The sequence below is a fragment of the Furipterus horrens genome, unplaced genomic scaffold (genome assembly GCF_987537825.1).
Source record: "Furipterus horrens unplaced genomic scaffold, mFurHor1.1.pri manual_scaffold_9, whole genome shotgun sequence".
NCBI lineage: Eukaryota > Metazoa > Chordata > Mammalia > Chiroptera > Furipteridae > Furipterus > Furipterus horrens.
Window position 1 is genome coordinate 42,279,687 of NW_028327179.1, and position 422,336 is coordinate 42,702,022.

Consider the following 422,336-nt stretch of genomic DNA (forward strand, 5'->3'; position numbering starts at 1 on the left):
AAAATGCTTCTTAAGCTCTCCTCATTTTTCTATTTGCTGCTCTCTCTGTTTTTCTACTTTGTCTTCCAAACATTGATATGATCTTCTTCATTAATCTTCTGTTCATTCCTTCCAGTGTATTATTTATTTTAGATATTGCATTCTTTATTTCTGACTGGTCCTTTTTAATGATTTATATGTCTTTTTTCACCTGTTGAATATCCTTATAATCATTACTCTAAACTGTCTACCTGATAAATCATTTGCCTCCATTTCATCTAGTTCTTCTGGAGAATTCTCTTGTTCTTTTATTTGGGGTCTATTTCTTTGTCTTCCCATTTTGGCTGCTTGTTTGTGTTTGTTTCTATGTATCAGATAGATCTGCAAAGACTCTGGTGTATGCATTTGTCAGACACTGCTTGTGACTGGCCCTGGTCAACCTATTTGGAGCTATCAGAGATCCACATTGTGTGGCTTCCTCTGCTGTGCCTGTTTGTTTGCAGAAATAAGCAGGCTCTGCACCAAGGCCAGCTTTTATTAACACCATGCCCAGGAAGAGGTCAGCTGACATCTCAGCTCCACCTTAGTTGTTAAACTAATCAGTGATATTCTCATGCTGTACTAAACAGCCCAGTTTATGCTCCACAGAGTAGGGCAGAGTAATTCATGTGGGTGGGACTATTGCTTTCCCTCCAGCTGATGCCACTTGGAAGGGAGTGCTCTGCCTGAGAAAGATGGCTTCTGCAATATGGGAGGTGACTCAGCAGTGGAATCCTTGATGCCACTTCCTCAGCCTTCTCCCCAGGGCCACCAACCCCAGACACTCTCCAAGCATCTGTAGTCCACTCCACTTTCCCTCTGTGGTTGCAAATGAAATTTTGTGCCTTGGTCCTTTAAGAGGTTCTCTGCATCTCTAGCCATTTCTCCCAGCCACATTGTGGTGAGATGTTTTCTTCTGTGTGTCCCTGTTTATAATGTTCCTGTCTAGCTGGCGTTCAGTTTGTTATTCAGAATAATTTCTCTACAATTTAGTTGTAATTCCAGAGTTGTGCTAGGAGAAGATTAGCGTAGTTTCCATTTACTCCTCTGCCATCTTTAATAATCTCCATTTCCAGAGACTGTAATTTTACATAGTAAGGTGTCTTTCAGCCAAGATGTCTAATATGCATTACTAATATAATCACAAAAAACAGTGAAGTGTAAAAATTGAATAAATATTTTATATATATATATTTGGATTAGCTTTTAGGCAGGTTTTTAAAGCTTCCCAATATAAAATAGTGTAAAGATAGTCCAAAAGACTAGATTAAAATTTCAATTCTTACACTTACTAGATGTGTGTTCTTAACACATTTTCCTTCACATACTCATCTGGAAATGGCAGTACCTACTGGATTTGTTAAATCTATTTTTTTATTTTGAAATAATTTTAGACTTATAGATAAGTCACAAAGTTAATAGAGTTATTGTATGCTTTTCATTCACCCTCTTCTAATGTTTACATCTCATATAGCCACTGTGTTTATCAAAAGTAAGAAATTAACATTGGTGCTCAGGCAGGGTAGTAAGAACCCACGTGCTGCAGGTGGACCTGTTCCTGGCCGGTGCCTGTCTGGAAACAGTGCAATGCAATTAACTAAACTACATATTTTATACAGATTTCACCAGTTTACCACCCAGTATTGTACATTTTCTGACCCAACATTCATCTAGGATCCCAGACTGTACTTAGTTTTCATATTTCTTTAATTTCCTCCAGTTTGTAATGATTCTCAAGTATTTCTTTTTATTTTTTGACCATGATATTTTTAAGAACATTGGCTGGATGTTTTGCAAAATATCAGTCAGTTTGAATATGCTTTATATTTTCTCATAGTTAGATTGAGGCTATTCTTTTTGGATAGAATGCCATTAATATTTGCTCTTTTTACTGCATATATTAGGCTGTACATGATGTTGATATGTTATTTAGTTTCAGTGGGTTTCTCAATTCTAAAGTTACTGTTTTTTCCTTTTTTAATTAATAAATATCTTGGGAGAGGTACATTGAGACTATGTAAATATCCAATTTCTTCTCAAACTTTCACCCACTAATTTTAGCATCCATAGATCTTACCTGCATCAGTACTTTAGTAGTCTAGTGGTGAATTTCTATTTGATGGAGTTGTCCAGTGGTTTAAACAAGTTAAATAATGAAAGCGAGAAAATGCATAATACATATTAACTATATGTGTTTTATTAATGAATATTAATAATGGCTACTACTTGTTTAGAACTTACTATGTGCTACATACTATCCTACATAGTTTATAAATACAACCTTGTTTAATAAACACAATAGCTGTATGTGGAAGACACAATTGGTATCCAGACTTTACAAAGGAATAAACTAGCTGCATAGACTAGTTAAACAACAAAACCAGAGAAAGTCTTTTAACCAGTAAAATGAGAGAACATTTACTGGGAATATTTTATGCGTTCTGGATCTTGGAACAGAAGGACATTGAGAAAAATCACATCATTTCTATTGCATTTTTCTATCTTATTCTTGCCAAAAATGTATAGCCCAAATATAATCATGAGAAAATGTCAAACTAAAATTGAGGGTAGTCTGAAAAAAAAAAAAAAAAACACTATCAGCACTCTTCAAAAGATACAAATAATTCTTTTTTACAACCCTTCCTGTAATCCAGGGTCCTATATTTGTTCCTAATCATGCAAAGTCAACATAGTCATGAAGGCAAAAAGAAAAAAAAAAGGGGAGATATGTCTCCCGTTAAAGCTTCAAATAAAACACCTAAATAAGATTACTAAGCATGCAACTCTGTTTATAAGCTGGAATTAGTAAAATGATTTAATTTTGAGAAAGAAGTTAGAGACTTTAAAAGGTGGATTATTTAATGTAAAAAGGGCTTCTCAGACAAACATTCTTTGCTTAGAATGACTTATGGAACTTTAGAGATAAATGAGTATGGTAACCATAGGAATCCTAGTTAAAGATAGTTTGTGTAGCTATTAGTACCTAACATCCTGTCTGTTTTCCACAATCAATATCTTCCTTCCACTTTATACACAGGGGTGGGAGGCAGTGAGGGATAAGCGTAGAGGACACCTGTCTCTCATAATTCTGGGCAATAGGAGCAGTTACAATTTTCTGATTTAGGCTGCATTAAAAATGCCCTTTAGTCAAAATGGCTGCATTAAGATGCTAAAGGCAAGACTCATTTGCTCAAGTTCATCCTTTCCTCCCCTTATCAATCACCTTTGCAATGCTGCCAGCTCCTGCTCTTTGTACTTTATTGCTCTTCTAAGATTTTAGGTTTTGTGGAAGATTGTGGCCCCAAATTAATTGGTGCTGTTTTTTTGCAGAACTCTCTTTTGTGTCAGTGGATAACTCTGCATATTGAATGTTATTTGATAAAGTAGAAAAGAAAGACTGTATTCTTGCATGGAGTCTTAATTGGGGAGGGGGAGAGAAGGAGAGAAACGGTTGATTAAATGATATAAATCTCAGTCTCCAAATACTGAAATACCATAACTATTTATTTTCTTTATATAAATTTAAAGTTGATAGGGCCTAAGTCTGCAGACTGGTGGGACATTCGATCTCAATTTTTGGGATTCAGGACTCCATGTGTTTGCTGACATTCAAGATCTTCATGATCTTCTGCAGAAACAAGGGAGGTCACTGGTCAATGGTCCTCTTGGTTTCATTAAGAGTGTCATTGTTCTAGTCTTCATGCAGTTTTCTTTTCAGTCCAGAGACTTTCTAGCTCCCAGGTTTTAATTAAAAAGTGGCTCTTTGGAAGGTCTGAATGCCACTATGACTATGACAGAGCCTCGTTGGAAGCACCATGTACTCAGTATAACTATCTCTTCTAATGTCTTGGTTTGTGTTCATTCTCTACCCCCCACCCCCATACTCACTCACTTTTTCTGGCCCTGGCAAGTATTCAGCTTCTACTTTGAATGCCCCTCCCCCATTCCTTTCTCAAAAATTATCTTTCCCTGGCTGGGTAGCTCAGTTTGTTGGAGCATCCTCTTGTATACCAAAAGATTGTGGGTTCTATCCCCAATCCAGGTGCATATGGGAGGCAACTGATCGGTGTTTCTCACTTATCGATCTCCCTCTCTCTCTCTTTCTCTCTCTCTCTCTCTTTCTCTCTCTCACTCTTTTTCTCTCTCTCACTCTTTTTCTCTCTCTCACTCTTTTTCTCTCTTTGTCTTTTTCTCTCCCTTTTGCTTTCTCTAAAATCAATAAACACACCCTCAGATGAAAATTAAAAAATTATCTTGCCATAGTTTCTTGAAAAAATAAGAAAAAGTTGGGAATATTCCTGAAATTTTTATCATTGGGGAACTGAGATATGCTTATAGCAGATGAAGGATTCTGGGAAAACTGCCACATATCTGGCTTGGGCAAGAACTGTTGCTATTTATTGAGGTAATTAGTATAACACAACAGGTAAAGTCTGAGGGAATATGATGAGGTTTGGGGCAGAGGTGGAGATCAGTATTGATTTTGGACAAGGTAAGTTTAATATAAGTATTACATATATTTAGGCTGGACATTTATTTAAGTCCTTGAATATTGGGTGAAATCATCAGCTATAAAGGGGAGAATAGAAGTGGGCTATAGCTAGAGGGAGAAGTGAAGTCAGCAGGGGATTTAAAAAATACTTGGAATAGAAGTATGTTTGTCTTCTGCTAGGAAAGATTATCTATGGAGAGAAAATTTGATGGTTCATTAGATCTGTTAGATCTCAGAACTAGGCTGTTGATGGGTATTTATAGTCTCTCTTGTAAAAAGCAATTCTGTGCATAAAAACATGAGATACAGTTCACTTCTTTTGTAAACAAATTACTAAAAAGGATTAAAACATATTTACTTAATAAGAGAAATGATATTTCAATCTGGTGCATGATTGATTCAGATAGTAATAGAGTAAGCAACACCAGTTTCAGGGAAGACATGCATTTACAGAGGTCCATGAATCTTGGGTAAGATTTGGATAGACTGGGATGGGGATGAGAACACAGACTTGGGGATATATGATTACCAGCAAAGGAGAATGGTAGTGATATTATTACTGGGAGAGACATGAGTCATGGCCTCCCCACCCCGAAGCTTGTTCCTCTGTTCTTGTCTCACTTGCAAGAGATGAATTCAAGTGAGAGACAACCACGTATAGTGGAGGTGAGATAGCAGGTTTATTCATGGAACACACATGAGCACAAAGCTGCAAGCAGGCACCAGCTAGTCAGAGTGCCCCACATATAGAGTAAATAAAGTCGTTAGTAAGTTCGTTATTAAGTTTGTTCTATACACTTGAGCCGAGGCTATAAGTGGGCACTCAGCTAATCTGAGTGTGCTGTTTGGGTTCAGGGGTTATATACTTTAGTTAGCTCCTAGGTTCCCCCTCTTTCTCCCTGTTCCAAACCTTGGGAATAATGTACAGTCAGTCACAAAGGCTTTCTTTCTCAGCTAGTAAAGGCTCTTTGTCTTAGTGAAATTACTACAGAGGCTCCCTTTCCCAGCACAGAGTCTCAAGAACTGCCCTCCTCCTGAACTATCCCTGCTTGTGATGTTCGGAAGCCCTGTAATCTTATCTGACCAGGCTTAGGACTGCTGAGTTAACCGGTGAGACACGTCTCCTTCCTCCTCCCTGCCTTAGTTTACTAATTATCTTACCTAACAATATGAGACACATATTGAAAGGGAAAATAGTTCACATAAGTGGCAAGGGGAAAATAAGCTGGGAAAGGCATATTTCTGCTAGAGATTATGAAACATATAACTTAACAACCTTCAGGAAATGAAGGTAAACTGATATTTCTGGCTTGGTACAGATCTTTTCTGAAACAAGTTAAAAATGCATTCTGGGTCTTAAAATTAAATAGAATTTTATTTTAATATCGAATTTAAATACATATAACATGTTAATCTTTCAAACTGTCTATAAGGGATATTAAAATATTTCTAATGTCTTCCAAAGTTAGTAAGTCCTGGAGAATTTATGAATACCAGAGACAGGATTCATAAAAGAAAAGAAGCCAATGTTAATTCTTGACCTCAAACAGATTTTTAGAAATAAGAACAGTTACATGGAAAGTGAACTTATGTGTGACATTTATTAAAAATTATTTTGGAAGAGAAATGTGTACCCAGCTAAAGGAAGAGATTCATAACAGAAAACCTCCAGATACTAAATTAGAAAGATGTTTTTTCTTTTATATTGATATCACTATTATTTTACCTGGGTGATTGTTAATTGCAACTCTGACACATTCAAGTGTAGAGAAAGTTCAACCTATAACTACTTATAATTCAGGTACACAAACCAATGTGCTCAAAGGAACATGAATAGTAGAAAATACTGGAGAGGCAAAGAAGAAAATGTGGCTGAAGTCTGCAAGATACTGAACATCTTGTCTTTCATCTTTTCAAAATGCAGTTCAGTTGACAGGTCTGAAATAAATTATGAATTTCATGAGCCCTAACTAGTCATTTGAAAGTGGTAGAGAGATTGTGTCCTCTCTAGGTGAGAAGTGGAGACTGTAGATAGGTCAAATACCAAATGTTTACAGGTGGCATGCAGGAAAAATACACTGAGAAGCCAGGTGGGAGCGTTACCGGGGGACCTGAGTGAGGGGGCTTTCTTCCCTCCTTGATTCTTGCCTTGCCTGCAAGAGAAGGATTCAGGTGAAAGACAAACAGGTATAGTGGAAATAAGATAGCAAGTTTATTTATGAAATAGACTTGAGCACGAAACTAAGGAAGGCACCCAGCTAGTCTGAATGCCCCTATATAGAGGCAATAAATTTGTTAATAAGTTTGTTCTATACACTTGAGCCCAAAGCTGCAAGTGGGTACCCAGGTAATCTGAGTGCACGAACTATTGGGACTCCAGGAGTTATATACTTTAGCCAGCTTCTAGGTGCTCCCTCCTCTTCACATCTCTGGACCTTGGACTTTCTTTCCCAGCTAGAGAAATTGTTACAAAGGCTTTTTTTTCCCATGAAAGCTTTGCACACAGAATCTCAAGGGCTCCCCTCCTCCTGTGCTATATCAGTTGTGCTCTTGATGTTTGAACACCTCACAGTCTTCTTGGACCAGGCTCAGGACAGATGAGTTAGTGGGTGAGACATGTCTTCCTCCTCCTCCCTGCCTTTGTTTATTATCTATCTTACCTAACATGAGCAGGTCTAAAGATGCTACCACACTATGGTTGATTGTTTCCAGGAAGGAATGGGCTCAGCATGGTCAGTTTCATTTTTCCAATAAAGCAAGAAATCTAAATAATTAAATGGGAAAGCCCTCAATTCAAAAAAAGCATGTAAAAAATTTACATAAAGGGGGGGGACCAAGATGGCCGCGGAGTAGGAACAGTGTTTTCAGCTCGCTCCTGTTAAGGAGACAATCCAGGAGGAACAAACTCGGGGAGGAATGACTGAGTGAGTGGGAATATCTGATAACGTGAACGGGGAGGAGATCGTGGGAGCAGCGTGGAGGGGGGTGGAGGGGTTTATCACAAACTGCAGGCTGAGTCATTCTGAGACTCCGTGCGTTTGCAGTATCAAGCCGGAGAGCTCACTAGCCGGGAGTGAATTCTTGTAGGGAGTTAGGGAGAGGATTTGGCCGAAAAAGCCAGAGGAGGGAGAGAACAGTGAACAACCAGGACTGGGAGAAATTGTGTGACCTGAGTCTAGAGAGAAACATCCTCAGCTGCAACCTCCGATGGAAAGCTCGGCATCCCGGGCGCGCCCAGCACTTGCGCTAGGGCCCTACAGAACAAAGGAGCAGTTTTGGGGCTAGGAGACGGGCTGCACAGAAAAGCTGTTTCGGAACTCCGGACCGGGGGAGAACTGTGGTCTTGAAATCAGTGTTTGCTCTTTAGTCGCGCTAGAATCCCACAGAACAAAGGGCAGGTTTGGGGCTAAGAGAGAGGTGGGACGCGCAGGGTGTGTAAGTAGGGAAGAGAGCAGAGGCAGAGGTTCTGGAGGGGAGACGGTTTTAGGGCAAGGAGAAGGGCCCGCAGGGAAGGGCTGCTGCGGAGCTCCAGACCGGCAGAGAGCTCCGGGGAAGGAGAGTGCTGCGCTGACCGCCCACACTAGAGTCCCACAGAACAAAGGGACGGTGCTGTGGCGGGAAGAAAGATAGAGCGCGCAGGCCGATAGACAGGGAAGCCAGCGGAAGCGGTAGCTCGGAATAGAGAAAGTTTTGCGGCAAGGAGAAGAGCACACACAGGAAAGCCACTGCAGAGCTCCAGACTAGGGGAGAGGCCCTGGGCAGGAAAGGGCCACTGGGCCCGGCACTTTGACCGACTGTGCCAGAGTCCGGCAGAACAAAAGGACGATCTTGAGACAGGGAGAGAGGTAGGGTGCGCAGGCATATAGACAGGGAAGAGAGCAGAAGCTGTAGCCTGGGAATAGAGACAGGACTGGAGGCAGGGCGGGGATTGCTGGCAGGCACAGGCTGGACCAACAGAGGGAAGGAGTAGCTGGACAAGCCTGAGGAGGGCTGAGGCTGCCTCAGGAGGGGACAACTAAAGGCAGCTCACAGCAGAGCGGCGGTAGGCCCACGAAAAAAAGACTAGCAACCCCAGAATCAAGCAGAACCCTCCCACAGCCAGCCAACCAACCAGAAAAGACTTGAAACTCATGGAATTTTGAATAGGAGCAGACTCAGGAAGGAAGCAAGGAAAAACCAAAAAACAAACCAAAAATACCCAGAGACTGTGCATAAAAGTTGAATTGAGTTAAAATTCTCATTCTTTTATCTCTCACTCTCTCTCTAACTACCCCTACCGTCAGTCCCTTCTTATTCTCGCTCCTTTTCTCCCCTCCCCTTCCCTCCCTTCTCTCCCCTTAGCATTCTCCCCTGCATCCTATTCTCAGTTAATTTTATAATTTTAAGTTCTCTCCCTTTCTCACCCTCTCCTTTCTCTGCGCTACGCACCTTCAACTTTATTAAATTTCTTTCTTTATTTTGTCCCCCTTCAGTCTACATTCATTTTTCTTTCATCTCTTGTCCTTATTTTCCTTCTCTCCCTATACATAATCTCTCTCTCTCCCTATTACACTTTATATTCTAATCTCTTAATATTCAAATTATAATTCTAATCTATCCCCCTCTCCCTTTACTCTCCCATTCTTACTCCTTCTCTTTTTCTACCCCACCCCCCCACTTCTTTCCCTACCTCTTGTATTTCTCTCCTTCATCCTATCTTTTGCCAACTCTTCAATTTCAATCCTCCCCTCCCTAATATCTCCTCTTCCTCCTGATTTCCTTCCCTCCTCTGAGCTCTTTTCCTCCCAAATCCTCTTGCTTTCCTATCTCCTATTCCTCTCTCTCTATATTCACCTTTTCTCTCTATCTTGCAACTTTATATCATGTTTTAATCTCCTAATCTTTTTTATAACATATAATTTAAAAAAGAATTTTAATCCAGTCCCCTCTCTTCTACCTCCCCTTCTTCTTTTGTTCTCTCTCCTACCCTTCTCTTCTCTACTTTCTCTCTCTCTTTCCTCTCTCCCTTCCTGTCTTGCTATTTTCTACTCTGTATTTTTATCCTTAAAAAATTCTCTCTCAATCTATTTCCTACCTTCTAACCTCCCCAGCCCTCTCTTTCAATTTCTGGCTGTCTGTCTACCTGGATGTCTGTTGTGTCTACCCTACCTCCCACGCTAATCATATAGTATATACCGATTATATAATCCTAATACTATACACTTCCACTTTCTCTCTCCACACTGTAACCCTCCCCTCCTTTTCAAACAGACAGTGCAAGTGTTAATTGCTCTCTTACATAACCTTGATCCCAATTGCTAACATTAATACTCTATCAACTTCCAGCTCAAAAATTACCCTTCCTTCATTTAAAACAACTCCTTTCTGTTTCTCCTACGAAATAAGAGTCCCAGTATCTCCACAAGTATATTAACACGGGCTCATTTGCAGCCTATAGTGGGATTGTATTTGGGGGAGACATTGGAGGGTGTGGGTTTCTTGCCTGGGTTGTGTAATTATGTTTTAGCAGCACCTTCACAAAAGATCTCAAGACAAGGTGGGCAGAGTGACTCTCAATCAACTAACCAGAGAAAAAGATCCACCAAAAAGTAGCTGAAATACAACCAGACAGATTAAAGAAATATCATCAAGGACAACACAGACGGAGATCCAGGAGGGCGGAGGAGTAAGTGGAAGCTACACTAACCCCCTCCCAGGACCAGCCAGTGCTGACTCAGCCCCAGTACAGCAGACAGACCATCCCCCTCCAAGTGGTGTCATACTAAGGGGAAATAAAAGCCCTGCCTACAGGAATTAAGTTGCCACACCCACGGTCCTTAAGCCTGACGGCTGATCACAGATTGAGTATAGTAACAACTAAAGAAGAGAGACAAAGGCAGTAGATCCCTGGAAGTCTCCAACAGGCTGCCTAGGGCCAGTCTGGTACATGATCTGACGCTACCAGAGGCAGATCCAGGAAGAACTGATCATTCTAAGAAGCACCAACAAACAAAAGGAATCACAAAAATGGGGAGACAGAGAAACAACCCCCCATCAAAAGGAAAGGTAGAATCCCCAGAAAGAGTGCTAAATGAAATAGAGGGGAGCAAAATATCAGATACAGAATTTAAAACATGGATTATGGAGAAGCTAAATGAGCTCAGCGGAAACTACAAAGAACTCCAGAAAAACTACAGTGAACTCCAGAAGAACTATAAGGAACTTACTGAGAATTATACCAGCATCAAAAAGGACATGGAAACTATCAATAAGAGCCAGAAGGAAATGAAGAATACAATCTCTGAATTGAAGAACACAGTAGAAGGAATTAAAAGCAGGCTAGAGGAAGCAGAAGATCGGATCAGCGAGCTGGAGGACAACGTACACAAAAACTCCCAGACAATGCAACAAAATGAAAAAAGACTGAACAAGACTGAAGAGGTTCTAAGACAGCTGCAAGACAACATGAAACGTAACAATATCCGTATCATTGGAATTCCAAAAGGAGAAGAAGAAGAGCAAGGGATAGAAAACCTCTTTGAAAAACTAATGACAGAAAACTTCCCTCACATGAGGAGAGAAAGAGTCACGCAAATCCAGAAGGCACAGAGGGTCCCAATGAAGATGAACCCCAACAGGCCCACCTCAAGACACATCATAATTAAAATTGAAACATCCAAAGACAAAGAGAGAATCCTAAAAGCAGCAAGAGGGAAACAACTAATAACATACAAGGGAGCTCCAATAAGGCTATCCTCAGATTTCTCAGCAGAAACACTACAAGCCAGAAGGGAATGGCAAAAAATATTCCAAGGAATGAAAAACAAAGGCCTACAACCAAGAATACTCTACCCAGCAAGGCTCTCATTCAAAATGGAAGGCGAAATAAGGAGTTTCTCAGACAAAGGAAGACTAAAAGAATACATCTCCACCAAACCAGCAATGCAAGAGATGCTAAAGGGTCTGCTCTAAGAAGATAAAGAAACAGAAAGAAACAGAGAAGAACACGAGTACAAAGGGGGAAAATGACAATGAATAAGTACTTATCAGTAATAACCTTAAACGTAAATGGATTAAACGCTCCAATTAAAAGACATAGGGTAGCTGAATGGATTAGAAAGAATGACCCACATATATGCTGTCTACAAGAGACCCACCTTAGAACAAAAGATCTACACAGACTGAAAGTAAAGGGATGGAAAAATGTATTCCAAGCAAATGGACATGAAAAAAAAGCCGGGGTAGCAATACTTATATCAGACAAAACAGATTTCACAGCAAAGTCCATAAAAAGAGACAAAGAAGGGCATTTCATAATACTTAAGGGAAAAATCCATCAAGAAGATATAACCCTTATAAATATATATGCACCCAACTTAGGAGCACCCAAATATGTAAGGAAAATTTTGAAAGACTCCAAGAAAGATATAGGCAGCAACACACTCATTGTAGGGGACTTTAACACCCCATTGTCAACAATGGACAGATCTTCAAAGCAAAGAAACACCAAAGATATTGAGGCACTGAACAACACTTTAGATCAAATGGACTTAGTCGATATATATAGAAGTTTACACCCCAAAGAAGCAAAATATACATATTTCTCAAGTGCACATGGAACATTTTCAAAGATAGACCACATGGTAGGACACAAAACAAGCCTCAATAAATTCAAGAAAATTGAAATTATATCAAGCATCTTCTCAGATCACAATGCCTTAAAATTGGAAATCAACCTCAAGGAAAAAACTCAAAAACATTCAAACTCATGGAGAATGAATAACATGCTATTAAATAATGAATGGGTTAACAATGACATCAAGGAAGAAATCAAAAAGTTCCTGGAAACCAATGATAATGAACACACAACAACCCAAAACCTATGGGATACAGCGAAAGCAGTCTTAAGAGGAAAGTTCATAGCAATACAAGCCTACCTAAAAAAGCTAGAAGAATCTCTAATAAAAAATTTAACCCTACAGCTACAAGAACTAGAGGAAGAACAACAAGCAAAACCCAGATCAAGTAGAAGGAAGGAAATCATCAAGATCAGAGCAGAATTAAATGACATAGAGTCTAAAGTAACAATTCAAAAGATCAACAAGAGTAGGAGCTGGTTCTTTGAAAAGATAAACAAAATTGACAAGCCTTTAGCCAGGCTCATCAAGAAAAAAAGAGAGAGGACCCAAATAAATAAAATCAGAAATGAAAGAGGAGAAATCACAACTGATACCACAGAAATACAAAGAATTATAAGAAATTATTACGAACAACTGTACGGCAAGAAATTTGACAACCTAGAGGAAATGGACAGATTCCTGGAAAACTATAGTCTGCCCAAATTGAATCAAGAAGAAGCAGAAAGTCTGAATAGACCAATAACAGCTAGCGAAATTGAAGCAGTAATCAAAAAACTCCCAGCACACAAAAGCCCAGGACCAGATGGCTTCACAAGTGAATTCTACAAAACATTTAGGAAAGAACTAACTCCTATCCTCCTCAGACTATTCCAAAAGATACAAGAAGAGGGAAGACTCCCAAACTCGTTCTATGAAGCCAGTATAACCCTAATTCCAAAACCAGGTCAAGACACAACAAAGAAAGAAAACTACAGACCAATATCGCTGATGAACATAGATGCTAAAATCCTCAACAAAATATTGGCAAACCGGATCCAGCAACACATTAGAAAGATCATACACCACGATCAAGTAGGATTCATCCCAGGGATGCAAGGATGGTTTAATATTCGCAAATCAATAAACGTAATACACCACATAAACAAAATGAAAGACAAAAACCACATGATCATATCAATAGATGCGGGAAAAGCATTTGATAAAGTACAACACCCAATTATGATAAAAACTCTCAGCAAAATGGGAATAGAGGGAGCATACCTCAACATAATAAAGGCCATATATGAGAAACCTGAAGCCAACATCATACTCAATGGGCAAAAACTGAGAGCATTCCCCCTGAGATCAGGAACAAGACAAGGATGTCCGCTCTCTCCACTCCTATTCAACATAGTCTTGGAAGTTCTAGCCACAGCAATCAGACAAGAAAGAGAAATAAAAGGCATCCAAATTGGAAAAGAGGAAGTAAAACTGTCATTATTTGCAGATGACATGATAGTGTACATAGAAAATCCTTTAGACTCCACAAAAAAACTACTCAATCTAATAAGTGAATTCGGCAAAATAGCAGGATACAAAGTCAATATTAAGAAATCGAAGGCATTTTTATACACCAACAATAAAAACTCAGAGATAGAAACTGAAAGAAAAATCCCATTTACCATAGCAACAAGAAAAATAAAATACCTAGGAATAAACTTAACCAAAGAGGTAAAAGACCTGTACACAGAAAACTACATAACACTGAAGAAAGAAATTAAAGAAGATACAAATAAATGGAAGCGTATACCATGCTCATGGATGGGAAGAATCAACATCATTAAAATGTCCATACTACCCAAAGCAATTTATAGATTCAATGCAATCCCTATTAAAATACCAGCAACATATTTCACAGACCTAGAACAAATACTTCAAAAATTTATATGGAACCAAAAAAGAGCCCGAATAGCCACAGCAATTTTGAGGCAGAACACAGTAGGAGGAATCACAATACCCGATATCAAACTATACTACAAGGCCACGGTAATCAAAACAGTCTGGTACTGGCATAAAAACAGACATATAGATCAATGGAACAGAATAGAGAGCCCAGAAATAAGCCCAGGTTCATATGGTCAACTAATATTTGACAAAGGGGGAAAGAACATCAAATGGAGTGAAAAGAGCCTCTTCAACAAATGGTGTTGGGAGAACTGGACAGGGACATGCAAAAAAATGAAACTAGACCACCAGCTCACACCATACACCAGAATAAACTCAAAATGGATCAAAGACTTAAATGTAAGCCGTGACACCATAAAAGTCCTACAGGAAAAAATAGGCAGGAAAATTTCAGATATCCCACGTAGCAACATTTTCACTGATATATCTCCTAAGGCAAGGGAAATAAAGGAAAGAATAAACAAATGGGACTACATCAAACTAAAAAGTTTCTGCTCAGCTAAAGAAAACATCAGCAAGATGCAAAGGAAACCAACCATATGGGAAAATATATTTGCCAATGACATCTCAGACAAGGGATTGATCTCCAAAATATATAAAGAACTCATACGACTCAACACCAAGAAGACAGACAACCCAATTAAAAAATGGGCAAAGGACCTGAACAAACACTTCTCCAAAGAAGACATACAGAGGGCCCATAGACATATGAAAGTATGCTCAACATCACTAGCCATCAGAGAGATGCAAATTAAAACCACAATGAGATACCACCTCACACCAGTCAAAATGGCAATCATCAACAAATCAACAAACAACTTGTGCTGGAGAGGATGCGGAGAAACGGGAACCCTGGTGCATTGCTGGTGGGAATGCAGATTGGTGCAGCCACTGTGGAAAACAGTTTGGAATTTCCTTAAAAAACTAAAAATGGAACTGCCTTTTGAACCAGCAATTCCATTGCTAGGATTATATCCAAAAAATCCCGAAACACCAATTCAAAAGAACCTATGCACTCCAATGTTCATAGCAGCACTATTTACAATAGCCAAGTGCTGGAAACAACCTAAATGCCCATCTGTAAATGAGTGGATCAAAAAACTGTGGTACATATACACAATGGAATTCTATGTAGCAGAAAGAAAGAAGGAACTTCTACCATTTGCAACAACATGAATGGAACTAGAGAAAATTATGCTTAGTGAAATAAGCCAGGCAACAAAAGAAAAATACCTTATGCTGTCACCTATTACAGGAAACTAATGAACAACACAAACAAATGAGCAAAATTGAACCAGAGGTATGTAAACAAGAAGTAGACTAACAGTAACAAGGGGGGGCGGGAGGGAGGAAAAGAAAGGTGTAAGGGGAGGGGTCAAGTTAAAAATATATATATATATATGAATGACCCACAGACAGGTGCAACTGAGTGGGGACTAAATGTGGGGGAGGGGAGGGACAGGGTGCAGGGAAACAAGAGGGCTAAAAAAGTGAGACAACTGTAATGGAAAAACAAACAAAAATTTTTTAGTGGGGGAAAAATGAAAATATGAAGAATGGAAATGCCAGTTCAGTGAATATTAGGACAAAGATTTTCCTTCACGTTGTATATTTTTCTCCCTATTTGATCCCTCCAGAGTTTGGCATTCTAAACAAGTAAGTAATGACATAAGTTCCTTTGCATAGAACTAATAAGACCAGTTGTCAACAGAGGTTCTTTTTTTTTTTTTTTTTTTTCCTGACCAAGTCTTTGACTGGAATGTCAAGCCTAAAGGAAACATACTTGGGCTCAGATTGTTACCAGAAAGCCCTGAGGAACTGGGAATGACTTTCAAAGGTAATAAAAGTCCGTGAGATAAAAGGCCTGGTACCATGGTTGGTTGTGCGGTCCACAGCAATCTTTCCAGGGAAGGAACGAAGGTTGTTTTCCTGAAAGATAGCTAGAAGGGACCTTAAGGCACAAGGAAAGACCAGAAAGACTTGGAAAAAACAGGTGTGTACAGGCAAGGATGAATGCCAAATATGTGGCACAGCTTCTGTGCCCTGAAGAACAGACTGAAGGTCACCCCAAATATTCCTTGGGTAAGTTCCAGCAAAGCAGAACTAAAGATCATAAGTGATCATTTGCTGCTCTTGTTATGTTTATGCAAACGAACAGGATAAATTAAAAATGGACTTAATGTAGTCCCTTTAAAGACAAGGAGGGTAACCTTAGGGAGAAAAATTATTATTCAAGGAAAATCACAATGATCAGTAGTAGAGTATAAAACAGGGCAACTAACCGTCTTAAAAGTTTCTTCTCCAGATTTAGAGACTTGTTTGCGGGTTATGTTACATAAATTAACACGTGTTTTTTGTTTTCAAAGGACATAAGCCTATGATCGCATTACCTGAGTGATTATCTGTACACATAAGCCTCACTTAATCCTCTCTGCAGCGCTGCCTCCTGAGACTCAACGGTTTGGCTGAACTAAATGGCTGGGTTGGGGAAGAATGGGGTGGTCTGTGGGCTTCACTTTAAAACGGGTTTCTCTTTTCTATCCTAATGGCTTGGACAGAAAAGGCCCAGAGGTCTGAGAGGGGGAAAAACCTGAACTATTTACCTCAGCCCAAACTAAGTATAATGGGCAAAAGGGTTTTGGACAGGCGAGATGTGCCTAGCACACCTTCTTACAAAGAAGCCTTTTTTTTTTTCCCTAATATGGAACATTGAAAAATTAATCCCTGCCTTTTGTCATCTAGTAGTTATGGATTGAATGATGTCTTTTAACCCTTTTCGCCAAATCTGTTGCCCCTAGAACACAACAAGGACACTAGCCTGTTAAACCAAGCACGCCGTTGACCGGAGACAGCCAACTGACCTGGAGTCTGCACGATCCTTCCCCATGTGGGAAGGCCACCCTCCCCTCCACACCCCCACTATTATTAGGGATTTCTGGACCCAAGGGTAGGTAGGACGACGACCATGTCCAGCTTGAAGCAGCTAGAGGAGCTTGAGACCTTCGCCCATTGTCCTTTACAAGATTACAAAGGGTCCTAATATTTGAGAGGAGGGGGATAGTTAATTTTTACGAACCAGGGGTATGGACTTGGGGGGGATTGCTGGGGGAGGGGGGTGCTGGGTGGAGGGGAACAAGGGGGAGAAAATTGGAACTGTTGTAACAATATAATCAATAAAAAACATTAAAAAAAATAAAAATAAAAATAAAATTAATCTTAAAAAAAAATTTACATAAAAAGGACAAACCATCTGTGGGCCACATTCATTCCTCTAGTTACTTGACTTGTCACTGTAGTCACTACCGGAAGAGAAAACGGAAGTGTGATCACCATTTTACCCTGGCCAATACCTAGATAAGGATTTGTAAAGCTTCCCAAAGATTCAGTCCAATTCTCAAGATGTTTAACTCAAGAAATTGTTCACTACTAGTTTTTCATTTAATTTTTTAATATTGGTTCTCTAAATGATGTTTTATGAACAAATTATAGTACAGTATTGTCAAAGAAATAATGGTAAAAAAAGTCAAATATTTAATAGCACATTTTCATGCTTAAAGTAACATGTATCAGGGTAGTACAAACATTTCTAATTTTTAAAACATAGTTAAATTAATTTTTGTCTTTTTGTTTGTTTGGGTTTTTGTTTGATTTTCTTTTTTATAACCACAACAAAATAGTACAAAGAATGCCCTGTATAAGACAACATAATAAATGTCCAAAGGTCAAGATGTTCCCTTAGCAAAGCTGGAAATTCCAGTCTCTGGTATTTACAATGTAGGCTACTGTTGTTGTTTTTTGATGGATCACTGTGTGCATGGCACAGTTCATGATGTTAGTCAGATTTGAACTTGGCTCAGGTAGAAAGAGATAATGTGGCTGGCTGTATGTATCACAAAATACCCAAGTTCCTCTTCACAATGCAGTGCTCGAAGGGGTTGGATGTCTTTCTTACCATACTCCTTATCCATATGCTATAGCTCTTCAGTGCCCAAGTAGTGTATTTCACCAAGTCCTGTTGCATCTCCTCTGTCCTGTCCACATTTTTGATCACTGCCTTTTGATCTCACATCATTACCTTAGAGCAGCAAATTTCAGCCTGTGTGCCACAAAAAGTTTTAAAACATGCAACACCTGACTATTGAGTCAGGGATACTGAGATCTTTTCCTTTATATTATCAAAGTAAAAAATAACAATAGTCCCTGTCTTGCATGTCAGTGGATTGAGTGCTGAACTGTGAACCAAAAGGGTCACTGGTTCGATTCCCAGTCAGGGCATATGCCTGGGTTGCAGGCCAGGTCCCCAGTTTGGGGTGTGCAAGAGGCAACCACACATTGATGTTTCTCTCCCTCACTTCCTCCCTCGCTTTCCCTCTCTCTAAAAATAAATAAATAAAATCTTAAAAAAAAAAGACAACAGCCATCTCGTGTGAATGAATCAAAATTACATCTATTTTTTGTCAGATCAGCAAAAAATATATTTGTTGGTGTGCTGCAGAGTTTTTAGTAATTAGTTTATGTATGCCATGAGATGAAAAGGTTGAAAATCGCCGTTCTAGTCATCTTGTAGGTTTCATTATTAAACGTATCCTGAGGAAAGGTGAACCATTGGCACCAGAAGCAAGGTCATACCTTGCAGCTCACCAGTTTGCTTTAGATGCCCATCTTAGAGTCATCTCTCTCACCTGCCTGCTTGCCAGCCTTCGCAGCTATAGATGATCTCCTGGCTTTGCTCTGTAGAGTAGGCTTCCTTCATTCAGCAACCATTGTGAGCACCTACTATGTGATGATGCTAGAAATATAGTGGCATACAAAGGAGACCCAGTTTCTGTTCTTAAAGAATGTGTAGTGTAGTGGGGTTGACTTTTTTTTTTAAGTAATTACAGATTTCATATTTTCAGAAATGGCAAGCTAGCTTATTTGGGTAAGTCCTTTCTTGTTGAAAAAACTGACTTGAGAAAAATACATTTAAAAGAATATTAAGGTGCATCAGAGAGCCGACAATACAGTGAAGTACTAGCAGGCCCAAGCTGAAGGGAAATGGAACCCGCAGGCTGCTTTTGTGCTGAGAGCATTTGCTGATTCAGAAAATGTTTAACTCTCCTTTGAACAACCTTGTTGAGTAATGAGGCCGAAAATAAAAGCCCAGTCTGCAAATGGTGAAGGGTCTGACGAGATGCTCCCAGGAATGAGCTGAAACACCAGAGGGCTACAGGGCAAGGGTAAACTGAAAGAGCGTAACTTTGTTCTTTAAATTGCCTTAAGTTTTGCAGGAAAAATTGTCTCAAACTTTGTTTCCAGTATTAAAGTGGCTCATTTTGTATCTCTAGATAAAAGGTAAAACCAAATGAAAGCTTTATCTGGAGAGAGGGACTTTCACACTAGATCTCTGTTGTAGGGCAGCTGGTAAATTGTAGCTCAAGATTGAAATGGCTCATGAGAAGAATGAGAGAAGAAAGTAGAGAATGAAATTAAAAAACAAAACAAAACAAAACAACACTGAGGAGCCCAACTGATCCTTGAGCCAAAAATTGTAGCAACTGTTTGAGGTCTTTTTGGCAAAGCATGGTTCTTCACCTTCCACGTAAGTACTGTATAAAGAGCTTGTGGAAAAGCAGACTCTCCAGCCTGACTCCAGAACGTGCATTTAAACAAAATTGTTAGATAGGACGAAAGTCTAAAGGCCTGGGCTGTTTTCACTGAACGTCGTTCTTGCTAAATGTTAAATTTTAGCACAGTAACTACTATTTGCTGATGCACTTGTAAACAGGATGAGCTTGACAGGAACTCAACCAGATAAATGTAGTTAACTACAAAGAGGAAATCAACAGGTCATTGAACACATAGTATATATAAGTAATGGTTAAGCCTCCCCTTGGGGAGACAGATCTTTACATATGAACCCCCTGTCTCCTTTACTTGTTGCAATTAAATAAAACTACCTTCTGCCAATCCTGTCTTGTTTTTGAATAGAACAACACGCCAAGCATCTTGGTCTTGAATAGGGCACCCCAAGTGGTGAACCCCTTGAGTTTGGTAACAAAATCCCCAGGTGATTTGTATGCTCCTTGAAGTGTGAAATAATGAATGATAATGAAGACTAAACAGAATCAGTGAAAGTGGGAAGAGAGAAGGAGTACTGGAAAAGTTCTGATTTTAGAGGCCATGGATTACTAGGCTGTGATTTTTAACTTAAGCACAAAGAAAAATGGCATTTCAACATGCTTTCAAATCCTATGGCACACACAAAGCCAATCAGGCTTTTTATTTTATTTACACTTTTTTAAAAATTTTGTTTTTATTAGTTTTTATTCTTTTATTTATTCCTTTTTTTTTATCCTTTTCTATTTTCCTTATCTCTTTCATTTTTTTCTCCACTTGATGCTTTAGCTTAGAGAATGTGGGTATTTAAACAGAGCATCGATTGGATTATAGTGGAGATGTACCTTGAGTCCAGAAGCAGCAATCACTCTGCTGAGCATAATATCGGAGTCTTTTTCAGGTGTAGTGACTAATGCTATAAATGAAAAATAACTCATTGCCCCAGGATACTGGTAGTAGGCCAGTTCATGCTGTAAGGTAGCACTTGCAACCTTTTTCATCTCATGGCACACATATACTAATTACTAAAATTCTGCGGCATGTGGCACACTAACAAACATATTTTTTTGCCAACCTGACAAAACAAAATTAGGAAAAGAGGGACCAGTGCCTTTGACTTAGTCAAGTATTGCACGTTTTAAAAATTCTTGTGGCACACCAATTGAAAATTGCTGGACTAGAAAGAAACTCTGTACATTGTTTTCTTCACAAGGAGCCTTTCCTTGTGGGGAATCTAAGAGCTTCTATTTGAATCTTTTACTATCTATGGTTAAAAATAGCTTCCATTTCCTGCCAAGAATGGCAAAGAAATCAATAAAAGATTATGATTATCTATCTTGGAATGCCACTTATTAGATGGATATAAATACTTTGTTTTCTTTGAATAGCTCAGATTTTGAAAACGTGATTGGTATGTCTTTGGTTTTATGAGATGGATGATGAGAATCAAATGTGTGAAAAGTTAAACTTCTCTAGTGTCAAGTGTAAGACACAAGAGTTATGCTGGAGATTGGCTCATTAATTCATTTTGTTTTTGAAAGAGAGAGAGAGCGGGAGAGAAACTTCGATTTGTTGCTCCACTTATTTATGCATTTATTGGTTGTTCCTTGTATGTGCCCTGACTGGGGATCAAACCGCAACCCTGGCAAATTGAGGTGATGCTCTAACCAGCTGAACTACCCTGCCAGGGCTTGTTAATTCACTTTGGCAGTTTATTCACTTGTAATCAGACCTGTGATGATTATTGCAGTATTGTACGGCCCTAAGTTTTCAAAAGTTTGAGATCCCTGCAGTGAAGGCCATTAAAAAACATGAAGTAGTATTATATAGGCAGGTTATGGGCCATCTGCCAAGAGCAGACACTGATCTTTTTATACGAGTATTAAGTCAAATGAAGGAAGACACGGAAAGCTTCAGGCAGAATTATATAAAATCTTTTCCATTTTCCACTTACTCAGCAATAATTAACCTGGCAAATCTAGAGCTTGGTTGGAATAAAATTAAACATTCTCTAAAAGACTCGTGAAATGGTAAACAATAAAATTATCACCCTATGATTTGAGGTAAAGACATCTAGCCCTAAATGCAAATAAAAAATGATAAATTGATAATGATAATTTAAGTTAAATTAGACTATAAAATCAGAATAATAAAAATAATTTGATTACATTTTCCAGTATTCTTATTTTCTTCTTTGGATACATGGAATATTTCTTAGATAATTATAGTACTAAATGCCACTTTCTAATTGTAATTAACTTTTTGGCCAGTTTGTTAAAGAAAGTATATACACTTCTGCTATACTTTATTATCAAATTTCTGCAAGTGGTCAAATACATATCACACAAAAAGCCTATGCACTCTTTAGTAGAAACTATCTTTTGTTAATAGAAATTGGTAGTGTTTTACTTTGGGGATAAAGTAGTAGGTATAAGATTCAGACTGAGCTAAGTTTGAATTCTTTTTTGTTATTTACTGGTTAAGTGATCTTAAGAAATTTAAATAGCCTTCTTGAATCTCTATTTTTCATTTATAAAATCGACAAAATAGTAGTTAGATGACAAAACTGTCAGGAGGATTAACTGAGATAAAAATAGGCAAAATATGTAAGAGTGCCTTGGTAGTATATTAAATATAATATTTTCAGGTTAAAATTCTGTCATTATAGAAGGATATTCCTTAATCTCAATAAAGCATTCCCTATTCCCCCTTATAGGTGTTCTGTACAAAATAACCTAATGTATTTTTTGCATTATTCACATTTTTCATCTGAAGACTTCTCACCAATGCATTTAATGTCTGTTGATTTGAGCATTCACTATGTGAAGTAGATACTGATGGGACTGTGAGAGAAATAAAAATATTATTTCATCATTCTCATAATTCAGTCCTAAAACACTTACCAAATAAAGCAAGACCATATGTAAATAAATGTCAAATGAATAAGATTCCCAAATACTAGCTGAGAACAATATGACTTTGGAATAGAAAAAAAGACCTTTTTATGGTAAAGAGACCTTGAGCTTGGCCTTGAGAAATGAATGGATGGATAAAGGCAAAGGGACAATCTTTCCAGATTAAGGAAAAACAAACTAGAAAAGAGGTGAGCTTGGCATTTTGGAGATCAATGAGGGACTCAGATTTGCCTTTCATGCTCTTTCTAAAGAAAAGTACGACCAGGATCATTGGTGTGGAATGGATAAAAAAAGGGTTGTGTTCTATAATGGTAGTTTCAAATTATTTTTATTATTCTTGTACAGAAATACCTCTTACTATCTTGTTTTAGTAAGATAATACTGACTGCTTTAACAAAAAGATTTAAAAAATATATACTATAGCTCAAACACAGTAGATATTTTCTCCCTCTTTTACAAGTGTCCATGGAAGGTGGTCTTATATGGGGAAGGCAGAATTAAACACTTGTTCATCCAGAAAACCTGTCCAATGGTTCTGCCATTAGAGGTCCATGCAACCTCTGAGGTATGCCTGTCTGCATCCCTGTCAGCCACGGAGGTGTACACACCAAAATTCCACTGGACTAGGCCTGGAAACAACACATTTTCATCAGGTGGAGCTGGATCACCAGGCTAGACCTAACTGCAAGAGAAGTTGGCAACTGTGGTCAAGTTATGATACTTGCCCAATAGGGGAGAAAACTGATGCTGGTGAAGAGTTAGCATCTTTCATCCCAATACAGGATGTAAACAAATCTATAAATGTACTATATCCTGTTATTTTTTTCTTTAAGCATGTCTTTTCCATGTATGCAAAAAGCCTCTTAGATTTAGTTTACTAAATTTGGATGAATACTTTAAATTCATACATTTCAGTAAAAGGGTCTAATCTTTCTAGATTTCCTTCTTCAGTCTTCTAAAGAGAAGTGATTGACATATCTTCTTTGATTTGCCGTGCCTTTCTAGCTCTATTACACATTTTGCGAAATGCTGTGACCAGAATTTGTATACCATATTCCTACTGCAGAATACTACCATTCTGAACAAATTAAATCTGTACTTTTTACTTTCTCCTCAAAAATAATTGCTGATGGTGGCAACAATGTTGTTGACGCCTTTGGCTCCAGCTGCAAAGAAAAGTCTACACTGATCCCCAAGTGCCTTTTTCTTGTCTTCACTCTTGTATTTCTGACATTAAAATCCACTAACCTTTCAAAGCAGTAATTCTCAACCCACACTGTATGATACAGTCATCTAAGGATCTTTAAAAAATACAAATGCCACCCCCTTCCCTCAGGATTCTTATTCAGTTTGTCTGAGATGAGGCATAGCTATTGATCTTTTTCAAAAGATCTTTAGGTAATTGTAATATCCTCTCAGAGTTTTAAACCATTGTTGTATGAGTGATTTGTAATTTTTTCTTATTGTACTTTACATATGTCTATTGAAGTTTATGTATTCTTTTCCTTCATGCAGACAGAAAAGATCAAATCTTTCCAAAGATTTCTCTCAATAGTTTGGAATTAGCACATGAAAAAATTGTAGGGCTCTCTGAAAACCATAATGAACCTTGCACTTTAGCACATATGATAATAACGACTGAAACACAGAAATCAAATACTCTTTGTCCCCCAGCTTCTGTATATGAACATGGTATCTACTTTGCCTGCATTTTTAATGTAGACCAACTTGGATATAAGGCTCTGCATCTCTTTCTGTGCCACCCCCACCCCTTTCCTCTCTCAAAGAATCCATGTAGAAATGCCTTAGCAACGTGGACTTTCCTGGAATTTGCCCGAGACAAAGCTGGGCTTTGCATTCCACCGTCCAGGAAGCCTCATTGACTTGTCAGTCCTGTCAAGTTCCCAAGGCCACATCACCACTAGGGGTAGCAGTGAAGACATTTCCATTTTTCCTTTCTACCAAGTAAGTGGCACAAGATAGCCTTCATTCTTTATACTTTTCTCTTCCAATCTGTGATACTCAACTAATTCAAATGCTTTTTTATTCTGCAGAGCAATTCAGGTAAGTCCTAGCTTCTCTTTTAAAAATGTCTGAATTCCTATTGTGAACCCTGAGAAAGAAGTCACCTACTAAGAAGGTCGCCTGGTGGCTGACTGGGCTCAAATTTTTCCCAGCAGCCCTTTCTACACAGGGATCTCTCATGCAAACTGCATTTCAGGGAGAAGCCTACACTAAACTGCCTGCCTGCATTGTTTCTGCCCTCTGAGCCAGCCCTTATAAGGAAGTTCCTGGAATCCTCTTTCAATCAATAGGACTGAAGCTTTCCCCATCCAGTTGGAGCTGCACAGCTATGACCAATCAGAGCAGTTCCATTCTGACCAATCGGAACAATGCCTTTGGACCAATCAAACTGTGATGACTTGGAGTCCTTATTTGCATGAAGATGGCCCAATTAGGGACCAGGGAAGAGGACTTCTGTCCATATAAGCTAGCTTTCCTCTGGCTCTGGGTGGACATTTTCCCTTTCCACTAAAGACTGAAGACTGCATGTTCCTGGCTGAGCTGAAACACTGAAGATGTCTCACTGGAACAGAGCAAAGCAGACCAGTGCAGGCCCGAGAAAACTGGCACACAGCAGAGCAGATCAAAAGTAGAGTGGAGCAGACCAGCAAAGCACAAAGCAGACTGGTATGGAACAGAGTAAGCAGAGCAGGCCAGTGAGGAGCACAGCTGTCTAGCCAGAGAAGTGCCTGGCTTCAGGTCTGCCGGCTCCAGGTCTGCCTCACAGCTATGCAGTTTCATAGCCATGCTGTATCACAATTGAGATGTTTTGCAATGAATAAAGTTTGCTTCTTCACTGCACCCCAAATTGAGGATTCCTGGTGTAGAATTGGTGCCAACAACCATCAATTGACATAATCCATCACCGGGCTGGATAAAATTGAGTATCTTCTAGTTGATCCTGACTCCTTTAGAAGTTAATGTGAATATTAACAGGTTTCCCTGGTTACACAGTATATAAGTTACTATTATGTAATATATGACATATGTGTCACATTAAATTTATAAGAATCCCCCAATATTTTCAACCTCATCCCAAGTGTTTCACACAGAGATCTCTAAATCTGTATTCTAGCCACCATTTCTTATCATTAATATATAGTTGGTATATAACATATTAATTTCAGGTGTACAAATAGTAATTTGACATTAATATATCTTACAATGTGCTCACCACACTAAGTTTAGTAACCATCTGTCACTGTGCAAAGTTATCACACTATTATTGACTATATTTCCTTCAAATTTTTACCTATCAGTCCATCCCACTCCCCTCTGGCAATAATCAGATTTTTCTTATTTTTATGAGTTTGTTTTTGTTTGTTCATTTGTTTGTTTTGTTTTTTTTAAATCCACATGTAAGTGAAATCATGTGGTATTTGTCTTTCTCTGTGTGACTTATTTAGCATAATACCTACCCTCTAGGACTACCCATGTTGTCACAAATGGCAGAATTTTTTTTATTGAGTAATATTCCATTTTGTATATATACACTACATCTTCTTTATCCACTCATTTATTGATGGGCACCTAGGTGGCTTCCATAGCTTGGCTACTGTAAATAATGCTGCAGTAAACATGGGGATGCAGGCATCTTTTCAAATTAGTGTTTTCATTTTCGTTAAATACCCAGAGGTGAAATTGCTGGGTTGTATGGTAGATCTATTTTTAGTTTTTTGAGGAATCTCAGTACTGTTTTCCATAGTTTTAGACACCATTTCGAGGAGGGCCTTAAAAGTGTCACCCTCCTTCCTCAGCAGTTTCTCCAATAAATACATTGGTCTTCTTCAGAATAATTCGCATGAATAAGTTTTCCATCATTTTAGATATATTTTTTATTTGGATAGTGTTACATGACTCAAAAATCATCTTCTCATATATTTTCTTGTTTGAATCTTTCATGAAACAAGCATGTAAGTATTCACTATAACTGGGCTCTTCCTAATTTATCATTGAGAAGAATGTTTTTTGGAAATTGTGAACAAATAACTCAAGTCCAACTGGACAGTAAGTGGGAAAATAGTCACTGGATGTAAAAGAATGAAAAAGGAATTTTGAAAGATTATGCATAATCACAATGTGTAAAAACTGTAATTTTGAAACCCCTCATACTTAGTGACCTAAAATAATCTTATAATAACTATTATTATTCTCTCTAATGATTCTTTTGGGTATATTGGTCAGTTCTGCTGACTTCATCTGGTTCACTAATGTAACTGTAGCCAGTAGGTACCTCCACTAAGGCAGGTTGTTCTATGGGGACTCATTTAGGCTTCAGCTGAGATGGCTGGAAGCTGGGGCAGCTGGTCTTCTATCCTCATAGAGTCCCACCTCCTGTGTGAACAGGAACATCTTCAAATAAATAAGAGGGCCAGATTGGAAAGCTAGCCTGGGAAGTTATGTGCCACCACATTCTTTTGGAAAAATAAGTTCGGGGTTCAGTTCCAGTCAACGGGTGAGGAAGCAAATCCTACCTCTTGATGGGAAATGTGGCAGTCCCATCTAGAGGGTAGTGGTCAGGCAGACCTGATTCACTGAGGATGAGTATTATAAGCATCTACCACAGTTGAGATAATGTTTCCTAGTTTACAAGTGCATTCACATTTTTTCCTTATTTAATTATCACAAGAACCCTGAGAGGTAGTACATTATTTTCCTCATTTTTAGAGTTGAGGAATCTCAAGTTCTGAAAAGTCAATGACATACACAAATTGGTCTAAGATGGCAGAGCTAGCATTTAAAGTCAAATAGTGTCAATCAAAAATCACGACTAAGATGTGCACACATACAGTATTCCCATTTTCCAAAGATTAGGTTCCTAATTCTAAAGATTACATATAAAATGCTTAAATAATGTTGAACCATCTAAGTTATAGCCTTAATATTTATTCATAATTTTAAAAGTACAAAGTAATATTGTAAGGTGACATAGAAACTAATTTTATTATTAATATTTTATACAACCCCAGTCTATAGGAATGTATTTTAAATATTATACAAGAGACTTTCTCTTTTATTTTAAATTACAGACTTATTTTGGACTAAATATAAAGGGAAAGAAACTCCCTGATATTCCAGATGTCAGAGTTCAAAAAAAAAAAATTATCAGAGTTTTCTCTAAAGCACTTATGATTTTTCCCTCAAAATTGAGAGGGCAGTTTATAATCAACGGTAATCTCACTTGAATTTCCTTCACTCTAGCTGCAAATCTCATTTTAAAACAGAGCTAACAAAAATGGCTCAGGATAGCAATTGAGAAGCACCTCAGCCATGACAAAAATGACGTACCTTAACCTCCAGCAGGTTTTTGCTCCACTAAATTAACACAATCCTCTTTTACCCTCTATCAGAGAAGAAACATTAAAGAAGATATAAGTCTATATAAAATTTTTCATATTGTATGTAGTTACACAAACATAAAGATATACATCCACACATATACTAAAATACATGGACTTTGAAATCTAAAAAATCATTATGGAGTCATGTTTAATTGTTAACTCTCGCATTTGGATTCGTTCTAATTTACTAAAATAGAAATTACCTGGGAAACTGAGGCAAGAATGATACAATAGGAAAAGATCTGATTTTTTGGAATTGAGAAGTCATTTTAGGAAACAAGATGGTATATAACAGTGGAGGTTTTCAGAAATTGATTCCTTTCATGACCCACTTAACAGCTTGTTAAATTAAATCTAAATTTAAATAAATAATCATTAGAGTGACAATATGACAGAGAATGATAAATCTATTGATTTCAGTACCATTAATTTTCAGAATGAAACAAATTATGATATTTTTTATGGGCAAACCAGGAGGAAATTGATAAAGTAATTTACAGCATTTAAGGCCTCATTCTTGTACACTTAGATTTCTGAGAAGCCACACAAAAGGGATGCATTGTTTCTCTTTAGATCAGAAACACCTCCCAAGCACAAGAAACCTTAAGCCCAAATGGAGGATTAAAAACATGTTATTCAAAACTCACAGTTATAAAGATCCTAAAGGCAAAAATCATTTAAAAAAATCAACAACCAAAATGTTACCCAAATGTCAGCATCATATCATTTGTTTCCACAGTTTATTTGCTATTCTCACCATATATCCCAATTTCCCTTTTTTTGATGATGTTTGCTCCTAGGAGAGAGGAGGGTAGGAGAAGGTGAATGCACATTTTACACAATGGGCTATAATATTCCCATCTTACAAATGATTACTTTTTGTTTAGCCTAGGAACATTACTTTGCATGTTGATTATCATTTCTTAGTTCTTATTCCTTCACAGGCTCCTTTTCATCTGCAGTGGAAGAGAATATAGAGCTAACAATATATTTTCTTATTTAATAATTCCGACACGAGTTTGAAGGCATATTTCTCTTACCATCTTTAAGATTGTGGTTTGTGGGTGTGCATACATCAAACATATTTTATTCTCACAAACCTTGAGCATATTAAGAGAAAACAGCTAGCATATGAGTCTTATCCTTATTCACCTTCATCTAGAGTGTTACTGATTCACAGGACAGCCTGGGCATGGAGCAGTTAACTTGTTTTGTTAGAGAAGGCATGGTGATTCAGGATTGTGTGCCAGATGATCTTCCTTTTTGAAGCAAACATTTCATGGTCATAATGGACTTGCCATTAGAATGTCAGGTTGCCTCAGCTTAATTTGTTTGTATGAAGAGCACTCTCTTTAGTTTTGACTTTGGAAGGCACATCTTGGTTATCTATGAAAGAGTCAAAGTTTATGTAAAGTTTTTGTAGGAACTGAACCAGTAACTATACTGTCTGATGATGAGCTATAGCCACGTAGTCACACACTGTTATGACTGTGCCACTTTTTAGTTCTGATGTGAGTGAAATGCACAATGTCAGATCATTATGATTATTGCAAAACCTTGGAAACTTATTATGTGAGCAACCTCCTCATTTGTGTTTAATGTATTTATTCATTTCCAGGTATTAGCTTTTTATTTTCTTGGGCCTCAAAAATCAGGATCTTAAGTCTATTGTTGGCAAGTAGCAAAATTGGAGCTGCAGGTAGCAAAATTGGGGCTGCAGATCCAGTGCTGAACTAAATCATTCCCTTCTAAAAAATGTAGTTGCAAGATAAGATAAGAGGGTGTGTGTTGGGGTTGGGTGAGGAGTGGGTCCAAAAGAGTGATTAATATATCTGTGCCAGCTGTGTGACTCTATACAAATTAATTGATCTTTGGGGTTCTTCTGTCCACATTTTTACAAAAAAATTTATTTAAGTCATGTTTTCAAAATTTCATGCTATAACACTTTAATATTTTACAATCTATCTTACTACAGTAGCCTATACACAATTTCCCATAATCCTTTACTTCTATGTATATAAGGTTTTAAAATAATTGTTCCGGTAAAGATCTAAATGAAAGGGGCCAGTTGTAGCTCCTTTGGGAAATCTGTCCCAAAAATATCAAGATATCAGGTTTTTCCTGTTCATCTCCACTTACCTGAACCGATTCCTAGTATTTCTTAAAACACTCAAAAAAAAAAAAAAAAGAAGTAAAAAAGGAAAAGAAAAAGAAAGAGAATTTCAGAATTAAAAAACAAACAAACCATTTATGTCTAAAGTAGGTAGAATGTAATCAGGGGTCATGAAAAAAAAAAGTTTAAACTACAAATCCCATGAATCAAAGCTGGAAACAGGTACATCCTCATCAGTCTCCTCGCGCCCTTCTTGAATGTAGTTCGCCAAAAGTCAGTTTGAGGCACTCTGCAACATGCCTGAGAGAAACCACAGCTGTTTCACCCAAATTTTTAATCTGTGCTCACGCTGGGCTCCTTTAAATCGGTGCTCGGAGTGAGGAAGGATGCTGAACGACGCAGACGGGATAGGCGTGGGCACGGACATCGCCTGTTCCGAGGCGGGCATGCGCACTGCGAGGAGGCGGGGCGCGGTGGGAGGGGCGGACGGCGGGCGGCTGGCACTGCTCAGATCTGCTTCTCCCCGGCTCGGGGCGCTGAGGCGGCGGCCAGGAGTTGTCTTCTGCAAAGGTTGCCTGGCGTTGTCCAACATGGAGGAAGCACCGGCCGAGGGCGTCACCTGCGAGCGGGACTAATCCCCGCCTGTCGTTCCGGGCAGCGACGTCCGGCCCCGCCAGGGACTCCGCTGCCTGCACGCCCCGCGGCGGACCCCGGCTTCTTGACCGGGACGTGGCGCAAGGAGGAAGCTCCGCGGCCCCGAGTCTCCCTGAGCCATGGGCAATGAGGCGAGCTTGGAAGGGGAAGGGCTTCCCGAAGGGCTGGCGGCAGCAGCCGCGGCGGCCGCCGGAGGAGGGGCTGGCGGGGCGGGGAGCCCCTTGCACACCGTGATTCCGGCCGGCATGGAGGCAGATCTGAGCCAGCTGAGCGAAGAGGAGAGGAGACAGATCGCCGCTGTCATGTCAAGGGCGCAGGGTCTGCCCAAGGGAAGCGTTCCGGTGGCCGCTGCGGAGCCGCCTTCCTTGCACAGGCACGCACCGCATGATGCTTATGTTCGGGCATATATGTACAGCTTCTCTTGCACATAGGTGCCGGCACGGCAGTACATATATGTCGTCCCCGTTCGTTTTATTCTCCCTAATGGGGTTACGATAGAGAAATCATAAGCCTTCTTTCCGATGGTCAGAATAAAAACGATGCATTGTAGAGTTGCTGGTGGGATAGTCAAGGGTTGCATTCTTGGAACTGTGATTTTAGGTTGTAATTTTTGGCCTTTTGGAACCTTTTCCCTCTAGGATGGCGTGAAGAGACGCCCTCCGGTGTTTCACTAATCTGAAAGTCTTCCATTAATACAAAACAGACGTGTTGGGAATTGGATAGATAAGGGTGTTTACCTGTCTCTGTTTAAACCTCCTCAGTCATTTTGAGGTCTTTTTCCTCTGTAAATGATGTCTAAATGTTTCTGTAACAATACCATTAATTCCTCTGGAGGTGATTTGCCCTTCCTTCCCATCCTACCCCCAGAGGAGACTGGGGCGATTTAGGTAGAAGGTATAAAATGAATACGTCTTTTATTTTCAGTGTGGGGCCCTAAAATATGTTGTGGCATTAAACAGATGGTTTGGTCACAGCAAGGCAGGTGCTGTATATGTATTTCTGAATTAGCATATGCTATTTTTTTATGCCACTTCTCTTTTACATATGAAAGCCATACAGTTTATGGAAGAGCATGTGAATTTGTGTTATATTAAAATTAGTTTCCAGTACATACTTTTACAGACAAATAAATGACAACTTGTACAGGCAATTAAGAGCTAGTCTGTAACAACATATTCATTTCCTTCTCTAGTTCTCCATTTTCCTTCATCCTAATAAATTAGTTGTTTTCTAATTAGAGAACTAAGAGGGTATAATCATTGTGCCTTCTCTGCCTTTATTATTGTAAACAAACTCTATAACTTTTCACCCTCCCATAGAGAATAGTTCTCTGTCCGTGGTCCTGAAACTTACTGCGTAACGATAACTGAAGGGAAACATACAATTTTGATTGGAGGTACTGAAAATATGAAAGATTTGGGTATATAGGTGTATACTCTTATACTATACTTTATAAAGTAAAATATTTTAACTTAGGAACTATCACATAAGCATATGCATACGATTGTGTTTATAATATTAAGTTTATATTAATATAGGAGAGATGTAAAATATTCTATAGATACATATAATGTTTTATGACAATATTTTTCTCATAAAACCATAAATGTCTAAAATATATCAGGTGAAATGAAACCACCACTGCTAGTTAAGCTAGCTCCTTATAGTGGATATGTTTTTCTGTGTTTTTAAACTAGTAACATGGGCTATTTCTTTGGCAAAAAGTCTTTCTCATCCATTATCTTAAGCACAGCTTATGATATGTATTATTTTTCTCTGCTGATGAAAATTTGACTTGGAAAGTGTTCTGAATGTTTGTATACTAGATTTTCATAAGATAATAACGAGGCACAACACTTCTATTAACCTTTTAGAAATGTATGTCTGTTCTGTAGTTTTTCCTAAGTGCCACAAGCAACAGGTTTAGCATGCTGGTTACATATTCCAACAAGAGTGTGAGCTTTGATTTCTAAATTCCTAACTTTTCTTCTTTCAGAGGGTGTCTAAAAATATTATTTCAGCCTCTGAAATGCTGATATTTTATGCAGTATTTGTATCAGATAGTATATTTTTAAAGCTCTCAATTGATAATTTAATGGTAGAATTCTCATTAATAGGTAATCTGTGGCCTGTTATTGGTGAAAGCTCCATCTAAATACATAAACAATATGTTTCTAATTTTTACAAACTGCTTATGTTTTACTGAACGATTTCTAATAATATATGAGAACATAACTTTTGGAAAGTTACTATCCCCATAGGCAATAACCAAAGAAACACTTGGTTTTTCATTTAAATATTTAGAAACATTAATTTTAAGTATATATGAGTAAGTATATCCAAATTATTTGAAGTTTTGAGAGATTAAGTGCTGTGAATTAGACATGCTGAAGTTTGATTAAAAATTTTTTTTTTTCCTTTTTAAGAAATGTTGTGAACCCAGGGACCTAGTTTCTTATTCTATTACTTTTAACTGACTCATGGTAGATTATAAATAGTTCTCAGTCATCTGTGCCTCAGTTTCCTTGCCTCTAAATAAGGAAAGCGATACTTGTCTTAGCTGTCTTGTAAAGTCATTATGAAAATCAATTAAAAATTGAGAGGAATGTTTTAGTTTGTTTGAATTTTAATATGAAGAAACCCTATAAATAAAGTAGTAATATTAATATCAGCAGTGAATGGCACCAGCAATGATGGCTATAGATAAGTTGTATGTTGAATTATTCATTGTTATGAGTTAATTTGATCTAACTATATATTTTACTTAAGGGAAAGTCAGTGCACTGTGGTGGAAATCCACCCCCCTTTCACCCTCAAGAACCAGGACACTATATATCTGTGACTAATTTTATAGCTTTGGATTAATCTCTTAGCCTCTTTAAGCTCTAGTATCAACTACAGTATAAAAATGAATTCCTGTAGTTGCTTATATTCCTAATGTAAAATTTTATGTGACTCAGCACTGTCAAGTTAAGTGTCATTGCCTATTGTGTTACATTTAACAAAATTTTAATATTCCAACTGGTTACATTCTATACTTGAATACATGTTTACTTCATTTGTAGCTGAACCACTTTTTTTCTACTAAGCTGTGAAAGAAAAATTCTAATCTGGGGATGACAATAGAAAAGCAGTGATGTTGTATAAAGTATAGGTAGTTACAAGCTATAAGTTACAAATGAAATGCTCCTGAATCTTTGATTCATTATAGACAAAGGGTAATGCAATTTTATTACTCCTTCTACTCATTCTTTTTACAGCTACAGGTATGTCATGTGAAAAGGCCTTTACTAAAAAGCACTTCTAGTAAGTTTTTAAAATTTATTGATTTTAGAGAGAGATAGGAAGGAAGAGAGAGAGGAAAGATCCTTATTGTTGCATTTATTGGTTGATTCTTGTATGTGCCCTGACAGGAGATGGTACCTGCAACCTTGGCGTATTGAAATGACACTAACAAGCTAAGCTATCCGGCCAAGGCTTAAAAAAATCACTAATGATTAGTAGAATATCTTAGAAGAATTCTGACTTACTCAATTATTTTCCTTAGAATTCCTTTGGGTCTCTCCTACTGGTTAGACACTTCCACAACTGATTTTCTTCCCAGAACAGCAGGCCAAATCCAGGATCTAAAATGAATATGGAATGTTTCCATTTATATCTCAGAAGGCCTGTATAAGAATTTGAAGTGGAGAGAATTCAAGAAACGTTAATCTATAATGATACAAAACCTGCCATGTTCATTCATTCATTTACTCACTGTTATTCATCAATCATTAATGCTCAGCCACTAGTTACCAGGGTTGGTTCTAGAGCACTGGTTCTCAACCTTCCTAATGCCACAACCCTTTAATACAGTTCTTCATGTTGTGGTGACCCCCAACCATAAAATTATTTTCGTTGCTACTTCATAACTGTAATTTTGCTACTGTTATGAATCGTAATGTAAATACCTGATATGCAGGATGTATTTTCATTGTTACAAATTGAACATAATTAAAGCATAGTGATTAATGACAAAAATAATATGTAATTATATATGTGTTTTTCCAATGGTCTTAAGGGGACCCCTGTAAAAGGGTCATTCAACCCCCAAAGGGGTTGCGACCCACAGGTTGAGAACCGCTGTTCTAGAGGCAAGGATGAGTGAAACACATTCTTCAGGAGTTCATAGTCAAGTAAACAAGACACATATCACATTTTAGCCATTTTTCTTTTTAACAGAACAACTGTTATACCAAACAAAAATTTACCAAAAAACCACAATTTGCTAAGACATCTTTATATTTTTGTTTGGTATTAAGCCTACATCTTCTCTTAATTTTCTACTTCTCACTCTGAGATCTCCATATTTTATGTTTATTTACATAATTTTAGCAACTAAGATTTAAATTGTAGGGCAGTCTTTATAGAGGTATTTCTCACAGGGGGACTCTATAATACAGTACATCATATTTGTAGAAAGTGCATGCAATTATAATTTCTGATACAAGCTGCTAGCTTTAAATATTATTTTTTATTGTTATAAATACTTGGTATTCATGAAGTTTATTTTTTATTTGTTCAGTACGTATATTGGATTAAGTAAAATATCACAAAACAGTGAGTAAGTATAATAGTATTTTTAATAGAGGACAGTTTAGTTAAATTAAGAATAGATTGTTTTGGTACTTTGCTTAAATATTGATTTCAAGGGTTCTGTACAAGGGGGCTGATTCAATAAATTGTCTAAATAATTACTCATAGGATAGTCTCTTCTATAACAGAGTCCCTGAATATCTGCTCTTCAAGGATTGGTCTGTTTTATTAATTGAATTCATAACATTGCAAGAAAAATGTAAAGATCTAAACAGTGGAACTTTTTGGAAATCTATTACAGGTTTACAGTGGCTTTTCTGCCTTCATATGGAAGAGAACAAATAGGGAGGCCTATAAAAAAACATTCAAAATTATTGTCCCTAAATGGAAATATGTTGCAGAGCATTTTAAAAGCATATTAGAACTCTTGGAATTAATATGGAGATTAATTTTAGTTTCTTGTTAAAGTAAAGGTTTCAGAGACATGGTACTATCTTAAGTTTTGTAACTTTTTTTCTCGAGGAAAGCATTAGAACTAAGAATTTTATTTATTCTTCTTTTAGAAAATCACTTTCTGTACCCATTGCCATTTATAGATTATTTTATTTCTGACCCTTTGCTAATTAGAAGTAATACATCTGTGTTTCTTTCTATTATGCTTTACATTACTAACTAACAAGTGATCTGAAATTTAAAATTAGCCTGTCCATGAGCCGGTAAATTTTGATGAAACAAATTAAAAACCTGTAGAACTTTTATTGTGATCACCTCATATTTGAAGTGCTACTGAGTCACTGTTTTTTTCTTTTTTTTCTTTAAATTAAAAAGAAGTAAATCTTTTTCAAAATGAAAAAGGTACATATATCAAACAAAATACTTATAATTTCATTTTTTCTGTAGTTCTAATGTAGCATGTTATTAGTTTCAAATTTATCAGTAAAGAATGGCTTATTTTGAAAATTAATGTGCTTGATTTTTGGCTAAAAGTATGAGAAACAACTATTTTAGTTCTTTAAAATAGTCATTTAAATTTGATCTTGTTAGCAAAACTGTTAACATTATTTATTTATTTGAGAGAGAGAGAAAGAGGAACAAGAAGAGAGCAAAGAGATTTGTTGTTTTACTTATTTATGCATTCATTGGTTGCTTCCTGTATGTGCTCTGAACGGAGATTGAACCCGCAACCTTGACATTTTGGGCAGATGCTCTAACCAACTGAGCACCTGGCCAGGGCAACTGGTTACATTTTAAACACAATGTCAATAATATTACTAATAATCTAAGAATAGCAATAGTAAATGTAGAAAATTTTAAGGAAGATGGTCATTATGTATTTTCTTCATCTAAGGAAAGGAATAATGCATTTCAAAGTGGGGTGGTAGCTAGCTTGTTGCTGTTTGCACAGCAGGCTATATCTCAGGATGCTTTATGCATCTTTTGTAACTCTGCAAGGAGATTTTAGAATTAGCTATTAGAAAAATACAGTTAAATGAGATAGCATTCTTCCACAAGAAAGATAGAAATGTTTCCCAAAAATTGCTAATTAAGTAGGAGTTCTCATTCTATAAAGTTAATATTTGATGGATATTTCCTTTTTGTACAGAATAAGTAGATCAACTTTCTCAGAATCTTTGTTAAGTGTAATCGTCTTTACTAGAAATACCCCTGATGTCACCTGCTTTATGTAACTAATTAAATTGTAATTATCAAGTAAAAACAAAAACAACAAAAAATAGTTGCAGTGAACTCCCACATTTTAAAATGAATATTTTTACTCCTTAGTGCTGCTAGTATTGGGGAGACTAACATTCTTTGACCATAACTTTTAATGAAAAAGGATACACCTTGTGAACATGAATATACTGGACTATAGCATTGCATTGATTTATTGAGTTAATATGTTTAATTAGTTTTTAAGTATGGCCAGATTCAATTAAGTGTAAATGTACATTAATTTTATTATGAATACTTTCCAACTAGCTTTCTTATTTTTTCATTACTTCTAGTACGTATTGTTTTTTTCTCCCTATTATTTGCATTCTTGTTGAAAATCTTTACTCTGGGCCTATAAAGAAAATAATAAAAGCATTAAAAGTTTTATGATCCCTTATAAGATGCTACAAAAATAGATTTTAATTATATTTATACATTTATATTTATGAGGATTTAAGAAAGTTATAACTTTTATACTACTTTTAGTTGTGATAAATTTCAGTGTTTTCACATATTTTTGTTTCACTCTTCTAGGAAACAAGAGTTGGATAATAGTCACCCTCCAAAGCCACCGGGAAAACCGCCGGACCCTGGGCGTCCGGCTCAGCCTGGTCTCAGTAAAAGTAGAACTACAGACACTTTAAGGTCAGAGCAGAAATTGCCTGGAAGGAGTCCTTCCACTATTAGTTTGAAAGAATCAAAGTCTAGAACTGATTTTAAGGAAGAGCACAAGTCTAGTATGATGCCTGGTTTCCTCTCAGAGGTTAACCCTCTAAGTGCTGTCTCCTCTGTTGTAAATAAATTCAGTCCTTTTGATTTGATATCAGACTCTGATGCATCCCAGGAAGAAACCGCCAAGAAACAAAATATAGCTCAGAAGGAACAAGGAAAACCTGAAGGAATCACGAAGCCTCCATCACAACAGTCACCCAAGTCAGTTCCTAAGCAGCAAGGACCTATAGGTGCCCCACCTCAGCAGAATGGCTCTCCCAAATCAGTATCTTCTCAACAAGCAGAAAAAATGAAATCACAACCTCCAGGGACTGGAAAGCCAATTCAGGGGCTTACCCAGGCTCCTCAGACAGACCAGACAAAATTGCCACTTCAAAGAGATGCAACTAGGCCTCAGACTAAACAGGCAGATACAGTGAAAGGAGGATCAGTCAAACCAATACTGCAAAGCCCATCCAAAGCACCGACTCAGCAAGCAAGTCCTGGAAAACCTCCAGCCCAGCAGCCTGGACCTGAAAAACTTTCCACACCACAGCCTGGATCTGCAAAACCCGCAGCTCAGCAAGCAGGGCCAGCGAAGGCCCTAACTCAACAGCCTGGGACAGCGAAGCCTTCAGCTCAGCAGCTGACAGGAAAACCCCCAGCCCATCTCCCAGGGGCCGCAAAGCCAGCAGCTCAGCAGCCTGGGCCAAAACCTTCAGCTCAGCCTCCAGGACCAGCAAAGCCCCCAGCACAGCATGTGGGGACACCAAAGTCTTTGGCTCAGCCACCTGGGCCTGCAAAGACTCCAGCCCAGCAGTCTGGGCCAGGAAAGACTCCTGCTCAACAGCCTGGCCCAGCAAAGCCCCCACCTCAACTGCCTGGCCCAGCAAAGGCCCCACCACAACAGCCTGGCCCAGCAAAGCCTCCACCTCAACTGCCTGGCCCAGCAAAGGCCCCACCACAACAGCCTGGCCCAGCAAAGCCTCCACCTCAACAGCCTGGCCCAGCAAAGCCCCCACCTCAACAGCCTGGCCCAGCAAAGGCCCCACCGCAACAGCCTGGCCCAGCAAAGCTCCCATCGCAACAGCCTGGCCCAGCAAAGCCCTCAGCTCAGCAATCTACAGAACCAGTAAGCCAGATAGGACCCGGGAAACCTCAGACGCCTACTTCTTCAGCTGAAGCTCAGATTCCGGTGCAAGGTCCCCCTAAAACCATCTGTCCTCTTTGCAATACCACTGAGTTGCTGTTGCACGTTCCTGAAAAGGCTAATTTTAACACATGCACTGGATGTAAAACCACTGTGTGTAGTCTGTGTGGTTTTAATCCCAATCCTCATATAACAGAGGTGAGTGTATTTATTTGCTGTGTCCATGCTCTTAAACTGTATTACCATCTTCCACAAAAAGTGCTTCATTCGTTGCTAATATTATGGGATGATATTGTTTTTCTCTGGTTCTTTCTTTCCCATCTTCTTTTGTCCTCTTTTTCTTTTCTGCCAATTGTAAGTTAGAATTAAAAACAATATTTAATAATAAGCCTAAAACATTGCCACAATTCCTGATAAATTTGGTATATAAAGAAAATACAAATTTATTGAAAGATGCTGAGCCTTTACTCATTGCACTCTGTAAGTGCCACGTTATTTACTTGTTTACTATACAGTGATATTTAATTTTAAATTCATGTTCTTTCCTATCAAAATTTGGTACTCTTAACTGGGATCATATTTGTGCTTGGAAAAACACATTGTTTCCAAATTCTGAATATAATTTTAATATTCAGTTCAATACACTTTTCCAAACCACACATCCCTTTTCCTTGACAGTGATTTTGTTATCCCCTAAGAAGGCATGCTTTCTTCATTAGTTGAGAGTCATTAATAACAGCATAAATCAATTCAGAAAATGAAGAAGTCATTAGAGAAGAAGGTTCAACATTGATGGGTGTCTTCTTAGAAGGACTACTATTTGATCTCCCAAGACTTGGGGAAGGCTTTCTGACATACCAAATTATAAAGGGGATGGTAGTGCCACAAATGAATTCAAGGTTGTTTATTGGTGAGGTAGGAACGAAAAGAAGCAAATAGCAGAAAAACTCAGGAATTCTCTGCAGTTAAGAAGTAATAGAGTGAATATAATAACAAATGAAATGAGAATATAGAAGCTTAGCATCAAAAAGATTATATTTTTAAAAGAAATCTGATAGCCCCCCACCCAATGAGAAGGCACAGAAACCATTAAGTCTGTCTAGAGGACAGCTATTGGTGGGCTCTGTGTGCATTACACCTGGAACTGCCTGGTGGGGAGATGAAGGGGGGGAATGACAGCAGGCAATGAAGGATTGGTTATGCGATTTAAACATCTGTGAGAGAGGAGACTCATGCACCCTTGTTATAAAGGAAATTTATGTTATGATAATAACAAGAATGAGGACTATTGGTAGCTATTATGTTAGTATGGATACTTGTGGTGATGAAAGATGAAAATGACGTGCTTTTAAAATGTGTCAACCGCATGTTATTTATAAAGTATCTTATGCTTTTAACCAAATGTCATATTGAGTACTTTAACTTTTTAATAAATCACTTTTTAATTATAAAGTTGTAGTTAATAAGAACATGCTGCTTTCTAGTTATGGAGGAAATCAGATTTAAGTAGTTTGTTTATGTATTTGTATTTTTTTAAATGTTGGAAAAGTATGTTTCTGCCCATAACATGCTATCTTGATAGGAATGTCCAGTAATAATGACTACAGACAGTAGAATATCACTTTGTAAAATTGTTTTTATGGCAATTTATATGGCAGAAACATGCAGTTGCACAGTGAAGCCACATAAAGAGCGGGACAAAAGTAGGTTTACAGTTGTGAACATGTGAAACAGAGTTCATTTTTATGTTGTTATTTATTATTTGTTGTATTATTTTTCATATAAACAACTGTAACCTACTTTTGCCCTACCCCGCGTATTATTTGAGTACATACCATATGGAAGACATTTTACTACATGTCTTGTGGGATATAAAAATAACTAAAACATAATGCTGATCTTAACATGATCAAAATGTACTAGGTTAGATAATACATGCACCAGGAAATATACTGTGTGGTCAAATGATAATGACTGTGAGACATATGAACAAATATTGTGGACTTAAGAGTAGGAGGTGTTATTTCCAGTGGATGAGATTAAGAAAAGCTTCATAGAAAAATTGGATGAGCTAGGTATATAAGACTGTATTCTGGTTCAACAGAAATAGGATTCTATTTCAACAGGAAAGGCTGTAATGATTTGGTCCAAGACCTAGAGCCAGACTATTGCAGGGAGTATTTATGGAATCAGGGATAAATCTAGGGTGACTGAAGTTGTGGCAGAGAAGGAATAGGCAATGAGATTGGAGAGAAGTCAAAGTCAGATTTTGGCATTCTACATTTAGCAGGTAGTGATGAACATTCTTCTTTATGAAACTTACCCTGACTGATGTAGTCATCCTCTCAATCCTTCATTCATTTTAGAAATTTGTATAAAGTATCTAGTTGTGAGGCACAAATGAGTGCTATGACAAAATCACTTATTCATTAGTTATAGTCTTTCTTCAGCCAGGAAATAGGGGAAATAAAAGTTGTATATAAGAAAGAAAAACTGTATATCCATCTGTGTGTGTTTATGTAGAGTAACTTTATACAAAGGGCTTTATAGTTCACATAGTTCTTTCCTACTTGTTTTATCAAAATTGTATTTCCAAATAATTCTAAGGGCATATATTCTGTTTCCTCGAATGCGCAAACTGCTGTTCAGGTGATTACTGTGGTTAGTTTACTTTTAAGGTCATATTGATAATAAATAGCCAAGCAGATACCAAACCAAATCTGCTGATTCCAAATCCATTTAGTCATGGTAAGAAGAGAAAGTGCTATGAGGTCAAAGAAGGAAACTGTCACTATCAGCAGGGGAGTATCATGGCCATCTTCATGAGAACAGAAATATTTAAGCTGGGATTGTGAAGAATAATATGAAATTGGACACATGTGAAAAGAGTTGGGAATGTGGGGACAGGTAGAGGGCCTCACTTGCAATAAAGGAAACATCCCCATTAATGACGAGATGAACTTGGGCAAGTCATTTACACTTTCTGTGACAACGACATCATTTGAAAAGTAAATAGCATGTTCTCTGCTAGACACATTGGGTTGTTAGGAAGATTAACTGACTGTATGAGGACGTGTTTTTTAAGTATATAAAGTGTTTTTGAAGTTATAATGCAACATGGATATTCTATTTTAAACAGATTTGACTTTCCAAGTTTATTCTCAATTTGTTTTTTCCATAGATACAGTATCATAAATTGTCGGATTCTGAGGTTGCAGTCAAAAGCCATTCGATCTATAGTGTTATTAGTATCATTTGATTTTAATTTTCATTCTTTTCCCCATAAGGAAAAATGCTATTCAAGTTCTAATTCTGAACTCCGGGAGTGCATCTTTCCTAATCCTGTTCAACAAATGGCCAGCTAGTTCCTCAAACATCTGAATTATTAGGAGGTCAGAGTCAGGAAGTCTGAGTTCTGGATAGAGCCCGATATCTTCTGTTTTAAGAGATAAGATAGAGGAAATTTTGAGAAAGATCTCCACTTTTAAACTGTTACATGTTTCATGAGAAAGTTAACTTCTTTGCATCTTCCAAAGAGGACTGTATATTGGATTGTACGGAAATATTCAGATTGAGTGAACAGTTTTTCCATGCATGACAGGGGAAGAAGCTGAATCTTTTTTAGCACTTAAATTTATATGAATTTATTATTTTCAGGTTGGTATTTATATGCAGTAATGCTATATTGTTATTTTTGGAGACTTTGAGTAAAACAAAATACTGGTTGCTCGAAGAGACTAGGGGGATTTCCCTTATATACATTTTTTTGTTACTAATACATCAGAGTTGTGACTATACTTGCTAATGAACATCCTGGCTCTTAAATGACTCCAGGTTTGGAAAGGAAGGACTGGAAAGCTACCAACACTCAGGTAAGAGCTTTAGGGAAGGAGACTTTTACTTCCTTAACTAAAGTTGTCACTTCTCCCTGTCCCTTGCATCACACACACACACTAAAGTTGTCACTTTTCCCTGTCCCTTACGCCACACAGACAGACACACACACACACACAACACACACGCACACACACGAGGAACATGGTGTTTTAATTAACTCTCCTTTATGGTAGCTGTCAGGATGTGTGCTTTTCCAAATAGACCTTAGGAATCCACTGATTGCAAGCCTAGACTTTTGATGCCAAGAGGAGTTTATAGCTTTATCTCTTCTTGCCAGTCCCCTAATGGAATAAATTTCAACAATACAGGCTTGTTCTTTGGTCTTACTTTCTGACACAGAAAAAAATATTTGCTTTCTAATTAGTAACAAAAACATTTGTTGTTTTTCTTATTGGGGATTTATTTATCACTTTTGATGTGTAGCCTGGGACACAGTAGATTTAGGAACACATTTAAAGATTTTCCCCTAATGTCTGATAACTCTCCTGGCTCCTAAGAAGATTTCTAATATATAAAATGACTTGTCACTTTTCAGAATGTTTATAATGAACAAAATGTTAGTGATTAAAGTGTTTTGTGTCATATTATTTTTTATTATTATGGTCCATATGTTAATAAGCCTTTCAGCTGAATCCAGATATTTTATTTAACAAAAACTTGACAATATTTTAACAGCTTAAAAACTCAAAAAAACAAATGTACCCAGAGTTACATATAAACTCTCCATTTATTAAAAAAACCAAACCAAACCAAAAATGACTGAAATTCTTTAGGTCTGTCAAATGATTTAACTTGCTATGTCTTAGGTGGATAGGCCTGCTGCTTCTTCCATTTCAAGTAAGAGAAACTGGTGAGGGAATGGCAGAAATCTGTTAAGAACACCTGGTAAGAAAAGACTAGAGCCATGTGAAGTGTCCAGAAGCTGGAACCTGTAGAGAAAGAAAGCCAGTGAGACATTTCTGATGGTATCGTAACTTAAAAGATTTTTAGAAAAGTGGATAGCCTCTTTTTAGTTGTTTGCTATTTTAGCACAAAGGTCTTCTGTCTCCCCAAATTCTAAGCAAAAACCGAAACACAGTTCCTCTTTAAGAAAAAAGGAGGACTGAGCACACATATATTCATCTCTTCTTTCTATAGGTCCCACTTTTTAAAAGATTGGAAGTATGGTTTTTCCAGAAAATGGGAATGGCCACCAATGGCATAAGCTGGCAGGTTAAAGAATTCCTAGAAGATAGAATGAAAATGGTGACAAAGAGAGAGAACGCGCCAAGGAAACCACTGTACAGGGGGCTTCCCAAGGAAGAGCTCAGTGAAGCTCTAAGCTTGGCATCAACACACAGAAAGCAGTAGTGGGTTGTGGGTAGTGATCAAATAGTTAAAGAACTACAGAAGGAAAAATGCATGACAACTGGGCTCTTTCCTAATCTCCAATGGGAAGATGGGGTAGGGCGAGGCCTTATTTTTTTTCCCTGAGGCTAAAACCATAGAATTCTCCAAATGAAGGGATGAGCTGCATGAGGAAGGACACTCAAAAGAAGGTCAGAAGAAGTAACACTTTTCTCCTAAAACACAGTGATACAAAGGAAAAAACCAACAAAGGAGACACTACTCAACCTTGAGTCAAATGCAGTAAATCTGCTGGCATCTTAGTAAAACTATCCTTAGTTGGACCCTGACTCTCTATCACTCTGTATCCTCTCACTCAAAGGAAAGGACTAATGGGAAAGCAGACTGTCCACAAATACAGAAAAACCTTTGTTGATTACCTTTACTAAATGATGGAAACATTGATTAATTGAATGGTTTGAAGATACTAACTTAACATTTTAACAATAATAATACATCAAGGACAGAGGTGAACTAGTGAAGAATGAAACAAAAGAAAAAACACCTGACCTCACAGAAAAGAATTCATTTAGAAAACATAAAGAACTTAAAAATATTCCTATTATTCCTGAGAAATATTTAAGAGGTAGTTATTATCAATAAATACCAGGTTTAGATTTCAATGGGCTGATTGAAGGTGGGCTCAGTGGATGCTCTGTAAAAGAATGACCCAGAATTTTCCCAGATAATACAGCCAGAAGACAATAAGAAATTATTCAACTGCTTAATAAGCACCTGCTATGTTTCAGGCACTGTTCTAGACTCTGGGGATAGAGCAGGGAACTAAATATTACAGATTAAAAAATCTTCCCACATGGAACTTGTATTTTAGTAAGAGTGACAAACACAAAAAACATACAGTGTAACAGATGGTAATAAGTGTTATGGAGAAAACTGAGTTATGAGAAGGTTACGGCGTAGATCAAGGGCAGGATAGGATGGGGTATTGGGGTTCCCTCCCTCCCATTGGTGAATTAAAGTCTGGGAGTTGAGGGATGAATTGGAAATCTGGAATTTTTAGTGGTGACTAAAGGTCTGTATAATCCTAACTAAAGCTGAGGATTTGAGGGGGTGGGGTTGTTAGTGTAATAAAGTGTAGGAATGTACCTAGGAATGTATAGAATCCAGAGATTCCCCTCTTCCTTCCTTCCTTCCTTCCATTATATTATGTATTGGTTTGGAAGTACAGCTTAATGGTTAGACAATAAATATTTCATATAGTGTTCTCTTTGATGTTTCCAGCACTATAGCTGGCACCACAAAGTTTTCACCATATTATTGACTATATTTCTTGTGCTTTACTTACTTCCCTGTTACTCCTTCCTTACTGTTGTGGAGGCTGAGGATGGGATTTATCCTCAGTATTGGGAGCTGTGCCCATGGACATGTAGACATTCTTCGAGGTTGTTATCTATAACTGGGGCTCCCTTAGTACTCTGGAAGTTATGAGGCTCAGAGACATATTAAAAATCATGGAGATTACATCTAAAGCTCTAATAGGAGTTCTGGAATCAAGTAGGGAGGCAGGCTCTAGAACACTTTCCTGAGCTAAGGAAAGATTTAAGTATTCAGATTGTACAGCCCCATCAGTGGCCAGGAAATATTGGTAAAATGACTGATAAAGATATCCAGATGAAATATAAATTCTGCCTCTAGGCAAGATATTAAGAGAGGGTATGAGGGTAGTTTAAGAATTTTTCATCCGTGAAAGAATGCCTAACAGTCATCGCCTTCTTCCTTCCTTCCTTCCATCTATCTGTTATCTAAAATATCTATCTCTACATACATGTATACATGTATAAATGTGTGTGCATAGGTTGTGTGTATATATCTCACAATCACTTTAGGAGTTCCTCTAATTAAAAAAAAAAATAGGATGGAGTATCTGATTGTACCTCAGAAATGAAGACAACTAGAAGGACATTAAATCAGTGTTTTTCAAAATGTGATTGCGTAACAGTGGTGAACTATGAGATATTAGATGGTACACAAACCAAACTCAAAAAACTATGCATTATTTTATTGTGTATTAAAATATATAATACAGTAAGTCCTTATTTAACACCATTAATAGGTTCTTGGAACTGTGGTGAAATGATGTATAATGAAACCAGTTATACCATAAACTAATTCCTTTTTTGCCAAAATTATAACAAAAAAATATGTTGAATGAAACAACCATTTTCGAGGGCCTACTGTACATCAAATATGATTTCTTGGATAGTGTTTAAGACAGTCCTAAAATAGGTGATAATGTAAGGTTGTCTGTTGAAAGGGTGTAGCTTTTATAGTAAGGTGAAAATACATAATATTTTAAATTTGATTCACATCTTGTTATTTGATGTTATAATGGCAATGACAAAAACAAACAAACAAACAAAAACCAAACAAACCCCAAAACTCCTCAAAGCAACAGTTAACAGTGATTGATTCTGGAGAGTAAGGCTTGGTGGTAGAAGAGGCTTTTATTTTTAATGTCATAACTTTTGTACTATTTTTTATTTTATAAATTTGTATTCAAATTAACATTTTAAAAAATTCTCATTTATCAAATGATTGATTAAACAATTATATAGTGTGAAGGGATGGATACAAGATTTAGATTATTTGTTTTTATATCTTCAGCCTTGGCATTCTATTGATACTTGATGAAATGTCAAGAAATTTCGGTTCTAAATAACAGTGATGAGCTGAAATGCCATATGCCTGTGATGAGAGTTTGGTCAATTCTTAAAACATGTTTTGCTTTCCACAGCCCAGTGTACTTTAACTATCACCATTTTTATATGAATCCAATAAAGAGAAAGTCCCTTAATTCTAAACTTAAGGTATTTAGAAGATAAAAGGTACTGGTTTTTTTTTTTTTTGATAGTTTCTGATAACCCATATGTTATTATAGTATTTAAAAGAATAATACCCTGACTATAACAAAATTAGTTTATCTTCACTTAAAATAGTTTTGATAATGAATTTAAAGGACAAGAAATGCTTGATTAATCTTTTAAAAATTAGTTTTACTTAAATATGTTTATAAGAATCATATTTCTTTAGCTCTCATTTCTGATGAGGTCCAATTTGCATTAAATCCTCATGACTTGGATGTTCCCTATATAAAATGATTATATACTCCTCATGCTTTACTTGTAAGTATAATCATTAGAACCAAAGCCTTTTTTTCACTCTCAGCTTTTAACTAACTAGATGTTTCAGGTGAATTTCTGCATATTCAGCTTTTATATCTGTTAAGTCTATTATTACATATTATTGCAACTCGCATGATGAACAGTTGTTTAGTATAGCTTAAAGAACAGACCTTCTGCTGTAAATGCAGGTACCCACACTTAACAAAATCAGTAATAGATCAGTAAACTTAATACAGTGGTGGGTTAACTTTCTTATTGTTTACATCCCTTGAGAAAACACACATATCTAACATTCTCCCCTATTCCATATCTTAATTGGCTTAGATAAAAATTGGCCCATACTTAGAAAAATTTCAAACATATTACATTAAAGAAATGCCTTTATCACATGCATCAAAGATCTGGATTGTAGTCCTAGCTCTGTTGCTCATACATGTACACTCCTGCTTGTATTTCTACTGTTAACAAACTCCAAAGGTTCACTGGTTTGGGGTGTGGTGTTCTGTTAACGAGATGTGCTTATCACAAGGTAATTTTATTTATTTGCAACCAGTAAAGGAGATGGGATTTACTACATCCAAAGCTCTGCCTCCTCCAAGGGAGGCTTAGCATTGTTTATATTTACTATTTGGTTAGTTACATGTCAATCTTTTTTTTTGAATTGGCTCACTTATCAGGTCGGGTTCCCTTTAAGCTTATCCTGTTTACAGTTGCATCTGAAAAATACAGTGCTTCATTTTAACATTAAGCAAGAATAGCGTTTAGTATTAGTAACAACTGCCCAGACCTTGCCAGACGTTGAGACCCTTGTCCTATGTAACACTATGAATTTACTTAAAAGTAGTTCTAGGGACCCGTGATAAGGAAGCAACAACTTCATTGCAATGTTTGTCACCTTTTTCTTACTTCAGTAAGAAAGGAGATAGGTCTTTAGTCACAGGAAGAAGAGATTTTGAGCACTATTCATTTCAGACTGCACAAGAGGCACTTTGTATGCATTTTGTTATTTGCTGCCTTTTAAATGATGTGGTATCCACATTTTAAAGATAAGTAAAGAGACTATAAAATCAGAATTCGTACCTGAAAGCATTTGATATCTGCAGTGTTTCTTTATAAATTAATCATCAGAGGCCCTTTGGAAAGTGGAAAAAATATGGAGTTTTATACTTGGACAATGTGGATATGAACCCCAGCTCAGCCACTTACTTATTTGTGATTGGATCAGGTCACTTTTTTCCTGAGTTTTTAATATCCTTATTTATGATACGAGAATTTTCATAAAGGAAAAATCGCATTTGGCGGTATAAGCAGAAGTGCTTTAAATTGAAACTAATAAATATCTTTTATTATTATTAATCTTTGTAAAAATTCTAATAAGCAAGTAGGGATAGTATTGCCATCATTGTTGCCTGCTTTTATAGATGAAAAAACTGAAGAAGAATTTAATTGATTTGCAATGGATCCCTTTCAAGAAACTAGAGCTGCTGACCCAAATTTTAGCATTTTTAAAATATGAGGCCATATTATCTTTAAATAGATAGAAATGTATAACCTACATTTCTAGGTTATAGAAACTGTGTGTGTTTGCGTAAGTGTGTAAATTTTACATATTTTTAAAGTTAAAAGGAAGTCAACCCTCTTGGCAGGAATTATTTTTGGAATTAAGTGTAAAAATAATCAAAGTCCAAGAACCTGATTTTATACCTTACTATTTGCTCTTATTCAAACCAGAGTTTTATATTGCTCTGTTAAGAAAGCTGTGTGCTTCTACACTGAGCCAGCTACTCCGTTAGATTTTGAAAAAAAACAGATGACAACGTTGATAACTGACTGCTCACTGTCAAGAGTAACACTCAATGTCTAGAAGGAGAGTCAATAATTTAGCAAATGAAGTGTAGATCATTGTGTTTTTTAACTGTACCAAGGAAGGATTAAAGATGTGATAAGAAAGAAATGTTACTAAAAAATGTAGATAGGATCTCTGAAAAAAAAAAAAGTGAAGCTTATTAAATATAATTTTAAAAGTCAGACTTCCCTTAAATATATTCTTGAAAATGTACATACATACAACTATATAAAATATGAATAAACTATGAATTAGAAGGGGCTTCTAGTCACAGAAAGTTAAAAGAGACAAATCTCTTATGACACTTTGTCTTTTTACACAAGCTTTAATATTCTTTTAATATTTCATATTTTTTCAAAAGTATTTCTTTTCTTTCCAAGTCAACATGCAAGTAATTGTCCTAATTCCAGTGAGCATCTAATTTAATGAGATATGTAGCTTTCAGCATAATTAATGAGTTCACATAGTTTATAAGACCTTTAATTGTTTTCACTAATGTAAATTATTTTTTCATTTTTAAATGAAATACTAGTACAGTTCAATGAGCTATTCAAATAATTGCACAAACACTGCCTAATTAGATATATTGTATCACAGGCTACAAAATGTATGTGTTAATCTAATTGAGGTATAAAAGTTTGAATTTCCCAGATGAGGAGCTGTTCAGAAGTGTTAATGTATAATATATGTAAGTTTAGTTTACTGATTTGGGATCTTCCTCTCTTTTGAGGAATGGGGGATCTTCCTCTATGTAACTGTAATAGAGTATGAATATGTTTTGTTTGTGTGCTGTAATTATTTTATAAATTGCTTTGGTGAAAGTATTGATCTTCTTGTTTTAGACTGCCCTGACGAACATATTAAAATATGTTTTTATCATTTGATCCTACATTGTAAGGATTTACAAATGTTATTGCTAGCATTTGGTGAATATTAATATGCTGTGTGAAGGAAAAAGGGCCCATTTAGTTTACGTTTCACAAGGTTTTGTTAATGGTTGCTGAATTATGCAGCAGAAATTGTAATCCACAGTTTCAGAGAGAGAATATCCATGACTTCTGGATGGACCGTTTTTAATAAAATTGTTTCACCAAATTGTTGGGCATGTTATACAGTTCTGAGAAATGCTAGTGTCTAGCTTTTAACCAAAATACATTGTGCATTAATATGCGCAGCTAAAGATGTCACCTGCAGTGAGCCATCTGCAGCCAAATTGCTGTTAGTGGAGGAGGTCATGTGGTTTAGGCAGTCCATGAATAACAGAAAGCGTAATCTGTTATCAGACTTTAGCGTGGTTTCCTCTGTGTGATATTATATATTACATGATTATCTAATACATACGATATGATTATATTTCCTATGTCATTCAAGATAATATACTATAATATAAATGATACATTCAATAAATATTTGGATATAATTTGATGAGGAATAGAAAAAAAGTTTAGAATAACTTATCATTAAATAATATATAAAATTTTCTTGGTATCCAGTACAGGGATAAGAGTAATCATGAGAAGTGGTCACTGCTTTTAAGAGTCTATATGAGGAGAGGAAATAATTGGAAAAAAAAAAGTGAACTACTGAGCCTAAATGTTGTGGTTCAAACTATTGTTTTAATAGTTGAGAAGGGGCAAACCTTAATTGATGATGGACTAGTAAGTGATAAAGGAGGAAATTCAGTGTGGACCATAAAGGATAGGTAGCACTTAGATATATGGGAGAGTACAAATTGGACTGTGAATCATAACTCATAAAAGAGAATGAGATGTGGTGATTGCTGGGAGGAGGGAGTAGAAGGGGACTAAGTTGTAATGGAAAAAAAATACAGTAAAGATAAAATTTTTAAAAAAAGAATGAGAGTACTACTTTAATGGAGTAAATGGTACATTTAGATGTCATGGTTTGCAGAGAAGTTTAATTGTGTTGCATCAAGAAGAAGGAACCCAACAGCTTTTATTGTAAAGGACAAGATGAAAGCATGATTGAAGGAAAGTGATTCAGTGGCTAATGTGAATGGTATGAACACCAGCAAATAAAAATTCCATGTGGTTATTGTTTTGATAGTCCATTAGTCCAAGTACTATGCTATGTTGTTAAGCAGAGATTTCATTATAAATTTTATATAAATTTTGTGTTTAAAATTTCCATTTTGGAGCATATCGAAGGATGGATATTAGTCATTAAGCCTGCTGGACACTTTCTTTTTTTTGAGAGGCTTCCATTATGTTTTGAAGCTAAGTAGGTTGATAGTCCTGAGCAAGAGTATGCTTTAATTCTGAAACCCCAACATTTGCTGATTCACCTCATTGCTTAGATATATTGACTTAACTATCTTGAATGATTATGAAGGCACTCTTAAAACATCAGAATATAACTTTTTAGTAATCAATAGTTTCGATATTTTTTGAAAGTGGCATCATTTATTAAAATTCTATATGTGTAATTCAGGTAAACTTTCAAGTGGTACCTCTTGAAACACCTAAATAAGCTATTTCTGATTATTCAGCAAAGACCTTAGCCAAGAGAATTGCATTACTATATTTTACCTTTCTGATACATAACAAAAGGGAACCAAGGGGATTGGTTAAACAGATGTGTTATAGTAATTATATGCAAGTCTATATTAGAATACAGAGACCTCAGAATTAGCTGAAATCCTGGCTGACCACTCTCTTAACCCCATTTTTGTAGCATGCTAAGTCAGAAGATTGAATGAATAACCTTATGCCATTGTTTTGTTCCTTTCCATAGGGCTAATTGAATTAGAATAGTTCACTAAACAATTGTGTCTCCAGACCTTGAATTCTGTAAGTAAGGTGGCGAAAGCAAAAGGTGACTATTTTTACTTATTATATAACACCTAAAATTTAGTAGTAGTGGAGGCATATTTACCTAATACAGTTAGAATTTTTCACTTGAACACTGGTATATTGAAGGTAAGAGTTCTTCCAGAACACATTGAAACAGTTGTAGGCTTCCCTGGTGGTGTTTCTCCCATCATGTCTGAAAAGGGATGTGTATGATTAGAGTGCAATATAGTTAGGTCTAATTAGAGTCTTTGTCAGGGAGTGGGTACTACTTAATGACAGGTGACCTGGGAGATTGTTCATAAAATATGGATGGAAGACTCTTTGAATCTGTGGCATGGGGAAGAAATGATAAGGACTAAAATCTTCTAAGATCCTCATTCATGGCATCAGAGGAAGAAGACCCAATCATGCAGAACTAGGGGAACCAATTGTATTATAGACCTGGGTACCAGATGGATTTGGCAGCAAGTATGTAAGGCAATGATGGTAGTAAATTCAGCTTCATCTCTGCTCACAGTTTGAGATGAACATTTACTTTTGGAACAGAAACAAGGCAGTGATTTTCTCCATGCAGGGAAAATCTGTATGGTTTTCAGGTGTGGAATTCAGGGGGCACTTTCAGTTTGAACCAAAATGAGGACTGTGGGTAGAGGTGTAGACTGAGGTTCTAGGAGAATGACATGTAACCAGAAAATGAAGGCAGAGCCTGTCGTTCAGGGTGGGTAAGCAATGAGGATTAGCAGAGTAAACACAAAAATACTGTAGCTTGAAGAGCACAAACATTTTCAACTTATTTACTTCATTCAAACCAGCTCAAAAAATATTTGTGAACATTTGTTTCAAGGGTCAGTAAGGGCATGGTGAAGAAGAAAAAGACCACTATCAGGAAGTCTGTACCATTTGTTGCTTACAGTATTTTGGGGGATAGAGATCTGGAAATAGAATTCAATAAGTGCTTGTATAAGAGCCCTAACAAAATTGTGTGTGTGTCTGTGTGTGTGTCTGTAATTTCTTGCTAAAAATTAACTTTATTTCACTTCACAGTTATTGGAGAAGTATTGAGATGTGAGGGCAAGTAGTTAAAGATAACGCCTTCTGTGGCTGTTTGTTTGAAAGTTCATATTAGGTGGAAGTATAAACTATTTGAGAAATGACCAGGACCAAATGAGGGACAGTGGCTTTGGAAATGTGAAAGAATGAATGGGAAATTACCTTTCACAAGCAGTGAAGACACACGAGTCATAACTGAGAATGCAGTAACAATATGACAGACAGTCTAACTCAGATGACTGAGAGGGCAGAGGTGCTGTTACCATTTGGTATGCTCCCTAAGTGCATTGCAAGAAGTAGAAGGGGGTTCATGTTACTTCGAGGGCTGGTTGTGGCCGTTCTTTTTCACTTTCTCAATGCGTAGGGAGTTTTTTTGCTTTTGTTTTGTTTTTCTGGTTTAATCAGGAAATTTGAAAGTTCCCCTGTTTTCAGTACTAGATTGTTAAATGCGGAGATAAAAATCATTTCTATATTCAACAGATTAGGACAGCAGAATTAAATTAAAAGGAGGAGGTTCTTTCTAAAAAAAAAAAAAAAATCCTAAGAGGGTAAAAAGCTTTTCATATTGTGATAACTGTAGACAATGATTGTAAGCTGCATTTTAGCAGTGAGGAGGGACGTTGAGGGATCCTATGTCTTTTATGTATGTTTTTCAAAATAAAGAAAATGTGGTCATTAAAAGACAAAATGACACAGTGGAGTCTGTGGGGGAAAAAAAAAAGGTGTATTAAGAGAAAAGCAGAATTCTGCCCCTATGAAGAGGCAACCAGTTGTGATCTCCCCTCTCTTTTCCTAATTCCCTTTTCTGCTTATGGAGACATAGTCATATACATCTATACAAGGAAACATTGATTTTGTAATACAGACAGTAAAGCATGTGTTTCCCAGTGTTGATGTAAAGCATACATTAGATACGCCATGGTAGTGTTCTAATTTTTTAGTGGGCCCAAGAGGGAGTGAAAGCCTGCTGGCTAGCTACTCATGAAGCCCCAACATTCACATTGCAAAGAGACTTAAAATTTTATTGCTAAAACCAAATGCATCCAAAGAGATCTTTTTGTTGAGGAGCGGAAGGGGGGTGGAAAGGAAAGAAGGAATCATGACAATATCATCATCAGATGCTATGTATTTATAATAACCTTGAAATTATACTATGCATTACCTTGTTTCTTCTCTGACTCTTCCTAATGTAGTCTCCATGAGGACAGAAATTTTTCTCTTTTATTTGGTGATAGTAGAAGTTGCTCGATAAATATTTGAATAAAGAAATGAATAGATTTTCATCTCTTTTGGCTATGACACTTGCCAAAAAGAGTAAGTGATTTAGCTACAATGAAAGTCATTGACCCTAGTAGTTTGTAACTTAAAGTGGTTAATATGGGTACTGATCTCATAATATTTTATAGGAAACATATCAGTGATCGAGTATAGGTAAAGAATTATCCTTTTAATTATATTTTCTTCTATTTTCTTGTCTGGCTGTGTGATTATGAGGTGATGTATCGTTGAAAGCTGTGAAAGAAAGCAGCTGAGAAAAATAAATAATAGAGCAGTACAACTGATGCTGACAGTAGGGGAGATGGGAAATGGTTGAGTGCGTAGATGCATAATTATGGAGGAATTTCCTTCCATCAAGGAGATAAAGTGGAGTGACTTACATTCTAGCTCACTTTAGTCACGGTACTTGCATAAGTAACAATTGCTTGATTATGCTTTGGAATTCAAATTTTTATATGTATATATGAAGTTATTTATTTATGCTAATTTAAGGGGATGCCATTATTTTTTCTTTCTTTATTTTTTAACAGAGGTTGGTCTTTATTTGACCCAGCATGGTTACCATTTTTTGTTTTTCACACACTTGATTATGTCTTCTTAGAGGGGGGAGTAATGCTCTGCTAATTTAAGAAATTAGCAATATGTTAGTAATTTGACAAGCCTACTGTGGGTTGTATAACGAAAAACTGTTATGAGCCATCAATAGAGAAAGTATGTAACATAACTGATTTATGGAATCTAATATGTTATACTTCATGTTTTTTTGTGACACATGGCGTTCTGTTTCTTGGAGTGATCACATTTTGAGTAAATCAAGGGCAAAGAATAACAAAATTAATTTAGAAGAAAAATACAACTCTTGATTTCTTTTTTCTTTTTCTTTTTCTTAAAATATAGAGTGGTTAGTTCTCTGAGGTTCATTAATTATATTTTAATTAATTATCACTTGAATAAAATTTAATTTTAGTAATTTGATCTATATTTTATATTTTTCATGAGAAGCATAGTTTCAGATGGTACCAGGCATTTTGAAAATGTTTTACATTATTTTTATCTCAGTGACCATTTTAAAATTTTATTTCTAGGTAAAAGAGTGGCTCTGTTTAAACTGTCAGATGCAAAGAGCTCTAGGAGGTGATCTAGCTCCAATTCCACCATCACCCCAGCCCAAACCGAAGACAGCCCCAGTTACTCCTGCATCGGTGGTGAGCAAACCATCCCCACAGTCACAGCAGATTTCTCCAAAGAAGGATGCTGCACCAAAACAGGATATCTCAAAGGCACCTGAGTCTAAAAAGCCCCCACCACTAGTGAAACAACCAACCCTTCATGGTTCTCCCCTGGCCCCAGCCAAGCAGCCTCCTATGGCAGAGTCCTCATCCAAGCCAGCCCCTCCCAAAGAGCCTTCTGTCCCGTCTGAGCAGGCCAAGGTCCCCATGGCTGATGAGAAACCAAAGCAGCCCAAGACGGCAAAGTCAGCCACAGACATTGTGTCTTCTTCGTCAACAACAACAGGACCTGATGTTATTCCAAGCTCCCAAGTACAGTCACAGGATCAAGAGAAAACAACTCCTCCTCTAAAAACAGACTCTGCCAAATCTTCACAGAGTTTTCCAGCAATAGGAGAAAAAGTCACCCCCTTCGATTCTAAAGTCATACCTCGACCTGCATCAGATTCGAAAATTATTTCACATCCTGGGCCTAGTCTGGAGAGCAAAGGTCAAAAACAAGTTGATCCAGTTCAAAAGAAGGAAGAACCCAAGAAAGCACAAACCAAAATCAATCCTAAACCAGATGCCAAGCCATCGCCAAAAGGATCACCGACACCTCCGGGCCCTCGACCTACCACTGGACAAACTGTCCCCCCATCTCAACAGCTACCAAAGCCTCAGGAGCAGACAAGACGTTTTAGCCTGAGTCTGGGAAGTATTACTGATGCTTCTAAGTCACAGCCCACCACTCCTCAAGAAACTGTGACTGGGAAACTCTTTGGGTTTGGAGCATCAATCTTCAGCCAGGCATCAAATCTCATCTCCACAGCAGGCCAGCCAGGATCTCATTCTCAGAGTGGGCCAGGGGGTCCAGCAAAACCAGTCCAGTCCCCCTCACAGCCACCACCTTCCCAGGGGCCACCCAAATCTGCCAGTCAGCTACCACCAGCACCTGCGAAGGTTGTACCTGTAAAAAAGGAAACAAAAGCTCCTGTAGCTGAAAAACTAGAGCCCAAAGCTGAACAAGTTCCAGCAGCAAAAAGAATAGAAACAGAAAAGAAGCCTCTGCCTGTTAAGGATAGCAAGCCTTCAGCAGCTGAGCCTCAAAAGGCTGCCCTGCCCCCCAAACTGGAGAAAGCCCCCAAACCAGAATCAGCCTGTCCTCTCTGCAAAACTGAACTCAACATAGGTTCTAAGGATCCACCTAACTTCAACACTTGCACTGAATGCAAGAATCAAGTGTGTAATCTCTGTGGATTTAACCCGACACCACACTTAACTGAGGTAAGCAATATTTATATTTACATGTGGATGTGAGTTTATTGTGTTTATTATCAAATATTTTGTTAGCCAAATTTCTGAGCAGAAAATATATTTCTAGTAAAGAAAATGAATCAATATTAATATCTTAGAAGACGTTTCAATTACTTTTTACAGGTTTACTTATTACAAGTTCATATAATTTATACTGTTCTGGGTTAATGTACCAGAAGTAAGAAGATGAAATAAGCTGACCACTTAAAATAACAATTATCCCAATTCTTTATGAGTGAACTACCTATAGCTTTGGAGGACTATCTGGTTTTCACTTATACATATCAAATAAGAGAAGTAATTTACTATTTCCAATCTTTCTAATCCTTTCAGTTTCTTTAATACATAAAAAAAAAAAGTTTGGTTGATTGCAGATCTATAAAAAATATATCAGATCATGAGATCTGTTCTTTTACAAAAATTGTTCAGAACTTTGTGAAAGGAGTAATGTCTACTAGAAAATTTCAGTTCCAATATATTATGTCTAGACTTTTTATAGTTTTGTTTGAGCTGTTTTCTGGCATAAATAGAGTACTTTATTAAGAACTGTTGTAAGGATAAAAAGGTACGGATTTAGCTGACTAATGTCAAGGAACTTTTTCTTTTCAAATGGAACAAGAATACTTGTTCCACAAAGTAAATGACCAAAAGTAGATAGCAACTCTCTCTCTACCTAATATAGTTATAAAAGAATAAATCTACGAGCCTCAGTACGTACTGTAATGTGTTAGAGCTATTATAATTTTGGATCTTGGGAGACTGATGGGGTTAAATGATAGCTGCTGTCTTAGATAAGTAACAACAATGTTTTAAACATTTTGGGGTTAAATTTTAAGTAATTTTTCATTGTTTTAATACAAATCAAAAATACTTAAGTATTATTTTATTTAATTCTGCTTGACTTTGTAATCCATTGGAATGAAAAATTGAACTGATTTTTAGCAACTGTACAAATAGAGGTTCTTGCTATCATTTTCAAGTTATTTTTTAAGAACAAACCATATGATACTTTTACTAAACATACTAAGTTGCAAAAAAAAAATAAAGATACTAAGTTGCTTTGATATTATTAGCACCATATCAAAATATTGTCTGTACAGACTTAACCAGGTTTTTATTCTCTTTAACTGTGATGAATAATGTTAACTAAGATTCATTTTAAAAGTAGCTAAAATTTGGTTTCTTTCATTATGTTATTAGTGGTAACAACTAATTATTACTTACAGTAATATTTTTAGAAGACTTGCTTTTGGTTGTGTATTCATGAAGACGGAAATTTGGTTTTCCCAGTAAGCAGCTTCTTGAATAATGTTGTTTCATTCAACATCCTTTTGTTATAATGTTGATGAGAGAGAAAAATAATTGACCCTTGGCCAGAGCCACTGTCTGGTGTGGAGTTTGTACATTCTCCTCACGTCTGCTGGGGTTTTCTCTGGAGTCTTCAGTTTCTTCCCAGAGCCCAAAGATGTGCACGTTAGGACAGCTGGTGTGTCGACATTGTCTCAGTGTGAGGGAGTGTGACTGTGTGTAAGTGTGCCCTGGATGGAAGAGTGTCCTGTCCTGAGTGGGTCCCACCTTGCCTTCTGAGCTGGGGTGGGCTCCAGTCACCTACAACCCCAAACTGAATAAGGTCGTTGGAAAATCATGGTCTTATTTTTATTAATCTTTCTCAAATGTATGTATTACTCATATTTATTTCAGTGCTTAATGTTAGAAGTGTTTTGGGTCTTTATTTAGAAGTTTGGTGATGCTTTTGTGACCAGAAATATAATGTAGGAACGTAACTCATGTTTATCAATTTACCTAGGGTAAAATTAATTTTGTTATATGTTATTTGCTTAAAGTTGCAGTTTCTAAGAATGTAGAAACATTGTTCAGCGAGGACTTACTGTATAACTGGATTAATTTAATAGATTTAAAAATTGTACCATTTAATGAGTAGCCATATGGTATCAACAGCATGCAGTTCATTTAAATAGTTATAAAACAAATACACCACTAAAAACAAAACAATAATGTCTGTGTTTAAAGTGTATTTTGGGTACATTAAAAAATGTCAAATTTGCAGAGGGATAACTATAACATATATGTGTGTGTGTGCGTATATGTTTATATGTTTACATCTGGACCAATTTTGTCAGTGTTTGGAGATATGAAATGAGAGCGCTGAATAGAGAGACAATAGACCTTTCACAAAAATAATTGATTTTTTTTTGTGTGTGTTGACCAATTATATTTTACAGGTGGTAATTTAGAAAGGAGATTTCTTGACTAAAGCAGAGAATTATCTAGGGTATGTATGGGATTTTAATGGTTTGACAATATAAATGGTTTCAAGTTTTTAAATGATTCAGGCGAAGTCGTCGGCAGCCGTCCGTCTCGAGAGACGATGGTGTAGCTTCTTAAGAGTCTATCTGCACGGCCGAGAATGGCTGTGCAGTCCGACTCGGGAGTGACACGGTATCTGTCTCCTCCCGTGTTGAATCGACATCTTGCGATGACGCTGGAGTGTCCTCTCCAGTGAAGCTGAAGCTACAGAGCCTGGGCAGGGTGATATGGAGGGTCTGCTGTTGCCCATGCAGCAGACCCCCCCTCTCTTCTCAGCTGAAGGGTCCAAGGGAAAGACGGAGTCAATACAGCTTGGCTTCAGGTGCGCCGCAGGAGTTGCCGGTGTTGACTACAACGTCAAACCGCCTTAGGGACTCCGGCTCCGGATTTTCTGTCGGGGTTTACTCCCTTAGCCTTTCCCCTGAAGAGGTATGCCACAAGGCAGCGGAGGTTTTTTGGAGTCAGAGTTTTCTACACTTCTAAATATGATCAGTGAAATTTAGATGATCTGTCATTATTCAGATTTTTTTGCTGTGTGGTAATTTCTTTGAATTTGGAAGATCGTGTTTCAGAGGAGAAAAAATTTTGATGGAACAAAAGCTGTGAATTGGTGTTCCCGGCTCAATTTGACTATGCAAATCTGCAAGAAGTTTTCAGTTAGAATAAGGCCTTAATGCCCTCTGGTCTCTAGCTAAAGTTCATTGGCTGACAGGCTGTCAATGGAGTGAGTGAATAAAGTTAAGTTAATCCATGTTCAAATAGTTTTTTATTATTATTACCTAAATGACTTTGGAGGACTGGATAAAATGGTTAGTTGAAGAAAAGGTACATTCTGTTGGCTCATGTGTGTGTGCATACATATACATATGTATCCAGGAAATTGTAAGTGTGATATATAGGCTTAACTTGCGGTGCTGTTCCAGTATTCATACTACTAATCTTTATTTTGAGTGATTAGGAAAGCATATACCCTCCTTGATCTTCGTTTTGTTTTTATGGTATCATTCTGTGTGGAACCCAACATTTTCTGCTGGGCTGGCAACTGTACTTTCATTGTAGTTTCAGAAAACATTCTAATTTCAGATTTTATGCCTGCAATATAAAGATATTGCTATTCCTTAAGAAAGGATTAAACTATTTCCATTTATTTTTCTAATAAAACACATGTAACTACTATAAGCCTCTGCTCCTACCACGCTCATCATTGGGAGGCATGATTTCTTTTTCTGTTGGTGCCTGCCGCTCTGCCCTCCACTGTTGCTGTTCTGTTTCTCCAGTGGCCTGAAGAACCAGTTCTAGTGTGTCATGGGTTAGGGAGCTATCCACTCGTTAATCAAACACACCTGTCTCTGGGGTTGTTTCCTGTGTTTCACAGTCAGCCTCCCCCATGCCACCTGTGGAGTGCCAAGGCTGCCTGCAGAGCCCTGCGGTGTAGCTGGGCTGCAGCCCAAGCCTCATGGTTTAACAATTTGTTGTCCAGTTTGTATAAATGATATTATAATTCATTAACCTCTGCTAGCAAGGAACAATTGTTTTAGGCTTTAATTTTTGCCAACTCAAGGGATATCTCATCTTGGAAGGAGTTTTAAAAGCACCTATATAAGGCTTTCTGAAAAAGCTAGTGTATAGAATTTGGAAGCGTGCTAACTAAGAAAAACAGCCTAAATTGGGGACCAATTTACCTAGTGAATTTTAATCATTCTGGTTCAGTTCAGTTGCAAAAAGGAATCCAAGTACTCATAGTGGGTATTTATTTTATTGAGTGTACTACCTTCTTTAAGAGTAACTTTTTACTACAAAAATAAGACTTAAATTATGTTTCCTCAGGTTTCAGGAAGTCCTAGAATCATACTATTGCTTCTTTAGTAAGATAATTAGGCATGGCCTAAATAATCAGCATATATTTGTCACTTTGCTTCTACTAAAATTTGTCACTAAGCACCAAATGGGTCTTTTGAACCAATTAAGAAACACTGGAGAGTAACCATCCCTTCAGGTAGGGAAGCTTCCGCAGTCTGTCACAATATTCAGGAAGGCCTAGTGGGGACCCTCTGCATTTCTTAGCTTGGCAAACACATAATACCCCCCCCTTTTTTTAAAGATTATTATTTAAGACTTTGAAATCATACATGTTACTAAAAAGTGATCAAAATTAATACAGAGAATTATACTAATTAGTTTCAGAAGAGTTGCATATGATGGAGATCTACCCTTTGAGTAAAAATTTCTCTCATATATGGCAAAAGTGACACTTGACACTTTTTGACCAACATAAAAAAGTTAGTAGATTGTCTGCAGAAACTAATTTTTTAGTTATTATTTTTTAGGAGAAATTTGATGTTACATTTCTATTAAGTGAAATTTAGTTGAAAAATGCAAATGTGGATTTAAGAGAGAAATATTTTTTAAACAAATTTAATCAGAAAAGTAATTTCTTCATTAGTTTTTAAAATGCATTTTACATAGTTAATATTCTACTCTATATGATAGTCCTGTATCCCAATATTAACATATGATTATACATCATTTTCCCATGTGATTAAATGATTCTTAAATATTATATAAAATGACTAAGTATACTCAATATTATGGATGTGTATGCTTTTTTAATACACATTGTCCACATATTAAGGGTTTAGGTCATTTTCATTTTAAATAACATGAACATTTTCGGATATAGCTGTATTTTTAAGTGCTTCGTAAGGAAAGCTTTTCAGTAGTAAGATTACTAAATTAAGGGATAAGGACCCTGAAGTATCAACTTCTCTCTGGAGATCTGATAGCAGTTACTAGCATACGTGGTTGCTTTCATACTGTAGCCTCTCCAAACTTGAATAATATAATTTAAAATGGTATTTGTTAGTTTGGAACTCTAAAAATGCTATAGTATTGTTCCTTTGATATGTATTCCTTTGATTACCAGAAATTTTATGTAGTTACAAAATGTAAACAGATAATTTTATTTATAATCCAAATAAAATATTTGTAGACATTGTGGGATAAGGTAAACTGATATAAATAATGTTGCGATTTAAAAAAAATTTTATTGGTGCTAGTATTTGACTAAGCTTATGTGTAAAGTATTGTACCACACATTTTACTCACAACAACCTACAGGGTAGGTTTTGCTGCTATTTTAGGATCAGGAGAATGATTACAGAGAGGTGCAGCTGTCAAGCCATAGACATGATTCAAGGAACCGGGTAAAATTGCTACTCATTCTGTGCTTTCCTACCTATAAGTTGTGTCAGTTGGTAATTAGTAGGGCTTTAATAAAATTAAATTTCATAATATGTGCATAGAAATCAGCATCATTCCACTAGTTTTTTTCCAGTTAAGTCAACTGATTGGTCAGCATTTATAGGTGAAAGCGTATGGCTGAATGATGAAATGATGTCCCTGCCTTCTTTTATTAAAAATCTATTTGAGAGAGCGAGAGAGAGTTAGAGAGAGAGAGAGGAGGAGAGAAGAGAGAGAGAGAGAGAGAGAGATCTGTTATTCATGCTTTCATTGGTTGCTTCTTGTATGAGCCCTGACCTACATACTGGGATGATGCTCTAGCCAACTGAGCTGCCAGGCCACAGCAGTTCCAGCCTTCTTATATAATGAATGTGAGGGCATAAAATATACTTGCTACAGCTGCAAGAAGTACTATTTTATTCCTGCCAATGCATACAAAAACTTTATTCCTTGAAAATGATGAACATCAGAGTGTTCCATTGGTGTTAGTGGTAGTTGTTAATCTTTCCTTCTACCAACATTTTTGTATAGCCTCCTTTCTTACATCTCAGGGGTGGAATTGCTGAACAGTTATGTATATTTTAAATTGGTTCTCCACAGCAGTTGTATTTATTTATATTCTGACCAAGTTTGCATGCATGCTATTGTTTCTTTAGAGATGCATTGTCTGATAAGATAGCCACTGGACAAATGTGGCTAATGAGTACTGTGGCTAGTTCAAATTAAGAGTACTTTAAGTGCAAAAAACACATTGGATTTCAAAGTTTTATATGCAAAAGTGTAAAATATCTCAATAATTTTATGTTGATTACCTTTGTATAAGGCTTCTCTCCCTTAGATTTTGCCATTGCTACTGCCTTTTTATCATGTAACTTTACATTTGCATATGCATGCACTATGGTTTACTGCTGTGTAGGACATAATTCTTTCTATACAAGAAAAACATGACTATATTTGTTGCATTCTGATGATGTCTTGCAGAGCTCTGTTTCTCATGTTATGCAAGATAGCTGGATCTTTTTTCACATTCTACTAATCAGACAGGTGTTAAGGCTCTCATCTCAAGAGAGTGCTGATGTTTGCTTGGCCTGAGGTGCAATATTCTCATGTCCTGCTAATCATCAGTAAGAAATGTGTATATTCTTTATTAGCATCAGGATATCCTCTCTTCACTACTGACCCCTCTGGTTCGAAATGTTTTCTCTTTTAGTTTTTTTTTTCTCTTTTAGTTCTTTTCAGAACTCTTGGGTCTTTCTATAGTCTCCCTATGGCCTTGGGTGAAAAATCATCAGTTTTAAAGTCAGTTGCTAGCAGAAGACTCAGCAATACAGAATTTTAGAACTTGAATATATTATCTGGACCACTGTTTTCTCTCTTTTCTTGATGGCCATTCATTTTACTTCTAAAACTCTATTTTAATAATTTGAATTATAAAAGTAGTATTCTTTATAACAATCCATAGAGTACTAAAGTTTCTGAAGAGAAATGAGTAGCTTTCTCTTCCCTTGTGCTTCATGTTAATGATTTGGCATCTATTCTGACATGTCTATTTTTCTTGTTTTTGCTTTCGGTTTTTTATAATTGTTATACAAACAGTAAAATGTAGAAGAATTTGAAATAAAAAAAAGGTTTATGTGATAGTTATGTTTTTTAAAGTAATGTATTATGAAATGAGCATGTGATCTAACTATACATATATATTTTTGGTTGTTGATGCCTTTATTTTTAAAAGCTTTTAAAATTTATTACTGATTTTAGAGAGAGAGAGAGGGAGAAAGAGAAACATCAATATGTTGTTCCACTTATTTATGCACTCATTGGTTGCTTCCAGTATGTGCCCCACTGGAGATTGAACCTACAACCTTATCAGGTCGACACTCTAACCAACTGAGCTACCTAGCCAGGGTGTTGATGCCTTTATTGATACTTAGAGATCAAGATAGAATTAAAATGGGAAGATAAAAAAAATTAGTCTTGTTATGGCTTCTTCTTTATATACTTAGTAATAGGAATGTTGTTCAGCTAGTCTTCAGATGGTTCTCCAGGTTGATTGTTCTGTAACTTAGTTGTAATTTTGATGTGGTCATAGGAGGCGGGGAGCAATGCATTTACGTACTCTCCCATCATAACCAGAAGTCTACAAATTTTTATTGACTTCCTTTTTTTCCCAAGACTTTATACATTGGACATTCTTTCAAGTGAACACTCTTTGACTTACCTCATTTTATCTTTGAGTAAATATCTGTGCAGTATCTGAAATAACTATATAGGATGAATTCATTCATTCTACAAAGATTTTGTGAGTATACAATATGCCAGGCATGGATTTTGTGAGTTCATTGTATGTCAGATGCCTGGCACTCACGGAATTGTGTTCTAGTGAGGTAAAGGAATAATTTCTCAAAAAAATAATACATGTATAAATAAAATTTTATATAACAAGTTAATAAGTGCTGTGGACAAAAGAAAAAAAAGAGCAGAGTAAAAAAGCTTTGCATTATGGGAGATGGGCAAGTTGGCCTTTTAGTATAGGACTTTATTTAACCAAGTGTATAAATTTATTTCACCACGTAATCTTTTTCTTTACTTGGCAGAACTAGTATTCTAGAAGACACATGTTACTCAAGAAGTTGTATTTTAAATGTTAAAAACATTTAAATTAATACCTGCATCTTTTATTCCTAGAATTTTTAATTTGCCTCCAGAGTCATAAATTACAAGGTCTAAGAAATTTTTTTTGTTAAAATATACCATATACAGTTCATATTCAAGATGCCCTGTATTGGAATCATCATTTTTCCCCATGTTCCCTTTTATGTGTTTTCTGTCATACTGAAAAGTATCACAGATCCTGAGAACCATCTGGACTTCTCTTTCTCTTTCACCTGCCAGAAGCAATGCCTTTAATTATGATCAATTCTACCTGCTAACAACATCTCTGCTCTCTTACCTCCTTATCTTCGCTATGACAGCTTTGTACCAGTCCTTATTTGTCATTCTGTCACTGCTGAAAGCTTACTCTTATGTTACCATCTATGATTTCAACTTTGTAAAATGGGGTGACTGCACTAATGATCCCTGAGCTCTCTTCCAATGTTAATCTCTGTAGTTCTAAAGTCTACACCTCCAATTAGCTTGAATTTGTGGATTTTGGAGGTTAAAATAGTCTTTTAGGCTCTTGAGAATAACCTCAAATATACATACAGATAGGGGTGGTAGGTATTCACTGGTTAAATCTCATTCTTTATAAAAATGTGAAGTAAGCCTTCCTAGGAGCACACATACTATTTATTTTAATACAATGGCTCTCAGATTTTATTGTTCATAAAGATCTCAGGGTGAGATTGTGGAAATGCAGTCTTCTTGTTTATCACCTTCTGTAGCATCCCTTATAATCCTTTCTTCTGTTGAACTATATTTAATGCCATGAGCAAAGTAGATACTGTCAATCCTCCCTACCTTTGCAATTGCCCCAACATCCTTTACTTCTTTACATATTTCTCTTCTATCCATTCTTTGAGATTCATCATTTCTCTTTGAACCCCTACTTTATGTTTTATGTACCAGTCAGCCCTTTCATGTAGTTCTGCAATTGTCTGTTTGTGTAACCTAGCCAGAATGTGACCCCCGGAGCACATGGTAGGTAGTTTACATGTTTGTGTAGTGGAGGAAAACAGAATTTAGTGAAATTGCATGTAGAATGAAATACATGCTCTATGTTAGTAGCATTGTAATTGTATTTAGAAATAGTTTGAAACTTATTGACTGCAAGGATTTTTAAAGTCCTAAAAAGTTTTACATACTAATAGGTACCTTACTGCATATGTTCTTAAAGTATGGATTTTCTTAAAATGAATATACTTTGGAAAACCTTAGAAAATTGTTAAGAAGTGATTACCAGTGAGAATATGTTGACATGAGACATTCTCACTGAAACTTTATGGATAAATGGTTTAATTCATGTCAGTTGTGGTTTGGGATTTATTTATTTTTCCTGACATTTAAATAGGTTATTCACATATTTGTATTTCAAAAAAATTGAATTAAATAAAGGTTTTATATCATTATGACTTTTGCTAAATGAAGCTCAGTAGCTAGAATTATTATAATGATTTATCCCAGTACTTTAAAAACAAGCATATATTTTCTAATTAGAACACTGTCACCCTCATGGATATTGTAAATATATGTTTTTGACAGAATGTTACTTAAATGACACAAAAATAAACAATCATATCATTTGTAGTTTTAAAAATGTTATTTTCTCTATTTTAAAAATATTATGTAACATTTGAAGGAAACCAAAATACAGAGTCCCATTTAAAACTGACATTACTCTGACTTGAAGTGGCAGTGAAACTGGTATATTGCTGTGTAACATGTTGCCACACACTTAGCAGCTTAAAACAACACACATTTATTACCTTACGGTTGTATAGCTCAGAAGTCTGGTATGGTATAACTGGTTTCTCAGATCACAATCTTAATAAGACTGAAATCAAGATATGTTTGGATCTGTGTTCATATCTGGGAGCTCTGCTGAAGAATCTGCTTCCAAGTTTATTCAGGTTGTTGGCAGAATTCAGTTCTTTGTCTTTATAGGACTGAGGTCTCAGGTTCCTTGTTAGCCAGGGGCCATTGTTGGTTCTTGAAGGCTGCTGGCAATCCTCTCTGAGTGGTTTCCCCATCCTTAAAGCTGGTAACAAAAGAATTTCCCTAACATGGAATCCATCTCACACTTTAAGTCTCTGACTTAAGAGGGATCCAGGATATTTCAAAGACTCAGTTGATTGGATTGAGCTTGACTGGATAGTATTGCTTTTGATTTAATTTAAAAGTCAACCGATTAGTAACTTAATCATGGAGAGATATCCCATGGTATTTACAATTTTTGCCCCACACCGAAGGGAGGAAATTAAAAATAAGATGTGTATACAAGAAAAATAAATCTGGGGGTTAAGTATAGATCTTAGAATTCTCCTACCACAGCAACAAGTTATTGAATGTATTAAAATAAAAACATTTTGTAAAAGATGGCACATTTGTTTAATTGATTTTTGTCACAGGGCTTGTGCACATAGTGTTCACAGGCACTTCCTTGACACATGGATGTAAAACAGAATTAATTTATCTGAAATCCCAGGCAAGAAGAAGAGTTAAAGCAGTACCATAAGAGGTCTATGTGGTGTCATCGCTCCTTGAAGACTTCCCACATAAAAATAATAATGCATTGTTTATTTTATTTGGGATAGTAATGAAAGGTCTTTATGAATCTACAGTTAAATGCTTGACTTTATTTTTTTAATGTTATCATTAATTTATTTAATGGACTAGATTATATAAGAAATTAAAGTGTAGGATTTCCTCTCGAGGAGGATATAGACTGGACAGGGCTTATCAATGGAGTGGGTATCTGGGAGTGGTTTTCATTTTGAGAGATTGGGGCAGTGATTGTGAAATTAAGTAAAAGTGAAGTTCAATTATTGGAATTTTGCTATTAAGAGGGAAGTTAAATTACTCAATTCTAGATCTCGGGAGATATATCAAGAACAGCCATCTTGTTTTGGATGTCATCAGAATAGAAAAAACAGAATGTAAAAATCATGAATTTACATGTCAGTGTTGAAGTAAAGAACATAGAGGCCTGAGAGCTAGGAAAGGCCAAACTTTGTGGGGGAGAAGGAAGGAGGCAAAACAGCATATTGAGTGATTAGAGAAAAATAAAACTAATACAGCAAATTTTGAAAAGGTAAGGGAGGGAGATTTTTAAGGAAAAAAATGATTAAGTGCTAAAATATGGTAATAAAATTGATCTCCTAATAGCTATATTATAAATTGTTATAAATCTGAAAAAATAAAAGGCATATTCAGAGTCCAGGAGCATTTATATTCTTGGAACTGGTTGATATTCCTGAGAGTTTTACCAGACAAATGATTTAACAGAAGGAAGGTCCTCTGCTTTTAGCACCCCTTTCTTTAGTAGTAAAAACAGATAGAAAAAGAAAAACAATAAAGATCTATATTTCCAGCAATAGATATGGTTACACAAAGCAAACATGGCACATTGTAATTTATATACTCTAGTACTTATTAAGTACCTGTTTGGGTGCCAGATTCTAAGCACCAAATATACAAAACCACATGAGTATGCATTGTTGTTGTTCTTAAATTCTACATAGGGAGATACTGAGCACAGAGAAATGACTAAATTCCCACTGTAGTATGAGTTGCAGAATAGGAAATTTAACCCAGCCTGGCTCCAAATTTAGTACAGTGATCCCTCACTTATTGCAGGTATTACCTTCTAGATGCCCCCGCAATAGGCAAAAATCCACAAAGTAGGAACCTTACATTTATTTTAATATTTATATATATTTTAAGGCTTTATAAACCCTTCCCACACACTTAAAAACCGTTCCCGGTCCTTTATTAACCTTTCCCACTTCCTTATTAACCTTTTCCACACTTTTATAAACACTACTTATGTTCTTAAAATGTATTCTACACTCTTAAACCTATGTAACTTTAACAACATACATATACAGTACCGCAAAATCCCACGACATAGTGAAAAATCCGTGATAAATAATTAAATATATTTTAAAAACTCCCACGATACAGTGAGGCCATGATAAGTGAACCACGATATAGAGAGGGACTACTGTAATCTTAATCTATATGCATGATTGACTTTTAAAGTTTAATGGAATGTAATATTAATTAAAATGTGTTTTTTGCTATTATTGTAAGTACTGGGAAGACCATTCTCAGATGAAAATAGATGGATTAGGATGATAGATTTATATTCATTTTTTTCTTTAATCTTTTAAAATTATATGGCAATGAGAGGCTGTCTATAGCTCATACTGTGGAATCATTTGCTAGAATGTGAACAGTATAATGTTAACATTGGAGAAGTAGCATATGTGTAGGTGGCAAAAGCATCATTGAAATAACAGTCTTTGGAGCTGATACATTTTACCTATTGTGAAGCCAGGGAGCTGGAAAGACGAACTGCATTAACATCAATGCCACAGAAGATAGAGTGGAAAAGGGGATGTAAGTCAGGTTTAAAGCTTTAGGGAGTTGCAGGTCTATGAAAATGGGATTTGTACATTGGCAAGAACACTAAACAACAGAGATTAAAAAAAAAAAAGAGGGTTTGTTAGGGGGTGAACAGTGGTTGAGAAATAGCAAGGAGAGCAAGAAATGTGCTGCTCCCCTTACTATCACACTCCCATGTGCACATTTTTGGAGATCAGTCTAAGAAAAAAAGCATAATTAAAGAAAATCTGGTAGTTAAGAACAGAGGGGAAAGCTGTAGAATTATAAAAGGATTTGCTTGCAACACATTGAAAGTCTAATAGCATTGTAAGCACTTGTTTAGTTGATGTGGTGATCTTCACAGTTAAGGTCTGGGTGTAGATGTGAATATGTGAATTTGGTACTTAGATCTCTGATTATTATTTATAGATACAATAAGGTGAGGAGGCTGAAAGCAAGGGAGCAGAGGCAGGGAACAGGTCCAGAGAGTACAAACTTTAAAAGCAATGTTAGCTATATTAGAGCCATTTCAAGTAGCCATACACACATTTCTAGGTCCAGAATGATTTGCAGGCGTAATCCTGATTTAGATAAAAATTAATGAAGGAGGTTGATTAATACAGTGGTGATGTATATTGATTAATCACCCCCTAAAAATTGGGACGGAAAATATTTTTTATAATAGAAACAATATAGCTCATGAAAAATACTGAGCATTCATTCCTTTCTGTCTTTAATGATTAAGAACTGAGGATGGAGTTCATTCTTAGAATTATGTAGTTGTATTAAGAACTCATAAAATATTTTACTTTTTAAAGATAAATTTGGAGTATAAATTACATTTAATTTTTCACACATTTACAGTGGGAAATTGAACTTTTAAAAATGTAGTTTCAGGTTAAACTTTTCGTAAGAAGCTATTTCAGTTTCCCTGATAAATGTCTTAATTATTATAGATAGACTGACAGGTATAAATATAAATACAGTGGTACCTTGGTACTCATTGTTAATTTGTTCCAGAGCTTGTGATAAATGCCAGAACCAGCTCGCACTAGGAAGCAATGAGTGATGAAGCATTTTCTCTCCTGGGGCGGTGTTGTGACTCATAAAGTTCTACCAAGTGCAACAAGCCCCGAGCAAAGGATGAGTGCTGAAACACTTTTTCTTGTCAAAATGTGATGAGTACCAGGTTTGACCAGTTCTGAAGCCAATGACTGTAGTCAGGTAACTACATCCATAGGTAGACAGATGCTATATGTTAGGATAATAGTTCTAATATGTGTTTTGAAAAATGACCCCCAAAATACAGACTTGGATCTAATATACAAATCAGAGCAAAGGAAAGAAAATCCATCACTTTCTTAACTAATCATCATTTTTGCCGCTTCCTTTCTGAATTCAGTGACTTTTTAAACATTTTTTTTTTACTATCACTGACATCTCTACACACATACATGCACACAAAAACTATTTATTTGACTTTATATAATTTATGTTACCTTATGTATGATGGTTCATCTATGGCTATAATTGTTGCCAAAGAATATCTTAAAACAATTATAATTTGAAACTTTATACATAATGTATCTGTAATATATTTAATATATATTATTTATGGATAGTTTTGCTTATTAATGAGTTAAAATTTATCTAAAAGTATCTTTATGATGAATTCAACTGGCTATATCTCTGTACTTAAAAACTCTAAATGTCAGCTCAAAGGTAATTTAAAGGTGATGGGGTTGACTTTAATACTTTTGTAATGATTAATGTATAATTTAAGTCATCTAAATCTCAGCCTAAAGCCTAAGTAAAGCAAACATTTTTGTGGTTTATTTTTGTTATTATTTGACAAATGACGGAAGTGTAGACTTGGGTGAAATGGATTTCCGTTGGTCTTAATTGAATATTAAATTTTGTTTTTCACAACACTAACTCAGGCAGGTGCTAAATCGAATTCATCCAGGCATGACAGTGTGACGTGCAAGTGCTGATGTCCAGATGTATTCTCTTCCTTTTACATTTGCCAGTGACAGGATAAATCTAGGTACACAGGTGCCGGCTGATGATAATACAGCTTCTTTAGTATAGTTCTGGGGAACATTTACTTGCAATTAATAGGTAGTAAATTTGTTTCTTTTTAATATTGCTTGTACCATTCCTTTAGAGAAAGTGGGATGGCTCTTGGTAAGAAATACACTTGTTTTAGTGTTACAAAATGTATATATGATCATATAATAGGTTATGGAGTTTTTTAAAAGAGGAAAGTACTTCCAAAGGCAACAAAGGCTAAGAATATGACCCATAAAATAATCTTTGATAACTCTTTGGTGTAGTTATTGGCTAACATAACTATAGTAGTTGATATTCACCCAGCGTGGCATCTAAATCCTAAAAGGAAAAATGTGGAATACTGATTTAGATAAAAAAGAAATAAAATTATTCTACAATTAATATTAGATGTTCTTTCTTCAATTGGTTGTGTACAGAATTCCACAGTGAGGCAGGATATGGCTACACAGAGATACGAGGATGAGCAGAAAGAAAAAAAAAAGATCACAGGACAAAGATGAAGGGAGCTTAAATCAATGTATATATATTGACTACTCCTTTTCTTCTTTTAAAATTCAGTGAGTTTGTATTTGATTCATGTCTTCAAATATTTAGCTATATTTACTAGCTTATTGTATAGTGCTTCAGGTATGAAAGTGGCTGGTAAAAATCCTTGGGCTAAGAAAATTTTTAAGTGATTATAGAAAGTTGGGTGGAAATGATCAGTCACACTGTTGATATGCACATATGTTTGATATGTTAGATCATCTTGGCTAAACTAAGTTAAATATTCTTTTTTATAGCAGATAATTATCAAGATTTATAAATATGATTAATGATAAAACTTCCAGTAAAAAGCTGTTTATTCCTTTCTCATACTTGTTTTCATGAATGTATCTAGGGATTTGTGTATGTTAATTGAAACATGCTTCTAGAAATGTGGACCTAGTCAAAATTGTTCGTCTATTAAAATTGAGTAACCATGAGAACTAAAACACGCCTATATTTTCCTTTTCTACTTGGATATTTTATTGTTTTATATACAATTCAATTAAAATTTTAAAAGCTTTGGCAAATTTTAGAAAAAAGGAATGATATAGCATCTGTTCTCACGAAACACGTAACCCCATAAAATAGGAAAACCTACAAAAATGGCTAATAAAAGTTAGAAAGCAGTAGTGACTATATTTAAAGTCCAAAAATATGTGGTCATGAAAATATAGGGGAATGACGGGCTTGATGAGCAAATTAAAGTGTTCTCTTTGCTAAAGTGGAATTTGACTTGCCTATATAGGTGGGCAGGGGCTTTTGTGATGGAAATTTGCTGTGTTGTTTTGTTTTTCCGCAATCTGAGCATCATTCTAGTTTATGATAAGTTTCATATGGTAATTTTGGTGGGAGACACAACACTACCTCATACTACAGACGGGGAAAGGCAGATACACCCCCCCACTCCCACCCCCTGCCTCCACCACTGCATGCAAGCTAAGGTTGGTCTAAAGGGACCTTCTCAAGGGACTTGGCACCTTAAATGCTAAGATGTGGCAGTGTAGAATTTACATTTGCCCTTGGTGTTGGAGGTCAGCCCCTGCTGTGAGCACGGCTGTGGTGGCAACAATGCTAATGTAGCATTCCTACCTGGAGCTTCTGATCTTGATCTTGACTCTGATTTCTAATTTCCTGTCTCCTTGTTTCCTCTTTGTTTTCAGACTGTTTCTGCAATTTTTTTTTTTTTTTTTGCTGATTTTGAGAACTATATCACATCCCACCATACATTCCTCTTTTTTTCTGCCTTTTTATCAGAATTAGGTATTGTTACTTGTCAGCAAAGACCATACTAATTCAGCTTTAAAAATTGAATATACAGGCAAGGGTATTTCTTGATTTCTAAGGAACAAGTTCAGCAAAGACAAAGAAACAAATACTGTATGTGTGGCTTTGTCAAACCAGAGAGGAGGGAAGATGGCAGGAAATTATGAGTCCAAAACAGAGCGTTATATACTTTCTGGGTTTATGACACCTTTCATTGTCATTAATTTTTTTCACAGTAACCTTAGGCAAAACAAAGTATCTAACAGTGGATTTTTTTAAAGGAAATTAGGTCCAAAAATATAATGGTAGCAGTTTGTGTGATGTATGATGCATGTAACTGATCTTTTGATTTCAAATAGTTTTAGATCATAAGTTACTTAAACATAAAGACTTTAGTATCGTTCTCATACCATGGAACGTATATACTGGCTACTCAATATATGTTTCTTAATTTAAACTTCTATTTGTATTGGAACTTTGTAGATAAATGTCATTTTACACTGGTAATATTGCTGCTACAGTAGGAGTGATTAGGAACTGCTACTAAAGATCTTGAATTCTGTTTCTTGATTCAGTTGCTCATTCTTTATTTATTTAACTGACAGATATTTATTTAGTACCTCTCAAAATTTTTCATATTATTGAGACGTTTGAGTGCCAAGAGTTAGAAGCCTTTATCCAGGTCTGTGTTTTGACCTATGTAGTTAGTTGTATCACTTCTTTTCTGGATATTAAATTAAAAGAAAGCAGAGTGTAGTAAAATATTAAGGTGATAATCTAGAAATTACAAAAATTATACTGTTATATTATAAACTTTAGACTCTCCAATTCTGAATTTGGAAAAAATGTAGATGCATTTTTCAGGTAATTAAAACCAACTTTTTTTCATTGCTTATGAAAATAATAATTTTGAGAGTTAGGTAGCTTCTGTAGTTAGGTGACAGTTTTTCAACCAATGTGTGATTTTATTAGCAGTGTTATGACTATAATTGAAAGCCGTATTAGGTAAAATTTTAGATGAAGTTTGTGTGGTTTTTATATCTTAGTGAAGAATCTGATTCATAGAATTATATGCAAGAAAACAAAGTAAAATGAAATATCCATGTATATTATTAAAATTGATGAAATAATTTATTTTACTATTCCTCCTAAAGAAGATATTTTCCCTTAACACACAGTAAGGTATAAGACCAAATAAGTCTTTTGAATTTACTTGTGTGACTAAATGTACACACACATTCCTAGGACATGTATACAAATATTATCTATTAATAATTTTTATTGTTTTATGTTTTTCTTTTATCTTCTTAAAACTCATAGTACCTTAAGGTATTTCCAGATAGTAAATTGAAACAAAACAGTGTTCTTTCTCAAGTTTCCTATATTATTACTATGTTTCCTTAGAATTTGTGTTTGTGTAAAGAAATGGCTTTGAAGTCACGAGGCTCTAAATGTGCCACTTAATAAAGTAAATAATTTTTAACTTTAAAAAATAATCTTTTCCAAAGGGCACAATTTTTTAGATGAGTCTCTGTCATCCATCAATTCTTAATTTAAGCACATTGATATACCTGAATTCATAATTCCATTTTTATTAGATATAAGCAAATATCCTTATTTGGAGAATATGAGATTTTTCTTTGGGAAGACCAGTGAAGCATTAACTTAATATGATGCAACTGTTTTGTGACTTCATAATAAGTAATGATGGTGAGGAAGGAGTCCTTGCATTTGATGTTGCTTGATTTAGACTTTCTTGACTTTTATATGATAGCATAATTAATACTATTTTGAAATTCCAGTCACCATTTTTTCTATGACAGTTTGATAAGCAGAAAAGAACATTGAAATGAAGTATTTATTGTGTTGGCAGAGTTGCCATTAGTTAAGATTTTAATTTTCTTTTCTAAGTAAATTTTCCTTTTCTAAGTTAAATACAAATATATTAAGACAGTTGTCATACTCATAATTGCATGTCTCATAAATACTGGAAAATATAATGATTTGTGCGTAAATAGCTTTTTTTTTCCCTTAAAAATAAGGATGGCTACAAGAGGAGGGAGTAAATAGATGATCTCTGAAGGTTTTTCTGGTCAGAATTTTTTATTACGCTCCTTTTATTCTGGGCACTGTTTTAAGCACATTGTCTACTCACTAAACTATTACTAGTTCTATAATTCTTAAGAAAAAAATAGTAACAACAGGAGTAAATTACAAATGTTTTTTAGTAGAAGTTCCCACAATACGGGGATTTGTAATTAATTGTGAAGTAAGTTAAAAATATGAGTTTCAAATATAATCAGACTACATTTGTTGGGCCCTCATGATATACCAGATGTTGTATTGGGTTCTGACTCTCCCTTAGTGAGTATTCCAGTTCCAGTGTATGGGCAAGAGAGGAATATCAGTAAATGAAAGAGTACTACTAAAACAGTACAACAGTGTGGTTCCCTGAAGGCCTCTTTGAAGCTGGATTGTTTTAGCTGAGACTAATAAAGAGAGAAGTAGTTGGCTTACAGGGCATGAAGGGCAATTCAGGCAGAAGGAATGGCGTATGTAAAGGCTCTGAGTTGTCAATAACGCCCAATTCTGATGTTAAGTAGAGAGAGCTAGAAACCAGTGTCATGAGATGACAATCTCCAGATAATAGAAGACTAATATTTCTAACTAACTTGTAAACAAGAAACTTAGTGCAGATTGATGTTTCCCCAAGACTTACCTCCTTATTTTAATGGGCATGTTTTCTGTTAAATTTGTTTTGTGAGTAAAACTAGAGATTAACTATTTTTAAGCAGCAGAAATTGAACTCAATTTGCTCCCTATCATTTCTAGTGAGGAAAGGATTCTCTCTCCCTTTCCTATTTGTGGCAGTTACTTAATGCTTTATTTCACCACAAATAGTTTCTGGGATGAACATGAAAGCATGAATGTGAATATCATTTGTGGCATATGTCCAGGTGGAAATACATTGAGAATGTATTTTTGTGGGCACGATTGTGATTCTCAAAACTTTTATATTTTGGGCTCCTCAGACATCTCAGTACAATTCAGGTACTCCTTCACATTGCTGTTGCTTGCTTATGCTAATTATAATCTTTAAAACTGATTATTAAAAAAAGACATTTTAAAGTTGGGTATTATTTCAAGTATGAAAAGCAGAACATAATGAACACCCCATCCAATCTTGTCTGGTCTTAGTATGCATCCTTATTTGCTTTAGAACATTATCATTATGCGTCCAGGCCAAACATACTATGTATTCTTTGATTCCATTATCTTCCCCCACTTCTCAGAAAAAAAAACTGCCATCTTAAATTTGATATTTTTCATGCTAAACAAGGTTTTTTATTATACATATGTATTCATAAACTATAAAATATTATTTTAAACTTTAATCCATGAAAATACATATACCTCTAGTTCATTCATTTTAACTGTTGTATAGATAGGCTAGCCTATTGTATAAATCTTTTATGAGTGTACCATGTAATTTATACATTCTATTGGTGATGAACATTTAGTTGGGTTCCAAGTCTAATTTACCCTTAACTTCTGTCTTTGTCCTTTGGTATATTTTCCTTTTGCTTCATTTTTTCCTCTACCCCAAATTTTAATGTCTCTCTGTCTTTTTTTTTTTTTTTACAGCCTCCCATATTAATGTCTCTTTTATGAAGAAGGTATTTTTTTATGATGATAACCTAACTTTACTTATATGACAAATATAAGTAACTTTTAAATTTCATTTTAATTCATTAGTGTAATATTAGTAAAATAGATTGGAAAATATTACAGTTGGTTGATTTTCTCAAAATCAATAATTACTCTTTAATAATGGTAAAAAAAATAGCCAAATGTTTATAAGTTTAGAAAGATCCTGTTCGTGTGTGTTTCTTAGGTTATCCAATCAATATTTCTAGTTATTACTTTTAAGAATTTCAATATAATAAAGGTTTCAGATTCTTTGGAAAGGTTGATTTTAATAGACATAGTCAACTTGTGAATGACATGTGCTTAAATAAGAAAACAAAACATGCCTTTTAAGCATACAAATAAATAAATTTCTAAGGTTTGTTGAAATAATAGATCTTATCTTTTCATTTTTGATAAACACCACACTCATCACTTAGATGGATTATAGAAGGTGCTATACAATGCACAATCAGAAGTAAATTATTATGCATTCTCCATGATTAGAAAAATCATAATGAACTATGTTGGTTGAATTGACATGATACATAACAGTTTTTCAACTCTAACGTTTCCCTTAAGTTCTTGAAATACCAAATACATTCCTTTGAGTTATTTCAGGTCTACTTATTTACTTGATTAAAATCACATTGTTCTTTTGGCTCTGAGTCACAAAAAGAAGTAGTGATATTATCTTCTCAGAAATAAAGTTTGGGTTTATTTGAATTTAAGCTTTTATTAGTGAAGCACTTAGATTTCTACTAAGAAGTATAGACTTCATGATAGTTCTGGAGAGGATAATCCCAAAATAAATTAAGAATTTTTTGGAGTGTGGGGTAGAAATGTCACACGATTGTCAAAGTTAACTTTAGAAGATTTATTCTTAGAAGCAACATATTTCAGCCATTGCTGCATTGAAATGTCACAGTTTCTTGTGCCAAAAGTAAAACACATACCATTCAAATTATCCTTTACTTCTGCATACATTAGGTAACTAACGTCTATTAACAGTGTGCCAATTTGTAGGTTTTTTTCTGTTAATAATTATGTTTTCAATTTAAAATTATATTTGTATACAAATATACTCTTTCTGCCTGTTTCAGAGACTTCAAATGAAAGTTAAGTAAGGTATTTATTTAACGTTATGTAACATTCATGAACAATTTTATCATTTTATGTGGATTACGTAACAACAATAAAATTTCTTAATGAGGAGAATAACCATCAAGTAAATAAACCATTAAGTTGAGGAAGCATTTGTCAATGGATGTAATTTTTTCTATACCAAAACTGTTAAACCAGAGAGAGGTGAAAAATAAGAATTTTTAAAAAATCAATGAAAGTAAAAGTAATATTTTAGCTAGAGATAAAAAATTTTTGATTTTATAAGCAACAACTCTATATAGTTTTAAATAAGAAATTCATTCAACACCTATTGACTGTGTGCTGACTTTATGACAATTACTTTAGGAGGCAGAATTTAAATTATCATTATGCTATAAGATAAGTATTTCCATTTCAGTTCTACAATTGAATAGCTGAATGTTAGAGGTTTTAATTAACTTCTTGATATCACAAAGTGGCAGAGGAAGAATTCAAACTCAGGTCTTTCCAATTCCAAAGTTTCTATTTTTATTTCTCTAACCTATTTCTCTATTTGTGTATGTGTGTGTATGTTGGGGGTATGAGTTTGGGGAAAATGATATAAAAGATAGGAAACTGACCATTTGAATAAAATGTAGCATTTGATTCTCAGCCACATTGCTCATGTAATTTGCATTGAGTGGGTGGGTGGATGGGATTTGGAATATTAATACATTTTTGTAGAAAAACGTGCTATTTTTGTAATCAAGAAAGATTCCACTTGCTGCTTTTATGAATTCATCTTTTTTTAGCTTCCATATATAATTACCACATTTTACTCCTTAAATATACACAATTTTATTTGTTAACTACACCTCAGTAAAGCTAGAAAAATAAGTATTAATAAAAAAAGATTAGTAAAGAATCCTATATATTAACACTACAACTCAAAACCTGTTGTTTGCTTTTTTTCTTTATTGTTTCTTTACCCAGTTATTTTTTCCTTTCATAATTCTTGTTTGGAGCTTTCTCATCTCCCACCTAGTTTCTTGTACACTGCCCTTCAGTATTTTATTTGCTTGGGATGCCTCTACTAGTCCTCCTACCCTTGCCTCATCATGGTGCCATTAGAACAAAGCATTGCCAGTACATGTCCTTTGTCTACAGAGGAGATTTAAAATATCTTGTCCTGGTGTTTTAAATCTATTAAATTTGTATTTAACTTATTACCTGCTTGGCATTTTTGTAAGCTATTCAGTGTAACAAATTTACCACCTCAGTCTTCCAGATGTACTTCATTGACCTTCAAATATGTCTTGTGCTGTCTTACTGCAAGGCCTTTGCTTTTATTGCTCTTGATATCATAAACTCCTCCTCTCCTATCCAAATTCTATTTATCCTTCAGGACCCAATTTGCATTCCTCTTTTGTAGAATGATTGCTGACTACTGCAGCCCATCATTGTCTTATCTTATGTTGGTCTCCTATAATCCTTGTCACCCAAGAGGCATGTTAAAACATCAAGTCAACAACAAAGGAAGATCACATATTTACTGGATATATGCTAAGGCACCCAAGGGGAACAACTGTTTAGGATTTTTACTGATATGACTAGCGTTATTTTAAGTCATTTATTTTCTTTAGTTCTGCCATCCAAAATTCTAATATTCAAAGGTATTCCATAGATACATAAGATTTAAGATTCATTGTTATGACATACAGCTGTCAATTTAGCTAGACTGTAAACTGTAAAGGCAAAAATTTTTCTTTTTCTTGGTGTCCAGCATAAGGCCTTGTGTATAGCAGATGCTTAATTAATTTATATTTTAGTTACTTGATTATTGACAACACACACTCATATATATAGGTGCATGTGGTGCATCTGAAAGAAGAGGGTACTGTCTATACTCACTATATAACGTTTACAAAAAGGGTGGTATTTCTCCCCCAAATTAGAAATCAATTTGTAAATAAATTATTTTCTGGGATGGATATTAATGATCATTATTCTGATTACCTTAATTGTTGGATTAGTAAACAACAGAAGCTTTGCTCCTCTTAAGTGTTCCAGGTAACACAAATTAGAATATTTTTGGTATCTATATGAGGTATACCGAGAAGCACTTTTCTTACCCAAAAAACCTGAGCTGTCTGAATTGTATTATAGAAATATTCTCATTCATTTCTTTATTAACAGTGTGGAAATATGAGGTAATTTAAAGTTCTTTTTAATACTTTATTTTTTTCATCTTTTGATTTTATCAGAAAATTGTGTTAATGCAAGTGTCATTTATTATAAACATTGAGATTGGGAGAAAATATATTTATAATGTAACAGAACCCCTGGGCTGCTCCGATTTGAAACAGAACCTACAGGCTGTTTAGTTAGGGGCCCGATTGCCCACTGCCAGAATTATAACTCTCAATACCAGAGTTTAGTGAAAAGAAAAAGAATTGTTTATTTAATAGTTATATAGATTTAGATTATTTGCGGATTTCTGCCGTTAAGTCTTCTGTTCTTTAAAACACCCACAAACACATAGTTCTGCCTCCCCCTACCAAACCAGGCTAGTTTTAGAAAAGTTAGAGATACCATTTACCTACTTCCTAGACACAGTTCAGCTTTACCAGTAACTGCCAATTATTCAATTCTGATTGGGGAGGCCTTTTTGTGTTGTGGTGCCTGCCAGCTTTCAATCCAAAACTACGTGGATTCTCAGCCTCCTTGTAAACTGCCTTCTCAAAGCAACATGGTGTTTCCCTCTCAAAACAGCATGGAGAACCTTCTCAAACCGCATGGAGAACTCAGCTTTTTTAATCCACATGGAGAACCTAGCTTCTCCAAACCGCATGGAGAGAGCCCCCTTCACCAAGCTGCATGGAGAAGGCCCCGCTAAAATGTCTGCCGCTTATTTTTAAATCCCTGACTGCGTCCTGTGATGCAGTGGGCATGGTACCCAGTTCTGACCATTCACAGAGCCTCACGCAGGCTCTGTGTGCTTTTTCCATACCATCCCACGGTCCAAGACCCCTCCCATCTTCTTGGTGCCTTGGAAGCATCAAAGCCATTTGTGTAACAAAGACACCAGCCACCAGCCACAGGCATGTGAAGGCATCCTGAAAGCTGCTTCCTTTTCCCATCCCCCAGCCTGCAGGCTCTGGGGACCCCCGGACACCCCCGTTCTGTAACAGTAAAGCACTGGATAGTGAGAAACTTGGAAATAATATTTATTTGTTAAACAAAGAAGTCTTTTTGGAAATCAACTTTTTGGGCTGGTCACAGGCCAAGTGGCAAAATAGATAAATTGTATGTTTGATGCTATCCTGTCACCGTTTTTTCTGGGCTTCTCCTTGTCCTCATTCTCAGACTTTTTCCCCAATTCACGTGAGTCTTGGGCTTTCAAGTGGTTGCCAACTCTCTGCCATGTATGAATTGGGGATAATGGCTTAAGATGTTTTACCTTTCAGTGGGTTCTATTTTAATAGAGAATCTCCCAAGATTGAAAGGCTCTCAGGACTGTAATGGCAGATACTGAAGAGGATGTTCAGGAGGCCCCTGTAGTGACTCACAAACCATGTTATATGGGCAGCTGCCGATTATGGGACATCCTAAGTTATTCCTGACTAAAAGTTTTCCACATATTGCATCAGAGCTTTCTAAGTTGAAAAAATTTTAAATATATGCAGTGCCTTTTCTCTCCTTTCCAAATGTATGTTCAATAGTCATTAAATTCAGTTGGGAAATAAGGCATATTTTTAATAAGTGTGAGATAGGAGAAATTTGGAATTGACATGTACATTGTTTCGTGTTACTTATCTTCAAGTTATAACTCCGGAGTGATTTTTGGTTATGGCATGTAGTAACTTCCATCAATAAGTACATTTTTTGAAGTTTTCTTCACTGAACTAAAGGCATTTTTTAAAAAATATGACACATGATTAAAACCTGCATGGTAAAATATTTATAAGGGCTTGGTAATACATTGAATGGCATTACTTCTTACATTATTGAAATTCATTTTTTTCTTTCAAGCTCTGACCTTTGTAAAATGCAAAATCAATTGAATATCTGTTACAATCAAATCCAAATGTGCAAGATCTATATCAGTAAGAGGGGGAAAATGAAGAAAGGAAAATTTGGAGCAATTCCTTCCCAAGACTGTTTAGCAAAAGTACAAAATTGGCAGCTGATTAGAGCTTTAGCTCCAGCAATCACTTCAGCCCTTACTTGTCAGGTTGCACCATTCTTACTCAGTAAATCTCAAAATCCAGAGTTATATTCCTCCTAAGCCCTCATAGAAGCGGCAAAGTACTAGAGGAAAAAAAATCTATGTTCTTCAACTGGCAAAGAGAATATTATTCTATTTTTCATAGCTGTTTTTGTCTCATTATTTTTTTGACATACTTTGAAATTAGTATTGTTTTCTATTCTAATATTCAATTGACATGTTATTTTCTAGCTTTCAGACATGAATTGACATTAAAGAGATGCACATTTTTTTAGTCCTTTATTCCACAAATCATTATTTAGCAATGAGGACCACACACACACACACACACACACACACACACACACACACACACACACACACTTGAACTCTTCAGAGAATCAAGGTGGTATATCTTTTTAAAAAATTATCTATTTTCTAGGAAACTAAAAAAATGGGTTGTTTGATTAGCATACTTTATTATTTATAAAACATTATTTAGGCAAGGGATTTACATTATAAACAGATTGTTTCTCTAACTGGTACAAAAAAAGTACTTGGTACATATGTGTATTCCTCAGAGACTAGAATCTAACTTTCAGTGACTCCACTAATACTCCTGTTGAGAGAAGGGTGACAATAATAGGATGATATAATATTTTGCATTTAGCATAGGGTTAAGACAACTATGTTTATTTGGAAAAAATGAAATATCACTGAAAATACAACTAAATGTTTTAGTTCCAAGTTTATCAGAAATTATATTAATTTAAAAAATAGCTTATGGAATATTTTTGTCTTAAAAATGAGAATAGTAGTCAAGTTGTATGTTTTCTTGGTTCCTCTGGAAACTCCTGTCTTCCTTTCGTATGCATTACAGGGCTTTATGTATTACTGAATTAAAAGATTTTAGATATGGAAAAGGATGTTAATGAAAATTTAATTTCATTAATATTTAATATTTAGAAAGCTGAGACTCACAGAGTTGAGCTTATTTATTTATTTATTTATTTAAAATTCTTCCCAGAGGATATTCTCATTGATTTTAGAGAGAGAGGAGGGGGGAAGAAGAGAGACAGACAGACAGACATATATACACATTACTGTGAGAGAGAAACATTGTGTGGGGATTGAACCCACAACCTGGTATGTGCCCTGGTGGGTGGTGGAACCTGAAACCTATTGTTGTGTGGGCTGACACACCAGCCAACTGAGGTACCTGGCCAGAGCGAGACTCACAGAATTTTAATGTCATGCTCATTGCATATAGATTATTTAGAACTGATTTGAAACTGGTGATATTGTCTGTGAATGCAGAATGTTTATTGTTGGTAGAATTTTTTTTCTTTTATTTTATTAAATCATGCTGGTAGCTTCCTAATTGATTATTTGAGGAAAATAAAATATTTATTTATTTATTTATTCTGAGGGACAAACAAATGTCACTTTTCATTGATGTTTTTGCTTCTTGGATTTCTAACTGTATGTATTTTGAAATATGTCTTCAGCAAATATCAACTAATCACATTATTTTATACAGATAATATCAATGACGTTTTCATAAAAATTAAAATTGCTTCTTACATTCTATGTTAATTTTGGAAAGCTGGTCATAAATATTACATGAACACAAACTCCTGGATATTAATGAACTGAAAGAATTATTGACTTTAGAGTAAAGTGCCTTTACTTTATAGTCTTGACAAACATAGGGTAGGTTATTCAGAAACTTAAGGAGGCTGAGGGACATGCCAGGTAGATGACTGACCTGATTGGTACCGTGGCACACCAGGTTTTGCCTCAGTGACTGTTGGTCATTAGTACTGAGGCTGCCTCTTCTACTTTTTCTGCTTGCCCCTCCACGTGGTGATGGCACTTGAGTTTTGTGGTGGACCGTATCAACTTCTTTCAATTAAGTGGATAGCTATATTCAATATTGAGTAGAGAGTTTGACAAATGCTGGGAACTGTCGTTAGTAAAGACTTTATAGCAGAAAAATGAGTGGGAAGCACACCTCCAATAGTGTGTGGTTTGAAGCCTGAGCCAAGGGAGCATTTCTGGAGAGATGAGAGCTGAAATGGGCTTAGTGAGTTAATAGGTAAGTCTCCCAAAAGAAGGGAGAGATCATCATTTCACTCCGGTGGAAAAAAAAATACAAAGATGTAGAGGCGTGAGAGAACACAATATGTTATATAGTATGAAAGTATTTTAGGAAGACTGAAAAAGGGTCATAGAGTGGAGGGAGATAAAGCTGGTGAGATAGAAAACGTCATCTCACTATGGCAGAGCTGAATTCAGATGGTTCAGAAGGCTCGGCACTTACAAATTCTCCATCCTCAGTATGGAATCCAAAATAAAAATGACACTAGTCTTTATATAAGTTGTAGAACTTACCTTGTATACTGAAATGAGGCTAGTTTCTCTCCAAATTTTGGTTGTATAATTTTAGACAAATTACTCATAGCTGAACTTGACTCCCACACATGCTTGGTCTACTAGTATTGTAATACAATTCTATTGAAAAGGCTTATAATACAGACTTTGGATTTTATCCTGAATAAATGGAGTGATATTGTAGGATTTTTTACTAGGGGTTTTTATGATCAGTTTGGATTTTTCAAAAGATTATCTTGTCAACAATGTGGAGAATAGCCAAGAGGAGACTGAGATACGGTAGGGAGAGACCTTCTGAGGGAGGTGACGCACTTTCTCTGTAGCAATGGCATCTCCACTCAGGCAGTGTTATTGGTGATGAAAATGAGAAAAAGGACTTGAGAGGTACTTGTGAGGCAGGAACTACAGAACTATGAACCAATGAAAGCTGAGGGTAAGAGGTGCGCTATATTCAATGTGAGAAAAGTGATGACTCAGTGAGGGGCAAAGTGCTTGTGAGATGTATTGGTGGAATTAACCCAGCAGCACTTGAATATAGATACTTGTGATGACATAGGTCTGGAAACACCTAGAATTGAAACAATAGAGTGGGTAAGGTATGGGGATAAAAAGGAAGATGATCATTTTTCTCAGCTTTTTGGGGTGACTTAAGGGACCTTAAAAGGAACTTCTTGGAGCAATTTGTTTTCTTTCTCTGCATGTCCTGTCCCTGGGCTCCAGGTGAACACAGTCCTTTTCCTGTCACTGAAAGACAGTTCCGTGTTCTGTATTTTTAAGATCTGTAATTCACAAAAATGTACATTGAGCAGAGATCCTCTTCATTGTTCCCACCTCTTCTTCCAGCCTTCCTCTTTCCCCTTAACTGCTCTGACTTCTGTTACCTACACAGAAGAGGCGTTCGTGTTAACCCTGTCCTACTCCTCCTTACAACTTGTTCTCAGGAAGAATTTTGAAAATTATATTCACCCTATTATTATTATTACAAATGGCTGATGAAACTTAAATTAGCTGCTTCTAAACAGCTTTTTTTAAAAGAAGAAATTTGTATCAAAGAAATAGATCATTAATGGTGGAATTTTACAAACTTGATTCATTTGCTGGAAATATTTTTGAGGGGGTAGGGTCATTGCTAGTACTGTCTGAAAACACGACATAGAACTGAACTCTGCCTTCTCTGCATGTACACTTAAAGCACATACTTTTTCTTTTTACCATTTTTAAAATCTGTTCACTAATAGGAAACAGATGGGATAATTTCCCATCTGCTTAAAATGGTGGGATCCAGCCGTTACAATGGTGATTATAATTTGTCTATGGAAATATGGAATATTGCCCTGTCAACTTGGGAATAATCAATGAACATACAGAACTAGATTTTAACAAAGAGCTAGGGAAAACAGATAGCCCAGATTAATTTTGTATATACTATGCGATATAAGAAACCTCATAATATATATTTTTGCTCAGTGTAAAAAGAAACCTTCAGAAACAAAAATGGTTGCACATCCAATGTAATTAACATTTTTGTTGAATTGCTTACTTTTTGTACATATGGGTTAGTGAAATTGAGATCATATTAGATTTTCTATATTGCTTTTAAAACATGCCTATTTCTCAATAAACATGTTACTTTAAACTTTTTTTTATCATTGACCACGTTAATCACCTGAGATTTATTTGTATATAGGGTACAAAATGAAGCTCTACAATGACTTTTTTTTTCAAATAGGATTGTATAAGTGTTTTTCCTTAAGTAACAATTTTCTTCCCCACTGATTTGTGAAAATTTCTTATCAAACATAAAATGCATCAAACTTTTTGACATTGTTTCTAGATGGTCTGTTTTGTCCTTTGGGTGAGTCTATTTTATTAGATCATTCAAATTATACAGGGAAATAGATTTTTTTAATTAACCTTTATGATTGACAATTTTGAGTTTATATTAATGTGTTTTGAGGAAAAATTAAGCATTGCCTTATTCATTAAATACAAAATAATTAAGCCCTCTCTTAATTATATACATATACACATATGTTCATATATATGTGTGTGTGTGTGTATAATATAAATATTAGACTAAGTGCTGAGCATACTGAGACACAGCCTATCCACTAATAAAACATGTGAGTAAACACAGACTTGAGAGTTTATTTGCAAGTGTAAGGCCTTGAGTTTCTAGTTACGTATTTATTTTCAACCAAATGACTTTTAGAAAAATTTAAAAAATTGGAAATTGAGGAGAAATGCTGAAAAACAGTGTTTTTTCCTTCTTCTTCCTCAATGGTTCTATCAGACTTATTTTTGCCCCCTGAATAGCAGGAAGGGAAGATGAGAGCTGATTATTCATCACCACTCCTATTTTTATTTCAGTTGACCCAATTTAGAAATAAGAAGAAAAATAATTTCTGGATATTTATGTTGGCCATTCTGCAGTTTTAATGTTGGTTTTAAGTTAGTGCTTCCTAAGTAGTTAACAATTTTGATGAATATATTGCTTTAGCTTTTGTTAGAATTATGTTATTACATCGAAATACAGAAATCATTTTTATTGTATCCCTTAATTTTAATGGCATCCACAAATACATTAGCAATACTATTGCTTCATTAGCAATAGTATAACAACTGGTAATTTAAAATAATGATATGTGGCATGTTATTTATATTTGTACATTAATTTTGCCTCTGCTATTTGGCTTAGATTTAGAGAATTCTGATGAGAAACATTCAATAACTTACTTTTTTCTAAACATCATCTTTGTATAGTTTTAACAATATTCAATGGTTTTAAGGTAGCTTTATTAATAAGCTTTTATGTTTTAATTTGCGTGTATTAATTTATAAATGCCAAGTCCCACTAAATAGGTTTGTATTAACAAATTTTTTAAAAATAATACTGCTGTGAACATAGGTGTGCATAGATTCTTTTGAATTGGTGTTTCAGGATTCTTTTTTGTTTTTTAATTGTTTTCCTATTATAGTTGTTCCCCATTTTACTCCATTGCCCCCCCACCCCCATCCTGCCCACCCCTTCTCCCACAGTTAATCTCCACCCTGTTGTTCATGTCCATGGGTCATTTATACATGTTCTTTGACTAGACCCTTTCCCTTCTTACTCCTCTTCTCTCCCTTCCTCCTCCCCCCTGGTTACTGTTAGTCTACTCCTTGTTTACATGCCTCTGGTTCAGTTTTGCTTGTTTATTTGTGTTGTTCATTAGTTTCCTGTATTAGGTGATATCATATGGTATTTGTCTTTCGTTGCTTGGTTTATTTTGCTAAGTATAATTCTCTAGTTCCATCCATGTTGTCGCAAATGGCAGGAGTTCCCTCTTTCTCTCTGCTGCATAGTATTCCATTGTGTAAATGTACCACAGTTTTTTGATCCACTCATCTGCAGATGGACACTTAGGCTGTTTCCAGCACTTAGCTATTGTAAATAGTGCTGCTATGAACATAGGGGTGCATAGATTCTTTTGAATTGGGGTTTCAGGATTCCTTCCTTGGGTATAATCCTAGCAATGGAATTACTGGATCAAAAGGCAGTTCCATTTTTAATTTTTTGAGGAAATTCCATACTGTTTTCTATAGTGGCTGCACCAGTCTTCATTCTCACCAACAGTGCACTAGGGTTCCTTTTTTTCCACTGTATTAACAATTAATGCTAGCAACATAGGGAGTATCATTTTACTCATGGTAATTTGGCCAGGTAGGGTGATTTTGCACAAACTGCAGGAAAAATTCTACTTTCATATATCATAAAATAATATTCTCCTTTTTTGTGTGTACATCTTCACAATTTCTGTTAAAAAATAGGGTAGTCAAGGTTGATACATGCTGTTTTGGGAATAAATAAGAATTGGCTCAGAGCTACCAACGTATAATTCTATTTGAAAATAACTTTTTGAAAGTAAGGCTTGAGTGCTTTTTGTATCTAGCAAATCTCTTGGCTAAATGTCATCATTTTTATGTTTTAATAATGTATGTTTGCTGATTACAGAAAAATAATGGTAGGTTCAATTTGCACTTATCTGGTTATATTTGAGAAATTAAAGATTTATTTCTCTAAATAGCCATTTTTAGGAGGAATGTGAGAAACTCAAGAGCTCAGAAGGCAGGGCATAGCTTTTTCCTGTACTCTGAGTTCTGGAAATGGCTCAGGTATAAAATGAAATCGCCGATCTTGACCTCTGACTGCCTTTTCTGGCCTGCCCTCCTTTTCCATTAGTTGAGATACTTTGGATCTCTCCCATTAAGTCTTCTAAGCTCCTGTATTTTTTTGGACTTACCTGTTCTACGTAGAACATTTCCCCTTGATGATTCTCAGGAGTTTCTGTTATCTCCCTCAATAAATCTTTGCAGATGTTTATTTAGTTGACTTCATATGAAAAGCAGTAATCCATTTGTGGGACAGATTAATCCAGGTATAATTAGATTCTATGTGAACTGTAATCTCAAGTCAGACACAGCAGGAAGAACTTATGGTAATAATGAATAACTCTTTTTCATCTGATTGAAATTTTATCTAGACCGGGTTATCTTTATTGCTAAAAGAATGCATGTACTTCTCAAGCATTATCTGTAGTTAGAGCTACCAATTATTTTTCACTTTTAAAACTCTACATGAAGTCTGACACAAGCTGGTTTCAGCCTCCACACTTTATTTTTTGATGATGAAACCACTTAAAAAGCCCAATAATGATAACAATAGCTGGGAGTCAGGGATAAGTCCAGGGAAAGAGGTGGTGATTCAAAGAGAAAGACTTAAGGAGCACTCATGAATTTATGCTGGCTTTTTAAAATTTAATCCTGTTATTATCGACTGAGATCTAGCCTTTCCCCCTCTTCCACTAACCTCTTTCAGTCATACAAACTGGACAAAAATATAATAGAGTAGCAGAGCCCAGGAGAAGTGGAAACAATTATTAGAAGAGCAGATCTCTTTAATGTAAGTGTAAATAACACTTCATTGTTATACTCTATATACTAGACTTTATGAAATGGCCTCCTATATGCAGAACATAATAACACTGTAGTCTAAAAGAAGAATATGAGACATTATTAAAACCCTTAGCATTTTGGCACACATACATATGTACATATATCAGTACACTTTTAATTTTGAAATTATACTTTTATTTATTTTTATTTTTTATTTTTAATTAATTATTTGTTTGTTTATTTTCTTTTATTTTATTAGAGAGAGAGGAAAGGAGAGAGGGAGAGAAACATCAATGTGTGGTTGCCTCTCACTTGCACCCTCAAATGGGGACCTGACGTGTAACCTAGTCATGTGCCCTGACTGGGAATCAAACCAGCAACACTTGGCTCGCAGGCCGACGCTCAATCCACTGAGCCACAGCAGCCAGGGCTGAAATTATACTTTTAAATTGTTTAAGCAGGATACCATGTTCTAAATATAGAAGTTGAGCACAAAAATATCTTGACAGTAACCATGTTAAACTTATACTGTTAACTATTCCACATGTATACCTTATTATATCTACAGCAACCCCAGATTTGACATCTGATTGTTAGATAGCTCTTTAACCATAAGGATTTCACATGTTCTGTGGACAATTATCATTCATTGAAGAACAGAGAATTAGAAATTTTACAGTGTTTTGTTTTTTATATATTATTGTTTGTTTTTACTTTGTTTCTGGCCAGAGGAACATATCATTGAATACGAATGGGGTTTTTTTGGAGATAATATTATTATTTTTTAAAATTATAAAACTTATTGACGTGCCATTAGTTAATAAAATTATATAGGCTTCAAGTATGCATTTCTGTGACACATCATCTGCATATTGCATTGTGCCCATGATCCAAAGTCAAATCATTTTATGTCACACCATGCACTCTGCCTCCCCTCCCCTCCCCTCTATTGCCCTTTTCTTCTGGTAACTACCATACTGTTGTCTGTTTCTGTGAGTTGTTTGTTTGCCTTGTCTGTTGATTTGTTGCTTTCAGTTTTAATCCCATATATGAGTAAAATCATATGGTTCTTGGTTTTTTCTGTCTGATGTTTCGCTTAGAATATTCTCAAGATCCATCCATGTTGGTGCAAATGGCAGTATTTCATCTTTCCTTATGGCTGAGTTGTATCCCAATATATATACACACCACATCTTCTTTATCCAGTCACATCTATCCAGAGACATTCAGTGTTTCCATCTGTGGGTCACCGTGCATACTACTGCAATGAACATAGGGGTGAAAACCTTCAGAATACTCTTTACATGAAGATTTTAAGACGTGAATTTCTCAACCTTTTGTAGGTTTCCTTGGATAAATCAGTTGTATAGCAGGGATAAAATATGAGAATATAATGATCTGTAGATTTCAGTATGAACTTATGTAAGAGACTTATGAAAATTTTTAGTTTTATGAAAGCCTGAGAAATTAAAAGTGGTTTGAGGAGGCACACTGAGGTAATGCAGAGGCATTAAAGACCAAACATAAATAGACATCAGTGTTTACTTCAGAGCATATAAGCATATTAATGTCCATGGAAAAATTATGCTTGTGATACTTTGAAAATTATCTGAAAGTGATAAAAAATATTGCATTAAAAATTTTTAACCTTCTTTTCTTATACACATATGTTGTCTCTTATTGTTAACTCTAATTTCCCCGTAAACCATAAAAAACATCAAAGAAGATTCTTTGGACTTACCATATGGTTACTTAGAGGACATAAATTAAATTAAGCTTTCTTGTGTTAACATTTATAATTATTAAAAACTTTCTAATTATTTCCACTCAAAAGTTTATACACCACATGAATAATTTCCCAATACTCTCTTTTGATATGCTGGATTTAACTTGGCATTATAGAGAGAATATCATGGTGGCTTACTGTTTTTATGTCCAGGATTTTAAAATGCATTATAATTATCCAATGATTACTTCCCAGTGTTATACTACTTGAATCCTATCAACCCTTAATATCCTTTAATTTACTTTTGACAAAAAACAACATTTATCATATTTTATAATTCATGAAGTTTTTGTTATTTTTTGCAATCATTTTATATTTTAAAATGTGTAGGATATACTTTAGAGCTTAGTCTTCTTTGGGTGGAAAGTCTAAAACAAAAGTCCAGTTCAACTAGGTGGGACATTTGAGAATTGAATCAAGGCACTCAGAAATGAACCAACTGCATTATAGCTTGATTGGCTCCTATCCCAAATCTATTTGGTTATTAGCTGACACAGGACAAAAAGTTTGACCATTAAAAAATAAAATACTCTGGCATTTTTATTCCATAAAAGCACTTGAAGCTACTTAGTACTTACATCTGGTGATGTATTTCAATTTTTCTATGTCTCTTTGAAATATGTTTAGTTTTAATGGAAAAATGAATGCTTTATTAGTTTTTAAAATGTTTTTCAAGGAAATATATTTTGTTAAATATGTATGATTTTAGTAAGGGTCTTTAATGGGGTCAGAAAACCAACTTGGTGATAATAAGATCAATAAACTGTTTCAGATGCAGTCTATTCAACTGTTTATTGCATTGATTTTATCTTTCCACTTAGGGAGCACTTAGATTTTTGTCTTTTATTTATTTCAGATAATTTTCTGTGATTTAACACCTGTAAAGTAATTTGCTAAATATTTGGTTATAATTAAGGCTATAAAACATGAAAGAATTATTCTTTCATTAGTGGTACATGTCCCCGATCTTTTGCTTTTTAATATACAAATGGGAAATGCCAAATTGTGAAGAAATGTGTGTTTCAGACAGTTTCTGGGTCAATCAAGAACATCCTCTTTCCCCAAATAGAATTTTTTTTTGCTTGGTTTTGAAGCGTCATTTTTTGACAGTTCATCTGATTTTCCCAATTGGTCTATACCATTAAGCACTTAAATAAATAGAACTTGATAAACCATTGCTTCATCAAGTTTCCCCTATGAAAAAGGCTCTTTTAGAAGATTTTAATTGCTGCTGTGGCACAGATTAGTGGAGCCTGTGTTGTGTTCTTTGGCCCTCATTCTAGGTCTTGGAGATGTCAATTTATCTTATCTGGGCATACTTACACTTACGTGTAATTGGGCCCTATTCTTAGAAAATTTCTATCAAAGGTAACTTCATTTCATTAATGTTTAATAGTAGTTCATCTGATAGGTATCTAATTACTTCTTGGGTAACAAATTTTTTCCACATATTATTCTGGGATATACTAAATTTTGCATACATAGTTTTATCTATCAAGTACTGTAAGAATGTTGACAACTCTAGGTGTTCAGATATATATTCTCTCTGAATGACCTCTAAAATAAAAAGTAATGAATATATTGTATCTATTAGGTGGTAGAATATTACAAGGGTATAAGAGGAATGTTATTTTAATAATGAATTATTTTGAAATTCCGTATGATATTTTTTTTGGCATTGATAAAGTGGTAACCTAGACATATTCAAGGAACACAGGTCATATTCAGTATTGTAATGTGTTTAATTTGTATTTAATAATATGCTGAGTTAACTTTCTACATCTAATAACACCAAAATGGTATTGAAATTAAATAGTAGAAAGTTTAGAAACAAATATCTAAATGTTTTTTTTAATTACTCAGTTTTTTTTATCTGTCACCTTCATGTATTGTTTGATTGTATGATTATATTATTGATACTAAATATTTTTGGGATCATAATTTACTTAAAAATAAAACTCAGTTTTGGATTGCAGCCTTACACTATCACAGCATTTGTATTTGCATTTCACTATTACTGTGCCATTCTTGGGTATTTGAGAATTAATATTATAAATTGTTACAGCAAAGTAACAAGATAAATACAGGGTAGCTACTTTGTTTGCATTAAAATGTTCTGTTTGGTGATTGGGAAAAAAAAACTAAATACAAGGTGTAAAGTTTATTTCTCCTCCAGTGCAGGATTTTGTTTTGTTTATATTGTGATTTATTTTTTTTACATTTCTATCCTCCTTACAAGGCGGTAATTTATTTAAAGAAAAAAATAGTAATCTCTATTTCCCTAGCCTCTAGCACAGTATCTCGCACAATGAAATATTTTCAGTAAATTTTAATTGAAATGAGCCATGACTAACAAGGTGGGAAAATATTTGTTTCATGCCACTTTATAATGAATCTTAGTTTAACTTAATTTCAGTACCAGAGTATTTTTTGTCAGTGTATGGGATATTAAGAAGTTTGGGCTAATTGACATCATTTTCCATTGTAAATATTGTTCCACTTGCCATGGGGCTCAGAGGTGAAAATAACATTATCCCTTCAATTAAGTGATATTTCCAATCTATCACTGGCTGATGGGGACACTGTACCAGAGAAACTAAATTGGAACCTTACAGTTGTCAGTTGAGTTGCAATAAAAATCAGAAATAGTATGGTGAAATGGAAATGGAAAGGTAATTGACTACAGAGAGACAGAGATGAAAAATTCAAATGAATTTTGCAACTGATTTTGATGTTGAAGCTACAGAGAAGGGAAGACTCAAGAATTATGGATAATTATAGATTTCCAGATCTGAGTAATAGAGAATTTCAGTGTGCTTGTCAGGGCACACAGGGAATGGCTGTGTAGTAGAGCTTTTTCATTAGTTTAAATAAATTTGAATTTGAGGCAACTGCAAGTGGGAGGATATACATAAAGAGAGAAATGCCAAAAATTTTTCAACTCAGGAGATGTGTGAGATCTGAGTATCAGATTTGAGAGTTATAAAATGTCATAACTGAACAAGAACTGGCACAAAACTTAAATTTATAGCTGAAAAAAGTGAGTACCAGAAGAATGAAATAATATAGCCAAGGTCCCAGAGATATGGCAAAGTGAAAATTAGAATCTTCATCTCTTCTCAATTCATTTTTTTCTAGTTTCTTACATGTAATTAAAGATATAGAAAAAATATATAATTTTTTCGGTGAAGAATGCAGTAAAAGAAGAGGCCAGAGAGACAATTTATTCGCCAAAGAGAGAAAAAGAACACTGAATATGTTGAATAATATTATTCTGAAAATCAAGAGAGAAGAGATATTTTCATTTTCTTTTTAGGCTCTAGCTGTTTTATGAAGTCTTTATTTTAAGTAGTGAAGTTATTAATGTGAAATATGTATTCTTCATAAAGGAAGTATTCCCATAATTGAAATTTTTTCTTCCTTTTTTTTTTTTTTTAAACTAAGACTTTTAGAACCCATAACAACAAAATCATTACAACAAAACCTTTATTTAGGCGGGTCACCCCCAATGCCCTCAGCTCGGTGGAAACTCACTGTCCAGCAATGGCCTCAGGATCATAGATGAGAGACATTAAGTAAGCCAAACACTGTATTTTGTCTGGGAGGAGGGAAGGTGGCTGATCTCTCTAAGGGAGAAAAGAACTGATCAAGCCTTCCAAGCTTCTTTTATTGAGGAGGGTATCCGGGGGATACAGAGTCAGGATACACAAATCATCAATCAGTTTCAAATGCTTGAATTACTGTTAACAGTCACTGGTTACTAATATCGATGTAAGGAACACAGAGAGCATTCTGGGTCACAGTCCACTAGGCATCCTGGCACTATATGGACATCAAGTGAATTCACCTTCTGGGTACTTGATTTTACACTGGGTCTGTAGCTAACTCAAGAGCAAGCTTCAAAGCAGAATATTCATTCTTTAAATCCAATTCCCACGCGGACCACTGAATGGGCTTTCAGGTCATGTCCGTCTTGAGGCTTCCCAGTCTTCTGGTCAAAACTTAAAGGCCTCCCTGGGGGGCCTCGCTTGCGGCCTGGCTACAATTCCCGAAACCACGCAGGGCGGTCCCCAACACTTTATAATATAATATTGTAATGATTAGGGGGCCATGAAAAATTGTTAATTTTTTTGAGAAAACATTTCCTTAACTCTCATTAAGCTGTTATTTTAATCAGCAAAAATTTACAAAATTAAACTTAAAGAATTTGAATAAAATAATCCATTTGAATCTAAGTGGATTATTCTTTATATAAAACATATGTAATATTTAATAGCTTTCCTCTCACATTCCAGGCAGTTCTTAAGCAACCATTGGTAGAATCATATTGTAAATCCAGGTATATGTAATTTTGTGAATATCCTTATGAAGTATTTACTTGCTCTTCTTCAAATAACATGATCAAATAAAGATCATTATAACCCTCATGTATTTCTTTGGAAGTTAATGTAATTGGAGAGAAAGTATAGTTCTCACTTTTTGTTATTTCTCATACTCATAATGGAAAGCTTCTTTTCAATAATAGTAGAGAGATTACTGATACGTTAGTTAGTGGCAAACACTTCATTATTATCCAATTAGGAAGCTCTGTTGTCCCATATATCTCTCTGAAAAGAGAAGAACAGAGGGAATGAGAGAAGGAAAAATAAGTCGAGACTAAAATAATGATTCATGACTTGGAAGTGTGGTATTATTGTTTTATTACTAGAGGAATGATACACTTAGAGACATTTGACAAATCTTTTCCTGAAGCTTATGTATATATTTAGGTGCAATGAATACATATTTTTTAACATGCAAAAGATCTCTAGATTTAACTACCATTATATGGAAAATAATAATACGGGATGCAGAAGATGTAACTATTACTATATTTTAGAAATATTTTAAAGTGGCTTGTTTTATTTAAAATTAAAACATAGGTCTTAACAATAGTAATGTTTGTCTTTGTCCATTTGAATAATCCATGAGCTGAGTAGAATGATGACATATTAGCAGAATTTATTGGAGAAGCTGGAGTTGAGTAAAGTCATAGGGGTCAGAAAGCTGGTATTCCATATGAAATGTCTTGAGTCTAGGACAACTCTTGAATACAAAATTTTCTGGTCTGAAATATCACCATTTCCTTGGCTCAGCTTCTGTTGTCACTCTTTAGGGTATATATGTTACCTATTTATGCATAATTAATTATCATAAAATTTATACCTTAGAACAGCAAGCATTTATTATTTCACATAGTTTCTGAGGATCAAGAATTCAGGAACTAGGTAGTTCTTGCTCAGGATCTCTCATGAGGAGCACTGAAGCTGTTGGCCTTGCCTGTATTCTTTGGAAATTAACTGAGGCTGAAAGCTCCATTTCCAGGCTCACTGTGATACTGCTAACAAGAAACTTCAGTTCCTCAATGTGTGGAATCCTCCATAGGGTGGCTCCTGATATAGCTTTGCTCAAAGTGACTGATCATAGAGTGACAGAAGGAGCACCCAAGTTGAAAGCCATACTGTTTTGATAACCTAAGCTTAGAAGTAACTTCCTATCACTTCTGCTGTATCCTGTTCTTAGAAGTGAATCACACTAAATCCAATCCACATTCTAATGGATGGGAATAAATCTTTACCTCTTAATGGGAGGAATATCAATGAACTGGTGAGCATATCTTTAAAGCCACCACAGGGCTTGAGAGCGTATTTATTTTTCTATCCTCTCTCCTGAGGTATATTTTCACTTTTATGGTCATTTTGTGTCCTCAAGTCTATTTTATATATATATATATTCTTTTTTTTTTTGAGAATTTTCAAGATATATGGTGAAGAGCTCAGGATTCAAAGAATAGTAATAGTGATGATAATGATCATGTATATTTATATATTCAGGTATTCATTAAAAGCTTTCTTTGTCACAGTTATTGAACTAGGCACTTTACATATATTATCTTAATTTATAGAATATTCCTACAAAATATATAGCGGTATTCCTGTTTTTTTTTTATTTATTTTTTTTTATTTTGGTTTTTCAATTACAGTTGTCCCCTTTTCCCCTAATTTCTCTCCCCCACCCAACCCACCCCCTCTCCCGCAATCATATCCCTCCCCGTTGTCCATGTCCATGAGTCTTTCATACAGGCTCTTTAATTAAACCCTTCCCTTACTTATCCCCCTTCTCTCCCTCTCCCCTCCCCCCTATTGACTGCTATTCTGCTCTTCGTTCTATTTAGTTCCTTTGTTTGTGTTGTTCTTTAGTTTCCTGTATTAGGTGATATCATATGGTATTTTTCTTTCTTTGCCTGGCTTATTTCACTAAGCATAATTCTCTCTAGTTCCATCCATGTTGTTGCAAATGGCAGGAGTTCCTTCTTTCTTTCTGCTACATAGTATTCCATTGTGTAAATGTACCACAGTTTTTTGATCCACTCACCTACAGATGGGCACTTAGGTTGTTTCCAGCACTTAGCTATTGTAAACAGTGCTGCAATGAACATAGGGGTGCATAAGTTCTTTTGAATTGGTGTTTCAAGATTCTTCGGGTATAATCCTAGTAGTGGAGTCGCTGGTTCAAAAGGCAGTTCCATTTTTAATCTTTTGAGGTAATTCCATACTGTTCTCCATAGTGGCTGCACCAGTCTGCATTCCCACCAACAGTGCAGTAGGGTTCCCGTTTCTCCACATCCTCGCCAGCACTTGTTGCTTGTTGATTTGTTGATGATGGCCATTCTGACTGGTGTAAAATGGTATCTCATTGTGGTTTTTATTTGCATCTCCCTGATGGCTAATGATGTTGAGCATTTTTTCATGTGTCTATGGACCTTCTGTATGTCCTCTTCGGAGAAGTGTTTGTTCAGGTCCCTTGCCCATTTTTTAATTGGGTTGTTTGTTTTCTTGATGTTGAGTCGTATCAGCTCTTTATATATTTTGGAAGTCAGTCCCCTGTCTGTGATGTCATTGGCAAATATGTTTTCCCATATGGTTGGTTTCCTTTTCATCTTGCTGATGTTTTCTTTTGCTGAGCAGAAACTCTTCAGTTTGATGTAATCCCATTTATTTATTTTTTCCTTTATTTCTCTTGCTTTAGGAGATGTATCCGTGAAGAGATTGTTACGTGAGATATCTGATATTTTCTTGCCTATGTTTTCCTCTAGGACTTTTATGGTGTCACGGCTTACATTTAAGTCTTTGATCCATCTTGAGTTTATTCTTGTGTGTGGTGTAAGTTGGTGGTCTAGTTTCATTTTTTTGCAGGTCCCTATCCAGTTCTCCCAGCACCATTTGTTAAAGAGGCTCTTCTCACTCCATTTTATGTTCCTTCCTCCTTTATCAAAGATTAGTTGACCATAGAGGTCTGGGTTTATTTCTGGACTCTCTATTCTGTTCCACTGATCTATATGTCTGTTCTTATGCCAGTACCATACTGTTTTGATCACAGTGGCTTTGTAGTATTGTTTGATATCTGGTGTTGTGATTCCTCCTGCTGTGTTCTTCTGTCTCAAGATTGCTTTTGCTATTCGGGGTCTTTTTTGGTTCCATATGAATTTATGGAGTATTTGTTCTAGGTCTGTGAAATATGTCATTGGTATTTTAATAGGGATTGCACTGAATCTGTAAATTGCTTTGGGTAGTATGGCCATTTTGATGATGTTGATTCTTCCCATCCAAGAACATGGTATTTGCTTCCATTTATTTGTTTCTTCCTTAATTTCTTTCTTCAATGTTATGTAATTTTCAGAGTACAGGTCTTTTATCTCTTCGGTTAAGTTTACTCCTAGGTACTTTATTTTTCTTGTTGCTATAGTAAATGGTATTTTCTTTTTTGTCTCTGTCTCTGCTCTTTTATTGTTGGTGTACAGAAATGCCTTAGATTTCTGTATATTTATTTTGTACCCTGCGATTTTGCCAAATTCACTTATTATATCGAGTAGTCTTTTAGTGGAGTTTATAGGATTTTCTAGGTATACTATCATGTCATCTGCATATAATGAAAGTTTTACTTCCTCTTTCCCAATTTGGATGCCTTTTATTTCTTTTTCTTGTCTGATTGCTGTGGCTAGGACTTCCAACACTATGTTGAAAAGGAGTGGAGAGAGTGGACAACCTTGTCTAGTTCCTGAGTTCAGGGGGAATGCTTTCAGTTTTTGTCCATTGAGTATGATATTGGCCTCAGGCTTCTCATATATAGCCTTAATTATGTTAAGATATGCTCCCTTTATTCCCATTTTGTTGAGTGTTTTCATCATAAATGGGTGTTGTACTTTATCAGATGCTTTTTCTGCATCTATTGATACGATCATGTGATTTTTGTCTTTCATTCTGTTTAGGTGATGTATTATATTTATTGATTTGTGGATATTAAACCATCCTTGCATCCCTGGAATGAAGCCCACTTGATCATGATGTATGATCTTTTTGATGTATTGCTGGATCCTGTTTGCCAATATTTTATTGAGGATTTTAGTATCGATGTTCATCAGTGATATTGGCCTGTAGTTTTCTTTCTTTGTTGTGTCTTGACCTGGTTTGGGGATTAGGATAATACTGGCTTCATAGAAAGAGTTTGGGATTTTCCCCTCTTCTTGGATTTTTGGGACAGTTTGAGGAGGATAGGAGTTAGTTCTTCCCTGAATGTTTTGTAGAATTCGCCTGTGAAGCCATCCGGTCCAGGGCTTTTGTGTGCTGGGAGATTTTGGATTACTGTTTCAATTTCCTTTTTTGTTATTGGTTTGTTGAGACTTTCCACTTCTTCTTGATTCAGTTTTGAAAGGTTGTATGTTTCTAGAAATTTGTCCATTTGTTCTAGATTGTCAAATTTCTTGTCATACAGTTGTCTGAAGCAATTTCTAACTATCATTTGTATTTCTGAGGTATCAGTCATGATTTCTCCTCTTTCATTTCTGATTTTGTTTATTTGTGTCTTCTCTCTTTTTTTCTTGATTAGACTGTCTAGAGGCTTGTCGATTTTGTTGATTTTTTCGAAGAACCAGCTTCTAGTTTTGTTGATCTTTTGGATTGTTTGTTTAGTCTCTATGTCATTTAGTTCTGCTCTGATCTTGATGATTTCATTCCTTCTTCTTGCCCTAGGCTTTGTTTGTTGTTGTTGTTCTAGTTCTTGTAGCATTGTGGTTAGGTTTTTTATTTGAGATTCTTCTAGCCTTTTCAGATATGCCTGTATTGCTATAAACTTCCCTCTCAGTACTGCTTTTGCTGTGTCCCACAGGTTTTGGGTTGTTGTGTGCTCATTATCATTAGTTTCTAGAAATTTCTTGATTTCTTCTTTGATGTCATTGTTAACCCATTCATTATTTAATAGCATGTTATTCAATCTCCATGAGTTTGGGTGTCTTTGATTTTTTTCTCTGAGGTTGATTTCTAGTTTCAAGGCATTGTGATCTGAAAAGATGCTTGATATGATTTCAATTTTCTTGAATTTGTTGAGGCTTGTTTTGTGACCTATCATGTGGTCTATCTTTGAAAATGTCCCATGTGCACTTGAAAAGAATGTATATTTTGCTTCTTTGGGGTGAAAAGTTCTATATATATCAGTTAGATCCATGTGGTTTAGTGTGTTGTTCAATGCCTGTATATCCTTGGTGTTTCTTTGCTTTGATGATCTGTCTATTGTTGATAATGGAGTGTTGAAGTCCCCTACTATGAGTGTGTTGTTGTTGATATCCTTTTTGTGGTCTTCTAGTATTTGCTTTATGTATTTGGGTGCTCCTATGTTGGGTGCATATATGTTTATCAAAGTCATATCTTCTTGATGGATTGTTCCTTTAAGTATTATGAAATGTCCTTCTTTGTCTCTTTTTATTGTCCTTGCTTTGAAATCCATTTTGTCTGATATGAGAACTGCTACCCCGGCTTTTTTTTCCGGTTCGTTTGCTTGGAATATTTTTTTATATCCCTTTACTTTCAGTCTGTGTAAATCTTTTGTTTTCAGGTGTGTTTCTTGTAGACAGAAAATATGTGGGTCCTGTTTTCTTATCCATTCTGTTACCCTATGTCTTTTAATTGGAGCATTTAATCCATCTACATTTAAGGTTATTATTGACGTGTATTTATTCATTTCCTTTTGTACCTCTGTTCCTCTCCTCTCTTGTTTTTTTCTTCTTTTTTCTTAGAACACTGGTATTCCTGTTTTAGTTAAAGTTTATCTAAAGTTGAATAATTTATAGGTGACAGTTTTAGAATCCAAACTCATGCTGAATAAAAATATATATATCTGTGTAGGTAAATATACATATATACATTCGTTTTAAAAATGTAAAGTTTCTAATACATTTTAAGCATGTAATTCTTAAAAAAACATGTTTTATTAAAGAAACGGTGCTTTTCTCCACCTACCCTTTAACTGATCCAACTGTGATAGCTTTGATGTACTGAAGATTCTCATTAATATTTTTCTTTTTTGGTAACTTCTTATCTGTAACTCTTGGATGTCAAGCATTTTCTTTCATCTGAAAGGGCCTAGTTTTAGGAAGAAATTCTTACTTTGGATGAGTTTGTATAGTCTGGAAAGGTGACTGAAATTCAGTTTTAATCTAAAAGTTTGTACTTGTACAGGGTAGGGCAAAAATAGGTTTGTAGTTGTGAGTATGCAGAACACAGAGTTTATTCTTGTATTTTCATTAATCATTGTATTATTTTCCATGTAAACAACTGTACACCTACTTTTGCCCGACCATGTATATTATTTGACATTGTTAAGAGAAAAGTTCTTAATTTTTATTTAAACCTCTCTTAAAATATTATCTCCATATATTACCTGTTTTAAAAAACGTAACTAAAGGTAAACAAAAAGTAATTATATTAAAACATAGATGGAAACTTCTCCTTGATTTCAGATATGCATACAAAGTATGTAAGGTGTATCTTAGAAGGGTTTCTTAGAAGTCTTGCATATTAGTTTCTTTGACATTTCTTTGCACAGGAGACATTTATGTATATATCTGTAATTTAAATGTGGTAGACCAACTTCCTACCAAATCGGCTCAGAGCAGAAGGGAAGGTACAAAGATGGTGCATCTTACTTAGAAAAGCAAACATGACAAAACAAAACGTGTCAATAAGGAAAGGTACAGACGTTGAATACCAACACAAAGCAAGTGGGTGGCTGAACAGAGTGGTGCTGTGGGAGTCAGGCCACTCGCCAGTTTTTGGCTGGTGGAGTGAGGCCCCAGCAAGGGGGGTGTTCACTCTGGCTTCTGCTAGAGGAATCAATGATACACACCCTCTTGCTGCTCCACTTTTTCTCTTTATTTCAATAACCAGCTCGAAGATGCAGCTATAGACAGACAAGAGGAAAAAATAATTTTTTTAAAGTAATCTTGCTGAGAAGGAAAATAAAAACCCTGATTTAAAATTTATTTTGAGGTGTATCTCAAACAACCAACTCAATGGATGGATATAAATGGATAAATATAAATGAGTAAATTAAGAGTGGGAAGCCACAAGGAGGAAGCACAGGCTAGCCCTTTTCCCATGTAATCTCATAAGTCCTAGAGCAGCTTATTGAAGTGCGTGTTAGCATTGTGATTTTACAGATTAGAAAATGGATTACAGAATACTCATGAATCTTATATATGAAGAGCAGTGATCTAACCCAAATGTTATATCCTAAGGTCCAGATTATTTCCATTTCCCTTCTGCCTCAACAAATGTTCCTCAGAGCTAAGTTTAGTGAGGCATCTTGACAGAACACATGTTGTATAACTGACAATGTAATGAAGTACATTTGGTTATTTATCAATCATAATTCAAGATCAACATGTTCAACAGATATTTTTGCTCATATAAATCTACTAGAAATCTAACATTTAAAGGTACAGATGTTCATTTGCTAAAAAAGAAAAATATCAAAATTATCCTACATTTAACTATTGGGGGTTCCACTGATGGGATTATACCTGAAGAATCCTGAACCACCAATTCAAAAGAACCTATGCACCCCTATGTTCATAGCAGCACTATTTACAATAGCCACTTGCTGGAAACAGCCTAAGTGCCCGTCTGTGGATGAGTGGATCAAAAAACTGTGGTACATTTACACAGTAGAGTACTATGTAGCAGAAAGAAAGAAGGAACTCCTTCCTTTTGCGACAACATGAATGGAGCTGGGGAGTATTATGCTTAGTGAAATAAGCCAGTTGGCGAAAGACAAATACCATATGATTATCACCTAATACAGGAACCTAATGAACAAAACAACAAACGAGTAAAATAGAACCAGAGGCGTAGAAACTAGGAACAGACTGACAGTGATCAGAGGAGATGGGGTAGAGGGGAAAGGGGGGAAAGCAGAGGAAGGGTCTAGTCAAGGAACTAGTATAAATGCCATATGGACATGGACGACAGGGTGGGGATTGCCTGGGAGAAGGGGGAGGTGAGCACGGCAGGGGAAAGCAATGGGGGAAAAAATGGGACAACTGTAATAGAACAATAATTTAGAAAATCAAAAATAAATAAATGAATAAATAAAATAGGCTTACCAAAAAGAAAAGCCTATTGGGGAAATAAAAAAGAAATTAAAATGGGATGTGGAATTACAGATGGACAAAATTTGTTGTATCTTTGGTCCTGAGTCTTCTTCAACTCATATTTTAGACATGTGTGCTTCAGTACATGTACATATGTGTGTGTATGGTTTTTTCATTGAGTAAGTATTTCAAGTTCTGTTATAGTGTTGGAGAAATGAAATGACACAGTGAGGGCTAGAATGTAATACAATCAGTATAATAAATACAGAAATCAGTATGAATGGAACAAATCAGACTAGTTTTAGCAAGGTTTGTCTAGTGACTCTTAAAGGGTTTTAGAAGTTTTTCAAATTTATTCTTTGATCAATAGAGCTAGAAATCATTGGGTTATCAACAACTTTTCATAGAAGGGGAGCTGCAAGAACTAGGACACTGTATTTATTCATGAGAATGTAAACTCATGAAGGTGCCAGAGATCTTCAGAAGAAAATATAAGTGCTAAAACAACATTTTCTCAATTAGTTCTGTCCCAGAAACATGAGTACAAGAGGCAGGATACATTTAAGGAAATAGAATCTTCCATTATAGTTCACTGAAGATATGATGGAAAAACAGCTACACGAAGATATTAAACTCATCCCTTTCACCATTGTTATAACTGATCTAAATTGTTTTCAACAAAATTCAAATGTAATTACTGATGTTCTGATTTTCATATATTTGTTCATTTCTCTGGGACACAGGAAAGACAAATAAAAGCTAGCATACTTCTATTTTTCTTTCTGTTGTATAATAAAAATAATCACAGTTCTTTAGTTTTGGTTAAATTTACCTCAGTCTCTTCATTTTATCTTCATATAGTATACTTTGTATATTATACTTTATACTATATTTTAATAATAAAATTTGCTTGAAAATAAAATATTTCATGGGACAAAGGAGAGGTTTAGTTTTCTTTTTAGAACATTCAACATACAGTTTAAAGTCTGGGGAATAGTCCCCATTTTTACTTATTTTTAGCTGCATTAAAAAATATGGTCTCTTGATAACTTTCAAACCAAATGGGAATAAACTTTTTCAGTAACAAAAGAGTTTAGTTCTTTTGAGTGAAACAATTAAAAAAACTCCACAAGATTGTGTGTTTAATTTTCTAATGTGTATTTAATTTTCTAATGATACTGGCATTTCAATGAAAGTTTTTATTCAGTTAATTATTTAGAGAAAGAGTCACAGGTATAGCAGAAGGATAACTAGGTCGGCAGCCGTCCGTCTCGAGAGACGATGGTGTAGCTTCTTAAGAGTCTATCTGCACCGCCGAGAATGGCTGTGCAGTCCTACTCGGGAGTGACACGGTATCTGTCTCCTCCCGTGTTGAATCGACATCTTGCGATGACGCTGGAATGTCCTCTCCAGTGAAGCTGAAGCTACAGAGCCTGGGCAGGGTGACATGGAGGGTCTGCTGTTGCCCATGCAGCAGACCCCCCCTCTCTTCGCAGCTGAAGGGTCCAAGGGAAAGACGGAGTCAATACAGCTTGGCTTCAGGTGCGCCGCAGGAGTTGCCGGTGTTGACTACAACGTCAAACCGCCTTAGGGACTCCGGCTCCGGATTTTCTGTCGGGGTTTACTCCCTTAGCCTTTCCCCTGAAGAGGTATGCCGCAAGGCAGCGGAGGTTTTTTGGAATCAGAGTTTTCCTTCTCTGATGTGCCCTGACTGGAAGATCGAACCAGCGACACTTAGCTCGCAGGCCGACGCTCAATCCACTGAGCCAAACCAGCCAGGGCAGAAGGATAACTACAGAAAGAGAATTATGTAGAAAACAATTTATGTGAAATGAGCAGAAAAATAAAAAAGAGAGTAAATAGTGAGATGACTGTGACCATAAGAAGCCTTTTCTGCAAGAAAGGGAAAAGCAGTCAGTAAATTTTCAAGCTCTTGGTGAAATGTCAGCCTCAGGAAATTGGAAGACCAAATGGTTCATAATGGGCTCAAGATGCTTAGTTTCCACTTAGTTTCTGTCTTGAAGTAAGCATTGGTAAAGAAGATAAGACCCAGGTAATTTATGCAAAATTATTCCTGTGAAGGAAATAAAATGTCTTGAGATGCTGGAAAAGGCAAGGCAATCATATTCTGTATTGTTGAAAGAATTGATTCCCACCTTTTGAAGTTTCTTGTACACTCCTAGGGGAAAAAATGACTTAAAATTTTTTAACCTAAAAATAAAATTCCAAATGAGAGGCAACAAGCATTTATTTGAGTTAAAGAAAAGAATTACATTTGGGGGCATAGCTTTGGGCAGAAACCTAAATTATGGGGTGAGAAAGAAAATTTTTTCTTTTTTTTAATGAGAAAGGAAGGGAAATAATTTCATGAGTGGAAGAAAGGAATTTTTGTTGGTGCTAACAAACTGGGTTACTCTTTAGATTCACATGGCTGGTCACTAATTATAAAGAATGTCCATAATCATTAGTACTTGTGGTCATGTCTGTTTTCCTGAGTCTTTACAACCAGTTGTTTGTAAGACAGTGTTGGTTTGGCCCAGTCCAAGGCATAAAATGTTCAAGGCAGTTCCTCTGGAATGGCTGCTCTAGCTCTATTTTAACATGGCTTCAATTTACAATGGAAGGACTATCTAGAATTAATAGTTTGTATTGTTTTCCATTCTTTCAACATCTCTGAGGGAGCATGAATGTCCATGGCATCAAAGGAAAGACAAATTAACTTATGTTTTTTTTTTTTTAATTGCACCCAAAAATGTTTATTGAGTTTCTGTGACCTCAGAGGCTCTCTCTTCTTTTCGGGACACATTAATTGGAAGTTTGCCTCCATTTTCTTTTTATTTTGTCCCTGTTCTGTGGAATCATGGCAGATTTATCACTATAAAGCAGAATTCTGATCAGTGAACAATGACAAGGTTTCCTTTGGTGAATATCTATGATTTTCCAGGCCTGATACTAGGGGTTTTACAAACACTGTATATTTTTAAATTATAACAGCTACTCAGTGTGGCAAGGTGCTGTGTTTATTATGAGTTGGTGTTCAAAATCATGTCGCATTTCAACGAGAATCCAAAATCCATAGCCTGCCATTCAGGATGCTCCCTGCTCTGCTTTATCTTTTGTTTTATTAATTTCTAGTATTTCACTTTCTGTTTAATATTTTTTCAAGCTAGTCTATTTACTCCTCCTAAAGTATAACACCTGTGCTTCTCTACTTTTATTATTATTTTTTTTGCAGTTTCCATGATATGATATATTATCACCCAAAATATAATTTTAAAAAGACTTACCTGAGTCTTTCCTGTGGTACATGCCAGTATCTTTTTTGCCGTGGTGATTGTGTTTGTAAATATATAACAAATTACATGTATTGATCTTATAATTCGACAAAAAATTGTTTCACAGCAAGGAAGACCTTTCCAGTAGCATATATACCCATCTCTATAAACCTAACCCTTCTCGTTTTAGGAGCTTGCCCATAGAAATTCCTTAATATGTTTGTATTGAATGAGGGCCTGCTATCTGCAAAGCACTTTCTTTCTTTCTTTCTTTTTTTTTTTTTTTTAATATTATGAGAGCTGTGAATTACTTTATTTTATTTATCTGTTTTTAGAGAGAGGGGAAAGGAGAAAGAGAGGGAGAGATGTGTGATTGCCTCTCACACGCCCCCTACTGGGGACCTGGCGTGCAACCCCGTCACGTGCCCTGACTGGGAATTGAACCAGCGACACTTGGTTTGCAGACCCATGCTCAATCCACTGAGCCACAGCAGCCAGGGATGCAAAGCACTTTCTTAATGTAAGGTGGTAGTACCGTATATGCTGTGAAGGCAAAAGAGAGTATAAAGACAAGTATATTGCCTTAACAAAGCAAATGTCACACAGTGCAGTCAAATAAGTCAAATATCATCAGTATAAAAAGGTATTTTATAAGTGCACAAGTGTGATTGAGGTTCAAGAAATTTAAAGGAGGGGGATGCCACAATAACCAGGGTGGTCAGACAGGACTTCATGGAAAAGGCAGAACCTGAGATCAGCTTCGAAGATAAGTCACATTTGAGTAGATGGGTAAAGAAGGTGTCCCAGATGATGGAAAAGTGCAATGATGAGAGTGATCCAGTTAGCTTCAGGGATTAAGAAAAGCAGATCTGAATTCTAGATTGAAACATTCAGACTGAATTTCATGGGCATTGGTGCAGGTTGTTAATTTATGTGGGAAGACAAGGCAGTCAGTAGCAGTTAAGAAGTAGCTTTGGGGTCAGATACCTGGCTTTCCTTTAGGAAACGTCCTTGGTACTTGTTTTATTAATTTTCTTCTTCTGAAAAATTGAGATAATAAATTCAACTTGGTTATTGCAAGATTTAAATTATAAAATGCATATGAAGTAACTAAAAGAGACTCTGTCCAATGGCACTCAAATACAACATGCAGAAAACATTAGCTTCTATTAGGAATTTGATAATACTAATCTAGCAGTTGTGTATATGTGAACATTGGGAATGTAGGCCAATTTTAAGCAGAAAATATAATTCAGGGTTAGAAAATTAATGCTTCATATAAGATTGTGGTACATGATTCTTTCTTTACAAGAGCGCCGGGAGAAAGTTCAGGAACTAGTATGGTGGGCATTAAAATAAATCTTATGAACAGGATTAGTTATGGTGAATAAGAGTAATGTGAGGTTTCAAAGAAAATATGAAATTTTGAGTTTGAGGGACAAAGTATGATAGTAGAACAGGATGAAACAGAAGTGGAGTTGAATTTAAAAGTTGATTTCAAGTGTTGTGTTACTGAACCTGAAGTATGCCTCACACCTAGGAGTCACTCAGTGAAAATCTGCCTTTGATGAGCAGGACTAGTGCGGTCTCTCATTTTTCACCAGGAAGTGGTGAGGCTATTTTTGCTTTTATTTAAATAATCACTTTACTTATACTCAGATATTTTTATATGCAACCTAGAGATCATATCATGAAAGAAAATGAAGGAAATGTAAATTCTGATTTTTTTCACTCAACCCAGAATATTTGTTCAGTTGCAAATGACTGTTCTCTGTCTCTTTAATATAGGATTTAGATATAACTTGCCTTTTATGTAGAGACATTGACTGCTATATTTTACAATATTTTTATTTTACCCATGACATAGCATATTGGTGAAGGCAAATATTACTTATTAGTAGTAGCATTAATTCTCCATAATTGTATAGTTTCCACAACTCTATGAGAACTTTGGAATTAGGTCCGATGGCAGATACAATTCTTTGTATTTTATAAGAGTTGTATTCATATACTCTTCCTAGAGGGCCTGTCATGAACATGAAACCAAATTTGTATTTGACATATCCAAAGACATACTTCTTAAAGCCCGGGGCACAATCCTTTGCGAACTATAAACCTATGCCTATTGGCTTTTAGTCACCAAGTGTCATATAAATTCTGATAATCTGGGTAAGGTAATGGAAAAGTTCCCTGTTTTCTGTTCACTGTCAAATTAAAAATGCCAAAATATTTAAAATAAATGACCTTGCTTTCAGAATAACCTCATGTTCTCAGGAGTAGGATTGGATTAAGTCATTTTGTATGTTTCCAAAGTACCCTACGAGCCAGAGTCAGCCCAAATGATCAGAAAATGAATCCTGAGTTGACTTAGGGTTATTTTTAGCTTTAAAGCTAATGGTTTATGACTTTGCCTAGCTGATGGGGCAAGTAGAATATACAATTCACAGCTTCACTGCAAAGGCTGAACAGGTTTTATATTCAGTGAGCAAATACATTTACCCGTCCTAGAAAAGGACCTGAGAGTTGCATGTGTAGTTAGCACATGCAGTTTGAATACGAATACACCTGTGGAGAATTTTGAGATGGTCTGTAATATTCCTGCCTCCTGGTGCACATGCCTTGTGTAGTCCTTTCCCCTTCAAGTGCAAGCTTGACTTGAGAATACGATTGTAATTACTCCATTATATTATGCTATATGACAAAAGATATTTTGTAGATGTAACAATTTCCTTAATCAGTTGACTTTGAGTTAATAAAAATGGAGATTATCCTGACCTAATAAGATAAATGTTTAAAAAAGCAAGAAACAGAATCAGATATTTACAAATTGGCCTTCAAAAAAAGGACAACTCCCATGTTTTGGAGAGGGCCAAATGGCAGGTAATGACTGAAGACTACTAGTAGCTGAGTTACCTCAGTTCTGTAACTACAAGGAACTGAATTCTGCCAAAACCTGAATGAGCTTGGAAGAGGACCCCAAGCTCCAAGTGAGCATGCAGCCCAGCTAACACTGTGATTTCCAACATGCGAAGACTGAGCAGAGAACCCAGTTATGTCACTCCTGGACTTCTGACCTCCCAGAACTGTGAGGTGATAATCTGCATTGTTTTAAGCCACTACATTTCTGGTAATTTTCATACACCAATAGAAACTAACATGCTACCCACATATCTATTTTCATTTTACCCAGTTCATATGGGGGCAGAAAAAAAACTTTTGGAAAATAAATAAAAACTTTCCGAAGTTGAATATTAGACATATTCTGGTATATCTAATAAACTGCTGGCAATTTGTGGTTGACAGCACTAACAGAAAACAAGTTATCAGGATGTGTTGCCCATAAGAAAGAAAAAAAAAATCTGTCAATGGTATCATCCTTGTGGAATTTGACTCAGCAAAGATGACTAGAATCTGTCCAGACCAGTCAGTACCCACCCTCCTGAGTGACTTATGTACCAAGGAGAAACAGTTTCCTGAGTAAAATTGGAAGAATCGTGATTCTTTGTGTCTTGCTGCAAAGATGCGCTCTAAGAGTGTTGTACTTAGAGGACTGGGTGAGTTCTGATAAGAGAAACTGCTGAGGTGGAGGGTCGAGGATCGAGTGGTAATATCACACTCAGGGAAGGGGCAGCGCTGTGAGCTGCAGTCTGGGGCAGGTTTCAAGCATTTATGTGGTGGAAACTGCAGCGGAGCGAGAAGTAATGAGCAGGAGGTCAGGTGGTATTTCTGGCAGAGCCACTGGCAATTACTGAGAGCACATTTACAAACCGCAGCCTCAGCACCAGCCAGAGCCCAGCAGGAAGGAGCAGCATCCTGATTTTATCCCTGGGAGCATATGGGATGCTTTATGGACAGGGCCATGAGAGAGAGGGATAGGAGAAGAGGGGGAGAGAGGGGAGGGGAGAGGGAAAGAGGGAGAGGGAGAGAGATGTATGCAGGGGTTAGTTAAAAGAGGGCTGAGGTCTTTGGGTTTGGATTTCTAAGGTGTTATCTGCTACCTGCTATCTTTGAATTATGTAAGCATTGGGTTGTACAGGTTAAAACATAACTTTACCCGGGGTTATTTATTCAGACATGTGCTATGTTCACACAACTCTTTTTGTGAATATTAATTGCAACTCACTAGAAGCCATGGAAATCTTTAGATAGCTTTTGTTTCTTTTCAAATTATCCCAAAGGCCAAGAGAATAATGCTTGCACCCTCTCACATACTAGTTCACACTCAGCATGCTTCTGAAGGACTTAAACATTCCTTAATTAATTTATGTTACAACGTGCCTTTCTGTATGTTTTACCATTCTGCTGCCTTTCCTGCTTTCCTTTTGATTGGGGAAGCTTGATTGCTATCTTCTGTGTTGACTTCCCTTTCATCTGTCTTCAAGATTTCCATCTTGATACTCCTTTGGGATGGCATAAGTTGAGTGAATTTCATGATTTAGCACTTATCTCAGATCCATCTTTTCTGGCAAATTGCTTATCAATAATGCATAGGAGATTTGTTGGTTATATTTCTGTCATGACTGTATTTTAGGCCTACTGTCATTTTTTTATTAAAAAAATCAATTGATAGTTACTTTTGTTTATGCTAGAATGAAAGTTTCTCATGATTTTTATTTTTGCAATATTTTTAAAGCAAGGAATTTTATAGTAATTATTGTATGTTAACCGAAGCATTTATTTTTTTCATTGATACTATTATTTTAAAATTATATTCATGTGCTATACTATATATACTGTTATATATGTGTACATATCATATAGTGTGTAAAATATGTATTCTAAATTTTTAAGATGCTGTGGTTTATAAAAATTGGTAATTGTGTTTATAACAAAATAAAAGTAATTTTTAGGTTTTTTTGTTGTTGTTTTTTAAAGTTCTGAGGTTATTTGTAGTTTGCATTCCTTTTAGAGACAGGGAGGGAATTGCCATTTCTCAAGGAAGAAATAATAGCATGTTCAAATGAGTATTGTCATTGTTCATGTTTTATAATTTTTGTTCATAAATGTTGACATTTCATTAATTCCATTATTTAATATCTGGTAAGCCCTGACTGCCTACATGGATGTGATGTTGCACAGTTGCTGAAAGGAAAAGATCCGGAGTCAGATTGCTGAGGTTCAAATTTTGACTCCGTCACTGACGCTACAAATTTGGTCATAGAACATAACTCCCCTTCCCCCATCTATCTGTTTCTTGTAAAATAGGAAATGATCCCAGAGTAGTTGTGAGGATTAAATAAATTCATGCATTGTTCTTGGAATAATACCTGACACATGTCAAGTGTTTGATAAATATTAGCAAATGTATATATATTTGACCCATATTGATATATTTTGTGAAATGCACATTTGGCCCTTGAGAATTGTAAACTGCACTGCATATAATAGAGTTTTAGTTTTGTCTCTTGTTTAATGCTACACTGATGTCCGACTGTCTGTAAGGGAAGTGCTTCAGATTCTTCAAAAAAGATTGAATTCTTTTTGCAGTATTGTCAGATCTAAGTTCCATGACAGTGGTTCAAAATATCTGCACTGTGAGTTTGCATTGCAGAGGCTGTTTCCTGGGAGGTTACTTTCAGCAAATGACACATAAAAACAAACAACTCCACATGAAATGCCTAAATCATCAGTAGAACACGAAGCAGACTGTTCTGATTTCAAACAACTCTGCATGTGAGAATATTCTTCCAAATAATGAACTGAGATCTATGTTCTTATAACTTCTACCCAGAGTTCTAAGTTCTGTAGCCACATGAAATAGCCCTGAGCCATCAATATCTGTGAAGACTGGTATCAGGTCTTACCTGTCTTCTCTTCTTCAAAGCAGACTTCTCTAGTTAAGCTTCAGGAGCCCCAAACTGCCCGCTTTCTATTCCCCCAAGAAATTATTTCATCTTGTCCTGTCTTATTGGAAATGGCAATAAATTCAGGATCCAGTTTCTTGATCTCTAATTATTATAAAATCAAGTTAGTAAATTGTATTATGTCCAAAAGATGTGAAGTAGCAATATCTGTATTCTTTTCATCATAAAAATAAATTTCAAAAGTGAATATACAACACCCAAGTCTTAATTGCTTGAGATTTATACATCATACCTTGAGTTAATTATGTGAAACCATAAAATGTGCACATTATAAAATTTGGATTTCCTTTTTATTACAGTCCTTTGTAAGTTCCAAACCTAATTTTGTCTTTAAAGTGGAGTATGTTGAGTGATAGTTATGTGTGTATTATCCTGAGAAAAAACTTTTAAAAAAACCTTAGTAATTAAATAATGAGCATTTAAAAATAATTATATAATAAAAGCATTGCTTTTTTACTGTTCAAAAAATAAAAATAACGCTACAAACATTGGTTGGGTGTTGATATACATAACATCTCTGTAGTATATTCCATTTATGGGTTACATGATTTAGAATGCATGCTAGATGATTATAAAAAAGTAGACATGAGAAAGATTATTTGTAGTAGCCCAAACAAGCAATTAAAAGCTGTTGACAGAGAAATTTTATTATTTGAGATACGTATAAGACAATAATGGAAGGACGCTGTGGTTTAGACAGTAATAAAGAGTAAAAGGTTCAACATCAAGAATTCTGGCTCCTTGCTTACCCTAATGTCACCATCTGATTTCAACTTTGTAAAATGAGGTGACTGGACTGATGTAATCCCTGAGCTTTATTTGAATGTTAATCTCTGTAGTTCTAAAGTCTGCATCTTCAATTAGCTTAGATTTGTAGATTTTGGAAGTCAAAATAATCTTTTAGGCTATTGAGAATAACCTCAGAATATACATTCAAATAAGGGTGGTATATAAGTATTTTCACTGATTAAATCTCAAAGTGATAGTGGCTTGTTGGTTATTTGAGGCCACTCAGCAATTCTGAGGAGAGATGCATTTTTATTCTCATCCTATGTAGAGAATTATTGACTATTTGAATTACTTAATATTTGATTGGGGGCAATTATGTATAAAAATACATACTTTTTCCTAAAAATGTTTGAGTGTAACTTAATTTAAATCCTAAGATTTGAAAGGTCTGAGTTTTATTTCCTATCCTTCAATGCAGAAACCACGTCCTTTCTTTATGAAAATGTGGAGTAAGCATTTCTGGGAGCACACATACTATTTGTTTTAATGCAGTGGTTCTCAGATTTATTGTTCATAAATATCTCAGGGTGAGATTGTGGGAAGGCAAGATTAATATAATTATTAATGTCTAATACTCCAAAAAGTGATTGAGATTCCATCTGTGGTGTAAGTCTCAGAAACCTCAATTTTTAATAAACACTCTTAAATAATTTTGATTCAGAGGACCCATACTTTGAAAAATACTGCTAAATTGCTTGGATCAAGAAAACAAATATGTTACTTATAAACTATTGTATTAAAATGTCTGTATCTATGCAAATTATTGCACCTACCCAAGAGAGAAGCCAAGTATGACCTGAAGTAAAAGAATAGTAGCATTTGTATAATTGGCCTGAATTTAAATTTGAAAGTTATTTATTTACTTTAAATTATCTTCCTGTTTTTCTTATTGTATGAAATCAAATCTGAGTAAAACAAAATATAGAGAGTACTTAGCTCCCACAAATTAAAAAATAATCAACAATATTTTTCTTGTTTTCTAGAAAATTCACACAATTTCTAAAGCATTTATACATATGCTAGCCTTTTTTTTAATCTCTGCAAATAATTGACTTTGACAGCTTTGAAAATGATGCCTTTCAAAAGCAGACTCAAATAGTGTCCAAGTGATGGAGACAATCATAAAAGGTCCACATGCATAATGGAAATGTAATATTGGGGATAATAGACCAACTAAATAAATTATGCTGATGTTTTCGGGTTAAAATAGATTATTCAGAAGGCTCCCTTAGTCCCCCTCCCCAAATAAAAGGTCATCATTTTTAATTTATTTTTTCCACAAAGCCTGTGGTGATTGTGCTGGAATGTCACAGGTCATTACATATCTCATTTTAAAATTATTCTCTAGGCACTTTCTTCTCCATATTTCCTTATTGCCCAATGGGTAGGAAGGTGTCCCATTTTTTCCCACAATTCATGTGGCCCTCTAGGGTTTGAATCTGTTTTAGGACTATTTGTGATGTTGTAAAAAAAAAAAAAAAAGGTAGTATCAAAACAAGTCATCAAAAATATGCTGTTTCCTATTTATGAAGTTATGATGGCAGTGCAGTAAAAACCAAAACTTTCAGGAGATTTTCAGGTATCAGAGGATTGAATTTAGAACTAGGATGGTTCTGATTTAGTTCTCTGAGCAAATAAAAATATACAAGATACTGCATTTTTAAAATTAACTATGGAATTGGAGCTAGAAACAATTACAAATTTTTAGATTTTCAAATGTATACTTATTTTACTGTGCTATGGTTGGAACATTTAAATTTTATTTGAACTAATGTACCTACCTGTGAAGTTGGTCAATTGATTCAACAAAATTAATTTCCTGAGAAGGAAATTGCTTCTCAGAGACAATACCTACTTTAAAAAGGCATTTATGAGGGACTTCCGGCCAAGATGGAGGCTTAGACGGACACGCTAGGTCTCCCTCTACAACTAGAGAGGAATACAACTACTTCAAAACGAAGGATAACTAGAAATTCCAGAAAATAAAACTACACGGAAGCCCAACATCTGAAGTTATAAACCAGCGGTGCCATTTGGGCAGGTAAGAGTTAAAGAGGGCAAAGCTGTTTGCGGAGCGGCGGGGCGGCGAAAAAGCCCGGCGGCAGTCAAGCCCCTGGCAGTGCGCGACCCCAGCGCTGGGGAAAGCAGCCACCGCATCGCCTTGAACAGTGAGGCCCAGGGGGGCGGGAGGACGGATCCCGGTCTCCTAGCGGAATAACTGTGTGAATCCATCTTGGACCCCCGCCCCCAAAGAAGGCACCACAGGGCTGCGAAATAGGTCGCGGACAGGCGCCGGTCGCTGAATTGTGACGCGTACACAGGCACTGCCCCCTACAGCCGGCCCAAGAAAACAAAACGCATCTGTCAAAATGAGGCAGACAACTATAGAAATCCCGGTGGCACAGCTCACCAGGCAACAGATAGAGAACCTGACAGATGAACAGATAAGAAACCTGTCAGAGGCGCCGTTCAGGGCCATTGTTATCAGGTGGCTTACAGAATTCACAAAAGAGCAGGAAAAAGATAAGAAAGAAGCGAAAAACATTCATAACGAAAGGAACAAAACCACATACGAGACAGATGGTGAGGAAAAAAAATCCAGAGTTCATTTCAACAAACTGGAATATGGAGAAGGAACAAGCAGTCAACCAATCCAGAGAGAGGAAATGGGAAGCAACAATGAGAGGATCAGAAACCTCTGGGACAGCTATAAAAGGCCCAACATAAGAATCATTGGTTTGCCAGAGAGTGAGGAAGATGAACTAGAACTTGAAAAATTGAGTGAAAATATAATAAAGGAGAACTTCCCAGACTTGGGGAAGGGAATAGACTTGCAGGTCCAGGAAGCAAGGAGAGTTCCCAAGAGACTGGACCCAGGGAGAACCACTCCAAGACACATTATAATCAAAATGTCAAAAATTAAAGATAAAGAGAGAATCTTAAAAGCAGCAAGAGAGAAGAAAAGAATTATGTACAGAGGGGTCCCAATTAGACTATCAGCTGACTTCTCAAGAGAGACCCTACAGGCAAGAAGGGACTGGCAAGAAATATTCAAAGTAATGAAAATCCAAAACCTACAACCACGAATACTCTATCCAGCAAAATTGTCATTCAGAATAGAAGGACAGAGAAAGTGTTTCCAGGACAAAATAAAACTGAAAGAGTTCATTAGATCTAAACCACTGTTATATGAGATGTTAAAGGGACTGGTTTAAAAAACAGAAGCTAGGGAGATGAAACAAAGGCAAACTAAACAGGCAACGAGAGTGGAAAAGGAACTGTGGGTACGGGAAGCATATTGGGGGGAGGTCAACAGGGAGGGGGAGTGGGGAGAGGGAGGGAGATGATATAGGAATTGGGGATCATGGTAGGAGGGAATGGAATAGACGGAGAGAGGTTGGGAGGAACTGTCGTCGTCATCGGCAGCCGTCCGTCTCGAGAGACGATGGCGTAGCTTCTTGAGAGTCCATCTGCACCGCCGAGAATGGCTGTGCAGTCCGACTCGGGAGTGACAATCCCTGCCGCACTTGTTACAGGTGAAGGCAGATGGCTGTTGTTGCTGCTGTTGACGCTGCTTTGCACAACTAATGGACATAATCTAAAAGGGGGGGACAACTGGAGGGAGGGGGGCCACCGGGTGGAGGGGAGCAGAGGGAAGGGAAATTGGCACAAATGTAATATTTTAATCAATAAAACACATTAAATCTGAAAAAAAAAAAAAAGGCATTTATTTTAGCAAAGGAAGGACTGCAATCCAGGGCATAGATTCAGGTAACAGCCTAATTGTATTCTGTTATAAGGCTAGGCTGCATGCACTGTCTTCAGCCCAGTCTTCTTTATGTAAATGAAGTTTTTCTGGCTAAATTGTTAGGAATTCTTTTAGCCCAATATGCAAATGAAAGATGTTGGTTGTCAAAATGTGTTGGCTCCTTTCAAAGTAAGAAATGCAGATGGGTCTGGTTGTCATAGTGAGGAGGAGATTGCATGGGTGAAAAGTTTAAAAGTTCATGGGGAAACGTGGGGTAGAACATATGTAAGACAAATTTCGTGGCCTCCAGGCTCCATATTAATTCCCTGGACATAAAAAAAAATGACTCCACCTGGCTTCATTCACAGCTTCATTCACTGCTTCTACTTTAGTGCACACTTGCCTTGCAATTATTTGTATTAAAGTCATACTCAGTTTTGAGTCAATTGCTGATGAGCTATTATGCAAATTTTACATGGATGTCCCTTTCTAGGTCACAGGAGAGTGTTTTTATTCCACATTTGATCCCTCTGTATCTGGCTTAAACCTTGCTTTGATTCCTTGAATCTCATGGTAGAACTAATATCTTTTTTATTTCAGTTTGTTTTAAAATAATGTTTATCTATTTTATTAAACAAGTTTTTCAAACAATATTACAATATTGAAGAAAATATTTGTGAAATAATAACTATATTTGGGCATATATTATGCCAATCTTTGAAAGGGAAAACAGGGAAAAATTATCTCTAGAAGCTTAGTTGGATTTTCAATATTAAGGTGAACTGTGTATTGCATAAGAACATTTCCAGGACTTTGTTTTATGGCATACCTTTTTGCATAAGAGAGCTCCTAAGAATGGACTACTGCCTGTCATAGGAATGTTTCTCTTATCTTTGTAGTTAGAATGACTTGTTTTAACTGAATTCGGAATGTATTATAGGCCCTCTGAGTCATGTAAGATACCACATTTCTCTCTTGGCAGTAACTACTGAAAGTTTTAGACCCAAATTGAAATTATTCTGTGGTTCTTTAATTGATGTTTGTAGACCCCAGGGTTACAAGGCAATGCTAAATGTTTCTCTTCCCTTTTGGAGTATGTAAGTAATGGTCCCTAAGAACTGTGTCACTTTACATCTTATATTTCATAGATTCTACAACATTTTCACATTGCTGAAGTGAAGATGTACCTTGTAATTTTGTTAGAGTTCATTTCTTACTTTTTTGTGAATACATTCAAGTATTGTAATCTTAAAATAGATGTCATCTTAGAATCAATGAAATAAAATATTACAATATTATAGCAGTTTAGGGAATACTTATCTATACTGAAAAAAACAATGTTATTTAAAACTCAAAATGGGTGGATTTAGAATAAATTCCTAGATTACTGTATATATATTCAGATAACTAAACCATAGCTCATCCTTGTTTTCTGTAAAACTCTCTATATGTTTTACTTTCTATTTGTTTAAATGATCTTACCAAAATAACATCTGCTCTAATTTATCTCTATTATAACATCTGCTCTAATTTATCTCTATTATAACATCTGCTCTAATTTATCTCTATTACTTCCTCCTACCATTGCTCCCTACTTACTGTTACCTTTCTTCCACGCTTTTTTCCATCTATTCTTTCCTTCATTCTATTCTTTCAATATTCATGAATATTAAATCAGCACACTTTATAGTCTAATGACTTGCTAGTTGTTAGGATACTGGTTTGAATTCAACATAACCCTTGATGTCAAGTTGCCTGTATCAAGTTTGCCAGACAAGAAAACAGAACTTTGTAGTAGTATGATGGTTTACAGAGGCGGTGAAGATATGCCAAGGCATATTATTTGTCAGAGTAGGCTGAGAAGGGAAATGATTTGGTGAAGCTTAATCTGGTTCTCAAAGGATAATTTGATGAAGCTTATTCTGGGTCTAAAAGGATAAGAAAAAAAAAAATCCAGATGAAGTAGTACATGAAGTATGCATCAGGAAGAGGAAATGGCACGAAAGTAGAGAATCTACAGAAAAATGTCTGAATAGTGACGCAGACATGTGATGCTGGCAGAAGAGGTCAAAGAGATAGGAAGACCAGACCATAAAAAGCCATCTACATTTTATTGGGGAAAATGTCATCCAAAACTTTTCTGGATAGTAATGTGATCCCAACTTAAAAATGATAAGTAAGGCATTATCTACCTTAAAAAGATCATGCATACAGCAGTGTAAAGAATGAATAGGAAGTGTGAATGTTAAACTGAAGCTCGAGCCTTCAGTATGTGGGATGATGTAGTAAATTAGATGAGAGATGATCAATACAGTAAAGTACAAGGAGAGGAGTGTTGGCATATAAACCTAATTACACAGTAAAATCTGTGTGCAGTGAGGTTGAGAGGGAGAAGTCTAGATCATTCCTATTTTTGGCTGAGGGCTGTGTAATACCAGACAAGGTCAGAACATAGGAAGCACAGCAGGAGAGAAAGCAGTGAAATGATCATACTTGAGTGTGTGGTCATGGTCATTTTTTTGACCCCAGTGGGATATTCAGTAAGTAGTTTACAAATATGAGCTTGGAATTAAAGCATTAGAGACATTGTGATGAACACATAGCATACAGTGTTATTTAAATATCAATATTTTCGTAAGTCAGACTACGAATGTTCCCTTTTTACAGATGCAACTGTAGTTTTAGCGAAGTTAACACCTGAGCTCCAGTTGCTAAAAAGTAATGGAGATAAGTTTTGGATTTCAAATGTTTCTAACTTTAGAGCCTGTGTTTCTTTTTGTTGTTGTTGTTGGTGGTGGTGACTTTTATATGGAGTAGTTCACGGTTCACAGCAAAAATGAGGTGGTAAAGAAATTTCCTATACTCTGCCCCAACACACGAATAACCTCCCCCATTATCAGCGTACCACACCAGAGCAGTTTATTTGTTATCACCCGAAGTTCGTGCTTTGCATTACAGTTTAATATTGGTCATATATATTCTATAGTTTTGGACAATATGACATGACAGGTATCTATCATTATGGTATTATACAGAGAATTTGACTGCCCTAAAAACCTCTGTGCAGCACTTATTCATCCTGCTTCTAAACCCAAGCATCCACTGATCTTTTGACTCCATAGTTTTGCCTTTTCTACCATAGAATACCCTACAGTTGGAATTATACAGTTGTCACCTTTTCACATTGAAGTCTTTCACTTAGGATTCTTTGGATATATTCCCAGCAGTGGAATTGCTGGGTCAAAAGGCGGTTCCATTTTTAGTTTTTTAAGGAAATTACCTACTGTTTTTCACAGTGGCTGCACCAGTCTGTATTCCCACCAACAATGCACTAGTTAGGGTTCTCTTTTCTCTGCATCCTCGCCAGCACTCGTTTGTTGATTTGTTATTGATGGCCATTCTGACCAGAGTGAGGCGATATCTCATTGTAGTTTTAACTTGCATCTCTCTGAAGACTATTGATGTTGAGCATTTTTTCTAATGTATGTGGGCCATCTGTATATCCTCCTTGGAGAAGTGCCTGTTCAGGTCCTTTGCCCATTTTTTAATTGGGTTGTTTGTCTTCCTGGTGTATGAGTCTTTATATATTTTGGGGATTAAACCCTTGTCCGATGTATCATTGGCAAATTTATGTTCTCTCATATAGTCAGTTCCCTTTTCATTTTGATGGTAGTTTCTTTAACTGTGCAGAAGCTTTTTAGTTTGATGTAGTCCCATTTGTTTATTTTTTTATTTCCCTTGCCCTAGGAAATATATTGGCAAAAATATTGCTATGTGTGATATCTGAGATTTTACTGCCTATGTTTTCCTCTAGGCCTTTTATGGTGTCACATCTTATATTTAAGTCTTTTATCCATCTTGAGTTAATTCTGGTGTAAGTTGGTGGTCTAGTTTCATTTTTTTGCATGTACTAAGTCTAGTTCTCCCAATACCATTTCCTGAAGAGGCTATGTTTACTCCATTGTATGCTCCTGTGTCCTTTGTCAAATATTAGTTGACCATAAAGACATGGGTTTATTTCTGAGTGTTCTATTCTGTTTCATTGATCTATGTGTCTGTTTTTATACCAGTACCAGATTGTTTTGATGCAGTGGCTTTGTAATATAGTTTGATATTGGGTATGCTGATCCCTCCTACTTTGTTCTTTTTTTTAAAATATGCTTTATTGATTATGCTGTTACAGCTGTCCCAATTTCTTTTCCCTTTGTTCCCCTCCACCCAGTGACATCCCTCCCTCTAGTTGTCTGCCCCCCCAGTCCATGCCCATTGGTTGTGCATATAGTTCCTCTCAACATCTCTCTATCTACTCCACTCCCTTCTACTATGCTTCCTAACTCCTGTACCATCTCCCTCCTTTACCCCCGTGTCCCTCCCTGCTGACCTCCACCCAAAATGCTCCCCATACCTATAATTCTTTTCACACTCTCTTTGCCTACTTAGTTTGCCTTTATTTCAGTTCCCTAGCTTCTGTTGTTGGTTGTTGTAATACAGCTTTCATTTTAATGTTCATAGTTTTGATCCATTCTCCTAAATAAGTCCCTTTAACATTTCATATAACAGTAGTTTGGATCTGATGAACTCCTTCAGTTTTACTTTGTCATGGAAGCACTTTCTATGCCCTTCTATTCTGAATGACAGCTTCACTGGATAAAGTATTCGTGGCTGTAGGTTTTTGCTTTGCATTACTTTGAATATTTCTTGCCAGTCCCTTCTTGCCTGCAGAGTTTCTTTTGAGAAGTCAGCTGACAGTCTTATTGGGATGCCTTTGTATGTAATTCTCTTCTTCTCTCTTGCTGCTTTTAAGATTCTCTCTTTATCCTTAATTTTTGACATTTTGATTATAATGTGTCTTGGTGTGGTCCTCCCTGGGTCCAGTTTATCTGGAACTCTCTTGCTTCCTGGACCTGTAAGTCTATTTCCTTCTCCAAGTTCGGGAAGTTCTGCTTCATTATTTTTTCAAATAATTTTTCCATTTCTAGTTCTTCTTCACCTTCTGGCAACCCAATGATTCAGATGTTGGCCTGCTTATAGCTGTCTGATAAGTTTCTGAGCCTCTTCTCATTTTCCTCACTTCTTCTTTTCTCTTTCTGCACTGGTTGACTATTTGTTCCTTCCCTATGTTCCGACTTGTTGATTTGATCCCTGGTTTCCTTGCCCTCACCACTAGTTTTGTATGTGTTTTTGTTCATTTCAGCAGGACTAGCCTTCATTCCTTCCCTGTCTTGTTTTAAGATCTGCTGTTAGGTCTGTAAGTGCTTTTATAAGCAAAGCTCTGAACTGTGCCTCAGAAAGATTTTCTATCTGCTGCTTCGTTAGATTAGATATTTACTGTCTGGTCAGCTGCACCACTGGGATCTCTATCATGATCTGTGCCATCCTGAACAGTTTTGTGTTTACCTTTGCTTCCTGGGCAGGGCTATCACACCTCTTACGCTATGGGGCGGGGGGAGCCCTGTGCATTCGTCATAACCGGGCATTTTCTGCGGGGTTGGGGGTCCAAGATGAATTTCTGACATTCAGTCTCTGCCGAGAGACCGGGAGCCTCCTTCTCCGTCCCCACCCCCACCAGGCCTCACAGTCCAAGGCATTGTGGGGGTCTGCCTTCCCAGGCTTTGGAATCACAAGCTGACAGGTCTGGTCTGCAGCCAGGGGTGCTCCCCAGGCGCTTTTCACCTCTCCTTAAATAAGGGGTCTGTGCTTACCGCTGTCCTGCCGCCGTCACTGCTGCTGCCGCGGAAAGCACAGCTTGACCTCTCCTCCCCGGCTTTGCTCCTCCTACCTGTCCGGACGAGCACCACTTTTTAATGACTTAATATGTTGGACTTCCATTTATTTTCTGGATCTTCTGGTTATTGCTGGTTTTACGGTGTTGTATTCCTTCTTAGTTGTGGAGGGAGACAGGGCGTGTCAGTCTAGGCCTCCATCTTGGCCGGATGTCTCCTGTGTTTGTTTGCTTCCGTTTCCCAGGGAGAGCTGTCACTCCTACTACGTTGTAAGGGGTCTTAGGGATTTGTCCGTAATGGACGACCTGTTTCACCACGTTGTGGTGCTCTCTGTGGGGGAGGGGTCTGAGAAGGAACAATGCTGCTTGCCCAGCACTCGCCCCTTTTCCAGGCACTTCTCTCACTTCCACCCGGACTGGCGCCCCTCTAGCTGCTGCCCTGGCTGTTGTTCTCAAAGTGGGTGGGTCTGCGGTTGTTCTAGGTCCATGGGGGCCCTTTAAACAAGCAGACTCTGCTGAGACCAGCGGTTTCTGCCTCCGTCTCAACCCCCACTGGTTTGCACAGTCAAAAGTAATGAGGCTTAATTTTCCCCGGAGCTGGGACAGTGAGCTTCTCAGTCTGGTGAGGAGCTGGGAACACTCCCCAGGTGTCCCTCCTGATGTTTTAAAACATGTAACTGCACTTTCCACCGGCCTGCTGCTGTTGCCACTGCTGCCACCACCACGCCCTGTCCTCTCCGCCTGGGTTCCGCCCCTCTTACCTGTCTGGATGAGTATTTCTTCTTTATATCCTTGTTTGCTGGACTTCCATGTACTTTGATTTTCTGGAACTTCTGGTTGTTTCTAGTTTTGAGGTAGTTGTATTCCTTCTTAGTTGTGGAGAGAGACCCAGCATGTCTGTCTACGCCTCCATCTTGGCCGGAAGTCTTCTACTTTGTTCTTATTTCTTAGGATTGCTGAGGCTCTTCGGGGTCTTTTTAGTTCCATATAAATTTTTGAAATATTTGTTCTAAATTTGTGAAATATGCCATTGGTATTTTAATAGTAATTGCATTGAATCTATAAATTGCTTTGGGTAGTATGGGCATTTCAATGATGTTAATTCTTCCAAACCATGAGCATGGTATATGCTTCCATTTATTTGTATCTTTCTTAATTTCTTTCTTCAGTGTTCTATAGTTTTCTGAGTACAAGTCTTTTACCTCCTTGGTTAAATTTATTCCTAGATACTTTATTTTTCTTGTTGCTATGATTGTTAAATCAAGGAATAAAAGTAATCTATGGTGTTTGAAGCCAAGAATTAATAGTAAGTAGACCGATAGTATTATTAATAATAATAGCATTTTACATTATTGAGTGCTTTCTTTTAATGCCAGGTAATGTTGTAAGTTGTTTAACAAGTATTTATTCTTTAAAAATGTACTTTTGGCACAGGCCGGTGTGGCTCAATTGTTTGGAGCATCATCCTGTGCACGAAAAGACTGGGGATTTGATTCCCAGTTGGGGCATATGCTGGGGTTGCAGGTTCAGTCCCCAGTCAGGATGTGTATGGGAGGTGACCTATGGATGTTTCTCTCTCACATTAATATTTCTCACTCATATCTATGGTTCTCTCTGTCCCTTCCTCTCCCACAAAAATCAATAATTAACATATTTCAAATTTTTTGTAAAAATATAAAAATAAAAACGCACTATTGGTTTTGTTATGTTTATCCCCATTTTACAAATGAGTTAAAGCTGAAGTACCAGAGAGTTAATTGACATTCCCAAGAATTCAATCCCTCAACTACCACAAAATACTAACAATTATGATCTTTTAACACAGACTAAGAAGAACAGAAGAATGAGGTCTGAGCTTTGGAAAACAGATTTATTGGTGGGTTATCAAGGGAAAGATTATATGAATGAAATAACCTTAGATTTAGAGGAAAGACAGGAGAGAAAGTGTCGCTTAACACAAGGGGTTTTATTCAGGAATGAATAAGTGGTGTTGCAAGGTAGTTTAATTTACTGCAGGCAAGAAGAGGAGACAGGAAATTCACATCCAAAGCTCTGTCTCCTTGAAGGGAGGATTAGTCATTGTTTATATACACTATTTGGTCAATTGCATGTAGATTTTTTCTTTGCAGTTGGCTACATTTATCCAGTTGAATTCCTGTTAGTTTCATCCTGTTTATAGCTGGTCTGCTACATTTTAATATTTAGTAAGAATAGCATTTAGTAAGAATGGCCCAAACCCTGAGACCCTTGTTCCATCTAACAAATTGGGACCAGAATTTTTGTACCATCTTTTAGCAATAAGCTGGGGAGTTACCGGTTAATCTTATTTTATTATATTAGTACGGTATAACACTCTTGTATCATATTATGAGAACACAATGCCTTTTTACCATGCTATGTGAGGTCAGTGAATTTACCTTTCACACATTAAAGCTTTCATCATCCGTGTCATCATTGCTGGGTTCCATTAAAATATCAGAGAATGACCGAGCTAGCTGTCATTTTCTTTATTATCCTGAAGACGTGAACTTAATGACACCAGGAGAAATTAAGACAGTAAGAAATCAGCAGCAGGTGGCTACGTCAGCTATCTCAGAATACAAAAGGGTGCGTCATTGTCATTTGGGAAGATAGTTGACCATGACTAAGCCACCTGTCCTAAGAGCTTCTGTATGCAGAATACTTAACGTTCTCAAGTGTGTAAAAATATAATGTAAGAAATGTGTTATCATTAAAATATAGGTAAGCACATGTTAAATGGTCAAGTGGATGATAGTCATCTCAGAATGGTTTTTTGAGCTGTCATTTGAAAAAACAGGAAAGAATATGTGAAGTTTTATAATACTATGCTCTTTAAACCATGAGTAGGATGAGAATAAAGTTTGTGGACATTGTAAAAGCTATTTTAAGTAAAGAAGTCAATAAGAATCCCAGAATACTTCAGAAGCTCGTAATTATACGTATAAGGATATTCTGCCCATCAGCTACTTAGCTATCTTCTTTGGGGATTACTGCTTTGCTTTTAAAGACCATCAAATAAATTTGCTAAATTATCTGCTGTATTAGTGGAAAATGGAGGGGGGAAAGAAAATACTCTAATTGTTTTAACATCTCCAGTGATAGATTGTTTCCTGGATGACCTGGTTTGTGGATCAAAATTCCAGCTAACCTAGAGAGCAGTTCATTTTGCTTCAGTGAAGAAGATCCTTAAAAAATAATCTGATTCAACTCTTGTTTCCTCTTGTTCTTTTAAGTAGCAGGATAACTTAATCTGAACTGATCTGGCTTTCTAGGTACTCTCTCTATGGATCAACAGATCCAGCAAGCCATCAACATTTTTATTAATGAGTAAGCTATATGCAATGCCCTTTTATAAAAGCTATGGACACATAATGTAAATATAATGCTATAATAATACTAGGTATCACAGTGATATAACAATCTGAAATTTAGGTGCTAAATGAAGTTGGGAAGACAAGACATCCATATAAGACACCAAAGTAATAAAACAATGTGTCGTCGGCAGCCGTCCGTCTCGAGAGACGATGGTGTAGCTTCTCAAGAGTCTATCTGCACCGCCGAGAATGGCTGTGCAGTCCGACTCGGGAGTGACACGGTATCTGTCTCCTCCCGTGTTGAATCGACATCTTGCGATGACGCTGGAGTGTCCTCTCCAGTGAAGCTGAAGCTACAGAGCCTGGGCAGGGTGATATGGAGGGTCTGCTGTTGCCCATGCAGCAGACCCCCCCTCTCTTCGCAGCTGAAGGGCCCAAGGGAAAGACGGAGTCAATACAGCTTGGCTTCAGGTGCGCCGCAGGAGTTGCCGGTGTTGACTACAACGTCAAACCGCCTTAGGGACTCCGGCTCCGGATTTTCTGTCGGGGTTTACTCCCTTAGCCTTTCCCCTGAAGAGGTATGCCGCAAGGCAGCGGAGGTTTTTTGGAGTCAGAGTTTTCCTTCTCTGATAAAACAATGTGTGATTCAGTGCTAACATATATGGTTTAGATTACAAAACTGTCAAAGTTAGAGAGATAAGACATCAGCGGATACTGGAGTAGTGGGTTTAATGTCACGAAACAGATTTGGGCCTTGGTCTCTGAAATAAAGTTTAGATGTTGGGCCTGGTCCTCACACTAAAAAAAAATCTGTTGCTTATATTCCTGTGATTATCTAAAACAGTTAATTTAGTTCTTGCAACATCCCTTCTGTGGGTGTGTTTCTTGAGGTGTGTGTGTTTGTGTGTGTGTTCTTTGGGGAGGTGGATGGATGTGAGACAAACCTAAGTTCATATCCTGGAACTGCCAGTTATTCCTATGTGATGTAGAGAAAATTATTTCAATTCTTTAATTATCTTTTTCTTTCTTTTATAAGGAGTGAAATATTTCTTCAAAGGATTTTTGTGGATTATATGTGACCATGTTTAAGCATTTAATACAGTATTCCCTCACTCATTGCGGGTATTATGTTCCAGACCCCCCGTGAAGTAGGAACTTTACATTTATTCTACACTCTTAAACCTATATAACTTTAACAATATATGTATACAGTACTGCAAAATCTTGCGATATAGCAAAAAATCCGCGTTAAATAAATTAAATATAATATTTTTTAAAATCCCACAATACAGCGAGGCCGTGATAAGTGAACCACGATATAGCAAGGGACTACTGTATACTGCCTGAAAATAGTAAACTCTCAGTAAGTGGGAATTGCTAACACTTGTGATAAAAAGTGCAAGATTGCAGTCATTTACGTATATTATGGATTTTTTGGTGGCCTCTGTCATCATTAATAAGAAAATCACGGGAAATGGATTTTGAACTTAATATGCAAATCAAACTGGCTAAGAAAATGTAAAAAATAGTACCAGCATCTTCATATCTTTTACAGTCCAGTATTCATTGGGCTGTAAAAGATATGAAGGAGCTTGTTTTTAATATCTTAATTTCTAATGTGTTATATTGGGCTTAGGTGGAAATTGTATATGATGCTTTTTGAAAATTTAATCATATGTTTTTTCTGATGTTAACAAATGTCATACCTGTGCATATAAAGATACATTCATTTATGGGTAGATAATAAGCTACTCTTTCATAATTTTTTGATGTTCAGAATCTGAACAGATAAAAGCAAATTAGGCAAATTACAAATTGTCATTCTTTTCAAGGAGGTGCTAGTGTTATCTGGCAAAGAAAAAAGGAAGAAGTGGAAGTAAACAAATGCAATTTATGTAATAAAAAGCTTTCTTTGTCATGCTTTTCTATAATTGGTATTTGGAGTCTGAGTTGTGTCCTATTTTTACGTTTGTTTTATATTCATAGTGAAGCTTTAGTAGCTCCCAAGAAGAGAAAGCACAAATTAGGATATAATATCTAGCTGGAGCATTTAAAAATAGCTGTTTCTATTTCTTAAATGCTACTTGGACAGATTTTTTGTCTCATATTGATTTTTCTTTCTAGCCTTAAAATAATTGCTCCTGGGCAAACACAACTATTCTTTTATTGTTCCATATTTGTGAAAATGTTAAAGCACAGTGTGTAAGAAATGGCAAAGGTAGCCATATCTCTTATGTTTAACAATAAGCTCCTCAGCCAAGGAATCACATACCTAAATTCGAAGCACACATTTTTGTTTTAAGGCCTTAGATATAAACAAAATTTTATTCTTATTGGAAAAGATATTTTTTAGTCAGAATTAATAAGAATAAAAAAGAATTCAGAAAATGTGTGTATTCATATTCTGTGATTTATATTTGATATCTGGAGAAATTTAATATTAGATCTAAAAGCAAAGAAAAATGTAATTCAGGTATTTTAGAAACCCATTTAGATAAACAGTATTTATGAAATGCTCTCAGAATCTCATTCTTGTAAAAGTTTTGGAGAACTAGAATTATTATCATTCTTCAGGAAATACCTTTTCTTATTTAAAAATTAACATTTTTTAAACCTACTTAGAAAATCTAAAGCAATATGGTAAGTAAATACAGTAGAAACCAAGCAAAAGATATGTCTGTTAATTCTGCGAGTTTAACGTGGGGAAATATTAAGGTATCAGTATAGTTAGAAATTTAGAAAATCAACTATGCAGTGTCATGGGATAAATTGTGTCCCCGACGCTGACATTCATATGTTGAAGTTCAAACTACCAGTACCCTAGAATGTGACTGTAATAGGAGATAAGGCCTTTAAAAATATAATTAAGTTAAAAAGGTGCCATTAGAATGGGCCCTAGTTCAAATGACTGGTGTCTTTAGTAACAAGAGATTAAGACACAGGCTACACAGACTGAAGGGCATCCATGTGAGAACACACCGGAAGCCAAGGAGAGAGGCCTCAGAAAAAACCACATTGTTCTTGCACTTCCAGCCTCTATAACTGTGATAAATAAATTTCTGTTTTTAAGCTACCCAGGTTACATTATTTTGTATGGCAGCCCTAGGAAAGTAATACAGACAGGTATCCTAGTTCTCATAATATTAATATATGGTTCTCAGATTTCCCACTTGGTGGTCTTTTTCTGAAAAATATCTTCTTCTGTTGGAATATTGAACAAGTATAATAAACCATCAATTCCATGAATGAGCCCAAGAATGTTTCTCTCAGGGATTATCATTTTTCCAGACTTCTAGAAAATTCATTGTCTGGGCCAGGCAAAAGGAAAAAAAAGATTATTAAATAATAACTGATTAAAGATAACATCATTGATGTACCTAAAGAGTTTACAGACTAGCAGTGGTGATAATCTCTAAATACAAATGACTATAAAGTGAGCCAAAATATGCTCAGGTCCATAAGAAAGTTTAATGCAGGTGGAGAAAGTTCTGAAGAGGAAAAGTTAATAATTTGTATTCTTTGTTCCAGGGGTCAGATTTAGGAAGTCTCCTTGGAGCAGTGGGCATTTTAGCTGGATTATAACAAATGAGTAGAATTTTGACAGGATTTTTAAGAGCAAATTACATTTTATGCGTTATCAATGCATAAGCAAAAGTACATTCATAGAAAACCAGATATTTCTATGCATGATGTAACAATGTAATCATTTTTCTACTTTTTTTTCTTTTCTTGAGTACTGATCTTTACTAAAGGTTATAGATTGGATCTGAGAAGAAAGTAGACACTGTTAAAACTAGCATCTAATAACTATTGAACTGGTATATTAACTCAATGGTGGGCTAAATGACACCATTAAAATTGAATTGCATCAGGCATACCTATGTGTCAGGATAATCAGATCCTAATCATATTAATTTACTACTTTACTGTTAGATTTTAAAGCTACCATCAGTTTATAAAAAACATTGAATAATAAGAGTATATGCTAGTTTTAGAAATATTTTTGCTATACACTGTGGTTAGGAAAATGACTTTATTCCATTCTTGCTTTTAGCTGAAGCCATGTTAAATGGCAAAAGAAACACCTTCTAATACCTTGACTTCCGTGAGCTAAATAAAGTCCTTCCACTAACTACACCCCCACCAGTTGTCGGCAGAAATAGTTTACACAGTATTGTGAAGATTCTTATTTTAGACTCTGAATCAAGATATATATTTGACCACTTCTTGTGCTTTTTATACATGTAATGTCTGCAATTTAGCATTCCAAATGATCAGTCAGGAAAAGTTACTTTCTTTTCCTGTTTTATATAAACTAATCTTTACTTGTTTTTCTTTATTATATAATCCTAAACAAAATTTTTCATGTGCAGCAAGTTTATACAGGACTATGTACCAAAAAAAAAAAAAAAAAAAAGAGAGAAAAGAAAGAAAGAAAGAAAAGAATAAAAAAACAGTTTAGGATTGTTATAATTTTTTTTTTAATTTTAAAACATTTATTTATTTGTTTATTTTTATTTTTAGAGAGGGGAAAGGAGAAAGAGAGGGAGAGAAATATCACTGTGTGGTTGCCTCTTACTCACGCCCCCAACTGGGGACCTGACGTGCCCTGACTGGGAATCGAACCAGCGACACTTGGCTCGCAGGCCGACACTCAATCCACTGAGCCACAGCAGCCAGGGCAGGATTGTTATAATTCTAATGGTAAAATGTACATTTATAGTTTAATTTTTCTTAATAATTTTTGTTAAATTGCAACCACTCAGACAACCAGTTAATATTTTACTGATCATCTACTATAGGGAAGATGCTATTTAACTACTTAGCTTTCTGTTTTATAGTGGAAATATTTTGTTATTTTACCTAAAATTCTTATGCTTGCATACTTTAAGATATTAAGGATAAAAATAAATAAGGTAAAAAAATTTAATAGAGTTAACTTAAAGTTACCTTTTATGCTTCATGTGAAGAAAGTAAAGTTCCAGTTTCTTTCATGGAATTAAAATAATTAACTAAAAATAGATATGTGTGTAGTGATCATTTGCAATCATTTTTGCTATGGCAAACTTTTGTCCACCCCAGTCACAGCCTGAAATTTTCAGTTTCTGTCAGAGGATGCAGGAAATTTTGTATGTGGGATGCAAATGAAAATTGAGAGCAGTTCAAATGGTGCGTGAAGGAGAAACCACACCACTTCAGTTCTGTCAATTTGCCATTTCAACACTTAAAGAGAAGTTGCCATATGACTTTTAAGTGTAATATTTTGGCAATTTTATGCCTTTTTGGAAATCAAGAGGTTGCACGTAATTAAAATATCCAGCACATTTTCCCCTCTGACAATTTTGAAATGTGCCATATCAAACCAGCTTATCCACTGTCTTGTCAGTGTGCTAAGGCTATGAAGGAACAATATGCAATCAGATATAGTACTATATTCAAAGAGCTTATATATATTGGAAGACAAAGGAAATGGAGAAGAAGGCAATCAAATTCATATATATATATGTGTGTGTGTGTGGCCCTGGCTGGTTTGGCTCAGTGGATTGAGTGTCAGCCTACGAGCTAAGTGTCGCTGGTTCGATCTTCCAGTCAGGGCACATCAGAGAAGGAAAACTCTGACTCCAAAAAACCTCCGCTGCCTTGCGGCATACCTCTTCAGGGGAAAGGCTAAGGGAGTAAACCCCGACAGAAAATCCGGAGCCGGAGTCCCTAAGGCGGTTTGACGTTGTAGTCAACACCGGCAACTCCTGCGGCGCACCTGAAGCCAAGCTGTATTGACTCCGTCTTTCCCTTGGACCCTTCAGCTGCGAAGAGGGGGGGGGGTCTGCTGCATGGGCAACAGCAGACCCTCCATGTCACCCTGCCCAGGCTCTGTAGCTTCAGCTTCACTGGAGAGGACACTCCAGCGTCATCGCAAGATGTCGATTCAACACGGGAGGAGACACTGTCACTCCCGAGTCGGACTGCACAGCCATTCTCGGCGGTGCAGATAGACTCTTGAGAAGCTACACCATCGTCTCTCGAGACGGACGGCTGCCGACGACGACGATATATATATATATATATATATATTTCTTTTTATTCCTTGACTATTACTATCTTAAGGCTTTGTCCAGAACTTCAGCTTCATTAATTTTAAAGCAGTGGTTATAATTGTAGTAGATTTTGTATCACCCAGGGGGATTTTTGACAATTTCTGGATACATTTTTGATTGCCAGTTGTATCCCTTTCCTGAATATGACATCTAGTGGGTAGAGGCTAGGGATACAGCTAAACATTCTGCAAACGCAAAACAACCTTCTACAATGAATCATTTAACCTCAAATATCAATCATGTTGAGTTTTATCTGCTTTAAAAAAAGAAGCAACTTTAGAGGACAGAGCATGACATAGAAAGACTGTTGTTCCCAGTTCTGTCATCTACTTTACTTTAGATGCCTTGTCATTTTAAACAAGTAATTTCCCTACCCTCGTTTAGTTTACTTCTTTATGAAGTGAATATTTTTATTAGATCATCTGCCAAGAGCCCTAAATCAATAAATCTTTTAAAATTTATTTATAATTCTCTTTATTTTTTTGAGAGGAGAAAATATGTGGGATTATTATAAGGGATCATTTAATTAACATATTCAAGTTATAATCATTTTTAGGTTATAATCTTGGAAAAATACCCAATATATATTCACCAATGCAGAGATACAAATGTGATTCACATCAGACACATTTCTGTGTACTAACAATGAACTATCTGAAATGATATTAAGAAAACAATCTAATTTGCAATAGCAAAAAAAGAATAAAATACTTAGGTATATATTAAACAAACAGATATTCAGTGTTCATCAATTAGAAGAATTAATATTATTAAAATATCCGTTTACCCAAAGCAATCTATAGAGTCAATGCAATCTCTTATATAATGTCATGGTATTTTTCACAGAAATAGAAGAAACATCAATCCTAATTTCTATGTAGCCACATAAGACCCTATATAGCTATGAGCAAAAAGAACAAAGTTTCCTGATTTCAAACTATATTTAAGCTATAGTAATCAAAATTATTGGAATGGCATAAAAGTAGACACAGACCAATAGAGCAGACTAGACAGCTGTGAAATTAAACTCATGCGTATATGGTTAACAAATTTTGACAAAGACATCAAGAATACACAATGAGGAAAGAGTAGTCTGTTCAATAAATGATATTAGAAAACTAGATATCCACATGCACAAGAATGTAATTGGACCCTTATATATTACACTACACTACATACACACACACACACACAAAACCAAAACTTAAAAGGAATTAAAAACAAGTGTAAGACTGAAACCGTAAAACTCCTTGTAGAAAATGGGAACACCTCCTTGACATTAGTCTTGGCAATTATTATTATTATTATTTTTTGGAATTGACACCAAAAGCTCAGGCAACAAAAGGAAAAGTAAGCAAATGGGATGACATCAAACTAAAATGTTTTTGCATATCAAAGGAAACCATCAACAAAATGAAAAGGCAGCTTACAGAATGGGAGAACATATTTGCAAAATAAATATCTGATAAGAGGTTAATATCCAAAGTATATAAAGAACTCATACAGAACCAAAAAAACCCAAATTTATTAAAAAAATGCACAGATGACCTGAGTAGACATTTTTCCAAAGAGGACATACAAATGACCAACAGGTACATTAAAAGACGCTTAACATCATGAATGGTCAGAGAAATGCAACTCAAAACCACAAGGAGATATCACCTCACCTGTTAGGATGTTACTATTAAAAAAATGAAAGATAGTAAGTGTTGGTAAGATGTGAGAAAGGAAACCCTTATGCACTGTTGGTTTGGATGTAAATTGGTACTATGTAAAAGAGTATGAAGTGTTCTCAAAAAAAAAAAAAGAAAAATAGAACTACCATTAGACCCAGCATTCCTACTGCTCGGTATATATCCAAAGGAAATGAAATCAGTATCTCAAAAAAGATATCTGAACTCCATGTTCATTGCCACATTAGTCACAGTTGCCAAGATATGAAAACAACCTGTGTTGATTGACAGATGAAGGGGTAAAGGAAGTGGGGTCATAAATAAACAGAGTGGATTCCATGTTAAAAAATAATAAAATCCTGCCATTTCCCACAACATAGCTAAAGTTGAAGGACAAGGACATTATGCCAAGAGAAATAGGACAGACAAAGAAAGACAAATATTATATGATCTCACTTATATGTGGAGTATGTTTTGGATACCTAAAGGACAGCATGGTGATTATAATTAATAATAATATATTGTATACTTGAAATATGCTCAAAGAGCGCATCTGAAGTGTCCTTACTACACAAACACATACAAAAGGTAACTATTTATGATGATGGTTATGTTAATTGGTTTGATTGTGTTAATCATTTCAAAGTATACACATATAACACCACATTGTGCTCCTCATATATATAAATAATATTTTTATTTGCCAAAAATAAATAAATAATGTGATGCACATTTTGTTTTCATCAGTGTGCAAGAACTGAAAGCTTAAAAACATAAGAGTTAGTGTTTATATGTGAAGTAACTGCAGTGTTACAGTCTATTAATTTTTGAAACAATATCACTAACCCTTCCTTTCAATCAGATGTATCTACAAAGACTAACTTTTTTGAAAACAACTTCAAGTTTATCTGTGCCACCACAGAATGTGTCAATGTTGATACTGTAAAAATGCATTTGACTTTAATATTTAAAATATGGGTTTCAACAGATTTTATTACTTCTTTTAGACTTGACTTTCCCTATTAAACACATGTCTTTTGAAGTCCTAGATGATGATCATGTGTTATTATTCAGAAACACTTTCTGATTTAATTTATTAGTATGTAATGATAAATGTAGACCAAGCTCCATATTTTTATATCTTTAAAAAAGGAGTTGTGGGGATTAAAGTTATCAAAAAGTAGAATTTAAAATTGTCATTCATTCTGGGTCACTTGATTAAATACTGTATTGGAACTTCATGCCCTTGGCTAACCCGCTTTTATGTTTTGTACTTCTAGAATGACCTTATATTACAGGTGATTTGCTAGGGAAAGATATTAAAAGTTTTGTTACTAGATTTTTTCCTAAGATCTGGATGATAGAATTTGGTCATTTGGCTGTGATTTTTGGATTTAATTAACCATGTATCTTTTCCTATTGAAGCAAATAATTGAAAGTTAAACTAATACATTAACATGAGGAAGTTTTTAAGACACAGAACTAAAAAATGGGCTTTGCTCATATGAAAATATAAAAAATTCAGTCCATTTTAAAGTGTAGCTTTTAACAGTCTGTGGTAGGAGGTGAAACGGCAAGTCTAATAGAATTGCTTTGAAACAAGAAACTGCAGATGCACTTCAAATATACACTTATATTTTGATATTTCTTGAATATTTATTTCTTTTGATATGTAATTCATATTGGTCTCATAACCAACGAGGTCATTTCATATTTTTGAAGGACACACTTTATTTTTTTTCCTTTATGTTTGAACATGCATTGAACATTAGCACAATATAGGTGGTTTTACTGTATTTCTAAAAGAAGCAGTGATAAAAATCAGCAGTTATAATTTTTAAAGGAAAAATAGTTTGTCATCATGTTTGTTATTAAAGCTATGTCATTTCAGAGAAGTTAAATTTCCTGATTAAATGATATTCTCATCTGAAAACCATTCCCAATTGTTCTTTAAACTAAACGTTGTCAAGAGGTATAAGTTGCAGGAGAACTGAGAGGTCATGATAAATAAAAATACTATTCTGTTTTCTGTGTGATTAGTGCAGCATTGAAGAATTTTGTGTCTGAATATTCTACTAGAAACATTATAGGAAGCAAAATATATCTCAAAATGAATTATTTGCTCCCTTAATGGAAATTGTATTATCAATACAGTTAGTTTACATTCCATGGTTAAGGTTAATGCCTACCTCTGAAAGAATAAAATTTGGTTTAATAATTTACTTAGTCAGTAAATCACAACGTTGGCTAGTATTTTACCTGTGTTGAAGATTTATGAATTTCTGGCTCTTCATCCTGTGAGTTAATAGTATATAGAGAAAAACCATACAACTAGTTATATATGTTAAAGTGAAAGAAACTTGTTAGTGTCATAGAGACTAAAAAGGTATTGAAACGAAAATTATTAATAAGAAAACATCATGTTAAAATGTATCATTTATTACATCAGTTTGGGTATACTACTAACACCTTATCCAACAAATCAGAACACACACACAGTTACAAGATTTCTATATGTGTTAGGCTATATTAAGCATTGCCTCATGGCTTAAGATGAAAGGAACTTCTCTCTAGGAATCTACTAAAACTGTTAAAATTAATAAATGAGTTCAGCAAGGTTTCAGGATCAATATACAACATGCTTATTATTTTCCCCATGTACTGTAAGTACTTGCAATTCTGATACTTGATTTAAAAAAAAAAGAGAGTCTCCAGTTGGTAAAAGATGTGTAATTCAAGCTTATCAAATATAAAATCCCTGGAGTTCCACCTTTTACATGATAGTATGTGGAGCTTTGACACTTTGCTCAAAATTGGTGAAACTGGTGAAAAGTAAGAAAAACAAACAACTAATTAAAGTCTCTGAAAATGGCCCTAAGGACATCCAACTTATATAAAGAAATGTTATTTAAGAAATTTACTAAATCTTAGTTAACAACTGAGCAAGTCTGTGGTATTTAACTAGACCTTCTTCCACTTTCCTTTCTTTTCCCTGCTCAGTGAGATGGAAATTCCACTAGGTTATGGGTACAGCCGAGAACACAGGCTCCCTCTCCTGGGCTCTCATAGGGAGGGCTGTCTTTCTGGAAGGGGTAGGAGCTCAGCATTACTCATCCTGCCCCCAGCTACCTATTATTGAACTGAGTTCCCTGGCAGTGTGGCTGAGGGGTGGTAGCTTCCTTCTATGACCAGTCTGTCACTTCTGAGTCAGGAGGCTCAGCTTTGGGTGGGACACCACTGAGAATACCTGACACAGAGAAAGGCAAGCCAAAGAAACCTGGGAATCTGCGGAGGGAAACAGGGGAGAATGATAGCTGGGAGAAACCTTCCTGAGGTCAGAACAAATTTCAAACACTGATTTTAGCAACTATTCATTCAAAGGAGTCCCCGATTTGATTACATTAGCCTGTGAAACAATTACTGCCCCAGGTATTGCTGCAAAAGAATCAGCTGGAGATTAGTGGAGTTTAACAGCTGTGTTCTAGGGGAAGTGAGTCAGAGAGAGCCCCACTAAAGCCAGTCAGCACAGAGTGACTGTCAGCATTGCTAAGGTAGTGAGTGCTCCCTGAGGAGCAAGATCAGAGGCTTCATGATGCAAGCAGGGAAGGGAGGGAGAATAGACTTCACTAAAATAATCCAGCCAGTTGTTAAACAAGTAAACAATAAATCCCAGAAGGGTGACCATTACTCAGATTTTTTATAGCATCTAAGAGGTCCAGTTTCTAAGAAAAATTATGAGACATAAAAAGAAACAGGAAAGTGTGTGATCTATATTCTTAGACAACATGATCGTGTATATAAAAAATCCTAAGGAATCTACTTACAAATGTTAGAACTAATAAATGATTTCGGCAAGATTGCAGGATTAATACACAAAAATAAATTGTGTTTCTATACAATTACAGTGATCAAGCTGAAAAGGAAATCAAAGCAATTCTGTTTAGAGTTCTAAATCATTAATTACAAACAATAAAATATTTAGGAATAAATTTAATGAAAGAAATGCCAAATTTATACTCTGAAAACTACAAAACAATGTTGAAAGACAAGATTCTGAAGAAATGGAACATTTCATGTTATTGGATTAGAAGGTGTAATATGGCTAAAATGGCAATAGTCCTCCAAATGATCTGCTGATTCAGTGTAATTGCTGTCAGAATTCCATTTGGCTTTTTCATGGAAGTAGACGAGACATCCTAAAATTAATATGGAATTGCAAATATAGACAATATAAAACTGCAAAATAGATAATATAATCTTGAAAAAGAAGATTGAAATTTAAGAATTCACTCTAATTTCAAAGCTTAATACAACAATTAGATAGATATATAGATCAATGACTCTTAAGTAAGAGTCCAGAAATACACTCATGTGTTTATGGTCAACTGATAATTTCACAGGAGGGCCAAGACAATTTAATAGGGAAAGAAGAGAATTTTCAGCAAATGTACTGTGACAAATGGATATTCATGAGCAAAAGACTGAAATTGGACACTTCGTTTTATATACAAAAATTAGCTCTAAATATGTTAAAGACTCAAATGTAATGCAAGAGCTAAAACATTAAAAATCTTGGGAGAAAACATAAAGAGTAAATTTTCATGAAGTTAAATTTGACAGTAAATTCCTAGATCTGACCCCCAAAGCACAAGCAACAACAACAAAAAATAAATTGGACTTCATGAAAACTTAAAACTTCTATGATTCAAATCACACTATCAAGAAAGTGAAAAGACATTCTACAGAGTAGGAGAAAATTTTTGCAAAACATATATGTGATAAGGGGTTTACACCAGAATACATAAAGAACTTTTAAAACTCAATAATGAGACAAACAACCCACTTAGGAAATGGGCAAAAGATTCAAATAGAGCTGATGTGGCTAAGTGGATTGAGCACCAGCCTGTGAACCAAAGGGTTGTCAGTTTTATTCCCAGTCACGGCACATTCCTGGGTTGCAAGCCAGGTCCCCAGTTGAGTGTGCACCAGATGCAACCACACATTTATGTTTCTCTTCCTCTCTTTCCCCCTAACCATTCCCTGTCTCTAAAGATAAAATAAATAAAACCTTAAGAAAAGGCAGTATAATCTTTAAAAAAAAAGATCTAAATAGGCATTTCTTCAAAGAAAATATACAAATGGTCAGTACATACATCTTTAATCACCATGGAAATGCTAATCAAAACCTGGATGAGATACCACTTGAATACAGGATGGCTGGAATCAGTCAGAAATTAACAAGTATTAGTGAGGATGTTGAGAAATCGGATCAAGGTCTAATGTATAAGATGGTGTAGCCAATTTGGAAAATAGTCTGACAGTTTCTCAAATGCTTAAACATAGAGTAATGACCCAGCAGTTCCACTCCTACATATATACCTCAGAGAACTGAAATCATATGTCTGCACAAAACCTTGTACATGAATGTTTGTAGCAGCACTATTCATAAGAACCAAAAGGTGGAAACAACCCATATGTCCATCAGTGGGTGAAAGGATAAACAAAATGTGATATCCATACAGTGGAACATCATTCCATACAGTGAAACATCATTCAGACATAAAAATGAGTGAAATACTTATACATGGCTGAAAAATGGGTGAACATTGAAAACATTATTCCAAGTGAATGAAACCAGTAATGAAAGACAACATATTATTTCATTTATGTGAAATTTAGCATAGATCTGTAGAGAGAGAGGTAGATTACTGATTGTTTAGGGATGGGGATAGGATGGGGCAGGAACAAGATAGGGTTATGAAAACAAAAGGGCATAGAGTTTCTTATTGAAATGAAAATGTTCTAAAATTGATAGTGGTCATATTGCACATATCTGTGAATATACTGAAAACCATTAAATATATACGTTAAGTGGATGAATTTTCCCTGCATGGTGTGGCTTAGTTGGTTGGAGCATCGTCCCATAAAGCGAAAGGTTACCAGTTCGATTCCCAGTCAGGGAACATACCCAGGTTGCAGTTTCCATCCCTGGTCTGGGTGGGTACAAGAAAGCAGTCAGACACTATTTCTCTCTCAAATCAATGTCTTACTCTCTCCTTCTCTCTCCCTCCCTCTCTCTCTAAAAGCAATGAAAAAATGTCCTCAGTGAGGATAATAAAATGATGAATTTATGGCATGTAAATTTTATCTCAATAAAATTATTATTAACAAAAGCCCCTTCTTCACACCTTACACTTCAGTAACACAGGTAGTTTCCTCAAAATTTTATCCATAGTTCAGCAAGTTGTAGAGAAAACCAACATTATTTGGCAGCAATTAATATGCATTTAAAAAAAAATAAAATAAAATGCACTGTATCCCTCAGTGATCCCAATAAAAATAGTCACTACCATAAGATAATTTGTAGATTAAAAAATATTTATGGTAGGTGAATTATAAGTTATATAATTTCTAAATGGAAGTAAATAAACATTATTTCAATAGCTGCCACTCTTGAATTTTTCTGGATGATATTTTTTAAAGAGAATCATGAGGGAAGTCAGAGGAAACTGGAACCCCAGGATATTCCTTTTCTTTTTTCCTTTACTATAAAAAAGTCAGAACTGACATCCCATTTATAAAAGTTGTAAGTTAGAGATATCACTTAAAATATAGCTACTTCTTTCCCTTTGGTGTGTTTCTGATCAAAGACTATTGCTCGTTCCTTTTTGCTACTCAACAGGAATGAGTAGAGGACACTTTCTGGCATCCATTGAATCTGGTTCTCTCACAAGCTCCAGAAAAAAAACATATTTCAGCAAGAATCTATCAAACCTTTCAAACCAGGTTCCATCTAAATATATTAATACTTATATCGTCATATACTTTGGTCTCATGATGTGGTAATGGGGCTGGATAGCTACTATAAAATTCCCTAATAAGAAAATGATATGGAAGAAAACCATTTTATAAGCACATTTAGAAACCCAGCTTCTGTCAATAATGCTGCATTAAGCTTAATATGGCCTAGCAACCTGCTATAGTTTTATCACAAACAGGTTTGCTTAACTGTTTAAAAAATGCTTGTTTTGTCAATAATACAATAATAAACAATATTATTTAACTTTTTTCAAAATAAATATATATTTTTTCTGTTTGCTTTTCTTCAAAACCAGTGGAAATAGCATTAGAGTTTAATGTCAAATCGCTTTCTCTCTATTTCTTGTTACTATTCAGCCAGTATTCTTTTAACCCCATAAATCATCAACAGCAGACCAGGAGTAACTTTGAAAGGAGGACACAGTGCCCATAAAGTTATTTGGCCATGAAGAAGCAGCCTTGGAGCTAGGAAGCAGTAGGGGATACTACTGAAGCAATTACGATAGTAATGGCAGTAGGAGCAATGTAATTAGCAGCTGCTTCAAGGGCAGTGGTTTGCAGACTTTATGACAATGGAGAGTGGGTATCTCAGAACTTCCTACTCCCTTACCCTCCAAAAAGTGTCAACTGTCCTATATTCAGATTAAGGCAGGTGTGACAAATAGGGCTATGTACTGGAGTCTTTAGCGGAATTAGTTGCTATGCTGAGGTCATCTACACAGTACTTTTAGAATGTTTACATCTATAGTTATAGCATTTGAGGTCGAATGCTTCTGTGGTTAAAAAAAAGGAGGCAGAAGTGAGGTTCCACTCATTCAGGGATACTGGTGAACAATAGAAGTATCATGATCAAGAAATAGATGATATCTAACCTAGATTAATTAGCAATCAACCTGTAGGAAATTTAGCAGTATATACAAAGACAGTAGGTTTCAAAGTGTGGCCTCTAAACAAAATGTCAGCATCATTTGGGAACTTTCTAGAAATGCAGATTTTTTTCCCCTACCCAGACCTACTTTGGGGGTGGTGCTCAACAAATCTATATTTTATCAAGCCTTCCAGGCGTTTCTGATGCATAGTACAGTCTGAGAACCACTGTGCTAAGATCTTTCATAAAATGTGAAGGTCACTTACGGATTAGACATTAGGCATTGCATAGATTGCATAGGAAGGAATGGGATATAACAGCAGTTGGCAGTGAGTCTTAGAAGGAAAGGAATCAAGATAGGACCTCAGTACCCCTCCCCTACAAAATCCCAACCTATTAGGTAGGAAGGCATGAATTCAGAAAAATGCAGTTATAAAAACAATAGACAATCAAATAAAAAATATTTTGGCTTCAAATAGAGGCATATAGATTTCAACAAGCTAGACTTCTTATGTCTCAATTTCTCATTTCTAAATCAGTGTGATGATAATGACCATAGCCCTTTAGGAGTATTATTAAAGTTAAGTGATTTAGAGACAACACTCAGAATATGCTTGTCATGTAGTATGGGTAGAATAGTTGTTAACGTTATGATTTTTTAAATTAAATCTTTATTGTATTTTTTTTACATTACCTTTTAGTCCTCTTTTACCCTCCTCCCCTCAGCAATCACCACATTGGGTTGTCCATGTCCATGAGTCCTTTTCCTTTTTGCTCAATCCCTCCAGTCCAGAAACTCTGAGAAAGACAAATACCATGTGATTTCACTCATATGTGGAATCTAATGAACAAACTGAACTTACAAGGAAAATTGGGACAGACTCATAGATGGACAGCATGATGGTTTTTATATTATTAAAACTGTGATATATTTTGGGATTCCTAAATTATAATTTTCATTTATATTTTCATTTTTTATTGTATTATTTTTTAAATATGCTCTATTATGTTGTTACAGTTGTCCCAATATCTTCTCCCTTTGTTCCCCTCCACCCAGTGACTCCCTTTCCTCCAGTTGCCCCCCCGCTTAGTCCATTCCCATTGATTGTGCATATAGTTCTTCTCAACATCTTCCTGTCTACTCCACTCCCTCCTACTATGCTTCTGAATTCCTCTACCATCTCCCTCCCTTTCTCCCCTTACCCCACCACACTGAGTTCCCCCCAAAACGTTACCCATACCTATAATTCTTTTTGCACTCTCGTTACCTACTTAGTTTGCCTTTGTTTTGATTCCCTGGCTTCTGTTGTTGGTTGTTGTGATATAGTTTTCATTTTAATGTTGATAGTTTTGATCCTCTTTCTCCTAAACAAGTCCCTTTAACATTTCATATAACAGTGGTTTGGATCTGAAGAACTCCTTCAGTTTTACTTTGTCATGGAAGCACTTTCTATGCCCTTCTATTCTGAATGACAGCTTCACTGGATAGAGTAATTGTGGTTGTAGGTTTTTGCTTTTCTTTACAGTAGTTGAATATTTCTTGCCATTCCCTTCTTGCCTGAAGAGTTTCTTTTGAGAAATCAGCTGAGAGTGTCATTGGGACCCCTTTGTACGTAATTCTTTTCTTTTCTCTTGCTGCTTTTAAGAATTCTCTCTTTATCCTTAATTTTTGACATTTTGATTATAATGTGTCTTGGTGTGGTTCTCCCTGGGTCCAGTTTATCTGGAACTCTCTTGCTTCCTGGACCTGTAAGTCTATTTCCTTCTCCAAGTTCGGGAAGTTCTGCTTCATTATTTTTTCACATAATTTTTCAATTTCTAGTTCTTCTTCACCTTCTAGCAACCCTGTGATTCAGATGTTGGCCCACTTATAGCTGTCCCACAGATTTCTGAGCCTCTCCTAATTTTTCTCACTTTTCATTTTCTCTTTTCCGTACTGGTTGACTGTTCCTTCCCTATGTTCCGATTTGTTGATTTGATCCCTGGTTTTCTTTCACCACTAGTTTTGTATGAGTTCTTGTTCATTTCAGCAGAACTAGCCTTCATTCCTTCCACGTCTTGTTTAAGATCTGCTGTTAGGTCGGTAAGCATTCATATAATCAAAGCTGTGAACTGTGCCTCAGAAAGATTTCCTATCTTCTGAGCCGTTAGATTAGATATTTGCTGTCTGGTCAGCTGTGTGATTGGGATCTCTTTCATGATCTGTGCCATCCTGACAGTTTTGTGTTTACCTTTGCTTTCTTGGCAGGGCTGTCACACCTCCTACACTATAGGGGGTGGAGCCCCGTGCCCTCGTCACAACTGGGTGACCCTTCTCACCACTGTGACTTTTTGCGTGGGGGCGGTGGTTCAAGATGGATTCTTGCCGTTCGCTCTCCGCTGGGAGACCGGGGGAGCCTCTTTCTCCATCCCCACGCCCTATGGCCCTCACAGTCTGGCACAATGGGAGTCTGCCTTCTCCAGCATTGGAATCGCAAGCTGATGGGTTTGGCCTGCAGCCGGAGGTGCTCCTCAGGCGCTTTCACCTCCCCTTAAATACAGGCTTCTGTTCTTACCGCCGTCCCACCGCCATCGCCACAGCTGCTGCTGCCAGCACACCTTGACCTCTCCACCCCAGCTTCGCCCATCCTACCTGTCCAGACAAATACTACTTCTTTATAACTTCACATGTTGGACTTCCATGTAGCTTTATTTTGTGGAACTTCTGGTTATTTCTGATTTTGCGGTAGTTGTATTCCTTCTTAGTTGTGGAGGGAGTCAGAGCGTGTCAGTCTAGGTCTCTATCTTGGCCGGAAGTTGTCTCCTTATCTTGACAGGCTCCTGTGTCTCTGTATTATAATTATAATTATTTATTTATTTATTTTATTATAGTTGTCCCATTTTTTTCTCCCATTGCTCCTTCCCACCCTGCCCACCCCTTCTCCCACAGTCAGTCTCCACCCTGTTGTCCATGTCGATAGGTCATTTATACTAGCCCCTTCTCCTTTCCCTTTTTCTCCCTCTACCCCCTCTGCTGCTGTCACTGTCAGTCTGCTCCTTGTTACATGCCAAATACCATATGATATCAGCTAATACAGGAATCTAATGAGTGGTACAAAAAAATGAGCAAAATTGAACCAGAGGCATATTATAATTTTTAAAACATTAAACACATGCCTCTCATGTAACATAAAATAGATATGTGTCAAAGATTTTTTTAAAATTTATTAATTAATGAGGTAACTATTAAAATGTCAAAACTGCGTTCAAAGGGGATTTTGGAAGTCAGAGTTTATATACTATATCAAGAATGCTGAAATTTTTCTAATAGATAATATCATACATAGCAATACATTGTAATATTGGGAGTTATCTTTTTTAACAGGCTAAAACCAATGGCATCTAAAACCAACTATATGTATTTATAATTATTATAGATATGAATCATTTGCATTACATTACTCCCAGGTAAGGATCATTTGAATTGATATTATTTGTCTACAGGATAACCTCCAGTCCTATAAACTTGTAAGAAAAGCTTAGTCAATAGAAAGTTAATCAAAGATGCAGCCATCACTACTCTGAAAGAACAAGCAGTAATTGATTTTACTTGCTTTCAGTTCAGAATAATTTTTCATGCTGTATGTTTCACAAGAAATAGTGTAAAAGCCAGGCTTGGCTAGTATTTATGAACCCTGGAGCATTATGGGGCTGATAATGGTTTAAAAAAAAACCTGTGAAAATTAAAGAGACTTGCTGCTAGAGTAGAGTGTCTGAGTGAACATTACAGCATTTAAATATGTACAAGGGGGTACCCAAAATCCCCTGGAATTTATTTATAAAAAATTGTGTATTTATTCTTACATGTTCAAACTTTAGTTCCCTTCAAAGTACTTTCCATTTGATGCAATATGCCTATCAGGCATTTTTTCCATTGCTCAAAACAGTTTTTGAACTCATCAATTTTGATGCCTTTTAGTGCTTCTGATGTTTTTTATTTTACCTCTTCCACATAAGCAAAATGTTTCCTTTTGAGGACTTTTTTCATCGGGGAGACAAAAAAAAGTTGCTCAGGGTGAGATTGGGTGAATAGGGAGGGTGGGGCACGAGGGTCATGCCCTTTTTGGTAAAAAAATTGCTGACCACTCAGCGTGGGCAAGTGCACTTGTAAATCACCCATTGTGAAATGGGCAAATGTGTTGAAAGAGAAAAAATTCACTGAATCCAAACACAGCCTCTCACAATAATGCCAGCTAGTACACTGATAGATGGGTTCCTAGAACACTCAGCTAGTAAGGGAAGCCTGTACTACAAGGGGCCTAACCTCCAGAAGACAATTATGTTTTGGGGGGTGTCCCCATTGAATACATTATAAAAGAACAGAAATTCACCCTTGATTTGAAAATATTTTCATTATAATTGATCAACAAAAACTAATTGGAACATTATCAGATATATGAAACATGCTTATTCAAAGTAAAACTGTAACCAAGGTTATAAGGATTTTATAGTGGTGTTTCTTGTGGTATAACATTCAGTGTGGATCCTTTCTTTCTTTCTTTTTTTTTTTTTTGTCAGAAGTATTTTGTAGACACAATTTGGTCTTAGGAGAAAAAATATAGAAGAAATTTATAGTTTTTTTTTTGTGATGTGTTTCTTTTCTGATTTTCTGTTATGTAATGGAATAACAGGTATATATATGTATGTGTGTGTATGAAGGAAGAGAGAGAGGGAGGGAAAGAGAGATACAGAGGTGTAATATGGAGAGAGAGGCCAGGAGGGAGGGAGGCAAGGGTGATTGCCTTGAAGTATCTTTTCTTCGTGTAGCTTTTTATTCCATATCTAATTGTTTGGTGATTCTTTAAAAGAGAAAACATTATAGGTACATTTCAGATCTGATTTTGAAGACTTTTCAGAATGCCTTTGCATTTGTTCAGACTCCACCTTAATTTGCCATCTCCTTTCTGCTTGTACTATGGTATTTTATCAATGAGGATATGAAATTATCCCCATATGACATCCAGGATATTAGAAACTAGCAAAGGAGAATATGTGGAACAACATTTAAAATGGTAGCTTTTGTCCTGAATTTAAAAACTTCCCAAGATTTTTCATCTAATTGCTGAGAGACTTAGAAGTAAAGGGCCTTTGGATCCTTTCCGTATAGTAGTAAAACACACATTTTCATGCCCAGAGCCCAGGCTACTAAGGGAAGATTACAGTTACCTATTTCTGATAAGGTTGTGTGAAATAGATCTTCAGAACATGCATATGACATGTCTGAATTTCAGTGGATTAGAGATTGTTAAATTGATATACTATGAGCTATAAATTAAATTTACAAAGCCCTTTCTAATTCTTTTCCTCACAGCAGTTCCACACTTAGAGCAGTTACTGTTACCTCTAATATATGAGTAAGTGTGGACATTGCAGGTCAGAGGACCTCAGTGTTTCCTCCAAAGATTCTATAGCAAGTCAGAAGTAGAGCTGGGAATAGATTCCTTCAGTGAAGTCGGGGCCTGAGGACTTGTTTTTTGAGCCAAGAGGAAAAAGTTAATGAAATCTCTAAATATTTTTTAAAGTGACTGTATATACAAAGCCCTGTACTGTCCAACCTGTTTGCCCTCCACTCGCTGTCTTCATAAATCCAGCCATTGTAGGACTTGACAGGGACCTAAATGGGCTGTTGCCATCCGGGAACCCTTGGGCTGATTGGAATGAGGTTGTAATACAAACGGATAACAACCACCTGTCTTTAATGTTGTTCTATTTATTCATCATGAGTTGTTTTATTTTTTTTGCATTAATTTTGAATTTTAAAAATGCTACATGGCTACTGAGCTTTTCCATCCTTTATTTTTTTATTTCAATTACAGTTTACATGAAATATTTTGTATTAGTTTCAGGTGTACAGCGTGGTGGTTAGACAGTCATATACTTTACAAAGTGGTCTCCCTGATATTTCCAGTACCCACTTGGCACCATACATAGTCATTACAATGTTATCGACTACACTCCCTATGCTGTACTTGACATCCCTATGACTCTTTTGTAACTACCAGTGTGTTCATGCCCCTGTAAATTTGCTCCAAAGTGTGTTCCTCATTTCCAACCCTCTCTCCCATCCCTGCAGCACAATTCTCTCTTATGGTACTCTGTGGTATAAATTGCACAAAAGCAAAAGGGCCAAAGAGACAGAGTCTGAAGACTGATTTACAGTTGTTTTTAAAAGACAGCTAATAATAGTAGATCATTCCAGGTGTTCTCTCCCTTGACTGTACCTTTACTCATGCCATTACATATATGGCATATCTTCTTTCCTCTTATTTTGAAAAAGTCCTAGCAATTTTTGAAGTCCCAGATCAAAAGTAAATCCTCTATAGAGTTTTCTTAATACTCAGACAAAATATTTGCATATCTCTGCCATATACATAGATCCCTGTACAGATCCCAGCTGTTAGGCTAGCCTTATCAAATTGTATTACAGTTTTAAATGTCAGTCTTACTCCACCAATTGCGAGGCTTTTAAAGCTGAGCCCAGCCTTTCTTATCTGAGATCTGTCATTAGCACTTAAGTGGTGACTGGCCTGCAGCCAATGGATCATTGAGTGACAGAATGGTTAAGGTGAGTCAACTCATAGGAATTTCTCAACAGGCAGCTTTTGTCTCCTTAGTTTGATGGGCATTCCAGAAAATAGTTTCCAAGAATGGTTATTGAAATTTCATGATTGAGAAACCATAAGATTTCCAGGCACCATTGTCACTACTATCAATGGCATTAATAAGTTAGAGAGTTATTACTTTAGCTCCCTACCTGTGCCCCTCTGGCATTAGTCACGTGTACCTGGTTTTTGACTGAACTATTAAAGCTTGGCCCCAAAGAGTATTAATCTTTTCTTAATCATGGCACCCAGATAAAACATATTTTGCTGTTCAGGGGTACAATCTTTTGTGCAAAAGCATTGAGCAATTAAGATTTAGTATTTTTACATAGTCATCAGTTTCACAAAGATATGCCCTATTCTCTGGCTCTCTTAATTCCCAATTACAATGTCATATACTTGACTCTATGAATAGGGTTTCAGATGGTAGGATGTATGGATAAATGGAGCAAACCAATAGAATATGTTGTTGAATTTCAAATTATTTCTGAATTACCATGTCCAAATCATGATACTGTAAAATGCTCTATAATATCTTATTTTTTAAGAATAATAACTTTTTGTATTGTTCTCATGCAGCTGTAATTTTATTACAGAACAGAAAAAGTTCATCCACCGGTGCTAGCAGAGCCAAACACTATACACCAAAAATTGCAGTGGAGAAATATTGACTATTTTGTTATGAATGTTGCTGTCCAGGGGAACGGGAAGCTAATTCTCAAAAGCCTGAACTCCCCGATGGCATGTAGGTTACATATTATATGGGGCAAAATCACAAGACATAGAGGATTAGGGGTTTGGGGTCATGCTGGGAGCTGATTGGTTGGAGGTGAAGTAAGGGAAATGAGTCACTTCTTCAGGTCTTAACAGCTCTGAGGTCTGCTCCAGTATCCCTCTGTAGGCCTCATTGGAAAATAGCTAGGGGATTGTTCCACTTCAGGGCTCAGGAACTGAAACATAACTTCGGTCAAGATTTTATCTTTAGCTTGTCAGAGGTCCAGACCTTGTGACCTTTAGTCAGGTCTGGGCTACTGTCTTCTGCAGCCGCGGGGGTTGCTGGTTATCCAGGGGAAAGGCTAGGTTTCTGAAGGGCAAAGAGTGAGAGAGAGTGATGATTTATGGAGGAAAAATTTGAAACTAAATTTAATCTAAGTCATAATGAACCTTGGCTTTGATTTTTGTATTATAATCTAAAATCAATAAGTGAAGAGATTTTGGAAATTATAAATTCATCTTGCTATATACTAATGTCAACTTTTTATATGCCATCAATAATTTGTTTAAAATTGAGATCCTTTATAATAGTAAATTTTGCATATCAAAATGGCTAGTGGTAACAGTTTTTAAAAGTATGATTCTGAGAGAGTTTGCATATGCATTTTACAAACGATATTTATTTCACACAAAGTTAAAAATAGGGTCATATGTCTAAGGGTGCAGTAAGATCCAAAGTTAGCTTCCTAGTTTTCAACTTTTGTCCATGACAGTTTTGGGTAAACAAATAAGATATACCTTTATCCCCTATATTTAGGCTTTTGGATAGTCCATTCATGCTAGAGGCACTTAGAGGCTATTGTGTGTTTCTCACAGAAGGCAGATAAATGTGCTATATAACCTTTTCCAATTTAAACACTTCATTTTGCACAGGCTTAAAAAGGACCTACAGCCTCTTTGACTGTGCGGCTCATTGGTTGGGTATCATCATGCGAAGTAAAAGGTTGCCAGTTCAGTTCCTAGTTAGGGCACATGCCTGGGTTGTGGGTTCTATCCCTGGTTTGGGTGCCTACGAGATGCAACCGATTGATGTTTCCCTCTCACATCGATGTTTCCCTCCCTCTTTTTTCCATCCCTTCTCCTCTCTCTAAACATAAGCAAATAAAACCTTAAAAGTATAAAGACAGCCTGTTTCTGCTCTATATCTAAAACATAGGTTTGTGCTGAAAGAAAGTATGAAATCGTCGGCAGCCGTCCGTCTCGAGAGACGATGGTGTAGCTTTTTAAGAGTCTATCTGCACTGCCGAGAATGGTTGTGCAGTCCGACTCGGGAGTGACACGGTATCTGTCTCCTCCCGTGTTGAATCGACATCTTGCGATGACGCTGGAGTGTCCTCTCCAGTGAAGCTGAAGCTACAGAGCCTGGGCAGGGTGATATGGAGGGTCTGCTGTTGCCCATGCAGCAGACCCCCCCTCTCTTCGCAGCTGAAGGGTCCAAGGGAAAGACGGAGTCAATACAGCTTGGCTTCAGGTGCGCCGCAGGAGTTGCCGGTGTTGACTACAAGGTCAAACCGCCTTAGGGACTCCGGCTCCGGATTTTCTGTCGGGGTTTACTCCCTTAGCCTTTCCCCTGAAGAGGTATGCCGCAAGGCAGCGGAGGTTTTTTGGAGTCAGAGTTTTCCTTCTCTGATGTGCCCTGACTGGAAGATCGAACCAGCGACACTTAGCTCGCAGACCGACGCTCAATCCACTGAGCCAAACCAGCCAGGGTAAAGTATGAAATAGTAGGATAACAAATACATGAAAAATGAATAATTTGTTTCATTCAACGAGACATTTGTTGTTTACCTATTATATGTCTTTTTCATATTTATAGAAGATAGGGTTTTCCAACAATATTGATGATGATTCTTAACACAATCCTATGGGCTTCCATTGAAGACTTAGCTTGTCCTGAAGAATAAGATCCTGCTAACTTTTGATCATTGATAACATTGCCATCATTTTCAAGCTACCTTGACAGAAGTCACTTTGCTTTTGAACTAAATATTTGCATATATGATTTAAAAATAATTATTTCATATACAAAATAAAACTTAGCTTATATAGCTTTAATTTTAGAATGCTTATCAATCAATATAAATAACTTTATACCACATACACTGCAATTCTTTGCAGTTCTTAAGAAATCCTTATGAATTATTTTATTTTTCTTTTAATAAAGATATAATTTTACTTTTTGTACATTAACACTTTATAGGAAAATAAAATAAAATAATATGTCAAAGTACTTAAAGCATCCTAAAAATTGGACACCTTCCTTTTATTCTTAATCATAATGTTATTTTACCTTGTTTTAATGCATGCTGGTCTTGCTCCACATATAGCAAAATGTGTTTTTATTTCATAGCCTGGTAATTATATCAGGAAATGTGTATGTGAGAGGAGAGGAAAAGAAAGGGGAGGAGTCAAGGAGGGGAAAGGAGGGACTCTCTATGTAATTCATATTATAGTGTGCTTGGTTCTTTCAGCATGTTTGCTTATTTCATTCTCAATATAGATTCAGGAAGTTTTTGTCTCTATTATATAGATGAAAAAACTGAAGGCCACAAACTTCGCATAACTTGTCCAAGATCACATTGCCAGTAAGTGGAAAAATGAGTTTACATCTAGGACTCTCTAGCCAGATGTTTTAGGCTCTGTTGGCTCTTCTCAGTATCATGGTCACAAGGACATTGGGATAAATCACTTGTGTGTTATCCACTGGCAGTGAATTCTGCACCTCCATGAAAGATGGGATATGACAGAATGCAACAATAAAACAAAAACAAAAACAAAAACATGGATTTAAAAAAAAATTTTGGTTCTTTCAAAAACATCAGTCACAGTAAACACTTAGGGATCAAACTGGATCTGAGTAATTACAGGTCTTCTTTGGATGTATTCCATTTATATAATAATTTTTGACTGAAAAACTATGCTAATGTTTTCCAGTTTGTGAATAATTAAATAGGATACATTATCTAGGCTAGTTTCAGTGATCTACTTTAAAAATTCTAATTCATCTAATTAAAAACAAGACTTGAAACCAAGATGCAATAATCATCCTCACCCTTTTAGATTCTTTCTCTTTTACTTCTGAGAGCTACAAAGCATTTTTAACTGATAGTGATTTTGAAATGCTCTAAAAGTCATTCTCAAGTGCTTTCTTCCTGTCCCTCTTTTACATTAATATATTGCATCTTTCTGGTATTTAGATTTCTTTTAGTGATGTTTCAGTCTTTGCCCCAGAATCTGATTTTCTAGCAATAATTTATCCCATAGAAATAGTGACTTAGGATATATGTAAGAAAATAACATACTGCTTCATAGAGATAAAGAATAATAAAGGCTACTTACTGTCTAGTATGTAAATTATGTTTATATAGTAAAAATGAGGCACTGGTTCTCCTACCTGAAAGTTTTGTGTATTCCTGTAATTCATCATGATCTTATATGGCTGAGAGTTTTTTGTTGTCCTCAAAGACTAACCTAGAACATTTGCTCATTGCATAAACTCTTCTGGCAAAACAAATCTGATTATTAAAAACGTGCAACATAGGATATCCCATGTATAACTTTATATTATTTTGTTTTTCTCTTGCAATCATCTTCTTGTTAAACATTCATATTGGATGACTACTTATTACAACAGACTAAATCCAATATGTAAGATTATAAAATATAGGTTTTACATAGTTTTGACTAAAGGGGTTTAAAATTGAAAAAAAGAACTTAATTCTTTATTTCTGCTGTTCTTCCTGCCTTACTCCACCCCTAAAAGATTTAAAATTCATTTGGTCTACTTAAGTTAAAATAGCTACACTATTTACAATCTAAGCAAAGCACACATATGTTGAGAAAACTAAAATTTCCTTAAGAATTTTTAGCAACTCACCAAGTTTATATTACACTTTCATTCATTCATTCTCATTCATTCATATATAAATACATTGATTCCAGGAATATTTGTTGAAACTATATCCATTAATAGGTGTAAATTATAAATAATTAGGAAGATGTCATGAACCTTTGTGTGTGCCATTAGGTTCTTTCATTCTCAGCTCCTTAATTTCAACTTCCACAGATATGTTTTCTGCATAACTCCAATTTTGAAAAAGGAGTTTTCCTTCCATTTGTATTCTAACTAAATTCTAAATAATGATTAAAATGTATTAGATTTCAAACTTGCCATCAAGTCTTTGATATTGTGCAGTACTTCACTAAATGCACCTCAGTTATCTCCCTGATTTTAGACTTCTATTTTGAGATTCAAAAACATTTGTATAATAATCAAAGCAAAAAATAAACCACTGGTTCAAACTACCATGTAACTCCTCCCTGTAATTAAAGGGAAATTAGTATTGCCTTTAAAATATCAATATTTAATACATACATATTTGCAAGGTGATTTGTAGATCCATACTTGAAATGGGGTGTAGAATGATTTAAATATACCACCAGTAGGCATACTTTTAGAACTAAGAAATTCCATCTGATATATTACAGCTCAAATACCAAAATGCACAAATGTTTGCAACAGAATACCAGAATTTGACATTTTAATCTTTTTTCTCTGGTTATAATAGAAAAAAAAGGTAGACAATATAGAAAATACATAAAATTATTTAGCAAAACAAAACCAGACACTGTATCATAACGAATTCCCCTAATAAAGCAGCTACTCTTAATACTACATATTTTCCTTTTCCCTCACATTTATTCTGGCATCCTGTACATATTAATTACTTTCTACACATTTGCAACTTTATATTTTGTTTTTTCACTTAACAGACTTTGTGGTAGACATTTTCTGTCGCATTAAAGACATTTTGTATATGACAATTTATTTTCAAGCCCTTAGCTTGCTTCCAATTTATCTTTTTAAAATAAATAATTCTACTATAAATAATTTTATGCATTTTGGAGTGTTTCATTAGGAAAGATTCTTAGAAAGGGGGAATAAATTCAGTTCATTTATAATACAGCTATTCCATTTTGGAGTTCTTTATTTAGATTTATTTCTTAGCAATTTGAAACATGTTAGGAAAATATTCCCATGAAAATCTTATAGTTAATATTATATTATGAGTCTGTATATTATATATTATATTTATGTAATATATTTCCCTGTCATATAGAAACTTGGTTGTTTATAGTTTGTTTATTAATGTCACTTTTCTCTGAAAATGTGTAAAAATATTTTCTAGTATGAAGTGATCCAGAAGATTAATCTGATTTTTGTGGCAGTAAATGGATATGAGTTATAATATCTCCTCAAAAAAAGATGGTATGATTTTAAAATAATAAATATAGTTTTATCTATTTGCATTGATTTTTCTTGGAGCTCAGTGAACCCATCTGCATAATCTGGTACTTTTTAAGCAAATGTGCCTCTGTGATTAATACTCCTGTTTAAGTTATTCTGGCTTTATTCTCTAGAGTATTTACAATGATTTTATATCCTTTCATTGACCATCCTGATTTTTCTTTATTTGTTCTATTCAACTGCATTCTGACAAAGTTCTCAACTTTTTAATGTTTATACTTTCTTTTCTGACATTGAAATAGTTTAATTCTTTGACTGCATTATTAATTCACTTTACTTCTTCCTTTCCTCTCCCATCTTCATTACCTTATAGAAGATGTATTTTTATGTCTAGATCTTACCCCTCCCACTTCATAAAAAGCATTTTTGAACATTGGGTTAACATGCTAAATTGTTTTCTAATTATTTTTTTCTTACTCTTTAATACATCATCTTTAGAGTTCTATTTTTCTTCCAGTTCTTCAGAAAGATTTTCACTTTTCTTGTTCTCCTTTAGACTCTCACAGAGCTAAAGTTTATTCCCTAAGCGGGCAACAGAGCCAATCTCCCATTCTACTCTCTTCAAGCCAGATGGGTACGACTCACGTGGTTTAAGCCAATAAGTAAAGTACATAAATTGCCCTAGGCTCTGCTCTCTGTCCTAGGATTGCTGGTTGAATGTTTCCCAGAGCCTGTAAGGGAAAGTTGATACGCAGTTTTTGCCAACCTCCTTGTATGTAGCATACTTTTCAGCTGATTCAGTACCAAGCCTCTATTTCTCTCATTTCAATCTGCCCGATTCAGCACTCAAAACAGTTTTCTTAATATTTATCTTCTTCATGTCATACACTACTTACTTCTACTCAGATACTGTTTAAAGATGACTTTCATGTTGGTGAACCTGGTTTGCAAGGCTCACCATAATAGACCTACTTCTCCAACCTCATCGTAATTCTTCATCTCTACCTTTATCTACCAGTTGTCCAAACAATAACCTTCCTTTAAAGCCAAGATCAAAACACACATTCTTTAATAGTGCAGATCTCATTATTTACTTATAAGCTAAATAAACAGAAGAAAGCTAAGACAAAGCAGACTATCAAAAATAAACATAGAGCTCCCTTCAGCAGCACATACATGGTTCATTCTTTCTCTTTAAACCACCACATGTGAAGTGAGTTCTTGCAGCAGTTGAAAACACATTTTTAATCTTGCTTCCTTCAACACTTATTCTAATTTCAGGTTCCCATTTTCACACGTTTTTCCCCATTTTCCTCCACCTCCGTGTTTTATTTTACTTTTGACATTTCCAGATTTTGGCAGCAGTGCTCATCTGAGCCGGTCCATCTGTTGTTGGGCCTCTGATAGTGGGTGTCCAACCTTGTGCCATGTCCTTTTACATGAGGAACTCGGTGATAGTGGGAAGAACATCACCTGCTTCCCAATGTTTGATTTTATACCCGGGCTGTGCAATTTCATGAAAACAAATGGGAAGCTGGTGCTAGAACACTGCCAAGTTCTACATTTTTAAAAGGAAATAGATGTAAGAATGTGTAGAATATTAAAAATAAAAAGAATCTGTGAAGAGCAATTGTGTGAAGGAAAGGTTTTTTTTTTAAACCTTGGCTGAATAAGAGAGTTATATTTTAGGACCGTTTCTAAGAACCTTATTGTTGTTGGGGGAAAAAAAACAAACTTAAAAAAAAAGGAACTAATTCATAATGTGGTAGAAGATTGTGATATATATCATACCAAGGAAATGGAAAGATAATGAGTGTGCATCATTTAGCTATTTCACAATGATGCACTTATGGGTAATGTGTTATTTTTCATTTAGCCTGATTGTTATAATAATAAATTTTGAATGATAATTTGTTGTAGATTATTGTCTATACCATCTATTTATATCAGTAAGCAGTATTTCATTTATAAAAGCCATTGTTACTTTCATTATTAAATCTGTTTATTTAAAAATATATATTTTATTTCAGAGATACAAAGTATTATGTTTCATGTATACTTTATAGAAACAAATAAAATATATGGAATTTCATAGAGTGCATGTGTGTAGGAAAGTAAAAAAATACTATAAACTCTGAAATAAAAAAAAACACATTTTTTAAACAAACAGATTTAGTAATAAAAGCATTGAGGTTAATTTATACATGGAGGAGGGTGACTGGCCACCCACCCTAAAAAGTGATTAAAAATAAAATCTAGATCTGGCATTGAAAGCAGAAAAATGTAATCTTCACAGGGGCTAGACCTGTAGGTGGCTTTAGAGTTACTGATTTATGCCCACCCAGCTCACAGAAGTATTTTGTATAAACTGTATAATGTCAATTAATAAAGAAGTATTTTATATACATTTTAATGTCAGTAAGTTACTATGAGAAGCAGTGTAAGTGTAGTGTTTAAGAAAGATCAGAGAATTAGGGGTCAGAATGCCTGACCTGACTTGTGTCTCAGTGGCTTACTCTGTGATCTCAGTCAATTACTGTTATCTTTCTGTGCCTCAGTTTCCTCATCTATAAATGAGGACAATAACCTGGCATAACTATAGGGTTGTTGTGATGGTTTAAAGAGTTAATCCAGGTAAAGACTTAGAAGAGCGTCTGGCACGTAGCAGCTGCTCAAAAAATGTTCTCTATAACAACATCTTTTTTCTGGCATTTTTTTCTCCCCCTCTGTTGGAATCCAAAGTTTGCTCTTTTAAGCAGGAAATTAGAACAAAGATGTTAGTTACATAACATGACTGTCTAATGCATTTAAGAAGAGGTAGCCTGATACATCTATGGTGCAGTCTTGCCTCAGGGAAGACTCTCTCCTCTTTGGTGCTTAGAGGAACACTACTAATTTTGTGCCTTTACTCTCCCCCTTTTTCTGTCTTCCAATGTTGAACAGCCTCACCCCCCTCCATTCCGTTGTGATTCGTGCCTTCTTTTTATATGTATGTTAGTTTCAGGAAATTTTGCTTTGATTGAAAGCTTTACAAAGAATGTTATATTAATTGATTTATTATCCACTGATCTTATAGTTAAACCTCTGCAAGACAGCCTGACTTATTTCCCAGTTCTTGAGGGGGACTTATTTTTATACCCCCATGTTTTCTTTAACACTTATATAAATTATAGTTAATCACTCTTGTAAATTTCTGGCCACTAGTAAGTATTTCTGCTGGATTTGGTGGTAGATTAGGCTAGATATTTAAATGACCTTTCTGGGTGTGGTTTGACCTCTCAATTATACCACTCATTCTGGCATTTGTTCACTTGCTGACTTGTTATATCTGTTTCACGTGTGTCATTTACCTTCCTAGCAAGCTTGTAAATTTCTTAGGAGACTTTTTAATACTAATGTCTTTCTTCATAGTGCCAAGCTTAAAGCTGGATCCAAAATTGATGCTCAAAAAATATTTGCTTGTTTTTATGAAACCATGAGTTGTTCCCACTTGCTTTGCAAGTGCCTGTGGTATAAGATAGTACAACAAGACTTTCATAAGAATTGATGTGCGGTGATGAATACAGGAAAAACACAATAAAACCCAAAGACTATGTTTTTAGTATTTAAAAACATAATATGAATATCTGACATAGTTTTTTTATAATTCTTCTGTAGTAGTTATCCTGACATTTCCCCAAGCATTTTGTCTTTCAAGTTTGTTTATTCACAAAAAATGTTTAATTTTAAATCCATTATAAGACTAGGAATACAATCTCAGAAGTTTCATTTCTATATTATTTCCTTAGGTGGAAAGTTTGAAAAACTTTATTATTATTATTATTATTATGTTTTCTCCTCATCTGAGGACACACTTATTTATCTCGAAGAGAGGGGAAAGGAGAAAGAGAGAGAGGGACAGAAATATTGATGTGAGAGAAGCAGCAGTTGGTTGCCTCTATGAATCCCAAATGGAGACTAAACCTGCAACCCAGGCATGTGCCCTGACTGAGAATTGAACCTGCAACTTTTCAGTTTATAGGACGATGCTCCATCCATCTGATCCATACCTGCCAGTCCTGAAAAACTTTTTAAAAAATTGATTTGAACTTAAAGTATCAGGGTTTCATATTGTGAAATCTTCTTGGGTATTGATGTGCCTTATTTAGGTTGACATTTCTGGCATCAGACTTTCAGCTCCCACTCTAGGAAGCATACAGAAATTTCATTTACCCAGTGGTAAATAGATGCACCTTGTTATAGATATTTTGCAAGACTTTTGTGCATAAACTTTTAATTTGACCAGGGATCAAACCTGCAACCTTTTGGTAGAAGGGATGATGCTTCAACCTACTGAGCAACCCAGCCGGGGCTGAGTTTTCTTTTGAATCAGTGAAACATCTGTTAATCCCCTCATTAACAAGCTAGTTAAAATCTTTATCATGTTTTATATTATATCTGTATGAGAATCATATTTGTGCCTTTTACTTTTGAAAATTGTCTTTTAAGATTATCTTTTTTCTGTTGCATTTTTTCCCCCTCTGTATCACCTTTAAGTGTCTAATGATGTAACAGTCTCTTGCTCTCAGGATTCTAAGATGTATCAAGCCACTTATCTGTCCCAAAGTTATATTGAACTTCAGATCTTTTGGTGATTTGCAACTACTAAGAGGCTGTTAAGCAACAGAAAGTGATGAAGCCTTAAATGTTTACCAAAGTTTCTCAACTTCATTGTATTGTTTGTTTCAATATAAGATACATATATATTGTATATGTATGTGAGAGATAGTATTTTAAATGGTGATAGAGGTTTCTTTTTTCTTTCCCCAAATTGATTTATTATAAAGATACAAGGCACTAAGGCACCATTATCAAGGAGAAGGAGGAAAGAGTTCCTAATATTTGCCTCAGGATCAGAATATTTTAGAAGGCATATTGATTTTATGAGGCGTCATATGATAGTACACTGTAGTACATCAAGAAAATTTGCTCTTAAATTCTGAAAACTTTTTTATATACCTTTTGCCAAATTAGGAGGTAAAAGATTATTTATATGTATTGAGTTCTTAGGTTATATCAGACTCCTTCAGAAAATGTACTCTGTGATCATCATAGAATATTTCACATGTGACTGATTTTTATTTTCATTATAAATAGCATATTCATGTTTATTCATATTTCCTATCTGGAAAATGTATACACACCAAAGGATGAAGGGATATGAAGGCTGACTAGCAAGCTAGGTAATAAGAGGAGGAAGGTGTGGAATGAAGGATGAACATTCAGCTCATAGCTAATTTGAAACCCTTCACCCTCTCTCTGATGGGGCGGCATGGGCAAGTTGATTTCCCTTCTCTGCCTTGACTCAACTTCCATAGGATCTAGTAAGGTATAAAACTCATTTTTGTGGGGAATCGAAAGAAAATATAACTAGATAGATAAGACTAGAGTTTAACCTAGAGGTTTTATTCTGATGGGCTATAGGCAGAACCAGTCAACAGGGATATTTCCTTGAGCTGTACTACACTGGTACCTGTAGTGTTTTTGTTTGTTTGTTTGTTTGTTTTTAGAGTGATATAATTAATTATGAATATTTGAACCCCAAGCTGTTTTGTATGAAAAATCTGGGTTTCTGACATATCTGTAAATATTGAGTCCTCCCTGGGCTAGCTAGGTCAGTTGGTTGGAGTGTTATCCGATATGCCAAGTTTGCAGGTTCAATCCCCAGTCAGGACACATACAAGAAATGACTAATGAATGCATAATAGGCGGAGCAACACAGCAATCGTCTCTCTTCTCTTTTTCTTTCCTTTTCTTTCTTTTTTTTCCTTCCTTCCTTCCTTCCTCCCTTCCTCCCTTCCTCCCTTCCTCCCTTCCTTCCTTCCTTCCTTCCTTCCTTCCTTCCTTCCTTCCTTCCCTCCCTCCTTCCGTCTCCCCTTTCTCTCTCTAAAATCAATTAAATTTTTTATATATTGGATCCTCAGGCAGCTCTGTGCTCCTGTTTCCTCAAGCAGCGATTGGTAGGCTCTCAGTGGTGATTTCCCTTCTTGTAAAAGACACATATTCTCCAGTTTACCACTTTTATTATATCCCTAAAAATATCCATAAAATTTATAATGCTAATGTAGTGTTTTATCCTGTAACTGATTTGATTTACTTGTTTGTGTCTTCTGCCTGTCCCCCATGATCTTTGAGTTTGTGAATCATGGTTTAAGTGTGGGTTTTTGAAGATAGTGACTATGGTACACTCATCTCCCATTCTCAGTGCTTGGCACAATCTGTCACTCAGGAGGTACTCAGTGTTTATTAAATGAAGGCATTAATGAATTCTCATTGTAAGTTTTAATGTTATCTATTCTAGGGATAGAGAACTAATTTAGGGATCTTTATAGTACTGATCAACCACTGTTGATATGTTGATTGGTTTCTCATTTATTTTTTGTCAGGATTAGAGTAAGATGAAAATTAGTCATGGTTGGATTTTAGGAAGTCAAATTTAGGACAGGTAAGTAGCAGTTTGAAACTAAATTTGGAATCTGTTTCTTAAATGTTTTCAGACTTTGTTTTTTCAGTTTTAATATGAGAGTGTCATATCTTTACGTTGTGCTATTTATTTATTTGTCCGGACTCTGATAGTAAGTTTCTCAGAATAAAATCACATAATAAAATTGGTGGAAAATAAAAATATTCTCTTATTCTGCTCTTTTTGCTGTTTAGTAGGATATGTATATTTCCCATTATCCAACAAGTATCCAAAAGTTTCTAACAAGCACCAGATTAAAGAAAAAATTAAGTAAGTAACATAAAAAATTTAAGTAAAAAGTAAACATATAGAATTATTAAAACTAATATAATCTGATTTTTGGGAAAAAATATAAAATTTAGCTAGTACATAACTGGGTATGAAACATATACGTAGTTAACTTTTATAAATTACAGGTATTTCTTTTTAAGTTGGATAAATTTTACATGGTAGTTTTGGGAAGACAAGATAAATCAAATAAACGATAAAAGAGAAAGAATAAGTGATAAACATGAAAATGTAAAGTACAGCAGGTTAGGTTATGGGAGGAAGTTACTAATGACAGGAAATTAAAGATAAAATACAACAATATAGTAAAAAATACAAACTGAGATACAGCTGGAAAAATTTAAAGATTTAGTTTTGTAGGGAGAATTATTGAAAGATTTATTGAACCAAATATTTGGGAATTTATTCTTTACATGAGGAGGGACACTCATGTAACATAGGCAGGGAGTGACATGATAACATTAGTACTTTGGTAATATCACTGAGGGGATATGTGAAGGGTAAATGGTTTGAGCTACAGATGAGTGATAAACCAGGGGCAGGGAGACAAGTTAGGAGATAATTTAAGTAGTTTAGGAGTGAGGGCCAAGGAAGGATGGTGATGAAGTATAAGTAAATCAACATTTAGGAGGCAGTTTATCATGTTTGATGGCCCAAATAATATTGGTGCTAAGTGAAGGTTAATTTTCATTTTTGTAGAATTGATGTCAGCCAGCTGGGATGGATGTTGGTGCTTTTCACTACATTTGAATTTGGAGATACAGTGGGGTGAGGAGAATCTTGTTGTGAGGATGTGGATTCAGATAATTAGTTTAGTTTGGTGTATGATGAGTTGACATGTCTGAAACATATTCAACTGGGGATGTCAAGTACAAAGTTTTAAGTGGTTTGAAACTCAAGCTATTAGTCAACAGAGGGGTAGGATGTACCTCTTCAAGTGGCCCAAAAATGGAGTCTTGGGGAACACTGATATATAAGGGCATGCAGAATGGAATGCATACATCACTGTGTGACAATTACTACTTTAGTCAGCATTACCACCTATGAGGTAGGTGGTGCAGGCCTTACACACAGTGTAATGTGAAACTAGCTGAGGCACAAAGAGGCCAGCTAACTTGCTCAATGGTGAGAACTAGAGTCCAGAAATGTAAAAAAAAAAAAAAAAAAAATGCATTGAGTGGTGTTCAGAACATGTATTACAAATTAGTGTACTTTTGAAAAATATTTTAATTGAATACTTAGATAATACTTAGTAAATGTGACTTCATTTATATTCTAACCTTAAGACAGTGATTCTATTACTTGGAAAATGCCTTTAAACATCATGCGTGGGTAATCCATATGCAACCAGTGTGTAACCCAATACTGTTTTTGCTAACTAGAATAAATACTCTTATGTAAATTCTTCTAATGTAATCCAAATCTTTACCTAAGAAAAAAGTATTTCACATTATACTGTGATATAAGCTTTGTGTAGACTAAGGCTTAGAGAGGTACTGTGAAGTTAAGTAATGTGTCATTATTTCATATACGGTAAGTGATGGAAAAGAGATTCAAATCCAGATAGTCTTGAGTCCACAGACCCATACTCTTACATTCTCCTGTAAATGACCTCTGCCAATAAGCATTTAGGGTATGTATGTTTTCTTATATCTTTTTCACTTGGTAATAAATAATGTGAATTCACCATTGTGTATTTTTAAATCGCTGCATAATACATACCAAAGTAATTGACTATTGTTAAACATCTGCATTGTTTCTATTTTTTCACATCTATAAATTAGGTAATACCATCCGTTTTTAATTATTTGGGACATAACCAATTATGTTATCATGTTTTCCTATAAATTTTAATTATCATATCAAATATACACATTTTACAGCCTGTTTTTCTTCCTTCTTTGTTTTTATTCCGCAAAATCTTTTCAAGTCTTTTCTCAAATACCTCTTTCTCAATGATGACTACAATTTAAAAATGCAATTCTACATTGTCCTTTGCTTAACAGCCTGTGAATAGAATCACAATTTACATAGCTTTCTGGAATATATTCAATTGTTATCTCCCTGACACATTGACAACACTATGTATTACCCTGTTTTATAATTTTCAGAGTGTTTTCATTGACGTTAATTATATTTCTTTACATTTTTTTCCTTTGAGAATTTCCTGTTCATATGCCTTGATTGTTTTTCTATTGGAGAAACATACATATCATTCGAATCAACATAATTATTTTAACAAATATTTTTTGAGGCCCTACTCTTTGACAAACAGTGGTCAAGGATCTTGGAATACATCTGCAAACAAAATAGACAAGAAGATGTCTCGTCTTTGTGAAAGTTACATTCTAGGGCAGTAGACAGACAAACATCAGCAAGATGAAAAGGGAACCAACTGTTTGGGAAAACATATTTGCCAATGATACCTCAGACAAGGTCTTGATACCCAAAATATATAAAGAACTTATATGACTCAACATCAAGAAGACAGACAACCCAATTAAAAAATGGACAAAGGATCTGAACAAACACTTATCCAAAGAGAGCATACAGAGAACCCATAGGCAGATGAAAGAATGTGCTACATCACTAGCCATCAGAGAGATGCAAACAAAACCACAATTAGATACCACTTCACACCAGTCAGAATGGCCATCATCAACAAATCAACAAACAACAAGTGCTGGAGAGGATGTGGAAAAAGGGAACCCTACTGCACTGTTGGTGGGAATGCAGACTGGTGCAGCCACTATGGAAAACAGTATGGAATTTCCTGAAAAACCTCAAAATGAAACTACCTTTAGATCCAGCAATTCCATTACTAGGCTTATACCCAAAGGATCCTGAAACCCCAATTCAAAAGAACTTATGCAACCCTATGTTCATAGCAGTGCTATTTACAATAGTCAGGTGCTAGAAACAGCCTAAGAGCCCACCTGTAGATGAGTGGATCAAAAAGCTGTGGTACATTTACACAATGGAATACTATGTAGCAGAAAGAAAGAAGGAACTCCTACCATTTGCAACAACATGGATGGAACTAGAGAGAATTATGCTTAGCGAAATAAGCCAGGCAATAAAAGACAAATACCATAAGATATCACCTAATACAGGAAACTAATGAACACAAACAAAGGAGCAAAATTGAACCAGAGGCATATAAACAAGGAGCAGAAACAAGGAGCAGACTAACAGTGACCAGGGGTGGGGGGGAGCGAAGGGGCATAAGAAGGAGAAGGGTCAGTGAAGGAACTAGTATAAATGACCCATGGACATGGACAGTGGGGTGGAGATTGACTATGGGAGAAGGGGTGGGTGGGTGGGACCAATGGGGGAAAATGTGGGACAACTGTAATACAAAAACAATAAAAAAAAATAATATAATAATTATGGAAATTATACGGCAAGTGGTAAGGTAAAAATAAAAAGCAGGCCTGTAAAAAGGGGATTGTGAGGGTGAAGGAATGAGGGAAAATCAGTTTTCAAAAGGTGCTCATCAATGAAGAGCTGGTGGTTGAGTATACTTAAAGAGACTTTATGTAGTAGAAACGAGGGGAAAGGAAGCAATCTATGATTTTATAAATATTATGGGACTGTTTGTAACTTTGCAAGAAACATTCATCTATGAAGTGTGATTCATCCGATTTCTCCTTCTCTGCACTGTGAAATTCAACCATATGGTACTATCCTTAGGAGTACCTGATGCAAACGAAAAGGACAAATATACTCAGGAAATGAATAAAAATACTGCTTTCTTTGTTATATTCCCAGGGACCAATGAGAAAATAAATTGTTTTGTTGTGTAGTATATTTTGTGACACAGCATTTAAGATAATGAACTGTAAATAGTTTAATTTGTTGTTCCTGTTCTCCTTCTCCTGCTAATACATCGCTAATTCTCAAATCCATAAAAGTAAATATTTTTCTATAAATATTTGGAAATGAACCCTTAAAATTTCTATTAACCTTGCCATGTTATGTGAAACATGTTCAATTTTTAATGCTACTTTTACTTTTCTTGTTGTATTTAAAACATATGATTCCAATTTTGTTAAAATTAAGGTTTTTAATTTCTATCCATGTTATTAACTTGTCAACACCTCTTGAATTTTGCAGTCTAATGTAAATGTGACCCCTTTTAAAATTTTATAGAAGAAACTACTTATAAAGCTGAAACTCTTTTCCATCCCACACTCCTGATTGATGTGTAGGTATCTTAATTAAATCCTTCCAAGGGGCTTTATTGCATTAAATACAGGCTCTCACCATGTGCATTTTGTACAATTAAAATCAGTGTTATGTTTGCCAAGACAAAAGAGCTTAGGGTGTATATATGTTTGTAATATTTTCAGAGAGACCTGTACAGAGGATTGGGATAAAATAGGGGATCTGGGAATAGGATACCCATGGTAGAATGTTGTAATGATATGCCCCCACCAGTAGCATCACTCAGAATACAAGTATTTATGTATTCATCCCAGTGACTTTGGTGATTTGTACATCAGAGAATATGATGGTGCAAGTGGAGAAAATAAATCAAGGCCTTTTGGAATGCTGCTATAATAAACCTGACCAGCCCAGTCTACTGCCCAAGCTGAGTGGAAGCCACATGAGAAATTTCATGAATACGCAGGATCGTGACAAATACAAATGATCGTTTTCTGAGCAACTTTGGGGAGGTTTGAAATTCAGTAATTGATATCTGATTCAGACCCCAACATTCTTTTTTAATTTGAGAATGAAGGAAAAGTCTCAGCATAGGCTTGATGATTTTTGACACATCTCTAATGCATTTAGTTATGTAACATGGAGTGTGAATTAGTTAAGATTTTCTGTATATGCTATAGATTGTTTTTTCACTCATATATATTAGAGTGAATATATATACATATATATATTCCCCCTTCATATAATTGGTATAGCTTCTTTTCTATGACAGGAATATCTATGCTTCTGGTTATTTCTCTGTATACAAGTGCTCATTTCAGGATCTTCTTACATAAAACTACATTGACATAACTTAGAGTCATGGTTAATAGGCTTTTAAATTTACACAATATTTAAATTAAAGAGAAAAATAATGAAAGTTTTTAAAGTTTTTATTTTGCCACCTGAAGTCAGAAAAAGAAAACATTAAAAAAACAAACTGACCAAATGCCATTATCATTATTTTGGAAAGGTATGCATATTGTTAACATCAAAAATGTAAGAAGGATATAATCTCAAAATAAATTGGTATCCTTTAATTGAAAATGTTTGGCTTTATGAACAACTTGCTAACTTGAGCCTTGGTTGGTTGGCTCAGTTGGGTCACTTGGTTGGAGCATTGTCCCATACACCATCTATGTCTTTCTCCCTCTCCCTTCCTCTCTCTCTAAAATCCTCTGGTGAGGATTAAAACAAACAAACAAACAAAAAACATTTCTCACTTTAAAATTTGTTTTTATTATGCTAGGACTAGTAACAATAAAATGGCTTGATAGTAACCCGTGGACCAGTGGATCAGCACCTCTTCAATACTCTGTTTTGTTTGTTCAAGGGATAGAGCTTACTAACAGAAGATCAACAAGGGGACAGTGGCCTTACATGTCACACTAGGTCATATGGATTTAGTTTATATCTTCAGAGCATTTCACCCCAACGCAGTGGAATATATGTACTTTTTAAGGCACATGAAACATTTTCTAGACTAGACTATATGTTAGGACATAAAACAAATCTCAATAAATTTAAGAAGATTGAAATCATATTAAGCATCTTCTCTGACCACAATGCTATAAAACTAGAAATCAATTACAAGAATAACACTGAAAAGCATGCAAAGACATGGACGCTAAATAAGATGTTATTAAACAAAGAATGGGTCAACAACAAGATTAAGGAAGAAATCAGAAGATACCTTGAAACAAATGAAAATGAGGACACAACAGTCCAAAATCCGTGAGACACTGGGAAAGAAATCCTAAGAGGGAAATTCATGCATTACAGGCCTATCTCAAAAATCAAGAAAAAGTTCAAATACTCTGAATTCATACTTAAAGGACCCTGAAAAGAAACAACAAACGAAGCCCAGACTGAATAGAAGGAAGGAAATAATAAAGATCAGAGCATAAATAAACAAAATAGAGTCTAAATAAATGATACAAAAGATGAATGAATCCAAGAACTGGTTCTTTGAAAAGATAAAGAAGATTGACTAACCTTTTACCAGACTCATCAAGGAAAAAAATAAGTGAAATCAGAAACGAAAGAGGAGAAATGACAACTGACACCAAAGAAACACAAAGGACTGTAAGAAAATAATATGAACAACTGTATTCCAACAAGCTGGACACCTGGACACCTGAAATGAATAAATCCCTAAAAACATACAATCTTCCAAAACTAAATCAGGAAGAATTACAGAATCTGAATAGACAGATTACACATAGTGAAATTGAAGCAGTAATAAAAAAGCTCCCAAGAAACAAAAGCCCTGTATTGGATGGATTCACAGGGAAATTTTATCAAACCTTCTGAGAAGAACTAACACCTCTCCTTCTCAAACTATTTCAAAAAATTCAAGAAGAGTGAAGACTCCCAAGCTAATTTTACGATGCCAGCATTATCCTAATTCCAAAAACAGATAAAGATACTAAAAAATAAGAAAATTATAGCCCAATATCTCTGATTAACATAGATGCTAAAATCTTCAACAAAATATTAGCAAACCAAATACAGCAGTACATCAAAAAGATCATACACCATGATCAAGTGGGATTTATTTCAGAGATGCAAGGTTGGTACAACATTTGCAAATCAATAAATGTGATTCATCACATGAACAAAATTAAGGATAAAAACTACACGATTATATCAATAGATGCGGAAAAAGATTTCGATACAATCCAGCACCCATTTATGATTAAAAACAAACAAACCTCTTAGCAAAGTGGGATTAAAGGGAACATACCTCAACATGATACAGGCCATATATGACAAACCCACCACCAGCATCATATTCAATGGACAAAAAACTACAAGTGTTCTCCTTAAGATAAGGAAGAAGAAAGGGACATCTGCTTTCACCTCTGTTATTCCACATAATACTGGAAGTCCTATCCACAGTAGTCAGACAAAAGGAATAAATAAAAGACATTCAAATTGGAAAAAAGAAGTAAAAAGCTGTCTGCAAAATGAATTCAGCAAAGTTGCAGGATACAAAATTAATATCCAAAAATCAGTTGCATTTTTATATGCCAATAACAAACTAACAGAAAGGGAAATTAAGAAAACAATCCCAATCCCAATCACTTCAAAAAGAATTCAGTATCTAGGAATAAACCTAACCAAGTATATAAAGGATTTGTACTTGCAAAATTATAAGACACTGAGGAAAGAATTTGAAGAAGATTCACATAAGTGGAAGCACATACTGTGTTCATGGATTGGAAAAATTAATATCATTAAAATGTACATACTGCCAAAAGCAATCTGTAGATTCAATCCTATCCTTATCGAGATTCCAGTGATTCACAGAACTAGAAAAATATTTTAAAAGTTTATATGAAACCATAGAACAAAGATCCTGAGACAGGGGAACAAAGTTGGAGAAATCACGCTACCTAATCTGAAACTATAGTATAAGGCCATAGTAATCAAAATAGCATGGTACTGGCATAAAAACAGACACATAGATCAATGGAACAGAATAGAGAGCCCAGAAATAAACCCACACCTTCAAGGTCAACTATTATTCGACAGAGGAAACAAGCACATAAATGTGCTAAGGACAGTTTATTCAATATATAGTGTTCGGATATTGGACAAATATGTGCAGAAAAATGAAACTAGACCATGTTATAATACCACACACAAGAATAAATTCAAAATGGATTAAAGAGTTAAGTGTTAGACCCAAAACCTTAAGAATTGTAGAAAGAATCATACGCAGTAAAATCTTGGACATTGCTCGTAGCAAAACTTTATTGGGTATATCTCCCCAGGCAAGGGAAACAAAAGAAAAATTTAAAAAATGGACTACATCAAACTAAAAAGGTTTTGCACAGCAAAGGAAAAACTGAAGAGACATTTCTTCAAAGAGGACATGCAGATGGCCAATAGACATATGAAAACATGCTCAATGTCATTAATCATCAGAGAAATACAAATTAAAACCACAATGAGATACCATTTCACACCTGTCAGAATGGCTATCATCAATAAATCAACAAACAAGTGCTGGTGAGGATGTGGAGAAAGCGGAACTCTTTGGCACTGTTGGTGGGAATGCAGATTAGTATAGCCACTGTGGAAAACAGTATGGGGAAACCAAAAAAAATAAATATGTTTCTGCCTTTTGATCCAAAGATCCCACTTCTGGGAATATATACGAAGGAACTCAAAACAATAATTTGAAAGAACATAAGCACCCCTATGTTCATTGCAGTGTTATTTATAATCACCAAGATATGGAAGCAGCCCAGGTGTCCACCAGTAGTTGACTAGATAAAACAACTATGGGACATTTACACAATGCAATACTACTCGGCTATAAAAAAGAAGAAAATTTTACCCTTTGCGACAGTATGGATGGGCCTGCAAATCATTATGCTTAGTGAAATAAGCCAGTAGGGAAAGACAAATACCATATGATTTCACTCATATATGTGTTATCTAATGAACAAACAATTAACAAGCAAAACAGAGACATAAAGAACAGGATGACAGCTAAAGAGTGGGGTATATTAGAGTGTAGAGAGATTGAGCAAAAAGGAAAAAGAATCATAAATATAGATAACAGTGTGGTGATTGGAGGGGTGAGGGGGCTATATAGAAACTAAATGGTAATGGACACAAACACTATAAAAAAATTAAAAAATAAAGTAAAAAAATACTATCAGCTGAGCATGTTACTCAAATTTGTGCCCTAATTTCCTCCTATCCAAAAAGCAATTATTTGTAATTAATGAATAACTTCTATATGTGAAGTATTTACACTAAATATGAATATAGTGAGTATGTAATACATATTAATTTTTGTTGTTATTTTTCCCTACTAATTTAGCAAGCAAATTCATTTTTTTCTGTCTTGACTTATGGAAAGCTAAGGCAAATGTTTTATGATTAACCTCTGTGACTCCACTCAACTTGAGTTATTCTGCTTTTCTTTTCTCTCCCCTTATTTCATTTTTGTGTTTCGTCTGGTATTAGTTGTTCAGTGTTTATCACATTGAGATTTAACCAGGTAGTGTCTCTTTGGGATATAACAGAAATACAAAAGTATATGTAAGTCCAAGACTCCATATGAATTAGAATCTAATTGACAGATTAGAATAAATTAAAACTGGCTCTTCATATGCTAATGGCAGTTTCCTGCCAGATCTTGACTAATTTCACCAAGTTTGAAGAAGAATCTCATGAATTTGATAGGAAGGCAAGGCGTGTGGTTGATTTGTAAGTGTGATCATTAGAAACCTGTCTGTGGTGTATGCATTTGAGTCATAAAAACCTTTTTTTACAGTTCTACTTGTTTGTAAATAATTTATAATGTTTTTGCAGGGGAAGGAGGTAAGAACCTGAATGATTAGGTTAGGTTGCAGTGGAATAATACTCAGCTATAAGAAAATATGAAATATTGCTGTTTTCAACAACATGGATGGATCCTGAGATTATCATGCTAAGCGAAATAAGTCAGAGAGAAAAAGTCAAGAACCATTTGATTTCACTCATATGAGTTATGTAAAACTAAAAGCAACAAACAAATAAGACAAAAACTCATACACACAGACAGTATAATGGTAGTTCCCAGAAGAAAGGGGTAAAGGGTAAAGGGGGTCAAATAGATGGTGACAGAGATTTGACTTTAGGTGGTAGGCACATGATGCAATATACAGATGATGTGCCATAGAATTGTACACTTGAAACCTACATGATATTATTAACTAATGTCACCACAATAAATAAATAAAAAAATTCAAGATTTGAGGAAAGATGGCCATAAAAAGACAAAAAGATTTATTTTTCAGTTTTTTCACCCTAAAAATGACTGGAAGAGTATGATGGTTATGTAATTATCTTTCTGTTTGTGAAAAAATGATATGATATCAGTGGGTGAGCCACCAGCTAAATGGTTTTAGATTCAATTTGGAGTGGATCCAATAGTATTCAACCTTGTACACTTCTAATTGCATTTCCTAAGATGGTTGCTATCCTGTTTGCCTGTACTATGGTTGGATCAGCTAATGCAATAATTTCTCCATTTAGTTTTCAATGTTACTAGTGAGAAGACTTCTTTTCATTGAGGCTTAGGTGTAATTGTCCATTGAAGTGCAGTTATGATCCTAATGTACTTAGTCTATGAATCTACCTTCCATTCTTAAGTTTAGTCTTTCCTGTTTAAATCTTTTTATCTAGAATGAATTCTAAGCCCTGGACACCTGGCTCAGTTGGTTAGAGCATCATTTCGATACACCAAGGTTGTGGGTTCGATCCCCAGTCAGGGCTCAAACAAGGAACAACAACCACTGAATGCATGGCTAGGTGAAACAACCAGTTGATATCTGTCTCTGTCTCTTTCTCTGTCTATGTTTCTGTCTCTCCCCATTCCTCTCTTTTTCTAAAGAATTAATAATAAAATAAAATGAACTCTAGATTTGTCCTTGGTATAAATGTATAGGACTGTTTTTTTAACAATTCTTTTGAAAGTTTAATAATTACTTAAAATTTTCCACAAATCTTTAGAATCTTTTAAAATATATTTTATTGCTTATATTATTAAAGCTGTCCCAATTTTCCCCCTTTGCCCCCCTCCACCTGATACCCCTCTTCCCTCCAGTAATACCCCCCATACCTTAGTTCATGATGTTGAGTTGTGAATATAAGTTCTTTGGCCTCTCCATTTCCTATACTACTCTTAACATCCCCCTGTCTATTTTGTTCCTACCAATTATGCTTCTTAATACCTGCACCTTTTCCCTCATTCTTACCCTTCCGCCTCGCCACTGATAACCCTCCAAATAATCTTTATACCTATGATTCTGTTCCTATTCTGATTGTTTGCTTAGTTTGTTTTCGTTTTTGTCTTTTAGAATCAGTTGTTGATAGTTGTGAGTTTGTTGTTGTTTTAATGTTCATAGTTTTGATTTCCTTTTTCTTAAATAAGTCCCTTTAACATTTCTTATAGTAATGGCTTGTTGGCAATGAACTTCTTTAGCTTTACTTTGTCTGGGAAGCACTTTATCTGCCCTTCCATTCTAAATGATAGCTTTGCTGGATAGAGTAATCTACATTGTAATTCCTGGTTTTTCATCACTTTGAATACTTTTTGCCAGTGCCTTCTTATCTGCAAAGTTTTTTTTGAGAAATCAGTTGACAGTCTTATGGGAACTCCTTTGTAGGCAACTCTCTTTTTTTCTCTTGCTGCTTTTAATATTCTCTCTTTATCTTTAGCCTTTGGCATTTTAATTATGTTGTGTCTTGGTGTGGTCTTCTCTGGGTCCAATTTGTTTGGGACTCTCTATGTTTCATTCACTTATATGTCTTATTTCCTTCACCAAATTAGGAAATTTTTCTTTTATTATTTTTTCAAGTAAGTTTTCAATTTCTTGCTCTTCCTCTCCTCCTTCTAGCGTCCTGTGATTCAGATGTTGGCACTTTTGGAGATGTCCCAGAGTCTTCTTATTCTTTCCTCATTTTTTTTTGAATTCTTGTTTCTTCATTCTGTTTTGCTTGAATGTTTATTTCTTCCTATATTCAAAATTGTTGATTTGAATCCTGGCTTCCTTGCCTTCACTGTTGGTTTCCTGTGGATTTTTCCTTATCTCACTTAGTGTAGCCTTCAATTCTTCCTTTATGTTGTTGCCATACTCAATGAATTCTTTGAACATTCTTATCACCAGTGTTTTGAACTCTTCATCTGATAGGTTGGCTATCTCCATTTCGGTTAGTTCTTTTTCTTGGATTTTATTCTTCTTTTTCATTTGGACTATATTTCTTTGTCTCCTCAATTTATTTTTGTGTATTAGGTAGAGGTGCCTTGACTCCCTGTCCTAGTAGCGTGGCCTGTTGTAGAAAAGGCACCCGGAAATTGTGAGGGGTGGGGCTTTAAGTAATTGCCAAGATGTAGTAACCTGCTTCACTTGTTTGTGGCTCTGTGTGGGGCTAGGGATCAGAGAGTGAAATGTGCTGCTGCCTAACATCTGGAGGTTTGCCCGGCACTCAGCCTGTTTCCAGTCACTTCACCGACTCACTATATGCAACTGGTGCCGTTCCAGCTCTTGCCTTAGTGTTGATTCCCTGAGTGGGTAGGTTTGCGTACCTTTTAAAACTATGTGGGCCCTATACATAGAGTTTCCTGAAAATCTGACAGTTTCTTCTGATGCCCCAACCCCCACTGATTTTTACAGCCAAAAGTTTTGGAGATTTATCTTCCTGGCACTGGAAACCTGGGTTGTTTGGTCTGGCTGGGGCTGGGATTGCTTACTCCCAAGGTATTCCTTCCAATTTTTATCTACCACATGTGAATTTGGACCATCCATTCTGTTGCTGCTGCTCCTTATCCAAGCCATACCACCTCTCCATCCCATCTCTGCGACTTTACCCCTTCTACCCATCTGGATGAATGTGTCTTCTTTAAGTTCTTGGTTGTTGGAATTCCATATCGTTCGATTTTTTGACAGTTCTGGGTGTTACTTGTTTTGAGATTTAGTTGTAAATCTTTTTGTAATTGCACAAGGAGGTGAAGCATGACTACGTATGCCTCTCTCTTGACTGGAAGTGATCTTTAGAATCTTTAGGTTTACTGAGCACAAGTTTACTTCAAATTGACTTAATTCAGCAAAATGTATTGAGCTAGATGCTCATATATAGAAATTGTGTGAGTTTGTGTGAACATGTGTGCTTTTCATTGTATTTAAGTGGTTAAGAGGCTAGAGGAGACCTACACAAAGAGAAGATTACTGTAGCATGCAGCTAACAAAACAGTTTTTTGAGAGATAGGCAAAACTTGGTTATATGAGAAAAGAAAGGAAGACCCTCTGAGAAAGTAAACTGCTTGAAAAATGAAAAACATCAAACCATGAGAGAGAAAGTGTATTTACTTAATCTTCTATTTCTGAATGAGTGTGGTGGGGATTCCAAATGGACTCTTTTATTTATAAGAGAGGAGAGCCATTATAGGAGTTTGGCATATGCAAATTTGCATTTTATGAAGGTTTTTTGGACAATAAAATATAGCTAGCGAGATTTTTGCTTCTACCTCAGGGATATGAAGTGAAAGGCTGGTCCTAACTCAGTGGTCCAAGATTGATGGCCCAGGTTCAGTACTTCAGTGTCCGCTTAAGTAGCTTTGGATTTTGATGATAACCTAATTTATAGACATTCAGCTCCAGAGGAAAATATTTTTAAATAGCATTTTCCACTTACAGAAAATAATATTATTTTCAGAAAATGTGGAAAATAAACAGGAGCATAAAAAATAAAATTGAAAACTCTATAACCCTACCATTTATAATTTGCTACTATTAATTTAGCAAATATTATTTATATATACACACCCTCCCCATATACATATAGTACTATATACATAAAAGATTTTCAACAAAAGTAAATCACTATAATACTAGTTTTTATCATGGTTATTTGTTTCCTAACATATATAATATGCATAATTTTATGACTATGCATTTTTTCTAAAATAATATTTAGTATTTTTATTATAAAAGTAATAAAATGGTCTTAAAATAGAATCTTCTCTTAAGTAAAAATAAGATGATTATAATAATCAATAATATGTTCCCTAAAGCTAATGATAAATATATTTTATTTTTTCTCCTATATTGTATTTTGCCAATCAACATTTGAGCATACTAAATATTTTTACACATCTAACTAAACAATAAAAAATGTTTATAGTAATCACTATATACCAGGTATGATTTTAAGTATTCATGTCAATTTTTTTTTCACAAAACCTGATGAGGTTATTATTTTCACCAGTTTTAAGATGAATTAATTGAGGCACAGAAATATTAAGTAACTTATATAGCAACTAGGAACTGGCAGAGCCAGTGTCCAAACCCAGATGATCTGTTTTCAGATTTTACAGCCTTGAATTTATATTCACTGTATGCAGTTATTTATTTCCACCCACTCTTCACTACCAAACTTCTCTAAAGTGTTATTTATATTCTGTGGTTGCATTTCCTCATATCCCAACCACTCTGTAACACATCTAATCCAACATTTTCTTATATCCGTTTTCTAAAACTGTTGGTTGTTGCTAAAGTCTAATATTAATTTCAAATCAGTGGACACTTTGGGCACCCAATTTATTTGCACCATCAACCCACCCATGGCAAGGACCACTTCTTTTTCACTCTCTTTTCTTGGTTTCCATGGTACAACATTCTGTCTCTGTTTTACCTATGAGTTGTTGGCTCCTTCTCGCGCTGTGATGTTAGACCTTTTTCTTCAGCTCAGTTTCCAGATGTTTATAACTTTGGGGCTTGGCTATAGCTCCTCATGTCTTCTCACTCTACCTCTTTTCCCTTGGAGTTAGTCTATTTCCATAGATTAAAACATTATACATTCACTGTTACTCTCAAATGTGTATCTCTGTCTTATATCATTTTTCTGAGGTTCACACTATTATTTCAGTATCATCACTTAATTTATTATAGGCTGTCTTTTAAAATATTGAATATCCAAATATCTTTCTCCCTGTTTTTGATATCTTAGTAGATGACACACTAATTCAGCCAGAAATTGGAGCCAATAATTTGGGAGTAATCTTTATACCTCCTCCCTTTCTCATTGTCCATGTTTAGTCAAACAATAAATTCTATCAATTGTACCTTCTAACTTCTTTAAATCACTTCACTTTTATTTATTCCTTTTGTTCACTATCAAAACCTACCCCTCCATTTCTTTTTTATTTTTAGCCTTAATTTTTTTAGTTATTCTATTACAATTGTCCTAATTTTTTCACCTTTGCCCTCCTCTGCTAAGCCCCTTCCCCCAGTGCTCTCCCACAGTCAATCCCCACACTGTTTGTTGTCCATGCCCATGGGTCATTCATACATGTTCTTTGACTAGTCTCTTTCTTTTCTTTCCACCAGTATTCCCCTTACCCCTACGCTTTGGCCTCTGTCAGTCTGTTCCATGTTTCCATGCCCCTGGTTCTATTTTACTCATTAGTTAACTTTGTTCATTATATTCCTCTTATAAGTGAGATCATATGGTATTTGTCTTTCACTAACTGGCCTATTCCATTTAGCATAGTACTCTCCATTTCCATCCATGCTGACACAATTTTTTATCAGGACTACTGTACTCTGGTCTTTTCATTCATTTTTGTTTCTCTCCATTTCCCACATAGAATGATATTTTGAAAATAGATCTCTGATTAAGTAATTGCCTGTATAAGCACTCCTTTGTGGCCTCTTAACTGCTTTTGATATTATGTTTCAAGTCTTTCCTTGAACTAAAGGCCCCATGCCCTAGGGCCTCCACCTCACAGGCATTATCACTTCTTTCCACAAACTCTAATCTCCCAGTTTAACCACCTTACCCTTTTCATTACCTAGTTTTACTTAATGCATCACTTCCATACAGAAGATCTCTTTCTTTAAAGTCTAAGTTGCATCCCCCATTTCAAAACACAGAGAACTTCTTGCAAACTCTATTCACGATTTTAATTAATTATTAATCCTGTCAATATCTGTTTACCATCTTGCCTCCCTTGCAACATTGTAAGCCTTCTGGTGGTAGAAACTGTTTGTTTATTCACTGTTGTATTATTTGTAAATCAATTTAGAGCTATTTAATGACTAATAATACTTAAAAATAGTTTGCTGTTCTTTGAGACTTTTTAATACTTTTTATATATTATATTGAATCCAAGTTTATTGTTTAAATTACTTCATGTAGTAAGACAAAACTTCCTCTCACTTAAAAATTTCAATATTTTATCTTTTTCAGTAATTTGGATGTCCTCAACTTCAACCTGTACTTCCCAAGTTAGGGAGGTATTGTTGCATCAACTAACCAGCTTTCCCAAGTCTTAATTCACTTTTTTCCTCCTTAATAGTTTTTTTCTCATTACAACAAGATATAGTCAATTATAATATTTAATCAGTTTCTAAAATCTCATTTTACTGCTTAAGTTATTTTCACCATTTTTCTTAGGACAAAAATGATAGAGTTATTAATCTGACAAAATTCAGGACTTTATAAAAGACTACAAAACCAATTCCACATTCTTGATCTGCTCCTGATATAAAACAAAACAATTCAGCTTACAGCCTCACTTTGGTAATTATATAGTGAGTTCAGCAATGAAACATCCTATAATTAAGAATTAAGAATGTCTTTGTTGTAGAAATGTGGATTTTTAAAAACTTTTAAAAATTCTATAGGAATTTATTACATTCACTATCTCATTAGGTAAATTTTGTTTTTGAGTAAGATACATGAATAAATTTAACCATTTATGTAAGCAATTTTCTATTGAGATATTCAGTCACATAAAATATATTTGATTCTAAAGTTATAATATATTGGTGTGGAAAAAAATTACATGGTTTAAATATTATGCAGTTAGAATTTTACCTTGTATGGTAATAACAAATACATCTTTGGTGAATCTAATGGTATGGCTGCATGTTACAGAACCAACACTGAGTTTATATCTTGATTACCAGCTATATCATTAAGCTTACTTAATCATTTAAGTACTTCCCCACCAAGACATTTGATGTAGATTAATAATATGGTTTCCTGTCCTACTTCAAGAAAATTGTTTTTAAAACAACTTCTTTGTGAATGTACTTTAAAAATTTGGCAATGCAAATAGCATTCTTTCTGAATTCAGAATTCACAAAAAGTAAGGCATCACTTTTTATGTATATTTTATAAGGCCCCGAGGCTTATCAACCTAGTATGAAGACTTAAAAATGTTGGGTAGATAGGTAGGTTTCATTATTACAACACTGGTAGAATGTTTGAAGGTCTTGGCTATTTTCTCATCTCAACTAATTACTGTTTTATTTTATATTAATTGTGAAGTTAGCTACATTTGGTCCTATTTTTCTCTCTATTTGGACGTAACATAATACTTTGTTTGCTTCATCTCTGATAGTTTCTCCCTAAAACTGACTAAAACTATTTAGTCAAACTAATGCTTGTATGAGACTAGAAATGGATCCTACTGATCTGATACATAACTATGTTTCCCAAAATGTTATCAATAAAAACTTATGGTATAGTGCCAAAGTTCAATTCATGAAAAGCAATGGAAGTAGGACAGGCAAGATAACAGTGTCCAGGTAGATGGCTTTCTGATGCTCTGTTTTGGTCCTACATTACATTATAGAGGATGAAGAAGAATGAATAGACTTAACTCTTCAAGCAAGTCTCCATGGTATTTACTTTGTCCAAGCTTTAGAAAAAATTGACCTAGGGCTAATTCAGGATTTATACTATGACATGCACCCGGAGTGAAATTATTCCATGCAGCCCATTAGTTGGAGATCCATATGTTTTAATCTTTAGCCAAACTGGGGTTAGGACTGATGTATGGATATCATCTTGTGAATGCTGGCTAGCAGAACAAGAGCAAATGCTGAACAGACATGGCTGTGTCTTTTTCTTCTTTCTTTCTGTAGTGTCTATCACTGAGTCATAAAAAATTTTAAGTAAATATTTGATTAAAGTTGTCAAAGCACATGGCAATAAACTGATACGAATGCAAAGATGCACATGTTATTAAGTACTGAAAATATTGTAAGCCAAATAGAGAAGAAATAAAAAAGCCCTAAATGTTAAGGAGTAATGGAAGAACAGTAATACTTTTCACTGATTGAAAAATCTCATAGTATGTACAATGCAATTACTTAAAAATATCTCTCTGCATTTTACCCATATGCCTAAAAAATAGAGGTAATCACACTGTCGTCTGTCTATTTTCATGTATACTTTTAATATATTTTATGTCTGAATGATATATTAAGGTTAGAAAAGAGTGTTCATTTTGTTTACTTTGAAAAACAAATCATATCATATAAATAGTCAAATGTATTTGTATTTCCCATATACTTTTTATATCATTATTACCAATGTATCATAATTCAGTGTAAGTCATTTTAATTACTTAATATAACTTGAAACAAAATGAGTAAATATCATACCCAACATTTATACACTTTTTTCTTTGTTACTGTATACTTTTTACAATATTTAGGTTATCTTGGTCTCTTATTTTCCTACTCCTTGTATCTCAGAAGCTGTTAACAATTCTGAGAGAATACTAAAGAAAAAGTTGATATTTTAAAGATAGTAAATAAAAATTAGGGTAACAGAAAATAGAGGATAAAAAGAAAATTAGACATAAGCTTGTAATTTGTTTTATGTTACTCTAATCTGCTTTTCTATTTTAATAAAGTTGACATTACATAGAACTCATTTACTCTAATTATCTCAGCAGAGTGAATTACATATTCATTTGTACATATACAATTTGTCCTAATAATTCCACTTAATACGTTAATTGCCATGTGACTTATATTTACCTCACCCTAGTTTTAAGCCTGGAGCCTTGTGAAGCGTACACAACTCACATGTCACTTTACTTTGGGTGCCTCATGGTACACAGGTAACTCATGCTACCATGCTTTAACATACATATTTACGTGAAGAGTGGCCTCATGGATAAAACCCTGAAAATCTTAATTACTGATGATGTTACTGTTAAATTAATACTAGCAATTTAAAAACGTGGATCAAATGAATAGAAGTTAATTAATTTATTTTCTACAAATTTTAATCTTTAAATTTCACTAAATCTGACATGTAAACAAAAACACTTCCTTTATGAACTGTTTCCAAGTTTTCCCATTACTTTTTCGTCAAATCACAAAGAAATATTTTGCTTTCAATGTTTTTATTCTATTTCTGTAATAAAACATTTTGTCTCCAGGGAAAACTGTTTTTTTTCTAATGTGGCAGTCAATGTGTTAAACTTATAGCATTAGTACACTCAAAGCTGTTAATATCTTTGCTTATATCATTGAAAAGAGCAATATAATACTCTACTATGTGAACATGACAAAAATTACTTAACCATTTTTCAGTTAATCCATACTTAATAAGATGTTTTTAGTGTTCACCAAAGAAGCTTATATTTTATCTTTAGGGCCATTACAAATCCATTGGTAACACTGAGTTGGATGAACCAGGGTTTTCTTTTTAGAGCACTTACTTCTCAAGGGGCTGCATTTCTAAATTATGTATAGATCTTTCTAAATAAAAATAAAATAAAATAAAAGCTGGGATTACTGCTAGTTGCTATCTGGTAAAGTTGTTTATTCTTCTTTGTATTAGGGCAAAAAGCAATCCAATGAGGTACAAAAATTAAAAAAGAAAGCACTTGAATTTCCTGATCAATTATTTGTAGTCAAGAAAGCTTACACCATTTTCTTAATTCTTTAAAGGCAGAAAAATAATATCCTAAAATCTAATCTATTTCAAAACACATTAGCAAATTTAAAATTACTCTATGCTTCTAGGATATAATTTATTCAATAATAATATAGTGTTTTCTTTTTTTTTGAGTTGATGATATTTATTTATTTTTTAATATGCTTTATGTTCTAGACCTCTCCACGAAGTGGGAACCTTACATTTATTCTACACTCTTAAACCTACATAACTTTAACAACATATGTATACAGTACGGCAAAATCCAGTGATATAGCGAAAAATCCATGATAAATAATTAAATAGAATATTTTTAAAAATCCCGCAATATAGTGAGGCCGTGATATGTGAACCACAATATAGAGAGGGACTAATGTATGCTGTTATGGTTGTCCCAATTTCTTTTCCCTTTGTTACACTCCACCCGGTGATCCCTCTCCCTCCAGTTGTCCCTCCCCTTAGTCCATGACCAACATCTTCCTATCTACTCCACTCCCTCCTACTATGCTTCTTAATTCCTGTACCATCTCCCTCCTTTTCCCTCTTTCCCCCTCCCCCCTGACCTCCCCCCAAAATGTTTCCCATACCTATAATTCTTTCCCCACTCTCGTTGCCTACTTAGTTTGCCTTTGTTTTGATTCCCTAGCTTCTGTTGTTGGCTGTTGCGATACAGTTTTCATTTTAGTGTTCATAGTTTTGATCCTCTTTCTCCTAAACAAGTCCCTTTAGCATTTCATATAACAGTGGTTTGGATCTGATGAACTCCTTCAGTTTTACTTTGTCCTGGAAGCACTTTCTCTGCCCTTCTATTTTGAATGACAGCTTCGCTGGATAGAGTATTCGTGGCTGTAGGTTTTTGCTTTTCATGACTTTGAATATTTCTTGCCAGTCCCTTCTTGCCTGCAGAGTTTCTTTTGAGAAGTCAGCTGACAGTCTTATTGAGACCCCTTTGTACATAATTCTCTTCTTCTTTCTTGCTGCTTTTAAGATTCTCTCTTTATCCTTAATTTTTGACATTTTGTTTATAATTTGTCTTGGTGTGGTCCTCCCTGGGTCCAATTGTTTTGGAACTCTCTGTGCTTCCTGGACCTATAAGTCTATTTCATTCCCCAAGTTAGGGAAGTTCTGCTTCATTATTTTTTCACATAATTTTTCCATTTCTAGTTCTTCACGCAACCCTATGATTTGGATGTTGGCCCACTTATAGCTATCCCATAGGTTTCTGAGCCTCTCCTCATTTTCCTCATTTTTTGTTTCCTCTTTCTGCGCTGGTTGACTGTTTGTTCCTTCCCTATGTTCCAATTTGTTGATTTGATCCCTGCTTTTCTTTCCCTCACCACTAGTTTCTTATGTGTTTTTGTTCATTTCAGCAGGACTAGCCTTCATTCCTTCCCCGTCTTGTTTAAGATCTGCTATTAGGTCTGTAAGCATTCATATAACCAAAGCTCTGAACTATGCCTCAGAAAGATTTCCTATCTGCCTATCCGTTAGATTTAATATTTGCTGGCTGGTCAGGTGCATCACTGGAATCTCTATCATGATCTGTGCCATCCTGACAGTTTTGTGTTTACCTTTGCTTCCTGGGCGGGGCTGTCACACCTCCTACACTATAGGGGGCGGAGCCCTGTGCACTCGTCATTACCAGGCCACCATTCTCACCATACTGAGGCATTTTGCATGGGGGCAGGGGTCTAAGATGGATTCCTGCCAGTCACTCTCTGCTGAGAGACCTGGAGCCTCTTCCTCCATTTCCACAACCTCCGGCCCTCACAGTCCGACACAATGGGGGTTGCCTTCTCCAGTGTTGGAATCACAAGCTGACAGGTTTGGTCTGCAGCCAGGGCTGCTCCCCAGGTGCTTCTTGCCTCCCCTTAAATACAGGTTTCTGTGCTTACCGCTGTCCTGCCGCCATCACCGCAGCTGCTGCCACCAGAACAGCTTGACCTCTCTGCCCCAGCTTCGCCCCTCCTACCTGTCCAGACGAGCACCACTTCTTTATAACCTCGTATGGTGGACTTCCATGTGGCTTTATTTTGTGGAACTTCTGGTTATTTCTGATTTTGTGGTAGTTGTATTCCTTCTTAGTTGTGTAGGGAGATGGAGCATATTAGTCTAAGCCTACATCTTGGCCAGAAGTCCTATAGTGTTTTCAACAAAAGAAGAAAAAGCCAATATTTTTTTAACTGCTGTGTTTGTTTTTTACATATGGTTTTGAATAAATTTTAAACACATTTCGTCTTTTGATCTGATCTTAAATCTACTAATACTTCGAGTTATTAAAGGTCAAACATTTATAGTTATCAGAAATATGTTTTTGTAACCAGTGACATTATTTTTGAAATATCAGCTAGTATCTTCTTGTGAAACTTCTCCTTACCCTTTCCCTTTATTTCCATCATATGATTTATTCTGTTGAGTGTCATGGGGAAAAGTTCTGAAATGGTCAAAAGAATTAGTTTTCTGGTAATATCTTAATTGTATTTTCCCAGCCCATTAAGGAGAGTATGTTAGGTATGTCTGGTGCATCATGTAGGGAGCACCTCAGATAAGAAAACATTAAAACTGTAAGTAAGGAATTTTCTTTGTGACTAGAAAAATATTTCTATTCTCAGAGGGTAAAAGAGATTGAAGGAAGTTTATAAAGAATAGTGGAAGTATTGAACAGAGAGGGGGAGAGATACCCTAATTTATATTCTGTAGAAAAGCACTGAAACAGGTAGGCATGAAGAAATCCTTCACCAGAGAAGTTGTGGGAATTGACAGCAAGACCCAGTGAGTCGCTGGATTCACTGTGCAGCTCTGTTGGGCCGTGGAGCATCTGGCAGTTTTATCTGCCCCAGAATTACACCACAGCAGCAGAAACATTTCTGTGACTCCTCTATGGCTTCCTAAATTCATAGAACCATGGAAACAGAAAAGACATGGCTTACTAAAATAGGTGGACCAAGACCAAGTACAAGATAGATTTTTCAATATTTACCTTATAGACATATAACTTGATTGTAACTCCGATAATTAATTACCACCCTATGCCCTGACTCTTTATAAACCTACTAGATCTTGTACACAGTGTTAACTATATTAAGGGGATTCCAAATTGACTATAATTAAATTTTTACTTATTAAAGGAATGAAGTCCAAAATAGAACTTGAGTTTCATTACAAATAAATAATCTAGTGAAATTTGTTATTTGCAAGTTGAAGATTGTCAATTCTAATTCATAATTACAACAGATAGAAAAGAGTTTGCCCTCTATCATGTTTTAAAGAAAGACTTCATTTTGTATAATAATGTAATATTTGTTGCATGATTAGTATTATTATTAATTAAATATGCTGTCTTCCCAAAGATAACCTAAATGTGATTATACTCTGAGAAATATCACTAATCACTGACATAATTACTTATGTCACATACATTGGGAAAAAGTTATTAGGGAAGCACATCATATTATAATAGGCTAATGAAATCACCATCAACACCATGTATATCTATAACAATAAGGCAAATGACCAAATGACGCATGATGAATTGTTTTGAAGTTTTCAAAATTGATATTCATTTATTTCTTGCTTACTAATTTAAAAATCAGCTAGTACTTGCTAGTAAACCAGAAGTAATATCTACCCAAGTTCTGCAAAAGGTAGTCATTTATTTGTTTCTTTTAATTATTTAATGAATACTTATGAACAATATTGCTATTCCTAAGAAATATGAACAATGATGTTCTAAGAACTCTTACCAACCCTTGGGAATAAAATGTGAATTAGATGTGAATTTTTTCCTCAGTTTACTGTGTATCATTATATGGATATCTATGTATATATATTTCTACCATGTATATGTATTGTTACCATACCATTGTAATGCTACGACTTTATACATTAATTTTTTATACAGTACAATATATTTTACATCTTCAAATTTATTTTATGTTGTAATTTTAAATTGTGTCATGAAACATAAAAGTTAACAGCATCAATTAAAATTTAATATCATGAATTAGCTATAATAATTTATGCATCTTAATTAAAAAAACTTTATTATGTACATTATCAAAGCCTTAATGTCCTTTTTTATTCTTATCCTTTAATCAACATCTTTGATAAACAAAAATTATAAAAAGTATACATTTGTTATTTGGGAAATTTATATCAGTGACAGTTGATTTACTTTTAAGAACCTGATTTGATGCTATATTTATTCCAGCAATTTATTCATATTCTTTGGGACCCCCATTTCTTTTTACTGTTTATCAGAAACCCTGTAAATTCTTTGTCATGGCTACATCAATGCTATTATAATTTAATATTTTTAGATAAAATTTTTCTTGGGACTTTTTATAAGTGAATTTTCAAAGTTAGACACTGGGTAAGAATATATGCAAATTCTAAATACTGCACGTTTATACAGTATACAGTGATTTTTAAATCTTTTGTAGTATAATTTAGCCTATTCAGAGGAAACACAGTTCATTGTCAAAACAAAACACCAAGTAACTACACTGCACCACTCTCATATTGCCACGTAACAATTACCAGTCACCCTTTCCAGAGGGAGCAATTAAAAAGTGTTCTCAGTACCAGGACTTACTTAAATTAGTTTCATGGAACAATTACTTCAGGCCTCTGTCTTATGTAAATAAAAATTACCAGGATAGAGTCACTTATGTTAAGGGGACTAAAATGGATCTAGGAGGCCATTAAAAGCTTGCCTTATGCACACCCCACTCATGAACCTTTGAACTTTTAAGCTCACCATAAGACCACCCTCTGGACTTTGCTTCCTCCCTACGACTATTTGCAAAATGCACCACCTTGAAAGGAAGCAGTCCATATAACCGACCAACGTTATTTATTTGCGTATTTACCGAACCAATCGTTGGTTAACCTAGCCTAAACCCTTTATTTGCGTGGAGGACCTAAATGGAAACGATGTCTTCAGGTTTGCTGTTATAAAACCCTGCCTTTCTTTGTGTTCTTTGGAGGAAAATTTAGCTCTCTGAATCTGTGACTCCCAGAATGCAGTCCTTTTTTTGCTGAAATAAATGGTCTTCCTTCTTTATTACAGTCTAAACCTCCTTTTTGTCTAACATGTATATACTCTTACTGGTATGTTAAACTATGTTATGACATTATTCTATACACTTTTGAAAACTGCATTGATATGAAAACCTATTACTGGTTCAAAAGACATAGGACTGTCAGGTTCAGGAACTAGGGCATCTTCTGCCTAAATCATAAAACATTTTGCTTTGTTTGGTTGTGAAAAAGACATGTCTGCTAACCTTTTTGAGATATACGTTATTTAACTTAAGTGCAATATTTGGTGGCATTGCCTGTCACTTCCTTTAAATTCTCATATTTCTTCTCTGAGTTTATCCATAATTACTGGTTTTCCTCCCACTTTCAAAAATGATGGTGTTTAGTATGCTTTTCTGGTTTCTCTTCTTGTCAAAATGGAGCTATTTTCCAAGAATTTGCTTCTGCTTTCATATTTTCTATGTCATTTCTGGAAAATACCATCTCTAAGTCTGGTTTATGCTGTCTATATTCTTTAAGGTCTAAATTTATGGCCTTATCACTGCAATCTGCCACTTAATAGCTTTAGCTGTTGAGCAGGATATTACTTTTTAGTTTCTATGCTTCAATTTCTTCATCTGCGTAAGAAACATAAGTATAGAAACTCTCTCCTAGAATTGTTATGAGAATTAAATGAAATAAGCATATTCACTGGCTCCCAGAACCTGTTCCCATTCCACTTTTAAGTCATTGGGTTTCTTAAATATTAAAACAGCTTTTCTTGGCAATATCAGTTTCCTCATTCAGTCTTCTGTTGCCACCATAGTCATCTTATGTGAGCTTGTAACCTCTGCAGTGCACTGCCATTCCTTCAGGGAAAACGTGTTCTCTTCAAATGGAAATAGCCTAGGGAGGAGGTTATGTACAAAATGGAAATCGGCTATCTGTTAAAAATGGCAATTTGGTTTTATAGTTATATTTTTCACCCAAGTGCACTGTGCACACTCAAAATCGGTGTTGATTTTTTCAGGTTACATTTCTTTTTATCAGATTCTTTAAAAGACGACAGATTCTATCATGCTGCTTTCTTACAGCTTGGTGACTATAGTTAATAATACCATATTACATATTTTAAAGTTGCTAAAGAGATCTTAAAAGTTCTCATCTCAAGAAAAAAAAATTTGTAGGAGATTGTTATTTTTTTATTGTTATAAAAATTAATTAATTATAAAAATAATAATAATATAGGAAAGGGAAAAACTGGAGAGCTTGTATACGTGACCCATGGGCATGGACTTGGGGGGGTGGTGTGTGTGGAATTGCTGGGGGAGGGGGATGTTGGGCAGGGGAGAGCAAAGGGGAAAAAAATGGAACTATTGTGACAATATAATCAATAAAATATACGTAAAGAAAAATTTGTAACCATGTAAGGTGACAGATTAACTAGACTTATTGTTGTTATCATTTCACTTATTTATTTTACTTACCCTATAAAATATTCTACAAATTCTATTCAGCTGTAGTATGCCTTAAATAATCTGTCTTTCAAATGCATATAGCTTTGTATCATGACAAATGTAAAATTTCTCTGTGATAAAATATGTTAAAACTTTCAAAATAAATTTTGTGTAAAATTCACTCATTACCTGTAGTGCTAACTAGTGACTACGATAGACTTAAAAGACTTTTTTTCAGCTTTGATGTAATTATTAACACATGCAAAATCAGTACATACCTCTTATAAAAGGGATATTATAAAAATAACTACATGAAAACAGAGGTGAGAATTGATTATATAAAAGTTGAACCTGAAATTCATATAACATAAATTATATATTTTTAAATGGTTGGTTGTTTTTAAATGGTTGGTTGTTGGTTGATTTATAATATATAAACATCAACCTAAAATGTAGTATACTTCAATTAATCACAAATAGAAATGCCATGAATACACAAGTAAGCCTTTCCTTTGAGCCTTGCAATTTTGCTAGAGCCAAGTTAGCTAACGCCAACACATTATGTATGATTAGCCATAAGTTTAGTTTATCATTGGTTACTAGTGCAAAATAGCTTTGTCCTTGGAATGGAAGTTGTCCTTTATACTTACTGGTGGGTCTTCAGTTATCTTATTGCTTCTTTCTGATTGAACCCAAATTGAGTAGATTACTTAGTCACATTAGGACCTTACTCTCTTCTCCTGCTACCTTCTGTTTAGACAAAGAGGATGGGGGACAGAGGGAGAGAGAAGTTGGGGGAGAGAGTGTGAGATCAAGAGAAGGAAGAAATACATTAGAGAAATAAACCCTAGTTAGTTCTTATCCAAGCAAATAAATATATACTTTTGCCTAAATATAACTGTATTTTTATTTCTATATACATATTTCTAGAAAGAAACTAAACCTCTGATTTTCTTCAAGTTCTGATAAAAATGTGTTAATATAATAACTCGGACGTGTTTGAATTAATGCATATATGTATTTAAAATTATTTATGTAATGTATTTAAAACATCAAGTACTCTTAAGATTACTCTTTTAGTTTAGGAAAATCATATGAACTGTGATGAGAAAATGGCTAGAAAAATTATACTGATTTAGTCAAGGAAGAATAGACCGAAAAAGAATGTGAATTGAAGTATGCAATTCTAATCCAAATATAGCTTTAGTCCTTGGTGTAATAAACATGATTTTAGTTGGCATATTTCTGTTAGGGAAAATTCTGTTAATGTAGTTTACATTATATAGAAAGTTGCATTTAAAGATTCAACTTCATGTGGCTATATAGGGGTGTGAGGGTCTTACAGGAGGAAAGAGGAAGGACATCTCTAAAATCAGAGAAGGAAAACTCTGACTCCAAAAAACCTCCGCTGCCTTGCGGCATACCTCTTCAGGGGAAAGGCTAAGGGAGTAAACCCCGACAGAAAATCCGGAGCCGGAGTCCCTAAGGCGGTTTGACATTGTAGTCAACACCGGCAACTCCTGCGGCGCACCTGAAGCCAAGCTGTATTGACTTTGTCTTTCCCTTGGACCCTTCAGCTGCAAAGAGAGGGGGGGTCTGCTGCATGGGCAACAGCAGACCCTCCATATCACCCTGCCCAGGCTCTGTAGCTTCAGTTTCACTTGAGAGGACACTCCAGCGTCATCGCAAGATGTCGACTCAACACGGGAGGAGACAGATACCGGTTATAAACTCATCTGATTGGCGAAGGAAACGAGCGCCAGGGGTCTCCTCTGACGGTGGGAGAGGTCATCGCACCTCACTGGACAGCTACTGTCTCGCCATGGCTCGCCTGCCCCACTGGGTGCGTGGGGATCAGAGAGGCGCCTCTCGAAAAGTGGGCCACAAAACACCCGCACCAGTTAATTCCAAGCAAACAACAAGAAAGAAGCCTCCGGCTCTTCGCCTCGCTAGCTGGAACATCAGGACCATGTGCCCCGGACTTACTGCAGACCTTCCGTGGATCAAGGGTGCCAGGAAAACCGCTGTCATCGATAGGGAACTGGCACGACTAAACATCGACATTGCGGCTCTACAGGAGACCCGGTTGGCCGACAACGGAACTATCAGAGAAACCAACTACACCTTCTACTGGCAAGGGAAGTCTCCGGACCAACCAAGACAGCACGGTGTTGGGTTCGCTGTGAAGAACACGCTTGTTAACTCCATAGAGCCACCCACAGGAGGCACAGAGAGATTACTTACCCTCCGATTGTCAACAACTTTCGGCCCAGTCAGCATTTTTAGCGCGTATGCCCCAACCCTCTGCGCCACCACCGAAGAGAAAGAACAGTTCTACCATGCACTGGACGAAGCGTTATCCAAGATCCCCAGAAGTAACGCTCTCTATCTCCTTGGAGACTTCAACGCAAGAGTAGGAGCCGACCACATGGCCTGGCCCACCTGCCTTGGAAACTTTGGGAGAGGAAAGATCAATGAGAATGGTCAGCGACTGCTTGAGCTTTTGTGTCACCACGGCCTGTGCGTGACAAACACATTCTTCAAGTGCAAAGAGATCCACCAGGTGTCATGGAGGCACCCCCGCTCCCGTCATTGGCACCAGCTTGACCTCGTCATCACCAGAAGAACGGATATTGGCAGCACCCTCCTCACCCGCAGCTACCACAGTGCAGACTGCGACACGGACCATGCCCTCGTGGTAAGCAAGGTGCGCATAATGCCGAAGAGGTTGCACCACTCCAAGATGAAGGGTCGCCCACGCATCAACACCAGTTGTGCCAGCAACCCAGTTAAGACCCAGCAATTCATCAACAAGATGGAAGATGCACTCGGCGAGGGAGTGGCGGCAGATGACATTATCGAATCCAATTGGCCACGTCTCCGCGACGCCATATACAACTCTGCCATTATTGCTTACGGGAAGAAAGAGCGGAAGAACGCTGACTGGTATGAGGCTCACTGGGAAGAAATGGAACCCGTGATCGAGGCTAAGAGGAAGGCCCTACTGGCTTACAAGGTCACGCCCACTCCCAGTACACTTCAAGCTCTACGGGCTGCCAGGAACAAAGTCCAGAAGACCGCCCGCCACTGTGCCAACACCTATTGGCTAAACCTGTGCAGAAGCATTCAGGAAGCCACCGATATAGGCAACGCACGAGGAATGTATGAGGGTATCAAGAAGGCAACAGGCCCAATCCCCTCCAAGATCGCCCCCCCTTAAGTCCAAGACAGGTGAGGTCATCACTGACCAGGAACAGCAAATGCGGCGGTGGACCGAGCACTACCTCGAGCTGTACGCAACGAAGAACACCGTAACAGACACTGCTCTTAAAGCCATCCCAGACCTACCAGTCATGGAGGAGCTAGACACCCCACCTACTGCGGCAGAGCTCGGCAAAGCCATCGACCGCCTTGCTTGCGGGAAAGCACCAGGAAGCGACGGAATCCCTCCAGAAATCCTAAAGAGCGGGAAACCAGTCCTGCTACAGCCGCTCCACCATCTACTCTGTCTCTGCTGGAAGGAGGGTTACATCCCCCAGGATATGAGAGACGCCAACATTATCACCATGTACAAGAACAAAGGAGACCGCAGCGACTGCAACAACTACCGGGGCATCTCTCTCCTCAGCGTCGTCGGCAAAGTATTCGCCCGGGTCGCCCTTGCCCGCCTGCAGACCCTTGCTTCCCGCGTCTACCCAGAGTCCCAGTGTGGCTTCAGAGCTGGCCGATCAACAGTGGACATGATCTTCTCCCTACGCCAGCTGCAGGAGAAGTGTCACGAGCAGCATAAACCACTCTACCTCGCCTTTATTGACCTCACGAAGGCGTTTGATCTGGTCAGTCGAAGCGGACTCTTCAGCTTGCTACGGAAGATTGGCTGTCCACCACATCTGCTTGCTGTGGTCATGTCCTTTCACGACAACATGCACAGCACGGTGTCCTACAACGGCGCAACCTCTGAGGCCTTCCCAGTCAGCAGCGGAGTAAAGCAGGGCTGCGTCCTCGCGCCTACGCTGTTCGGAATCTTCTTCTCCATGCTCCTCCAATACGCCTTTAAGGACTGCAGCGAGGGTGTCTTCATTCACACCAGATCCGATGGCAAGCTCTACAACCTGGCCCGTCTACGAGCCAAGACCAAAGTCAAAGAGGTGCTCATCCGTGAGATGCTCTTCGCCGACGACGCAGCTTTGACATCACACTCCGAAGAGGGACTCCAGCAGCTAGTCACTTGCCTTTCCCACGCATGCAAGGAGTTCGGACTAGCCATCAGCCTGACGAAGACGAATGTTATGGCTCAAGGCACGGGGACTCCCCCATGCATCACCATCGACGGATACACCCTGGAGGTTGTCAATGACTTCACTTACCTCGGGTCCACCATCTCGAGCTCTCTGTCAGTCGACTTGGAGGTCAACCGGAGAATCGCCAGGGCAGCCACAGTTATGGCCAGACTGAACCGGCGAGCGTGGAACAATTCCAGCCTCACTGAGAAAACCAGACTGCGCATCTACCAAGCCTGCGTACTCAGCACTCTCCTCTATGGCAGCGAGACGTGGACCACCTACGCAAGGCACGAAAGGAAACTCAACAGCTTCCACATGAGGTGCCTGCGACGCGTCCTGCATGTCGCCTGGCAGGATAAGGTCCCCAACACCGAGGTGCTGAAGCGAGCCAATATGAGCAGTTTGCATGCAGTTCTTAGTGAGAGACGCCTCAGGTGGCTCGGCCATGTCAAAAGAATGGATGCAGGCCGTATTCCCAAAGACCTCCTCTACGGCGAGCTAGCAGAAGGCAAGAGGATGACAGGGCGCCCAAAACTGCGGTTCAAAGACATCTGCAAAAAGGACATGACACAATGCTCCATCAATCTCAACACATGGGAAGTTCAAGCAGACGACCGCCTAGCCTGGAGGCTCGCGGTCAGGCAAGGTACGTCACGCGCGGAGGCTGAGCGCAACGAGGAGGCGGCCCAGAAAAGATCGAGGCGGAAGCAGCGTCAGCAGCAGCAACAACAGCCATCTGCCTTCACCTGTACCAAGTGCGGCAGGGATTGTCACTCCCGAATCGGACTGCACAGCCATTCTCGGCGGTGCAGATAGACTCTCAAGAAGCTACGCCATCGTCTCTCGAGACGGACGGCTGCCGACGACGACGACGACGACGAGGGTCTTACAGAAATATGCATACACATGAAGAGTAAGGACAAAACCACTGATAAATTTAGACCCAAGGGTGATAACCCCAGTGCAAATTGCTAACAGTATCCAGTATTTTATTAGTATTTGTTATTGATTCTCTAACCAAACGTGGGTCCGGCTGCCTACTGCTTTGAAAGCCAATATTCAAGAGATAGGTGCTAGTATAAAGGAAAGAGATTTATTCAAGTATCAGTCACCTGAGAAGATGGGGGACTCTGTCTCAAAGCCCATCTTAACATCTCAGTGCAGGCAGAGGTTTTTATAACGAGGGAGAAGGAAAGCAAAACCAACAGATCAAGGGGAAGGGCTTGAAAGGTTCTCTGCATGCAGACCAGCACAGTTCATTCGGATAAGGACCTTGATACTAGTCAGGTGGTCTGGTGTGTGTTATCCTTGTTTTACATCATTCTGGTTTTATGGTTGAAGGTCAGCAAATCTTCCAGAGTTGGGATGCCTGAAAGTTGGAGTCTATGTCTTTGGAAGTTAGTTCCTAGAATTCTTATACAAATATACTGTTCATCTACAAGTTGCATATAAGTCAGAGTCAGCATTTACAGAAACAATGTCAAAAGAATGGTGGGGTGGGTTACATCCCCACTGTTACAATTCCTACTCTTCACATTTAGTAATTCCTTGAAAATTAATATTTAAAATGCCATTTTATTTTTCTTAGTTTTCATATGACTAATTATGTTCTAATACATTCTGATATAATTCTTATAAATACATATGAAGTAAATGAAGATGAGTCTCAATTATTCAATTATATACTTTGGATGAGTTAGTTTTGTTTCAATGATTGTGAAAGGCACAAAAATATATTGTAGTCAAAAAGAGTATAATAAGCAAAGGACCTGATACACATCCCATTCATCTTTAGGAGGCCCAGAGTAAGAATAACAACATCACAAATGCGTTATTGCGCACACTTGCAGAGTGCAGTCTCATGAATGATCACAGGTTTCTAATATCCTGATAGTGTAGTCCGAACAACTGATTGTGCAGTCTGAAAAAAGAGTCAATCAATTGTGAATTCTGTCTGAAAAAAGAGTCAATCAATTGTGAATTCTGTCATTTCTTTTCACAGAAGACATAAGGAAATAATTTAGATACTGAATAAGCTAACAATATGATTTTCAGGATGCAGATTGAGTTGTAAGAGTGTATGTGCCTTCAATAAATTGAAATCCTAATTCAAGGCTATAGTTAATATTGATATAAGTAACAGGTTGTGGGTAACACTGCTCCCCAATTTTTGGATCTGTCAGTAAGTCAAATAGGAATTTCTAAGATTACAAGTGTAGTTATTTATCAGCTTAAAAATAACATTCTGAATTACAAGGAAATATAAAAACCTGTGTAAACATTTTATTGTTGACTCAAAAGCTTGATAGTAAGCCACAGACTCAATGGTATTGGTACCAATTCCCTTCATTGCTAGGATTCCCTTAACAGAATTTTGAGCAGGGGCCACTGAGTCTCTGCTAAAATACCACTGTTGGTGGAAATCACATAAACTTCCAAATCAGTTCAATTTTTTTTTTAATAAAAATTCATGTTAAAATGTTAAGTTTTTTTTAGATACATATATGCCTGTAGGTTTTGTTATCATCACCTCCCTACCATTGTAAGTCTGATGGCAAACTTCCAGCCTGCTGTAGGCCTTATTATCATGCTTCTGAAAGATACTTGGGGAAATAAAGAGACAGGCCTGAAGTTCTGAGATTTTCCTTAATGGCATTGTTGCTATAGTTACAGCTGAAATGTTACATAAAGCAAATTGCTTATTGATGGGAAAATGCTGAGTAGCACAGCAGCATCCTCTTTCTGGGTTTTTATTGCCTTCATTTCCCACTCGCCTCTTAAGATTAATGGATCTTTAGAGCGTTGTTTTGTTTTGAACAAGCTCTGATCATTTGATGTTAAAATAATGCATTTTATTAACATGTACTACCTGACAAATGAGTATGTTCTAGTATATTGTGATCAAAGTGGAGTTACTTTTTTAATGAGCTCTTTGTTTATCAGAATTTTTCCTACTTGGAGATGAATTTTGATATACTAGTTATTAATGTTAGAACATTAAGTAAAAATGTGATCTTATATATAGAGTCTTCTGAATACATATAATAATATAGATGAAATACAAACTTAAGTTATGTTTTATACTATTAGGAGATAAGATACTATGAGTATACTGAAAATAAAATATATTTTAAAGACAAAAACAAATGGAAATGGTCTGAGAGCATCCATAATGGTGACTAGTATGTTAAAAACCCCAGATAAGCATTTATATTTTGTAATTTTCTATGTAGTAAACTAAGTAATGTAATAGAAATACATTCAGTATATATAAATTATACATAATACCTTATATTATTTATAATATATTCATTTTTTTATTGTTAGTTTAATATTTCAAAGAGAAAATTATAACTTACTTGATATTTAACTATAAGACAAAATATAAGTAATGATGTGTTTCACAATTCCAGCTGTTAAATAAACAGTTAATGCTGGTCTGATAAAATATTTTCAGCTAATAAAAGTCATATATAGCAGTGATATATTATGTGTTGAATTCTTATATAATTTTCAGATAGCTACTGGACTAGAAACATTATGAGTATTTAATCTTGTAGCTATTGAGTAACTAAAAGTACAGATAACATTTTTTGGACCTACATTATAATACTTTTTTAATTTTATTTTTTATTTTTAATTATTTATATTTTATCCTTTTAAAATGTCTATTTTGTGACTTTTTAAAATTTTGATTTATCATTTTTCTATTACAGTTGTCCCATTTTCCCCCCCATTGCTCCCCCCCACCGCACTCACCCCTTCTCTCACAGTCAGTTCCCACCCCATTGTCCATGTCCATGGTATAATACTTCTTAATTGAATTCCTGACTACATTGATACAAATCTTTGGGATTGTTTTTGGTAAAAAAAAATTGTAAAGCACAGATTTTTACATCTTCTTATGTATTTGTAGAGCATTTCCCAAATTATTTTTGTGAAGCAGATTATTGTAGAAATTGTGTGTAATTAATGATGGTATATATGATAATGACAATGACTCATCCAAAATGGAATTTCATTTTTACTTGTGTTGATCCATGTTGCTTTTCTCATTTCCACTTTTGATTTTACTTTAGCCTCTGACCTTTTCTACCCTCTCTCTTAATAAACAAAATTTGAATTTACATATTTAAAGGAATATAAAATTTGGGGTGTTACTATAGGCCCCACCCTTTCAATTTTTTATTGATATTATAACATTTTCTACTGAATATGTCGGGCTGCTCCAATTGAAACAGAACCCACGGGCTGTTTAGTTAGGGGCCTGATTGCCCGCCGCCAGAATTATAACTCTCAATACCAGAGTTTGGTGAAAAGAAAAAGAATTGTTTATTTGCACATAGTTCTTCTTCCCCCTCCCAGACCTGGCCAGTCTTAGGAAAGTCAGAAACACCATTTCCCTACTTCCTAGGCACAGTTCAGCTTTACCAGTAGCTGCGAATCACTCAGTTCTGATTGGGGAGGTCCTTTCTGTGCTGTGGTGCCCTCCAGCTCTCAATGCAGGACCGCCTGGATTCTCAGCCTCCTTGTAAACTGCCTTCTTACTGCAAACTGTGGGCGAGAGCCTCTTCTTAAAGCAGCCTGGAGACCCCCTCCTCCGAGCCACATGGAGGGAGCACACGCTAAAATGTCTGCAGCTGCTTATATATCCCTGACTGCGTCCTCTGACACAGTGGGTGTTGCAACCAGTTCTGCCCATTCACAGAACCTTACACAGGTTCTGTGGGCTCCTTCCATACCAGCCCATGGTCCAAGACCCCTCCCATCTTCCTGAGCCTTGGAAGTTTCAAAGCTGATCTTCGTGCAACAAAGTTTCCAGCCTCTAGCCCCAGGCATGCAAGGCATCCTGAAAGCTGCTTCCTTTTCCCCATCTCCCAGCCGCAAACTCTGGGGTTTGTTTTTGGACTCCCTGTTTCTATAACAATTCTAATTTTGGTTCTAGGGCTGCAGAAAGAAGAAACACATATATGAGACTGCCCATTCAGCGTTTCTAATTGTCTGGTGAAAAAATACTCTTGTGGGACTCATAATTTATGAAATTTCTTATGTTCTAAATTGATTCATCAGACAGTCCTGTTAAATCCATCACATTTCATTTTCCTTATTTTTTAATGTGTGTTATACTTATTTGTACTCATGTCATATTTCTTCTACTTTAATGTGAGTTCCTTGGTGGAATAAACTTACAGATACCCCTTTAAAATGATGTATGTACTCCAAAGGTATAAATAGAATATAGATACACAGAATAGATGCATAAGTGAATTATGCTGTCATAATTATTTGATATGAATTATGCTTTCATAATTATTTGACTTAATGATAACATCAGTTTCCAAATTAATTTTGGTAAACGAAGTGCAAAGTCACAAGAATTAGGCTTTGCAAGTCAGTCATGCAACCAAGCAAGTAAAACAAGATCATTTTAAAAATATAAAATAGCAATAATTAAAAAGATTAGGTTTAACTGAATATGTATGAGATTTTAAGCAAAACATGAATTTGAACTAGCCATTGCAACTTAAGAATAATATCCTTTGTTCTTAGATTGGCCCTATTTCCTTCTCTTTGCCTTGAGATCTTAGTAGCGTGTCGCTTATCATTGCTTGTATGTTTATCAAGCATTATTTTAAATCAGGATAATGAAGATTTTTATTTGACATAGTAGAATAAATAGATTATACCTATTATCCTCTTATTTAAACTTCAAATGTATGAAAATAATGAATATATTGAAATAGGCACTATGTTTATTTCTTCAACATGTTTTACCTTTTAACAAGAGCTGTGTACCATTGTGGTATCATATGCTATAAGTAGCAGGAAATGAGAACTTTATAAGAATAATTTGTCTCCAAAATGCAGATAAAATAATCATACTTTTATAATTGACAAAAATTTCCAATGGAGTGAAACCTGTACTCCTGGTATACCAAAAATTTTGTTATTTACATTAGAATATGCCCTGGATGAAAGTGCTTAACACACACCTGCATTTGGTTTTTAGAATCCATTTGACAAAACAGTACAGTAATGCAGCTATCTGTGTCCCTGTTTGTTTTTAAAAAACAATAGACTCTGAATGAAGATATGCTAAATGTAGCTCAACCAAGTAATGGTTTTTAAAACCACAGCGCAGATTAAGATTGATTTTCTGTAGATAATACGGAAATATCTCCTCCAGGAACAATTCCACACAAGAGCTGGAGCTTTTAGTATTTGATGTAAGGGATCAAATCAGTTTCTTTCCTAATATTTTTGCATAAAGTTATTACATAAAAAAGCCACAATTCACTTCAGAGCTGCTTAAGAAGGAAATTAAGATGGGAATTGGTACTAAGTGATCATAAACACAAAAAGCAAATTAATCCATCATACATACTAATGTTTCGTAGACAGCATTTTACTGAAGTTAAATAATTGAATTTTGTCTTTACTTTTTTAGATCAGCAAATAAGAATGATTACAGCTTACAGATTTCAAGAGTCATAATTAAGCAACATTTTAAATGTCTTTAAAGAATTAGAAGCTGTAGTAAGAAATGAAACATGTCTGATAATATCTTAGAACAATAAGTGATTTTTGCCTCTAAATAATTTCAAGTTATACAACTGAAAAGAGTGATGTAGTGTGAAAAGCAGTTTGAAATTGAACTTTGCAGAAGACAAGGCAACATATGAATGCCTTACTATTTTGCATGACCCTCCAACTGTACACTTTACAGAATAAGTACTCATTAAATGGTAACAGAAACTGAATTCATAGGCTTTACTTTTTATATTGTAACAAGTGTAATGTAAGAAAAAGCACAACATATATCAATAAGGGAAGAATTCTGCAACTTTATTTGTCTAACATAATCTGTATCTTGTGTGATTTTTTGTACATGTTATGAGAGAGTAGTTTTAAGTCCTTAGTTCGCAAAAGAATTAACCAACAGCTTATTAAAAGGGCAGATCCTCTTATTCTAGATGGGGATCCTGTTAAAAATAGTTTTGGTGTGATTCCTAGGAATTTGGATGTCTAAGGACATGACTTGACACAGAGGAGCCAAGATGTAAGAAACAGTTTTAGTTCAGCAATTCAGAAAACTCTGGGGATCAAGGTACCAAACAGTTTGAACCTGTGAATGTTTCTTGCTCAATTGAATGAGAAGTATGAATATTATTAAAAATGAAATTTTATTTTAATCTAAAAGCAGATAGAGAATTATGTTTAAGTGATTCTTGAAAACTCTCAATGTACCTTGTAAAATTCTACTGTGGTACATAGACCTACATTAGACCCAAGTCAGGAGATAGGTGATTATAGGCTAAATCCTTAAAAATAACAAACAAAAGCTTTTGATTAATTGAGATTAAATAAAAATTACTAGGAAACTTAATAGTTTTTGAATAAGTGTATGATGGATATACTAATTTTGAAGGCACCAGGCTTAAGAAGTTAGTTATATTTGGAACAGATGGAGATTTTTCACAAAAAAGAAAAGAAAAGAAAAAAAGGTATTTCCCTGAGTCCATCTGTAATGTTAAAGATTGGTTTTCTTTTTCTTTTTTATGGTGAAGAGAGTGAATTACTCATCTTTAAGGATTTCTCATATTTTTTATTTCAAATAGTCTCTTTGCAATATTCTTTAAAAATCACTTTTATTTATTTAGAAAACAATGATCGCCTTTCTCCATATACAAAAATGAACTAGAAATTGCTAAATTTTAACCTTGGTAAATGCACCAAAGCAAATGCTTTATAATATAATTAATCTGTTCAATGCTGTTTTATTTGCAGATTCAAGAATGGCTTTGTTTAAATTGCCAGACCCAGAGAGCGGTATCAGGACAGCTCGGAGACATAGGCAAAATGCCCCCTGCACCGTCAGGGCCAAAAGCTTCTCCTGTGCCTGTTCCTACGGAGCAGTCACCTCAGAAAACAGCAATGCCTGGTCAAGTAAAAGTTAAAAAGAAGGAACAAGAAGTAAAAACAAAAGGTGAAAAAATCACTCCAGAAAAAGTAAAAGAACGACCTTTAATTGAAAAAATGTCCGCTAAGGTAACCACAGATCAAAAACAAGAAGAGAGTAAACAAGAAAAAGTCAAAGCTTCAGCCTCTCAAGAAAAAAAGTCAATCTCTGAAGAACAAAAGCTACTTTCAGAAGAAAAAAAGTCAACCACTGAAGAAAAAAGGCCACCTCCTGAAGAAAAAATGCCACCTCCTGAAGAAAGAAGGCCACCTCCTGAAGAAAGAAGGCCACCTCCTGAAGAAAAAAGGCCACCTGCTGAAGAAAGAAGGCCACCTCCTGAAGAAAAAAGGCCACATCCTGAAGAAAGAAGGCCACCTTCTGAAGAAAAAAGGCCACCTTCTGAAGAAAAAAGGCCACCTCCTGAAGAAAGAAGGCCACCTCCTGAAGAAAGAAGGCCACTTCCTGAAGAAAGAAGGCCACCTTCTCAAGAAAAAAGGCCACCTCCTGAAGAAAAAAGGCCACCTCCTGAAGAAAAAAAGCCACCTCTTGAAATAAAAGAGTCCACTCCTAAAGACCAAATTGCAAACCCTGAAGAAAAGAAGTTTCTCCCAGGAGAAAAAACATCAGCTGTAGAAGAGGAGCAGAAACATGACTTACTTAAAACTCAAGTACAAATCACTGAAGAAACACTTGAAGGCAGAGGGTCTCCACAGGCAACGCAAGAAAAGAAACCACCACAGATGGAGATGGAGGGTTTACCATCTCGGATGCCTCAGAGTTTGCCTGAGGAAGATGATGGGACAAATAAAAAATTGGAAGGTCAGCCACAAGCAGTATGCACAGCAAAGCCTGATCAGGTGAAACCTGGGAAAGAGAAAACAGTAAGTTATGTTTAACTAACCTTACACAGTCGTATGTATATAATTTACTAATTTATACCTAATTTCACAGAGTGCTTAATGTTAATTATATAAGATCTCACCATTAATAATGTTTTCATAAAAGTCAAACAGTTTTTTGCTAAAATGAAGAACTTTGTGTTTTTCTGATTCAATCTAACTTAATAAAGCATAGATATAAAATTTACTTTTCTAGCTTTTATGTCTACCAAATAATTTATCCAAATCCTATAGCATGATAAAGAAGAATTTTTTACCTTTTCAAATTATTCTTTTTTTCTGTCTACTATGAACATAAAATCAGTATCCTCCTTAAATATTGTGTTTTTAAATTTCTATTGACTTATCCACTTGGTTAAATGAGGCAAGTTTTTGTTCTCATTTAAAAGTCTTTTAAGTTGTGTTTAACCATAAAATTATATAACAGTGACTACAAACAAATATGGAAAAGCTTAAGACTTGTCTCTCTTTTTTTAATTTTTTTTAGTATTTAGTATAATTTTAATTAATGTATTGTCACAGCTTTTGTTCAATGTGTTTAATACTGTAGGCTTATTTATAATCCAAGCATAATCTGCAATAATATATTTTTCCTCTTCTTAAGTAGAAATGTTTAAGAGTTCCCCATCTTTTCCAATATTTATATAAGCAATGCTGTCATTTTTAGGAGAACTCTGATCTTTCATATTATAAGAGGTCTTAACAATATATCTAGTAGAATAATTTTAATTCACAAATGATAGCAGTGACTTGCTGGAAAATGAAATGATTTATTAGTATTTAAAGTTACTATTAGAACTCTAATTAGAACCTATAATCCATCCAGACTCTGGTTCAGTTGTTTTTCTTAGTGGTGGTGTTTGCATTTTTTAACACATGGTTACTAACCTACTTCTGGTATAGGATGCATACCTTCTTAAATGAACTTTGATCTTCTTTTGTAATATAAATGAATTCATCAGAGTCAGAGAAAGCAAATGCCCATATATGTATTCTCTACTCGAATGGCTGGATCAAGCCACTACTAACACCACCACCACCTCCACCTATAGCTTCTCTTAGATAACCACTTGTCAGATCTTGATGCTTTTCACCACTTTTCCCTTTGTGAAACTATCATTGACTTTCATGACCCTTCCTTTATTGTTCTCTCTTTGTTTTTCTGATCATCCCTTATGAATTCTTTGATTATGGCTCTTGCTTTTACTTTCTCAGGTTCCATATGATTAGATTTTTCTTGTTGATTTTTTTTTTTGAGTTCTGTCTTCTTTCCTCTTAGTGGAGTCACATGAACAATTCTTAAATTGACTTGTATACCTTGACTCCTTTAATTGTCAGACCTGCATTGTCAAATACTCAATAGACTGTCCCAGTATGAGTAATCTGAGGTCTCTTCTTACACGCTCTTTAATCTCCACATCCAGTTTATCACACAGGAGTTCATTAACTCCCATGCCTAAGGACACTGTGCTGCTTATGGCCTTCATGACCTTTCACCATTGACTTGAATAATCCTATTACTGGTCACTCTGCCTTCTGTTTCTCCCTTCGCCAGTATAAAATTGTCACATAATTATTTTCCAGGTTTCAGACTGTTTAACTCAGGTACTTCTAATGATTCCCTATTGCTTGTTAAGTGTAATCTAAACAATGTATCATAATATTTTGTCAATGCAGTGCTTTTTTAATATTAATTTGCACTTTTAAAAATCATTTCCTATCATTTCCTTTTATCATATTTTTTCTTTTATTTTACAACCTCAATATGGATATATTTATGTCATTTCTAGATTAAGTATATGTACTACATAACTAATATATTATTTACAATATAAAATATTGACAAAAATAAAAATCAGTGAAATCAATGAGAAATTCTCATTTTATTATATTTATTTAAATGTAGATATATTTGACCACATTAAAGTATGATTAATGATAGTGTTTTATAGAGAGCATTGATTGCAGTTTAATGTTTTAGAAATTCTGGGTCTGAAATTTTTTGATAGAATTATTTGAAATTGAACTTCTAAGTTGAGCTGATTTTTATATTTTGACATTTAGTTTTAATGACTATCATAACAACAATAACAAAGAAAATGATAACCCAGAAGCATATATCAGAAATGAAGTGGGACGGCGGGTGTTGAGTGGGTCTGGCGGGGTCGGTTGGCTCCTGCTTTACGGCTTCTCTGTGATTGACGGAACTTGACTAAAGATGTCTAAGCAACAACCAACCCAGTTTATAAATCCAGAAACTCCTGGCTATGTTGGATTTGCAAATCTTCCCAACCAAGTTCACCGAAAATCAGTGAAAAACGGTTTTGAGTTCACACTAATGGTAGTTGGTGAATCGGGTCTAGGAAAATCAACTCTCATAAACAGCCTGTTCCTGACGGATCTCTACCCAGAAAGAATCATACCTGGAGCTGCAGAGAAAATTGAAAGAACAGTCCAGATTGAGGCTTCGACTGTGGAGATTGAAGAGCGAGGGGTCATGCTGCGCCTGACAGTGGTGGACACCCCTGGCTATGGTGATGCCATCAACTGCAGGGACTTCTTCAAGACCATCATCGCCTACATCGACGCGCAGTTTGAGCGTTACCTGCACGACGAGAGCGGCCTGAACTGCCCCCACATCGTGGACAACAGGGTGCACTGTTGCTTCTACTTCATCTCGCCCTTCGGGCGCGGGATGAAGCCCCTGGACGTCGCATTCATGAAGGCCATACACAACAAGCTCAACATCGTGCCCGTTATCGCCAAAGCCGACACGCTCACGCTGAAGGAGCGGGAGCGCCTGAAGAAGAGGATTCTGGATGAGATCGAAGAACACAGCATCAAAATCTACCACTTGCCTGATGCCGAGTCAGATGAAGATGAGGATTTTAAAGAGCAGACCCGGCTTCTTAAGGCCAGTATCCCATTCTCTGTGGTTGGATCCAATCAGCTGATTGAAGCCAAAGGCAAGAAGGTTCGAGGCCGCCTCTACCCATGGGGGGTCGTGGAGGTGGAGAACCCGGAGCACGACGACTTCCTGAAGCTGCGGACGATGCTCATCACTCACATGCAGGACCTCCAGGAGGTGATCCGGGACCTCCACTACGAGGACTTCCGCTCTGAGAGAGGCTAAAGAGAGGCGGCAGGAAAGTGGAAAATGAGGACATGAATAAAGACCAGATCTTGCTAGAAAAGGAAGCGGAGCTCCGCCGCATGCAGGAGATGATCGCGAGGATGCAGGCGCAGATGCAGCTGCAGCTGCAGGGCGGTGACGGCGACGGCGGGGTCCACAGGCACCACGTGTGAGAAAATGCTTTGCAAGATAAAACATTCCGGATGAGTAATCCAGCTCTGCATTTTCAAGACATTGTTGAAGAGGTGCCCATCCACACTTCACAGTGCCTGTGGCTCAAAATTTTAATTTTTAAAAATCTTCTGATGTGTTCTTTTTATGAAGTACTTCTAACATTTGTATTCAGTACTAGAGGGTAGACTTTATATTTTGTGAGTGAACTTGGCATTTTCATTTCCTTCTACCTTATGTAACCACTAACATTAGTTAGACTTGATTTCCAGGGATCAGGCAGCATGTTAACGTGACTTGGCTGGCCTAACCCATGAGTCCTGGAGGAGTGCTCTTGATTTGTTTCCAGAACATTCATACTTACGCAGAGTGTTCCTGAGTGGTACAGAGATGCAGACCTAGTGACAGAGAGGGAACAGCCGTTTGCTCACCCAGACCACGTGTGGAGATGCTTCCCGGCCTCGCCTTTGATGGAGCCCAACACCAAAGACCAGTTTTGCTGCTATAACTCAGTACCTTTCATTCATCTGCACATTAATCATTTTTACCAAATGAAACAGTTATCTAATGAGATACATGTTTATACTTAAGGAGTCTTAAAAACAACAGTCCTTTAGGGGTAAACTTTAGAAGTCTGGATATCGCACTAGGTTATTTTTCAAACTACAGTGCAGAGAACCTGGTGCAGCCACTTCTGTGGCGTACAGAGCAAGTCAGGGACTCCAAGAGCTCCGGTTTTCATACAGCAACTAAAATTCTTACAACAGAGGCAGTAAACTATTTTTGCTCAAAGGAAAATTAGCAATCGATCTGTTCAGAAACTAACCTCTTGTATGTTTTTGCTGCACTTTAATATATTTTTATAACTGCAGGTGTAGATCTGCTTCAGCAGTGGAAACACTTGGGGAGGTGGGTGCCAAGCCCAGACCTGTCGCAGGCCTTGGGGTTCCGGCCCCATGAAGCCCAAAGTGCCAATCAGGTTCGTCCGATGTAGCTTTCCTTTACCTGTTTCTTTTTTTAATGGTTTTCTGAAGGGAGGAAAATCCCACTGGTCATTTTTTTTTAATATGCGCTCGTCTCAGGTATTGTTAGCTGCCACTGTTTCCTTCATTATTTGTAATGCAGTTTTCCCCATCCATCCCGTAAGAATGTAAGACATTTCAAGTCTGCACCGAGGCCTGTCTGCAGATGCTGCCAGTCTAGCCCCGCTGGTTGGTTTTCTGTGATTTGTGGCCTTGGCCCTTCCCTCCTGGCATGTCTCTGTCTTGAACTCCCTGGGTGCTGATGCTCCAGGGCCTGCCTTTTCTTTTCTTCTTCAGCATTTCCACCGAAGTTGAGAAAAAGTGACAGATGAAAGACCTGGAGGGAGTAGGTGCTGACTCACTGTTTTCATTTTGCTATAACAGAGGGTTAAAATGGATGAGGGTTATTTTGGCCAGAAAATAAAAGAGGTAAAAATACGTTAGTTACAAAAACGTACATGCTAGCGTGGCCCCTGCACCGTTATGTCATTGTGAGCAGTCCAGAGCTTCAGGTTTAGGCACATTGTGCAAAGTTTTACCAAGTATTCCATGACTTGAGAGCACCTCCAGGGCCAATTATTTGGGCTATTTTGGCATTTATTAATGGTGCTGATAAAAGGGGAGCATCTGCAGATGGTCTGTGTAAGCCGTGTGAGTAAAACTGCGTCTGGGGGCCGGCTGCCACCTAACGGTTACACGTGTGGGTGGACCTGCACCTTCGCATCCCTTTTTATGCCCAACAAAAAAAAAAAAAAAAGAAATGAAGTGGATCAAAGATCATACTTGCCCAGTCTTGCTATCTCTTTTCTAAGTTTAAAATTGAGAACAAAATTTTTTCTTAATTGTGAAAATTCCACAAATAAATGCTAATCTTTCCTGATACCAATCACCAGAAAATGAGATGTTTTAAAATACCTTTTAAACAAATGGCTTTAAAACCCACTGGAGTTCTTCATCTAGAAGATTTATAAAGAGAATAAAATATTCTCTTTAAAGTTGGTTAAATGAGGAGATATGACAGCTTTTAAAAATGACATGTCATTTTATATAGCATACTCATATAATTTCCAAATATCTGTCTTCAAAAGAGTGTTTTCACATGATTTTTTAAAGAAACACCTATTGTTTATTTTTTCCTTAATAACTAAAATGTAGCATATTGCTAATAACTAGTGTTTAATTTTTTCCTAAATATTTAGTAAGTAGTATATTACTGAAAACCATTTGTCATCACCAAAAAGTTGGGCAACTTTGGGATCTTTCTACTTTTGTTTAGAAATAATTAAATCTTCACATTTACAACTTCTCAAATTAATTTCTTTCAACATAATAAACCTCCGTGGTTAAAATAAATTCATAATTATTCTCTATCATTACAAAATATTAAAGATATTTTTTGGAATATAAAGGTCTCAAAGTCTCATAGTATAGAGCATGTACTATATCTGTAAAACCTTGAGACACTCTATGCAATTCTGACTTACTTGTATCAGATACAGGTAAATGAATTTCTTATGTACTGCTATCTCTATAGTCTTTAAAAAAAAAAAATCCAATCAGAAAAGCCACTCCTCAGTACTTAATATGTAGTTTTTTCATTGAAAATATATATACTTTTATTAAAATAATCCCTCAATATTGAAGCTGTCTTCATTGGTACATTATTTCTTAGTGTCTCACAATAGTAATTCTTTAAAGATTTTACTATTGAAACAGATTGTTGAACATTATAAACTGAACATGTTAGAAATATTTACACTATGCTTCTTTTATTATGTAACCTTTTGTTTTGTTTGAGCCCCCCCACCCCCCCACCCCCCGCAAGCTTTCCACAGTTATAGCTTTGCTTCTTCTAACAATATTTGCTGACAAAGGCATGGTGTTTGATTTGTCACCATATCATTTTCTACATATTGCTTTAGCCATTTTTCCATGGCAGAAAAAACAATTTCCCCAAAATATGTGACTTTCTTCTTATACTATTGAATAAGAAAACTCAAATGAAGATTATGTCTTTGTTATTCAATTTATTGAAAATTTATAAGTTACCAGAATGTTTATTTGGTGAAAATAATATAAATTTGTGGTGGTGTCATAATATCACTTACTGTGATGCGAAAGCACATTATGTTTTTAGGCAATGCGTTATTAGTGATAATAGAGGTAATACAGATACTAAATAGTTTTTCTGATAATGTCAAACATTTTTGGCCAATTTGTGTCAGATCTTATTTAACTTGGTCACCATCGCTTATACCTTGTAAATTAGCTGATGAAAAGCTAGTAACAATATGGAGCATAAACTTCTTTATTCATGTCTTTCTTACATTATCAGTATTATCTGTAACACATGATTTTTTCATGAAAATCTTCTTAAAGAATATTTTGTTTATCACTTACCTAATATAGGAAAGTTGGTTTAGTTGAAACTGGGTAATATGAGCCACAAATCTGCCTAACTGAGCAAAACCTTCAGTGTAGAGGTGCCTCGCTATATCTTCTCCTTACAGTGTAACTTCCAGTTATTTCCCAGGATTCTCACAGACCATGCGACCAACTGACATGAGAAATAACTGAATGGTGGTGTAAATCTTTTTATTAAATAGTAGTAATTATAATTTTACATTGAAAATACAACAAAAAATGTTAATGTTTACTTCTTACAGTCCATTTGATTATTTGGTATATTTGCATGGTTTCTGCATCCCACGGTCAAGACTCTTGACTTAACAGTTTAGCTTGGCTTTCTCAACCCTCTGAAGTATGCCTCCAGTGTAACTTACAGTCAACCTAATATTCCCACAAGTGATAAATAGAAAACCAGCTAAATAGGCCTTTGTATAATTCTTGAATGTAGCTTACGCTATGTGTTTTTTGAACCTGTTTTCAGTTCTTCTCTGTGCACTGATGCTGCACCCTTACATCAAACCTATCGGAAAAATCCCACCTGGACCTCTGGGCCTCTCTTCTTAGTAGTGATCACTTTTGCTGCTGAATTCCCTATATTGATAAGTTTTAAATTAGCTTTCATTGGAAATCAAAATAACACTCTTAATTTACCTTTTACTATATTCTGGGCATTATGTCAAGTCCCTTTTCTATCATTTAATCCACATAACTAATGATAAGGTAAATATTATATCTGGTTTAAAGAGGAGGAAGCTAAATTTCTGTGCTCAAGCTCACATATCTGGGAAACAGCAAAACTAAGATTATGTTTCAGTTATGATTATAAAAGCTGAGCTTCTTAAACACTATATATAATGCTTCTTTCCTATGTTACTTTTAACATACTACCTTTCCACTACTATAATTATTCATATCATTTGGCAGCTTCCACTGTAATCCCAATCACTGTGTGTAATTTTTACATTGTTTATATATTTTTAATTTTATTATTCATTTATTTTTCACTTGTGTCATACATATATTAATATAGTCTATCATTTGCATTTCTTTGTTGTCACGTTATTTTCTGTCCATTCATTCCTGTCTTTAAAAATGTGTTTGCCAAATGGCATTAAAGTTTATTCTGAAATCTAATAAATAATTTGAAAGGTATATTCTTCTTTACTTTTTTAGCATAATACTTTAAAATTACATATTACTATAGAATTCTCTCTCTTTACTTATATAATTAACAGAATGCTGCTTGGCTACCTCGGATACATTACATTGAAACGCTATAGCTTTCCGAATAAAAAACAAAATTTGAACATCCTTTAGCATAAACTTTTATTTCTGATTAAAATGACCCAGGGGTTAGCATTCAAATTATATATAGCCTCTTTATATAATGGCATCATAATCAGATAGGATGAAAAATAATGATGTTTTCTGTAGTGAAAAAAGATTCCTATGTAGGTGGGACTGTCTGATTTTTCTCTCCAGGCTCAGTCAATTTTATGGACTTAATCACGTTTAGAGTGTTTGGAACACTGACTAGCAAGCCATTTTGACCCAAACATTCTGTAAATGATTAAAGATTCTTCATTTGTTGTTTTGCTTTGGCCCATTAAAATAAATGACTTGTGGTAAATTAACCAAAAACTTAATATTGCATCCTTTCTTTCTACAATATTATATTAACCAGAAATTCATTTCTTATCCTCAATAATATTCAAATAATTTCTATTTACCCTCAACATGGAAGGCTAAAAATTTCATTGGGGGAAAATAGCAGAACTAAGTTTTGCAGAGGTGTCTTGGTATGTTCATCACTACTACAGATGTCTCAAGATATGACACAATGCAGTGAGTTTCAAATGGGTCTCACTTTACTGCCTTTCAGCAGTGTAATATTGGAAGGGAAAGGAATTCTCTACTCTTTGCTTTATATTGGCAAGTAAAAGAATATGAGTTTTAGCCTCTAAAAATGTTGTTATTGTTTCATATACACAAACTAGGAAGGCTCAAGTAGCCATAACTCTATACATGGGAAATGCACAATACATAATAAAATATAAAAGTCAGTATAATAGAATGTAATGGAAAATATACTTAGAAAAACACAGGAAAATGTTCCTCAGGGGAGCTGAAAAATAACATTGCTATTTTTTTTAAAGAATGCTTAAATTATGGTTGTTCCCACTCACTACCTCCATCTAAGATGACAAAATTCTCATGCAAATGGTAGCTACTGGAATTTGATTCTTATATAATAATTTCAGAGGTCATTCTAGAAGCATTTTGTAAAAAATGAAATGGATAATTATTTTTAATCTGACTAAGTGAAAAAAATAATAGAAAATAAGAAAATTCAGTGATGTTTATACACACATGTATGTGTATTATATACATATGTAAGTTAGAAAGCACCATTTGAATTTATTTCATTAAATCTTAATAGGTTATTAAATTGCTTAATATTCTTCTCAAAAATAAGTATACAGCCACACATTTTCGAAGCAACTGAGAGAAAACTCTCCATCTTTGAGTTGTAGAGACATTTGGGAGAAAATAAGCCCAATTATTGTTTCCTCACATAAATACTTTGATCATATTTTTTCCAGAGTTACAGTACTTCAGACATCCATTTGAAGTTTGAATAATTAGAGAAATTCAGACCCAACTTACACTCTGTTTTACATTCTTCTCAGTTCCAACTACTCTTTCATGTTTAATCAAATAATTTCCTTGTTAAGAAGGGTTATTTATGAAGCAAGGGTTTGTGATGTTTAATCTGTACAGACTGGTTAACCTACATTGGTACAAATTGCAGTGTACTTGCACCAGGTATCACATGAAGGAGTGTGGAGAGCCATAGGAAGGCTAAATCGATGAACAGATGAACACCTCAGTGTGCCGATCTCTGTATATGAAGAAAAACTTGGTGTTCAAAGGTTAGCAGCAGGTGAAAAGATGAGTGTATAGGAGTCTTAAATCAAAGAGGCAAAGGGCCTAATTGGTCTGTGATCTGATTATTAACAAGTTAACAGTATAAAGAAGCAGGTCACTCACCTGTGTCAAGGGATTTTATACCTATGCTACTTAGTATGATAAAAATGGACATTATGAGTTTTTCAATATATTATTATACAATAAGTACATGACCAAACCTGAACAATTTGGCCAAATGACCTTTTGTTACCTAACTTGACTTTTTTACTAACCAATCCTAACATTTATCTTAGACCCACAAACCTGTAGACAAATTCTTCCCAGATTTTGCCACCTTGTAATATGGAGAATAAGAGTCCTTGGTGGGGAGGAGGGTCATCACAGCATCATCATAGTTAAATTATGATTGAATCCTGTAATGAATATGGAGGAAAGAGACCAAGAAGATAGAGGCAGGAGGGAGAAGGGGCTAAAACATATTACTGAAGAAAGAAGGAAAGCATGAACACAGGAGCCTCATAAAAGGGATTGTAGGGTAGGTATTTTGTTATTTATTTGTGTTAGTCTTCTGTCTAATGTATCTTAATTTCCTTTGTCATATTATATATGTCTGGTCCTAATCTTAGTTTTGTAAAATGTCGCTAGAACCTTCAGAATCTACTGAGTAAAATTATAACTTATCTTTAATATATTCAATGAAACAATAGTAACATGTCTTCTATCTATGTATAGTCTTGTTACATTGTTATATTTTATAATATGTGCAGACACAATATAAAGAATGCAAATGAATCCACCAAATTTTGATTATGAAATATCATTTTCTTGACCTTTTATTCACAAGAAGCTTAGATACTCACTCCGCCCCTGTGCTTATGGTGTTTACTGTGATTTAGTGAAGATTGGGAAAGAACACAAAAAAGACATAGAAAGCATAGTAGACTCAAAAAATGTGCCTCTGGCATTGTGTGGGAAGTGAGGAAATGGAAATATCCCTCCACTGTGACCATCCAGAAAGATTTTATTAGAAAACTGCTTTGCCTGTGCTTACCTCTTCCGTAGGTAGCTCTTTTAAGAGAAAGGAACCAAGTTTGTTGGGTGCTCATTAGCCCTATTACTATAGTCTCATAACTGCAAATAAGTAACCATTTCCTGCAAAGACATTTGAAATGGTCCGGGGAAATTAATTCCTGGGAAACCAAAGAATGGGCATTGCTTTTTGAACGATGTTGTGAAAAATATATCAGACTGCCTTTTTTTAAAATTGAGTTATGTTGTAAATTCAGCAAAAGCATTTTACTCTACAATGTGTTCAAGATACATCCCTAACCATTCATAATAAAGACAGATATTGAGATGAAAATGAATATAAAATGAATATCAAGCCAACAACTTTTATATTTGAGAGCTCTGTAGGTAAAAGAAGGAGGATGAGGGGAAGGATGTAGAGAAGCTAGAAGAAAAAAGGAAAGAGGGAAGGAAGGAAGGAAGGAAGGGAGGAGCTACGTTTTTGAGTGTTTGCTGTTTGTTATCCAACCTGACATCTGTTCATTTGATCTGTACATAGGATGGAGAAACCCATGCCCAATGAAAATATTGAAATGGTTTGTTCAAGACACAGACTTAGTGGAACTGAGGTGACCTTATAGGAGAGCATTAAATAGAATATGTACTTGTGCAGCTCTTCCTCTGACTTCTTCCTTTCAAAGGGATGTGGGGTTATTTGATGTTCTCCTTTAAACATGGAAACTAACTGAATCAGTTGGGTTTCATTTTGCTCGTAGGTTTTTAAAATTTGGACTTATGCAAAAGTCTCTATGTTTAACATTTTTATTCAAGGCCTCTCTGATTCTTGAATCAAATTGTCATCACGACCATATCATAGGAAAGCAGTAGTTCAAGCCTGTGATTTGTCTACTCTGTCTTAGCTCCTTGGAAAGCCCCTGTTTCCATTCACAAAGTTATTGTTCTGGTTGAAGGGAGCTGACTTTGAAATACTGTGAATTTAAAAATTCAAGTATTTTCAAAGTCAGAAGACATTTGTAAACAATATTTCTTAAATATCTTGAGGGTGGGATACTGAAGATAAATGTAATTAACAACTCTACAAAAATAGTATCTATTTCTCTTTTACTGAAGACATGAGTCAGACCAATTATTGCATTACTTTTTCACAGTTTATAATTTCTAAGCATTCTATTCAAGTGATACAGCATTATAATATTAATCTCAATACCAAGTAAGTGTAGTGTTTTACATTTTTAAAGTGTCTTTTAAAAACAGTGCTTTGTTTGAATCTCTCTCAGAAATAAAAAATAACTCCTTGATGGTAGGTGGGGCAAATACCATTATGGCCCCATAATGATATATACTTACTTAAGTAAATTTTCCAACATCCCATAAGTCTTGTAGACAGAGAAAAGCCTATCCTCTGATTCTTTCTTTCTTTGCCTGTCCTCATAATCCAAAAGTATTAACGTTGTCACTGGAAACTTGTCATTAAATTTTTTCTTTGATAATTTGAATTCTAACCCAAAGTAAATATACTGAGAAATAAAATCACATTTTTTGAAGGAAAATGGTATTGAAATGTAAATAATAGAGTATTAATGAACTAAAAATGTCATTGTGAATTGACATTTAAACTTAGATTAAAGGAAAATTAATCAATCAATATGTATTAACTATTTTTTTCCCATTCAAGATTTATTTTAAAAAATACTGGCATATAGTTGAAAACATTTTCAATGTTTTTTCCATGTTCTTAATATTTATTTGTGAGTAATGGAAGGGCCATTTTATTAGTTTAATCACGTTAAGCTTTCCTGTATCTTTTCCTCTCTGCTAGGATAAGGAAGATGACAAATCAGACACCTCAAGTTCTCAACAGCCCAAGAGCCCACAAGGTCTGAGTGACACAGGATATTCTTCTGATGGCATATCAGGTTCACTTGGTGAAATTCCAAGTCTTATTCCAAGTGATGAAAAGTATTTGCTCAAGGGACTCAAAAAGGACTCTTTTTTACAAGAAAGTGGCCCCTCCAGCCCCTCAGATTTGGCTAAGTTAGAAAGTACTGTGCTGTCCATTTTGGAAGCCCAGGCAAGTACACTTATTGAAGAAAAGTCAGGAAAGAAAACACAACCTCAAGTGCTTTCTCCTGAGCAGCCTAAGGATGAGCAGAAAACTCAGAGTTTAGCTGAAACACTGGAAACTGTAATTTCAGAGGAAAAGCTCAAAGATAGCCAAGAAGAAAAAGATACTTTTACAAAACATGGCCAGAAAGATGCTCCTTCCAAAAAGGACCCCAAAGAAAAGTCGGAGTTTGTTGATGACGTATCCACAAGAAGACAGCCTTATGATTCAGTTGAAGACAGTAGTGAAAGTGAAAACTCACCTGTTCCACAGAGAAAACGTAGAACTAGTATTGGTTCATCAAGCAGTGATGAGTATAAACAGGAAGACAGTCAAGGGTCAGGTGAAGAAGAGGACTTTATACGCAAACAAATCATAGAAATGAGTGCTGATGAAGATGCTTCAGCTTCGGAAGATGATGAGTTCATTAGGGAGCAGCTTAAAGAGATTAGTAGCAATATTGAAAGCCAGAAGAAGGATGAAACAAAAGGCAAAGGGAAAGTAACAGCAGGAAAACACAAGCGACTGACGCGAAAAAGTAGCACAAGCTTTGATGATGACGCAGGGAGACGCCACTCATGGCATGATGAAGATGATGAGACATTTGATGAAAGCCCTGAAATTAAATACAGAGAAACTAAAAGCCAGGAGAGTGAAGAACTTGTAGTTGCTGGTGGGGGAGGGCTACGTCGATTTAAAACAATTGAACTCAACAGCACGACAGCAGATAAATATTCTGCAGAGTCATCACAGAAAAAAACAGCATTGTATTTTGATGAAGAACCAGAATTAGAAATGGAAAGCCTGACAGACTCTCCAGAAGATAGGTCAAGGGGGGAAGGTTCGTCTAGTCTTCATGCTTCCAGCTTCACACCTGGAACATCCCCTACATCCGTGTCATCACTTGATGAGGACAGTGACAGTAGCCCGAGCCATAAAAAAGGAGAGAGCAAACAGCAACGCAAAGCTCGGCACAGATCACATGGCCCTCTTCTGCCTACTATCGAAGATTCTTCAGAGGAAGAAGAATTGAGAGAGGAAGAAGAGTTACTGAAGGAGCAAGAAAAGCAGCGGGAATTAGAGCAGCAACAAAGAAAGAGTTCCAGTAAAAAATCAAAGAAAGACAAAGATGAACTTCGAGCTCAGAGAAGGAGGGAAAGACCAAAGACTCCACCCAGTAATCTCTCTCCCATTGAAGATGCATCTCCAACTGAAGAATTGCGTCAGGCTGCGGAAATGGAGGAGCTCCACCGATCTTCTTGTTCTGAATATTCACCCAGCATAGAGTCAGATCCAGAAGGTTTTGAAATAAGCCCAGAAAAAATAATAGAAGTGCAGAAAGTTTACAAATTGCCCACAGCTGTGTCCTTATACTCACCAACGGATGAGCACTCTATTATGCAGAAAGATGGTGGCCAAAAGCTGTTAAAAAGTGCTGAGGAGATATATGAAGAAATGATGCATAAAACCCACAAATATAAAACTTTTCCAGCTGCAAATGAACGAGATGAAATATTTGAAAAGGAGCCTTTGTATGGTGGGATGCTAATAGAAGATTACATTTATGAATCTTTAGTAGAGGACACATACAATGGTTCAGTTGATGGCAGTCTGCTAACAAGGGAAGAAGATGAAAATGGGTTTATGCAGCAGAGAGGGAGAGAGCAAAAAATAAGACTTCCAGAACAGATTTATGATGATCCTATGCAGAAAATTACAGACCTCCAGAAAGAGTTTTATGAGTTAGAATGCTTACATTCTGTTGTGCCTCAAGAAGATATTGTTTCAAGTTCTTATATTATCCCAGAAAGCCATGAGATAGTAGATTTGGGTAGTATGGTAACTTCTACTAGTGAAGAAAAGAAATTACTAGATGCTGATGCTGCCTATGAAGAACTCATGAAGAGGCAACAGATGCAGTTAACACCCGAATCCAGTCCAACACAGGCCCCCGTCAGAGACGACATGACAGAGTCCACTATGGACTTTGATAGGTTGCCTGATGCATCTTTGACATCAAGTATTCTTTCAGGAGCATCTCTTACAGATTCAACTAGCAGTGCAACACTCTCTATTCCAGATGTTAAAATAACCCAACATTTTTCAACAGAGGAAATTGAAGATGAATATGTAGCTGATTATACCAGAGAGATTCAAGAGATAATTGCCCATGAATCATTGATTTTGACATACTCTGAGCATTCAGAAAGTGCTACATCTTTTCTACCCTCTGACACACCTTCCCTCACATCATCTGTTTCTTCAGTTTGTACCACAGATAGCTCCTCACCCATTACCACCCTTGAGAGCATAACCACAGTTTATACAGAGCCAGTAGACATACTAACTAAGTTTAACAATTCTGAGATTTCTTCATCAACATATTTTCCAGGCAGCATTATAGACTATCCCGAAGAAATAAGTATATCTGTAGATCAGACTGCCACGGCAGATGGTAAAACTAGTGCTGACCATATTGATATTTCTTTATCTGATATAGTACCTTCTATCTTAGAATCTGAAGAAACTAAATCCAAGGGGCTAATTGATGATACTATTTCCACTGACATATCTATATCTGAAAAAGACCCAATGAAGAAAGCTAAGAAAGAAACTGAGAATGGAATTATTCTGGAAGTTTTGGAAGCTTACAGAGATAAAGGGAAGGAGCCAGAGGCTGAACAGACAAAAATTAACTTATCTAAAACTGTGTTTGATCAACCACCTTCTGGAATAGGACTTCCAATGAAGGAGCAAGTTTCAGCTGCACGCTTTATATCTGGAGAAGTCTTTGATCAAGCAAAACCTGCATCTCAGTTACCATCTGCCACTCCTTCTGCTTCCTCTCTTCCAACTAAAACACATCCATTCTTACGAAGTTCTTCTTTGGACAAATCAGCTCAACCTCCTCCCCCTCCTCCTCCTCCCCCCCCTCCTCCTCCACCTCCTCCTCCTCCTCCTCCTCCACCACCACTTCCTCCACCAACCTCACCTAAAACCACTATTCATCCTAAAAAAAAGTTAACAGTTACAGCTCCAGTGACTCTAACTATGACAGCTACACCTCTAGTTGACACTGTTACTACCGTAGAGACCACAGCTGTTCCAAGAAGTAATGGGTTACCTGTAACAAAAATATGTAGCACAGCACCTCCACCTGTTCCTCCTAAGCCGTCTTCAATTCCATCTGGACTTGTATTTACACATAGACCTGAGCCAAGCAAACCTCCCATTGCCCCTAAACCAGCAGTTCCTCAGCTTCCAGTAACTACACAAAAACCAACAGATACACACCCCAAACCAACAGGTCTGTCTTCAACTTCAGGTATGACTTTAAATTTAGTCACTACAGCAGATTATAAATTGCCTTCCCCTACCTCCCCTCTTTCTCCTCACTCTAACAAGTCCTCACCAAGATTTTCCAAATCCCTCATGGAAACTTATGTGGTTATCACATTGCCATCTGAACCTGGGACTCCAACAGATACTTCAGCTAGTCAGGCAATTACCAGTTGGCCCCTAGGATCCCCCTCCAAAGATCTGATTTCCATTGAACCAGTATTTTCTGTGGTTCCTCCTGTGACAGCCTCAGAAATCTCACATTTGTCAGAACAGAGCCTGTACATCTCAGGAGCTTTGGAGACAGTTTCTGCTGTCCCTATCACAACACTATCTTCTTGTCAAGCAGCCCCAAGCTCAATTACACAGTTTCTTACCACTGAAGTTTCTAAGGCTGAGGTTTCAGCAACCAGAAGTACAGGCCCTAGTGTCGGTCTTGGCAGTGTCTCTATAACAATTCCTCCAGAGCCTCTTGTTTTAGACAACCTACATTTAGAGAAGCATCAGCATAAAGAAAATGGAAAGTTGCAACTTACCGGTGATGCCATTGATTTGCGTACAGTACCAAAAGTGGAAATTAAAGTAACTGAAAAATGCATGGATCTTTCTGCTTCTACAATGGATTTGAAAAGGCAGACCACGACAAAGGAAGCTTATGGGAGACAGATCAGTGCTGTCCAGCCCTCTGTTATAAATCTCAGTGCAACATCATCAGTAGTGACTCCAATATCCCTGGTCACCGAGACAGTCACTGCTGTCACGTGCACGGTTGGTGCAAGTTACACCGCAGGCACCGAAACCTTTGCGGGTATAGGACATGCCACAACACCACCACTTCAGCTTACTACGTCAAAGCATACTGAGCTCCCTTATAGGATACCAAGTGGCCAGTCCTTCCCTACAGTTAGGCAGGAAGCACCAATAAATCTATCTTTAGGTGCTTCAGCACATGCAGTAGCACTGGCTACTACAAAGCCTGTTACCGCACCTCCTGTTGGTGTCACAAATGGATGGAGTGACAGCACCATATCCCGGGGAATCACTGATGAAGTAGTGGATCTCAGTACAGCAAAGTCTCATAGAACTGTTGTAACAATGGATGGTTCTACTTCAAGTGTGGTGACCAAGATAATAGAAGATGAGGAGAAACCTGTTGATCTGACTGCAGGGAGAAGAGCTGTGTGCTGTGATGTGGTTTATAAGTTACCTTTTGGACGGAGCTGCACAGCACAACAGCCTGCAACTACTCTTCCTGAGGATCGTTTTGGTTACAGGGATGACCACTATCAGTATGACCGATCAGGGCCATATGGTTACAGAGGGGTTGGGGGAATGAAGCCTTCCATGTCTGACACTAACTTAGCAGAAGCTGGACATTTTTTCTATAAAAGTAAGAATGCTTTTGATTATTCAGGAGAAACTGATGCAGCAGTAGATCTAACTTCAGGGAGAAATTCTACAGGTCAGTATGATGTAGCATCAGACCTTTCCTTGAAATATCATTATGGTGTTCCTCATCTCATATCAGGATGAAAATGTGTTCCCTTTTCCATTTTGTTACTTTTTCTCTTTCTTTGAATATTTTGGAAACATATTTTGAAGTCCATGTGCGCTTTTATTTCTTCATTTTTAAAAAATTTGTCCTGTCCAAAGTCACCTGCATGTGCCTGCATGTTCAACATTGCTTTTATTCAGCATTTGATTAGGTTAACAAGTGAATTTGCATGCAGTCTTATTCATTATGTCCATCAAGACTGAGAGCTCTTTCAAACCCAAAAACCATCATTCATTCTGGGAACTGGACTATAACTCTACCCTATATTTCAGGTGAAGTAATGGATTATTCAAGCAAGACTACAGGTCCATATCCAGAAACACGACAAGTCATTTCTGGAGTTGGGATTAGTACCTCACAGTATTCCTCAGCAAGACTGACTCCACCTCCAGGACCCCAGTATGGTGTGGGAAGTGTTTTGAGGTCAACTAATGGCGTTGTCTATTCTTCAGTGGCAACTCCAATCCCCTCCACATTTGCTATCACCACACAACCTGGCTCCATTTTCAGCACCACTGTGAGGGATCTGTCTGGTGTGCATACAGCTGACACAGTGACTTCATTATCTGCACTGCACCAGAGCCAGCCAATTCCTAGATCATATTTCCTGACAACAGGTGCATCTGAAACAGACATTGTAGTGACTGGTATTGATATCAATGCCAGTCTGCAAACTATTACTATGGAAGCTCTCACTGCTGAGACAATAGACTCAGTTCCCACTTTAACCACAGCGTCTGAAGTGTTTTCTGAAGTGGTGGGAGATGAAAGTGCTGTTTTAATTGTCCCTGAAGAAGATAAACAACAACAGCAGCTAGACTTGGAGCGTGAGCTCTTGGAACTAGAGAAAATTAAGCAACAGCGTTTTGCTGAGGAGTTGGAGTGGGAACGTCAGGAGATTCAAAGGTTCCGAGAACAGGAAAAGATCATGGTCCAAAAAAAGCTGGAGGAACTGCAGTCTATGAAGCAGCACCTTCTCTATCAGCAGGAAGAAGAGCGCCAAGCTCAGTTCATAATGAGGCAGGAGACGTTAGCTCAGCAACAGTTACAGCTGGAGCAAATCCAGCAGTTGCAGCAACAGCTTCACCAGCAGCTAGAGGAGCAAAAGATTCGCCAGATCTACCAGTATAACTATGATGCTTCTGGAACTGCTTCTCCACAAACCACGACAGAGCAGGCAACATTGGAAGGTCAGTATGCTGCCCCAGAAGGTGGTCAGTTTTGGGCGGCTGAAGATGCAACCACCACAGCCTCAGCCGTTGTGGCCATTGAAATACCACAAAGCCAAGGATGGTACACAGTTCAGTCTGATGGTGTTACTCAGTACATTGCCCCACCTGGCATCCTGAGTACAGTTTCAGAAATACCTTTAACAGACGTTGTTGTAAAAGATGAGAAACAACCCAAAAAGAGGAGTTCTGGAGCTAAAGTCCGTGGACAGTATGATGAGGTAGGGGAAAATATGGCAGATGATCCCCGCTCTTTTAAAAAGATAGTAGACAGTGGTGTACAAACTGACGATGAAGATGTGGCAGATCGGAGTTATGCAGGTAGGAGAAGGAAAACTAAAAAGAGTGTTGACACAAGTGTCCAAACTGATGATGAAGACCAGGATGAATGGGACATGCCTACTAGATCGAGGAGAAAAGCTCGTGTGGCAAAATATGCTGACAGCACTACAGAGGCGGAGAAGACCAAACCCCTTTCCAAAGTCTCCAGTATAGCAGTTCAAACAGTGGCAGAGATATCTGTGCAAACTGAACCGGTCGGAACCATCCGAACACCGTCGATACGGGCTCGCGTGGATGCCAAGGTAGAAATAATTAAACACATTTCAGCACCTGAAAAGACTTACAAAGGGGGCAGTTTAGGATGTCAAACAGAAGCAGATTCAGACACACAGAGTCCTCAATATTTGAGTGCCACATCTCCACCCAAAGACAAGAAACGCCCAATACCTTTAGAGATTGGTTATTCATCTCACCTTCGGGCAGATTCCACACTACAGCTGGCTCCTTCCCCACCCAAATCTCCAAAAGTCCTTTATTCACCCATCTCACCACTTGCACCAGGCAAAGCCTTAGAATCAGCCTTTGTACCTTATGAAAAACCCCTCCCTGATGATGTAAGTCCACAGAAAGTACTGCATCCAGATATGGCTAAAGTTCCCCCAGCGAGTCCTAAGACAGCCAAGATGATGCAGCGGTCCATGTCTGACCCCAAGCCTCTGAGTCCAACAGCAGATGAGAATTCCAGGGCTCCTATTCAGTATACCGAGGGCTACACGGTAAGAGTGATTCTTTTCAGTTAGAAGACAATGGATGAGTTGATGTTAACCATGTGTTTGCAGACATTAGGAAGCAATAAATCTCCTGGTACCTTAGGAACCTAATACCAAATTTCAGTGAGTATTGTTTTACCAGTAATTTGGGGAAAAAATAGAAATGTATACGTTCCCACAGAAAGAATATGTACTATTTTGTGAGGCAAGATGAGAAAGATGTTTATTATTTTATGACAATGCGATTGCAAATTTTGTTCTGATCTTGAAATCTCCCAGGTGTTTATTGTAAACTGTAATTTCACTGAATGTAATTAATATGCATACTCAATGATGGTATGTTTATACCATTGGATATAAACAGATAAGGCAAAGGTGGCCATAAATTTAGACCCATGGATACTGGAATTCTTAGTGGGAAGGTGATTGTAGGTTACCTAATTGGTCTCTTCTCCCTCCAGCCAATATGTCTTCATAAAAGCGCTTAGGACATTTACTGCTCAAAAGAGAACATTTCTGGTAGGCAGGAGAATGTGTAATATAATCTCCATAGTTCATCCATGCTTATTTTGTTTCTGACAACTGTCTTAATCTAACCTCAGGTAAGCCTTAGTTCTGGTGGTTGTAAAAGTACAAAAAATTGTATGTTTCTTTGAATAATAGAGATTAACTAATAAATATTAGTTATTTAGTGTATGTAGGTATGCTTTGAAGGGCAAAGAACATAGATACATGGAACTCATTTGTGAAGAGCTCTATAGCTGAAAATAAATGTTAATAATGAGCTATAAAAGCAATTATACCCTATTTAAAATCTAATGTATAACTCATTAGAAGGTTATTGTTAAATATAATAGCTCAATTTAAAAGTTTCCCTTAATGCATTGGTTTTTGAACTCTAGGTCTCTAAACCCCGAAACTTCTGAATAGGTTTTTCTGAGATATTGCTATATTTCCCCTGACGCATAAACAGGGTGGAGCCAAAGTAGGCTTACAGTTGTGAGTATGCAAAACACAGTTTATTCTTCTATTATTATTTATTAATTATTTTATTATTTTCCACACAAACAACTGTAAATCTACTTTTGCCCCACCCTGTATATTAAACATTGGCTGTCAACTAAAAATCTGCCATTATATATTTATAGGTATATAGTAATATCAGTAGGCATATAAATAAACTACAAATTCATGTTTAAGTTTTCTGGTGGCACTTTTTTTATTATGTACTTTCTCAAACAGTGTATCCTAAATATAAAACTTTTCATATGGGGGACAGAGGTCATAACTATTAAGTCAGGGAACCACTGATACGTTGGGATTTCATTCAATTTACAGATAATTACTTTTTGTGTAGCTTTTTCCCCATAGAATTAAAACTATTGTGAGATGTTACTGTAACTCAGCTATAAAATATAAATATTTTTACAACTGTGGCCTAAAAATTCACCTAAAGAGTTACTTGGAAAACTTGAAATGTGTTTTTTAATAGTATTTGAAAGTAGTGTTCAAGGCTTCTGTCATTAGAAAGAATAGGCTTTTGCAGTTGATGTATTGATCATCTACTTACTATACGGCCCTGTACTCTTAATTCAAATGAACTCAGTTAAAGAAGAGATTCAGGTTGTCAAAATATTTTCCTCACAGAATGCACTTTGGACTTGAAAATATGAAATGAAAGCTACAATGGGTTGTATTGTATGAGTAATATTGATTAACTATTAAATCATAAAAGAACTTGAGTAGAATTACTAAATAACACTCCGACTCTGAAAAACCCTAGGTGTTTTGAGCCTTAGAACACAGTTTAATAACTCATTTTTCTAATTGGTCAAACTCAACATATGTTCTAAGATGGAAAAATTGTATACAAACTCAAATATATTGTTTTACTGCACACATGGCAAGGTAGGCCATTTTATATACATGCAAAGTTTTTAGCACTATAGATACTTTGATTTTAGCATGTGAATTTTACAGTTTGTTTCTTTGTAAATTTCTAGTCATACTTTGAGTCTGTTTTAATCTAAATTTTTAAATTATAAGCCTGGATTATTATTAGTTGTACTGAAAAGAATAATCTTCTAAGTGATATTCACAGTGATATGAACTTAAGAAGTCTAGCTCAGTAGTGTACATATTGTCAATTTTCTCAGACCAATAAAGCTGAAAATAATCACACCACTCAACTGGAATTGAGACAACACAGTAACACTTATAATTCAGCATGGAAGATAAGTTTTATACTATATGAGATTCTGTGGTAGGATCTCTTCCTGCAAGTGTCAGGAAGATGAATGTGAGATTTCTGTGGACCATGAAGAGAAAAATGACGATCATTCTAAATAGAGGGAACAGAATGTGTGAATGTTCAGATTGGTGAACAGATTGTAAAGCAAAGAGAAGGAGAAAGAGGTTTATGGGATCTAATTTGCTGAGTTAGAGTTTAGATTTACTTCCCATGGCTGGAGAGAACTTGGATCAAAGCCACCATCATTTTTTAATTTACACTATGCACTAGCCCTTGGACTCCCTCTACTCTTGGCTTTCTGACCGTTCTCTCAACTGCATCTCTAGGGTGATTTTCTAAAATGTATATCAGATTATATCATGCATTCTATAGCTTAAACTCTTTGACAGATTTTAATCAGATTCAGAATATATATCAGAAATTTCTTAGTGAGGACTCATATGGTCAGGTGTCTTCCTGTCTCACAGCCTCATTGGTCATTCACTGCACTTGCCTCCCTCCCACCCCCTGCACCTTCTCACTCTGCTCCCACTACTCACCTTGCTCTTCTTTCCTTCTTTGGGTGTGCCAGCCTCACCCTCACCCGGGACTCATGTCTACATCTCTCTCCCCAGATCTTTGCCTGACTAACTCCTTTGCACAGGTTTCTGCTTAAATTTCACTTCCACAGAGAGGCTCTCTTTACCGCATTCTCTAAATGAGTCAACCTGTCACCATGGGTCCCCATATCTGCCCCCTCCTCATTTGTATATATTATTTAATCAAATATCATCTTTCATGTTGTAGAACACAACCTCTACAACAGCAGGAATTTTGCTTTGTTTGCTGCTATAGTTGCAAGTACCTGGAACAAAGTAGGCCATCAGTATTTATTGAATAAAAGTGTTAAAGGGACCAGTATAGTCATAGAAACAATGGCATAAAACATTCATTAAAAGACTCTGGCTGCTTACCTTTTAATTACCACAATCTAGACTGATGCTAGCCAGTCTTGTTGATATTTAAACTGATATCTCCTTTGCTTAAAATGTCAATTCCTCTTTATTTTTATGTAGACACCTGAAACATTGAACACAAGTTGAAGTGTATTTATTTATTTTTAATTTATTTTATTTTATTGTTGTTCAATTACAGTTGTCCCAGTTTTTCCCCCATTGCTCTCCCCTGCCCAACCCCGGCTCTCACAGTCAGTCCCTACCCTGTTGTCCATGTCCATGGATCCTTTAAACTTGTTCCTTGACTAGACTCCCTTCCTCTTCTTTCCCCCACTAACCCCCTTCCCTCTCCCCTCTGGTTGCTGTCAGTTTGTTCCTTATTTCCATGTCTCTGGTTCTGTTTTGCTCATTTGTTTGTTTGGTTCATTAGGTTCCACTTATAGGTGAGAAAATATGGCTTTTGTCTTTCACCACTTGGCTTATTTCACTTAGCATAATACTCTCCATTTCCATCCATGCTCTCGCAAAGGGTAATAGTTCCTTCTTTCTGCTGCATAGTACTTCATTGTGTAAATGTACCACAGCCCTTTGATCCACTCATCTACAGATGGGCACTTAGGCTGTCTCCAGCATTTAATATTGTAAATAGCACTGCTATGAACATAGGGGTGCATAGGTTCTTTTGAATTGGTGTTTTAGGATTCATTGGGTATAATCCCAGCAGTGGAATTTCTTGGTCAAAAGGCATTTTCATTTTTAGTTTTTTGAGAAAATTCCATACTGTTTTCCACAGTGGCTGCACCAGTCTGCATTCCCACCAACAATGACTGTTATATTTAACTAGCTAGTCCAGCCACCTTAAGAATGAGTAACAAAGTCCAAAATAGGCTATTGACTTTGTCATGGTTCCTTTTTTCTTTTCTCATTGTCTTTTTTTATTGTTTATTCTATTACAGTTGTCCCATTTTTTTCCCTTTCACCCCACTCCATCCAGCCCACCCCTCTCCCACAGTGAATCCACTCTCCATTTTCCATGAGTCATTCATACATGTTCTTTGACTTGTCCCTTCTCCTTCCTTCCACCGTTCCCTCCTCCCCTCTCTCCTCCTACAGCTATCAGGCTGTTCCTTGTTTCCATGTCTCTGGTTCTCTTTTTCTCATTAGTTTGTTTTGTTCATTAGATTCCAGTTTTAAGTGAGGTCATATGGTATTTGTCTTTCACAGTCTGGCTTATTTCAGTTAGCATAATAGCCTCTAGTCCCATCCATGCTGTTGCAAAAGATAGGAGTTCTTTCTTTCTGCTGCATAGTTTTCTATTGTGTAAATGTACCAGTTTTTAAATCCACTCATCTACGAAGGACACTTAGGCTGTTTCTAACACTTATCTATTATAAATAGTATTGCTATGAACATAGGGGTGCATAACTTCTTTTGAATTGATGTTTCAGGATTCTTTGGGTATAATTCCAGTAGTAGAATTGCTGGGTCATAAGGTGAGGGGGGACGCTCCTTGTGGTTTCAGGAATTGTAGCCCAAGCCATGAGCCAGCCCCCACCCCCACCCCACCCCCGGGAGGCATTTAAGTTTCAACAGAAAACTGGAAGGCTGAGGCAGACAAGACCAAAGGCACTCAGAGGGTTCCCATGGGAATTGGGGTTTAAAGAATACATATTACGCTTTAGAGCTTGCTCTGCTTTTCTTATCTCTTAGCAGGGAATGTATGAAACCTTGCACCTAATGCCAGTGTGGCGTCAAGATGTTTAATAGACTCTAACACAGACTGGTCACTGTGCCCTCTATACTGATACTTGTAGTCTGCAACTGTCAACTGTAATCCTGACGCCCAAAAGCTATTGATGATTTATGAATTTTGACTTGGTATCTCCCATGCATACCTTTCTCAATAAAAGGCATGAGGAACGGAGGTCTTGCACTTTCTCCACTAGAGGGAACATCCACTTCCTTTCCCCACCCCCAGACAAAATACAGTGTCCTGGATAAATTTGTTCCGCTGTGGTCATGAAACCTCTGCTGGACAGAGAAGTTTCAAACCGAGCTGGGGCGTTGGAGGCAGCTCAGCCTCAATAAGGCAGCTCCATTTTTAGTTTTTTGAGTAAATTCCATACTGTTTTCTCCAGTGGCTGCACCAGTCTGCATTCCCACCAGCAGTGCACTAGGGTTTTCTTTTCTCCACATCCTCCCCAGCACTTACTATTTGTTGATTTATTAACGATGGTCATTGTGACAGGTGTGAGGTGATACTGTGTTGTGGTTTTAATTTGCATCTCTCTGATGGCTAGTGATATTGAGCATTCTTTCGTATGCCTCTGGGCCCTCTGTATGTCCTACCTGAGGAAGTGTCTGTTCAGATTCTTTGCCCGTTTTTTAATTGGATTGTTTGTCTTCCTGGTATTGAGTCATATTAGTTGTTTATATATTTTGGAAGTTAAACCCTTGTCCAATGTATCATTGGCAGATATGTTCTCCCATAGTGTTGGTTCCCTTTTCGTTATGATGATGGTTTCTTTAGCCTTGCAGAAACTTTTTAATTTGATGTAGTCCATTTTTTTCTTTATTTTTTTCTTCCGCTAGGAGATATATTGGTAAAAATATTGCTATGTGGAATGTCTGAAACATTATTGCCTATGTTTTCCGCTGGAGCTTTTATGGTATCACAAATTATGTTTAAATTCTTTATCCATTTTGACTTTATTTTCGTGTGTGGTGTCAATTGGTGGTCTAGTTTCATTTTCTTGCATGTACCAGTTCAGTTCTCTCAACATCATTTATTAAAGAGACTGTTTTTACTGCATTGCATGCTTGTCTCCCCACTGTCAAATATTAATTGACCATAGAGACCTGGGTTTATTTCTGGGCTCTCTATTCTGTTCTATTGATGTATGTGTCTGTTCTTATGCCAGTACCAGACTATCTTGATTAGAGTGGCCTTGTAGTATAGTTTAACATCAGATATTGTGATCTCTCCAATTTTGTTCTTCTTTCTCAGGACTGCTGAGGCTATTTGGGGTCTTTATGGTTCTTTACAAATTTTTGGAATATTTGTTTTAGATCTGTGATATTGGTATTTGATCTGCCATTGGTATTTTAATAGGAATTGCTTTGAATCTGTAGATTACTTTGCATAGTATAAACAGTTTAATGATGTTAATTCTTCCAAACCTTGAACACAGTATATGCTTCCATTTATGTATATCTTTCTCAATTTCTTTCTTCAGTGTTCTATAGTTTTCTGAGTGTAGGTCTTTTACATCCTTGGTTAAATTTATTTCTAGGTACTTTATTTTTCTTGTTGCTATAGTGAATGGGATTTTTAAAAAAAAATTCCTTTCTGATAATTCATTATTGGTGTACAAGAATGCCATCGATTTCTGAATATTGACTTTGTATCCTGCTACTTTGCCAAATTCATTTATTAGGTGAGTAGTTTTCTTTGGTGGAGACTATAGGGTTTTCTATGTACACTATCATGTCATCTGTGAATAGTGACAGTTTTAGTTCCTTATTTCCAATTTGAATGCCTTTTATTTCTTGTTTAATCACTGTGGTTAAGACTTCCAGAACTATGTTGAATAAGACTGGTGAGAGTGGGCATCCTTGTCTTATTCCTGATCTTAAGGGAAACACTTTCAATGTTTGCCCATTGAATATGATGCTGGCAGTGGGTTTGTCATATGTGGCCTTTATTATATTGAGGTATGCTCCCTCTATCCCCACTTTGCTGAGTGTTTTTGTCATAAATAGGTATTAGATTTTATCTAATGCTTTTTCAGCATCTATTTATATGGTATTATGGTTCCTTAATAAACCAAAATCCAGCCAAATTTCAAATATTAGACTGCACGTTACAGCTTTTATCCTTTATTTGTCTCTTCTGACACTTAACTGAACATTTTAAATATTTTTCTTAAAAAGAGTAACATGCCGCTACACATCTGTTTTTTCATAGTGTCTATCTTGCAAGCTGTTTTGGAGAGCTTTAATTATTATTTTTTCATTTTGTGTAAAATATCTCTCCTTTCCTGAAGCTTCCAAGCATTTGTCTTAATTGTACAATTTGGAACATCAGATATTTAAATTTTATTTCATTCCCACTCTATAGGAATTCAGTTCTGTGGCATAAGATCCTTTAACTCTCATATGGTTTTATTATAGACTTTGGTCACATCTTTGACACAGAAATTCCAAGGCAGGAGCATATATTGTTCAGTTACTTGAGTACTTGCTCCCCACTAAGATATCTTAACATTCAATTGATTAAAATTAGCACTAATTAACATAACATCATAATAGGCACAATGGACATCACTGGAGCAGGGAGGTATCTGAGATCATTTTATTTGGTTATGTAATATTCCCCAATGTCTATAAGAGGTGAGTTCTTTCCCTTTTCCAGATTCCATACTCTCATATCAGTCGTAGCCCCAAAGTCAAATTCTAGTTTTTGACAACGTTTATATAACCAAACGGTTTTGTCTTGCAGCCTTCTTTCTTTTACAAATACAAATTTTTAAACCCAAGTAAAAATGGAAAAAATTACCATCTTTTTTCTTAAATCTGCTAGTTTGCTACCCAGGAAAATTCTCAATGGTTACAACTAAAACAAAGTCAGAATTTACTCCTTTCCATGGATTTAAGCTTGCTACGAGAAATGATTTAGTAATAATTTGTTTTCATCATGATTTAGAAAAACACAGGAGGAAGTATGGTTTCAAATGAAAGACACTGTGTAAACAGTGATTTTTTAACTTTTATCAATAGAACTCTTTTTCAACTAAGATGTTTTATGGAAGCCAAACAGTTAAAATGGGGTGGAAACTGTTTGAATGAATGAAGTAACATAACATTCTCATTACTAAATCTGGCAAATGTGTCCAGCACAGTTGGTTTCCCTTTCTTCGGGTTGATATTTGGTGATACTGTATTTTCTCCACATAAATGTGCCAATTATCTTTAAAGAGCTTTACTTTATGGCTGGGGAGGAAAAAAAAAATTAAATCCCATGGTTACTGTGTGCCTTTCATATTCTGTGGAATATATAATGCTGCTTCTCTAGAAATTTCAGATTTCCATTCTCTGGAACTGTTACAGAACCCCTGGGCTGCTCCAGTTGAAAACAAACCCACAGGCTCTTTAGTTAGGGGCCCGATTGCCCGCCGCCAAAATTATAACTCAATACCAGAGTTTAGTGAAAGGAAAAAGAATTATTTATTTAACAGTTATATAGATTTAGTTATTTGCGGATTTCTGTTGTTAAGTCTTATGTTCACCCATAAACACATATCCTTGCCTCCCCCCTACCAAACCAGGCTAGTTTTAGAGAAGTCAGAGAAACCCTTTCCCTACTTTCCAAACGCAGTTCAGCTTTACCAGTAGCTGCCAGTCATTCAATCCTGATTGGGGAGACCTCGTCTGTGTTATGGGGTACACCAGCTTTTAATCCAGAACCTCGTGGATTCTCAGCCTCCTTGTAAACTGTATAGTTAGTCCTTTTGTAATCCGCACAGTCAGCCTCAGCCTCAGTCAAATACACATAGTCAGCCTCAGCCTCAGTTAAATCTGCACAGTCAGCCTTAGCCTTAGTCAAATGCACACAGTCAGCCTCAGCCTTAGTTAAATCCGCACAGTCAGCCTGGCTAAAATGTCTGCCGCTTATTTTTAAATCTCTGACTACGTCCTCTGATGCAGTGGGTGCGGTAACCAGTTCTGACCATTCACAGAACCTCACGCAGGCTCTGTGTGCTTTCTCCATACCATTCCCTGGTCCAAGTCCCCTCCCATCTACCTGAGGCTTTGGATGCATTAAAGCCATTTTGCATAAAAAAAAGACACTAGCCACCAGTCTCAGGCATGTGGAGGCATTCTAAAAGCTGCTTCCTTTTCCCCATCCCCCAGCCGCAAACTCTGGGGTTTTTTGGAACACCCCTGTTTCTGTAACAGAACCATTTTTATTTTACTCTTTTGGGTCATGAGACCTTCCTTTATTTATTAGTTGAAAATCACCCACCTTTTTAAACACTCTGTGCTTATGCCCTTCTTGGTTTGTCTCCATATCACATATCATCATAAAAATATTGTTTGTTTCTTTGCAATTTTACTTACTGTGTTTCTTCCCTGACCAGAATTAATGGGTGAGGATTTTTGTTTAGTGTGTTCACTGCTATATCCCCAGTTCCTTGAAAGTTAGCTTATTCATAGTAGGTTCTCTATAGCAATAAATTAATTTGACAAATTAGTGAATGAATGGACCTCTTTATCCATCAAAGTGCTTTCCGTTTGGGGGAATTCATCAATTCTCACTCCCACCTCAAACAGAAAAATAAAAACAAAGCAAACAAACAAAATCTTATTCATCCTCCCACTGCATTTTTTTGTGTAGTGTTGCATTACAGTTTTTCCTTTTGTTTTCTACTGTTTTTTCTTCCATTTGCTGAATGGATGTGATTTTCATAAACCAGTGAAATAAATGTGTTTTCTATGCTCTTTCTCTTTCTTCTTCACAATGAAACTGAATACATCATTAACTTCAGATGATCAATGACTTCAGGAAGGAAGGTTAATAATATAGCATGTTCTTTAAAAACGATAATGTAGCACATTCTTTACAAAATCTGGGGATAAGATAACATTATCCATTGGGAGAAATAGCAGTCTAAATTCAAAGAATTTGTTTGGAACTGGAAGGGATCTAAGTCATTCCAAGGTTTCTCTGTCTTAATTGATTTCTCTATCAAAAAAAGCATATATTTCATAAATAGCACATGTTTTATCAATGATGATACAACCACTGTTGTACTAAAATATGCTACATATAAAATGTTGTCATCTCTACAAGCTCTTAAAAATACATAGGCTGTTAAGTGATAAGCTGACTTGTCTTATCCTTACACTTATTGTACAAGTTTGGAGCTTTTTGAATAATAGGCAAACTCCTTATTAACATGATTTTATTCTAGAGTTAAGCCAAGATCCTATTGTTAAGCAGATGGTATTCATGAAGTGCTTTTATAAGAATATGTTTTGCTTCACTGATTGATGTTTTGATAGCTATTTTTAAAAACATTTAATGTCTATTCTGAGGAATTTCCATAACCTAAACAGAAAGTTTTATATTTCTGTCAATTTTATTTCTATCAGAATGTAGAGTTTTAAGAAGTAATGACTATGATGTCCAAGTATGATTTGAAGAAGAATAATTATTATGTGTTGTTTTTCATTACTCTCTTTGAAAAGCAACGTAAGAAATCAGTCTTTTAAAACTGATTTTTATGAAAATATCTGTTTTATAATGATGTATTTATGTATATCAGAAAGATTATTCCTATATTAAACACTGGCTTTGTAAAGCCTCATTCCTTCTATAGCTCTTACTTTTTCCATTACTAATACATTTTTCTCATGATATTTTTTCTTTATGATTAAAATCTTGTATTTTAAAATTCAGCTGTTTCTTTTATTTTGTTTTCTTTTTTATTAAATTTATTGAGATGACATTGGCTGATTCAAAATTGAAATAGAAAATATTTTAAAATAATTTTTAAAATGCATGGCAGTAAAATAATAATGTGTGGTATTTAATTATTAGAATATGATCAAAATCAAAACAAATGTATACATACATAAATGTCATTGAGTGAAAACTAGAAAGTTTTTAAGTTGATCTCATTAATTTAATGATTAGTAGTTAACATTGCTTTTTCATTATAATTAATATCTAAGTATTAATTTTAAAACAAAGCTTTAAAGACTGAAGTGAGAAAAATCCGATTATTTGTGTTATCCTTTCCAGATATTACATATCAAAATATGCAGATAAGCATAACTATTAGAAACAGATTTATGTTCCTAATATTTAATAAAAGACCTCTGTGAAAATATCACACTAAATGTCTGGGCATGTCAGTTTCACACAGGGGAGTTCTGAATTAACAGAGCATTGTTTATCACTGACACAGTAAAAACATTCATTAGCTTCTTAAGTATTTTATCATAGTATAGGTTTCTTAACAGTTCACTATATTTACTAATTCAAAAAATTGTAGTTTGTAACTAACTCTACAATAAAGCTACATACATAGTTTCCCAAATATATCTTCTCCCAACACATATATGCACTTTTGTATATTTGTTTATATTTCTCAAATTTACTAATAATTTAGGATTCTCTTACTGTCCTAGCTTTTACTAAAAAATATACCAATCAATTAAAATGATTATGAAATAAAAATTTCGGAACATTTGAGGTATATTTTGAGGTATAAAGTATATAGTGGCATTACAGTGTATTTCAATCATTGCTTGACATTTTCCTATTGTATTCAACATCAAATAGACATTTATAATAGGCATATATGCATACACATACATAAACATATAAACATAATATACTTAATGCTTTTATAACTTTGTATAACTAACAAAATATTTTCACATGTATTTACTAGGTTGAGCTCCAAACCAACTTATTTTTTTTGTAGGCTTTATGTTTGTTTTCTTCTATATTTGAAAGATGAGGAACCTGAAGTCTAGGTCAATGTTCTTTTCACCCACTTACCCAGACAATATTTGCATCAAATGAGGCCCCAATATTTAACAGAATTTTTAAAAATACTATTCTGATCTTGGATTATTTGCAGAGTTGAATTAGGAGAGTAATAGAACAAGTGTGGTGAGTTAAACTGAGTCTTAAATGAATTGACTAAATAAACTGACGTAGTATAGCCTGAAGTTATAAAAGTAAAGGGAATTTTTATCTATTTTTATTTTAACCTCAAGAACTAGTTAAAACAGTTGAAAAAATAATAATTGAAAACAATATAAGAAGTCATTAAGCTAGATTATAGTACTGCTATCTTAGTTTTCTTTTTTTTTTAACAGAAAAAGTTTTATGAAAGGCAAATAGAAACAGTTTTGTAAAGAACAATACGTAACTCTCTTGGGGGAATAAAATGTCAGTAAAAATAGAAGGTTTGAAGCTAAAGGTGATTACACTCATCATTCCTGCCCCTCTTTCTTCCTCCTCAAATGAATGATTAATTATAAGTGTATGAAAAATATATAATACAAAAATTGTTTGGGCTCTCTGATAAACTATTTCATCTACATGAATAAATTACCCATTTAGGTTGGACCAAATATTAACTTCTTATCTAGTAGGTCGTGTATTTTGAGCATGATATGGACAAGGCAAGTCCTCATTGTTTTTTGTTTTGTTTTGTTTTGTTTTTTGGATAAAACTCAACCCTAAATAATAAATCTCAGTCTCAAGGCATAGAGGCTACTTGTATGTTTTAGTAATTTACTTTTTTGAACCTCTAGATAAAATCACTACTTAAAGTACTAATTAATGCGAATTGTTGGTAGTTTTATACTTCATAAAAGACTTGACATCACAACATTAATTTTCCTTGTGACATGAATAAATGTGCATGAATTTCTTAAATTTGTTGTGGGTATTAAAATGATACGAATGTTTCTAACAAAATGGCAATATTATTGTATTTTTTAAAAAGCTTTTTTGATGGTGGTTTCAACCAGTTGTTGCCTTAATGCAGGAGCTGATGCCTACAAATACTCAAATGCACAACAATCATTAAGCTCAGGTTTCATTAATTATCCGTAGGAAAATCTTCATCACCCATCAAGTATACTTCTATTCTCATGTAATTGAATGTGTAGAATTGAGAATTGAAAAGAGCAGTTAATCTCTTTAAATGACATTTAATAAAAGCATTTTCATAGTTATATAAACCCATGAGCTTTATCTTTCGGAAGATTGAATAAAAATATTTCTTGCCATATTTTAATTGCTATATATTATCCATCATTAATGGTATTACCTTCTAAAACACCAAATCGTTTTGCAGTTTATATGGAATAGGGCCATGGTCCAGTACTTTATAAGAAAATTTAATTTAATTTAATTTGGCGTGACTTATTTTACATGATTTGGGTTTATGAAGAAGTATTTTATTCATCACAAGCATGCATGATAAAAACAACTCTGAACTATTTTAACGTCATGTTCCAAGTTTGTGTTCTAGTCCAGAGGGTAATCAATAAGAGAGAAACAAAAACCAATACAGACTCCTGTGATTTTTATGATTAGGCATTTCAAGAGTCTGAATGTAAAATACCTTTATTATCTCAAGATAATTTAGTGAAAACTTTGTACCACTATTGAAATGGTCATTATATTTCCCATGGCTTTTGATATGTAGTTATTAAGTTATTCCTCAAATTGCTAAAGATCTGAGGCTTTAGAAAACATATCACATAGTAATCAATCATGATTCTAATATCCATGTGTAGAATTAGAATTTTATATTTTACAGCATTTGAAATAAAGTTAAATTTGTTCTGAGGAGAGATAGCCAATGAAAAAATATTTTGTAGAAGCACTGGAGTAACTGCAATCTCTCCTGTGGATCAATAATTTGTTCTCAAAATGGGATATTCACTGGCAGGCAGTAATACAATACTCAGCATGCTAGAGTATAAGAAATGACTGCTGAAAAGAAAAAGGAGAAGATGCTTTATATTTTAATTTACAATTATGTTTTAGGATACATTTTAAAATAAATTTTATTCGTTTTATTATTTTGCTTCTGATTGCCTGCATGAACCTTTTTTTCACATTTCTTGGTAAAGGAATGTAGTCATTATGTCAAGGTAGGATATTAGAAATGTAAATGATTTTTTGACCCTGAAGAAGGAACCAGAATTAGAAAGTTGTTCATAGCATTCAGTATCCTACTCCAGCAGCACCAAGTAAAAGTTAACTGAGAAAATAGGCAGTACCTGTGTTCATTTTCCAGTGAGCTGATCTGATATTTCAATTCTTGTGTTATTATGTTTTCATAGTTTTTAGGTTGTCAATTTCTCTTTAGACTATGGGTGGGTCTTTCTGTCTAGCTAAGAGCATACAGGCAAACTGTGTTTTGCTGTCCCAATAAATTTTTGAAATCTTAACTACAAGAAGAGTGAGTTTAAACCTAGTAATAATAACTTGATATTAGGAGATTGAAAGGAAAAGAAGGTCATCAATACCTTCAAGCATTTTTTTTTCTAGAAAAATAATCAAGAATGTAATGTTTAACAAAGCAACAAACTAGTTAAGAAATATATCTGTATTCTTACATAGCAATGCATCTTTTAAATGAAAATGTAAAATTTAGAAACATATGTCCCTTCTGAGACCATTATCATTAGCCTCGCTTTATTTTTTATACCCTTGTCATTAATAAATGTTTAACTTTACAATGCTAAAGTATTGAAATGTCATATTTATTTAATACCTTAAAACAAATTAAGCTTTGAGAACAGTGCTGCAGTAATTATGTATTTGTTTGAGCACATATTTTCAGGTCCTTTGGGTACATACCTATCATTAGAATTGCTGGGTCATATGGTAATTTCATAAAAAGCTTTTTAAGGAGTTTAAGGTGAACCGTTTCACATTCCTACCAGCAATGTATGAGGATTCTAATTTCTCCATATTCTTCCTTGCACTTGTTATTTCCATTTTTTGTTGTTATTACCATCTTAGTGGGTAGGAATTAGAATCCCATGCTTTGAATTTGTATTTCACTAATGACTAATGATACTGAGAATCTTTTTATGTGCTTCTAGACCATTTGTATTTCTTATTGAGAGAAATGGCTATTGAAGTTCTTTGCCCAGTTTTTAATTGGGCTGTTTGTCTTTTTGTTGTTGAATTGTAAAAATTTTTTATATATCCTGGATCCTAGGCCATTATCAGATAGGTGATGTCAAAGTATTTCCCTCATTCTTTAGATTGTCTTTTCACCTTTTATACAATGGTCTTGATGTACAGATTTTTATGAAGTTTAATTTTTTTCCTTTTGTTTCTTATGCTTTTGGTGCGATATCTAATAATCCATTGCCAAATCGAAAATCACAAAGATTTATCCCTGTGCTTTCTTCTTACAATTATCTGGTTTTAGCTCTTTTATTTAGGTAGTTGATCTATTGTGAGTTAATATTTGTATTGGGTATGAGGTAGGTGTCCAAATTCACTTTTTGTTTTTTGCATTTGGATATACAGCATCATTTGTTGAAGAGACTGTTTTTTCCCTATTGAACATTCTTGGCACCCTTGCTGAAAATTAATTTGCCATAAATGTAAGGGTTTATTACTGCACTCTCAGTTTTGTTCTGTTGATCAATATATGCCCATTTGCCATTATCACACTGTTTTGGTTGCTATGGCTTTGAAGTTGTTTTTAAATAGTGAAGTGTGGGTCTTAAAACTTTGATTTTTTTTTCAATATTGTTTTGACTATTTGGGGTTCTTTGAAATTACATATGAATTTGATTACCAGGTTTTCCATTTCTGTGAAAGCAGGTCATTGGAATTTCCATGGGAATTGCATTGAATCTGCAGATCACTTTGGGTGCTATTGCCATCTTAACCTTATACTAAGTCTTTCAGTCCATGAACACTGGATATATTTCCGTTTATTTAGCTCTTCTTTATCTTTTTAAGCAAAGCTTTGTAGCTTTGGTATAAAAGTCTTTCACCTCCTTGGTTAAATTATTCCTAGGTATTTTATTATTTGAATACATATATGAGAAATTATTTTCTTGATTTCCTTTTTAGATTGACCAATGTGTGCATATAGAAACACAACTGACATTCTTTTTTTCTGGTGTTATTGATCTTGTACCCTGCAACTTTGCCGAATTAGTTTATTAGCTAAGTTTCTTTGTACCATTGTAGCATTTTCTATATGTAGGATCATATCATCTGTGAATGGATTGCTTTATTTCTTCATTTCCAGTTTGGATGTCTTTTATTTATTTTTCTTACCTATTCTCTGACTAAAACTTTCAATGCAATGAAGAATAGCAGTGGTAAAAGTAGACTTTCTTACTCCTGCTCTCATGGAAAAAGCTTTCAGTATTTCACCATGAAGTCTTTCACTGTTAAATATGATGTTAACTATGGAGTATTAATAAGTGCCCTTTATCGTGCTGATGAAAGTCCCTTCTGTTCCTCATTTTTTAAGTGTTATTACCATGAAAGGGTGTGGCTTTCTCTGTCAGCTGAGGTGCTCAGAATTTTTTTCTTCATTCTATTGTAGTTCTGTATTACATTGATTGATTTTAGTATTTAGTATGTTAAATCATATTTGTTATCTAGTATGTTAAATCACATTGCTGTTACATTTGGTTTACTAGTACTTTTTTTGAGGAATTTTCCATTTATCTTCATAATTGATATTGGCCTATAGTTTACACTTTTGTGGTATATTTCTCTCACTTTAGTTTCAAGTTAATATTCTCATAAAATAAATTAGAAAGTGTACACTCCTCTTCTATTTTTCAAAAGATTTCAGGAATACTGGTGTTCATTCTTTAAGTATTTGGTAGAATTTACCAGGAAAGTAATGTCATCCTGGGATTTTTGGCTACCGTTAGGAGGTTTTTGATTACGGAATCAGTCTCTTTTTATAGATCTGCTCAAAATTTTTTAATTTAAAAAATAATTTTGATTTAGTGATTTACCCTCTTCTAGGAATTTCTCCATTTCAGTTTATCTAGGTTATTTAGTTTGTTGGCATGGAATTTTTTTGTGAATTCTCTTATAGTCCTTTCTATTTGTGTAAGTTTGCCAGTAAACTCCCCTCTCATTAATTTATCATTTTATTTATTTGCGGTTTCTGTTTTTTCTTAGTCTAACTAAAATTTTGTCAGTTGTCTTGATCTTTACAAATAACCAAGTTTTGATGTTCTTGATTCTATTTTCTATTCTCTATTTTATTTATTTTTCTTTGTTCTTTTTTTTTTTTTTTTTTTTTTTTTTTTTATATTTTTTGAGTTCCATAGATGTCAGGTTAGGATATTGATTTGAGAACTTTCTTTTTTTAATGTGTACATTACAGTTCTAAATTTACTTCTGAGAACTGCTGTCACTTCGTGCTGTGTTTTGGTATCTTGGTTTTTTATTTTCATTCATTCTAAAGTGTTTTTTCATTTCCCTTGTGATTTCTTTGCTGATCTATTGGCTATTCAAAAATGTATTGTTTGATTTTCATGTACTTGTGAATTTTTCAGTTTTTCTTTATATATTGATTTCTGTCTTCATCCCACTGTGATTGGAGAATAGGCTTTATATGATTTCAATTTAAAAAAATTTGTTGATATTTTTATTGTGGCCATCTGGAAAATACTGCAAGTGCACTTGAGAAAAATGTGTATTCTGTAATTGTTGGGGAGAGTGTTCTATATATGTTTATTAATCCTCATAGGCTTACTGTTTTTTAAGTTCTCTATTTTCTGGTTTATCTGTCTAGATGTTGTATCTGAGCTGGAGTATGCGGAATTGTAAGACAGTAAGCAAAAACACCTCTGTGCTTTCTTACTGAATTATAGTCGACTTTTTTTCATTAAGCATTCCCCTGTTTGCTCTAAATTTTGTGTTTTTAAATTAGTTTCTAGAGTTCCAAAAAGGTGGATTCTGTCTGTTTTTGCCAGCCTAATGGTTGATTCAGTGGAAGGATTGATTCTTAAAATTTCCCACTTGGCCTCTTCCATGATGTCACTCCAATCATGGCATAGAATTTTAATTTATAACTTTTTCTGTTTCACTTTCGGCATATAAGTAATAAAAGTAATTGATAGCTTACCCATTTCATTTTTAGCTTTACATAAAGATGTAGTTAACTTTATTAAGCTTATCTGTTTATAGACATGGATCATTCTTTAACATTAAAAAAAGTGTGAATTTTATGTTGTAGAGCTTTCTCTTGTTTTTTGTTTTCTGGGAGGCAAATGGGTGGTTATATAATCCCATTTGATCTCCACAATGACAGAAACTATAATATTAACTATTTTCTACTGAGTACTTGAAACAACTAAGCTCATTTTATCTTATAGGAAGCCAATGAAGTGTAGGGAGTTACTGAATCCAAATCTTACGTTCTTTTCAGCATACTCAGCCTCTTTTTAGTCATTCACCAGGATAGCCTTACCTAATGAATGATTAGATCAGATGGTGAAGTTCAAAAAGCTTTATATTTTAGGAAAAACATTTAGTTTATAAATTTCTGAACTCCTGATACCAATAAATCATAACTTCCATTGAGTTTTCCTATGCATATTTGGTAATATCACGTGTGCTACCTGCTATGAGTTGGCTCTGACTCCTGGTGCCTGATGTCTGCTATGTCCTGTCCTCAGTACACTGGACTCATGCCTATGGCTTCTCTTGTGGAGTCAACCCAGCTCATATTTGGCCTGCCTCTTTTCCTGCTCTGCTCTGTTTTTTTCAGCATTCTCATCTTTTCTAAGAACCTTGCCTTCTCAGAATGTGCCAAAAGTAGGACAGCTTTAGTTTTGTCATTTTTGCTGTCAGTGATGTTTTGGGCTTAATTTGTTCTAGGGACCCACTTGTTTGTCTTTCTGGTGGTCTGGGGGTATCCACAGAGCTCTGTTCCAGCACCATGCTTCAAATAAATTATTACTTTTTCCCTGCAAGCCTTCTTCATTGCCCAATTTTTGCATTTGTAGATAGTAACTGAGAATACTAGGGTGCAGATGATCTTAGCCTTGATCTCTAAAGACACATCTTTTGCTCCTTGTGATCTTTCCTAATTTTGTCATTGCTGCCCTTCTGCATCTCTTGCTTTCTTGGCCACAGCCTCCTTTTGAATTGATGACTGAACCAAGGTAAGCAAAACCTTTTAACAGTTTCAGTGTTCTCATTGTGATAAAGTTGTGCATTTCTTTTGTAGTCAGGATTTTTGTCTACTTGATGTTCAAATGCAGTGCTGCTTTGACACTTTCTTCTTTCTCTTTCATCATTAGTCATTTCAAATTATTGCTGCTTTCTACCAGTAAGATGGTATCATCTGCCAATATGAAGCTATTTCTTCTCCCAATTTTTACTTCTTCCCCTGAGTCTATCCCAGTTTTTTGTATGACAAGTTCTTCACACAGATTAAACATATAGGGAGATAAAATGCACCCTTTGCCTATAGGAAACCATACTGTCTCTCTCTATTCTGTCCTGACAGTGCCTTCCTGTCTACAATGCAGGTTGCACATCAAGACAGTTAATGCTTAGGCAACCCATACACTGTTTTTCATGATCCACACAGTCAAAGGCTTTACTGTAGCCTATAAAACATAGACTAACCTTCTTCTGAACTTCTTTGGAACAATCCAGTATGAGTGTTCTCAGTTATGTCTCAAGGGCCTCTTCTTTTTCTAAATCCAGCTTGAACATCCACATTTCTTGCTCCATTTAAGGTAGATAGCTTAGTCACATTATCTGAGTGTCAATTTACTTGTGTGGGAAATTAAAGCAATGGTCCTGTAGTTAATGCACTCCTTGACATCTCTCTTTTTATAAAAATTGGGATGTATATTGAATGTTTCCAATCTGTAGCTATTGTTTTTTTTTTTTTCATATTTGTTGACATATTCTTGTTAGAATTTTGACAGATTCAATCTCTGTGGCTTGAAATAATTATGTTGGTATTTCACATACCATTGGTGATTTATTTCTCCCCAGTACTTTCAGGGCAGCTTTACTTCTTTTCTAGAATTATAGGACATTCCTCATAGGAATCTTCTTCTGCACATATTTTATCTTTTCTGTATAGATTTTCAGGACACTGGTCCCACCTTTATTTTCTCCTGGTCAGATAATGTGCTTCCTCCTCGGGTGTTTAGCATTCCAAGTTTAGATTTGAATTTCCCTTTTATTTCTTGAGTCTTACGGTAGAGATCTCTTGATTTTTATTGTTGTTGTTGTTCTTTTATGTCTCTTTAAAAGATGACTGTAATAGTTCTCTTTTTCTATACATGACAGTTGTTGAAAAACTTCAGGATTCTAACCCTTTTACTTTTGCCCCTCCCCTGTCTTTTAACAATATTTTTAGTGTTTCTTCTGTCATCCCTCTCAGTTTTTCTTTTCTTATTACTTCTGACATTGTCTTTTCACATTCTTTCCTAATAGTATTTCTAGATTCAGTCCACAGTTCTTGGTCTATTTAGTATAACAGTGAAAATCTATTCTGTTATTTGGACTTTATATCTGTCAGGAATGTCATTTACATTATATTTTGACACTGTGGTTTTTTTAGTGCTCTGATGTTTGATAGTAACTGTTTGTAATTACTACTACTACAGTCTGCTCCAGGTCTTATTTTGGCAGAGAGAACACAGCTTTTCCATTTCCTGCTTCCAATTACGTAGTCTATTTGATTCTCGATTGGCTGTCTGGTGAAGTTCATGTATACAGTCATGTGCTCAGTTGTCTGAAGCATGTGTTTGTCATGGACAAGACTGGCTTCATAGAAATCCACAAGCTGATTTCCTGCTTCATTTATGACCCCTAGTCCAAATTTTCCAATGACATTTGATTCTGCTTTATTTTTTACTTTTGCATTCCATTCATCTATCATTATTAGCATGTCTTGTCATGGTGTGTGATCTAGTTCCCCTTTAATACTTATGTAAAAGCTTTTAATTTCATTTTCAGCCTCTGTAATTGGAGCATAGACTTGAATGGTGGTTATATTAATAGGTTTTCCTAGATGGCAGATTGATATTATTTGGTCAGAACTTACATTATAGCCCTTAACTGCCTAAGTCTTAAAGCCACTCCATTTCTAATAAAGAATTATTGTTTTTGTTTTTAAGAAATGCACATTATAACAGTTAATCATTTATATTGATATCTGCCATTTATTGTGTGCTTCCCATATGTATACACATACATGTATTTATACACACATACATATACACTCACATACACATATGTGTGTATACATATATACTATGTGTGTATACATATATATCTATATGCCACCAGAGGAAAAACAGGTAGACAGAAATAGGTATAGATCTAGAGATCTTGAATTTTTTGTAGGCAATATAACCAAATTTTTTCCAGACATATTTGAGAGTTGTTGCAAGCTTTGACACTATCATTCTGTAGAATAGAAAAACTAGCTGAATCCTCAAAAGTCTGCATTTTTATATTGGAACACATACTTGTCACGTATTTCATAACTTTAAAAAAAAGTAATCATTATGTCTTTTTGTTTTATAAATGACAATAAAAATTTTTAAACTGAAACTGTATACTACCACTAAATCAAATCTGTTATATTTTTCGTGCTATTTGGTTGCCAGTCTACATAGATACATGAATATAGATGTAAATGGATCTATGTATCTATGTACACCTTAATTTAATATACTAAATTGAGTTTTGTTTAGAATACTTATTGCACTGAATGTACTTTGTTTGTGTAGTTCCTTTTTTCTAGACTTTCAAGAAAAACAGCCCCAACTAAAGAAATTTCAATCATTAGGTTACGAAATAAAAATCATTAGCTACCTATGAGGGTGATAGGGGACTTCTCAATGTCTTTGGATGGGCACCATAAAGTTCTGGCTATTTCTTTGTAAGAACATTCTGAATAATTTTGCTAATCAAAGTGATTCATGTGAATCATTTTTAAAAGTCATATATATTATTATTTCATATGTAAAGACAAATTGGAGTAGTAATAAGCTAACTTCTAAAAAAATGTCATGCTCTGAACTGGTCGGTGAGGGGAACATGTGGAATGATTATAGAAGAGAATAGAACCAAATGCCCCTATATTAATTCCAATGAATGACACGTCATCATTAGAGATTTAATTATCTGAGTAATAAAGAATCCCTGTAGCAACCTATTAAAGTCTATATATTCCTAAGACAGATATAATTTGCAACTTTTATGAGAAAATAAAATTCACTCATATATGAAGAATCATGAAGAAATCAAAGGGTCATTTGGCCTTGGCCTTATTTTTAGAAAGGACCTCAAAATTTAGACTTCTGATGTCATTTTCAAGTAGAGGTCAGTTTGTATTTTTGATTGTGCATATTGAGAAACATAATTTTGCTCTCAGCATTTAAAAAATATCACAGTTTGGTAATCTTATTGGGAACATTTCTTCATTTCTTATATATCGGGAATATTTAAAAGTGGAAATAGTCTGGGACTCTCTTAAGTACCAGTAAGCCCTGCATGTTCTGATTTAGCCATTCATACGAGGTAACACTATGAGGGCTGAAGACTGTTCACAACACAGGAGGCCTAAAAGGCATATGTTTTGCCCAGAGTAAGCTGTGTTTTCAAATACTTACTTATCTTTCTCTAAATAGTCAGTGTGGGAAACACTTAATATGAATTTCATTTAAAAATCTGACATTCTAGAAAATTGAAAACTTGAGGATACATTTCAAAGGTTAAATTGCTAGTGTTTCAACTGTTCCCTTGGTGTTTGATTAACAACCTGTAAGTTATCTCCATTTATTGGGAACACGTCAAAGGCTGGCCCCTCTTCCTTGGTAGGAACTGTCAGCCAGGAAAGAAGGCTGTGGCAATAACCCAGAGAATCCTGCTGACTCCATTGGGAGTCACTTCTGTCTCCACAACAGCAAATAACAGAAGAAAGCAAGGTGACACAAAACAGTAAAGAGCCTGTGTCTCTCACACAGCCTTTCCAGGAGGTACTTGTCAGAGAGCATGGACTGTGTGTTTGAAGAGTGTGAGACCAAATCATCAGAAAGATGAACAGTCATATATTCAGCTGTTCTGTAGAAATGTCAGTGAGTATATTAGTAATATACTCTGTGTAATAAATTACTTAAAAATTTATTTAAAAAATAAAAATAGAGAGGAAACAAAACAAACCTGGGATATTTGCTTTTTTCCAAGAGTACAATTTGCATCAACAGTCCAGTCCAGCCTGTTTTATCTATAAGCATAACTATCATGTGACTTCACTTGTGTACAGTAGATTGATATCTCACCATCAGAGGTCTGACAGGTTTTGAGTTACTGATGTCTGTGGAGATGATGAGCTAATAAATACCTAGTTCTCTTTCTTTATCCCCTTAAAGTTAATCTCTAGTGCTCATTACTTCTGAACATCTTCTGAGGAGATTTGTAATGAAATATGAATATTCCCCTTAAATTCTAGATCTGTGTCTGATAATTGAATAATGCAATTGCATGTCTGAAAACAAAAGCCACACATAGTATGGCCATTGTGCTGAGATTTATCAAAGGACCGTATGAATAGCATGTACTTTGCTCCATTCATTGGAATATAGTTATCTGATTTAACATTAGGAAAGAAAAAAGAAAAGAGGAAAGAAAGGGAAGGAGGAAGGAGAAATACATATGGTATGAACACATACATACATACAAAAATGCTCATCTTAAAAAACTATTAAGAGGACTTTGCAAAACACTTTAGGCAGATTTTAGGAAAGAAAATAAATTAATTTCTGGGACAGTCCAAAAACTATAATGTAAGGCAGTAAGTGCTGCACAGACAGACATTTCTAATGCTTCTGTCTAGTGAGGTAGAAACTAGTTTTCTGCTTGGCTGCTCAGCCCAACAGCAATGACTTTCAGCAAGAAAACAAAACAAACTAGGACACAAGGTGCATTAAGGAAAAGCTTAAGGATTTCTAATGAAATATTGAGTGTCATTTTCACAATATTATTTGGAGAACATTTTTGTCTATACTACTAGGCTTTGGGAAATAACTTGTGTGTGACTTTTAAATATTGTTACTTTGTTTTTATTCGTCTATTAATAGGGTCCTGAGAATGAGTTTCTCTCTTTTTTTTCTTGTTAATAGAATATTATAACAATGAGAGAAAAACTGCTTTTTAAAAACTATTTCAATTACATACACAAATGGTAAATTCTCTTTCATGGCAATAGACAGTCAAGACTGTTTATTGGTAGAAGTGTCTAATTTTTTAATAATTCAATTATATTCTCATGGCAATGATGATGCTTATTTACAGTTTTGGTTCATAAGAAGAATTATTATGCTATTCTTCAGTACTCTAGTTGAAGAACTTTCATGGCTTTATTTTGTATATGCCAGGCAGTGTGCTATTGCAATTCCTAATGGATTTTAAATGTTTGTTTTTTTAGTTTTAGAAGTATTTTTCCATGAGTAGTATCATTTAGAATTTCACTTTTTCACAGGTCACTCTTCTGTTTTATCTTTCTTATATCTTTTAAAGCAGTTGGAATTCTTGAGCTCTTATACTGAACATTTTATGTGTTTTAGCTCTATGTGGGGGTGACGGTGGGTGGTTTTAAATAATGGGTCTATTTTGGGAATAGGTTCTTAAAGATATAGTGCATAGAATAGAATGCTGAATATTTTTACATTCAACTGCCATTTTGTCTTAAAATTGGAAACTGTTGATGTTGGAGTGGGGAGAGACCCCTTGAAGGTGAATTAATGTTTCCATTGACATTTCATAGTATAACTCTCTTCCAGTCAATTTACAAGAAAGGAAGTGTAAAGGCATATTTTTCAATTTTCAGCCTTACGTTTTCCTTACAGCTGCATCATCATCCTTCACCTTAACTTCCCAAAGTTAAAGAAACACCCTAACTTATGTTTATATATTTTAAAGAGCTATCTTGGTTGAAGGAGAAAAATTCTAGACATTCACCTGTCTTCCTAACACTTAAAAGACATAGCTCTTTATAGATGATACTTATACCCTAAGAAGAATGAATGACCAGTTACACAGCACAGCAAATAAAGTCAGTGAGCAGGATGCTGTGTTTGAGTATTATTATTCTTATCAAGACCAAGACTTACTGTCATCTGCAAAGTAAATAAAGTCTGTGGATGAAAGTTCAGCTAGGGTTGGACAAAAACCCTATTAGCAATTTTTACTCAACTTTTAAAAAATCTTTTTCACTGAGCTATAAGTGTTTTTTGTTTTTGTTACTGTTCTCATTCTTTTTTCTTATTAGTTTTAATATGGCAAGAATTTTCTTGATTTTAAAATTGAGCTTAGCTTTGTAATTAATCTCCCTTAGTTATTATGTTGTTTAGTTCCTTAAATCAAATAACTGTCCTGTCCTCTTAAGGTTATAATCTCTTTTTAATTACACCATTGATTTTTATTTTTTAATTAGAGTAACTGGCAACCTTTAACAAAAACTATCATTTTCATATGGTTTCAGTCAGACTGGCAATTTCTTACCTTCTCATTTTTTTCTTAGTTATTGCAGCTGTGAAAAATTTCCCAAGAATTTTATGAGGTTAGGCTAGAAAAATTAATTTTCTATACTTAATGGATTAATTCTCATAGTTATAGGCATCTGGTTTTTTCCTCCCTATTCTCTAATAAAACTGTATTTTTAAAAACCTAGTTGAATATCTTTTGAATATTAGTTTATGTTAGTACAGTAGGTAAGAATTGGATTAATTATAGGATCATAAAACAAATTTATAACAAGGCAAAAATCCGATATTCTTAACTTCATTAATTTGCTCAGGTTGTTACTATAGCCTGAGATGTCTCTTTTCTTTTACCCTTTATCCCAAGACTTTTCTTTTTCAAGGCACCATGCAAGTCCCAGTGCCTCTAAGAAGCCTACCTTTTCCATTCAGATTAAAGTATTCTGATATACAAATACTAGCATTCTCGTCATCAATAGATATAATTAAATAACAATAAGCCAGTGATTTCTTTTTGAGAATATCATCTTGTATATACTACTACTACTTCTTTGGTTCTCAATCAGTAACTCTTTTGTCTCACTCCCCTAGAGGTTTTGACTGTGCTTAGTTACATTTGATTTACATGAGTGGGGAAGGATGTGCTCATGACATCCAGTTGGTAGAAGCCAAAGTTACCACTAAACACCCTGCAATGCACAAAACAGCCACCCCAACCCTTAACAAAGAATTATTTGGTCAAAAATGTCATTAGGCCAAGGTTGAGAAACATGATTTGATTACTTACACTGATGCTAGACCATGAATAGCCATGGTATGCATGTGGTTCTGACAGATTATATGACCACTTTTCATTCTTATGACCAACTCTGCCGTGACACTACATTAAGTTTTGCTGAAGCCTTACAGATTGTATCTGCTGTTTCTGTGTGATCTACATACCTCATTAGCATTGAAGGAACTTAAATTGGGCTGTCACAATTTTCTCTTTGACAAAGCCACACTGCCACCCTGTTCACTGCATTACAAGTCATTGCCGAGTATTGCACACATACATTTTCGTGCTTTGCCCTGGTATTTCACACGGTACTGGAGTTAGTTTGACCAGTATATAATAAGCAGCTTTGCTTTTCCCATCTATAAAAAAGAAAATGGATGAATGGAACTTTTAAAAGAGATACGACTTTCAAAGTGTTTTTTCCTATATCATTTATTTTCTCTTTCTATTTGCATAAAATACTCTCTGAATGTGTTTTCATCTCACAGGTATTAATGCATCACTAGGATGAAATGAAACCAGACAATCTTTGGTGTCTCTATGAAAAATTATATTTCATACTATTCCCTCTACATAGAAAATATTCTCCTATTTAAGTCCCATCCATACTTAAGACCCAAGCTTTCTATTATGTCTTAATCCATCTTTCCTTCCCTAAACTAAAAGTAAACTCTTCTTATTCTGGGTCCCAATACATTCTGTTTATATAATTTCCTAATTCATCTTCTGACTTGTGATATAGATGATCTTTTAACAAGTTATAGGATATTTATCTCCGTCAAAGTATCTAATTTATCAATAAATCTTTGTGGAATTGTACTGTTTGAAGCGAATCCACATCTCCATTATCTAAAAGTAAAAGGCTTTCATAAAGATATTTACTGTTTAACTGGAAGAACAAGCTTAAAAATCCAAGGTTTTATCATGATGAACATTGATTTCCAACAGCAGGTAGAGAATTTTTGTGAGTTTGAGCCAAACTGAAGACAATTATCAGGAAGCATAATCCCAACGAGGTATGAAAATGTACTGGAGAAAGGAAATTTTGCACCTTATTTTATATATATATATATATATATATATATATATATATATATATATAAAACAATCAAAAGAGGACATGTTAACAGGTTACATGAAAGTCATTGGTGATATATGAGGTAGGTAGGAGAAAGCAAATAAACTCTAGGATTGGGTAAAAAGTAAAATGATAGACGCGTACTTCTTTTACTTAAGTGGGTACAGGATAGTTAACTGTCAAGAATTAACATAACAGTAGCAACAAGGGGATTTGTGGTCTCACCTACTGTGGTGCTTATATTTTGAGGTGTCTGGAAAAAGGAAATTTGACATTCCAAAGGTATGTTGTCATAGATGCAAAAAGACAACTGATAGGCTCCATTCAGGTAAAGATTGACTTTTGGGGTGGGGTGGGGGGATAATGGCTTAGGACATGACTACCCACCATGAATTGCTTTTACGTAGAAAGTTCCTATGTGGTTAGTTTAGGTCTCTGAGTCTGTAAGGCTGCATTCAGGCTTCCCCTGAGTTTGCTAGGTTTTACATGTGGCCCCTTTTCTTCCACACTATATTTACAAAACGAAAAATACATTCCTAAGTCTTTATATCTGATATTAACAAGAGCTATTTAGTCAAAGACTGAAGTAGTTTCTTCATACAATCATCTAAAAAAATTTTCTGACTTATGAGTTCTTTGAAAGCAGGGTGTAAAGTCACTTAATCTCATACCTTTAACTCTTTTCCATTAGTATCTAGAACAATGCATTTTAGAATTATACTCAGCAACTACTCGAATAAATGAGTAAACTGAATTTCCCATATTTATTATATATAGCAATTGATAAATAATTTGGTTTAGCATCTATTTTTAGCTTCTTCAACTTTAGGGGGAAATAGGTATCCTTTAATCATTCTTAGATTGAGTATAGATTATTTTCACAATGAGGTAATGCATATACATATGTTACCATGCAAAGGGGGGCTCATTCATGTGACGCCTTGATCTAAGACCCAACAGTTAGTGTTGAGAAAAACATGTCTTTATTCAAAAGATTCCGACATGGGCGGGGGTGGGAGTGCTGTGAGCACTTCAGCTCGGACCTGGGTTCTCCCATGATACCCAGCACTTCCCTTGCTCCCCACCAGGCTATAAACCAAAACCAAGCCCGGTAGTTCCCCATTTCTTAATCTTCCAGCTCTCTCCTTCAGGATCTGGCATACATTGTCTTCAGCTTACATATAATAGTCCAGGAAAAGTATGTACCATGGTACACTGGATCATGGTGAAGTCCAGGAAAGGCACAAGTCCTAAGAGAGTGTCCTCACTGTATGTCCCAAGTTCCAAGAGTCCAGATAGAGTCCAGGTCTGCAAAGTGGAGCCTTTGGTGGCTTCGGAGTCAGCTAGAGCAGGCACGACCAAAGCAGCAGCATGCCTGCTTTCCTACAAGCCTAGGCTGCATGGCAAAATCCTGACTGCAAACTGCATAGCTACTTCTTCATATAACCTGCTGCTACAACCTGCTGCTCCATCATGCTCCTCTAACATGCTCCTTTCATCGCGCTTCTCATGGCAGGCAGCGGGACCCTTCATCCTTTGAAACAGCATCGTTGTCCTTCCTTATGGCTGGCTCCTTTCCTTATTGCTCTCTCCTTTAGGAAAGTCTTGTCTGTCTCCTTGTCATTGATATGCAAAGTGTCTTAAACAGTACCATCTGCTCTTTTATGGGCCCTAGCTACCAGCCTGCCATAGATATGCAAAGTACCTTAAAAGCTACATCATTCCTTCCCCCACCCCCAAAACCATGAGCTGTGGGGAATTTAAGGGTCCTTCCCCCAGTGTTATACATATATTTAAAGTCCTTAGGATAGTGTGCCCATATACTTGAGCTACTTTTATTTTTGTTAATATCCAGGACAACTCAGAACAAGGAAAAATTTCTTTCCTTTGTATATAATATATATGGTATAAATTGATTCCCCTGAGAATAATGTTGTTTAAAATAACTTTGGACAGCAAAAATTACCCTGGAGTACATCTGCTTGTTTCACAATTACCTGCTAAGTACTACAATTGGAATGAACTATTCTTCTAGGCCCCCTTCAACCTCCATCCATTGTATTGTTATGTCTTTTCTTTGGTCTGCTATTGGCACAACTATTTGAAAATAATTTAAATTTATACATACAGTTATTTAATATGATAATTTTTCCAGATTAAGGGAAGCAGATCTATTTAAATACAACTTTTATCAGGCTAGTCATCAAGGAAACTCTTATTAAATAAAACACAAAGATTTTTCTAGATTGTTGTCATCTCTAATCATGGCATCCAACTATTTCACCCTTAATAATGATAAACTTTCTTTTATACATCTTTTCTAAGGAAGTATATATATATATATACATAGATATGTATATGTATATGTGTGTGTGTATATATATACATATATATACACACACACATATAGCTTTTCTATTATTTTACATTATATCAACTGGATTAAAATTAACCAGTTTAGAAGTTAGTTATGGTCTTAAAAGTCAGCCCTTCTTAAATTTAAGTTCTCAAGACATCACTTTAAATTTTCTATTATATTTCTGTCAGTCATCTGGGACAATAAGTGATATAGACTCTACTTTTTTTTTTAACTCATTTACTCCTTAAACCAACAATATAAGGATAAATATTAACTTTCTTTTTTTTACACACAAGACAACTGAGGCCCAGGGAGTTTAAGCAACTTGCTAAAGGTTTCATAGCTCACGAAAGGCAGAGCCAGGATTACAAGTCTATAAAGTCTGGCCTGGGAGACTAAGCTTTCAATCACTATGTTCCACTTCCTCTCATTTGGAAGAAATATGGAAGGAGACCTTGAGAGATCTCCAACTTTGTGACTACTTCTATAGTCAGAGTAAAAGTTATTGGTTGCCAAGTAGAGAACAGCAAAGCTTTGTCACTTGCTTGCATGACTCATATCCATTGCACACAAAATATTAATTAACACAAGTCATGGGTGATTAGATATTTGCAACTTCAGGGGATAATTAGAATCCTCAGTACCTGAAATGCTTCTTTACCCTAGTACTTCATTAAAAAACAACAACAAAATAATAATAATTTGACTAAGCCTACTGTCTCAAGTGACACTATAAACTATTAGTCATGAAGTTAAATTAGGAAATACTTCACACATGGATAATAAATAAGTAATAAGAGCTAATATCAGAGTCTAGTTTATTAACCATTACTCTTAATGCAGTAGTCTTTTTCGTGGTTCCTCGTAGTTTTGTTTTTCCTATGACTTATATATGCTTTCATTCTCAGTGAATTCTGAGAAATTCACTTTATTCAGAACCTTTAAAGTTAATCACAGTTCTTATTTTACCCTCTTATTTTCTTATTCTTTCATTTAACAGGTATGTGCACCCATTTAATGGATTCCTTCAGTATTTTTAACTAATTTCTTTTCATTCTCTTTATTTGCTCCATTTCACGGTTACCTTCTCTGTTTTGTATGCTTTCTGTCTGCCAGGATCAACATTTAGTATTGCATTAATTGGTGGGTATTTTTATCCTCCCTTGGTGGGAAGAAAAATTCTGATTTGAAATATATTTATTTTATGCAATGCTACAGCACAATCAAACAATTTTTTATTAAACTTTTTCACAGCCACATCATGTAGTATGAATGAACATTTTGTATTTTAAAATTTTCATGCATATACCAAATATACCAAATGTAAGCTAAGGAAAAAGAAACAGTGTTTCAGCTTCCCATTGAATACCATTATATTCAGAGAACTGAAAAGGTTATTATGGAAAACTCTTAAAAATAGAAGACATATCTATATTAGTATTTTAGAGAATTATTAAATATAATTGTATTTCAGTTTTTATTTTTTGCAAATAAACTTTCTTTAAAAGATGTAGAATATGAATTTATGAAGAATCTGTGTTTTCTGCAAAATAGGGGGATTTTGCAAGACAATATTTAATGGATGCCTATAATATGTACCAAAGATTATATACAGTGTCTCATTTGATCTTCATGATAAGTCTGTGATCTAATTGTGAGTATTAACTAAAATGAAAAGAATTGTGGGGGAGAACGAATGAGTAACATACCAGACAGCTGCCTTTGAGGATCCAATTTTCTATATTCCTTGAGATTTCTTTGTGAGGAGGTACAGTCTACAACTTCAAAATCATTTGACCATATTTCACAGGCTCATAATATTTATTCATTTTGAATTTGCATGCAAATATTTTAAATGTCAGAAATACACATAAACCTTAATTGATCTTTTAGGCTATGCTTATTATTATTATTCCTGTTAAAGAAACAATAAGTGAATGTAGATAAAGAGAACAGAAAAATTATAATAGCAGATTAAAGGCACTGAGGAAAATAATTTAGAAATAATAAAAGACATTGAAAGTGCAGGGTCTTGGACAAATACGATCTAATTATTTAAACATAATTCTTATATACTTTCTATTATTTTTCTGCCCTCAATATTTGGTGATTGGGGAAAAGGAGAGAATTAAGGTCTTTGGATTATTAGTAAGAGAAAGAAAAAAATGATAAAAATAGGCAACTAGCCCTAATCAGTGTGACTCGGTTGGTTGTAGTTCCACAAAATGAAAGGTCGCTGGTTCAATTCCTGATCAGGGCACATGCCTGGGTTGTGGGTTCTGTCCCTGGTCGTGGTGTGTACAAGAGGTAGCTGATTGATGTTTCTCTCCCTCTCTTTTTTCCTCCCTTCCCCTCTCTAGAAGTGAATAATTAAAATCTTAAAAAAAAAAAAAAATAGGCAACTAGAAGGCAAAAGACCTAAGATCTAGTGAATATGCTACCCAATGCCTGGTTAACTTTGATTACATCCATTTGTTTTTAACTATAAATAATCAGTATGTTCTCTCATGTCTTTTGGCATTGTAAAACTGTGTAATTCTCAAAACCAGTGCTTCTCAGAGTGCAAGTTTGTGACAGATTAACCACGTGAAATTGAAAATATCTGTCAATCACAAATGATATACTTTTATCTAATTAAAAAAGATTTCAATGGGTTTTTATTGTAGTCAGGTTATTTTGTTTCTTTTTTGCTTCCTGTAGGAATTGTTAAAGCATTAAGAAGAAGTTAAAATTATTAAGACATAATAGAGTTAAAAGAAAATAAAAGTCCCAAATAGTCATAAAAATATTGAAAGATTAAATGGGAAATTAGTTCAGATTACTCTTTTGTGGACCAAAAAAAAAAAAAAAAAGATATTAAAGACCTTGAGGATTTATTTTCAAAACATTTTATAGTTGGAATAGAAAACTCAGCCATTCTGGGGGTAAAAGTAGGAACAGAAAGTTTGAAGTAAACAATTGAACTTAACAGTGGTAATTAAGCATTACTTTAACAAACAGAACTTAAATTTTAGGTAGATGATAAAAATATTTTAGGCCCAGATTTATGAAATCATCTTGTGTGTATTAAATAGGATGGAAAATCAGTTTTTAGAGGTCTTGTATGAGTCTAGCTAAAATATAAGCCTGCCTAGCAATGAGTTCTGTGCTTGATTTCAAAACTTATTTCTAATGCAGAAGTTATAATGATAAAGAACCAGTTTACCAAAAAAGAAAAAAATTTTTTCAGTTAATTGCATTTGGCTAATACTTAAAATTATATATAAAATTTTAGTTTTATTATACTGTCATACCTAAGACATATAAAATCTTATTTAACTGCCAATTATGAAGATTTTTTGTCTTTAATTTTTTTCATTGATAATAAAGTACTATATTGTGTTTATTTAATTACAGACAAAAAGTTCTCAGACCATAACACCCTCTGGCACCCAGAAAAAAGTTAAGAGAACTCTGCCAAACCCGCCTCCTGAGGAAACATCAACAGGAACTCAGCCGACTTACAGCACAATGAGCACAGTTTCCAGGAGAAGGATCTGCAGAACCAACACTATGGCACGAGCTAAGATTCTCCAGGACATAGACAGAGAACTCGATCTTGTAGAGAGGGAATCTGCAAAACTTAGAAAGAAACAAGCAGAACTTGATGAGGAAGAAAAGGAGATCGATGCCAAGTTACGGTACCTGGAAATGGGAATTAACAGGAGGAAAGAGGCATTGTTAAAGGAGAGAGAAAAAAGGGAGCGAGCCTACCTCCAGGGAGTAGCTGAGGACCGGGATTACATGTCTGACAGTGAGGTGAGCAGCACCAGACCAACCCGAATAGAAAGCCAGCATGGCATAGAGCGACCGAGAACTGCTCCACAAACTGAGTTCAGCCAATTTATACCCCCACAGACCCAAACAGAATCTCAGTTGGTTCCTCCTACAAGCCCTTATACACAATATCAATACTCTTCCCCTGCCCTTCCTACCCAAGCACCTACTCCATATACCCAACAATCCCATTTTCAACAGCAAACTTTGTACCACCAGCAGGTTTCACCTTACCAGACTCAGCCAACATTCCAAGCTGTGGCAACGATGTCCTTCACACCTCAGGCGCAACCTACACCAACCCCACAACCTTCTTATCAGTTACCATCACAGATGATGGTGATACAACAAAAACCACGGCAAACTACGTTATACTTGGAGCCCAAGATAACTTCAAACTATGAGGTGATTCGCAACCAACCCCTGATGATAGCACCTGTGTCTACTGATAGTACCTATGCCGTTTCCCATCTTGGTAGTAAGTACAATAGCTTAGACTTGAGAATAGGACTGGAGGAGAGAAGTAGCATGGCAAGCAGTCCAATATCAAGCATATCTGCAGATTCTTTTTACACTGATATTGACCATACTTCACGGAATTTTGTCTTGATTGATGACATTGGAGAGATTACCAAAGGAACAGCAGCATTAACCACTGCATTTAGTCTTCATGAAAAGGATCTGTCAAAAACAGACCGTCTCCTTAGAACCACCGAAACACGGAGGTCTCAGGAAGTGACTGATTTCCTAGCACCGTTACAGACTTCATCCAGATTGCATAGTTATGTGAAAGCAGAGGATGATCCCATGGAGGATCCTTATGAGTTAAAGCTTCTGAAACATCAGATTAAGCAAGAATTCCGTAGAGGGGCGGAGAGCTTAGATCATCTTGCTGGTCTTTCCCATTATTACCACGCTGATACTAGCTACAGACATTTCCCAAAATCTGAAAAGTACAGCATTGGTAGACTCACACTTGAAAAACAAGCAGCGAAACAACTACCAGCAGCCATACTGTATCAAAAGCAGTCGAAGCATAAGAAATCACTAATTGACCCTAAAATGTCAAAATTTTCACCTATTCAAGAAAGTAGAGACCTTGAACCTGATTATCCAAGCTATATGACTTCTAGCACTTCGTCTATTGGTGGAATTTCTTCCAGAGCAAGGCTTCTTCAAGATGATATCACCTTTGGCCTCAGAAAAAATATTACAGACCAACAGAAATTTATGGGATCATCTCTCGGCACCGGACTGGGCACGTTAGGAAATACCATAAGGTCAGCTCTTCAGGATGAGGCGGATAAGCCGTACAGTAGTGGCAGCAGGTCCAGACCTTCATCCAGACCTTCCTCTGTCTACGGGCTTGATTTATCAATCAAAAGAGATTCTTCCAGCTCTTCCCTAAGACTGAAAGCTCAAGAGGCTGAAGCTCTAGATGTTTCCTTTGGTCATGCATCACCCTCTGGCAGAACTAAGCCTACCAGTTTGCCAATTAGCCAGAGTAGAGGAAGAATCCCAATCGTGGCTCAGAATTCTGAAGAAGAAAGTCCACTCAGCCCTGTTGGCCAGCCAATGGGAATGGCCAGGGCTGCAGCTGGACCTCTGCCACCAATATCTGCAGACACCAGAGATCAGTTTGGATCAAGTCACTCACTGCCTGAAGTTCAGCAACACATGAGAGAAGAATCACGGACTCGAGGCTATGACCGTGACATAGCATTCATTATGGATGACTTCCAACATGCCATGTCAGACAGTGAAGGTAAATTGGGCCTCAGACTACCTTGTTACTCTCAAAACTCAAACTCTTTATTTTTCTGCATGTTTAATTTTCCTTCTCCAGGGATGTATTCTGTTTCCTTTGGTTTGTCTTTTGCATGTTTACTTCAATTTTATTTCTTGTATATGGAAATTTTATCTTGTGTATAGATTTTGTAGCATGCTTTTCTTTATTTCTTTTTAGTTTATTCTTTTATTGTTGTTTCCTCGTTGTTTGGTTTGTTTGATGTCCACTTTTCCAAAACCATTATAATAATTGTCTCAATAAAATAGGTCATTCTTTAAATCCATATTTGGAAATTTTTCATTGTATGGTTCTTTTATTTTTTAAATGCACTTTTAATGTTATTGGTCAGTTTCTTTCAGTTTTTGAAAAATTTTCAGGTTTAAAGCCATTGAGTACTATCTGCTAGATTTTGTAATAGAAGATTATTTATGCAAGTTTTGTGAGACCAATATTTATTCAGAGAATTTTTGGATAAGTCCCTGATATTAATATAATGTAGAATTTTATAATTCTCCCTAAATAAAAGTTTTGCATTTTATCCTCATTATGAATACCATAATGGAAAAGTTTGTACTTTTGCATTATATACTAGAAAGCTTAGCAGAAAATATGATATTGACAAATCATTTTATCAGTATGTATACAGTATTTTTTAGATTTAAAATTCAAATTTTGTTGTACACTGCTTTTATGAGTTTAGCTGTTTGGAGCCGAAGCTCCTCCAGGTGTACCTGTTTAGCCTTTTCCTTGACGTTGCTGTTTGCATCATCCCTTTTTTTACCCTAAATTATTTTGCTAGTTTTTTGTTGAATAAGTGATTTAAGGCAAGTGCATACTTAGCTAAAAACTGGCTTATGGTATTTTGTTATTATTGTTTAAACGTGTAGACCCATAAATATTTTAGAAGATTATCTAGTACAAGTCTTAATTTTGAAGAAATCAAAGGGAGGTGAGGGACAGAGATGTAAAGAGTCTTGCTTGTGCCAAGAGGACTCGTGACCCTGGATCCTTTTTGTTATTGTTGTTTAGCTCCTCTGTGGTTTATTTGAATATAGGTGTGGTTTGAGTTCTGGGAATAAAATATTTCTAATCAAATAAAAGCATATTACTTCATGGTTTGGAGACTGCAAAGCACTAAGCTAGCATGAATATCTCCCCATTTAAATCTTACATTTCCCTTGAAGACTCACAGGAAAATATGTTTTCATGAAAAGGATTTTCTTTCTACTTCTGTATCTAGGCACCAATATGATTATTGAGGTTCAAATCTAGATTTGAAAAGGACTAATCAGTGGATCTGGAGGACAAACTGCTTTTCCTAGTGAACTTCCAATAACTAATCACTCTCTGATATGTTTTCTTCTCTACTGGCTATTGGAATGACCATTTTTATTGATAATTAGTCAATTAAATGAAACAGTCTTCTTTTATTTAGCCATTTGTTTGCCTGCATCTACATAGTTAAACAATATACTGTCATGTGGAAACAGTCTTTATTTTTTAATTTAATTTTCTCACAATCCACATTTCACACACATTTTATACGTATAAAACAACTTCTGTGAAAAAATAAAAGGGCTCTTTAATATTTATATCCATAAAATAACAAAATAAAACAAAATCTCTAACAGGTCTGTGGCCTAACTACATTCCTAAAGGCTATGTGTGCATGATGAGCACATACATGGAGATAGTTTGACAGATTCATTTATTCATCACAGATGTTTTTACCAACATGGTGCCAGACATACACACAGATATTTCCATATATTCTCAGTGCGATATTTATTTACATAGAATTAAATAAAAATAACTGAATGTTTTATTTCATATTTATATATTTGGATGATGTGTACTCACAATCATCAAGGGCTGTATGAAGAAATTAATTTGACAAAGTAGATGAGACATAAGCAGCACACAAAATTATGAAGTGTTTATAAAGATATCAAAGAAATAAACAATTAAAATGAAATTAAATAGACTAAAGTGTTTTTAAAAATTAAGGAGTCAAAACATTTATTTATAAAGATATTGATACAGAATTAGACAATGGGCTACTATAAAAAATTAATTTACATATGTAATATGTGTGTGAATTTTAGTGATTATCTTTAAAAGTTGTATGTTTTAAAATCTTATATGTTATCTTTGCTTTTATATCACATAAACATATTATTTTTCTTCTGGTAATTAATGGCCTGCGTTTCTTTTGAAATCCTGGATTCCTTGGGTAATTAAGGGAAAAAGGAGAAAATATTTTTTTCCAATCATGTAACTTATTTATGAACTTATGAAAGATTAAGGATGTTTAAGTACTTTTTACCAATAACGCTATATCTATATTTGAATGATCCTAAGATAATTTTGAAAAGTATAACATTTCAGTGGTCTATTTGGTACCATATAGACCAAGCAAATCTGATTTTAAATTGCTTATTGTGCGTTTCCTTTGAATACAGACTCTAGGTTTGAGAACATTAGATGTTTTTCAGATGTGTTGTATATGACTCTAGTTAATTTTGAAATAGCTCACTTGTGGTAAAATCTAGGTATGCATAATTTATATTGCTTAATATATGGCCAGCAGGTTGAAGTCAACTACTTGATATGCACGTATGGTTGAGTAAGTACAAAGCTGGATGCTTTCCTTTAGAGCAGATTAGAAGGAAGACAAAACTAGAAACAGCCAAGTGATATTTATTTTTACCACAAATATTTTGTTGAAAACATTACTTCAAAGTATACTTTATGCAAGAAAAAAAGCATATATATGTATACACACACACACACACACACCAATTTGTGAAACTGAATAGAATTAACCTATTCATATAACTGTTGGCTGTGAGTAATGCTAGATTCCAAAATAGCTTACTTGTATTTTATACTTAAGAATTCAATAAAACATCAGTTTAAAAAGGGGGGGGGGTACATTAATCTCTAGCAAATTATTTAATCTAATTTGGGAATTGTTATTATTATAAATTTTAATTTTTAAAGTGCAGATATATCATAGAAGATGAGACAATTGCCATTATAAACAATTAGCCTTTATATCTAACTTGCTGTAAATGATAAAGACAGAATTTAATATAAAACAGATTTATACAATCTGGCTTTTCTTAGTTGGTCTATAATTCCTAAACAAAACATGGTAGATATCCTAGCTTAGTTACATGTAGAATTACTATAAGAAATATCAGACAATCAAAATATATAATTAAAACTGAAAATAAATTGACAAAATTTGGATCAAGTTGAGATTCTGCCTTATTTATATAGACATAGCTAAGGAACATGTTTTAAAGGATTGTATTTCAAATGCAATTAGCAGAATTATATATTTAAGTGAAATCATGTACCTAATTATTCAAGATATTCATTTATTAAAATCAGTATAGATTATTTTTCTTTTTATAATAAATATATACAAGAAATAATATAAAGTAGTGTTAGTGTTGGGATAATTAATAAAATTTTAGGCTGATGATTAAATAATGGATTGTATTATATTTATCAAATTTTATTACACTAAATATTTTTTCATAAATTTAGTTAATTTGTACCTAATTAAAACTATGAAAAGCCATGATAAATATGCAGTAGATTGTGAGAAATGATTGTGTAACTATTAAGGAAGTTAAAGGGACAAATTCATAACTTTTCTAAATGTGCATAATCATAATATTAATTTGTTTCTCTAGTTGGTGACTAATTTTTCTGTTTTATTCACTTCTAAATATTTCTTGAATGTTATGGCATTTGCAAGGCATTATTTTAGTGTTAAGGCAGAAAAATATAGAAGATATGTGTCTTGCCTTCAAGCAGCTTAGAATCTTATAAGGGAGTTAAGACAAGCACATATATGACCACAAATGAGGTATGCCCCATCGTATTTCCTCAAATCGAAGGCTGGCGAAATTATAACACATTTTCCATCATTTTGTGTTTATTGGGAAGAAATGCTGTGTTTAATCACTACCACTGACCCGAGATCACAGGAGGTAGTTAGAGGTAAATAGTGATGTATATACTGTGGGGTGTATATGCTGTGGGTTTGCCAGCCCTGCTAGCAAAGAAATAATGAAAATTGCCTTAAAAATTTTTTTTGAAGAAAGTCCTGAAAGAGAAGACAATCAGGGATGCAGAGGTAAAAAGAGAGCCATAATGTGATAGAATTCAGTAGTGTGGCATTGTAGAAGCTAGACTTTCCATATAGTAGGTTGATATGATCATCAACCAATCTTTCAGGATGAGCACTCAAAAGAGCTGCTCCATCTGACAGGAAGTAACAATATATTTCCAGTGACTATTAGTTAGGGATCCTTAGACCAAGAATAAAACTTGATATGTATAAAGTCAAATTCTATATATTAAGTAAAACAGAATCTTTGGTCACTAATTAATAGCTTTAAAAAGCTTCAGAAGTACTGAGAACTGAAGTGATAATTGTGTACTTAAGCATGGTTGCATTTTCAAAAAAGGTATTTTAAGATATCAAGTTTTGTCACATAAATGCAAAAGGGAGTCAATCTACTATTCAATCTAACTCCTAAGTCTCAGAGAAGATAATTGTTTAATTTTTAATTAAAAAGTCTAAGTAATGTATTTTTAATATTAGGCTACCAGATGATTATAGCACACATATTCCTAGCAATAATACCTGGAATCATTTTAGAAATAAGTTTTTATTCATTTATGAATGTGATAAAAAACATATTTTCAAAAATTACTCACTTGACATTCAAAGTCATCACCCATATCTATTTCGGTACTGGTTTGATGTGATACAGTGACAGAATCTTCTGTATTCAAGAGACACATTTTCCTTAGACCGGTGGTGGGTGATGGGGAGAGGTGAGGAAGTGGGAACTAATGGGCTGGAGCTGAGTAGAATGACTGGAGAAATATTCTCTTGTTCATTTATTTATTTCAATTACTACCTACATTTCTTTTTTTCCTGATTTAAAATTTTAATTTTGTTTTGTTTTATTTTGCTCTGAGAGATTAAACAGATATGCACATGATTTTTTTCTAGGTTATTTCATGGTACACATTTTTAACATAATATCAGAAATGATTTTGGTCACCCCATTGAGAGCTGTGTTTGAAATGCATGAATGGTTAACAGCCTGGAGTATGTTGGTACTTCAGGACATCTGCTGCCCTCTATCATATGTATTAGTCAGGGTTGCAATGTTTGATATTTCCTTGGTTCCCCAAAGCTTATCACCTCCGTCGTGAAGAAACAGATTGGTTTGACAAACCCAGGGAGTCTCGCTTGGAAAATGGACATGGTCTGGATCGGAAACTGCCAGAAAGATTGGTCCACTCTAGACCACTCAGTCAACATCAAGAGCAAGTAAGTGCTATACTGAGCAATCTCTTTTAGATTTCTACCACTCCTCCAAAAATTCACCCTAGAATGGGCTCAACATCCTAATATACAAATTTAAACTTGTCAGCTGAGTGCACAAATTTAAAGTAGCAAGTACCTTTCTTTATCAGCTACAACTGGCAATTGCAGCATAGTCGTGATGCTTCTGCCAGGAAATTTTAAGTGATTCACTTCTCCAACAGATAAAGCTTGTACATCATACCCCATACTGCTGTACAATGGGAATACATAAAGGTCCTGAATCACTTACAGACTATTGGGTGAAATAGATTTAGGTACTTTCAATGCTTCCCAATAACAGTGTGTTCAGGAGTTATGAGCAGCAAATAAGAGGATGACCAAACCAAGGCAGCAAGGGTCAGGGAGGGCTTTACTTGGGGGAAAAAAAGAAACATTTTAAAGTCTATTAAATGAAAGTATTTTATAGTTATATTTTATTTTATCATCATCAGAACTTACATAAAGTGTTATTAATTATTATCTATAGATGGAAAACTAAAACTTAGAGATAAATTTCAAAATTAGATAAATATGATTCCAAAATGAACTCACCTTAGAACAAATGAGGTCACATTTGGGTTGAGTTATGAAAAATACATAGGAGATCATCAGTTGGATAAATTGAGAAAGATTTCTCTGGTAAGCCAAGTGGCCTTCAATAATTGCCTTAACAGGTCAGATATTTACAGGCTATTACTCATAATCACTAATACAATCACAAAAGAGATAGTTAATTTATACTACATACAATAACTTGTAAATCATCTTTCGTTACTGATTCATTAATATAGAAGACAAATATATTTTGAACAAAAATAACATATGCAATTGCTATAATTTATTTCAGTGTTTGTCACATTAAGGTATAAAAGACTTTTGATGGATAATAAGTACTGTCTATAAGATAATATCTATGTATAATAGATTTGGTTTCTTCCTAAGCAAATTTCGTTTTAATGGACAAATTTGTAGCTGTTAAATAGAATTTTCACTTCTCAGAATTTTTTGTGTGTTTTGTTTTTCTATATGGCATTACATTTTCTAGAAATCTTGGGATTCTTCTCTTATGTATTGCTTTTTTTTTTTTTTTTTTTTAGTTTTTGATATTTTTAATCCATTTTTGGTTTAGGGATGTTTTACTTCTATGCACATGCTGATAAACTTTCATTTCTTTGCACTTTATTTTAAAGTATCAGATTATTGAGTTATACTTTTATTAGCTTACCTTATTCTTCTTAAATTGTATTTATAGTTATATTTCAATCTCATCAAATAACTCTGGGGAGTAAGAAGAATTAATAAAATTATTCTGAAGTTTTTTAAATGTGAATTTACAAGTTTTTGTCTACAATTACTAAAATAATAAATTTGTAAGCTGAAAATAACTTCATTGAATATATTTTAAGATTCTCTTTGTAATTTCTTATTATGCCTTACTACTGCATTTGTTTGTTTGTTTTGAAGTTTAGCATTTCCCACAAACCTAGATCAAGTCACTGAAAACAAAAATTCTTTTAAGATAATCCTAATAAGATGAATTATGTGAACTAGAGAACTAACAAAATAATGGCTTCCATATAGTTATTTCCCCACACTACTTTATTTATTTTTTTAAATTCTGGTGCCTTAGCGTGAACTGAGGCCCCTGTATCCACCATACCAGTAGTATTCTTTTTTTTAAAAAAAAAAATTATTTTATCTATTTATGTTTGTTTATTTATTGATTTATTTTTAGAGAGGGGAAAGGAGAAAGAGAGGGAGAGAAACATCACTGTGTGGTTGCCTCTCAGTTGCGCCCCCAACTGGGGACCTGACGTGCAACCTAGTCATGTGCTCTGACTGGGAATCGAACCAGCGACACGTGGCTCACAGGCCGACACTCAATCCACTGAGCCACAGCAGCCAGGGCCCCCACACTACTATTTTTATGTATACTCAGACTAGCCTTATCCAACTTATTTATTCAACAACTATATTTTGAGGATACATTTTAAAGTAATCTATGTCCACCTCAAAAAACATTTACCAATATTCTATTCTATTGTCTATAGATAAAACGTTAATATCCCTAATGACACTTTGTTCCTAATATTCTGTTTCTAACATCTACATACTTATGAGTTTGAGTCACTGATGATATAGTACATCATGATTGAATAGTATAATTAGTGACCAACATTTAAGAATTATTTAATGAATTTCTTGTGGTTTTTAATAAAGTAGAAAATGTAAAGGTTTGTGTTCAAACTATACATAGGTAAATGTAATAGAGTAATGTTTATTTTCTTCCTAAAAGTTATATTTTACATTTTGATTTTGATATCTGACATGCAAACAGAAAACTAGTAATATAGTTATCAAAACTGGAAATATATAGACATATAAATTAGTTATAAAGTGAAGAACCATATAACTACTACACAGACCAAGAAAGGAAACATTGCCTGCCCTCAGAAACCCCCATGTGCCCCTTCCAGATTGTAATACTCATCCTCCTCTGCAAAAAACAAACCTTTATTGTGTAACAATTACTTTTGTTTTTCTTTATAGTTTTTTTCTACATAGAAGCTACATAAGAGACAACATATGTTTTGATAACATTTATATGGAGTTCAGAATTTATGCCTTTCTGCATCAATATTATCAAATGCTCTTTTTAGTCATTTACTATATTTTGGTCTAGAGAAAATAGCAAAATATCATTATCATTTTATTCATGTCTTTGTATCTCTAATCATTAAAAGGTAAAATTGAGCTCTGGGTATCAATAAGCCCAGATGGTTTGATTTTCACACTTATATGTAACAAGAGTTTATGCTCATAAAATGCTCTGGAGGCAGGAGTAACAAACCAATTTGACTAATTTATCTGCTTTTTAAAATACTTTATGTACAACATACATTAGAGATGTATTTTTTTCTGAAATTCTTGTTAGACTCAAAATTATATTAACTATAGAAATAAACCAAATTTGTAAATCTGTATTATTTTCTTTCAAATATATACACATATACATTTATTTAGTGTAAATTCACCTCTGCTTTTTGAATTGAACATATTACCTGGCCCCTTTTATATTTTTGTTTATTTTCCTCAGTCACTTCATCTATTAGTAGGACTAATATCCTTCATAGGGTGGTTATAAAGGTCAACACTTTGTTTGTTTTTTATGGGAAATGGGTCAACACTTCTTGACTAGCAAAAAAAATACCTCCACTCTGCACTAGTGCCCACAGCTTCTGTGATTCTCATGTAACTGCTATATTGATGAACATTAAGCTCCTCTGAAAGAAGCAGTCTCTCTTGATTCTGGGTCTTTGAATGTCTAGTCTCCTCTACCTGAATTCTCTTCCTCCTCTTCTCCTGGCTAACTACACATCACTGAGGTCTCTATGCATATACCACATTTTACAAGACTTCCTGGTATTACCACCACCACCTCCCCACAAATCTGGCAAGCATTTTTTCAGTAGTACTGCATATAGTTTCACAGCTATGAGCTCCTAGACAGCAGGGACTCCCTATTCCACTCACCACGGTATATATACAGGGTCTAGCACAGTGCTTAGAATGGCAGCAGAGCACTCTCTATCCTGAATCTAAAGTGTGTGGTTTTTAAGTAGAGGGAAGGAGGAATATATTAAAAGCTGTGTTAACTCGTGTTATCTTTTCATATATATGAAGGCTCAATTCATGAAGATAATTCCTTTTGAAATATTTGTAGGGAAGAAAGAAGAAGAATCCTTTGCCTGGGAGGCATATAGGGGATAGTTCTCTCAATGCAGAATTGCCAAAAGAGAATCCTATCAGAGACTAGCCTCTTGGGGAGACAAAGGTGCCACTACTTGACATCAGTCCTGCCCTCTGGCCTTGCTCCTGCTCTTTCTTATTTGGCAGGAGCAACACCTACCCTGAAAACCCCATCTGCTGGAGAACTCTCAACATTCACCTACAACGGTTAGGAAAAAGCCAAGATCCAACTGGTCCACGTGGGAGACCAGTACCTCTTCTTTGTGCAGACATATAGTCACAATGATCATATTTATGACAGGTTAATGTTTCTGAATTCATGAAGCTCGTTGTAGTCTCTGAAACAGGAGATTCTATGAGATGCTCTGAAAGCAACATTTATGGTAATGAAAAAGTTTAACATCCCTTCTACTAACATCTTCATAAGTACAAATTAAAAGGTCATTCTGGCGAGCTCGTAAAACTCTAATGAAAAATTTAGGAAGCCTTACTATTCTAGATGGGGCAATAGATGTACCATGAGATTATATCCACGTTTTCCTAGTCTGGAGAATGAAAAGAATAGCAAAAGGCAATTTTTTGTTGTCTTAGTTTATTTTTGTTAAATAATACATGAAATTAGAAGATGTTTGAAATAAAATATGTCCACATTTTAATTACAATACTAAAAAGTTCAGTTATATTTAATAGCTATAAAATTTTCAAAGCACATGGTTTAAATTTGGTAAAAAGTAAAGACCTTTAAATGCAGATTAGGAGAGGGAGGGAGGAGAGCAGAAAAGGAAAATAGAAAAGACAAAGGAGAAAAGATGTGGTAGAAAGTAAGTAGGGAAGAGGAGAGAAAGAGAAAAGGGAGGGAGAGAGGCAGAAAAACAGAGAGGTAGGAAAAGAACAGGAAGTCAGGAAGAAAGGAAAATGTTCACTCTTAATTGTTATGAATATAAATGAGGCTTTCAGTGGCTTACAAAGTTAGTATAACTATAAATAATCTAGATTGGCTGATTACACTAATAATATTTTTATAATCCTGAAAACAATATTTAAATTTTATTTTGTAAGATTCATATAATATTCCTAGACTTAACAGGATTCTCCTGTTTGGGGAGTGCTTTATATTCATCAGTGATTTGATTAAGCTTATTCTTTCCTGAAGAGAATAAAAACTACAAGCTGTTGTTTAAGCTTGCATTTTTAATATGTATTTCTTTTTTTTTTTTAATTATTTATTTATTTATTTTTGTAGAAAGGGGAAAGGAGAAAGAGAGGGAGAGAAATATCACTGTGTGGTTGTCTCTCACTCGCGCCCCCAACTGGGGACCTGACGTGCAACCTAGTCATGTGCCCTGACTGGGTATTGAACCAGCGACACTTGGCTCGCAGGCCGATGCTCAATCCACTGAGCCACATCAGGCAGGGCCTGTATTTCACTTTTCATAGCTAGAATTCAAACAGGTTTACAGCTGGTTTGACACATTAAAACCACATGAGTATTCAAATGAATCTTTCTACACCAAATGTACATCTCTTTGGTTCCGAATTCTATTTAATATTTTGGTTTAGTATTCCTACACACTTCTTAAACATAGTCTGAAATGGGTAGTGTAAAATGTTTCTTTACTAAACTTTCATTTATAATTGTAGTCAAAATTTTTCTAGGGTGATAAATATAAGATATTATGCTAATAAGATTTTGTTAATATTTTCCACTATGTTTTAGTGGAAAACCTCTTTTAAAAGCAAAGTTCCTTAAAATCTACAGCACAGTTGTCATTCACCAACTTACTCTTCAGAAATCTCCCTTCACCAGGTAGAAACAGAGATAATGAGGTTTATGATATCCTCATACTCAAATTTCAATATTGAGAATTGAAATTACAGGCTTGCAACAATAGATTTAAGTGTTGTTTCTTCTTCCTGAACCTCAACAGTAAATGAGAAATCACACCATCAATAACACAACCTTTGAATACAAAGAAGGCCTCAGAAGGTATTAGAATGAGCAAAGACTGTATACAGAATTAGTCTCAGCATCAGTGTATCCTGAAACGTCTAGTAGTTGTGCTCAGCAAAGTACAATTTCTTAATAAAACCAAAGCAGCATAAATATAAAGTGATCCTACTGTAGTGATAGAGATGTGGAATATGAGGATCTTCTCTGGCTTTTCTCCACTAACACCAGAGCAAAATTAGCAGCTGTCAGATTTCCATTGCATGCTTTATCCACTGTCATCACTGTTGACTATAAACTACTGTGTTAACATGTGTTTTAGAACTGGTTGCATGTGCTTGTTAATTGCCAAACTACAACAAATCAGTTAAAAAAAGAAATTGATTGTCTGAAGACTAATGAGCTCAAAAACCAGTAATATTAAAAGGAGGGACCTAAAAAAGTGGAATGGCATGACCCGTGTCATACAGGCCTTCCCCTCTAGCTGACAGGCTTTCCCCACTAGGTGAGTGTTCTAGGAGCCCATCTGCATCAGTGTGCCAGTTGGCGTTATTGTGAGAGGCTGTGTTCAGCTTCAGTGAATTTTTTTGAAGACTCCGTGCATTGGCCAATTTCATGATGGCTGATTTACAAGTGCATCTGCCCACGCCACGCTGAGTGTTCAGTGGTTTTTGACCAAAAATGGTATCCCACCCTTCCTAGTCACCCAATCTCACCTCTACTGGATTTTTTTTTTGTTCTGGGTGAAAAAGGTCCTCAAAGGGAAATGTTTTGCCGGTGTGGAAGAGGTGAAACAAAAAATGGCAGACACACTAAAATGCATCAAAATTGACAAGTTTAAAAACTGTCTTGAGAAGTGGAAATGTCTCAATAGGTATATTGCATCAAATGGAGTATGCTTTTTTTTTGAGGGAGACACAGCGTGTCTAGGAAAACAATCTTAATTTGTGTTTTTTATTTTTTGTTTTTTTCTTTTGATTAATCTTTTTATTTTTTATTTTTTTTATTTTTGGTTTTTCAATTACAGTTGTCCCATTTTCCCCCATTTCTCTCCCCCACCTAACCCACCCCCTCTCCCGCAATCATATAAATGGAGTATGCTTTGAAGGTGACTGAAGTTTAAACCTGTAAGAATAAATTTTTTATAAATAAATTATGTTTTTTGGGTCCCCACCTTGTATTTTACAGTGTAAGGTACTTCAGTGGATCGTTTCCAAAACTTCTATTACATTTTTAGTGATTGACTGAATGTGATTTTTTTAAAGGCCTAATTCTGCATTTGCACTTTTAACATTGATTTTTCACCTTATCACCTGTATGTCTTAGATTATACAGATGAATGGGAAGACTATGCACTACATATTTCCTCATGCAAGGATAAAAATAACAAGAGACTCTAAGGATCACACAGTTTCAGGTAAAGAAAATCAAATAATCTAGTCCTTCTAATTTTAATATCAGATTGTTATATATATTGGGATTTCAGTTTGGATGACTGATTAAATTTTATAAAACACCACTTTTTTGTTATAAATGTATTTTGAAAAACTTCAAAAATATAAGCAGGCTATACATTCAAACATAAAAGGCAGTACAGTAATGGCATGGTCGTTAACATGACAAATTAGTAAATGGTACATGTTTAGATCATTATTTTCATTAACTGCATTTTTAAAATGTACATGGCATTATAATGCTCCATAATTATTTGTCTATTGAGTAAGATGGTCACAGGTTTTTGGAATATAAAACATTCTTACATAGGAAGTAAAAAGCTATCTTGGGTTTTTCTAAGGAGTAAATTTCTCTATACCTTATCAATTTGAACATTATCAATTATGCTGAGTTTTGTGTGTTGGATTTTATCCTTCTATAAACCAAAGATTATGATGTAATGTTTAAATGCTTTATTTTGAAATAATGTTGGATTCCAAGAGAATTTATGACTGCTAGAAAAATAGTACACCAAGTTCTCTTGCCCATCCTTTGCCCAGTTTTCTTAAGGTTCGCATCTATCTAACCACAAAGAGATGATCGAAACCAAGAAGTTAACTTCGATATGATACTATTAAACACCTAGAGGCGTTACCTAAATTTTGAGTTTCTTTGCTCACCCACTAATTTTTTTCTTTTTCTGGTCTAGGAGTTAATGCAGATTTCTCATGGAATTTAGTTGTCACATCACTTTCGCCTCCTCCAATCTGATAATTTCTCAGTCTTCCTTTGTCTTCCACGACTTTGATGCTTTTGAAAGGAAATAGAATTTTTTACATTACAAATAAAAATTGTTACTTAAATATGAGACAAAATATACATTTAATAAAAATGAATGATTTTTATTATATAAGTAACTATATTCTTACACTCAATTAGTCTTTCTGTTTCATTGACACTGTATATCGGGAGAAAATATTCATAATATAGGTTGATATATACTGATATATGTTATAGGTGAAATATCAACATGGTTTATGTGCCAGAGGGGTTTTGTTTTTGTAGGACTGAAATAATGAACAAAAAGGTATTTTTTGGTGTATTGGCTATTGTTCCATGCAGATTTTAGACCATAGGGCATGTGGATATGGAACAGGTTTTGCTTTGAGCAACTTTTCTCTTTATTTTCATAGGGAATGAATTGATTAAGAGTGTAATGTTCTTTCCCTTTTAAGATTGGGTAATTTGTCTTCTGCCAGAGACAGATAATTCAACCTTTCATAGTTCTGTTGCGTGCAGACTGTATTTTAACTACTGATGAAAATTCCAGGGTGAATCTTAAGCTGTTTTTGTAGAAAAAATTACTTGCTAGAAATGATATCAGTTCCTTACAGCTCATAGGCAAAATAACATAATACTTCCTAGCAATGCCAAAAATTATTTTTTACAAGAGAAATCTTCAAACCATGATTCTCATTAATTAGGACTTTATTACAATGTATCTATTTTTATACTATATTACTATTTTTATACTATGTTAATAATTTCCTCAATCTTATTTTGCCACTCATTATTTCAATTTGCTTTCTTTTACTACAGTTAGGAAGAAGGTTTTAAAATATAAGAATAACAAAAATAAGAGCTATTAATTTATTGTAAGTATTGTAGTTGGAAAAATAAATTCAATTTTCTCCAATATATAGATTCTGCAGAATGAAAAATGAAGATTATTGTTTTGAACAATAAATTTACTAATAGTGTACTATATGTATATCTCTCTGAATGCCCTTTTTCTTTTGATATGTATCTAAAATAATAATACAAATATTTCCCATTATATTTACCCTGTACTGATTACTACAGCATAAATATATTTTTCATGTGTCCTTAAGTCACATAAACTCAAATTTTTGAAAAAATGTGTATAGTTTTCAAATAAGACTCCAGTATTTTAAAGGGGTTTAAATACATGAATATCCCTGAAATGACAATCTTTGACAAACAGTTTCTAGTTCTAAACTAGTGATAGGGAAACCCTGGCGCGGAGCATTCATGCTTGTAGCTAATCTGATTCATTTGCTTCTCAACCAAAAGCCTAGTTGGATTGACTAAATATTTGGTGATATTAAGGATTTACTGTTATTATTATTATTTTTGCTATGGTTAGCATTTTATATTAAATTTTTTTAATGTTTTTTATTGATTATATTGTTACAACAGTTCCAATTTTCTCCCCCTTGCTCCCCTCCACCCAGCATCCTCCTCCCCCAGCGATCCCCCCCAAGTCCATACCCCTGGTTCGTAAAAATTAACTATCCCCCCCCTCTCAAATATTAGGACCCTTTGTAATCTTGTAAAGGACAATGGGCGAAGGTCTCAAGCTCCTCTAGCTGCTTCAAGCTGGACATGGTCGTCGTCCTACCTACCCTTGGGTCCAGAAAACCCTAATATGAGTGGGGGTGTGGAGGGGAGGGTGGCCTTCCCACATGGGGAAGGATCGTGCAGACTCCAGGTCAGTTGGCTGCCTCCGGTCAACGGCGTGCTTGGTTCAACAGGCTGGTGTCCTTGTTGTGTTCTGAGGGCAACAGATTTGGCGAAAAGGGTTAAAAGACATCATTCAATCCATAACTACTAGATGACAAAAGGCAGGGATTAATTTTTCAATGTTCCATATTAGGGAAAAAAAAAGTTTCTTTGTAAGAAGGTGTGCTAGGCACATCTCGCCTGTCCAAAACCCTTTTGCCCATTATACTTAGTTTGGGCTGAGGTAAATAGTTTAGGTTTTTCCCCCTCTCAGACCTCTGGGCCCTTTCTGTCCAAGCCATTAGGATAGTAAAGAGAAACCCGTTTTAAAGTGAAGCCCACAGACCACCCCATTCTTCCCCAACCCAGCCATTTAGTTCAGCCAAACCGTTGAGTCTCAGGAGGCAGCGCTGCAGATAGGATTAAGTGAGGCTTATGCGTACAGATAATCACTCAGGTAATGCGATCATAGGCTTATGTCCTTTGAAAACAAAAAACACGTGTTAATTTATGTAACATAACCCGCAAACAAGTCTCTAAATCTGGAGAAGAAACTTTTAAGACGGTTAGTTGCCCTGTTTTATACTCTACTACTGATCATTGTGGTTTTCCTTGAATAATAATTTTTCTCCCTAAGGTTACCCTCCTTGTCTTTAAAGGGACTACATTAAGTCCATTTTTAATTTATCCTGTTCGTTTGCATAAACATAACAAGAGCAGCAAATGATCACTTATGATCTTTAGTTCTGCTTTGCTGGAACTTACCCAAGGAATATTTGGGGTGACCTTCAGTCTGTTCTTCAGGGCACAGAAGCTGTGCCACATATCTGGTATTCATCCTTGCCTGTACACACCTGTTTTTTCCAAGTCTTTCTGGTCTTTCCTTGTGCCTTAAGGTCCCTTCTAGCCATCTTTCAGGAAAACAACCTTCGTTCCTTCCCTGGAAAGATTGCTGTGGACCGCACAACCAACCATGGTACCAGGCCTTTTATCTCACGGGCTTTTATTACCTTTGAAAGTCATTCCCAGTTCCTCAGGGCTTTCTGGTAACAATCTGAGCCCAAGTATGTTTCCTTTAGGCTTGACATTCCAGTCAAAGACTTGGTCAAAAAAAAAAAAAAAAAAAAAAAAAAAAGAACCTCTGTTGACAACTGGTCTTATTAGTTCTATGCAAAGGAACTTATGTCATTACTTACTTGTTTAGAATGCCAAACTCTGGAGGGATCAAATAGGGAGAAAAATATACAACGTGAAGGAAAATCTTTGTCCTAATATTCACTGAACTGGCATTTCCATTCTTCATATTTTCATTTTTCCCCCACTAAAAAATTTTGATTTGTTTTTCCATTGCAGTTGTCTCACTTTTTTAGCCCTCTTGTTTCCCTGCACCCTGTCCCTCCCCTCCCCCACATTTAGTCCCCATTCAGTTGCACCTGTCTGTGGGTCATTCATATATATATATTTTTTTTAATTTGACCCATCCCCTTACACCTTTCTTTTCCTCCCCCCCCGCCCCCCTTGTTACTGTTAGTCTACTTCTTGTTTACATACCTCTGGTTCAATTTTGCTCATTTGTTTGTGTTGTTCATTAGTTTCCTGTAATAGGTGACAGCATAAGGTATTTTTCTTTTGTTGCCTGGCTTATTTCACTAAGCATAATTTTCTCTAGTTCCATCCATGTTGTTGCAAATGGTAGAAGTTCCTTCTTTCTTTCTGCTACATAGAATTCCATTGTGTAAATGTACCACAGTTTTTTGATCCACTCATCTACAGATGGGCACTTAGGTTGTTTCCAGCACTTGGCTATTGTAAATAGTGCTGCTATGAACATTGGAGTGCATAGGTTCTTTTGAATTGGTGTTTCGGGATTTTTTGGATATAATCCTAGCAATGGAATTGCTGGTTCAAAAGGCAGTTCCATTTTTAGTTTTTTAAGGAAATTCCAAACTGTTTTCCACAGTGGCTGCACCAATCTGCATTCCCACCAGCAATGCACCAGGGTTCCCGTTTCTCCGCATCCTCTCCAGCACAAGTTGTTTGTTGATTTGTTGATGATTGCCATTTTGACTGGTGTGAGGTGGTATCTCATTGTGGTTTTAATTTGCATCTCTCTGATGGCTAGTGATGTTGAGCATACTTTCATATGTCTATGGGCCCTCTGTATGTCTTCTTTGGAGAAGTGTTTGTTCAGGTCCTTTGCCCATTTTTTAATTGGGTTGTCTGTCTTCTTGGTGTTGAGTCGTATGAGTTCTTTATATATTTTGGAGATCAATCCTTTGTCTGAGATGTCATTGGCGAATATATTTTCCCATATGGTTGGTTTCCTTTGCATCTTGCTGATGTTTTCTTTAGCTGAGCAGAAACTTTTTAGTTTGATGTAGTCCCATTTGTTTATTCTTTCCTTTATTTCCCTTGCCTTAGGAGATATATCAGTGAAAATGTTGCTATGTGGGATATCTGAAATTTTCCTGCCTATTTTTTCCTCTAGGACTTTTATGGTGTCACGGCTTACATTTAAGTCTTTGATCCATTTTGAGTTTATTCTGGTGTATGGTGTGAGCTGGTGGTCTAGTTTCATTTTTTTGCATGTCCCTGTCCAGTTCTCCCAACACCATTTGTTGAAGAGGCTCTTTTCATTCCATTTGATGTTCTTTCCCCCTTTGTCAAATATTAGTTGACCATATGAACCTGGGCTTATTTCTGGGCTCTCTATTCTGTTCCATTGATCTATATGTCTGTTTTTATGCCAGTACCAGACTGTTTTGATTACCGTGGCCTTGTAGTATAGTTTGATATCGGGTATTGTGATTCCTCCTACTGTGTTCTGCCTCAAAATTGCTGTGGCTATTCGGGCTCTTTTTTGGTTCCATATAAATTTTTGAAGTATTTGTTCTAGGTCTGCGAAATATGTTGCTGGTATTTTAATAGGGATTGCATTGAATCTATAAATTGCTTTGGGTAGTATGGACATTTTAATGATGTTGATTCTTCCCATCCATGAGCATGGTATACGCTTCCATTTATTTGTATCTTCTTTAATTTCTTTCTTCAGTGTTATGTAGTTTTCTGTGTACAGGTCTTTTACCTCTTTGGTTAAGTTTATTCCTAGGTATTTTATTTTTCTTGTTGCTATGGTAAATGGGATTTTTCTTTCAGTTTCTATCTCTGAGTTTTTATTGTTGGTGTATAAAAATGCCTTCGATTTCTTAATATTGACTTTGTATCCTGCTATTTTGCCGAATTCACTTATTAGATTGAGTAGTTTTTTTGTGGAGTCTAAAGGATTTTCTATGTACACTATCATGTCATCTGCAAATAATGACAGTTTTACTTCCTCTTTTCCAATTTGGATGCCTTTTATTTCTCTTTCTTGTCTGATTGCTGTGGCTAGAACTTCCAAGACTATGTTGAATAGGAGTGGAGAGAGCGGACATCCTTGTCTTGTTCCTGATCTCAGGGGGAATGCTCTCAGTTTTTGCCCATTGAGTATGATGTTGGCTTCAGGTTTCTCATATATGGCCTTTATTATGTTGAGGTATGCTCCCTCTATTCCCATTTTGCTGAGAGTTTTTATCATAAATGGGTGTTGTACTTTATCAAATGCTTTTTCCGCATCTATTGATATGATCATGTGGTTTTTGTCTTTCATTTTGTTTATGTGGTGTATCACGTTTATTGATTTGCAAATATTAAACCATCCTTGCATCCCTGGGATGAATCCTACTTGATCGTGGTGTATGATCTTTCTAATGTGTTGCTGGATCCGGTTTGCCAATATTTTGTTGAGGATTTTAGCATCTATGTTCATCAGCGATATTGGTCTGTAGTTTTCTTTCTTTGTTGTGTCTTGACCTGGTTTTGGAATTAGGGTTATACTGGCTTCATAGAACGAGTTTGGGAGTCTTCCCTCTTCTTGTATCTTTTGGAATAGTCTGAGGAGGATAGGAGTTAGTTCTTTCCTAAATGTTTTGTAGAATTCACTTGTGAAGCCATCTGGTCCTGGGCTTTTGTGTGCTGGGAGTTTTTTGATTACTGCTTCAATTTCGCTAGCTGTTATTGGTCTATTCAGACTTTCTGCTTCTTCTTGATTCAGTTTGGGCAGACTATAGTTTTCCAGGAATCTGTCCATTTCCTCTAGGTTGTCAAATTTCTTGCCATACAGTTGTTCGTAATAATTTCTTATAATTCTTTGTATTTCTGTGGTATCAGTTGTGATTTCTCCTCTTTCATTTCTGATTTTATTTATTTGGGTTCTCTCTCTTTTTTTCTTGATGAGCCTGGCTAAAGGCTTGTCAATTTTGTTTATCTTTTCAAAGAACCAGCTCCTACTCTTGTTGATCTTTTGAATTGTTACTTTAGACTCTATGTCATTTAATTCTGCTCTGATCTTGATGATTTCCTTCCTTCTACTTGATCTGGGTTTTGCTTGTTGTTCTTCCTCTAGTTCTTGTAGCTGTAGGGTTAAATTTTTTATTAGAGATTCTTCTAGCTTTTTTAGGTAGGCTTGTATTGCTATGAACTTTCCTCTTAAGACTGCTTTCGCTGTATCCCATAGGTTTTGGGTTGTTGTGTGTTCATTATCATTGGTTTCCAGGAACTTTTTGATTTCTTCCTTGATGTCATTGTTAACCCATTCATTATTTAATAGCATGTTATTCATTCTCCATGAGTTTGAATGTTTTTGAGTTTTTTCCTTGAGGTTGATTTCCAATTTTAAGGCATTGTGATCTGAGAAGATGCTTGATATAATTTCAATTTTCTTGAATTTATTGAGGCTTGTTTTGTGTCCTACCATGTGGTCTATCTTTGAAAATGTTCCATGTGCACTTGAGAAATATGTATATTTTGCTTCTTTGGGGTGTAAACTTCTATATATATCGACTAAGTCCATTTGATCTAAAGTGTTGTTCAGTGCCTCAATATCTTTGGTGTTTCTTTGCTTTGAAGATCTGTCCATTGTTGACAATGGGGTGTTAAAGTCCCCTACGATGAGTGTGTTGCTGCCTATATCTTTCTTGGAGTCTTTCAAAATTTTCCTTACATATTTGGGTGCTCCTAAGTTGGGTGCATATATATTTATAAGGGTTATATCTTCTTGATGGATTTTTCCCTTAAGTATTATGAAATGCCCTTCTTTGTCTCTTTTTATGGACTTTGCTGTGAAATCTGTTTTGTCTGATATAAGTATTGCTACCCCGGCTTTTTTTTCATGTCCATTTGCTTGGAATACATTTTTCCATCCCTTTACTTTCAGTCTGTGTAGATCTTTTGTTCTAAGGTGGGTCTCTTGTAGACAGCATATTTGTGGGTCATTCTTTCTAATCCATTCAGCTACCCTATGTCTTTTAATTGGAGCGTTTAATCCATTTACATTTAAGGTTATTACTGATAAGTACTTATTCATTGTCATTTTCCCCCTTTGTACTCGTGTTCTTCTCTGTTTCTCTCTGTTTCTTTATCTTTTTAGAGCAGACCCTTTAGCATCTCTTGCATTGCTGGTTTGGTGGAGATGTATTCTTTTAGTCTTCCTTTGTCTGAGAAACTCCTTATTTCGCCTTCCATTTTGAGTGAGAGCCTTGCTGGGTAGAGTATTCTTGGTTGTAGGCCTTTGTTTTTCATTGCTTGGAATATTTTTTGCCATTCCCTTCTTGCTTGTAGTGTTTCTGCTGAGAAATCTGAGGATAGCCTTATTGGAGCTCCCTTGTATGTTATTAGTTGTTTCTCTCTTGCTGCTTTTAGGATCCTCTCTTTGTCTTTGGATGTTGCCATTTTAATTATGATGTGTCTTGAGGTGGGCCTGTTGGGGTTCATCTTCATTGGGACCCTCTGTGCCTCCTGGATTTGCGTGACTCTTTCTCTCCTCATGTGAGGGAAGTTTTCTGTCATTAGTTTTTCAAAGAGGTTTTCTATCCCTTGCTCTTCTTCTTCTCCTTCTGGAATTCCAATGATACGGATATTGTTATGTTTCATGTTGTCCTGCAGCTGTCTTAGAACCTCTTCAGTCTTGTTCAGTCTTTTTTCATTTTGTTGCATTGTCTGGGAGTTTTTGTGTACGTTGTCCTCCAGCTCGCTGATCCGATCTTCTGCTTCCTCTAGCCTGCTTTTAATTCCTTCTACTGTGTTCTTCAATTCAGAGATCGTATTCTTCATTTCCTCCTGGCTCTTATTGATAGCTTCCATGTCCTTTTTGATGCTGGTATAATTCTCAGTAAGTTCCTTATAGTTCTTCTGGAGTTCACTGTAGTTTTTCTGGAGTTCTTTGTAGTTTCCGCTGAGCTCATTTAGCTTCTCCATAATCCATGTTTTAAATTCTGTATCTGATATGTTGCTCCCCTCTATTTCATTTAGCACTCTTTCTGGGGATTCTACCTTTCCTTTTGATGGGGGGTTGTTTCTCTATCTCCCCATTTTTGTGATTCCTTTTGTTTGTTGTTGCTTCTTAGAATGATCAGTTCTTCCTGGATCTGCCTCTGGTAGCGTCAGATCATGTACCAGACTGGCCCTAGGCAGCCTGTTGGAGACTTCCAGGGATCTACTGCCTTTGTCTCTCTTCTTTAGTTGTTACTATACTCAATCTGTGATCAGCCGTCAGGCTTAAGGACCGTGGGTGTGGCAACTTAATTCCTGTAGGCAGGACTTTTATTTCCCCTTAGTATGACACCACTTGGAGGGGGATGGTCTGCTGCTGTACTGGGGCTGAGTCAGCACTGGCTGGTCCCTGGAGGAGGTTAGTGTAGCTTCCACTTACTCCTCCACCCTCCTGGATCTCCGTCTGTGTTGTCCTTGATGATATTTCTTTAATCTGTCTGGTTGTATTTCAGCTACTTTTTGGTGGATCTTTTTCTCTAGTTAGTTGATTGAGAGTCACTCTGCCCACCTTGTCTTGAGATCTTTTGTGAAGGTGCTGCTAAAACATAATTACACAACCCAGGCAAGAAACCCACACCCTCCAATGTCTCCCCCAAATACAATCCCACTATAGGCTGCAAATGAGCCTGTGTTAATATACTTGTGGAGATACTGGGACTCTTATTTCGTAGGAGAAACAGAAAGGAGTTGTTTTAAATGAAGGAAGGGTAATTTTTGAGCTGGAAGTTGATAGAGTATTAATGTTAGCAATTGGGATCAAGGTTATGTAAGAGAGCAATTAACACTTGCACTGTCTGTTTGAAAAGGAGGGGAGGGTTACAGTGTGGAGAGAGAAAGTGGAAGTGTACAGTATTAGGATTATATAATCGGTATATACTATATGATTAGCGTGGGAGGTAGGGTAGACACAACAGACATCCAGGTAGACAGACAGCCAGAAATTGAAAGAGAGGGCTGGGGAGGTTAGAAGGTAGGAAATAGATTGAGAGAGAATTTTTTAAGGATAAAAATACAGAGTAGAAAATAGCAAGACAGGAAGGGAGAGAGGAAAGAGAGAGAGAAAGTAGAGAAGAGAAGGGTAGGAGAGAGAACAGAAGAAGAAGGGGAGGTAGAAGAGAGGGGACTGGGTTAAAATTCTTTTTTAAATTATATGTTATAAAAAAGATTAGGAGATTAAAACATGATATAAAGTTGCAAGATAGAGAGAAAAGGTGAATATAGAGAGAGAGGAATAGGAGATAGGAAAGCAAGAGGATTTGGGAGGAAAAGAGCTCAGAGGAGGGAAGGAAATCAGGAGGAAGAGGAGATATTAGGGAGGGGAGGATTGAAATTGAAGAGTTGGCAAAAGATAGGATGAAGGAGAGAAATACAAGAGGTAGGGAAAGAAGTGGGGGGGTGGGGTAGAAAAAGAGAAGGGGTAAGAATAGGAGAGTAAAGGGAGAGGGGGATAGATTAGAATTATAATTTGAATATTAAGAGATTAGAATATAAAGTGTAATAGGGAGAGAGAGAGATTATGTATAGGGAGAGAAGGAAAATAAGGACAAGAGATGAAAGAAAAATGAATGTAGACTGAAGGGGGACAAAATAAAGAAAGAAATTTAATAAAGTTGAAGGTGAGTAGCGCAGAGAAAGGAGAGGGTGAGAAAGGGAGAGAACTTAAAATTATAAAATTAACTGAGAATAGGATGCAGGGGAGAATGCTAAGGGGAGAGAAGGGGGGGAAGGGGAGGGGAGAAAAGGAGCGAGAATAAGAAGGGACTGACGGTAGGGGTAGTTAGAGAGAGAGTGAGAGATAAAAGAATGAGGATTTTAACTCAATTCAACTTTTATGCACAGTCTCTGGGTGTTTTTGGTTTGTTTGTTTTTTGGTTTTTCCTTGCTTCCTTCCTGAGTCTGCTCCTATTCAAAATTCCATGAGTTTCAAATCTTTTCTGGTTGGTTGGCTGGCTGTGGGAGGGTTCTGCTTGATTCTGGGGTTGCTAGTCTTTTTTTCGTGGGCCTACCGCCGCTCTGCTGTGAGCTGCCTTTAGTAGTCCCCTCCTGAGGCAGCCTCAGCCCTCCTCAGGCTTGTCCAGCTACTCCTTCCCTCTGTTGGTCCAGCCTGTGCCTGCCAGCAATCCCCGCCCTGCCTCCGGTCCTGTCTCTATTCCCAGGCTACAGCTTCTGCTCTCTTCCCTGTCTATATGCCTGCGCACCCCACCTCTCTCCCTGTCTCAAGATCGTCCTTTTGTTCTGCAGGACTCTGGCACAGTCGGTCAAAGTGCCGGGCCCAGTGGCCCTTTCCTGCCCAGGGCCTCTCCCCTAGTCTGGAGCTTTGCAGTGGCTTTCCTGTGTGTGCTCTTCTCCTTGCCCCAAAACTGTCTCTATTCCGAGCTACCGCTTCCTCTGGCTTCCCTGTCTATCGCCTGCGCGCTCTATCTTTCTTCCCGCCACAGCACCGTCCCTTTGTTCTGTGGGACTCTAGTGTGGTCGGTCGGCGCAGCACTCTCCTTCCCCGGAGCTCTCTGCCAGTCTGGAGCTTCGCAGCAGTCCTTCCCTGCGGGCCCTTCTCCTTGCCCTAAAACCGTCTCCCCTCCAGGACCTCTGCCTCCGCCCTCTTCCCTACCTACACACCCTGCGCGTCCCACCTCTCTCTTAGCCCCAAACCTGCCCTTTGTTCTGTGGGATTCTAGCGCGACTAAAGAGCAAACACTGATTTCAAGACCACAGTTCTCCCCCGGTCCGGAGTTCCGAAACAGCTTTTCTGTGCGGCCCGTCTCCTAGCCCCAAAACTGCTCCTTTGTTCTGTAGGGCCCTAGCGCAAGTGCTGGGCGCGCCCGGGATGCCGAGCTTTCCGTCGGAGGTTGCAGCTGAGGATGTTTCTCTCTAGACTCAGGTCACACAGTTTCTCCCAGTCCTGGTTGTTCACTGTTCTCTCCCTCCTCTGGCTTTTTTGGCCAAATCCTCTCCCTAACTCCCTACAAGAATTCACTACCGGCTAGTGAGCTCTCCGGCTTGATACTGCAAACACACGGAGTCTCAGAATGACTCAGCCTGCAGTTTGTGACAAACCCCTCCACCCCCCTCCACGCTGCTCCCACGATCTCCTCCCCGTTCACGTTATCAGATATTCCCACTCACTCAGTCATTCCTCCCCGAGTTTGTTCCTCCTGGATTGTCTCCTTAACAGGAGCGAGCTGAGAACACTGTTCCTACTCCGCGGCCATCTTGGTCCCCCCTATATTAAATTTTTTAAATAAAATTAAGAGGCTATCATATAGCATGCATACTAAGATATTTAAAGATGAAACAATACCTTGTCTGGGATTTGCTTCAAAATTAGCTGTATGGAAGATGATGGAGAAATAGATTAAACTACGTTGACCATGATTTGACAACTGTTGGACTTGAGGAATTAACCACAATGGGTTTTATTATTGTCTTATCACCACTATTTTAATGTATAAAACTTTACATTATAAAGCACATGTTTAGAGACAAAGAACAGTGTCCAGCTGCTTTACCAATAGTGAAAAACTACCTAAGCTAATAATTTAACTGCCTTTGTAAAACAAGATAAGGTTGTAAGCAAGGAAGGCATAAAGAATAAAATGTATAATTATACTACTATATTTATCTGGGTGGTCACTTAGGAAGTTACATAATGTCTGATCACTGGGTTATACACCTGAAACTAATATAATATTGTATGTCAAGTATAATTGAAAAATAAAAAATTATTTAAAAATAAAATAAAGTAAAATGTAGTTTAATTGCTTTCCCAAACAGAGAAGGAAATGGTCGTTAGTGAATTTTAGTTTTGATTATATAAATCCATTGAAAGTAGAAATATTGTGTATCTTATATAATATTTTAATAAACCATTCTAATTGGATATAGCATTAAAATATTTCACAAGAATTACATCAAATTAATATATCTCACAAAAAGGAGAAAACATTTTTATTTACTGGAATCAAAAATAATTTTAACATACGAAAAAGGAATAGAAATTTTTATTGCTTCTCCTCTGTGGCTCTTAAGGTATGCACAAGGAACTTGCATGATTCCCAAGATTTTTTCATGGGGTTCACAAGTTCAAAACTATTTTCCTAGTAATGCTAAGGCAGCATTTACCTTTTCCATTCTCAATTTCTTGTGAATATATAGTTTTTCAGAAACACCTTGTCTGCAGAGTAGATATAAGAATTCAGCTGTCTTATATTTAGCTCAAGATTCAGTAGATTTGCCATAATGTAAAACAATGCCATATTTCTCATGTTTTATTTTTAATATACAGTTGTTTTTATTTAAAATGTGATTTATTTTAATATGGAATGAGTTTATTGTTATTTAAAACTCATTATTAAATATTTTAATTTTTTGTTTTAACTTATAATACAGAATATATATGTAGTTGTAAATCACATAAACAAACGCTTTTTGAGGTCTTCAGTACTGTTAAAGAGTGTAATTGGCTCCTTGAAACCAAAATGTTTGAAAATCACTGCTCTAAAGATATTTATAGAAAAGATTAAAAAGTTAGAAGTAAGCTCCTCTTTTCTCTATAAAAACTTATACAACATAAATTATTTTGTAACTTTTTAGATCTCATACTGGGTGCACTTGAAATTTTTTATTCACTAATACATATTCATTGAACATCCATGGTATGGTTTACATTGTGTTGATTGTTGGATTAATAGAATGAATATAGCAAAACCCCTATTCTAAAACTTACTCATAATTTAGTAGAAGAATATGAAATGTAAGTAATTGTTAAAGTAAAATTTTAGGAACAACTCAGAGAAAGTGAAGGAATTGATAAAACTTCGTTGTCCATACCATACATATGTATAAGTGAATTGATAAAACTTTGTAGTTCATATCCATACATATTAATGTTTATGTGTGTACCCACATATACAGATGCATCATTACTTATATTTTTGTAACGCATGTAGAGACAAATACATAATACAATTTTTTATTCGTTGGTCCATAATTTTTAGAAAACACATCCTTTAACTTTTAACTGTAAACGTCAAAAGTGTACTTATAGATGCTGATCAACGATGGTACTTTTTTTTTTTTTTAATAGAGAGGGGAAGGGAGGGAAAAAAAAGGAAGAGAAAAAATGACGTGCTGCCTCTCCCGTGCTCTCAAATGGGGACCTGGCCTGCAGCCCAGGCATGTGCCCTGACTGGGAATCGAACCAGCAACCCTTTGGTTTTCAGGCCAGCACTCAACCTACTGATCCACATTAGCCAGGGCAGTACAATGGTTTTAAAAATCTTTATTCAACCAAGCACAAGGCAGCAAAATGGAGAGTATAGGTAATGAGTTTTAGAATCATAAGGACCTGAGTTGAAATTCAGCTCTGTCACTTAAATTTTGAGAATAAATTTGCTCTTTAAGAGCAGTAAGGCCAGCTCTATGTGACTCACATAATTGCATGTGAACCTAGCACACAATCTTGTACTTAGTATACACCTAACAAATATTATGTCCTCTTAGACATTATCGGAAAAAAATGTAATGCTTAAGAAATGAATCTTTTACTTAGAACTCCATCTTATGCCTCTAGAAGCACAGCTGTTTCAAACAAGCAAAAAAAAATAAATCCATCTTTTTTAAAAAAAAGATTGCTTCTGAATAGTTCCATAATGGACTGGCTACATCTGCAAGGCTAAAAAAGACTAATTAGCAAGTGTAATATTGAAGAACATTAGACATGTTTAGCTTCGAAAGGCAGCGATGTCTTCTGTGGAAGTAGTAGCTGATATTCTGTTCCTCAATAGTTCACTGTCTTACTGGGCTTTTAGAAACACAAGACAAATGTACCAGATCTCATTGGATCAGAGTCAATAGCAATACCAAATCCGGGTAGTTCTTTTTATTATTATGTTAACATCTATAATGAGGTATTATGTACATTTCCTAAATGTATACATGGTAAGTGTATAAATCAATGACTTTTAGTAAATTTATGATGTTGTGCTACTGTCACCACAATCTAAAACACTGTTTTAGAACATTTCAATTATTACAAAGTTCCCTTGAGCCTGCTAGCAATATCAACTTCCAACACTGCTCTCTGAGTCACAGGTGAGATTTACTCTGTCTCTGTAAGTTTGCCTTTTCTGGACAGTTCATATAAACTTAACCTTGCATTAAGCAGTTGCTGTACCTGGCTCCTTTCACTTACATTAACTTTTGAATTTTATTTATTTTGTAACATGTAGCAGTAGTTTGCTCTTTTTATTGCTAAGTAATAGTCCATTATTTGGATAGTCTACTTTGCTTATTCATTGGATTTCCCTGTTTTTAAAATTTGCATACACACCTTAGTTGAGATACATGATATTTTTGCATGGTTTTCTAGAAGTGGAATTGTATGGTAAATTCTTTTTAACTGTTCAAGAACTGTCAAATTGACTTCCAGTAAGGATAGCGGCATAGGTAAACACGACCCATCTCCTCGCACAACCACGGCAAAAATTACAACTAAATTATAAAACAACTGTCACCCAGAATCATCAGAAAATCGAGCTGTATGGAAGTCAGACAACCAAGGAATTAAAGAAGTCACATTTATCCAGATGGGTATTAGGGGCAGAGATGCAGAGATGCAGAATGGGTGGTCCCACACCCATGTGTGGTGGAGTAAAACAGGAGGGATACCTTGGGACTGAGGGATCCCAGCCCCACACCAGACCATCCAACCTAGGGATCCAGTGTCAGGAAGATAAGTCCCTATAAATTCTGTCTGTAAAAAACACTGGGGATTGGGGAGGCAGAAGAAATTGTGTGATTCTCAGGTATCTCCTCCTAAAGGGCTCACGATAGACTTAGGACTTAAGCAGACTCACTCCCTCTGGGCTCCAGCACCAGAGCAACAGCTGGAAGGGCACCAGTGGCATATAGGGGGAAACTGAAGTGTCAGGCATCAAGGTGAGTGCTGAGGGCACAGCTTCCTCCTGGACAAAACTCCAGAGGCCAAGCAGCAGCTGTAGTCCCTTCTCTGAATCTTCCCAGACACAAAGCCACAGAGAGGTGACACCATACCTGAGACTCCATCAACCTGGTTCACATGGGCTGCCCTGCTCTGGCAGTTACTTAAGACTTTGCCCCATCCAACTTATGGTTGTGTTTTTCTATAATAGGCCATACTACTAAGACAGGGAGTCAAAGCAGCTCTACTTAATACATATAAACAAACACAGGGAGGCTGCCAAAATGAAGGAACAGAACAAAACTCCAGAAGAAGGACTAAACCAAATGGAGAAAAGCAATCTTATCAGATGCAGGGTTCAAAACACTGGTTGTTAGGCTGCTCAGTGAACTCATTGGGTAGGCTGCTCAGTGAACTCATTGGGTACTAGAACAGCATTAAAAAGACCCTGGCAGGAATGAAGGTTACACTAATGAAATAAAGAAAAAATTGACAGGGAATCAACAGTAAAGTGGATGAAGCCAAAAATCAAATAACTTATTTGGAACATAAGAAAGAAAAAAAAATTTTCATCTAAACAACAAGAAGAAAAATATTTAAAAAACAACAACTCGAAAACAGTATAGGTTAAGGAGCCTCAAGGACAACTTCAAATGTAACAACATTCAAATCATAGGGCTGCCAGAAGAACAGAAAGAGCAAGAAATTGAAAACTTATTTGAAAAAATAACAAAAGAAAACTTCCCTAATTTGGCAAAGGAAATAGACATACAAGTGCAGGAAGCACAGAGAGTCCCAAGCAAGATGGACACAAAGAGGGTCACACCAAGACACACCATAATTAAAATGTCAAATGTTACAGGTAAAGAGAATCTTAAAAGCGGCAAGAAAAAAGCAGATAGTTACTTATGAAGGAGTTCCCATAAGACTGTCAGCTGATTTCTCAAAAGAAACTTTGCAGGCTAGAAAGTACAGGCAAGAGTATTCAAAGTGATCAAAAACAAGGACCTACAACCTAGATTACTGTATCCAGCAAAGCTATCATTTAGAATCAGGACAGACAAGGTAAAGCTAAAGGAGTTAGTCATAACCAAACCATTATTATATGAAATGTTAAAGGGACTTATTTAAGAAAAAGAAGATAAAAACTATGAACATTAAAATAGCAATAAGTTCACAACTATCAACAACTGAATCTAAAAAAAAAAAAAAAACTAAGCAAACAAGCAGAATAGAAACAGATTCATAGGTATAGGGATCATTTGGAGGGTTATCAGATGGGTGGGGGAAGGGGAAATGGTATAGGGATTAAGAAGTACAAATTGGTAGGTAGAGAATACACGGGGGTGTTAAGAATAGTATAGGAAAAGGAGAAGCCAAAGAACTGATATGCATGACCCATAGACATGAACTGAGGAGGATATTGCTAGAGGGATCTGGGTGTACTGGGTGGAGGGCTGGAAAGGGACAACTATAATAGCATAATCATAAAATATATTTCTAAAATATGTCAAATATTGTCTAAGGGTTCTACTTTCTCCATGTCACTGCCAACACTTGGTAATGTCTGTCTTGGTGTAGGAATGGATATATCTTGTTTTAACTTACATTTTCTTAATAACTTACAAAGAATGTATTTTAAGGTGGTTATAAGCAGTGTGTATGTCGTCCTTGGTGAAATGTCTATTCAGATCTTTTGCCCATTATTATTTATTTTTCTTTTTAATGAGTTGTAAAATTTCTTTATATGTCTTGGATGTAAGTCCTTGTATAAGATGCACCTATTATTTTCTTAGTCTATCTTATCTTTTTATTTTCTTAAAGGTGTATTTAAAGGAAAAAGTTTTGCATTTCAATGGAATCCAATTAATTGATATTTTTTATAGATCATGCCGCTCTTAATAGCATATTAAGAACAATCCCAAGGTCACAGTGTTTTTCTCATATGTTCTATACTAGAAGTTTATACATTTAGGTCTATGACCTATATTATGTTCATTCTATGTGGTATGAGGCAAGTAAGTACAGTTTTTAATCTCAAATGGAGATGCAATTATGCAAGTATCTTCTGTTAAAAAAAAAAATTCCCCATTGAATTGTCTTAGCATATTTGTCAAAATCAATGTATCATTAATACCAGAATTTATTTCTGGATTCCTAGTTCTGTTTTGTTTGACTATATGTTTAATTTATTTCAACAATACTACACTTTCTTACTTACTATAGGTTTGTATTAAGTTTTGAAATCTGGTAGTGTAGGTTCTCCAACTTTTAATTTTTCAAAATAATTTTGGTAGATCCTTTCACTTTTCATAAAAGTTTAGTATCCTGCTGGGATTATGATAGAGGTTTCATTGAAATTATAGATCAATTTGGAGAGAATTACAACCTTAACAACTTTGAGTCTTCCAATCCATGAATGTGTACTATCTCTTCATTTTTTTAGGTATCTTTAATTTCTTTTAGTTAAGTTTTATAGTTTTCAAAGTACAGAACTAGCATTCCTTTGTTAAATGTCTCCCAAATTATTTTATTATTTTTGGATGCTATTATGAAGAGCTATTTTTTAAATTTCAGTTTTAGATTATTCATTTTCATTTCATGGAAATACAGTTAATACAATAGATTTTTATATATTGACCTAGCTTACAGTCTTGCTAATGTTGTTTATAGGTCTAACATTTTTTTTGTAAAATTGTTAGGACTTTCTTCTATGCAATATTATGTCATGTGAAAATGAAGACAGTATACTTTCCCATTCCAGTGGAGACAATTTTAATTTATTTTGTTCCTTATTGAACTTGTACAACGTTGAGCAGAGTACTGAAAGCAGACATCCTTCTCTTGTTCCTAAAGGATTTTGGTGACTAGTTTGTGAGCACAATACAGGGACTCTGCCAAAACCCAGGTACAGAATTCTTTCTGCTCTTTACCTTCTTCAGTACTCACTGGAAGGGTTCTTTTTTTTCTCTAAAAATTTAAAAAGCTGAGAAGTGTTTAATACCAGCTTTAAAAGTAAACAATAGACATTCCACTCTCTTCTAATAGTTAATGGAAATTTCAAAACACTGGCAATATGTGAAAGCATTGGGAGAGTTATATTTTCAAATATGGAGGATTAAAGGACATTTACATACATACATGCATACCTATATACACAGCAGGTGAACCCTCATACTGACTCTGGGTAAATTTTTTAATGGGAAATTACATTTGTGATATGACCTTATTTACATAAGTTGATCATTATATTGTCCCAATATGCAACCAAATAAATTATATATGAAAAATCCTAAGAAGAAATCTTAAATATGTTAGGGACCTAAGATATAAAAATAATTATATTATTTGCTTTGCATATACAAATTTTCTATTTGTTTCTGAACTAATTAGAGAGTATAACCATTTCCACCAAATAATAATATCAGCCTCCTTTTTTTCTTATAAGTATTTACAATGAAAATCCACAAACTTCAAATAAAAATGAGTTAGACATATATCAGTATTCAGACTTGAGATAGCATCTTCTAGATGGTAACAATAGTTTTATATGTCTTATCCAATATTTCTCAAAGATAAAATATTATGATCAACAGATTAGTTAAAAAAAGAAAACCTCATGTTTCACCTCAATAAAACTACTGAAAACACAATTTAGCCACTTTCTCTAACTGTTAAATCAGCTTTAAAGTTTTTCATATAAGATTACAGAAAGGAGGTCTACAATAAAGAACTATCTGCTACTAAAAGTAAGTAGATATTTAATGTTGAATATAGATTCAGCCTTATACTAGATACAATACAGAGATAGGAAAAACCTATGCAAGGACTCTGCTTCCAAGAATTTGTAAGTTACTCGAAGAATTAGAACTAATACACATACTAGATGTGTATTATGACTACTAGAAACTATGTTTAAAATTAAAATACATGCAACAAACTAAAAGTACATGTATGTACATGTACAACTTTTGTAATCTCTTCATTTGCACTAAGTTTATGAATGGGATAGAGAAAACCTCTTTCCCCATTTTCTCATGAAGACTTTAATTTCTCTGATTCCTCTTAGAAACATCAAAAGCACACCTTCTATCTGGCTCTCAGCTAGCAGTTGCTAATGCACATCATTCTCAACCCTTTCTGTATGTATGTATGTATGCATAAAATGAGTGTGTGTGTGTGAGAGAAGATGGATGGATGGGTAGGTGGATGGATGGATTGGTAGGTAGGTAGCTAGGTAGATAAGTCCTCTGTAAAATATAGTACTGGTAAAAAGTAGAAAGATGGAAATAAAAGACATCGTAATTTAACAATTTATATTTTCCTCTTTTCCTTCCTGTTTTCTTTATACCCATGTACACATACACTAAAAGTTGATGGTACATTGTAATGTAATTGACATATTTTTGATATAGTATAAATCTGATAAAGTCATTTTCCTGTTACATCAAATTTTTTTTACAAACATGTTTAATGACTAATTCTTATTACATTGTATAGATACTTCAACCATTTCTCAATTGTTGGACATTATTCTGACTTCTCCTTTTGACTACATACTATAAATAATGCCACAATGAAAAATGCTACCATAATATTTAATATTTCCTTAAAATATATTCCCAGAAGTGAAATTACTGAGTAAAAAGGAAAAGGTAATTTTGATGTTTCCTAGACATCTTATCAAATTTCTTACCAGACTAATTTTATCAATTTGCATTCCCAGCCAAAGAATGTAGTTTTTCATGTGCTGTTCACTGTGGGAATTTAAATTGATACAAATTCAAGAAAATATTTTTATTACTTCAAAAATATTTTTAACTTAATTCAAAATCCAAAATTTAAAAACAGCAGTTTCTCCTTCAATCAAAAGCCACATTTCAATAACACTTACTATCAGATTGATATTTCATCCTATATTTAATAGATTAATTGCCTCCTTTTCACTTGGACAATGACGGAATCTCTTCCAAGAGTATGGCAATAGCCAAGCACAACACCAGATGCTAGACAGACGAGATTGACAGCAGTTTAGTAGTCACATATATTCAGCTGGTAGGAAACTGAAACCTTCTGCTCAAGGATAAGCAGGAACTGCACCTGATCTCCTTGATAAGGAGAGTTGTTCAGATAGGGAACCTTGTTCACCAGTTTGGGAAGGGGATCTTATGGTGAGGCCATATAAGGTCCTCTTGATTTCTCCAGTTAATGAGGTAACACGTATTTAGTCTTAATTTTAGGCTTCAGACCATAATTTAACTTACCTCCTTAATGTGCAGGACTTTTTTTGTTTTGATTTGCTATACCACAGAGTATATAAAAGGGACCAAAGTTAGGACCAGTACATGGTGTACTAGGTAGACAAAATCTCAATTTGATTCAATTGGCAGGATGGGCATCATTGAAAAAATGGAAAACACAGCTTCCTTTTTGAGGTTTGTTTTTCATTGTTTGCTTCAAAGTTGAATTTTGAAAGTAGCTTAACCATAAAAAGGTACACCAGTTTTAAAAAATAAGTTTAAATTTTTTTATTGAGATTGCACTGCTGTCCTCAAATGTGGTACAACAATTACAGAGGAACCTAGGCAAAAATGTGGTGAGCTACTCCATATGGTTTAGTTAAAAAACCCACTTAATACCCCTCCAACATCATTTATGTGAACATTTCATGAGAGCAGTGTTTTCATATCAGGCTGAGTCTTAGCATAGAAAGTTAAAGCAATGATGTCATCTCTTATGCTGCTTGTGTAAGAACAAGGGAAGGTGTATTTGTCACCTTGGAAACATGTTTCATTCTAACTACTGGGACATCTGGGGAGATGAACAGATCCTACAAAATGGGCCCTGACACCGAAATTTCTCCCTCCCCATTCAGCATGGCTCTCCTCTTACTTTTATTTTAACAATGCAATTATATATGATACAATTTTCATTATAAGCCTCTCAAATTATTTTTAGAAATAAACTAAGTAATAAAACTATTGAAATAAGGATCCAGTAGAATCTCTTCTAAAATCACAATTTCTCCCTGATAAATTTTAATGAAAGCTTGCATTTATTTCCTCAGTATCAGAAAGTGATTATTGTCAGAGATAGTTCTAGGTTAACATCACAACTACTGTGGACTTCTCTCAGGATAAATACTGCTTGCACAACTGTGTTCTTGCTAAGGAAGTGACATTATAGGTTTTGGTTCTAACTGAATAGGTAGCACATTTTTCTATTGTCTTAATAAAAGAAAATTAAAGGAATTAATTGATTTCTGTGAGAAGATGAAGACATTCAAGATGTTTAACTTACAGGAAAGGAAGATGAGTGGTAATATTAATGTGAAATTTAAGGATATAAATATAAAATGTATATGAACTGGCTCTGGGAAAATGGGCAATAAAAATGAGATTCAATTAAAGAATAAGGGTTTATATATTTATCTTCTAGATATATATAGAAAGAATAAAGTGTGGGGGTCAAGAAAAAAAAATGTTAGCTATTTACATGCTAGACAACCTAGGCAAGTTTCTATCCTTCCTTGGTTTCATTTCTTTAGCCTCAGCTTTTCTGTCCAGAAATGGTATGGACATTACCTAACATGAAAGGTTATAAAGAAAAAATTTAAATAGTATAAAATGTAAAGAAGAAATTCTCAAAATGTTACTTCCTTTTTTCTTCTATCCCTGAAAATGGTATTGAAGAGATTGGGAAAAATAAAGTAATATATTAAATATAAAATAATATTGGCACAAGGTACAGAAACCAAATAGAATTCATCAATCCAATGTCGTATATTTTGTGAGATTTGGCAATTAAAAGTTTAATAAATATGACATAATAGAAAATTAGATGAAAATTAAAGCAGCCCTCTTTTTGTTTAAAACATAATTTCAGTGGACTGTTAGAATATTCTTAGCTTGTTGTAACAACATGTTAATGCTTCTTGTTAATTCCAGGTGATACACTTTTTCTAATAGAGTAATGAAAATAACCAAAATAATTGTAGTAAATAACACTTTAATGAGAAATAGCTCCATATATTTGAAGGTAGGTAGAAGCAGTTTAACTATGTTGAATAACTCTTTTACCAATAGCAAGTTGGTTTTGATGAGAACAGGTTAGCATGTAGTACAAAAATTATTTGGACACCTAAATTTTATTTATACTTAAAGTGACTCAGCAAATTCTGAAATTTTAAAAATCTGCTCCTCAACTCCTACCAGAAATACTACTAATAATAATAATTATTATGTTATCAGGCTTGTATATTTACATACCAAGATATTTAAGTATTAATTAAATTACTTATTCATTTAACAGATATCTATATGCATTTCATATTTGTAACACAAGTGCTAAAATATGAAAGTGATAAAAAATGTAAAACTGAAAATTAACGATTTTACCTTTTTAATGTTTGCTAATGATATAAATAAGGCATAAAAGTTTTTGATTGATAGAAAAATTGAAATTATATTAACAAAACAAGCATAATCTTTGTCAACTAATTAGTCCTACAGATTAAGTTGTACTTCATGACTTGTGGGCTGCCTAAGGTAGAAACATTTTCTCCTCAGTCTTGCCTGAGAGGTGTCTCCTCACATTTTTTTTTATATCTCCGTAGTTTCTTATTTTAATGCTCTGATTTCAATCTATCCCATCACTCTCTTCTTTACAACTGAATGAGTAAAGGAAGGGATGGATGTGCTTGCTGCTCGCAAACCCATCCCTTCTCACTCTCAACTGAGTACACTGGCCCTAATCAGACAGGAGTCACATTTCTGGGTCACTCACTGTGAGAGTGACAGCCCCACTCTAGCTTTCCTATACATTACGTGTTGTCTTGAGCAACCAATCTCAAAGCCTCCTTTTTCTCAGGTACAACATACAGGATATTTTTGTTATTTTAATTTACGATGCGGTGAGTTAATATAATTTTACAGGCATTTTTTGAACATAGAATACAATGCAAATCTATTTTTAACATCATTATCATGGATGCATTAGCCCAACAGGGAAAAATAGACATTTTGGTATTTATTCATTATTCATTCAAAATTATATGTATTTCTGCTTAGATGCCATATACTTGCTATATGCATTACACCAGAACCCCAGCATTGCAGAAAGGATACACAGAGCTCTTCACCTTGTTTATTATGGCCAATTTCCCTTTCATTTTTACCTTCTATCACTGCTCAATCACTGGTAACTACTATAACCACAAACATCTACAGGTTTTGCTACCAACATAATGCCCCTATTGTGTGCACAAAAGACTCAGCATATAACTTTTATTTTTCTATTTTCTATTAATGTATAACAAATTTAATGACTTAAAACAACACATATTTAGTATCACAATTTTCATGGGTCAAGCATCCAGGCATGACTTAACGGGGTACCCTGGTCAGGATCTCACAAGGCTGCCATCTGTGTATTGGGTGGACTGTTCTCTGTTCCAGAGCTTGGGTCTCTTCATCCAAGCTCACGAGGTTGTTGGCAGAATTCAGTTTTTCTGGGCTGTGGGACTAAGTTCCCTGTTTTCTGGCTGGCTCTCAGCTGGTGGCCACTCAGCGTCTAGAGTCACTCTTCAACTCTCTGCCATGTGGCCCTCTCTCAGACCTTCTGGCACATTGCTGTTTACTTTCCTTCAAGGCCAGCAGAGACTCATGCTAGTCTGTAGAATGGAGTTGTGACTGTCACATCACCTTCCTCAGATCTTACTGGTTAGAAACGAGATGCACATTCTACCTGCACTCAGAGCGAGGGTATTACACAAGAAGTGACTCATTGAGAGTCACAATAGTGTATTTCTGTGACCCCTGAAGTACAGAAGGAACACTTATTCAGTTTTGAATTAGAATAGTATTTTTCTTCCTGATTGTTTATATAAGTAAAACTGACATTTCTTTTAGAAAGCACATTTTAGCCTTATTGTAATATAAGTTTAAACTACTAAATTTCCAGTGACATTATAAGGTTGCAAAGGTGTTACCACAACACAACAGTTTTCTTTAGTGCACGTAGGAAAGGACCCCATGTCCAGTCCTTGCCGGTGATTAATGAGATTAATACCTGAACAACTCACTATTAAGGCCATATCTGTAAACTGACCCTATCTTCTAATTTTATAACATCCACTTATATCGAATCATTTTGATTTGGACCCTAACTATCACTAAATAGAATGAATTGTTTTTATTTAGGTATGGTTGATGGATAACATTAGTTTCAGGTATACAACATAATATATTTGTACATATTGGGAAATGATCACCACAATAAATCTAATTAACATCCATCACAATGCAGTTACAAGCATTTATTTTGTGATGAAAACTATTAAGATCTACACTCTTAGCAACTTTTCCATATACAATATAGTATTATTAAATAGTCACCATGCTGTACATTACATCCCCATTATTCATTAATTTTGTATCTGGGAGTTTGTACTTTATAACCCCCTTACTCATTCCCACACCCTTCATCCTCACCCTTTCACCTCTAGCAATCACAAATCTGTTCTGTGTGTCCATGAGCATGTTTTTTGTTTCTTTGTTTTGTTTTATTTCCTGGGGTTTCTATTAGAGTCCTCACGTAGTGAGAACAGTCAGTATTTGTCTTCCTCTGACTGACTTCTTTCACTTAGCAAAATGCCTCCAAAGGTCATTCATGGTATCACAAATGGCAAGATTTCCCTCTTTTATGGCCGATAATATGCCATTGGGTATATAGACCACAATTTTTTTTCTCCACTTATCTGCCAGTAGACTCTTAGATTGCTTCCATATCTTGGCTATTGTATATAATGCTGCAGTGAATATGGGGGTGGGGTGAATGTATCCTTTTGAATTAGTATTTTTATTTTCTTTAGATAAATACCCAGAAGTGGGATTACTGGGTCATACAATAATTCTATTTTTTAATTTTTTTGAGGAAATTCTATACCGTTTTTCATAATGGCTGTACCAATTTACATTCCCACCAACAGTGCACAAGGGTCTGCTTTTCTCCTCATTCTCATCAACATTTATGTCTTGTCTTTTGTTAATAACCATTCTAACAGGTATGAGGTGCCATCTTAAAAAGGTTTTATTTGCATTTCCCTTATTAGTGATACTGAGCACTATTTCATGTACCTAGTGGCCTTTTTCAGAAAAATGTATATTCAGATACATATCTTATCAGATATTTTATTTGCAAATATTTTATCCCATTCAGTTGGTTGCCTTTTCATTTTGTTGGTGCCTACTTCTGCTGTACAGAGTTTTTTTAGTTTGAAGTAGTTCCTATTGTTTATTTTTGCTTTGTGTTGCCTTTGCTGTCAAATCCAAAATATCAGTGCTGAGTCTGATGTCAAGGAGCTTACCATTTACATTTTCTTCTTGGAGTTTTATGGTTTTAGGACTTATATTCAAATTCTTTATCCATTTTGAGTGAATTTCTGTGAATGTTGTAAGATAAAGGTCCGGTTTCTTTTTTTTTTTTTTTTGCATGTGGCTTTCCAGTTTCCCAACACTGTTTATTGAGGAAACTGTCTTTTCCCCATTGAATATTCTTTGATTCTTCGTTGTAAATTAATTGCTTATATATGCATGGTTTATTTCTTGGCTGTCTATTCTAATCCATTGATCTGTTTTGGCTTTTATGTCAATACCAAATTTTGATTACTATAGCTTTGTAATATTGCTTGAAATCAGGAAGCATGCTGCTACCAGGGAATAAATTTATTTTTAATTGCCTTTTATAGAAGTATCATATAAATCCCTCAGATTTGGTTTTTATTCTTATAATTTTTCAATTTCCTTATATAAGCTAAAATAAAGAAAAAGATACTTATGTAATTGCATGAGTGAAATGTACATTTATGGGGTGGCAATGCTAAGAAATTTTCTCAGTGGGAATTATTTCTGAAGTATTGCAGAAAAGGGAAATTCTGTGCCCTTTTAGTGAAGTTGGTTTATCAGTACATGCATCACCTGTCATTTGAAGGATGTTCAACAAACCAGAATACCAGTGTCTTTTGGTATGTCTTTGTGAGTTGTCTCTCTTATTTCCCATGCAAATGGCAATTTCAACCCTATGGCAGACCAGCTTGGACCCATTTCTTGCAGTATGGTGTGAGTAAATAGTCTTTTATACATACCTTGAATACCATGTAACATTTTTACATTAACATTATTACCTTACATTAGTAAAGATAAATATGAACTTTAACTTATGGAGATGAGATACAATGTTCTCTTCAAATTTTTCACATACATAAAGGATACATATATAAAACTAGGGAAAATGGTACTACATAGCAATTGAATGGATTGGAGAAAGCTCATGGAAATTGCTGAGGTTATAATTTGCATGCTCAGCCTTAAAGGTAGATTAGATTTGGCATGACCCTGGTATTGCCGCTTTAATGTTGCTGGAAACAGTCAAGTATGGATTGCTATTAAGGCAATTGGTATGCTTAGTTGTGTTTGTGGGAATGTGTTTCTTACAATGAGCAAAACATTATTAAAGATAAAAGAAATATTCTTTAGGTCTGAATGTTCGGGTATTAATGAATTAAGGTAGCATTTGGCAGGATACAAAGGGGATGATACTATGATTTTAAGTATATTTGGTTTACTTTCCTGAACATTTACATAGATAATTTGTAACATAGAAATTAGTAGGTGAAAGAGTATGAAAATAAACCTTCCAGCCTTACCCAGAAGTATAATTAACATGTAAACTATAAAAATAGATTTGAACTGACTTTCAGGGACTTTTGAATTAGTTTAGTACTTCGTTAGCATGAATATACATAATAATAATCTTTTCTAATGATAATATGATATCTTCTTCTTTAGGCCAATTAATGACATGACTAAACTATACAATATATCTTCATTTTGTGATGCTTTTTATGAAGAATAAACTATTGATTTAAAGACTACTAAGCATAAGATAGTATGTTCATTGATACAAATTTTGCTTTCCTTGATGCTTAGATGTAGAATAAGATAGTGTTGAAATAACTATCTTAATTTTGTCCAGACTTTATACTCTAATTATAGCATCATAATATTTTCATATATTATTTTAATGATGAAAATAAAAACACTCTTGGAAACATTAAAAAATATCACAGCTTTTAATGTAACATTTTAGTAGATATATAAAATTAAAGTAGAATTAAACTACAAATTTAAATGCAAGTGTAAAATTTTTTCATCTAGGATTTATGCTTTCATGACTTATATTAAAGTCTTTTATCCATTTTGAGGTTTTTTGTGTATGGTGTAAGATGGTGGTCTAGTTTCATTTTTTTGCATGTACCAGTCCAGTTTTTCCAACACCATTTACTGAATAAGCTGTCTTTGCTTCATTGTATGCTCGTGCCACCTTTGCCCAATATCAATTGATCATAAAGGGTTGGGTTAATTCCTGGGTTCTTTGTTCAATTCCATTGATCTATGTGTCTGTTCTTATGGCAGTACCAGGCTGTTTTTATTACAATGGCCTTATATCAGGAGTTGTGATACCTCCAGCTTCATTCTTCTTTTGCTATTTGGGGTCTTTTGTGGTTCCATATAAATTTTGGAATATTTGTTCTAGTTCTGTAAAATATAGCATTGGCATTATAATAGGAAGTGTGTTGAATCTATTGATTGCTTTGGGTAGAATGAATATTTTAATAATGTTAGTTCTTCTGATCCGTTAACACAGTATATGAACCCACTTATTTGTGTCTTCCTCAGTTTCTTTCTTCAGTGGCCTATTGTTTTCTGAGTCCAGGTCTTTTGCCTCCTTGGTTAAATTTATTCCTAGGTACCTTATTTTTTGTTGTTCCTGAATTGGTAAGTGGAACTGTTTTCTTTGTTTCTCTTTCTGATAGCTCATTATTAGTGTATGAAAATGCCATCAATTTCTGGGTATGTTCATAGCAGCCCTATTTACAATAGCCAATTTTTTAAATATGTTTTATTGATTATGCTGTTACAGTTGTCCCAATTTCTTTTCCCTCTGCTCCCCTCCACCCAGTGACCCCCCCCACTCCATGCCCATAGTCCATGCCCATTGGTTGTGCATATAGTTCTCAACATCTTCCTGTCTACTCCACTCCCTCCTACTATGCTTCTTATTTCCTGCATCATCTCCCTCCCTTTCCCTCCTTCCCCCTCCCCGCAAACCTCCCCCCAGTATGTTCCCCATACCTATAATTCTTTTCCCACTCTTGTTGCCTACTTAGTTTGCCTTTGTTTCAATTCCCTAGCTTCTGTTGTTGGTTGTTGTGATACAGTTTTCATTTTAATGTTCATAGTTTTGATCCTCCTCTTCTAAACAAGTCCCTTTAATATCTCATATAACAGTGGTTTGGATCTAATGAACTCCTTCAGTTTTACTTTGTCCTGGAAGCACTTTCTATGCCCTTCTATTCTAAATGACAGCTTCGCTGGATAGAGTAATCGTGGCTGTCGCCTTTTGCTTTTCATTACTTTGAATATTTCTTGCCAGTCCCTTCTTGCCTGCAGAGTCTCCTTTGAGAAATCATCTGATTGTCTAATTGGGACCCTTTTGTGTGTAATTCTCTTCTTCTCTCTTGCTGCTTTTAAGATTCTCTCTTTATCTTTAATTTTTGACATTTTGATTATAATGTGTCCTGGTATGGTTCTCCCTGGGTCCAGCTTATTTGGAACTCTCTGTGCTTCCTGGACCTGTAAGTCTATGTCCTTACCCAAGTTAGGGAATTTCTGTTTCATTATTTTTTCACATAATTTTTCAATTTCTAGTTCTTCTTCTTCACCTTCTATCAACCGTATAATTCAAATGTTCACTCACTTATAGTTGTCCCAGAGGTTCCTGAGCTTCTCCTCATTTTCCTCACTTTTTGTTTCCTCTTTCTGCATTGGTTGACTGTTTGTTCCACCCCTATGTTCCAATTTGTTGATTCCGATCCCTGGTTTTCGTTCCCTCCACTTGTTTCCTATGAGTTTTTGTTCATTTCAGCAGGACTAGCCTTCATTCCTTCCCCGTCTTGATTAAGTCCAGCTGTTATTTCTGTAAGCTGCCTTATAACTATAGCTCTGAACTGAGCCTCAGAAAGATTATCTCTCTGTTCGTCTGTTAATTCATGTGTTTGCTTTCTGGTAAGTTGTGTGATTGGGATCTCTATCATTATCCCTGCCATCCTGACAGGTTTGTTTACCTTTTTTCTTGGGTGGGGCTGTCACACCTCCTACGCTCTCTGGGGCAGAGTCCTGTGCACTCATCACTACCTGGTGACCCTTCTCACCACACTGTGGGGCTTTGTGTGGGGGTGGGGTCCAAGATGGATTCCTGCCGTTTACTCTCCACTGAGAGACCAGGAGCTGCCTCCTCCATCTCCATGCCCTCTGGGCCTCACAGTCGAGCTAATGGGAGTATGCTTTCCCCAGCATTGCAATCACAAGCTGACAGGTTTGGTCGGTGGCCAGGGGTGCTCCCCAGGTGCTTCTCGCCTCCCCTTAAATACGGGTGTCTGTGTTTACTGCAATCCCGCTGCTCGTTGCTGCAGCTGCTGCCACCACCAGCACAGCTTGACCTCTCCACCTCGACTTCGCCCCTCCTACCCATCCGGACAAGCACTACTTGTTTATAACTTCATAAGTCGGACTTCCATGTATCTTTATTTTCTGGAACTTCTGGTTATTTTTGGTTTTGTGGTAGTTGTAGTCCTTCTTAGTTGTGGAGGGAGACAGAGTGTGTCAGTCTAGGCATCCATCTTGGCCGGAAGTCCCACAATAGCCAGTATTTGGAAACAGCCTAAGTGGCCATCAGTAGATGAGTGGATAAAAAAGCTGTTGGTACATTTACACAATGGAATACTACACAGCAGTAAAAAAAAAAAAAAAGAAAAGAAAAGAAATTTTTATATTTTGCCAGAGTATGGCTGGACCTGGAGAATATTATGCTAAGTGAATTAAGCCAGTCAGTGAAAGACAAATACCACATGATTTCACTTATTGTGGAATCCAATGAACAATATAAACTAACAAACAAAATGGTAACAGAAGCTTAGATATATGAGACAGACAGACAGCTGCCAGAGGGGAAAGGGGGACAGGATGAGAGGCAGTGAAGGGATTAACCAAAGAACATTTATGCACAACCCATAGACATGAACACAATATGGGGATTGACCTAGCAAGGGGAAAGAGTGGGGCTGGGTGGTGGTGGGGAAAGGGAGAAAAAGCAGGAACAACTAATAGAATAAACAATAAAAATAAATAACAAAAAATTTGAGGAAAATGTAACCTTACAAAAGTGATGGCTCCTAAATGTCAGAAAAGTGTCTGGTGTTATATTTTATTTTGTAGTAAATGAAATTACTTAGTACTGTGTCAAATGTGTTTTTAAATGGGAAGCCAAAACCTACATAAACTATTTTGCTAAGAAAAAAGATAAGATTTGTTCATATGCTCATGTTTCTTTTATGCAGTTTATTTTATTTTTTATTTCAGCCCTCTTGAGGTGTAATTGATTTAAAATACTGTAACCAACTTTAAAATGTACATCAGTGTTATTTGATATATGCATGAAGTCTGTCCAGAAGCCATGTACTATGAAAAATAGACACAATTATTGAAGAAGATACAAGATACAAGAAACATTGTACATAGGGCAATGACACCTCAGCCCCCTTCAAAGTAGGCACCTTGGGAACTCACACAGTTCTCCCAGTTGCCATCAGCTACCCTGTTGTATTTTTCTAAATCTTATCAATGATCTAAAATTTCTTCTTTTTCAAAAGTGATTTTAGTTTTGGGAAAAGCCACAAGTTGCAGGGCACCAAATCTGGGCTGTAATGAGGCTGAGTCACCTGGGTGATTCGATGTTTCACCAAAAACTGCATGAGATGAGATGCATGAATGGGCATGTTATTGTGATAAAGCTGCCAATCACCAGTTGCCCATAGCTGCGGTCTTCTGAATGATCCAAATAGTTTCTGTGGAAAAATGTTCAAGCTTAATGGAAAATTTGATGCATATTCATTGCTCTTCTTGCTCAGTCATTTTGAATATGATGGTCACATAATAGACATGCTCACTCAACAGCATCTACTTTCCCCACTGACTAGTACAGTGAAGTCGTCATTGTTCATACATGTGCATTCCAGGCCACTCTCATTGGCTGCCAGGTTATATCGATATCATTCAAACCATTTTCATTAAATTAAAATGGCTGGACTTTTTCCAAACAGACTAAATAATTCTCTCGCGCGCGCGCGTGTGTGTGTGTGTAAAACTTGATAATGGAGTATTATTCAATCATAAGAAAGAAGGAAATCCTGCCATTTGGGGCAAATTGGATGGAACTTGAGAGCATTATACTCAGTGAAATAAGCCAGAGAGAGAAAGGCAAATACTGCAAGGTATGACTTATATGTGGAACATAAGTCAATCTCAAAGAGAGTTTAGAAACATGGTTGCCAAGGTCTGGGAGTGGGGGAAATAGTTTGGTAAAAGGATACAAACTTTTAGCTAAGAATGGAAAAAGTCTGAGACTCTAATGTAAAATTACATGGTGACTGTAATTGTTAACACTATTGTATACTTAAAATTTGCTAAAATAGTAAAACAAATATTCTCATACATAAAGAAGATAAACAATGAGGCAATGGATGTGTTAGTTAACTAGATGGAGGGAACCCTTTCACAGTGTACACATATACAATATATTATTCATTCATCAATCCAAGGGCACTCTGATTGATTCCGTATCTTGACTGTTGTAACAATGCTGCAATAAATGTAAAGGTGCATATTTCTTTTCAAATTAGAGTTTTCATATTCTTCTGATAAATACCTAAAGGAAGACTTGCTGGATCATCTGGTAGCCCTTGTTTTCTTTTCTTTTTTTTTTTTTTGTGAAACCATAATGTTTTCCCTAGTGGCTTTAACAATTTACATTTCCACCAATGTGCATAAAGTTCTCTTTTCTCCACATCCTTGCCAACACTTGTTATTTCTTATTTTTTAAAATAATAACCATTCTAACAGATACCTCATGTGGTTTGATTTATACATCCCTGATGATTAGAGCTATGTTGAACATCTTTTCATGTTAGCCATTTATATGTCTTTGGAAAAATGCCTATTCAGTTTCTCTGCCCATTTTTTAATCAGATTGATTTTTTGCTAATTGAGTTGTATGAGTATGTAATTTGATGTTAACTTTTATTAGAAATATGACTTGCAAATATTTTCTCCCATTCTATAGAATGCCTTTTCATCTTAACTTTCACATCCTTTTCTAAAAATATTTTTCTTGTTTACCTATGGTTGAAATACAATATTATATTAGTTTCAGGTGTATAACAAAGTGTTACAATGTGTTCACCCTAATAAGATCAGTACCTATCTGACACCATACATAGTGATTACAATATTAATGGCTATATTCCCAATACTATATATCCCAAGACTGTTTTTATAACTGGCAACTTGCATATCTTAATTGCTTCCCCTGTTTTACCCATCCCTCCAACCCCCTCCCATCTGGCAACCATCAAAAAGTCCTCTGTATCCATGAGTTTCTTTCTGTTTTGTTTGTTTGCTTGTTTTCATTTTTCAATTCCACATATAAATGAAATTGTATGATATTTGTCTTTCTATGACTAGCTTATTTTACTTAGTATAATACTTTCTAGGTATATCCATGTTGTCACAAATGGCAAGATTTTACTTTTTTTTTGTGGTTGATTATATTCTATTGTATATATGTACCACCTCTTCTTTATCCATTCATCTATAGATGTACACTTTCACTGCTTCCATATCTTGACTATTGTAAATAATGCTGCAATAAACAGAGATTTAAATTAGTTTTGGGTCATTTTTGATAGGTACCTAGAAGTAAAATTGCTAGGTCCTTCTTCGTCTACTGTCATAGCCTTTGTTTTAAAGTCTGTTTTGTCTGATATAAGTATTGCTACCTCAACTTTTTTTCTGTATCCACTTGCATGAAATACCTTTCTTTATTCCTTTTCTTTCAGCATATGTTTGGGTCTTGTTTTTTAATATATTCTGTCATACTATGTATTTTGATTGGAGCATGTAATCCATTTACATTTAAACAAATTACTGATAAGAATAATTATTGCCCATTTATTATTCATATAGTTTTTATTTTTATCTTTCTCCTCATCTCCTCTTCCCTTTCTCCTTCCCCTTCACTTTCTGCTCCTTCTTTTCTCCCTTTAACATTTCATGTAATACTGGTTTGGTAGTATGAATTCCTTTAGTTTTTTCTTTTCAGGGAAGCTCTTTATCTGTCCTTTGATACTAAATGATACACTTGCTGTGTAGAGTAATCTTGGTTATAGGTTCTTGCTTTTCATTACTTTGAATATTTCATACCAATATCTTATGACCTAAAATGTTTCTGCTGCTAAATCAGCTGACATTCTCATGAGAGCTCCCGTGATTCTCTCTTTCATACAAATGGCCAAGAGATTTATGAAAAGATGCTCAACTTCACTAGCTATTAGGAAAATGCATATCAAAACTGCAGTGAGATAGCACTTCACACCTGTTAAAATGGCTATACGTAATCAACAAAACAAATAATAACAAGTTGGAAAGGTTGTGGATAAAAAGGAACCTCATTCACTGCTGGTGGGAATGTAAACTATTATAGCCACTATGTAAAACAGTATGGAGGATCCTCAAAATAATAAGAGTAGACTTATCATATGACCCAGTAACCCCTCTTCTGAGTATCTACCTAAAAATTTTGAAATTATTTATTTGCAGAGATATATGCACCTCTGTGTTCATTGCAGCATTATTAACTGTGGCCAATACATGGAACTGCTGAAGTGTCCTTTGACAGATGAGTGAATAAAGAAGATGTGGTACATATATACCATGGAATAGTATTCAACCATAAGAAAAGATGAAATACTACCATTTGTGACACCATGAATGGTTCTTGAAAAAATTGTGCTAAGTGAAATAAGTCAGGGAGAAATGAAAAAGAATAGGATGTCACTCACATGTGGGATATAAAACTGAAACTAACAGATGAACAAACAAAATCAAAGAAGCAAAAACTCATAGACACTGATAACAGTATGGTAGTTACCAGAGGAAGGTGGCGTGGGGAGTAGTAAAGGTTAAGAGTGGTCAAATATATGGTGATGGAAGAAGATTTGACTTTGGGAGCTGGACACACAATGCAATATACACATTATGTATCATAGAATTGTACACTTAAAACCTATAAAATTTTATTAACCAGTGGCACTCTAATAAATAAAAAGTTTTAAAAGGTTATCTCTGTCTTTAATCTTTGGCATTTAAATTATGAAGTGTCTTAATGTGGGCCTTTGGGTTTATGTTTATTTCCCCCCCTAGTTTTGGGAAATTGTAGTCATTAATTCTTCAAAAATGTTTTCAGCCCTTTTGGTACTCCCATAATGCCATTCTGTTACACTTGATATTGTCTCAGAGGCCTCTTAAATTATCTTCATTTAATTTTTTCTTTTTTGCTGTTCTGACTGGTATTTTCCACTACCTTGTCTTCCAAATCACTGATTTAAGCTTTTGCTTCATCTCCTCTGTTGCTTACATCTAATGTATTATTCATCTGTTATTGTATTTTTTATTTTTGACTTATTTTTTATGATTTCTACCTCCATTTTTATGTTTTATATCTCTTAAACTTTTTAAAATTAATTAATTTGTTTTATTTATTTTTAGAGAGAATGGAAAGGAGAAAGAGAGGGAGAGAAACATCACTGTGTGGTTGCTTCTCACTCACACCCCCAGTTGGGGACCTGACGTGCAACCTTGTCATGTGCCCTGACTGGGAATTGAACCAGCGACACTTGGCTCGCAGACCGACGCTCAATCCACTGAGCCACAGCAGCTAGGGCCCTAGTTAAACTTCTTATTGAGTTCTTCTACTCTTCTCCTAACTGTATTGAGCATCCTTACAACCAGTGTTTTGAACTCTGCATCTGGTAGATTGCTGGTCTCCATTTTGTTTAGTTTTTTTTTCCAGAATGGTGTTCTTTTCTTTCATTTGAGACAAGTTTTGTTGTCTTCTAATTTTGGCTGACTCCCTGTGTTTGTTTCTATGTATTAGGTAGTTCTTTCATGTCTCCTGATCTTGGTAGAGTGGCCTTATGTAGTAGCCGTCTGTGGAGCCCACTGGTGCTGTCTCCCTGGTCACCAGAGCCAGGTGCTCCAGAAATATCCATTGTGCACATTGTGTGTGCCCTCCTGTTGTAATTTTGCCTTGATTGGTATTGGCACATCAATGAGAGGGATTGACCCTCAGGGTAACTGGTTGTGAGGAATGTCCATGACAACAGTAGAGGAATTGTTGTGCAGGGGCTTACCCCATAGGGCAGGATTCTCTTTAGTGGCGTTCTAATGCCTGATGAATCTGCCCTTTCAGTGCGTGGTTTGTGGAAGTGGTTTGGTGGTGCTGTGGTGTGGTCTGAAGTTGGTCACCTGGTGTATTGGTTCTGGGGCCTCTTGCAGTGGACTTTGGTACAGACCAAGGTCAGCCTGTGCCTGGCTAGGGACCATCTGGTATGATCTGCAAAGTGATGTGAAGATAGTTGCCATTTTTGCTGTGCTTGAAGGCACCTGGGAGTAGTTAAACTGCAAACCATGGTCTTCTGCCACTAGTGCCAGTCTTGGGGCATCTTAGCAAGAGGTACAGGGCATGCTGAGGTTGGATACTACTTGGTTGAGGTTTGTAAACCTTTGAGAGTTTTTAGGAAAGTCTGCAGCATTGCTAAGACAGGCCATTTGTATGGAAAGGCCTTGGAGGTGGCCTGGATTGGTGAGCTCTCAGGGTATCACCAGCTGGGATGAACATTTGATGGAGACTCAGAATTGGGGCTGGTCTGCAGACAATGTAGGGGAGGGCTCAACAAAGGAACTGTGGTGTCTTCCAGGACTTCTGTCTGGGAGAAAGCTGTTCTTCCATCCCTCTCCTTGAAACCAAACAGTTTAGTTCTTCCCAGTCTGTCTGTTTTTTTCTAGCTACTGGCCCAGCACTGGAGCCCAGAGTGAGTGATTCTGTCAGTGAGTTAATCCATGTGTGGGCCCTTTAAGAGAAATGCCTGGAACTCTGTCAGCTTTCTGTTTGAGATACAATTCTCATTTGTTTTCACAACTAGAAGTTATGGGGACTTATCTTCCTTGTGCTGGAACCCTGTGCACGGGGACCTGGTATGGGGCTGAGCCCCTCAATCTTCAGGGGAATTCTCTGTAGCTAAGATATCCTTCCCGTTTCTTACCCAACCCATGTGAGTGTGGGCCTGCCTATTGTGTAGCTTCTCCCCTCCTACTAGTCTCATCCTGGCTTCTTTGGTATATCCTTAAATGTAAGACTTCTGTCTTATGATAGCTGTTCTTCTGTTTAGTTGTAATATTGATGTCAGTGTGGGAAGAGGTGAACACAGCACTTGCCTCATGCTTTTCTACTTTTATTTTTTTGGCTCCTCTGCATGGAGGAATTCACTGCCTGGTGTTCAAATTCACTGATCTTTTCTCCCGTTTTTCTAGTCTGTTGTTGAACCCTTCCATGAATTTTGCAGTTTAGTTACATATTTTTTAGCTCCGTGACTTCCGTTTAGTACTTTCTTATATTTTCTTATCTTGTTTTTGAAATGTTCACTTAGTTCATCCGTTGATCTCCTAACCTTGGTGAGTACCTTTATGAGAATTATTTTATTAAAGTCTGTTTTTTTGAGTTTTATCTTGTTCTTTAGCTGGGAAAATAATTATTACCTAAAAAAACATTTCTTCCTTCTCTGCATTGGTTTCTATGCATTAGATAAAATAGCCGTTGTCTTGATGGAATGGTCTTGTGTAGGAGATGAACATCGTTGTTCAATCTGACCTGAGATCTTGGTTGTCTCTCAAATCTTTGTGATTGCCCAGGCCACATAATTTTTCTTGAGGTGTGCCAAGACCAGTTTTGATATGGGTATTTTTTCATTTATCTGATGTGTAGGAGTCACTCAGTTTCTCGGTTTCTTTCAGAGGAAATTGCTCCGCATTAGCTGTAGATTGAGAGGGTCCATGGGACGAGTTGAATTCAGGAGACTTCTGTTTTGCCATCTTGGACTGGAACTTTAAAACTACATAATAGTATATGTATTACATAATTATAATATACATAGCAACTTGAATATACCTATACATTTAAATTTTATTCCTATGGTTATTAATGTAATACTTTTTCTTGGTGATTTTGCTACTTTATCATTAAACTTTTCCTTTTATAAATATTTCTTACTTTAAAGGATTTCTGAAATTTAGATTCCTTATAAGACTTACTTAACCACATCTATGCTTATATGTTGTGATATTACTATAAGTTTTGATAATCTCTTCACTAATGCTCCTATGTTCCCAATAGGCCTCTCTCATCTGGCATACTGTGAACTAAAGCAGAAGACCAATGCATTTTTATGATATCTCTAACTGAGGAAACATTTTAGCAATGATTCTAGGTGGAATAGAAGCAGAGAGACAAAAAAGTTTATGTTTATAAAAATGTGTCAGACTTTGAAAAATAATGATAATATAAACACTACTTGACAAGGACCATTTAAATCTTAGCATTTCAGTTAAAAATAGTGTTGTTTCTAGAGTTTATTATATGTTTTATTGGAATTCTGTATTTTGAATTTAAGTTTATTAAATCTTTTATTGGAATTCTGTATTTTTATTTTTATGAAAATATTTGTGTTCATTTTATCTGTATTTAATACATAAAATACCAAAGTACAGCTATTCAAAGTTTAATAAAAAAATCCAGATTTAATATTTTGGAAGTTTAAATTAAATTTATATTTATGCCATCCAAATTAAGATACAAGCAACCACTGTTAAATAAACAAAAAATATTATCCTTCTTGAGTTCTATTTTTTATCATGCTGTTCTTTCACAAAATTTTAATATTTCTGTGCTAGTTTATTATATATGTGAAAAACAGTAGTAGCAACAACAACAACATCAACAAGAGTAACAGTAAGTTTTGAAAATTACTCTGTCCCTGAAATAGTTTGTATGCTCATAAAATCTTATTTCTCATAGTATTGTCATAACTATATATTACTCCCATTTTACCAAAGATACTGAGTCTTATAACATATATTTAGGATTTGTTTTGAGTACTTGAATTTATTTGTGTAAGGCTGTATTTTATAAAATTTAATAATTACTGTGTTGTACTACTTATGAAGATGGATATAATTATAGTTTCCAATCACTTATCCTTTATTATTTTTTATTTAGAATGTGCTCAATTACTTAAAACTAAATGGCACTAAACTTACCCCATAAGACATTGTCATCTATAGAATGAAATTATAAACAAATTTCTTTTAACAGTCGCTTATTTCAGTTAATAGATTTTGAAGTTCTACAGTACCTTTTGAGCTATACCTTTATAGGTTGTAACAATTCTATTCATAGATTCTAAGCATAGGGCTGTACCATGTAATGTAAGTACTGAAATTATTTTTATGGACTATGTATATATTCTAATTTTTAAACTTAAATGGTAGTATTTGGAAAAATTTTCTGAGCTACATGCATATTCTAATATTTAAGCTTAAACAGTACTATTGGGATCAATTTTCTGAGCACTCTGCTGTACCCTACTGTACTCTTCTCTGTTACATTCTAGCATAAATTATGATAAATTTTGATATAAGACATGGTCTTTAACATATGCCTTTACACAAGAGAAATAATCATGAATCATATTTTTGGATCTCAGACTGACCATACCTTAAGATTGATCTGAACATATTGTACACATTAGAAATTCAATATATCTGTGGGGTTTTATAAAATCTGTAACAAGTGATGAATTATAGCTTGTGAGTGATTCAGCCATGGAAAGTGAAGCCAAATCTTTGATTAAGAATCTATTTTTGTTTTTTACAGATAAATTCCATGGAATAACCCTTTAATTATGGCAGCTATTTTTTAAAATATTTATTTTTAGAGGTAAGGGGAGGGAGGGAGAATGATAGGGAAAGAAGCATCAATGTGAGAGAGAAACATTGATTGGTTGCCTCTCAAACACACCCCAGCTGGGGACTGTCCTGCAACCCAGGCATGTGCCCTGACCAGGAATCAAACCAGCCACTTTTTGCTTTGCAGGACAACACTCAAAAAACTCAGCCATGCTGGTCAGGGCAGGCCAGCTTTATTTTAAAGCCTCATTTTGTAACTTATAAAATGTCCTTATTACACTCAAAAATAGGCTAAATTAATTGAATGAAGAGTGACTAAAAACTTCACCTGCTACAATTTAACACATATATCTAATATCTTACAGTAGACCTATGATGAATCCTTAAGGCTAATGTCTAAAAACTCAACTGTCTCTACCTAGACTTAGTTGAGACCAAGTCATATAGTAGATGCTGTTCTGCATTTATTCAGTTGTCATTAATTTGTATCATAGATCATTCTCTACTAAGAATAGTGACACTAGACCAAGAAACTTGCAACAGAAAAGCTCCATAGGGAGTCCAGAGAGAGCTAGTATCTTATTTAACTCTGACCCCTTGACAACAGCAGGAAACTTGGACGCATTTAGCAGATTTGTTTTTGTTTTTATGCTAAATCTTCAGAAGACTTACGCTGGTGAAAGACGTGGTCAAGTACTAAGAAAATAGAGGGAGAAAAAGGGAAAAACAATGGAGGAAGAAGGATGGAAGGACGGGAAGGAGGGAACGGGAACAAAAGGGGCGAGAGAATTCATTGGAAATATTACATCACCTGGAAATAAGAAACAATACTGTACCAAAATATATCGTCGTCGGCAGCCGTCCGTCTCGAGAGACGATGGTGTAGCTTCTTAAGAGTCTATCTGCACCGCCAAGAATGGCTGTGCAGTCCAACTTGAGAGTGACACGGTATCTGTCTCCTCCCGTGTTGAATCGACATCTTGTGATGATGCTGGAGTATCCTTTCCAGTGAAGCTGAAGCTACAGAGCCTGGGCAGGGAGATATGGAGGGTCTGCTGTTGCCCATGCAGCAGACCCCCCCTCTCTTCGCAGCTGAAGGATCCAAGGGAAAGATGGAGTCAATACAGCTTGGCTTCAGGTGCACCGCAGGAGTTGCCGGTGTTGACTACAACGTCAAACCACCTTAGGGACTCCGGCTCCGGATTTTCTGTCGGGGTTTACTCCCTTAGCCTTTCCCCTGAAGAGGTATGCCGCAAGGCAGCGGAGGTTTTTTGGAATCAGAGTTTTCCTTCTCTGATGTGCCCTGACTGGAAGATCGAACCAGCGACACTTATCTCGCAGGCCGACGCTCAATCCACTGAGCCAAACCAGCCAGGGTACCAAAATATATACCTACTGGATAAATGACAGAAAGGTTTCATAATTCCATACCACTGCTTGTTGAAGGTTTGAACTGCCGATGCTGACTAGAAGGATTGTTTTTAGAGTAAAATGGGAAGGGAACAGGATTTTGAAGAGAGCTGGCGTTTAATATTTGAGATTTTGAAAGAGTTGAAAATGGTACTTCAACTACTGAATGCAATATATTTTAATTTAAAAAATAATTGTAACTTCAGAAATGGGGAAGATTTCGGGTGGGTTTTAGTAATTTCTCTTTGACATTTGTAACAAAAATACATCTGGTGTTGTATACACTTACTAATTATTAGCTGGTTTTTAAAAAAACAAAATATCAAGAGACCATTTCTTTCTCAATTATATTTCTCATGATAATCATTCTCCCCATCTTTTTTTCAAATGGCTGATTACAGAACAGTCTGTTCTTTGGAGTAAGGAACAGTTTACTCAGTTGTTCATCAGTCAAGTATAATTTTATTGTTCCTGGTAGTAAGTGCCATGTTAATTAACAAACAATATTATTTAATGAGTAAGACTAAAAAGTGAATAATAATTCACATATTATCATATTTCACTTTATCAATTGCAGTCATTTGTATGTTTGGATTATGTCTTCTCATTTTGTGATAGCCATTACTATCTTTTTATAAGCAAAATACTCCAGCTAAGTGTCGCTGGTTCGATCTTCCAGTCAGGGCACATCAGAGAAGGAAAACTCTGATTCCAAAAAACCTCCGCTGCCTTGCGGCATACCTCTTCTGGGGAAAGGCTAAGGGAGTAAACCCCGACAGAAAATCCGGAACCGGAGTCCCTAAGGCGGTTTGACGTTGTAGTCAACACCGGCAACTCCTGCGGCGCACCTGAAGCCAAGCTGTATTGACTCCGTCTTTCCCTTGGATCCCTCAGCTGCGAAGAGAGGGGGGGTCTGCTGCATGGGCAACAGCAGACCCTCCATATCACCCTGCCCAGGCTCTGTAGCTTCAGCTTCACTGGAGAGGACACTCCAGCGTCATCGTAAGATGTCGATTCAACACGGGAGGAGACAGATACCGTGTCACTCCCAAGTCGGACTGCACAGCCATTCTCGGCGGTGCAGATAGACTCTTAAGAAGCTACACCATCGTCTCTCGAGACGGACGGCTGCCGACTCCTCAATTTTATAAGTGGGTTGTATCATCTGGAGATTCTTATACTGGGAACATATTCATACAAAACTTTTACAAAATATCTGTTCAATATGGAGAAAGTTTTAGTATATTACTGAATATAGATGAATTTAAAAAGCATTAATATCAGGTTAATAACTACAGATCCTACCAAGATCTCAGAAAATTCTATCTTATATAAACTATTGACATAAGAATAATGTCCTTTTGTTATTGTTGTTCAGTTTCAATACACACATTCTAGTTAACTTCTGAGCACCAAAGCCCACTTTACCTGCTTTGTGTACACCTTATAATTTGTGATAATGGTTGTCCCACCTTAACTCACTCATAATTTTTTTTTTACTTTTTCAATACAGGCAATGGATTAGGAATTAGAATTGTGGGTGGTAAAGAAATCCCTGGACATAGTGGAGAAATTGGAGCCTATATTGCCAAGATTCTTCCTGGGGGAAGTGCAGAACAGACAGGGAGACTTATGGAAGGTAAGAATAAGGATTGCAAATAAATTAAAATAAATGAACTCATATAAACATATTAATTTAATATGCATATTTCTCTTTTTTGCTGTCTAGGAAATTCTTTTCTTATGGTTAATTGTGAAATTTTTGTATAGTAATATAAAAGAAGATATTTCACAACTATATTCATTTTATTTTCAATTGTATTCTCCTTTTGACAGTTGGTTTGCTGTGGGAATATACCTTGTTGAAGAAATAGTAATTAGGCAAGATTTTTTACTGACTGGAGCAATATTATAAATAAAAGGTACTTTGGTTGTAGGGATTAATGCTTCAGGAATTCCAAGAAATATTATTTTGAAATCAGAGCCCTAAAACAGATGATTCATTACATGTTAAAGTTAAGTCAGCAAATTATTGCAAGCCAAGGGCCAAATCCATCTGCTGCCTTCGTTCATAAACATTCTTTTACTGGAGCACAGCCAGGGTTATTAATTTACATATTGAACATGGATGTTTTTCCAGTATAATAGCAGAACTGTACACAAAAGAGTATAGTCTACAATGCCTAAAACATAGACTCTTTGACCCTTTACAGAAAAAATTTGCCAATTTCTGTGCTAGGTACTATCTTCTTTAGATAACGTCCACCTCTTTACATCATTAGCATTTTAGTTTATTTTTAATTTAGTTTTTAATTTATTTTTTTTATCACCATTTTGCCCCCTATACCCTCTTCCACCATCACCCACCAGCCCTCCCCATAATCACCACAGTGTTGTCTGTATCCATGAGTTCTTTCTCTTTTTTCTTTTTGCTTAACCCCTCCACCCCCAGCCCTGAAAACAATGATAAGCATTTTAAAATAATGAATTTTACAGATATGTAGAATAGCCCATAAAGTTTATATTTTATCAGTTTCTTTCACTAAAATGTTACAGCTTAGCTCTCAAAATGCATAATAATTACTTGTTAATTAGTTGGTGCAGTCATTTGCAATTTCCAAATCATAGCATACATATAGTTTGCAAGTTTCAGTGATATTGTTTATAATGCACATTTTTAATCATAAAGTAGCCTCAACCTGTCCTTTTATTTTTACTGTAATTAAATATTTATTTGAAAGGTGTTTTTTGTCATTTCATAGTTTAACAAAATGTCACCTGTTACTGCTTAAAATTTTTAATTATATTAAAATTATTCATTGTCATTGTCTTTAATTAGATGTATGGGAACCCACCTAAAAGTTTCTGGATATTTTGATAAACTATTAGAATAAATACAAACTTGAGGAAATACTTATCACAGTGTTCTGCTGGAACCAACTCCCACACCTTTTTCCAACTTCACATTCAATCTTGTCACATTGATAGCTTGAATTGGCCATAGTGAAAGCATTTACAACATTGAAATAGAAAAAAGCTATAAGTCAGACCATTTACGTTTCTTTATTTGGTTGTTGGTTTTCAGATTTCCACTTTACCAGGATATTATCAATTATGTTGCTGAAAGCATAATGTGAAAAATATTCTAATAGTATTCATAAAATAGGGACATTAGAAGAGGTAGCCAGATAGCTAAATGAAGGACTAGACTGTATAGATTAAAATATAACAATCATGAGTAGTTCACTGGGTCTGTATGAATTATCCGTGACAGCAATACTATCATCACAAATGCTACTCTTATTGTGCTGCAATCTAGTTAATATACAGGGACTGAGACCCATTTTTAAGGATGGTAGTGATATGATTTTCCTTATATAACATAATCCAGAAAGAAATGAATGTGCTTTTTTTAAAAAATAAAATATGCAGCAATGACTGCACCTGATATAATTTGACAAAACTACTTGAATGATTTAAAGATAAAATTTCATACACTTTGTATTTACACCATGGAAATTGGCAAGTGCTACAAATCCAGATGATTTTAAAGACAATTTCAACAAAGCACACTGTGATGAGGTAATGCTCTTTGCACATGGTAGCTAATATGACCATTTTAAAATTCATAAATTTATTTATTTAGTTATTTATTATTTATTTATTTAATCGTTTTTCAATTATAGTTGTCCCATTTTTCCCCCATTGCTCCCCCATACCCAGCCCACCCCTTCTCCCACAGTCATTCCCCACCTCGTTGTCCATGTCCATGAGTCATCCATACATGTTCCATGACTAGACCCTTCCCTTACTTATCCCCTTCTCTCCCTCCCCCCTCTCCCCGATAACTGTTACTCTGTTCCTTGTTCAATTTTGCTCATTTGTTTGTATTGTTCACTAGTCTCCTGTAGCAGGTGATATCATATGGTATTTTTCTTTCATTGCCTGGTTTATTTCACTAAGCATAATTCTCTCTAGTTCCATCCATGTTGTTGCAAATGGCAGGAGTTCCTTCTTTCTTTCTGATGCATAGTATTCCATTGTGAAATGTACCACAGTTTTTTAATTCACTCATCTACAGATGGTCACTTTAAGTTCATAAATTTAAAAATAGATATAATACAAACTTTTTCAAGAGAGAAAATTGAAGTGAACCTAAAATTTTATTTGTGATTTGACAAACTCAAAGACCACCACTGAAGTCCTCATCTTTTGTGGGACTAGTAATTGTGTAGTTTATCTAATTGGTGTAGGTGGTAAATTATTAACTATGTACATATGATTTTTTATTTTTATTAATTATATTATTTATTAATTTTCCTGAAGCTTTGCCAAGGTGCCAAGTCCGGCCTTTTTATTAGTGTATTTCCTCTGATTAGAGTCCAATTCTTTCATAACCCACACCCATAATTTTTATTAATGATTTCCATCTTTGCTTATGCTATTCTTACAACACAGGTCTTTAATAGAACACTTAATAGTATTCCTGTTAAGTTTATGATATTATATTGACTGTCAATATTTAGTTCCTGATTTTGAAACATTAAATATTTTGAGGAGTAACTTTGACATATGGTAAATCATTTACCTTCTCTCATCCTTATGTTCTATGCTACCAGGCCTGAATGATGAAGATGTATTCTTTTTCTGTCCAAAGATGAACTGTCTAGAAGGCCATCAGGCCAAATGACTATTCATAAGCACTTACTTTATTTAGACCAGTACATCGTCTGGGGTGTGCGTGTGCATGTGTGTGTGTGTGTGTGTATATATACACTATTATGTGCATAGTTATATATAGTTTTTAACATATTATATAATTGTTTTTTGCTATAATTATATATTTCATTTATACATGATATCTTTAGAGTCTTCAGCCTCAACCCCTAATAGGTTATCAAAAATGTTCGAAGTACTAGATTGGTTGAAACACAACTCTGCTTTTTATGTCTGATGTGAGAAATTTATATAATAATACCAATTTTTGATCCCTGGAGTTCTGTTTTGTGCAAATACTTTTCATGACTCTTGACTTTAACATAGTTATTGAAAGCAATAAATATGGTTAATTTGAACAATGTGAGTTTAATTCTTTTCTAAGGAAAAAATAATATATCCAGTATATAAATAGATAGATACGTTTGTATTTATGTGATTTAATTTCTCCATCTGTACAATGAATTCCAGGTAGATGCACAGGTTGATTAGAACTCTTCTGATTATATCTTTCTGCATTCATGAATACAAAAACTGAGCCTTTATGATTCAATATTTTTTTCCAGCTGATTTAAAACATGACTGACAGTTGGTTGACTATAGAATTTATAGACTATTTTTTTCCTCTCGAAACTATAAAGCTGTTGTTCAAAAACAGTTTGAGTCTACTGTTTTTTTCTTTTGGGTCATTTCTCCTGTAATAGGCTTTACTGACTCATATGGGCTGACATGTTAATAATCTTTCAGTACTCAATTTGCATATACTCTATTGTGTTAATTTGGAGGAGAGCAAGAGCATTTTCTAATTTCCTCAAGCTTTTTAACCTCTGGATTTAAAACATGCTGACAAACACGTAGGTTTTCTGATGTTCATAAGCCAAATACTATTCTGAAAGTAATGATTCATATAACTAACATTAAATGGATAAGAAAAAAATCTCAAGTATAATTTCTGAGTCACTGCTTCGGTTATTTTTTTTTAAAGTTTTATTTAACCTCTTTTTGAAAAATCTTTCTGACCAGGCTGTCTTGTTAAATAATCTGAGAGAATTTTGTGTTTCAGAATTCTGAGAATTAGTAATAATTATTATTACAACATGTAGTAAATCAGGCTATACTCAAGAAATTGGTTTCACATTTCTAAGAATACTGTGTATACCATCTCCTAAAATAAAAATTATAGTTAGAGGATGTCTCATTAATCAATATTTCCTGAACCAATCTTTTAGTATTACAACACTCTACAATGATTTTCTATAAGAATTCAGGCAATCAGGTGCTTGAGGAATCTTTATCTTCTAATTTTAAACTTTATTTCCCATGAATATTTAATAAACATTCTTAACCAAATGCTGGACAAAGACTTGTTTTTTCCTGCCTATTATTCTTCCTTTTAATGCATAAGATCAGTCTTCGTTCTGTTGAGGAAATGAAGGCAAAAGACTTAGAGAATTAAACTACAAATCTAATTAACTTTGTAAAGTGCCATTTCTTGCTATTTGCTTTAAGTCTAAAATTTTAATAACTTTAGACTAATAGTGTCAGGGCCATGAAATTTTCATCAATATAGAGGTTTTAAATGATATTGTATATTTCCTCATGTGGGTATTTGATATTGTTACTTCACTTTCATTAATTAGAGCATCTAAAAGTACATCAAATATATGGACTTTCAGTGTGTATTTACAGCTTGTCACAATACAGATTGTCACGTCCATTTTAAATATTTATCCTTAGGCAAATGATTATAAATCTTATTTGTATTGTAATAAAAAAACAAAGTTAAGTATATTCAACACTTGAAATAGTGGTCTCAAAAAAATTAGATGCTTCCCTTGTAATAAGCTGACTTTTCTTTAGACTTTTACCTGGAGAAACTTACTGAATATCATTAAAATTTTAGGAAGTTTTGAATTTATGGCATGGTTTTAAAATTACACTCTCTTTATAAGTAACTCTTCATATATATTCTTCTCACATCAAAGTTCCAGCCATCTCCAAATTTGGGGAATCCACAATACAATTCTCATTATCTCATGACAAGTACACGCTTTACTTTTTATCTGAAAAAGACCAGATTCAGTTCTTCTTGGTGTTCTATACCACTTTGTGCTTATACCTGTTGTACCCTTTAACACTGTCCCTGGCTGGTTTGGCTCAGTGGATTGAGCGTCGGCCTGCGAGCTAAGTGTCGCTGGTTCAATCTTCCAGTCAGGGCACATCAGAGAAGGAAAACTCTGACTCCAAAAAACCTCCGCTGCCTTGCGGCATACCTCTTCAGGGGAAAGGCTAAGGGAGTAAACCCCAACAGAAAATCCGGAGCCGGAGTCCCTAAGGCGGTTTGACGTTGTAGTCAACACCGGCAACTCCTGCGGCGCACCTGAAGCCAAGCTGTATTGACTCCGTCTTTCCCTTGGACCCTTCAGCTGCGAAGAGGGGGGGGGTCTGCTGCATGGGTAACAGCAGACCCTCCATATCACCCTGCCCAGGCTCTGTAGCTTCAGCTCCACTGGAGAGGACACTCCAGCGTCATCGCAAGATGTCGATTCAACATGGGAGGAGACAGATACTGTGTCACTCCCGAGTCGGACCGCACAACCATTCTCGGCGGTGCAGATAGACTCTTAAGAAGCTACACCGGAGAAACAAGATGGCGGAGGAGTAAGTGGAAGCTACACTAACTTCCTCCTAGAACTAGTCTGGATTTACAATGTAATTTTGGAGAAATCATCTGGAATAACGAACCGAACACCAGCTGGAGAGAAGTCTTATAACCACGGAGAGACAGAAAAGGCCGCTACATCACAACGTGACCGGTAGGGAGTGCGGAGACGTGGAAGGGCTGGCTGGGCTCCCACGGGTGGCAGCTGAAAGGGCTGAGAAACAGCTCAGCAGCCGGGGATTCCCCCTGAGAAGGGCAGGGTCTAAACCCCCAGCTGGGCTTCCCAGCCTACAGCGACAGAGTGGAAAGTAAAATAGTATCAGCTGTGAAAAGCGAAAAGCCACAGGCTTTCTTGCTAGCCGGAGAGAAACAGCAGGAGAAAAAGAGCTCTTAAGTGGATCACATACGAAAATATTTTGGCCACCACTTACCCTGGGCTCAAGCAGAGGGAAGGCAGAGAGGACTGGAGACACTTGGCGAGAATTTGGCACGGTGGCTTTGAGGGGAGAACTGGAGGAGCAGCTGACTGGGTCCCAGTGCTGACTCATCCCCAGTACTGCGGGTAGACCATTCCCCTCCAAGTGGCGTCAGCCTGAGGGGAAGCAAAAGCCCTCCCTACAGGAATTAAGCTGCCACACCCACAGTCCTTAAGCCTAACAGCTAATCACAGATTGAATAGATTAACAATCAAAGAAGACAGACAACAGCAGTAGATCCCTGGAAGTCTCCAACAGGCTGCCTAGGGCCAGACTGGTACATGATCTGACGCCACCAGAGGCAGATCCAGGAAGTGCAGATCATTCCAAGAAGCACCAACAAACAATAGGAGTCAAAAAAATGGGGAGACAGAGAAACAACCTCCCATCAAAAGGAAAGGTAGAATCCCCAGAAAGAGTGCTAAATGAAATAGAGGGGAGCGAACTATCAGATATGGAATTCAAAACATGGATTATGGAGAAGCTGAATGAGCTCAGCGGAAACTTCAAAGAACTCCAGAAAAACTACAAGGAACTCACAGAAAATTACGTGAGCATGAAAAAGGACATAGAAGCTATCAATAAGAGCCAGGAGGAAATGAAAAATACGATCTCTGAATTGAAGAACACAGTAGAAGGAATTAAAAGCAGGCTAGAGGAAGCAGAAGATCGGATCAGCGAGCTGGAGGACAACCTACACAAAAACTCCCAGACAATGCAACAAAATGAAAAAAGACTGAACAAGACTGAAGAGGTTCTAAGACAGCTGCAGGACAGCATGAAACGTAATAATATCCGTATCATAGGAATTCCAGAAGGAGAAGAAGAAGAGCAAGGGATAGAAAACCTCTTTGAAAAACTAATGACAGAAAACTTTCCTAACATGACGAGAGAAAGAGTCACGCAAGTCCAGGAAGCACAGAGGGTCCCAATGAAGATGAACCCCAACAGGCCCACTTCAAGACACATCATAATTAAAATGCCAACATTCAAAGACAAAGAGAGAATCCTAAAAGCAGCAAGAGAGAAACAACTAATAACATACAAGGGAGCTCCAATAAGGCTATCATCAGATCTCTCAGCAGAAACACTACAAGCCAGAAGGGAATGGCAAAAAATATTCCAAGCAATGAAAAACAAAGGCCTACAACCAAGAATACTCTACCCAGCAAGGCTTTCATTCAAAATGGAAGGTGAAATAAGGAGTTTCCAAGACAAAAGAAGGCTAAAAGAATACATCTCCACCAAACCAGCATTGCAAGAGATGCTAAAGGGTCTGCTTTAAGAAGATGAAGAAACAGAGAGACAGAGAGGAACACGAGTACAAAGGGGGAAAATGACAATGAATAAGTACTGAAAGAAAGAAGGAACTTCTACCATTTGCAACAACATGATTGGAACTAGAGAGAATTATGCTTAGCGAAATAAGCCAGGCAACAAAAGAAAATTACCTTATGCTGTCACCTGTTACAGGAAACTAATGAACAACACAAACAAATGAGCAAAATTGAACCAGAGGTATGTAAACAAGGAATAAACTAACAGTAACAAAGGGGGAGATGGGAGGGAGAGAAGGGGTAAGAAGGGGAAGGGTCTAGTCAAAGAACATGTATGAATGACCCATGGACATGGACAACTGGGTGGGGACTGACTGTGGGGGGGGGCAGGGTGCAGGGAAGCAAGAGGGGGAAAAAAAGTGAGACAACTGTAGTGGAAAAACAAACAAACAGAAAATTTTTTAGTGGGGGGGGAATAAAAATATAAAGAATAGAAATGCAAGTTCAGTGAATATTAGAAGGACAAGGATTTTCCTTCCGATAAGACAGTCCTACAGATTTAGAGACTTGTATGTGGGTTATGTTACATAAATTAACATGTGTTTTCTGTTTTCAAAGGGCATAAGCCTACAATCTCATTACCTGAGTGATTATCTGTATGCATAGGCCTCACTTAATCCTGTCTGCATTGCTGCCTCCTGAGACTCAATGGTTTGGCTGAACTAAGTGGCTGGGTTGGTGAAGAACGGGGTGGTCTGTGGGCTTCACTTTAAAACTGGTTTCTCTTTTCTATCCTAATGGCTTGGACAGAAAAAGCCCAGAGGCCTGAGATGGGGGAAACCTAAAATATTTCCCTCAGTCCAAAATAAGTATAATGGGCAAAAGGGTTTTGGACAGGTGAGATGTACCTGGCACACCTTCCTCCAAAGAAGCCCTTCTTTTCCCTAATGTGGGACATTGAAAAATTAATACCTGTCTTTTGTCATCTAGTGGTTACGGATTAAATGATGTCCTTTAACCCTGTTGCCCCCAGAATACAACAAGGATGCCAGCCTGTCAAACCAAGCATGCCGTTGTCCAGAGACAGCCAACCAACCTGGAGTCTGCACGATCCTTCCCCTTGTGGGAAGGCCACCCTCCCCTCCACATCCCCACTCTTATTAGGGATTTCTTGACCCACGGGTAGGTAGGACGACGACCATGTCCAGCTTGAAGCAGCTAGAGGAGCTCGAGACCTTCATCCATTGTCCTTTATAAGATTGTAAAGGGTCTTAAGTCTGAGAGGGAGGAATTGTTATTTTTTATTGTTAAAATATTTAACTAATTAATTAATTAATTTTAAAAAAAGAAGAAGAAGAATATATGAAAGGGTGAGGCGGGAGAGCTTGTATGTACGACCCATGGGCATGGACTTGGAGAGGGGATTGTTGGGGAAGGGGGGTGCTGGGCGGAGGGGAGCAAAGGGGAAAAAAAATTGGAACTATTGTAACAATATAATCAATAAAATATACTTAAAAAAAAAAAAAAAAAAAAAGAAGCTACACCATCGTCTCTCGAGACGGACGGCTGCCGACGACGACGACCCTTTAACACTGAATTTTTTTCTGCATGTCCAGTGCCTAGTGCAGTACCTAATAAAACAAAGTGTCAAGCGATATATATATATAGAAATGAGTAGTAATTCTTTTTCAGATACAAAAATTGGATGCTTATTGAGGTGTCACTCCTCATAGGGTTGTGTGAAGCAAATAAAATTATACATGTAGTCACTTTCTACTATTTGTAATGAGTCATGTACACTTGAGACAGCTTCAACACTTGGTAATATAACTTTTGCTTATTTTTCAGAAAAGTTGTACAAAGTGGAAACTGTTTCCTCTGGGCACAGATTCATAAAATTTTTAGCTTAACTGTTCATAAACTTACTATATTTTGTTTGTTTTGTTTTGTTTTTTCTTTGAATTTAAATTCAGGTCTGAGGAGTGTGGGTAGGGAATTGGCTTATTAACTGAAAGAGAAAAATTCCTCTAATCTGGAAGATGGCAGCACCACTTCCTGTGCAGTGGCAAAGTATAAGAAGGGGTTTCTCTCTGGCAGTTCTTTAGCCCAGAATATCCCCAATCATTGTGCTTGCTGGTGGTGAGAAAGGGTGATGGGCACAAATTACAGAAGTTTTAAATTAGAAATTACAACCTCAATCTCAACTCAAAGTAGCAAGTATAATGCTATGAGGGAGTGTTTGGTGCCTGACATCTGCTTCTAGTTCATTTGCACTAAATGGTCCACGTGTTTCGCTCTCAGTCTTGTAAGTTTTTACTGAAACAACTCAGTGGTTGCTATCTTTATTACATGGTAACTAAGAAAGTCAGAATTTCATGTTTACTAGTTCATTAAAAATGGATGTGATTTTCCTTAGTCTGAGCCTCCTCCCCAATCAGAAAAACTGCTTTGTAAGATTTGCACAACTTATTCACACTTTTCTTCTCCTCATCCAGGAAGGTGCTCAACTCAACACCCCATATCTGTTCCAACGTCCCTGATGGGAGTGGGGCAGAAGGAGCTTCTTTGCACTTGTAGTTTGATGTATGCAATTTAACTCTTAATAGAGAGTGCTGACTTATATTTTTCATTACAAATGTCGAGTGTACAAAAACCTGTAGAGAATAATATGGCAAACAGTCATGTACCTGCCATACTATGTTAAGTCTTAATATTTTTCTGTATTTGTTTCATATTTTTAGGAGAGATAAATACCTGTAAATCAATTAATGCCTCCTGTAATCAATCACCTTACCCCTCCCAAACCTCTCTTAGAGCCTAGAATAAACTACCAGAATTAATTAAAGGCTACTTTTTCACTTACCTTTCTTTGTAATTTTATGTATGTATTCATAAACTACATAAGGATTCATTTTGTTTGTTAATGAAATTTTATATAAATATCTTACTGTACATAGAGTTTTGTCAATTTTTTAGTTACACAAAGTTTATGTGATTTATTCAAGTAGTATATGTGTAGCTGTAGTTCATTTATTTTAGCTAAGGGGCATATTTCTATTATTGTATGTCTCAACTATAATTTAAACATTCTCTGGTTAGTTAGGTTATATATGAGATTTTTTTCTATTTCAAACAATACTCCAATAATTTGTGAAGTGGTCACTTTGTGCACATGTGCAGGAGTTTATTCTATAATGAGAGTCAAATTTCTGAGTTATAATGACTGTCTTGTTAGGTAATGTAGGCAAATGTTCTGTGGTTTCTTCAACAATAGTTGATTTTTCCAAATTGCTCTCCCAAATGGTATAATATTTTTACTTTCATCAGTAGTAAATTAGTGTTTTTGTTTAGCTACACTCTTGTCCCTCTTTCTCTACATTAGCTTTTCAAATATAATGTGCCCTGGTATCCCATTGTTGTTTTCCTTTACCTTCTCTTGGGAATGTTGAGTATGATACTATTTTACTAATCTTGTTACCTCTTGGATTTTCTCATCTGTGATTTACCAGTTCTTTTTCTTATTCTTTATTTGGATTGTTTATATATTTTAAATTGAATTCAGGGGATCTTTATATAAACAGTGGACATAATTCTTTGTCAAATATGTAGGCTGTAAATACCTTATTCTGGCACATAGCTTTTATTTTTAGTTTCTGTATTTATTGTTTTACAGAAGTTGAAAGTTTATATAGTCAAATTTATCATTTTGTTTCTATTAATTTTTATAAATATTCTAAATTGTTTAAAAAGTTCTTGTCTTGAAGTCTTTAAAATTAAGTTCTTTGTTCTAGCCTGCTGGTCTGTTTTCTCTGTCCCTATATCAATATCACACTTTAATTTTTTAATTTTTATTTTTAGGGGGTGGGGAGGGAGAAAGAGAGAGAAGCATCAATGTCTGGTTACCTCTCATGCACCTCCAACTGGGGACCTGGCCCGCAACCCAGGCATGTGCCCTGACTGGGAATCAAACTGGTGACCCTTTGGTTCACAGGCTGCCACTCAATCCACTGAGCCACACCAGCCAGGGCACACTGTTTTAATTATATCTTTTATATTAAGTGCTGGCATATAGTAGGCGAATTTGCATAATGCTGTTCTTAAAAATCTTCTGGAGACAATTATTGACCTTTGATCTTGCATATACATTCTAGAACCAACTTGTCAATTTTCAGGAAAATCTCTGTGTAAGTTTGATTGTGATTAATTTGAATATATAGGTTAATTTGGAATTTTTATTCATAATGAGTCATGCCTACCTTAGTCTTCAGTGAGTTCGTAATGCCAGACATTTATTCTTCTTAAAGATTTATTCATTTATTCTGAATCAATACAATAAAGTTAGAACATTAAAAAAAGATCATATAGTAATTGTTAAATTGAATAATTTCTATCATTTTATATCAACCTATACATTATTATTATATCTTTAGAAAAGGTGGAGCAGAAAATATAAATATACTATAAATAAAATAAAATTTTGTTTAGGAACTATAATGGTCCACATTTAATCATTTATGTGCATTTCATTGGTTCTATGCTTTACTTAATCACCGAGTTTCTTGAACTTATTTTCCAAATTATTTTTTCCTGGTATCATAACATCATAATTTTGAAACATCATACAGCATGATAATTTTAAAATTTTAAAAATTTTATCACAATAAATCCATAAGAACTAAACATCCTTTAGCTAATGAATCAAAAACAATTATTTGTTTATACTGATAGGTTGTCAAATTAGTTAGAAGTTACTTTAATAGAATACTTTGAAGATAACTTGTATCTATATTATTATTATTATTATTATTATTTTATTGGTAATTAAATTTGTTCGGAAAGTTTTTGGAGAGCTGTTTGGCGCTAAGGTAGGAATATAGTGTTAGGATCTGAATGTAGCTTCAACAACATTAATGAATTGGTGGAAACATAGGAGAGCAAAAAGTTCAAACCAGTGGTTCCCAGTGTTTGCTTGTGGACTTAGCCAGACCTATATGGAAAGTTAGCTTCTCACAGGCCAATAAAGCTTGTAAAGATATAAGTTCAGCTTTTTTTGTCATGTGCTGTTCTGTGAGGAAATGTGCCTGTGTCATAAATTCTAACTCATGGATATTTTTCAGTTGTCATTTCAATGCAGGTGGTATTGGTCCAGCTAGCTAGCTTTTGTTACAGATAAATTTGACAGGGTTTCTGGCAAGAAGTCGCTGTTGGATTTATGGTGGAGAATCAGTGTTGGAGTGAAGGTGAAGTTAGCTGTTTTTAGAGTGGTGGTTTTGATTTCAGGAGTTGGCCTCTGGAGCTCCTTGTCAGGAAGAAATATATGGTAGAAGAGCTAATTCCAGTAGTATTATTTGAAGACACACTCCTATGTAACTTAAGGGAGAATGTTCCTAGGCAAGAAAGTCTCTATTTCTGCTTATGCTTTTTTGGCATATGTTACAGATGGCATGGCAGAGATCAAGGTTGGCGATCAAGAAACATACCACACAGATGAGTGAGCTTCCTTGTTCTTGTTCCAGGGGGATAACCAGGTACGGATTGGTAACTAGCATGAGATTTCTCAAAATTCCCACAAGTTGGTGTGTTAGGTACACATGACACAAGATCTTATTTTATGTTGCTACAAAGATTTTCTAATATATATTTAGGGAACTAACTCCTGGGAAGAAAAATATAAAAATTTGGATATCTGGATGGATAGGTTGTAATATATTATTTTTCAATACAATGTTCATACGTACTTACTTTGGCAGAATATATTAATGATTAGCTATATTACCAAAAAAAGATTTATTTTGAAATTTATCAGAAGAAAATTATGTTTGAGTTATAATATTTCTGATAAGGACATCAAGAAAATTAAATAATTGACCTGACATATACATGTTTAGTATGTATAATACCCCAAACTTTAATTTGATTGCTTTTATCAACAAGGATGACATACCTTGAAATACTTATGTATATGCAAGTAATATTGCCTCTGTACTTAAATTTCTGGATTTTTCTAATCAATAAGCCATAGAACAAGCTACCTTTTTAAATCCTGTTTCAAGGATATGTTTATTAGTTTTAGAAAGAGAGGGAGAAAGAGCCAGAGACAGAGAGAGAGAGAGAAACATCGATGTGAGAAACATCAATCAGTTGCCTCCCTTACATGCTCTAACCAGTGATTGAACATACAAGCTAGACATGTTCCCTGGCCAGGGATCAAACCTGAAACCTTTGGTGTATAGGATGATGCTACAACCAACTGAGCCACCTGGACAAGGCCAAGCTACATTTTGTACATGTGTGAACTTGAAGTGGTTATTTTTGAAGCAAGGATGCTGAACTCTATTTAATATTCATACCAAATCTCCAGCTGCCAGTGCTTTAGTATCCCTGATAAGTAGAGAAAATACTTTTAGAGTCAAGCAAATTAATGTCAATATTTAAATCCAGCTCTGGTACATCCTATCTGGATGACTTGTTTAACTTTCGTTACTTTGGTGTTCTCTTTGGACAGCTGGGATAATAACAGTCTTTGCAAAAATGGTTATCGGGTTTAGAAATAATGTTTCAGAAACATATAATATACTGTTTATCCTACTGCTTCATATAAGTGGTGAAAAGACTGTGCTTACCTTCACTTGGGAGATATTAGATGCTAATATCAAGTTTAGTATAACATTTGCTATAGTAAGCTTGAATTCTGTGTCCTCCATAATTTTACATGCTTGGATATTTGACCAACGTCCTAAGTTCTCAACTACAGTGACAGGTTATTCATAATGGAAAAAGAGCCAAACTTGGAATCAGAAGACTCTGAATTAATGACATTTTCATGACTTTGGGAAAGTTAGTTATGTTCTCTGAGACTTCTTTTATGTCACCTGTACAGTTAAGAGGTTTCAACCTGTTTCACTTACTTCACAGGGTTAACAGTGAGCATGAAAGATGCTGATATAGTTTGTGTGCTTTGTTCACAGCACTAGTGTAGCTATGGAAGCTATTCTGTTGAGGACAGATATTTTCATAGATGACTATTAATCTTATAAATTTTGAGCTTTCTGTAAGTGAATCTTGAAATGCTAGAGGCATCTGCCATAATGGTATCTTATTTTAAATATCAGACCTCAATAAATAAAAAAATACATGAAAATTCCTGCAACAATTAAGCTATTTTTTATGTAATTATATTACCTCCTAAGTATAAATCTGTAGTTTAGAATAATCTGTTAAAAAGTTTCTAAGTTTTTCTTCTTATTAACAAGATACTAATCAGTAAACATCATGCTCTGATTAAAATCTATGGGCATGCATACAAGTGAATATATGTTCATGTAACTTTCATGTAACTTACATGCTCATGTAAAACGTTGAACACATCTTGTTTTTGAACAGAATACTGGCATAGGTGTCATATGTCAGTGTCTGGACCAATCTTTCTCATCAATTCTTTTTGTGTGTGACTTTTGAAAAATCACACAAACTGGGTCTTCCTGCACAAGACCCTTCTATTGAGTTGGCCAAAAAGTTCGTTTAGCTTTTTTTGTAACATAAAAGACACAGTAATTTGCACCAATAACTTTATTGATTTAAATATTTTGAATATGTCAGCTATCTCCCTATTGTATAACGTTGATTGTTCTCAATTAACATCTCAATTTGATTGCTGTCAACTTCAGCTGTTCTACCCAATCATGGAGCATAGTCCAGTGAGATATCTTCAGCACAAAACTTCACAGACCACTTTTGACATGTTCAATCAGTTATAGCACCTTCTCCATACACTGCACAAATCTTTCCTTGCATTTCAGTTGTGTTTTTACTTTTCTTGAAATAATAAGGCATCATATACTGAAAATGTTGCATATTTTCTTCCATCTTCAGTATTGAAATGGCTACACAAAAATTCATCAACTTTGATAAGTTTTTTTAAAACGCATACTGATATGACAGCTGTCACAATACAATCTAACAAAATTGTTTCAAATAAAGTTCAAGACAATTAAGTGCTACTAAAGCCATCTTACAGAAAAAAACAGATGAATGTTTTGTCCATCCCAGTATGATGTATACATACTCAGGAGGCACTTCACCTGATGAAGAGTTGTGGGGAAGAGATTGTGCCTTGAGAAGAAACATATAGTGAAGGTTTGGTAAAGGGAGGGGAAAGAGTAGTATCGTAGCCATGATAAGCTGACTATGTTACATGATGGAAAGTCAATCACTAGAATTAAGAATGTGAAGTCAATTATATGGAATAAAAGAAAAAATAAAATCATAATGGAAAATTATTACACTAATAAAACTTAAGTCTCAGGTCTCCTCCATCTATTGTAAGAAATGTAAGTGGTTAATATGTGCTTAGGTGGAAAATACAACTATGAGGGTGGATACGGCATGTGGGAGGGTGGGGATGCAGTGGTCAGGAAAGGCCCCCCCCAAGAAGGCAAAATTGAGCAAAACTCCCAAGGAAAGGAAGGCGTGAGCCAAGAGTTACCTATACTGAAGGCAGAGGAATAAAAAGGGCCCGGGCCTAGAGCAAGAGTGTGCCCAGTGTGCACAAGGAACAGTAAGACAGCAAGGAGGCCAGTGTGGCCAGAACTGAGTGAGCATGGACGAGGAAGGACAGCAGGAGTTTCAATCAGGGGAGTAACAGAGGTAGAGTATTGTAGGACATTGTAAGGACTTCAGCCTCTGCCAACGTGAGATGAGAATCCATTGGGCTGTAACGTAAGATGAGAATCCATTGGGCTGACACAGACTGACTGACATTTAAATAGGATCATGAGGGAGGAGTAAAGGGTAGAAAGAAGGAGTGCAGTTAGGAAGCTATGGTAATTACTCAAGCATGAGACGTAGCTGTTCAGGACCAAGGTGGGAACAGGGGACCTAGTGATAAATGATTAATATTTTATCTCATACATTTATAAATGTTATGCAGTACAACATGTATGTTAAACTTTAGCTTAATGGAAATGACCTCAATATGTTCATTCATTTGTTTTGAACATAGTATTCAAGTTTAGTAAGCCAGAGTCACTCTACCATTTAAAAAAAAAAATACAGCTTAAATCCTCACATAATATTAAAAAAACTACAAAGTGAAGCATGAAAAAGACTTACGATAACTTTCTGAAAGTTGGAATAATAAGGGGAAAAAAGGCATATACTCCCTCAAACTGCAGAATGTCATTAAAGTCGTCGTCGTCGTCGGCAGCCGTCCGTCTCGAGAGACGATGGTGTAGCTTCTTAAGAGTCTATCTGCACCGCTGAGAATGGCTGTGCAGTCCGACTCGGGAGTGACACGGTATCTGTCTCCTCCCGTGTTGAATCGACATCTTGCGATGTCGCTGGAGTGTCCTCTCCAGTGAAGCAGAAGCTACAGAGCCTGGGCAGGGTGATATGGAGGGTCTGCTGTTGCCCATGCAGCAGACCGCCCCCTCTCTTCGCAGCTGAAGGGTCCAAGGGAAAGACGGAGTCAATACAGCTTGGCTTCAGGTGTGCCGCAGGAGTTGCCGGTGTTGACTACAACGTCAAACCGCCTTAGGGACTCCGGCTCCGGATTTTCTGTTGGGGTTTACTCCCTTAGCCTTTCCCCTGAAGAGGTATGCCGCAAGGCAGCGGAGGTTTTTTGGAGTCAGAGTTTTCCTTCTCTGATGTGCCCTGACTGGAAGATCGAACCAGCGACACTTAGCTCGCAGGCCGACACTCAATCCACTGAGCCACACCAGCCAGGTCATTAAAGTAATAATTTGATTATTGTAACCTTTCCTCTTATGTCTTATATTATCTAATTGGTTGAGCCCAAGTTCAGTGTAGTCTACTTGGCCTTTTGCAGCATACACCAACTCGTTCAACTCATCTTTACACATTCCCACTCCCGTTTCTTTGTTCCCTATCCACTATTCTATTGGGGTTCTCTCATACACTGGATTGGGATCTAATTTGCCTTATGTGAGCATTTGTTCATAGTATGGTCCTACTCCTTAGTAGGAGAAATCATTTCAGACATAATAGCTGATACAATTTGTAACCCAGAATATAGTCCTTTCTTTGACACATACTGACTAAACATTTGTGGACTTGATGTAGTTCTATCATAATTAAATACATTTATTTGTAGTGATTATACACTTAAATCTAAGATATTAGCTATTAAAGTAGCCAAAATTTTAATTATTAGATATTCTATATATCTTAAACATAAAAGAAGCCCTTGAAATGTCAATATTCCTGAACTTAGATAAGGAATCAGGATAACTAGCTTTTGGAAGTACCAATATAATTTCTAAAGCTGAGGTTTCACATCTGAAAAAAAAATCGAGATAGTTACACTCACCCTACCTATTTTACTGGATTGCTGAAAAGATAAAATGAGAAAAAAATGTGCAAAATAACTTTTTTAAAAACAGTCCTGTGTTGGTGCTATTAAACAAGTAAAACGGGTCTAATTTTATTCCCTTTAATCAAAAGAACTTCTTGTATTCAGATGGTATACATATGAAAGTCCTTTATAATTCATCTGGAAAATTATGCCATTTTTATAGTCATAACAATGTTTGCTTATCAGGTAAAGGAAATAATTTCTCTACATGAATTTGAAGGAACTGAAGGGAAAGTTGTTCTATATCAGTCGGCAGATATTGCTTCTTAGGCAATAATATATATTGAAATTGAATTCTGTTATTGAAAAATGATTGAGAACTTTTGAATGGCATTCTATCATCAAGTGATATTTATTTTTTATTGAACACCTATCAGGCAAAGTGAATTATTTGCTAATTCCTCTTTATGATGTAAAAAAAATAGAACATTGGCAGTTTTATGAGGTAACTTAACACATAAATCATTTTATTTCTTTAATTATTTCATAATACATTTTATATCTTCTCTCAGAATTATAAAATTATTAGTGATTTTTTATTGGAAATGACATCTCTGTCTTATTTATATTGGTTGACATTTCAAGTGATACAATAATTTATGCATTAGAAGTTTACCCTTGTAATATTGATTAAATCGTCTATAATAATTATATAGTGTCTTTGACTCAAAAATAAGCAAAATATAAAACTTAACTTTTTATATGTAGCAATTGACCAAGTTGTAATATTTCCAGTGAAAACCTCTTTTTTTTTTTTGGTTTTTCAGTTACAGTTGTCCCCTTTTCCCCTAATTTCTCTCCCCTACCCATCCCACCCCCTCTCAGTGATAACCTCTTGAGTTATGATTTTAAAATTCCCTTCTTCGTCAAAATAAACACTTTATTTTCTTATATTACACGTTAGTATATTTGAATTTTACTTTTGCACTTAAATTTAGATTGGGAGGTTTTATAACTTTCCTTTTCAGAAATATATGTTACTTTTTATCTGATTTTACACATGATTTGAAGTTATACCTCAATAATCAAGGCAAAGTACTGCACATTTTATCTGTCAGATAATCTTATGAAATGAAATTTATATTGTCCTTGTATATGCTCAATGGAAAAGGTGTTGATGATGATAAAGATTTTACCATTAGTTCAGGAGGTTCCTGTATTTATTGGAAACTATTTTCCTAGTATGAAGTGATGACATTTTAGGTTAAAATGTATTGTCTGAGTAGTGGGATCCATTTAAATAACATTAAAAAGGGGACAATTCACAATGCACAAATATCAAAAAAGGTTAAGAACATAATTGAAGTTAAAATACATAATGATTCACTGGGGATACTTAAAGCAGAGGAGTAACTGTTAAGGCAGGTATTTCCCATGCACAATTGTGTCATTTATCCTGGCTTCCTATGTCAATTCCATTAACTATGAATCTCGGTAGAATCGTGAGGGCATTATTGGGTTAGTCTGTTACTGTCAGCTGCTCATGGTATTCTTCAGATTTGATGGTATTAATCTGTTAATATCTTTTAAAGAGAAAGTAAAAAAAAAAAAACAAAAAACCTTGTTCTGGGTATTTTAACAAAATAGATTGGGAAATTAAAGAAAGAAAAGTGTATAAATTTATAACTGCAGTCTACTTTGACTGGGATGATTATATTATATACCTATCATTAGATAACTTTGTTACATTATTTTCTTGGCATCAATAATATTTTACTGGCCTACCCACACCCCTTCTCCTGTCTCATTCAGCATAGTCTGTTTTAGTCTACTTCAAATAACATATCTAATTTTAAACATCATAAACTATACCCACAGAGTGACTTTGACATTATACCAGTCCCTCTGGGAATTTTTGGACTGGAATACTAGATTATTTTACTGGTCATAGTGATTACAAACAGAATCCTATCATGATGAGCTTTCTCAAGTTCAGCAACACATCATGGCTAATTATAGTCCCCTATTTACCATAACTTTTCAGTGAGCACAATTTTGCAAGAGTCATATTGGAGGGCAAGAAATAATTATCTTTTTTCCCCCTGTAACTCAAATATAATTAGTTCCAGCCTTCCCTTCATATTCTGTTGAGGAATTGAATCACATTCATTGTTTGATGTTTTCTGCCCCACCAGCTCTGGAAAAATTCCCAGGGAGAGTCTTACACATTCTAGAATGCAGGGGGTTGGTCTTTGTACATTGAGCCACACGACTGAGAGAGCAATGTCCAAGAGAGCACAATTCTCGAGAGTGGCTGGCTCCCTTAACTGTGACCAGGTTTTAATGAGAGTAGTTCTGCCTTGGTTGAAAGCCACAGAATCTAGTGTCATCTTTTCTAATGGCACCACACAGCTTTTCCTTTGAGGTGATTCCATCTTCCCTGATCTATATGAGCAAGCAGGATGCCTCTCCCTACTACCTTTGCAACATCCCACCACCATGTTGGGGGATGTCAACCCCCTAGAACAGACTCTCCAACTCTTTTTCCTTTCATTTATCCTACATTCTTTTATTTTCTTTCTTTACTTTTTTTCATTGTAATTGGTACTATTAACATGAACTCTAAAAATCTTTAGAGATTTTTAAGTGTATAATACTGTATTATCTACAGACATCAAGTTGTTTATCAGATATCTAAAACTTAAATATCTTGCATAACAGAATTTTGTACAAATTAATTAGAAACTATTTCCCCCTTCCACAGTCCTAGCAATCAGCGTTCTATTGTTTGCTTCTGAGTTTGACTATTGTAGATACCTCATATAAATGGAATTATACAGTATTTACCCTTCTGTGACTAGATTATTTCTATTGGCATAATGTAAATGTTCATTCATGTGGTTTTATAAGATTTCCTCCTCTTTAAAGGCTAAATAATATTCCATTGTATGTATAGACTACATTTGCTTTGTCTGTTCATCTGTCAATGGATATTTAGGTTATTTTCACATTTTGACTGTTGTGTATAACACTTCAATGAACATGGGCATGCTGCTATCTCTTCAAGTTCCTGATTTCAATTTTTGGGCGATAAATACCCAGAAATGGGATTGCTAGATAATGTGGTACTTCAATTTTTATTTTTAGGAAACTTCATACTATTTTCCATAGTGGCTGCACCATTTTGTGTTCTAACAGAGTACAGGGTTCCAATTTCAACACTTATTACTTTTTGTGTTTTTGACAATAGTCATCCTAACAGGTATGAGATGATATGTCATTGTGGTTTGGATTTGCATTTCCCTGATCTTTATGACATTGAGCAATTCTTCCTAATTATTTTCTCTTCCAGCAGAGCTCAGTTTGATTTCCCATCAGTGTGCCTGTAGAAATGTGATACTGACTCCTTTTCTGGGAATAGAGTAGAGAAAAGAGATGAGAACTCTGATGAGCTTTTTTCATTCCTAATTGTCATTATTTACCCACCATACAGTGATAAATCCACAATAACCTCCTGTTTGTTTGATAATGTCTTCAATTTGCAAGCCCAAGTCTTCAAATAATATTGTCATATAGACAATTAATACAATTTCTAAATTATCTTATTATAATTAAAGTGGTATTATAAATAATATATGTGTTGTAGGTGTCATCTTTTACACATTTGAACACTGTATTCGGGTGGTCTGGAATGTGGGTTAATTGGCACACATTGAATGATCTTTCCTATTAACCAATACTAACATTGGCTTTAGAGACAGAGTTCGTATTTATGCACTACCATTAACTAACTGTGTGATGCTAGTAAAGTTGTGTTACCTCATAATTTACTTTTATAATATATTGTATAAAAGACTAAAACTAGAGCATCTACAAGGATATTTCCTGATTTATAACAAGTTTATAAAATGTTGCATGGTGCTTTTAAACATATAATTTGATTCATGTAATCTTTCTTCAATGACCTTTTTATTATGACCATTAATATTGCAAGATATGTGATAATTGATTTCTTTACAGTTATTATTTTTTTATGATTGAAACGATCTATTTTTGATCTGGTGTAAAAGTCATTGATTCCAAATACTTTCAACGTACTTAGGCTTGGAAAAGAAATATGGATAAGCACTGACAGTTCAACTGTAGTCTTTGATATATCTTAGATATTTTTCTATTCATAATGTTAGATTCTTTTAATATGCAAATGAATTTCATTTGAGAATTTATATGTGTGAACTTTCTCTTGCTTATTTTAATCCCTTGTTCTTCACCAAAAGTGTGAGTGAAAGAAGAAACATGGAAAGTGAATTCCTCAAGATCACACCCCAAATTAATGAGTGAATATAGAATTCCACTTCCCCAATTCTGAGCTATTTAAAAATATACCTAAGCTGAATCAATAGTCTCCCCAAGAATGAAAATAGGGTATATTACCATAGTATATACTTTTGCTTAACAATCTGTTTTATTTATTTAGTGTTTGTGTCTGCTCAATATAAAATATACAATAGCTTATAACAAAAAAGTAGAAAATTACCTCCAAATCTTCTAAATATGTGTTTTGAATTGTACTGATATTTGAAAGAATATAAATTTATAACATTTACTTAAAAAATTCTAATGTGTTTAATTCTATTATCTTCATACTATAAAGAAAATAAATTGCAACCTATCAATTTTTTAAAATGCATATTTTAATACACTAAAATTTTGGTGTTTTAGCTTGAAATCAACTTTGAGTTTAAATAGCATTAGCATTAGGTACTTGCACTGCATGACATGTAAATTTAAACCAAATTTAGATCAAACTACAGATTGGATGTTCCAACCCATGAGTTAACCAATCCAGGAACAAATGTAGCCATGCCCAGAGAAGATCAACTAGTAGGGTGATGCCGTAGGAGCCCCGGGAGTCAATACCAGCCAGAAGAATCTGAGCAACTAGCACTGAGGACAGTGAGAAGAAATGCGATGGATACAAAAAAGAAAAATTAGCTGACACAATTCCTATGCTTGAAAGTTTTAGTTTTTATGAAAATAAACAATTGTAGATTAGGAAAATTAAAAAGCAAATGGAAATTTCAGGATTCTACAGTATTTGTTAAATTCTTCATAGAAACCTGCAGCTCAAAAATTGCATTTTTATTAATTATAAACAAACTGTTGTGTTGTTTTTCCTTCTGTCATAGTCATTATATTCTCCACATGATGCAGTAGAAATAAACTAAAATAGTGGTTTAGCAAGTGTAATCTCCCATGTAGAAGCCAAAAAAAGGTAGATTAACCAATTTGGTGAAGGTCATAACAGCTAGTAAATAAAGCTAAATGTGAACAATATTTGATTATGAAGAAGAGAAAATACCAACAGTCAACTATCAGCAGCACTTTGATTCATAAAGCACATTTCTGGTAGATAATATATTTATTTTTAATAGTACCTAATCTTATTGAAAGACAGGCAGATTTTTATTTTTAATTGTTTAATGCTAAATATTAGACACACAAATGCATACTGTTGTATTTAAAAGCATTATTATGATTATTGGATTAAAAGATAAAATGTAATATATTGTGGTCATCTTTTTTAGTAATCCAGCTACCATTTTTAATAAAATGAAACTCAGATTATCTTCTTTCCAGTGTATTGCTAGAGACAGTGTCCTAGTTAATGAAAGTTGTGAGGTCACATTAAATTCACAATTTATTCAGGTAGATTGGGAAACAGGGTTCCCTGTAAATGTCTAAGGGTACATAGAGAGTGGAAACTGGGAAGTGAGGGTGAGAAAACCAGGTACATGGAGCCTGCTTCAATGAAAGTAGCTCCATTTTTATATATTTTGAATACTGAGGCTTTATTTTGTTTTGCTTAAACTGTGGGTTCCAAGAATAAAAATAATAACAATAATAATGACAATGACAAAAGTGGCAATATTATGAGATTTGCTGTTCATCAGATACTTTCCAACGTCAAGATTTTATACTTATACATGAGTTTCTTTGGAAAAAATATGTCTAGGTTTTGAATGTTTTATTATATTATTTTTTTCTTTAATCAAAGATTCCCACCTTCCATTCTTTTTTTTCCCCTTTCCTTCTTTCCTCTCTTCCACCTTTCTTTCCTTCCTTTCTTTCATGTTAATGTATAAATAGGTTAAATTGCAAAATATAGAAAATATAATAAATAATAATAAAATCCACTCATCTATGTATTAATTTCTCTTATATTAACACTGCCTAACTTGACAATGAATGAGTAATTAATATAACTGATGTGGACAATGTATTGGATTTCTGAAACTCATTTGCAGAAATTGTTCACTATTTAAAAAGCCAGGGAAGATGACAAGTTCGGCTGAATCTTTGCTGCTGCTACTAGCTTATAAAGGACTCGAGAGTGGATGTCCAAACTTAGTAAATTAACCTATAGTCACATTAATAATATCAGTGGAGAAAAGGTTTAAAACAATTTACAAAAAATATATAATGTATTTTTTAATTTTTTTTGTTGTTGTTTGTTTGTTTTTACCCCAGCTGCATCAGATTCTCATTTCATAGCACACCAGTCTCATTGGTTCATGTAAGGTCTCCTGTGTGTGTGTGGTTTTTTAATTTGTTTGTTCAGCCATTTATGAACTCATTCTTTTTTATCTTATTTTCTTTTTCCATTCTCTTCTTCCCTCCATAAGCAACTGTTACAATTTATGTGATCTTATTTATTTGTAAAATATATAATGTTAATTTGTGTAAATATCATTTTCACATACATAAATGTCATTGCCACTTAGATAAGATCCTGTTTTTCACTTGTTTTCACTTGGCAAATGATTTTTAAGATGGATTCACCTGTTAGTGTTCACACCTGGTGTGGTCTGTTTCCTGCAAACTCTGCAGAGTGTTTTCATTGTGAGCATTTACTGCACTCTCATTGTCGTATCTTAAATCGCCACCTCCCTACAAAGAGATACTCAGGAAGGAGATTTCTCCATCCTGGGGTTTACATGTGCTTTGTTAAACTATGTTCTGCCACATACCCCTCCAAAGGATGTGCTTATCTGTGTTTCCATTAAAATAATAAGTAGATGTTTATAAATTGCACATAAGCAGTTGTTTTACTTTTCTATAGTCTTCTTACATCATAGAGTGAGGATAAACCTGAAAAACGATCTAGCAAGTATAACCTTTCTTGAAGTCAAAGTCCCATAATCCCACATTGTGGTCACATGGTATTTTCTGGCTGTCAAAATTTTGCAAGATGATGAGAGTTAAGTAACATGTAATTATTGCTTTAATTTGTACTTTCTAATCACTACTGAGTCTGAGCTCTTCTTCATATACTTACAATACTTTTGAATTTTCTTCTGGTCATTTTACTAATTGCTAAGATATTTCTGTTTTTCTAGTATAGTATTTTATTAGTTTTAGGACAGCATAAAACATTGGCATATACAGCATAAAGATGGTGATCATTAAAAAAGCAATGATTTGTGTATTGCCTGTCACATACTAGGTACTGAAAAAATGTCTGTGGATTAAGTACATAAAAGTCATGAGCTTTTTTGTCATATATGGTAGGTTGTATAGTGACCTATGACTTTGTTAGCTCAATTTTAATCTATAGATGTTTCTGATGTAATGGTAAATATTAAGTATAGTCAAAGAAATAAAATACATGAAATTTTGTATTATAAAGATAAGAATAGCTTTTGCCAGTTTGAGGAACATACAAAATTAAGTAATTTCAGAAGTTATGAAACACATTTTAGAATGTTTTATTCTGTTCATTGATTTTTAAAATTCAAATATTACCTGATTATCATAACTTTAAATTTTGATAACCTATCAAGTGTAAGATTTTGAGCTCCATGTCCTATCATCACTATTGCACATTCAGCAAAAATTTAGATTTTCTTAGTTTTTCTAATAGGAACTATTAATAGAATAGGTACTTTCTATGGATACAATTGGTGAGTCATCTGTATACTCTCAAACTTGATCAATTGGTAGACATACATGTTTATATAATTTAAATACAAAAAATGTAAATATTTGCTCATAGTGCTAAATAATAGATTTAATCATTTATGTGTACACTATCTTCCAGGAATTATTTCTCAAAGTCAGAGTAAAAAGTATCTGAAGTTTGAATATGCCTACATTCAAATCAATTAACTGGTAAAATACTGTTTTAGTGAACTTTCATATAGTACGATCATTTTCAACAAATTTTTGCATGCATTTTTAAAGAGTTTATAGAATTTTTAAATTAACACATTTTTCAAAAATGCTGTATTTGAAGTCACAAGATACTTAATTCACACAATTATTAAAACCATCTAATGAACTAATGAGTTATTTGAATATTCACTTGGTTATTTCAGTGTGGCTCTTGTAGGATTCGTAGGAAGTGGGAGAGGCAATGCAAAGGGGAGGTGTTACTAAATGACTGTGTCCGCGTAGTCACAGTCCCTATAGTGTCTGATACTCACCATTGAAACCAAGAATAAATGGGTTAAAGAACTGGAAAATCATTTGAACAATAGTACTGCACCAACTCTGGTGGGGAAACTGAGTGAATGGAAAAGGTTAGCAGGTGTATCATGGGACTGAGCAGATCATACAGTCATGATTTCAGGTAAATATCTAGGCATGATGTTTTCTGAATATTCTTCAGCAATATTATTAATGTTTCTATATAGTTTTCCTTTTTATGACTAGAAGCATTTTTCATTTCCCTGGATAATTATGTCTTATAAATTTGCCCCATTATTTTGAGATATGAAAAACAGGTAAATCCAACAGAAGTAGCATGAAGATAATGCAGCTATATATATTTTTTCATATATTATGCTCCTGCAGAAAAGTAACAATGCAATTTCCGGATTATAACACCATTAATTTTTTTCCATTCAGAGTCATCTGTTCATAAGTATACTCTTAACTCCTGACTAAAAGAAAAAAGTGTGCATTTCAGTGTGTTTTTTTGCTCTTTCAGTACTAAATTTTTCTTTAGTGGTATCACCACTGTTTTCTATGCAATTTTCTTATTTTATATGTACAACAGTCTGGGATTGTTGAAATAACCCCAAGGCCCCTCTAAAGATATTTACTTGGAGTAAATTATGGGAAAGTTGTTCTTGTTCGTGTTATCATGGATATTTTTATGGACTCCTTTTGTCATTTCACTATAGTAAAAGCATTTCCCATACTTGCTTGCAACGGGTAATGTGCTATCAATATATATTACATCACTAAAACACTTAAAGACTCAATCGTGCCATGCTTAGCTTCCTGTTGAAACCAATGTTGAGCAATAGGTAGTTTCACACAGGCAACTGTGAAGCTCATTGAAAATGTAATTTTTCAACAGTAATTTTTTAAAATTTAATTGTAGCCTACTTGGCATACGTATATTTTTCTAAGATAATGCTGGTAGCATTCACAAATATTTGGGCATGATAACTTTGGATGGTTTTATCTCATTTATATCCAGGTCACATAGCCACATATTAGTACCATCAGATTTGTGCCAAATATTTGTCCCTAAATTACTTTGACAGTTCATACAAAATGCCCCAAGAAAACTAAATGTAAAATGTTGAAATATTAAATGTTACTACTTTTTTATATGAAAATTATCTTTTTAGATAGACAGTGAACATGAAAAGCCCTCTAACTAGTCCAGCAACCTAATTTACAGGGCACAGTGCAAAATAAAAACGTAGAGTTCTTTGTTCATGCATTATTAAGAATTTTAAGATGGTAACAGAAAAGCATTAAAGCAAGCATAGGACCTTCTGAGCATAGGGCTTTGTACTACTGCACAGACCACAAACACACCCATGAAGCTACGCTCTCTGTAGTATTTCTGTTACTTCTACTCAGGAGTGTATTGGCATGCAGTGAAGAAAAGACACAATGTGGAAACTGATTTATCTTAGCCAAGTTGAAGGCATAACAGTTTCTTAAGTGAAGCTCCTCAACAAAATCCTGATGATTTTCTACAACTCCCATTCCTCCACAATAGAAAATGGAAGTTTACACTCTTCTAGTTGCTTGTTCCCATGAAAAAAATTATTCGGTCATTGTAATTATTTTTATGCAACACAAAATTGGTCTAAAGCAATATACATTAAATAATGTTTTCTTTATAGCAGTGTGAACAAAATGCATGTGTTTGATAATATTTAATAAATTTTCAAAAGCAACATTTTGCATGTTGTATTAGATACATTTTATGTGTTCAGGTAAGTTGATGAAATCAAACTACAAGTGGTTTTGGCATTAATGTTCTGGAGAACTTGAACTGATGTTCTCTAAAATGGTGTGCTGAGTTGGTTTGTTAATGCAAAGCAATGTCTTCTATGCCCTATGGACCCAGACTAGAAAACAGCACTCATTTTTTACATTATACTTGAATTTGTCTTTTTAGGGATGCAAGTATTGGAATGGAATGGAATTCCTTTAACTTCTAAAACATATGAAGAAGTGCAGAGTATCATTAGTCAGCAAAGTGGGGAAGCAGAAATATGTGTAAGACTGTGAGTTTTTCCCCATCTTTTTGTTTCCATTTTTTGGCTATTCATGGCTCTTTTAATTTAAAATTGTTAAGGTGGAACCTTTGCCAGTCAGCAGGATTTTCTGTAATTAGAAAATAAAGTGAATACAAGTTTTTTTTTTTTTTTAGATTTCTTGTGTTCAGAATCAAAGTCTAAAGCATAGAAAGAATTCAGCTAATGTTGTCTCTGATTGTTGTTAATAGCTTTCTCCTTTCATGCTTTTATTGAAACATGCTCCATTTAAATGAAAACTTAAACCCATTTAGATTTCATGGATGTATATAGTATTTCAAAATAAACTTACATTTAATCCATAAAGATTTCACCTTAAATAATCATTTTTATCAGCTGACTTTTAACAGCATTGCAAATATATATTTGGTTAGAAGGGAGAGCATGCTTTGCAATTGCTTTATATCATTAACCACTTCTCATTTACCTACTGAAAAAAATATTCAGGGTATTTTGGGAAAAGGGCCTTTTGTCTCAGGCTTCCTCAATTTCTTTCTTAATTTTTTTGTTTTAATTTTTAGGGACCTCAATATGTTATCAGATTCTGAAAATCCCCAGCATCTAGAACTTCATGAACCACCAAAATCTGGTAGGTGAAAGCAACCTGCTTTCAACTGTGAGTAAAAATGTAGTACACATGTTTTTCTATTTATAATGGGGTTATGCCCTAATAAACCCATCACAAGCCGAAAATATTGTTAAGTCAAAAATGCATTTAACACACCTAACTTACCAAACATCATAGCTGACTACCATAAATGTACTCAGAACACTTACATTAGCCTACAGTTGGGCAAAATCATCTAAAACAAAGCTTATTTTATAATAAATTATTGACTATCTCATATAATTTATTATGTGTATCACTTTTGCACCATTGTAAAGTTGAAAAATTATTAAGTCACCCTATTGCAATTACTGAGGCAGATGTAGCTGTAGATGAAGATACAGACGTAAACATAGATACAGGCAAAAATAAAGCTATAGGCTGATAGATGTTTATATATTTAGGTAAATATAAAAAAAGTCAAAGCACTGCAGCTATGTTTTTAGCATTCTAGGGAAACACATTTGCATGTTTGACCCATTGAAGAAAGTTACATGAAATTCTTGCTATGTGAATTCACATTTTTAATTCATCCCATCAAAGTAATCCAAGGAGCCATTTTGTTTTTGGTCTTGTGTAATTTTTAGGTAACAATTGATTCCTTTTTACCATAACTGGGTTTTGGAATACCTCCACCTGAACCTTTTGATTGCCTTTTTATAATAAATGAAAATCAACACGTAATTTTATAAGTATTATGAAGAGATTTAACTTTCTTAGATAACAAATACAGTTTATAAATTTATATCAGTTGTAAGATTAAAAATATCACTTATTCCCTTGTTTAACAAATATATCTTGACTGCTTCCCACGCTACAGCCAGCATTCTGAGAGTCTGGGTTACCACACTAAATAGGACAGACCAAGTCCTGTAGAATCTTTCCTACTTCTGTAAGTGTAAATATACTTAGAGAATGATATATTTAAGATTTGGAGGAAAAATAGCTAGTCATACAAGTTAAATTCCAGTGAATAAAATAGAATATTTTATCTTTGTACAATTTTCTATGTAAAACATTAAAAACATTTTTCTGAAGATGTAAAAGGAACCTCAGTTTCCCTCTGTAACTCAGAATTCCTTTACTCTTCTCCAAGCCTTCTAGACTTCCTCAGAAATAGGTACATAAAGGTACATTGTGGTTATTTTTTAAAATTTAGCTTGTTGTATAAGTAATGTTTTGACGTTGTCATCAGGAACTCAGATAAGTTCCATGGTATTAAGTGCCTATGAAATTGAGGATTGTAAAGACATTTTATTTTGTTGTAGTGGATAAAGCAAAATCCCCAGGGGTCGATCCTAAGCAGCTGGCAGCAGAGCTCCAGAAGGTTTCGCTACAGCAGTCACCACTGGTTCTGTCCTCTGTTGTTGAAAAAGGATCTCACGTGCATTCAGGTCCTACATCGGCAGGATCCAGTTCTGTGCCCAGCCCGGGGCAGCCAGGGTCACCCTCCGTGAGCAAAAAGAAACACAGCAGCAGCAAGGTGAGAAGTGCTCCATGTGACCGTTGAGTTACTTTCCTGTTCCTTATTTAGAATAGGAGATAGGAAATACAATGTCATTTTATAAGGTGCTCTTATTTTTTCTCATTTTCTAATTATCTAGAAAAAAATGTTTTCCATTTCTGAGTATATAACTGATTCATGTTTTATCAAGATGACATATTTCTACATCACTTAAAGTATTTTAGCAGTCATTATTATGAGGAACTTGAAAAATAGATCTGATGCTTGTTATTTCCTTATTTTTTTCTTTCTTTCTGTTGCGTAAATCTCAGCCTTTTTGTATATCAAATATTAGCTTTGCATACTTTTAGAAACACAAGATATATATTACATTAGGCTTTGTAACTTAAAGGTAAAAAATAATACAGATAAAGATAATTTAGAATAATAATAATAAACAAGAAAAAAACAGTAATATAGTATCGCTGTTTTGAATTTTATCCCTAATCCCATACTAATAAATGTTTTCTTGATGCAAATCTTTTCTTGAGACAAACGTTTCTAACACTTTTATTTCAAAGTTACTGGAGAATTTTTAAAAAGCATAGAATTAATTGTTTAATCTTTTTTAAAAAGCAGAGGAAAACATAGACAGTTTATAATTTTCCCTCAAATTTGATTGTTAATAAACTTTCCTCATGGTCAATAAATATATTGGAAAAATTTTTGTTTGATTTAACATTCAAAAAGGTTTTTCTTTATGTGGTCGTATATATGAGAGGGACAGGTTATTCTTGGTTAAAACGATATGATTTCAGACTAAAAGGTTGTTTTACAAAGTATAAAAACACAGTAGATGTCACCAAAACTTCCTTTCATTCAGAAGCCAACTTAAGAAAGGTAGGATGACTTAATCATTGCTTCGTAAAATGACTTATTCCAAACTAAATATAGCAAGCCTTCATGAGCACTGATTCAGGAGTAGTTAGACTCAATTTCAAAATAAATTTTAACACAACTACATTTCATAAAATGCAATTATGTGTTAATTATGAAGGCTTGCCTCATGGAGGATCTCTGTCTTTTGAGTTACAGACTGATATTTCTTTTCTCAATATCTCCACATAGCAGATAATTTCTTGATCAGTATTTCCATGTCAAAAACCTAGACATGACAAACTCTGCTAACAAACTTTCCAAAGCAAGCGCATTATAATTCTACAAGTCTGTCATCCTGATATTTTTGATTTCAGCAATTGACATCATCATTCTCTCATGAAATTAAGCAAAAAAAAAAAAAAAAAAGTAACAACACCATCACCTCTTATTTTCTCTTTTTTCACATTGTCTAATCAGTTCCTGAATGCTAATACTATGAATTCTAATTTCTTAATAAGTCTCTAGTAACTTTATGTGTTCTTTGAACTCACCAATTTCCTTTAGCAAAGCATTATTTTTATTTACCAACATTATTCATTTGCATCGTCTAAGGGTAATTCCACTCACCAGTCTCTCTTCCTTCTAAACTATCCTCTAGCTGTGTAATCTGTGACACAGTGATCTGACTGAATCACTATCCTATTTAGAAGGTATCCCTGCTACCTGGCATGTTGACCCCACCTCTGTCTAAGACCCTATTTTGCTCATTCTCAAAGGGCCTGGTCAGATGGTTTTCTTGGAAGATTATTATAATGGTGAAAGATCTTTATGATAGCCTTGGTTCTAAATATGCTATTTATTAAGGTTTCCAACTCATTCCTACTTTCCACTGACATTTTTGGATACCACCTCAGTGTCAGGAGTTCTACTTGGTAACCCAAATACAAAGATGGATAAAATCCTGTCCCTGCATATTATGTAGACCAGTGGTTCTAGATGTGTGCTCCCAGTCGTCATCTAGGAACTTGTTAAAAATGCAAATTATAGATCCCACCCTAGGCCTTCTGAATCAGAAATGCTGGGTAGGGCACAAGGCAACCTGGCTTTCAGTAAGTTCTCTATGTGAGTTCGAATCCCCTTGAAATGTGAGAAGTGCAGTTCTAATTACAGATGAAGAATGATATGTAAACAAATTCAATGAAGGTATAACCTTGGGAGTCATCAGAAGTATAAAGAAAGCACTTAGGCAAGCAGTCTTAGGAAAGCAGGTGCTTAGCTAATGAATCAATCTGGTAAAGGTGAAAAAGGGGTCACCATTCCAAGCAGAGAGAGTACAATGTAAAAAACTCTCAAAAATGGAACATTGCATGCCAGAGACATGAGTGTGCTAAAGGTAGAGGGGCAAGGAAGTAAAGGAGAAGTCTAGATGGTTGTAAATTGGGAGACGTTCTACACCATGTCTGCCTTTACACTACAATCTGCAGGAAATGAAGACCCAGGGATAAGCTTTAAACAAAAATAAAGAGGAAAATAACAGGAAGCCTTCCCGGATGAAGTCTTTCCATATTCTCATCCTTCTCTAAAGTCAAGAGTTATCATTCCTTCCCTCTTTCCTCCCTCCGAAATGCCACATGTTTTATGCACCTCTTAAGGCGATTTATATCTTGACCTTGATTGTAGGTACTTTGTTTGCTTATTTTGTCCTCCCAACTGGGCTGTGAGCTCCTTAAGAACCAAGAACATTTCCTATTTTCTATCTAGCCCCCTAAGCCCATAATAGAGTGGCTTGCATAGAATAGGAACAAAATAAATAAATACTGTAAATTAAAACATCAATGGCACTTTATAATAATATGGGGGTACAAAACTTTATCTCCTGTAATTTTACTTTTGGGGGTGATGATTAGAAGATGGAAACAGCTATTGGAGGACAAACATCAAGGAAATGATCTCGATCGATTTTAATGATATGTGGTAATTATTCTCTATGCCAAGAATGGGGCCTATGTAGTTTTTTCAGTATTTTTGCTAAAATAAAGAGTTATAGAGCTATATTGTTCATAACAGTATCTGCTAGCCACATGTGATGATTGAGCACTCGAATTGCAGCTAGTCCTCATTGAGATATGCAGTATATGTGAATTACAAGCCAAATTCTGATGATGTAGTGTGAAATAAAGAATAATACATCTTGTTACAATTTTACATTAATTTCATGGTGAAATAACTGAGATTAAATAAATATATCATTACAAATTAATTTTATCACCTCATTTGTACATTTTAAATGTGACCATTAGAATGTTTAAAATTACCTATGTAGTTCACATTATATTCTCCTGTACAGTGTTGGTACAGAGATTACTTAATGCTTATTAGTAATAATAACAATAATAAAATCTGATTATTTTTGAAATATATATATATAGTCTTAATTGAAATATATAATAACCATATGCTAACACTCTTGAAGAAAGGAACTATTACCTATTCATCTTTTTTTGGCATTTATCTTTCAGTTTAGCTGGTATAGAGTTTCTCAAAACATTTTTGATGAATGAATAAATAATTTAATGGTATTTTTTGACCCAGTAGCATGTAGCATGCATAAAAGGTGATACTTTTATTTGTTCTTTAAATCCTACAATGTTAAAAAATTTATATTGAGAAATTATAGAAACATTAAGTGATGGTCTGAAGCTTACATATCCCTGAGTGAGGTAATATGATATTCCCAAATATCATATGTTCTATAGATAATTTAGAGAATTATAGTTTTAACTTTTTTGTGTTTTCATTAAGTATGAGACTAAATATTATAATATATTAATATAATGAAATTTATTAAAACTAATACATTTAAATTATATTTAGCATAATTATATATTTAGACATTTAGAGCACCATCTATTAAAATTTTTAAACGATTTTTCTTAACTAATTATTAACATATGAATAATACACTATTTTAAATGATTGTTTCTGAATAAATGTATGTATAATATTAATTTAAATTAGTAAATACATATTAAATTTACATAAGCAATGTATATAAGACTATTTTAAATTATTTTGCTTACACTGATTTAATATACATTTTTGTCTTCAGAATGTTTATTTTGCTGCCTCAAGCTAATTTGTCTCTGAAGTTCTAACCGAACTTTCTTCTTTTTATCTTTAGAGTCTGAATAATTTCTTTCAAGTCATGGTATAAATAAATAATTCAACTGAAGTGCTTATTACTTTTAAATGTTCTTATGGTATAGGTCTTTGGATTCCCAGACTTTGCTGGTCATGGCACACTTAACATTCTCTGTAATTTTTCTATGGTGCTCATATGCCCCCAAAATACCTAAAATAGTTTCATTTATTAAGTAATTAGGTCCAAATAATTGAATCAGTATTTATGTCCTAACATTTTGATAACCTTTAGAAAAAATAATACTCATAGAGGTAAATAAAAATATGTATTCGTTTCACGGTTAATAACTAAAATTACTTATCAGTGGGGTATATGCACCTGCTAGGCATTACACAACTATTTAAACTATGGAATCAGATTGTTCACTAATACTTTCATTTCCTGTTCCAGTACACTTTTTGTCACCATAATCATCAAAAACCAGCCTCACAAATATATGGCATCATTGAATAAAAAGTAGTTTGCTCTAATCCTGACATGTAACTACCTGTAGTTTGCCTGGTATCTAAGAGATATTGTTCTTTTTCCTTTTCTAATTAAAATATCCCTCCGTGTTCTTATGAGTTCCCTGCCATACCCCTGAACAAATAAAAATGGTCCATAAGTTTATTCTCTGTGTTAAATCTAGTTAGGTTTACGTGATCTTGTCAATAAGTATGACTATTAAAAAAAATCAAAACAAAATAGGTTACCAATAATCACACTTGGCTTTTTCTTTTGTCTTACTTTTGACTTTTTATCTCAACTATTCCCCAACTTTACTCATTGAGATGCAAGGATACCTGGTTTCAGAAAACTCCCCATCTATAGCTGAGATATAGTTTCAGGAACTTGTGTGGTCCTTTTTCTAGATTCAGTTTTCTTTCCTTGAAATTTAAATAGTAAAAAAAAAAAATATTAAACACAATTGTTCAATAACTAACTTTTCATCGTTTATAGCATAGTTTCACTGTTAATAAATGACCATTCTTATAAATGAGCTGAACCAATAGAAGATAAATGGCACAGAAAATTTAAAACATACACCATCATTTGCCAATGATTACATTAGCTTTTTTCCTCTAATTATTTCACAAAACAAGGCCTAGAATATTGCTGTATTCTTTTGGTTGCTCTCATTTCTCAGAGAAAAATCTGAAGGAAAAAGGTGGGATCTTTTCTTTTTCAGTTAATTATTAAAATAAGAACGATATGTGTACATGTAGGGATAGTAGGGCCTTATTTATAGTAAGATGACCTCTATTTCAGTAAATAGCTCCCTATGTTGTGCCACATTGCCTGAAATTCTACTATTAGATCTCCCCTTCTACAAATATTCCATTGAAATGCAACACCTCAGCAAACAGTCATTTATTCAGGAGTGTGAATAAGTTTACCAGATCACACTCCTGTTTTTAAGACTTTACTATCATAATGGACTTATTAAAAAAATGAGAACTTCAATAGAATGGGGTGGAATTATAATTGAGTGTGAGATATTAGAAAGTGATTGCCTGGGTGCTTCAGTCTAGAAGGGAACAGGGAGGGGTTGAACACCCAACAAAGGCGTGAAAGGATGGACTTTCATAACTTCCATCTCTAGGCAGTCGTTGTGTGAAGAGTTATCTTTTTTCATTCCTCTCTAGATCTTTAAATCCTGTAAATAGTTTAATGGAGTACTTTAAACCAAAAGCATTTATTTCCTTCAGTAATTGAAAGTATATTACTGCAGGTATAAAATTATAGCTTTAAAACAGGCTTAACAAAATGAAAAGTAGATTTATATTCCTATAAAATTAAATATGTATTGAGAAGTATAAGCAAGCAGCATAATCTGAAGCAGACAAATGGGTGAAATATATTTTCCAGGCATTGTGCTCTGACCAAATAGAAATTAATTTCAGAATGAAGTTGAAATGGCAAATTCTATGAAGGGTTTATCCATTATTATAATGTATATTTTTAATGTTACAGCCTACTGATGCAATAAAGGTTGTCTCTCATCCAATTACGGGGGAAATTCAGGTATGAAAACTTTTTGTTTTTAAGTTATCATTATACCATCTTTTTTGGTTGTTTTCCCCTCTGGTCTATTGAAGTTATAAACACTGTTAGAATCTTTTACTGTTTTATAACATCTACTGATCTATAAAAGAAAAATATAATTTCATGGAATAGTATTTTAATATAAAATATGTTTTATGAAATCTAATTATATCAATGGAATTCTGTACCTTGAAATTGCCTGGCACCTAAGCAGTATTGACATATTTTATGCCCCAGGTATTTTATACATGTTGAATATGTTTCAAACATGACAGATTCTCCTGGAAATTTGAACTTGCCTCTGTAAGAGTTTCATGAGTCTAATGCCATCCTCTTTCTTCTCCTGGCTAACAGCTGGTAAATAATTGTTAAACAAGTCTTATAGAGCCATATTTTTCTTACTGGTGGCCATAACCAATTTTTAATTTATAAAGTCAGTTTAGTGGATTTTAACCAGGAAAATAGAAGAAAAGTAGTGTAAATCACTATTTTTTAGTTCTATGTATGTTTGTTTCTGTTTTTGTGTAATATATTGTAACATGTATTTCATACTGTGGGTCATGGTCAAAAATATTAGAGCATTTGTTTTAGGTGGTACCAAAATATAGTTTGGGGTAGATAAGAAATGTCACATAGAAAGAATTTACATAATATAAAAATAATAACTTTGAAGATAGTAAGTTTCAATAAAGGGAACGAGAACAGTAAGTCTTAGCTGTGTCTCCAACACTTTCTAGAGGAAATTTTCATGAAAGACTTCACAAAGGATGAGACATTTGAACTAATTTGAGGATAAGCAGAGTGAAAGGGGAATATGTTCCTAGAAGAAGAAATGGTACAAGGAAATGAAGAGGTAGCTTTGCTGCCCTGAAATGTTCCTGTAGAGATAAGTTAAGACTAAATTAAAAAGAACCTTGACCCTGGCCAGGTAGCTTGTTGGTTAAGATACTGTCCTGTTATGACAAGTGTGTGGGTTCCACCTCAGGTAAGGGTGCATACAAGAAGCAACCAGTGAATGCATAAATAAGTGGAACAAAAAACTAAGATACCTCTCTCTCAAATCAATAAAAAAAAATTAAAAAGATTCTTGAACATAGCCGAGGGCTAGTTAGCCTCTACATAATAGGTGATCAATAAACATTTTGACATAAGGAAGAGACTAAATGAAAGAACTATGTAATGAAAAGCCATACAGCAGTGGTGTACAGAAGATATTTTAAAGGTGTGGACAAAGTAATCAATTAAGTGATTACCTAGACACACACTGATTAAAGCAAAAGTGCAGTGTGACAGTGAAAATAGAGGAAAAGTGCTGCAGGCGGCAATCTTACTGAGAATCTAGCAGAACGGAGCCTAAATATGTATGGACTCCAGGTCTTGCTGACTCACTTCTATTTCCACTTGCAGAAAGCCATACTGTGATCCTTCATTTCACAAACAAACAAACAAACAAAGAAAAAGAAAGATGGCTTTTCTGATTTTATAATGTCTTTCTCTCATTTTTTAAAAAAACGTACTGCCCATGGACCAATATCTGCTGGGTTTTTTGTTTGTTTGTTTGCTTGTTGTTGTTTGTTCTTACGTTACTTTTCTTTCCTTTGAGCAGTAGTGTTTAATTCTATAGCGGAAATTTATACTAATGACATTTCTTCCTAACTCTTGGGTTATCTTCCCTTTTGTTTAATTTCCTTATGACAATGACTTTTTTTTTTTTAAAGCAAAACCTTATTCTAAATAAAATCTTATGTCAGCTCCAAGCAATGAAGCTGCCAGCACTGAGTAGCTCTGGCTGAGGATTCATGGGGATATCAATCTTTCCTGGAAGTAACCTCTGAGCAACTCTTAAGTGTTCTCCAAGGCTCTACCAGAGTAAATTTTGGAAAATCCTATCTTAGGGAAGCCTGCAAGTTTTCATTTCAATAATAAATGGTTTTGAAAAAAAGACTTTTTAGTGTATCATCAATTAAAAGTGGACTTTAAGGATAGCAGAGAAAGGAGAAAATAGGGAAGAATTTCTCTGTAAAAATTTGGAAGGTGTCCTCAATCTCAGTGACATTTCATAATAATTGTGTATTTCACTGTTCATCATAGCACACACTCACTGCAGTTCTAAACTCCCCATTTCTCCTCTTCCTTCCTGGCACTTTGTGTGACATTTCACATTGTTTTCATGATGCTTATACGCTAGGCTTTTCTGTTTGGAGAAAAACAATTGAAGATGCCTCTTTTTTTTGCCACAAAACATAACAAGTTCAAAATTATGCTAAACTTAAGAATTATTTTAATTATGAATTTTAGATATAGATTGACTCATCTAAATTATCTTATTTTCAACATAACCATATGTCTTGTATGGTTATAAAAAATGTTAGTATTTTCATTTATGGATTTCCCCTTTTGAAATACAAATGTTTTCCTTTCTGTTAATTAATAGAAACAGCATCAAAAAGAATTAAGTCTCATTCTGATGCCAAAATACTATCCCAATTTCTAAGGAAAGAATTAATTCAATTATTTTGAATTATTCAGTCTTCTCAAATATTTATTAGAAATATAAATCCTTTGCTATTTAATGACAATTTTGCAACAGCTATTAGGCATCTATGAAACAATGCCTCTTCTTTCCTCTTCAGCTTCTAAAATTAAAGAACAAGATTTCATTATCTTAATCTGTCTACTAGAACAGCAGGCAGAACAGAAAGAAAAGCTGTAGGTTTAATATTACGTAATGTAATAGAAAAAGAAATTTTACACATTCTAAAATATTCTTTCATTTCAGTAGTGATAGCTCTATCTTGAAATACTGATTCTACCCACTGCTAATTATTTGGTGAAATGCAAGACATTTTCTAATAAAATTATCAACTGGTTAATTTATTTTCAAAATCCCAATAATTTTATTCATGAATGTTAAATACTTACTATTTTACTAAAGTAGATGTTTAGTTTTTTTGTTTGTTTTAATAATTTGTTTTTTTATTTTTAGAGAAAGGAGAAAGAGAGGGAGAGAAACAGCACTGTGTGGTTGCCTCTCACTCGTGCCCCCAACTGGGGACCTGACGTGCAACCTAGTCATGTGCCCTGACTGGGAATCGAACCAGCGACACTTGGCTCTCAGGCCGGATATTTAGTTTTATAATGCAACTAGAATTCACTGTATGATTTTTCTTCTAAATGAATTTCAGACAGGCCAGGACTTTCACAGAAGAAAAAAAATGAACGACACTTTTACTAGTAATTAACATGTGCTTGGCAGTTTCTGATTAAATTAGACATTTACTGGTCTGTTGGTTTCAAATAAAATGGAAACAAGGGTTGATGATTCTTATGAGAAAAAAATACTTATAAAATATTGAATGATAATGTCTTATATGTTTGTAAAACAAAAAAATAATATTCACCAGATATATTTCTGTTTCTTTAAGCTTCAAATCAACTATGATCTTGGAAATCTCATAATACATATTCTCCAAGCAAGAAACCTAGTCCCTCGAGACAACAATGGTTATTCTGACCCCTTTGTTAAAGTGTACCTTCTTCCAGGGCGAGGGTAAGTAAAGAAGCAATGTCTTCTAAGTATTGCATCCCCTGATTTAAACAACAGTGGGCCCTGGCCAGGTAGCTAAGCTGGTTAAAGCATCATTCCTATATGCAAATATTGTGAGTTTGATCTGCGATCAAGACACATACGAAAATCAACTAATGAATACATAAATAAGTGGAGCAACAAATCAATGTTTCTCTCTCTCTCTCCCTCTCCATTCCTCTCTCTTTAAATCAATAAATTAAAAAAATAAAAGACATTAAAAATAGTGATATAATCTCTCTTCAGGTAATATCTCTCTTTCAAAGAGTTTAATATAATTTTTTTAGTTTTATCCATTTGTCATGTTTACTTATTTATGATTAGTAGGTAAGGTGGAATTAAAATTTACAATTATGCCTTAAAGTGTTCTAGGATAGCCATTGATCATAATAAAACCCACCTCAATGAGAGAGAGCACATCAGTAATTCGATTCTGAAAACCACTCTTGTTATGACCAATCAGTTTGTGAAATTATTTAAGAAATTATTTGGGGGAGATTTAAAGAATTACCTTATATTCCCAAAGTTACTTGAGAAACCATTGTTCAAGGACTCATAAGTTAGTATTTTATTTTATAAGACTCATGTATTATCCATTTTGTTAAATGTTCATGAAGTGACTTGTTGATGTATCTTTATATGTATATTTCAAATCAGTGTTTTAAAAACACTAATAAAATTTAAAAAACAAGAGTAATAGTTGAAATGTAGACTTTGATAAGTAAATGAAAATTATTTCTGAATATTTATTTGACATATAAACTATTCATATATAGCAAGTGCTCTTTCGAAATATTTAATTTTCACATAATAAATTATATTGCTATGCTCTAATATGAAAATCAGTACTCAAGGATGGTTTCAAAACAATGATTTGGACCCAACAGATTGTTATACCTTATGTGAACAATTTATATTAGCCAAATTAGCATAATGGAACCATAAGTAATTAACAAAAGTTTGGGACTGAAACTGAAGACTCTCATTTTATTTTTGTCCAGTTTTTACTTAATTTGAGTAGTGACATTCAAATATTACTTTGTACTTGGAAATATTCAATTGTTGGACATAGAGAGAAAACAGTATAATGACCCAGCATGTTCCCATAACTCAGCTTCAACAATTATCACTTCCTAGTCAGTCATGTTTCATTTGCCCTCAGATACTCTCTCCATGCGTATTATTTTAAAGTAGATGTCAAGTATGATAACTTTTTCCCACAAATATTTTAGTGTATATTTTGAAAAGATAACTCTTTTCAGAAATAATCATGATAACACATACAACCATAATAATTTTTAAATGTATAAATCCTTAATTTCCTAGGATTGCCTTCCTAGTTGGTTTGATGACCGAATTAATATTGATAGAATATTTTACTCATTAATAGCAGAATACATATTCTTTTCAAGTGCACATGGAACATTTACCATGATAAACTATGCTCTGGGCCATAAAATAAACCTCAACAGATTTAAAAGCATTGAATCATACAAAAGCATGTTTATGACTATAGTTGCTTTGTTTGTACAGGATCCAAATTAGAGTTATACATTGCATCTAAATCTGCTATGTACTAATTATATTTCCACAGGCAGATCACCAATTTTTTGAAATTCAGTTTTCTTATTGATATGGAGAGAGCCAACGTAGGCAGAGTCATAATTTTTAGTTTGTCAGATGAATCAAATTAGATAACATTCAGAAAATAATTTGAAAGTTGCTAAGAGCTATATAAAATTCAGGATACAATTACATCCTTTAATTTTATCCTATCTAATAATTTTATTTAGAAACTGGAATTGCTGGTATTGTTATAGTTTTAATTTATTGATTTAATTTCTAGAGATCACCAACTAGCCATATAGTTAAAGAAAAGGGTGTTTTTATTTTAATGTTAATTCAATTGTATCTTTATGTATTAGTTATAATTGTAATTTGCCTACATGCTTCAAACATGGGTATAACAACAAATTAATAACTTCATTCTGCCTTTGATTTGAGTCATTAGATCTTCAGTGTTATTTAATCACAATATAATGGGATATGAGGAAATCTATGCCCAGGATGTATTTCTAATTAACATTTGCTAATGAATTAGAATAAAGCACTGTCTTTTTTTTTTTTTAAATAATATACTAGAGTATCACTTTTTAAACAATATGAGAGTCCCTATCTTATATTTATTGCAGGACTGTGCTTCAATTAGACCATTACAAACTTGAATTACCAGAAAGGGCAGGCAAGTAACAAAAATATGTCAGTTCATTCTGGTGAAGCAGGGTCAAGTGGGAATTATAGTGAAATGAAGAGTGAGTTTCTCACCTAAATGTCAAACAAGACATTCCTGCTTGGTGGGATTTGGCCTCAAGGTGGCTAACATACTACTCCGATTCAATTCCTAGCCCTTTAGTAAATTACTGCTAATCATTACAGTGGCCAGAGCCTTGGGGTTTATTACACTCATGAGGTATTATTTTCACTTTGGTTCTAAGATTATTTTCTGTCCCATATGATTTGTGTGTTATGGTATAGCTCCTCTAATTATTATTCTCATATTTTCTTCTTTATTTCTGTTCCTAACTTTTTTCTTCCTGTCTTTCTTACTTCCTGTTGTATCCTTTACTCGCACTCTTGGAATCAATGCAGTCAAGTCATGGTTGTCCAGAATGCAAGGTAGAGTTGGTTTTCTTTCAGTGTTAAGCTTTGCTATATTGTCGAGTCCTATTTTTTGTCTTTTTATGTACATACACCTGCAGTTCAACTTGGGCTGTAATTTTTATTTTTCTACATGTCATTGTCTGTTGATTTAGGCTTAATAGCAAAGTGTTCCAACCACAATGTTACTAAGTAGTTTTAGCAGATGTGTGCAATAGAATATAGAAAACCAGAAAATATTAAAAACACAGAAGAGTATGAATAAGGAAATGTCACCCTTAAATTAGACATAACTAAATTGTTTATTCATAATTTTCACACTAAAACTAATTTAGCTTCTCATGTGATAATCATGCCTTAAGTTCTCCTGAGTTTTCTATTACAGATATAAAAATCTAGAGTCATTATTCAAAAGGAATAAACTGATCTGGATGTCTAGTACTTTGTGTAGCTCTCACCTTAAAGACAATGGATGTCTACTTTTATACCTCACTTAGACCTTGATATTAAAACATTTCCATGTCCTTCTACCTTCTGCATCACAAAATTATTGCTGTGCAACAAAGGATGCCATAATCTGCCTGTTCTAGTGCATCAGGAACATATGAACATTCTTTGTTTGCCAATAGTAGGAAACTGTTTTCTCATAGAGCTCATTACCAGTTACATCATTACATTGTCAGCTAAGGCTATCTCTCGACTCAGCCAAAAGCGTTCTTAGGCACATCTCATTGCATTATAAGTTAAATGTGTTATTTAGTTGGGGAGGAGAATTTTGTACCATCTGTAGCAAAAGGGTGATGACTATTTTAATCTCATCCAGAATATTAATGGTACAGGATTTGTTTTTGTCATTGACATTAAAATGACATTTTTACTAATCCTGACAAGCTGTGCCCAAAAGAGGCTGTTTCTAAGTCTTAAAGGCATAAATATTTAAATATTTTAAAGAGTTGGATTAGTCACCACAGCCTTTCCAGTGCCCAGAAACTTCTTGTTTCCTTGTAGCCACATAATTATGGCAAACAGTGAAATATGAGAACTCAGACAGGTTGCTTGTTATGAGTGGCTCTCCTGTCTCAGGATCCCATCCAGACCTCTCAGACTGATGTGCATAATTAGTTGTTTCAAAGAGACAGTGTCATTTTAGAACAGACATTATCAATCACTTTGATCAGATCCTTCTTACCTTTTCTCCAGAGAAACTGGGGACACATTATCAGAATGACAGCAGTTGTATATATTTAACTTCAAAGAGAACATGTTTCGTAAGTGTAAATAATGATTGAAATACCCTAGGTTGTGTTAGGTTACAATTGAGATCTAGAAATCACTTTCTCATCATACCTTTCATCTAGAAGTCACTTTAATAACTTCTGAGAGCTGTCAGTGTGAGAAAGAATTATAATGACAATGTAATGCATTGCCAGTTAAGCTGAAGAGGCCAGTGAGTCAAGTTGTTAAAAAATTGGCTTTGAATTTCAGCCCTATCAAGTACAAGTTGTGAGGTTTCTCTAAAACTATTTCCTTTTCTGCTAGAGAAGACTTACAATAGCCTCCCAGGTCTTTTGTGAAACATGTAGAGTAATACACCAAAAGTGATAAGTGTATTGTATAGAACTTCAGAAGCTCTCAATAAATGGCAGTTGCTATTATCGCTAATAATATATATCATAAGCTTCATGTAGCCAATGGTCAATTATCTCTGAGAAAAAAGAGATGCAGAATGTTTAGGCTACTGAATTAAACCAATTTTTTTAGAATACTATTCTAAAAAACCCAATTATCTTTCTTTGCTTTAATGATAAAGTGTAATACATCCATCATTCTTAAAATTTCTAAAAATATATATCCTGTGAACTAATAAGTATTTCACTGGTCCAGTGTTCCTGTCTTCTTTTATTTTCTCTTTCCACCCTCTGATCAATATACTCATAAGCTCAGAAAGGTCAAATGTCAGCCAAGACGAGTTGAAAGAAGGAGAAAGAGCCTGAAGGGACCGTGAACTCAATACTTGTCCCTGGATAACTGAGAAATAGAAATAAGGGTATCTGAAAGATCTCTTTACAATGTTGGACAAAGTACAAATTTTTTTTCCCACTAATGAGATTTTTTAATGATTGAAGCTGATCTTAGTTACCATGATACCTGTAAACCTAGTTCCTGGCTGGACTTTCTCTAAACACCTTTGTCAGCATAAATGATTTCCTGTGTGGCCTGTATAAAGCAGACACAGGTGTTGTAATGGTTATTTTGCAATTTGAAAGCCAAAAATTATTTTATTGTAGTAAATGTCAAAGGAAAAAAAGTACAAGAATGCTTAAGGGTGCATCCAATAAATATTTATATAGCACAGACTGGTCCAGACACTGTGCTAGGTGCTGGAGTTAGGGTTGACAAGCACAGCCGTTGTCTTTGACCTCAGAAAACACAGAGGACAAGTAAGTGATGGTCCATAAGCACATTATTGCACAGAAAAGCGGAGTTCTGCACTCACATTTCTAAATTAAGAGTAATTTTAAAAAATTAAATATACCATATTTCTTTATTGGATGTATACTTTTGCATTAAAGGAATATATGTATATATTTCCAATAAAGGAAAACCAACTAAAAATTTAAATGAGGACCTTAGATAATTTTATAAAAGTTAAATACAAAGAAGCCATCCTATTCCATTTTTCATTCTCAGTATTTCTTTTGAAATTAAAAAGAAAGTCAGAGAACTGTTTTTCAGCTAGATTAAGGTAGAATAAATTTTTTAAAATATATTTTGCTGCCTGTCTTAAAAGCATACGTGCTTTTTATTTTCAATCCTTATTAGAAAAGTTCTCTGATTGTTAAATATGGTCTAATTTTCCTAATATAATATTATGTGATATTCCCATGAGGGAATTTAGTGTGTTTACCAGACAAGGAAGGAAAAAAGAAAATGAGCTTCCTATTTTCTCAACCTGAATTTGTGCTCACCAGTAATCTCCCTGCTTACCTGGACATCTTCAATTTGCAAATTCATAAAATGTGTACTTTTCAATTGTGTAATGTGGCAACACAGCCCATTGAGATCATGCTCAAGTTGGTCAGTACGTGATAATTATTATTATTTAAATGTTACTAAAGGAATGGTTTTGTTTGGCCATATCTGCATGTCAGGAAATTCAAGGGCAAAGAGACTGTGAAGGAACTCATTGACATTTACACAGGATGGCCATGGATGGTGGCGAGGGCTCAGGAGTAAGGTGTGTTTGCCTCCATTAATCCTAAAAGCAGTGGATACCTTGAGTCTGGAGGGAGCTGGAGAATCAAACTCATTCATAAGATTAAGATACTCAATTAAAATGAACATCTAAGTTTCTCCCAAGCAATTTCAGTTTTTTTGAGTGTATATGGGAAAAAATATAAATATTTATAGTAATTATCCTTAATTCTACAACACTCTTAGGACATACCATTCAGAATTTCCCCAAGCAACTCTAAAACTTACCTAATTGTTTAATGATATTTTATATGTACACACACATCATGTAAAATTTGTTATCTATATGAAATATATATTTTTTAAAGTAGGAAATATGTTTATATAAATTGATGTAATGAACTTTAACTTATAGGAAAAGAAGACAAACTAGACAGTTAAGCTAATGAAACCTGCAATTAAGAAAATTGATGGCTTATTCACATTTTATTATGAGCCTAATCAATTGTTCATATTACATATGTTTAAGAGCAGCCAGTTTCCCTCTGTTTGAATCACGGTCCTACTGATTAATAATGATACAATCTTGCCAACATGCCTTAACTTCTTAGAGTTTTAGTTTTTTTTTAATCTATAAAATAGAACAGTAAATGATACCTGTCTCATAGAATTGCTATTAGGATTAAATGAGTTAATATATTAAAATCATTTAGAACTCTGCCTGGGAGAAAAGTAAACATTTAATGTTAGCTGTTTTTATTTTGATTTGCTTACTTTAAAGTGCTTTTCATGAATGAATCATATTTATAATGGTATGTCAATACATACCATTAAATATATATTGATAGAAAGTCACAGTTCCTCATACAGAGTTGACATTCAATAGTTTTTGCTAAATATGTTAATAAAAAATGACTAAAATACACATGTGAAAATTATACCAATTATTCATATTTATAGATTAAGAAAAGATGGTAACTAATAACTCCTTTTGAAGATATTTCAATAATGCAGAATAAATTTATATTTATTATATAAATAGTATATATAATTTTATATATACTATTGACATTTACAATTTTAGTGAAAGTACCTGAATTTACATTTGACATTAATTTCCATTTTGTTATCAATTACTCATGTAATTTTTCAGAATTTGAAGAAAATAACAATTTTACTGCTCTTCACTATATTATGAATCTTATCTTTAATACGTTTTTCCCATGATCTCATCAACTTGATATCAAACTCTGAAACAAATAGAAACTTTAAAATTCACACTATTACATTTTTTTCCCTAAGCTTACCTACCTAGAGGAATAGCCGTGAATTGTAAAGTAACAATGAAAGCAAAAACATAAAATATAAAGGGATATAGTTTACCATAGTAATTTTTAATCTTTACTATAAAATAATTTAAACTTACTGAAAAGTATAGAAAATAGTCTTAATACATGTGTTGCTACTATACAGTTTTATCAACTCTTAACATTTTTTAAAAAATAATAAACATTTTACAGCTATTCCTTAAGCCCTCATAAACCATTCTCCTGTCCACCTGAGATAGTCACTAAATAGAATTTAATTTCTATAATTTCTAAGAGACTAATGAAATTAATGCTTGTTGTTCATATATACATGTGTGCATAAATAATTTATAGTATCATTCCACATGACTTTTAATTTTAAATTATGACAACTTACTAGAGTTATCCTTCTGCAAATAATTGCTCAATAATTTTTAAGATACATCTATATTAGTATATGAAGGTATATTTTATTCATTTCAACTTCTGCTTACTATTTCATTGAATGGTTATACGTATCTTAATGTATTTATTCATTATCTTATTAATGTACTATTACAAACAATGTTGTGGTGAATGTTCTTGAACAAAATTCCTTGTGCATGGTTGGGAGAATTTCTCTAGGGCAGAAGTGGAATAAGTCAAAATGGAATTTTCTAGGTGTTTGAGTATATAAATTATAACTTAACTAGATATTGACAAGTTTATCTAAAATATGCATGTACAAATTTATACTCTGTCTACCATCTATGAGCGTACCTGTTTCTTTAAATCATATATAAACATTTCCCCCCAATTTTTGCAATGACAAAATTGTCAAATCCCATTCTTATTTTTGTACACTTATATGGGTTGGTTAGAAATCAGAATTGTTGCTTGATTTCTTAAACTGGATTCAGTTCACAAGGACTGAAAGGCAAGGTCTCAGGAGACGTAAGTTTAGTGGTTCTCAATGTTGTCTACACATTAGATTTATCCAGGAGATTTAAAAATTCTGATGCTCAAGAATCACCACAAACCTATTAAAGCCCAATCTCTCTAAGGTACAGGGAGGAAGATGTTGGCGTGGTGCTGGTTGCCCCACCTTCCACCCTTGGAACACAGACTCCTAAGTGATCCCAATATGCAGTTAGTATTGGGAATTACTATCCTTGCATATGGCTGATAAAGAAAATGAATAAAACCAGAGAGGAAAAAGAAAAAGATAAAAGTTGGTCGTGGACTGGAGTGTTACTCTCAGTAGTGTGATCTAGAATGGGTAGGTATTATTTCCTAGTGGTCTGGGGAATAACAGTAGGCATTCCAGGCTGTGGCGATGCTTGAGGTCAGGAATACAGCAAGAGGTATTCTGCTCATAGTTGAGAACAGAACTACAGATCAGGGGTCAAGATCCAGTCCTTTTAGAGACAGGTAGCTTGTGAAGTCCAGGCTTATGAAAGGATTCCAGAGAAATAGGTTGGTTTTCAGGATTCTGGTGCCCATAGGATCTGAGACATAAGCCTAAGCAGAAAAATCATAAAAAGGCAGGGAGGGTTCGAGAAAGGCCTTGTCTGTGTGGGCACCATTGCTCATAGCAGATAGCAATAATTCCCACCGCATCAGCTGGTTGATGCCAGCTACAGATGCCCTGTCAGACTTAATTAGGATAGGTTTTGGGAATAAGTTATTTTTAAACTCGTAGAATATAATCTTCTAACTGTTGCCCAGAGGGGATGGGAAGTCAAGGATAAATTCAAATGTCCCAAGTTGTAATGAATGAGAAAAAAATTTATTTTGGTTCATCATTTGTAATATAAGCTATTGACATAAACCAAGAATATATATTTAATTAAAATTGTTTTATAACTAGATTAAATATTCTACTTTACTAAGACTGTCAGAATACATTTGAAACATAAGTTAATAAATGTTCATTTTTCATTGTTTCTTCAGTCAAAACAATTATTACAATTTTTATAGAAAAATGAATTAAAAGACCGTGTCGCTTTGCTGACATGATTAGATTTAAAATTATTTCAAAGTTAAATACTGAATTATTATTTATAAGGCAAGAAGTTACTGACATTACTATATGGTTCATGTAATTATCTCCTTCATTCAGGAAAGAGTAAATTTCTAAAATTATAGTATCAATAGAACACCAAAACCTTTTTTTTTTTTCAAAAAACTACTCTAGGGCAAATAGACCTAAAGGCATCCAACATATTTTAAAATTTTCATTGTGCATGTAACTTAAAATAAGGTTGAGACATGAGGATGATGAGATGATTGCACAGTGATTCAAAACAAAATGTCATCTTAAAATGTCTGCATGCCCTTCAGGTTGACTGTGAAGTCATCAGTCCAGGTGAATAATCAGGTAACTCTTTCTTTTCTTCCAATTCAGTGCTGAGTACAAGAGAAGGACTAAATATGTTCAGAAAAGTCTTAATCCTGAGTGGAATCAAACAGTTATTTATAAAAGTATCTCCATGGAACAGGTATGCAATGATCTTTTTCTGTGTGACAGATTTAGGCTGATACAAGAACAGTGATGACAAAATTACTGAAGGACTGTGATCTTAAATTCAGAGAGAAAAGACTACAAGTAAACAGGCAGCAGACAGCTATATGAAATCATTTGCAGATGAGTTGTCTTTTGAAATGAGGTTTATTATTTGCCCTCTGGAAGATTTCTGATTTGACTATGAAGGTGAAGCTGAATGTAAATTGTAATACAGATTTTTGAATTTAAAGTAAGTTAAATATACCTGCAGAAATAAGTCAGTGCTACTATGGTTTTTTGGCAATTTACTGAAACCAAAAAACACTAATTCAAATACTTTTATCTAAATAATCTAGACAGTTTTGCAACTATGAATCCCATGTATTTAAACAGTATTGATAGAGTTTAATTTTTACATTTAAAGATGGGGGTAGATTAACAGGGAATTAGTAAAATTTATAAAATGTAAGGTCTCATATTACACTAGGTTAGACTACAAAATCATTGATATTTTACATAATATTAAATATAAACCCACATAGTTTTAGATAATATTTGAAGTATTTTTATGGAAAGGGAAAGATCTCAAGATGAATCTGTAATATAAGTGTTATGGAAATTTATGATGAGAAATGGTGTGATGACCTTTTGATTTGAACTGTAGCTCAAGAAGAAAACACTGGAGGTGACAGTGTGGGATTATGATAGATTTTCTTCCAATGACTTTCTTGGTGAGGTGAGCCTGTGATTTATTTTTTATTTGCTTTTGTTGTAAACTACCAATAAAAGCTTGCTGCAAAGCATATTTCTTAAGTTTATAAGATAACTACTTTTTTAAATTTATAAGGTAATGTCCTTTGGTGGATAGAATTTATTTTCTGATTACTTTTTGAGTAGATGAATAACAACTTAATAAATTGTTTTTACTTGGCCGTTTGATGTACTTATTAATTTGCAAGATCTTTTTACTCATCTGCTTTATTACACAATATACACACAGCAGTCAAAGAATAATAATAAAACACCACCATGAACATTATGATTTAAACATTAAATATGTGTTTAAAAAATTTTGCAGTTCTTTTGTCCTTAGGATATATTACACTAGGGATGGATGTAGAGTCAAATTGCTGTATTTTTTTATTTTATTTTATTTTTTGGTTTTTCAATTACAGTTGTCCCATTTTTCCCCCATTGCTTCCCCCCCCACCCAGCCCACCCCTTCTCCCACAATCATATCCCTCCCCGTTGTCCATGTCCATGAGTCCTCCATACATGTTCTTTGACAAATTGCTGTATTTTAAAATGTCATGACATAATCTCACTCTGGGTGATTATGCTACCAACTAAGTACAGAGTTAGGTTCACTTATTACCTTTTTATTAAGGAATTGCTTTTTCCAAATTTATAATTTAATATATTGGGGTGACATTGATTAATAAAATTATATATTAATTGGTTTGATAAAAAGATAAATGATCATGCTTTGAATTCAAATGATTATGTTAAAGATTTAAGATAAATTTATTATATTAAAAAATAAGATGGAATATTTTTAAAAGCATTGTCAGGTTAATTAATTGCTGTTCCTCACTGCTGTTCCTCACTGCATGTATGATGACTTGATATGACATTTTACATTCTGATTTCTTTCAAGTATCCAGAGGAAAATCTCTCAAGATATTTTAAGACACAAACTAGAAGAGAAAACAATAAAAATAGTTTTATATAAATTCACAAGAAATCTAACCTAAACATGAAATCTGGTAAAGTAGGCCTGATCCTGTGATTTATTTTCTCTCTCACATTTAAAAAAAAAAAAATTTTGTGTAGTGATCTTTGCGTAGAGCAGAAGTTATAAATTATTGTTAAAAAATTATCTCCCAAAAGCTATAACACCTAAAACACATGATGCCCTTTTGATAGGGACAACAGAGCACATTTGTGTAGTCTAGGTAACGTGAGGCCTTGTTTGATTCCTAGACCTTGTACCTTGCTTTTCCATCAAACTGGACCATTTGACCTCTACCTGCAGGCTCTGTGCTGGTGCCGCCTTCTGGACTAATCTTGATCTTAGATCTTAGACAGGACTACTCTAGGATATAGAGTTATATCTGACTTAATGATCTGTTTCAAAAAACTGATTTAATGAAGTCCTTATGGTTTATATATATTTCCATGAACATAGAACATATCTTCATTGTACTGGTCTTCACTTTTTATATCTCATTAAATCTAAGATGCTAGCAACTGTGTAATGCACCATTATTGATGAAACACTAAGAAAGCCATGACACAATGCTTTCTTATCATAAACTGTTAGTTATATCCCTATTACAGATATGAACTAAAATATGTTTTAAAGTAGACAGAATGAGTTGGTAATTGCAAATTATTCATTCTTTTTTATTTTGACCCTTGTAACTAAAATCAAACAATCTTCAAAACTGCTAGCCAAGTTGATGACTAGAATGTATCCATTTACCAAAGCTTTATTTCATAAGGAGATTGAATTTTCACTCTACCTTTTTATATCATCACCAAAAATTTTAATGAATAGCCCAGGATTGTATACAGTTCAATTTAACCAAATGTTCATCCATTACCCAGTATGCAGCAGCTGTTATGCCCAATACTGTAGGTGAAGAAATTTGAGAAAGACAACTTCATTATCCTTGGGTTTATATCCTTAAATAAATTTCAGATCATAGGAAAAAAAAGTAATGAATGTAGTATAGCTTAATTTATAAATTTTATTGACTAATTGTACTTTTTTTCAGGTATTGATTGATTTATCCAGCACATCTCACCTCGATAACACTCCTAGGTGGTATCCTCTCAAAGAACAGACAGAAAGCATTGATCATGGCAAGTCCCACTCCACGCAAAGCAGCCAGCAGCCCCCAAAGCCATCTGTCATCAAAAGCAGAAGCCATGGTATCTTCCCTGACCCAGCCAAGGGTAGGAGACATTTCAAGTAGAAAAAGCTTCTGTCTTTTTGTTCACTCTGTACCTTTGTGAATATGAATGCCTGTTTATTGAATATATTTTATGGGTCAAATTCTATTAGAAAGTTATTTAATGTAATATTATGCAAAGAATAATGGATATGGAATGAGGAGAAATGGGATGTAGTCTCAGATCAGCCCATAATTAGGTTTATGACTTTGTAATCTTTCACCTCTCTGACTCCATTTTTCAGCCTGTAAAATGGAGAAGGTTGGGTTATATGAGCTATTGGTTCTTTCCTAGCTCTCAAAATCTGTGATAATATGACTTTATAAGATGAATTGGGGTATTTCAAAAAGAAAATATAAAAAATCCTCAATAGTTCATTGACTAGACATAATCATCATTATCATTTATACATATTTTTTTCTGTTGAAATACTCATTTTTTCATAGGTATATTCCTATATACAGTATTCCCTCACTTATCAAGGGTATTACATTCTAGACGCCCCCCCCCCCGCCCACGATAGATGAAAATCCGCGGAATAGAAACCTTACATTTATTTTAGTATTTGTATCTATTTTAAGGTTTTATAAACCCTTCCCACACACTTATAAACCATTCCCAGCCCCTTATTAACCTTTCCCACTCCCTTATTAACCTTTTCCACACTTTTATAAACACTACTTATGTTCTTAAACATATTCTACACTCTTAAATCTACGTATCTTTAACAAGATACGTATACAGTACCGCAAAATCCCGCGATATAGCAAAAAATCTGCAATAAATAATTAAATATAATATTTCTAAAAATCCCACGATACAATGAGGCCGTGATAAGTGAACCGCGATATAGAGAGGGACTACTGAGATTTTGAGATTTGGCAGCCGTCCGTCTCGAGAGACGATGGTGTAGCTTCTTAAGAGTCTATCTGCACCGCCGAGAATGGTTGTGCAGTCCGACTCGGGAGTGACACGGTATCTGTCTCCTCCCATGTTGAATCGACATCTTGCGATGACGCTGGAGTGTCCTCTCCAGTGAAGCTGAAGCTACAGAGCCTGGGCAGGGTGATATGGAGGGTCTGCTGTTGCCCATGCAGCAGACCCCCCCTCTCTTCGCAGCTGAAGGGTCCAAGGGAAAGACAGAGTCAATACAGCTTGGTTTCAGGTGCGCCGCAGGAGTTGCCGGTGTTGACTACAACGTCAAACCGCCTTAGGGACTCCGGCTCCGGATTTTCTGTCGGGGTTTACTCCCCTAGCCTTTCCCCTGAAGAGGTATGCCGCAAGGCAGCGGAGGTTTTTTGGAGTCAGAGTTTTCCTTCTCTGATGTACCCTGACTGGAAGATCGAACCAGCGACACTTAACTCGCAGGCCGACGCTCAATCCACTGAGCCAAACCAGCCAGGGACTACTACTGTATTACATATAACATATGCTTAAGTATAGTTTTGCCTCTTTTTTAACTTATCACATCAAAAACATTTTCCATTGTCATCAAAATAATTGGTATGCTGCAGTTTGTTTAAACTTTTCCTATATGTTTGCCTCAAGCTATTTCTATGATTTTTTAAAAAACAAACTAATTTTTAAAATTCCATCACCATATATTGCCTTTGGAAACACGCACAGCTTTCCCATTGGAAAGAGCTTTTCTTTTGAGAGGTTCATTACCAGTCACCCTACAACACAGCGTTAATCTTCATCATAAACTGAGTTACTGCCTGCATGAGATAACAATGCAGTATCTTCTTACCTTGATATGCTGAACGATTTATAAGTATTAAATACAAATTTTTATATTAGAATCAGAAAGCACATTCGGTTGAAAAGTGGTTCTTTGCCCATTAGAAAGGAATGGATTATGAAGACAAGTGTTCTAGGAAGTAGGAAACTGAGGCCGTACAGGACAAGTAGGCCACTGAATTGATATGACAAACCACTGACTACCATGAGTGCTATAGATTTATTATAGATGGATGACTTTTATAGATTATTTATGGAGCCAGATCAGCTCTGGCCTAATGACCATTCTAGAAGATCAATAGTATAAAGACCTCTATCTCTGTGACTATACGGGATGTATATATACATTCTCAAAATCAACTGAGGCGAGGATTCTACAGTCTTCACTTTTAATATATCCTAGCAACTCACACACCTTCATCCAAGAAGTCACTACATTTTTACTTACAACTCCTGTGACAATGCAAGCCTCTTGTCTCTTACCTAGACCCTCTTAGAATTAGCAGAATTGCTTGGTGAAACTAAATATATTCATTCACATAAGGTTGGTTGGAATGTATTCTTCTCCTCAGACTTCTCAAGATTATTATCCATTGGCCTTTCCTCCCCAAAACTGTTTCCCAAATATTTAGTCATATTACTGTATGGTGAGCAATCCCATAAAGGAGCCAAAGAAACAGATTAACCAAATCTCAAGACAGTTTCAATTTATGTGAGACCAAGCTTGACAGGAACGCTGTGCAACTTGAACTCATGTTGTACTCTTTTGTAACCAGACATGCAGGTTCCCACCATTGAGAAATCCCACAGTAGCCCCGGTAGCTCGAAATCCTCCTCTGAAGGCCACCTCCGCTCTCACGGACCATCGCGCAGCCAAAGCAAAACCAGCGTCACTCAGACCCACCTGGAAGACGCAGGGGCTGCTATAGCCGCTGCCGAAGCCGCTGTGCAACAACTCCGCCTTCAACCAAGTAAAAGACGCAAATAAATTCCTCAGCATGGCAGCTTAATGTTCATCTGTTGCCTTTCTTTCCTGCTGTCCTCTCCTGTTTGCTTTCTGTTTTTGGCATACCCTGCTCACTCTGTTCTCTGTCCCTTTGTCTGTGTAAGAACTATCAGTACATAAATATGCTCTTCTTTAGATTTTTTAATTTACATAGACTGCAGTAAAACTGGCTGTTTCTACTTTGTCTCCACCATCCATCCAACCTGGCTCATGGTATTTGGTCGCAGTGTCTGTGCTGTTTGCAGGCGAACAACGTTGTGTGTCCCTTCTGTGTGCCCTTACATACCCTTCAGGATGCAGGAATTACATATAAGCACAGTGACTGCCAACATTCCAGGCATTACACCCCAAAAAGCACACACACAAGTATTGAAAGCAGGTTATCCATGAGATTTTTACATCTAGAAACACTCAAAAATTTGAGGCGGAAGAGTAATATGACAAAGAGTCAAGTTTTAGAAGCTAGGGGGAAAAGCCATTTTAAGATTAAAAGTATTCATAGATTATGCATGTGAAATGTTGTAGTTTTCCATATGGGAAACTTTGTGGTCTTTTAGAAAAAAGAGATCTATGAAGAAAGTCATGTTTCTTATATTCTCAAGAAAGTATATAATATTAATATGTACATAAGCCTATGTGATGAGGCAACACAACCTCATTAAGGAACATAATCAGGTCCATTCTGTTGGATCATACTTGTATATGGTAACAGAGAACATAGAGGTTATTTTTTTTCCTAACCTTTGGAAATCCTTTGACAGTCAAATATAACTTAAAGCATAACTATGTACCCATTTTAACTGCTGCATTTTCATTTGATTTGTGAAAACTTAATTGATATATTAAAACTTAAATACAGCGATTTTTACAAATGTAGGTACGCTGTAACTTCCATGAGGTGCTAGCCAGACAATGAAGAGAGACGAACACATTCTCCCTATCCCCCAAAATCATCATTTCTAAAGAAACAGCCAGTTTTAACCCCCTTCAGTGCTGTGCATGTGGTGTCATTTTGGCATTTGAAAACACAACTTATTTAACTAGAGCAAAAGATCACTTCTGTTTGCATGACTAACATAAGCCGGTCTCATCTGAGGATACATACTCTGGGTTTCCATTTCACCTACACTGCCACAGCAGCACATAAAAGCGGTCAGTCTAATCATGCCAGGAAGCAGCACAGGCACAGCATAGCAGGAGTCCTCCCCATTCAAAGAACTCAGTCTGATAATCTGCCTCCACCAGCCAATGGCAACCAAGACCAAAGCCAGCTAGCCCTCAGGAAGGTGATGTCTGATGGACCAATCAAGCCAGAAGGAGGTGAGCAGAAAGGCGCTGTTCAAAGCACACAGCAAGAACATTCCCCTAATTTAAAGCCCTCATCTTTTAATTTTTAGAGATTGTCTGATACAATATGTTTATCCACTTTTTAATGTGCTTTTGTGGGCATGGCATTTCAGGACTTCATCATCACCGTGTAAGTCCCAAGATCAGTCCCATAATATACTGACTTCAGTGATTTGTATTTTTCTATGCACTGGGTTATCTTTTGACTTTGTTGGGAAATAGATTAACAGTATTCCTATGGCAGAATGGAATGCATGCTACTAACCTAATCTGTTCAAGCATGACTCTAAATATGTTGCATTGTGATAAAACTTGAAACTGCTCTCAATTCAAGTTAGTGTACCAGCTAATATGTAGATCAGTTTTTGTTACATATTATTTCAAGTGTAACTTTTAAAATCTTCAGTGGATTTTGGAAATTCGTAGAGGAAAGTAAAGGAAAAATTGTTAATGCACTCATTCACCTTTCCATGGTGAAAGTTCTCTCTTTATCCTACAAACAGACATTTTCCACTCATGTTTCCGTAGTTGTTAAGTGTATCATGTTGGGCATGTGAATATCCAAGTGCCTGTGTAATAAATAAAGTATCTTTATTTCATTCATAAACTACTGGGTTCTGAGCCATTGTTATACGATGCAGCTTAAAATGAGTGTGTCAGTTTTTGCTTTCTCATTTGATTCCTTGCAATAGAGTATTTATAGTTACTGCTCCATTGTTAGTGAGACTATAATGATAGAGCTTGTGGGGGCAGACCAAAGTTTCATGTCAAAAATATTATAAGAGAGAGAAAATTATTTTCAAATAAAAGCACCACAGTTTACATAAACATGTAAATAAATGATGGAGTTGGGCTTCTCTTAGGCAATGCTTCCACTACTTCTTTCTCCCACATCTGATCTACTTCACAGTCTTCTCAGGTTCCCGAATAGAGAAAGACAAAGTCTATGTGCCCTTGCTCTGGAGATGCATCTGAAATTGATTCCATAGCTGTGATTAGAAAAGAAAGCAGATTTATATTTGTTCCTAACATGACCTAGCATTGGTGGAATTTTCTTGGAGAAAGAGTGCCACTTGCCACTGCCAATGACAGGAATCAGACAAGGGCAACTTTAGATATTATCTTCAAAAACATATAAAATAAAGTTTTTTTAATTGGATAGCAATGTTTGCCCTTTAGTTCTCTTCCAACCCTAAAATTCTTGATTTTATGATTCTGTACCTGCCACAAAATTAAAATAAAGTCTTGTACTAGCCTATAGAATTTATTTTTATTCTCAGGAAATAAAAAATTTAATATGCTCTTGTCCCAAATAATTAGGTATTTGGGACTGTGGAAGATGTATGGGGCAGCGTGAAGGGCAAACGATTGTGATGTTTCTTGAATTAGCCAGGTAATTAAGGAAACAATTAGCTTAAACATTAACATAATTAGGAATGTGCCCCATTTATAGATTAGCAACAAAGCACACGTTCCCTTTTCCAGTTAGCCTTACTAGAACTTTCCAAAAGTACTTAAAATTCCTCCTCTCCCCTTTTCTTGCATCAAACAAATTTTGTTGATTTATTAAGGGTATTCATTTTCTTTCTTCAAATATTTTGTAATTATAAATATCAAAGTAGTTCATTGCTACCCTTATTTCACATTTTATGTTTAATTATCATAATTTAAATTACTGTATAACATTTTGCCTGGTTTTTAAAAAATATTAGAAGTTTAGTAAATTTTTTAAAATTCCCTTTTATGAAGAATGCTCTAATGGATATTCTTACACATTTAAGGTGCTATGATTGAATCTTGAAATCATTCTTTATTGAAATTACAGTCAAATGAAAGTCAAGATACCATAGCATGGATTCTTGTTTAAGTCTGTTCTAATAGATGATAAAGCAAATGCCATTTTTTCTAAAATAATAATATATTATATTCCTGCTACTATAAATGTACCAGGAATATAATTCAGCCTTGCATTTTGCCAGACAACTAATTGGCAAATAAAGGATTAAATTTATGTAAAATATCATATAATGAGTTCAAAACTTAGAGAGTAAAAATTGGTAAGAGATGTGAACATAGAGCCATCAAGTTCCTATTCACTAACTGCAGAATAAGTAGTGGTATTAATTTTCAGATACTGGATAAAAGTCTCCGACTTCAGATCTCAAAGTCAAGTTCATATAATCCCGTCTGCATTCTGAAAATAATGCTCTGTATCGAAATAACTCTTCACATCCTCTGAAGTGTTTCATCACCCATTTTCTCATGTTATCACACCTAGTATATGAGGTCTTTGTTGCAGATATTTTTCTGAGCAAGCAATTAGAGTCAGAAGATTAGGATAGAAGAACACACAGCTAGAAATTTTCAAAATCAGTAATATAACCCTTGTCTTTTAACTAGGCCTAAGCCTTTGCTTTTTAAATACATTGGCTCCTTTGAAGTCAAGCTGCCGTGATTTCTCCCTTGATTTCAATAAAACAACTGTCATTTACTTATTTTTTTCTTACACAAAGTTCCAACAAATGATTAGAGGTTGCTAGAAATAAGGGCGGAATACAATTTAGACTTATTCTACCTACATGATTCTCTTTTCCAAAGGCTAATGATTAAGCTGCCACAAACCAAGAACATAAAATCCTCTCACTGCATGAGCGCTATGCAGCAGTAAGCACTCTATAGAGGAGGCTGTCTGTACATCTGTAGTCATTTCTGTCAAGAGGGACAAAATTGTCCCTAAAGAGCTTTTCTTTTCTTTTTTTCTGAGCTTTTCAGATTTCTGCTTGAAGTAGCATAAAATATAGGTCAGGCCATAATTATGGAGTGAGCCAAAAAGAACTTTTTCTTTCCCTCTGGAATTTAGTTGCATGTCTGGAAACCTGAGGGGAAAGATTAGACAGATTTTGCCAGAACATCCTGATGCCTAAACAGCTATCTGTATTTAGAGATTTCTGGAAATGTGTTTTTCAAGCCAGTTGTTTTGGTTGAACAGAGGCCCTGCCATTTCAGAAGGTGACACCAACCGGGGAAGAGAGTTTAAAAAGTAGATTAAATACACACACACATATGTGTATATATGTATATACATATATATATATATACCAAAATGAAAACAAATTGAAGTGTTCTTAAAACCTTGAAAATAAATTTATTTGACATTCACTATATTACATATTGAGCACACTTTGAAAATCATGAGCTATTTTGTTTGATTCTAAGATTAGTGGTGTGTTTTAAGTTTAGAGCAACACAGGGTGACTAGAAATATCCCTCCACTCTGGGTTGGTGAGGTTAGGTGAGAAGATGAATGTATGAAGGATTATGATTGAGTTTGTTGGTGTGGCCAAATTGTAGGAGACAGGCCTGAAGCTACTTCCACAGACTGCTCCACTTTCAATAAGGCTCATTGCGGCACCTGTCAAAGAAGAGCTTCATATTCTTATGTTGCTGTGGGGAACTCGTATTAAGCCATCACTCTGTAGGAGCCGCTCTCTTGGGCAAGTGGAAATGGGGGGCTGGGTTGGGAAGCAGGGTGGGCACTGGGAGTGAGGGAATTGTTATAAAAGGTGTTAGCTAATCAGAGTCTCATTCTCTTCGAACTGGAAGTAGACAGTCACTTTTGGTCAGAAGGAATTGAGCATTCCCTGTTTATGGAGAGGGTCGAAAAGGGAACTCAAGAAGTCAGAATGAGTTTGTTGTGAGGTGAAATTTTCTGTAACATTTGTAACAGGTTAATAAAAGCAAATTTATATTCCTCATCAATGTGTTTGCAAAAAAAAATCTGTAAAAACTTGGGTAGTTTAATATAAAAAGAAATGGAAACTTTTATGATTTGAACACAGCAAACATCCAACAAAATCTGAGAGAATCAAATTGGATATCATATTTCAAAGTTCTATGTCTATTTTTCTGGAAATAAGATTTTTGTTTTGTTTTGTTTTTGGTGTTTGTGAAAATCAAAATGTTTTTTTTTCTCAAGTTTTGTTCTTTTAGGAGTTACCATATTTTCTTAGAATGATTATGATTTTCAACCCTTTCTCTAGTCATGTAACATTTATTGCTAGAACTATTCTGCTGTACATTCAGAGACACAGATAGTAGATGAATAGCTCTGACCATATGACACTGTCTGTTGTTTATGGACCTTCATTCACAAACATGAATCCACTGACCTACTATCATTGGATATGTTTGTTCTTTGCCAGTAGTAGCCACGGGTCTGCATGGAGCCATCCACGTAGCGTATGTCTGATTCACACTGGAGACTTAATCTGTTCATTTCATCTGACATGAATAGCAAGACCAACTGGCCCTTCTTAGTATCAACATTGTCTTCAATATTGCTGTGCCTTAGTCAAATGATCTAGCTACGTGCCTATTTAATTAGATGCGACCATTAATACATTATCTGGGAAGAGGAAAGCCTAATTTTAACATGATGAAGTTCCTTAAATACTGTTAATAACATGTCTTTAACAAAGTTAAAGTTAATTTTTTTAAATGCAACTTATTTTACTCTGGGCTCAAGAAAATTATTATTTTTAAGTTAATTTATGAAATTACCATCAGGGAGCAGAACCCTGAGGAAATGAGACAGACGAGTAAATGCTGATGGCGAAAAGAAATAAGAAGCATGGAGCATGAGAAGGCTGATGGGGACACAGGGAGGGACCCTGGACAAAGAGTACAATGTGGCCATGGGACTGGGAACATTATCACCTGTGTAGGAGGGATCATGGAACCAGGGAAATGCTACCTAAGGCAGAGGAATTCCAAAGGCATTATCTGGCTACTTAAAGAGTATTGCGTAAATCCAGGTATCAACTCTCTATGATTTACTTAAATTTTTCCCACTTTTCATCCACAAGTATTACATTATGTAAAATCATGATATTTCACCCATTCTTCATTGTACAAGATAATTTGGGGTGGGGGGAACAGGTAGATATGGGGTAGGATAAAAAGAATCTTCATGCGTACTAAGGCAGACTGGGAAACTATCCTTTATTCATTTTATTTTATTACTGTGTGGAATGTGTAAATAAATAATCATTAAGGAGCCACTTATGGGTTCCATATGAAAACATGTTACACTAGAAATAAAGAATTTTGAACAAATGGGAATAATATAGCTATATAATCATAGCTTAATACTTTAATACTTCAGTATTTCATCTTTAAGATACTAAAAGAAAATTAGTTAAATTGATAATTTGAACAAAAACTAATCAAGATATTGATATTGATATCAAGCAAGAACAGATGAGTTTTGAGAAGAAAATGCTTTATAAAAGTCAGGAGCATGAATCCCTAATTTTAAACATATAAAAAAGACAGTAGAATAAACTTCTGTTGTATTTTTAAAAGGAAACCAAAGGAAAGTTGGCTTTTCTTCATTACAAACTCAAAACCACATTATTTAAAATTCTGTTGGTCACATATTTTAATCTGACTAGATATAAAATGAACTTAGAATCTATATAGAGAGATATAGAAAATGGACTTTTTATACTTATAATTCAAATTTCTATATACATAAATAACTTTTGGCTCCACCCAACTATTAATATACAATAAAATTTTTTAAACTTTGTGGAGAAAACTCCTGGGAATGAATTTATATTATTTTTTGCAGGTAAATCTCATTATTTACTCTATGTTTCTTTATATCATAAAGTAGCTTTTTAAAGCAAACATAGAACAGACAAGTAAATTGTCATGATACATAAATTTTTTAATTCAGATCTTATACTCCTAGAGTTTTGAACTTCTTGATGGAATAAGTTTTGAAGAAACTTTAAAATTTTAAAAAGGATAACAATATCAATATTTTCAAGAAAAGCTAACAACTTGATATTATTTTAGTATAAAAATAAAGTAAAAGACACCATAGAATAATTGTTATGTATATAGTGGTTTAAGATGGCTGTTAAAAAAACATGGTGCTAATTGGTTCTTTTTTCCTCTTCACAGTTAATACTTAATTTTTATCACTGTAGATTTAGACCATTATTTCTCACAGTATGTCCATTCACCCCTGCAGGTAGGGGTCTACAAGGTCAAAAAATTCTTAAGAATATTGTTATTTTCCTTTCTTACTTTTATTCTTTCTCAAGTGTACAGTAGAATTTTCCTGCATTTAGATGAGATGTCAGGATATCACTTGCTTTGATGGCTAATGGGAAATGTACTTGTTTATTTTTAATTTAAAATTTTTAATATGATAATATCAATAAATATAATTCATTTAAAGTTCTTTGGGGAATTCAATAATTTTTAAAAATGTAAAATGTTTTGAGTCACTAATCTATACCTATGCACAATCATAGTTTTTCTAACAAAGACATTGGATCATTAGAGGTTTCTTTCAAGATATAATTATCATATTTGTCCCTAAATTTTGTATGCCTCGTATCTGTTATATTGCATTTCAGAGCCTCTTCTTTCTCATTTAGTATTAATTTGTAATAAGATTGACGACCATTTTCATTTCATATTCTTATTCAAAATATTATATGGGAAAGGATTTAGATTAAATTATGATTATATATTCATATTTATTATTTCTTCCAAATCTGACTGGTAAGTTGCCTATCAGCTTATCAAGCTGTTCCCAAACTAAGTGGAGTGAGAGGGAGTATTGTAAAGGGAGAATAAGTTTTATGTGTCCTTATCTTGAAGTAAAATTTATTGGAAAAAACAATTGTTTATATATTATTTGGCTTTTGTAAATTTTGTTATTGTATTCTCTATATTACTGGACCTATATACTGCAAGATAATTGTGTTGGTGGAAATAACAATAGAAAAAATGAAGATTATCACTTTGATTCAGATCTAAGGAAAAATTAAATTTTTACCTCTTAGCAAATTCTTGATTCCTAATTTTCAAGTATATAATTTAGCATGTTTTTAAATAATTAAAGCTAAAAAGGGGAGTCTGAAAATATGTATTTATCATTTATAGAAAATATTGTCAGATATATCTATATTATTGTGCATCATTTATTTACATTTATATATACCTTTTTAAAATTTTAAATATTATGTTCCAGACCTCTTCAAAGTGTTAGCAATACTGTAGTAAACAAAATAGACAAAAATTACTGTCCCTGTGAATCTTTTCATCCTAGTATTGTTTATTGAGTAACCTATTATAGATATCTGGGAAGAATTCTGAAGAATGAGAAAGCATGAGTTTGTCTACCCTCCCTGCGAATGAGAGAGAAAAATATATTGACTTACGTTTATTGCAACCAAACATAATCATGTTTAGAAAATATCTGGAAGTATAATTAATTATATTTTTATTTATTCTGGCTCTGATTATCACTAATAATCTTTGCTGTCCACTGGGATGTAATCAACTACAGTAAGAGAAAAAGTATTTGAAAATGATTTATTTGGAGAAGGTAGAGAGGTTAATGAAATTAACAAGAGGTTAAGTCCCACGGGGCTGGACACATCTTTATCAAATAATTGTCCAAACTCCTCTTTACTTTGTAGCCATTGGCTACACTTGACAGATGTGAAAATACTAATCAGTGTTTGTTGGAGCATTAGCCTTATCAATCAGTCTGCTATTATTCATTTGTTTTTACTTATATTGGAAATATATTTTCTTTGAGCAGGCTTTTTATATAAATCAAGCTACTTGGATTCCATTTAAGGATAATATCTTTGTTATCTAAGTATTCATGATCTAAGTTATCAGTTTCAGAATTATGTAGCAACATTTTTCAAAACTTTTTATAATTACTCAAACAATTCTGCATGTTTTGCAAGTAAACTGCAAGATATAAGATAGTCTTGCTTCAAAGGAAAATGAAATATAGAAAAAATAATAGTTGCTCTTGAAGACTTGATGTAGATCTTGAAACTTTTATTTCAAATATTCTCCCTACCAATAATTTTTGGAAGATAAATATCTTTATTATGTTACAACAATTCTGCTTGGATCTTTCAGCACAAGTACCAAAACTTGGTACTTGATGAGTTCTTTGTTACTTCTATTTATTTTGACATTGCTAGAACTTAAGCTAAATTTATTAAAGATAATGTGAATTCACCTTCTTAATTTTCATTGATGATAATGTCTTAATCAAACTTTTTCCCATTATTTACCCCCACTTAAGCTGTATTGACTTTAAATGACTTCTTCCAAAACCAGCTCTGAACCAAAAACACCTTTAAAAAAGGAAGAGGCACTTAAAAGGCAACATAATAGCATAACTACAAGGACTATAATATACTGAGCTGTCACATAAATTTATGTAAGAAAAAAATCCTATCTACTGTGTTATTAAACTAACTTTACTCTCATTTCCAAACACTTGTTACATTGAAATCACATATTATTACTTCTGTTCCCTGAGTGATCATTGAACCTGTCATCTACAAAGACAGAGAAGGAGTGAAGGGATACATGGAAATTACTGATAGCATTAGATAAAAACATTATTAAATTGATCATTAAAATTTTCTTAAAGAATTTAGCCATAAAGTCAATGTGGATGCAGAGGGAAGAGTGTGAACGTGATTAAGAGCTTTGCCCCCTTTCCTGAAACAGCAAGTAGAGGCATCACATCTCTGTCTCCCTCTGTGAACAGTGCTATTATGTGAATATGGAATATGACAAGAGACAAAGCATATTTTGATCTTTATAAGGAAAAATAATACTTCAGTATTTCATTTCTCATGGTTTTCTATACATTTTTAATTTCTTTGGTTTTCTTAAATAATAATTTTTCAAATAAAAAATATGTCTACTTCCTTTGTCTGCCACCCCCCACATACTAAAGTTACAAATGACTGATATAGAAGTCAGAGTTGTCTATTTTCAATACTTTTATCTGTGAAAACTTGTAACTTGAGAGTATGTGAATACTACTACCTCTGCCACTTTTCTAGTATCTGATTTCTTTTAAATCTTCCCAAAATGGAGAATTAATATACTGAAGTAAAGTTAGAGAATATAATAAACTTCTAAAATTCTTGTAAGGTGCACATCTCTTCTTAAATTAATACCCCTGAATTGCAATAGGACATATTTTAAAAGTTATTCGATGTAATTTAAAGGAAAAACCTACCAAATAATGTTGTTAACAATGGAATTTAAAACCCGACATTTTCAGGTACACACTCAAATCAACAAATGAGATAAAACTGCAGTCTCGTCAGTAACAGAAACAACAGCAATAATAACGATGGATAGAGACTGAAAGATAGGCAGTGGCAGTGGGGAGCTAGGAAAGGTCACCAAAGCAAACACCAGCAAAGTCAAAGCTGGCTAAAGAAAAAAATATGTGCTAGAAATACATAATTTCTAAAATAGCCAAATGGTTATTTCAGTTCCATCATTGAACTATTGAATAAACAGAATAATTGTTAAATGACTTCTCTTAATTTCAAGCAGTTGATTTTAAATCCTATGAATGTATTTATGAGTATAATATTAATCTTGTATCAACCAAGTGACTTGGGAAATTGCAGGCTACCTACATTATAAATTATTCCTGAAATATTTGTCAATAGCTTTGAACTGGACCAAAGGACATAAAAACCAGTGATAGAATACCACAGGCAGCAAGGTTTTATACATTCCTGGCATGGAATCTGAGGTAGGCAGAGACCTGATAATCTTCATCTGACATAATTGGATACGATAGAAAAGTGGATATAACGTTTTCGAGTTTTGATTCTCTTTCTCACATTAATTAGTGATTGAACTGAAACAAGTCACTTAATCTTTCCAGGGCTTAGTTTTTATATAGGCGAAACCATGGCTCAGGAGCAGGTTATCTCTAGTGTCCTTAACAGCTTTTAATTTTCATGGTTCCACAATTATCAAGTGTCTTCAATTCCGATCTGCGGATTTTGAGCACAGCGCTGCCATCGTGTGGTAGGTACAGCGATAGTTCTGTATTTTTAAGTACTATTGTAGAGGCAGAAAAGAATCCACACACACACCCCACCCCGCCCCGCCCCGCCCCAACAAACTAATTGAAGACAGATGTGCAGTCAAAGACACACTTAGGTTTAATTAAGATTAGCCACAATGGAGTCATAAAACAGAATGATGTCTAACAATTTATTATTGGAAGAAAATGAAGAGGTCAAAAATAAAGCAGATTAAATTGCCTCACAGAAGATAAAATTTGTTTATCTGAAATACCCCATCACTAATTGAGTCACAAAAAAGATTCAGCACCCTAGAATTTATTCCTCTAGGGAGCAGGGACCCTCTGTACAAGAGTGTGCTTATTCTATCATATACTTATTTACCTGATAGTACAAACAAAAATTCACAAAGAAAATATGCATAAAAATGTAGTCTCCAAAATTGTCTTACTATTAAATAAGTCTTAATTCTTCCGTGAAACACACATTTCTCATATGTAATACACGGATACATGATGTATCCATGCATAATAGTCTCATGATTTCTGGAACTCTGATTAAAAGTTGAAAGACTTCAGCAAAGGTAGAATATTTTTAAATTATTAGTTTTGAAATCCTAAATTTATGGAAAGTCATATTTAGTTTTAATGTTTTAAAATATTTTCTTCAGAAACATAGAAGTACAAAGACAAGTAGAATTAGTAATACAAATACTAGTGTTTATAACAACACCTTCTTGTGGTTCCTGAGGAATGTTACTGTACATATTACTTTCTATTGTTATTCCAATTTAAATATTTATATACAATATCCATGGTCTGTTACGAACATTTATAAATTTTTCAAAGCTATGCTCTCTCATGTTTAGTATATTATCATTAAATATTTCTTTCAATCGTACCACTTCTGTGGTGACAGGGAAAACAAAACATCTAGTTGAATAATCACATTTTTCTATACAGTAAGACAGACTAAATTTACTGTTGATGGCAAGTTTATGATTTGTATAAAACAGCTGGATAAAATGAAATGTTTCTAAGTCATTTAGATGTTTAAGTTTGGTAAGGGAAGTAATTATTAATTTACTATTATTTTATTAAATATTGCTTCAGCCTAGTTCCAGGAAAAGCTTTTAAGAAGGCTACGGTGGACAAAACACAGGCTCTTCTTTGAACAATGACATGAATATAACAACTACAATCAGAGATGAAAGGAATACTTGTCAAGAAAAGATATGTGGCCTTGTGCTCTGAGAGTACAGATAGGCGAGTTCACTTCTGATTGGTAAGATGAGGAAAATGCATGAAGCAGGGCCTTTACTGGTCTGAGCAGGGCGATACGAAAAAGTGATAGGGACACAGGAAGCATAAAAAATTGGCAAGAACAGCCTCAGTCGAGTTCAGGTAAAAGCCAGAGCAAAGGCAATCAGAGTGAATGCTCTGAGTGGACTTCCATGCGAAGCATATGAAGGAGAATTATCGGAGATACATTTGGAAAGGAACAGACAATAAAGGACTTTTAGAGGCAAACCAAAGGATTTGACTGGCACTGCTTATGCTATGAGATATATAGCCTGATAAAAAGTGAAGGTCCATTCTGCATTTTAGTTGAATTTATTTTCAGAAACTAACTGAATGTCAGGCTAATTCTACCCTACATTTATATACCAGGTTAAGAATAAAAATATGAATCAAGCACCAGATGTTTTGTTAAGATAATGCCAAACACCTGGTGTTTACTTAAGTTAGTTACCTCACTTTTAAATTTCTTTAGAGTCAACCTTACATGTAATTTTATTTGCAAATATGTTAGGTAGACAAGAATTATTCTAATACCTGTATATGTTCCCTAGATTTAGTTTTCTTTCTTTTTATATTTATTATAAAATGTCATTTGTTTGCATTTAAATGGACAGCATTTGCACAGGCTTTCCAAATGAGATTTCTATTCACCTAGACAAGACGAAAAAATTTCCTTTCCTTAAATATAGTTCTAGCCTTCTTCCTTTCTTATATTGTTTTGCATTCTGTACACATCTCAAATTTCCCAGAAGGGGAATAAAACTAAAAATTATACCAGGTAAAATCAAAGTTCAAAAAAGAAAAATCTAATATTTTTAAATTAAATAAGACATTATTTCTATAATGTAGCTATTTTGATACATTATGATATTGATTTTAGATGAAAATTGTTTTAATTTAGTAAAAAATTGATTTAAAAATAATGTTAATTAAGATTCATTTTTGAGAATGGTATATTGTGATTTTCCAGTTCATGAAATTAAAGTTTTTTATTCAATATCATACTAAAAATTACAATCTTGTTGGTTGGATTATATAATTACAATCAAAATGTATGACAGCTTTCCTTTGTTTATGATCAGTGGACTAATCTGACTCATTATGTGGTTAATTATACAATTTAATTTATAAATTCATAATTTTATATGTCATATTTTCATTTTTAAGTTACTTTTTTAAAAATTCTTTTATTTAACACCTAGTACACTATCTGGGTTTCTTCTGCATAAATTGAAGAAAATATTAAACAAACATTCTCTTTCTGCAAATCTGGTCCTGTGGGTTACTAGTAATTCATTCATCACTGGTTATTTAACAGGATTCAAATCTTTTTCTAAATAGCTACTGCCAATTCACAGACACCTTATATGTAATTGACTAATAAATATTTCCTTTCCACCCTATTCTGAGAAAGTGATCCTACTATCACTGGAATAGATATACAATGTTCTGGTGACATTAGAGAATCTATTGTCCTGAAATGAAAAAGCTAAAACTTTTGCAAGACTCCATCCTGATTTCCCTGATGATGGTTCCCACCCTCACATGGTTTCCTTCACCATCTCTTATATTTTTCACTTCATTTGGTTATATTGATTACATTAAAGTTCCACCATGTCAAAGTAATTGTGCTTGTATCTAGTTCTTAGGATCATTAAAAAATTAGTAACTATTCATCTAGTATGAAGCTATCCAATTGTTTACAAAACTCTTGATTGAACAGAGATGTATCCATGGAAGAAGGACTCTTAGCTTAGTAGCCTAGAATAGTCTAGAATTAGAAGAGAACTCAGGCAAATTTACTGTCAGGGACTAGTTACACTCAAAGTCAGTAGGGAACAACCATTTATGAGAGGTTGGGGGTATGGTGCCTGAAGAAGACTAAGTTACTGGACTCTTGTTTTATCTCACTCCCCATAAGCTCAAGTTCATGAGATAGGATTTACTGACCCCATGATTTTCAAATGAGGAAACTGAGACTTATTAGGTTTACTACAAAGTGATTTGGGATTCAAAACCACATTAGTAAGATCAAAGTTCATGCTCTTACACTCTGACCAGATGCAAGAGGATAAATAACAAATTCAAAATTTGCCTAGAGAATCTTCTGTCTACAAAAATAAGAATAAACACTTACCTTCTCTTCTTTGTATATCAAAAGTTTCCCCAAATCTCCTTTAATCTAGAAGTTCACTAACAATACTAGTACTATACTCCTACTGCATAATTTATAGCACAAAATTATTATGTTTCTAGGGGAACATGGATTCTTATACCCAATTAAACTCATGAAATTTTAAAAATAAGTACCAGTCATAAACTAAGAACTCTTTAAAGGAAACAAATATCTTCAAATTGAATAACCTGATGGAGATAGTTGGTAGAGCTACGTACAAACAAGCACAGAATTTTCAATCACTTCTTGAAATTATCTGTTCTATTTTGCACCTTCACTTCTCAAGAGGAAAATAGATTATTAGTTATTAATATGGAAAATAAGCAATTTTTCCTTCTCCTGTTATTTCTATCTACCCAACTCTTTCTAAATTCCTTCCATGAAGTAGCCCAAATTCGTATTTGCTTGTCATATCATTATTGCAGTACTGTACGAGTAAGCCACAACAACAACAATAATAATAATATAATAGCTACATACTATTTAAGGCAGTCAAAAAATATGATGGTTTAGCCCTAAAAGTGATTGTTTTCCCCTTTATGTCCAATAAAGCAAGCCAGTATGCTAGTGTTGCCACTGTGCACCATCCCCAAGGAAAGCAAAATGAAAAGCAGGTTAAGAAATGTGGAGTTCTTGCTAGAGCTGTTTCTTTATACTTGTGAATGAAGAAAATACATAACTATGCATTTGGAGCTCACTGGGAGCATCACTGATTGACTGTGGTGTTGACTCTTCCCACACCATGCAGCAAAGCCTACCAATCACCGGCCTGCAGAAAGCTCCGTGTCCACCGGCTCCTCGGGCAGCAGCTTTGGCAGTGGGTATAGCGTGGACAGTGAAGGAAGCAGCAGCACTGCAGGGGAGACTAATCTATTTCCTATTCCAAGGATGTAAGTGGTTCTTTTTTTCTCACTACAAAGCTAACAGCATCATGAGTAAGCTCTTCTTAACATTTAACAGGAAATAACTCAGTAATTATCCAATTCTGAGTCATTGTCCCTGAAGCACTTCAACTGTTCATGCTTACATAAATAATAGACTGTTCAGGAAAGACTGGGTGAATTTAGTTAATTCCAAGGATGAGTTCTGGTCACTACCAGCATTACTTAATTAGTGCAATTTGTATTTAATAGGGAAAGTGATTAAAAAAAAAAAAAAAAACTGGTTATCCCTGCCTGAGTTGTGCTTTAATCACATAATGACCAAATATAAACGTTATTGGTATTTGACATAAACATAGATTAATTTACTTTGAATCCGGAGAATTTAAACATATTTAAAGAACTCATATATCATGTTTGAAATAGATAACACATCGGGCTACTCATGCATCTTTTTCAATTATAAATCTCACTGCAATTAAAAAGGAAGGTTTTTGAAGTGTTTTCATATTTTCTAGTGCCAATATCAAATAGTACACAGGTCCCTGAGTAGATACTCTTGGAATAAAGTCCATTTATAATATGTTAAGCCTCAAGAAAATCATACTGCAAATCAAATAAAAACTAGATTGTTGTTTAGAATGTGTTAAAATGGGTTTAGTCATATTGGTGGCCAAATTCAGCAGCATCCAAGCTAAATATGTAGGTTATGTCTGTCCCAATATAAAAGTTGAAACATTTAGACCTTCCTTTCTCCTCCCCAGTACTAGTTTTCCGGGTTTTCAAAAACACCATTGGTCCATGCAGCTCCAGAATCTAGGCCAGGGTGAATTCTGCCTGCCATCTGGTTTTGTAAGATCTGTGAGTTAAAAATAGCTTTTGAATTTTAAAAATGTTTTATAAAAAAAAAAAAAACAGTAGAGAATAGCATTTTGTGACACATGAAAATTACATAAAATTGAAATTTCAGGGTCTATAAATTAAGTTTTATTGGAACACAGCCACACCTGGTCCTTTATATGTTGCTAATGCTACTTCACACTATAGGACAATATTGAGTAGTTGTAACAGAGACCATTCAGATTGTTTGCTGTCTGTCCCTTTCCAGAAAGATCTTGCAAAACCCTTGCTCTGGAACCCTGTTAGAGGGTCTTTTTCATTTTCACCAGTGTTGAGTGAAATTTTCTTGGGAGTGGAACTTCTATTTCTTATTGTTTTAATATCAAGGGCTTTTAAATAAATTTTTCATTTTGATCTCCAGAATAGTACTACTATCAGATAATGGTTCAATTTACAAAAAGCAAAATAGTGGGGGGAATGTGTCTGTATATCAAAAAATGTTTTATTTTGAGATTTTCAAGGTATATTTTTCTTACTTAAATTGAGTAATTGTTGTATCATGTGCCTGTCTTTTTTAAAAAGACGTAAGCCATGAATCAATAAAGTTATTTGTATTTAATCACTTCATTTTTTTAAATTAAAAATCATTACTAAAAGAAGTGTGACCTCATTGGTTCTCAGACTCTGGTGATCCGGTTTGACTGAAGAGAATTTTAGCAAGTTCATTAAATTTCTCTCTGTAAATTGCTAATATCACTTGAATTTGTAAAGGTTTTGCATCATACATCCCTTAACAAATTTTCCATTTATCCTTACATTTCAAAATATTAATTTAGCGCTGATGACAGAGTTATAACTTTTGAAGAGTAAACTATAACATTTCCTTAACCTCGAATATCTGCAGTAGAAGTAAATTATGTATTTTTACTACATACCAGATTCCAGTTTTGTTTTTTTTCCCTGTTTTTCTATTTCTCTTGACTGAGCTGCAGGCCAGGTCCCCGGTTGGAAGCGTGTGAGAGGCAACCACTTGTTAATACTTCTCTTTGTCTTTCTCCCCCCTTCCCTCTCTCTCAAAAAATAAATAAATAAAATCTATTTAAAAATAAATAAGATCTAGAAATTGAGATCATTTAAAATATCAAGAATTATTTTATTACAATTACTATAATTATAATTATTTTGTTAAAGCTTCGCACAGTATAAGATAGTAAGTTTTCAGTACCCTCATCTGCTAGATTACCACTACCAAAACGGTTCTCACTTTCAACTGAGTTTGGCTCATTCTACAGGAATAGTGTACTGCTAAAGGTGACATTGCTACTAAATTATTAAGCTTTTCTCCCTGTCTAATTGTAACAGAGCAAAGTTAATGTCTGTTTTTTGTTTGTTTGCTTTACTTATCAACTACTTATTTTCAATCTCACAGAAGCGATTACACAGATTGAAGTTTTGTGAATCGCTTAATTAAGACTTCTTTTTTTCCTTTTTGATCCTGAGGTAATATGCCTTCCCAGGAAGAAGGCTTAACAATGTGAATCACATGATTGCACAGAACATTACAGAAAAATCTGTCAGTGTTTTCTTTCTTTATTTTTTCCTTCCTTCCTTCCCAATTCCTTCCTGGGATAGTGGCTTCACTCCTGGTTTTTGTTTGTTTGTTTGTTTGTTTTTTTATTATTCCCATCCCCCTGACCATCTCCATTTCAGCAACCATCAGCTTATTCTCTGTACCTATGAGTCTTTCTGTTTTGTTCATTTTGATGGTGGCTTTTAGATTCCATATGCAACTGAGATCATACAATATTTGTCTTTTTCTGTCTGACTTACTGTACTTAGCATAATACCCCATAGGTCTGTCCACATTGTCACTAATAGCAAGATTTTTGTATAAACCGTATCTTCATCCATTCATCTATTGATGGATACCTAGGTTGCTTCCAAGCTTGGCTATTATTAGTAATGCTGAAATGAGTATAGGGGTGTATATGAGTGGGAACCCAAAGAAACAGAATTTATTTATTAAAAATTGTGTATTTATTCTTACATGTTTAAACTTCAGTCACCTCGTAAGTACCCTCCATTTGATGCAATGTGCCTATTGAGTAATTTTTTTCCACTACTCAAAACAGTTTTTGAATCCATCGATTTTGATGCTTTTTAGTGCTTCTACTATTTTTTATTTCACCTTTTCTGCATCTGCAAAATGTTTCACTTTGAGGACTTTTTTCATCCGGGGAAATAAAAAATCACTCAGAGAAAAATGGGGTTGAATTGGGAGGGTGGTGCATGGGGTCATGCCATTTTTGGTCAAAAACTGCTCAATTTAGTGCTTTTTCTTTCTTCAAATAAATATCCAGAAGTGAAATTGCTAGATGGTATGGTAGCTCTATTTTTAATTTTTTGAGGATTCCCCATACTGTTTTCCATAGTGGCTGCACTAATTTACAACCCCACCAACAGGGTATGAGAGTTCCTTTTCTACACATACACCAGCACTTGTTATCTGATAATATATTGATGGCAGCCATTCTCACAGGCATGATGTGTTCTCTTATTGTGGTTTTAATTAGAATTTACCTGATACTTAATGAGGTTGAGAATGTTTTATGTATGTTGAGAATCTCTATGTCCTCTTCCCCATTTTTTAATTGGATATTTTTTGGCGTTAAGTTGTATGAGTGCTTACATATTTTTTATATTAACCACCTACCAGAAGTATCATTTGCAAATACGTTCTCTCATTCAGTAGGTTGTCTTTTGTTTTGTTGATGGTTTACTTGGCTGTGCCAAAACTATTTAGTTGAATGTAGTACTATTTGTTCATTTTTTTCTTTTGTTCACCTTGTTCTTGGAGCTGTATCTAAACAGGTATCCCTAAGAATGATGTCAAAGAGTTTACTGCATTTTCTTCTATGAGTTTCATAATTTCAGGTCTAACATTTAAGTCTTTAATCTATTTTGAGTTTATTTTGGTATATGATGTGGAAAAAAGTGGTCCAATTCCATTTGTTGCATATATCTGCCCAGTTTTGCCAATACCACTTATTAAAGAGACTGTATTTACCACTGTGTTTTATTATTGAAGATTTGTAGTAAATTTTTTATATATGTTCATATATAGAGTATATCTAAGTATACATGTGAATATCTGTGTATATATGTGTATATACAGACTACAGTTTGTATATGTGTGTATATTTGAGTACTTATGTATGTATAAATATATGTGTATATAAATGTATATGTGTATATACATAGTCTGCATATGAATACGAGGTAGGACAAAAGTAGGTTTGTAGTTGTGACTATGCAAAACACAGTTTATTCTTGCAATATTATCTATTAATTGTTGTATTGTCTATATGAATAACTGTAAATCTACTTTTGCTCAAACTCATATATACAAAAAAATTAAAACATGTCTACAATAATCAGAACAGTTTGGTACTTGCCTAAAAATAGATATAGAGATCAATGTAATAGAATAGAGAACCCAGAAATAAATCTTCATTCTTATGGTCAATTAATTTATGACAAATAATGCAAGGATATACAATGGGGTAAATACAGTCTCTTTAGTAAGTGGTATTGCCAAAACTTGACAGATGAATGCAAAAATGAAATTGGACCACTTTTTTACATTACATACCAAAATAAATGTTTAAGTGTATATTATAATTTTTGATTTTTTGCATGTACTTTGTGTTTCACATAACTGCTTAATAAAAATTTGTGCTTAAATCTTTTAACCTAGAATTATTGAAATGAAACAATGTAATGGCTTTCAAGATAAAATAATTTCTGAATTTATATCTGTTCCTCTTTCATTGTGTGCAGAACAATTTTTAGTAGAATGATAAAAGGATCTTTAGAGCAGTTTTCAAGTAAGATGTAATTAGATTCTTTAAATTTTATTTTTAAGTATAATTAACATGCAATATTTTATTAGTCAGGTGTACAACATAGTGGTTAGATATTATATACCTTATCAAACAATCACCCTGATAAGCCTAGTACCCACCTGACAGCACACATAGTTATTATAATATTATCAACTGTGTTCCCTATGCTGTACTTTATACTGCTGTGACTTTTTATTACTGGAAATGTGTACTTCTTAATTCTTTTATCTTTTTTTATCCATATAACTCAACCCCTAACCACCCTCAATCTAGCCACTATCAATATAGTTTGATATCAAGTAGTATATCTCCCAATTTAGTCTTCTCGTTTCAATATTGTTTTGACTACGTGGGGTCTTTTGTGGTTCTATATAAACTTTAGGCTTATTTGTTTTAGTTCTGTGAAAAAATCCATTGGTATTTTGATAGGGATTGCATTAAATGTGTAGATTGCTTTGGGTAATATGGTATAATTAGGTTCTTAAGAAGTAAGTTTGGTTACATTTTCAGTGGGTTAGGCAAACCAACTATTTTTGTGAAAGTAAGTATTGTTACTAACTCCTACTATGTTAGAATTATTGTCTAGAAAGTATAGTATCAAGACATTCTTTTGTTCAAGCACCCTTTTTAACCTGCATTTTTATTTCAGTTTTAGAACATTTATATATATATATATATACACACACATACATATACACAGAAGGTAATTCTAAAATATTTTGTATGCTGTGTAGCTGTCCTCTGACTAAAGAAAGAGAAATGACCTATAGTCTTTTGGCTGCTACATTATCAATATTTTGAATCCACAGCACTCGAAGTATCGTAAATTATCTAGTTGGCTTTCCAAAGTCTTAAACTAAAAGTAAGTAGCAGACTCTGGCTGAATACTAAGGCAATTATGTGCATGTCTACCTATTAATACTTTATATTTATTGAATCTTATGCTCTTTCAAGCACAGTGTTAAGTACTTTATATATGTATATTTTTCTATGTAGTTTTCTCATAACCAGAAGGTAGCTAATGTTACTATCCTCATATTACAAAACAAGAAATATTCTTCACCAGGTTATGTAGGTATGCCTTCAATGACACATAGCATGAAGCAGCAGAACTGAAGCAGAGACCAAGCAGTCAGACTTCAAAAGCGAGTATGCTCCACACAGCTGAAAGTACAGAGAGAGTCTGAAAGGAAGCCACTAAGGGAAATAAAAATCTGTGTTATTATAATATCACTTTATGTTATTAATTCAGAATTTTCTTTCTTGCCAAAAGGTCTATACAACTCCTCATAACTAAGGGTAAAGACATGAAAAACAGTTCTTATTTTTGAGTTTAAAACAGAAAAATAACCACCCCCAAATTCTAACACAAAACTTGAAAATTTCATGCTGGCCTGATCTTTAATAAGCGAGTCACCAAATAAGACACTGAATTTTGAGGTATTAGTTTGGACTATGCAGAAATAATAAACAAGTTTCCATTTTAAAATTAACATTATATAGAGTAATTTATTGTGTTAATATTTGCCATTCAAGTAACTTATTGCAGGTCTGAATATATGTCATTCTAGTTTTGCACACTTGGCCTCCTTGCTTGCATTTAAGAGAGCAGAACTGAAAATAGTGTAATCTTTGATTTTCTTTATACACAGAGGGAAGATGGGGCAGAATGGGCAAGAGCCTACGAAACAACCAGGTGTAGGAGTGGGATTGGCAGACACCGAAGGTAAGTTAAAATCTACAACACTGGATTTTTGTTGAATCTATGCTACCCTAGAAGTGTTTTGATTTTTTTTTCTTATGGTGGTTAGTTTTTAAGTACTAATGGCAAATGCACTATGAAATATCATTAGTACCTATATTATCTATTAAATTAGAATGATTTTATAACTTCATTTAATAATTTTCCAATTTCTTCATTCATCATTTAACATTCAAGTGTTTGGGTACAAAAAAATTAAAAGAGGAAGAAGAATGAGAATAATGATAAGATGAAGACTCTCAGGAAAAGAAAAACTAAATTTTAAAACTTATTTTTTAAATATCATGCTAATAAAAACAAATAATGAAAGTTTATTTAAGTCAATAGAAATTCTTGGACTTCTAGCCAAGATGGAGGCATAAATATGCATTCTGCATCTCCTCACAACTAAGAAGGAATTTATAACCACTTTGAGATTAAAGAAACCCAGAAAATGCAGAAAATAAAAACTACAGGGAAGTTCAGCAAAGACATAAAGAAGAAATAAAGTCACAACTATCAACAACACAATCTAAAATATAAAAACAAAATCAGCTAAGCAAACCAGAATAGGAACAGAATCATAGGTATGGGGATCATTAGGAGGGTTATCAGCTGGGAGGGGGAAGGAGGAGAAATGGGGAAATGGTGCAGGGATTAAGAAGCATAATTGGTTGGTACAAAATAGACAGGGGGAAGTTAAGAATAATAAAGGAAAGGGTGAAGCCAAAGAACTTATATGCACAACTCATGGACATGAACTAAGGGGGGTGGGATTGCTAGAGGGAAGAGGGGTACTGGAAAGAGGGGAGCAAAGGGAAAAAGAATTGGGACTACTGTAACAACATAATCAATAAAATATACTTTAAAAAAAAGAAGATGAAACAATCAGCCAGAAAGGTAGGAGTGGCAGAGCCTGAACAGAGACAAAGAGGAACAGAGCAGCAGCTGCAAAGTGGTGCTCAGCAGGCGGGAGGTTGGCAGGCACGGCTAGCTGTAGCCATGGCAAAAAACACAGTTCTACAGTTTAAACCTGAGAAGTGATCCCAGGCCCAAACCAGATGGATCCCAGCCCCAGACCCGACCACGTAGCTTGTGGTTCCAGCCTCAGGAAAAATAGAGCCGCATTGCTTCTGACTGTGAAAGCCAGTGGGGGTTGGGGCAGAGGAAAAAGCTACCAGTCTCTAAAAGAAGGCAGCTTGCTTAGTACAGGAAGGGGAAGAAGTGCATGGAAGAGTGGCGGCAACCTGCACTGTTCCCTCTTAGATCCCTCCCCCACATAAAGCGCCAAAACGTGGTGAAACAGACGTCAGCACAAACAAATATCTAAGGCTCTGCACCCTATAACATAACAGATGCAATAATCCTACCCAAATCACAGAGGCAGACACAGAAAACTGTCATGATGAGGAGACAGAGAAGTACGGCCCAGAAGGGGAGGCAGATCAAGGTCCCAGTGACACAACTAAGCAATGGGTAGATAGCGCACCTAACAGATAAGGAGATAGAGAACTTAACAGATGCACAGTTTAAGGTACTGGTGATAAAGATGCTCACAGACTTGAGAGAAAAGGTAAACAGGACCGGGAAAGAATGAAGGCTATCCTGGCTGAAATTAAGGAAAATCCACACGAAACAAGTGGTGAAGGAAAGGAAACCAGGGTTCAAGTCAACAAACTGGAACACAAGGAAGAAACAAAAAGTCAACCAGTACAGAAAGAGGAAATGAGAATTGAAAAAAATGAGGAGAGGCTCAGAAACCTCTGGGATAGCTTTAAATGTGTCAACATCCGAATTATAGCATTTCCAGAAGGTGAAGAGGGAGAGCAAGAAATTGAAAAATTATGCAAAAAAAAAGAAGGAAAACTCTCCTACTTTGGGGAAGGAAATGGACATATGGGACCAGGAAGCACAGAGTCCTGAACACACTAGACCTAGGGAGGACCACACCAAGACACATCATATCAAAAGACAAAGGTTAAGAATAAAGAGAGAATCTGAAAAGCAGCAAGAGAAAAGAAGAGAATTACCTAAAAAGGGATGCCTATAAGACTGTCAGCTGACTTCTCAAAAGAAACTTTGCAGGCAAGAAGGCACTGGCTGGAAATGTTCAATGTGATGAAAAGCAAGGACCTACAACCAAGACTACTCTATCCAGCAAAGCTATCATTCACAATTGAAGAGCAGAGAAAGTGCTTCCCAGAAAAGGTAAAGCTGAAGGAATTCATCATCACCAAGCCATTATTATATGAAATGTTAAAGAAACTTGTTTAAGAACAAGAAGATCAAAACTATGAACGTTAAAGTGAAAACAGTATGACAGCTATCAACACCAGAAGCTAGGTAATGAAAATAAAGGCAAACTAAGCAGACAACCAGAGTGAGAACAGAATCATAGGGTATGGGGAGCATATTGGGGGGAGGTCAGCTGTGAGGGGGAAGGGGGAGGAGGAGAGAAATGGTACAGGAATTAAGAAGCATAGTAGCAGGGTGCAGAATGGACAGGGGGATGTTGAGAAGAGCTTTATGCATGACCCATGAACATAGACTAAGAGGGGGAGGAGTGACTGCTGGAGGGAAGGGGGTTGCTGGGTGGAGGGGAGCAAAGGGAAAAGAAATTGGGATAACTGTAACAGTATAATCAATAAAACACAGAGAAACTCTTAAACATATAGGACTGTGATGAAACTAATGGTGTAAAAATTATTTTATAAAAAAACAATTACATAACTAACTTCTAAAGTGAAAACCTAATTTGAAATTAAATTTGGCTTTACTAAACAAATGGTAAGGTTATTACAAATGCAAAAAAAAAAATCACCTTAACAAACACATAACCAGTATCTGTAAGGTCCACAATGACTCACTTATCTTTCATAATAATGTGATAAGATCCAACAGCACAGTTATTCTGAATGAATTATACCAACCTCTCAATAACTTTAACTATACTTATTATTTTACACTATTCTAAGTACTTTCCATGTATTATGTCATTTATTCTTAAAATTACCTATATAGATAAATAATACCATGTACTTGTTTTACATGAAAGGAAATGGAAGTGTAAACATTATACAAGATAAGAGCAAGTGACTTGAACCCAGGGAAATGATGCCAAATCACATGCTATTAAAAAAATGATTAAAGGCGCAGTATCACAAGGACACTAGGTAGAGAAATAGGAAACCCAAACTTGGGTTTCAAGTCTGGTCCTGTCACCTGACTGGTGACCTGATCTATCTTCAGAAACCTCATCTGACAAATGCTGGGTCTAAGTGATGCCTAAGGTGCCTAGTGGAACTAAGTAGATATCATATTTTTTTTCCAGCTATACTAAATAAAAATGTTGGATTTATTCTAAAGGTTCCATCCTCAAGCCACCAATCCATTTACCCCGCCTCTCTGCATGAACTCATCAGCTCTTGTTGATCAGTCCCAAATCCACCATCCAAAATCTATAGAAACCACTCTGAGTATTTAAAGTACATTTATACATGGCAATTATTATATACTCATAGAAGAGACCAAAAATGAAGCAGGGGATAGTAAGGTAGCAAAATAAGCTACTGTCCTTGTAGGCTGAAGGCCAGGGGGTGCTGAAGCCAGGACAAATCTGTCTTTCTGGGAGTGGGAAACAAGGAAGGAACACAGCAAATACTGAGATATATTTTGAGACAGACAGGATGGGGAGAAATATCCTAGTGTCTCCCTTCCTCCCAGTCTCCAGTCTCTGCCAGTGTCTGATCAAATCCAGCTGGAAGCCAACTGACAAGGAAACAGCCTAGGGAGCTTCTACACTGAGAAGGCAGGAGAAAGACCAAGAATGCATCTGAAGGTACAGAGGATGAAGGGCAACACAGTATTTTGCCTGGATATCCCATAGTTACATCAAACTACTTGTGCCCTGAAGTTAACTCACCTTTTCCCCTATTTTTCCTCCTTCTCCTCCTGTTTGGTTCTATCACTAGCAAATTTAATTCCTATTTACCCCATGAATTTCATATTTATTGTCATTGTTCTTTGATTTAAATTTACCTACTTCTCTGTCTATCTCTATCATAAATCTGAACAACTTTCAGACCAGAACTGTGGTTTTCCAGCACTTAGCAGAAAGCCTTGGCCCTTGAATTAACTTCAAGAATGTTTGTTGAGCTCTGGCTGGTGTGACTCAGTAGATTGAGTGCCAGCCTGCAAACCAAGGGGTTACTGGTTCAATTCCCAGTCGGGGCATATACCTGGATTGCTGGCTAGGTCCCCAGTTGGGGGTATGCAAGAAGCAACCATGCATTAATGTTTCTCTCCCTCTCTTTCCCCTCCCTTCTCCTCTCTCTATAAATAAATAAATAAGTAAAATCTTTTAAACAAAATAAAAAGTAAAAAAATTTAAAAAGAATGTTTGTTGAGTGAATGAGTAAATATTGAGTAATATAATCATATATAAATATAATAGCCTTTTATTTTATATGACTCTAAAATTCAAGTATAGAAGGAAAAGTGAGGTGATTTTCAAAGTTTTAGCTATTTAATTTCCCGTTTCTTTTACGTAAACTTCCTTTTGTTGTCAGGCAATGTAAATAGTCAATTCATGGGAAAAAACAAAACAAAGTTGTTCAACTTCTTTTTAGACATCCTATTTTTCCTGCCTGGATACTCCTCTTTTTAATTCTTCATCAGGGTATGAGAGAAAAATAGTCTCTATGGATTAGTACAGTTTTTGTAAAATTGTATATCTTGCAATGTTCTCATTTATCTTGAATCTTTTATATAATTAATTTAAGCACTTTGTTTTATAAACACCTCAGTCTATTCTACAAAATATGTTCTAGGACAAAATATAAGGTTGGTGCAAAAATAATGTCTGATTTCGAGGTCTATTTTAAAAATGAAAAAGCCCATGATTATGAAAATACTTATTCATTAACATAACCTCCTTTGCTTTCTAGAACCTCATTCCATCTGTCAACTAACTTATAAATGCCACGCTTGTAAAATTCTTTAGGTTTTGAAGCAAAATATGAATCCAACTCATTTTCAACCTCTTTTCTTGATGTCAACCTAAGACCATCCAAATGGTTCTGTAGTCCTTGAAACAAGTGATAATCAGAAGGAGCAAGGTCAGGAGAATATGGGGGATGAAGCAATATTTCCCAATGAAGCCCTTTCAAAAAATTATTGGTGAGTTGAGCTATGTGAGGACGAGCATTATCGTGATGGAAGATGACACCCTTTCTGTTGACTAAGGAGGATCGCTTTTGGTTCAAAGCTGCTTTCAAATGACAAAGTTGTTCACAGTAAAGATTAGCAGTAATTGTTTGATTGTTGCCTAACAGTTCATAATGGACAATTCCTTCCATACCCCACCATACACTCAACATGATCTTTGGATGAAATCCTCCTCTTGGTTGTTGAACTCTTCTTCCTCCTCAACTGATCCGTGATCGTCAGTGTTTAACGTTATGGTAAAGGATCCGCTTCTCAGCACCCGTAACAAGCCTACCTAAAAATGGTGCCTGAAGGTGTTGCGAAAGCAATGATTCACAACAAGCAACATGCTGTTGCAGATTCTCTGGCGACAGTTCATGAGCAACCCATTTTCCAACTACTGAAACCTTTCCCATCCTTTTCAGTTGGCATAGCATGGTTGAATGGGCTACATTAAATTGTTCTGCAAGTTCCCTAGAGGTAATGGTGGGATTTTCTGTGACAACAGCTTCCAACACTTCAGAATCAATTTTTTTTGGAAAACCCTCTTTTGACTCGTTTTTCAAACTGAAATCCCCATTTTGGAGATGGGAAAACCACCTGCTGCAATGTCTTTCAGTCACTGCATCATCCCAATAAGCGCTCTGATAGACTTTGCTGCTGTACTTGCATTGGCACCTTTATGAAACTCCTAGAGTAACACATTTCTAAAGTGGTCTTTAAATGGGATGAACATGGATGGACGATTATGAACAATACTTTGATAATCTGAAAAAATAAGATATAAATTAGTCACTGTGACATCAAAAATTACAAGAGGTACAAATTTAATAAATACTATCTAAAACTTTCTTTTAAAAAAGTCGGACATTACTTTTGCACTAACCCGATACTTTAAATCAAAGGTATATCATAGATTTCAAGTAACCACCTTTATACAGTTTGCTTTCATAAATTTTTATTTTTGTTTTGGAATTAGAGTGTATAGGATATGAAAAAGTCATATTGTATGGGGTTGAAATTTTGCATTGAACATGTTAATGAAAAAAAATTAATGCTAAATAACCAAGTTCTTATTTTACTTATTGGGCAAGCCTACTTACTCAGTATTCTGATTTTTTTCAAAAATCTATAATATTTTCCACTTAGTCACTTGGTCTAATAATGTTTCATCTTCTCTACAGTAGTGACTTGTAAATCTGAATCCCAGTGTGACATTAATTCAGGCCTCAGAGTGCGAGCTCAGTCTCAGGTTCTAGGGTTCTGATCTAAGTTGCAGTGGAAGATAACATACTCTTGTGGACTCTCTCTGCTAAGAAAAGATTGAACTTCCACAATTTAAGTAAGTGCAAAATGCAAAGTGAAATTAATCTTTATGTTTGGCACATAATTAACATCCTTTAAATTGTGGCTATTATTAAATTAGAAGTGCATTTAAGACAAAGCCATTTTGGGTCCCATCTGATAAAGTGAAATTGGTCAAGACTGATAAAATATCATGTGCTTGTTAGGAGAGCTATACAAGACCACTTCTCTTGAAGATTAATATAAAATCAATTAGACTCTCCACTTGTGTTTTCCTAATTTACATAAAAAACTTAAAAACCTCTAACACCCTCAAAACATACAACATGCCCCTTTTCTACATTTTTTTAGTAGATGTGTTTAATAGTGTTATTTTTTGAAGTTGGACCTTTATGCATATAACTTATAGTGACTGGCTTGACCCACCTATACTCCTAAACCAGGTGTTCACAGGTTAGCATCAGACATCAAAATCATAACTTTGTATAAAGCTTAAATTTTCCTGGTGGCATTCCTTTAAAAACAAATAACCCTAATAGATCATTTATTTTCTTAAGTATCTTTGGAAGGTTGAACTTAATCACTCAATTTCCATTTTCAATGAGCCAGAAACAAATAAACTTCCACCATTACAGAAATATGCTAACCTCTACGCGCAATGTTTTCAAATAATTGACCATTTGAAAGCACATCACCAATAACATTAACTAAGGAGTCGGGGGTGGGGTAGAGCAGAGGATAAGATTTGATTTAATATCTTACTGGAAGATTTTTTTTTTTTGAAAAAGCATAACAATTTATATTGAAGTAATACAAATCTTAATCACAATAATATCATTTAACTTGCATTTCATGTCTGTTTTATATAAGTATATATTTTATATATAGCTCTCACAGCAATTAATATGAGTCAAAGTCTATGAAATCAGTGTAGAACTGAAATGACTTTCTGCCTTAAACTAATAAAAATTTAGTCCTCAGTATTGGAGTTCTCTACCTTATCTTTTTTGATAAGCACATACAAAATTTTTTTAAAAATTATTTTCTCCAAGTGTTTTTTTTTTTTTAAGTAGGAAAAAGGGAAAGGAGTAAGTAATGGATATCTCTCTAAGGGGTTGTAGATTGGCATACCCATGTGCTGTCTGTAAAATACTCATTTAATTTATTGTCTTTCCTTGTCCAACTCTGTTTTTTTAAAAAATTAATCCTTAAAGAGAAAAAAGGAAAAGCATTCTGGAAGACCCTCAATTAGAACATAATAACTGTTTTTAAGGCATCCAATAAGTCACTCGGCAAACACTTATTGGACATCTGTCATTAATGGCACTGAGATAAGATGGGGATGCAATGCGGAATGTGACACAGTCCTTGCCCTGTATATGTTCCTGGTAAAGTTGCCACAGCTCAGATAATAGTTATGCTCTTATTCTTAAAGAAAAGTTCATGTCACTTTCCAGATATTCTCATTTATTCAGGCTTTATTTCTAATTAAACTAAGGTACTTTCAAATTTAATATGTGATATCTCTTTTTGTCTTTTATTTAGCACTTCTTTTATTATGTTGGTATTTTCTAAGTCTTTTCATCTCACTGATGTCAACAATGACCTTTCAAGGAGTTAATGTATGAATTAAAAATTATCTTTATCTAGGTTCAGTTGTATTGCAGATGACAAGACAAAATTCAGCACATTTCACAAAACCCTTGTTCAACCAAGTAACACTTTTCCTGAAGGAATCAGTTGTACAGATAAAAAAGTAACACAGACATAAGATAATATACTCTAAGGCAAACACATGCTGCTTCTTCATTAAGTTTTCAGTGGCTAGTCTTTAAAGTAATATATTGTTATTTGTTTTGCAACAATAAAAATTGTAAAAAAAAAGCATGTACTTGTTTGAATATTTTATTTAAAAAAAGAATTGCTATCTACTCATCATCTTTTGCATTTGAGTATTTTTCTGCACCAGACAGATGCAATTTTAGACTGTTATCATCCACAGTAGATGTACACTTATCCATGAAATAACACACCACTGTGATTTCTGTAATTCACATGGCCCTCCGAAACCCAGACAACTGGCACTGTGTAATGGAATACTAAGTAGCAGTTGCAGGTCTTTACCTTACACATTTTATTATAAAATTTTGCTACTGTATAAATTATGTATAAATTCATTCTACTAAATATATATATGTGTGTATATATATATATGACTCACCTTCTAAAAAAAGTCAACACACTCTCCTTAACAATAACTACAATATCACACTGCCATTTATTTGCTAAGCACTCTGTTGGCATTGTTAAAAATTTGGTGGTCTCAATCCTCACAACCTCTAAAATAGATATTATAATATTTATAATGTTCCCAGTGTCTAGCACAGAGACACCAAATATCATGCAAATATTTTCTGAATCAAGAAATCAAGACCCACAAAGACTAAAGAATAAATCAAGTCTGGTCATATAGTTGTGAAATTCAAGTTAATATTTACACAAAAATATTGAGATATAATCTTAAAACTTAAGGTTCTTTGAATATACATGCCATACCCAAACATATTGAAAAGTAGTTAATCCTTTATGTTAATCCCCTATTTTGATGTACATCTCATTAAGGACATTACCACCCTGACACTGAACTCAGAGAGAGGATATTGCTTCAATTAAAAACTGCATAGTCTACTTAAAAATATGATAACTGTGTTTTTATTAGTTGTGCTCCTTTTTTCATAAAAGCCCAGCTGGATCTATAGAGGACGATTAACGCTGAGTCTCCAGCAGAAAGAATCAGTGCCCTGGGTTCATGAGCAATTGGGATAAGAGTTGTAGAGGTGAATGAATCTACATTGAATATTAAGGCTCTCTGATGGAGATTGGATAAAGGAAGACTACTACAGGGACTATTTTTTAGGAAGTTCTTGAAACAAAAGTAATGAGTAGTCTACCTGAAGGAGGGCTGGTAAAGTGTTCAGTAAGGGGCACCTTGAGAGAATATGCATTATCAGTGAACATGTGGCACTTCTGCATGATTATGGCAGAGTTCTGGGTCGACAGAGACAGGTCTTGAAAGGTTATCGTGGTTCAGATGATTTATGAAATGTCAGACACTGGAGGAGGAATTTAGACGGTATGCTGTAGATAATCAATTGGAAGCCATAGATGATTTTTAAGAAGGAAAATTACATAATCAGAATTGGTGCTGTGAAGGATGGATCATAGGGGACCACATTAGCTGTCAGGTGACCAGTTAGGAGGCAACCCAATAGTCCGAGTAGAAAATGGTAAGGACTAGAATGCAGGTGGAGGAAGCAGTGGGAGAAGGGAAAGACAGCTCTGAGAGCTACCTAGGAAGACAAATAGGATGCCTTTGTTCTAAAATTGGTTTGGAATCAAAATGCAAAGAAAACAGCTTGGGCACTAGCATTATAGAAATGAAATGATGCAATTATGGTGACTTTGTAAATGATCGGTAAACACTAGTATAATTAAAAAAGGAGAAACTAAAACAGTGTTCACAGAGGTCAATGTAAAAGCAATAGAAGAAGGAAACTGGGAAAATGATAAAATGCAAACCTAATGCTTCACAGAATTTTAAAGGAAGAAGTTGGCTGTGCTTTGAAAGACCATATGGTATGCACTTTAGAGCACATTTGCAAGATGAATTAAAAGAGTAAAATGGAGTTTGAATGAAGTTGAATACATATTTTGCTTCAACATTGTGGGGGTGTATATCATATGTACAGTATCATGTATATATGTTATTCCAAATGTGGAAAGTTTGATGAATCAGATCCTTCTATATACAGATTAATGTGTGAGTGTGTGTGCAGGGCACTCTGAGTGTAGGAGAAAAATCACTGGCAAACAAGTTCAGATAAAAGAGTTATAAAATAGTCATGGGGATGTAAAATACAGCATAAGAAATCGTCGGCAGCCGTCCGTCTCGAGAGACGATGGTGTAGCTTCTTAAGAGTCTATCTGCACCGCCGAGAATGGCTGTGCAGTCCAACTCGGGAGTGACACGGTATCTGTCTCCTCCCGTGTTGAATCGACATCTTGCGATGATGCTGGAGTGCCCTCTCCAGTGAAGCTGAAGCTACAGAGCCTGGGCAGGGTGATATGGAGGGTCTGCTGTTGCCCATGCAGCAGACCCCCCCTCTCTTCGCAGCTGAAGGATCCAAGGGAAAGACGGAGTCAATACAGCTTGGCTTCAGGTGCGCCGCAGGAGTTGCCGGTGATGACTACAACGTCAAACCGCCTTAGGGACTCCGGCTCCGGATTTTCTGTTGGGGTTTACTCCCTTAGCCTTTCCCCTGAAGAGGTATGCCGCAAGGCAGCGGAGGTTTTTTGGAGTCAGAGTTTTCCTTCTCTGATGTGCCCTGACTGGAAGATCGAACCAGCGACACTTAGCTCGCAGGCCGACGCTCAATCCACTGAGCCAAACCAGCCAGGGCTCCTTGGTGGAGAAAACTTACTTTATTTGCAAAGGATAAAAGATTGTGATAATGAGGAGGAGGGGCAGAGTTGGTAATCCTGATTTTCTTCAAAATCTGGTTGTACTAAATGTTATTAAATCTTTTACTATTCCATAACTGCAGCCAGCAAAATGCAATTTTATCTTGTTGCTAAAAATTCAGTCAGTTTTTCAAGTTATAAAAGCAAATTTATAAATTATTACAGCATGCATATTTATTTGATTGGAAAATCTTACAGCATGCATAGTAAATACATTTTTCAAGAGGAATTAATAGAAACTCTAACATAAGAAATATAGCCAATAATATTGTAATAACTATGTGTCGTGCCAGTTGGGTACTGTAAATATTACGGAAACACTTCATAAACTATATGATTGTCTAATTGCTATGCTGTACACCTGAAATTAATACAAGATAATATTGTAAACTGTAATTGAAAAAATTAAAAACACACACACGCACAGAAATCCTTCCAGGCTGTATTCTGAAAACAGTGAGGCTCAATATTTTGTTATTTTATACATCTATGGTATTATCCAAAGAAATAAAATATTCAGAATGTTACCATAGGTATAGAAGGCAGGCTTAATCAAAAGAAGTCACAATTCCATAACTGAAAAGTCCTAAATGTTCATACATGCATTTTAAAAAATCCTCTGGGACTGTTAAGGTATTTATTTGAACTAGAAGAGATGAAATGTCTCAAAATATTCTGTTTCCTAAAGTAACCGTTAACTGAGCTATTATTTTGCCCTCTTTAACTTTGTTTTTTTACCCACTAATGTTTCATTAAACCAGGGAAACAGGATTACTGATTGAATGGTCTGAATCAATAAGGAGTCTTTTTTTTTTTTTTTTTTCCGATAGTATATGTGTCTACTTCACATTCTATGGTTCTGTGTTGGATTGGGCAGGGGCATAGTATTTTTGGCCTCTAATTGGTGGAGAAGGTAACTTAAAATTATTTCAGTTACTGTAAGAGGCCAGAAGAACAGCAACAGTTTATTTTCCAGATAGCTTTTACTTCAAGTGTTTGTTACCTTTGATAGTCTGGTAGTATGAGTTCATTTCCTTTCAATTATTGATGAATTGGTTGGGTCAAAATTTAGGAGAAGTTGTGCAGTTTAGTTTGATTTTGAGACTGCGATGATATTTCTCAGCCAATTTACAGTGTGCTTTTCTATGGTGAGAAGTGAGATTATCTGAGAAAATTTAATATGAGCTGTTGCTCATCTGTTTGTGGATGTGTTGGAGCTCTGGTATATGATCTGCCTGCAGCTGTGTTTTTCTTGTGACTTTAAGAATATGGATTAGCAATGTCAGATTGAGGTTGTTTTAGTATTTGAATTGGTACATTAAACTCTCATATAACTAAGTTTAATAATTAATCATTTCCTGCTCATAGATATTTTCTTTAACCAAGTGTTTAAATATATTCAAAATAAGACATGCTAATAAAATGTTCCTGAAAATCCCTATATTACAAATTAAGAGAATGAAATGAGATTTTAAAATGGTATGATTGTGTTATTTTAAAACCTGCTTTTAAAAATGATATCTTTATTAACTAAAGAGTGACTATTTCTTGACAAAATATTACCTATAATTCAATCTAGGTTGAATTGTTATTATGACAGACATAATAACATAGAGGTGTGTTATGGAAATGCACAATATTATGTTATTTAAAGAACTATTTTTTTACTTTATTAAGAATAATTTGTTGCTAATTTCAACATAAAATTTTAAAGAAAAGTTAAAACCTTAAATGCAAATTTATTGTTGGAAAAATATAGTTTAGTTTTTGTTTTGTTTTGCTATAGGATAGATGAGTACCCTATAGCTCTTAATCTGTAAACTCTTCTTCCTCCTCCTTTTCCTATATTTTGTATCTCAGGTTTGGTTGCATTTTTATTCAAATCTATGTCTCATTTCCATACTTGAGCAATTGCCAGATCCTTGGAGATTTTACTTCTTAAGTATTCTTAAAAATCTGTTTGCTCCGTCCGTCCTGATTGCCCAGTTTTTTATTTTCATCACATCTCACCCAGACAACTTCCTAGTCTCCTAATTGCTCTCTTAACCTTCAGTATCATCATTTTCTACGTCACCTTTTATAGCCACTGGCTAATCTGGCTTTGTCACTGTGTAGCATTAAACATTTCTATGGACTCATATCAACTACCAAATTCTAGATGGGTTTTAATAAAACAAGGTCCTCTTTCTACTTCTCCAGTTTATCTCCTGACATGTCCTTTTTCCTACTCTACATCCTTTTTATATCAAAACTGCTTGTAGTTTTTCATACAGGCTAGATAGTTCCTACTCTCCTTATATTTGCTCATATATATTCTATCCATTCTAACCATGACTAGAAAAATGGGTAAATAAAACACAGTATATGCAGGTAAAAGGATATAATGTAGCTGTCAGAAAATATGTGACCTAGATCTACATATAATAAACTCAATAGATTGAAAAGTTAAATATAAAAGATTTATAGCAAAATATTAGTTCAGTTCAAAATAAATACAAAATAATGCTAGGTATTTTTATGGCCACACCACTATGTAAATATTCATGTAAATAAATATATGGAAGTTGATCGAAAGGATTATAATAAATACACAAGACTGGGTGCCTGTGGTTGAACAGATAATGAAATGAAGTTAGTGAGATGAAAAGAAAAAAAATTAAATTAAATACAAAACAAATAAGGATCCTTGCTGAGACCACGTTAATTGACTGCTTGTACAGGATGCTGTGAATTGAGGAGTGTGGGCCACTCAATTCTGAACACTTGCAGTTTTTTTAAAAAGTTGAAAATAGTGTTGTCTGGCAAGACTGTTGTGTGCACAGTGAAGCAGAGGAGGGAGATATATCCATGCGGATACCTGGGGAAAAATGTTCTTGGCAAAAATAAATGAATGATACTATATCAAATTAGAAAGCTTCTGAACAACAAAAGAAACCACCTACAAAACAAAAAGACAACCAAATGGAAGAAGATATTTGCAAACAACAGCTCTGACAAGGTGTTTATATACAAAATACATAAACAACTCATACAACTAAACACCAAACAAATAATTAATCCAATTTAAAAATGGAAAAACACATAAAGAGATTCCCAGACAAGAAAAAGCTAAAGGAGTTTGTCACCACCAAACCAGTTTGATATGAAGAAGATCTTTAAGAAGAATAAGATAAAAAATACAAACAATAAAATGGGTTGGGGGTAGCAATGAGGGAAAAAGTGGGACAATTGTAACAAAAACAATAAAAATTAAAAATTAAAAAACAACAAAAAAAAACTTTTAGAAACAATAAACAAATACAGTAAAGTTGCAGGATACAAAATCAAAGTACAAAAATCCACTACATTCCTATATACTGACATTGACATTTGGGGGATAAAAAGGGGGGAAAATCCTTTTGCAATTGCAACCAAAGGAATAAAATACCTAGGAATAAATTTAATACAGTTGAATCTAAAAAACAAAATAAACAAACTAGCAGAACAGAAACAGAATCATAGATACAGAGAACGTTTGGAGGGCTGCCAGATGAGAGAGGGGTAGGGGAATGGGTGAAAAGGGTGAAGGGGTTAAGAATTCAAATTGGTAGCTACAGAATAGTCATGGGGATGTAAATAAAGTACAGCACAGGGAATAGAGTAGCCAGAGAACATATATGCATGACCTATGGACCAGGACAACAGTGAGGGGATTGCCTGAGGGGGTGGGGGAGGATGTGTGGAGGGGAGCTAAGGGGAAAAAATTGGGACAACTGTAATAGCATAAACAACAAATATTTTAAAATAAAATTAAGTAAAAAAAATTTTTTAAAGGCAGAGAACCTGAACAGACACTTCTCCCAAGAAAACATGCAAATGGCCAACAGATATAGATATGTGAAAGCTATTGGGGAGATGAAAATTAAAACTACAATGATATACCACCTCACACCTCTTAGAATGGCAAGTACAAATAAGTGTTATCAACAAGACAAGTAATAAGTGTTGGAGAGGTTGTGGAGAAAAAGGAACCCTCATTCACCACTGGTGGGAATGTAAACTGGCACCGTTACTAGAGAAAACAGTATGGCAGGTACTCAAAAAAATTAAGAATTGAGTTCCCATATGACCCAGCAATCCCTCTTATGGGTAGCTACCCCCAAATTTTGAAAACATGTATTTGCAAATATATATGCACCCCTATGTTCATTGTAGCATTACTCATGGTGGCCAAGACATAAAATGACCAATGTGTCCTTTGGTAGATGATTGGTTAAAGAAGATGTGATATATATATATATACAGTGGAATACTACTCATCCATAGGAAAAGATGAGATAACTTTCATTTGCGACAACATGGATGGACCTTGAGAATATTGCGCTTAACAAAATAAATCAGAAAAAGCTAAGAACCACATAATTTCACTCGTATGTGGGATATAAAACTGACACTCATAGACACAAACAACAGTGTGGTGTTACCAGAGAGAAGGGGCTGGGAGGGGTAGTAAAGGGTAAAGGGAGCCAGCTATATGGTGTTGGAAGATAATTTGAATATATTTTAAGTGAAAAAAAAGTAATAAAACAGCTTTCAATCCTCAAAAAACAAAATTGAGGTGTGTGGGAGAAGAATGCAGTTGGCGAAGGGCTACATAATTGGCTTCATCTGAATTACGTTTTATTCTTAAGTTTAAAAATAATATTGAAAAGGGGGAAAGAAGGGGAAGGGTCTAGTCAAGGAACTAATATGAATGACTCATGGACATGGACAACAGAATGGGGATTGACTGTGGAAGAAGGGAGAGGTGGATGGAGCAGGGGAGAGCAATGAGGGAAATGGGGCAACTATAATAGAAAAACAATAAAAATAAATTAAAAACATAAATGAATAACTTAACATTCATTTCCATTACATGCAGGGCGCAATTTTTAAAAATCCTCACCCAAGGATGTTTTGGGGGGAGAGAGAAAGGAAGACAGAGAGAGAGGGAAAGAGAGAAAGAGAGAGAACATTAATGCACCCTGATAGGGGATTGAACCTGCAACCTAGGTGTGTGCCCTGACCAGGAATCAAATCCATGACCTTTTTGGTGTAATGAACAGATGATGCTCCAACCAGCTGAGCTACCCAGTCAGAACCAGGGTACAATTTTTAATGTGTTATTTTTTCAACTATACCTGTAAAAAGCAGTATTATTCACTGGTAAGAGACAAAAGATAATTCAAACTAACTTAAAACAAAATAATGTTTATTGGTTACTCTGTGAAATTCAAAGGTGGAAATGGCCTCAGAAAATACCAGCTTCTTTTATTCAAATGATACGGATAATGTCTAATACCAAAGTGCTTGGCATTGTTATTCCTAAAATTAGTAAATCAGATTTACTTTAGTTTCTTTTTTAAAGAAGGCTGAAATTATAGGAGATAGATGAATCATAATAATGAGATTGACTGAGGTATATTGAGAATATAAACACTCATGGAGATTAAAATTTTGTGCGTGGGGTGGGGGATGGGGCTTAACTTCATTCAATTTGATTTGGGAAGAATGGAATTTGGTGGCAGGTTTGTAAAGGAGATGGAAGGTAGTAGCAATTAGTCCACAGAGTAAACTTTATATTTTTTGTTCTTTTAAGATAGGTTACGAAATTCTCTACTTAATAATTTCAACTTTAACAGTAACTATACTTTGTATTCATCAAGAATATTAATAATGTTGAGTACTGTATGTTGTTCATGAGTAAGCCAGAGGTCAGTGCCACCCACATGTGGGCAAGTAGGATGTGCACATCCCAGTTCCAGGACAACTTCCCATAAACCAGTTAGTCATGGTATCCTCTGGAGTGATTGGTATTCCTGCCAGGAGGATGTGGTGTAAAATATTGCCTGGACTTGGAGTTTGGAATGACTTGGGGTTACAAAAATTGGATGATAAGGAATAATTTCCCTTATTATAAAGACAACTGTTAACTTGCACATATTGAGAGTTTAATTTGCTGGGCACTGTATTAGCTCATTTAATTTTTGCAAGAACCCTGTGATGTAAGATCCTTTTGTCCTAAGCCACATTATTGAGACTATGAAGTAAATGCAACACCTGGGATAAGCAGCATGCATCTTGCAACTATTAAACAAAAAGGATGAAAACAAATACTAAAAATGACAGACTAACAATAAAGAAAAGCTGGGTTCCCAACTCATCACTGAAATGGCAAGCCTATGCTTATCTCTGGATTTTTATTATATTAAAAAATAAATATTTATTTAGTCATTATAAGTAAAATTTTGCTTATTTACAGCTGAAATCATTCTTTAAGGATTCAGAAGGAAAAGAGTTTTTACAAGTGCACTAAAAAGAAGAAATTAAATGGAAAATAGAGTAAACTAAATGGTGGTGGAAAAATACAATAAAAATTTTAAAAAAGAAAATAGAATTCATTCCAAATCACCTCTAACTCCTATTGATGTATATAATTCACCCAATAAATGATAAATTTAACCCAAGTAAATTAAACACATGTATCTGCATGCTAGATGGGGTGGAAAGATACATACCATGCAGTTATTATTCAAAATAAAGCTGGTAAATTGGCTTCAAAGTCAGAAAAAATAAACAGAAAAATCAATTAAAAAAACAATAACCTTCTTATGTTTCCTGTAAGGATTACTTCAAAAACATGTTTCAAACAACAAGTGCTGGTAAGGATGGGGAGGAAAAGGAACCCTCATGCGCCGTTGGTGGGAATGCAGACTGGTGCAGCCACTGTGGAAAACAGTATAGAGATACCTCAAAAAATTAAAAATGGATCTGCCTTTTGAACCAGCAATCCTGTTGTGGAACAGCAATTGGATCTGCTGCCTGCCGCCACCCTCTAGGCAAAATTCCAAAGGCAAAGGTTTGGTGATAAAGGAAAGGAATCTTTATTCAAAAGCATCACAATTTTAGAATAACAGCTTCCCGCATGCTTTAGTCACTTAAGCCTATCAATTAAGGCAAACCCTTTAACTCTTCAGCTGCAGCTTTAACTACTTAAACCTATTAATTAAGGCTAAAGTCTAACACCAGAGTTCTCCTATCATTCCCCTTGTTAATTTTATCTTATTTCTATAGGGTTAGTTTACAAACTAAAACAATATAAGATACAAAGGCTACACAATTTTGGAAGAATGGCAGATTTCTGCTTCAGAGCCTGTTCCCTCTAGAACACCTAAAGAATAACCCTGCCACCCTCTGCCAAGCCAGCCTGACTCTAGGCTGTGCCTGGAGTCTCTTCCCTTCCACAATACCATCCACTGGGAATGCAGGCAGCTGCGGCATGATCATGCAGGCATCCTTGAAGAAGAAGAGCCTGAGAGCCAGAAAGAGCCCATACCCACCCTTCAGAGAGCTCTTCTTTTAATTCAAATCTTCTTGCCCATAATTTCATGTGTTCTGGAGGCATTCAGCTTCTCAGCCAGTCCCATCCTAGACTGTTTACCATTGGCAAACTACTCCAATGGCTCCTCCCTACTTCTCCTCAGGGATCTGATCAGATCTCTCTCTATCAATCCCACTTCTGGGAATATATCTGAAGGTAACCAAAACACTAATTTGAAAGGACATAGCACCCTTATGTTCATTGCAGCATTATTTACAATCGCCAAGATATGGAAACAGTCCAAGTGTCCACCAGTAGATGAGTGGATAAAACAACTATGGGACATTTACACAATGGAATACTATTGGACCATAAAAAAGAAGAAAATTTTACCCTTTGCAGCAGTGTGGATGAACCTAGAGAATATTATGCTAAGTGAAATAAGCCAGTCAGAGAAAGACAAATGCCATATGATTTCACTCATGTGGAATCTAATGAACAAACTGAACCAAAAAGCAAAACAGAGACAGACTCATAGATGGAGAGAAAATGACAGCTAGTAGGGAGGGGGATTAGAGGGTGGAGGGATTGAGCAAAAAGGAAAAGGGACTCATGGACATGAGTAACAGTGTGGTGTTTGTCAGGGGGAGGAGGGTATAAGGGGACTAAATGATAATGGAATAAATACAATAAAGATAAAAATAATAAAAACATAAAAAGAGAACTTCACAGTAGCAGCATGAAGTCTAAGCTTCTAGAATATAAATCTAACAGAATGCAGTATCTTTATGAGAAAATTGCAACGTACAGTTGAAATTCATAAAAGATGAAAATATGTTTATAGAGATTATCATAAAAATTAATATCATAAATATTACTGTTGTTCCCAAATTAATATGTGAATACCAGAAAAGTTTAATTAAATAACAAAAAATTTGTTAAGGAATTTTTGAAAACTGATCCTCAAATTTGTATGAAAAATCTAAGTGCCAAGAAATGTTTAAAATAAAAATAATAAAGTAAGGCTACTCCTAATTATCAAGATTGATTATAAAATTATAGTATATAAAATATTGTAGTAGAGCATAAGTATAATATAGTAAATCAGTGAAACATAACTGAAGGCCCAGAAAATGTTTTCATGTATATAGAAATCTTATTTATACTAAAAATTATATCACAGATAAGAAATGACTTGAAAATTGTCTGCGTGGGAAAAAATTAGTAATATCTCATGTTGTAACTGTGGATGGTTTAAGTATCTAAAATAAAAAGTAATGCTTTAAACTCTTCAGAAGGAAATAGGACCACTTTACTAATGGCAGAATAGGAAGGAACTGTTAAAACACAAAGCCAAACCATAATACAAAAGAATACATTTGACTATGTTACAGTTAAAATAAATTTTTTGTTCAAAAACAAACACCATAAACAAAATTTTAAAATATGACTACTGAGGTCAGATATTTGTTATGCATATAGAGGAACTGTTTCAAGATCCAGTATGTGTGTGTATATATATATTGTTTTCCTAAAAATCATTAGGTAAATCCAGAATTTGCAGGAATGTGACAAAATGGAATTATATACTGCTGATAAAAGAGTGGTACATAAAATGTTAGTACGAACATTTTTGAGACCAATTTGATAGTAACAACTTAATTTGAAAATTTGTATCTTGTTTAAAACAATAATTCCATTATATCTAATTAAGTTGCTGTATCCTATCTAAACTTTTATCCATGCACGAAGAGTTACATATAAATGTTGATGTCAGCTTTGTTTATAATAATAATAATTGAAAAACTAAATTTCTGACAAATAGATAATTTTATATATTTTCCAGTCATATAATAAATGAAACTACATAAATGAGGGAAATTCATTGTACTTACATTAAACACCTATTTTTAATGACAATTTCCAGCTAATTAGAAAAGGTAGGGCTTTTTCTTAATTTTGTAAAGGTTATATTAAAACAAATAATTTTACTTACAGGAGAAATTTTAGTGCATGCCTTTTAAGATCAGGCTCAACAAGTATATCCAGTTATGCTACTAGTATTTCACATAGATTTGATCTTGGTTACTGTGTAAGAAAGAAAATGAAGTAAGTGGTACAACTGTTGAAAGGGAAAAATATAAAACAGATTAATTGTGGGCAATGAAAATATGTATGTAAAAATACAACATAAGCAATAGAAAAACATTAGAACTAATACAAATTAGATCCCCATGGATCTAATGAAGCATACAGAAGGAGGCTGTTGTCAGAACCCAGCCCGAGCTCCAGCCATGCTATAGGAGATTTGACAAAGGAGTGGTAGCCTCTGTAGCAAGGCACAGGCTCTGCAAACAAGCCAGCAAAAGAGGATGGAATGAGAGAAGGCAATAAATAACCTGGAGTTTCTCCTCCTGCCTTCACATCTCCTGCTGGCTCTTCATTGCTACAACCCCACCTGGAAGTCATAGGGTAAGGAAACCCAGGTGATAAAGTCCAAGTGTTTTCTTCCCAGGGCAGAGAAAGGTGGGTTCAGAATAAACAGTTGAGTTGGAATTCTAGTTAGTTCTTTTATTTTGCATGGCAGAAAGGACAATAAAAGTAGTGTGGTGCCTGGGAAAAAGAGAATCAAGGAAGAGTTTTATAGAATGGATCAGTAAAATATTCCTAGATGTTGTGTTAGTAAAAAGTGAAATACTGAAGAATCACTTAAAGCTGAAAGGAGGATTGAAATCACTATGTTAAGAGTGGCAAAATTAAGAACCAAAAAAAAAAAAGAAAGAAAGAAAAAAAGAAAAAGAAATGATGTAATTAACTTAGTGGGCCAGTGGAAATATTATTTGATTTCCATGACCTATTTAACTATCATTTAATGCCTTGAGCCATATTCACTAGGCTCATTCATTCAGAGTTTATTTACTTGGCTGCCTGGCCACCTCCACTCCTATAAGAACCTGGAGGTTGTTCTCTTATTAATTGGTAGCCTCACTCTTACAAACAATTTTCCTCAAAGAGCTTCTATTATACTATTTTCTTGTTTTATTTGTTAAATTCATTCCATGGTGATGCTAATGATTCTCTGTATTCAGAGAATATATGTAGACCCACTCCCCGTGAGCTGGGTAATCTGCCTGCTTTTAGAAAGTCAGGGCAACTTGATCTTTTCCGACCTACGACTTAGATGAGAGATCTAGCCAAGGCCTTGTGAACTCCGGAAGTCGGTCTTGACTTCTCAAGCTTGGCGCTTCTCTGGAAGGAACTTCATAACCTCTTGTTCTTACTGACCAGCTCTCCTACTTCAGTCCCCGTGGAATTTGTTTTCCTGAGGTTTTTAACAGTTATTTCAGAACTCTAAATATTTCAAATGTAATGTCCATTTAGGTTCTTAGTGTTCCTTCTCTGATGGTGAAAGTTTTTTGTTTGTCTTCTGCTTGTATTTTTGTCTTGTACAAGATAATAGGAGGCTTTCAATTTAATTTTTTTAAAAGAGCTCTGGTTATTTTCAGTCACAGTAATATGAATGCTAAGAAACTTGTCCAAAAGGACAAAAAAAAAAAAAAAAAAGCCCAAAACATCAAAGGCAATTAATCAGAAAAATCTAGTATTTTCCTCCTAAAATTATGTTTGTTCTGGCTTTGTCTCAGAAAGAAAGGATTTCTTTATGTAACAGAACACAGAGAGAATGTGCAGGCTTGTCCTACTTTTACAGAACTCTTATATCATATTAGGCCAGAATGCCTGCCTTATTGTATAAAATATCCCCTTGAATCTGGGTTATTTCAAACACAGGTTTTAATGAAAAGCTTACAGAACTCTTCTTCCTTGGAAAAAAACTTTAATCCTCACCAGAGTATATGTTCATTGATTTCAGAGGATGGTGGAGGGAGAGGAAGAGAGAGAGAGAGAGAGAGAGAGAGAGAGAGAGAGGACAGACATCGATCAGTTGCCTCCTGTATGCACCCAACCAGGGGTTTAACCTACAGCCTAGCTATGTGCCCTGACTGGGGATCAAACCCATAACCTTTAGGTGACTGGGACAATGCTCTAACCACTGAGCCCCGCTCCTTGGAAAATTTTTTAATGAAAATATAACAGAATGTGTCCTCCCGCAGCCCCACTTAGCCCTGGGATGTGAAAAGTATTCAGATGTAAATGAATAGCTTTGAATAGTAGAAGCTTGGTTATATACATATATATATAAACAGAGAATGAAATTAATAAAACAACATATAAGCATTTACTTTTGGTGGAAGTATAGATTTGAGGAAAATTCAAAAACATATTAATTTGGTGGTCTCAGCTTAGTTTTGTGGAAAGAGTATCTATGGGCTTTTGATTCAGACCTGCTAAATCACTTCCTTCAGACCTAGGTGGGCATGATACTCACCTTATTCATTTGCTGTAAAGATGAGATAAATTTTAGGAATTCATTCATTGAACCTCTAATAAATACTGGGTGTCTTTTCAATGAGATAAAAAGGCAAGGGTAACTAATGCACAGTCCTTGCACTTTAAAGGCTGTAGAGAACAATACAGAAAGTGCCTGGAACATAAGAGTTCAATACATGGAATGCATTGTTGTTACCATTCAGGTGAATCATAACTCCCTACATACAGCAAGTCAAGAAGTATAGGGTCATAAATTAATGCTTTGGAAAGGAAATAGGTAAGCATTTGCTCCCTCCCTTAATTGTATCTGGTCTTTGCACAAATCCTGAGGGCATCCTAAATCCCAAGTTCCTTCCCCGCAACACATGATAGCTCACAAACATGCCCCTGAATCTGGCACACAATTACTGTTGCATAATAGATAATCACAAGTTTGACAATAACCTTCAGACTGCCTTATAAGAACTATTTCATCTAGCTATCAAACTTTTTGAAAATTGGCCAACCTAAAATTCAATCTCCTTTCTTTAAAGTGAAATTAAAATACCTTGGTCTATTTCACATTTGAGAGAAAATGAGATGACAGAATTTTATGTTATTTTAAAAAATTATTTGATATTCATTATTCATAATATCATAATACCGTTCACTTGTGTTAAACAATAACCTTCAAGGCCAAACGTTTTTCAGAAAGGGTTTACTGAACCATATGCTAGGCAGAAAAAGGACCAGATTGGGATGTTCCATCTGAGCCACCAGCAGCAGGACTGGATGAAAAGTCAAGCATGTCTGCCATCCTGGGGTGAACAGGGTCTTTTATACAATGATGAGTTTGGGAAAGAAAAATGTAAGTTGTTTTGAAAGAATTTACACTGGCCATAGATAAAATGAGTAGGAGAAGGTGAACCTGGCCTGGTTCTGGATAGGTGAAGAGTCCATGACGGAAACGTTCTTACTCTTTTGGATCAGTTATGGGCAACAGTTCAGAAAGTTCATGTGTATAAGCAGGATGAGGTGGTGTCTGGTTGTCGGCTATTCTCTCTGAATCATCGTGGAAATTAATTTATAGATAACCTTGGAGGTTAGTGCAATGCTTCAACATATGTTCAGGAATGTAAGTGGTCTTTTGTTGGTTTTGCCCTGCAGTTGTTAACTGATTAAACTCCCTTGTCTTCTCCTTCTACCTCCAGCCTGCTGCAATTTAATTTAAGACATCTCAAAACTTTCTTCTTGTCACTTGGTTATGTATGAGTGTGTACTTAAACTGTAATAGAGGAGAAATTTATACTTCTTGAAATATATTTGTAATGAAGATACATTTTCCTCTTGAAGACCAAATTCATTGAATTACACTGTAAAAAAAATTGTTTATATCTGATCATAAAGCATTTAACAGATCCCATCTTAAGAATTCTCTAACTCTTTATTAACGGTATATGCTAGTAAAAAGTGCTGGACCCACGCACTTAGTTATCTGTGAGGTACAGAGTGAAAAGGATAATGGAGCTGGCTTCATGGGGTCATTTTCATTGGAAGAGCAAGCTGATTTATCGAATCAACTTTATGAGTTCTTATAGTGAAGTCACTAGGGATAGAATTTAATACACTATAAAATGAAATAGACCAATTGCATTATTGCTTCCCCCTTCAAACATTACATTACTAGGATAAACCTTTAGAAACTATATTTCTTCACTCCTTCTATTTAGTCTTATGTATAAAATGTTCTATACAGGTAAGAACCTTTGTCCAGGAAACATGTTTATAGAATTAAGCTAACACATATAAGTGGCTTCAGTACAGCCACTGGAACACAAGGATATACCAGGAGATGAAATTCAATACAAATAAGATTACCAGACTTATTAAAAGATCTATTAAAAGATCAGGTAACTTTCCTTGCTACTCAAGGACATAATATAAAGAAAAGTTCCAATTATAGATAACTAATGAGTACCATGGTCAAATTATTGAGCACTACTTGGAACTTTTGCAAGAAAGAGATGGAATTTCAGCATGAAAATAAAAGTATTATAGATTCTAGGGTAGGATTAATATGATTGGTAGTAAATTATAGAGAAATATTTGTGAATAGGACAAATTATAGCCAGCTTATTTCCTCTCTATAACAGGTTAGCAAAGTGCAAAAAAACTTTTTTTTTTTGAAATTTTAATTTTAAAAGTATTGACTTATATGAATATTTGAAGACATATTTTTGTTTATTACTTGAGTAAACTGAACAATTGACCTACTAGTATAGATATGCTTGCTGTGTGTAAACTGTCAATTGATCTTCCATTGCATCAAATATTGAGAAATAAAAAAAATTTATGTTTATTGAATAATTAAAATTTCAGGCATTGCACTACCAACTTACCTTTATTATGCTAGCATTTAAAAATTATCATTTATATCTGAAACTGATAGAATAGAAAAGTTTGAAAGGAGGTGAAATTCAATTATAAATGAGGGAATGTACATCATTGCTTTGGCTATTGACAGGTATTAAGACATTAATAAGACTTTCTATAATGACTGGGTTTAAAAACTCTGAGTAAACAACAAAATTATTTAGAACAGAAGATGTTTAATAGAGGGCCAGGACTAAGTGATACTCAAGTACTATCAGAATATGTCTGGAAATTTATTATACCGTAATGATGAAAGAGATTTAGTCTATAAATAATCTTATTACGTATTTTCACTTTATAACAAAATATAAAGCAGAGATTGTTAAGACTGGCCAGCTATTGCACAAGGCTAGAAGACAGAATACCTGGTTTTTGAAATCCATCTTACTTCCATATTAGACTTTTCTCAGATTTGGAATGAGTGACAGGAGATAGAGAACACATTATGAGGTGATAGACTATCAGGGCTAAATATACAGCTTATCTAACACCAGTTCAGACTTCTTTAGCTAGTGACAGTGACCTGTGACATTGATAGGTAGTATTTATTTGCAAATGCAAAGAAATCTAAGTGTTAATGAGAATTTTATTTACTCTATTGCTTTTTTCCTTGCACAGACATTCCTTTTACAAAGAACTATTTTTTCCTTCTATTCTTGTCCACATTTTATTCACTTCCAATTAATTAAACCCTGCCTCTAAAGAGATTTTTATTTTTGCCAAAATTGTCTTGCATTAGTAAAAGCTGCTCAAGTTGCAATAGAATTATTACAATTCTGAGAGAGCGTAAAACTCAATCTATACTATGTCCAGTTAAGTGTTATTATAGATACCAATAATGTAAATAAAAACAAAATATTTTTTATTCAATAGTCACTTATTTTAAATCACTTTTATTTTAAGTCAATGCCATATAAAATCTCTTGTAATTATGATTATTTAATAATGTATTGCTATTTTGTTGTTTAATATAAATAACCTGCATAATTGACCTAATGTATATATGTAGACAATAACTTCTAGCTGTTGTTTGAAACACCTGAAATAATTGCTTGCTATTCATTCTCTGCTTCCTAAGGTCCTGTTTGTGGCTAAAATAACATAGACCCTGAAAACCCTTTTTTTCTGATAAGATTTTAATAAATAGTTTTAAATGAGTATCTCCATGAATGAGCCAATAGTTTAAAAATCATATTCATAAGAAAATATTAGGTGCTCATAAGAGAATAGAGCCCTACTTGGGCCACTTAAAAATCTGGCAAGTTACTTAGAACACCCATGCACCTGTTTTCTTGTCTAAAATGGGGCTTATACCATTGTGAAATCTTGACTGCTTCGTTAATTGTAATGTTCTATTTTTATTTTTATTACATTTTATAGATTATATTGTCACAATAGTTCCATTTTTTCCCCTTTGCTCCCCCCGGCCCAGCACCCCCCTCCCCCAGCAATCCCTCTCTTCCCCAGTCCATGCCCATGGGTCATGCATGCAATCTCTCTGGTTTCTCCCTTTCCTATGTTATTATTATTTTAGAATTAATTCATTAATTGATTTCTTTTTATAACAATAAAAAAAGTAACATCCCTCCCCTCCGACTTTAGACCCTTTATAATCTTATAGAGGACAGTGGGCAACAGTCTCCTGCTCTTCTAGCTGCTTCAAGCTGGCTGTGGTTGTCGTCCTACCTACCCTTGAGTCCAGTATTCCCTAATAAGAGTGGGGGTGTGGGGGGGAGGGTGGCCTTCCTATATGGGAAGGTTCTTGCAGACTCCAGGTCAGTTGGCTGTCCCCAGACAACGGTGTGCTTGGTTTAACAGGCTGGCATCCTTGTTGTTTTCTGGGGGCAACAGATTTGGCAACAGGGTTAGAAGGTAGCATTCAATCCATAACCACTAGATGACAAACGGCAGGGATTAATTTTTCAATGTCCCACATTAGGGAAAAGAAGGACTTTTTTGGAGGAAGGTGTGCCAGGCACATCATATCTGTCCAGAACACTTTTGTCCACTATATTCAGCTTGGACTGAGGGAAATATTTTAGATTTCCCCCCTCTTAGACCTCTGGGTCTTTTCTGTCCAAGCCATGGAATAGAAAAGAGAAACCAGTTTTAAGGTGAAGCCCACAGACCATCCCATTCTTCACCAGCCCAGCCACTTGGTTCAGCCAATCCATTCTGTCTCAGGAGGCAGTGATACAGACAGGATTAAGTGAGGCCTATACATACAGACAATCACTCAGGTAGTGAGAGCCTAGGCTTATGCCCTTTGAAAACAGAAAACACATGTTAATTTATGTAACATAACCTATAAAGAAGTCTCTAAATCTGTAAGCCTGTCTTAATGGGAAGACATCCAGTTGCAAGGCATTTGACATTCTTCTTGTCTGTAAATTAAGCATCTTTGATGATGTCACAGATCTAGTTTAACTTAAAAATGAAAGGTAACTTTAAATGAAAAGAGGCTTTAATGACGGTTAGCTGTATTACTTAGTCTACCAATGGGCATTGTGATTTTCCTTGGGTCCCAATTTCTCTCCCTGAGATTACCCCCCTTGTCATTAAAGGGACTGCATTAGGTTCATTTTTAATTTATCCTGTTCATTTGCATGAATTCAACAAGAGCAGCAAATGTTCACTTATGATCTTTAAGTCTGCTTTGCTGGAACTTACACATGGAACATTCAGGGTGACCTTCAGTCTGCCCTTCAGGGTGCAGAAGCTGAGCCACATACCTGGCATTCAGCCTTGCCTGTACACACCTGTCTTTTCCAAGTCCTCCTGGTTTTCCATTGTGCCTTAAGGTCCCTTCTAGCCATCTTTCAGGAAAACAACCTTCATTCCTTCCCTGGAAAGATTGCTATGGACCGCTCATCCATCCAAGGTACCAGGCCTTTTATCTCGTGGACTTTTATTACCTTTGAAAGTCAGTCCCAGTTGCTCAGGGCTTTTTGGTAACAACCAGAGCCGAAGCATGTCTCCTTTAGGCATGACATTCCAGTCAAAGTCTTAGTCAAAAAAAAAAAACCTCTATTAACAACTGGTGTTATTATTTTCATGCAAAGAACCTTATGTCATTATTTACTTCTTCAGGGTGCCAATTTCTGAAGGGATCAGGTAGAAAAGAAAATATACAGCATGAAGGAAAATCTTTGTCCTTCTAATATTCACTAGAATTGCGTTTGCATCCTTTACATTTTCTCTCCCCGCCCCCCACTAAAGAGGAAAAGAAAAAAAAATTGTTCGTTTGTTTTCCTATTTCATTTGTCCCGCATTTTTTTTTTCTATTGCTTCCCCGCTCCCTGGCCACCCTTTCTCCCACAGTCAGTCCCCACCCAGTTGTCCATGTCCATGGGTCATTTATACATGTTCTTTGACTAGACCCTTCCTCTTCTTTCCCCTTTCTCTTCCTGCCCCCTTCCCCCTTGTCATTGTTAGTCTGCTCCTTGTTCACATACCTCTGGTTCAATTTTGCTCATTTGTTCGTGTTGTTCATTAGTGTCCTGTAATAGGTGACAGCATAAGGTATTTTTCTTTTGTTGCTTGGCTTATTTCGCTAAGTATAATTCTCTCCAGTTCCATTCATGTTGTTGCAAATGTTAGGAGTTCCTTCTTTCTTTCTGCTACATAGTATTCCATTGTGTAAATGTACCACAGTTTTTTTATCCACTCATCTATAGGTGGGCACTTAGGTTGTTTCCAGCACTTGGCTACTGTGAATTGTGCTGCTATGAACATAGGGGTGCATAGACTCTTTTTGATTGGTGTTTCAGGGTTTTTTGGATATAGTCCTAGCAATGGAATTGTTGGTTCGAAAGGCAGTTCCATTTTTAGTTTTCTGAGGAAATTCCAAACTGTTTTCCATAGTGGCTGCACCAGTCTGCATTCCCACCAGCAATGCACCAGGGTTCCCGTTTCTCCACATCCTCGCCAGCACACGTTGTTTGTTGATTTGTTGATGATGGCCATTCTGACTGGTGTGAGGTGGTATCTCATTGTGGTTTTTATTTGAATCTCTCTGATGGCTAGTGATGTTGAGCACCTTTCATATGTCTACGAACCTTCTGAATGTCCTCTTTGGAGAAGTGTTTGTTCAGGTCCTTTGCCCATTTTTTAATTGGGTTGTCTGTCTTCTTGGTGTTGAGTCGTATCAGCTCTTTATATATTTTGGAAATCAGTCCCTTGTCTGAGGTATCATTGGCAAATATATTTTCCCATACAGTTGGTTCCCTTTTCATCTTGCTGATGTTTTCTTTTGCTGAGCAGAAACTCTTTAGTTTGATGTAGTCCCATTTGTTTATTCTTTCCTTTATTTCCCTTGCCTTAGGAGATACATCAGTGCAAACGTTGCTATGTGGGATATCTGAAATTTTCCTGCCTGTGTTTTCCTCTAGGACTTTTATGGTGCTGTGGCTTACATTTAAGTCTTTGATCCATCTTGAGTTTATTCTGGTATATGGTGTAAATTAGTGGTCTAGTTTCATTGTTTTGCATGTCCCTGTCCAGTTTTCCCAGCACCATTTGTTGAAGAGGCTTTTCTCACTCCATTTTATGTTCCTTCTTCCTTTGTCAAATATCAGTTGACCATATAGACCTGAGTTTATTTCTGGGCTCTCTATCCTGTTCCATTGGTCTATATGTCTATTCTTATGCCAGTACCAGACTGTTTTGATTACCATGGCCTTGTAGTATAGTTTGATATCAGGTGTTGTGATTCCTCCTACTGTGTTCTTCTTCCTCAAGATTGCTGTGGCTACTCGGAGTATTTTTTGGTTCCATATAAATTTTTGAAGTATTTGTTTAGGTCTGAGAAATATGTCATTGATATTTTTTTTTCAGATTTAATGTGTTTTATTGATTAAAATATTACATTTGTGCCAATTTCCCTTCCCTCTGCTCCCCTCCACCCGGTGGCCCCCCTCCCTCCAATTGTCCCCCCCTTTTAGATTATGTCCATTAGTTGTGCATACAGTTCCTCCCAACCTCTCTCCGTCTATTCCATTCCCTCCTACCATGATCCCCAATTCCTATATCATCTCCCTCCCTCTCCCCACTCCCCCTCCCTGTTGACCTCCCCCCAATATGCTTCCCGTACCCACAGTTCCTTTTCCACTCTCGTTGCCTGTTTAGTTTGCCTTTGTTTCATCTCCCTAGCTTCTGTTTTTTAAACCAGTCCCTTTAACATCTCATATAACAGTGGTTTGGATCTAATGAACTCTTTCAGTTTTATTTTGTCCTGGAAACACTTTCTCTGTCCTTCTATTCTGAATGACAATTTTGCTGGATAGAGTATTCGTGGTTGTAGGTTTTGGATTTTCATTACTTTGAATATTTCTTGCCAGTCCCTTCTTGCCTGTAGGGTCTCTCTTGAGAAGTCAGCTGATAGTCTAATTGGGACCCCTTTGTACATAATTCTTTTCTTCTCTCTTGCTGCTTTTAAGATTCTCTCTTTATCTTTAATTTTTGACATTTTGATTATAATGTGTCTTGGAGTGGTTCTCCCTGGGTCCAGTCTCTTGGGAACTCTCCTTGCTTCCTGGACCTGCAAGTCTATTCCCTTCCCCAAGTCTGGGAAGTTCTCCTTTATTATATTTTCACTCAATTTTTCAAGTTCTAGTTCATCTTCCTCACTCTCTGGCAAACCAATGATTCTTATGTTGGGCCTTTTATAGCTGTCCCAGAGGTTTCTGATCCTCTCATTGTTGCTTCCCATTTCCTCTCTCTGCATTGGTTGACTGCTTGTTCCTTCTCCATATTCCAGTTTGTTGAAATGAACTCTGGATTTTTTTTCCTCACCATATGTCTCGTATGTGGTTTTGTTCCTTTCATTATGAATGTTTTTCGCTTCTTTCTTATCTTTTTCCTGCTCTTTTGTGAATTCTGAAAGCCACCTGATAACAATGGCCCAGAACTGAGCCTCTGACAGGTTTCTTATCTGTTCATCTGTCAGGTTCTCTATCTGTTGCCTGGTGAGCTGTGCCACCGGGATTTCTATAGTTGTCTGCCTCATTTTGACAGATGCGTTTTGTTTTCTTGGGCCGGCTGTAAGGGGCAGTGCCTGTGTACGCGTCACAATTCAGCGACTGGCGCCTGTCCGCGACCTATTTCGCAGCCCTGTGGTGCTTTCTTTGGGGGCGGGGGTCCAAGATGGATTCACACAGTTATTCAGCTAGGAGACCGGGATCCGTCCTCCCGCCCCCCTGGGCCTCACTGTTCAAGGTGATGCGGCGGCCGCTCTCCCCAGCGCCGGGGTCGCGCACCGCCAGGGGCTTGACCGCAGCCGGGATTCCTCGCCGCCCCCCCCCCTCCCCGGCTCCAGGTGCGACCGCAAACAGCGCTGCCCTCTTTAACTCTTACCTGCCCAAATGGCACCGCTGGTTTATAACTTCATATGTTGGGCTTCCGTGTAGTTTTATTTTCTGGAATTTCTAGTTATCCTTTGTTTTGAAGTAGTTGTATTCCTCTCTAGTTGTAGAGGGAGACCTAGCGTGTCCGTCTAAGCCTCCATCTTGGCCGGAAGTCGTCATTGATATTTTAATAGAGATTGCATTGAATCTGTAAATTGTTGATTCTTCCCAACCATGAACATGGTATATGTTTCCATTTATTTATATCTTCCTTAATTTCTTTCTTCAGTGTTATCTAGTTTTGTGGGTAAAGGTCTTTTACCTCCCTGGTTAAGTTTATTCCTAGGTACTTTATTTTTCTTGTTGCTATGGTAAATGGGATTTTTCTTTCAGTTTCTATCTCTGAGATTTTATTGTTGGTGTACAGAAATGCCTACAATTTCTGAATATTGACTTTATACCCTGCTATTTTGCCAAATTCACTTATTAGGTCGAGTAGTTTTTTCGTGGAGTCTATAGGGTTTTCTATGTACGCTATCATGTCATCTGCAAATAATGACAGTTTTACTTCCTCTTTTCCAATTTGGATGCCTTTTATTTCTCTTTCTTATCTGATTGCTATGGCTAGAACTTCTAAGACTGTGTTGAATAGGAATGGAGAGAGTGGACATCCTTGTCTTATTCCTGACCTAGGGGGAATGCTTTCAGTTTTTGTCCATTGAGTATGATGTTGGCTTCAGGTTTCTCATATATGGCCTTTATTATTTTGAGGTATGCTCCCTCTATTCCAATTTTGCTGAGTTTTTTTTTATCATAAATGGGTGTTGTACTTTGTCAAATGCTTTTTCTGCATCTATTGATATTACCGTGTGGTTTTTTTCTTTCATTTTGTTTGTGTGGTGTATTACCTTTATTGATTTGCGAATATTAAACCATCCTTGCATCCCTGGGATGAATCCCACTTGATCGTGCTGTATAATCCTTTTAATGTGTTGTTGGATCCTCTTTGCCAATATTTTGTTGAGGATTTTAAAATCTATGTTCATCAGCGATATTGGTCTGTAGTTTTCTTTCTTTGTTGTGTCTTGACCTGGTTTTGGAATTAGGGTAATACTGGCTTCATAGAACGAGTTTGGGAGTCTTCCCTCTTCTTGGATCTTTTGGAATAGTCTGAGGAGGATAGGAGTTAGTTCTTTCCTAAATGTTTTGTAGAATTCACCTGTGAAGCCATCCAGACCAGGGCTTTTGTGTGCCGGGAGTTTTTTTATTACTGCTTCAATTTCACTGGTTGTTATTAATATGTTCAGGCTTTCTGCTTCTTTTTGATTCAGTTTGGGAAGATTATATGTTTCCAGAAATTTGTTCATTTCATCTACGTTGTCAGATTTCTTGTAGTACAGTTGTTCGTAATGGTTTCTTACAATCGTTTTTATTTCTATGGTATCGGTTGTGATTTCTCCTCTTTCATTCTGATGTTATTTATTTGGGTCCTCTCTCTTTTTTTCTTGATGAGTCTGGTTAAAGGCTTGTCAATTTTGTTAATCTTTTCAAAGAACCAGCTTCTACTTTTGTTGATCTTTTGAATTGTTAGTTTAGTCTCTATGTCATTTAATTCTGCTCTAATCTTGATGATTTCCTTCCTTCTATTTGCTCTGGGCTTTGCTTGTCATTCTTCCTCTTGTTCTTGTCCTGTAGGGCTAGATTTTTTATTAGAGATTCTTCTATCATTTTTAGGTAGGCCTGTATGGCTATGAACTTTCCTCTCAAGACTGCTTTTGCTGTATCCCATAGGTTTTGGGTTGTTGTATGTTTGTTATCATTTGTTTCCAGGAACTTTTTGATTTCTTCCTTGATGTTGTTGTTAACCCATTCATTATTTAATAGCATGTTATTCATTCTCCATGAGTTTCAATGTTTTTGAGTTTTTTCCTTAAAGTTGATTTCCAATTTTAAGCTGTTGTGATCTGAGAAGATGCTTGATATAATTTCAATTTTCTTGAATTTGTTGAGGCTTGTTTTGTGTCCTACCATGTGGTCTATCTTTGAAAATGTTTCATGTGCACTTGAAAAGAATGTGTATTTTGCTTCCTTGGGGTGAAACGTTCTATATATATCAACTAAGTCCATTTGGCGTAGGGTGTTGTTTAATGCCTCAATATCTTTGGTGTTTCTTTGCTTCAAAGGTTTGTCCATTGTTGACAATGCTGTATTAAAGTCCCCTACTATGAGTGTGTTGCTGTCAATATTCT

General features: G+C 35.3%; 1 protein-coding gene and 1 pseudogene across 1 annotated transcript; both read left to right on the top strand.

Annotated features, from left to right (window-relative positions):
* The first annotated feature begins 31,060 nt into the window (after positions 1–31,060).
* On the top strand, positions 31,061–368,439 carry PCLO (piccolo presynaptic cytomatrix protein). The gene is made up of 20 exons (XM_090286882.1): positions 31,061–31,131; positions 37,581–39,105; positions 55,406–56,815; positions 199,523–200,575; positions 213,108–218,193; positions 218,559–220,573; positions 253,427–255,611; positions 260,864–261,000; positions 268,061–268,151; positions 310,896–311,021; positions 339,255–339,363; positions 339,915–339,982; positions 341,269–341,483; positions 347,479–347,529; positions 350,976–351,100; positions 353,786–353,812; positions 360,683–360,776; positions 361,446–361,517; positions 363,562–363,742; positions 366,256–368,439. The coding sequence occupies exons 1-20, from the start codon at positions 31,061–31,063 to the stop codon at positions 366,465–366,467; spliced, it is 14,853 nt and encodes a 4,950-aa protein (XP_090143008.1). The 3' UTR covers positions 366,468–368,439.
* On the top strand, positions 202,738–204,554 carry LOC150001651 (septin-2 pseudogene; annotated as a pseudogene).
* Positions 368,440–422,336: the final 53,897 nt, after the last annotated feature.

Bases quoted from the DNA above. Each gene is read 5' to 3' on its own strand.
- PCLO (XM_090286882.1), top strand. From the start codon at position 31,061: ATGTCAAGGGCGCAGGGTCTGCCCAAGGGAAGCGTTCCGGTGGCCGCT. The intron at 56,816-199,522 runs GTAAGCAATATT...TTTTATTTGCAG, and splicing joins CGACACCACACTTAACTGAG to ATTCAAGAATGGCTTTGTTT. The intron at 360,777-361,445 runs GTATGCAATGAT...TTTGAACTGTAG, and splicing joins AAAGTATCTCCATGGAACAG to CTCAAGAAGAAAACACTGGA.